Source organism: Balaenoptera ricei, chromosome 8, assembly GCF_028023285.1.
Source record: "Balaenoptera ricei isolate mBalRic1 chromosome 8, mBalRic1.hap2, whole genome shotgun sequence".
Taxonomy (NCBI): domain Eukaryota; kingdom Metazoa; phylum Chordata; class Mammalia; order Artiodactyla; family Balaenopteridae; genus Balaenoptera; species Balaenoptera ricei.
The window spans coordinates 107,522,186-108,042,403 of NC_082646.1; the positions used below are offsets into that span (position 1 = coordinate 107,522,186).

General features: G+C 50.6%; 31 protein-coding genes, 1 long non-coding RNA gene and 3 other non-coding genes across 67 annotated transcripts; 17 read left to right on the forward strand and 18 right to left on the reverse strand.

Moving 5' to 3' along the window:
* Positions 1-743: 743 nt before the first annotated feature.
* Positions 744-10,918, forward strand: SNX32 (sorting nexin 32). Of its 9 annotated transcripts, none has more exons than XM_059932036.1 (13): positions 1,035-1,221; positions 6,732-6,836; positions 7,221-7,331; positions 7,416-7,573; positions 7,770-7,893; positions 8,040-8,144; positions 8,339-8,444; positions 8,607-8,682; positions 8,914-8,953; positions 9,728-9,814; positions 9,920-10,079; positions 10,155-10,240; positions 10,567-10,702. In XM_059932036.1, exons 1-13 carry the CDS (start codon positions 1,186-1,188, stop codon positions 10,618-10,620), a joined length of 1,248 nt encoding a protein of 415 aa, XP_059788019.1. In that variant the 5' UTR covers positions 1,035-1,185; the 3' UTR covers positions 10,621-10,702. The 9 variants fall into 9 exon arrangements, with proteins under 9 accessions (XP_059788014.1, XP_059788019.1, XP_059788020.1 ...); XM_059932037.1 differs by having other exon boundaries at positions 7,452-7,573; XM_059932038.1 differs by lacking the exon at positions 9,920-10,079 and having other exon boundaries at positions 10,567-10,918.
* TRNAW-CCA (transfer RNA tryptophan (anticodon CCA)) lies at positions 4,658-4,730 on the reverse strand. The gene has a single exon. It is a non-coding gene; the product is annotated as a tRNA-Trp (tRNA).
* Positions 10,919-12,064: 1,146 nt separating the features above from the next.
* On the reverse strand, positions 12,065-15,688 carry CFL1 (cofilin 1). Its single transcript, XM_059932039.1, has 4 exons — positions 15,564-15,688; positions 13,289-13,596; positions 12,956-13,032; positions 12,065-12,731 (listed from the first exon to the last, which is right to left on the reverse strand). Exons 1-4 carry the CDS (start codon positions 15,564-15,566, stop codon positions 12,619-12,621), a joined length of 501 nt encoding a protein of 166 aa, XP_059788022.1. The 5' UTR covers positions 15,567-15,688; the 3' UTR covers positions 12,065-12,618.
* Positions 15,689-17,862: 2,174 nt separating this feature from the next.
* MUS81 (MUS81 structure-specific endonuclease subunit) lies at positions 17,863-23,391 on the forward strand. 4 transcript variants are annotated; one of them, XM_059932040.1, is made up of 16 exons: positions 17,863-18,259; positions 18,353-18,482; positions 18,726-18,808; positions 19,309-19,407; positions 19,523-19,591; positions 19,752-19,837; positions 20,125-20,265; positions 20,438-20,533; positions 20,620-20,741; positions 20,835-20,932; positions 21,481-21,597; positions 21,692-21,787; positions 21,969-22,097; positions 22,174-22,277; positions 23,057-23,152; positions 23,232-23,391. In XM_059932040.1, exons 1-16 carry the CDS (start codon positions 18,125-18,127, stop codon positions 23,296-23,298), a joined length of 1,668 nt encoding a protein of 555 aa, XP_059788023.1. In that variant the 5' UTR covers positions 17,863-18,124; the 3' UTR covers positions 23,299-23,391. The 4 variants fall into 4 exon arrangements, 3 of the variants coding, with proteins under 3 accessions (XP_059788023.1, XP_059788024.1, XP_059788026.1); XM_059932041.1 differs by having other exon boundaries at positions 18,353-18,479; XR_009504725.1 differs by lacking the exon at positions 22,174-22,277.
* Positions 23,392-23,600: 209 nt separating this feature from the next.
* EFEMP2 (EGF containing fibulin extracellular matrix protein 2) lies at positions 23,601-31,165 on the reverse strand. Its single transcript, XM_059932044.1, has 12 exons — positions 31,026-31,165; positions 30,253-30,312; positions 29,828-29,945; positions 29,553-29,601; positions 28,731-28,937; positions 28,004-28,126; positions 27,606-27,722; positions 27,342-27,461; positions 25,858-25,977; positions 25,644-25,770; positions 25,206-25,401; positions 23,601-24,334 (listed from the first exon to the last, which is right to left on the reverse strand). Exons 3-12 carry the CDS (start codon positions 29,936-29,938, stop codon positions 24,173-24,175), a joined length of 1,332 nt encoding a protein of 443 aa, XP_059788027.1. The 5' UTR covers positions 29,939-29,945; positions 30,253-30,312; positions 31,026-31,165; the 3' UTR covers positions 23,601-24,172.
* Positions 31,166-33,554: 2,389 nt separating this feature from the next.
* On the forward strand, positions 33,555-36,965 carry CTSW (cathepsin W). Its single transcript, XM_059932045.1, has 10 exons — positions 33,555-33,644; positions 33,888-33,972; positions 34,811-34,924; positions 35,316-35,470; positions 35,578-35,674; positions 35,757-35,837; positions 35,965-36,090; positions 36,297-36,361; positions 36,438-36,647; positions 36,733-36,965. The coding sequence occupies exons 1-10, from the start codon at positions 33,558-33,560 to the stop codon at positions 36,841-36,843; spliced, it is 1,131 nt and encodes a 376-aa protein (XP_059788028.1). The 5' UTR covers positions 33,555-33,557; the 3' UTR covers positions 36,844-36,965.
* A 200-nt stretch (positions 36,966-37,165) lies between these two features.
* Positions 37,166-40,896, reverse strand: FIBP (FGF1 intracellular binding protein). 2 transcript variants are annotated; one of them, XM_059932047.1, is made up of 10 exons: positions 40,710-40,896; positions 40,310-40,508; positions 39,982-40,108; positions 39,377-39,477; positions 38,733-38,866; positions 38,282-38,390; positions 38,141-38,204; positions 37,805-37,891; positions 37,621-37,718; positions 37,166-37,287 (listed from the first exon to the last, which is right to left on the reverse strand). In XM_059932047.1, the coding sequence occupies exons 1-10, from the start codon at positions 40,792-40,794 to the stop codon at positions 37,218-37,220; spliced, it is 1,074 nt and encodes a 357-aa protein (XP_059788030.1). In that variant the 5' UTR covers positions 40,795-40,896; the 3' UTR covers positions 37,166-37,217. The 2 variants fall into 2 exon arrangements, with proteins under 2 accessions (XP_059788030.1, XP_059788029.1); XM_059932046.1 differs by having other exon boundaries at positions 38,712-38,866.
* Positions 40,897-42,786: 1,890 nt separating this feature from the next.
* On the forward strand, positions 42,787-43,798 carry CCDC85B (coiled-coil domain containing 85B). Its single transcript, XM_059932052.1, has one exon. It carries the CDS (start codon positions 42,951-42,953, stop codon positions 43,557-43,559), a length of 609 nt encoding a protein of 202 aa, XP_059788035.1. The 5' UTR covers positions 42,787-42,950; the 3' UTR covers positions 43,560-43,798.
* Positions 43,799-44,399: 601 nt separating this feature from the next.
* FOSL1 (FOS like 1, AP-1 transcription factor subunit) lies at positions 44,400-50,282 on the reverse strand. Its single transcript, XM_059932049.1, has 4 exons — positions 49,990-50,282; positions 47,962-48,159; positions 45,924-46,031; positions 44,400-45,474 (listed from the first exon to the last, which is right to left on the reverse strand). The coding sequence occupies exons 1-4, from the start codon at positions 50,077-50,079 to the stop codon at positions 45,055-45,057; spliced, it is 816 nt and encodes a 271-aa protein (XP_059788032.1). The 5' UTR covers positions 50,080-50,282; the 3' UTR covers positions 44,400-45,054.
* Positions 45,677-66,315, forward strand: LOC132370991 (uncharacterized). 3 transcript variants are annotated; one of them, XR_009504728.1, is made up of 4 exons: positions 45,677-45,731; positions 51,086-51,187; positions 51,437-51,521; positions 53,989-54,232. It is a non-coding gene; the product is annotated as an uncharacterized LOC132370991 (long non-coding RNA). The 3 variants fall into 3 exon arrangements; XR_009504727.1 differs by lacking the exons at positions 45,677-45,731; positions 53,989-54,232 and adding exons at positions 49,393-49,704; positions 65,910-66,315; XR_009504726.1 differs by lacking the exon at positions 45,677-45,731 and adding an exon at positions 49,393-49,704.
* On the reverse strand, positions 64,238-66,457 carry C8H11orf68 (chromosome 8 C11orf68 homolog). The gene is made up of 2 exons (XM_059932048.1): positions 66,327-66,457; positions 64,238-65,659 (listed from the first exon to the last, which is right to left on the reverse strand). Exons 1-2 carry the CDS (start codon positions 66,440-66,442, stop codon positions 64,903-64,905), a joined length of 873 nt encoding a protein of 290 aa, XP_059788031.1. The 5' UTR covers positions 66,443-66,457; the 3' UTR covers positions 64,238-64,902.
* A 278-nt stretch (positions 66,458-66,735) lies between these two features.
* On the forward strand, positions 66,736-68,903 carry DRAP1 (DR1 associated protein 1). The gene is made up of 7 exons (XM_059932051.1): positions 66,736-66,873; positions 67,117-67,189; positions 67,299-67,392; positions 67,686-67,805; positions 67,926-68,019; positions 68,246-68,334; positions 68,685-68,903. Exons 1-7 carry the CDS (start codon positions 66,832-66,834, stop codon positions 68,788-68,790), a joined length of 618 nt encoding a protein of 205 aa, XP_059788034.1. The 5' UTR covers positions 66,736-66,831; the 3' UTR covers positions 68,791-68,903.
* A 16,906-nt stretch (positions 68,904-85,809) lies between these two features.
* On the reverse strand, positions 85,810-85,916 carry LOC132371193 (U6 spliceosomal RNA). The gene has a single exon (XR_009504814.1). It is a non-coding gene; the product is annotated as a U6 spliceosomal RNA (small nuclear RNA).
* A 2,987-nt stretch (positions 85,917-88,903) lies between these two features.
* TSGA10IP (testis specific 10 interacting protein) lies at positions 88,904-97,474 on the forward strand. 3 transcript variants are annotated; one of them, XM_059929810.1, is made up of 9 exons: positions 88,904-89,056; positions 89,922-90,055; positions 90,157-90,854; positions 91,024-91,171; positions 93,286-93,456; positions 96,292-96,391; positions 96,521-96,536; positions 96,577-96,724; positions 97,351-97,474. In XM_059929810.1, the coding sequence occupies exons 1-9, from the start codon at positions 88,904-88,906 to the stop codon at positions 97,472-97,474; spliced, it is 1,692 nt and encodes a 563-aa protein (XP_059785793.1). The 3 variants fall into 3 exon arrangements, with proteins under 3 accessions (XP_059785793.1, XP_059785792.1, XP_059785794.1); XM_059929809.1 differs by lacking the exon at positions 96,521-96,536 and having other exon boundaries at positions 96,600-96,724; XM_059929811.1 differs by lacking the exons at positions 89,922-90,055; positions 90,157-90,854 and having other exon boundaries at positions 91,068-91,171.
* A 1,097-nt stretch (positions 97,475-98,571) lies between these two features.
* On the forward strand, positions 98,572-114,829 carry SART1 (spliceosome associated factor 1, recruiter of U4/U6.U5 tri-snRNP). Its single transcript, XM_059932053.1, has 20 exons — positions 98,572-98,962; positions 100,783-100,840; positions 101,217-101,272; positions 101,810-101,936; positions 102,054-102,159; positions 102,411-102,488; positions 102,613-102,712; positions 102,804-102,946; positions 103,040-103,246; positions 103,983-104,107; positions 104,187-104,320; positions 104,454-104,587; positions 111,178-111,351; positions 111,535-111,645; positions 111,972-112,059; positions 112,568-112,658; positions 112,749-112,884; positions 113,369-113,458; positions 113,560-113,681; positions 113,784-114,829. Exons 1-20 carry the CDS (start codon positions 98,647-98,649, stop codon positions 113,800-113,802), a joined length of 2,415 nt encoding a protein of 804 aa, XP_059788036.1. The 5' UTR covers positions 98,572-98,646; the 3' UTR covers positions 113,803-114,829.
* On the reverse strand, positions 113,884-139,116 carry EIF1AD (eukaryotic translation initiation factor 1A domain containing). Of its 2 annotated transcripts, none has more exons than XM_059932057.1 (7): positions 137,002-139,116; positions 136,447-136,512; positions 136,172-136,369; positions 135,916-136,024; positions 135,705-135,813; positions 135,485-135,532; positions 113,884-114,618 (listed from the first exon to the last, which is right to left on the reverse strand). In XM_059932057.1, the coding sequence occupies exons 3-7, from the start codon at positions 136,256-136,258 to the stop codon at positions 114,507-114,509; spliced, it is 465 nt and encodes a 154-aa protein (XP_059788040.1). In that variant the 5' UTR covers positions 136,259-136,369; positions 136,447-136,512; positions 137,002-139,116; the 3' UTR covers positions 113,884-114,506. The 2 variants fall into 2 exon arrangements, with proteins under 2 accessions (XP_059788040.1, XP_059788038.1); XM_059932055.1 differs by lacking the exon at positions 113,884-114,618 and adding an exon at positions 134,631-134,946 and having other exon boundaries at positions 137,002-139,107.
* BANF1 (BAF nuclear assembly factor 1) lies at positions 137,405-139,289 on the forward strand. The gene is made up of 4 exons (XM_059932059.1): positions 137,405-137,501; positions 137,580-137,691; positions 138,369-138,516; positions 138,762-139,289. Exons 3-4 carry the CDS (start codon positions 138,394-138,396, stop codon positions 138,906-138,908), a joined length of 270 nt encoding a protein of 89 aa, XP_059788042.1. The 5' UTR covers positions 137,405-137,501; positions 137,580-137,691; positions 138,369-138,393; the 3' UTR covers positions 138,909-139,289.
* A 459-nt stretch (positions 139,290-139,748) lies between these two features.
* On the reverse strand, positions 139,749-142,884 carry LOC132370993 (uncharacterized). The gene is made up of 4 exons (XM_059932054.1): positions 142,065-142,884; positions 141,542-141,741; positions 140,620-140,762; positions 139,749-140,089 (listed from the first exon to the last, which is right to left on the reverse strand). The coding sequence occupies exons 1-4, from the start codon at positions 142,131-142,133 to the stop codon at positions 139,809-139,811; spliced, it is 693 nt and encodes a 230-aa protein (XP_059788037.1). The 5' UTR covers positions 142,134-142,884; the 3' UTR covers positions 139,749-139,808.
* A 2,131-nt stretch (positions 142,885-145,015) lies between these two features.
* CST6 (cystatin E/M) lies at positions 145,016-146,562 on the forward strand. Its single transcript, XM_059932058.1, has 3 exons — positions 145,016-145,337; positions 145,874-145,999; positions 146,351-146,562. Exons 1-3 carry the CDS (start codon positions 145,098-145,100, stop codon positions 146,432-146,434), a joined length of 450 nt encoding a protein of 149 aa, XP_059788041.1. The 5' UTR covers positions 145,016-145,097; the 3' UTR covers positions 146,435-146,562.
* Positions 146,563-148,845: 2,283 nt separating this feature from the next.
* On the reverse strand, positions 148,846-158,085 carry CATSPER1 (cation channel sperm associated 1). The gene is made up of 13 exons (XM_059929973.1): positions 157,450-158,085; positions 156,946-157,363; positions 155,823-156,035; positions 154,993-155,106; positions 154,676-154,832; positions 154,341-154,432; positions 154,050-154,193; positions 153,822-153,885; positions 153,594-153,666; positions 153,396-153,456; positions 151,884-151,959; positions 149,620-149,734; positions 148,846-149,463 (listed from the first exon to the last, which is right to left on the reverse strand). Exons 1-13 carry the CDS (start codon positions 158,083-158,085, stop codon positions 149,437-149,439), a joined length of 2,190 nt encoding a protein of 729 aa, XP_059785956.1. The 3' UTR covers positions 148,846-149,436.
* A 16,469-nt stretch (positions 158,086-174,554) lies between these two features.
* Positions 174,555-182,437, reverse strand: GAL3ST3 (galactose-3-O-sulfotransferase 3). Of its 2 annotated transcripts, none has more exons than XM_059929812.1 (3): positions 182,241-182,437; positions 178,597-178,830; positions 174,555-176,276 (listed from the first exon to the last, which is right to left on the reverse strand). In XM_059929812.1, the coding sequence occupies exons 2-3, from the start codon at positions 178,716-178,718 to the stop codon at positions 175,115-175,117; spliced, it is 1,284 nt and encodes a 427-aa protein (XP_059785795.1). In that variant the 5' UTR covers positions 178,719-178,830; positions 182,241-182,437; the 3' UTR covers positions 174,555-175,114. The 2 variants fall into 2 exon arrangements, with proteins under 2 accessions (XP_059785795.1, XP_059785796.1); XM_059929813.1 differs by lacking the exon at positions 182,241-182,437 and adding an exon at positions 180,873-181,003.
* A 3,049-nt stretch (positions 182,438-185,486) lies between these two features.
* Positions 185,487-199,066, forward strand: SF3B2 (splicing factor 3b subunit 2). Of its 2 annotated transcripts, none has more exons than XM_059932060.1 (22): positions 185,487-185,660; positions 185,820-185,869; positions 186,145-186,222; positions 187,009-187,257; positions 187,470-187,520; positions 188,655-188,772; positions 189,488-189,588; positions 189,950-190,046; positions 190,212-190,303; positions 190,688-190,903; positions 191,057-191,194; positions 191,515-191,595; positions 191,803-192,030; positions 192,850-192,999; positions 193,673-193,762; positions 193,875-193,982; positions 194,743-194,850; positions 195,138-195,280; positions 195,372-195,473; positions 198,091-198,190; positions 198,295-198,480; positions 198,817-199,066. In XM_059932060.1, exons 1-22 carry the CDS (start codon positions 185,528-185,530, stop codon positions 198,886-198,888), a joined length of 2,691 nt encoding a protein of 896 aa, XP_059788043.1. In that variant the 5' UTR covers positions 185,487-185,527; the 3' UTR covers positions 198,889-199,066. The 2 variants fall into 2 exon arrangements, with proteins under 2 accessions (XP_059788043.1, XP_059788044.1); XM_059932061.1 differs by having other exon boundaries at positions 185,823-185,869.
* Positions 199,067-200,598: 1,532 nt separating this feature from the next.
* Positions 200,599-355,731, forward strand: PACS1 (phosphofurin acidic cluster sorting protein 1). Its single transcript, XM_059932069.1, has 24 exons — positions 200,599-201,122; positions 317,048-317,135; positions 328,349-328,438; positions 329,581-329,706; positions 332,098-332,242; positions 332,480-332,571; positions 332,666-332,746; positions 335,301-335,360; positions 336,162-336,322; positions 336,683-336,776; positions 341,275-341,355; positions 343,027-343,142; positions 343,281-343,416; positions 344,496-344,600; positions 345,285-345,391; positions 346,078-346,232; positions 346,368-346,478; positions 347,128-347,230; positions 347,641-347,683; positions 349,851-349,893; positions 350,145-350,280; positions 352,535-352,761; positions 353,989-354,108; positions 354,230-355,731. Exons 1-24 carry the CDS (start codon positions 200,776-200,778, stop codon positions 354,343-354,345), a joined length of 2,883 nt encoding a protein of 960 aa, XP_059788052.1. The 5' UTR covers positions 200,599-200,775; the 3' UTR covers positions 354,346-355,731.
* An 11,869-nt stretch (positions 355,732-367,600) lies between these two features.
* On the forward strand, positions 367,601-377,307 carry KLC2 (kinesin light chain 2). 6 transcript variants are annotated; one of them, XM_059932064.1, is made up of 16 exons: positions 367,601-367,680; positions 368,512-368,786; positions 371,142-371,372; positions 371,514-371,583; positions 372,241-372,463; positions 373,117-373,204; positions 373,297-373,398; positions 373,496-373,669; positions 373,776-373,875; positions 374,527-374,576; positions 374,684-374,751; positions 375,193-375,301; positions 375,404-375,562; positions 375,639-375,763; positions 375,973-376,030; positions 376,334-377,307. In XM_059932064.1, exons 2-16 carry the CDS (start codon positions 368,559-368,561, stop codon positions 376,415-376,417), a joined length of 1,869 nt encoding a protein of 622 aa, XP_059788047.1. In that variant the 5' UTR covers positions 367,601-367,680; positions 368,512-368,558; the 3' UTR covers positions 376,418-377,307. The 6 variants fall into 6 exon arrangements, with proteins under 6 accessions (XP_059788047.1, XP_059788045.1, XP_059788049.1 ...); XM_059932062.1 differs by lacking the exon at positions 367,601-367,680 and adding an exon at positions 367,721-367,828; XM_059932066.1 differs by lacking the exon at positions 367,601-367,680 and adding an exon at positions 367,721-367,828 and having other exon boundaries at positions 368,548-368,786.
* A 713-nt stretch (positions 377,308-378,020) lies between these two features.
* RAB1B (RAB1B, member RAS oncogene family) lies at positions 378,021-385,357 on the forward strand. Of its 2 annotated transcripts, none has more exons than XM_059932070.1 (6): positions 378,021-378,133; positions 379,793-379,865; positions 380,158-380,253; positions 380,367-380,462; positions 383,659-383,790; positions 383,883-385,357. In XM_059932070.1, the coding sequence occupies exons 1-6, from the start codon at positions 378,120-378,122 to the stop codon at positions 384,075-384,077; spliced, it is 606 nt and encodes a 201-aa protein (XP_059788053.1). In that variant the 5' UTR covers positions 378,021-378,119; the 3' UTR covers positions 384,078-385,357. The 2 variants fall into 2 exon arrangements, with proteins under 2 accessions (XP_059788053.1, XP_059788054.1); XM_059932071.1 differs by lacking the exon at positions 378,021-378,133 and adding an exon at positions 378,790-378,884.
* A 7,307-nt stretch (positions 385,358-392,664) lies between these two features.
* YIF1A (Yip1 interacting factor homolog A, membrane trafficking protein) lies at positions 392,665-396,919 on the reverse strand. The gene is made up of 8 exons (XM_059929814.1): positions 396,734-396,919; positions 395,829-396,040; positions 395,559-395,663; positions 395,344-395,422; positions 393,832-393,889; positions 393,506-393,661; positions 392,961-393,054; positions 392,665-392,867 (listed from the first exon to the last, which is right to left on the reverse strand). The coding sequence occupies exons 1-8, from the start codon at positions 396,762-396,764 to the stop codon at positions 392,721-392,723; spliced, it is 882 nt and encodes a 293-aa protein (XP_059785797.1). The 5' UTR covers positions 396,765-396,919; the 3' UTR covers positions 392,665-392,720.
* A 2,584-nt stretch (positions 396,920-399,503) lies between these two features.
* Positions 399,504-403,141, forward strand: TMEM151A (transmembrane protein 151A). Its single transcript, XM_059929815.1, has 2 exons — positions 399,504-399,581; positions 401,810-403,141. The coding sequence occupies exons 1-2, from the start codon at positions 399,504-399,506 to the stop codon at positions 403,139-403,141; spliced, it is 1,410 nt and encodes a 469-aa protein (XP_059785798.1).
* Positions 403,142-420,030: 16,889 nt separating this feature from the next.
* Positions 420,031-422,621, reverse strand: CD248 (CD248 molecule). The gene has a single exon (XM_059929816.1). The coding sequence runs from the start codon at positions 422,614-422,616 to the stop codon at positions 420,307-420,309; it is 2,310 nt and encodes a 769-aa protein (XP_059785799.1). The 5' UTR covers positions 422,617-422,621; the 3' UTR covers positions 420,031-420,306.
* A 10,213-nt stretch (positions 422,622-432,834) lies between these two features.
* Positions 432,835-440,136, reverse strand: RIN1 (Ras and Rab interactor 1). The gene is made up of 10 exons (XM_059929817.1): positions 439,395-440,136; positions 439,047-439,227; positions 438,835-438,949; positions 438,670-438,742; positions 438,436-438,527; positions 437,545-438,282; positions 436,636-436,941; positions 436,193-436,324; positions 435,916-436,067; positions 432,835-434,974 (listed from the first exon to the last, which is right to left on the reverse strand). The coding sequence occupies exons 1-10, from the start codon at positions 439,550-439,552 to the stop codon at positions 434,489-434,491; spliced, it is 2,433 nt and encodes an 810-aa protein (XP_059785800.1). The 5' UTR covers positions 439,553-440,136; the 3' UTR covers positions 432,835-434,488.
* Positions 440,137-440,492: 356 nt separating this feature from the next.
* BRMS1 (BRMS1 transcriptional repressor and anoikis regulator) lies at positions 440,493-447,696 on the reverse strand. Of its 3 annotated transcripts, XM_059932074.1 has the most exons (11): positions 447,545-447,696; positions 444,787-444,932; positions 444,628-444,718; positions 444,355-444,482; positions 444,128-444,207; positions 443,947-444,043; positions 443,286-443,378; positions 442,077-442,141; positions 441,542-441,579; positions 441,297-441,408; positions 440,493-441,052 (listed from the first exon to the last, which is right to left on the reverse strand). In XM_059932074.1, exons 1-11 carry the CDS (start codon positions 447,694-447,696, stop codon positions 440,987-440,989), a joined length of 1,068 nt encoding a protein of 355 aa, XP_059788057.1. In that variant the 3' UTR covers positions 440,493-440,986. The 3 variants fall into 3 exon arrangements, with proteins under 3 accessions (XP_059788057.1, XP_059788055.1, XP_059788056.1); XM_059932072.1 differs by lacking the exon at positions 441,297-441,408 and having other exon boundaries at positions 441,540-441,579; XM_059932073.1 differs by lacking the exon at positions 441,297-441,408 and having other exon boundaries at positions 441,540-441,579; positions 444,355-444,473; positions 447,545-447,629.
* Positions 447,697-447,945: 249 nt separating this feature from the next.
* Positions 447,946-450,225, reverse strand: B4GAT1 (beta-1,4-glucuronyltransferase 1). Its single transcript, XM_059932075.1, has 2 exons — positions 449,052-450,225; positions 447,946-448,811 (listed from the first exon to the last, which is right to left on the reverse strand). Exons 1-2 carry the CDS (start codon positions 450,105-450,107, stop codon positions 448,620-448,622), a joined length of 1,248 nt encoding a protein of 415 aa, XP_059788058.1. The 5' UTR covers positions 450,108-450,225; the 3' UTR covers positions 447,946-448,619.
* A 464-nt stretch (positions 450,226-450,689) lies between these two features.
* TRNAS-GCU (transfer RNA serine (anticodon GCU)) lies at positions 450,690-450,771 on the forward strand. Its single transcript has one exon. It is a non-coding gene; the product is annotated as a tRNA-Ser (tRNA).
* A 4,745-nt stretch (positions 450,772-455,516) lies between these two features.
* Positions 455,517-464,787, reverse strand: SLC29A2 (solute carrier family 29 member 2). Of its 6 annotated transcripts, none has more exons than XM_059929822.1 (12): positions 464,152-464,787; positions 463,819-463,900; positions 462,225-462,385; positions 461,852-461,991; positions 461,320-461,454; positions 460,567-460,664; positions 460,261-460,345; positions 459,556-459,692; positions 459,189-459,294; positions 459,005-459,090; positions 457,933-458,132; positions 456,961-457,158 (listed from the first exon to the last, which is right to left on the reverse strand). In XM_059929822.1, exons 1-12 carry the CDS (start codon positions 464,178-464,180, stop codon positions 457,056-457,058), a joined length of 1,362 nt encoding a protein of 453 aa, XP_059785805.1. In that variant the 5' UTR covers positions 464,181-464,787; the 3' UTR covers positions 456,961-457,055. The 6 variants fall into 6 exon arrangements, with proteins under 6 accessions (XP_059785802.1, XP_059785801.1, XP_059785805.1 ...); XM_059929821.1 differs by having other exon boundaries at positions 457,066-457,258; XM_059929819.1 differs by lacking the exon at positions 459,556-459,692 and having other exon boundaries at positions 455,517-457,258; positions 462,225-462,376.
* Positions 464,788-485,181: 20,394 nt separating this feature from the next.
* NPAS4 (neuronal PAS domain protein 4) lies at positions 485,182-489,998 on the forward strand. The gene is made up of 8 exons (XM_059929824.1): positions 485,182-485,356; positions 486,084-486,235; positions 486,414-486,516; positions 486,635-486,908; positions 487,090-487,199; positions 487,546-487,681; positions 487,803-489,220; positions 489,917-489,998. Exons 1-8 carry the CDS (start codon positions 485,182-485,184, stop codon positions 489,943-489,945), a joined length of 2,397 nt encoding a protein of 798 aa, XP_059785807.1. The 3' UTR covers positions 489,946-489,998.
* An 11,828-nt stretch (positions 489,999-501,826) lies between these two features.
* Positions 501,827-504,886, reverse strand: MRPL11 (mitochondrial ribosomal protein L11). The gene is made up of 5 exons (XM_059929825.1): positions 504,526-504,886; positions 504,054-504,149; positions 503,536-503,629; positions 503,292-503,451; positions 501,827-502,102 (listed from the first exon to the last, which is right to left on the reverse strand). The coding sequence occupies exons 1-5, from the start codon at positions 504,646-504,648 to the stop codon at positions 501,997-501,999; spliced, it is 579 nt and encodes a 192-aa protein (XP_059785808.1). The 5' UTR covers positions 504,649-504,886; the 3' UTR covers positions 501,827-501,996.
* Between the last annotated feature and the right edge of the window lie 15,332 nt (positions 504,887-520,218).

Below are 520,218 nucleotides of genomic sequence, written 5' to 3' on the forward strand. Positions count from 1 at the left end.
CTCTGGATCTCGAGTCCTCTCCACTGGTTCCCACTCCAGTAAACTTCAACCTCTATTTAAACCCAAATCCCCCCCTAGACCCCGCTGTAGTCCCTGCATTCTCAGATTCAGCCTCTACTTCGTGTCTGACTTCTTGCTTTCCCCACACCTCTAGTTGTCTTTCCGCAAACCCGCGGAAGCCTGTAATGCACTTGCTACACTGCGCACTCGTTTCACATCCATCCTTTCCTGACTCCGGCCTGACTTTCCTCTCAAGACTGCCTTTTCCACATCTTCCAGTCTCCAGTCCTCAGACTCAAGCTTCGGGTCCCACATCCTAGGCTTTTGCGTGTTTCTACCCAGGAGCTCCATTCTCTTCCCGATCACGATGAGCCCGTTCCAGGGCATCCACAATTTTTCTCGCATCGTCTGCGCCCCTCTGCTTCCAGGCTCCAGTTGCGACCGCCCGCGGGTCCGGGCCTGGCCTCGGGCGCCCTGGCCGCGGGCCCTGTCGCGCCCCCTCGCCGCCCTTTGCGGCTTACCCAGCCACTCCCTCATGTCCCAGAGCGGATGTCCAAACGGAACCCCTTTCTCCAAAGACATTAGCCCTTGTCCTCGTCCCTAGTCCGCCACCCCAACCCCGGCTCCCCATTCCCCTCACCCACGCCACCCTCCCACCCAGCCCTCTGGCCTGCCGCCCCGCCCACCGCCTGGAGGGCGCGAGACTAAGGTAGTGCGCACGCGCAGGCCGCGCCAGGCCATTAGAAGGCGCGGCACAGAGGGGCGGCGGGCCGGAGTCAGCCAGCCTGGGGCGTGGGCTGACGCGACACTAGACCTCTGCGATCCTAGAGGCCCCCCGCCGCCCCGACTCCATCCCCCACGCTGTCGCCTGTTCCCGGCCCTCTCAGTTCCGCGCTGCCCCTTAAAAGCTGGGGACTGGGCACAGGAACGACAGGCGTTGCAGCCAATGGCGTCCCGCACGGTAAAGCTGCTACCCAATCAAAAGGCGCGGCTGCGAGGGAACGGCGTGGAACCACGCCCGGCTCCAGGTGACTCCTTGGCAGGGAGGGGAGAGTTCCTCTGTCAGCTGATAGGATCCCCGCTGGGTCCGTTTCTCGGGGAGATTTACCGGGGACCAACCTACGGGAGCGCGCGGGCAGTGACCCGCCGCGGAATTCTTGTGTGCTGTAGTCGAGAACGAGAGTGATGGAGGAGCATCGAGAGGCTGGGAAGGAGAGCAAGGTAGAGAAAGGATGCAAACACCCTCCCAATCTTCACCTCACTCCATGATACCCAGTGATGCCCAATCAGGGAGTGGTGTGTGTGTGTGTGTTCGTGCCCACGCATGAGCCAGAGAAAGGCGAGACCTGAGCAAGGGGGTGGGGGGCGCTTCTGTGGCATCAGCATGGGGGCTGGTGAGGATGCCAAAGGAGGCAGGGTTTACCGTGGCCCTGACAGATGGAAAAGGACCCGTCACTCTTACTCATCCCCTCCCCAGGACCGACTCATGCTGGTTTGATGGGGAAGAAGAAGGAAGGATGTTAGGGATTGAGAAGGGGCTGGAGTACCCTACTCCTTTCCCAAGATGGGGGAATACTGTTCAGCACTAATGGCTTCACTTGTGTATCTATGTTCATGTAATCATGAGACCATTCATTCTTTCCTCTTGACTTCATTCAACAAATAGTTTCTGAGCATCCTTGTGCCAAGGATGGTTAGGGGTGGGGCATACAGATGTGCACACTTTTAGGGGTAGGAGGAATGTGCCTAGTGGTCTGTGACTGAGGATAAGGATGGAGCAGCTGTGGTCCACCTTTGAAGTCCCATCTCCCTCAAGCAGTTACCAAGCAGGAAGGAGACAGGGGACTTGGGGGCCTATTGCACCAATGAGCCAGACTTTGGGGGTGGGGGGCAGTTGGACGGAGGAAGAGCCTGCCATGGGGGTGTTGGAGAAGCCAAGAAGTGAGGAGTGGGGATCAAGTGGAATTTGAAGAAGTGAGAGGGGTGAGAGACCAAAGTATGGAACAGAAAGCATCTGTTTCAGTGTTTATCTATGTTCATATTCACGGTTAAATTAGTTAACACAGGGACTTCCCTGGTGGTCCAGTGGTTAAGACTTTGCCTTCCAAGGCAGGGGGTGCAGGTTCGATCCCTGGTGGGGGAGCTAAGAGCCCACATAGGTTGTGGTCAAAAACCCAAAACATAAAACAGAAGCACTAATGTAACAAATTCAATAAAGACTTTAAAAATGGTCCACATCAAGAAAAAAATCTTTAAAAAAATTGGTTAATATATATAAACTGCTTAGAGCAATGCCTGGCATATAGGTAGAGCAAATATAAGTGTTAGCTATTATATTACTACTACTGTTACCAGTAATAGTGGGTGCTATGTGTTCTGAGGCTATACTGGACTGTCAAACTGAAGGGTGCACCCCTAACCTTTGTAGATGCCAGACTCTTTGAAAATCTATTATTAGACCATGTCCTCCAGAGTAATCATTGCCTTCTTCAAAATTATCCTATAAATATAGAGAAATGAAAAGAGTAATAAATGAATATGTAAGTAAAAATATGACAGAGAAAATGAAATAACATAAAATACTTGACTAATCTAACAGAAATCAAGAAAGAAAGAATAAAGCAACTATACTCCAATAAAAATTAATTTAAAAAATAAAGAAAGAAAGAATAAAGGAACAAAAAACAGATGAGATGAAGAGAAAACAAAAAGTAAGATGGCAGGTTTATAGCCTACTATATCAGTAATTACAATAATAATGAATGGAACAAAAACTACAGTTAAAAAACAAACATCTGGGCTTCCCTGGTGGCGCAGTGGTTAAGAATCTGCCTGCCAATGCAGGAGACACGGGTTCGAGCCCTGGTCCAGGAAGATCCCACATGCCGCGGAGCAACTAAGCCTGTGTACCACGACTACTGAGCCTGCGCTCTAGAGCCCACAAGCCACAACTACGGAGCCCAAGTGCCACAAATACTGAAGCCTGCGCGCCTAGAGCCTGTGCTCTGCAACAAGAGAAGCCACGACAATGAGAAGCCCGCACACAGCAACGAAGAGTAGCCCCCGCTCGCCACAACTAGAGAAAGCCCGTGCACAGCAACGAAGACCTAACACAGCCATAAATAAATGAATAAATAAATAACTAAATTTATTTTAAAAAATCTTCAGATTGGATTTTTAAAAAACAACTTAATTCTGTTAAAAGAGACATACTTTATAAGGACACAGAAATATTGAAAAACTGATGGAATATATACACTATGAGCACACTAACAAAAAGAAAGCTGGTGTGGCTTTATCAATTTCAGACTGGAAGACAAGAAAGAAGTATTACTAGAAATAAAGAGGAACATTTTATAATGATTAAAGAGTCAATTCAACAGGAAAACACTCCTCAATTTTATGCACCTAATAAGTTTCAAAATATGCAAAATAAAAAATTACATATGCCACAGAGCAGCTAAGCCCGTGCACCACAACTACTGAGCCTGCACTCTAGAGCCCACGAGCCACAACTACTGAGGCCCACGCACCGCAACGAAGAGTAGCCCCCGCTCGCCGCAACCAGAGAAAAACCGCACACAGCAACGAAGACCCAGCGCAGCCAAAAATAAACAAATAAATAAATTTATATATATATAAAAAAATTACTGAGAAAAATTAAACACCTAAATCACTGGAAAGATATTCCATGTTCATGGATTGGAAGATTCAGTATTGTAAAAACGTCTGTCCTTCTCAATTTGATCTATAGATTCAATGTAATCTTAACCAAATCCCAGAAAGTTTTTTGGGGGTAGAAATTAACAAGCTGATTCTAAAATTTATGTGGAAATGCAAAGGACCTACAATAGCCAAAATGATTTTGAAAAAGAACAAAGTTAATTCTACCTGATTTCAACGTTGCCTGTCAATTACAGTAATCAAGAGAGTGTGATATTATCAAAAGTATAGATATATAGATAAGTGGAACAGAATAGAGAATACAGAACTGATCACACTTATGAGGTCAATTGATTTTCTACCAAGGTGTACACTAAAACAAATCAATAGTGAAAAAATAGTGTTTTTAAACAAATAGTGCTAAAATCACTGGCTATATATAGGGCAAAAATGAATCACAACCCATACCTTACACTGCATACAAAATGAATTAAATGGATCATAGACCTAAAACTGTTAATTTCTAGAAGAAAAAAATAGGAGAATATCTTCATGACCTTGGGGTAGGAGTGCTTCTTCAAGAGTACACAAACCACAAAAGAAAAGATTGATATGTTGAGCTTGTAAAATTATAAGCCATTAATAGAGTGAAAAGGCAACCCATAGAGTAGGAGATATTGGCAAAACATATAACTGACAAAGGGTTTGTCTCCAGGATATTTAAAGAGTTCCTACAAATCAATAAGAGAAAGATGATCTGATTTTTAAAAGAGGATGGCAGGGAGGAGCAAAAGACTTGAATAGGCACTTTACAAAAGAAGATATCTGAATGTCTAATAGGTACATGAAATGGTGTTCAATATCATTTCTCACCAGGGAATACAAGTTAAAGCCACAATGCACTATTTTTTTTTAAAGATGTATTTATTTATTTGGTGGCGCTGGTCTTTGTTGTGGCATGTGGGATCTTTTAGTTGTGGCATGCGGGATCTAGTTCCCCGACCGGGGATTGAACCCGGGACCCCTGCATTGGGAGCATGGAGTCTTAACCACTGGACCACCAGGGAAGTCCCCACAATGCAGTATTACTGTACCTCCACCAGTAAGGCTAAAATTAAAAGGACTAACAGTTCTGGGGGGCTTCCCTGGGCGCAGTGGTTGAGAGTCTGCCTGCCAATGCAGGGGACACGGGTTCAAGCCCTGGTCTGGGAAGATCCCACATGCCACGGAGCAACTAGGCCCGTGAGCCACAATTACTGAGCCTGCACGTCTGGAGCTTGTGCTCCGCAACAAGAGAGACCGCGATAGTGAGAGGCCCGCGCACCGCGATGAAGAGTGGCCCCCACTTGCCGTAACTAGAGAAAGCCCTCGCACAGAAACGAAGACCCAACACAGCCATAAATAAATAAATAAATAAATGGATCATCACGTTTAAAAAAAAAAAAAAGGACTAACAGTTCTAAGTATTGGCAAGGATGTGGTGCAACTGGAACTTTCATTCAATGCTGGAGGGAGTGTGAATTAGTACAGTTACCTTGGAAAACTGTTTGGCAGTATCTATGAAAGCGTTTTAAACACATGCCTACCCTCTGACCAAGCCATTCTCGTACCCAACAGAAATGAGTACTTAGGTCCCTCAAAAGATATATGCAGGGGCTTCCCTGGTGGCGCAGTGGTTAAGAATCCGCCTGCCAATGCAGGGGACACGGGTTCGATCCCTGGTCCGGGAAGATCCCACATGCCGCGGAGCAACTAAGCTCGTGCGCCACAACTACTGAGCCTGTGCTCTAGAGCCCGTGAGTCACAACTACTGAGCCCGCGTGCCGCAACTATTGAAGCCCACGTGCCTAGAGCCCGTGCTCCACAACGAGAGAAGCCACCGCAATGAGAAGCCTGTGCACTGCAACAATGAGTAGCCCCTGCTCGCTGCAACTAGAGAAAGCCCGCGTGCAGCAACGAAAACCCAACAGAGCCAAAAATAAATAAATAAAATAAATTTATAAAAAAAAAAAAAAGATATATGCAAGAATGTTCATGGCAGCTTTATTCATAATAGCCCCAAACTTGAAATAATCCAAATGACCACCAACAGTAGAATGGATAAACTACAATACAGTCATATGATGGAACACTACACAGCAATGAAAAAGAAACACTGCACTCAATGACATAGATGGGTCTCACTAAAGAACATGGACACAAAATAGTATATACTGTGTAACTACATTGATATGAGGCTCAAGGCCATGTAAAATTAATCTATGGTGCTAGAAGTCTAAGAGTGGTCCCACAGTGTCCCAAATAAGTGCTAAAGCCTGAGAGGAGAGAGGGAGGCCTCTGGGTGTGAGAGGTGGGCAGGTGCCAGTTTATATACTGGTGAGTAGTACTTGAGGGGAGAGTGGCTTCTGAGCCTCTACCTCTCTCCCTAGTACCTCTTGGCACAATGGTGTGGACATAGCAGGTGTTCAATAAATGCTTGTTGAGATAGCTCAGTGTAAGAATGAACTAGTAACTTGGTGCCTCAGGGATCTTTTCACTTAGAGAAATACAAGTGCTTGGCCTCCAAGTCAGTGCCTCTTGGCACCAAACGTAGTGAATGGAATGGTCTCAGGAGCCCCTCAAAAGGGGTGGGACTGTCTCATCCAGCTCACTTTACACCTGGTGAAAGGTACCTGAGGTAACCAGCTGAGAAGGGGTGGGCAGGTAACTGAGGAAGTGCGTGGGGTTTGGAACCGAGAAACTCTGTTCAAATCTGGCCCTGCCACTTTGCAGCTGTGTGATCTCGGCCAAGTTATTTCACCTCTCTGGTGGTCGCAGCTTCCAGGCCTATAAAACGGGGAGAGTTCTGCCTACTTCAGAGGATGGAGGGGTGGGAAAGTGTCATTGTGAATCCCTGAGCAGTGACTTATCAGGATCCCTCGGGAGGTGGGGGGGAACAGCCGGCGACCCCAGGGCGTGGTGGAAGTAATGCTGCTGAGGTGGGCTCTGCAGGAGGACCAGAAGCCTGCGGCGAGGATGGGCGGGGGGGGCCGTGGTCAGTCATGTCAGGGACCTCCCTTCCCCCACAGCCCTCCTCCATGTCCGTGGACCTGCAGGGAGACAGCTCCTTACAGGTGGAGATCTCTGATGCCGTCAGCGAGCGGGACAAGGTGAAATTCACTGTTCAAACCAAGGTGAGGCTGCGTGGGAGCGGGGGTGGCGGGGGGAGTGGGGTTCACATGGCTGCTTCAGGAGCCTCCTTCCCGCAGCCTCTGCTCGCCTGGCGTGCAGATGCCAGCGCAGCCTCTGGGCCCTGCTCCTCAACCTGGCTCTTGGCCCCTGACCCTCTGAGAAAGAGGGCATCTTGTCTAGTCTCGTACGGCCTCTGCCTAAGGCCCCAAGTCCTACCATCCCCTGTCCACCCTCCTGAGGGTAGACACGGACGCGTGAGCCCCAACTTGGGCCTCCCCTGGGATGTGGGATTGGCGAGGCCCAAAAGTGGGTGCCCAGGAAGCTTGGTGGGTGTAGGGTTTGGGCAGGGGAGGAAAGACACCTCAGATAGGCTCCCCGGCTTCCAGAGCTGCGTCCCTCACTTCGCCCAGACCGAGTTCTCAGTCGTGCGACATCATGAGGAGTTCATCTGGCTACACAATGCCTACGTGGAAAACGAGGAGTACGCCGGTCTCATTGTGAGGAGAGGCCGGCCTGGGCACCCGGGGGAGGCCGGGAGGCTGGGCCAGGCTTCGGGTTGCAGGTGACGGCCTTCTCAACAGCGAGAGGACTTCCAGCTCTGTCCCTCCTTGGAGCAGATCCCCCCAGCCCCTCCAAGGCCAGACTTTGAGGCTTCGAGGGAAAAACTGCAGAAGTTGGGTGAGGGAGACAGCTCTATCACGCGGGAAGAGTTTGCCAAAATGAAGGAGGAGCTGGAAGCGTGAGTGCCGCCCCCCTTTCCTGTCTGTGATAAAGCCCCAGCCCAGCCTCTCCTGACAGCCCCAGGGTTTCTCCCCTGACTGTCCCCCGTGGATGTTTAGGACCCTGCTCCTCACTCCAGGGCTGCCGAGGGGCAAGGGGGCAGGAGGGGGGAAGGAGCCAGGGAGGGCCCGTGAGCTGCCTGCCGTCCTCTGCAGGGAGTATCTGGCCATCTTTAAGAAGACAGTTGCGATGCACGAAGTCTTTCTGCAGCGCCTGGCGGCCCACCCCACCCTGCGTCGAGACCACAACTTCTTTGTCTTTTTGGAATATGGCCAGGATGTGAGCTGGGGTCCCCCCTGGGGGTGGGGGGCAAGGTTCTAAGTGGGCTCAGGCCTCTGTCTCATCAGCTCGGCGAGTGGTATATGCCCGGGGTGGGAGGTGCAAATGCCCACCCTGACGTTGCACCCTCCCTACGTGTGCCTCAGCTGAGTGTCCGAGGAAAGAACAGGAAGGAGCTCCTTGGGGGGTTTCTGAGGAATATTGTGAAGTCTGCAGATGAAGCCCTCATCACTGGCATGTCAGGGCTCAAGGTGACTTGGGGGGCCCCCTCTCTGGATTCAACCCAGGGCCTCAAGTCCCCAGCAAGGATTGAGACCCTGGGTGCCTGTGGGAGGGAAGCCACTGATGAGGCCCTGCCTAGAGGGAGATTGTGCCACGCCCGGGAGCCCGAGGCTGCGCTGCTCCTGGTGACTCGGTGTGAGTGGGTCCTGTCTGGCTCCCTTAGGAGGTGGATGACTTCTTCGAGCATGAGAGGACCTTCCTGCTGGAGTACCACACCCGCATCCGGGACGCCTGCCTTCGGGCAGACCGAGTCATGCACTCTCACAAGTGTACGAAGGGCCCCAGGGACCCTGGATTCTCCCCAGTGGCCCTACTCCCCAGGGGAGAGGAGAGAGCAGGAAATGCCCTGTGTCTGTCTGTGGCCACAGACACCAGGGGTGGGGCTTGACATGCAGACCAAGGGGCTCTGATAGAGGGCTCTTCCCCAACAGGCCTGGCAGATGATTATATCCCTATCTCAGCTGCACTGAGCAGTCTGGGAACACAGGAAGTCAACCAGCTAAAGACGTGAGGACTCCCTCTCGCCCCTCTGCCCTCTTTCTTCACCTGTAATACTGTGTCTGTCCATGAGGGGTCACTCCATGGAAGCCTACTATCAGCTCTAGTGGGAGATGCAGAAGCTCCTCTTGGGCTTTGGGAGAGAAAGAGAGGGAGGGTTCCCCAAGGGGGACCTAAGGGCAGGGAAGCTTTAAGCAACCCCTAAGACCCCTGCCCTAACTCCCCCCCACCGTCTCCTAGGAGCTTCCTCAAATTGGCAGAGCTCTTTGAACGATTAAGGGTGAGTACTGCCTTCTGTGTTGAAAGGCCACCCAATGATCCTTTGCAGGGAAGAGAGTGTCCCGGGAGAGGGGAAAGCTGCAGGGTCATTTTGGAATGTTCAGTGATAACTGGGGCTCAGTGAGGCCCTGGACTCACTCTCCAGACTAGTTTAATAAGAGATGGAGTGGAGACAGGGATCCAACCTCAAGTGTGGGTGTGTGGTGATGGGGGAGGAGGTGGGAAGTGGGCTTGGCGAGGCACTTAGAAGGATGTGCCGCGTGCCTCTGGCAGACCGTTCTTTGCTGCCAGCATCCTGCCCCAGACACACTCTTCCTGAACTCCTCTCCAAGAAAGTCACCGGAGTGTGCCAGTCTTCCTAAAATGTCCGTTGGACCCCATCTCTTCCCTGCTCAGGGCCCTTCAGTGACCCTATCCCTCCTAGAAACTACCCAAGACACAAAGCTCATAGTCCCTAGCTTGCATCTTAAGCCTGTTGTGATCTGGCCCACTGCTGCCCAAGTGCCCCACTGAACTTATGGTTCCCTGAAAACATACCAGGCCTGCACAACTGCAAAGCCTTTGGCTGTTGTCTAATCCCTACTCAACCCCCAAGATCCAGATCAGATGCCACCTCCTCTGTGAAGCCTTCCCTGGCCTGCTCCCCTGAACCTCAGGGCTTGACATAGCGTGGGTATCAAGTGACCCTACTTGGTATTTAGATGAACAGCAGCACCCCCAGTCCTTAGCTGCCCCCGCACCAGCTCCCTCCCCAGCCTCCACTTTCCTGATTCAGAAACTGGAGGGCCGAGTGGCTTCTGATGAGGACCTGAAGCTGTCGGACATGCTGAGGTACTACGTGTGCGACTCACAGGCAGCCAAGGTGAGAGGTGGCCCCAGAGCAGACCTCAGGGCTGGAGCCACCAGGGAGGGCGGGCAGGCAGGCAAGGGCCGTGGGCCAGGGATCCTGTGCCCCTGCCGGCCCCAGGACCTGCTGTACCGGCGGCTGCGGGCGCTGGCAGACTATGAGAACGCCAACAAGGCACTGGACAAGGCGCGCACCAGGAACCGGGAGGTGCGGACCGCCGAGAGCCACCAGCAGCTGTGCTGCCAGCGCTTCGAACGCCTCTCCGACTCAGCCAAGCAGGGTAAGCCCCACGGCCCTGGTGCCCCTGCCACTGCACTGCTGACCCTGCCGGGGTCCCCATTCCTCTCTTCTCCAGAGCTCATGGACTTCAGATCCCGCCGCGTCTCCTCTTTCCGCAAGAACCTCATGGAGCTGGCGGAGCTGGAGCTCAAACACGCTAAGGTGAGCCCTCCAGCCTCCCCAAGCCTTCTTGCTGCTTTCCTGGCCTCCCACCCCTGGGCCTCTAGGCTCTTATCAAGTGTCTTGGTGCATGGAGGGGTGCGGTGGAGCTTGGGGGGAGGTTAGGCTGCCAGGAGCAGCCCCAGCTGTTCAGGGCCACAGTTCCCCATCTTGGATCAGGACCATTCCCTTCTGTCATTGGTAGTGAGGCCTCAGTAAATGGTAGCTGTTATTGCTGAGGACAGGGATGGGGACAGAGGAGCTATCCAAGGTGGGGTAACAGAGGCGGTAGCAGCAGATGGGAGACATCAAGAATCTCTCCTCTGCAGGCCAGCACCCTGCTTCTCCGGAACACCCTTGTCATCCTCAAGGGAGAACCTTAGAGCCACCAGAGTCCCCCCAGACCTCCCACCCCAGCAAGATGCCTCCTTCCCCACCCCAGGAGCCACTCACCATGCCCCGTGACTTCTCAGGGCAAGGCCTACCCCTACCCCAAGGTGCCAGGCCCTGCAAGATAGGGCAGCATGGGCACCACACTTGGCCACAGGTAAGCAGAGCCCTCACCTGGGGAAACCCAGGGGCCCTGACCTTCCTCCCCAGAGACTATGGGGCAGCCTCAACCCACCTCTGGCCCCCCAAATTCATTTGTCTCCAGCTTGTTCACAAATAAAAAGCTTGGTTCTGTAGCAAGGAGGCTTGCTTGTCCTGACTTCCGAGTTGGAGGGCCCACCAAGTACATCTTCTATCGGGGCACCATGGTAGAGACCAGATCCGGGGGAGACACCCCTGCAGTTTCTTCCGCCACTTTTCAGAGTGCCAGTAGTGCTCTCTGTGGGAAGGTACAAGATCCAGAACTTGGAATCCAGGAGCAGTTTTCAAGGCGTGCCAACACCCCCATAAACCCTGGCACAGACCACACATAAAACGAATTACAAATCCTCTACACCCATTTCCTAATCAGTAAAATGGAACTACCCCTTCCTGCCTCCCTACCAGAGATACTGGCAAGCTCCAAGGAACTAAGGAACCAGCTCTACTCCAGGAGGCTTTTTTTAGTTGATTGGGGCAGGGAGGGGGCCGGGTATAAATCGTCCATCACCACCACCCCTAGGGCAACACTTCCACCTTTACCTGCGGGGCAGGTGAAAGCCCAAAGCATGGGCTGGAAAGAGCCCACAGCAATACCAGCAAGAAGCTCGGGGCTCCAGCCAACACCCTCTTAGTTAAACACAGGCAGGTGGAGCCCAAGACACTTGGGTCTGAAGTCCCGGACTCCACCTGGCTGGCCCCGCCCCAGACCCCGGCCACATCTGCAGAAGGCCAGAGACTCAACCTGGCATCTGACTCACAGCAGCCGCTGCACCCAGCGCTCATAAATGAGTCAGCCATCCAGGAGAGAGCGCAGAGCAAAGACCAAATACTGAAGGTGGAGAAAAAGCTCAAGAAGCAACCAGTGACTTGCAGTCTCAGGGCCCACATCTGGGCGAGACTGCACAGGGATCAGAGAATGGGCCTCACTGTCCTGCTGCCCACCTGGGTCAAGGCAGCAGAAGAAACCAGTTCAGCGATTAAGCCCCTCTGTTCAAGGAACCCCTGCAGCCAGTAGCGGACACACCCTGGCTCGGCTACCTTCCGCACAGCCAGGCTGGTGCCAACTATGACACCAGCATGTAGAGAGGGAACTGTCAGAGGGGAGGCTCAGCTAGTCACTGGGGCCAAATGAGGGTGTGTGGGGCTGGCTGGAGGCAGGGTCAGGGAAGAGATGCTGCTCATTCTCCCAGCCTACGCACCCCCAAGGTCCCCTGGGCCCCAACCTCAAAACAAACATCCCATTAGTGAGCCTTTTTATTGTTGTGTGTTTTTTTGTTTTTTTGTTTTTAATTGAGGGTCCCTTACTGGTCCTGCTTCCATGAGTGGCTGTGACCAGGGGCAAGGGGGAGGGGAACCAGGCGGCGCAGGGAGGGGTCATCTCCACAACATTCCATTTATACACAGAACTAAACAGACAAGCACAGAGTCACTATTGCGGTTAGAAGTTGGCAGCATGGGAAAAGGGAGGAACAAGGGGGGAACTGGGGTGTCGTTAAAAAAAATACAGGTCCCCCCCCAAACAGGGGTTCCTGGGGGGAACTTGGTCTGTTTCAACCCAAGAGGAATCAGAAGATCAAAAGCGGTTTGGGAAGGCCAGAACCGTCAGGGATGGAGGGAGGAGGAGGAAGGTCCAGGGGGTGGGGGAGCTGTTTGGCAACTGGGTGAAGGGACTGCCCTCCCCCTGCTGGGATCCCCCCAGCCCCTCCGGTCTGGCAGGAAGGGGGCAGCCTGCAACCCCCATGGGCAGGTCTGGGGCTGCCAGATGCTCCAGGCAGGGGGCTGGAGGAGGCTCACAAAGGCTTGCCCTCCAGAGAGATGACGGCGCTGCCCCCCAGCTTCTCTGCCAGGGTGCAGCGGTCCTTGACCTCCTCGTAGCAGTTTGCTTGCAATTCATGCTTGATCCCTGTGGAGGAGAAGGGGGAGCATCTGTGAGGAGGAGCACTGGGGCGGGGGTGGGTGTGCTGCGGCTGGGAAGGAGCCAGTAGAACAGATGGCGGGATAAGGCTACATCCAGCAGGCAGTGAGGAGGAGACAGAGAGAGGGCTCTCCTCCACCATGCCGTCTACCCCACCCTGCAGCCAAGGCCTGAACGCAAGGGCATATGGCACCACCAACGCTGGCCCTTACCCGTCAGCTTCTTCTTGATGGCGTCCTTGGAGCTGGCATAGATCATTTTGCTCTTAAGGGGTGCACTCTCAGGGGCCCTGGAGGGAAACAGAATCAGAGAACTTGCCGCAAAGCCCCCTCCTCCAAGTCTAGCAAGTGCCCTCAAGTGATACAGGACTTCCAGAAACCCCTGAGCTGGCCCCTAACATTCAAACTTTTATCAAGTTCCTCACTGACAGGCATTTTATTACAACACCCTACCCTGAAACGCACACCTCTGGGTTAACAAGGAGCCACAGACCTTCCTGTCCTGAGAAAAGGGGGTGGGGCAGAGCTACGGCAGGAGAAGCTCACCAGAAGATGAACACCAGGTCCTCCTTCTTGCTCTCCTTGGTCTCATAGGTTGCGTCATAGAGGGCGTAGCGGCAGTCCTTGTCTGGCAGCATCTTGACAAAGGTGGTGTAGGGGTCGTCTACAGTCTGGCCCACATCACCTACCAGGATCTCCTTGCCCTCCTCCAGGATGATGTTCTTCTTGTCCTCGCTCAGGCAGAAGAGCACCGCCTTCTTGCGCTTCTTCACCTCCTCTGGTGTTGACGACTTACGCACCTTCATGTCGTTGAACACTTTGATGACCCCATCAGAGACAGCCACGCCAGAGGCCTAGAGGACGAGCCACACACACCTCATTAGGAACAAGTTTCTGGGACGTGCCCTTAAGTCCTTCCTTTGCTTTCTTAGAAAATCTGTCTAGATGTCAACAAATATAGTCCTCAGCCCCAAGAGGTCATTAATCCCCTTCCCAAGACAAGTATCACTATTTTCCCACCCAAGTCACTGTCAAAGGATCAGATGTGACACAACCCCAGAATAGCCGCCATAGAAGAGACCTCTGATCACATAATTCAACACCATTCCTCCCCACCCCGACATCCTGCAAGCTAGATTAAAGACCTGTGAAAAGCAATGTCTTGGCCAAGATGTGAACCCAGAATTAAAAGAACCTACAAGCTCACGGTAAATAGAACCTACAGACTCACGGTACTCAGTCTCAGCTTTTGCATAGTGCTGACTCAGAACTTCACAGAGAGTAGAGGGGACCCAGACAACCAGGTCATAGTCATAGATAGATCTAAGAGAAAAACAGGACCCACAACGCTAGATGGGTCACCAACGGTGCTCAACGGTTCTAGCAAGCCCATCAGAACTGTTCAACGCAGTTATCACACAACGTATCCCTTTCTCTGCTGGGGTCTTCCTAAACCAAAGCAAGAACAACAAACCCCTAATTACGGCCCTACCCGACAACTCCCTACAACAAACCCCTAATTACGGCCCTACCCGACAACTCCCTGTTCTCCGGAAAAAAATGCAGGCCCCAAAGATCGCTGATATAAGTTAGCAGTCCAAACTCAAGGGCCCACGGTCCGTGAGAGCTCTTTAAACTTCTATTCCGGGTCGTGCTGGGGGCCACCCTAGCCAGGAATTGGAGTGAGACTGTCCACGGTGAAATCTGCCCCCGCTCCCGGAACTGCAGAGGAAGCCGGCCACGTGATTGAGCCACTTCCGGAGTAGGCGGGGAAAGGAGATCGGCTAGACTCAGCCCCCTCCCCGAAAAAATCCCGTACCTAGAGACAGCAGCACCTCCAGGGCCTCAACCCTAAGGAAGCGCCCTTACCGACAAGCTTATCGGCCCTCCGCGCTGCGGGCCTGGGCAAGTTACCCAAGCTTGGGCTCTCGCAGCCCTCGGGCCGAACACAGAGGACGGGGTAGTTTCCGGGCGGTGCCCGCCTGGGTCACTTCCCTAAACTCGGCTCCACCCTCAGGCCCCATCCGGGAAAGCCGACAGCCCCGCGGGTCCACGGCTTCGGGCCCAGTAGCCAGGCCTGACCGTGTGCGCACGCGCCGGCCGACAGCGCCGTTCCAGCCTCCGCCGGGTGTACTCTGCGAACCCAGCTCGCCTTGTGGGCTCGCTAGCTCACGAGCACGGCCGTGATCTCCGCGGTGTCCGCTCTGTGCTGCGCGGTGCAAGTCCCTAATCCCAGGCGCCTGCGCCCGGACCCGGACACCCCCGCATCCCCGCTAGCCGCGCCGCCCCCGCCCCTTGCGAGCATCTCTGCCACCTGCTCTCGAGACAGACCCGCCTGAGAGGGAGGGTGACGCGGAGACAGGAACAGCCCTTGGGTGGGGCGCGCGCGCCGAGACCGCTCGCGCGCTTTTCCTTCGCCGCTCCCGGGCCAGCTTTGGATGCCGCGTGCTCCCGTCGAGCGCGCCCCCGTGAACCGACTCTCTTCGGCCCCGCCGCGGCGCGCGACACCGGCTGCTCAGCGAGGGACGGGCGCGCGCGCCCTGGACCCCTCCCCCACGGCCCTTGTCCGCGCGGGCGCAACAGCGGGGTGGGGGAGGGGAAGGGAGTCCAGGGGGCGCGCGAGCGACGTCCAAGCCGGCCCTCACCGGCGCCCGCGGGCGCGCACGCGCGTCCCGGCGCCGCCCGCCCCTCAGCACGAGACCCTCATCCCGCCCGGGGAGCTGGGGGAGGGGGTTCCGACGTCGCTCCCCCGTTCCCTTTAGCGCGCGCAGATGATCGACTCGCAGCCACCTCCCCTCCGGCGCCGTGGCCTGCCGCTCACCATGTTTCCGGAAGAGTAAAGGAGATAGCAAGGAGAGCCAGAAAAGACAAGAGCCGCTGCAGCTGCTGCCGGGATCCGACTGAACGCGGCCTCTCCCGTCCCCTTCCGTTTAGTACGAGCCGCACAATGAGGGGCGGGGCGGGCTTCCGGCGCTCCCCCCCGCGGGCCGACGGGAAATGAAGTCCGAGGGTCCTGCGCCGTCTTCGGGCTCGCTGGGTAACAGAGTCTTTTTCATCTGACGGCCTCCTGGCTCCACGTTGCATACTGGGAAATGTAGTTCAAAACAGCCGAGAGAGGCGGGGCTATGGCACGGAGAGCGCACCCGCTGGTCGAACTTCCCAGGAAAAGCTCGGAGCTGAGCGAAGGCCTCGGCGTTGGGTAGTATGACCTGAAAATGAGCCCCGACTTCGCGGCTCTCTCCCGCCGACAGAAACGGTTTTCCTAAGATCTATCTTGGCACTGTCTGGATCCTTTGGTCTGAAAATTTTCAGTGAGTTAGTATTTTGGTTTTCCGAATTGAAGCACCTATTCATTGGCCTGGAGCAAGGAGAATCGCAAGTATAAGGCACCTTCTATCCAATAAACATTCGTTAAGCATCCTCCGTGTGTAAAGCCACTCTTGTCTACTGAGAAAAAGCCATATGCAACGTCAATAAAATAAGAGAAAAAAACACAAGGGAAAGGCTACAAGGAAATCTTTGAAAATAGATTTGTACTTGTTTTTAGGGTGTTTGGCAAAATCATGAGGTAATAAAGGGAGAAGGACAGGGGTTTGTGCATTCAATTCAAGGATATGTGCCTTTTACTAAACAGTGAAAAGCGGAAATAGATATTAAACCAAACTTGAGTCATTCTCGACTTGGTAACCAGGCATATGGTTAATTAGTACCCGCAGAAATTGAGACAGAAGCTCGGTGGGAGCATAACCTTCAAAAAAAGAAACTGGGGTGGGGGACTCCGGGAAGATTTCTTTGGCCTCGAACAAAGGCCATGGCCTCTTACTCTGCAGGAAGAGAAGACAGGGTCGCAAACAAGAGAATTGGGGGCATTGATCCCATATGCAGAATAAAGGGTGTAAATGAAGAGCCAGAAGCCTGGTCTTCAGGACCCGGGGAGCGACTCCCGAGAGTGGGGTACGTCGCAGAGCATGCCGGGGGTTGTAGTCGGGGACCTTCCGCCGCATCGCCCACCAACCGATCTCCCGGGAGCCTCAGGTGGGGGCCGCAGCTCAACCGCCTCCCGCAAGCGACCCTGCCTGGAGAGGAGGCTGGCTCCACCTTTTTTGAGCTTCGGAGTTTCCTAGAGCAACGACGAGGGGGAGGGAGACTTCGCAGTTACCCTGGAGACGCGCTCCCGCCCGCCCCTAGCTGCGGGATGCCCTAGATGTCCTTATTAGGACATGTGGCTAGAGGGGGCGGGGCCAAACCGAACGCCCGCTAGAGGCTCCTTATAAGGCAGCGTCGGGCGGGAGTGGAGCAGGCTGGGGGGTGAGGGATCGAGGCGGGGCGGAGTTTGAAGGGGCGGGCCTGGAGCTCTGGCGCCCGCCTCTCCGCTCCAGTAAGGCCTCAGATCCGCACCTCGCCACTTCCGGTGTAGCAGATGAGGGCTGCTCTAATTTGCTGGCGAGACTCTCGTGTTCAACTGGGTCCCCTCTGCATAGTTCCCATCTTAACCTCCCTGAGGGTCCCCCACCTCCAATGACTCTCAAAAACGATGAAGTGTTTTTCCCTTGTCCGAGCTTCTTACTCCCAGGCTGCTACCCCGAATCCAACAACGTGCCCACTTCAGCCCCTCCCACATATCCCGATGTCCAGTACCTCCTATTTGTTCCCTCTTTACTTGTCCTCTGTCCCACTCTCCCCGTCCTGCAAGCTTTGGCCTTCCCTGCGTGTCCCCGACTTCGCGCCCCTCCCCCATGGAGGCCCCAGCTCGGGATCACCATTTCCTCGGAGGGTCTTTCAGCTGCTCTCGCGTTACCTTTGTGTCCTCATTCCCTGTACTCATTTATAATGTCCCTCCGACAAAACTACCTGCAACTCATTTGTTCCCCCACCCCCACCCCGGACTCTTCATAAACCCAGTCTCTACACAGTCCTCCGCTAGAGCGAGCCTGAAAATGACAGCCTTAGGTTACTCGGTATGCACCGCCCCAACCAGACCTCCCAGCCACAGGGCGGCGCTGTCCACCTTCCTCTCTCCTGCACAAAGAGGACCCCCCACACACACACACCCCCCCACACCCCCGCTCTCGAATCTGGGGTGGGAGGAAGGGGCGGGTCAAGGCCTGGGGCGGGTGGGGCGCGTCCGAAAGGCCCGTCCTGTCCCGGGGCGGCGGGAGGGCGAAAGGCGGTAGAGACTGCGCTTGGCAGCGACCACTTAGAGTAGTACGGGGGCGGGGAGGGCAGCAGAAATCAGTCCTTTGGTTAGTTCCCCGCGTGGGACCACGTGATTGGAGAGGTCCCGCCCTCCTCCGCCGGAACCAGGTGTTCGAATCCCGTCTCCAGAACTAGCGGCATTTCAGTCCTGCCGGCGTGAGGGCTGGGGCTCACACCTCCGGGCTCATGGCAGCGCCGGTCCGCCTGGGCCGGAAACGACCGCTGCCCGTTTGCGCCAACCCGCTCTTCGTACGCTGGCTGACCGAGTGGCGGGACGAGGCAGCCAGCAGAGGGCGCCGCACGCAATTCGTGTTTCAGAAGGTGGGTTCTGGCCGGGCCTGATGGGGGACAGGTGCTGGCCGGGCCAGATAGCCCCGTCCACCCTGACCCAGTACTGTACCTCTACCTCGCCAGGCACTGCGCTCCCTACGGCGGTACCCGCTGCCCCTGCACAGCGGCAAGGAAGCTAAGATCCTACAGCACTTCGGAGACGGGCTCTGCCGGATGCTGGACCGGCGGCTGCAGCAGCACAAAGCATCAGGTGGTGAGCGCTGGGAGCAGGGGTCGGTGGTCCCCTGAGCCTCCACCAGATGCAGCCTCTGTAACCACCTGGGATACCTTGGCTTCAAGCTCCCTACTCCTGTCCAAGTTGCTCTTTGACGTCGGGCTAGTGGCTGACCTTTTCAGAACCTCACCGCTCTCACCAACCACTTGAGCTGGCAGCGTCCCAGACCATCCTACCTGCTGGATTCCAGGGTCCAGGGTTGACTCTCTTCTACTCCCGCAGGTGACCATGCCCCATGTTCACCACCTGGAGCGAAGAGTCCAGCCCGGGAAAGGCCTGCCAAAGTCCAGGATCCTTACATGCCAGTGAGGAGAGGGCAGTGGGAGTGAAGGGAAAGCGGGAGCACCAGGAGTAAGATTCTCTGGCTTGGGGGACTTAGCTGGGCTGGGTCCAAATCCCACCAGTGACACCTGGCTCTGGGCAAATGACTTATTCTGTCTGATGCTTAGTTTTCTTATCTGTAGGTGTAGATAGGGGGCCAAGCCCAGTAAGTTATGGAATTTGCTGTTGAGTCTTCTTGTCTTACCTCCTTTGTCCTGTGCTAGAACTGAGGCTGGGCCAGGCCGATTACACCCCTACCCCACCCCCCCATCCCCTGAAACTGTCCACCGTCTCATCCCAAGTTTGCAGGAGATCATACTATCACATGGCCCATTTTAAAGACACAGAAGCTAGAGAGGCAGCTGAGTAATTTGCTCAGGTCCATTTAGCCTGCTGAGGTAGAACCTGAACCTCAGCTTTGCCAGGGATTCCGTCTGCAACAGCTGGCTGGCTTTTGGCTTCAAAGGCCCCCTGTACCTTTCAGGGTCCAACCCAGCTCAAAGCAGGAGGCTCTGGCAAGTACTGGCCAGCTCGGCACTCAGGAGCTCGAGCAATACTGCTGCTGCTGTACCGGGAACACCTGGTGAGCGCCCGACCAAATCGGGAGTCCGGGGAACTGAGGCCACGGGCCTGCGGCTCCTGTGGCAGGCTGCTCGGGCACTGAACCTAAGTTGGTTACATTTCTGCCTTGGTTACAGAATCCTAGCAGTCACGGCTTCCTAACCAAGGAGGAGCTGCTGCAGAGGTGTGCCCAGAAGGCTCCAAGGGTGAGCACTGAGAGGGGGAAGGAGGGAGCCAAGTGGCTCTGGATCTGACCCTGAGCCCACCACAGGCTGCCCTTCTTGGGAGCAAGCAGCGGGGTGGGGCAAGGGAGTGGGCAGGTGGTAGCCCTGGGAGCTCTCTAAGGGTCTCCTCCCCTGCGAACAGGTGGCCCCTGGAAGTGCTCGGCCCTGGCCAGCCCTCCGCTCCCTCCTCCACAGGAACCTGGTCCTCAGGACGCAGCAGCCAGCTAGGTGGGGAGAACTACGTGAGATGCAGGAGGCAGGGTCGAGGAGCAGGCGTGACGTGCTGAGTCTGACATGTACTTGTTGCCGACCTGAGGAGTGGCCCTGGGCAGGTCCAGAGGCAGCTGGTCTGAGGGGCGAGAACATGGCTAGCAGGAGGGGGGTTGGGCAGCCACTGGCCTTGTTTGTGAAGGGTCGCCCAGGCTGGTGAGACCAGCCTAGCTGGGGGCAGGCAGGGGAGCCCGCCAGGCATGAGTGAAGAAGGGAGATCTGTGCTCTTCTTTTCCACCCACCAGGTACTCACTGACCCCAGAGGGTCTGGAGCTGGCCCAGAAGCTGGCTGAGTCGGAGGGCCTGAGCTTGCTGAAAGTGGGCAGCGGGCCAGAGGAGCCCCCTGGGGAGGAGCCTGCGGTGCCAGGAGCTGCCTCGGCTGAGCTGTGAGGAGGGGGAGGGGGGACAACAGGGGAGCAGGAGTCGTCCCCAAAATGAGGCCAGGACCCCACCCTGTCTCCATCCGCTCCAGCTGAGCTGTGGCTGCCCCACCTCCTAGGGGTTAGAGCAGCAGCCCCGGCCTTGCACACGCCGACTCCCACCTCTTCTCCCTGGTAGTGGCGCCAGCGAAGGGAATGTCCAGCAGCCACCGCTGCAGCTGGGGCCTGGAGAGTACAGGGTGCTGTTGTGCGTGGACGTTGGCGAGACCAAGGGGTGAGTGAGGTGGGGGGAGGTGAGGGAGGGGATGCGGCGAGGGCCCTGGCCTGCCCTGCCTCAGGCCTCCCACCGTGCAACTCCAGGGCGGGACGCAGGCCAGAGCTGCTCCGAGAGCTGCAGCGGCTGCACGTGACCCACACGGTGCGCAAGCTGCACGTCGGGGACTTCGTGTGGGTGGCCCAAGAGACCAGTCCCAGGGACCCGGGTAAGGGGTGTGGACGGGCAGGTGGGGGTCAGAGACAGGGCCTGGCGGGTGAGGGGACGTGAGCCGACGGGACCCTTCTTGGCCTCTCGGCAGCACGACCTAGAGAACTAGTCCTGGACCACATCGTGGAACGAAAGCGGCTGGATGACCTGTGCAGCAGCATCATCGACGGCCGCTTCCGGGAACAAAAGGTTCCTTCACTGGCCTCATCATCCTCCCTGCCCCGGGCCCGCTCAGGGGCACTTCTGGGTGGTATCCAGGCAGAGTTCCCACACCTCCAGCCACACCCCCTCTAGAGCTGCTCCAGGGCAGCCCCGAGATCAGACCCCCCTCGGGCCCCTCCAGGACCCTCCAGGGTCTCTGGGCGGGGCTGAGGAGCATGTGAAGACCCCCTAGGGTGTCCAGCCCCTGCAGTCCGGGGTAAACAAGGCTCACCCCTCCAGGACTGGAATGCAGCAGCTGTGTGTCAGTGCTGGCTGCTAGGCTGACCCCATAGGCCACGTATAGGCCAAGGGAAGCTTGAAGAATGGGCATCGGGTGGCCGGGCTTTCTGTGCAAGAGTAGCAGCGTGAGCAAACGTGTGGAGGCCACTCTGAGGCAGGTGGAGAAGCTAGGGAGGATGAGGAGGCGAACTGGTGGGACCAAGGTCTCGTGACAGTTTTGAGGGTGACCTGATGGACACCTAGCATGTGAGTATCCAGGTCTTGACCCACCTCACCCTCCCCAACTGCCTGCCCAGTTCCGGCTGAAGCGCTGCGGCCTGGGGCGTCGAGTATACCTGGTGGAGGAGCATGGCTCAGTGCGTAACCTCAGCCTTCCCGAGGGCACGCTGCTGCAGGCTGTCACCAACACTCAGGTGAGCCGGGAGGGCAGGGCCAGGCTGGCAGGGACCCTGTGGTCTATGGCTCCGCTCAGGAGCCACTCTCCTTCCCTTGGATCCTCTTCTCCAGGTCATCGATGGCTTCTTTGTGAAACGCACAGCAGATATTAAGGAGTCAGCAGCCTACCTGGCCCTGTTGACAAGGGGCCTGCAGAGACTCTACCAGGTGAGCAGGTGCATCTGTCTGGCACTGGTCCCTTACTTGGGTCCCGTGTTCCCTCAAGGAAGGCGAGGTGAGTGAGATCCCTGTTTCTCAAGCTGGCCCACTGAGGCCTGGAATGGGGCAAGGCCTGGCTGGGGGTTGTCCCCTAGAGCTCTGGCCTGGCCTCAGCTCCCTCTTCCCTCAGGGCCACACCCTCCACAGTCGCCCCTGGGGAACCCCAGGGGACCCTGAATCAAGGGCTGGGCCCTCCGCAAACCCTCTCTGCTCACTCCTCACCTTCAACGATTTCAACGCGGGAGCCCTCAAGAACAAGGTACTGCCTCTGCCCAGTGCCTCCTTATAAGGTCCAGTCCCGGGCCGCTCCTCATATGGTCCTCCCCCGACCCCAGGCCCAGTCTGTGCGGGAGGTGTTTGCCAGGCAGCTGATGCAGGTGCACAGAGTGAGCGGGGAGAAGGCGGCAGCCCTGGTAGATCAGTACAGCACCCCTGCCAGGTAGGCCACCACAGAGCCCCTGTCCTCTGCCCCCGCCCACCCTGCGTGGATGTCAACTCAGCCAGTGCCTTGCGGGTGGTCTGGCTCTGTGAGGGCTGGACAGACCCAGCTGATACCTGAGGAGTTCATGGAGGTTAGGTGGTGAGGAAGACAGAGCCAGCCAAGACCAGACAGAATCTCAGGCATTGGAAGGAGGGAGAGAAAGACATTGTACAGTAAGTCGCCTACATACGAACAAGTTCCGTTCCGAGAGCACGTTCATAAGTCCGATTTGTTTGTAAGTCTAACAAAGTTAGCTTAGATACCCAACTAACATAGTCAGCTACATACTGCTGCTTGAAATAAAGATACTGTACTACTGTACTCTATACAGTACTGTAGAGTAAAGCACACGAAAGCACAACCACCTGTAGAGGATACACGTGAGTGAGCGTGTACACCAGACACATGAACTAACTTACGTGATTGGACATGCGAACATATGTTCGCATCTTTGAAAGTTCGCAACTTGAAGGTTCGTATGGAGGGGACTTCCTGTACCTGGTGCAGCAGAGAAGGCTTCCTGGAGGAGTGGGTGGGCCATGAAGACTGGGCCAAGAATAGCCATACTTGGAGGGTGAGCAGGATGGAGCAGGGCCTTGAATGCCAGGTTCAGGAAGTGCGGCCATGGTCCTGACTCCTCTAACCCATGCCAACCCCTTCCGGCCTGTCTCCCATGATGGGCCAGTAGTCAGCCATTGCCGAAACTTAGAAACTCATACTCCCCACCCCACCCTCAGCCTACTGGCTGCCTATGACGCCTGTGCCACCCCGGAGGAAAAGGAGATGCTGCTGAGCACCATCAAGTGTGGACCGCTGCAGAGGCGAGGGCAGAGGTGAGACCCTGGAGAGAGCAGGTGGGGTGCGGTGACCCTCACCCAGGCCTGACCCTTACTTGCCTTTCTCTTTGTGCAGGAATCTGGGGCCCGCTCTGAGCAGGACCTTGTCACAGCTTTACTGCAGCCATGGCCCCCTGACCTGAGCTATGCCACAAGACAGACCCCCGCCCCCATCTTCCCAGGCTATGCAGCCTTTTAACTGGGATCTTTGGGCTACAATAAAAATCTTAAGTGTTTGCAGCTTTATGTGTTAGGAGGAGATGCCAGGTAGGAACTGGGGAGACCATTGGGTCCAGTTTGTAAACTGAGCTCCTCAGGACCCCTGGGGTTCCCTGGCAGGGCACTGAGACTGCCAGGGAGAAGTAGTCAGTGAGGCGTTGCAACTTTGAATCTAGTTTATGTCATCAGAGTTCTCTGATCAAATAAAATTTCCTTTGAGAAGAAGTTCTGTAGCTTGGAAAAGAAAAGTTTATAAAGCGCTAACAGTCCAGTTGCCTCATTTTATGGGTTGGAACACTGAGGCTCAGGGAGCTACTAGGATTTCTCCAAATTGATCATTTGAGGCCAAGCTAGGATTGAAACCCAGGGCCTCCTGGCACTGTCTAGAGCAGGACTGTTCGGGCCCACTGCAGACCAGCCAAGCCCACGTTTCTGGGCTGGGGCCTGGAGTCTGCAGCCTCATTACCTCTTCCCTTCTCAGGGTGATTCTGATGCCCATGGTATATAGGCCAGTTCCAGTCTTGGGGATGCAGCTCCCAGCTCCTGTCAATGGAGCCCTTCAGCCTGGACAGAGACACCCCCCACCTTTAGGTGGATGTGGCCCGCCTCCCATGAGCCTGCCCTTTCCCCACTCTGGGGTTCACTGCAGTGTGACCCACCCACCTCAGCCACCAGGACTCCTTCTTTCTCCCTTTATTGCCTTTCTCTCTCTACCCTTCACAACAGCGTCATCCCTGAGCCCCAGGCTCCTCGGCTACAGGGAACCTCCCCCTCCCTGAGAGCTCCCCCGCCCACTCCTCAGAAGGTGTAGGCCCCCACGAAGACGGTGAGTCTCAGTACAGAGCTGGCCCGGTAGCTCATGAGGGAGTTCATGGTGACCATCTCGAGGTCCAGCACGTACTCCCGGGGGCCTGTCACAGGCCGCGCGAGGACCAGCATGGCGCTGACATTGTTGATTTGCTGCAGGGTACAGTGGGTGGGGGGACACGTAGATTGCGTCAACCTACGCACCAGGACCCTACCCCGGAGTCACCTCCCTGCCCCGAGTCTGGTATCCACAACCAGTGGCTGTGAAGTGGAGAGAGCCCTGGCCAGCCTGGGACCCCAGGCGCTCATCCAGATCTGTGACTCCCTCGACATCTGCACCCAGGCTCCTGCCCTCAGAAACATCCCACTGGTGCTCTTCCCACCCTTTCCAGCTAGTTCTTCTTTTGTCTAACCACGGTCAACTGATTCAGGGCCAGGTGTGAGACTCTGGGGAGCAGTGGGGCCTTTGGTGACCTGGAGCAGGCAGACTCCCCTTCAAAGCACTCAATTCCAGAAAGAGAAAACCAGCACCGGAACCAGACAAACCCTTACACCCCTCTCACTGTGTCACATCCGGACCGTGCCCTCCTCCCACCTCCACCAGCAGAGAGCTGGATTCTCAGACCCCAGGCCCCTGCGCCAACCCCTGCTGCCTCTCTCTCCAAGATCCAGCTCCACTTGCTTGCCCTTCCCAGACTCTGCTGTGTCTGTTACCTCCAGCCTCTCATGCTGGTCCCTTGTCCTGAGGGTGAAGCAGTTGAAGCCAGATACGCAGACCAGCACAGGGACTCAAACCCCAGTGTCTGAGTGCCTCGCTAGAATTGTATTTAACAATCTGTAGTTTGTACCAAGGGAACTTAGAACACTCCTACCTCGCTACAGAAATTCTGACCCCTGGGGGGAGGGACACTGAGAGAAGAGGCAGGGCATGGTGGCATAGTTGAGTCTCCCACTTAAGGTTTCCTGGAATTCAGTTTTGGATTATGCAAGTCAGTTGAGGGGTGGGGTTAGGGGAAAGCCTTACCCTAATGTAGAAGTCTCCCTGCGAGTTTCCAGCACGGATCTGAAAAGCATTGTAGGCGCCAGGGTAGACGGAGGTCGCTTGGATTTGGAACACGTCGGCCGGTACGCTCCGCTCCGAGGTGATGCTCATGTAGCGGTGCACGATGGACGAGGGCTGCTCCCGGCACAGGGGGTTGGAAGCCGGACAGAGGCAGCGACTGGAGACCCCGAGATGGGAACACGAACGAGGTCATAGCCCATCCTCCAAATTTGGCCCACCCCCAAAATTAGGGATCCCAAAAGGATCCTCCCACTCCTGCTGTAACAGCATATATGGTTTAGTCGGACTACAACTCCCATCGGCCCTCAGAGCACTCGCCAGCCCAAACAGGTGCCAGTCAGCCGCAGAGCTCTCTGGGAGTTGTAGTTTCTGCCATGGCCTGGTGTCGAGTTGACTCACTTGTCCGACACCTGGACATAGGGCTCCACGCAGCGGTTGGTGTCCACGCAGCGGTAGCCCCCGTGGAAGTTGACACACGTTTGGGCCTCAGAGCACTGGTGCGCACCCGACTCACACTCGTCAATGTCTGTGCCGGGGGAGAGGGGCTGGAACCCGGATACCAGGCCACCAGCCCCTGACACCACCCTGCCCGCTGCACCGGGGCAACCTGTACCTTGGCACAGGCGCGTGGCCAGCAACTGGTAGCCCTGCGGGCAGTGGCAGGAGAAGCGGCCTGGCTCGTTGACACAGCGGTACTGGCAGAGGTAACTGGAGTAGCTGCACTCATCGATATCTGGTGGGGGGGGGGGGGGGCGGGGCGGGGCTGAGGACTGGGCTGCGGCAGTCCTCCAGCTCAGCCCCACACATGCTCATCTCATCGACTGAGCCTGGCCCCAGGTTAGGCTCAGTGTAGGAAGAAGCAGAAGAGACAGGCCCTGCGGAACTCAGCAGCGGACAGAGGGTTCAAGAAAGAACTGCCCAGAGGAATTTCCTGGCGGTCCAGTGGTTAAGACTCCGCGCTTCCACTGCAGGGGGCACGGGTTCCATCCCTGGTCTGGGAACTAAGATCCCAGAAGCCACGTGGCCAAAAAAAAAAAAAGAAAGGACTGCCCAGCTCACAGATCTCTCTTTGCCCCAGGACTATAAGGTGATACTAAATGAGAGCACTGGGAGTCTAGAGGTTTGGCTTTATATCCTACTGACTGAGTTTGGGGAACCTCAGTTTTCCTGTCAATAAAATCAGTGGCTTAGACTGATGAGCCCTCGAGGCATCCCAGCCTGCTCTGGGTTTCAGTACTTTGCCCGAATCCTGCAACCTACAATCCGCCCAAGCACACAGTCACCTCCTGCCAACCGTGAGCAGCACAGGCAGGAGCCAGGTTTTCTCCTCTGTGCCCCTTACGCTGCCCGGCACCTAGCCAGGTACCAGTGCGGCCTGCCTCGGCAGCAAAGCACAAAGCGTAACAGAAACAGCGTACGTGGCCGGTTGACATGGAGTGAGATAGAACCCTGGCCCCATTGGGCAAGTCACTCAACCTCTCCTCATTGAAGTATTTTATCTTATTTTTTGTAATCCTCCCAACAAAACTTGAGGGAAGTATTAATGTCAATTTGCAGAGGAGGAAAAACTGCTATTTATCTCATAGGATTGTTGGCAGGATTAAATAAGGCCAAATATGTAAGGAAAGCATACTGCACAGGGCAGGTTCTCAATAAATGCTAATTCACTTTAAAGCGTTGCTGCTTGGGACTTGAAAAAGTCTGTCGTCATTTTCTCACTTAATTCTCAAGACAACCTATTCTACAGAAGAAGAAATGGACTCAGAGAGAAGAGTGACTTGCCCTGGTCCAGGATTCGCATGCACATCAGCCTGATTCCCAGGGAGGGGGGAACCTACATCTTCGTTCAGTCTCCCTACTGAGCTTCAGTGGGGATCTAACTGCTCCCCTCTGTGCCTTCCCCACCAGGCTGGGAGTTCTGGTGGGCAGCTGTGTAGGTGCCCAGCCACCAGCTGGGGTGGAGTACCAGGAGGCACATGGGTGCAGGATGGACAGGACGTGGAGGCATCAAGGGGAGGGCTGTGTGGCAGGAGGTGCAGCATGACACAGGGCCTGGGGGACCAATGGAGGGACACGCGGCAGGGGCGGAGCTCTCACCACTGCAGGAGAAGCCATCCCGGTGCAGCTCATAGCCCTGGTGGCAGCGACACAGGAAGGTCCCATAGGAGTTGAAGCAGCGCTGCTCGCACGGAGCCCCCATGTCGCATTCATTCACATCTGGGGGTGCCGGGAAGAGGGGGAGGGGTGAAAGCCGAGGAGCAGCCCAGAGCCCGCGCTGCCCCTGGGCTGGTCAGGAAGGGAGCTCCGCCACCCCACACCACCCTGCTCAGGACCCAGTAGCCTGGCCCAGCCCGGCCTCACCCACACAGGAGCGGTTGTTGGGCCCCAGCTGGAAGCCCGGCTCGCACTGGCATCGAAAGGAACCAGGCAAGTTCACGCAGCGGTGCTGGCAGTAGCGGTAGCGGCACTCGTCTATATCTGGGATGGAAGCAGGGAAAGGACAGCAGAGGGCAAATATCAGGTGCAGCCCAGGCCAGCTGGGACTCATCACCCGTAGTCTTGCTTGTGTCTGGGCTGGGCCAGATCAGCCAGGACTCACACATACACGCATACAGTCCTGTGTCTGGGGACAGTAAGGCAGAGGTGGCAGGGGACTGGGGTGAAACCTGGGGGTGGGTTGGAATGGGGATCAGGTGCTAGAGTGAGAGCCAGGCCATGGGCACAGAGCAGGGACCAGAAAGGCCGCTCCCCAGACTCACCCACACACTCGGGCCCGATCTTGCGGTAGCCGTCGGGGCAAGTACACTGGTAGGAGCCAGGCAGGTTATGGCACTCCTGGCTGGGGCGGCAGTCGTGCAGGGCCTGGGCACACTCGTCCACGTCTGCAGGAGACACCACTCAGCCCCCGCCTGGCAGCCCATGCACCACCCGACATGACAGACACCTCAGTATGGGAGCACACAGGTCAGGTACCACTTACATGGATGTGTGGGTGACTGACGCACCCACAACAGGAACACGTGGACCCGCCCAACAGCACAAACAAGAGTCTACCAGCTTGGAGCCAATGAGAACGGCACCCCTACGCTGGGAGGCCTCATGCCAGGGAAGCATAGGATAAGGCCCTGCCCATACTCCCAGGAGCACAGATTCCAGGGCCTTCCTCCAAGGCCCGAGGCACCCAGGGGTGGGGTGCAGACCAGGAAGGGGCAGGGGCAGAGGCTGAGAGGCAGAGCTCTTGCAGTACATCTGCAGCAGTCAAGGTGAGGGTCCCAGAGGCTGGCTGGGCAGTATAACAGGAGCCGGGGCCACCTGCGGCAGGCCCCACGCAAAGTGAGGATCTGGACAAGGGTCTGGATGTTATCCTAGTGGCCCTGAGGAGGCTCTTGAGCAAGGGAGGAACACGAGGTGTAAGTTTTTAAGATGCAGTGAGAGACGCTCGGTAGAAGGGTTGGAAGCCTCAGTGCCAGGGTGACCCTTACTCACCCGTGCAGCTCTCTTGCTCATCGGGCTCATAACCCGGGAAGCAGGGGTTGGGGTGCTCAGCAGGGGGCACTGGTGGTGGTGGTCCCTCGCCATGCAGGTCATTGATGACAGCAGCCGAGCGGGGAAGGCACAAGTAGCCCCCATAGTGGTTGATACATTTCATTTCCCCCTTGCAGGCCTCCGGGATGGTCAGGCACTCGTTGACATCTGCGGAGAGGGGCCTGCTGGGCACAGCCAGTCTCCTGGGCCGGCCATGGAGGGGGTGGGAGGCAGGAGCCCAGCTCAGCCTTCTCTAAGCTGAGTGACCCGGGCAGGGCCTTCCCTCTCTACTCAACAAGCTAAGGCTGCCTGCCCAGGACCCCTTCCCAGGGCCTGTGAGGGCTGATGGTGGGGCAGCTGTTCCTATAGTCACCCCCATTTTCTTGCCCCCGAGAGGGTCTCTGTCCCTCTCCAAAGCCCTGGCCCTGACTCAGCCTAAGAGTGATGTGCAGGCTTCCTTACCCACCCCCGCAGGCACTGCTCTCCTGGAGCCGTGATGGGACAAAGCTGGATAGGACAGTGATTAGAGGAGGTATCCAGGGCAGCGCCCTGTTGCTCTCTAGACTCCTGAGGGGGCGGGGGGGGGGCGGGCAGGGTGTCCTGGGTTTCTCTGAGAGGGAGGGGCCTGGATGGTTTCTCCACCCCTAGCCAAGCTGGCCCCCTGAGAACCAGCGCTGGCCGCGGCCAGGCAGAGCTGGGCAGGAGACAGAGCAGCTCTTGGAGGCGGGGTTGCAATCCCCTTCCCGGTTCTCGGGGGTGGCTCGGTCCCCCAAGCATCCTCACCCCGGCAGTGCTGGCTGTCAGGGTCCCACTCATAGCCGTCTGTGCATTCCTACAAGGGAACCAGAGGTGGCCAGTGGTCACCCCTGGCCCCCTCTAGCTGACCAGGCCAAGACCAGGGCCCAAGCCTGGCCACCCTCCCCGCCTGCTCCAAACAATGGCCCCAGCTGCTCCACCAACCAGCGGAGGGGAGAATCTTCCCCAGCAGCAGCCGCCACCCCAGGATCCTGGTCTCTGTGTCCCAGCCCAGCCCAGGCCAGTGACCCCACTGTCCCCACCGTGTAGCTGTCGGGCTCCTCGGAATCCTGGGGAGACGCTGCCCCCAAGAGCAACAGCAGCAGCGCCCAGAGCAGTAGAGACGCGGGGAGGCAGGAGGCGAAGGGGAGCATCCTGGGGCTGGGGGATGGTGGGCGGGGGTCAGGGCGCCTCTGCCACAGCAGCCCGCACTCCCGGTACCAGGACTCAGAGCCGTGGCCCCGGCCGCCTCCCGCCCGGAACCGTGCTTGGGGCCCCGGAGCCTCCCAGGGCCGAGGGCCGACTCCTCACGCAGGCCGGGGTTCAGGGCCCACCCGCCCGGGGCCGCCCCGCCCCCCGCCCGGTCCCCCAGCGGCTCCGGCCGAGGAGCGCGGGCCTCTCGGCTCCTTGCTGACGCGACTCGGCCGAGACTCTGGCTCGCGCCCTCCCCCCATGGACGGCCACTCACTTGGGCCCGCGACGGCCCCGCGGCCCGCGGCTCCGGCGGCTCGGCTGGCTTCGGCAGTGCCTGCGGCAGACGGACAGGCGGACGGCGCAGCTCCCTGGACGCGCGGCCCCAGGAAGCGCCCCCCGCCCGCCCTCCCGCCCGCCGCGGCGCGGCCCACCCCGGCGCCTCCGCCCGCCCCTCAGCGGATTCCTGAGCCCGCGCCAGGGGGAGGGACCCCGACCCCCCACTTCTCCGCCCCCAGCCGGCCGCAGGCCCCCACCCGGTCCCCCGCGGCGCCGCCCGGAGCCGCCTCCCGGCGCCGGGCCAGGGTCCCCAAGCGCCCGATCCTGGGGGCATTGGCCCTGATGCCAGGCCCCCGACTCACTTAGGAGCCCCCACGCTTTCACTTTGCGCACCCCAAAATGTCATCCTGCGCACCTAGACCCTACCTAATCTGCGCCCCCAGAATTCCTGTGCACTTAAGGCCGGGGCCCACAGACTCTTTCTGCGCCTCCCAGAATGTCATCCTGGGGACCTAGACCCCACCTAATCCTGGGACTTCCAGATGCTCACTCTGCACCGTCCAGAATGTTATTCTGTGCACGCGGACAGTCACTCTGGAAATACCAAAACCTCGTCCAGGGTCCCCAGACCCTCGCCCTAAGAAGAGACGCTCCCAGGTCCAGAACTGTCCATCTCGGTCCCTTCTCCCCTCCATCCCCAGGGCTGTCTTCAGCCAGGCGGTCCCTTCACTCCAGAACGGCCTCCTGCGAGTCCTCAGTCCGAGAGGCTACCTCAGTTTGGGGCGGGGGCGGCAGTTCACTTCTGGCCCAGAATGAATGGAAGCCCCTGAGAAGGCTGGCAGGGCCGAACTCGGGCGTGCAGGATGCCAGGGTCCGGTGCCATCGCCTTCCTGGCCATCCTCCCACCAGCGTCGCCCGACCCCCCACACACACCCCGCCCCCAGTCCCCGGGTTTCTGCCTCCTCTCCCAAGCAGAGGGAGAGCCCTAAGGGGAGGAGTTAGGGCGGAGCTGGCTCCCAGGAAGGGGTTGGGGTCTTGCCCTGCCCACGTCTCAGGGCGGGGCCAGACGGGAAAGGGCTGAGTGTCTAGGGATCCCCCGCCTGGAGGCAGACAGCGTGTGGGAACTGCCGAGCCCTCGGTTCCCTTTCCCACCCCCGTTTATCTTCACAATCGCCCCGCCCGGGGAGGGGGTGTAAGTAGGAGAGGACTTAACGGTGGGTCCTGGGGTGAGCCTTCAGGGTGCGGTGTGAACTGGAGAGCACCTCGCCACCCCCAAATCCTTCCCAGCACCATCCCCCAACGTGGGGGGGAGGAGGCTAAAAATAATAGTTCTTTAAAACCAAAAAGACAGTAACAAGTGCTGGCGAGGAGATGGAGAAATTGGAACCCTCATACACTGTGGGTGGGAATGTAAGATGGGGCAGCCGCTGTGGAAAACAGTCTGGCAGGTCGTCAGAAATGTTACCACGTGACCCAGCGATTTCACTCCTAGGTATATACCCAGGGGGATTGAAAACACAATCCACACACACACACGAAATCTGTACACAGTGTTCATAGCAACATTATTCATAAGAACCAAAATATAGAACCAATCTAATGTTCGTCAATTGATGAAAGGATAAGCAAAAAATGGTAACACGATGGAATGTTATTCAGCCATAAAGAGGAATGAAGTACTGATATATGCTACAACATGGATGAATCTTGAAAATAGTACACTAGTTGAAAGAAGCCAGACACAAAAGGCCACATATTCCATTTATATGACACAACCAGAATAGGCAAATCTGAAAGACAAACTAGATGAGTGTTTGCGAGGGGAAGGGGGAATGGGGAAATGACTTCTAATGGGTATGGGGTTTCTTTTCGGGTGATGAAAATGCTCTGATATTAGACAGTGGTGATGGTTGCACCATTATGCAAATACGTGAAAAACCGCTGAATTGTACACTTTAAAATGGTGAATTTTATGGTATGTGAATTATACCTCAATAAAGCTGTTATTTGAACCTCCAGCTCTGAGGGCTGACATGGGGCTTTAGTCATAGGTCACACACAGCCAACACCAGCTTGGGACACATGCCTGGGATCTAGAATCATGAAGCCAGGTACCCCTCTGTGGATGGTCTGTCTACTGTATTTTAATAAAGGCAGCATCACACTTTTTTCCAAATAGAGGAGTCCCTTGGCTTACTATCTGGGGTGTGTGTGGGGGGTGGGGTGGGGGCTGGGTGCAGCAAAACGAGATCTCACAGCTTTGGGAAGATTCCTAATGAACGAAGAAACGAGGTGGTGAACACATGAGTGGATGGATCCCTTCCCCTCGCTCCCATCCCCTTGGAACCCCGAGAAAGCCAGTTTTTTTCTCACCCATCTCTGGTATTGGGTGCTGGTTGCCAGCTTGGAGGCCCAAATGGGAGCTCCCTAGCCCAAGGACCCACTTAAAACCAAGGCAGAAGTAACAGGTGTCAACACCCTTGCCCAGACCTTAGCCTCCGGCCTTACTCGTCTGAGATGCCAATCCTGCTATCTTTCTGCCCCCTCAGGCCCACCCACACCCCTCATCCCCATCCCCAGACTGTGACAGGAATGAAGAACAGAAGGAGGTAGTAGATGCCACTTGCTGTCCCCTGGACCCTGAACTTTACTGTTTAAAACCCATGACGACCAATCGCTCAGTCAACAAATCCCCATTGAGCCAGCTCTGTGCCCGGCCCCTTCCTGGGTGCTGAGGACACAAGCAAGGCAGATAGATACCTCTGGTGTGGTTGGGACGCAGATGCCAAGTAGGCACAGGCACACCAGGGGCTCAAGGAGCTGCAGGTTACACCACAGGATGGGTGAGCTTCTTGGAGGTGACTTCTGAGCTGACTGAGCTTTGTAATAGGATGAACAAGAATGCTTCCCGAGGGGCACTGACCACCATCCATCCCCCCAGTCATCAGGGCCTGTGGCTTCCATAGCCCCCTGTTTCCCCCTCAGGCACTGATGGCCTTATATTGTCACTGCCCACTTAGGATCTGTCTCCTCCTGTCCCCTTAAGGACAGATCCATCTCCATATCCCTAGAACTGCCCAGAACAGGGTGGGCAGAGAGCCTCTGTTGAATAAAGTGGTGGAGCTGGGTACAGGAAGGCAGGGGGCCATGTAGGCACAAAAGCCTGAAGGCCTCTTGTGCTTGGGGGTCCTCCTCCCCCTCGCAGCCTGGTTTCCCCTTTGTGGTTTCTCCGGCTCCACCCTCTCAGCCCCTCCACCTTGCTCTGCATAGCTTCCTGCCCCTGACACTCTGGTCTGCGGCATCATGTCACTAACTGTCCATCTCTCCTATCTCCTGGCCCTGTTGGTGGCAGGCCTGGCCCAAGGCATCAAGGGCTCCCTCAGGAGCCAGGTAAGTGTCCCCAACCTGCTCCTCATGCCTGGGGCTCACCCCCTCAGAAACAGTGCTTTGTTCCTATTTCTCAGAGGGAGGAACTGAGGCTGGAGAGGTGATTGACGTGTCCAGGCCCACACAGGGAGAAGAACGGGTGAACTTGCTGCTCCCCTAACCCAGTCCTGGCACATCTGGGAGCTGAGGTCCCAGCGATGACTCCTCACCTCTCCCCCTCCCCACTGCCCTTGGTTGTTCTTCCAGGACCCAGGTCCCCAGCCTCTGGAGCTGAAAGAGGTCTTCACATTGTTCCAGATCCGATACAACCGGAGTTACTCACACCCAGCAGGTATCATGGGGCGCAAATGTCTCCGGTCCAACCCCCTTTCTTCCATTTAATAGACAAGGAAATCAAGGCCCAGTGTGGGTAATGTGCTTGGCCACAGCCACTCAGCAGGACAGGGACAGGGCTGGGGGCGTACGCCCTGGTTTCCCAAATGCACAAGTGGGGACAGGATCATCCTTGGCTACGAACCTGGAGGGAGGAGGCAGCTGTTGGGGGTCTGACTGGTCCAAGAGGATCCTTCGCCTCCAGGGCCACTTTGCTGTGACTGCAGGCAGCAGGCAGGAGGCCGCCATCTAGTCATGAGTTCATTCAGCAAACATCCAAGGATACCCATTTTGTCCCCAAGCTGGGGACTCTCTCCACCCCCAGGAGCTGCCAGCCCTGTCCCTGCCCTCTGGATCTCATCTCCCATAGGGGGATGGTCTGTGAGCACCTTTCAGCCCAGACTTCCTGTGCCATGGACCTGTACCCCACCCTCCCCCGCCTCGTTCCAGCCACAGACTTGCGGTCAGATATGTGAAGTACAGAGAGAGATGACCTGGCAGGAAGCCGGTCTCTAACCATCCACTTTTCCCTTGAGTCACTCTGCCTTCCGACCCTTTCCTTGGCTTCTTCCCCAGCTGGGCGGAGATACCCCTCTTCTGGCCTCCTAGGAAAACCCAACCCTAGGGGCGCTGGGAAGCCACTTCCTTGGCCCAGGTGTCTGTAGCAGGGCCTGCAAGGACCACGGGAAACGAGCCAGTGCTCACCTGGGCGAGTGTGGATGGGAAGCCAAGCCAGTGACCACTTCCTACCCCTGGAGGCTTGGGAGCCAGCCTAGGACAATCTCCTTTTGGTCTAGAGCATGCTCGCCGCCTGGACATCTTTGCCCGAAACCTGGCCAAGGCTCAGCAGCTGCAAGAGGAGGACTTGGGCACAGCTGAGTTTGGGGTGACTCCATTCAGTGACCTCACAGGTACTGGGAGCCCCTCCTGGCCCCTAGGTGGTAGGTGGGGAAGCAGAACCTTCTCCAGGGATACTAGCAGATGGACAGGGCAGGTTTTGGGCTTTTGTTTCCCAGAGGGACTCTGAGGACCAGAGGCCTGGGTGCTTGGCCCAAATCAGAGATCAGGGGCAGGAACTCCGGAGGCCTGGGTCGCAGCCCAGCTCAGGGGGAGGCAGCAGGTGCAGGGGAGTGCACCCCAGCAAGGAACCTGGCCTCTCTCTAGCCCTCAGTACCCTTGCCTTGCTGTCTCCCAGGGTATTAGGGGGACTCGGCTGAGGATGTGGATGGCTGAAGTGAGAGGCAGACTGTGGGGGAGAGGGGGTAAAAACTGCGAAACTTGGGGGCCCCATCTGTCTCCCAGAGGAGGAGTTTGGCCAGCTTTATGGGCATCAGAGGGTGGCTGGAGAGGCCCCAAGTGTGAGCCAAAAGGTAGGGTCTGAAGAGTGGGGGCAGTCGGTGCCCTCGACCTGTGACTGGCGGAAGAAGGCTGGCATCATCTCATCCATCAGGAACCAGGTATCTGCCCCCATGCGGCCTGGCCCAATCCAGCCCTGGTGGCGGTAGGGGGAGGAGAGGGGCAAGGCCTTCATTCCCTACCCCGACCCCCATCCTTCTACCACTAGCAAAACTGCAACTGTTGCTGGGCCATGGCAGCAGCGGGCAACATCGAGGCCCTGTGGGCCATCAGATACCATCAGTCTCTGGAAGTCTCCGTGCAAGGTATGGCTGGGGGAGGGGACCTGTGTGACTGAGGCGGGGATGCCTGAGGCCCGGGCACCCACACTGTCTCTGCTTGCACCAGAGCTGCTCGACTGTGACCGCTGTGGGAATGGCTGCAAGGGCGGCTTCGTCTGGGACGCGTTCATAACTGTCCTCAACAACAGTGAGTGCCTGTCTCTCGGGGCAGGTGTGTGTGTGTGTGTGTGTGTGTGTGTGTGTGTGTGTGTCGGGGGGTGGTGGGATGTTCCGGAGCTGAGCCGAGTCTCCTCCGGGGCCTTGCCCATGTCCAGGTGGCCTGGCCAGTGACAAGGACTACCCATTCAAGGGGAACAGCAAAACCCACAGATGCCTGGCTAAGAAGCATAAGAAGGTGGCCTGGATCCAGGACTTCATCATGCTGCAGCCCTGCGAGCAGAGTACGGGCAGGATGGAGACACACGGGCGGGCCCAGGGGGGAGAATGACAGGGACAGACAGACCAGGACAGACGGGGCTACAGACAGAGATGGAGGGATTTGGGGGCGGGGGGTAGGGCGTGGGAAACAGAAAGAGATAGAGACACCCATGAGCCGAGAGCAGGGGGCACAGGGCAGGCAGGGCCTGACGGCACCTTCCACCCCCAGGCATCGCCAGGTACTTGGCCACCCAAGGCCCCATCACTGTGACCATCAACATGAAGCTACTGCAGGTGGGATAAGGTAGGGAACTGGGGGGAGGGGTATATAGGGGAGGTGGCCCCCGACTCAGCCTCTCTGCCCCTGCAGCAATACCAGAAGGGTGTTATCAAGGCCACACCCACCACCTGTGACCCCCAGCTTGTGGATCATTCTGTCCTGCTGGTGGGTTTTGGTAAAAGCAAGTCGGTGGAGGGGAGGCAGGCAGAGGCGATCTCATCCCGGTCTCATCCTCATCCTCGCTACTCCATCCCATACTGGATCCTGAAGAACTCCTGGGGGGCCAACTGGGGTGAGGAGGTGAGTGTGATCTACTGGGGGCGGGAGGACAGGGCAGGACAGACCTCTCCCCACCGTCTGGCCCTGATGTCCCCTAACTTCCTAGGGCTATTTCCGGCTGCACCGAGGGAGCAATACCTGCGGCATCACCAAGTACCCGTTCACTGCCAGAGTGGACAAACCCGTTAAGAAGCACCAAGTCTCCTGCCCTCCCTGAGCCCACCTGGCTGCCCCTCAGCTCTCTCCTGCTGTGCCAGCTACCTCCCTGCCCACCCCACCCCAAGGTTTTTGCCTATTCTCCCAGTATTTCTGCTACGGATTGAATAAACCTAGACAAGACCCCTGTCTTCAGAGTGGACTCAGCTGGGGTGGGGAAATGGATGGGGAGTACATAGATACCATTCTCTGACATGTCCTAGTCCCTGCGGGGCCAACGGACACATACATCCTTAGACACTGTGACACTCAGAGACACACGCGTGCAACCTGCACACACTCCCACACGCGGACCCATATGTGTACCCACTCACAGCCTCCTCCAAAGTCATGGCAACTTTATTGTCAATGTGGGCAGGGCAGGGGGAGGGGGCCTCAGTCATGACAGAGACGCAGGAGGCAGCCACGGAGGGTGCCCATGTAGCGGTCCCAGAGGGCCTGGTGCCTGCAATGATAACAGTAACGGTATTGGCTGATGTTTACTGTATCCCCATCGTGTCATGACACTGCTCTAAGTGCTCTCTACATCTTCACTCGTTTAATCCTCACAATATTCCTATGATCCTTATCACCCCCAGCTTATGTATGAGGGAACTGAGGAAAGGAGAGGTTAAGGAACCTGTCCAAAGTCGGGGTCACAGCTTCCAAGAGGTGGAGCTGAGCCTCTAGTCGACAGAGACTTCCACCTCCAGGGTGACAGAACAGGGAACTCTGAGTCTGCAGGAGGGCTAGGCCCCAGAAGGAGGCCGGCAGAGTGAGGAGGCCTGGGGTGTCTCACCGGAAGCCATCCAGAGAGTGGACCGATGCCGAATACTGATTCAGGAAGAGTCGCACATCATTCAAAGGCCAGTGATCGGAGCGGCAGGGTTCCACGAACTGTGGGTCCAAGGTAACATCTAGCACTGGTACAGCCCAGGGACAGGCCAGGTGGGGATCAGACGGCAGCGGGCAGGACAGCTCACCTTCTCCACAAGGTCCACAAACAGGTCTCTGACATCCTTATTGTGGGTCAGCTTGGCGGCCACGTTCACCAGCCCCCGGGACAGGTTCTGTGGGGCAGGGAGCCTGGGAGTTCTGCCTTCTGCCCAAGAGGCTGGGGGCTGAGCCCAAATCTATCCACCTCCCTCAATCAAATAACTCCCCATTGTTTAAGAGCTGGCTCCCCGCTCACAGGCAGGCAGAGGGAGCAGCAGCGCCACCTGCCGGTCAATCTCAGGCATGAGCAGAGTTGCCCGGAGGGGACAGTGCTCTGGAGGCTGACGATGCCAATGGGACAGAGGCTGGATTGGGCCACAGACCTTGAAGTTGGCTTCCATCTCAGAGAAGACCCCGAGCTTTCCCCGGAGGGCAGTGCACACCAGGCTGCAGGGAGACAGGGTCAAGCCCAGAGTCGCCTGGGCCCCCACTTCAGGCCCCGCCCCACAGACCCCAAGGGTCACCTCTTGTGCAGGTCCAGAAGGTCCTTGTCAGCAACAAGCACCTTGAGCTCCTTCAAGTCCTGGAGAAACTCCTTGTCTAAGTCCATGTCCATGTCATCTGCCTGGGGGTCTGAGTGAGGTCCATGAAGGGAGTTGGGGTGGGAGATAAAAACCCCTCCTGTGACATCCCGAGCCTTCCTCCCCCACCACCTCATTGCGCCCCATGAGACAAAAGAGCGAGTGGAGTGTGAGGGAGGCGGAGTGACTGGCCCCAAGCCACAGGGAAGCCGGGGGCCCTTTGTCTGCAGACGTGTGGGTGGGAACACTGGAGTGTGAGCAGAAGTGGCCGGGGAGGGGCCCCGAAGAAGAAAGGATGCTGGCAACGGGGGCCTGCAGGAGAAACCGCTGGTGGGAAGCCAGGCCCTGAGAAGGTGAGGAGGTGTCCAGGCACCTGGGTCAGTGGGGGCCTCACCGACGGCTCCGAGGGTCCAGTTCTGGATCATGAGCTCAGCACAGAAGGCAAAGTCCCCAAAGCTCAGATACTGCAGTTTTTTCTTCCCTGTCTCAAAGCGATTGTTGGCAAAGAAGACGATAGCTGCATAGTCCCTGCAGGGAGGGGAGAGTGGGCCCATCAGGGCTTGAAATTCCTTCTTAGCAAGCAGCTCCCACCTGCAACACTGGCTGGGCATCCGAGTTCTGGCCTCTCTCTACCCTAACTCACTGTGTGATGTGTGTTTCAAGTCACTTTTCTCTGGGCCTCCTCATCTGGGCAAAGAGAAGGTTTCAGCCCAGGTCTCCTAAGGGACACAATGGGAGACCACAGGGTAACAGCTACCATTCACTGAGTACATACTAAGCCCCAGGGGCTGTGCCATCATGGGCTTTCCATGTGGCACCTCACAATAGCCCAGTTGGTGAATGGCCAGGCTGGGATTCAAACCCAGGCCAGTCTGATCCAAAGTACAGACCAGGAGTGGGATAACCATCCCCCCAGTCCAGACAGGAGGTCAAGCGGGTTGGGGTGGGGAATATGGACCAGCCTCAGGGGGCAAGGAAGGAGTGTGCAGGAGGGGGAGGCAGCTGGCTCCTCACCTAGCCCCTCACCTGGCCCCTCACCTGGCCAGCCGGTCGGACAGGAGGAAGTGTTGCTGGATGTTATCGACCAGGGAGCCCCGCATTTCCTCCACCACCTTGAAGACTCGCTTAAAGTTGTCAAACTGCAGGGCAGTTAGAGGAGGAGGGAGGACTGGTCAGAGGTTGCTCACCCAATAAGCTGTTTAGTGAACGTCCCTCTATCACCTACCCACCTATCCAGTCAACAGACACTGATGGAGCATTTGTTATTCCTTCAACAAACTATTAATTATTAATACCCGTTATCAATTCAACAAGTGTTCACCAGCTTCTGCCATCTTGCCTTGGATACATGTTTACTCACTCTTATCAATAAATTCACCCCCATTTTAGCATCATGTTCTCTAGTTCTTCACTAATTTGTGCTGAAACTGACCCTCCTGGCTAAGCCCCAGGAAAGCTAAGGTCAGATCTGGGCTTCTGAGAGGTCACTCTGGCTGAAGAGTAGGGGATGGCTTGGAAGGGACAAAAAGAGAGCAGAGTGGATATGAAGCCACTGCCACCGAGGTGCTGGAGGAGCCTGGAGGTGGGGCAGTGACCAAAGGGATGGTGTGAAGGGGTGGGCTGCAGATGAGTGTGGTGTCCACCTGTCTCCGGCAGCTCTTGAGGGTGATGCCTGTTTTGGTGCTGATGTCATCCAGGTCTTTCTTGGTGCCCTTGGACAGCTTCTTGCCCAGCACCTCCCGCACAAAGGCCTCGTCAAAGGCATAGTACCTGTGAGGAGTCAGGGGACACTACTGACTTTCCATAAAAGAGGGGAAAGGAGAACTGGCAGCACCTGGGTTTGGCCCCTTCTGCTCTCAAATTTCTCCCGGCCTAGATAAGCCCCGTCCCTCCCTGGGCCTCATTTTCAGCCTGCAAAATGGGTATCTGGCCAGACTGGTTGGCGCCCCCACCATCCCGCCAAGTGAGCACCTCTCGATGAGCAGCGCCTGTCGAGAGGGCGGGATCTGAAAGATGAGCTGGTGCAGCAGCTTGGGCGGGGCGTGTAGCAGGCGCTCGAGCATTTGGAAAGTACGGTAGTGGTCCATGGTGTCGCTCTGCAGCACCGCTGCTGTGGCGCCAGTCTGCTCCAGGATTCCCGAGCGCACCCTCAGGGCCACCGCGTCGCTCACTGGGAAGTGAGCGCTAGCATCAGGCCCCGCCCCGCCGACCGCAGAGGCCCTTCAGGGATTCCAGCCCCGACCCCTAGGTATTCGGTACTCCCAGGTCTCTGCCCACTGCCCTATAGGATGCGTACTCCTGGCTCTGCCCGCTTTCCCATCCAAAACAACAGCTCCGCCAAGCCGGCACCCACAGACGGTCCCCCACAGACCCGAATAACCGTCCAGCCAGAGGCGATACACGTCCTCGTCGATGAGGGTCGTGTTCCCCACGAAGATGTCCAGCTCGCTGGTCATGGCGACGCCCGGACCCGGGCGCTACCGCAGCCCCCCAGCAGGAGCAAGCACTGCCCGGGCCCGGCGCGCCGCCGCCGGGCCACTTCCGGGAGCACAGACATTCGGCTCCCGGCACCCGGAGCCAGAAAAGGACTACTTCCGGGACAGAGCGAGTCGGGGCAGGAGCGGCGAGGAAAGAGGCGGAGGCGGAGGCAGTGGAGTAGCCCCTCCCTCCTCCCAGCGGGAGGGAGAATCTCAGGCTCTCAGTCCCCACCCCATCCCACCCTCACCCCGGCCAGGTTAGCTGGAGGGCGTCCGGAGTCAAGGTCTCCGGCCAGTTTGCCCTATCCCGGCAACCTCTACCCTCACATCCTCCTGGTTTTTCTCTGCCCTTTTCGGGGCCTCCCTACTTTGACCTGTATCCTAAATTTAGGGGCTCCACTGGGCTCTATCCTAAGTCTTTTCTCTGAAAAAAAGGTGTCTGGCTCGTCCTCAAGGGCCCTTGCTGGGTGGGAGCCCCTCAGTCCATCCTGCAGACGAGCCCCTCTTTTGAACATGGGGCACCTGTTCCCATGGTTTTAACCACCCCTCCCCCACCCCACACACACTAATGACCTCTCTTATTCTGCAGCTTAGAGTTCTGTCTGGAAGTCCACATCCAGACGGCCACCTATGTGTGACTCCACTCTGTCCCCCACAGGACCTTCAAAAGCCAGACAGACCTGTGGGTCTCCCGGATCTGTTTCTTTCCTGCGTTCCTATCTCGGTGACAGCCCCACCATCCACGCGGTTCTCATACCAGAAACCTGGGCTTTCTCCCAGACTCCTCTCTCCCTACATTCAGTTCTGCCGATTTGCCTCCTGAATATTTCTAGTATCTGTTCTGTCCTCTCCACCCCCACTGGCACTGTCCCAGCCCACTCCTTCTGCATAGCTCTCCTTGCCCATTGACACAGTGTTCTTAGTAATCTCCCTGCCTACATCCCCTCCCTGTGGTCCATCCCACACACAGCCGTCCAAACAACCTTTTTAAAAAATGCGTATTTAAAAATGTTACTCTCCTGCTTAAATTCTTACTGGCCTGTGTAAATGCTCCAGCCTGGTATTGAAAACTCTTAAAAATCTGGCTTCTGACTACCTTTGTTACCTCCCTTCCTCTCTTACCACTTTCTCTAAGCACCTGCCTTTCCAAAACAAACAAATAAACAAAAAACCCAAAAAACAAGCTACTCTCACTGTTTCTAAAGCAGCGAGGCTCTTTCAGACCCCAGCGATTTTCATCATGCTATTCCCTCTCCTTGAAATAGCTCTCTCATTACTTGCCAAAGTCCTATGCATCTTTCAGGGCCCTTCGGATATCACCTCTTTTGGGAAACCTTTTGCAGGTAGGGGGTGGTCCCTCAAAATGTGCTCTTCTTCCATTTGCTTTTTGTTTAACGCAGCTTGTCTCCTCTGCCAGATTACGATCTCTTTAAGGACAGTATAAGGATATTGATCGTTTGTTTCTGCATAATCCTTACATACAATAATAGTTTATTGAACAAAAGAATCCCTTGTATGCCCCTCCCACTGGGCAGGACACGGTCCGTGAGAGGGAGAATAGGCTGATGGTGAGCCAGGACGTTTGGACTTATGTTTCCGTGGACTGGGAGCGATGCTCAGTGAGCCGAGACTCTTGAGTTCGAGCAAAGCTAGGAAGGAAGGAAAGGAGATCCGTCTGGATTTCGTCCGGGGGTGGGCAGGAAAGTCGGGGGCCGACCCCCGAATCTTGGTTCTCAGAGGGAGCTCGAGCTTGAGGAGGTCTGGAATTGGAAGGTACGAAGCTTCTGGTTTGCGGTTGACTGCCGCGGAGGTCGGTGACGCGGATACCGAGTGTCCGCGAGGGTCGGGAACTCCGCGGTCCAGAGTGGGCGGGGAAGGGTCTCGCTCCCGGTTCCTAGGCCCCGCCCCCTTCCGAGGGAGCTGGCTCGGATTGGCTGTTCTTCCTAGACGTCATGCGGCGCCGCCCCGGCGCGCGCCCCGCCGCGTGCCCACCCCCGCGCGGCTGCTGCAGTCTAAGCTAGCTCGACCACAGCCTGTCCGCGGAGCGGATGCCTGAGCCCCAGCGGCGAGGAGCTCGTCTTGGGGCTCCTGGGCCGCGGCGGCGGGCAGGCGATGCTCCAGAGGCTTGAGCAGCCATGGAGGCCGAGACGGGCGGCCTGGAGGAGCTGACGGATGAGGAGATGGCGGCTCTGGGCAAGGAGGAGCTGGTGCGGCGCCTGCGGCGGGAGGAGGCGGCGCGCCTGGCGGCTCTGGTGCAGCGCGGCCGCCTCATGCAGGAGGTGAATCGGCAGCTACAGGGTCACCTGGGCGAGATCCGCGAGCTCAAGCAGCTCAACCGGCGCCTACAGGCCGAGAACCGCGAGCTGCGCGACCTCTGCTGCTTCCTGGACTCGGAGCGCCAGCGCGGGCGGCGAGCCGCTCGCCAGTGGCAGCTCTTCGGGACCCAAGCATCCCGAGCCGTGCGCGAGGATCTAGGCGGTTGTTGGCAGAAGCTGGCCGAGCTGGAAGGCCGCCAAGAGGAGCTGCTGCGGGAGAACCTGGCTCTTAAGGAGCTCTGCCTGGCGCTGGGCGAGGAGTGGGGCCCCCGCGGCGGTACCGGCGGCTCGGGGGGCTCTGGCGCTGGGCCGACACCCGAGCTGGCCTTGCCCCCCTGCGGTCCCCGTGACCTGGGCGATGGAAGCTCCAGTACCGGCAGCGTGGGCAGCCCCGATCAGTTGCCCCTGGCCTGCTCCCCAGATGATTGAGGGCACAGCTTTGCGCCGACGCCCGCCCGGATTGCTCCTCCCGCGCGGAGATTGCGGTGGACCTCGGCACCCGGACGCCGCCCCCGCTGCGCACGAGGGGCCGCTGGCATGGACTTAGAAACCCTAACACTGAGGAGGGCCCCTGGCGCTCGCTGGCGGGGCAGGAGGGGGACTGGAGGCTGGAGCGGCGGGACTTGCTGGGGGCTGGGTGGAGGCTAATAAACTGAGGCGGAAGCAGAGCCCATGGCTGGGGCAGCGTCTGTTTGGGACTCGCCGGCGTGGGGACGAGGGCGGGGACGTTGAGACTGGGTACCATTCCCATCTGGAGGGACTGCAGAACTAAGGTGGCTGACTCCCCCATTACTTCCATCCTGGGGCGGGATGTGGGACCGTGGTAAGCCACTGGCTCCCCCCATCAGGCCCCAGGACAGGCCGTAATCCAGCCCCTGAAGTGTCTCCAGCTCCCTTCCCGGCTCCTTCCTGTCCAAGACAATGGGGCAGGAAGCAGGTGTTGGGGGCCTGAAACCCACTCAGCCTCCTCCCGGGAGGCTGGAAGGGGCATAACAGTGCCCTCCTGTGGGAGCGCTGTGGGCCCCCACCAGGAGGAGGATGGTAATCCTCTTGGCTTGGCACCTCACAGCACTTCTGTTCCTCCTCTCAGTCTTGGAGATGAGGCAGAACAGACGTAGCCTCACTTGTCAGATAAGAAAATCAAGGTCCAGAAATATCAAATAATTTGTCCAAGGTCATGTAGTGAATTGGTGGAGCTGAAATGGGAGCCTAGGGCTTCTGGCTCCAAATCTTCTCCCTTTAGCCTCTGGGTCCAATGAGAGCAGGCTAGAGCTTGCAAGGCTTTTATTCCATTTTGGCAGGTTTGTATAAAAATACTCTCTTTAGGAAAATAAATAGCAGCTGCCCACGCTGTGGAGGCTTGGAGCTAAAGTCTTCTCAGAGCTGGGGGCTGCAGGTCAGCTCATCACAGAAACCTCTGGCACCCTCCTGAGCTGTTCCATTTAGGAGGGACTGGCAGAGTGTCCTGGTTCAATAACCTGGTGCTGCTGGCAGTGGGGCTGGGTGAGTTAGTGTTCTCGGCGGGTAGAGCATCACCTCCTGTCAGGGGTAGGATTGGGTGAATCACAGGAAGAGGGTGATGATGACTATAGGGGTGATCTGCAGGGGTTTAGGGCTCCAGAGGACCTCTGAGAATCTACAAAGTCCCTTGGGAGCTGCCCGGAATTTTCTCCAACAAACAGGAACCATTTTGTCTCTGACTTAGTGCAAACTGTGCTAGAGAGGCCAGCTCTAGAGAAACAGTGGGCAGCTTTGGTAGCCCCAAGCTGTCACTACCAGGAAGCAAAATATGCCCAGTCTCATCTGGAGGGATGGAGAAGAATCTGCTGGGGTTGGACATGAGATATGGTCCAGGCCAGCTGGACCAATGGGCAGGGAAATATTGGTGAGGGTGGCACCCGCAGGGAGTGGGGGCTGGAGTGCCTCATAAGGCCAGGAGGGTTGGGGAGCCAAGGGGGTCAGAAGAGGGGTCCCCACTGCTGCTGCTACTCCTGCGGTGGGCTGAGGCACAGGGCTCCGGTGTGCTGGGGTAGGTGAAGACCAGACTGGGGGTGAAAGGAGTCAGGGAGGGTGTGGTCATGAGCGTGGGAGTGTGCAATGCTTCGGGTTCAAGCACAGGCCCTGGGAAAAGGGAGATACAAGGCACAGAGCGGGAGGGGGCTGGTGGGCTGCTGGTGCCACTGGTACTGCCTGTGCCGCTGGTTTCGCTCTCCTTGGCCCCTTCTGGGATTTTGCAGATGGGGCGGTGGGCTTCCAGCACCAGCTCCAGGCGCTCCTTCTGTTTCTGCAGCTCCTCAATCTCTCGCTGCAGCCCGGATTTCTCGTCCTCCAGTTTGTCGGTCTCCTGTGGACGATCAGGAGAGGAGTCAAGAGGATGAGGGCTGAATACCGCGGAGCCTCCCGCGGTGGTAGTGATTGGGAGGTTGGGCCGCGGAAAGTGGGGGGTGGTGGCGAGGGGGCGGGGGGAGTGGGGCGTCTCCAGCAAGTCTGGACTACAACTCCCATGAGTCGACGGGAGAAAATGGGCACGACTCCCATCAGGCTCGGGGGGCATCTTCGAAGGACATTGTTGGTCCCAGCTTCAGCTCTTCTCTGTTCAGGGTGAGACGTGCTGCAATTAATTTTTAATCACTTTTTCCTCGTCGGAGTGCGCCTCCGACAGGGAGCCGGGTGGGGGGGAGGGGACTTCATATACCGGCGCCCCCTGCGGCCCCGCGGGCTCTTGGGAACTCGGGACCTTCTGGGGTTGGGTGGGCCGGGACCTGGGCACCCTCCGCACTCGCCGGTGCTCACCGCCTGCAGGAAGTCGGTCAGTTCTTTCCTCCGGTTCCTGCACTTGGCCGCGGCTAGCTTGTTCCTCTCGCGCCTCACTCGACGGCGTTCCTCCTCCTCGGGGCTGATCTGGGGAGGGTAGAGAGAGCAGTGAGGTGGACTCTGTGCTGCTGGCCCAGTGATAGGAGCCTGGCGGAGGGCATGGCAGCGCAGGGGCGCCCTCAGCCTGCGTTTTGGGACCTCCGCACCCCGACCGGTTCCCCGCTTTAGTAAGCTTGAATGAGTCATATTTCCTCCTCGCACCCAGCTTTTGCCTCCTATGATTTCTCTCGGAATGCCCTTCCCGTCCTTCTACAAACCTTAACCCTCTTCCTCTCCCAGGACTCAGCTAAGATCCCCTACCCGACCCCAGCCGTTCCTGGAAGACTTCTTTCATTCCGCAGCTATAAGTGGCCTTTACTCCCCTGAGCCTCTGGGACCAGGCCACTCTTTTTAATAGGAACCTCATTCTTTTCAGTATCTTGATAACCAGGTCTCCTCTTCCCCAGGGGCTGTAAGCACCAAGAGGGGCTAATGGGAGTTGCTAAGTAGTTGTTCATCGGGAATCTACTATGTGCCAGCTAAGAGCTTTACACAGATTCCTTTTTTCTTTTAATCATTTAAATTTTATTTTATTTATTTTTTATACAGCAGGTTCTTATTAGTTATCTATTTTATACATATTAGTGTATATATGTCAATCCCAATCTCCCAGTTCATCCCACCCCACATGCCCCCCACCCCGCCGCTTTCCCCCCTTGGTGTCCATACGTTTGTTCTCTACCTCTGTTTACACAGATTCTTAACCCAACTTTTCGTGTAAGGAACTGAAGCCAAGAGAAGACGAATAACTTGTTTGTGGTTCCAGAGCAGAAATTAAAATCCACTCACTCTATTTAACATTGAGAAAGAGGCCAGCTGATGGAGACCACCTCCCCCGAAAGGACCCCACTCACAGCTCACAGCCCCAGTCTAGGAGTACCCAGGATCATGGCTGAAGGAAGTCCAGGAGCCTGCCTCTGGGGCTTACACCATGGTCCCCTTCCAGTTGGTCACAAAAGCCAGCCATTCTGTTTCTGGGGAAGTCACCCCTGGCCAATCGCACATCTTTCTTAGGATCCTGACGTCCTCCCCATCCTCTACCCTGCTGTCAGAGCAAGCTCTTTAAAGTGCAGACCTCACCCACTATAGTCTCAGATACCAAAATGCCCCGGAGAGAGGAAAGAGGAACCACTCCCTAAAGACCCTCTAGCTCTTATTCATTTATTTTGGCACAGACTTTTTTAGCAGTGTGCTGCTAAGAACCCTGGTTTGGGAGGTAAGAATTCCCAGCTCTCTAAGCTTCAAGCCTTCTCGTAACCTCCTAGTGAGACAGTGTGGATTAGTGGTTACGATCTGACTTTAGAATTGGACAGACCTGTCTCATTACTCACTACTTGTGTGATCTTGGGCAAGTGACTACCTCTCTGTGCCTTCATTTCCTTGGCTGTAAAATGGGGAAAACCAGAGTTCATAATAAGAGGGTTTTCGTGAGGATTAAATGAGATATAGAAACAGAGCCTCAGAGAGTAGCTGAAGGGAACCCTCCTCTTTCTGTTCTCTTCCCAGCAACATAGACAGCATAAGCCCGCCCTCTCCATACCTGTCAGCAGCTGGAGACCCTCTACTGTCCACACAACTTTCCACACATACACCTTACATGTTCTCACTGCTACCTCCGTTCCTGCTCCTGCCATCTCCTCTTCCTGGAATGTCTTTTCTTACATCTTTCTCTCTATTCAAATCCTACCCATCCTTCTAGGCCTGCAGGAAGCCTTCCTTGATCCGGAAGTGACTGCTTTTGCCCTCTGGGTCTCCCCAGGGGATCTCCTCACTTTCTGTCTTGGTCAGTAGTCACCAGTGGGTCTGTTCTCCCCATGCCCCTTCTAAGCCTGTGTTCTCCTTCTGGGCAAGAGCCTATGCTCTGCACCTCAGCACCCCTGTGGACACAAGAACCCGTGCAAACGCCACTGCTTCTTACCTGTTCACAGGGCCGGCGACGCACTGCTGGAGTTGGGCCCAGGGCCCGGATGACTCCTGGCCGGGGCTGTGGGGGACTGTACTGGGGGTAGGCCAGAGGCCTGGGGTAGCTGCTGGGTCCCAGGAAGTGAGGCTGAACCATCCACTGCAGCTCCTGGCTGCCACTCACAGTGTTGATGCTTGGCACGAGGTGGAACTTCTGAGGGATAAGACATGGCGGGCCAGGGATAAGGTCTCTGTGGATTGAGGGGCTTCCAGTAATAAAGTGTGAATTCCAGGTGCTGTCCCAACCACTTTACAAATACTGACTCATATAATTTGCACAACAGTATCTTCATTTTCCGACAGGAAAACAGTTGTCCCTAGACACACAGCCAATAAGTGGGAAGTGGGGTTTGGACCCAGGCAGCCAGGTTCTTCTTACCCGCTTTTGCACCCTGTCTGAGCCCCATCTACATAAAGAGGATAATGACAGCCCCTAACTTCGAGGGTGACTGGGAGAATCAGGTGAGAGAATGTGTGTGTGACAGAGCCTGGTAACTGGCAGGTGCCCAGCACACAGGGGCCGTGGTGGGCAAGAGCCACTGCTCTGGGTTCAAGCTAGCCCAGTTCTAATCTTACCTCAGCCATTTACTGGCTGTCAGGGCGAATTATTTAACTTCAGTGTGCCTCCGTTTCCTTGTTTTTAATATTGTCATAGGTGAGGATTACAGCATTTCACTGATGCTCACAAGTTCCCTTCAGTAGCTCTGAAATCATAGTTGAATTGGCAACTTCTTTAAAAAAATTAGTGGCACAAAATAATGGTGGGTTTTAAAATCAGTGGGGTCTTGGATTCTGTGAGGTAAAGTAAATGAGGTGGAAACTGCCCATCACAATGCAAGGCTGCACAGTATGCGCTCCAGGTATTACCTGTCATGATACTTTCAGCCAGAAACGTGAGGAATGGGTTGAGATGGGGGCTCAGTGTTCCGGAGGAGAACTGGGTTCAAGCCCAGGCAAGTCTGGACAGCAGTGTCCCCGGCTCAGCGCTGCGGGCACAGTGACCCAGTGACCCCAGTTCCGGGCCGAGGTGCCGCCGGCAGCATCTCCCGCTCCCGAGGTTGTCCGGGCCCGGGACGCTCCGGGCCAGGAAGGGAGGGGCGCTCCGGGTGAGTCAGCCACCGTGACTCGGCCGCCGTGACTCGGCGGAACGGACGCCGCTTCTTCCCTCCCCTAGCGACACGTGCTCACGGCCCCTCGACAGGAAATGGGCACCTGCAGCCTCCCGGGTCCCCCCCCCCCCCAGCCCGCAGCGGGCGCCGTTCGGGGCCGAGAGTCGGGGGCGCGGGAGTTGCCCGCTGCAGGACCTCGCGCACTTCCGGCACCCCGCGGTTTCCACCGGCCCCAACCCGTAAAAAGGTCAAGGGCCAGTCTCCCGGAGCCCACCAGGCTCCACTGCGCCGAGATGGGGATGAGGACTTGGCGACGGGGTGGGGAGGGACAAACAAACGGTCAGGCACACGGATGATCACAGACAGACTGCCGAGGATTCGCAGTCTGTCGGGGCTAGCCTGGCGGTGGATCCCGTGCGTAGGGACATCTCGGCGGCCGCGGCTCAGACTCCGGACCTCGGAAAGTGAGTCCGAGATGGATCAGACCCACTCTGATCCTGTCGGGGCTAGGACTAATCCCGGACTAAGGGGTCCCCTTCCGACGCAGATGGGACAAAGAAATTACCGGTGAACAGGAAGAAGGAAAGAAGGTAACGTAGACGAAGGGACAGATAGACAGCAGATAGAGACGGGAAGGGGTACGAACGCGAGAGGGGATGTTCGCAGATGTTTGCTCCGCCCGCCGCGCCCCTTCCGCTGGGTTGTGGGGGAGACAGTGCCCTTAGACAGCGGAGAATGGGCAGAATCCGCTGCCACTGCTCCGAGACCCAGTCCCTGCTCCTTGTTCCCGGTCCCAGTCCCCGAGTGTGCGGGAGCGGCCCGCACAGTCCCAGGCTCCGTCCACCTGGCGATCCCAGGCGTCGGGTTCCTCTCACCTGCTGGCCTGTCGCCGGGGGATGCGCCGGGCCGCCGTACGCACCGCCGGCCCCGGAGCTCGGCCCGGGTTCCCCGTAGTCTCGGAACATGCCCTGGGCTGGCTGCTTTGTGGGGTCCGCGTCGGCGGCTTCGGTTCTGACTCACTCGCTCCTAGCGGAGTCTTTTCTTTTTATGAATGAGAAGTCCTCGGGCTGAACCACTTCCACTGGGGGTGGGAGGGGAGAGCGGGCGTATCGCAGAGGCTCTGGACAACTCTGGGCTCCACCTCTCCAGACGCACTGCCTTTTGTCAGTCCGCCCTGAACTTTTCATCGCCTCCTACGGTCCAGTAGCCGACTTTTGTTGGGCAAAAGGGGCGGACTTGGCGGCCCCAGAGACAGCGGCGGGTCCGCCCCCTCTGACGTAGCTGCCCATACATGGTGCAATTTCCTCGCCGCGCCCAAGTGGAGCGAAGGATTCCCCTGCGGACAAACACACCTGAGAGCAGCCGGGCGCCCCGCCCCACCCAGCCCCGCCCAGGCCCCAAGCGCAGACCTAGACCCCCGCCGCCAGACTCCAGAGCCTCTCACTGCTTGGTCTGGCCTCAGTGTTTGCATCCGTAAAATGGGACGAAATAATCACATAGCGAGCTTGCCACGCGTGGGAAGTTGGAATGAAGAATGTGAAAGGGGTCTGGAAACTGTAAATCAGATTATAAATGTGATTGATGTAATTATTATCATCATCATCATTTACTGCCAGGGACCATGCTACTGCCATTATTTCATGCCAGGAATCGTGCTACTACCATCCAAGTCATGGCGTGAGGCCCATTCACTGGCATTGTTTTCAGGTTCAGGTATACTAAAAAGTAAATAAATGATAAACCAGGGTTACCAAAATGGTGTATATTTTAAATGCTTACAATGACATGTTAATGCTTTGAACTACCCACAAATACAATGCAATATAATTACACCACTCACAGGATAATTTCAGGAGCTATAACAAATTTTAATTCAGAGCCCCTATAAGCAGTGAGAGCCTGTGGTGGGACACAGTTGTCCTGTGCTCTGATAAACGCCATCTTCTTTAAATACTGTAACTGCTCTTCCAGGACTGCGTAGTCACCAGCCTTGTTTGGGGATTATGTCAAAGGTCTGTGTGAATGTGAGGCCAGGACCAAATGTCAACAACCAAAGACCAACAACCATGGGAGGTAGGTGTCGTTATCATCCCCATTTTACAGATGGGGAAACTGAGGCTGAGAGATGTTGAAATGAGGTGCCTAAGATCACTAAGCCAGTGTCTGAAGCAGGTTGCCAAATCAGGGCTGTGGGAGCTCCAAGCCCAGGCTCAGGCAAGAGTTTTCAAAGCCCTCCCAGACAGACATGTTTTCACACATGCACAATATCAGTGCTGAAAGAACCACCCCAAAACTTCTTCTTTGCCGCTTCCCATTCTACAGATGAAGAAACTGAGGCCTGGAGAGAATAAGGAGCTGCCAGTGTCACACAACTACAGAGAGAGCTGGGATCTCCTGCTTTCCACTGGTACCTCCTTTTTTAAATTTTATTTATTTATTTATTTTTGTCTGTGTTGGGTCTTTGGTACTGTGCGCAGGCTTTCTCTAGTTGCGGTGAGCGGGGGCTACTCTTCGGTGCGGTGCGCGGGCTTCTCGTTGTCGTGCCTTCTCTTGTTGCAGAGCATGGGCTCTAGGAGCGCAGGCTTCAGTAGTTTTGGCACGTGGGCTCAGTAGTGTGGCTTGGGGGCTCTAGAGCTCAGGCTCAGTAGTTGTGGCGCACGGACTTAGTTGCTCCGCGGCATGTGGGATCTTCCTGGGCTGGGGCTCAAACCTGTGTCCCTTGCATTGGCAGGCAGATTCTTAACCACTGCGCCACCAGGGAGGCCCTCCACGGGTACCTCCTTTTGATCAGCTCCAGTTTTGTCCTCAGGGAAGGAAGATTTCAGGAAGGTGGGGACCTGGGCTGCCTTCCTTGGGGACAGAGGCCAGGGTCAGTGGACACATTCAGGACTTAGAGACAAGAGGCCAGCTTGGCCCTGGGCTTCCAGTCTCAGTACTACCATTTTCTGTCTCTGTTACCCTGGGCGGGTCACCTTCCTTCTGAGTCCCACTCCCAATGGGTATAATTGAGCCTCCTGATGACCTCATGGGGTTGCTATGGGATCAGATGAGATCACAAATGTGAAAGTGCTTTGTAGGCTGTAAAGTGATGTGCACTCAGAAGGTGGTTACCAGCCTGGTGCCTCTCCCTTGCCCTTATTCTACTCAATGCTTGTCATTCTCTAAAAAGAAAAGGAACCACCAGCAGTTTACCAGAATGAGAAATATATGGGGGGGGGGGGGGTGTGCGTGTGTGTGTGTGCACGTGGGTGCATGAGAGAGAGAGAGATTTTTTGAGGCAGTGTGATTCATGGAAAAGAACAGGTATGCTGGAGTCAGACAAGCCTGAGTTCTGAATTCGAATTCTGGTTAGGCTGCTCACCAGCTGTGTGCTCTGGATGAGGCATACAATCTCTCAGAGCCTCATCTGTAAAATGAAGACATAACGATAACTATATAGTGATAACATCTCAGGGTTGTCAGAGAATAGATATAAAATAATGTCACATGCTTCATACAGCATATAGTGAAAATTTGACAAATAGCAAAAATAATTACGTGTTAATAAAAAGCCCCAGGGGTGGTAGCTTTGGGGGCTCTGATCACATGCTAAGGTACTCATGCGCATGCACACACACTAAGTGATATCTGAATTCCTTGGCTAAGTCCAAGCAGGACAGGTCAAAGTGACACAGGCAGCCAGGTGGTGCGAGGCCTAACACAAGTCAGCCTTGACTGCATTCGTCTGCCGGCTCCAGAAACACCACCCTGCCCCCACTCCCCAAGCGGCCTGGGACAGTGACTGAGCAGGGGCTCAGGTTTCGTGTGTGTGTGTGTGTGTGTGTGTGTGTGTGTGTGTGTGTGTGATTGCATGACTCTGAAAGTCCCTTCCTGCTCTAACCGTCAGTGGAGCCACAAGGAGGTCCTTTCAGAGGCAGCACATTCCAAGCTCCTCAGTCACTAACGCCCGCCTCGTGGCTGCAGTAACGTTCCTGGCCCCTGACCTCACCAGCTCCCACCCAGGGAGGCCTGGTGAGAATCCCAGGGGGCCACAGTTGTTTCAGGAGTCTGGGGGCTGGAAGGTCTGAAAGACCCAGGCATTGTCCCTTGGCAGATGTGTGAGCCTGGCTCAGTCACTTTCCCTCTCTGAGCCCCTGACAATCCCCACCTCCTGGGGCTGCAATGAGGCGAAAGGAGGCAGTGGATGAGTGTGCCTTGCGCCCAGTAGGTCCTGTCAATGCTCCCAGGGCACTGTAGGTGATGTTTATGTTTTCCAGTTTCCGTTCACTTTCTACATTGAAGTTTATTTATTTTTAAAATTGAGGTGAAATTCATATAACATACAATTAGCCATTTTAAATTAATTTTTTTAAAAGTCTATTAATTAATTAATTTTTGTTTTTGGCTGTGTTGGGTCTTCCTTTCTGCACATGGGCTTTCCCTAGTTATGGCGAGCTGGGGCTATTCTTCGTTGTGGTATGCACACTTCTCATTGCGGTGGCTTCTCTTGTTGCGGAGCACGGGCTCTAGGCCCGCGGGCTTCAGTAGTTGTGGCTCGCGGGCTCTAGAGCGCAGGCTCAGTAGTTGTGGTGCACGGGCTTAGTTGCTCCGCGGCATGTGGGATCTTCCCGGACCAGGGATCGAACCCGTGTCCCTGCATTGGCAGGCAGATTCTTAATCACTGCGCCACCAGGGAAGTCCCTTCCTAGCCATTTTAAAGTGTACACTTCAATGGGATTTTGTGCATTCACCATGTTGTGCAACCACCACTCCTCTCTAGTTTCAAAACTTTTAAATTATCGCAGAAAAACACTCCATATCCATTAAGTAATGACTCCCAATTAGCCCCTCCTCCCATCCCCTGGTATCCACTAATCTGCTTTCTGTTTCTACAGATTTGCCTCATCTGGACACTTCATATAAATGGAAAATTTACTGTACAATTTGTGACCTTTTGTGTCTGGTTTCTTTCACTTAGCATAAAGTTTTCCAGGCTGATGAGTGTTGTAGCAAGTAGCAACACCTCATTCCTTTTTATGGCTGAATAATATTCAATTGTATGGCTATACAACAATTTATTTATTCATCAGTTGATGGACGTTGGGTTGTTTCTACTTTTTGGCTATTATGAATAATGCTTCTATGGACATTGTGTACAATCTTTTGTGTGGACATGTGTTTCCATTTATCTTGGGCATATACCTAACAGTGGAATTGCTGGGTCATATGGTAACTCTCTGTGTAATCTTGTGAGGAACTGCTGGACTGTTTTACACAGTGGTTGTACCCTTTTACATTCCTACCAGCAGTGCCTGAGGGTTCTAATTTCTCTACATCCTTGCCAACACTTATTATTTTCTGTTTTTAAAATACATCCTAGAGGGTGTGAAGTGATTGTGTCTTTTTTTTTTGGAATTTAATTTAATTTATTTTTTTATACAGTAGGTTCTTATTAGTTATCCATTTTATACATATTAGTGTATATATGTCAATCCCAATCTCCCAGTTCATCACACCACCCCCCCACCCCACCCCCTGCCGCTTCCCCCCCTTGGTGTCCATACATTTGTTCTCTATTCATTGTGTCTTGATTTGCATTTCCTTAATAACCAATCATGTTCCTTAATGACCAATGAACATCTTTTCATATGCTTGTTGGCCATTTGTATATATTTTTTGGACAAATGTGTATTTAAGTCCTTTGCCCATTTTTAATTAGGTTGTTTCTTTTTGTTGTTGCTGAATTATATGAGTTCTTTATATATTCTGGCTACCAAACGCTTATCAGATATATGATTTGCAAATGTTTTCTAACATTCTGTAGGTTGTCTTTTCACATTCTTCATAAAGTCCTTTGATGCCCAAAAGTTTTTATAATTTTTTTGAAGTTCAGTTCATCTATTTTTCCTTCTGTTGCTCATGCTTCCAGTGTCCAACTGAAGAATCCATTGCCAAATTTGAGGTCATGAACATTCACCCCTATGTTCTCTTCTAATAGTTTTATAATTTTGATTCTTATATTTAGGTTGTTGATGAAATTGAAGTTTAACATACCTACAGTAAAGTGCACTCATCCAACATGTTCAGGTCAATGATTTTTTACATGTATGTAAACGCATGTAGCTACCACCCTGATCAAGGTGTAGGGTATTTCCAACAGCCCAGGACCTCTTTGTGCCTCCTCCCACTCACCATCCCCCATCTATAGGTAACCACTATTCTGACTTCTAGAGTCATAGATCAGCGTTGCCTGTTCTTGAACTTCTTGTAAATGGAAACATACAGCATGTACTCTCTTGGGTCTGGTTTCTTTTTTTTTTTTTTTTGGCCACACCATGCGGAATGTGGGATTCTGGTTCCCTGACCAGGGATCGAACCTGCGCCCCCTGCATTGGAAGCGCGGAGCCTTAACCACTGGACCACCAGGGAAGTCCGGGGTCTGGCTTCTTTTACACAGCATGTCTGAGGGAGTCGTCTACATTGTTGGGTAAAGCAGTAGCTTGGTCTTTTCCATTACTGTGTAGCATCTCATTGCACAAATATCCCATAATCACTCTCTACATTCTTCTGATGATGATATTGGGGGCTCTCCAAGTTTGGGGCTCTTCAGAATAAGGCTGCTGTGAACATCTTTTTTTTTTTTTTTTTTGGCTGTGCTGCGCGTGACTTGCAGGATCTTAGTTCCCCGACCAGGGATCGAACCCGTGCCTCCTGCAGTGGAAGCACGGAGTCCTGACCACTGGACTGCCAGGGAATTCCCTCGTGAGCATTCTTGATATGTCCTTCGGTGGCCAGTTGCACTCACTTCTCTTGGATATGTGCCCGGGGTGGATTTGTGGGTCATAGGGCACCCATAAATTTGGCTTTGATTCTCTCCAACAGTTCTCCATCCCACCAGCAGTGGGTCAGAATTCCAGTCTCCCCACATCTGGAGGTGACATTTCAGTTCACTCCAACAAAAAGATTTCTTTCCCTTGGTCCTAGTCCCCTCCCATCTGTTCTGGACACTCTCCACAGCCTCCAGCTTGCTCCCTCCCCTCCACTTCCCACGAGCAGCCTGAGGAATTTTTAAAATCCTGACAATGTTCACAGAAGAATCTTTTACAATTCTGACCATTTCACCCTCAGACTTGGACCCTTCCGAGCCACCACGGCACACTTCAAATTGCTACACAGGAGGGTCTGAGGTCTGGGAAAGGGTGGGGTCAGGATGCTTGATACACTCTGTGTTCTTTTAGGTTGTCTGTTGATTGGGGGACTTGGAGGGCCAAAAGGGTCACACTAGCGGCTCACGCTCATGTAGCTCTTATGAACCAGGCACTGTTCAAAGTAATTCATTAATCCTCACAACAACCCTGTAGAGACAGATAATAATATTATACCCATTTTACAGATTAGGGAATGGAGGCATAGAGAAATTAATCAACTTGCTAAAAGCCACACAGCAAGGAAATTGTGGAGCCAGGATTTGAACCTAAGCAGTCAGTCTCCAGAGCCTGAGCTCCTCACTGCCTTGCTGGTCTATCCTTTGAAAACAGCCAGAATCTTTAACATGGCATCCCAGGCCCTTCCAGGTGTGGGCCACCTGCCCAGGCTCCTCCCTCAGCAGCACCCAGTTACTCTCTCTGCTCCAGGCTTACTACTGGACCAAGTTTCTCACCTTTGCACAGGCTATTCCCTCTGCCCACAATGCCCTCCCTCATCCCCTTGCCTGGCCAACTCTCATCTTGCAGGTCTCAGTTTCCCCATCACTTCCTCAGGAGGCCTTCCATGAGTCCACGAGTCCTTTATTTATTTACTTATTTATTGGTTGCATTGGGTCTTAGTTGCGGCACGTGGGCTCTTTCTTCGTGGCATGTGGGCTCTTCTTTGTGGCACGCGGGCTTCTCTCTAGTTGTAGCGTGTAGGCTCAGTAGTTGCAGCACTCGGGCTTAGTTGTCCCACGGCATGTGGTATCTTAGTTCCCCGACCAGAGGTTGAACCCGCGTCCCCTGCATTGGAAGTTTGATTCTTAACCACTGGACCACCAGGGAAGTCCTCATGAGTCTTTTTTTTTTTAATTTTTATATATTTATTTATTTTTGGCTGCATTGGGTCTTCGTTGCTGCATGCGGGCTTTCTCTAGTTGCGGTGAGCGGGGGCTACTCTTCATTGTGGTGCACGGGCTTGTCATTGTGGAGCACGGGGTCTCGGTGCACGGGCTTCAGTATTTGTGGTTCTCTGTAGAGCGCAGTCTCAGTAGTTGTGGCATGTGGGCTTTGTTGCTCCGCGGTATGTGGGATCTTCCTGGACCAGGGCTCGAACCTGTGTCCCCTGCATTGGCAGGCGGATTCTTAACCATTGCGCCACTAGGGAAGTCCCATGAGTCCTTAACCTAGGTTAGATCCCTCACGTAATAGAGTCCCATAGCACTATGCAGGCTGTTACATTTTTTTTTAACCGGCTCAGAATAATTTTTAAAGATTTTCTGTTTGGGGGAGACAAACACAAAACACTATATATACATAGTGTGTGTAAGAGAAAAAATTATTTTAAAACATGATTTTTATTTTTTACTTTGCCTTACGTTTTTAAATTTTTCATTGCATTTGTTTTTCAACTCGGTAATACATTTACATGCTTCAAGATCCAGAAGCTACACAAGGGTATACAGTGAAAAGCCTCCCTCTCTATTGTATTCAGTCTCTTGCCTATCTTTTTACCCAGAAGTTAGCCTGCTCTATACCCTGTTTTGCTCCTTGCTTTTTTGTTTTCTTATATCTTGGAAATGCTTCCACTGAGTATATATAGACCTGCCCCATCAAACAAAAATCTACTTCGTTGAGGTATATTTTACATTCAGTAAAATTTACATTTTAAAAAATGTGCTGGTCTTATGTTTGACCATTTGTATTCACTCATGTAAGCACATTCCAGTCAAGATACAGAATATTTCCATCCGCCAGAAAATTTTCTCCTGCCCCTTTGCAGTCAATCCTCCCTTACCCTAGAAAGTCACTTATCTCGGTTCTATCACCATAGATCAGTTTTGTCTCTTCTAGATTTTCACATCAGTGGAATCGTACAGTGTGTGCTCTTTTGTGTCTGGTTTCCGTTTCTCACCATTATGTCTGTGAGATTCATCCAGGTTGTGGGTAGCGGTAGTTCACTTCTTTTGATTTCTGAGTCTGGTCCCATTGCATGATGGACACGTTTATCCATTCTCCTGAATTAACAGAGTTAAAGTTGAATGGAACCAGCAGTTGGGGAGGTAGGGAGGTAGACTTTGTCCTGGCCCCAAGGTGTTTACAGCCCAAAAGAGGGATCAGCTGCTGAGGAAAACATCCCTGGTGGAAGGTAGAGAGTGCTGGGGCCAGGAGCTGGAGAGCGCCAGGGGCATTACAGGAGCGCCCAGGAAGGAAGAATGCTTTCCTATTGCGAGGGTAGAGGGAGCAGGTTTCCTGGCTGATGAGTATCTGAAGATGGGGGCGATATTTCTGGATTTGGAGTCAGTAGGCTTTACAAAGGCCTGGGGGTTGGGGGAGGCGAGGCCTGGCTCCCTGTTGTCCAGGGCATGTGGTAGAATGTGTATTGGGACCATGATGGGAAGGGTGGGCCGAGTGAGGCCTAAGCCAGGGCCCTTAGTCCCGTGTGAGGGGCTTGACTTGGGCTGGAGGACAAGCGGACCCCTGAGTGCTGTTTGAACGGGGAAGGGACCTATGCTCACTTTACTGAGGCTGGAGTCTGGGGAGGAGGGGGCTGGAGTCCCTTATGGGAAGGTCTTCTGGCCCGTGGGGTTGGAGGGAGCCATTTGGTGGGGCCCGGGCTGAGGAAGAGGGTGGGATGAGAAGGGGCTGGGCTGCTGCTTCCAGGGCCTAGGTATCACCCTCCTCATTCCCCAGATGCCACTGAGCACTGGTCCCTCTGCTGTCCTTTGAGCCTCATGCCACCCTGCTGTGAAGGCAGTCCTGTCCCCATGATGCAGAGGAGCACAGGAGGAAAAGGAGCCGGGCTAAAGGGTTACAGGGAGTCGGGGCGGGGCCGACCTCTCCATCCCAGGGCATTGGGGAGAGTAACTACATGGTCCCAGCTCTGGCTGCACCTCTGATTTGTGCTGGGACCTCAGGCCAGTCTTTTTCCCTCTGGGAGCCTCAGTTTTCCCTTCTTGCAGATTAATGGTTTACATACGGTGATCCCTAAAACCAGAGGTTTCAGCAGAGGTGCGCTGGGGGGAGGGGCAGGGCAGACTGGGCCGTCATCCCTCTTCCAACCAGCGCGGCTCAGGGAGGCAGGTGGGATAACGACGTGAGCTCTGGAGTTGGATGGCCTGGGTTTGAGTCCTGGCTGTGTGACCTGGGTCATTCTCTTCTTTATGCTTGTTTCCTCACTTGTAAGACGGAGATCATAATGATTGTACACGCTCTTCAGGGGATTATTGGGGCAGTACACGAGGGAAGGCGTGGATGGCACTTAGCACGGGACTGGTATAGTAAGCGACCAATACATGTTAGTGAGGGATTTCTTGCTGTTATGTTTTGTGCCATGTGGACCATTTCCTCTGAATGCAGGACATCGAGGGCTCTGCTGTTGGTGCCCATGATGGCGCTCTGCCCACTCAGCCTGGCCTCTTATTTCTTGGAGTAGCTGCTGTTCCCTGCAGACCCAGGCCCAGGGAAGTTGGGGACTGCCACTCAGTTCTTGGACTCTCCTACCCTCCCAGGCCTGAGGCTTCCCGCCACCTCCGGGCTCCAGGCTCCGGGTGCCAGCTCTGGCTGTGGGCCAGGAGGGGGATGAAACTCTCATCCTGGGAGGAAAGGCTGGCGGGCCTGGGCTGGGCTAATAAACCGCCCCACCCTCACTGGGAGGACCTCTGGGCACCCGTGTAAACTGAGTCATGGGGGGCAAGGGGGTGAGTCATCCGCTTGTGAGTGGGAGCCAGATGGGCAGAGGTTGTCTGCGTGGGGTCCTGGGCTACACGCCACAGAGCCACACCCTCAGCTCCCCTCGAGTAGCCAGCGGGCCCCTGGCCCCGGGCAGAGGGCGCAGGGCCGGCCTGCTGAGGGGCAGTGGCCTGGAGGCTGGACTCTCGGTGTGCACGTGTGTGCCTGTGTGTGCGGGCATGAGTGTGTGTGGTGTCAGGGCCGGGGGCAGGCAGACAGGAAAGGGAGGCTCTGACGCGGGGGGGTGAGGGGAGGGGGGAAGGATTGGGCTTTGGAAGGAAGTCAAAAGCCTCCAGAGGAAGATTTTGGCGGGAATGCCTCGCTGCCCTCTCCTGCCCTCTGCGGGTTAGGCTTATTTTTTTTCTGCAGGAGCCAGCTTTCTCCCTTTAGCCTTGGAGGAGCCAGGGTCCCGTGGGTGACCTGCCTGTCCTCTAGGGTTCCCAGGGGCCTGAGTTGGGACGTGAGGATAAAGGGTCCCCAGAGACCACTTCAGACTTCACCCCAGGGAGGTCTCTGGCCCCTGGGGCCAGAGGTGCTCAGGGAGAGGGGGGAGCACCCTGCCGCAGGGCTGTGCACAAGCGCTCGGGAGTTGTGGAGAGCCTCCGGAGCATTTCCAGCCTTGACCGTGGCCGTTACTTAACCTCTTTCTGCTCAGTTTACTCCTCAGGAAAACGAGGGCTGTGAGGACCAAAAAGGGGTGAATGCGTACAAACTGCTTAGAGTAGTGTCTGGAACAGAGCAGGTCTGCGTGTGTGTTTGTTCTTGCTATCTGAGCCTCAATTTTCCCATCTGACAAATGGGTAAGGGGGGGGAATGCCTGCGGTGCCCCTTGTCCGGCTGTCGCTCTGGTTCCAGTCTCTGCTGTTATTCCCTAGGAAGCTGCCCCGATGCCCTGCCACCCTGCCCAACTCTGTCCCTCTGTCCAGCCTGGGGGGTTTTCAAGCCCTATTGGGAGGCCAGTAATCAAGGAAAGGTGGGTTTGGTGGGTTTCTGGGCTAGGTGCCCTCAGGTTACTCCTCAGCACCTGGGGGATGCGCGTCAGAGAAACGGGGAGTTTCCCTCCTCAGATGAATCAGCTGTGTGACCCAAGCCTGGTCTCTGCCAGGGCCCCTCCCAGTGGGCGGGAGTGGGGCGCAGCTGCCCTGCTGGGAAAATCCCCAAAACCTCGCCAAAGCTCTGGCTGAAGCTTTCTCCCGACTCAGCTGTTTCCTGTCCTCCTGGCCCCAGCCGGAATCAGGAGGTGGGCAGAGATTCTCCCCACTCACAGACTAGCCCCTCTGCAGCCTCCTGCCTGGGGGCTGGGGGTTCGCGGTGCATGCGAGCGGGAGTAGGTGCAGTGCGGGTGTCCTCCTTTTCCTGGCTCCGTCATCCTTCCGTGGTCTTATAAAAGCGAGCAGAGGACAGGGGCTTGTCCAAATTTACCCAGCCTGGCCTACCCCGGGTCAGGGCTGCCCCCTGACGCCTGTATGGGAAGGGGCCAGCCAAACAGGACACAATCCCCTGCCAGCCTGAGTGGGTGGGTCTTGGGAGCTCTTGCCCTGGCAGGGGAGCAGTCCCCACTGTAGGCCCGGGAGGTCCTTCCTGCTTAGTAGGCTTAGTCACTCTACTCTCTGGGCCTCAGTTTCTCCAACAGTAAAATGGGAATCTTAGTCTTGGCCCAGCCTCTCTCTCAGGTGGTTCTGAGGACTGAACCTGTGTGCTTTACAAATCAGATCCTAAGTCCTTGCTGGATCTCAATTATCTCGGCAGCCCCCCCTCCCCACAGCACTTTCATATAGTGGGGGCTCAACAGTGCACTGGGTGCTGTGGAGCTGAATGACTGGGATTCAAATAGTGAACCCTGTAACCTTGAACCAATTACTGAACCTCTCTGGGCCTCAGTTTCCTCTTCTGCAAAATGGCAATAATAATAGAGCTGGGCGAAGCTTAGGTAACGTAGGTACACACTTAGCACAGTGCCTGGCTCTTGTTATGGATGGAATGAGGAAACTGAGGCCCAGAGACAGAGGGCAACTTTCATTCAGTCACTCATTTATTCAATCATGTTTATTTGGCACTTATGCTAAGCCAGGTCCTATGCTGGATGCTGAGGACACCCTGTGGGATAAAGCGCAGCCACTGTCCTTGAGGGGCCTCAGATGCACAGATGAGAGCCACAGCTGCGTGTGCGTTATGGGAGCCTGGGGTGAGGATGGATGGGGGAGGGGGAACCTCTGAGAGGATGACACCTGAGCATGTGCATCTGAGATCTGGAGTCAGCCAGGGAAGCAGGTGAGGGTCAGGTATACCAGGCGGAAGCAACAGCATGAGAATACGCACAAAAGTGAGGAGGCCAGCGGGCGTGCAGGAAAAACACAGGCAGCTCATGGTTCTGGACCCAGAAGTAGTGAAGCAGGGAGTGGAGGAGATGAGGCTGCAGGCAGTGGCAGGGGATAGACTTGAGTCACTCATTCATTCATTCAATAATTAATTTATGAAAAGGTTGCTCTGGCCACACATTGTGCTAGGCCCTCTGGGGACAGGGCTGAGATTTAGGCATTGTCCCTGCCTTCACTGAGCATAGTCTGGGCACGTGGCTTAGGGGCCAGCAGCGGGAGAGAGACATTAATCCAGTGGTTACATAAGTAACCCCTCGATCCTTGCTGCAAGGCAGGTGTTCAAGCAGAAGGAAGAGCCTGAGGCCCAGGGCTGCCTGCCAGGGGTGAAGGGAGAGCCAGTTGGCTCCGGCAGGGTGAGCACAGGCAGAACGGGGCGCCTGAGGGACGCTGGCGCAGCTGGGGGCGAGGGCTGGGCCATAACGGGCTCAGGGGAGTGGACTCTAAGTTGCAGGCTGTGGGGAGCCACAGAAGGGCTTTGAGTAGCAGATGGACACAGGCCGCTCTGCAGGGCAGCGGGCAGTGGGGGGAGGGAGGGGGAATGGGGCAGACGAGGCCAGTTGCAATGGTTTGGGAGAGAGAGTGAGGAAGGGGCTAAAGCAGGGCCATGACGATGGGGAAGAGGCGCTAAGTGTGTGAAATGCTTACTTATGGAAGAAGAACCAGGTGGTGTTGACACCACTTGGGCATCTTTGTGGGACCCACAAGGGCCTGGCCAGGATCCTCCCAAGCCTTGGCCCCATTTGGGTAAGTGCAAGGCACTGACAGTCTGAGGGGCACCAGGCTTTGACCTGGAGACCACCCAACCCTGGGAACTTCCCAGGGCTGGGCTGAAGGGGACTCAGCTCTGGGTGCGGAGGAGGCTGGGGAGGGGGCCGAGCCAGCATCTATGACTCACCTACTTCCACCCAGTCAGCCTGGTGGCATCTCCGCTCCCCTGCTCCAAATTCCAATTTGATGAGGCTGCTGGAGGCTGAGTCAGCTCCGGCACGGCACGAGAGCAACGTCCCAAGGGGCTCCCTCCCTGCCAGGAGCCCCCAGCCAAGCCCAGGGCCAGGGCCGGGGCCGGGGGCTATGAAGCCAAGCTCCCAGAAGCTATAGCAGCCTCAGCTGAGCGGTATGGCCCAGGGAGGTCATGTTGAGTGAATGTACCTGCTGGGTTGCAAAGAGCTAACTGCAGGTGAGGCCAGGGACGCCACTCTGCCTGAGAACTGGGGTGCAAGTCTTAACTCTGCCCAACTCACTGCGTGACCCTGAGGGAATCTATCTCCCCTCTTGGCCTCAATTTTCTTGACCATAACTTGGGCCAAAATCTTCTCCTGTTAGGTTGCGAGAATTAAATAATCCATATGGGAGTGATGTGCAAACAGTCTGGTGGCCTCTGTGATGGTCAGGGTGGTGGGAGAGGTGAGTATAAGTGGAAGGACTTCCAAGGCTTCTTAAGGCTGTGCAGGTTGTTCACTGCACAAGGTTATCCAGCCTAGGCAGTTGAAACCCAACCCATCCTCTGCTCACCAGACCATGTGCCCTGGCCTAGAACTGCCAGGACCAAGGAGGTACCTTTCTCTAGTGGGTACAAATATACCCTCTGAGCTAGCAGTAGCCCCTCAGACTTTGCTGGGCCAAATCTTTGAATTTATGGGAAGTCACTGAGAAACTGATTCTGATTCTTGGGATGGAGGGGAAACAGGGCCGGCTTTGCAGAGGCTCTCAGAGAGGTTCCCAGCCTTGGCTGTGAGGCATATCTTACTACTGGAGGCAGTTGGGGGGGGCCCAATCAGAGAAGAGGGGCAGTCTCTCCTAGCCCTGCCTCTCTCCAGCAACCAAAGCAGGTAACCACCAACACAGTGTTTTCAAAAACACTCAAGACACAGACCCAAGCTGGGTTTTATTGAAATGCCAGGAGGAGGCATGTGACAAGGTAGCCAAAGAAAGGAGGAAGGTGGTGTGGGCTATGAGATGGCAGGGAGGGGCAGGCCCCGTATCCATGGCCCTGGCAGCCCCTGTCTCTGCCAGGGGCTGAGTGGAACCATGACCCACCCACCCCCAACAAAACGGCATGCTCAGGCCTGCAGGGCCTCTGCCCCCTGGACTGTGAAGGCCCCAAGGCGAGGGACTGGAAGCACGAGGTCTTCTCTCCCGCGAGGGAGGAAGACAAGGGGAGGATGCAGGAGGAGGGGGAGGTATAGCCAGAACTGAGAATATGGCCAAGGAAGGCTCCCCTGCGGGTGGCCGCGCCCAGCCTGTGGTCCTGGATGACCAAGGGGAGCAGCGGCGAAGAGAGAGGCTGAGGGTCTGGCACTCAGGGAGCCAGAGCCTCCAGCCAGTGGGGACTTGAGTCAGCCCTGAACACAGGACAGAAGTTCAAAGGGTTCGTAGACGCAGGCAGTTCCCGAGTGACCCAGTCCTCAGAGCTGGGGACGCTCAGCCTTCTTGGGACAAGGAGGGGGAAGACAGACGGGAGCATCCATCCCTAGCAGGGGCGGCAGAGGGTGGTCTCCCCCATTTGGCCCCACTAGGTCAGTTCCACATTGTTGGCACGGTCCAGCACACGGGAACCACGGGCACTGCCCCCCAGCTGGAAACGGCTCTCATAGAGAGTGGGGCAGAGGTGCCAGCGGTTGGCCCGGTAGATGCCCAGGTAGGTGTAGACGTCAGGTTTGTAGGTGAGCAGACACTTAATGCCTGCTGCACGGATGGCTGCATCTGCTTCCAGTACACCCAAGCGGTCCGTGAAGTCGTCTGTATAAACACAGATGACCTGCCGCCCACCCTCCTTGGCCCGTGGGCTCACCTTGGCCACCTGAAGCCGGCCCTCGACCACGGCTCGAGCAATGCCAGCCCAGGCGTGGTCCAGCTTGAAGCCAGGTGCCAGGTGTATCAGCCATTTGCCAGAGAGCACCTGGTGGGTGATGGCCAGCTGGCGCAGGGTACCTGGCGTGATGGGCCGCCCGCTGGTCTGCAGAGCCTCCCAGGCTGCCTGCAGGCCCTGCACATCACCCGAGTTGGGGACGTAGCCCTGCCCGTATGCTGCAATCCAGCCCACAGGCTCAGAGTTGGGCGAGCCAGGGTCCCCATAGCGGGTAACTTGGGATGGTGGGTACTTGGCCAACCAGGCATCCAGCTCTGTGGCAGGTGTGGTGCGGGCGTCAAACACCAGCCAGGGGTCCATGTCAGCTGCCATGGCCTCTGCAGCCAGGTGCTCGGCCGTGAAGCCATCTTCACGACCACCTGGAGAGTCCTCGTCCTCCAGCTCCTCACCTGGTTCCATCCTGCCGTAAGGGAACTGAGTTAGGGCAGGTCCAGGACAGACCCAACTTGCAGGGCCCTAGTGGGTGCCAGACACTGAATTAACTGTGTGGCCTTGGGCAAAACTTAAGGTCGCTGTGCCTCAGTTGCCTCATCTTTACAATGGATAACAACTGTTCCTGTCTCAAACAGCTGTAGAGAATTAAATGCCTGAGATGGAACAAAAGCTGTGCAGATGTTGTTAATGTTATTACTACTCTCCCTGACCTACAGATGAGGAAACCGAAACTCAGAGAGACGGGACTCACCCAAGGTCACACCTGCACTGAGTGACAGGGCCGAAATGTGAATTCAGGAACCTCCCGGCCCTGCCAGAGGATGGCAGCTTTCCCGGGCGCCGGGAGTTAATGGAAGGAGGCAAAGCACACGTTCGCGCAGCACCGCGGCAGGCCCCATGGCGCCAGGCCTCCGGGCGGGCGTTATCCAGCCCATTTAACGACGAGTACACTGAGGCCAGAGACGGCAGTGACCGATCCAAGGCCAACGGGGCGGTGTCCGGACTCGAACCCACGGTCGATAGAGCCTGCAGGAGGGCCAGCCTCCCGCCCCGCCGCGCCCGCCGCCATTAGCGCCCACGGCCCTAGCTGCACCCCCGCCCCTCCCTGCCCCCTCCCGCCGCCCCGGGGTCACCTCCGGCCTTCGCTGCGCTCGGCGCCGGCCCAGCCCGGGGCCCGGCTCCGCTCCTGCCGGGGCTCTGCGCCGCCGCCGCGCCCCGCCCCCGCCACGGCTGCCGCCGCCGCCGCCATCTTAGCGCCCCGCCGCTTCAACAACAACTTTATAGACAGGCGCAGTACAGTGGGGGCCGGGGAAGGGGCGGGGCCGTCGGGGAACGCGAGGAGGGGCGGGCCTGCGGGGGGCGGGGCTAACGTTCGTTCTTCTGGCCTTGTGGGTGAGCGGGAGTGGCGGTACGGTCCGGGACAGAAGCGCACCGCCTGGGAGGCTCTAAGGCGAGGGCGCTCGGGCCCTGCGGGCGGTGTCCTGACCGGCGGCGCTAGGACCCTGTGGGCAGCGGCGGGGGCGGAGCGGGCGGCACCAGGACCCGGGGGAACCGCGGCGGGCGGGCGACGAGCAGGCCCGGGGGCCGGGAGGCTGCGGGCGGCGGCGCTGGGCCCGGCGCAGCGAGAGAGGCCCCGAGATGCCGAGCAAGAAGAAGAAGTACAACGCGCGGTTCCCGCCGGTGAGCACGTGGCCAGGCCCCGTAGGAGCGGCCGGGCTCTCGGGAGGCTCCGGCCCAGGCCCGGCTAGGGAGGCGGGCGCATCGCGATGTTCGGGGGCCCGGACGCCCCGCCCCCTTCCGTGCCCTCTCAGCGTCGGTGCCCCCCGCCCCCTTTCTCCTGGGATGCTCCCTTTCTCTCCCCCCACTTAAGCACCCTTTCCGGGACGGAGGCGACGGGGTCCGAGCTCTCTACCCCCTCCCCAGGCACGGATCAAGAAGATCATGCAGACGGATGAAGAGATTGGGAAGGTGGCGGCGGCTGTGCCTGTCATCATCTGTATCCTGTCGGGGGCTGGTCGGGTTGAGGGAGGTGGGGGAGGCCGGCAGCCCGGGGTCGCTTTGTGTGGGCTGGGACACCACCCGGCGTTCTCCTTGACCCCCCTGAGCTCGGGCGCTCGAGCTTTTCCTGGAGTCACTGTTGAAGAAGGCCTGCCAAGTGACCCAGTCCCGAAACGCCAAGACCATGACCACATCCCACCTGTGAGTGGCTCTGATCTGGGAGGGCCCGGTTGGGGTCCTCTTCCAGGAGTTCACACGCTTAGGGGAGGCTGTGCCCTGATAGTGCGGGAGGTAGGGGGTGCTGGGAGATCAGCAAGGCCTCAAAGACTAGTGGGTTTGAACTTGGGAGGAGAGGTTGGGTGTTCTAGCAAAGGGGGGGATGGTTGGGATTGAAATTTTCCAGGCTCCATTCCCCTGACATCCAGAGAGCCCCTTGCTGAGGGCGCAGATGGCTGTGCCCCACCTGAGTGCCATCCCCTCCCCACCTCTTCCAGGAAGCAGTGCATTGAGCTGGAGCAGCAGTTTGACTTCTTGAAGGACCTGGTGGCATCTGTGCCTGACATGCAGGGGGACGGCGAAGACAACCACATGGATGGGGACAAGGGTCCCCGCAGGTGGGGAGCCAGGGTCCAGTGTCCAGGTGGGGGAGGCCAAGGCCCCTGGGGTTGGGGGTGGCTGGGGGGTGGCAAAGGAGGGGAGAGACCTCTGGGCAGATGCACTATACCTTCCTGAAGGGGCCGGAAGCCAGGCAGCAGCAACCGGAAGAATGGTGGGATGGGAAGCAAGGGCAAGGACAAGAAGCTGTCGGGCACGGACTCGGAGCAGGAGGTGAGTGAGGCCCCCGCCCTCTGTGCTGCCCCGCCGGGCAGGCAGGGCAGCCTGGCATCCGGCCAGACCAAGCCGGCTGGGGGCCTCGTCCCATCCTCACCTGTGATCTTTTCGTTTTGGTTTGTTTGCTTGTAAACTGGGGCTACGGAGGTCCATCTCCTATTTCTGCTTTTCGGTGATGAGCCCATGTCTTTCTGGTCATCTCTCATTCCTGCCTTGTTCCCAGGATGAGTCTGAGGATACAGATACTGACGGCGAAGAGGAGGCACCACAGGCCCCACCCCAGGCCAGCCACCCCCCTGTCCACTTTCAGAGGTAAGCAGTTCAGTGGCACCAAGAGAGGGCCAGCCGACCCCAAGGCTGACTTGTCTCTCCTGGCCTCCCTGGCCACTTGCTTCTGTTGGTTGTAGCAGATTTCGGGGATAGGAGGGGAGGAACTGAGGAGGACTTAAAGGCTGAATACTGTGCTCTCAGAAGGTCTCCTCCCCCTGGGTGGGGCTGTGTGACCTGCCCTGGATCCTTCCCCTCTCTGGGCTTGGCTCCCTGTTGGTACAGAGGGCGGTGGGCTCCAGGGCTGCCTGTGTGGAGGACCGGGTGGGGCTGAGTGGGCAGGAATGGGCACCGGAGAGTGGCCTGATCTTCCTTTCCTGCTTTCTGCCCTGCAGCCCCCCGACACCCTTCATGCCCTTCACCTCGACTCTGCCTCTGCCCCCAGCACCCCCAGGCCCCTCGGCACCTGACGCAGAGGATGAAGAGGATTATGACTCCTAGCGCCCTCTGCCCCCCAGGCCCCACCCCCTTTTAGTTGGTTTTAGTTGCTCTGGGGAGAAGAGAGAAGTTAGAGCTGTTCTTAAATTTATTAATAAAACAATAATAAAAGGGAACACCAGTGTCTGTCCCAGCTTGTGTCCAGGGCTTTGTGGCCTCCTTCCCATCCGTCCACCTCGTTCCCCATGCTGAGCTGGGGCCAGGAGCCGTGGTGGGCTGGGCAGCAGCTGACTGAAGGGAGGGGCCGGAGGCCACGGTTCTGCCAGGGCAGGACCCGGGGTGCTGATGGAAGGAAGGCGGGTCAGAGTGGCGGAGGGCCTGAGCTAGCTGGTGCCGGTCATGCTGGGAGACAACCTGTCTCATTGTGCTGTGTGATCCTGGGCAGGTTTCTGCCCTTCTGTGAGCGGCCTCTTCTTGTCTGTCTAATGGAGACCGCTCTGCTCACTCTGGGCTGCTGCAAAGGGACAGACGGGACAGGAAACGGCAACAGTCTTGAAAACTAGAGCTTGGGCCAGTTGCCTTGCAGGGCGTGTGGGGAGGGGCAGTGGGAGCAGAGGTATGTGGGGTTGTGGCGGCCTTGAAGGCTGGCTTGTGAGTGAGCAGGCTGTGACCCTGAGTAGACCCTGGAGCTACGGGGCGTGAGGCAGACGTGTGTCTTCAGGGAGCAGTGGCTTGGTGAGGCGGGCGGGAGGCGTGGCGTGCTGTCGGGAATCCTGGACGCTGATGACTGACTGCATCAGGGGGAGGGTATCCTCAAGGACTCTCAGGTTTCTTTGGGTGGGTCTGGGGGAACATAGGAAGAAGAGGGTTAGCAAGATCTCGAGTTTGGCTGTGACGGGTTTGGGGTGCCTGTGAGGCCACTGAGGAGAGGCGTGGAGTGGGCGCTTGGACGTAGGCGGCTAAAGACAGGTGTGTGAACCTTGAGAGTCGGGGAGAAAGGGGAGGGCTGGGGCAGACCACCAAAGGAGACTGAAGAGCAGCCAGCCCAAGGGCCCCCAGGAGCCACTGTGGTGCCTACCCAGGGGCGTCTGGGAGGAGGGAGAACTCAGCTGTCAAATGCCTCAGTGGCTTGGGGGTTGTGGACGGGACAGCGAGGTGAGAAACTTGGAGGTGAGTGGAAGCAACACTCAGAACCGTGGAGGGGAGGTGGGAAAGGGCAGTGGCTCAGAGTGAGGACGGAGGAACGGATTGGGGGGTTTGTTTTTTAAGATGGCAGAAATGCAGACTGAAGGGGCTGAAGGGATGGGAGGGGGGACTGATGGAGTGAGGTGGGGTTGCCCAAAGCCAACCCCAGCCTAAGTGGGGATAGGGGTTGAGTAGGTTTTGGTGGGGGACTGAGGTATTCAGTTTTTATCTGATGGCGTATGACTTCTTTGTGAAGTAGGAGGCACTGTGGCAGGCCTGGATGGGCCCAGAGCAGCTGGAGCCTGAGGGCACGTGGGTCCTGTCTGCTTCTTATCTGCTCCTGCTCTAGGTGTAAGAAAAGAAAGCCCCCGGATCCTTTTGGGGAAACATCCCTACTCAGCCTGTGGTGTGTGCAGCTGACTGCACTCCGTGGGGTTGAGGCGTGGGAACTGCCAGCCTGGCCAATCAAACAGGCTCTGGCCACTGTGAGTATGTAGGCAGTGTCGTGACCCCAGTGGGCAACACACCTGAGCCCTGGGACTTCAGGTGGGACCCTTGGGAAAGGGTTTTGACAAGATCGCTGGCTTCCCCGTGGCTCTGGTGGCAGCAGGGAACCCTCTCAGGAGTCCAGGTGAGGATGACGGCGGCCACACTGGGGTAGCAAGGCTGGCGGAATGGAGGCTGGTGGGTGCTGAAAGCTGCTTCCCACCCCAAAGGGTGATTCTGACTGAGCACAGAGCCAGCACAGCAGTGCCAGGAGGCTCAGAGGCACCATCTTCTGGTAACATCTGAAAACCTGGACCCTGACGCCTGTATACCTTGGACTTCCTAGTCACGTGAGCCAATAAAATATTTTTTCTCCCTAGAAGCCAGCTGGGTTTCTGTCACTTGTAACTAAGAGAGCTCTGGCTGGCAAGGACTGTGAATGGGAGGTGCTTCCCGTTGGCCCCGGAGAGGGAGCAAGCGGTTTTCTCCAGCAGCAAGTTGGGCGCAGTCCCAGGGAGGGTGAGCTCCTGGGGGTCCACGGAGCCGAAGGCCTGCCGAGCCGTGCGAGGCACGTGGGTGGGAGACAAAGAGACCCTGGGAGCCCGTTGCTGGGATCTGTCCAAAAGGTGAGATTTTGCACGGAGAGGGTGGGTGATGGCTGGGGAAGGCGAGGAGGCCGGGGTGCAGGGAGCAGCCTCCCTTCATCCAGGAGGTGCAGGTGGGAGTGAGGTGCCCAGGAGCCGCTGCCCTGGGTCTCTGCATTCTCAGCCCGTTGGCTCAGCCTTGACAGAGTGCTTATGAGTAGAACCTCGTTAGTCCCGGATTCAGATCCTGGCTTCTCCACTTATTAACCTTGAACAAGTTCTCAGCTTCTCTCAGTTCTCTCATTTGTAAAACGGGGCCTAGTTATTACCTGTGTTAGTTATATGTACTAAACTCTATGTACGAGTTATACCTATTAGTTAGGGTAAAGGGTTAATGTAACAAACTCAATACGTATAGGTTCAAATACAATAGAAATTTATTTCTTGCCCACGTAAGGTTCATAATGGGGTTTCTCTGCTCATTGGGCCGTGCTTCTCTAAGAGGGACTTCCGGGCCCAGGCTCCTTCCATCTTGTGGCCCCACCACCCTCAACTCATGGCTTTCAAAGTCACTGCGGAAGGGGGAGCCTCAGCCCGCGGAGGTTTTCCTGGGCCAGGGCTGGAAGTGGTCCCATTGCCTCTGTTTACTTTCCCACTGGAGCTGTCACAGGGTCCCACCCGAGGGAGGCTGGGGAAGGTGGTCTAGCCAACCTGGGTGACCAGCCAGCTTCTGCCGCAGGACCTCATGGGCCATTGGGAAGGCCCTGACCCAGCCTTTGACGAGTGTTAGGAGTGCAGCCTGCTGAGTCAGAGGGCAGGGGCCCCAGGGAGACAGTGCTTCTGGCTGGGCCTGGCCTCTGGGTGCTTTCTGGGAATGGGAAAAGATGGCTCTGCCCTGCCCTCTGGGTACCACTGGGCACCGGGAGGGGGCAGCCTGTCAGTACCCCATCTGCAGAGCTCTTCCTGGGAACCAGGTGATTGTCATTCTTTTTTTTAATTAATTAATTAATTAATGTATTTATTTATTTATTTATGGCTGTGTTGGGTCTTCATTTCTGTGCGAGGGCTTTCTCTAGTTGCGGCAAGTGGGGGCCACTCTTCATCGCGGTGCGCGGGCCTCTCATTATCGCGGCCTCTCTTGTTGTGGAGCACAGGCTCCAGATGCGCAGGCTCAGTAGTTGTGGCTCACGGGCCTAGTTGCTCCGCGGCATGTGGGATCTTCCCAGACCAGGGCTCGAACCCGTGTCCCCTGCATTGGCAGGCAGATTCTCAACCACTGCGCCACCAGGGAAGCCCCTGTCATTCTTTATTGTCTGTCCACTGGGGAGCCTTGAGCCTGAATGCCTCAGCCCGGCATCGACTGTGCCCCAGGGTGTAAGTGTGACCAGTGTGTGAAAGAGGGAGCAGCTTCTGAGGCCAGCGTGGCAGCCGGGGACTGTGACCCTCCTGTGAAGAGTATGGACCCCCCCTCTCCCTGCCAAGTGGAAAGCCCCCCCTCCACAGCCCATTTAAGGATCCATTCAGCAGACGTTTATTAAGCACCCAACATCATCACCCAGCAGGGAAGTGAGATACCACAGTCACCCACCAGAAGCCAGAAACTAAGAAGTCTGGGAATTCCCTGGTGCTCCAGTGGTTAGGATTCCACGCTCTCACTGCTGCGGGCCCGGGTTCAATCCCTGGGTGGGGAACAAAAATAAATAAATTAGATAAATAAACAAAAAGCTCTTTTATTAAATAAATAAAGTCTGATACCACCTATACTAGGGTAGAAGTGGCGACACCAGAAATTACACTGCTGAGGGGAATGGCAGTGGGTGCAACCACCTTAGAAAACGGTTTGGAGGAAAAAAAAAAAGAATTCCCTGGTGGCGTGGTGGATAAGACTTCACACTCCCAATGTAGGGGGCCCCGGGTTCGATCCCTGGTCAGGGAACTAGATCCCACATGCATGCCGCAACTAAGAGTTTGCATGCCGTTAACTAAGACCCCACACAACCAAATAAATAAATATTTAAAAAAAAAAAAGAAGAAAGAGAACGCTTTGGCAGATTCTCATCGAGTCTATCAACATACGCTTCCGTGTGACACGGTGATGCCACTCCTAGGCATACGGCCACCAAAAGACACGTACAAGAATGTTCCTAACCCCCAATTGGAGACAATCCAAATCCGATTAACAAGAGCATGAATAAATAAATGATAGGATAATATATAATAAAACAGAAACACAAAAGAACAAACCACTGTGACACGCAGTATCAGGGCGAATCTTGTAGACATTATGTTGTGCAAAAGAAACCTAACAAAAGAGTACATGCTATGACATAATTCATTTAAATAAAGTTCAGGGACAGGTGAAACTAACCGATGGTGATGGAAGTCAGTATAATGATTACCTTGGGCTGGGGGCTGATGGGGGGGGGCACTGGGAAGCCTTCTGGAAATGTTCCATAGCTTGAACTGGGTGGTGGTTATATATAAAAATATACTAAGCTGCACACTTAATGATACACGCACCTTTATGATACAACATAAAAACTTTATTTTATTTACATGTCTGTTGAGAACCTACTGCACACCAGATACCATTCTAGGTAGTGGTGATTACACGAAGCGTTTCTTGGAGTTCATTTCTGATGGGGAGAGACAGACAATAAAGAAGATAAATAGTAAGTCAGATGGCGATAACGTGTACTGGGGAAAAGAAAGCATAATAAAGGAGTGGGGAATCCCAGGCAGGACAGGACGGGTGGCCCCAGCCATTCTATGCAGCGTTCAGGGGAGACTGATAAGGTGAGATTTCAGTAGAAAGCCCTATTAAGTGAGGAGTGTGCAGGCCACAGGCTATCTGTGGGGAAAGAGCAGAGGGGACAGTGCCAGCAAAGGCCAGGATTGAGATTTGATCCGGTCAGCTTTCCCTGTGGTCTCCCCCAGCTCCCACTTCCTCATCCACCACCCGGGACCCAAGTCAGGAGGCACCAGGCCTGTACTCAGCCCACCTTGGCTAAGGGGTGTCCTTCTGGCATTGACGGCCCCTCAGGGTCCCAGAAGCTTCGTGGAGGGAGAGGAGGTAGTGGCGTGGGCTCCTCCCCCACACCTGCCCCCGGGGCTGCCAGACCTGGAGGCCCCAGGGGCTAGAGGAGGAGGTGAGGGGGAAGGAGAGAGAGATAAGGGGTGGGAGTGACCTCACCCACCGCCCACTGGCCTGGTGTACTGATCTGCAGCGCTGTGTATCTGACTGCAGCATGGCCCTGCGCTTGTTGTATCTGAGTCCACTCTCTCAGAGAGGTGTTCTCATCACCTCCCATTTTACAGAGGAGGAGACTGAGGCTCAGGAAGTGGGACGAGTGCCCCGAGTTTGCTCATTGGCACAGAGACAGGCAGGGGCTTGTACACAGGCCTGCCTAGGGGTCCAGAGTGTGGGGAGGTGGAGTTCTGAGGTCGCCCCTTTCCTTCTCGGGTGTGGTAAGCTTGTCTCCAGGACGTGGATGGGACCAAGTTCCCACTCTTCTAGGCTATAGGCACTGCGGCAGGGGAATGGCACCTGTGATCCAGGTGCTCCACCAGGGGCCTGGTCCTTCCTCTCCCTGGGCAGAGTGTTTGGTGAGAGTGGCAGGTAGTTCTGGTCTCTCTCAGGGGGCTCCTTGTAGCTGGGGAGTGAGGCAGGACCTGGGCGACACTCCCCTCCCATCACCAGAGTGAGCTTTCTTTATTCTGAAATCATGTCCTTCCTATTTTGTGTGCTTGTGTGTGTTCAAATGTTATTTTTAGAAATGGAATAAGGGCTAAGATTTCTGCACCCACCCCAGTAATCAGAAAGCTACAAAGGAAAACACAAGATCTCACATGAGACCCGTCAGATTGGCAAGAACAGAAAGTCAGATAAGGGAATTCCCTGGCTGTCCAGTGGTTAGGACTCCACGCTTCCAATGCCGGGGCCAATCCCTGGTCGGTGAACTAAGATCCCACTAGTGCCAAAAAATAAAAAAAATTAAAAAAGGAAGAAAGTCAGATAAAACTGATGGCTGGTGGGGAGGTGGGTACACAGAAGTCTGGTGCTTCTGGTGGGAGTGTAAACTAGTGGGCATGTTTGAAAGGTCAGTATGACAGCTAAGTGACTTCCGGCAGTTCCACTCGTGGGTAAAACCTCTCACAAAGAGAAAGACATGTCCTAGGCATGGTTAGAGGTGGTGAAGTATTACAGGCTGCCAAGCTGTCTGTCACTGGGGTGCTGCATGGCAGGTAGCAATGTGGACAAAGCTTCAACGTATCAGAAAAACGAAAAATGCAGAACAAGATCTATAGCACAGCAGTTTTTATGGAAAGTCAAAACACAGACAAGCACAGCAATGCCGAATATTTCTGCCATTTATTCTGTGACCTTGGGCCAGTGACTTAACCTCTCTGTGCTTCAGTTTCCTCATCTGTAAAGTGGGGGCTATAATAGCACCTCTTGGGCTTCCCTGGTGGTGCAGTGGTTAAGAATCCGCCTGCCAAGGCAGGGGACACGGGTTCGAGCCCTGGTCTGGGAAGATCCCACATGCCGCGGAGCAACTAAGCCCGTGGGCCACAGCTACTGAGCCTGCTCTCTAGAGCCCGTGAGCCACAACTACTGAGCCCGTGTGCCACAACTACTGAGGCCCACGCACCTAGAACCGGTGCTCTGCAACAAGAGAAGCCCCTACTCGCTGCAACTAAAGAAAGCCCGTGTGCAGCAACAAAGACCCAACTCAGCCAAAAATAAAATAAATAAATTTATATATATAAAAAAAATAATAGCACCTCTTTCGGGGACGTATGATGAATAAATGAGACGTGACATATAAAGTGCTTAGCACAGTGCCTAGCACATGGTAAGCTCTCAATAAATGGTGCCTGTAATTGACACAGATGGAAATAAATGCCTGGAAAGCAGACTGGAAGGACATGTGCTAGACACACAAGAGTGGGGTGCTGTGGGGAGCAGGAATGGGATTGGGGATGGGCTGAAGGGGAAAGTCCATTTTATTTAATTAATGTATTTATTTTGGCCACGCCTCGCGGCTTGCAGGATCTTAGTTCCTCGACCAGGGATCGAACCTGTGCCCCACGCAGTGGAAGTGCGGAGTCCTAACCACTGGACCGCCAAGGAATTCCCAAGGAAAGTCCATTTTAAAGGAAGGCTTTTCAGGACCCTGGTGATGCCTGAAGTGCTCAAACCAAGGAGATGAACAGCTAAGTCTATGCACCCCATGTTTAAAGCAAAACCAAAAAATATTGTCAATTGTCATCTTCAGAATGGGCCAGATGAATTGATCCTCCTAGACAGTGTCCTATAAGGACAAGTAAACAGTGGCCCTGCAGTGTTCTTGGGGTCATAGGTATTTCCTTCCTTCACTCACTCGACAAATATTTCCTGAGCACCTACTCTGTGCCAGGCGCTGCTCTGGCCTCTGGGGAGGAGAGCACAAAAGAAAAAGGTCAACCTGCTCCGATGAACAAATGTGCAAACAACCAGTTTGGGTGGGGGCTGCCGGTGAGGCCAGTGTGTGGAAGCAGCAGCCAGCAGGTGTGCGGGGGCCCTGGCCATTGGAGTGCTCACCCTTCCTTGTTCCTGTGAGGGGCTGGGGTGCTGCCCTTGTTTCCAGCCACTGATTCTCTCCCACCCCTGCCCTGTGCCTGGTGTTGGTTTCACTTTCCCCTTCCCCTAAATTCTCTGAGTTTTGTTTCTGTCTGTGGGTTCCCCGCGCCCACGCACCACCTTTGTCTGGAGTTACACCTGAAGTAGCAGGGAAGCCGAACAGTTTTGAGGCGGGGGACAGAGGATGAGGTAGGGGCCGGGGCCTCCATTGCTCCTCCAAAGGCCCCACTTCATCACTTACCTGGTCCCATCTCCTCCTCAGGATCCACCTCCCTACCATACTCCAGGGAGCAGAGCCCTCACCCCCACCAAGGAGTCTGGGCTCTGGGCTCATACTCCTTGTATGTATTTTGGTTCTAGCACCACCCCTTACCAGCCTTGTGGCTTTGAGCAGATAACCCGACCTCTCTGTGCCTCAGTTTCCTTATTATAAAATGGGCCTCATAAAAGGGTTGTTAACAGAGATATTTATAGAGATCTTCTGACCACCTGCTTAGTGCCAGGCTGTGCTAGGTGCTGGCCTTAGGCTGTGAACAAACCCAGTTCCTGGTCCCCGTGTACCTGACCCAGTGAAAGCACGGAGTCCTAACCACTGGGCCGCCAGGGAATTCCCTTTAACCAGTTTTAAGTGAACAGTTCAGTGGCATTAAGTACTGTCACATTGTGCAACCATCACCATTCTCCATCTCCAGAATTTTTTTCACCATCCCAGACTGAAACTCTATTCTCATTGAACACCAACTCCCCAGTCCCCCCTTCCCACAGCCCCTGGTAACCACTGTGCTACTTCCTGTCTCTATGTCATCGACTATTCTAGGCATCTTATGTAAGTGGAATCATACAATATTTATCCTTATGTGTCTGGTTTATTTCACTTAGCATAAAGTCTTCAAGGTTCATCCATGTTGTAGCATGTGTTAGAATTTCTTTTTAAGGTTGAATACTAGTCTATGAATGTATATACCATATTTTGTTTATCCATTCATCCCTCCGTGGACATTTGGGTTGTTTCCTACTTTTGACTGCTGTGAATAATGCTGCTATGAACATGGATGTACAAATATCTATTCCAGTCCCTGCTTTTAATTTTTTGGGGTATACATGCAGAAGTGGAATTGCTGAATACAGTAATTTTGTTTTTTTGAGGAACCACTCTACTGTCTTCTCAAAGCAGCTGCATCATTTTACATTCCCACAAGTGATACACAAGGGTTCTGATTTCTCCAAATCCTCACTGACACTTGTTATCTTTTGTTTTTGTTTTTTGCATTTCCCTGATTGCTAATGATACTGAGCACATTTTCATGTGCTTATTGACTCTTTGTATATGTATATTCTTTGGAGAAATATCAATTCAAATTCTTTTTCCATTTTTTAAAAAATATTTATTTGTTTGCGTGGGGTCTTAATTGCGGCAGGCGGGATCCTTAGTTGTGGCATGCAAACTCTTAGTTGCGGCATGCGTGTGGGATCTAGTTCCCAGACCAGGGATCGAACCCGGGCCGTCTGCATTGGGAGCATGTAGTCTTAACCACTGCACCACCAGGGAAGTCCCCTTTTTTTCAATTTTAAATTCGGTTATTTGGGTTTTTATTGTTGAATTGTGAGAGTTCTTTATGTATTTTGGATACAAGTCTTTTATCAGATATATTATTTGCAAATATTTTCTCCCATTTTGTGGGTTGTCTTTTCACTTTTTTGATGGTGTCCATTGAAGCACAAAAGTTTTTGTTTCTTTTTAATTTATTTTATTGAAATATAGTTGATTTACAATGTTGTGTTAATTCCTGCTGTACAGCAAAGTGATTCAATTATACTTATATATTCTTTTTCATATTCTTTTCCATTATACTTTATCACAAGATATTGAATATAGTTCCCTATGAAGCATGACAGTTTTAAATTTTGATGAAATAAATTTTTTAATTTTTAATTTTTTAATTTTTTAATTATTTCTTTGCAGGATCTTAGTTCCTCGACCAGGAATGAACCCAGGCCCCGGGCAGTGAAAGTGCCAAGTCCTAACCACTGGACACCAGGGAATTCCCAGGTGAAATCTAATTTATCTATTTTTTTCTTTTGTTACTTGTGCTTTTGGTATCATATCTGATAAACCATTGCCTAATCCATGGCAATGGTTTATTAGATATGACTGTTTTTTTCCTAAGAGTTTTAGTTCTTACATTTAAATCTATGATTCATTTTGAGTTAATTTTTGTATATGGTATAATGTAAGGGCCCAACTTCTTTCTTTTGAGTATGGAAATCCAGTTGTCCCAGCATCATTTGTTGAAAAGACTGGTCTTTTCCCACTGAATGGTCTTGGTACCCTTCTCTAAAATCAATTGACCATAAATGTAAGGGTTCCTATTTCTGGACCCTCAATTCTATTCCATTGATCTATATGTCTATCCTAATGCTAGTACCACACTGTTTGGGTTATAGTAGCTTTGTACTGTTTTCAAATCAGGAAATGTAAGTCTTCTAACTTTGTTCTTTTTCAAGATTGTTTGGCTACTGTGGGTCCCTTGACTTTGCATGGAAATTTTAGGATCAGCTTGCCAATTCCTGTAAAAGGCAGCTGAGATTTTGATAGGGATTGAGATAAATCAGTTTGGAGATATTGTCATCTTCTGGGGTTTTTTAATTGACAGATATTTTCTCCTGTTATTAATCAGATTTTCCTCCTTCTTTGTATGTATATTAATTTTTTATTGGATGCCAAACATTGTGAATTTTACATTATTGATCTGGATTTATTGAATTCCTTTAAAGAGTGTTGTACTTTTCCTGGCAATTTGGTTGTTACTTGTGGGTTAGTTTGATCATTTCAAGATTTGTTACAAGCTCTTTTATGGTGAGTCTAGAGTAGCCTTCATTAAGGGCTAAACCCATAGCCCTGCTGGGTTCTCTACTGAATTCTCTGTGTATTCTGTGAGATTTCTTTACTCTGGAGATAATCTTCCTATAAAGATTTGTAGTCCTGTGTGAGCTCTGGGAATTATTCCTGCTTCCCTTTCTCAGGGATTACAGTCCGTTGCTACCAGTTTTCTAACATCTGAAATTAGTTGTTTCATATACTTTATCCAGTTTCTTAGTTGCTTGTGGCAAAAGGATCCACTTTACTTGCTCACGGCCAGGATCAGAAGTCCTCCTGTCTCCTCTGAACTCCCCAAGTCCTTTTCCCTTCCCTCTCCCAAAATTATGCTCATGCTCTGATTTGGATTATAATTGTGTGTGCATGTTTTATCTCCCTCATTGGACTGTGACCATCTCAAGGGCAGGGGGGCTTATCTTATTGATAGCTGCATCTACAGGTTGTTTCATAGGGTCTGTCACACGGTAGACATGTTTTTGTGCTTTGGTTTGCCCTGCCCCTCTCTTCCTTCAAGACACCTCAAATCACGTCACCATCTTTTTAAAAATGAATTTAATTAATTAAAAAATTTCCTTTTGGGCTTCCCTGGTGGCACAGGGGTTAAGAATCCACCTGCCAATGCAGGGGACACGGGTTCGAGCTCTGGTCTGGGAAGATCCCACGTGCCGTGGAGCAACTAAGCCCATGCGCCACAACTACTGAGCCCACGTGTCACAACTACTGAAGCCCACGCACCTAGAGCCCATGCTCCGCAACAAGAGAAGCCACCACAATGAGAAGCCCGCGCACCACAGCGAACAGTAGCCCCACTCGCCGCAACTAGAGAAAGCCCGCGTGCAGCAGCGAAGACCCAACACAGCCAAAAATAAATAAATAAAATCAATAAGTTTATTTAAAAAATTTTTTCCTTTTAAAAAGTTGAAGTATAATTGACTTACAATATTATATTCGTTTCAGGTGTACAACATAGTGATTCAATATTTTTATAGATTACATACCAAAGTAATTATACTACTGACTATATCCCTGTGCTGTACATTACATCCCTGTGTCTTATTTATTTTATAACTGGTAGTTTGTACCTCTTAATCCCCTTCACCTAGTTTGCCCATACCCTACCCCACCCCCTCCCCTGGCCACCACTAAGTTGTTCTCTGTATCTGTGAGTCTGTTTCCTTTTTGTTATATTTGTTTGTTTGTTTTATAAATTTCACACATAAGTGAAAACATACAGTATTTGTCTTTCTTTGTCTGATTTATTTTACTGAGAATACTCTCCAGGTCCAACCATGTCACAAATGGCAAGATTTCATCTTTTTATGGCTAATATATATATGTATATATATATATATATATATATATATACATATATATATATATGTATATATACACACACACATATATACATATGTATCTCACATCTTTATCCACTCATCTGTCAAAGGGCGCTAGATTGCTTCTATATCTTGGCTCTTACAAATAGTGCTGTAATGAACACTGGGGTGCATGTATCTTTTAGAATTAGTGTTTTTGTTTTCTTTAGATAAATACCCAAGAGTGGAATTGCTGGATTGTGTGGTAGTTCTATTTTTAATTTTTTGAGGAACCTCCATACTGTTTTCTATCCTTAGAGAATTGCTCCTCCCACTCCACCCAGGAGGTACCACCAGGACTGTGATTGGTCCGGGGTGGCCATGAAACTCAAGGCAGGATGTGTCAGAATCCTTCCCTGGGTTTTTGCTACCTGGATATGTGGGAAGAGTCCTCTCTCTACTCTGGTGACAAAAGTCCAAGGACAGATACCTGGTGCTGCCTGCAACCAACATCCCCATTAGAGTGAATGAAGCCAACAGAGAGAGAGAAATGAAGATGAAATGAGGAAGAGAGTAAGACACACACACACACACACACACACACACACACACACACACACAAAGGGACTCAAGTCTCTCAATCCAGGCAAAATTGAGGTCAGGCCCTTTTTATGATTTAGTAAAATAATCCAATTACTTATTTTATCCTTTTGACTTAATTTAGTTCTGTCAATTGCAAACCAAAGGGACCTAACTAGTACAAGGCATCTCCATATATTTGCTGAATGATGGAATTAATTTGCATACCTGCCTCATTCCCAATGTATGTGAGGTAGCGTCTGACAAGAACAAGGAAGATAAAATCTTAAAACAGAAATGGAGGGAATTCCCTGGTGGCGCAGTGGTTAAGACTCCGCGCTCCCAATGCGAGGGGCCCGGGTTCCATTCCTGGTCAGGGAACTAGATCCCACATGCATGTCGCAATTAAGAGTTCACATGCCACAGATCAGGAGCCTGCGAGCTGCAACTAAGACCCAGCGTAACCAAATAAAACAACAACAACAAACAAACAAAAACCAACAGAAATGGGGACTCAAGAGAGCAAGAACATCAAAATATAAATACGCAGGTCTATTATTAAATAAAGCCCATAAAGTGCTCTATTAATTGAACATCAAATTTGGCTCTGAGCTTCCTGGCAGCCAAAGCAAAAAGGGAGATGTAGTAACTTACATTTTTTTCCCCCCTTGGAGATAACAGAACCTACAAGTTCCTCAGGGGAAAGAAAATTTTCCTAGTCTTTAGCCACAAAGGAAAAGTTTCAGATGGGGCTCTGTAAGCAGGTACTGAGGCCAACGTCAGCCACATTCCATCAGTCAAAATCTGTAATGAGCCTTCTACATCTGGTCCTTGGAGTATGGGCCTAGGTAACACGTGAGGTTGCCAAATTTCATTGTCAACTTGGTCAGCCTTGCCTTGACCTCTCAGTGGCTCTTGTCACAGTTGGTCACTCCCTCCTTTTTGAAACACTGTCTTCATTTGGCTGGGAGCCCTTGCTCTCTGAGCTCACTTCCTCCTCACTGGCCTCTCTTGTCTGTTGTCCGTGGCCATGTCTCCCCGTCCTCCCCTGACCTCTAAATGGTGGCAGGCCCATGCTCAGTCTCCAGACCTCTTCTCTTCTTTCCTCTCTCTGCCTCTCTGGCCCAAGTCCTCCGGTCCCTCTTCTGGAGGACGGTTCCTCTTTCCACCCTGACCCTCCAGGCTAAACTCTACACAGCAGAGAGAGCTTTTAAAAACCTAAATCAGGAACCCTGCCCACCTGTGAATGGCTGCAGAAAAGAAGAAATTAACACGTCCCCTCCCCGATGCTGGCCAAGCCACGCAAAGCTAATAGCCTTTTTACTTTACTTCCTCACTTGCCCCGCATATCTGTTCTATAAAAGAAACTGGCATCCAGACCCCGATAAGATGGTTTTTGGGGCACACTAGCCCGCCATCTTCTCGGTCTGCCGGCTTTGTGAATAAAGTCGCTACTCCTTGCCTCAAAGAAAAAAAAAACACACAACAACCTAAATCAGGGACTTCCCTGGTGGTTCAGTGGTTAACACTTTGCCTGCCAATGCAGGGGGTGTGGGTTCGATCCCTGGTCAGGGAGCTAAGATCCCACATGCCTCGAAGCCAAAAACAAACAAACAAACAACCCCCGTAAAACAGAAGCAATATTGTAACAAATTCAATAAACACTTTAAAAAAAAATGGTCCACATCAAAAAAAATCTTAAAGAAAAACCAAAAAAAGCCCTGAATCAGCCCCCATCACTTCCTCCCCTCAAAATCTTCTACTGTGATGGCTACTGTGATGATACAAGATGCGTGCGATATAATAAAGGATAATTTGTCTCCCAATGTCCCTCTAAAATTCCAAAGGAAACTTGTCTCTATGTCCTCAGATGAAGTCGTGACTTTCTGTGCCATGTTTCTTCACAGTGCTGGCCAGTTCCCACCATGGCTCCGCAGCCTTTCTGGAAGTCTCCTGTACCCTTGATCCACTGGGCTGCCAAGACTTCAGGGAGCCCATCTCAAGCTCTCCAGACAGCTTCCTTGAAACAATTCTCCCAGATTTGGGATTAGAAGGCAGACCCCAGCCCTAGTCCCTGAGGCGAGTGTTGGGACTCCCTTTCTAAATCAATCTCATCACAAAATTTCCCTCCCAGAATCCACCCTCCCAACCCTTTATAATCTTGAAGTAGACCAGGGGTTTCGCGTGGCAAAATGGGTCTTCTAATATCCTCTCACACTTTCCATCATGCTTAGGACAAATCCCAAGACCTGCCCGTGGCCACTGGGCCACATGACCTGACTTCTGAGCCCACAGAGAAGTTTAAAATGCCATAATAACAAAGAATATTACAGAAACTGACACAGCAGTGTAAAGCAACTATACTCCAATTTAAAAAAAAAGAATGTTACAAATAATTGTATGTCACAAAAAATAAAAACTTAATCAAAGTGAAGGCCTTTTCAGAAAAGTGTGAAACGCCAAAATAGGTACAAAAATATCAAAAACTTCAATAGATCAATAACCAGTAAAGAAAATTATAATCTAAGACTCCAGTGCCAAAGAGTCCCAGTGGAGTCCACCAGACTTTCAAGGAACAGATAGATGGTCCTTATCTTATACCAGTTGTTCCAGAAAACAGAATGAGAAAAGGCTGCCTGCTTCCTCAGGTGACTCCCAAACCAGATAAGGACAGTATCAGAAAAGGAAAAGTGTAGAGCATTTCACTCTGAACACAGATGTTAAATTATGATCTAATAGTGTAAAATATAGAAGAATGCCCCACCTAGGGGTAGGGAAAGGACTTCTTAAGACATCCAGAATGCAAACCCTCATTCAAAACATTTGTGGATCTGACCACATCAAAATTAAGGATTTCTGTTCCACAAGGCTATCAGAGATAAAGTTGATAGATAGCTGGTTGCAATCTAGTGAATGAAGGACTCCTGCAAGTTAATAAGGAAAAGCCAAGAAACACAGTAGAGAAATGGCCATGAACAGAAACAAGCAGCTCACAGAACTGGCCCAAAGGCAAAAAATTAATGAAGATGGGGTCAAAGAAGTAATCAGCACAATTCAGTTAAAATTACAATGAGATACCATTTTTTTTTAATTTATTTTTTTGTTCATTTTATATATACATATATGTATTTTTCTTTTGGCCACGCCACATGGCATGCGGAATCTTAGTTCCCTGACCAGGGATCAAAGCTGTGCCCCCTGCATTGGGAGCACGGAGTCTTAGTCACTGGACCTCCAGGGAAGTCCCTAAAATTTATTTTTTTATTGAAGTATAGTTGATTTACAATGTTGTGTTAATTTCTGCTGTACAGCAAAGTGACACAGTTATACACATATATACTTTTAAAAAAATATTTATTTATTTATTTGACTGCATCCGGTCTTGGTTGCGGCACACGGGATCTTCGTTGCAGCATGCAGGATCTTTTGTTGGGGCGCGTGGGCTTCTCTCTAGTTGTGGCGCACGGGCTCAGTTGCCCCGTGGCACGTGGGATCTTAGTTCCCCCACCAGGGATCGAACCCGCATTCCCTGCATTGGAAGGCAGATTCTTAACCACTAGACCACCAGGGAAGTCCCATATATACATTCTTTCTTGTATTCTTTTCCATTATGGTTTATCCCAGGGAGATACCCTTTTATAACCATCAGGTGAGTAAAAATTCATAAGGTGAATACTGATGTTTGGTGAGGGTGTGGACCGACAGAACCCCTTATCACTTTTGCAGGCATATAAACTGGTACAGCTTCTTTTTCAAGCAATCTAAAAAGAGATATACATTTGTTTCAAGATCCCACACTCTCAATCCTTGGTAAATAAGCCCCAGAAATTCTCGTGCAGGTGTACAAAGAGGCATATACAAGGGCATTGACTGCAGTGTCCTGTGTGGAAACTGGAGTTGGGGGCAACGTTGGCATCCAACCTCAGGGGAATGCATAGTAAAGCGTAATGGAAGCAAACTACAGAACGTTAGGCAACAGTCAGAAACAACAGTCAGACAGCTTCTCAAAACGTGGCGTTCAGAGAGAAGAGTAAGGAACAAAAATGAGGTCAACAGCATAATACATTTATATAAACTAAAACAACCAATGCATGAACATGATATTAAATATTTCACAGATCCATTCATACTTAAGTGAGATGGGAATGAAGAGCAAAGATAAAGGAGAAAAAATGCTAAACCAAAACAAGAGATTGACCTTGTATCCATTGGTGATTCTCATACACTGTGAAATAAGGAACATAATCAACTCAGCGCCCTGTGCCCGAGGACCAGAAGAGAAATGTGCAAAGCATGCGAACAGGGAATTCACAGAGGAAGCACAAATGGCCCATAAAGATAGGAAAATATACGAATCTCACAAATAATGAAGGGAATGCAAGTTATAGCAACGAGTTCATCTTTTTTCATCTATGAGATTGACAAAGAGGTTTTTTTAATATGGAATGCTTCACAAATTTCCATGCCATCCTTGTACAGGGTCCATGCTGGTCTTCTCTGTGTCGTTCCAATTTTAGTATATGTGCTGCTGACGTGAGCACAAGAACGATTTCTTTCAATTATACTATGTTTTGCTGGTGAGGGTGTAAACACTGTGGATTGAAATCTATATTGATTGAGCATTTGGGGACAGTGATTAAGCATTATCAGAATTAAATTGCTGACAGCCAGCAAGTTTGCTTAAAGGAACTTATCTTGCAGAAATACCTCATGTGCAAAGGCGCATTTCCAGGGATGTCACTGCTGCAATGTCTGTCCCAGGGAAGCTAGCAGAAGCTGTGTGTGTGGTTGACAGGAGGAGATGAGTTTAGTACATCATGTCAGACATATGGTGACAACCAGTGTGAAGGCTGAGGTGGCTCTGCATGTACTGACATGGAAAGATAAGCATAATATACTATTAAGCAAAAAAAGTATGATGTCACTTTTGTTGAGAAATTACACACACACACATGCAAAATCACAAGACATTAAAAAGGTCCACGGTTTCAGGTCTGTTTTGGCATCGAAGGCCAAACATAAGTCAATAGTTCAAGGGCTCCCATGTTCCGAAGCAGGTGCTTGTGGTGGGACCTGCAGGTAGATGGGGCAGATGGATCACACAGGACCTAGTAGGCCATGGTAAGGACTTCGGCTTTTACTCCTCAAGAGATGGGATCCCGGGAATTCCTTGGCAGTCCAGTGGTTGGGAGTCGGCGTTTCCACTGCAGGGGGCCTGGGTTCCATCCCTGGTTGAACTAAGATCCCACAAGACGTGCGATGCAGCCAAAAAGAGATGGGGGGAGGAATCCATTGGAGGGTTTTAAACAAAGACAGGACAGGCTCCGGTCTTAACAGGATCACTCTGGCTGCTGCGTAGAGAACAGACTTGGGGCAAGAGCAGAAGCTGGGCGCAGGGGTTACTGCAGTGATCCGGATGAGAAGGGGTGGGGGCTTGGGGGAGCGTGCTAATGGTGGTGGAGGGGAGAAGTGGCTGGATTCTGCGTGTATTCTGAAGGCGGCAGCAGCAGGGTTTGCTAGTGCTTGGGGTGTGGGGTGTGAAGGAAAGAGAGGAGTCCACAGTGACGCCAGAATTCTGGCATGAGCAGCAGGAAGGATGGATGTGGCCTTGACTGAGATGGGGCAGATGGAAAGCCTGAATTTCAACATGTCAAATTAATTAATATGCTTATTCATCATCCAAGTGGAGTTGTCGAACGGGCCGTTGGATGTGAGTCTGGACTTTGCGGGAGAGGTCAGGGCTGAGATGTGTAAACTTGGGCAGAGCTGGAAGGTGATAGATGGCTTTTAAGGTTATCAGACTGGAGGAGCTCACTTGAGGAGTGAGTGTGGCTGGAAAGGTCTGTAGACCCCTCGTGAAAATATTGACCTGAGGAACCCAGACCCGTCCTCTGCCAAGGAAGGAAGTAGCCCAGAGTTTGTCCAAAAAATCAATTCGGTGGGGTCTGGAGGGGACTTGCTCTCTGAAAATGCAGCAGCCCACACACTTGCCCTCCACCTGGGGTCCCACGGGTGACATTCAGCAGAGGAGGTGGATGGGCGGGGCTGACAGCCCACCAGAAAGAGCAGAGTTGACCTATTTTGAATGGAAAAGATTTCACCTGGAGCGTTATTTAGGTTGTTCAGTGAAATGTGCTCATTACAGAGGTACTACTGGGATGGAGTCTGCAAGCAGACAGGGAGGGGTCCACAGCAGCAAAGCTCTGAGCAAAACATGCCCGTAGGGCATCTGCTGGGATTTACTTCCACGAGCAGTCTCACCGAGGCCACACTGTTGGCTGATTAATAACAACTCTTACCTGGCAGTTGTGACGAGCTGTGGAAATGTTCCATGATGCATGTGTGTATATATTAACTGATTTAATCCTTGCCACAGCCCTAGAAGGTAGACACTATTATAACCAGCCCCATGTTGCCCATGAGGAAACAGAGAAGGTACGTGACACGTGGACGGGCTGGGATCTCAACCCCGGTGCTTCCTCTGTTTGTTTCGTTTTTTTTTTTTTTGGCCATGCCCTGCGGCTTGCGGGATCTTAGTTCCCCCACCAGGGATCAAACCCGTGCCCCTGCAGTGGAAGCGCGGAGTCCTAACCACTAGACCGCGGGGAAGTCCCTTTCCTCTGTACTCCTGACCACTGTGCCCCGCTGCCTACCAATAGTCATCAGTCATTTTTAGCAGTTTTAACCAACATTTACCGAGTGTGTTGCCTTTGTGATTTCATTGAATCCTTGCAACAAACCTATGGGATTCCAGTCTGGCAGGGGGAGAAGTGACTTGCCCAAGGTCACAGAGCCGGTGAGAGGCTAAGCCACGCTACTCCATCTCCAGGGCCTCAGCTCGGCACCATGTCCCTACACTGCTGGTCATAGTGGTCAGCTCCGGGCATCTCATGGGGATTTACCATGTCAAGGCTTTTTGGCGAAGCTTAGAAGTTTGGAATAAGAGTTGCAAGTTCTCCCTCCAGAGCCTCCTCTGTGCTCTGGTTTGCCTGCTGCCTTGTTCCTGGACGTGGTGTTCAACTTCCTGGCCTTTCCTGTCCTGTCAGGGCCTGGGAGGGTAAGTGGTTTGAACAAGGTCTTGTTGTGAGGGTTCAGTTTGCCCCTTACATGGCCTCAGCAGGGGCTGAGGGGCAGCAAGGAGGCAGGCGGAGGGAGAGGGACACGGCAGGCGCCATCTGCCATCTTCATAGGGTGTGAGGACCCTTTGAGATGGAGAGTCCTGAGACCCCTTTGATAGATAGATGGTGAAACACAGGCTGAGCAAGGGCAGGGGAATTGTACTAGGTCAACGGGGAGCCCTGCAGAGTCAGGAGCAGAGGCAGGCCTTGGCCCTGGATCTCTGGACTCCCAGGCCTGGACTCTTTCTCAGCATCCTGCCCAACTCTCCCCTCCGGAAGGAAGTAGGCCTTATATATACCCTTCCTGGCCTGCTTTTGCCAGAGCCCTTGAGACTGGCTGAGGACTGGTTGCCATAGAGATGGTGGGACAGGCAGTTCCAAGGTTGGCAGATGCGGGGCGGGGGAGGGGGATGGGACAAGACACCAATATGCTAAACGCCCACCCCCACCGACAGTTGGTCAGGACCGCATCGGGGAGACCAGGGCAAGACACACCACAGCAGGCTCCAGGGACGGCCACACGTCTGCTCAAGCTTCTCTCAAGCATCCCCCAAGCTGAGCAGGTGAGGGGGGCCCCTTGGGGGGATAGCCAACTGCCCAGAGGCAGGTTGGCTCTCTGGGGTGGGGAGGCCAGGGCTGAGGGAGGCCCTTGAGACGCCACGAGACTGGAGCTGAGGCCCAGGTGAGAGTCAGGGAGGCCCCAGGTGGGCAGGGACTATAGGGAGGCCTGAAGGATGTGGGGTGAAGACAAGGATGATGCCCAGGGATGACTCCCAGGCTTCTGATGGAGGAATTTCAGCAACACTGTGGGAGGATCAGGATTTCGGGAAAGACAATGAGTTTTAGTAAGTCCAGGGCCCTATGGGGCATTCAGAAGAGCTATCCAGAGCCCAGAGGCAGTACAGTGCAATGGTGACAAATCTGGACTCTGGGGACAGACTCAACACATTCAGGTCCTGGCTCCACTTACCGGCTGTGTGACCTTAGTCAAGTGATTTCACCTCTCTGAGCCCCAGTGTTCTCATCTGCATGACAGGGGTGATAGCGAATATCTACCTCCTAGGAACCTTGGGAAGGTTAAACGAGTTAATACTTGAAAGTCCTGAGCACCCAGTAGGTGCTCAGTAAATAGCAGTTGTTGCTATTTTAATATTAATAATTCAGGTCATGATCAGTCAGTTTCAGTGGTAACAAGGGCCCAGAGGGGCCAGCCTGGACAGAAAAGGAGGGTCCTGGGACTTCCCTGGCAGTCCAGTGGTTAAGACTCCGAGCTTCCACTGCATGGGGTGTGGGTTCGATCCCTGGTCAGGGAACTAAGATCCCACATGCCGCGTGGCACAGCCATAAAACAAACAAACAAACAAAAGAACAGGAGGGTCCCCTGGGAGAGCTGCTCAGAGCTGGGCCTCCTCTCCTGCCTTTGCCCAGGGGAGTCTTGGGAGCAGTGATGGTGTAATTCAGGGCCAGCAGCAGAGGTCTCAGAGCGCAGGGCAGACGGCAAAGAAGGACCGGAGGCTCAGGGGCCGGAACAAGAAAGGGCAAGGCTCTGCTGAGGCTGAGGAGTAAGCAGCTGCGGAAGGGCCGGGGGGGTGCTGGGTGCCAGGCCCCACTGGGGGCCAGCGCACAGACCCTGACCCCTGACCCCTGCCCTCTCCCTCCTCAGTCTGGTCCCCTCTCCTCCTCGGAAACCCTCCTTCCCCTTCCAGTGGGCCTGGGAGAGCTTCACCACAGATGGCCGGGCTCCGCTTCAGCCAGGCTCCACCTCGGCCCCTGGCCACCAAGCCCTGCCCTTGCCCCTGGTGGTCCATCGGCACAAGTCCAGGCGCAAGTCCACGGCCAACATCCCGGAGGCCCATGGCTTCTGCCGGAAGACAGAGGCGCCAGATCTGGAGAGGAGACAGCAGCTCAGGGCCTGTAGCTGCATCCCCATCCCTCCCGGAAAAGCAGGGGGCCAAGAGCTGGAGCTGCCTGGGAAGAGCTCAGAATCGGGGTCAGAGTCCGAGGAGGCCGAGCCGGAAGGCCTGGGCGCTGAGGAGGCCGAGAGGGGCCTGAGCCCTGGGGAACTGCCCCAGCTCCCCAGAAGGGGGTCGATCTTGGAGGAGGAGCCATTTGCAGAGGCCACAGAGGAGGCCGAGGAGGGGGAGCACAGGGTCCCCCAGAGAAGGAGGGCTAGTTCTCGAAGAAAGGGGCGGAATTCTGGTGAGGAGGCCTGGGACGAGAGTGAACTGCAGAGCCAGGGGAGCGGCTCTAGCTCCAACAGCCTCCGAGGACCACAGAGGAGGAGGCCAAGGGCCAGGGAGCTGGAGGGGCCGTGGGACCTGGAGAAGCTGCAGAGGCAGCTGCAGCAGGAGTTGGATTGCGGTGAGCGTGGGGCTCAAGGCCCGGGTTCCCCCACGAGGCCGCGCAGTGTGGAGAGGGGCTGGAGCCGGCGACCTGGCTGGGCTGGGCTGGGCTGCGCTCCAGGTGCGGGGAGGGGTTGCCCAAGGGGCCAGGAGAGACAGCAGTGCCTGATTTGTCCCTCTGTGGACAGGTCCTGAAAAGCTGCCCTGGAAGCCATCGTGGGCTGCTGTTCAGGCCTCCCGCTGGAGCAGGAAGGCCCATGCCTTGGGAGCTGATGAGACTTTCCTGTTTGCAAACTTCCCTAACCGCACCTTCCACAAACGACAGGAGGCCACCAGGTGAGGCGGAGAAGAAGGAGGGCGGGAGCGAAGCACAGGGACTAGAGAAGGAGCTAGTTCTTCAGGAGACGGTCATTCATCCTCTCATTCGTTCCTTCATTTATCCATTCACCAGCCTTTCTGATCATCCAATCATCTGTCCATCCATCCACCATCCATCATCCATCCATCCATCCATCCATCCACCATCCATGCATACATCTGTCTGCTTGGCCAACTGTTTATTGACACAAGCCAGTTTTCATTCACTTCCCATCTTCTATCCATTCATTAATTTATTAGCTAAGTGATTAACGCAACATATATCAGGTATCTGCTCATGGGTCCTCAGGATATAAAGGTAAAAAGACTTGGTTTCAGCCCTAAGAAGCTCAAGGTCGGCTGGAAAAGGAGACAGATGGGCAAAATAGCGACAATGGCAGAAGAGTTAGATCATTACTATACTTAGGGCTTGAACAAGAGACAGTGGGAGCAGAGGGGAAGACAGATGGGGGCTGTTGACAGTGTCTAGGTGAGGGTTGATGAGGGCTTGGACCAGATGGCCATGTGAGTAAAGAGAGGGGGATTTATTTAAAAGATATTTGGAGGCTGGCTCAGTGGGCCTCGATGACAAGTTAGAAATGGTAGGTGAGAATCCATTCAGCATCCTGATAGCACCCTTCAAGTCTTATCCTGTTATCCTTCCTTGAGATCTTTCCATGCTTCCCAGTGCCCTTAGGACAAAGCCTAGATTCTTTGGTAAGGTGTTGGGCTGTCTGTCCATCCCTTTGTACAGATTGAGGGCTCCTCCATGGAAGATGCCAGCTCTTTTATTTTTTTTTAATATTTATTTTATTTATTTATTATTTTTTTGGCTGCATTGGGTCTTAGTTGCGGCATGCGGGATCTTTTGTTGTGGCGCGCGGGCTGCTCTCTAGTTGTGGCGTGCTGGCTCCAGAGCACGTGGGCTCTGTAGTTTGTGGCACGCAGGCTTTCTAGTTGAGGCGCCTGGGTTCAGTAGTTGTGGCGCACGGGCTTAGTTGCCCTGCAGCACGTGGGATCTTAGTTCCCCAACCAGGGATCTAACCCGCTTCCCCGGCATTGGAAGGCAGATTCTTTATCACTGGACCACCAGGGAAGTCCTGGTGCCAGATCTTTTTGATCACAGCCCCCGTCTGGCACCCTAAAAGGACCTGGCACATAGTTGGTGCTCAATAAACATGTGCTGAATGTGTGTCTGCATCTACCCCTCTGTTTGTCTATCTGTCTATCTTTCTATCTGACCATGATTCAGTTGTGCATGAACTCATCAATACTGAGTTTCTGTCTGTGTTAGGCACTGTGCTAGGTGCTGGGGATACATTGATGGTGAAGAGGACAGACAAAGGATCCTGCTCTCATGAGGCTTACATTCTACTTGGGAAGAAGGATAATTAATAAAGAAATGAAGAAAATGTATAGCTAGAGATAGAAAGTCCCTGGGAGGTAGATGGGGTGCTGAGGTCTCATTTTCTCTGACCTTTGAGCAAAGACCTGATTGACCAGAGGAACTGACCATCAGATCTGGGGGAAGAACGTTCCAGGTGGATCTAGGTGCTGTCTATTCAGCCATCCACACCGTCCATCCATCCTTTCATCCACCCACTGATCCCATCACCATTTGTTTCTTTTTCCCATCCATTCATCCATCTGTCCCTCAAACCCGTAGGCATTACCCTAGCTCCTACCAGATATAGGGGTCAGAGAGAAAAAAAGATCTGGGCCCTCCCCTCAAGGAGAGCTGCTTTGCAAGCAGAAGTTGGCAATACAGGTGAGGTCATGGGTGTGTGTGCTGAGCTCCACAAGGCTAAGGACTGTCAGAGTTGGGGCACACCCATGGCTGGAGTAGGCAGGAGGCTTCCAGGAAGAGTAGGGAAAGGCCTTGAGCTAGGCCCGAGGGCTGAGCCCCCCAGAGTCAGCCTGCATCCTGTCCAACTTCCACAACAAACCCCATTCCCCAGGCCCCTGGCTCTCTGGGCTGCAGCAGTCCCTCCCTCCAGGCCCCCATACGCCCCTACCTGCCCCTGGCCCTCCATGAGGCTCCTGGTTCCCTGCAGACTTCTCCCACCCCTCTTTCTTTCCTCTCCGCGCCCAAGAAACCGGCTGCAGGCCTGGGAGCGGCTGCAGCAGGAGGGGCGGCAGCAGGCCGAGCTGCGGCGGGCCCGGGAGCAGCGGGTACAGCGGCAGGTGGCTCACTGCCTGGCAGCCTACGTGCCCAGAGGGAGCCGGGGGCCGGGGGCTGCCCAGCGCAAGCTGGAGGAGCTAAGGTAGGGAGCCTGGGGCTGCGGGGGGCCTGGAGGCGAGAGCGCAGGGAGGCGGTGCTGGGTGTCAGACCAAAGGACCAAGGAGAACCTGCCCTCACCTTCCCACTGGCTGAGCTTCCAGGGCCATCCTCCCCTCCAGGTGGGCAGGTCGGGCCACTTTACAGATGAAGACACTGAGGCCTGGGAGGAGAAGGGCATGGGCCAAGGTCACCTTGTTAATAATAATAATTCCTGGACTTTCCTGGTGGCGCAGTGGTTGAGAGTCTGCCTGCCAATGCAGGGGACACGGGTTCGAGCCCTGGTCTGGGAAGATCCCACATGCCACGGAGCAACTGGGCCCGTGAGCCACAATTACTGAGCCTGTGTGTCCGGAGCCTGTGCTCCGCAACAAGAGAGGCCGCGACAGTGAGAGGCCCGCGCACCGTGATGAAGAGTGGCCCCCGCTTGCCACAACTAGAGAAAGCCCTCACACAGAAACGAAGACCCAACACAGCCATAAATAAATAAAATTAAAATAATAATAATAATAATAATAATAATTCCTGCAGCTGTCGAAGGCTGAAGTTTAAAGTGTTCTACTTGCATTAGCACACTTTCAAATCTTGTTTTCTGATTTCAAATGCCAGGCATGCTTAGTATAAAAATTCTAATATTACAGAAAGGGTTCGTGGAGAATGTGAACAGTGCCTGTGATCCGGCTCCTGGAAACAGCCATTGTTCGTGGTCAGGGGAAGAGTCGTCTGTTTCATTTTCTTCCTATATTTTGATCATAAAAAAGCAAATTCATATTTAAAAGCAAATCTTTTTTAGATTCATAAGGGGCGAGTGAAGTAGGTATTATCACCACTCCCATAATTTTACAGATGAGGAAAGTCAGGCTTCAAGAGCTTAAATAATTTGTCAAAGGTCACAACAGAGTGGCAAAGCTGGGATTCCAACCCAGGCAGCCATTCATCTGCCCTGCTATGCCGCCTCGGAGGGCTCAAATGCCCAATCTTCAGATAAAGTGCACCAGGATCTTCCCCCCAAAGCCCGAGCTAGGGAAACAGATAACTCAAATAAATGTGATCACCGATGCCATTGACACTGAGGACCTACGGGGTGCAGCTGGCACCAAGGCAGCCCTCTCATCCAGGGAGAAGCACTAGGTCAAGGTGAGTTGGGTGCTGCTGAGAGACCACAGGGTTCCTGCCCTGCAATGGGGCCACTGAGGACTCAGGGGGGCTCTGATCACCTACTCTTTGAGGCTCAGCCTTATCACCCCCAACTTTACAGATGAGGAAACCAAGACTCGAGAGGTCGCGTGTATTTTAAAGGAATCCTTGGCCAATGATCGGGGAGATGCCTTCTCCCTGCCGGACCTCAAGTTCATTGTTTTTTCACAAGGCAGGAAGCGGAAGGCTCAGACTCCAGTGGCAGACGTCAGTGAGAGAGGGTTCCAAATGCACTCCTTTCATTTTTGACTTGGGAGAGGATATTTCCCACGGGGTGTCTCAGCCCTTCCAGCCCATGAACTTTGCTCTGAGCTTCACGGGAGACTCTGCCCTTCCCAGGAGGGCGGGCACAAAAGATATCGCCCTGTGGTAGGGAAGCTCCGTACCTTACTTTTATTCTGAGACAGGGCTGACATCCACTGACATCACTTCCTTTCTCGCTTAGAGCTCCAAGACATGGGCTTCCTCTCAATTCTAACAGAAATAGCATCAAGAACAAAGCAGGAAAAATGTACACAACCTCACGGGCGAGACAGAGACTGAACGCAGCTCATGCTTCCCCCACTCCTCACTCCTTGTAACTGCTGTAAAATCCCCTCTTGAACAGTGAAGACTTCTCTTTGCAGTGACTTCTGTTCCTGGCCATGGTTTTCGAGTCCATCTTTTTCTCGAATGGAGGAAGTTTCCTTCCCTGGCGCATAGCCAAGGGGCCTGGCCCAGCAAGCCAGTGTTTTCCACAGGGCTCAGAACACTTGCCGGAAGTCCCAGCATGAGTTTTGGAGTCTTGTGTGCCTCTCCCCTCCCGTCCTGTCTGTGGGTGCTGCCACCACACCCTTCGGCCTCTCTCGTGTGCTCCGCAGAAGGAGGCCCGGTCCCGTGTGCGGTGTAGCCAGAGGTCCCCTCACTGCCAGGATGCACGACTTGCAGAGCAGACAGATTTCCGCCAAGCGCACAGACTGGGTTTTTGTAAATGGGATTGTGCTTCTCCAGTGGAACCTAGATCTTTCTGGGATGTGTTCTTTCATTTGCAATACATTTCTTTAGTTCCTCTGTCCCATTTTCTAAACTATCGGCTTATAAGAACCACAGAGAATGCTGGCAAGCTTGTCCCATTCGGGCTATAGCACAGAGAAGAAAACTGAACCCAGAGCCCAGACTGGGATTTTGCCCAAAGCCACAGCCAACAGTCACGGCGTCTCCTCACAGGCACAGTGTGAGAGGGTGCAGGGGTGGATGTAGAGAGGGGAGGGCTGTGCATGCAGATGTCCAGTTGCTCAGAAGACAGTGCTGGCCCCTCTCCCTTGGGGATGGCTGGGAGGAGGGCCGAGCCTGGCACCGCCTGCAGACCTGGGTTCAGCGCTCAGTCCCTCACTTCCCAGCTGTGCAACCTTGGACAATTCCCTTGACCCTCCTGAGCCTCAGGCGTGTCATGGGTAAAATGGGACAGATGATTCCCGCCCCACTGACCTCAGGAGGAATCCAGGGCAAGGATGGAAATCAAATGGTTTTGTAAGGCTAAGGGCAGGAGGACAGAAACAGAAAGTTCTTAATGAGGACAAGTGGGCTCAGGAGTGGGGACGGCTCGTGTCCACGGTTAGCTGCCCGGAGGCCCGTCTCCCCGCAGGCGCCAGGAGCGACAGCGCTTTGCTGAGTACCAGGCAGAGTTGCAAGGTATCCAGCATCGGGTGCAGGCCCGGCCCTACCTGTTCCAGCAGGCCATGCAGGTGAGGCTAGCACCTGGGCAAGCATGTGGCTCCCCGAGAACAGAGCATCTCACTGGCCGAGTGGGTAGGGAGATGAGGTGGGAGTGGGCCCCCTTAGGTGGGACCCCTGGGCTGCTGCCCATCTGGAAGCCCTGGGACCCCCTCGGTAAGCAGAGCCTGTGTCCTCAGCAGCCCAGGTGAGAGAGGAACCCCGCTTCTCTCTCCTCAGGCCAATGCCCGGCTCACTGTGACCCGGCGCTTCTCCCAGGTGCTGTCGGCACTGGGACTGGATGAGGAGCAGCTGCTGGCTGAGGCAGGAAAGGGGGATACGGAGGGCACCCCCAGGAAACCCAGGTGAGGCCCAGCTGTGGGGAGAAACGGCATGGTCACCAGCACTCTGCCCTGCAGGGCCTCATCCAGCTGTCACCCCGCCCTGGGGAAAGGCCGAGGGGACTCCTTGGGCAGCCACATGGATCCACCGTGAATTCAGTCCTGCCCCGTCCACCCCCTGGCCTGGAGGACTCTGTCTAGCTTTCGCAGTCAGCAGGGCCTTCCCCAGGCACTGTCCTCCATGTCACCCAAGGAAGGCAGGGCCAGGGTTATTTTCCCCACTTCCGATGAGGAAACTAAGGACCCCAGGGGTAGGGTCTTGCCCAAGGACACAGGAATGAATAAGCAGCAGAGCCTGTCTGGGAACGTGCAGCCACCTGAGCGGCCACACATCAAGCCCCCACTGTGGGCTTGTGCCACACTGGTCACTCCACGTACCCTTATGCTTTAGAACAACTTGGGGCAGAGCAGGGGTTATGAGGCTTGAGGAGGGGAAGTCACTTGCTCAGGGTCACACAGCATAGGAGTCAGATTTGAATCCACAACATCAGTGATGATGGCCTTTCCCCTTCTACAGCCCAGGTCTCCTTGGTTATGGGGGTGGGGAGCTGCACAGCCCAATGGCCTCTATCTGTGTCTTCATCTTTAAGGCGCCACAGGTCAGTGGGAGTGAGAATGGAGCACTCTTCTCAGAGTCCCCCAAAGACAGAACCCACTGGCAGCCAGCCTGACAAGCACTCCGCCCCAAGCCCAGACCGAGAGTCCAGTCCCTGAGATAAAAATTAAATGCTTTGTGGAAAATACAGTGTGGAATTTCTGGTGGTAGTGGAAAGAGGCTGCAGGTTGGGAGTAGGTGGTGGCAGGTGGGTATGCAGCGCTCTTGGCTTGTCCCCAGGACAAGGAACTCTGGCTGTTCTGGATGCCCCCTCCCAGCACACACGGCTCTGCCTCTGCCCTGAGGACTGAGTGGGGCATCTCCAAGAGCGAGAGCGGCAACTCCTAAAAATGCTGGGTGCTGGAATTCAAGAGTGAATAGGACAGAATGGCTTCCGCCTTTGGGAACTCCCAGTCCTGTGGGGGAAGGGGGCGGACCTTTAAAGGGGCGCACGATCACACCGTAACAGACGGGCCGCCAGAACGGGCAACTGTGAGGCGGAGGTGTCAGGAGGGATTGTGTGGTCTGAGCTTATACACTTAAGTAACTTCAGGTTAGAGCCCCTCTCCTCAAGGGGAAAAAGAAAAAAAGCTCAAACACACGGACGTGCCAAATTTTACATTCAATTTCAGGGGACTCAGACACGCAGAAGCTCATCTCGCCCTCGGTAGCAGTCACAGGGCGCAAGTTAAAAAACCCAATCCAAGGAACGGGGGAAGGCAGAGTGTGCAGACAATACTAGTTGTAGGGGTTGGGAGGAGGCTGGACTGTGGAGCTGGGGGGTCTCAGGAGGAGAACACGCTCGTCGTTCAACACCTGATGGAGCCACGACCCCAGGGAGTTCACTAGGAGGACGCCTACTGGAGCGGTGGGCGCTGCCGACGGAAAGTCCGTGAGGCAGTGATTGTCCCGTGACTGAGGGTGTGCAAGCGGAGGGAAGCCGGGGAGGGGCTTTTCTGCGTCGCCGATGCTGGCTTAGACGGCCCCTAGATCATTAAAGTTCTGTGATGCCGTCTTCCTCAGGACGGGTCGCACAGCACCTTGAGGCGCGCACGCGCATTTGAGCGACCTGCTCAAAGACTGCCCCACGGCCCGAGGCTGCCGCGACTGCGCAGTCGGGCTCCGATCCCGGCTTTCCCATGAGCCTTTGGGGCAGGTTCCGAGGCAAGCGACGGAAGTAGCCGCTCTTGGTTTCCGGCAATACGACACCGGCTGTCGGGCGACCCGGAAGTGTTCCCATTTTGCGTTGTCGGGGCTCGGCGGCAGCCGGGCTTGGGGGGGACACACCACCATGGGGTCGTCAAAGAAGCACCGTGGGGAGAAGGAGGCGGCCGGGACCACGGCAGCGGCCGGCACCGGGGGCGCCGCCGAGCAGCCGCCTCGGCACCGGGAGCACAAAAAACACAAGCACCGGAGCAGCGGCGGCGGCGGCAGCAGCGGCGGCGAACGACGGAAGCGAAGCCGAGAGCGTGGGAGCGAGCGCGGGAGCGGGCGGCGCGGGGCCGAAGCTGAGGCCCGCAGCGGCGCGCACGGGCGGGAGCGCAGCCAGACAGAGCCCTCCGAGCGGCGGGTGAAGCGGGAGAAGCGGGAGGACGGCTACGAGGCCGGTGAGGGGCGGGGTCTGTGCAGGGGGCGGGGCGACGGGGGTTGTCGGGGGAGGGGTGGGCTCTGGGTATGGAGGCCGAGCACACCAGGCCGAGGCATCGCCAGGCTCTCTTCGTCAGTACTTTAAAGGGTCTTCCTATGGTTATTTGCGATTAAAGGTTGTCTTCTGCTAAACTCGTGAGGATAGAAATTTTCTGTTTTCCTCGATTGGCATATCTCAGGCCCTCCCTGAGTGTGTTGAATGAGTGAATGAAGTGGTGCCAGCACGTGCAGAGACAAGAAGAAACCTGGTATTGCGCGAGTTGTGTAGAGTTCACAGCAGAGACACGGGGCTGTGAGATAGGCCCTGTTAATAAATTTGAACTTTGTTTTGAGAGTAGTAGGGAGCCATGAATTTGAGCTGAGGAGTGAGTTGATCATATTCGTATTTGGCAAAGATCATTGTGTTGAGAACTGGGTCAAGGGCAGTGAAGATTGGAGGTGAGGTGAAGGCTGATGGTGGCCTGCACCAAGGCAGCAGCAGTGGGATGGAGAGGAGATTGGACAGGTGTTTCGGAGGACGATGTGGCAGAGCTTAGCACTTGGAAGAGGTCAGGAAGGAGAAGGAATCGAGGATGCTCCTTGAATCGTGGCCTGAGCGATTAGGTGGGTGGGAGTGCTGTCGACTGAACTTGAGGAGTTTGGAAGGGAAGCAGATTTTTGGAGGGAGACAGCGAATTCGCTTTTGGAGAGTGTTGCATTTGATGTGCATAGAGCAACCCAGCGTTTGGGCCAGACAGAGCAATTTGGGAATCATGAGAGTTTAGGTGGCAAATGAAGTCCCCTGAGAGACTGAGGAGTGAGAAGCCAGGGTTGGGAGTAGAACCTGAGAAATGCCAATGTTTTAGTAGTAGGCAGAGCAGGAGGCTAGAAAAAGGAGATAGGCTATCCTCCAAAGCAGGAAAACCGTAGAATCTTGTGTCCTGGGATCTGTGGGAGTGATCAACAATGTCACACACCACAGGAGATCAGGCGAAAACCAGAGCTGAAAAGAATCCATGGGATTTCGAATTAAGGAGGCTGGTGACCTTGGAGAGAGCCTGGAAGGGTTGGGATTCAGGGTCCAGGTGGGATAAAAGGGAAAGAGGGAAAGAGATAGGTTGTGATGTGGGCCTGCCGGAAGGATGAGCACGTGGTGGCAGCTGGTTGGGGCAGCTCCACCTGATGGAGTCTGACTGCTGTCTCTGGTGTTTGGTGAAGTTATTTGCTGTTTGTGAGGTGAGTGGAGGAGGTCTGAAATGCCCCTTTATCTCTGTGACCCCGATATCATCATAGAACAGGCACCAATAAGTGTGTTTCTTGATTGCACGAATTACACAGAGGACACAGTTATGCTGCCAAGGTGGTTCCTGCCCTGTGAGGAGAAGCAGACCCAGAAATGACTGACCGTGTTATGCAGTGCAGGGGAGAGCAGTTCATGCTGATCAATAGTTGAACAGGACTCCACGAAGGAAGTGGCATTTCATTGTTGCATTCGGATAGGATTTTGTTAATCAGGGTGAGGCCAGAGAGGGCAGTACAGGTTGAAAATACAGAATGTACAAAACTGAAGAGGCGGCAAAGTGAAGGACGTAGAAAGCTGAACCTTTTGGATCAGGAAAGGAAGGCGTGTGGAGAGGTGGCATTCTCAGAGCCTGGGACTCAAGTAGAAGGAGCTCCTGGGGAGGAGGAAGCAGGCCCAGGTGCTGGTGAGGGCCCCCCATCTTCGGCCCTGCAGCTGGAGCCAAGGCTGTGGCTGCAGGCCCTGTGTTCAGCTCCTGAGCCTTGCTGCTTCTTGTTCCAGCTGCCAGCTCCAAAGCAAGCTCAGGTGATGCCTCGTCACTCAGCATCGAGGAGACCAAGTAAGTACTGTCTCCTTTATGTTTCCGTGTTTTCTTACAAGCAGTTTCAGGGGCAGCTGTTTCGGGTGGCTTTCGCACAGTAACACGTTCTGATTGAAGTTGGAAGTTGCCACATAAATCATCCTAGCCAACCATTTGAGTTACAGAAGTGGGCACTCAAGACCCAAGAGGAAGGATGGCATTTCACTGGTTAGAGGCAGGCCAGGCCTTCCGCCTGATTGGGAGGCCAGTGCTCTTCCCAGTGCTGGGTCAGGCCCTCGGTTTGGGACCCTTAGGACCACTCAGTCCCCTCGTGTTTTCACCCTGTCTGTCCAGAAATGCGTGCGGTGCTGCTCTTTCTTTGACAGCTCCTAACACTTGTATCTCTTGCCCTCAGTAAACTCCGGGCAAAGTTGGGGCTGAAACCCTTGGAGGTCAATGCCGTCAAGAAGGGTGAGTGGGGGGCTGAGGGTGGGGGAAGGGAGGGCATTTGGGGCCAAGGACAGAGGCCATCTGAAGGGGTCTTTGAAGAAAGTGGGCACAGGTTCAGCACCATTCAGCGGTCCTGTGTGTGTGCTGGCAGTGGGCGCGGGGCCCTCCTTGCTGTTGTGATGCGGATCTGGGACTCAGCTGCTGCTTGTAGTTTGAGCAGTTGGCGTCGTATTCTCAGTCTGGCTGTGAAGTAGCATTAGATGGGCTGAGAGATGTGCACAGTTCCTGCAAACGGATCTGGGCTGTGCAGGTGCTGGTTTTTTCATTTTGTTTTGTCTTTGAAGTATGATCAGAGGGACTCTGGAAGGCATGGAGGGTCTCGTTTAGCTGTGGGGAGACACGGGAGGGTGGGGTCGCGTGGGAGTAGGGAGGCACGGATTCTTCCCCCACCCCTGGCCCCTCTGGCCCCCTGAGCCGGACGGGGGCAGCATGAGTGGCTCCCTCCTCTCCCCACCAGCCTTGGGCAGGCATAGCCTCACGCCTGGGCCTCCCTTCCAGAGGCGGGCACCAAGGAGGAGCCCGTGACCGCCGATGTCATCAATCCCATGGCCTTGCGACAGCGAGAAGAGCTACGAGAGAAGCTGGCGGCTGCCAAAGAAAAGCGCCTCCTGAACCAAAAGCTGGGGTGAGGGTCCCAGCCGGGCAGGCAGGGGGCGGGCCCGAGGAGGCGCCAAGGAGCTCTGGAGTCGGGGTGGGGGGAGCAGGAGCTGGTTCCCAGAGCATCACTGTCTTCTCTCTTCAGGAAGATAAAGGCCCTGGGGGAGGACGATCCCTGGCTGGATGACACTGCAGCCTGGATCGAGAGGACCCGGCAGCTTCAGAAGGAGAAGGACTTGGCAGAGAGGAGGGTGAGGTGCTGGGAGCTGGGGTGTCGTTCAGTGCCTCTGGTGGCCTGACCGGCTGGTGAGGCAGAACGTGGACCCTGGGGAGGGGAGACTGGGCTCAGAGCAGTAGGAGTGGTCGGCAGCGCCTGCGCTGGATTTTCAGCAGCTTGCCTGCAAGTCCTGTGCTTTTTGCCCTCACGTTTAGTAAGGCCCTGTATCTTCTGCTGATCCTGAACAGCCTGAGGTCATAGATCACCCCCCTCCCTGTCCCATAGGCCAAGCTGCTGGAGGAGATGGACCAAGAGTTTGGTGTCAGCACCCTAGTGGAGGAGGAGTTCGGGCAGAGGCGGCAGGTGAAGTTGCAGCAGCTGGGGGGTGGCGGTGGGGTTGAGCCCGGGGGTGGTGGGGGGGTGGTGGGATCCCAGTGCTTGGTGGGTTGGGCTCCTGACCCGGCTGGACCTTCTGCCTCCCTTCTAGGACCTGTACAGTGCCCGGGACCTGCAGGGCCTCACTGTGGAGCATGCCATTGACTCCTTCCAAGAGGGGGAGACTGTCGTCCTCACCCTCAAGGACAAAGGTGGGTTGACCTGGGGTGCTCTGGCTGGGGCCACAGGCACTGCTGAGTTGAGGGCGAGCGTGACCGGCCACTGCTTCCGCCCCGGCTCCAGGAGTGCTGCAGGAGGAGGAGGATGTGCTGGTGAACGTGAACCTGCTGGATAAGGAGCGGGCAGAGAAGAACGTGGAGCTGCGCAAGAAGAAGCCTGACTATCTGCCGTACGCAGAGGACGAGAGCGTGGATGACTTGGCACAGGTAGGCCGGCAGCGTGGGCTCCGGGCCGAGACAGTGGCTCTGTGGCTTTTCAGGAGCCGGGTTGGGTCCTAACCTGTACTTCTTGTCTTGCAGCAAAAACCCCGCTCTGTCCTGTCCAAGTATGATGAGGAGCTCGAGGGCGAGCGGCTGCAGTCCTTCCGTCTGGAGCAGGGCGGCGTGGCTGATGGCCTCCGGGAACGGGAGCTGGAAGAGATCCGGGCCAAGCTGCGGCTGCAGGCTCAGTCCCTGAGCACAGCCGGGCCCCGGCTCGCCTCCGAGTACCTCACGCCCGAGGAGATGGTGAGCCCCGAGGCCTCCACCCGCACTTATGACTAGGGTGGTGACCCTCCCTACCCTCGGAGGTCACAGGCTGCCAGAATGAGCTAAGGAGGGGGATCAGGTGATCGCGTGGTGCTTGGTCCCTGTGGATGCGCGGTAATTGGCAGCCCCGAGGAAGAGCTGTGGGCAGGCAGTTGGTGTAGACAGAACAAGGACTGTGATCCAGGCGGCCCTGAGTTGGTGTTCAGACCCTGCCGCTTAGCCAGCCTGTGCCTGGGGTGAGTGACGTGAGTACCAGGCGCCCCGTCTGAAATAGGGATGGCGGGAGCCAGCTCTTGGGGGCTGATACAAGGATTGGTGGTGATCTGGTAAGTGGTCATTTTATAGCTGCACGTGGCTGTCACCTTTGGGATGGCTGTGTGAATTCGCAGGTAGACCACTGGCTCAGTAGGTTGCTTGGCTCTGTGGTTATGAGCAAGACTCTGGAGCCAGAGTCCCGGGATTCACAATCCCGGCTCTCCTGGTTAGGAGCTTTGGACAAGATACATAATCTTTCTGAACCTCGGTTTTCCTCATCTCACAGGCGGGAGGATAATCGCCCACACCTCATGCCTTGCCCACGTACGTGAACTGCGTAGGACCACAGCCGGCGCAGAGTAACGCGAAGGCAGCGTTCGCTCTCGTGGGCTTGTGCTGCCTGCCTTCCCCCCACTGCCACCCCGGCCTTCATGTTTCTCTTTTCCTCTCTCCCCTTCAGGTGACCTTTAAAAAGACCAAGCGGAGGATGAAGAAGATCCGCAAGAAGGAGAAGGAGGTGGTAATACAGGCTGATGACCTGCTGCCCCTTGGGGACCAGACTCAAGATGAGGACTTCGGTTCCAGGTGGGCATGGGGGCAGGGGTTGGTGTTGGCACTGAGCCAGCCCCGGGGCCAGAGCTCATGCAGAGGCCTCTCCTCACAGACTGCGGGGCCGGGGTCGGCGCCGAGTGCCCCAGGCAGATGAGGAGGCCCAGGAGGAGGGGGAGAAGGAGCCTGTGTCTCAGCCCTTGCAGTCAGATGACACCCGCGTGGAGAACATGGACATCAGCGATGAGGGTGAGGGCCCAGCCAGACCGTTTCGGGGGGTGGGCGGGCAGAGGGGGAGTTGGGGGCAGGGGCGGAAAAGCAGGGACAGGAGCCCAGGGCCCCTGGAAGTGATCTGAGCCGGCGTCTCCCATGTTTCCACCAGAGGAGGGCAGAGCACCATGGTCTGAGTCACCCGACGTGCTGGAGGAGGATGAGGCGGAGCTGGAGCTGCAGAAGCAGCTGGAGAAGGGGCGCCGCCTGCGGCAGCTACAGCAGCTGCGGGACAGCGGTGAGAAGGTAGGGGGGCTCCTGAGGCGTGGGCGGGCACTGACCCTTCGGTGACAGGTGTGTCTGTAGTGGCCTGTCCTTAGGAGCACGTGCTCCCGCGCCATCGTAGGCAGCACCCGCATTTCAATTTGCATCCTCTTTTTTGTTTCATATGGTGTTATTGGTAGATTTTTAGGTTTCTGCAGCATTTTCACTAGGGGATGCTTTAGTGGTTGGATCTTTCCCTCCCTTCTTTCCTTCTGGAGTGTGTATTGCATGCCTTACCGTGCATGAGGCATTGTCCCAGGGCTGGGGAGTCATTGGAGAACAGGACAGCCAAGGGCCCCTATGCCTTTCACAAAGGCAGAAGTGGCGGTGAACTTGTGAACACGAGCAAACAGTAATTTCTGATAGTGACTAGAGCTGAGCAGACGAGACAGGAGTCACCGGAGGGTTGGTCTCTTGGTTCGGGTGTTCAGGGAAGACCTTTCAAGGGGTGACACTTGAGCTGAGACTGAAATGACAAAAAAGAGCCGATCTTGCACAGATTCAGTGTGGAGGTAGCGTAGACAGACGTTCAGGCCTTGGGGACAGCAGATGTCCTTTGGATAGATGACCTTAGGATGTTGGAGGACCAGGTAGGCTGGAGCAGAGTGAAGGGCTGGTGGTGTGAGCTGAGGCGGAGAGGTCAGTGGGGCCTTGAGGTCATCACTGACCCTCATGGGGCACTGACACGTGCCGGGCACTGCTTAAGTGCTTTATGTGCTACTTCATTTAATTCTCACAGCAACACCCTATGAGGAAGGTTCTGTTATCTCCATTTTATAGATGAGGAAACTGAGGCACAGAGGCGTTAGGCAAGTTGCCCAAGGTTACATGACTGGTAAGTGGCCGAGCTGGGGTTTGCACAGCTTGACTCCAGAGCCCACACTTGTAACCCTGCACCTCCCACCGAGGGAGAAAGTGGGGCTGGAGACAGAGGCTGCAGCAGCGAACCTGGGGTGCCTACCGTGTGGGGTAGCGTAGGAGGGGAGCCACAAGAGTGAGGCCTCCCTGAAGCCGAGGAGGGGTTTCGAGGAGAGGGAGGGTGGCGTCATCTAACACTGCTGAGGGGCAGGTCAGATTTGGCACCAGTGGAGACAGTGCCCTGGCAGAGACAGTAGCTTCTAGAGGATTGAGGAGAGATGGGACTCAAGGAGGTGAGGGCAGCAGCTTGGGATGATTCCTCAGCGCAGGAGCGTGAGCGCTTTTTGTTAAAGGGCCAGAGAGTAAACGTCTGAGGCTTAGATCTCAGCAGCAGCTGCTCAGGTGCTCTGCCTGCTCTGCCAGTGTAGCCAGTGGGCATGGCTGCGCGCCAATACAGCTTGCTTTACGAGGACAGGCGGTGGGCCCCAGTTTGCCCAACCCCACTCTAATAGAGGATGGGGAAATGGGGCAATAGCTGAAGGGGGCGCGAGTTGAGGGAAGTTTTTCTCTTTCATAGTTAATGCGGAATAGCGTTAGTATTTAAAAATTATGTGCGAGTGTCCCAGAGTCTACGACTGAAAGGATTGTAAAGGTTATGTGGCCCAGTGGGATTAATCACGATTGGGTTTTCTACTGGCTGGGCCATTTACTGAGATGGGGAAGACTAGGGGAGGAACAGGTGTGGGGAAGAAAAGCAAGTGTTTCCTTTTGGTTTAGTTAGCTTTGAGGTGCCTCCTTATTGGAGGTGATTGATATTGAATAGGCAGTTGGATATATGACTTTGAACTTCAGGGGACAGGCTGAGATGAGAGATATAAGCATGGAAGTCTGTGTAGCTGGGATTTAAAACCAGAGGACTGGATGGAATCACCAGGAGAGTGAGTATAGATAAGGAAGAGAACGTAGGGCTCCAAGCGAGGAGGGTAAAGAGGAGAGGGTGCCGTCCTGGAAGCCATGTGAAGAAAGGTCTGGAGTGGAAGGGTGTGAGCAGCTGTGGCGCATGCTCCGGAGAGTTTGGATATCAGGAGGACGGGAACTGACCTTGGGATCGGGCAGCGCGGAGGTCACTGATGCTCCCGTCTTAAGGTCAGCTCTGTGGGGTGGTGGGAAATGGGGACCAGATCATGCAGGCTTTAACAAGGTTGCTGGACACAAGATTAATAGGTGAAAGTTGATTGTGTTTCTGTATACCAGCAATAGGTAGAAAATGTAATTTTGAAAAGGACACCATTTATGAAAGCAATATAGATGGTGAAGTAATGTGGATAAGCAAGAGAAGGCAATCTGGGAAAGGAGTAATCAGCATAGCAACAAAATAAAAAGGAATGAATGATTCGTAAGATCTATATGGGGAAGATTATAGTCCATTTTCGAAAAGCATTAAACAAGACGTGTTGTTTTAGTTACCGAGGGCTACCATAACAGAATACTACAGGCCGGGTGGTTTAAACAACAGCAATTTATTCTAACACTTCTGGAGGCTGTCAGTCCAAGATCAAGGTGTTGGCAGGTTTGCTATCTCTTCCGGCCTCTCTCCTTGCCTTGCAGATGGCCATCTTCTCACTGTGTCCTCACATGGCCTTTGTGTGTTACTCCCTGACATCTTTCCTTCTTATAAGGACACTAGCCTATTGGATTAGGGCCTACCCTTATGACCTCTTTTGACCTTTATTACCTCCTTAAAGGCCCTGTCTCCAAATACAGCCACACTGGAGATGAGGGCTTCAACATACAAATTTTGGGGGGACACATTTCAGTCCATAACAACCATGTTAATGGATACCACTAATATTGTAAAGATGTCTGTCTCCTCGAATTAATTTATAGATTAAATGCTGTTCCAACAGAAATCCCAATAGAGATTTTTGTGGAAGCTGGCAAGGTGATTCTAAAATTTACATGGAAGATCAAAGGGACCGAAATAGCCAAGACGCTTTGGAATAATAACGTGGTGGGATTTGCTGTAACAGATATCAAGTCTTTTTAGAAAGTTGTAATTGAAGCAGCATGATATTGGCATAAGTGTGGACTAATAGGGCTGAGATTGAATACAGGGACCCAGAAACAGACTACTGAGCTAGGACACGTGGTGTCCCAGTGTGAAAGGTGCTCAGCTCAATAAGTGGTGGTGGGACAATCAGTTACCTATTTGGAAAAATGTGAAATTGGGTTTGTACTTCACACCTTATGCAAATTCATTTAGATTAAGAATTTAAAAGTAAAAACTTGGGCTTCCCTGGTGGCGCAGTGGTTAAGAGTCTGCCTGCCAGTGCAGGGGACACGGGTTCGAGCCCTGGTCTGGGAAGATCCCACATGCCGCGGCGCAACTAGGCCCGTGAGCCACAACTACTGAGCCTGCGCATCTGGAGCCTGTGCTCCGCAACAAGAGAGGCCGCGATAGTGAGAGGCCCGCGCACCGCGATGAAGAGTGGCCCCTGCTTGCCGCAACTAGAGAAAGCCCTCACACAGAAACGAAGACCCAATACAGCCATAAATAAATAAAATAAACTAAAAAAAAAAAAAAGTAAAAACTTAATATTTGAGGCCAAAGTAAAAAAATTACATTTATGACTTTGTGGTAGAGATTCTTTTTTCTTTTTTTTATTGTGTTAAAATACACATAAGATTTACCATCTTACCCATTTTTAGGTGTATGGTCTGTGGTATTAAGTATATTCACCTTGTGTGCAGCCGTCTCCGCCATCCATCCCCATAACTCTCTTCACCTTGTAAAACTGAAACTCTGTCCCCATTAAACACTAACTCCCCATTCTCCCCTCCCCCCAGCTTCTGGCAACCACCATTCCACTGTCTGTCTCTATGACCTTGACTCCTCTAGGGACCTCCTATAAGTAGAATCATAGAGTATTTGTTTTTATGTGACTGGATTATTTCAAGAGAAAGATTTCTTACAATATAAATATAAAGCATAAACCATGAAGAAGAAAACAAACATTTTACTTAGAAATTAAATTTTTTAATTTTTTTTTAAATTTACTTATTTATTTTTGGCTGCATTGGGTCTTTGTTGGTGCACATGGGCTTTTTCTAGTTGTGGCGAGCAGTGGCTACTCTTTGTTGTGGTGCACGGGCTTCTCGTTGCGGTGGCTTCTCTTGTTGCGGAGCACGGGCTCTAGGCGTGCGGGCTTCAGTAGTTGTGGCACACGGGCTCAGTAGTTGTGGCTCGTGGGCTCTAGAGCACAGGCTCAGTAGTTGTGGCGCATGGGCTTAGTTGCTCCATGGCATGTGGGATCTTCCCGGATCAGGGCTCGAACCCATGTCCCCTGCATTGGCAGGTGGATTCTTAACCACTGTGCCACCAAGGAGACCCCTTAATTTTAATTTTAAAACTTAGTTTTATTTAAAATACATTATGAAGGAGAATTCCCTGGCGACCAGTGGTTAAGACTCCGCGCTTCCACTGCAAGCAAGGGGCATGGGGTCCATCCCTGGTCGGGGAACTAAGATCCCGCATGCCTCGACACGTGGCCAGGAAAGAAGAAAAACGACATCATAAAGAATGTAAGAAGACAGGCCAAAAGGAGAAGATATTTGTCCATATGCAGAATGGCATTCAGAGAATTAGAAGGATAAATGGCCACTAAAATACCCCGCGAGGCCCAACCTCAGTAGTGATCAAGGAAAGGTGAGCTGAAACTATGACAGACTGTGTCACACCCGCATGATTTGGCAAAAATGTCAGTCTGACAACATCAAGTGTCAGGATGTGGAGCAGCCAGAATTCTTAGCCACACTTTTCATGGACGTGTAAACGAGTCTAATCAGTGGGAAGACACTGACGAACCTTGCAGAATGAAAGTGAGTGTGTTCCGTGCGGCTCAGCGGTCCGCACTCTAAAGTGTGCCCCAGAGAAATGCTTGCGTCGGATTGCTTCGGCTGCGTTACTCGTGGTAACAGAAAAAGAACATCCTTGGTGCGCTAGATAACTAAATTGAGGTATGATCATGTCACGGAATATGATTCTGTAGTTAAAAGCTAATGAACTATAGCCGCTCGTGTTAAGATTAACCTTAAAAAATACATATATACATATTTGTGTGTATATATATATATATATAAACAAGTCATAGTAGAATCATACAGTATGATTCATGATTGCATAATGTTTGAAAAATGCGCAACAAAATAACAGACTGTTCGTGGATAGGTCTTTATGTGGTAAAACTATAAAGGAAAGCCAGTGAATCATGACCACAGATATGTGGGGAAGAGACACTTGGGGTTAATAATGTTTCTCAGCCAGGTGATGGGGACATGGGTGTTTGTTTGGTGGTGGTTATTTTTAAAAATATGCATGTGTTATAAATAACCCTTTTATGTGTAGGATGGCATTCATTTAAAAATGTAACATAATAAAATGGAAGGAAAAGGGTTGCAAAAGTGGACATGGAGGCTAGAAACTTCTCGGAGGAGTTTGCTGTCAGGGGGCAGAGCAGGAGGGCTGCAGTATTGAAGGAGTTTTTTTTTTTTAATTTATTTTTGGCTGTGCTGGGTTTTTGTTGCTGCGCGCGGGCTTTCTCTGGTTGTGGCGAGCGGGGGCTATTGTTCGTTGTGGTGCGCAGGCTTCTCATTGCGGGGGCTTCTCTTGTTGCGGAGCACGGGCTCTAGGCGCACAGGCTCAGTAGTTGTGGCTCGTGGGCTCCAGAGCGCAGGCTCAGTAGTTGTGGCGCACGGGCTTAAGTTGCCCCGTGGCATGTGGGATCTTCCCAGACCAGGGTTCGAACCCGTGTCCCCTGCATTAGCAGGCGGATTCTTAACCACTGCGCCACCAGGGAAGTCCAAGGAGGAGTTTTTAAAAGAGGGAAGAGGGACTTCCCTGGCGGTCCAGTGGTTAAGACTCCGCGCTTCCACTGTGGGGGGCGTGGGTTCTATCCCTGGTCGGGGAACTAAGATCCCACATGCCACGCAGCCAAAAATAAAAGAGGGGAGATCCTAGGTCATCCCCGTGTGCTTGTGGGAATGACACGATAGAGGGGACAGTGAGTGCAGTCAGAGGGGGGTGGTGTCAGGAGCAGAGTTCTGAGGGCCCTCAGAGCCGTGCCAGGCAGGGTGGCCTGAGGTGGGAGCAGGGCTGGGCGTCTGCTGTGATGGGAGGGCAGGCAGGGTGGGTGGGTGGTGGATTCTGTGCCAGAAGCAGGTGGAAGGTCCACAGAGCATCTAGCCTGCAGCCTCAGGGACGGGGTTCCGGGAGGAGGGATGTTTACACTGAGTTCAGTTTAAAACTGGAGTTTCTCAGGTGAAGAGTGGGTGGCGGAGGAGTGGCGGGAGAGGCCCTGGCGCTGTGCTCCAGGCCCTGGAGGAAGGCGTGCATGTGAGGCTGCAGGAGTGAGCTGAGGGGCTCTGGAGAAGGGTCGGCACAGGCCCGGTCATGAAGGGCCGTGTGGGATGTTGGATATTAATTCAAAGGGCAGTGGGGAGCCATTGACGACTTTGGAGGAGAGAAGCGAGCCAGTGAGATCGGTGCGGAGTGCAGAGCAGACCAGGGGTCAGGGAGGAGTAGAGACCGGTCTGGTCTGCCGTGGGCAGTGGGAATGGCTTGTCATACTGCCACCAGGGAGGGTCTTGGGTTCCTGGGTCTCTGTGGCACCACTCCAGAAACTTCCGGGTTTGCCCACAGCCACTCCCTCCCTCAGGTGGTGGAGATCGTGAGGAGGCTGGAGTCTCGCCATCGGGGCTGGGAGGAGGAGGAGGATCCGGAGCGCAAGGGCGCCATCGTGTTCAACGCCACGTCCGAGTTCTGCCGCACTCTGGGGGAGATCCCCACCTACGGGCTGGCTGGCAACCGGGAGGAGCAGGAAGAGCTCATGGTGGGTCCTCGGCAGCCCACCGCCCATGCGCTCCCCTGGCCTGCTCTGCTCTTGGGGGGCGGGGGGGTGCGGCGTGGGCAGCGGTGTCGGCCCTGCCGGTTCTCAGTGATGAGCCCCGGTGCGCAGGTGGGACGGGCTGGCTGAGGGTTGGGCCGCCTGGGCTGAGCCTGATCTGTCCTCTAGGACTTTGAACGGGATGAGGAGCGATCGGCCAATGGCGGCTCCGAATCCGACGGGGAGGAGAACATTGGCTGGAGCACAGTCAACCTGGATGAGGAGAAGCAGCAGCAAGATGTGAGGACAGGGAGGAACGGGGCTGGGGGCCGGGAGGACACAAGAGCGGAGACCCCGCTGCCTTGGGGTCAGGAGCTGGGCTGGAGGCTCAGCTCTGTGCCTTCCTAGCCGTGGGGACTCCACGTCTCAGAGCCCTTGGTCTCCTCACGCATAAATGGAGTGTATAAACCTCACGGGGTTATTGTGGATTAAATGAGACGTCTTGTCGTGCAGGGCCCGGTGCATAGAAAGGTCCACAGTCCAGTTGGGGGGTGACTGTTGGGTTGGAGGGTCAGAAGAGCCCGTGTGGCCCACTTACCACCCCCATCATTCTGTGCCACCCCCAGTTCTCTGCCTCCTCCACCACCATCCTGGACGAGGAGCCCATCGTGAATAGAGGGCTGGCAGCCGCCCTGCTCCTGTGTCAGAACAAAGGTAAGGGGCTTGGGGCAGCCTTGCTGGGGCCTGGGTGCTGTGGTGGGAAGGGCAGGCGAGGCAGGTGCTGGCGCGGCCTTCCCTGGTCCCCTCTGCTGCCTCTTCCTCGTTGTGATGCCGTGAGCCACTCCTTCCCCTGCACCCTGGTTCCGGGGCAGTCACAGTAGCGGCTGGCCTTTCTGTGCTGCATCACCCCATTTTCAATGCCCGTGCTCACGTATTCCCCTGCAAAGCATCCTTTGAGGCTCGGTGTCTCCTCTGGGGAGGAGTGTGGGGAGCTGAAGCAGTCCAGGCTGTGGCACAGAGGCCTTGGCATTAGGATCCCAGTCCTGCCTTTTACTTGGCCAGTGGCCCCTGACAAGGACCTGACTCCTGTCTCCGTTTCCTCTGCCTACACAATGGGCCTGATGTCCGTCCACTCCCACAGCATAGCTCTGAGGGTCTCCCAGTGGCCCCGTGCTGTTGGCGGGTGCTGGGCAGCCTGGAGTCTCATAACCCCCGTCCTCAGGGCTGCTGGAGACAACGGTGCAGAAGGTGGCCCGGGTGAAGGCGCCCAACAAGTCCCTGCCGTCAGCCGTGTACTGCATCGAGGACAAGATGTGAGTGGGGCGCCAGCCGGGGCCGCGCTGCCTGGAGCCTGGGCCGGGGGGGGCAGCGGCTCACACTGAATCCCCGTCCGTCTCGGGCAGGGCCATCGATGACAAGTACAGCCGGCGGGAGGAGTACCGAGGCTTCACCCAGGACTTCAAGGAGAAGGACGGCTACAAGCCTGACGTCAAGATCGAGTACGTGGACGAGACGGGCCGGAAACTCACTCCCAAGGAGGTGAGTGGGGCCTCTGAGGCCGGGCCGCGAGGCAGAGCCGCGCCCCGGGGTCTGGGCCGGGGGGCTGGTGTTGTCTGTGTCTCTGGCAGGCACGGTGGTCCCCCTCGCAGGCCTGGCGGGAGGGTGCCTTTGCCCGCCTGCCCCCTCAGAGGCCCGCCCTGGCCTGACCCCTCACTCTCACCGCCGGCGGCCCTCGCGGGGCGGCCAACCCTCCCGCCTTTTCTTCCACCCGCCAGCGCTCTGCCCCACACGCTCCCTGGGTGTGCTGCCCCCTCGCTCCAGCCCCAGCCCCGGTGCCCCAACGAAGTCCATCCCTCCCACTCTGCTGGGGGCCCCAGAGGGTGCCGGGGCCGCTGGCCTTCTCCCATCCCCTCCCAGCCACCCCGCCCCACCCTGGGCCTAGCGCTGGGTTGGGTGAGCCGCTGCCCCTCCCCTGCCTCTTGCGGCTTGGGCGGCTCCAACATGGTGCTGCCCCCCGTCGCAGGCTTTCCGGCAGCTGTCCCACCGCTTCCACGGGAAGGGCTCGGGCAAGATGAAGACGGAGCGGCGGATGAAGAAGCTGGACGAGGAGGCGGTGGGTGCCCGCAGGGTCGCGGGGGCGGCCTCGGGACGCGTGGCAGGCGGCTGAGGTGCGAGGCCCGCTCCCACCCGTGTTGACCAGCCCTGCCCCCGCAGCTCCTGAAGAAGATGAGCTCCAGTGACACGCCCCTGGGCACCGTGGCGTTGCTCCAGGAGAAGCAGAAGGCCCAGAAGACACCGTACATCGTGCTCAGCGGCAGTGGCAAGAGCATGAACGCGTGAGTGGGGAGGCGGGGCGGGCACAGGGCCTCGCGGTGCACGCGTGGGGTTGGGGAGGCGCGCAGCCGCTCTGCAGCCTCACGCCCCTCTTCTCTCCGCAGGAACACCATTACCAAGTGAAGCCGACCTCCCTTCTGATCCCCTCCCGACTTTAATATTAAATAAAGTTCCCTCCTTATTCCCCCCCCCCCTCCCCGCCCCAGTCATGGTGCAGATTCCAGGGTTAGACCTGGGAGGAGGGCAGGTGGAGGAGCATCGGCGACACTGCCCTCAGGCTCCGTCACCACCTTTGTGACCTCAGGCAAGTCACTGAACCTCTCTGGGCTTTAATTCTGCCATTTGTACCATCAAGACACCTCTGCTTCATAGGATGTCTTGTGACAATTAAATGAACTCATTCGTTCATTCACCTGCAATGCGAAGGTGAGCGAGACCCCTCAGAGGTGGCTTAGAGTGATGGCCTCTGCCAGGTGAGACCTGGTCGTAGGTGACACAGATAACTGAACGGAGATGCAGGGAGAAAGCTAGCCTGGATCCTCTAAGGTGGTTCTCCAGCCCACCCTGGCCCCCAGCCAGCTAAAGAGAAGCCAGCTGGTTCATTTTCTCGCCCCCTCCCCTGGCCGCCTGGTGTGGTTGCACGGGTCCAGGCCGTCTGTTGAAGGCCGTGCCTTAACTTGTGCAAGGCTAGCTTTTGGGTAAGAAGTGGAAGGTGTTTTAGAGGCTCAGTCACCCTGGTCTCTCCCAGTCTCCAGAGCCACAAGTGGCACTGCCCTCCCGGCCAGGACGGGTGGGGCAGGGACTGGGGGCAGCGCAAGGCGGAGGTGCTACCTGAGGCTGCTCCGCGATCCTGTACCGCCTTGGTGTGTGTGGAGCGAGAGGCCGAGAGTTCCTCGGAGCGCCTCCTGGGAGCCGTGTCCAGTGAAGCAGGGAAGAACTCTGTGAGGGACGAGCAAGAGCCTGAATCAAGGGAAAGGTGACAGCTGGCTCCCATGGGAGTCGGACCAAACTAGCGCCCACCCCGACGTACACCCGGATGCATTCCAGACGCTTCACGGAATTTTTTTTTTTTTAATGAAACAAAAGAGTGGATAACCTTAGGGTGAGAGAAATGTAAGCAAGGGACAAAAATACAGTTGCTTAACACGTTGCCTTTGATGACAGTTCTTGCGTGCCAGACCCACCAAGCACCAGCCCCTCGTGCTTTCTTGCGCTCATCTCATCGTTTTGAGGTCTGATTCTGATTTAATTTTCATCTGGGCTGCTTCCTCACGGAGGGTCCCCGTAGGATGTCTAGCCCAGATCTGGGATTTGGGGAGTCTCGGTCCATTTCTCCCGGAAGCCTCTGAGGCACGTCCGGTGTTATGCACGGGCAGTGTCCCTGGTGGCATAGCACCAGCTCTGGCCGAGCTCTTGTCGAAGCTCACACCGTATGCTCTGCAGCCTGTTAGGAGGCTGTCACCGTCATCAGAGCCAGAAACGACCAAGGCTTAAAGCAACAGTGGACCAGGGTCAAATTGACCAGGTTTGGCCCAGGATGCCTCCCAACACTGTCCCTGTGACTGAGGAGACAGTAAATAGTGAACCAGGGACTAGGAGGGGCTTCCAGGGACTCTCAGGGGCCTCTCCAGGAAGCCTCCCTGGTTGGCCGTCCGCTTCCTCTCTGAGACATCCTGTGGCCTCTGGTCCCCAGGCCCCGTGCTTGCCCTTCCCTGCCCTAATGCACGCTAGTCCCCTCCCCAGGCTGTGCTTGCCCCTGCCGGGGGCTTGGTAGCAGCAAGGCATCAGTTCAGCTCCCTGGAGGTGGGAGGGGCTGGGGGCCACCAAATCTTTTGAGGCCTGAGCCCCCAGCGCAGGCAGAACCCAGGGAGAAGGTGGGGCCCTGCCAGCATCACTTGCCCCTCAGGAACTGCAGGCAGTGATGCCTCCACACAGGCTGGTGTGAGGGTCGCTGAGGTCTTAGCCAGGGCCTGGGGGCGAGCCGGCTGGGGCACTAACTCATCTGGACTGCTTTTCCATTTACAAGCTGTCTGACCTCGGGCGAATTACCACTGAGTCCGTGTTTCATCTCAGACTTCCAGGGCTGGTGTAAAGCAGAGTTAAGAGCGTTCATCCTTTCATTACTTCAGCAAATGTTTACTGAGCATCAGGGCTGCTGGGCCTGAGGATAAGGAGCAGGGCCAGACTGGCTGCCTGGGCCCGTGAGGGTCTGATGGGTGAGCAGCCGTCGAGCAAGGACACCACCAGATGTGAAGGGGATGGGAGGGAGTCCATGCCCTTCCACGTGACACAAGGCCTTCAAAGGGGCTCAGAGAGCCCAGCTTTAATTTACAGAAGCCCGTACATCTGCCTCTCTGCCACCAGCCCACGTGGCACCCTCACCAAGGCACAAAGGCCTGCCCAGGACCCTTCGCCACTCTGTGCCACTTCATTCCCTGGCCAGCCCCCAAGAAGGCCCTTTCTTCTGGGCCTGGTGATGGGAACCTCGGCCCAAAAGCCGATTATCCGAAGTGGGTGTGGCCTGCAAGTGAAACGGGCAGGATGGGTCCCCTCCTCGCTCAGGTGGTCCTTCTCCCTCTGAGCTGTGCCCACACCCTGCCCAGGTCCACTGAACCCCTTCAAGCCCCAGCAGCCATACCCAGGCTGTGGCTCCTGTCAGCTCATGGTCCAGTTCTGTGTTTCCCCGCAGGACCGGGAAGCTGCCCCTCCCAGTCCCAGCAGGGTCCCTGCCTTCTCCCCTCCCCCTCAGGGCTGATTCAGAAGCCTCCCCAGTTCTTATCCTGGAGGCCCAGGCAAGCCCTGCCAGTTCAGGCACCCTTCTGAGATTTGTTCTCTGACCCCCTGGGATTCTGTGAGTGTATCAGTCAAAGCTCTCCAGAGAAACAACCGTTAGGATATGCACACATACATGAGGAGGTTTATTATAGGAATTGGCTCATGTGATTATGAGAAGCCCCAGATACGCCATCTGCGAGCTAGAGACCCAGGAAAGCCGGTGGTGTGAGGCTCAGTCTGAGTCTGAAGGCCTGAGGGGTGAGGAGGAGACGGGTGTCCCAGCTCAAACAGAGCAAACTCGCGCCCCCCCTCTCTGTCCTCCTCAGGCTCTCAGGGTGCAATGGGTGAGGCCCACCTGCATTGGTGAGGGGGCCCTTCCGTACTCAGTCTACTGCTCCAAATGCTAATTTCCAGAAACACCCTCACAGATAACACCAGATGTAACGTTTTACCAGCCATCTGGGAATCCCTGAGCCCGGTTAAGTTGACACACAAAACTAACCATCACAATGAGTCACCTAAAATGGTCTAGAAAATTTCTGTTTAAACAGAGTAGTTTCTGTTCTATACAAGTAATACTTTCTGTTTGTCCTGTTTCTCTTGCTTTTCTCCTTTGCTTTCTTTTTGAGTGATTGAGTTTTTAACACCTTTTCTTCTTACTGGCTTGGAAGTTATCCACTCTTCCTATTCTTTCGGAGATTACCCTTAACATTTCAACGTATGCATTAAAGTCTAAACTTGGTCAATAGATCTATCTCCCTTCAAACTATACAAGGGCTTTAGAACCCTTTAATTATGATTGCTCCCTCTCTATTCTTACATGGGTTAGTTTTTTTTTTTTAATTTTATTTTTGGCCGCATGGCTTGCGGGATCTTAGTCCCCAACCAGGGATGGAACTGGTGCCACCTGTGGTGCAAGCGCAGAGTCCTAACCACTGGACCGCCAAGGAAGTCCCTATTCTTAGGTGTTTTTATTCTCCAGGACCTTATCTTGACTTTCTAAGAACCACCCCCTAGTCAGACATCATCATCATTGATGAACTTGTTACTCGTTCCTTCTTGCCTCTCAGATCTCTCCTCTGGAGTCATTTTCATTTTTTTCTGAAGTTCGTCTTCTAGAAGTTCTGTCTGTTGGTGATAAACTCCCATATTCTGCTTCTCTGAATGTCTTCATCTTGGTATAGGATGGAGATGGCTGTCCTCGCTCACAGGGCCGAGGTGAGAGCCCAGGTCACTCCGCCAGGGCCATTTCTCCAAGGCCCTAACGCCCTGAGTAGTCGGGAGTCAGCCTCACTCGGGGTCTTCACTCCGGTGGGTCCCAGCCCTTCCTGCGACACCCATTTCCCCCTCTCTGACTCCTGACGCACCAGGTCCTGCCATCTCAGGTGACTCCCATCAAAACCCCCTAGGCTGGCACTCCAGGCCCGTACCTGCCAGACTTAACATGCCCCTGCCCAGTGAGACCACGTTACCTGCCCTTCCTCAGACCCCTGCCCTTTCCCTCCTCTGTACACCTGCTCTGGGGACATGAAGAAAAGCAAAATTGCCCTCTGTGTCAATATATGCTCCTCTGCGGGGGTGGGGGGAGACAGGAGGGGTCCCAAAATGTGTCTGATTTGTCAGCCTTGGACAGAAAGGGAAACCGAAAAAGGGGAGGACCTCCCCGCAGAGGCCCCCTCCCGCAAAGCTCTGTGTGAGACAGATCAGTCAGGGCAGATACTGCTGTATGAGTTCCTCTGCACCCTGATTTGGGTCCTTTAGAACTGGAAGAGGACTAGGGCAGCTCCCCACCATTCTCCAAGTGCTCTTGAGCACATACTCCAGTCTGCGTGCTGAGGGTTGAAAGACTAACGTCTGGGTAAGTGAACTCCCCTCGGGTTGTGGAACTTGTTACCAGTGGCCAACCAGTCACAATTGCTCTTGGGGCCCTTGCACCCTATGCTTGGACTGAGACTGCTACTGTGTAACTGGATTGTATCATCCGAGTGGACCGTTTGGGCTGCTGCAACCCAGGGCAAGCGCTGACTTACTGGTGGACATGCTTATTGTGACCCTGCTGGCAGCTTCTATGAACGTTGACTGAGTGTAGAGCCAGGAACTGATTACACCCCTCTCACTTTGGCCAAGGTCATGCAGTTCGAACCCCAGGAAGAAAAAGAGTACTCTTCTCATACAAGAATTCATGAAAACAGAGTGATACACAGCGCTGTCTCCATGCTTAACAAGCTGCACTGGCTAGAAACAAGGGTTTCAGGTGCTTGGCACCTCACTGTGAACGAGCAAAGGTTACCTAATGAAGTGGATATTTTAGCATCACCAGATTCTATCGTAACAATAACTGAAGAAATTGCTGCCACTTGGGAGACAGCCTTGGGCATTGCTAGCGGTTTATTCCTCTATGTCGCCAGGCAAGGTGCGCAATGTGCCTTGACACATTCCATAGGGATTCTGGATTCCCCAAGTATGTCATCAATGCATCACACGTGAGCACATGAGCCACTGTTGGCGTCCCGACTTTCCCTCACATCGATGATATTCCAAGAGTGGTTCCTACTGAGGAAACTGCCCACACTGCTTTACGTGCTCCTCAGACACAGGTAAGCAGAGATGGTTGGGCCTTGAATGACGACAAAATCCAGGGTCCCGCAACCCAAGGAATTTCCTAAGGGGATATCTGGGCAACTACTAAGGACAAATTGCTGTCCTTTTCCTCAAACTACAAAGAGGCCCTACGCCACTTTGGCTTCTTTGTACATTGAAGACAGCATATTCCACATTTAAAGCCTTTAAACTGGGTCACCAGACGAGACCAGTGTGCAGGGGCCCTGACACTCAGCCCCATGGAATTCGTCTCAGCTTTGGAAATTATATTCCTCCAGTACTTATTGGCCCCAGGGCTTTTGCATTTGTGAACTTCTTCCTGCTGCTGAGCAGTGCACACTCCAGAATCCCACGAGTATCCTCTCAGCACGTGATAGACACGTGCATGCTGGGCAAATTTCAGTGGCCTTGAAGCCTGGTCTACTCACTCCCCCAGGGGGCTATTGCTAAAGTGTATTAGACACTGGATCCCAGAGTTCTCTATAAAGGAAAATTCCAGTACCGTCACTTGTAGTTTAAACCTGCTAGAGAACTCATCTTGAACTGAAATAACACAATAGACAGGATACACAGTAGAAGGGATACAGTTTAGGAATCAGTCAATTAGAGACCAGATTGAGAAAATCTTCAAAGAAGGACTGAAGAATTTTAAAAATGTAAAAGAAAAGCTAAGAGATATGGAAGACAGAAGTAAAGGTGCTGGGGCTTCCCTGGTGGCGCAGTGGTTAAGAATCCACCTGCCAATGCAGTGGCCACAGGTTCAAGCCCTGGTCCGGGAAGATCCCACATGCCACGGAACAACTAAGCCCGTGAGCCACAACTACTGAAGCCCGCAGGCCTAGAGCCCATGCTCCGCAACAAGAGAAGCCACCGCACACCAGAACGAAGAGCAGCCCCCTCTTGCCTCAACTAGAGAAAACCCGCGTGCAGCAATGAAGACCCAACACAGCCAAAAATAAATAAATAAAATTTAAAAAAAGAAGTAAAGGTGCTAACATCTGAATCATATAGGAATTCTAGAGAGACATACAAACATGGAGGGAGAAAATGTTTGAAGAAATAATGAGGGGGAGGGGCAAGATGGCGGAAGAGTAAGACTCGGAGATCACTTTCCTTCCCACAGATACAGTAGAAATACATCTACACGTGGAACTGCTCCTACAGAACACCCACTGGACGCTGGGAGAAGACGTCAGACCTCCCAAAAGGCAAGAAAATCCCCACGTACTTGGGTAGGGCAAAAGAAAAAAGAAATAACAGAGACAAAAGAATAGGGACGGGACCTGCACCAGTGGGAGGGAGCTGTGAAGGAGGAAAGGTTTCCACAAACTAGGAAGCCCCTTCGTGGGCAGAGACTGTAGGTGGCAGAGGGGGGAAGCTTCGGAGCCACGGAGGAGAGCGCAGCCACAGGGGTGCGGGGGGCAAAGTGGAGAGATTCCCGCACAGAGGCTCGGCGCCGAGCAGCACTCACCAGCCCGAGAGGCTTGTCTGCTCAGCCGCCGGGGCGGGCGGGGCTGGGAGCTAAGGCTCGGGCTTCGGTGCTAGCCGGGAGGGAGTCCGGGAAAAAGCCTGCAGCTGCCGAAGAGGCAAGAGACTTTTTCTTGCCTCTTTGTTTCGCGGCGCGCAAGGAGAGGGGATTCAGAGCACCGCCTAAACGAACTCCAGAGACAGGCGCGAGCCACGGCTATCAGCGCGGACCCCAGAGGCGGGCGCGAGCCGCGGCTAACAGCGCAGACCCCAGAGACGGGCGCGAGACGCGGTTATCAGCGCGGACCCCAGAGATGGGCAGAAGATGCTAAGGCTGCTGCTGCCGCCACCAAGAAGCTTGTGTGTGAGCACAGGTCACTCTCCACACGGCCCCTCCCGGGAGCCTGTGCAGCTCGCCACGGCCAGGGTCCCGTGATCCAGGGACAACTTTGCTGGGAGAACGCCCGGCGCGCCTCAGGCTGCTGCAACGTCACTCCGGCCTCTGCCGCCGCAGGCTCGCCCCGCCTCCTCCATACCGCTCCCTCCCCCTGCCTGAGTGAGCCAGAGCCCCCGAAGCAGCTGCTCCTTTAACCCCATCCTGTCTGGGCGGGAAACAGACGCCCTCAGGCGACCTACATGCAGAGGTGGGTCCAAATCCAAAGCTGAACCCCGGGAGCTGTACGAACAAAGAAGAGAAAGGGAAATCTCTCCCAGCAGCCTCAGAAGCAGCGAATTAAATCTCCACAAACAACTTGACGTGCCTGCATCTGTTGAATACCTGAATAGACAACGAATCATCCCAAATTCAAGAGGTGGACTTTGGGAGCAGGATATATTAATTTTCCCCCTTTTCCTTTTTTTGTGAGTGTATATGTGCATGCTTCTGGGTGAGATTTTGTCTGTATAGCTTTGCTTTCACCATTAGTCCTAGGGTTAGGCCCGTCCGTGTTTTTTTTTTTGTTTTTTTTTTTTAACTCAAAAAAAAAATTTTTTTTTCCTAATAAATGTTTTCTTAATAACTTTTTCCTTATTTTCTATTTTTAGAAATTAAAAAAAATTTTTAATAAGTTTTTTCATATTTACTAAATTTTTTTTTCTTAATAACTTTTTTTCTTAATAATTTTTCTCTTATTTTTTACTATAAAAAATTAATAAATCTATTTTTAAAAATTAAAAAAAAATTTTTTTCTGAATACATTTATTCTTAATAATTTTTTTCTTATTTTTTATTATAATAGCTTTATTTTATTTTATTTTATCCTCTTTCTTTCTTTCTTTCTATTTTTTTCTCCCTTTTATTCTGAGCCGTGTGGATGAAAGGCTCTTGGTGCTCCAGCCAGGCATCAGGGCTGTGCCCCTGAGGTGGGAGAGCCAACTTCAGGACACTGGTCCACAAGAGACCTCCCAGCTCCACATAATACCAAACGGCAAAAATCTCTCAGAGGTCTCCATCTCAACAACAAGACCCAGCTTCACTCAACGACCAGCAAGCTACAGTGCTGGACACCGTATGCCAAACAACTAGCAAGATAGGAACACAGCCCCATCCATTAGCAGAGAGGCTGCCTAAAATCATAATAAGGCCACAGACACCCCAAAACACACCACCAGACGTGGACGTGCCCACCAGAAAGACAAGATCCAACCTCATCCACCAGAACACAGGCACTAGTCCCCTCCACCAGGAAGCCTACACAACCCACTAAACCAACCTTAGCCACTGGGGACAGATACCAAAAACAACGGGAACTACGAACCCGCAGCCTGTGAAAAGGAGAACCCAAACACAGTAAGATAAGCAAAATGAGAAGACAAAAAACCACACAGCAGGTGAAGGAGCAGGGTCAAAACACACCAGACCTAACAAATGAAGAGGAAATAGGCAGTCTACCTGGAAAAGAATTCAGAATAATGATAGTAAAGATGATCCAAAATCTTGGAAATAGAATAGACAAAATGCAAGAAACATTTAACAAGGACGTAGAAGAACTAAAGAGGAACCAAGCAACCATGAAAAACACAATAAATGAAATTAAAAATACTCTAGACGGGATCAATAGCAGAATAACTGAGGCAGAAGAACGGATAAGTGACCTGGAAGATAAAATAGTGGAAATAACTACTGCAGAGCAGAATAAAGAAAAAAGAATGAAAAGAACTGAGGACAGTCTCAGAGACCTCTGGGACAACATTAAACGCATCAACATTCGAATTATAGGGGTCCCAGAAGAAGAAGAGAAAAAGAAAGGGACTGAGAAAATATCTGAAGAGATTATAGTTGAAAACTTCCCTAATATGGGAAAGGAAATAGTTAATCAAGTCCAGGAAGCACAGAGAGTCCCATACAGGATAAATCCAAGGAGAAACACGCCAAGACACATATTAATCAAACTATCAAAAATTAAATATAAAGAAAACATATTAAAAGCAGCAAGGGAAAAACAACAAATAACACACAAGGGAATCCCCATAAGGTTAACAGCTGATCTTTCAGCAGAAACTCTGCAAGCCAGAAGGGAGTGGCAGGATATACTTAAAGTCATGAAGGAGAAGAACCTATAACCAAGGTTACTCTACCCAGTAAGGATCTCATTCAGATTTGATGGAGAAATTAAAACCTTTACAGACAAGCAAAAGCTGAGAGAGTTCAGCACCACCAAGCCAGCTTTACAACAAATGCTAAAGGAACTTCTCTAGGCAAGAAACACAAGAGAAGGAAAACACCTACAATAACAAACATAAAATATTTAAGAAAATGGGAATAGGAACATACATATCGATAATTACCTTAAATGTAAATGGATTAAATGCTCCCACCAAAAGACACAGACTGGCTGAATGGATACAAAAGCAAGACCCATATATATGCTGTCTACAAGAGACCCACTTCAGACCTAGAGACACATACAGACTGAAAGTGAGGGGATGGAAAAAGATATTCCATGCAAATGGAAATCAAAAGAAAGCTGGAGTAGCAATTCTCATATCAGACAAAATAGACTTTAAAATAAAGACTATTACAAGAGACAAAGAAGGACACTATATAATGATCAAGGGATCGATCCAAGAAGAAGATATAACAATTGTAAATATTTATGCACCCAACATAGGAGCACCTCAATACATAAGGCAAATACTAACAGCCATAAAAGGGGAAATCGACAGCAACACAATCATAGTAGGGGACTTTAACACCCCACTTTCACCAATGGACAGATCATCCAAAATGAAAATAAATAAGGAAACACAAGCTTTAAATGATACATTAAACAAGATGGACTTAAGTGATATTTATAGGACATTCCACCCAAAAACAAAAGAATACACATTTTTCTCAAGTGCTCATGGAACATTCTCCAGGATAGATCATATCTTGGGTCACAAATCAAGCCTTGGTAAATTTAAGAAAATTGAAATCGTATCAAGTATCTTTTCCGACCACAACGCTATGAGACTAGATATCAATTACAGGAAAAGACTGTAAAAAATACAAACACATGGAGGCTACACAATACACTACTTAATAACGAAGTGATCACTGAAGAAATCAAAGGGGAAATCAAAAAATACCTAGAAACAAATGACAATGGAGACACGATGACCCAAAACCTATGGGATGCAGCAAAAGCAGTGCTAAGAGGGAAGTTTATAGCAATACAAGCCTACCTCAAGAAACAGGAAACATCTCGAATAAACAACCTAACCTTGCGCCTAAAGCATATAGAGAAAGAAGAGCAAAAAAACCCCAAAGCTAGCAGAAGGAAAGAAATCATAAAGATCAGATCAGAAATAAATGAAAAAGAAATGAAGGAAACAATAGCAAAAATCAATGAAACTAAAAGCTGGTTCTTTGAGAAGATAAACAAAATTGATAAACCATTAGCCAGACTCATCAAGAGAAAAAGGGAGAAGACTCAAATCAATAGAATTAGAAATGAAAAAGGAGAAGTAACCACTGACACTGCAGAAATACAAACGATCAAAAGAGATTACTACAAGCAACTCTATGCCAATAAAATGGACAACCTGGAAGAAATGGACAGATTCTTAGAAATGCACAACCTACCGAGACTGAACCAGGAAGAAATAGAAAATATGAACAGACCAATCACAAGCACTGAAATTGAAACTGTGATTAAAAATCTTCCAACAAACAAAAGCCCAGGACCAGATGGCTTCACAGGCGAATTCTATCAAACATTTAGAGAAGAGCTAACACCTATCCTTCTCAAACTCTTCCAAAATATTGCAGAGGGAGGAACACTCCCCAACTCATTCTATGAGGCCACCATCACCCTGATGCCAAAACCAGACAAAGATGTCACAAAGAAAGAAAACTACAGGCCAATATCACTGATGAACATAGATGCAAAAATCCTCAACAAAATACTAGCAAACAGAATCCAACAGCACATTAAAAGGATCATACACCATGATCAAGTGGGGTTTATTCCAGGAATGCAAGGATTCTTCAATATACGCAAATCAATCAACGTGATACATCATATTAACAAATTGAAGGAGAAAAACCATATGATCATCTCAATAGATGCAGAGAAAGCTTTCAACAAAATTCAACACCCATTTATGATAAAAGTCCTGCAGAAAGTAGGCATAGAGGGAACTTTCCTCAACATAATAAAGGCCATATATGACAAACCCACAGCCAACATTGTCCTCAATGGTGAAAAACTGAAACCATTTCCACTAAGATCAGGAACAAGACAAGGTTGCCCACTCTCACCACTATTATTCAACATAGTTTTGGAAGTGTTAGCCACAGCAATCAGAGAAGAAAAAGAAATAAAAGGAATCCAAATCGGAAAAGAAGAAGTAAAGCTGTCACTGTTTGCAGATGACATGATACTATACATAGAGAATCCTAAAGATGCTACCAGAAAACTCCTAGAGCTAATCAATGAATTTGGTAAAGTAGCAGGATACAAAATTAATGCACAGAAATCTCTTGCATTTCTATACACTAATGACGAAAAATCTGAAAGTGAAATTAAGAAAACACTCCCATTTACCATTGCAACAAAAAGAATAAAATATCTAGGAATAAACCTACCTAAGGAGACAAAAGACCTGTACGCAGAAAATTATAAGACACTGATGAAAGAAATTAAAGATGATACAAATAGATGGAAAGATATACCATGTTCCTGGATTGGAAGAATCAACATTGTGAAAATGACTCTACTACCCAAAGCAATCTACAGATTCAATGCAATCCCTATCAAACTACCACTGGCATTTTTCACAGAACTAGAACAAAAAATTTCACAATTTGTATGGAAACACAAAAGACCCCGAATAGCCAAAGCAATCTTGAGAACGAAAAATGGAGCTGGGGGAATCAGGCTCCCTGACTTCAGACTATATTACAAAGCTACAGTAATCAAGACAGTTTGGTACTGGCACAAAAACAGAAATACAGATCAATGGAACAGGATAGAAAGCCCAGAGATAAACCCATGCACATATGGTCACCTTATCTTTGATAAAGGAGGCAAGCATATACAGTGGAGAAAAAACAGTCTCTTCAATAAGTGGTGCTGGGAAAATTGGACAGATACATGTAAAAGTATGAAATTAGAACACTCCCTGACACCATACACAAAAATAAACTCAAAATGGATTAAAGACCTAAGTGTAAGGCCAGACACTATCAAACTCTTAGAGGAAAACATAGGCAGAACACTCTATGACATACATCACAGCAAGATTCTTTTTGACCCAGCTCCCAGAGAAATGGAAATAAGAACACAAATAAACAAATGGGACCTAATGAAACTTAAAAGCTTTGGCATAGCAAAGGAAACCATAAACAAGACCAAAAGACAACCATCAGAATGGGAGAAAATATTTGCAAATGAAGCAACTGACAAAGGATTAATCTCCAAGATTTACAAGCAGCTCATGCAGCTCAATAACAAAAAAACAAACAACCCAATCCAAAAATGGGCAGAAGACCTAAATAGACATTTCTCCAAAGAAGATATACAGATGGCCTACAGACACATGAAAAAATGCTCAACATCATTAATCATTAGAGAAATGCAAATCAAAACTACAATGAGATATCATCTCACACCGGTCAGAATGGCCATCATCAAAAAATCTAGAAACAATAAATGCTGGAGAGGGTGTGGAGGAAAGGGAACTCTCTTGCACTGTTGGTGGGAATGTAAATTGATACAGCCACTATGGAGAACAGTATGGAGGTTCCTTAAAAAACTACAAATAGAACTACCATACGATCCAGCAATCCCACTACTGGGCATATACCCTGAGAAAACCATAGTTCAAAAAGAGTCATGTACCAGAATGTTCACTGCAGCTCTATTTACAATAGCCAGGACATGGAAGCAACCTAAATGTCCATCGACAGATGAATGGATAAAGAAGATGTGGCACATATATACAATGGAATATTACTCAGCCATAAAAAGAAATGAAATGGAGGTATTTGTAATGAGGTGGATGGAGTTAGAGTCTGTCATACAGAGTGAAGTAAGTCAGAAAGAGAAAAACAAATACAGTATGCTAACACATATATACGGAATCTAAGGGAAAAAAAAAAAAAAAAAAAGGCCATGAAGAACCTAGTGGCAAGACGGGAATAAAGACACAGACCTACTAGAGGATGGACTTGAGGATATGGGGAGGGGGTGGGGTGAGATGTGACAGAGTGAGAGAGTGTCATGGACATATATACACTACCAAATGTAAAATAGATAGCTAGTGGGAAGCAGCCGCATAGCACAGGGAGATCAGCTCGGTGCTTTGTGACCACCTAGAGGAGTGGGATGGGGAGGGTGGGAGGGAGGGAGATGCAAGAGGGAAGAGATATGGGAACATATTGTGTATGTATAACTGATTAACTTTGTTATAAAGCAGAAGCTAACACACCATTGTAAGGCAATTATACTTCAATAAAGATGTTTAAAAAAAAAATGGTTAAGATGGTAAATTTTATGTGTACTTCAACACAATTTTTTTTAAAAAACCCAACTAAATACAAATACTTATAGAGCTGCATTAAGGGAAATTTTAGCCTTAAATGTGTCCCACAGATTACCTAATTACAAAGGGAAAATAATACCTTCACAGGAAAATGACCTAGAAGCCATCCCTTTACCCAGGTGATCAAAATTAGCATCACAAATAGTTGGACATCCTGTATCACGTGCCTTGTGATCTGCAATAGATGAACGTCATCTCTGTACCTGGTGATGTGGTCAGAGCACATCAGCTCTAGGTTATTTTTGCTAAAATTGTTTAACTCAAATCTAAGCATACAAAAATAACCACACAAATCCAAACCCAGGACATTTTTTATAAGAAAACTGGCCTGAACTTGTTAAAAAGTCTATTTTTTGAAAAATAAACCAAAAAAATGTTAAGAAGTCTATTCTAAATTAAGAGGCTAAAGAGATGTAACAACTAAATGCAAAACCTTTGTGTTTTGTATGTATAGAGAAGTAGAATGTGACAAAATGTTATAAATTAGTGACCCTGTTGAAGGGTACACAGGTACTTATTTTATAATTATTTTACTTTTTCTTCAGATTTGAAAATTCCCTAACTAGTTTTGGAGGGAGGGAGGAGGTAAAGCTGAAAATCAATGAGTTAAGGACCAAACCAAAAGGGTTAGAAAAAGAACCACAGAATAAACCCAAAGGCAGTATAAGGAGAAATATGGTAAGAGCAGAAATTAATGAAATAGAAAAAAACTAACAATGAGGAATGATAACAAAAAAGCCAGTGCCCTGAAGAGAGTAATAAATGAACTTCTGCCAAGATCGACAAGATTAAAAAAGAAAAAGCACAAATAATATTAGATATAAAAAAGGGGATATAACTTTGGATACAGTCAAGATTATGAACATAAGGCAATTCTACAAATAACTTTGTGCCATAGATAAAATAAGAAAATATGAAAATATTTTTTCTTGAAAATATCACTGACTCAAGAACAGAAACCTGAGCAATCCTATATTCAATAAAAATCTAGAGTTAAAAACCTACTGCAGGGTTTCCCTGGTTGCGCAGTGGTTGAAAGTCTGCCTGCCAATGCAGGGGACATGGGTTCGAGCCCTGGTCTGGGAGGATCCCACATGCCGCAGAGTGACTGGGCCCGTGAGCCACGAGTACTGAGCCTGCGCGTCTGGAGCCTGTGCTCCGCAACAAGAGAGGCCGCGGCAGTGAGAGGCCCGCGCACCGCGATGAAGAGTGGCCCCCGCTCGCCGCAACTAGAGAAAGCCCTCGCACAGAGACGAAGACCCAACACAGCCAAAAATAAATTAATTAATTAATTAATTTTAAAAAAATGATAGTGTCTATTAAAAAAAAAAACCTACTGCAAAAATGCCAGGCACAGGTCGTTTTACAGTAAGTTTTACCAAAAATTTTAGAAGTGTAAAATCCCAGTCTTACACAAACACTAATAACGAGAGAGAACATTCTCCAATTCATTTTACGAGGTTGGCATAACCTTGATAAAACAAAACCAAACCACCCAGACAAGGGCAACACAGGAAAGGAAAAGCTTAAACCATCTCACTTATGAACCTGGATGCCAAAATCCTCCCAAACATCAGAAAACCAAATCCAGCAATACACTGAAAAATGTATCGTGGCTATTTTATTCCAGGAATGCAAGGATGTCTTAACATGAGAAACTGTGTCAAGATATCTCACCACGTTTACATATTACAGGAGAAAAACCATGCGGCTAGCTGAGTGCCATGGGTGCTCCTTGGCACACATACATGGGTGGCTGGATGACAAGGGAGGAAAGTGAGCTGGGCTGCATGGGGGGGTCCGATGGAAATGACCTGGCTGTCAAGCTTGGTCCTAAAGTGATAGATGTGCGGAGTCTGACGGGCCACAAGTCTCAAACCTAACTGCAGCAGGGGTCGGTACTATTAGGCAACAAATCACATGGACTGGCCATGGCATTGGGGAAAGAGGGCTCCTGAACGTCAGCTCATTCGGGGAGATCTATTCATATACGGTTGGACTCCACTACTAAGTTGGGAGAATAGAGGTGGAATTCAACTTTGGAGAATGACAAAGGGGAACAGTATGCAGAATACAAGGACTCTACCTCCATCAGAATTCCTAGGTATGACCCCCAGGAGTTAAATGGCTGATGAGAGAGGGATAAGTCGAGCTTAAAAGGTTTTAGGAAGAAAAAAGAGGTTATTAGGTAGATCACAGAATCACTGAGGGCTGGAGAAAAACATAAGGCCAAGCTTAGATACAATGCCCCCCCCAAATCACACAAATACACCCGAAAAAGTGGGAAACGGAATTCCCTGGTGGTCCAGTGGTTAGGACTCAGTGCTTTCACTACCGTGGCCTGGGTTCAATCCCTCGTCAGGGAAATGAAATTCCCGCAAGCGATGCGGCTTGGCCAAAAAAAAAAAAAAAAAGAAAAAAAGCAGGAAACAAAGGAGTACTTAAAGGAAGATTTTTAGCCCTAAAGGTACTAGAAAACAAGTCTGAAATTAATTAAGCATACAACCCAAGAAGTCAGAATGAGCAAATAACCCCAAAGAAACAGAAGGAAAAGGCCAATAAAGTAGACAGGTATCTTGCAAAGCTAGTCAAAGAAAATAAAATACACAGAATTCAGGACAACGTGTGTTGTTTCGGGAATTCCCTGGCAGTCCAGTGGTTAGGACTCCGGGGCGCTCTCACTGCCCCGGGGTTCAATCCCTGGTTGGGGAACTAATATCCCACAAGCTGCATAGTATGGCCAAAAAAACCCTCCCAAAACAGAAACGACAAATGTTTGTTGTTTTATCTGCTCTCACCCCTTGCCCCCTTTTTGGGTAAAAGAACCTCTCTATTCCCTGGGAAACGCATGTCATATGGGTCAGGGAGGCTCATCTCGCCTCCCCTTATTCCCCCTACTCAGCCCTGGCCAGAGTGGTTACCAGGAGAGGGCAAGTGACCAGAGCAAGACCAGTCGGTCTTCCCTGAAGTTCATGGATCCTGAAGAAGTAACTCTTTGTCTGTCAGGACCAAGTGCAAACTGGAGCTTCCTGAAGAAAAAACCTACAGGGAGAAAGGGATTGCTCAACCAAGAGGAGCACAGACAATCCAAGAAATAAATGAGAGCCATGACAAAACCATGCTGGCCTAGGTCAGCTCTGCCTAAAGCTCTGCCCTGAGACTGCAGACCAATGAGCCCTTGTTTGCTTCTGCTGGTTTGAATTAGACTTTTGTCACTTTTAAGTAAGACAGTCCCAAATGATACAAATAGTACGCATGATGTTTTGCCAAAAAAGGCTTAAATATACATAAAACGCACAATTCTAAAAAAATATAAATTACCGAAATTGACTCAAGGATAGAAAACTTGAATAAAATGCCACAGAAAAATTACAAGGCAGTCAAAGATCTACCCTTAAAAAAGGAATCAAGCACAGATTTTATAATTAAAATTCAATCAAACCCAGAAGAAACAACTCCTTTTCTTTTAAAAAAATTAAAAAAAAAAAATTTATTTATTTTTGGCTAGATTGGGTCTTCATTCCTGCACACAGGCTTTCTCTAGTTGTGGTGAGCCGGGGCTACTCTTCGTTGCGGTATGCACGCTTCTCATTGCAGGGGCTTCTCTTGTTGCGGAGCACGGGCTCTAGGCCCGCGGTCTTCAGTAGCTGTGGCACGAGGGCTCAGTAGTTGTGGCTCGCGGGCTCTAGAGCGCAGGCTCAGACCAGGGATCGAACCTGTGTCCCCTGCACTGGCAGGAGGATTCTTAACCACTGCGCCACCAGGGAAGTCCCAAAACAACTCCTTTTCTATAAATTACTCCAGTCCAAAGAAGAAGATTAAATATCTCCAAACCCATTCTACAAGGCTAGCATAAGGTTGTTGTCAAAATGGGACACAGAGATCATTAAAATAAAAAATGAAATTGGCCCAAGGATACAAAAATCCTGAAGAAATAAATATAAAACTAAGCAGAGTTTACATCAGAATTCAAGAATGGTTCAACACCAGGAAACCTAATCATGTAAATCAGTGCAATAATAAAAAAAATCTTTTGACTATCTCATAAATGTCAAAATTCATCACTGTTGAATAAAGGAAAAAAACACTCAGTAAGTTGGGTACAGAAGGAAACATCTTCAGCCTAATGAAGTTTATCAACCAGAAACCCAAAGCAAGAATAATATTTCATGATGAAACATGAGAACAATTCTCACTAAGAGAGGAACAAACAAGGGTGCCATTCAACATTATACTGGAAGTCCTGGCCTCCATAATTCACAAGCAAAAGAAATGAGTGTAAAGGACAGGATGAAACTGCCGCTGGTAGAATACGATTTGACACTCTATCCAGAAAGCCAAGAGAATCAACTGAAGAACTCTTAGAACTAATGAGAATTCAGTTAGATAAATAGGTGGGCACACAGAGATGGACAGCTTTCCTACCTGCCAGTGATGGCTGGAAATGTAATTTCAAAAGAACCCATTCATAACGACAAATAGCTCTAAAATTCTTAAGACTACATTGAACTAGACCCATATGAAGACAACATTTTTTTTTTTTTTTGGGCCGCATGGCTTGCAGGATCTTAGTTCCCCAACCAGGGATCAAACCAGTGGCCCCTGCAGTGGGAGTGTGGAGTCCTAACCACTGGACTACCAAGAAATTCCCAGAAGATGACATCTTATAAAAGAACACACATAACTCATTTCTGTATAGGAAGATCAAAAACAACTGTTAAGTACCACTCCTCTCCAAATCACACTATGAGATTTAAAACCACGCCAACAGAAATTGCAACAGAACTTTTAAATGCAATGACCAGTTCATCCTAAAGTTTTTATGTAAAAGAAAACAGGAAAATTCCAAGGAATGATGGGGCAAGGGTGAGGGAGAATGAGTTATCAATCATGCTATAAAATATGGCGCGTGCACACACAATCAGTGGGCCAGATTCCGAAGAGATCCATATATATGCAGGAATTTCATTTATTTTAAAAAAGGTATTTTGAACCAGTGAGCAAAGAATGAACCACTCAATAAATGGTATAGGGACAAGTGGCTAGCCCTTTAGGGAAAAAAAGTTAGCCATCTTCCATACAAAAATAAACTTCAGATGAGTTAAAAATACACTTACATCTTCAACTTACCTGGTTAATTTTTTGCACATGAATGTATATACATACATTTCTATACGTGCGTATATACACACATAAGCACACACACATGTGTATGTATGTATTTAAGACTACACTAAGCAAGCGTAAAAAGAGATTGAATGAGGAGCAGGTAAATGAAGCGGTAGCCGGAGAGGATGTGGGATCAGTGACAGGTTTTTTTCTGGTTGTTTTTCAGATGGGAGATTGTATAGCACCTTTGATGCTAACATACCCAGTACAGAGGATGACAAAAACCAAAACTCACAAAAACTCTTTAAGTAAAAAGAGACAGGCTCCGAAGCACGAGAGGAAAGGCTTAAGTCCCACTGGATTACAATGGGCAGTAAAATGACAGGAAGATCCATGAGCACAGTTGTAGGGTTGGTAACAGAGAGGTAAGAGTTCCCTCCAATGGTTACTATTTCTTAATGAAGAATGAGCTACAGTCTGTAACTAGCAGGACAAGAGGGATTTGGTAAAAAAAAAAAAAAAAGTTTTCTGGGGCTTCCCTGGTGGCGCAGTGGTTGAGAATCTGCCTGCCAATGCAGGGGACACGGGTTCGAGCCCTGGTCTGGGAAGATCCCACATGCCGCGGAGCAACTGGGCCCGCAAACCACAACTACTGAGCCTGCGCGTCTGGAGCCTGTGCTCCGCAACAAGAGAGGCCGCAATAGTGAGAGGCCTGCGCACCGCGATGAAGAGTGGCCCCCGCTTGCCACAACTAGAGAAAGCCCTCGCACAGAAACTTAGACCTAACAGAGCCAAAAATAAATAAATAAATAAATAAATTTTTTTTAAAAAGTTTTCTAATACGACATCCCAGGGTAGATCTGCCAGGCAGTGATGAGTGGCCATCTGAGGTTTGTAATTACGAATTTAAGGTAAAACTAATGAACCAGGTTGGCTGTTTTCTCTAACAGTTACTTGCGTACAGGCAGAGGTGAATGACTGGGTTGACCAGGGTTAGGTTTTACTAGATGAACACGATGGAGGAAGAAAGGGAGTACAGGGCGTAGACCACGGAATTGATGCTGCACAGGGAAGGAAGTGAAGATAGGACATGATGGTGAGAATGTGGCAGGGCTGGAGGATGAAGATAAAGAATTTCTGTGGGGGGCAGGAGGGGTGGTAGTTGAGCAAGGAGGCCTGGAGGTGGTGATTGTACAGGTTTTTTGAATTCAAATGGTGTTGCAATTTCTAGTGACGTCAGGGGTCCAGACAGTGACTACGGATATAGGCAACAGGCCTGAAATAGAAGACAAGGGCATCAGTGATGGGGACATCAAGGACCTAGGGAGCCACAGCGCTGAACGGGCCCATCCATGGGATGTAGAAAAACAATGATGGAAGCAAGGGTAGAAGACTCTAAGCCAGGAGGTCAACTTCAACGTCTGAGCAGTGACTAAAAGGTGAATGCCAGCAATGAAGAGGGAGAATGTACAGTCAGAGGTAAAAAGCTTCCAAGGAGAAGTGGGATGATGTGGTTTGCACGAGGGCTGAGGAGTGATGGTCTGAGCAGCCACGAGGAGGCCACCAACCAGGGCATGTACACAGCAGCATGGAGGTGGGCGCTGCTGCAGTCACAGGTGACTAGAAGAGCAGGGAGAACAGCTTACGAGGCACTGTGAAATTCATCCTGAGGGTCTCTTAGAGGCAGATGGGCACTAAGTCCCGCTGTGATCCTGAATGCCTGAGTCAGTACTAACTGCAAGCAGGCAATGAAGTGGGAATGCTCCCAGTTATTAACTACACGCAGGGAAGCACACAGGGCCTGGCACTTACTAAGTGCCCGATGAGAGAGGGAGAAACTAGGAAAGATTCCAGCCATTTCCCATTTCCTGCCCATTCAGCCCACCTGCCCATGAGGCCACCACCTAGGAGCAGTTTTTAACTTTACCACATGTCCCTCCTTCCTCCAAAGAGCCACTCCGACACCAGCATAAGTCACCACCCACCAGGGGTTTAATTCTCCTATGTCAGAAAGTCAGTTCAGAGAAGGGCCCTGCCTTGTCCCCATCCAGGGGGAAAGATCCACAGAGCCTCCTGGGAATGGCCAAGCTCAGGAGCCAAGGACTAGTCTCTGAGCAAGAGGAGAAGTGGGTCCTGGGGTCTCAGGCTGTCTCCTCTTCTTCACTCTCCTCCTCACTCTCATGATACTGTCTGCGGTTGGTGTTAACAAAAAGGTCAGAATCATCTTCAGAGCTGGACTCTTCTACTGATGACTGTGGCTCAGCTGGGAGTTCTGGCTGAGCCTGTCTGCATCGGGGCGGGGGGAAAGGACAGTTAGCCCAATGCCTTCTGGGGAAACCACAACGCCCCACAAAAAGGAGAACCATATGGCCAAGCAGTCAGGGCTCAGCGAGTCAGACACAGAGAGAATCGCAGGAAACTTGGCCAAGAAAAAGCGGCAAGAAACTACCTCCTCCTCACCCCCACCTCAAAAGTTTGCTAGAACTACTGATTTTAATAATAATGATTCTACTACAACCGACACTCAATGAACCCACATTGCTTACCAGGTACTATGCTCAGCAATTTTACAAGCATTAGTCTCTTTAACCCTTACAAAGTTCCCATTTTACAGGTTAATCTGCTTAAAGTCACTCAGTTATAACTCGAAAAGCCGGAACTTTAACCCAGGAGATCTGACTTTTAAGCCATACTTTTAACCACAAACTTAGAAGCTCTCACCAGGGACCCTATGTAGGAATGAAGGAAGGTTCTATTTCCTCTCAAGGTACCAAGGCCTGAAGCCCCATTTTCTGTCTTCCCTACCCCAGGACTTGTGCCTCACCTGTTCCGGTTGTTGTGTTTCTCAGCCACTTCGGAGAAGGCCTCAGGCCTGTGCCAAGAGAAGAGCCGAAGTCATAAAGGACAGACAAACCCCTCAGCAAAAAAGCTGTTTCCAGCTGTTCCTGCCTGAGATGTCATGATCTTCCCTCCCCTAATTCCACAGCTAGGAAGTAAATCCTCCAGAGAAGTAGGGCAGCCAGTGACCAAGGGGACCACCCTACCAGAGCCCCTCCTTCTGCAGAGAGCGCACGTGGTCTTTGCAGAGCACAAAGGAGATCTCAGCCTTCACCTTCTCTCCCTCTTCAATAGGGTCAACGATGAGAAAGTCCCCTGCAGGTAGAGAGGAGAAAAAGTACAGTCAGTCCTGCTTGCAGTGGCGGAAGCTGAGGCCATAGGAAACAGTTCTGTCTCCAAAAGGGCTGCCTCTCTCACCTCTCTTGATCCAGATGTTCTTGCGGTATTTGGAGGGCATGCTCACCAGGAAGCGCTGCCCCTGGGCTGTCTCCACCTCATGCAGATTGTTCCCTGGGGTCCTGAGTACCTGGTCCAGGAGAGACCAAGAACCAGTCAGCCTCATCAGCCAGTTCCAACACCTACTGAGCTGTGGTGCACCCTGCCCCCACCCCAGGGGCCCAGCAGGAGTGGAGGGGTGGGGGAGGCAGAGCAGCTGGTCCCCAAAGCCACTCACCCTCACGATCTGCTGATGGTCGGAGGGCACCATGTGCTCCCCCAGCACCTCCTTCACCACATGCTTCCTCTTGGTGGCCTGAGACATGTTGGGTCCTGTCCCAGGGCGGTGAGAGATGCAGAGACTATCAACTCCTCCTCCTGAGTTTCTTGGATGGCAGGCTCAGAATGCACGACTGTTTTGAAGATGGGGAGAGGCCTTTTACTAAAGAGTGACACAGTGTCCTGGTTAAGAACATGAGCTCTGAAATCCAATTGCTTGGATTCAAATCCTACCTTGGTTATTTCCTGGCTGTTCAATTTCTCTAGACCTCAAAGAAAAGCAGTAGCTAACTCAGAGCACTGTTATTAAAACAAAATAATCGTAAGCAAAACACTTAGCACAGTGTAAGGCACGTAAAAAAACCTCGTATTATTCTTAAGTACTGACATAACCACAAAAACTAAATACGTGTTCTAGATAAATAAATCATCCTGGCAACCACTTGGGGAAGGAGTGAGATAAACCATTTCTTCCTCAACATACTTGTAAATCCCAGGTGCAGCACAACCACACAACACAGATGCTCAATCTCTCAACACAGTACAGACACAGACAAGTTAGGAGAATCCAAGTCAGGAACGAGTTAGTTAAAGGTCAGGGTAGGCTGGCTTGATCTTCGACATGTACTGTTTCTGACTTGGGTACTGAAAAAACAAGGACTAACGCGTACTCAGGAGACTGATGGCTTCCAAAGGAAACTCCGACGTGTCATCCCTAGTTGCCGCCCCCTGCCCTCCTGCCTCCCTATTCTGGAGGAAAAACGCTCAGAGAGAAAGCCCCATACTTACTCTCTGGCCCTCGAATCCCACGGGGGCTGCCTGAAAGACCCCGCTCTCCAGGCGGGACGCTGAGATCGGCTCGTCCACAACTCACTTCGCAGCTGAGCCAATGAAAGCTCAGAAAAAGGACTTGCCTGCGGTCACGACAGTGGAGTCGTCTTGGACTCAGGTCTCCGGCGCCTCCGGTTCCCGTCAGACTCTCGCAGGCCCGACAGCGAGGAGGACGGCGCGGGTCAGCCTGAGTCGGACACCGTACTTCCGGCGCTCTCCCGGAAGTCTTCTGGCCACGCCTCTCTCCTTGTCCGTCCCTCTAACTCTTCCCACCATCAGGTCGGCCAAGGCTAAGTCTTTTAAGTTCCGGATGCCGTGCAGCAGAGAAATAAAGTTTTCTTATCACAGACCTCTGCTCCCTGAGACCGGAAATGCTTCCCGAGAAGCGAGACCACAGAAGGCAGCCCGGCCTCCCGCGAAGCAACCGGAAAGGAGCGCCTACTAACGGCGCCCTCAAGGTCCGGGGCGGGGGGAAATGCCTCAACTCGGTGACTCTAAGCGGCTAGAAGTGACCAATGTAGATTTTTTTTTTTAAGGCGGCGCTTGAGGCGACCCGGAAGCGGAAGTGGAAGAAAGTTCTAGTGGGTTGAGGGATCGGCGGGAGCAGCCGGGTGGCGGGAGAAGCCGTTACGGGAACCGGAGCTGTGGGTGAGTGCGAGCCGCGCAGCAAGGCCCGGGCTGGAGGTCGGAGGAGGCGCGGGGAGGAGGGGGAGGGGAGGGGCCGCAAGTGCTGCGACGGGCCAGAGGATGCGCTCTCGGACGCGCCCTCTGAGAGGGTTCGGCCGCGGCACGGGGAGGGGGCGGGGCGCGGCGCGTTGTGGGCGGGCCCGGCGGCGTGGAGCTTGAGGGGCTGGCGGCGTGGAGCTTGAGGGGCTGGCTGAGCGGATGTGTGCGCTCCCGGTGCGCCTTCGCTCTGTGAGCAGCCTGTGGGGCGGGTGGGAGAGCCCTTCATTTGCTTTTCGGACCAGGTGGTCGTTCCAGGCTGGGTCAGTGCTGCCTTTGCCCAGCCAAGGTCACAGAGCAGTGACAGCTTTAGGATGGGCCCTGTGTACTGACCGACGCCTTTTGTCCTGCGTGCACCACCTGGTAGGGCAGGATAGTTTCTCCTGTGGGGCGGTACCAAAACGCAGCTCCCGCAGGGAGTGGCAGAGACCTTTGTCTTGAACAGTGAGGAAAAGACTCTTCTTGGATCTGTGTTCTCATCCGTAAACTGGGGGAAATCGAGAAAGCCTCCCTAACGGATGCTCTAGCTGTCTCTTACTGTGAGATTGCCAGTGGGCCTTCGAGAGTTCCCGGGTTTTTAGCCGTAACCTCCCTTTTCTTAGGATTCCCAGATTAAGCCTGATCAAGATGACAACCTCCCAAAAGCACCGAGACTTCGTGGCAGAGCCCATGGGGGAAAAGCCAGTGGGAAGCCTGGCCGGGATTGGCGAAGTCCTGGGCAAGAAGCTGGAGGAAAAGGGCTTTGACAAGGTGTGGGGTAGCTGTGTGCAGCCGGGGAGGGCCGGGGGTGGCCGACTACAGTGCTTCCCCGCGGCTGGGGAGTGAGGAGAGTGCGTGTACCTGTTGGGGATGGGCGGTGAGATCTGCAGAGCCCGCAGGCTGGAGCCTGCCCCGTCTCCTGGGCTCCTGTGCTGGGAGCGGCGCGGAAGTGGCCTTCTTGTTCTTAGTCCCACAGAGCGCTCAGCAGCCCGCCTTTTGCTTTGCCCGTCTTGCAGGCCTATGTGGTCCTTGGTCAGTTTCTGGTGCTAAGGAAAAATGAAGATCTTTTCCGGGAATGGCTGAAGGACACGTGCGGCGCGAACGCCAAGCAGTCCCGGGACTGCTTCGGGTGCCTTCGAGAGTGGTGCGACGCGTTCCTGTGATGCTCTCTGGGGAGCCCCCGACCCCGAGCCCCAGCACTGAGTCTCCAGAGTTTGCAGCCAAGTGAGGACTCTTCCCCCGTCCTCTACAAAGGAAACGATTGCTGTTGTCGTGCGCACCTCCCATGTACTCCAGGGTCTTTTGGGAGTTCTCTCCCCTCACCATTTCAACTTTTTTGGAATTCTTATCCTTGCATGCATCCCCCTTCTCCTTTCTCTGCCAGTTTCGTGACAGCAGTTACCAGCTTTTCTGAATGATTCCTGGCCCTGTCCCCGCCCCCCTGCCCCCACCTCTGGTCTGTTTTATGCCATTTGGCCCTCTTTCTGGCAGAACGGTCACTGTCCTTGTAAAGTTTTTTAAATCAATAAAGTCAGTGGCCTTCATGACTGGGCTTTGTACGTGAGAAGCAGGCAGGCTGGGAGTGGCCTATTCCTCAGGGAGTGACCAGGTTTGCCGCCCTCCTTATCAGTGCAGATCGAAACTGGCAGCTTCCTTCCCACTCCGGAGGGCAGCCATCCTGGCCACACAGGCCTTGGGCAGGTGCCTTGGCGTGTCTCAGTCCTTTAGTAACGTGGGAGAGAGTTTGGGTTGATCCCTTCCTGGGATCCAGATGTCCATGTGGTCGGCAGCTGGGCTAGGCAGCACCTGGTGGAAAAGTCAGTGGCGTTCAGAGCTACTAGGAAAAGGGTGGCCGGGATGTGGGTGAAGGTTTACCTGCCAACTGTCCGGTGCTCTCCTGGCCTCTGGGAGGAGTGGGCGGGGCTCTTGCAGGCTGCCCTGTTCTCTTAGGGAGGCAGAGTGTGAGCATCGCAACTGGGGTAGGGGCTTGAGTGAGTTACACGTTTATCTAGTATATTTTCATCTTTATTTCGTTGAAGATTTAGTATGAACTAAGTCCAGAGCTAAGATCTTTGCAAACACTTTTTTCTTTCACAATAACAAGTGACTGTTTCTTCTTCTACGGGTGAGGAAGACTGGTCCTCAAAACATAATATGGAAACCTGAGAGCCCTGTGTTCCTTGGTCATGGCGCTTGGCCTCTCTGAGACTCAGTTTCCCCTCCTGGAAAATGATGTTGTAAGGATCAGATGCAGTGCTGGCATTGTTCAGGACACTGGCACACCTGCACCGGCACCTCAGCGAATGTTCACAGCACCTTTGTTTATCCTCAGAGGGCTTACAGTCTGGTGAGGAGAGAAATGACAGATAATAAATACAAACATTGGGATAATATGAGAAGATTTCCACGATCTCAGGGTAGGGAAAGATTAAGAAAAAGTTGATAAATTCAACTCCATTAGAGAAACTTTAGTCATCTAAAGATACCGTAAAGCGAGTGAGGAGCCTAACCCACGGGTGGAAATATTCGCAACACACACAGACAACAGAGGACTCTCTAGAGCACGTTCAGAGCTGCAATCAAGAAAAAGCAGACAACACAACAGGATAATGGGTAGAAGACGTGGAAGGCAGCCACAGAGGAATACCCAGGTGGTGAATAAGCCTGTCAGAAGGTGTTCAGTCACATTCGTAGTCAGAAATGCAAACACGATGCCATTATACGCTCATGGAATTGGCAAAAATTTGTAAGTCAGATGATACCAAGTGCTGATGAGGAAGTGGAGCCACAGGAACAGATATCCAGCTGGTGGGAGTGTAAATTGGTATGAACAGTTGGGGAAAAGGGTGTTCGCCAGTAAAACTGAAGACCCACCCTGTGAGCCGGCAATTCCGCTCCCAGGGTTGTGACTGAGGACGCGCACACCTGCACCAGCACTTGAGCGACTGTTCACAGCAGCTTTGTCTATAAGGGCCCCCAGCTGGATCCCTATGTAGGGATCTCCATGAGCGGTAAAACTAGAGGGAAAAAAAAATGCTTATTGCAAAAGTCGATGGTAAAGAAAAAAGTTGGGGGAGGGAGGCGGGTGTGATGCCTGGGAGCGCTTGGGGCTGGGAGTGGCAGTTTCCATTTTTTGCCCTGTGTGGTGGTGATCAGATACGTTCTGTGTACTTCTCTGCATGTTAGCTGTATCTCAGAACAGTAGAAGAAAGATAAAAGGGAAACCAAAAATAAAGACCCGAGGATCGAGCAATTAGGTGATTACTCAGAAAGTATGATGGTTATTAGTAGAGATGAAGGTTCAGTGCAAGCCTGGGTCTGGGAAGTGTGAGAAGCTCCCCTGGAAGGTCACCAGGTGGCCGGAGCTGGGCCCAGCTTGTGTTAACAGGCTGCTGCCTGGGAGGGTGCCAGTCTGAAGACCAGACTGAGGTGGTAATGTGGGCTGTCCCTGGAGTTTCAGGCCATACTGTGTTTTTCATGTTACTCTGGTTGGGTCCAGGGTCACCTTGGAGTCCCCTCAGCCTTGACCCATGTGCTATGATGCTGTCACACAGGCCTGGTGTGCTTAGGCAGGGGCTGGGCAGGGCCACGGCCTCTCCCTGCTCAGCCTTGGTACTGCCACATGGTTACTGGCACTCTGTGAGGTAATGGAGACTCGCTCATCTTCCACAATGCCCTTCCTGCGGCTCCTGTCACTGCTGGTTGCTGGGGGCTGCCCGGTGGAGCCCTGTGGGACGGGCTTCCCTGCCTCACGCACAGGCTTTGTCTGTGAAGGGGCTGAAGCCTGCCTTCTCACCTCACCCTCGGGCCCAGGCAGTATCTGTGACAGGTTGGTGGGCCCCAAACCCTCGATCTGGTCTTCTTTGTGCGTCGCACCCAACTTCCCGCATCAGTCCTGGAGCCGAAGGAGACCAACGGCATCTGGAATGTTCCTTGTGACACTGGCCTCTCAGAGGCCCAGCCCTGCCTCAGCCAGCAGGACAAAGGGAACAAGACCTAGAACATTGGAGAAAGCAGACCTGGGTGGGGGTGGGTAGGAGGCGGGTTATCTAGATGTCAGCCCACATTGCCTGACAGGATGTGCCTGGCCGGAGACATGGGTGGGCCTGGAAGTCAGCAAATATTGACCTGGTGCTCCCCCTCCCTGCTGCACCCAAGCCAGAGCTTAATGCTCTGAGCCAGTCTATCATGAGTTCCCAGATCTGCCCCAAAGCTTGAGGTGGACCCAACCCATGCACTCCGGGGTCCTGAAGGGGTCCTGCTGCCCCTAGGGAGGAAGTAGGGAGAGGCTACAGGGCAAACCCAAGCCCAAGACTCACCTCGCCACCTGCCCCAGTGGCAGCCCAGAAGGTGTGAAGTACGTGCTCGTGACCGTCACACACGTACATGTGAAGTACGTGCAACCCCCTTTCATGTTGCCTCCTCCCCGCAGGGACCCAGGGCTCTCTCTACTGTCACTTCTGGCCTTGACGGATGGTAGCTTGAAAGAGCCCTCCAGGCCTGGCTCTGTGCTCAATTCCTTCCGTGTGACCTGGAACAAGTTGCTTCACTGCTCTGAGCCTCAGTCTCCTCCTGTGTTAGCTGGCGCAGGTTTGTGAAGATTCAACCAGCTAATGAACGCGAAACCCAGGGCACTTGGGAGAGCTCCTCCTCAGAGGGCAGCTTTAATCACGGTCGGATCGCAGCTTTCCCTGCCACACAGCCCCTTTTCCAGGACGTGATCCAGCAGGAAAGGGGAGACGAGCCCTGGGCAGGGAATAACTGCGGCCCAGCTCAAGGTTCAAGGAAGAGGGTTCTGGGAGCAGTGTGAAGGCCCGGGGTGACGTGATCCCGGGGTGAAGGGGATATCGAGGGCCCACCCTGGTCAGCAAGACCCATCAGCCAGGGACAAGAGAGGGGTGCCATGGGCAACCTGGGTTGGGATGTCTGGGTCACAGCAAAACTGAAAGCTGTGTCCTGTGGCCAGTGGGGATGGCCCATCTGAGCTCAAACCTGGCCCAGGCCTCCTTCTGGAAGCCAGAGTGGTCCAGACTAAGCATGAATGGAGTCCAGGCTAAGACTCTTTTCCAGATGAGACCCAGCCCTGGGAAAACCCTTCCCGGGGCACCCGCACCACCACAGCAGACCTCATATCCCTGTGGAGCGGTCCAGAAGTCACACACTAGGATGCTGGCACATGGTTGCCCCCCAGCCCCCACCCCTGACCCTTCCCCTTTGACCCTGCATTTTCTCCTTGTAAAAAGAAGTAATAATCACTGCTTCTGCAGTGCTGTTATGAGGGTGAGAGAACATATGTTGAGTCCCTGGTGCAAGGCTTGGCTCATATCAGGAGCCTGATAATTGTTAATTTCCCTTCCCCATCCCTCTTTTCTCACCAGGACACCACTTCTAGCTGAGTGAGTGACCTTAGACAAGTGTCCTGACCTCTCTGATTAACTTTCTTCATCTGCAAAATGAGCATGATGGTTACTAACTCAGGGTGCTTACGAGAACAGACCAGTGGGTGAAAAGTCTTTGAAAATTGTTAGGTTGGCATGCAAAAGATTTGCTGGTGTCAGCGCAAAGGAATAACAGGTAGAGTAGGGGCAAGTGAGCTGGGGACCCCCTGGCCCTTGGTGAGTCAGAGACTGGGCCTTGGCTTATTTCCCAGGGAGCTGTTGGAGTTTAAGTGTGGCCACAGCTGAGTTCCAAGTAACAGGAGAGCAGATCCGGGAGAACCCGAGGAGACTCCTGGCCCCTTGGGGCTGCCTCTCCACCTCTCCCCTGGGCTGCGGGCTTGGGCCTCTTACTCCCCCACTCCCAGCTTCTCTCAGGTTGGGCTCCTGCCTGACCTTGGCCTCTTCATCAAGCCAGGCTCTTGCCAGCTCTCACACAAATGGGTCTGTCCCTTTAAGGCAGACACCTGAGCCCACAACAAACTTGAGACTGTCCCTTGGCATCCAAAGATTGTTTTTCACAGCTGGGCTGAGGGGGTGGGGTAGTAGCTGTACTGGGCAGTGACCGCACTGGTCCTGGTCTCCCTAGGAGAAATCAGTGCCTTTCCTGGCCCTGGGATTCTGAGAGGCCGAGAATTGGTGGGGGCGGGGGGGGGGATGCTGGATGCTTTCTCATAATATTCATCACAATCATAGCTACCACTTATTAAGCACCAACACTTAGTTGGGTACTGAAAACCACAGCCTGTCCCAAACCTCAGGTAAAATCCTTGGAGGCCCTAAGCACTAATAAGATCTTTGTGTCCCAGGAGCAAAAAGCCCCACCTCCCCCTGGCAACAAGTGATTAAAAGTACAAACGACCCTGAACTCTAAAATACTAATTCTAAAAAGTTCCAACAAAAGCCAGACTTTTCCCGTGTTGACTACTTCAATGCTGTTTTTTATAGATTGTCAGATTATTCCCAAAAACATCATAGCCCTATATTGCTGGTACCTCCAGCATAGGCCCAGTTTACCTATGGGTGACCCAGTCTTGGGCCGTTATTGTCAGCACAACCTTAGAAGACAAGAGTTGTCACATTTCTTCAGATGAGGACACTGAGGCTCCCAGAGGTCCAGGGACTTGCTGGAAGTCCCCCAGGCAGTAAATGGCAGAGCTGGGACCACCCCCACACCTCCTTCTGGCCAGTTCTCATCCTTTGGGTTCAGTCTGGCTTGAGAGCACAGATTTGGGTTAGACTGCTGGGGCTCAAAAGCCAGTGTCACCGTTTACTCTTTACCAGTCGGTGTCCTTGGGCAAAATCAGTTGTTCCCTCTTTGTCCTGTTTACTCCTTTGTAAAGTGGAAACATTACTGATCCCCACATCATGCTGGTCGTGAGGGTTAAACAGTGCCCCGCTCTGCGCAATAATGTCTCCTACTTACCTGCTGTTTATACAGCTCCTGGCCTCCCCTAAGCACTTTACTTATTGAATCCTCACAGCAACCCGTTTCACAGAGGAGGAAAGTGAGGCCGTTGAGAGTGAAGTAACTTCTCCAAGGCTACACAGTGGAGACAGTTAAGAGCTTGCTGGTAGCTGTTGTTGGTATTTCACACGTGATGGGCCTCTGCGAATTGTCCCACTGGTGGCACTTGTTGCTGGGGGCTGTCCTTGCCCTTTCCCTCACCGGACTAGGTGTGCCTGGAGGGCACGCAGCGTCGTGATACACAGGTGTGCTGGGGCTGTCCGCTGTCCCCCTCGGCGCCCGGAAGGCGGCCTTGCCCAGGCCCGGTGATCCCTCCCCGCCGGTGGAGGCAGGCGGCAGGCGGCAGGCGGCAGGCGGCAGGCGGCGGGCGGGGGCGGGGCGGGGCCGGGCGGGGCCGCGGAGCCCGTAAAAGCGGCGCGGGCCGCGGCTGAACACCAACGCCGGCAACCATGGCGCGTCCGAGCCTCCTGCTGCCGCTGGGCCTGGCCCTGCTCGCGCTCTACCTCCTGGCGCTGCCCCGCGACGCCCGGGCCCGGCCGGGGGATCGCGAGGTCGGAGAGCGGCAGGACCTGTCGCCCAACGACCCGCAGGTGCGGAAGGCGACGCAGGCGGCCATGGCCACCTACAACATGGGCAGCAACAGCATCTACTACTTCCGCGACACCACCATCCTCCGGGCGCAGAGCCAGGTGCGCCCGGCCGGCGGGGCGGGGCGGGGCGGGGCCGTGGGAGGCGAGCGCGGCCCCAGCCGGGCCGCAGATGGAGGGGGCGACACAAGAGTAATCAGCCTGGCATTTTAATACAACATATTTTTCAACATCCAATTAATTCCAAAACTTCTTGCGGAACAGAATATCTAAATTTCGGATAAGATCCAACCCTGAATTCACACGGCTACCTCACTAGCCTCACACTCGTCCCTGCCGAGATGGGCGAGTTGGGGAGGGGGGGGGGGGTGAGGGAGATGGGGCAGTTGTGTGGACTTGGGTCTAAGCCTCCTGCGTGGCCCAGGCTCTGCCCCTCTCCCCAGGGCTCCCCACCAGAACTGCCTGCCGCCCCCTCCCCGCCCTTCCTCTCCCCCCATCCCAGACCTGAATCCCAAAGGCAGTGTGCTGGATATGTCCTAGGGAAGGTAATGGGAGATGGGAGCAAACGGAGGGAGGTGAGAGGTCCAGGTCAAAGGTTGTCCCCCGGCACCCCTGACCTGCCCCCACCTCTGCCCCAGCTGGTGGCGGGCATCAAGTACTACCTGACCGTGGAGATGGGGAGCACGGCCTGCCGGAAGAATGCCGTGGCTGGAGACCACATAGACCTCACCACCTGCCCCCTGGCCGGAGGGGTGCAGCAGGAGGTAACAGCCCTGCCCCCAGCCAGGCATCTGCTCAGCCAGCGGCCAGCAGCCGGGCCCTCAGGTTGTACAGCTTGAATTGGTCTGGCTGGCCGAGCTGAAGTCTGGCTGAACCTGTCCCTGCCTTCTGGATGACTCAGCCCTGAGACCAGGGCGAGGGTGCAGAGAGGAGCAGACTGGGGCTTCCCCTGGAGTGAGGGGCTGGGCTGGAAAGATCTGGGCTCTGGTCCTGGGCATCTAACTTGATGTTCCTTCTTGCATCCCAGAGCACCGCAGGCACAGGGCTGACTGTTGGGAGCAGGTGGCCTGGGGCCTGGGCTCACCCCTCCTTCTTTCCTCATGATCTATTTGCAGAAGCTGCGCTGTGACTTTGAGATCCTTATGGTTCCCTGGCAGAACTCCTCCCAACTCCTAAAGCACGACTGTGTGACCCTGTAGTAGACCCCTGTGGGCTTGGGGGAGGGAGGGAGCGGGCGGGTCTGGGCAGGAGTGGGCACATCGGTGGAGGGCATGTCAGGTCCCTAGACCATATCTGTGGCAATAAATTGCTAGCACTGCTTCTTGCATTGGTCTCTTCTGAGTGCCTCACTCTTCCTCCCTCTCCCATTCCCCAGTCCCACTCTCGGCAGCTCCCAACAGCCCCCTCCAGCTGACAGGGTGCCCACACCACCCACAGCTGAGCTTCTGCTGTCTCAGCCCAGATGGTGCTAAGGGTGCAAAGTTCAGCTCCCAAATTTGGGGTCCCCCGAACACCCCAGCATCACAGACGTAGAGGAACGAACCTCCAGAGACTCCCAATATTGGCAGAGTTATGGGTTCAGAGACAAAGTCACAGGAGAGGGATGACACCCCAAGACTGGAAAGGGACGGGAGCCAATGAAGACTCTGAGCGGCACCTGAGTTCTGCTTCCTCTCAGTTGCCAAGACGACTCAGAATGGCGCGTGGGAGTTTTAGCCAGCCTGGCCCCAGGACACTGAGCTCTCAGCCTGTGAGATTCTTTTTTTCTTTTTTTTTTTAAAGAAATGTTCTTTTTTTTTTTTTTAATTTATTTATTTATGGCTGTGTTGGGTCTTTGTTTCTGTGCGAGGGCTTTCTCTAGTTGTGGCAAGCGGGGGCCACTCTTCATCGCGGTGCGCGGGCCTCTCACTATCGCAGCCTCTCTTGTTGCGGAGCACAGGCTCCAGACGCGCAGGCTCAGTAGTTGTGGCTCATGGGCCTAGTTGCTCCGTGGCATGTGGGATCTTCCCAGACCAGGGCTCGAACCCGTGTCCCCTGCATTGGCAGGCAGATTCTCAACCACTGCGCCACCAGGGAAGCCCCAGCTTGTGAGATTCTTATACCAGCATGTGGCCCAGAGATGGCAGAGCCCCCGCAGGCCAAGAGACCACGAAGGCTGGACACTGTGGACCACATGCCAGAAGGACTCCCCAGTGCTTTGTCCTGAGCAAGACGCCTGCAAGGGGCTGGCAGGGAGCGCCAAGGGGACCGAAGTCAAATCCACTGTCCGTAGGAGGGATAAGGGGACAGTTGCAATTCAATGTCATTTAAAGAAGAGATGGAACATTTTTTGCGCACCTGAATTTGTGGCTGGAATTAACGCTCGCTACACATGCACACACACACATCCAGAACTTCTCAAGACGCCAAACAGACACACACACAAACCCACCATGCACCCTCAGATTGCTCCCAGACACCACACATATATCCAGAGAAAGACACACATAACCTAGCAAGCCGGAAACACAGACACACACACTCAGAAGCAACACCCCCATCCCGAGGATAACCTGGAGAATACACCCCAAAAGCCACAGCCCCAGGGACACACCTGCCCCAGCCGGAGCTGTTCCTCAGATGCACAGACACACACCCATGCCTGAGACAGGACGGGCAGGAAGCAGCTCCTGTGGGAGCGCGAGGTGTGGGCACCCCGGGGCCCGGCCGCCCGGCCTCGCGCCGGCGCATGCCTGCCTGGCTCCCTGCCGATGCTGGCACTTAATGAGGGGCAGCCCCAGCTCCCAGGCCCTGCCCTCTAGGGCCCTGGGAGACCGTATGGGGTGGGGATGGGGAGATGGCAAATAAACTGACTCCCACCTGGAAGCTTGAGGGGCTGAGTCTGACAGGAGTGAGGGATGGAGGGAAAACTTCCAGCCTCCCGGCGGCTCAAGCCTGTTGGATGTGGCAGCGCAGACAGCCCGGGGGCCTGCAGAGGGGCTGCCGCTGCAAGAGCTCCCGTGTGCCACCGAGCAGGAGCCTCCTGAGTGGCTGCCACAGGGTGAGAAGTGGCAGGAAATGCTTGTTGAATCAGTGTGTGAGGTGGTGGGGTGGGGTGAGGCTGGGTGGCCTCTCCACCCCCGGAATCTGTGCCCAAATCCCAGATGGCATTTCCTCCCCACAGTCTATGCCCAGGCCCTGGGCCAGCCCGCACCCTCGGCCAGGCCAGGGAGGAGACACGCTGCTTCTGTCCGGGGGCCCGGAGACATCACCACTGTCTGGTCCGCACTGGAGGTAGGGGGGTGGCTGGCAAAACTGTCTGTCACCTCTCAGCTCCCACTCCCGGGTTCCGTCCCCGATTCCCTCCAGCTTCACTCTGCTAGAGGTGAGGTGGGTCTCCCATCTGGTGGGAGACCTCCCTCTGGCTGGGCTCCAGCTTGACTTAGTGCTCAGTGCCCCGCTGCCATCTTGGGCATCCTGCCCAGGCTCAGGCTGAAAGCAGGGGAGCTCATCCCTTGCTTTCCTCTAACGGAGGCTTGTCCACTCCACACACACCCCGCCCCCCACCCCGAGGCCACAAGGACTTGAGCAGCCTCCACCCGCCCTCCCCTCACTGAGGCTCTTTAGCCTGACCCCAGGCAGGGCAGGGTATGGCGATGACCTCTGCCTTCGGAGCTCAGGCTGTCGCCATCGAGTTGGCACCCTTGTGCTGGATGCTGACGGTGCCAGTAGGCCTGGGCTCTGAGACCTCATTTCTGGAGCATCCTGGTCCCTCAGGCCCCAACCGTGGGCTGTCCCAGCCTGTTCTTTTTCTCCTGTCTCCTGGGCCAGACGGGCCTCCGTCCCCAAAGCAGGGTGACCGCTCCCTCTCCCTCCAGCACTGAGCCTGGCCCACTTTCCACGTCACCCCGCTGGCTGCTGTTAAGGCCCTGCCAGGCCAGGATGCCAGGCCCCAGTGGGGCAGGGAGGGATCCAAGGACAGAGCCTTTCACCTGAAACACTCGCACACACACACGCTCGAGGACGCACATGCGTGCAGGCCCACAGGTTCCCTTGTGCCTCGGCCCAGCCAGTAAGGACATGGAGCCACCTGGGGTTTTAAAACTGTTGGGGCCCAGCCCTGCAGGCCCAGTGATCTTTCCAGCAGAGATGGGGACTTGGCCCGACCCGGGGGAGAGCTTGCCAGAGGCTGAAGTCTGGACTCGGGCTGCCACTCTGGGGATCACTTCCTGAAGTCCTCTTCTCCAGCCTGCGGGGTGGGGTGGGAGGTGATGGCGCCGGCCCTCTGCTTCCCAGAGGCCCACACCGCTGTTACTCAGGGCGGCTTCCAGGCAAAGCCTCCGGGGCCCGGCCTTCCAGTGCCCTCCCCCTCCATCTGGCTCCTCCCAGGTCCCGCCTGGTTCACCTCAAATGCGGTGTCCACAATCTCATCTATGACAGCTGCCTGGGAGCGGAATTTCTGCTGAAAATGCTCCACCCCGGACACCAACTGCAGGAAGTGGAACAGGAGCTCCCGCTGCCTGAGGGCGGGTGGGGGGAGGCAAGGCTGGGCCATCTCAGCCCCCAGAGCCCCCTTCTCCCCCCCCACTCACAGCACCCCATGCCTCCATTTCCAGCCACGGCACCACTTTTCTGTGTGTATATTTCCTCCATGGTATATTTCCTTTTCCACATATCCGCCCCCTGCTGCCACCAGCTGCCGGTACCACAGGGGGTTCTGATGATTAAACTGTTTACCTCCAAACCACCCATCCCTCCATCCGTCCAAGCTACCCCACACTGACTCATGCACCCACTCAACCACCTACCCGCATACCCGCCTGTCTGTCTAGCCACTGCCTCACCCATGGGACCACCCCACCCTTTCCCTCGACTCACCTATCCCTCCATCCACCTGCTCTTCCCTGGCCCCGCCCCCTACCCCTTCACAGTCAGCCATCCACCTAACCCCCCAGCCCCACCCACTACCCATTCATTAACTCCTTCACTGCCAGCCTGTCTCATCAATCCAGCCATCAGATAACCCTGAAATCAATGAACACTGCACGGTGCTCCGAGGACAAAGAAACAAATAAGAAACAGCCCCTGCCCTTAAGAAGCTCAGTCTGTGGCAGAGCCAGGAAAGCAAACCAAGGGTCTTTACACTTGTGATAAGTATAAACAGAGGACATTGAGGGGCCCAGAAGAGGAAAACCTCACCCAAGTACTGGGGATCAGGAAAGGCTTCTGGAGGAAGCGTCACTGAGCTGAGCTTGAAAGACACTTGAGGGTTTGCTGAGCTCAGACCGGGTTTCTGGTGCGCCAAGGTCTGTGAGCAGCGGGGAGCGTACTGGGGGCCGGGGGTGGGCCTCGGGACGGATGAATTCAAGGTGGAGACATCCAGGGGAGGTCAAAGCAGGGCGCCGGGATCTTAAGCTAAGAGAGACAGGAGCCCTTGTAGGGCTGTAAACTCGGGGAAGGCAGGGAAAGCCAAAACTACTTTTAACAAAGATCACTCTCTAAATCATTAAAAAGAAAAAGGAAGGAAGAAAAAAAGATTCAAACAAACAAACCAAACAACAAAAACAACGACCACTCTCAGTGGAGGTGGAGGTGGGCCAGTGGAGAAGAGTTTGGAGGCCTAGAAACCCCCAGGGAAAGCATCACAGAGGAACCAAGGCCCAGCCCAGGCCAAGGTACGAGGATCTGGAACGTGGAGGGTGGAGGGTGGCCAGGAGGGCGGCCAGGAGATGAAACGAGCAGGATTGGATTTCAGCTTTTCCAGCTCTTGATCACCTGAGCCTGGTGTTGGCAGCCAGAGAACATTCCAGGCAGAGAGAACAGTGTGGGCAAGGGCCTGAAGGTGGAGAAGTATGTGCTGTGCTGTACGTAAAGCCAGGATGTGCTGGAGGTGTGGGGCGGGGCTGCCATGATCACGGAGGGCTTGGCGCTCAAGCTCTGTCGGTGGCCAAGAGGAGCCTGGAAGGTGCCAGCAGTCAGGCTGGTTTGGAGCCGGTCTGGACGAGGTGGGGCGGGGCCCAGCTTTCGGGGAGAAGGCTCTCTGGGGAGCCAGGCCTGAGAGCCAGGGCGCAGGAGTCTGTGTCAAGGACCCCTGGCCATGAGCACAGCCACGAGTCCCCAGCTGTCCTGGCCCAGCCGGCCACTCGCGTTGACACCTGCCTCCCAGGCCTTTACCAAGCTGTTTCCCGACCCACCCTCCTCATCCCTGAAGCCAGCTGGAGTCCACCCACCCTACGTGGCCCCGCGAAGGTCTTTAGAGGGGGGCCCTCACGGGCAGGTGCTAGTCTGTGTCCTCTTTGGGCCTCTGGAGTCCTCGCAGAACCTGGCCCAGAGCAAGGATCAGGGATGCTTCTGGAGCAAAAAGATGAGCAGAGCCCCTGCTCCTGCAGCCCCTGGCCGCTGCCCTGCCCTGGGCCCTCGGCCTCAGAGGGGCTCTCATGGCCCTTCAGGTGCTGCTGGTGGGATTCTCTTGGTGGTACCAGGTGACTCTGAGTGAGCAGAAGCCACTCAAGGCCTCCACATCCCACCCACAGGCTCTACATAAGCCTTAGGGCTCTACCGCCCTTCCAGAGAGGTGGGCAATGCCCCTTTCCCACGGCGGCCCACCGGTCTGGCCCCCGGACCTCTCCCCTTAGACCTGAGGCCTCCGCTCCCTTTGCATCTCCTTACTTCTCAGTCATGCCTCCGAATTTTTTCTCAATGAGCTGCTTCTGTATGGTGTGTCCACTTATCACCTCTTTAGGCTCTGGATGTAGGGAAAGAAGGGGGAGGTCAAGACGCTGCCTGGATTGAGAGAAGGTGGAGGAAACCCTGTGTGTCATGGAGATAGTTGAACAGGAGCTAAAGGGGGTTTTGTCCAGGATGACCCCAAAGAGATTGCTTCTCCGGGCATGGAGTGTGCTTTGTTTGTTTGTTTGCCCATTCAGCAGGCGTTCCCTCTTCTTCTGGTAAAAGTCTCCCAATTTTCCTGGGGAACCACACCCACCCCTTTCGGTGCATGTTGCCTAGCTGGGGTTGACCCCACCCCCCAGCTCTAAGGACATGTGACTCAAGCCTGGCCAAGCAGAATAGCCTATCCTTTCAGCTATAGCGATTGGTTCAGAAATAGGCAGGTGACCAACCTGAGCCAAGGAGATCCATTTCTGGGACGTTGTTTGAACCGCCGGGAGAAGAGGACCCCTGCTGGGAGAGCTTGGGATACTTAAACTGTGAGGATTTGGGACTAGAGTTGCAGGTGGTCGCTTTCCCACCACAAAGGAAGAGCACCCTAAGCACAAAACCACACAGAGAGCCACAGAGCAGAGAGCTGGAAGGAGACCAAATTTCAACCATCATTGGGTCCTGGATCCAGCCGTTCCTGAAAGCCCATGCACTCTCAAGTTCCTAATAATTTGAGACAGTTAATTCCTCTTTTTGCTTAAGCTTTTCTGCACTGAGTGTTCATGATGGAGAGGGCAGGTGAGGGGCCAGGTGACCCCTGAGGGCCCTTAGTCCTCTGGTGTTGATGATCCTAAGAGTGGGATTCTGGAGCTCAGATTCTAAAGTTCTGAAGGTCTTTAAGCAGGAGGCAAAGCAATTGGCTCAAAATCTATTTACCCAGAAAGTCAGGTGTGCAAAGATGAATATGTACAGAAAACTTCATTTTTATAGACTCTCAATTCTTATAGACACTTTGAGTGACTCTGGACGAGTGTCTATAACACCTTGACAAAAGCCTCAAAGGCAGTTGAAACCACCTCATATAAGACCAACTGCTATAAACTTTGTAAGTTATTAACAGAGACGAACGTTTGGTGAATCATAATTTGGCTAATTAGTTGTTTTGCAAATGGGTCTTTCAAGAATTGACTATCAGTTTAATTGGTTGTTGGCGGTTAGTCGTGGAGCTTTTTGGACCAAAGTTCTAAGCTCTGAAAGTTCTTCTGAGTGTCAGGTTCTAAGACTCTAAAGCTGGGCCTCGGGAATTCCCTGGCAGTCGGTCCAGTGGTTAGGACTTGGCGCTTTCACTGCCGGGGCCTGAGTTCGATCCCTGGTTGGGGAACTAAGATGCCTCTAGCCGCGCAGCGTGGCCAAAAATAAATAAATAGATAGATAGATAGATAAATAGATAAATAAATAAATATATACATAAGCTGAGCCTGGAGCTCTGTGCCTGCCTGGAAAGAAGCGGGGTACTGGTACCTGCTTCGATGAGCTCTATCAGTGAGTCATCCAGTAGCTTCTCATGGATCTGGGAGGCCTTCTGCGAAGAAGAGGCCTCAGTTCTGCCAGAGCCCCATGTCTGCCCATCCCTGGAGCACCTTCCTTCCTTCCCTCCAGCTTCTGTGTCCCCCTCCCTGTGCCTTCCTGATTGGTCCCCCTGCCCCACTCCCTCACTACCTCCTGCTTCACTTTCTCCAGGCCTTTGAGCAGGGCCATCTGGAAGTTATCCACCAGGACGGCAATCACCAGGCTGGGGGGGTGGAGACAGGAGGAGGCTGGAGGGGAGGCCCTGAAGCCTCCTCTGGGTTCACCGTGGCAGAACCATGGTGAGAGGGGAGGGGAGGGGATGCCTCGGGGTTAGGCTGGGGGAAGTGAAGCTGGGGAGCACAGGCGTGGGGGCCTCACTTGAGGAAGATGAAGTACTGGATGATGATATATATCATGAGAATGGGGATGATGTACCAGGCACCTGGGAGAGAGGGGGTCATTCGAGCTGTGAGTTCCTTGCCGGTCCTCACCACACCCCTGCCAGCAAGCCTCAGAAGCCCCACTTTGCAGATGGGGTAACTGAGCCCTCAGGGTCTGCCCACCCAGCCAGCCCCTGCCCTCCACCCAGCCTGAGGCCTGCCCTACCCTCGGCTCGGCTGTCTAGGTAGATGAGGGACCAGTCGTCCAGGGTGAGCAAGGTGAAGAGGGTGAAGATGGTGGTGAAGATGTTCTGGAAGCGCTTGGGGTCAGAGTAGCGGAACAGTGCCCGGAGCACCACAGAGAACAGGACTGGCTGTTGAGGACCAAACCAGGCTCACAGGGTCCTCTCTCCCCTTCTTCCTCTCTCCCTGCCACCCCCAGTTCCTGGTCCCTCCCCCCAGCTCTGTCCATTGCAGCACCTCACTCTCCCAGCCCAGCCCCCGTGGCACAGGATACAGAGACAGGTGAACATGAGGATGAGGATGGCGGTGATGGACGGCAAGGACCGGGCCAGGGTCCCGGTCACTTCCTGGAGACTGGTCAGGAAGCTGTGGGCAGAGGTTGAGAGAGAGGCTGAGTCAGTGGGGTGGGGATCTGTGTCTAGCAGCTGGAGCTGATTACAGATTTCAGACTGCTGATTACAGGGGTGGGAGGTCCCTGATTTGCTAGTGACTTGGGGTGGGGGGTGTCCCAGACCCTCTCTGGAAAATAAAGAGATTGATCCTAGTGGATGGCAGGAAAAGCAGGCTGGAGTCTGCAGCCTCCTTGTGGGCAGCTGTGGGTCCGCTGACCTGAGCCTCCGCAGGACCCGGATAGCTCGCAAGGCTCGCAGGCTCTTGAAGACCTTGAAGATGCGGAAGATGCTTTGGTTGTAGACCATGCGCATGGAGGAAGAGTTGACCTGCATGAGCATGAAGTCCAGCACAGCCATGACCATAATGAAGAAATCTACAGAAACAGGGGCACCTGGGTGTCATGGGCTCCTGCCCAGGCTCACAGACCTCCCAGCGCCAACACCCCCTGCTCCTGTCGCCCCTGGGCAGTTCAGGGGCTCCCACTACACACAGACACACAGACACACACACACACACGCCCCATCCCTACCCACCCAGGTTGTTCCAGGGGTCCAAAAAATACTTGAGGCCCAGAGCAATGATTTTGAGCACAGCTTCCACCACGTAGATGCAGAGGAAGATGGAGTCCAAGGCCATGAAGTACCACTCTGTGGGGAACACGGGGGAGGGGAGTCTCACTCAGGGGTCTCCCCAGCAACCCAGCCCCTCCTTCCTCCTCCCCACTGGAACCTCACCCTCAGCCATTTAGGGAGAACCTGACTCTGCCCAATGTCTGTGTGTCTTAACTGCACTTTTCTTGCCTATAAAATGGTGATAATCACAGTCTGCCTGATAGAATTTTCACAAGCATTAAATGCTTTTCACATAGTAAAGGGCTTAGAATGGAGCCTGAAACAGCTTGCAAGAAACATCACTCTTCTTCTTCTCTCCTTAGTTTATGGGCCCTGTGGCAGGTCCTTACCTTCACTCTGCTCCCCAGGGTTTTAGGGACCATCTTCCCAGGTTTCCCACCCTCATCCCTCCAGGGCCTCCTGCTTGCACAGTCTCCTGGCCCTTCCAGCCGACCTGGGTTCTGGGCATCCTTCCGGCAAAGCAGCATACTTAGAGCTGATGCACCACCTGGTGGCTATAGTCCAAAACAGCATATCCTCAAATTTATTGGGCTTTTGTGTCTCTGGCGGGCTGGTTGACTTCAGCAAAACTCTCTGAGCCTCACTCTACTGCTGGGCAATGCCGCTTACTTCCCAGGGTGAGGATCAAATGGGATAATGAAATAAATCACCCGGCACTTGGTCCGGCCCCCGGGAGGCTTGGGACAACATCAGTGGCCTTCTCCATGTGAACAGGGCTCCCTGGCTCTTACCACCCCGGACCTCGACTTCAGCGAAGGTCTGGGCCACGAGCATGATGGTGTTGAGGCAGACGATGAAGACGATGAAGCCTTCAAAGGCCAGGGAGTCAGTCAGTTTCCTGAGCATTCTTGAAAGGCCCCAAATGAGGTGGCTTAATTTTTCCCACAACGAATAGAAGAGGTCCTCAGTGTGCAGCTTCTTGTGGGTTCGTGAGGCTCGGCCAGCTGTAAAAGGGCCAGAAAGCCAAGCCCATGGGGGAAGGGGACACGGGGATCCGGTCTCCCTCCCAGGCTTGCCTGCCATGAGCTCACTCGGGTGCCTCCATGCTGGTCCTGCGCTGGTATAGGAGCCACAGGCTTGACTCCTTCCCCGACAGATGCCAGCTTGCTTGGGATTTGGGGTCTGCTTGAGCTCACGCTCCTACACCTCCATGCTTTTCTTTAGTCACATGGCAACTTACACACGGAAGACCCGATCCTCCTCGCCACCCCATCCTCTTGGTAAACTCTCCCTCTCCCTCCAAGATGCAGCTGAAACATCTCCCCCCATTGGCTGCCTTTTCTGCCCACAAACAATTAGACACTCATCCCTCACTGCTTGTTTGTGAGGCTGATGCCGTGTTTACGGAACTACCAGGGGCCAAGTTTGGGGGATCATATGTTAACAGCCAAAGTCCCTCCCTGCCCTCTAACCAGGCCCTCATTCAGGCACTGGTTCCAGCCTCTGGCCTCAAGAAGCTCACAGTTCAGTGGGGGAAACATGGATGAACAGAATCCACAGTGGTAAATGTTCTGATACGGATGATAGACCCCTCTCACTGGGTAGTCTGGGATTGGTTGTATAAGTGATCACCCCCAGCTTTCATACTAGAGAAGAGGAAATGTTCGAGAAGTGAACATGCGAATGAATAAAGCAGTGACTGCATGAACCAACAACCGACAGTCTGGAGAAGTGCCTAATTCCAGGAATAAAAGATTGGATGATGAACAGTCAGGCGAGTGAATAGCCAATGGGATACACCTGCAGGTGAGAGCAAGCCTCATGATCTGCGGAAGGACGTGCAGGGCCTGACTCAGGTCTGGAATCTGGGCCAGGCAGGTGGAGTTGGGGGGTGGGGGGCGAGCCAAGACTCACTTTTGCGCTTCTGAATCTGCTCGTCTTCTTTGGGCCAGCTTTCCGAGGTTTTAGAGGAGGAGCCCTGAGGATGGACTTTGCTGGAGGTCTGGGCAGGGTGTGAGTGCGCTGTGTTCAGGGAACGAGCCAAGCTGAAGGCTGAGCTCTGTCTGTCTGGCTTGCTAGGTTGGGGGGCTACTTGACGAGAATAGGCAGGGGCGAGGGAGGCTGAGGCCACGCTGTGGGACGCGTATGGGCCAAAGAGTTGGGAGCTACCACGACGGTGCTCCCCATAGCGGTGATCTCGGAGGAGGTAATCACGAGGTTGTGCGCCGTGCTGGTGCTCTCCGTGGTGGTGCTCGGCACCGTGGCCGTGGAGGTGCCCGTCATGGCGGTAGGACCCCGTGGAGGCAGGCCTTCTGTGGTGATGGGCTTCATGCTGATGGTGCCCGCCATGGTGATGGGCCTCCCTGTGCTGGGCAGGGCTACCAGAGCGGGAGAAGTCTCTGTGGTAGTAAGGCTCACCTTGGTGATAAAGCCCACTATGGTGGGAAACCTCACTGTGGTGGTGAAACCCACCATGGTGGTGGGACTCCCTATGTTGGTGGGGCCCCCCATGGTGGTAGGACTCTCTGTGTTGGTGGGGCCCCCCATGGTGGTAGGACTCCCTGTGTTGCTGGAGTCCCCCATGGTGGTAGGACTCTCTATGTTGGTTGAGGCCCCCACGGTGGTAGGACTCCCTATGTTGGTGGGGCGCCCCATGGTGGTAGGACTCTCTGTGTTGGTGGGGCCCCCCATGGTGGTAGGACTCCCTGTGTTGCTGGAGTCCCCCATGGTGGTAGGACTCCCTGTGTTGGTGGGGCCCCCCATGATGTCTCCTGCTACCGTGGTGGTGCTCATCATCAAAGTGGTCCTCACCATAGGAATGGTGGGAGATGAAAGTGCCACGGGAAGTATCCAGGAAGAGGGATGAGGAGTGGAGGGCTCCACCATGATGGTGGGCCTCACCGTGGTCAGGGGAGTGGTGGGGGTGGTGGGAATGGTGGGAGAAGGCATTGTCATGGAAGTCTTGAGATCCACCACGATGAGGGGATATGCCATGATGGTGGGACTCACCATGGGGATGGGACACCCTTTGGTGATGGCGGTGGACTCCACCATGGCCTGGCCTGTGGTGTGTGGTTGGTGAGCTGGGGTGAGAGAACACAACCGAGTCATCAGTGTCTGCCTCACTTTGAGCCTTTTCAGCCATCGAGGGTTGATCCATGACTATGCTGTGAACCCTGGAATGAGGAAAGCTCAAGATGTGGGCCTAAGAACCCTTCCTGGATTGCCTTTCTCACCTAAGCCGTGGCACTGGGGCTTCTAGGAAAGCCTGACTTCTCATGGAATTCTCCCCTCTATGATGTCACAAACAGGCCCCTTAGCAGGCTTAATTCCCAAATGCCTCCTCCTGGGCTACAGTCCAGAATCAAGGATCAGTGTGTCTAACCTCCGCAATGTAAAAGGACAAAACTGAGGTCAAGAAAGGGGAAGGGACTGGCCCAAGGTGACCCAGCAGGTCAATGGGAAAGCTGGACAAAGAATTCCGGGGTGACACCATAGGCCCCAGCAGTTGCTTTAGCTCTGGTACTGGAAAAAACTTTAAGAAGCCAAATGGTCCAGTCCCCAGTTGTACCTAGATAGCAACTGGCTCTAAGGTTCAAACTGCCCAACTCCACTGTAAGTAGGTGTGTGACCTTGAGCTAGCTGCTTAATCTTCCTATGCCTCAGTTTCTTCCTCTGTAAAATGGGGATAATAACACCTACCTCAAAGGATGAAAAAAGTTAAGATATGTAAAACTTATACTTACAGCACAATAAATGTTAATTAGTATCGTTATTCTCTCCTTCATCATTGACAGGGATGAAGAGGAAATCCCTCTCTTGGGTTATTACTAAAATAAAACCATCAGCCATTATTTACTGAGGACTTACTTTAAGAACTTTTTTTTCTTTTTAAATTTATTTATCTATTTATTTATTTATGGCTGAATTGAGTCTTTGTTGCTGTGCGCGGGCTTTTGTCTAGTTGCGGCGAGCGGGGGCTACTCTTCATTGTGGTGCGTGGGCTTCTCATTGCTGTGGCTTCTCTTGTTGGGGAGCACAGGCTCTAGACACACGGGCTTCAGTAGTTGTGGCACGTGGGCTCTAGAGCACAGGCTCAGTAGTTGTGGCGCACGGGCTTAGTTGCTCCACGGCATGTGGAATCTTCCCGGACCAGGGCTCGAACCCGTGTCTCCTGCGTTGGCAGGCAGATTCCTAACCACTGCGCCACCAGGGAAGCCCACAAGGCTTCATTTAAAGCAATGTAAGGTCCACAGGAAAATTGAGGGGAAGGTAGAGAGATTTCCCATATGCCCTTTGCCCCGACCACATGCATAGTCTCCCACATTATTAACATTCCAACCAAAGTGGTACGTTTATTACAATTGATGAACCTACAATGACACAGCACCATCCTCCAGATTCCATAGTTTACATTAGGATTCACTCTTGGCATTGTATATTCTATGGGTTTGTATGCACTTTTAATATAATCCTCACAATAACCTCACAGGATGGATATTATTACCCCCATTTTACAGAGGAAGGTACTGTGGCTCAAAGAGTATAAATGAGCTGCTCAATAAATAAGAACTTAAAATCAGCGCGAACTCCAAACTTCTTCCCCACCATGCTGTCCTGTCTTCCTGCTGAAATCCACCAGAATTCATTCATGCACAGTGCAGCTCTTCTGGAAGCTTTCAGGTCCCTCGTTTGACTACAGCTGCTTCCTGAGCGCTTGGTCACAGCCAGGTCCATAGCAGCATTGGGTACCAGGTTCCCAGTGATGAAAGCCCTCAAAAGGGCTCAGTGTCTGTTGCCAGTAGCAGACAAGGCAAAAGTTTGTGATAGGACTACTAATTGTTCCACAAATCCATTCTCCTCCTCTTCCTGGCACGTGGCCTCCCAGCTAGATATGACATTTCCCAGTGTGCCTTGCATCTAGGCGTGGCCAAAGGGTGAGAGCAGAAGTAATGTGAGAACTTCCGGGTTTTGGATTTAAAGCACTGGGCCGGGAACCTCTGTTTCCCACCGTTCCTATGGGCTAGAGCGTGGATCAACAAGCAGACAGGATCGATATTCTAGGGCAGAGATTTCTGCGTTCTGCAAAACCACGGAATTAGCCTTGAGATGTTTCTAGTTTACGGATTCTGTCTTGTGATGAGAAAAAAAAACCTTCAGCATTATTTTTGAAACTCATGTGCTATGTGATGCCAGCGCTTTCAGTGATGGACAGTAATGGAGCAGCCTCGGGAACCATTTGTGAAAGGTTGTTCAGCCCCGTCTGCAGCGCTCATTGGGTGGGGCCTTGCTCAGTTCAGGAAGTCTGTCGATCATGTGTGAACACGGTATTGCCCGGATAGGAGGTGGTAAAGACGGTGACCTCAGCCTCACCCTCCTGGTTACCTCCCCCCACCTCTCCTTAGGCGCGGATGACTGACTTAGGGGCGCAAACACTCTTTCTGGTGTGATAGAAAATCAGAGGAAATTTTTCTTCTAAAGAAATCATTTTTGCCGCGACGTAGCGGCCTCCCTGCCACTTTGCTGTTGATGCGAACACTGTAAAACATGAATTATGCAGGTTAGAGGTGAATTTCAGCATGATTTCATATCTTGTTGCAAGTTTCCTGTTTAGTTATTTATGATGCCCTTCTATTGTATGTCTTATTAGCGTTTGTGTTTTACAAATGTGTCTAGCGATTCCACGTGATGCTGTTTTATCATCAGGTGTGAAGTGAAAGAGGAGGAGCTTAGGACTGTGGACAAATCTGGTAGGGTTAGCGATGAAGAATTACAATTTACAAGTGTAGCAATGGCTTCAGGAAAATTGAAGAGAACTAAACTACAAATTACAGCCATTTGACAAATAAATGTGCTCATTTTTAACCTATGGTATCTCAAAACAAACAGGGTAAGGCTTTTATAGGCTACATTTAGTACAAAGGCTCAAAGAGCAAGTTATCTGTAACAGACCAATTGTCCAGAAAAAGAATCCAATAATGCTGGCATGTAAAATTATATGAGTGATGTGTTAGCGCAAGCTGCTCAACAAAAGAGTGAAAGTGTTCTACTCTCAGAGAGAGTGACAGCACAACGTATTGACGTCACATGATGCTGAAGACCTTTTTTTTTTTTTTTTCTTGGTAGTTAGCTGAAAAACAACAGATTCTTTATCCAGGCTGATGAGTCAACAGATTTCACTGATAAATGCCATGTTATACCACTTCTAAGATTTGTAAATGATGCTGGTAATCAAGACATTTTTTTTTCTGCAGCAAACAGCTTTTACATACAAACAGCCAAGATATGATTAATGTTTTCTTCATATCTAGAATCAAAAGGTCTGTCTTGGAAGAACTGCCTTGGCATTTGAAATGATGGTGTTTCCATCAAAAGTTGGCTCCATAAGAGTTTTCACTGCAGTTATAAAAAAACAAAACCAGAACTTCCCCAGTGGTCCAGTGGTTAAGACTTCATGCTTCTACTGCAGGCGGGGGTTCAGGTTCGATCCCTGGTCGGGGAAGATCCTGAATGCCCCGTGGCATGACCAAAAAAAAAAAAGAAAAAAGAAAAAGAAAAAACACAAAACCAACCAAAACCCAACAAACAAAAACCTGTTGTTGCCACACACACTACTTTCCTTACAGGGAGGTACAGGTGTCACAAACTCTTGGAGATGAAAAAAAGAATGATGCTGCAAAATGGTTAACTTGATGAAACAAAGACTTAACTTGAGCATGTTTAAGAAACTGTGACTGGGGGATTCCCTGATGGCGCAGCGGTTGAGAGTCTGCCTGCCAATGCAAGGGACACGGGTTCGAGCCCTGGTCTGGGAAGATCCCACATGCCTCAGAGCAGCTGGGCCCGTGAGCCACAATTGCTGAGCCTGCGCGTCTGGAGCTTGTGCTCCGCAATAAGAGAGGCCACGACGGTGAGAGGCCCGCGCACCGCGATGAAGAGTGGCCCCCGCTTGCCGCAACTGGAGAAAGCCCTCGCACAGAAACGAGGACCCAACACAGCCAAAAATAAATATAAATAAATAAAAATTTTTAAAAAAAAGCTTTAAAAAAAAAACAACAAAAAAAAAACTGTGACTGGGCTTCCCTGATGGCGCAGTGGTTAAGAATCTGCCTGTCAACGCAGGGAACACGAGCTCAAGCCCTGGTCCGGGAAGATCCCACATGCCGTGGAGCAACTAAGCCCGTGCGCCACAACTACCGAGCCTGCGCTCTAGAGCCCGTGCTTCGCAACAAGAGAAGCCACCGCAATGAGAAGCCCGCGCACCACAACGAAGAGTAGCCCCCACTCGCTGCAACTAGAGAAAGCCCGCGCTCAGCAACGAAGACCCAATGCAGCCAAAAAAATTTTTAAAAAAACAAAACAAAACAAAACAAAAAACTGTGATTATGGGGAATTCCCTGGCAGTCCAGTGGTTAAGACTCCACACTCTCAATGCTGAGGGTGAGGGTTCAATCCCTGGTCGAGGAACTAAGATCCTGCAAGCCGCGTGGTATGGCGTGGCGTGGCCAAACCCTCCCCCAAACCAAAAAAACCCCTGTGATTATGATCCAGCAAGTAACTTCTGGGTATGCACCCAAGGAATTGAAAGCAGGGACTCAAACAGGTATTCATACACCCCTGTTTGTAACAGCATTCTCCACAACAGCCAAGAGGTGGAAACAACCCAAATGTCCATGGACAGATGGAGAGATAAGCCAAATGTGGTCCATAGATAAAATGGAATATTATTCAGCCTTAAAAGGAAGGAACTACTGACAACATACTACAACATGGGTGAACCCTGAAGACACTATGCTAAGTGAAATAAGCCAGACACAAAAGAACAAATATCATATGCTTCCACTTAAATGAGGTACCCAGAATAGGCACATTTATAGACACAGAAGGTTAAATAGCGGTTACCAGAGGCTGTGGGAAGGGGATGATGGAAAGTTATTGTTTAACGGGTGCAGAGTTTCAGTTTGGGATGATGAAAAGTTCTGGAGATGGACCGTGGTGAGTGTTACACAACAGTGTGAGTGTACTCAGTGCCCCTGAATTGTACATTAGAAATGGTTAAAATGGCAAATTTTATGTTAATGAATATTTTACCACAATAAATTTTTTCTTAATTAAAAAAAAAAAAAACTGTGAAAACCTGCACAAAGAACACAGATGTCTCCTATACAGACATATAGAAATCTGGTGGCTTCCCACTTTGTGGTAGGTCCATTGAGAAAGCACCAATTTAGTTGGGGAAAGAGGCTGGCTGAATCTTTAGAATGGGTCATCTCATCCAATTAGTGAGGACTCCTGCGCTGATTACCTTACATTGCGTTTACATCGGACATGAATAACTTCCCATTTTGTGAGCATTTTAAGAAGTCATCCACAGACCTTTTCCCTAGACCACCATGTCATCAAGTTCCCAGTTGTGTTCTTTCCAAGTCTCTGTACATGGCCAGCCCATCAGATATTGCTCAAGAGTCCACATAAATCTGCACCTTAGCCCCTCTTTCCTTCCACACAAAGTGGATAATATATGTATTGCCCAAAGTTCTGCCCACTGGGAGGATTTTTCTTCACCACCGTCTTTCAGGGCCAACTCTGAATGGGGCTGTCGTGCAGCAACCGTCCACTTCTGGCTGTCGCTGGCTTACTGTGCAAAGTCTTCCATAAATCAGGCCTGTCCTTTTTCCTCCTCCCCTTGAAGCCTTTGAGTGTAAACAGAGGGAAAGGAGGTGAAGCATTAGAAACAGACATCACGGTAGGCTGAAGCACCTGCTCATGTAATTCATTTGTGTCTTCTGGATCAGACCTCCCTTGCTATACAGGAGGTCCATGTTGATTACCTCTTTTATATGTATTAGCGTGTATTTGTTAATCCCAAACTGCTAATTTATACCTTCCCCCCAGTATCATATATACTACTTTAATTTCTAATGGGATGCAACTGTGAAAATCCAATTTCATGATTCTGTGGGTCAGATAACACCCAGTTTATGATGAACATTTGGGTTTGATAATCACTAGGTGTTCCATAAATCAGTCATTCAGTCTTCACCAAGGGCCAGTAGCAAGCCAGAGGCTGCTTTTGAGAGGATAGAATAGTTGTTGGCAGAGGATAGCATGACAAAAATTCCATGGGTCTTAGCTGTGATCCTCCTATTGGGGCTTGCTAGAGATGCCACATGGCATCTTTGGCTGACACCTAAGTCAGGGACGTGGATCTACTAGGCATAATGCCCAAGTGGTAGGGCAGCTTGCACCACAGGCTGGGCTTTTGAAGAGCTTTTTTTAGATCCAGATCGAACATTGTCAGATTTATAGGTTACCCAGAAAATGAGTCAAAGCAGTTTGCCCCAGTGGGACCTACGTTGGCTCCAAAATCCAAAAGGCACACCGTACATTGCTCCTCTTTCTTCGTGACATATAGTGTTAAGCAGCAGCAACTTGCCTCTCACTTTATTTTTTACATTTTATTTATTTATTTATTTTGGTCGCGCCACGTGGCATGTGGGATCCTAGTTCCCTGACCAGGGATCGAACACATGCCCCCTGCATGGGAAGCAAGGAGTCTTAAGCACTGGACTGCCAGGGAAGTCCCTGTCTCTCACTTTGGAAGAGACGTGCAACATTCCCCAGACTTCTGGACCCCTGGAAACTTTCCTGATGTGGCAGGCAATTTGAACTTCCACGGGGTTCATCTCCAGCTCTCTGGCACACATATGTTTAAGGCACCTAAGGTGCTTGCTGTTTCCTGATCATAGTGTCCAGTTAACATAGTGGCTTCAATTGAGTGTGTCAAGATGGTGTTCTCTGTGTTGTCAAGACTATCAACGTCCCTTTGGACCTTGCAGTTTGCTGGAGAATGGCATACTCCAGGGACAAGACAGTAAAGGTATACTGTTATCCTTGCCATGTAAATGCAAACAGTGTAAATTCCCATATTCATGGGAATGTAAGAGAAAGCATTTACTATTTCAATAGCCACATAACAGTTGCTGGGGTTTATACTGAGTTTCTCCAATAAAGATCTCAAATCTAGAATTGCAGCTGTGATTGGCATTGCCACATCACTAAGCTTGCTTTTCCACCTGCAAATAAGTAGGGGATATGCCTGGAATCACCACTTTTGCATCTCTCAAATCCCTAAAGGTGGCACTAATCTCTGCAGTTTCTTCAGGTTGTCGTATCACTTGATTTATAACTTCGCAGGGGTGTGGGGACAATTCCAGAGGTTTCCACTTGGCCCTTTTACCATAATCGTCCACACTACAGGGGAAGGGAAGCAACGTGAGAGTCTGCCAGCTACTGAGTACTAATCTCACAATCAATTCTGGAATGGGGGAACTAACCACAGCGTGAATCTGAGGGCCTCAGGAATGCGACCTTTCATCTCTAAAGGCCTTTAGTGCTAACTGGTCTCCACGGGTAATAATATTCGAATTAACATCTGAAGCTGCAGTGAATTTGTAGTGTCATTTTAGCTAAGCTGGAACTGCTTCCCAGAATTCTCTTCTCTGCATAGTTCTCTTTAGTGTGGGCCGCGAGTGACATTTTGTGTAAGATTTGGGAAGTAGAAGTGAAACAGGAGTTGTATCCTTTTTCCACGAGGAAGGATGATGCAGGGGCACCAGAAGCAGTTGCATCTCCCTCACAATGACCCTCATTTGCTAGCTCACCTTTTTTGGCATCGAGCAGTACCTGGGTCCACAGCTCCTCCAGCTTTTGCTACTCTTGTTTCAGGTGCATGTTTAGCTCCCTGGTGGAGTGCCAGCTTCTCCTGTGGGTCATCCGCTTCATTAAAGTTGGAAGCTTAGATGCAGTGAGAGACTGATACAGGTTCTGGTCCATCCGGTGGGTACTAGCTTATTCTCACAGGTGCGAGTTCATTCTTGCCTCCTTCACCTCACATCACATTCATTCCAGCTGTCTGCCTGCCATCGTTTAGCTCCAGCACCAGAAACAAAGACGTCAGTCTTATATGATCTGCCCTCACAATTATATAGGGTCTTATCCATATGATACATCTTTTTTTTTTTATTTAAAAAAAATTTTTTTAAATTTATGTATTTATTTATGACGTGTTGGGTCTTCGTTTCTGTGCGAGGGCTTTCTCTAGTTGCGGCAAGTGGGGGGCACTCTTCATCGCGGTGCGCGGGCCTCTCACTATCGCGGCCTCTCTTGTTGTGGAGCACAGGCTCCAGACGCGCAGGCTCAGTAATTGTGGCTCACGGGCTTAGTTGCTCCGCGGCATGTGGGATCTTCCCAGACTAGGGCTCGAACCCGTGTCCCCTGCATTGGCAGGCAGATTCTCAACCACTGCGCCACCAGGGAAGCCCCATATGATACATCTTTACTGCCTATAATTGCTCCCAGTAATTTTGTTTCTCTGATTAAATCCTGACTGATATAGTAACTTTATTTTTTTAATGGTTTTTTTGTTGTTGGTGGTGGTGGGGTTTTTTTTGTTTTTGTTTTTGGTTTTTTTTTTTGGCTGTGCCATGTGGCTTGTGGGATCTTAGTTCCCCCCACCAGGGATTGAAAATCTTCAGCAGTGAAAGCACAGAGTCGTAACCACTGGACCACCAGGGAATTCCTCAGTAACTTAAAAAATACACAACTTGCCATTTTCTGTGTCTAAAGAAACTTACAGCTCTCCTCTCTTGTCCCTTTGTGCACAAAGGTAAATAAATCAATGTTTCCAGTATCTTCCTTATTGTAACAAAGTGCTTATGACAGGTTGGGTTTTGTTTTGCCTCTTAGGAGTGCTGGATGAAAACAGAATCAGGAGTAAGCTCCTTCTCTTGGAGAAAGAGGGGACGGTAGTATGATAGACTGAACGTAAAAATAACCCCAGTTCTCTCCTGCTTCTATCCATAATGCCCCATGAAATGTGACTTTGAAACATCGACTTTCCCACCCCTTAAATCTGAACAGGTTTGGCTAATGAAATGGGGCAGAAGTGATGGAGTGTCTCTTGAAAGCCTCAAAAGAGCTTGCCCGTTTTTCGTTGTTCTCTTGGACCCGCACTTGGGCGATGAGAACAAGCCCAGTCTCCTCTGCTGAAGATAAGAGAGACCATATGGAGCATAGCTGAGTCATATGGGCTGAGGCCATCACAGACTAGCTAACCCCTCCCTGCCCTGCAGTTGATCCTGCATCGAGAGTGAGCACAGCTGAGATCAGTCAAGCCCAGCCCAGATCAGCAGAACCACCCAGACGACCCATACTCTAACGAGAAACAATGCATTTTAATTTATTTTTATAACTAATTAATTAATTAATGGCTGCCTTGGGTCTTTGTTGCTGCGTGCGGGCTTTCTCTAACTGCATTGAGTGGGGGCTACTCTTCTTTGCAGTGCGTGGGCTTCTTACTGTGATGGCTTCTCTTGTTGCAGAGCACGGGCTCTAGGCACACAGGCTTCAGTAGTTGTGGCATGTGGGCTCAGTAGTTGTGGCATGCGGGCTTCAGTAGTTGTGGTTCACAGGCTCTAGAGCGCAGGCTCAGTAGTTGCTCCATGGTATGTGGGATCTTCCCAGACCAGGGCTCGAGCCCGTGTTCCCTGCATTGGCAGGTGGATTCTTAACCACTGTACCACCAGGGAAGTCCATAGAATACATTTTTAAAAGCCATTAGATTTTGGGGTGGTTTGTTACACAGCACATTGCTAACTAATACAGGAGCATGGGAAAATGGACATTCTGAAGAATGGTGAGGAACTTTACAGGTGGATCAGAAAAGAAAAGGCACTATGGGCAAAGAGAAGATCATGTGCCAAGAACGGAGGTGTGAATTGTCCTGGCACCTTCAGGCAGTGGTGTGCTGGGAAGCATTTGACACCTATGTCTCCATGTGTAGTTCTGATGTGAATTTTGGTTGCTATTTTTTGGTTTTGTTAATGAGTAACAGACTTTTTCCATGAAGGACCAAGAGGTAAATGTTTTAGTCTTTCAGGGCCACACAGTCTCTATTGCAATGACTCAACTCTGCTATATATTGTAGTGCAGAAACAGCCACAGAACAATAAGGAAAAGAATAGGTGTGGCTGGGTTCCAATAAAACTTTATTTACACAAATAGGTGGTGGGCCAGATTTGGCTTGTAGTTTGCTTATCCTTGCTCTAGATGATTAACAAAACAATAAATCGATCTGATTTATAGTGGTTGTTGATTTGCAGTGTAACTACTTGCACCATGGCTGATTTCACGCTACCAATGTAACGTCGCTGAACACTGTCTGGAAGAAATGGACAATAAGGAGCATCCTATTCTCTAGGATTTCCACCAGGCAGATACAATAGACCTACATAAGCTTAAGAGCAGAAATAATAGTAAAATCTAGTAAACGAATTAGAAAGTAATGAGTTGTATTTATTACCTTTGTTCTTAATATAATTTATTTAATAGTAAGTTTATGTAATCTAATTAAAATTTTAATTTAATTTTTAATATAATTTAATTGTGTTCAACAACAAGCTGGCAAAATTCAGCATTCTAGAGCCAGTAAGAGCCAGACCTGGCATACCACTGCATTCAGGGAATGGTGTGTAATTCAGAGTGACTGGAGCAAGATGGGGGGGTGGGGATAGAGGGGCAATGGGAGATGCAGGTGAAAGGTTTTTGGAGGGTCAGACTAGGCTGGGCCTTGTGGGCTGGTAAGGGGGGTGGCATTTCAAACAGTGATGAGATCAGATCAGCTGGCTCTAAGAAGGATGGCTGCACACAGAGAGGAGTCTCTTTGCTGTGGGGATCCTGAGGCCGGTGGGTCAGTTAGGAAGCTGTTGGCATAACCAGCAGAGAAACTCTGATGGCTGGGGCTACAGGAGATGTTGGGAAAGAGAGGTGGGTTGATGCCAGTTATTCAGGCGTCTGGACCTACAGGATGCAACGACGCATAGGTGGTGTTGGGGAAAGGGTGAGGGACACATTAAGGGGACATCAAGGATTGGGGCTTGAGCATCCTCAGGAACTGGGGCGCCGGTCCCTGAAACTGAGAGCGCTGGAGAAGGAGCTGGTTTGGCAGAAGATGAGTGTTCGGTTTGAACATAGTGGGTTTGGCGATCCCGGGAACACTCAGGAGGGGAGCCCTGGGCTGAAGGCAAAGTTGGGAAAGAGGACCCAGGACCTTGCCTCCTGGGGCTCCGGTGGCAGGACACTCATGGGAGTGTCCCCACTCCTGTCTCTGCCCTGGCTCCAGGCCGCCTCTGAGCCACATTCCCTCTCGGGGACTCAGTCTCCCCATTCGTAGTGGGGGATTAGGGTCTGACTCCTGCGCTCCTGTTGCCTGGCTTTTGTGAAAATCCCATGAGATCGGGGTGTGGGTTGAGAGGGGGGTGGAGGACGCTTTTCCTGTCCTGTCCTCGGCCCGCTGGAGGGCGCTGGGGGACTCCTGGGAAGGAGACGATGGCCAGCCAGATTCCTGAGGCCTGGCTGGGTCAGAAGAGCCCAGCTCAGGTTCCCCCATCGCCTCCCCTTCTGCCCTGCATCCCCTTGTCTGGATGGCCTGGGGGGCTGTCCCCTCTCCTCGGGTTCTCTTGCCCTGCAGCCCCTCTCCACTCCTCTCGCACAGCCCCAGAAGCCGCCAGCCAACTGCGCTGGCAGATCCCTGCCTTCCTCACCTCCGACACCCAAAGTGTCTCCCTGCCCCTCCCTCCCACTCGAGCCGCTCTCAGGGGGCTTTTATAAAGAGGCTCTTTAACAAGGAGCCTGCATTCTTGTTTCGGTCCTTGCTCAGGCTCTCCCTGAGTGTGTGGGTGAGCCTGGACACATCACCTTTTTGTACCTCAGTTTCCCCTTCTGTGAAAAGAGGATAAGAATAGCACCTACCTCATGGGGTTGTTGTTAAGAAGCACGTAAGTTAAAATGCAGAAAGCATGGAGAAAAGCGCCCAGCACGTAGCAAGTGCTCAATAAATATTAGCTGGTGCCATGTCCCTCCTTACCGTGCCTTCTCCCTGCAGCATCTGCAGTTTATTAAAGGCCTTTCTCCTGCTTCCCTCAGTGGCTCCATCATCTACAACAGAGCTCCCTACCTGGTGCACCGCTGTGCCAGGAATGGGCTACAGATGGGCTGAGACGGTGACTCCCTCCTCTCCGGGGACAACCCAGCACCCCCTGCTGGTCATCTCTGGCCATTCCATTTACTCCAGTGTCCCGTGCAGAACAAGCCGGACTTGAAAGCGTAAGATTCAAGGCCTTTCCTAACCGGACACTGGCATGCTTCTCCCCACACAGGTAGCCCAGCATTCTCTGTCTGGAGCACCCTCCCCTGTCCCTGTTCTCAGCTTTGAAACTGCCAGGAGATGCCTCAGGGAGCTCCAAGGGGCTCCGGTTCCTTATGTCTCAGCGCAGAAAGAACTCAGTGAGAGGCAAAGTGACAGATAAGAAGTGATTAATTAGAACAGGATGCTTGCGAGGCTTACAAGCGGGCAGGTGAGCATCCCGCTGCACTGCCCCAAGTACTTAGTGCGTTACATTTTTATAATCAAAGGAAAAGAGGGGAGGGGGAGAAGGCCACCTTCTTCCTCATTCTCCTCTGAGTCTTCCATCATTAACTCCTCTGACATGTCGGGTGGGTTTTTTTTTTTTTGACCCTATATGGCCCATCTGGGACTGTCATGGCACTATGGAAAAATTATTTCAGGTCTCAGTATAATGAGGGTCTTTCACTTTGAAATGTCACCTTTCCCTAAATTATTGTTTTTTATGAGTGCAGAGAGTATGCCCTAGGGGTCATTATCTTGTTGACGTCACTGGGCAGGAGGTAGGCATTATTTTTCTACTATTGTTTTATTGTCTTGAGGCATGACCTGTGCCTCCATTGCTTAGTGTTGTTGCTAAGCACCTTGCTCTGCTTCGTGAGTCAAGCAAGCCCACATTGTTTCAGGATTTTCCCATTGCTTTCCTCAGTGATCATTAACTTACTGTGGTCTCCCAAAGCCCCCTAAAGTTCTCTGTCTATCTACAGTCCCCTAGTGGGATTTCTAAACTAACTATTTGATTATCCTGCTCTATCCCTATCACCTTCTCCAGGGCGCCTCTCCAGACGGCTCAGGCAGACACTCCTGTCCTCCTCTGCTCCCCATGAAACCAAGCAGGACCCTGTGGGGCTCCTGGCACAGAAGCCTGTCTGTGTCCCCCATTTCTTGTTGTAGGGAACTGACTCCAGCCTCCATGACCTTCCCTGAGTTCCAAACGGCAGATTCGAACAGTTGCTAATCAGGGAAGGGAGGGGATGCAGAGACAAGGAGGAGCCAAGAACAATAGTGCAGCCTTGGGGCAGGGTCCTGGTTCCCCCTCAAGGGACACACGTAACAATTTATTTGAGCTCTTTACAGAACTAAAACCCCCAACAAATGCAGTCAGCATTCTTCATTCCAGAGAAGACCACCTGAGACCAGATTCAAGGAACCAGAGAAGCTCATCAAGAGATTACCTGAGGGCATCCCTGGTGGCACAGTGGTTAAGAATCCGCCTGCCAATGCAGGGAACACGAGCTCAAGCCCTGGTCCGGGAAGATCCCACATGCCGCGGAGCACCTAAGCCCGTGCACCACAACTACTGAGCCTGCGCTCTAGAGCCCGTGAGTCACAACTACTGAGCCCGCAAGCTGCAACTGAAGCCTGTGCGCCTACAGCCCGTGCTCTGCAACAAGAGAAGCCACCGCAATGAGAAGGCCTCGCACCACAATGTAGAGTAGCCCCACTCACCGCAACTAGAGAAAGCCCACACACAGCAAGGAAGACCCAACACAGCCAATAAATAAATAAATAAATTTATTAAAAAAAAAAAGAGAGAGAGCGATTACCTGAGACCAGATTAAAGGAGGGCAGGGCCTGGACACACACTAATCTTATCAGCAACCCCACCCTTCAACCGTTGCTATAAAACTCCTTACCAAATCCTCCCAGGTTGGGACACACAGTTTTCTTTTTTTTTAATATATAAATTTTATTTATTTATTTATTTATTTTAACATCTACAGCGTGAAGGGTGTCTGTCCTGAAGGAGCCCTGATGACGCCAGAGCGGCCACTTTGGGGACATTTCCATGTGTCAGGCACTGTGCTAAGTGCCTCATCACAATTACTGTTCACAAAGCTCGGGAGGGTTCATTTCACAGATGAGGAAAGTGAGGCTCAAAGGCTAAGACCAAGGTCATGTAACCAGTAGGTGGCAGAGCCAGGGTTGGAATTCCAAAGCACTGATGGAGGTAGTTGCTTCCATCAAGTCACGTCACCCAGGTTGCTGCTGACACATCTGTCCCAGACCTGAGTGTGAGCTTCTCAAGGAGGAGACATGTAGAAAGGGCACAGGTGGAAGGAGGCTCTCTGCAGGGCACTGGGGTCCCAGGGGCTGGGGCCTGTTCCTCTGGGTTGTGGCTGAAGCTGAAGATGTTCAGACCAGAGTCTCAGCCACTGAAGGCTAATCTTTGATTCAGTGTCTGCTTAGGGTCTGCCCTTGCTCCTACCTGAAACAGAGAAACCCTCTCCTACGGCCTGATAATTCCAGATGATTCCAGTTAGTCCGTGAATCCAGAGTTTTCTGAGTCCAGAGTTGTGCTCTTTGCTGAAGTGGGGCAAGGTCTATAAAAGAGGCCCACCTGCCTGAGGATGAGGGAAGGCAGGAGAGGCCTATCAAGGCAAATCTTAAAGGCATGTATGAGTTTTCCAGGAGGATCCAGGGCACGGTGAAGGATGTTCCTGGCAAAGGTATGACCAGAGGCTAGGGCTGGGGGGAGCAGGGGCGGGGGACAGTAGTGGACAGACATCTTCTCGGCCTGAGGGCCACAGCATGTTTGTCTGCTTGTTTTTGGATAGATGACTTTGAGTCCAGTACAATTCTTTAAAGCTGTTTAACACCAGAAACCTAATTATGTCCTTGCAGGTCTCTAATTATTGTCTTTTGCTTTTTCCAGAGTGCCACTGTAAAAAGTGCTGTGTTTTCAAGCCCAGGGAGAGTCATACAACCTGCCAACTAAACCTTGCAATCTCCATTGCCCAACCAGGCCAACGATTGTCTCTGTGAAAGATAAAATGAAGAGGAGCTGACAGCAATGTCTTGGTTTCTTCACTTATCATTCTTTTGGGGAAGATCCTGGGTATCAGCCTAGCCTGGGGAGTGGGAACTTTATTCTAGTGGCAGTGTGAGAGCACTTCGGAACTATCTGTCTGGGTTCAAACTCTAGCTGTGTGACCCTGAGCATCACTTAACCTCTCCCAGTTTCAGTTCCCTCATCCATAAAATGGTACCTATCTCATTAATTAATACATGTGAAGCCCTTCAACAGCAGCTGGCACATAGTATACTGTGTTAGCTATTGTTTTTATTGCTTGTCCAGATGTGTCAATGTAGCACTGAAGAAAGTAACAGAAAAAGTCCTGATTCTCTGCTGGTCTTAACGGAGGTTTCATTTGAAATTGCTGGGTGTATTACTGTGCTAAAGGACATTGGAGGCAGGGAGTGGTCCTCATCTGAGTCAATGTTGTCTTCTTGTGGGGAAGGAAGACCAGTGGTGAAGTCAGGGACTCAAAAGGGAGATAAAGTCCTGAGTTAAGCCCCTCCTGACCCGAAACGATCCTCCTTCCAGCCTCTGCTCTGCCCCAGGAGGGGTTGTCAGTGTTTTCCCATGAGGATAAAGGTCCTGTCTGCCTTGTTCCCCTGTGTCTCTAAGTTAGGGGGAAGATGCTTCATACATGGTGCTGAAATGAATGGAAAGGAAGGATTTAGATCTTCTCAAAGAGAAGTGAGTGGGGCTGAGGTGGCCAGTCTGGTGAACCCAGTCAATCAAGGGCTTGATGAGTGTTGTGAGCCTCTGGGAAGGGCAGTGATTAAGCCTGGTGATGCCAAAAACTCAGCCTCCATGCACCAGTGCCTAATCGAATCTTGCAGACAGAGTTTTGGGGGAAGTAGAAAAGAATAGCTTTATTGCTTTGCCAGGCAAAGGGGGACACAGCAGGCTCCTGCCCTCGAAAACTGTGTCCCACCTGGGAGGATTTGGTAAGGAGTTTTATAGCAATGATTCAAGGGCGGGGTTGCTGATTAGTGTGTGTGCAGGGCCTGCACTCCTTTAATCTGGTCTCAGGTAATCTCTTGATGAGCTTCTCTGCTTCCTTCTAGCCTCAGGCAGTCTTCTCTGGAATGAAGAATGCTGACATCTTCCATTTATTGGGGGTTTTAGTTCTATAAAGCTCAAAAGATATTGTTATGTGTGTCCCTTGAGGCGAACCAGGACCCTGCCCCAAGGCTCCACTATTGTTCTGGCTGCTCCTCCCTTGTCTCTGCATCCCCTCCTTTCCCTGATTAGCAACTGTTCGAATCTGCCCTTTGGAACTCAGGGAAGGTCATGGAGGCGGGAGTCTGCATCCCCTGCAAACAAGAAATGGGGGACACAGGAAGGCTTCTGTGCCAGGAGCCCCACAGGGTCCTGCTTGGTTTCACTGGGCCCCCATCCTCATGGTAACAGCCACACCTATTCTTGGGCATCTGCCTCATCCTCAAACGTGGGGAATCTGGCTTTTAATGATTGATATACAATCTGTACATTTTAAAATATTTTATTAAAAACAAGGAAAACCAACCAAACAAAAAGCCCAACCCAAGAACTCTGGGTTCTGGGGGTCTGGGAGCAGCTTAGGTCTGCGGGAAGGGTGGAACCTGGAAGACAGACAGTGTGGGGGGGCCTCTGACCCCTGGCAGGAAGAGCAAGAGCCGGGGAGGCTGACAGGCAGTGCAGCCTTCCCCAGGGCTCAGCCCCTTTCTGTGGCATGGGCTCATCCACTTGGGGAAGACAGGTGGGGGTCCTCAATCCCCATAAAAAGGCAGGGTGGGCGGTTCTGCACGGGTCTCAGACCTCTTGGCAAAGCCACCAGCCAGTTAGGACGGAGAAGAGGGTGGCCCGGGGCTCGATCGGGCCTATCAGCACCCTCCCCGAAGGCGGGGTTCAGCTCCCCCTCGGGAGGTGGGCTCAGACAGGGAGATGCGCCCCCAAGTACCGCTGCAGCCCCTCTCGGGAGAAAGGGCCCTGATGGGGTGGGACCTGGAGGCAGCCCTAGGCAAGATCCTGGTGGGCGGGGCAGGGTCCAGACTCCCATCCGGAGCTCAGTGGCCCCGGGGCAACGCCCGGATGGGCCGAGGAGGGGGATTGTCCAGGACCGGTTCGGGCCGGGGGCGCACGCCACCTCGGCGCTTCTGCTTGCGCAGCAGGTAGCTCGAGTACTGCACCTCGGGCATGGCCAGCTTGAGGCAGGCCTCGGTGGCTGGGCCTGCGCGGCCGCTGGGCAGATCATAGCCCATGATGTCCACCTTGCGGCTGGGCTGCCAGGGCTGCAGCTGCTTGGTGCGGATCTGCGCCGCAGGCCGCAGCACAGGTTCGTCACCAAAGCAGCGCCGCAGCAGGCGCTCTCGGGCCTCGCGCAACTCGCGCGCCTCGCGCTCCACGCAGGCGCGGCCGGCGAGCGCCACGCGGCGCCAGAAGGTGGCGTTGAAGTGGTCGTAGAGGCCGGCGTCGAGCGCGTTCCAGGCGCGCGCGGCCCGCGCGAGAGCCGCGGGGATGGCGGCGAGGCGCGAGCTGGCGGCGCGCGCGTTGAGCCTGGCGTAGAGCACGTCGTCCAGGTCCCAGGCCAGCAGGCGCCGCAGCAGCACGAGCGACTCGTCGAAGTACTCGGCGATCATGACGAGCGAGAAGACCTCCTCCACCTGGCGGATGAGGCCCGCCAGGTAGGCGGCGTCGTCGCGCGGGCTGCGCTCGTTGTCGCCGCCCAGGTCGTAGGCCAGCGTGTTGTGCGCGAACATGGCGAAGTGCTCGCCCGCGCGGTAGTAGGCCTCCGGCGCGCTCAGGAAGGCCTCGAGCGACGCGTTGGGCACGCGCCGGAAGGCGGGGCAGTACTGGTTGTAGTAGCTGAAGAGCGACTCGAACATGGCGGCCGGCTCGCGCAGGATGGTGACGTAGACGGTGCCCGGGGGCATGAGGCGCTGCAGCTCCGCGCGGTCGAAGCGCAGGTGGCTGGCCAGCACGTGTGGCGGCCGCGTGGCCGGGTGCACGAAGTGCGCCGAGAAGTTGCGCGGGTAGCAGAACTGGTGCTCGCAGCTCGGGTGCGGCAGGGCCACGGTCAGGTTGTGGCGCTCGGCGAAGCGGAACAGGATGTTCTGCACTGTCGTGCCCGCAGTCTTGTGCGTCTTCAGAAAGGCTACGGTCATGTGCTTGGGGCGCGGCGGAGAGTCCTGCAGAGGCGGGCAGCTCAGAGGGAACAGCTTGGGGTACCTGCAGGGTCCAGGGGGTGTGCAGGGAGGAGGGCGTGAGAAGGGTGCGGCTTGACCCTGCCTCTCCCCAAGGATGGTGGGGATGGGCCAGGGCCCATCCTGGGCTTTACCCACAGAACAGTAGAGGCGTACGGTAGGCAGCCTCTAAGATGACCCCCAGTGATCCCTGCTGACCTCCTGGCATTCACACCCTTGTGTATTTCCCTTCTCTTGAATATGAGTGGGACTTATTGATGCCTCTTAGGGAGTAGAACAAGGCAGAAATAGTGGGATGTCACTTGTGAGATTACATCATAACAAGATTATGTTTTCTGTTTTGGTATCTTTCTCTCACTCTCTCTAGGGCAGCTCATACAGGGGACGAGGAGGTACCAGGTGGGAACAGTCCCCAAGGAACCAGGCCCTCAGTCCATCAGCCTGCTTTTGAAGAGCTGAAGGCTCCCCCACCAACCACTTGAATGGGCTTATAAGTGGAGCCCTTCCAATCAAGGCTTCAGATGAGACTGCATCCCCAGCAGCCAACTTGATTGCAACTCCGTGAAAGACCTTGAGCCAGAGGTATGCAGCTAGGGCACACCTGGGTTCCTGACCCACAGGAGTGAGATAATAAATGTTTGATGTTTTCAGCTGCTAAGTTTTGAGGTAACTTCGTTACACATAAAAGATAATAGAAGGACAAAGGCCCTTGGAGATCCTTGAGGAATTCCACTTCACAGATGTACAAACTGAGGAGCAGAAGGAGAAAAATCATTTCTATAAGTCTGGTGACTCAGATTAAGTCACCAAATCCTCTTGCTCTCTGTCTTCTTTCCACTGGCTCCTCACATTGTAGCTGAGTGGCATGGGCTTTGAAGCAACCTGTTGTTATGTGATTCTGTTAAGTTCTCTGGAACCTCATTCATTTATTCAAGTAGTATTTTTGTTTGAGCATCTACTATGTGCCAGGCACTGTTCTAGGCTCAAGAAATATGATAGTATAAAAAACATAATAATCCTAGCCTTCGTGAAGCTTTCATTTCTATTTCCTCATTCCTGAAACAAGGGCCTTCGGGATTACAGGTGACCTGTGAATTCCCTTCAGACTTTGACTCACTCTCCTGTTTCTTTTCTACCATCCTAAGCATCATGTAACAAGGACAACTCTATAAGCAGCTTTGAGAATACCATTGAGACTTCCTATCTGTGGCTGGTTTAGGTTCAGGATAACGTCTACATGGATGCTCCTGAAGACCAGCAAATCATCTGGCAAGAGGGACGGGGCCCATTCACACTGTTCTCATGGGCAGACCATGTAGCGAATGGGGAAATTGAGGCCCTAAGGGGGTGCAAGGATTCACTGGGTTCACACAGTGAGCCAGGAGCAGGATCAGGGTTCCTACTAGTCATCACATGGTATCCTGTATCAGGGTGACTGGCTGGGTCACACATACATCATTCCCATTTTATAGATGAGCAAATGGGCTCAAGAGAAGTGAGGAGACTTGGCCAGCACAACAGTAGTGAGAAGTTGTTTGCAGTTCTCTGGGAGTGTGTGGCTGAAGCACATTGTCTCCATCTTGTCAGCTCCATCGTAGGGCCACAGTCCTACCCCCTCCCCTTTCTGCGGAACTGAGCTTTAGCCTGCACACAAGGGGTGCGTCCAAGCCCAATAAGTTCCCTGTCAGCCTTTATGCTTGCCTTCATCCCATGTGAAAACTGCAAGAGTGCCTTTTGCTGATGCAGATGGTTAATGGCCATGAGACCCACCCCCCGGGGGCGGGGAGGAACCCCCTCCTTCCCATCCACGCGATGTACTTCTCCCTAATAGATTCTATTTTTAGCTCTGGCCCCTTTAAATCCCCCTGTACCCCTTTCGGTGCCGCGGCGAATGCATCGACCGTCCAATCGTTCCTTCCTGCCTGTATGTAAGTTACCCACAACAAACTTCATAGTTGCAGTTTATGGAGTCGCCCACTTCATTTTTTGGTCTTAAAGTTCCTTCTCACTTCGGAGAATATTATTCAACATCTCTGTCTTCCGACAGGGCGGCACTCAGGAGGAGATGCCGAGGGAAGACTCGAGCTGGAATGGAATCCCAGATTACTCACTCAACCCTTTCAATGAAGTCCCTGCCCAGGGAGGTTGTGTGGATCTAAAGAGAAGGTATGCAAAGCGCTTTCAGAACAGAGGGAAGGAGCAGAGCCCATCAGAAGATGGACTCTTCTGGCAGCTTTCAGGAACGAGAAGGAGAGCTCCCGTCCACTAACGCTAACCAGGCAGCTGACTTCTAGAGGAACCCAACTCCCGGGCCCCGCCCCCTCACCGAGGCCCCGCCCCCTTACCAGCTGAGCTGCGCCCCCTGGTGGATGAGGAGGCTTAAGGTGCTGCATCCTAGCACCAGCAGCAGGATTTTCCTGCGGCTCATCTTGGTGGCCTGCTGTAGGCGCTGGAGGATGGGTGGCATGATGGGGTACCCACCCCTGGACCAGCCAGGGCCTCACTATCCAGGACTCCCTTCGCCGGCACTCATGGGGGCTCCTGGGGCTCTGGTAGCAGGGCCAGTGTTCCTGTGAGGCCTGGCAGGAGAAGGAGGCAAACAGGTTTGTTTGTAGCAGGTAGAGGAGATGGGCTCCGAGCCCCAACAGGACTGCTGCAAAGGAGAGCTGCAAAGGGTGGGGTGAGCAGAGAGGCCAGGGAAGATCAGATTCCTACCTCCTGTTACCATGACCCTATCTCCACACTGCTCCAGATAACTTAGTCTTGGGTGGAATTACACGCTCTGGGGTCTGGCCAGCCCTTCAGGCTATAGCCACTCCCTTCCTTGAACCCTGTCTCTGCTTTTCTGCCTGCCCCTAATTGTCTTTGTCTCATGGCCATTTGTGTCTGTCTCCCCAGTAGATGTGCCTTAGCACCAGCACTTCACTCAGGGCACAGAAGTCTCAATTTGGGGTTTCCTCTCCTCTAGGATTCCTTGCCTCATTGCTTCAGCCAACGGTTGGTCTTGACTCCCCAGACACTGAGCTCCTCAAAAACACTGACCAGGTCTTCACCTTCTTGAGTCTCTGACATGAGGAAGAGGCTTTCTCTACGTATTATACTACCACACACTTAATCCCATTTAATCCTCGCTGCAAGGCTAACATAGGTATTCCCATTTCACAGACAAGAAAACTGAGGCTCTAAGAGATGATGTCACTTGTCCGTAGTCATGCAGCTGGTATTAGCAGAATCTGGATTCAGATCTGTTCCTTCTGGCTCCAAAGTCCATGCCCTCAGACAGTATGTGTGCTGCTTCTACAGAGAACTGATTTCCCCATCCCTACCCTGGACTCTGGCAATTCTGCATGCTTCTGAGCCCCGAGGGCCCAAGACCAATAAATCCATGAGGGAAAGAAAGGAGGACTTGAAATCCTGGAACCCTATCTGGATTCCATCCCCAGACACCTGAAACCCTGGCCACCTCATCAGACGATTGCAGTGAGAGGTGCCTGGCCAAGGGAGGGGGAGGGGAATACAGAGCTTGCCCTGCTGAGACTCTCCAGGAGAGGTGGGCCTCTATCCCAGCTGAGCGGCAGCAGTGAGAGGCAGCAGTGGTTTCTGACCAGTCACCCGTCCCCACATGAATGTCTTGGCTCAAGGGCAGCTCCAGGGGAAAGTCAGCTTCAGTAGCAATGCCTGCCCCCCAGTTAGGGTGGGCTCTCTGTCTCAGCAGCCTCAGTCTCCAGGTTCAGGTTTGGCTTCCTCCTCGCACACGCCCCTCTCCAGAGGGGAGGGGGAGCCTGGAACCTTATGGGCATGTGCATGTGTGCAGAACTAGGACACCTGAGTCCCAGGAGGGTTGAGGTAATGTTAAAACTCTTTTGACCATGACCTTCCCCTCGGCCCCTGCACTTGGCTTCCAATCCTTCTCCTTTAGCCCCCCCCCCTTCCCCCAATTAATCCTGGATTACATTTAAACCTGTTTGGGTGGAAAGGTGTACTGGTTACCCCTTTCCCTTCTCTCCAGTTCCCATCACCTGGTTTCCTCCACCCCTGCAGATAGCCTTAATCCTCCCGGAGCCAAGGGGTATGAAAGGTCCAGCCACAGAGGGCAACCAAGCTAAGGTCCTTCTGTCTTCAAGGATGGCTAGGGCAGAGGAGGGCTGGCGCTGCCCACGTGAGGCTGCCGGCAGGAGGGAGTCAGAGCCGAGGCCCTCTCAGGATGCACACCTTCTTTCCCTGTCACTTATCCTGCCTAGAGGACTTGGTGACCAGGCAGGAGTTTCCCAAGGGGGCCAAGTGGAGGGCCAGCCTATTCCCATCTTTGCTCAACTCACTGAAACCACCGTATTTTCCAGTGGACTCTGGGTCAGCCAAGGAGAGGTCAAGCCTGGAGAGAGCTGCAGTGGGACTTTCCCTGGGAGACGCTTCAACCCGGCCATATAGAAAAGGGTGATGGGGTGCTTGGTAGCCCCCTCCATCCCACTCCCCTCCATGGCTTAGCCCTGGGCAGCCAGCCAGACCCCAGTCTGAGGCCCACTGGGTACAGGGTATCATCACCACGAGAATTCCCTGGACACCAGCCCTGCAAGGTGGGCACGAGCTTCTGCGTGTTCACGGTCAATGCCTGGATGCTCACCGCCTTCAGATACAGCCTGGTCCGTTTCTGAGCAGCCTTGGCTGTTCAAAAGCTCTTTCTGGGACAGCTGGGATCAGCCTGCCGCTGGTGGCGCCCTCCTCTCCTTGTCCCCTTCCACCTTCCACTCTCACGGTTGCTAGTGCTGCCCTGCTACACCACACGAACCATTTTTTCTCCATGAAAGACCTTCAGGTATTTCAAAGCAGTAACCCTGTCTCCTCTGGGTGGGCACTCGGCCAGGCTAAACATTCCAGGTCCCGAGAGAGGGTGCTGCTTGGACACTGGAGGAGGCCTCCCTTCCCTTGGCGAGTTCACTCCGCGATGCCTATTCTGGAGATGGAGTCAGGCCATTGGCACCTAGGAAGGGGGCCACCTGGGGCTGGGTTTCTCTCTGTAACCTCCGGGGTGGTGTGGGGTGGGCGGCAGTCTGCTGGGGCCAGAATTTAGAGCAACAGCCCTGGCTCCTGCCCCTCACGTGTTTCAGACTACTCCCTGGCGTCCCCTGTGCCTTCTCCGTGGAGACAGAGTTTCTTTCCCTCAGTCGTCCGAGACAAGTCAGGGTGCCCAGCCTCATCAGAAAATCCGTGCTAATTTTAGTCAGAACAATCAACCTCAGGCTGCTGCCTGGTTTTGCAAATTGCTTTCCTTTCTCCAGGGAACCAAAGAGGAAATGGTTTAGCTAGCCAAAGCTTTGAAAACCGGCCTGGATGCGCACCCACTCCCACATTGGCCCTTTGCTCTCTGCCTGTAAGCTCTAGGGCTGATATTGGTGCCTTTGGAGGGGGGGGCACCCTGGCCTGGACCACCCGCATCTGACCGTCGGATGACCTGGAGACTCTATCCTTACCTGAGGATGGCACAGCCCACTGTAGGGCAACTGCCCAGTGCACTAAAGAGGAAAGGGCCAAGGGCTGAGCGGGCTGCAAATTAGTGGCCCAGGAGATCAAATATTTTTCCTTCCTCTTTTCCTTCCTTTCTTACCGCCCCCCCCACCCCCGGCCTGCACCAGGTCAGCCCCCCCCCCCCCGTCTCCGCTCCCTGTCATCCACCCCCACGTCATCCCTGCCTCTGAATTCCCTTCATCCTCCTCTCTCCATCACTACTGCCCACCCTCCCAGCCCCCATTCCCTCAATTGCATCCCAGCCTCCCCCAGCGATCGGTCACTGGGATCTGGTCCCCATAAGGGATAGGCCAGATTCGCTCTCTCACCCCCGTCCTCTCCTGCTCTGCAGGGGGCCAAGAGCCCGCCTCCTCGTGCTCTTCGGGGACTGGCCCCCACGACACCCTCCCGCCCAGCCGGCATCCCCCATCCTGGTCCGGTCCACCCCCGCGCCTCCAGCCCCAGGCCGTCCCGCTGCAGTACTCACGCTGAGCGAGCTCTGCTTTGACCCGGGTTGAGGGTGGTCGCCGCTACCTCCCAACCTTGGCCGCGAAATCCGCTGAGGGTCCGAGGGCGCTGGGGGCCCTGCGAGCAGAGTGCTGGTCGCTCGCCTCTCCGCGCCTGGATGGGATCAGGTGGCAGCGTCGGCTCAGCTCCGCTGCTCTTGGCTCTGCCCGCTGCCCGCCCCCCATCGCACACCGGAGGCGGAGGCGGGGCGGGGGCGGGGGCCGGCGAGCAGGGGAGGGGGAGGGGAAGAGGAGTGGGAAGGGGAGGGGGCAGCCCTGACTCACAGGCTCCCCGAGAACACTCTCTCCGAGTGGCGTCTTCGCATGCGGGCATCTTCCCTGGGCAGCCTTGCAGTCTGGACACCAAGGTGGCCAGCTGCTTGCCCTCACTCTACAGAAGGGGAAACTGAGGCCTGGACGGTATCTGGATACTCTGGCTTTGCTGGGCATTCCTGGGCCCCACTGGTCACCCTTGGGCAGGGTAGGCCCTGGGAGAGTTAGAGACACAGGTACATGTACAAGTACCTACATGGTCTCCCCCCACCCTCTTCTCCTCTTTCCACCTCCAGCAGAGAAATACTCTCCAGCCAGGGGTCTGGTCCCATCTGTCCTCACACCCCTAGGGACCCTTTCCCTTCCAGCCCCTGCTGCTGACCCACTCCTACTCTGCACTGGGAGTCCAGATCCACGCACTTGGCCAGAACTGTAGTGGGCCTGGGACCCCTGCCTAGGCACTGTGTGCTGGGAATCAGAGAACCCAAGTTCAACCCGGGTTGAACTTAAGTTCCAGAGTCAAGAGGCAACTTCCTGGGCCTGGATGCTTCCAGCTCTACAATAGGGAGCTGTTCTTGGAGCTGTTCTCAGGCTGCAGAGATGTAAAGACTCTGTGAGAACTCTGTGTGAGGATCCTGAATTTTCTACTGCCTTCTTTGTCCTTAGCTCCAGCCACCTGGGAGCCGAGCAGCAGAAGCTCCCAAAGTCGTACCAGACACCAAGAGCCCCAGCCCCACATTTAGTTGTGTGGTTCTCATGAACCCCTGCTTTCTCCTGCCTTCTTGGCCTGGTATGGCAAGGATCCTGGAGCTGGGGTAGCCACCCAAAGCTGGGACCTTGCCTGGTATGGGAAGGAAGGGACTGGATTCCATTCTAGGGCCTACATCCTACATTCTAGGATACTACAGATAGGTATCGTGTGAGGGTCCTTGTTAAGGAGAAAGGAATGGGGACTCTCAGAGTCAAGAGAACTGCTTGTGGTCCCAGTTTGGCCCCTTGGGGGCATTAGTGTCTCTCTGCCCCCCAGTCCTCCCTTCTGCACAACTGGAGGAGGGTCATATCCTGCCTGGGTCCCAGGGCTGTTGGGAGAAAATGAGGCCCCACTTGGCTTGTCCTTTTCTGGCCCTGGCTACATTGCACCCTCACCCATCGGCCCTTAGTTTATCCTGCCTCAGAGACCCCCAACCTCTTCCCTAGCACATACACATGCTTTGGGGCCTCTGGCCTCAGATGACCTGCAGTGGCTCTCCAGTTACAGGGAGCAGAAAGACACTTCCTTTGGGTCAGGAATGGTGTTGCCTGAGTGGGCTGACAAGCTGGAGGGGAGGGCACTGCTGTTCTTTCTTCTGTCCTTTCTGGGTTTGGCTTCTCCTCTGGGAATGTCAGGAGACTGGGATGGTGGTAGTGATGAAAAGGGGAAGGATTATTAAAAAAAAAAAAGGGGGAAGGGTCCAGGTTTGGGTGGGAGCAAAGAGAATTTCCTAGCCTGGGTTAGGATGTGAGCAACCTTCCTGGTCCAGTCCTTTTCTGTGTCTCTCCTAAATCTCACCTTCCCTGGACCTGACATCCCATTCTTTTTTCCCTGCTCCCAGCTACTTCTCTGTTGGGGGTGGTTGGTGAAATAGAGCATGCTAGAGAGAAGATCTGAAGGGTGTGGGTGTCAGGGGGAAAGGAGACCATTCTGAGGTTCCCAGCTCTCTCACCCAACACACACACACTCACACAGGACCGGAGCCTGGCTGTCAGTGAGAGAGCAGAGCTAGAATGGGAAAGGGACCTCACAGCTAGTGGCAGAGGGGGGAAGGTTAACTGAATTGACTGGTCAGGACAGGGAGAAGTAGAAGGTGGGCAAGCAGGGGGCACCCGCCCATCCCTCCCTCAGAGGCACAGGCCGCTGGTGGGGTAGGGGAGCAGCAGACAGGGTCAGCTGCAGTGGTAGGCTGGTGGGGATGAGGGAAGAAAAGGTCCTAAATTTATTTTCTTTCTTTATTTTTTTTGGCTGCGCCGTGAGGCCTATGGGGTTCCCTGACCAGTGATGGAACCCTGGCCCCGCAGTGAAAGCACTGAGTCCTATCCACTGGACCGCCAGGGAATCCCCTGAGTTATTTTCAAGACTAAAAAAGACCCAAATCCTGTGGCCAGAAAGACTGTTACATTTGCTTTTTTTTTTTTTTTTTTAGTAATCATTTATTGAACGCCTCTTTAACGCCGGGTACTGCGAGCCGGTAAAAACTCCTATCTTGGGGTTGGAAGTGCGGAGAAAGGGCAAGAAAGAATTCAAAACAAATGGTGGAGGTTTCGACGTGTTATGGGCACTCCAGGGCAGGAAAGGCGGGAGACAGCTTAGAGGAGATGACATTTGAGCCGGCCAGGAAGGTGGAAAAAGGGGCTTTAGTGTGGCCCTTCCCCCAGGTCGGCAGCTGGAGCTCAGCCGGGAGGGCCCACTTCGCTCCCGGCTCCGATCCCCTTTCAGCCCATTCATCCATGCCTGGGCCGGGGGTGGGCGGGCAGACAATCAGACACTGTTTTATCACAGGCATCGGCTGCAACCTCCCGCTTGGCGCCCACAGCGCGCGGCCGCCGGGGGAACGAGTCCCTCCGGAACGTAAGCGTCCGGGCCTCTCACGCCCGACCAGGGAGTCGGGCCGGAAGGCGGGAGGTCAGTGCTGCGGCCGGTGAAACGCTGAAAGCACGCCCTCCAGGCAGGACCAGCTTTCCCCGCAGCCCCGCCCCTGCTCCGGCCCCCACTGTTCCCGGTGCCGTGGCCGGCCACCGTCCTCCCCTCCCGGCTTCTGACCCGCAGAGACCGTGACCTGCGCACTACAACTCCCAGAAGGCTTCGCGACCAGGCCGCTTAGGACCATTGGAGAACGGCAGGGGGTGGGCCCTAATCGGAAAGGTCTAACAACCCTCGAGCGCTGCCGGAAGTTCCGGGAAGTGGGCTGGGAGGCTGGCCCGAGCTTCCGGGTTGGTCGCGCGCCTTCCTGCGGCTAAGATGGCGGCCGAGCATCCCGAGCCCCCTAAAGGAGAGTTGCAGCTGCCGCCGCCGCCGCCCCCTGGGCACTATGGTGCCTGGGCTGCCCAGGAGCTTCAGGCCAAATTAGCAGAGATCGGAGCTCCGATCCAGGGTGAGGAGCACGGGAGGTCAAGAGCGGGAAAGTGCAGGCCTGCTGGGAAGCGGAGCTGGTTACCTCGGAGACTCGGGGGCGGGGGTGGAGGCTGGCCGCGGGGGCCTGACTTGGGCCTGCTCCGCCTGACCTACCCCATTGATCCTGTGCTTTGCCCAGCAGGGAGTCGCGAGGAGCTGGTGGAGCGGCTGCAGACCTACACCCGCCAGGTAAGTGTTAGTGGCGGGACATCAGGGTAGGCCGAGCTTTTCGAGGAGGCATTAATGATCCCTCACAACTCGGTCTTCGTTCTTAACGTATCTCGGTACAGCAAGTGGGGTCTTGCTCTTTTTGCCTCTTCTTGCCTGCTCAGATATATCGGTCCTTCTGAGAGCCCAGTCCGAGCTCTGGCAGACAGGCGCTGGGTAAATTTTGTTGAACAGAGCGAATGTTGTTCAGTGGAAGAGCTCCTTTTGGACTGACTCAGAGTCCTTCTCTTTCTCAGACTGGCATCGTCCTGAATCGGCCCGTTCTGAGAGGTGAAGATGGGGACAAAGCTGCTCCCCCTCCTATGTCAGCACAGGTAAGGAGGTTGTCCGGCTTGATAAGATCCGTTTCTACTCACAGTAGCCCATCCTCTCACATGGAATGTACGGGAGGGATGCAACTAGCCGATTGGGCAGGGAGGTACTGTGATGACAGAATTGGGAACTCTTCAGTTTTCCCTTGATCCTGATCCTTGCCTCTTTCCTCAGTGTCAGCTCCTCCAAATTCTACATGTCATTTAAGATTCAGCTTAAATATCCGGAAGCCTGATTTACTCCACCCCCAGTGGAACGTAGTCACCCTCTTCTCTGCCCTCCAAGCACACAGTTACCATGTTATTCAGTGAGAAACTAGGGCTTACTCCCTGATTTGATTTCACACTCTCTATATTTATTGAGCTCTTGGGGGCACACTGGCTCCAACTCCTCTCAACTGCCATGTCTTTTCTGATCCAGGATTTGACTCTCTTTCTTTAGAGCAGTGGCTCTGACTTGGGGTCCAGGGACGTCTATGTGTGGGATGAGAAGTTCTTAGATGGCCTTTTGAGGTGTCCCTGAATCTCCTGAAATTGTATGCAAAGTCTATATTCATGATATTTTTCTGGAGAGTGAGTTGATAGCTTCCATTAGTTCGTGCCCCAGAGTTAACATTGCTATAGAGTATTCTTGATATCCTTGATATTGCTGTAGAGTATTCTTTTCCTGAGTGCAAGAATTATGCGTCATTTGACTTCACATCCCAGCACCTGGCTTATAGCAGTTCCCCAGCAAATGTCTGCAGTTAGATAAATGCTGCCTAGTTAACGGTCTTATTTTCCCCACAGCTCTCTGGGATTCCCATGCCACCCCCCCACATGGGACTCCCTCCTCTGCAACCTCCTCCGCCACCCCCACCACCCCCACCCGGCCTTGGCCTTGGCTTTCCTATGGCAGTTGGACCCCGCCCACCAAACCTGGGGCCCCCTCCTTCTCTCCGGGCGGGCGAGCCTGTGGCGCTGTCAGAGGAAGAGCGGCTAAAGCTGGCGCAGCAGCAGGCGGCGTTGCTGATGCAGCAGGAGGAGCGTGCCAAGCAGGTAGGGCAGGTGGCAGCCTGAGCCTGGGTCCCATCAGGGTCCCGAAAGGGGAGTGGAGCCTCAGAGAGAGCCGGATCCTGGGGCCAAGGCTTCTGGGAAGATCTGAACCAAAGACTTGGGCCCTAGGCTGGAAGAGGACGCCAGGAAGCAGAGTTGTGGCAGACTGGCCTGTGGGGTATTGGTGCTGGTATGAGCTTGTTTTCTTTTTTAAGCAGGGAGATCATTCACTGAAGGAACATGAACTTTTGGAGCAGCAGAAGCGGGTAATGCCTCCTCATCCTAACCTTTGACCTCAGGGTCCAATCCGTTGTCTGTCACTTCTAGTGCTTAGTGTCTAAAATGAGAAGTACCATTCAAGTTTTCCATGGAGGGAATTCCCTGGCGGTCCAGTGGTTAGGACTCTGCGCTTCCACTGCTGGGGGCCTGGGTTCGATCCCTGGTGAGGGAACTAAGATCCTGCAAGCCGCATGGTATGGCCACAAAAAAAAAAAAAAAAAAAAAAAAGTTTTCCATGGAAGTTACCTCATCCTCATCTAAGTTCCAGTATCTCCCAAATAATTCTCTCTTTTATCTAGCCCAAGGGTTGGTAAACTGTGGAATACAGCCTGTTTCTGTATGGCCTGTGACGTAAGAATGGTTTTTATATTTTTGAAGGATCGTTAAAAAAAAAAAAGAACAAAAAACAAACGGAGAATACACAACAGAGTCTGTACAGACAGTCTGAAAAGGCTAAAATATTTACTGACTGGCCCATTACAGAAAAGGTTTCCTGACCCCTACTAGTCTTACATGATATCATTTTAGGTACATTGGAGAGAACTTTGGGCTGATTTAGTCATTTGTATCAGATTTAGTTTAAACGTGATGGCTCTGAGTTAGGGAATGATACATAAGACATTCAGCCACAGAGATGCATTATATCAGTTGTTACCCCATAGGTTGCTCAGGAGTATTAGAAAATAAGCATTAACAGCAACAAATATGGAAATATTTACAGAGTACTGTCTTTGCCCAGATTGTGCTAGATCTTGAGGGGTAGGTACAAGAAAAGAATTCAGTGTTCCTTAGAAATAACTTAATCTCTTGGGGAAGAAAAATCTTGTTAAAAAACATAAGGTAGTGTTTATTAAATAGTAAATTCTCTGTTAGGAACCAGAAGTTTCCCAGGGTTTTTATTGGTGTCATTTCCAGGGGTTTTCTTTTGTGGGGAGAGGGCTCCTTCACTTGGATCAATAGGCTGGAAGTGTGGGTGTGGCGAGGATGTCAGAACACGGGTGGTACCTGATTAGTCAGTTCTCCTTGGGCCAGTTACCTGGCTGAAAGGCTGCATTTGCCAGGGGCTGCCTGCCCAGTGGATTTCCAAAGCGGTGTCTCCAACTCCTACTTCCCTCTCGTAGGCAGCTGTGTTACTGGAGCAGGAACGGCAGCAGGAGATTGCCAAGATGGGCACGCCAGTCCCCCGGCCCCCACAAGACATGGGCCAAATTGGTGTTCGCACTCCTCTGGGTCCTCGAGGTAAGACCATGGAAATGGAAGGGAAGGGCAAGGCAGATGATGACAATTTTTAATTTAAGTATATATCACATAAAAGAGTGCACATATTGTAAGCGTACAGTTCAGTGAATTTTCACAAACTGAATACATCCATACAACTAGCACTTGGACCAGGAACCAAAACTACCAGCACCCTAGAAGCCCTGCATCCTTCTAGCCACCCCCTCTCCCAAGTGTAGCCATTACCCTGACTTTGAAGCAAGGAAGGTAATTTTTATTTTTTAATTTTTTTTTCCAAATCATTCTTTTTTAAAAAATTTATTTATTTTATTTATTTTATTTTTGGCTGCATTGGGCCTTCATTGCTGTGCACGGGCTTTCTCTAGTTGCGGCGAGCGGGGGCTACTCTTCTTTGTGGTGCACAGGCTTCTCATTGCGGTGGCTTCTCTTTGTTGTGGAGCATGGGGTCTAGGCACGTGGGCTTCAGTAGTTGTGGCACATGGGCTCAGTAGTTGTGGTTCGCGGGCTCTAGAGCACAGGCTCAGTAGTTGTGGCGCACAGGCTTGGTTGCTCTGTGGCATGTGGGATCTTCCTGGACCAGGGCTCGAACCCGTGTCCCCTGCATTGGCAGGCGGATTCCCAACCACTGAGCCGCCAGAGAAGCCCCAAGGAAGGTAATTTTTAAAATGTGTGATTTGTCTTTTCTGACTTGAGATTTTGTTTTGTCTCCTCTCAGTGGCTGCTCCAGTGGGCCCCACTCCCACTGTGCTGCCTATGGGAGCCCCTGTTCCTCGGCCTCGTGGTCCCCCACCACCTCCTGGAGATGAGAACAGAGAGGTGAGATTGCTGATTTCCTCCTAGGGACAGGAGAGTGTGTTTTAGAAGGGGACTGTTTCTGGATTTTTTGAGAAGGATTCCAGAGAAGATGGGAGAACTTCTGGGGGTGGGGTTGGGTGGGGGGAGCCATATTTACTTAAAACATACTTAGGTAGGGCAGGAAGTAGGGTCTGGGAGACGTTTCTGGGGTAGGGTTCTGGGCGTCACTTTGCAGGATGCTGAGGGATGGTTGAATTCAGTTGGTGTTGTCCCCTCTCTGCTATTCCCAACACCTGGCCAGCAGGCTTTGGAGTACAAGAGGTAGGAGTCAGAGGAAAAAGGGCACTGTGATCACCCCCTCTGCCTGGGTTGTCTCTGGCAGATGGATGACCCCTCTGTGGGCCCCAAGATCCCCCAGGCTTTGGAAAAGATCCTGCAGCTAAAGGAGAGCCGCCAGGAAGAGATGAACTCTCAGCAGGGTGAGTGTGTCACCGTGTCCCAAGGGCTGCAGGGACAGAACCTGCAGAGCTGAGGCCAAGTTTGCTTCCCTCCTCCCTCCCCCGAGGAGGATTTGAGAGAGAAACTGGCTCTTGGTAAAGAGGGGTTACCGTGAAGAGACTGATGGCCTCCTTCCTCCCTTACAGAGGAAGAGGAAATGGAGACAGATACTCGCTCGTCCCTGGGCCACTCGGCGTCCGAGACTGAGGAGGACACAGTGTCCGTATCTAAAAAAGAGGTATGGATGGAGCTGGATCTGGAAGGGATGTCAGAGAGCGGGTTTGGGCACTAAAATAGCTCCTATTCTAAGTGTTCAATAAGCAGTAACTGCTGCCTTGTGCCAGTTCTTTGTCCAAAGCATCTTACAGGTATTTTTTATTCAATTGGCATAAATCCTTTGAGTTCTGTGATGCATGCCTCCATTTTAGAGCTGAAATAACTGAGGTTCTGAGAGATGCAGTAATGTTCTCAGAGGCACACAGCTTGAGAGGGGTAGAACTTTGTGGTCTGACTTCAAGGCCTCTTTTCTCAGTCACTTGGGGAAATTGGGTGAGATTAGGGGTTGGGAGGCAAGCATGGTGCTTGGATTCCCTGACCCAGTTGGTTTTCCATGTTTTGGCAGAAAAACCGGAAGCGTCGGAACCGAAAGAAGAAGAAAAAGCCCCAGCGGGTGCGGGGGGCATCATCTGAGAGCTCTGGGGACCGAGACAAAGAGTCAAGCCGCTCCCGTGGCTCTGACTCCCCAGCGGCTGATGTGGAAATTGAGTACGTGACTGAAGAGCCTGAAATTTATGAGCCCAACTTCATCTTCTTCAAGAGGATTTTTGAGGCTTTCAAGGTACAAGGAGGAGCGCACTCGGAAGGGGCAGAGCTGAGCAGAGTAGGGGCAGGGATGGGGCAGGACGGGGTGAGGAGGGCATCTCTTCAGTGCCAGGTGCAGGAACCGGGGAGGGGCCCAGGGCTGGGGTTTCCATGCTGTCTGCCTCCTCAGCTCACTGATGACGTGAAGAAGGAGAAGGAGAAGGAGCCAGAGAAACTTGACAAACTGGAGAACTCTGCGGCCCCCAAGAAGAAGGGCTTTGAGGAGGAGCACAAGGACAGCGATGATGACAGCAGTGATGATGAACAGGTGAGGCCCACGCCCTCCTGTTGGGGAAACAGGGACTCTGGGGACGAGTAGCTGAGATGCATCCAGCGAGGGACCGTGGTGAACTCTTGCAGGGGAAAAGTCCTTTGGTGGCTTTAGTTTCAGGGTAAGCTGGGCGGTCTGATTCACACCTAAGAATCCTGCTCACAAGAGATGATTGTTCTGGGACTTCCCTGGTGGTCCAGTGGTCAGGACTCCACACTTCCACTGCAGGGGGCATGGGTTCGGTCCCAGGTTGGGGAACTAAGATCCCGCAAGCCGCGCAGCGAGGCCAAAAAAAAAAAAAAAATGTCCTGTTCTAGGAAAAGAAGCCAGAAGCCCCCAAGCTGTCCAAGAAGAAGCTGCGCCGAATGAATCGCTTCACTGTGGCTGAACTCAAGCAGGTGAGAGCTGAGACGCTCCATCAGGCCCTGGAGCCCAGCTGGGAGAGCACACGAGGAGCTCCCGGAACCTCACAGGGGGTTTGCTATCGGGGTGGGGAGGAGGGCTTTGAAGGAGGCCCGGGACGGGCCCTTTGAGGAAGAGAAAGCAAGCAAGCTTTAGATCTGAGAAGTTCAGGCTTTCCAGAGGGGTGCTGCTGTGTTTTCCAGCTTGTGGCTCGGCCCGACGTTGTGGAGATGCATGACGTGACTGCGCAGGACCCCAAGCTCTTGGTTCACCTCAAGGCCACTCGGAATTCTGTGCCCGTGCCTCGCCACTGGTGTTTTAAGCGCAAGTACCTGCAGGGCAAACGAGGCATTGAGAAGCCCCCCTTCGAGCTACCCGACTTCATCAAACGCACAGGCATCCAGGAGATGCGGGAGGCCCTGCAGGAGAAGGTGAGGGCCTGGCTGGGGTTCAGATCTGCCCTGGGGGATCCACGGCCTCAGCAGCAGCCGGCTTCAAAATTGCAGCTGGCTCCCAAAACCCACCTACACGTTAACCGTCTGATTATTTATTCTTCAGTTTAGAAGTCAGCACTGCATGTGACACATGGCGGGGAGGGCAGGAGGGGAAGGACATCTCACGAAAGGCAGACCTCACCTGTATGCTCAGAGCTCGCTCTCCTGCCCCCGCTGAGACTTCCGGTTCTGTGCGGTTCGGTTTGCCCTTGTCTCCTTGTCCTCCTGCCTGCACTTTGCCAGCTCTCTGATTTGCACACGGTGACTCCTCCCTCTGCAGGTTGCTGTGTCTGTAGTTCTCTGCCCCCTTTGTGAACCTGATGCACTTGTGGCTAGAAATGTATGGTGGTTGTGTAACGTGTAGAATTTAAAATTTTTAATTAAATACCCTCATTAGGTAATAGTTGCGTGTAGTGCAGAAATTCAGGAGGTACCAAAGCGCATGGTGAAAACTGCCTCCAGTTAGATTCTAGTCACCCAGCTCTCTGCAGAGGCAACTGATGATCTCAGTCTCTTGATCAGATGGCTTAAAAAATATTTGACCTAGATAGCTGAGGCTGGTGTCATATGTTACATCTATTTTGTTCAGCGTGGATCATGTAATTTTGAGGGGCTTGAGCAGGAAGGATTTTGGTGACTTCTGGAATGAGCCAAATGAGGTTTCCCTCTGTCTCTTTTGGGAGTGGGGATTTAGACCTACCAAGAGTTGAACTTGGTGAATACTTTCTATGGTGTGTCTTCGGCCATTCTCCACAGGAAGAACAGAAAACCATGAAGTCAAAAATGCGCGAGAAGGTTCGGCCCAAGATGGGGAAGATCGACATTGACTACCAGAAACTGCATGACGCCTTCTTCAAGTGGCAGACCAAGCCAAAGCTGACCATCCACGGGGACCTGTACTACGAGGTCCGGGAGGGCGTGGGGAGGCAAGGCTGGGCCTTTGGTCATGGCTGTGTAACTCTGGGTCATAAGGGGTTTGGAAGCTGGAAGCGGGTACGGGGCCCCTCCCCTCAGCCTTAGAATTGTCCATCAGCTCCCCTTGGATGGAATGGAATTTGGAATGAGGTGGTTTTCTGAAAGAGAGATGCAGACTATGTCTTTGAGGTGATCATTGTTTATTGTGGGTGGTTTAGGAACAGAGGGGCCAAGGGCAGATGCTTTTAGGAAACGTTTAGTATTGAGGGTAGGAGAAAAGTATTTTTTTTCTGATGCTTGAAATCATTAATCACCATGATATCATGCAATTTTTGAAGTGGAAGGACCTTGGAGATCATCTTCTCGAACGTCCTCATTTAGCAGATGAGAAAGCCTGTCCTTAGATTTGGCCATGTTCTCATAGTGGGTTAGTGACTGCACTGGGAGTCTTGCCTTTCTCCCTCCTTCCTGGCCTTTATTCCTTTCCCTACTCTAGCCAGGGAAAGAAGTGATGAGAATCAGAGTGGGAACTGGGCAGCCCTCAGTGGGACTTTGTGTCTGATGTGGATTGGGACATCTCGGCTTTGTTCTTATGTCCTCTTGCAATTGACCTCCCAGCGTGTGTCTGGTGTCCACAATACAGCATGCTTGGCTTTTTCCTCAGGGGAAGGAGTTTGAGACACGACTGAAGGAGAAGAAGCCAGGAGATCTGTCTGATGAGCTGAGGATTTCCTTGGGGATGCCAGTAGGACCAGTGAGTGCCAGTTATCTGACTGGGAAAGCAGAGAAGGGGTTGGGAATTGGGGCAGGAGGGAGACAAAGGGTTAGGGTTGGGCAGATGGTATCCTGTCCTCTTTTTCCTGCAGAATGCCCACAAGGTCCCTCCCCCGTGGCTGATTGCCATGCAGCGATATGGACCACCCCCGTCGTACCCCAACCTGAAAATCCCTGGGCTGAACTCGCCTATCCCCGAGGTGAGCACTGTCCTTGCTTTCATTCTTCGCTGGCTCTACTTTAACTAGAGGATGATTTTCTTTGCCCTTTTCTCATCCTACCATGTGTCTTTTTTTTTTTTTTTTAAAAGGAGTAATGGTTTTTGTTTTAAAAAAAACCTGAGATGCTTGTCATAAAGTGGTCAATCAGAATTGACAAGTACAAAGTTGAAAACACATCACCCACATTTCACCACTCAGAAATAACCAAATTTAATATCTGGTGAATGTGTTTCCAGATAATCTCTCTGATGTATACATGGATAGACAGATATAATTTTATCTCAGGAATGGCATTGAACTTATTTTTATTTTTAAAATTTTTTTAAGGAAAGATTTATTAAAGTGAAAAAGAAGTAATTGTTAAACTTCAGATAAAAATTTCTGTCCCTTAAGAGTAATAGATTCTAAAAGCTTGCCAAAGTTAGGAAAAATCAGTAAGAAGTTGGAGTCAAGTTTTTTAAAGTGTATGTTTCAGTTTCAGATAGCATGGACTCTGCCACAAAGGCTGAAATTACTAGCATGCTTTCTGCTCCCATCTCCCCATCCTGTTACCTCCAGATTTTTGTTGTTTACTACTTTTGCTTTGTAATGCTTTATAAGATTTAATTCTTCTCTGAAATCATAATCTCCAGAGTTCCCAGGTGTTAGTTCTGTACTTTGGAGCATGACTTATCTTTACGGCTTCAGTGTTTCTTTTGGAGCATAGGAGTGGAACTGACTTGCTTTTCCTGTTTTGCAGAGCTGTTCCTTTGGGTACCATGCTGGTGGCTGGGGCAAACCCCCAGTAGATGAGACCGGGAAACCCCTCTATGGGGATGTGTTTGGAACCAATGCTGCTGAATTTCAGGTATGGGCCATGGCTGGCAAGCTTGGTCTTAGTTAAGGTCATGAAGTTCAGAGATGGTTGGTTTATAGCTTCATTAGCAGAGAGCTGTGTGTTCTGAAGTTTCAAAGTCTGGAAAACGGACATATGTTTTCCTGAGATGTAATGCAAGCTCCCCACTGGCATATGAGCTCTCTGTGGGTAGGGATTATCGTCTGTTTGTTTACTCGCATATCCCTCTGTTTACAACCGCTTGACACATAATAGGTATATAGTAAACATTTGTTGAATGAATGAGTGATGTCTTTCAGACCAAGACTGAGGAAGAAGAGATTGATCGGACCCCTTGGGGGGAGCTGGAGCCATCAGATGAAGAGTCTTCAGAAGAAGAGGAAGAGGAAGAAAGTGATGAAGATAAGCCAGATGAGACGGGCTTCATTACCCCTGCAGACAGGTGGGGGAAGCAGAGAGTCTGCCTCTCTGAAGTGGTATGTCTGTCTTTGGGGGCCTTGTCTTTACTCCAGAGCTTGTTCCTCTCTTCACAGTGGCCTCATCACTCCTGGAGGGTTCTCGTCAGTGCCAGCTGGAATGGAGACCCCTGAACTCATTGAACTGAGGAAGAAGAAGATTGAGGAGGCGATGGATGGGTGAGGGAACCAGGGAGGGCTGAGAGGAGAGGATTTTCAGCCTCTAGGTGGACTGGCTGACTTTTGTCTCCCACCCCCCCCCCCCCTTTTCTCTTTTTAAACAATTATTGAACACGAGCTCTGTGCCAGGCACTGCTCTAGGCACTGGGACGTCTGCAGTGAAAAGTCAGGCGAGGTAAACAAGTGATCAGAGAACAAGATAATTTCAGATGTGGATAAGACGTGTAGCAAAGGAAACTGAGTAATAGGATGTAGAGGGACTTGGGTGGTGGGGAGGCCTTTGGGAAGGCCTACGGAGGAAGAGGTATTTGGGCTGAGAGCTGGGGCAGAAGGAACTCTAAGAGCAAGTGAAAGAACACTGGAAATGGTAATAGACAATTCTTATTATTTAAATCTCTCTAAAAGATAATTGACCATTTAAACAAAAATAATAACCACGTAGTAGTCTTCCCTTTTGAAAGATACAGGATTCTAGGTTGACAGTGTTTTTTTCTTTCATTACTTTAAAGATGTTGATTCAGTGTCTTCTTTCTTGCATCATTTCTGACAGGAAATCTGTCATCATCCTTCCTTTGTTCCTCTGTGCATTTTTCTCTGGCTGCTTTTAAGATTCTCTTTTTATCACTGTTTTGAACAGGTTATGACATGCAGTGTAGTGCAGCATGTCAGTGTAGTTTTCTTCGTATTTCTTTCTTTTTTTAAAATGGTTTGGTGGGGGTTTTTTTCCTTCTTTTTCTGGCCATGCTGCATGGCTTGCAGGATCTCAGTTCCCCAACCTGGTGAAAGCCAGGAGTGAAAGCAGTGAAAGTGGCAAGTCCTCACCACTGAACTGCCAGGGAAGTCCCATCTTTGTGTTTCTTTACTTGGGTTTGTTAAGCATCTGGAATCTATGCCTTTATAGTTTTTATTAATTTTGGAAAAATTCTGGCCATTATTTCTCCAAATATTTTTTCCTGTTCCCTTCTCTTTCTCCTCTCCTTTGGGAACTCCAATTATACATCTATTAGATTTCTTGAAGTTGACCTACAGCTCACCGATGCTCTGTTCATTTAAAAAATTTCTCATTTCTCTTTGTATTTCATTTTAGAAGTTTCCTATTCCTATGTCTTCAAGTTTGCTAATATTTTTTCCACTATTTTTAATCTGACGTTAATCCCATCTAGTGTAGTTTTCATCTCTAGCAGTGCGATTTGGGTCTTTTTATATCTCCTGTGTCTCTTATTTGACTTTTGAACATACGGAATCCAATTATAATAACATTTTAATGTACTTGCCTGCTAATGCTAACATCTGTGCCAGTTCTGGGTTGATTTAAGTGGATTGATTGTTTTCCTCATTGAAGATTGTATTTTCATGCTTCTTTGCATGGATGGTAATTTTTGATTGGATGCCAGACTTTGCGAAATGTACCTTGTCAGGTCCAGAATACTTTGATAGTCCTATAAAAATCTTTAGTTTTGTTCAAGGTTACAGTTAAGGTACTTGGGAACAGTTTGATTCTTTCAGGTCTTGCTTTTCAGGTTCATTAGGCAGGACTGAAGCAGTGCTCAGTCCTCCTCACTATTGAGGCACAAGACCCTATACTCTATCCAATACCCTGTTAATCAGGTTTTTCAGTCCGGCTAGTGGGACTAGGCACTATTCCCAGTCCCGTGTGAAGAGCAGGCATGTATGATACCACTAATGCTTTCGGGTGGTTCTTTCCCTGGCCTTGGTAGTCTCCTCCCACACAGTACTCACCTGAGAACTTGAGGGGATCCTCTGTAGGTCTCTTGAGTTCTTCAGTCTCCGTGCTGCTTTCTCTTCTCCAGTTCTCTGTCCTATGATCTCTAGTTGCCTTAGTCTCCCTGCACTTTCAGCTTCACCCCTTCAACTCCTAGAGGCCTCTGTGCTCTCCAGGAGTTCCCCTCTTTATTCTGTAGCCTGGAAACTCTCAGTGCAGTAGGATGGACAATTGAAGGAATCACCTCATTTGTTTCTTGTCTCTCAGGAGTCACTGTTCTTTGTTGCTTCGTGTCCAGTGACTTGAAAACCACTGTTTCATATATTTTGCCCATTTTTTGATTGTTTCAGGTGGGAGGGTAAATCTGGTCCCTATTACTCCTTATCCAGAAGCAGAAGTCTCAAGTTTTGAGGAAGAAAAAGAAAGAAGGGTATTGGGGCTAGACTGTACTGAGCAGGGATTAAGTACAGGACCAGACGATGCACCCTATAGGTCATGGTAAAGAGTTTGGGTTTATTCAAACAATGATCAGAAGCCTCAGAGGGTTTTGAGCAAAGGAGTGACAGGATGTGAATTCGGTTTTTCCTTCTGGCTGCTTTGTGAGAATAGATTTTCACCTCTTCCAGGGGGAGGGGTGGGGATGAAGTCATGGTCTGGGTTGGTATTGGTAGATTTGCTGTTGTATTTCAAGTAGCATTCTTGAAATAGGTGGCACTTCTTCCTCCCATGGGTCTCCATGACCTGCAGAGGCAGCTTGGGCAGAATTTTTCCCCTGGGTGTCTTGGAACCTCGCTGGGGAGCTCGGTGGGCCTGCTGCCCTTACTCCTTTTGCTGTCCCTCCTGGAGACCCTTTTATCCTTTCCTTTTTGGGCTTGACCCCCTCGTCCTTTGCAGAAGTGAGACGCCTCAGCTGTTCACCGTGTTGCCGGAGAAGAGAACGGCCACTGTTGGGGGGGCCATGATGGGGTCAACCCACATCTATGACATGTCCACGGTGAGCACTTGGAGGATACTGCTTTTGGGGGCTGGGAAGGGGTGCAGGAGCTAGGGCTTCTGAGCTTCCCTTTGGAGATGACAAGGCTCTGATTCCTCTTGCAGGTCATGAGCCGGAAGGGCCCGGCCCCCGAGCTGCAAGGTGTGGAAGTGGCCCTGGCACCCGAGGAGTTGGAGCTGGACCCCATGGCCATGACCCAGAAGTATGAGGAGCACGTGCGGGAGCAGCAGGCGCAAGTGGAGAAAGAAGACTTCAGCGACATGGTGGCCGAGCACGCTGCCAAGCAGAAGGTGGGCGCTCGCTCAGGAGCCTGGCGGTGAGAGCCAGGGAGCAGGGCCGCCTTCTCAGTGGGCTGGCGTCCTCTAGTGGTGAGAGGGCGGGAGGACGCGGTGCCTGCTGCCCTGAGCTTCCTTGGGGTTGGGAACCTTAGGAATCCTCCAGTGGGCTGCCCTCTTTCAGGATGATGAAACAGGCACAGGGAGGGGAGGGAGCTCATCCAAGTCTGAGAATTCCAGTTTCAGTACTTTTTCCACAGACGTATGTGGCTCTGTCAGGCTGCCCACCCTTCGTTTTGGGGATCAGCCGGTTGTTTAACCTGTTGTAACCTGTTTCTTTCTCTCCTACAGCAAAAGAAACGGAAAGCTCAGCCCCAGGACAGCCGTGGGGGCAGCAAGAAATACAAGGAGTTCAAATTTTAGGTCCCCTCACACACCTGGCCCTCCTTTCCGGCCCTTTGCCTGGACACCTGGGCTTCTTCACATATGGGTCCCCAAGAGCCAGCTCTCCTGCTCTTCCCAGGGGCTTGTTATTTCATGTTCTTATTTTAGACCTGTTTTGTAAATAAAGCTGTTTCCCAAGGAAAGAGATGAAATGTAACACTTCTGATCCTCCTTCGTCTTTAGTCCCCTCCTGCAAAAGAACGGAAACAGCCATTTTCTACAACCTGAAGTTGCTCCAGTGGCTGGGGGCAGGCACTTGGATCAGATGTTGCAGTTGAGACTGGTGATGAAGCTAAAGCACACTGAGATTGTGTGTTTTACCACTGCCTGCTTTTGTAGGAAGGCTCTGGGGGAAGGACCTCCAGGTCTGGTTTGACCTTACTGGTGTGTCCTTGGGGACTAAAAATAGCCAGCTTAGCGCCCTGGCTGGGCTGAGGAAGTACAGTGGGCTTGGGAAGTAGGCCAGGTCAGGCCTTCCTAATAGACCTTGCGGCCAAAGGAGTCCAAGTCCTTACGTGGGGGAGAGCACAGCTCAAAGTCTGTAGGTTGTCCTGAGTCCGTGTGAGCCCCTGGGTGGTTTCATCAACCAGTCTCCAGGTTTTGGTGGGCGGGGGGGCTGCTTTCCCAGGTTCTAGTCCCCCTGTCCTGGGAGGTCTTTCTGACAGGCTAGACTACGTTGGACCAGTGGTTCCAACAGGCATTTGCCAAGCACTGGGGAGGGAAGTCACATGCTGCTGCTGTACCACTGATGCTGGTCCAAGCCCACCATCTGGGGTGCCGGCATGCAGGAGGCTTCGAGATGGTTTCTGGAGCCGGGAGTGTGGGTGACTCCAGGGAGGGTGAGGCAGTTGAGTAAGGCCTCGGGAGGAATAGGATTTTAGAAATTTAATAAGTGACGAAGCAGAAAAACATCCCAAGTAGAAGAAATTGAGGGTAGAGATGGGGGCTTGGGACTGTGATGGTTCTTTGTGGCAGGGGGACATTAGGGGCAGAAAATAGGTGGTTGCCTCCAGGTGGGTCAGGGCTTAACTTCAGATTCACCCGTGCCAAAGGCCTTCTGAACTCTAGGTCCTTGAGCCCTTGCCCACACTGGGGAGAAGCGGGGCGGAAACTGCCGGGCCCACAGGCGCTCAGCCGGCCGCTGGGTCTCCATCGCTCCCTTCGCTGGTCGTGACGGCGAAGAAGCCCTGGAGCCGCAGTGGGGGGGGGGGGGGGGCCAGGGCGGCGGTCGGAAAGCGGGCTTGGGTGGGCAGTGGGTTGGGCCTCTGGTCCACAGACCCGAGAGGGCCGAGGCGCGCTCCCGCGATAGCCCCCTTCGGTCCGGGGCCGCGCCCCGGAAAAGCGAGGTTTCCGCTGGCTCGGCTGCCGCCGCCGCCGTGCAAAGGACGACGCGGGAGAGGAGGGGGGTCAGCGGGCTGCCGCCGGGCCGCAAACTTGAGAGGATCTGGCCGACGGCGCCAACCGCTGACCCCTCCCCTGAAGAGCGAGGGGCGCGCACGCCCACAGGCCCGCCCGGGGCGCGAGCGCGAGCGCAGCCCCGGCCCCGCCCCTCGGCGCTGGGTGGGGCGGGAGCGGGCCAGGCCTCCCCGCCCCCTCCCCGGACACGCCCACCCAGTGCTTTGGCGGCGCGAGCCGCAACTGGCAGCGGCGGGCGAGCGCGAGGACCGCGCGGCGCGAGGCCCCGCGCGTGCGTGCAGTCTCTCGCTCGCGCGCTCTGGCGGGCGGGCTGAGCAGACGAGTCGAGCCCCCGCCGCCGCCGCCGCCGCCGCCGCCGCCGCCGCCGCCGCCGCCGCCGGAGAAGACTGTGCGTCCGCTCGGCGTCGCCTGATTCCCGTAACCCCCCGCCTCCCTACCCCCGGCCGGACCATGGCGGAACGTGGAGGGGCGGGCGGTGGTCCCGGAGGCGCCGGGGGCGGCAGTGGCCAGCGGGGCTCTGGGGTCGCCCAGTCTCCGCCGCAGCAGCCACCGCCGCAGCAGCTGCCGCAGCAGCCGACGCCCCCCAAGCTGGCCCAGGCCACCTCGTCGTCCTCGTCCACCTCGGCGGCGGCCGCCTCCTCCTCGTCCTCGTCCACCTCCACCTCCATGGCCGTCGCGGTGGCCTCGGGCTCTGCGACTCCCGGCGGCCCGGGGCCAGGCCGCACCCCCGCCCCCGTGCAGATGAACCTGTACGCCACCTGGGAGGTGGACCGGAGCTCGTCCAGCTGCGTGCCCAGGTGAGCGGCGGGTGGGGGGGACCGGGCCCTCGGGGGTCGCCCAGCCGGGTCTGTGACAGGCCCCCGCCTTCCCATTCCTCCCCGTCCCATCGCCCAAGGGGGCACCCCGACCCTAGATTCCCTTTGGCTGCTTTGCCGCCCGGCCTGGCTCCTGCCTGGCCGCCCGGGGCTCCTCCCGAGGGGACCCCGCCCTCTCCTGGCATCCCCACCTTCTGTCTGGGGCCGGGGCCACCCTCTTCCCCTCGCTGAGCTGGGCCTTCTGGACTCTCAGCCCTGGGCCTTCTCTTGTTGATCTGACCGAATCCGGCCTTCCTGTCAGTTTCCCCGTGAAAGTCACAGACTCTTTTCCCGGCCTTGCCAGCTCCCGTGGGCTGTACATATGTTACAGAGATGTGGTATGGATCTCTTTAGACATTATTATTTCCCAGTATACTCGGCATGTGTCAAACTCGGTTGTCACCTTTTGCCAGGTAAAGCCCGTATAGTAACCCTTGGCGCTTCTAGTTTGTCTTCAACACACATGTTCATTTGTACTCCGAATACACACATTCTGTCCCGGCCTCTACGTCTTGTAAAAGTCCTATTTAATGTGTCTTCAAGTGTATTTTTCATCCTCTCCTCCCTCCCCACCCCCCAGTAACTGGTCACAACTTCTAGCCCTGCAGGGCTACATAAAATTACTGCCTGTTCCTAAATTCAATCCATTCCTCTGTCTGTTGGAACCATCTGGGGACTTTCCTTCCATTGGTAAAATATACCTGAGTTTGGGATATTTTCTGTTTCTGTATTGGCAAGGCAGTCTTTCTCAAACTCTTTGGGGAGAGTGTGCAACATCCTACAGTTTACCCCTTGAATAGACACTGTGAAGCTGGTTTCACCCAGGAAGCCCAGAGAAGTGCCTGGAGGTGGTCTTTTTTGTCACCTGTAAACTGAGTTGATTCTGTTGTCTTGGAGTCTGGCTGGCTCCTTAGTCTGTCAGCCCTGTCTTGGGCAGATGGACGTCTAAGTGGGGTTGGGGAGCATTGTCTGGTTACATCTTCAACTCTTTATTTTTCTCCATGCCTCCCCCTTTATTTTGAATTGTTTCATGCATGCAAAATTATATATGTCCTAGAAAGGATTGTAAATAAAAATGACAAGAAGTACATCTCTGTACTTGACTCAGCTTGAGAAAGAGCATTACAATTGTGTTGAAGCCCTCGGGGTGCCACTTCCTGACCACATCCCCTTCTTCCCCCTACAAAGGTAAACATTATTCTGAATTGTGTGTCTATCATTTCCCTGTCTTATAAAATTAGTTTTACTGACATATGTGCATCTCTAAGCTATGTTTTTTAGTTGTGGATGTTTTTGGAAGTTTATATAAATGCTATCATACTGTATGTGTTCTGTGGCCTATTTGTGTGTGTGTGTGTGTTTAAACTCAACATTAAGTTCGTGAGAATCAGTGTTGTATGGTGGCTCTAAATATTTTCACTAATGGGTAGAATTTCACGGTATGAATATATCATGAAGCTCCTTTTGATGAACATTTGGGTTGTTTCCTGTTTGTTAATACAAACAGTAATGCTGTAAATATTTTCGTCCAGGACTCTTGGTGCTCCTTGCAAAAGTTTCTTTAGGATGTCTTTACACGTAGGGGTGGAATTGCTGTTTGAGGGATATACGTCTGGAACATTTTTAGATAATGCTGAATTGTTTTCCATTAGCCCCCCTCTACTCTTCGTGTCCCTTGTGTTTCAGCATTCACTTCACTGATTTATACTTTCTTTTTTCTCTGTCCTTTCTTCAGGGTAATCAGGAGCCACCTTAGTTTAGTTAGGTTTGGCCAGTACCCTAACACGCACCAGACGCAACTGGGAGTTTAGTATGTGGTGGTTTTCCTCTCATGGTCCTAAGCAGGCCTGCCGTTCTCTTTCTGTACAGGCCCGTCTATAGTTGAAATATTCTTATCTACTTCTTTCAAACATAAAAGCACTGGGTCCTTTCCTCCATGGGTCCAGTGTTGTAATGCGTGCTTGCCTGTTCTTCCGTCACATCCATCACTGTTTGACTGGTGACATTTGGACAGCTGCCTTCTCTAGCTTGTTAGATCAGAAAGGCGTGAGCCTACTGGCAAGAAGCTGCTGTGCAACCGAGGGGGATAAATAAAATCACTGATGGCTGTTGATTTCCAGTCTGTCCCTATTGGTCACTGAAAGGTCCACACAATAAATGATTAGCCAAAGAAACAGCCAGGCATGCTGATCAAATCAGTCATTGTTGTGTTGACTTGGTGTGAGAGCCTTAGACTGTCTTGTTGTTTTCATCTGCAGGGAGCATGCAGTTCTGTCATGTCTACCAACCAATCTTTGGGATTGTCAGCTGTCCTGCTCTGACTTTTTTTTTAACCAGCACCCTTGTGCCTCCCAGCTCTTTGTGGAACACTTGTGCTCTTTGGAGCAGGCTGTTTTATCTGCAGGATGGAAAATAACACCCTGTGGGGAGAAAATGGCCTGCTATTGGCCCTTCCAGTGATTAGAGTCATCCAGTTAATTTGAGGTCTCCTTGGTATGCTTGTTCACGTTGTTTGGAATGTATTGGCAGCGAGCACTCTGTATACAGCACGCTGAGTATCGTCTAGGATTAACATTCTTGTCTTGTATAACTCAAATGAGACACAAATGTATGATTTATATGCACTTGAGAAATGCAAGCATGATCGTATGATCTAAGGTTGGATATGTATAAAATGTCCTGGGATTCAGTCTTGTGAAATTGTCATCCTCTTCCCAGTGCAGAGAAACGAGTTGAAAAGTCGAGTGTTAGGAAGGTCAGGCTCCTTTTCTTGATCCCTGTAGAAATATAATTTACTTTTGGAAAAAAAAAACAAACTTTCTCCTTTATTAGATATTTAAATAAAGTTGTTGTTTCTCAGGTGTGTACTCTGCTCTGACTTAACAGCTACTAAATTCTCTCAGAATCCACTGTATTTTTTTTTTTACTTTTTATGAATGAAGAGCATACCTATAGTTGGCTTTGAAATAACAAAATTGTTCTTTTCATTGCCATTTTTACCAGCATTTTTTAAAAATAAAAAGATGGTTTTTGTCCTGATAGTAGATTTTTATTCTCACAAGGAATTTCAAAATTTTAACTGAAATATAATTTAACTGAAATATAGTTGACATACAATATTATGTTGGTTTAATTTGCATTTGATTTGACATTTGCATACATTATGAAATGATCACCATGATAAGTCTAGTAACCGTCTGTCCCCACACCAAGTTATTACAGTATTATTGACCATATTCCTTATGCTGTACATTACATCCCTATGGCTTAAAATAAAAAGATCAATACACGTCCATGATTAGAAATTCAAGCAGTACAGAAAGATGGAAATGGTAAAGGAAAGCCCCAGCCCTGTGTCTCTTCTCACTACCCAGAGGTAATCATTGTGAAATACAGTTGGCTGTTGAGATTCTGTCACCAGCAGGTAGGTCTGTTGCAGTTCCATTATGAAATTCACGGCTTTGGAAGTTGACGCTGTTTTCCCTCCACACTAAGGAGTGCTCCCTTGTCTGTGGTCCAGAGTATGGACGGTGGTGTGGCGCTGTCGTAGGCACCAGGTGGCAAGATGCTTGATGTTAAAGGAAGGCTTCTAGAGTCTCATTGACCCCTTCTCTTTGGTCTTTGTATGGTGACATTTCCCTTGATGTTCTTTTCTCTTTTTGAGTTGCTTAAGTAGGAGAGACTGAAAAACTATTCAATTTCCTAAGTGTACAAAATTTCCTCAGGGGTGTAAAACTGACTATCAGGAGACAAAATGTGCTCTGCTATATCACCCACTAACTGTATCACATTTGTCTTTGAGTACAGAGCACATTTGCATATCCTTATCTCTGTGTGTGCTTAGGGAAGGAGTTCAGTGGTTATCAGTCACATTTCTCCTTTAGACCACATTTGGAAAAAAAAAAAAAAGGGAGGTGGCCATGGCCAAGATTGTGTGACTGTCCTGCAATAGAAGTGTTAATTTCATGAAGGCACTTGAGGCCAGTTACCCCTCTAACCCTGAAAGCACTGGGCAAGCCAGGATGTATTGCTGTTTGTGCTTCCTGTGTGCTAGGGCAAACTCTCCCACACCTCAGCGTTTTCATCCATTGGTTGGGAATACTTTTACTTACTATCCATTCCAAGATGTGGGTGAAATAAATATAAAATAGCACCTATAGATCCACAGGAGAAAGTACTTCTTAAATGAGATATAAAGTAAATGTAATTGATCAAATAAGAGAGAGCTGTTGAACTTTCTTTTATTTCCCTAGCGTTAAAAGTCTTGGAAGCTTATTTGTATCTTAGAAGATTTGAATTTCACATTGTGAGTGTTGTAATAGAATATGCTCTCTATCGGAGTAATATAATCCACCGTCCCTGTGGAAGCTCAGATTCCTTAAGTCAGAAAGAGAATGACTTTCACAGAGTCTGTCTTACATGTATTGATTTACAGATCTTTTGGACACATTAGTGGTTATGTGATTTCCTTTTAAGCTAGATTTCCAATTTCTTAGCTGAGCCAGTAAGCTGCCACTGTTATTACGGTTGGTGCCGGCTCTGTGTGCACCAGGGAGGTGCAAGCCAGAAAGTGTTTGGGCTGTGTCTTTTCACTGCTTCACCCCAGGAGGCTTGTCCTGTTTTGGCCCGGACTTGAAGGCTCCGTGGGTCCTCTGAAATTTGGAGTTGGCTTGGCTTGGACCTGTGGTGTCACATTCTGGGAGTACTTTGGGAATCCAGGGAAGCTGTGGGAATGATTGCAAGAGTTGGTCTTTTTCCAGTGTGAGTTCGGAGTGGTATTAAGGGCTCTTGAGAAAAGACAGAGTTTGAAGTTGGCCTTAAAATGTCTTTCAGAGCCCACTGGGCTGGAATTGAGCAAGGCGGTTTGGTTCTAGCTTGGCGAGCCCTGACGCAGTCCTCCCTTCTCCAGGCCTAATGAAAGGAATAACCAGCATAACTTCAGAGGGCTTTAGGGAACCAATGTGTGTGCCTGGGCACCAACTCTGGAGTCATTCACAGGGCAGTTATCTGATTAGAAAGCCTGCTGGACCTGCTTTCCCTTTTACGTTATTACAAACCAGAGAATAGCTGTAGTCACAGCTTAGGGAACCACTTAGGCAGACACGTGCCTGGCCTCTACCTTGGGTAGCGCAGTAGAGAAGGCCAGTAAAAGATGATGTATTGTTGCTGAGCTTCTGTATCTTCTAGAAAACAGTTACTTAAAACATTTTGTTTGACATTCAGTTATGTCTTAAGATCATAGGCTATTTCATCTTTAAAGCTGTGCTGTTCAATACAGTAGCGACTAGCCACATGTGGCTGTTTAAATATTAATTAAAATTGAATGAAATTTAAAATTCTCTTCCTTAGTTGCACTGGCCACATTTCATTTCACACCAGTCACATGTGGCTGGTGGCTGCCATATTGGACAGGGCAGATCTAGAACATTTCCAGGACCACAGAAAGTTCTGTTAGATAACACTGTCTTAGAGAGAATATTGCCTAAGTATGGACATTTCTGGTATTAATATTTATGGCTTCTCCTTATTTGTTTAATTAGACTGAGTACTCAGTCTGTCCTCTTCCAAGTTATTTTAAAATGTCCCCTTTCTTCGCTATTCCAAGGGCCCATTAGTTTTCTTTTGTTAGTTTTCCCCCTTTAAGTGTTGTTACCTTCTAGTCTGCTCACTTCCTCCTGGAGGGAATTAGCTTCCTGGTGCTTCCCTGTCATATGTTTCTCACAATTTTAGGTCTTAGTCAATATCTACAGAGAAAACTGTCTGGAGGCGTTCACTCCAAAATGGTTTTGGATGGTAGGATTATGTGTGATACTAATTTTTGTCCTTGTGTATTTTTTGGTGATTTCCAGGCTTTCTATAACAGACATGTATTACAGAAAAGACCAGCAAATGTTGTTTTAAAAATATATATTTAGGGACTTCCTGGGTGGCGCAGTGGTTAAGACTCCACCCTCCCAACGCAGGGAGCTTGGGTTCAATCCCTGGTCAGGGAACTAGATCTCACATGCATCCCACCTGCTGCAACTAAGACCCAGTGCAACCAAATAAATGAGTAAATGTTAAAATAAAAAAGTATATATATATATATATATATATATATATATATATATATATATATATTTAAAGATGCATATCAACTCTTCTCGGTTATATACGTACCTCAAAGGAGGGAACCTTACAAATTTTATATCGCGATAAAGATGTAAAAAATAGGATTTATTGACTGGATGACGACATTGGGGGGAGCTGAGGTTTCACTCCACTCACCTTCCTTTCTTGGTTCTAGAGTTGCTTGTTCATCTTTATTGATAGCAAAAATGGTGACTAGAGAATGCTCTAGCCTGCTGCCCACCTCGTGGTGTGTGGATGGTGAGGAACAGGTGAGGAGGGGGCATTGATAGAGGCACATTAGTTATTTGATGTCCGTGTAGCTTCTTTTATTTTATTTTTATTTTTTGTTTTTGGCCACACTGTGCGGCATGCGGGATCTTAGTTCCCTGACCAGGAATCGAACCTGCGCCCCCTGCATTGGGTGCGCTGAGTCTTAACCACTGGACCGCCAGGAAAGTCCCATGTAGCTTCTTTCAGATTGTAAAGTTTTTAAATACATTAAAGGTCAGAATATCTGAGTTTAGTTCTAGCTTCACCAATTTTTCTGACCCCGAGTACTGTTCTTCCTCTTTTCTCCTTGGAAGTAATGATCCTCCACGACTCCCAGATGAACCTGTGTTTCATTCATCCTTTCAGCACTTTCAGTTCTGTAAACAGAGGCACTAGGTAATATCCAGAGCCTATTTTGGCAAAAAAATTTTTTAGAACTGTGACAGACCTCTTAGCAGTTACACTGTGAGTGGTTTACCCCGTATGTTTTTTTAGTGACCTGGTGCAGGTATAGGTAGGCGTGAAAGGAGTGATGTTTTAAAACTTGGTTCCTATTACAGCACCTGCTCCTGTCTTCTTAGTCTGCAGACTCCTCCGAATGGCAGTCTGCCTCTCAGAGCAGTATTCTGAGCAAGACTCCCCCCAGGTAACAGTTTGGATGTGGTAAGCGGAATGTTAATTGTCCCTGAGGAAATTTAGTCTGGTTATTGTGCTTAGATGTAGGAAGGTGTTTTTTCTTTACAGTTTTTCTCCAAGACTGTGTGTGTGTGTGTGTGTGTGTGTGTGTGTGTGTGTGTGTGTGTGTCTGGCTTTGAGCTTCCTTTTGTTCCTTTTTTTATAAACGAGACAGAGATTCTTTGTAGTGTTTTTTTTGTTTCTGTTTTTTTAACAGAAAAGGCTTAGGACATCAGTTGTCATTTATTTGGTCCCTCCTCCCGGACCTTTTCCTGTCTGTTGTTTAGAAACACCAAATGGCTTCAGGGGTTAGATAGTAGCTTTTTCCTCCCATGTCTGTGATTTACGGTGCCTGGAAAGCACATCGCACTCCCTCATGTGTAATTCTACCCATCCTCTGCGACCCTGATCTCCTCCCAGAAGGTAACCACTAGTAGCAGTTCAGAGTGATATGTTAAAATGAAAATCAGATCATGTCACTCTCCTGTTCATAATCTTCCCAATTCATTCATTAAGCAAATGCTTGTAGACCAGCCGGCATGTGCCACAAACAAAATCCTTGATCTCATAAAGTATACATTCTGTTGGGTGAAGATAAGAGACCCTATGAAATAACTTTTCATCACACTTAGAGTAAAACCCTTTTTATGACTTCGGAGATACTTTGTGGTGGGACTCTTCCCGTGGCTTCCACCTCATTGCTACCATTCTCCCCATGCTCACCTGGCTCTGGGCAAGCTGGGTCTGGGCACGGTCACCCTGCCTTTGGGCTTTTGCACTTGCTGTTCCCTCTACCCAGAATGCTGTGTCCCCAGATCATCGTGTGGCTGGCTCCTGGGTATCATTCAGGTCTCAGCTGACCTGCTGCCTTGGAAATCTTCTCTCACCTGCCCATTCCATTCTGGGAGTTTATAAATCTTCTTCACACCAGTTACCATCATCTGAAATAATCCTGTTCATTACTTTACATAGTAGTTACTTTATAGGTGCTTAATGGATACATTTGTCAATGAACAGTGCCTGTTTATTTGTAAAGTTTATTGAATGAAAATCTATCCTACACAATTCTTTCATACAACAAATATTTTTTGAGTATTTCTATATGCCAAATACTGCTCCAGGTGCTGGGGAACCAGCAGCTGGTTGACGAAGTCCATTCTCTCCTAGAGTGAACATTCTTGTGGAGGGAGACAGATAATAAACACGTAATTAGGTCTATAGTGAATAGTCAGGTGGTGAGTAGTGTCATGGTGAAAAACAAAGCGCAGTGGGGACTTGAGAGGGTTGGGTAGTGTGGTCAGAGAAGGCCTCTGGTGAGGTGCTGTTTGGGCTGATGCCTGGGTGAGGTGAACCAGACTGCTGAGCGTCTGCTGTGTGCACAGCACCTCCGCAGGAAGGGAAGTCAAGGCCCAGGGAGGTGAAGGCAGTTCTGCAGGGCTCCCCAGTTTAGAAGTAGGTGGAGGGCTTCCCTGGTGGCGAAGTGGTTAAGAATCCGCCTGCCAATGCAGGGGACACGGGTTTGAGCCCTGGTCTGGGAAGATCCCACGTGCCATGGAGCAGCTAAGCCCGTGTGCCACAACTACTGAGCCTGCGCTCTAGAGCCCGCGAGCCACAACTACTGAGCCCACGTGCCACAACTACTGAAACCCGTGCGCCTAGAGCCCGTGCTTTGCAACAAGAGAAGCCACCGCAATGAGAAGCCCGCGCACTGCAACGAAGAGTAGCCCCTGCTCGCTGCAACTAGAGAAAAGCCTGCGCACAGCAATGAAGACCCAACATAGCCAAAAATAAAATAAATTAATTAATTAAAAACAAACAAACTTGGTGTCCCCTGAGCTCTGTCTGGTTCTCATGGTTGACAAATAATATTTAATGCTTTATACTTTGTAATGTTGGGATTACAGAATGCTGCTTTATTACCAAATTATAGACAGTGAGAGGCTTCGTAGCACAGTGGCTACAGGTGTCAGTTCTGGAACCAGTTAGCCAGGATTTTAATCCTGACTCTATTGTTTACTGTTTGAGTGACTTGGGCAAATTACTTAACCTCTCTAATGCTTAATTTTTCTCATCTTGTAAAATGGGCATAATAATTGCCCCTACTGTTCATTTATTATGAGGATTAAATGAGATTAATACATGTTAAGTGCTTATGTGGCACATAGAAAACACTTAAAAATGTTACTATTACTCTTGCTGTCTTTACTGCCAGCCTAGCTTCTCTGTCTCTCCCCCACACCCCTCGAAAAACTGCTTTCTGTCTAGAATCAGGGCAACCTTGTTTATATTCTGATTTCCTCAGGGGGACCATTACAAGGTCTTGGGTTCACTTTGGCCACAGATCCTGCCAAACCCCAAGCTTAATAGACTAGAAAGTCAAAGGAAAATATTTTGGTTCTCTGAAGCAGTGGCTGGGTCGGGATCCTGTTTCTACATCCTGCCAGCTTATATGAACGGAAGAGATGGTTCAGGCCCGGCCTGCAAACCACAACTTTGTTTTGAGCCAACTTGACTTGACAGCTTCCCTATTCTACCTGCTGACTTCTTTAGCTCTGCTTTGGCAGCCAGAAGAACAACTAAACCAGTTTACAGCTAGCCATTTATCACCAGTAAAAGCTGAGCGACTCCTAGGAAAATCAGGATTTAAACGGAGTTGATCTTTTTTCTCTTTTCTCCTTAAGCTTTCCTTTTTATGTCTCAAACTATAGAAAAACTGTATTCTACTTTTGTAGGAGGACCTGATAATACATTTAAGGCCTATTGTGAAACATTTGGATCTTTGTATACATGTCAGTTTTCTCCTTTAATAAGCACCAAGACTTTTTATCTTCCCATTTTGGTTAGAAACCCGCAAATATATTTATGTGTTTCTGGTTCTTCCTTGAGAATATATAAAACACCGATTTACCTCTTCTCAAGTATGGATGGTCGTGATGAATGGGACCCTCATGGCGAACATCAGGGCTTGAAATGAAGAGTGTGGACTGGTGCGTGGTGCGTAACTGTTTTTAAAGTCATATGTTTGCTTTTTTAGTTCTGTTTTTGTCTTCTTTTCTCCCTGTTGCTATCAACATGCCTTCTTTCTGCTTTGTTGCTTCTAATATTCCATGAGCTGAAGAATCATATAGTCAAATATGTTAAGAAGGAATGGGCTCTGAATATGAGGCTAAGAGTAATGGGCAGTGTAATCTGAGAGCATGAGATCCACAGCGGGGCTGTTTTGCTCACCTCGTGGTCCAGTTTGTGCTCTAGAGGTAGGCTTGCTGGTGAGTTGAGGGTGAGGGTTTAATCTTCTATTACTATTATGGATTAGTAAGTAAAGCCCTATATCTCATGCTTAGTTAAATCTATTTTGATTACCTCTGGGCAAGTTACTTTTTCTCCTGATTTTTTTTTTACAAGTGGGGATACCTTTTTTGGCCTTGTTGATTTGTTATGCAGAGAAACAAAATATTTGTAAAATGTTTGAGCATTTATATTCATAGAAATCATTACCTTAACATCTTTGGGTAATGGCAGTGAAACTATGAATATGATGGTATGGTATTTGTAGGCCTGATTTACATTAGTCATCATTTACATTGTCTCTGCAAGTAGGTTTTTGTTTCGCACTTTCAGGTCGTATCCAATAGAATGTGGCAGCGTAATCTACCCTAAGTCTGTTGTTTAATAAAATTGTCTCCTCAAAATTAAAATATGTGGAAAGCAGACTACAGCATTCGGTCATCCACGCCATGCACTGTTTTTGCTGTGGATGAAAATGAATAAGCAACTCTGGAAACCAGCGTCCTCTGGGAACATAAAAGCTCTGTGGCTATTAATGGATTTAATTGTATTTCCACTGTGCCACCAAGATGTGCAATAAATTGTTTATGCCCTTATCTTTAATGGGGAGAATTGTTCATTAACTGCATATGATATCATTATCCCTTTGTTTTTATTACTTGTAGATAATCCCCTCTATCTTTCCTTTTTTTAAAAAAAAAAACTTATGAAAAGGAGCAGCTAAAATGTTATTAAACATTGCCCATTAATCTTTTTGGTTGACTTTTCTCTCCATGGAGGAAAAGGGAAGTGTCATCTCACTGGGGAAACAAATGCTTGGGTTGGAAATGGGACATGATCTGAACTAAGATTTGGCGTAGGATTAGTTTGGTGTGCTTTGGACTTAGGCCAGCGATGTGTTTGCGTATGTTCCAGGAGGGCCTCGTTCTCAGGCAGCCTCCCTGATAAACGAGTGCCACGTCTCCGTGTGCTGAGGCGTCGTCTGATTGGAGTCCATTTAAGAGAACGTTGTATAGAACGTTTGTGATGCTGGCTCTATTTGGGTTTGGGTTTTGTTTTGTTTTGCTTTGTTTTGTTTGATGCTCATTCAGGTATTTCCTCCTATTCTTATAATATATCTGGAGGAAAAAAGTCAGCAAGTTGCTATCATCTCTTTAAAACCATGTGCCAAAAATGCTTTGGCTCTAGAATCTGGTTTCTTATTTCGCTTTACCTCACCATGTGGGTCTGCATAAGTCTCTGTGCGTCCTCCTCTCCCTAATAGTAACTTCATTTAGTTGGCAGGTACTCACCGCGCAGCAACCGTATGCCTAGTCACCATTTTAGACACCGAGGAGAGAGTGCGTAATAAAACAGGCAAAATCAAGCTCTCCTGGAGGTTACCTTCTAGGGGCAGAGGGGGCAGCAGACAATAAACAAATGAGTGAGCAAACGGTAGGGTATGTCAGATGGGGACAATTAAAGCAGGAAAGGGGTACACGTGAGGCAGAGAGTGTTACTGTTTTAGAAAAGGTAGTTTAGAAGACGCCAGAGAAGGTGAGTGATCGTGTGGCACTCACACTTAGGCAAGTCATTAGCGGGAACAGTAAGTACTAGCAGGTTCCAGGAACATCCAGGAGGCCAGTGGACCGGGACCGAGTGGACACGGTGGGGAGTAGTGGGAGAGAAAGTCAGAGAAGTGAAGGGACCCGATCTCGTAGGCCAGTGTAGGGCCCTGGCTTTGACCTTCAGTGAGATGAGGAAGCCATTGGGGATTTCGAGCCAGAGAAGAGGCATGGTAATGACTTACATATTAAAATAACCACTGGCCCCTGTGTGTAGCATAGCCCATAGAGAAGGGCAAGGGTGAAAGCAGGGAGTCCAGTTAGGAGTATGAAGATGATGTACTGGGAGCTGATGTTGCCTTCGGCCAGGGTGGTAGAGAAGATGAGAAGTCATCAGAGTCGGGTATAGTCTTTTCAAGCCTAGAGGATTTGCTTATGGGTTACATTTGGGATATGACAAAAGAAAAGGATTCAGGGACAATTTCAAGATTTCATTTAACCTCCTTGTGTCAGTTTTCTGTTTTTCACTAAAAAAATGATAGTGATTGTCATCTCTTTATCATAAGTGACATTATATGAGAATGAGATCTGTGTAACAGAACTCTTCAAAGCTCTTGAGGAAGGTTGTTTGTTTCTATTTTTGCCATTTTTGATTAACTGGGAATAAATTTCCTTGGGGATTTACTGGGCGATGGAATAATCCATAGGTTGGCAACTGATTGTGTTAAAAATCTAGATAAATTCTTTTTTTTATGCTGTAGGCCATGGTGAAGGTGTTGGAGCAGCAGAGTCTCAACGTCCCTAATTATTCTGCTGTCATATTTGCTTGGTCTGATAGCTCCTCTGTGATCCTTACCTATTTGATGGCTTTTGGTGAGGGAGCTCTATTGCAGGGGCCATTAACAGCCATAGCACCTACCCTTTGTCACTAACCCAGTGGAACTGAAAAATGAAAAACATCTGTTTTTTTTTTAAATGACTGGTTTGCTACAGCAGACAGCCTGTCTGTGCTGCCTAGGAGCTGCTCTATAAGGAGGAATCCTGCTGCAGAATGATCTAATTTGTGTAATCTTGAAGGTGGAGCTATTTTTGAAAGAGAACAGAAAAATAATGGAACCCTTTGCTTGTGAATGCCAAGCTGGATCTTACCGACTTAAAAGGAAAAGGGCTCAGTTAGATCTTGTAGTTTGAACTCTAATTTCCCTCTTGTCCTGCTCACCAGGTCTAGGTAGAATTTATAATAGATATATTTAGGTAATTGCTCTTGAAAATGGTAGCTGGGTTTTTCTTTTCCTTTTATCAAAAACATTTTAGATAAATATATTACTTGTGATTTGGATAATGTGAGTAGCATAGAAGAGCAGTTACCAAATTCAAGAATTAGAGTTCTCTTTACAGTTTTTTGATAGACTGATGGTCTGTAACTGGTTCTCAAAACTATCAGATTTTATGGCCCCTTTTCTATTGTGAAATGAAATTCCCGGATAATCAGATTTACCAGCATGTCTACAATGTCTTAACTGCAATATAAAGGAAAAATAAAAGGAAAGCTGTTTGTAATACAATATGTATTTCTATATGTAAATTCTCAGAAGACGTGTGTAAGTGTTCACAGCACATTAGAAACCATAGCTGTCAGGTGCTTGCAGGTACACATCGCCTTATCTCTGTGGATATGGCTCCCATAAATAGAGACTGATACAGGTGTACTGCGTGGGTGCCTCATGATATGTGGCAGTGCCATCGGTGATACAGTTTTCTAAAGTGGTGGATAAATCTTCATCAAATTCTACACAAAACAAAATATAGTCTTTTCTCTGTTTACTGTAGTTACATTAGTTACATTCCTGGAAAATCCAGTGTATATTGATTGGTGAAAAAATCAATTAAGTTTCTATATAAAATCTATTTAAATCTAGGCTTAGAACATTATAAGCTGCTTTTTATTTACATACGTTTGTGTCTGGCAAGACCAAGGCAAATTTATTAGGAAGCTAATGAAACTTAAGTTTCAAGGTCCTTTTTTTTTATAGTAATCTTTTATTTATTTATTTTTATATTTATTTTTGGCTGTGTTGGGTCTTCGTTTCTGTGCGAGGGCTTTCTCCAGTTGTGGCAAGCGGGGGCCACTCTTCATCGCGGTGCGCGGGCCTCTCACTGTCGCGGCCTCTCTTGTTGCGGAGCACAGGCTCCAGACGCGCAGGCTCAGCAGTTGTGGCTCACGGGCCTAGTTGCTCCGCGGCATGTGGGATCTTCCCAGACCAGGGCTCGAACCTGTGTCCCCTGCATTGGCAGGCAGATTCTCAACCACTGCGCCACCAGGGAAGCCCCTCAAGGTCCTTTATTTGCCTTAAATTCAAGGCAAATTTATTATGAAGCTAATGAAACTTAAGTTTCAGGCTACTTCTGTGGCCCTATACCTAATTTTGTTTTGAAAATCTTTATTCAAAAAGTATAATATATAGTACTTAGAAAAGGACACATATAATAAGTACAATTGATGACTTTTTACAAACTGAACAAAACTAGCATCCACATCAGGAAACAACACATTACCAACACCCCAAAACATTACCTTGTCTGCTTCTAATCACTGCCTCTGCCCCCACCAAAGATGACTAGCATCCTAACGTGTAAGAGCATAAGTTAGCTCTGCCTGCTTTGATACTTCATACCGTGTATACTCTTGTATCTGACTTCTTTTGCTCAACATGATGTTTGTGTGAATCAGCCACGTTGTTGCATATGGTTGCAGCTCATATATTCTTGTTGCTGTACGGTAGTCCATGTGCGCATGTATCACAAGTTATTTAATCACTGGGCTGGCGGTGGTCATATGGGAGATTTCCCATATTGTGAAGAGGGCTGCCGTGGACATTCTCACCCGTCTGTCGGAGATCATATGCACTCTCGTACAGTTCATTTCGTTTCTCTTGAGAGGACAGCCAGGAGTGCAATTGCTGGGTTGTGTGAGAGTTCCACTTGGGTCAGATCGCTACCGTCAGTTGGGATTGTCTTTTGCGTTTCAGTTATTCTGAGTGGAGGTAAAATGGCTGCTCCAGTGGTGTTAATCTGCATTTCCCTCATGATGTTGGGAACCTTTTCATAAGCTTACCAGCCATCCGGTATCCTCTTTTATGAATTGTCTGTTCAGGTAGTTTTTCTATTGGGTTGTCTGTTTTCATTGAATTGTAGGAGTTCTTTTTCTTACAAATATCTTCTCATACTCTGTGGGCTTCCTTCTTACTCTTTCAATGGTGTTGTTTGTTGAACACAAATTCTTAATCTTAAATCTGTCCAGTTTATCCATTTCCCCACTTTATGTTTAGTGTCTTTTATGTCCTGTTTAAGAAATCTTAGTCCATTCAAGATCATGAAGAGGTTCTCTAATATTTTCTTCTCAAGCTGTATTATTTTTCTTTTACATCTAGATCTGTAGTCCATCTGGAATTGATATTTGTGTGTGGAATGTAGGGTTCAGATACATTCCCCCACATGGATCTTCCATTACCCCTGTACCATTTACTTAAAAGATCATCTTTTTTGATGGAAATAAGTGTTCTGTGTTTTGATTGTGATGGTGCTTACGCCATTTGTCAAAACGCATAAAACTGTACTCTCAAAATAGGTGAATTTTATTGTATATACATTAGACTAAAATTGAAAATAAAACAGAACAAAACTAAAAAAAAAAAAAAAAGATCATCTTTTTCCAGTGCTCTGCACGTCACCTTGATTGTAAATCACGTGACATTTTACATGTGGGTCTATTTATAGACTTTCTGTCTGTACTGTTGGTCAGGTTGTCCGTGCTTGTACCAGTGTTCCCCCTGTCTCTACTCCTTTATCTTTATAATAGTCCTATTACCTGGTGGTGTAAGTCTTCAACATTGTGCTTTCATGATTGCCTTGACTTGTCTTTGCTCTTTCATTTCCTTAAAAATTTTAGAATCAATTTTTCTTTTTTTTTTTTAATTTAAATGTATTTATTTATTTATTTTTGGCTGTGTTGGGTCTTCGTTTCTGTGCGAGGGCTTTCTCCAGTTGCGGCGAGCGGGGGCCACTCTTCATCGCGGTGCGCGGGCCTCTCACTGCCGCGGCCTCTCTTGTTGCAGAGCACAGGCTCCAGACGCGCAGGCTCAGCAGTTGTGGCTCACGGGCTCAGTTGCTCCGCGGCATGTGGGATCTTCCCAGACCGGGGCTCGAACCCGTGTCCCCTGCATTGGCAGGCAGACTCTCAACCACTGCGCCACCAGGGAAGCCCTAGAATCAATTTTTCAATTTCCGTAAAAGTTTTTTGAGAATTTTATTAGGATTGCATTGACTCTGTGGATTAATATGGAGAGAATTGAAATCTTTAAAGTATCGGGTCTTTCAGTCCATGGATGTGTTATGTCCCTCCATTTATTTAGATCTTCTTTCACTGATTTTGCACTTTTAGCATAGAAGTATTGTAAATCTTTCTTTAGATGTATTCTTATATATTTGATATTTTAAAATCCTAGACCTAATTTTGTAACTGTAATTTTGTATGCTTCTCCAATAGAGGACCCTCCAGCTTGTAAAAGCTTTAGGCCCTACAAGACCTGGTTCTGCCCCTGGTCAGAACGTTTCCACTTACGTGAATGTTGGAAATTGTGCAGGAAGCTAGTCATTTCTTAATTGTGCGGGACTCAAAGGAATTGTGGGTTGTAAGAGGTCTGGCTTTCTTGTTTTTTCCACCACTGAATGTCAGTGAAGTCTCTAGTCACTGTGACAATCCAGAAAGCCCCCTGGAGGCGTTAGCACCACCATTATATTCCAGTTATGATAGTCCATGATGTAAGTGTGCTTGAGTATCTTCCAGTGTGTTTGGCTTTTTGTTTGTTTTAGGAAGAGACCTAAAGTAAGCCAGCAATTTCAAATGTTGTCATCCCTAATCTAGACCTTAAAAACTAGCAAATGATTAATCTTCACAGACTTCTGTGTGCACAGGTAGACTGGTAGAGTGGATTGAACACTGGCCTTGGAGCCAGAAGAGTTAAATCTTTCTTTGAACAAAAACTGTGATCTGGGGTTGGTTACCTTTTGAGCCTCCATCTCATCAGAATGGAAAGAAATAAAAAAGACTGTCCAGCTGACTACCCAGGGTTGTTGGGAAGAACAGATGAAATAATTTATAGATGCCGTCTAAGTCTTAGAGTACTATAGAAAAGCCATTGAGTCGGTCTATGAGTTTGCTAACTGTTCAGTTTTTGCTGGGGCTATAGGCATAATTACCAAGACGAAGTCTCCTAAACGGTATGGATCTGCCCAGTCTGGGGTTCTTTGAGTTTGGTCACTTTAGAGATAACTTATTCATGGAAAGTGGTGTCTGCTTTTTAAAAGCTGTGTGTTTATAGGAAGGCAACAAGAGCACTACTCTGTTGGGATTCCTATGTCTTAATTCAAATTCTGGTTTTCAACATGAAAGTAGGCAAACCACTCACTTTCCATTTCCTTCGTCATCTGACTGCTTAGAAATGCGTTGAGGATTCCGGTAAAATTTAAGCAAATTTTATGTTCCTCAGTGAAAGTTTCCATGTGAATATAGGTGTTACATTATTATAATTAAATTCTCATTAATATTAATTCACTATAACCCTGGCCTTCCAGCCAGTGGATTGAGAAATCCCTGGCCTCTTACTGGATGAAAAGGTGATAAGATTTTGGAATGTAAATTGTGAGAGAGGAAGGATACTGTCTCTGCAGTTTTAATATGGAATATACTTAATACTCGTATGATACTGAATTACAATGTGATCTCCTCACCCCCTCCCATAACTAAGTCTCCGTAGTTAATGTTACCTCTGGAATGCCCCTTCTCGTACAGACTGATGCTCGTTTTAACTGCCTTTTGGTTTCATTTGAAGTTTCAACATTTGATTATTTTCCAACCTGGTTTTATTTTTTTTAACTAGTCCACTTCCCCTTAATAGTTTTCTTCCCCTTGTTGTATTTATTTCTAGTCACAGTTGTACATATATTTTAAAGAGTCAAGTAGTTCTACAAGGCTTCTTTCAAAAACAATCTTTGGATAGTATCTGGTCAATTCCAAATGTGGAAGATTGTTTGGCTTTTTCACCATCACCTCATTCTCCCAATAAAATTGTAATTTTGGTTATATTATTATTCAGGACTTTTATTATTATGACCGTAGAAAGGCAAGTCACTGTTGAGCCATGTAGCCAACTACGATTTTCCTTTCCTGGCCAATTTTTAGTTTTTCCAAGCATTCATAATCATCTTTTTAGTTTTGTTTGATTAATAGCTAATGTTAACTGAATGCATAATATGTACTAGGTGCTGCTCTAATTGCTGTCCACGTGTTAATTCATTTAATTATCAGATAGGTGGAGGTGTGCAAAGGGGTTAGGTAACTTGCTGAAGAAAGCGGCATTGCCAGAGTTCGGACCCTGGCAGTCTGACCTCAGGATCTATGCTCTTAACTACTGTGCTACACTTTTTCCATTGTCTATTAATATGCACTTAAACATTTTTTTTAATTGAGGTAAAATTTGAATGCAGTGAAATGCACAGATCTTGGGGTTACAGTTGGATGAGTTTTAACAAACATATACATTCATGTAACCAACACCTTAATCAAGAATGTTTTTGTCGGGCTTCCCTGGTGGTGCGGTGGTTGAGAGTCCGCCTGCCAATGCAGGGGACACGGGTTTGAGCCCTGGTCTGGGAAGATCCCACATGCCGCGGAGCAACTGGGCCCGTGAGCCACAACTACTGAGCCTGCACGTCTGGAGCCTGTGCTCCGCAACGGGAGAGGCCGCGATAGTGAGAGGCCCGCGCACCGCAATGAAGAGTGGCCCCCGCTTGCCGCAACTAGAGAAAGCCCTCGCACAGAAACAAAGACCCAGCACAGCCATAAATAAACAAATAAATAAATAAATAAATAAATAAAATGTTTTTGTCACTTCCAGTCATTCCCCACCTGTCATAGGCAGTTACCCTTCTGGTTTATATGGTCATAGATTATGTTTGTCTGTTCTTGAGCCTCATATAAATGGAATCATATATATTCTTGTGTTGACCTTCTTTTGCCAGATTCATCCATGTTGTGTGCGTTAGTGGTTCATTCTTTTTTATTGCCAACAAATACTACAATTTGTTTAACTATTCTCCTGCTGATGGACATATGGGTTGTGTACAGTTCTGGGCTTTTCTTTATAAGGCTGCTATGAATGCTCTTGTACAAGCCTTATGTGGACTTACATTTTCGTTTCTTTGGGGGTAAATATGTAGGATTGGAATGGTAGGAGACTTAGTGTAGGTTTATGCTTAACTTTATTTTTTATACTATTTATTTATTTATTTAATTTATTTTTATTTTTGGCTGCGGCAGTTCTTAGTTGCAGCATGCGGAATCTTCGTTGAGGCACGTGGGATCTTTTCTCGTTGCGGCGCGCGGGCTTCTCTCTAGTTGTGGCGTGCGGGTTTTCTCTTCTCTAGTTGTGGCGTGCAGGCTCCAGGGCGCGTGGTCTCTGTAGTTTGTGGCACGAGGGCTTAGTCGCCCCACGGGCAGGTGGGATCTTAGTTCCCTGACCAGGGATCAAACCCGCGTCCCCGCATTGCAAGGCGGATTCTTTACCACTGGACCACCAGGAGGTCTCTATGCTTAACTTTATAAGGTGGTTGTGTCAGTTTACATTCTCACTTCCTGTGGCAGATTCTAAGGTGGCCCCCATGATCCCTGTCCCCTCGTATTTATGCTTTAGTGTAATCCCCTCCCTTTGAGCGTGGGCGGGACCTGTGACTTGCTCCTTCCTAACAGAAAATGGCAGAGGTGATGGGATGTACGTGATTATGTTGCATCAGACTGTAGTGCCCACCCTGTGAGGAGACTCTCTCCCGTGCTGGCTTTGGAGAAACAAGTTACCATGCCGTGAGCTGCCTATGGAGAGGGCCGTGTGGCAGGGAGCTGGGGCGGCTTCAAGTCCACAGCCAGCAGGAAACGTGGCCCTCGGTCCAGTAGCCCACGAAGAACTGAATGCTGCCAACAAGAAGGTGAGCTTGGACACGGATCCTACCCAACTCAAGCCGCACGTGAGACCACAGCCCCAGCCGACACCTTAATTGGAACCTTGTGGAGGACCCAGCCCAGCCACGCCAGGGCTTCTAACCCACTTAAACTGGGAGATGATTAACATGTGTTGTTGTAAGCTGCTAAGTTTGTGGTAATATTGTTGTGCAGCAGTAGATAACTAATACCAGCAGTATACAAAAGCTCCTGTTGCTCCACATTTCCACCAACATTTAATTTTGTCAGTCTTTTAATTTTAGCTATGTGAATGTGTATGAAACGTTCGCTCCTTGTGCTTTTAATTTGCATTTCCCTAATTACTAATGACATTGAGTACCTGCTCATTGGCCATTTGGATATCTTCCTTTGTGAAGTATCTATTCAAGTCTTGCCTGTTTTATAAATTGGTATGTTTGTCTTTTAATAATTTATTTGTAGCAGTTCTTTATACATTACAGATAAGTCCTTTCAGATGTATGTGTGTGCATGTGACTGTGTGTGCGTGTGTGTGTCTATGTGTCTCTGATATATATTATTTTCTTCCAGTCTGCGACTGGGAGGAACTCCCACATCCCTCTCACTTCACCCATGTTCCCAAACTTTTTACATTTTTCCACATTTATTCTACTACGCTAGCTTTCTCTAAATTAGTTTTTCTGAGCCATTTGAGACCAAGTTATGTACATGATGCCCTACCACCCCCAAATATTCCCCCGAATCAAGTGCGCTCCTAAATAACTAGTACACACCCTCTAAGTCAGGTAATTAGCATTGATAAAACCCTTTTCTCCAGTCCGTAGACCCCAATCACATTTGCCAGCTGCCCTGCAATACCTCCTTTTGGTTTTGCTCCAGGATCCCACCAAGGAGCATGCATTGGATTTAGTTGTCATGTCTTTTCTTTTTTCTTTTTTAATATTTTATTTATTTATTTGGTTGCTCCGGGTCTTAGTTGTGGCAGGCGGGCTCCTTAGTTGCAGCTCGCTGGCTCCTTAGTTGTGGCATGCGAACTCTTAGTTGCGGTATGCGTGTGGGATCTAGTTCCCTGACCAGCGATTGAACCCAGGCCCCCTGCATTAGGAGCGCGGAGTCTTACCCACTGCGCCACCAGGGAAGTCCCCTGTCGTGTCTTTTCGTGTCCTCCAACCTGGGATAACCTCTTAGTCTTTTCCTGTCATTCATGTCCTCAGCTCGTTGTATGTTCAGTAGGATGATCTGCAAGCTGAATCTATTAATATTTCCTTGTGACCAGGTTGTGATTTCTTGCCAAAAATATCACAGAAATGATGCTGTGATATTCTCAGTACATCACATCAAGGAACACATGGTGTTAACCAGTCCCATTACCGGTGATGTTAACCTTGATCATCTGGTCATGTTGGTGTCTGCGACATATCTCTACTTTTCTGCAGTGTAAAGTCATTGCTTTTCTTTTTGTAACTGATGAATATTTTGTGTGGAGACAGTTTGAGATTATGCCAATATTCTGTTCCTCATCACACTTCGAACTTACCAGCATTAGTGTCTTCCCTAAGTCAGCAAGCACTATGTGTTTGCCAAATGGTGATTTTTTTTTTGTTTCCATTATTCCTTCTACATTTATAAATTGTTCTATTGTAAAGATGAGCCTTTATCATCTCCTTCCTCTCTTCCTCCCTCGCTCCTTTTCTTCCTTTCAGTATGGACTTACGGATTTATGATTTATTCATTGTGTTGTAATTTACTAGCGTTATTATTTATTTTGATGCTCAGAGTACTCCAGATTTGGTCAGTGAGAGCTCTTCCAAGCTGTTTCCCTTTTCTATGTTCTTTGCATTCTTTGAACACTTCTAATTTTCTAGAACAAGATGTTCCAGGCTTATCTTGTGTTTTCTCTACCCTGGCCCTGGAATCAGCCATTTCTCTAAAGAGTCCTGGTTCTTCTAGTGGAGGATGGTATGTAGAAGCCAAGATTGGAGGTGTGTTGTGCTCATTGTTACAGGATGTCATTACTTCTAGGTGCTCTCAGAAAACAGAGCCTGGGGCTTCCCTGGTGACGCAGTGGTTAAGAATCCGCCTGCCAATGCAGGGGACATGGGTTAGAGCCCTGGTCTGGGAAGATCCCACGTGCCGTGGAGCAACTAAGCCCATGCACCACAACTACTGAGCCTGCACTGTAGAGCCCGTGAGCCACAACTACTGAGCCCGCGTGCTAAACTACTGAAGCCCGCGTGCCTAGAGCCCGTGCTCCGCAACAAGAGAAACCACTGCAACGAGAAGCCCGCGTACCGCACCAAAGAGTAGCCCCCGCTCATCGCAACTAGAGAAAGCCCGCGTGCAGCAACAAAGACCCAATGCAGCCAAAAATGAATAAATAAAATAAATAAATTTATTAAAAAAGAAAACAGAGCCTGGAAATGTAAGTATGTATCTACAGCACATATCCCCTACCCCCCGCCAAAAACACACACACACTCTCTATTTCTGTAGAGAAACCATGTTTTTTTTTAAACTGTAAAAGACCCAGGAGTTCAATCTAACACCTTCATTTCCAATATAATACCTCAAGGTTCTCTCCAGCCCTACCCTTTTCAATGTTTGTGAGTACCTTTTCCAATTTCAAAAATATACCAAAGTAGAGAAAATGTGTAATGAATCCCTGTGACCTCATCACCCAGCTTCATTATCAGCTGGTTGTTTCATCTGTATCCCTACCTCCTACCCCGACTTTCACTCCCAGATAATTGAAGCAAATCCCAGATGTCGTAGGATTTCTTCTATAACAATTTCAACATATATCTCTAAGAGGTAAGGACACGTTTTAAAAGTATATAACAGCAGTACCTTTATCCCTCCTAAAATAATTTACGTTTTAAGAGTATATAACAGTGATACCTTTTTCCCGCCTAAAATAATTAAGTCCTTAATATTAACTACTTACAGTCAGTTGAGCTGGACTTCACAGAGAGAAGATTTAATAGTGGGAGGAAGAGAATTCAGGTTGAGGGAACAGTATGTGTAAAAGCAGGGAAATGTGGGTAAGTGACAGGGGTTACAAGTCTGGTTTAGGGCTGCGGCAGTGGAAGTGGAAAGGAAATGGCAGATATGAGTCACTGTGGAGGAAAAGTCAATGGAATTGTCGCATTGCAGACAGCAGGTGTCTCTTCCCTCTGTTTCTGGTTAGCAGTGTTTGAGTGGTCGTTTCGAGCCGTATAGAACAGGGTCAGCAGACCGAGTCCTACTGTCAGCCAGTGTTTGTAAGTAAAGTTTTCGGGCACACAGCCACATCCATTTGTGCACACGTTGTCTACAGCTGCTCTCGCCCTGCAGAAGCAGAGGTGAGTGATTGCAACAGACACCCCGTGACCTGTGAAGCCCCAGATATCTACTGTCTAGCCCTTTATAGAAAAAGTTTGCTGACTCCTGATCCAGAGGAAACTGGGTCCTGGGTTTAGTGCTGTCAGAAGGCTGTGTTGAATGTACTGGTGAGGAGCAGCCGTGTTTGTGATGTATAGGAGTGAGAAGGCTGGGAGTTTGCTTTGTTCTGTCTTAATCATTCACTCTGTAGCCTGAGAAAGCAAGTTTCTCTAAGAATTTCTCTGCCTGTTTGCCTGTTATCTTATTTATTGTCTTTCTCTCCCACTAGTCAGGGATTTTTGCATATTTTGTTCACTACTCTATCCCCAGCGCCTGGATTAACGCCAGACACTTAGCAGGCACTCAGTAAACAATTATTGAATAAACAAGTCAATGCATTAGTGTTTCTGCTCCTCTTCTGCATTAGACACATTTGGAGCTTCTTGGGGGATAAGAATGATGTATTTTTAGGTGACAATGATGCTATTATGTAAATCCATTATAATTTTCCCCCAACAAAGTTTAGAAAAGTGTTCATCAATACAATGGAGTGTTAAGCAGCAACTAAAACTAGTAATTATGAAGATCGTAGAAATGTGGGAACATGTTATAATGGGTCAAAATCTTATGCACACTGCCTCTCTAAAATATATATGAATATGGAGAAAGAGTAGACGATAATGCAAAAATGAAATCATTGTTTTAAGATAGTGGATTTTTTGGGTGGTTTTTCTCTCCAGATTTTTCTTTAATACTGTTGTTTTCTCATATTTTCAATAATGATTTTAAAAATATATAATTTTTCTGTGCCTCTCCGCCCACCCCATACACGTACCTCTGCACCGTGTCCAGAAATATAACCTTTAGCTTGGGTCACAAATAACGCAATAATCAGAAATTAGAGTTAGTATTGGAACGGTTGGTGGGCATTATGGATGAATGGTTCACTTTATCCCATGGTAAACTGCTACAGTATACTTCCCAGCAGGACACGCCTGTAAGCATTCTTGGTTAGAGCCTGATTTGGGTTTATATGTAAGCTTACATTTAGACAAAAGCCCTTTTATTTGAAATGGAACATGAACAGGCATGGTGGGAAGGAGTGGTCTGGGTGAGAATGTCTTATGTTTGCGTTTTCTCAAAGCAGTACTTCCCCCTTCCTCTTATTCTGAGATGCACGTTCTGCCTGGCTTTTCTTTTTTCCATAGAAAGGCAGCATTTTCTCGGGGATGCAGTCATTTGGAGCAGTCATGTGGTTTTCTTCCCATTTCACTTTTAGGCTGCCTTTAAAAACATGGATAAGTCTTTTCTTTGTACCTCAGTTTCTCTATGTGCAAAATTGTTGTTCGCTATACATCTTCCAAGGATGTGGTGAGTTTATAGCCGTTTTATTTAAATAGGTGTTTGTGTTTGTTCTACCTAACTACGTTTCTAGGTTGTATATAGTTGGTGTTCCAGCCGTTGCCTCTAGGCTTCGTCTGAGTGTCTTGTCAGGGGCTGGAATTCTGCACTGCAAAACAAAATACAGAAAGATCCGACAATTTCAGCCTGCTTTTTAAGGGAATATTACCTCTCAGGTTTAGCAAATGGGAAGATGATAAAGTATCTTAGTTAATTCAAGGTAAAACCCAGAGTCCTTCCAGTGGTCTACAAGAGCCTATGTGATATGTCTGTCTGCCCCTCTTACTAATCTGACCACCTGCCACTTCCTTGTAGGTCACTCCATTCTCGTGGGCCTCTTGCGCTTCCTTGAAAATGTCACGTGACCTGCCTCTTTGCACTGCCTCTGCCGGTAGATACATGGTTCATTCTCGTTCTTCTAAGTGTTTACTCAAGAGTCACCTTCCCAGTGAAGTCTGCCCCAAGCCCTCCTTCCCCCATGTCGTTCCTGCTTCTTTTTGTCCATAGCAGTTGTCAACCTCTAACACACTATATAATTTTCTTATACATTATGTTTGTTGTTTACTGTCTCCTCCCTGCTCTTAACTAGAATGGACGCTCTGTGAGGACAAGGATTTTTGCTGGTTTGGCTCACTGTTGCATCCCTAGTGGTTAGATTAGGGTCAGCTGTATAGTAAGTGCTTGGTAAATATTTGTCGAATATTTACAGTGATTGGGACACTGACTTTCACTTTCCACTTGGAATCTTACTTATGTGATTGTTACTACCATACCCCCTTGACCAAAGGGATGCTCTGTTCCCCTTTAATGAGCAAAGTTGAAAACATCTCTTGGTTCTGCTTTGGCATAACTGAGATAGGCTGGAGAGTTCAAGGAAATGTTTTTGTTTTTGTTTTAATTAGGGGGTGTTCATTCTATTTATTTATTTATCCACTTATTTATTTTTATTTTTGGCTGCGCCGGGTCTTAGTTGCGGCATGCATGCGGGATCTAGTTCCCTGACCAGGGATCGAACCTGGGCCCCCTGCATTGGGAGCGCAGAGTCTTACCCACTGGACCACCAGGGATGTCCCCAAGGAAAGGTTTTGAGTGTTAAGAACAATGGAGAAATGAGTACAGAAAATGCAAGAAGTGTAATAGTCTAGCTTATAGTGTATGACTCTTGAATCTGCCTTAGCCAGCTGGCTCTGGTATCTTGCATGCCCTATCCTAGTCTACCCATTTATGAGAAATCTAATCTTAGCTTCGAAGGACTAGTACTGACCTTGCCTTGATGTCCTTGCGTGTGGCTCCATCTCATAATCTGCTACTGAGGAGCTTCCCCCCGTACATCTTCACAACTATCAATGAGACCAACGGAACATTCATTTTCTAGTTTGAGTATCAGTCAGCTCGGGCTGCCATAACAAAATACCACAGACCAAGTAGCTTAAACAACAGACATTTATTTTCTCGCAGTTCTGGAGACTGGAAGTCCAAGATCAAGGTGCCGTCAGAGTTGGTTTCGGTTAAGACCTCTCTTCCTGACTTGTAGATAGTCACCTTCACATGGCCTTTCTTCTGTGTACACTTAGAGAGAGAGATCTTCGGTATCTCTTACTCTTCTTATAAGGACACCAGTCCTATTGGATTAGAGCCCCACCCTTATGACGTCATTTAACCTTAATTACTTCCCTAAAGGCCCTGTCTCAAAACACAGTCACATTGGAGGTTAGGGCTTCAACACATGAATTGGGGGTGGGAGTGGGGGAGAGGAGACACAGTTCAGTCCGTAAGTGTCATCTCTTTTACTGGAACAAATAACATTATGCTTCAGCTGAGATAGCACACAGGTGGCATGGCCTTCATTAGCATTTTGGCTGGCGTTTATTGAGAACTAACCATGTCCCAAAATGCATGCTGGATGCAGGGGATATCCTGTACCCTGCCGTCATGAAGCCCACGGCTCCGCGGAGGAGACAGACAAGGGTGACGAGTACTGTGAGGGTGCATCTGTGTGTCAGGGGAAGCATACTTGAGAAGATCGTGTAATATTCTTGCAGATCTGTCAATAAATATATCCGTAGTTACAGCACCATAGCATATAGGGTAGTAATACGGTAATAATACACATATACAGCAACAGGAAGGCAGTTCCTTCCACCTCTAGCCTAAACCCTCTTCCTTGTCTTCCCCTGGCTTTAGTCCTCCAGCCCCTCTCCCCAACCTTGACCCCCGCCCAACATTTTTCCCTTTTATTTTAACAGTCAATGACTTTTCTTCTCATTCTCTATAGAAAGTTACTGATTTTTTTTTTCTTATTACTTTTCCTTAACAAGTTGAGTGGAACATTTAGTTCTCCCTTCTCATCTCTTAGCTTTCTGCAGAGGCAGTTCCTGATGCTAAGTGAAAACTGTTCCCATCAGAGCCTACTGTTTGCCATTAATAAATGCTAAAGGAAATTGTCAGCCAACATTAATGCTCTGTTCATAAAATTGCAATTACTGATGCAGCATTTTGTGAAGTTCTTACTATATAAATGGTACAAGTGATTTGATCAGTTACGACTCCTGAGAATTCCACACGTCGTAAGCCAACATTTCTTTTTCCTTCTCAGGACGATAGACATAACATTAAATTAAGTTTGTTTTGCTCACCATACATTTTAAACTGGGCTGGCTCTCCCGCCTGTGCCCAGGCGCGTTTATGAGAGCGTAACTGATTTCTCTCCCAGCATGGACATCGAGGGGGCAGCCTTCTCCTGCCTCCGTCTCATTGATGCTTCATGGTCTTGAAATAATCAAAAAGCACTTACTGCTTGCCTTATTGCTTTATGACCCTGTGATAAACTACCAAAGCTCCTACCAGACACCTCCTGATTTTGATGGCATGCCTTTACCTCATAGCACACTCCATAAAATACTCAGTCTAATAGACATTATTTGTGGTCCTTCTCTTTTCTGTTGGTTCTGTTCCCAAGTCTTTGTATATAATGTTTCTAGTCCTTGGGTTGTAAACTTCCCCAGACAGGTGACGTGCTGATACGCAAGTTGAACTTATTTTCAGTAGCTTTTATAATTGTGTAGTAGAGGCTTTTAAAAAAGGTTTTTAAAAAAATCTTTCTTCTTTCCTATTATCCTTTCCTTTTATCTTTCTATTCCAGTTTTGCTTGTTCATTCATCCATCTGTTCTTCTGTCCCTCTACCTGACATTTGTTGAACATTTACTAGGTGATGGTTGTTGTGGAACTTTCTTGGTCCTCTTGACCATAGCCCTGGCCTTCACATACTTCTTTTGGTCTCTGTAACCCATTTTCCTTTTCCATCCTCACATGGAATATTTTCTGATACTCTGATAGCTGTGGGTTGTAATTAGTGAAGTTAATTTCTTCAGTAGATGATTCTCTTTTTTATTAGCTTTAGAATTTTACTGGCCTTGTTTTGTAAATAGGTCTATCACAAAGGCTATTATACAAACAGGAAATAGATGTGATTTTCTCTTTTTTCTTCTTTCTCAGTATTACTATAACTGACTCATGGTACCTTCATAAATGGAGAAACTGTCACTGTCAAATAGAAATACAGTGTGAGCTGCACCTGTATTTTTTTAAAAAACAGCTTTATTGAGATGTGATTCACATACCATACAATTCACTTATTTAAAGTGTGCAGTCCACTGGTTTTTAATATATTCACAGAGACTGTACTTTAAAATTTTCTAATAGCCACATGAAAAAAGGGAAAAGAAACAGGTGAAATTAATTATGTATTTTATTTAACCCGCTGTATCTAAAGCAAGTGTGATCAATGTAAAAGAATTGCCACTGCTTCCGTTTTTAAATTTAAATTCATTTAAGTTAAATAAAAAATTTAAATGTCATTTCTTAGTCGAACTAGCTTCCTTTTAAGTGCTCAGCAACCACACGTGGTCAGTGGTTATAACCGTATTGGACCATGGAGCTCTAGAAGGACAATCTTGTTGCAAGATGATACTGCCTCAGGCAACTGTAATATTTATTGAAAATGTAAATTTTCTGACTGTTTGGTAATGAGGCTGTTTTGGAACATGAATCAAAGTTATTTGACTGACATGGTTGAGAGACAGTATGTTTATTTGCTGTTGGACAGTGAGAGAGGAGGTAAGATGCAGAAGAAAGTCTTGCCAACGTGACTCCAAGAGGATGCAAGAGTTGGCAAAAGATTTCACTTGGGCTATAGCTTTCCCATTCGTACACACTCATCCTCATACATGGATGCACTTACTTGATATTAAGCACCTCTTTCTCATTTCTCATAAAGCACTATAATTTTGGCTTTTGTATCTAGTTTGTCCCATGAAGCTTTTCAGTGTTTTCAAGGAGCAAACAAAGGTATAGTGTTCTCTTTTTCTAGCCTTTTAATCTGCTATCTCCTACATGTTTACTTTTTCCTACAGACTCTTTACCACCAACTTAAAAATCATTAAACAATTTTAAAGTATGAGAAGTGGTAGTAACTTCAAGTGCCCCAAGATGTTAGTCAGGTAGTTAGTTACTGTCATTTGAATACTTGGAGCTAACTGTATTGACTGGAAAAGTTCCTCAAAAGATTAAACCGTTTAACCATAAGACCCAGCAGTTCTACTCCTAGATAGATACCTAAAAGAAGTGAAAACACATGCCCATACACAAACTTGTACATGAAAGTTCATAGCAGCGTTACTCATAATAGCTAAACAGTAGAAACAGCCCACCTGTCCGTCAGGGATGGGTGGATGAATAAAATGTGGTGTATCCTTACAGTAGAGTATTTTTTGGCAATAAAAGAGTATGAAGTACTGATTCATTCTACAGCATGGGTGAACTTTGAAAACATTGTGCTAAGGGAAAGAAGCCTATCACATGCTGTATGATTGTATTTACATGAAATGTCCAGAATAGGAAAATCCATAGAGACAGAAGGCAGATTAGGGGTTGCCTAGGGCTTGTGGGGTTGAAAGAAAATGGGGAGTGACTCCTAATGGGTATGGGGTTTCTTTTTGGGGATGATGAAAGGGTACTAAAACGGATTGTAGTGATAGTTGCACAGTTCTGTGAATGCAGTGACAACAACTGAATCGAACACCTAAGTGGATGAATTGTATAGCGCATGTGAGTTGCATCTCGAAGTTTGTTTAAAAAAGTGCTGACAGAAAAAAAAAAAGTGCTGACAGGCAAGAGTTCTCAGCAAGTTCTCAGTAAATGGTAGTTTTTGTCCTCTCCACATTGGCTTTACCTTCTTTGCTTTATTTATTCCCCCTGAGATAAAAATAAAAATAAATAAAAGCTGAAAGCCTTCTGGTCTTCCTGTATCTTAAAAAAATTTTTTTTAATTAAGGTAACATTGGTTTATAACTTTGTGTAAATTTCATGTGTACAACATCATATTTCTACTTCTGTATACATTACAGCGTGCTCACCACCAAAAATTTGGTTTCCATCTGTCGCTGTACAGTTGACCCCCTTTACCCATTTCACCCTTCCCCCACCCCCACCCCTTCCCCAGTGGTAACCACCACTTTGTTCTCTGTATCTACGTATTTGGTTTTGTTTGATTTGGTTTGTTCATTTATTTTGTTTGTTTTGCATATTCCACATATGAGTGAAATCATATGGTATTTGTCTTTTTCCATCTGACTTATTTCACTTAGCATAATTCCCTCAAGGTCCATCTATGCTGTTGCAAATGGCAAGATTTCATCTTTTCTTTTTTATTTATTTATTTATTTATTTATTTATTTATTTTATTTTTTGCTGCATTGGGTCCTCGCTGCTGTGTGCGGGCCCTCTCCAGTTGTGGAGAGTGGGAGCCACTCTTCGTTGCGGTGCGCAGGTTTCCCACCGCAGTGGTCCCCGCCGTTGCAGAGCACAGGCTCCAGAGCGCAGGCTCAGTAGTTGTGGCACGTGGGCTCAGCAGCTGTGGCTCACGGGCTCTAGAGTGCAGGCTCAGCAGTTGTGGCACACGGGCTCAGCTGCTCCGCGGCATGTGGGATCTTCCCAGACCAGGGCTCGAACCCACGTCCCCTGCATTGGCAGGCGGATTCCTAACCACTGCACCACCAGGGAAGCCCTCATCTTTTCTTATGGCTGAATAATATTCCATTGCAAATATGGAATTGTATATATATATATATATATATATATATATATATATATATACCACAACTTCTTTATCCATTCATCTATTGATGGGCACTTAAGTTGTTCCCATATCTTGGCTGTTATAAATAATGCTGCAGTGGATATGGGGATACATGTAGCTTTTTGAATTAGTGTTTTCATATTCTTTGGAATATACACAGAAGTAGAATTGCTGGATAATATGGTAGTTGTAGTTTTAATTTTTTTAGGAATCCCCATATTGTTTTCCATACTGGCTGCACCATTTTACATTCCCACCAACGGTGTGTGGGGTTCCTGTATCAATCTTCTTCCGCCCAGATTTCAGTGCTTTCCCGACCAATCCTACCAACCACATTTAGCGTTTTTCATATGTAACATATTATTTTCTTTTGATACTTATGTCTTGTAGATCTTATTATACAGTGAGACCCTGTAGAGAGAAAATATTAGGGCTAGTGTTTAACCAGGGGCTGTGCTTAAGCGCCTTGCGTGTGTTCTGTCATTTAACCCCTGCAGTGACCCTGTGCCTCCACAGTTACTGAGCAGCACAGGTGGGATGTGAACCGAGGCCCGTGGACTCTGCAGTCCACGTCCTAACAGCTGTGCTGCTCTGCCTTCGTGTGAGCCCACAGCCTCAGGCCCTGGGCTCTAGTCCATATGTTACATTTTTGCTAATTAATTGTTGTGTATTCTGATACTTGTCCAACTTTTTTCCTGAAATACTCCAAGAGATACGTGAAGATGTGTCACTAGGTGTCTTGTGGTATAGTCCAAAGACTGCCAGCCACAAACACAAAATGGCTTTGAAATCTTATGTTTAATCATGAACAGTTGTGTAAATCCAGCATTTTAGTCTTTACATGTGTGCGTTCAAATATAAAATTCATCCCTCCCTACCCCCTCACCCGCAAATCGCGGTAAAGTTGTTCTTGGAGTCCTATTCATCCGGTGTGATCCAGGTGCACTGAGGTATATGTCAGAATATTTTCAGAAGCACAATTGTATAATCTATTTCTCAGTTTCATATACTATTCTCTAATACTATCAATATATATCCAGCACTTACTTCTCGTCTTAACTTCAAACTCATATATCCAAGTGCCTATTTGACATCTGCATTTGGACGTTTAATCAGCATCACAGGGCTTCCCTGGTGGCGCAGTGGTTGAGAATCTGCCTGCCAGTGCAGGGCACACAGGTTCGAGCCCTGGTCTGGGAGGATCCCACATGCCGCGGAGCAACTAGGCCCGTGAGCCACAACTACTGAGCCTGCGCGTCTGGAGCCTGTGCTCCGCAACAACAGAGGCCACGATAGTGAGAGGCCCACGCACCGCGATGAAGAGTAGCCCCCACTTGCCGCAACTAGAGAAAGCCCTCACACAGAAACGAAGACCCAACACAGCCATAAGTAAAATAAATAAATTAAAAAAAAAAAAAAAAATCAGCATCACAACTTCATTCTGGTGGCAATGGCTTGGACTACAGGGAGAGCAAAGAAAACACCTTGTAGATGTGCAGAATACACTAGACTAGACTAGAATAGAACTCTTGATTCTCCCCAGAAGTCCAAACCTCTTTTTCCTCCAATTTTCCCCATCTCAGTAAATGGTACTACCATCCACCTAGCTGCCCAAGCCAAACACTTAGAAATTATCCTAGATTCTTCTTTTTTATTCCTACTACATCTAATCCGTTAGCAAGAGCTATTGATTCTACTTGTAAGATATCTTGAAATCATCCCCAGCTCTTCTCTTTTCTTTGCTTTCCCTGTTGCCCAAGCCATCACCACCTGCATCATGCAGTAGCTCCCTAACTAATCTGCTTCTCCTCTTTCCCTTTACAGTTCTTCTCTACATAGCCAGGGTGATGTTTTTAAAATGCAAATCTGATTATTTTACTCCCCTGCTTAATAGCCTCCAGTAAAACCCAGACTTCTTGGCCCATAAGATTATTTGGCTTGGCCTCTGCCCGCCTCTCCAGCCTCATCTTTTACCCTTGTTCACTACATTTCTTTTTTTTTTTTTAATTGTTATGATTATTTTAAATATTTATTTATTTATTTATTTGGCTGCGTCAGGTCTTGGTTGCAGCACACGGGATCTTTCGTGGCAGCACATGGGCTTCTCTCTAGTTGTGGCATGTGGGTTTTTCTCTCTCTAGTTGTGGCACGCAGGCTCCAGGGCGTGTGGGCTCTGTAGTTTGCGGCACGTGGGCTCAGTAGTTGTGGTTCGCGGGCTCAGTAGTTGTGGCACACGGGCTTAGTTGCCCCGAGGCATGTGGGATCTTAGTTCCCCAACCAGGGATTGAACCCGCGTCCATTGGAAAGTGGATTTTTTACCACTGGACTGCCAGGGAAGTCAGTCCCTCGTTCACTACATTTCTATCACACTGGCCTTTCTGCTGCTCCTAGATGAGGAGAAGTTCAGTCTGTCCTTAGGGCCTTTGCACTTGCAGTTCTCTTTGGGATGCTTTTATCTTAGATAGTCACACGGCCGTCTCCTTGGTGTCATTCAGATCTCAGCTCAGATAGGCCTTCCCTGGCTGCCGGATCTGAATTAGATACCCATGCTTCTAGCCACTTTCTGAATATGTTACTTTTAACTTTTTCTATTTTGTATCCTCTCTGAAATTGTTTCTTTTATTTTTGTATATCTCCCCTTCTGCAGTCCCTCCCCTCAAAAAAGATTCTAAGTTTTACAGAAGAGGGATTATACTGTCTTGTTCATTACTGTGTCCCTGGTACCTGAACAGTCCCTGGCAAACAGTAGGCCCTTAATATATGTTTGTTGAATAAGCGATTGCTTTTCCCATTGCACATAGGGCCAATGTAAGAATGGGACTTGTAAGAGATATGGGAACATATGTATATGTATAACTGATTCACTTTGTTATAAAGCAGAAACTAACACACCATTGTAAAGCAATTATACTCCAATAAAGATGTTTAAAAAAAAAAAAAGAATGGGACTTGTGGTGAGCTGAGAGTATATGGACAGTGCTGAGGTAGAAAATGAAAGGAATGAAAAGCTCCTGGTGCCTTGCATGTTCATCACAGATTTAGTCATAATAATTCAAAACTGGAAACAACCCAAATGTCCATCAACAAATGAGTGGATAAACAAATTGTGGTCCGTACAGTAGAATATTATTTGGCCATAAAAAGGAGTGAAGTACTGATACGTGGTACAACATGGGTGAACCTTGAAAACATTATGCTGAGTGAAAGGAAGCCAGACACAAAAGAGCACTACTTATCCTTTCATTTCTACGAAATCCTAGAAAAGAAAATCTAATCTGGAGTGACAGAAAAGTAGTTAACCCAGGGTGGGAGTGGATTGACTGGAATGGGTCACAAGAAAACCTTTAGGGTTTTGGAAATTTTTATATCTTCAATATGGTGGCAATCACACGGGTGTATAGATTTGTCAAAATGTATTGAAACAAAATTTAAATGGGTCCATTTTATTATATGTAGACTGTATCTCAATAAAGTTGATGAAAAAAACTTGTGGTGCCTGCATTTAAGAGCACTTTGGATTTCTCTTGTCTTGTTTACCTGCCTGTTTCTTGGGCAGATGACTTTTAAATCTCAAGATGCCCTAGTCACCTGCCGACTCATCCTAGACATGCTGGCATTCCAGTTCATGAATCAGTACCAGCATCCTTTGGGTCTCTTGTCCTCTATCTCTAGTTGGCAAAGTATCTTTTTAATTGTAGTGCTGTTGGTTATTTTCAGATGTGCTGTTGGAATTTGCCATCAAGGCTAGTTGGATTTCTTTTTTCTTTTTTCTTTTTTGGGGGCACACCCCTTGGCTTGTGGGATCTTAGTTCCCTGACCAGGGATTTAACCCAGCCCCTTGGCAGTGAAAGCATGGAGTCCTAACCACTGGACTGCCAGGGAGTTCCCTTTCTTCCCTTTAATTCATAGAATCATCTAGTCCCTTTTCTGTTATTAAGTTTTTTTTAATATACAAGCGATATGTGAATGATGTGAAAAATTTCTCCAAACTCCCCCTCTTCTCTCACCCTCCCCAGGTGAAATAATTATTAAGAATTTGGCATATAGTCTTCTAGATCTTTTTCCCAAGTATTTAAGTACAATATGTGTACAGGTTCACGTAAATGTTTTACATAAGCAGAATCACTATGAGTTGTTCAGTTTGCTCTTTTCCTGTAACAAAGGTGTCTTGGAGATTTTTCCATTTCGTACTTGGACGTCTCTCATTCTTTTTCACGGCTGTGTACATGAATTGACAAAACACAGTTTATTTAACTAATCCCACTAGGTGGATATTTAGTTTGTTTCTGATTTTCACTTTAACAGTCAATTGAATTTAGACTAATGTAAATAATTTGTGTTTTTAGGGTTTTTCATTTCTTTCTTATTCAGTTATATAATTATCCATACTACATTTTCTAAGCTTATTGGGGTGAGAAATACCTCACTGATGTTGTAAAGTTGGAACGACACTGTTTGAAGACCTTTACTTTGAAAGAAAAGGTTGAATATAAGTTCTCTGTGCTTGTGGGTTTTATTTATCATTGTGTCTTCAGCGCTTTCTTTTAAGGTGTGTTTATAAAGCAACAGTAGTTACAAAATTGTATTACAGTTTTTATCTGGCTAGTTCAAAAGAAGCATACATCTCTAAGGATCAGAACCAGGACGATACAGGAAGTCAGCCGTGGGTTGTAATGGTTGCTCTAGGTTAGTATTTTCCCATTGAGCTGGAGTCAAGCCTACGTGAAAAATGTTTTTGTCTCCCTTTTTTTTCCAACTTGAAATCCTGTTAATATACATCATTGCCGTGGAACTTTCTGTCATTGACCTGCTGTTGCTGGCTTATTAGCACTTGAAATATTAAAAACAAACCCACAAAAACCCCTGTCTCTTCCCGTTTTCTTGCCCTGTATGTAAGAAGATGCACATATATGGATAATTCTGATGTTGAAGGAGATTTAGGAGGTTATATTTTAAGCAGATGGGTTTGAGTGTCTCAAAACCCTCATGATACAAGCGCATTTCCTCCGCTCTGCTTTCGGGCCAGCGCTGGGGTTGGGGAGCAGGCTGACGTTTGCGTGACCACCCAAGAAGGGCCCAGACTGCCTTCCGGTGAGGTTTTGACTGCTGCCTAGTTATGAAACAGTCTGAGGACACTGCTTCTGTCGTATTAACTGACCTTGTTGTTAACCTCACCTTCCCTCCCCACCTTTCTTTTTCTGGTTTCTGGTTTGCCTTTCCAATCTGTTATCACACTACAGCGTGAAGGCGTTGCAGTTGGTAGAAATTATTACATTTCTCTGGAGCTTCGAGTTGTCTTGGCTCTGAGCTTCCTTCCTCTTAGGACTTTGTGAGACAAACAGCATAGGCAGCCTGTCGTGTCTGAGGGTTTACATTCTTGTTAACCTTTTAATTTACTGTGAATAAGATGAATTAAAAATTTTTTCCCTCTATTTAAGAGTTGCCTTGGCAAGAGGCTGGAAACCCTAGAACCTTGTTGCCAAGGAGAGTGTGGCTATTTGTTGTGAATGAGTTGTCTCTTATCGTTAGCGTGCAGCTAGATACCTTCAGTGGGAAAGAGACGGAAGGCAACGCAACAAAAGCTTCAGAGGGCAAAGGGTAAAGTGAAGGGAGAGTTAATAAGCAGGAGACCTGGCCCATGGATTTTGTTCACTGACTAACCTGGAGGCATTTGACTTCTCTACCTCACCTCCCTTCTTCGCCCTCAGTCAGTAGATATTAAGTTTATTGTGGAGGCATGAAGTTGCCTTTATAAAAGGTTTCCAGTGCTACTAAGAAGTTAGTAAACGTGAAGTCTTGTGTATTATCTTGCTTAAGGATGAGAGATCCTAGTAGAACTGCCTGTGATTCCCCCGAGAGTAATAGCTCATAGGAGACAAGAGGTTTATTTACTAATTCAGAATATATTTATTGGGCATCTGTTAGCTACCAGGCATTTTGTAGGTTTTGGAAATAGAGTGGTAAACAAAATAGATAAACTTCCCTGCCCTCATGGGAACAAGGTTCTAGTTGGGAAGACATCTACTAAATAAGAGAACAGAAGTGAAATATGCATAGCGTGTTAGATAGTGACAAACGCTAAGCAGAAAAAATAAAGCAGGGAAAGGAGACAGGAAGTGTCGGGGGAGGTAGTGTGGGCTAATTATTATAACTGGTTTCCTTTTTTAAACTACACATACTATCTTATGTATTCGAAAACATTGTTCTGAGCAGGGCTCTGCTGGCTTCTCCGGACTGCCAGAGGGACCCCCGGCACAGAGAAGGTTAATGATCCAGCAGTACAGGGTCATCCACCCGACCATATGTTTATTTCTCTTTTATGCTTTATGTGATAATGATGAGGTAGACTTTTCCATGTTGATTTTCATGTTATATCTGGTAATTGTGGCTTTTCAGGTTTTCTTCAAACGATTTGAAGCCATCATTTGTTTTTTTTTTTTTTTTTTTTAATTTATTTATTTTATTTTTGTCTGTGTTGGGTCTTCGTTTCTGTGCGAGGGCTTTCTCTAGTTGTGGCAAGCGGGGGTCACTCTTCATCGCGGTGCGCGGGCCTCTCACTGTCGCGGCCTCTCTTATTGCAGAGATAGGCTCCAGACGCGCAGGCTCAGTAGTTGTGGCTCACGGGCCTAGCTGCTCCGTGGCATGTGGGATCTTCCCAGACCAGGGCTCGAACCCGTGTCCCCTGCATTAGCAGGCAGACCCTCAACCACTGCGCCACCAGGGAAGCCCCATCATTCGTTTTTGAGGCTAGTGTTATAGGACAGTAGCTTTTGCATTTGTGTTCTGCAGACCCCCAGGGTTCCCCGAGCCTTTCCGGAGACTCATTTTAAATTTATGCTTGGATCTTTTTCATGCAGATTAGTCTAAACAAGTTAGTCCGATGCCTGGCTTGAGGGAGGTATAAGTATAGAGAATAGATGGAGGGGTTGGTGCATATTTATAGGGCATAAACAATATAGATTGTTAACAGATGCAAAAAGTAGCTGAACCACTGATTTAACTCCTTAGGTGTATGTCATGGAACCACTGTCAAGACTTTGTGCTGATATCTAGTGTCTGTATAAAGATAAGAGTTTCTGAGCTTATTCCTCTTTTATTTTCCTTATCACGCTTCCCCCCGCTATTTTTGAGCATCCACATCGGCTAGGAATACAGATTTAAAAACAAGCAAAAACGTATACAAATGATTGATTGAATATATTATGGTAAGTGTTAGGATAGAGATAGACCCAAGTTTCAGTAAGAACACAAAAGTGGGACACCTCCCCCAAGTGGGAGTGGGGGATGGCCCAAGAAGGCCTCCTGAATCAGTGAATCCAGAACTGAGTCAAGAAAAAGGCCGTAGCCTTGCTTTGTTGCAAACTGCTTTTCCTTTGATCACTTCTGCCTTTTACTTGTTTGTTTTAATGCAGGGTCAGCATATGCCCTCTGGCCCACTACCTGTTTTTCTATAGCCTGAAAGCTGTAGCTTTTTAAATAGTTGGGAAAAATCAAGAATAATATTTCATGGCATGTGCAAATTATATGAAATTCAAATTTTTGAGTCCAAATATTAAACCTTATTGGAACATCACCAGGCTCATTCGTGTATTGTCTGTGGCTGCTTTTTTTCCTCACTAACGAGCTTTTAATGCCCTACTGAAAGGCAGGAGGCTGTAAAAATGATGGTGGTGAAAAGGAATGCATGAAATCCTGTTATCTTCTGTTAGCTGGTTGCAAGTAATGTGCACAGGAAATGTTTGAGGCGTCTCTTGTCCTGTCTCCCACCGAAACATGATGCATCCATAGCTCAAGGCACGGTGACAGGCATTTACATATATCATTCTTGTTTTGTCTGTTATGGGGAAATTATTAATATTTCTCCAAAAAAAAAGTATCTGGTATGAGTCAAAATGATTACAGACTGTGCTTGCCTCAGAGTAGATAATCTGGGGTTCACTCCCAGTTGTGCTGTAAGCTAGCCAAAGGACCTAAGGAAAGTCCTTTACCCTCCCTACAGGTCTCTTTAAATGATAGGGTTGATTGGTGAATAAACCAGATAATCTCGAGGCACCTTTCAGCCCAGTAGAGATGACGCTGCTTGGTGGAAGGAGCATGCACGTCGGCGTCAGACAGACCTGTGTGTACATCCTGGCTCTGTCACTTCCTACCCGGGTCACCTTGAGCAATTGATGTAAACTCTCTGTGCCTTAGTTAGCTCATCCGAAAGCGGGGCTGTCAGAATGAAGTGAGCACTTGTTCTTAAAACTCCTGGCACTAATAAATGTTTAATCTGGTATAACTATGATAATTGTTGTCAGTCTGTGAACTCTCACTGTACATTATGAGACATTTAAAAAAGCAAAGATCTCCCAGCAGTTTGTTTTAATGATTTATTAATAGCCCATCAACTGTGACTTAGTACATTTGCATTTTTGCTGAACGGCTTCCGAAAAAACTGAGTTCTTTGAACCAGGACTTTCCCTAACTGATAAAATTTCTGCTCATGTTTTAACTGGAATTGGCACATAGACTGTTTATCTTGCCTTGTAAACACATTCAATGATAATTTCTATGCTTAAAGCAAATGATAGTGGGGAAAAGAGATTTCGTGTGTCATATCATCTTTCCTCTGTCTTAGCTACTTTCTTTTCTTTCCACCCATTCTCAGTAATTGATTGAGTTGTTTAATTCATAAGTTTAATTCTCCTTAGGAAGGTTAGTTTTGATGAGGCGACTTAGAAGTTCTAGTGTTTGCTTAGCATAATTTTTGATGGTTTAGAGGTAACGTAATTCTAGAGACAGTATTGGAATATCAGTCAAGACACTGCATTTTCTGTCTCTGAATAATTTTCATTTGATATTCATTTTAAAAAGTCTATTGAAAAGGGCTTCCCTGGTGGCACCGTGGTTAAGAATCTGCCTGCCAATGCAGGGAACACAGGTTCGAGCCCTGGTCCAGGAAGATCCCACATGCCGCGGAGCATTTGGGCCCGTGAGCCACAACTACTGAGCCTGCGCTCTGGAGCCCGCGCACCACAACTACTGAAGCCCGCACGCCTAGAGCCCGTGCTCCGCAACAAGAGAAGCCACTGCAATGAGAAGCCCGCACACCGCAGCAAAGAGTAACCCCCGCTCGCCGCAACTAGAGAAAAGTCCGCGTGCAGCAGCGAAGACCCAACACAGCCAAAAATAAATTTAAAAAAAAGTCTGTTGAACACTAATTATAGACTTTATTTTAAACAATCTCAATGTATGAAATATTTGTGTTTATGATTCGCTTAATGAAAAAGATATGGGATTCCTTAAATAGCCAGTTTTCCTAGTAGGATCAAGATAATTATTTGAACTACATACAGCTATATAGGATCATGTCAATGCACAGCGAGCTAGACAAGGATTAGACTGTGGTTAAGAGCACAGGCTTTGGAGTCATGTAATACAGCTGCGGTTCAGAGCCTGGCTTTGCCATTTGCTAGCTGTGTGTGATCTTACCTCCTCGTGGGAGTAATAATGCTCAGGGTGGTTGTGAAGATGAAATGAAATTATACATGTGAGGTACTTAGCGTGGTGCCTGATGTACAGTGAGTGCTTCCGTCATATCCATTGTTATTGGATTATTTTAGGGATCTTTACAACGTATTGCTATCTCTGAATATCGAACTGAATCTTGCTGTCTCTCAAGCTTCATTTATCTCTGTCTGATCTCAGACTCCAGCCATAGTGAGCTCGTGGGGTAGTTCCCCTAAAATTCCATGGCCGCTTTCTTCTCTAAAGATATACGTAATGCTCTGTCCGCCTAGGACACCCTTGTCCTCAGTTCTTTTCCTCCCAACTTCCTTGTCCTTCAGGGCTCTGTTTGGGGGATTCTCCTCCATGAAGCCTCCCCCCGACCCACTGTCTTGTGCTTCCATAGAGCCCCGTGCACACCTCTGTCCGCCTCCCGCATTGTGTTGGAAGGGACTGTTCATTTGCAGTCTCTCAGACCGTGAGCCTCTTAAGGGCAAGGTGTTCTGCTCAGCTTTGGAAATGCCGTGTGGCGGTGGACAAGAAGGACCTGTTCTCAGGGCATGTACATCCTGTACGTTTGGGGAAGACAAATATTTAAATAATCGTGAGTACACACAGTGCTTCAGTAGAGCATTGCATGCAGTGGAGTGTAACAGGAGCTTTGGACCTTGTCTGGACACATCAAAGAAGCCTTTTTCTAAGGAAGTGATGTTTCTGTTTTGTTTTTTTTTTTAATAAATTTATTTATTTATGGCTGCATTGGGTCTCCGTTGCTGCACGCGGGCTTTCTCTAGTTGCGGTGAGCGGGGGCTACTCTTCGTTGCGGTGCGTGGGCTTCTCATTGTAGTGGCTTCTCTTTGTTGCGGAGCGCGGGCTCTAGGCTTGCGGGCTTCAGTAGTTGTGGCATGCGGGCTCAGTAGTTGTGGCGCACGGGCTTAGTTGCTCTGTGGCATGTGAGATCTTCCCGGACCAGGGATTGAACCCATGTCGCCTGCATTGGCAGGCAGATTCTTAACCACTGCGCTACCAGGGAAGTCCCGGAAGTGATGTTTATTCAAGTTGGAACCTGGAAGATGTGTAGGAGTTAGCGAAGGGCAGAAAGGGGAGAGTTCCAGGTGGAGAAAAGTGCATGGATGGGGTGACTTTGGCCAGTTACTTAGCTTCTCTGTGCTTCAGTTTTCTCATTTGTAAAATAGGAATAGTGTGACTATTCTCAGAGGATTGTTGCACACGTAAGTACTGTATGTAAAGTCATCATCTTCTAATGAATATTTCTGAAATGAAGCACAATCAGTTCGTACAGGCCAGTTTCCAGGTCCAAGTTTATTCATGGAATTGTTAAACATATGGATTCACTTACTGTATTTTTCCTCGTAACCTTGCTCTTTACCTGTCCCAAAGCCTTTCTCATGTTTTAATGACAAGAATGGGGTATTTCGTTTTGCTTTCTTGTTTGTTTGTTTTAATTAAAGAGATCCAGTTCTGCCTTTCATTGCTGCACGCAGCTAATGGTGTGCCCAACCTTTTAGGTCAATAAGTGTCATCGGTTGGAATGCTTTTACCTTCAAGAAAAACAGAAAAGCCCACTCAGTGACGTAAACGCACAGAGAGTATTTCCGATAACAAGAAGTCAGGAGGTGGGGTGACTCCGAAGCTGGTTAATTCAGCATCTGGGGAGCCACGTTCACTTTCTTTCTTCCTGCCCTGCCATCCCCAGAACACTGGGTTGTCCTGGCTGCTCCCGTGGTCTCAGGTGGTCTGTCGCCATTCCAGGTGTCACAGATAGACACCAGAATATCCAGCTGAGGAAGAGGGGCCGTTGTTTTTCCTTGTCTGTCTCTTTATCGGTGGACTTCTGGGTTGTTTTGGCTATTATGAGTGAAGCTGCTAGAAGAAAGGAAATCAAAACCTAGGTGGGTTGATTTACCAGCTTCACACAGCCGGCTGGTTTGACACAGCAGTAGTGGCCTGCAGGGGAAAGCACCAGACCAGGAGTGAGAGTGCCTTGTTTGGGCATTACTTTGCCCTGGACTGCTAGTAATCAGGGTGTTTCCTTCTCCCGAAACACGTTTGTTAGTCACCACAGGGTTCCCAGCAGAGCACTGACTGGAAACAGACTCAGGACATGCAGCCAGGTAACCCCTGCACAAGTAAATCCCAGTGGAACCAGAAAACTGGGTCTTGCTTTCCTTAATTGGAGCCTGACTTAGAATCAGATATTGAACTGGAAAGGAAGTATTAGCCATTAGAAAAAGAATTTAAATTACTGGTCTGTCCATATTTAGAATTTCTTGCAATCATTTCCACTGTATGTAACACTGAAATCCTTTGTGGTTGTCTGCTGCAAAAATGGATCTTTGACCCGGCAGCTTTAAATGTGTTTGACACCATTGGGAATTTTGAGAATTCTTAATTTAATCTGTGCTTGTCCAGAGGTGGGGGCCAGGATGAGGGAGAACTCGATCCTTTTGTACTGAAGGTTATGCTGTTTGTAAGCAGAGACCTGTGCTTCTGGAACTTATGTTACCAGGCAGTAGTTACTGGCATAATAAGTATCATATATTCTAACTTTTACTTCTGGAGGCAGTAAGAACCAGCCAAGCACGGAGATGAGTAGGAGGTGGCTGGCAGTGGAGGGCCCTGTAGCTATTAGTGCAGCATCGTGCTGCAGGTGGCTGAGGGTTTATCAGAGTGGGAAAAAGGGAGAGGCCCCAGTCATCCTGCCAGTGACTCTGGCTTCCTCCGCATGGCTCAGTAACAGTGGGCCTCTCCCCTGGACTTGGGTGAGGTTGGAATGTAAACTTGCTTTCCTTTTCTCCATCCCAAGTGTCCTAGGTTATCTCTTTAATTTAACTGATTCTTATTCTCCTTCGTGATAACTTAGTTCTTGTCAAGCAGGGACTTGCCCTGCCAAAGAGAGCAGGAAGGTCACTTTACCGGGCCCTCTGGTTCCTTGTGTAAACAGCATCCACAGCCCTTTCCCTCAGACACTCAGATTGTTTAGACTCACGCATCTCCCTGAAGGGAAGGAGGAGGCATTAAAGTAGAAACACATGCAACTCAGCAGGTTTCTCCGAACGACCAGTGATCTCTGATTTCTCATGGTAACCTTCCACCGATTCACTCTTCATATTTCTTCTCTGCACCTCCGTTTTCTGGTTGGTAAAATCTGGATGTCGCTGGCTCTGGAGGAAGGTTGTAAAGAGCTGATGAAGGAGGCTGGACCTCATCAGGGATAGAGAAGGGCCTTTCCTCAGCGGAGAAGCGTATGGCGGTCACTCTTGCCTGGGTGATACCTGTGTGCAGAGCCAGTGTTGAGGGTGGAGGAGAGGCCTAAGACTGCACCTCTCCTCTCAGGGAGATAAGACATGTGCAGAAGATGGACGTGGCAGCGTGTGTTTGGTGTGTGACTTCAAGTAAGTGATACGTGGATATGATGGATGGAACCATCTGAGACAGTGACTCAAAGCCTATTTTTCCTTTGTAGGAACACCACAGTCCAGAATCAATCTGTTAAAATGGGGGTCGATGGCCTATACTTTTACACTTTTCTAGATTATATGAGTCTTATAAACTATCATAAATGCTTTTCTTTTCAATTAGTTGAGGAAAAGACTATGGTTTTCAAAACGTGAGACAAAGTGAATATGGGACATGATATGTGTCTCCTGATAGAGGTCCACGATACCGCCCATAATGTAGCCTTGCCAGCTATAACAGAACCTGAATTTGTTACAACTTCTAGATCTTATTAGAAATTTATAGGGAATACAAGGGACAGAAACTTGGTAAATGTTTTTTAGGGAAGCAGTCAGCAAATTCCAAACTGCAGGTGCTTTATAGGACAAACTAGTTTCTTCAACAAATAAATTATAAGGGGGGGGGGGGGAAGATGGAGGGGACACCTATAGATAAAAAGGGACTTAAGAGATGAATGAACCAATAGTAATATATGGATCTGATTCAGACAAACATAATGAAGGAAAAAATGTGAGGCAATCTGGGAAATGCAGGTACTGATTGATTATTTCATGGTACTGAGAAGCTTATTGTTAATTATTTTAAGCATGAAAATGGTATTATGGATATGTTTTAAAAGAATATCCTTCAGAGATATGTACTGAAGTATTTACATGTGAAGAGAAATAATGTCTGGGCTTTTCTTCAAAATAATCCATGCAGGGGCGTGGGCAGGAGTATAGATGAGACAGGATTGGTCATGCATTAAAAATCGTTGAAGCTGAGTGTTGGGTAAATCACTTTCATTATACTCTTCTACTGTGTGTGTGTGTGTGTGTGTGTGTGTGTGTGTGTGTGAAATTTTCCAAATATTAAGTGAACCTTTTTTTATATTAGAAAAAATATAAAGATGGGTATCTTGACAGAGGGCAATCAGTGGTTGCCTGGAGCCAGGGTGGAGGGGCGGACTGATTGCATAGGAGCATGAGGAACTTTTGAGGTGATGGAAATGTTCTACATCTCGATTGTAGTGGTAGCTGCATTCATTTAAACTCATCAAACTGTTCATTTAAAAATGGGTGCAGGCAGGACATACTTAAAGTGATGAAAGGGAAAAACCTACAACCAAGATTACTCTACCCAGCAAGGATCTCATTCAGATTCTATGGAGAAATTAAAACCTTTACAGATAAGCAAAAGTTAAGAGAATTCAGCACCACCAAACCAGCTTTACAACAAATGCTAAAGGAACTTCTCTAGGCAGGAAACACAAGAGAAGGAAAAGGCCTGCAATAACAAACCCAAAACAATTGAGAAAATGGTAATAGGAACATACATATCGATAATTGCCTTAAATGTAAATGGATTAATTGCTCCAACCAAAAGACACAGGCTGGCGTAATGGATACACAAACAAGACCCGTATATACACTGTCTACAAGAGACCCACTTCATTCAGACCTAAGGACACGTACAGACTGAAAGTGAGGGGATGGAAAAAGATATTCCATGCAAATGGAAATCAAAAGAAGGCTGGAGTAGCAATTCTCATATCAGACAAAATAGACTTTAAAATAAAGACTATTACAAGAGACAAAGAAGGACACTACATAGTGATCAAGGAATCAATCCAAGAAGAAGATATAATAATTATAAATACTTATGCACCCAACATAGGAGCACTTCAATACATAAGGCAAATGCTAATAGCCATAAAAGGGGAAACTGACAGTAACACAGTCATAGTAGGGGACTTTAACACCCCACTTTCTCCAATGGACAGATCATCCAAAATGAAAATAAATAAGGAAACACAAGCTTTAAATGACACATTAAACAAGATGGACTTAATTGGTATTTATAGGACATTCCATCCGAAAACAACAGAATACACTTTTTTCTCAAGTGCTCATGGAACATTCTCCAAGATAGACCATATCTTGGGTCACAAATCAAGCCTTGGTAAATTTAAGAAAATTGAAATCGTATCAAGTATCTTTTCCGACCACAATGCTATGAGACTAGATATCAATTACAGGAAAAAAAACTGTAAAAAATACAAACACTTGGAGGCTAAACAATACGCTACTAAATAACCAAGAGATCACTGAAGAAATCAAAGAGGAAGGCAAAAATTACCTAGAAACAAATGACAATGAAAACACGATGACCCAAAACCTATGGGATGCAGCAAAAGCAGTTCTAAGAGGGAAGTTTATAACAATACAATCCTACCTCAAGAAACAAGAAAAATCTCAAACAACCTAAACTTACACCTAAAGCAGTTAGAGAAAGAAGAACAAAAAACCCCCAAAGTTAGCAGAAGGAAAGAAATCATAAAGATCAAATCAGAAATAAATGAAAAATGAAGGAAGCAGTAGCAAAGATCAATAAAACTAAAAGCTGGTTCTTTGGGGGTTTTTTGTTCTTCTTTCTCTAACTGCTATATACAAGGAGCTCATGCAACTCAATATCAGAAAAACAAACAACCCAATCCAAAAATGGGCAGAAGACCTAGGTAGACATTTCTCCAAAGAAGATATACAGATTGCCAACAAACACATGAAAAGATGCTCAACATCACTAATCATTAGAGAAATGCAAATCAAAACTACAATGAGATATCACCTCACACCAGTCAGAATGGCCATCATCTAAAAATCTACAAACAATAAATGCTGGAGAGGGTGTGGAGAAAAGGGAACCCTCTTGCACTGTTGGTGGGAATGTAAATTGATACAGCCACTATGGAGAACAGTATGGAGGTTCCTTAAAAAACTAAAAATAGAACTACCATCTGACCCAGCAATCCTACTACTGGACATGTACCCTGAGAAAACCATAATTCAAAAAACAACATGTACCACAATGTTCATTGCAGCACTGTTTACAATAGCCAGGACATGGAAGCAACCTAAGTATCCATCGATGATGAATAGATAAAGATGTGGCATATATATACAATGGAATATTACTCAGCCATAAAAAGAAACGAAATTGAGTTATTTGTAGTGAGGTGGATGGACCTAGAGTTTGTCATACAGAGTGAAGTAAGTCAGAAAGAGAAAAACAAATGCCGTATGCTAACACGTATATATGGAATCTAAAAAAAAAAAAAAAAAGTTATGAAGAACCTAGGGGTGGGACAGGAATAAAGATGCAGACAGAGAGAATGGACTTGAGGACACGGGGAGGGGGAAGGGTAAGCTGGGATGAAGTGAGAGAGTGGCAGGGACTTATATACACTACCAAATGTAAAATAGATAGCTAGTGGGAAGCAGCCGCATAGCACAAGGAGATCAGCTCTGTGCTTTGTGACCACCTAGAGGGGTGGGGTAAGGGAGGGTGGGAGGGAGACGCAAGAGGGAGGAGATATGAGGATATATGTATATGTATAGCTGATTCACTTTCTTATAAAGCAGAAACTAACACACCATTGTAAAGCAATTATACTCCAATAAAGATGTTAAAAAAAATTTAAAAAGCATAAAAAGGTGCCCTGAAAAAAAAAAAAATGGTTGCGTTTTGGGAATTTCCTGGTGGTCCAGTGGTTAGGACTCAGCACTTCCACTGCAGGGGGCCTGGGTTCGACCCCTGGTTGGGGAACTAAGATTTCACAAGCGTGGCCAAAAATAAATAAATAAAAATAAATAAAATGGGTGCATTTTATTGTATATAAATTATACTGTAATCAAGCTGACTTAAAAATCAATTAAGAATGAATAAGAAGGGTTTTCCCATTTTGTACATATAGGGTCAAATGGTCATTTCAGAGGTTAATGCTACCTAGCACTGCCAGGAACAGGAATCATCCGACTTGTGCTGCATCTCTTTTTTTCCCCCACTTAAAATGAACTTTTATCATTTGCATTTCTGATTTTGCTGTAGCATCTCTGAGTTTCCTTGCAGCCATAAAGTCGACTTGAATTCTGTGGTATGTTTGTTCATGTGTCTGTCATCCAAATGGACATGCCTTTTGATGCTAGAATAAATGATGCTGGGAGGGACATCTAGCCATAGCCAGTGAGCATTAATTGAACATTCATTTAGCTACGTTATAACAGTCAAGAAGGTTCAGTTGAGTTCTAATTTTGGTTTATTTTTCATCCAGTCTACCAAGCAACAAAGCGGTCGGCCAGTCAGCATTGACTGAGTGTATTCTTTGCAGCAGCCGCTGTGCTGAGTCCTGGGTTTATGAGGGTGAATGCGATCTAACGCTCAGGGTGGGAAGCTCGTCGTGATGCATGTAGTTGCAGCGGTGTGATGAATGCCATGATGATAAAGGTGGGTGCAGGATACAGCGGGGCTCCGTTTGCACTGTGCCCTGGTGCCTGCCCTCCTCCCTGCCAGCTCCCTTAATCGCCTGTTAAGTCAGATGAGTCAACTGACAGAATGTCAGGCAGTTTGGGAAAGACAGTTGGAACAGATGAACATTCCTTTTGCCCTGTAAAATTTGTTGTTTTTCCTTTTAGATCTCAAGTGCAGAGCTGAATTTATCATACGACATTGTACTGACATTGCAAGACCACTCTCATGTTATTATTTCTCATTATTGTCATTTTCCATCTCTTCTCCCATTCCCGTTAACTTCTTCTATAATGTGTTGAGCATTTATCCTTGGATATGTTTGTATCCTTGTATGATTTGTTTTGTAAATTTATATTAAATAATATTATGTCATATTTCTCATTTTGATCCTTTTTTCATTTAAAACTACATTTTAAAGTTCTGTCCATGTTGTTGCGTTTCTATATTGCGTTTTGCTCCTTTATTGTATTTTATCACTAGCATCTACTGCATATTATTTATTTCCCCTAGTGATGGACGCCTAATTTGTTCTCCAGCTCCCTGCACCACAAACAAGTGTTCTGATGGAAATCCTCACATGTTTCTTCTTAGGGACTTGAGCAAGAGTTTCTCCAGCTAAATACCAACAAGTCTAATTATTAGGTCCCAGAGTATACTCACATTTAATTTCACTAAGTGTGGCATGACTGCTCTCATTATATTCCCACCACAAAGTGCAGCACGCAGTATCTGACTTTCAGACTTTTGTCAGTTTGGCGAACGTAGCGTGTTATTTTAATTCCTGTTTCTCTGATTGCTAGTGAGAACGAGAATCTCTGTGTATACTAGTCTTTGGATTTTCCTTTTATGGATGACCTGGTCATATCCTTTTCCCAGTTTTCCAGTGAAGTTCCATATATGGTCTAGATATTAATCCTAAATCAGTTATAAATGTTGCAGCTGTCATCTCCTGGCCTTACCCATCTGTTAACTTTGCTCATAGTGTCCTTTATTCAGCAGAAAACTTACATTTTATGTTTTATTTTATTTTATTATTATTATTTTTGGCCGTGCCTCGCGGCTTACGGGATCTTAGTTCCCTGACCAGGGATTGAACCCGGGCCCCCTGCAGTGGAAGCGCCGAGTCCTAACCACTGGACCGCCAGGGAATTCCTGAGAAATCCTACGTTTTAGTATGTCATTTCCTTTGGTTTTTCCAAATATAAAGATTTGTGCTTTATGATATCTTAAGAAATCTTTTCCCATCCTCAGGTCACTAAGAAATTACCCTATATTTTCTTCTAATTAGAAGAAACACATTAGGTTTACATGTGTCTCTTAAATTTGCATCTTCAGTTTGATTGTTGCATCTCTAAATTTGTATACCCACTGCCTACCTCATAGATCCATCTGAATATCTAATAGATATCTCAGACTTAACATTGCTAAAACAGATCTCTTTATTTTATCCCTTTCCCATTAAAAAAAAAAAACCTCTCCCAGTCTTTATTCATCTAAGTAAAAGGGCACCACCATCCACCCTTTTGCTTAAGCCAGCAACCTAGGAGGCCTCTTTGCTTCTTTCCTTTTTCATGTTCCCCCACAGCCAATCCATCAGCAAGTCCTAAACATTCTAACTCCAGAATAGAGCACAAATCTGTCGCTGTCTTTTCAGCTCCACCCGCTGCTGCCCTAAACCACATCGCCATCATCTGTCCTCTGGAGGCTGGCGGTGGCCTTCCCGCCGGCCTCCCTGCTTTCAGTGTAGCCTCCCCGCAGTTCATCAGCAGCCAGAGGAACCTTTCACAAACACCAGTCAGAGGGTGTCACTTCCCTGCTTAGAAAAACCTCTGATCATTTCCAATCACAGAATAAAATGCAAACTCTGTTTACCTTAGCCTTAGGACCAACACGACCTATCCTTGTGCATCCATCTAACCCCACCTCTTGTTCTGCTCCAGCCAAACAGGTCTATTTTTTGTTGCATACTGAGCCTGTTTCTTCCTCGGGGCATTTGCGTGTGACCTGGAATGTTCTGCCGCTAGCTATTTGCGTGGCTGGTTCTTGTCTTTCAGTTCTCAGCTTTATGTTACCCCCTCAGTGTAGCCTTTCTTAACCACTCAGTCTGAATCAGGACCCTTGCCCCACTCTCCTGTCTGTGTCATGTTTTTGGTAGTCATTGTTACTCTCCCATGTCGTGTTATTTGTCTGTTGTATATATTCATTGCATCACTACCTCACCCTGCTTTTCAGCTAGCTTTACAAGAGTAGGGCACCGAGTCTCTCCTTCACGGTTGTATTGGTATTTGCAGCTGTGCTCTAGATATGGTGGCAGTTAGGACATCTGTTTTGAATGAATGAATAGGCTTTCGAGGCAGCGTCTCTTGCAAAGTCGTAAATGGCCCGTGCGCTTCCGGCTGGAGGAGTTGCTCTTTGCTTCTCAGTGAGAGGAAGGCAGCTGTCATTTTAGAGCCTTCGATGAGGATCTGGCTCTACCACTTACTGGTTTTGAGGCCTTGGGCGAGTCACTTGTCTTCCCTAGGTGTGTTCAGTCATTTATAGAATGGAGATAACACATATCTTATTGGTGTTTGGTGAGGAATAAATGAAATTACATGAGAACACCTAGCAGGCACCTGGCAGTGTGTGCCCCCTACCCTCTGTCTCAAAGCAAAGCTGCCTCCCTGAATTCTGAAAGCTCATTCCCTTCTCTGGGGCAGCTCCTAAACACCAAGCGTCTGATGTAAAAACGATATTTCTAAGGAATTCCCTGGCGGTCCGGTGGTTAAGATTCTGGGCTTTCACTGCCAAGGGCCCAGGTTCAATCCCTGGTCGGGGAACTAAAAGGAAAAAAAAAAGAAAAAGATATTTCTAACATGTAGTTATGTTATATAAGTTTTAAGCCAATATCATTAAAATTGCACAGATGAATAATTATTCCTGTTCTACTGCGGGAGCAGGGCAAAGCAGTCAGTACCCAGGGACATCACCAAAAGACAATTTGGGGGCACTCCGTGTAGTCTAAACTACTACACCAGCTTTTGCCCTTTCTGTCCGTTTTCTATGTTCTCCACTTTTATACTCTCTTCTCTCCTCTCTGCACGGACCCCCAGCCTTCTTTCCTCTCGGCCTCTTCTTTGGCTTCTCTTGTGGCTGCTGGAGGCCTCACTGTTGACTGACTCTTATGGTTAAGGATGCTGTCAACCCCAGTACAGATCATCGGAACAGCCAGTATGTCTCATGGTTTATAATATAAAGTAATATAGGTCGAGAGACGTCTTGGAAAGATTTTGCCTGCCAGCAGGTTTGAGGGATGAGGACCACACAAAGTAGCTTCTGAAGGAACAGATTTGCTTGTATGTGTTATCCAGGCTCAGATATTTAGCAGACCTCTTTGTTAAATGTATCTTAAAGCAATACTTTCTGCCTTTTTAAAAAAAAATTGTGAATCTCTGGCATCTAATGGAAAAAAAAAAAAAAACTGGACCAAGCAGGTATACCAGTAATCTTTGTCCTGGTTAAGTGTGATACCGAGTGAGACATTTAACTTCCTAGTTTTTCAGCCGCCTGTGAAATATACCCCATGTTTATTCACCTTTCTCAGAGATATGAAAAGCTAGCTTTAACATATCCGTGAAACATATCTATCCTTGAGGTCACTGCTCCAGGCCTCTCACCCCTGCCCCCGCCTGAAATCCCTATTCGCTTAATTCCCCTGCACCGCAGCCTGGGTCCGAGGGGCCTCAGCACGCTGTGTGCTGCCCCGGGATGGTTCAGGGTTCAGAGTATCAGGAGCTCCTTGAAGAAATTTCTCCAGCTTTCCCTGGCATTCCTTCCTTCTGGATACCAACTGACACTCTCATTGCCCTTTCTGATTTGGATAAGCAAATACAGAAACAGATGGCAGATAACTGGTTTTGTTTGTTTAAATTTTTTTCTCGATTACCTGGCTATGAAAGCATTTCTAAAGCTTGATAGATTAGTATAGCTTTCCAGTTTGGGAATATGCTACAACTATCGGAAGTCCTGTTAGAGATGTCTCCCTGCCACCTGGAGCGGCTGAGTTGTCCTGGCTGATGGCGCCCCCTGATGGCCGGTAGAGAAACTCGGCCACGGTGTCATCTTCCTCTTTTCCCACCTTCGCGGGGGATTCTCTCCCTACCCCTATACACACTTTTATTCTATCTTGCATTTTAGATAATTATGCTTCAGATAAGCCTTCTTGCCTCTTCTTTGGGCTTCTTATTTACTGCTCTCTTACCTCAAAAGCATCTTATTTCTTGTCCTCACTCATTCTTTTCATTATACTTTTTTTTTTTTTGCATACTTCAATGTCAGAACAAAATGAACAAAAAGCTATGATACACAGCATTCAACCCTCATGTCAAAGGTGGAAAGGGATAGGGCTTGAGGCCCTTGTATCCTGCCTTAGACAGAAGGACAGAAATAAAACCACTAGCCGTCAGCAGAGGGAACCAGGTGGGCCAGGACTACTGGGCCTGCTTCTCAGGGAGCCGTGGGGATCTTTTCATTATACTTTTGAACTAAAAACTTTCCCCCATCACGGCTAAAAAGCACTCAGTGGCATGTCCTTATTAAGGCAAAAAGCAGCACCAGATTTTGAAGTGAAATTAGATGCCACAGTAAATAAAGACTCACTGTTGCCAACTTCTGGAGCTCTTGAGAGATACATTAGGAGCTCCCTTCAGAACCTTAACAGATTTTTTTGTTCCCCGTCTCAGCCTTCTTCAACTAAATTTGCTTTGTCTTAAGTATTAGAATTCAAAGTAAATAAAACAGTTCTTCCATTTTATTTTACCTTATAAACTGCTAGTATTCCAGTGGTATTTTCTACTTGGAAAAAGGGCCGATGCTCAATATCTCAGGTACTTTGTGGGTTCACCGTGCATGCACTGACAGGCTGGCCGAGGGACCCGCCTCCTCTTAGCTTTCCTCCTCTCCAGCTCTCCACATTTTTAGTGCCGTTTCAGATTCTACCCAATTGACTTGCAAAACTCACTGCTGGTTTATATCCTGTTTGTAAGCTGAATTTTTCTATCATATTTGTTTGTGCTTTTTAGCTCATAATCAGACTATAGTGAAAGTGACCTTGACGTCGACGTATCTCTCATGGGTTATGGGTTACGGGTTTTATACGACAAAGAACCACACTTGTGAGACCTCATACTTAACTCTCCAACCCTAATTCACTCTCTTTTAAAACCCTTCTTTTGCTTTTAGTAATGAAGGAGCAGGAGCAATGAATGAAGAAGGCTTGCCCAACCCCCCACCATAAAAAAACCTCAGAATACTCCTGAGTACCGGAGTCATGAGTCAACAAATCATTTATACCCTCCCCGCTGTCCCCCTGCCCCCAGAGAACATTGTACTTATAATGAAGAGTTACGAGTGATAAGCACCATGGTTTCCAATCTTTTTGGAGTTGTGAGAGCCTAACGTTATTTGATTTTGTGCTGTTAACTTTTCCAGAGGTGATGTAATCTTTGGGATAGAATTGCATAATTTCAGAGTTTGACGGAACCTCAGAGATCATGTTGCTTAGTTTCCCATCTTACGTGGTCCTCCCTTCCAAAAATTTCCTAAAATTTGGCCAGTTAGCCTTGGCCTAATTCTTAGAAAGTTCTTCTGTATGTTCAGCTGACATTTTAACTCATGGGAATTTCCACCATCAATCCCGATTCAGCCATTTATAGCAACACATGACTCAGTGTTTTCACTCTTCCACAAGAATGCCCTTTAGCTATTGGAGGACAGCTCTCAGCCTCCTTAGTCTCTCCAGGCTGAGCTTTCTCTTTGGCGTATTGGGCTTTTTTCTTGATGATTTTGGGAGTCTTTGTACATTAAAGAAAATAGCCCTATGTCTTTGATATGAGTTGTAAAATTTCCCCTACCTGTTGTCATTTTTCTTCAGGTTTTGTTTACAGTGGTGTTTACCTTGCAGATTTTTTTTCTTAATGTAATAAAATGTATCAGCTTTTTAAAAACAGCCCCTGGATTTTATATCCTTCGGATTTTGTTCATGCTTAGAAAGACCTCACCTACTTTGAGGTTATTTTAAAAATATTTTCCTCATGTTTTCTTCTCATACTTTAATGGATTTGTTTTTATGTTTAAATCTTTGATCCTTCTGGAATTTATTTTGATATAAGATGTGAGTTAGAGGTTCAAATTTATTTATTTTTCAAGTTAGCCACCCAGTTACTCCAATACCATTTATTAAATGATTCATTTTTCTCCGACTGATTTGAAATGCCATTGTATTAAATTCACAATATACTTTTGGACTTATTCCCAGGATTTTTCGTATGTTTTGCTGCCAGGCAAACCATCACACATCTTATACCTTCGTTATTAAAATTTTTAGCTGAAATGTCAAACTTTTTATATATTTATTATAGTTCAGAGTTCAGCCTGTCATCTGGCCTGTCAAGATGGCCTGATTCTTACTTCTTGCAGTAGCAGCCTCTTGCTTAGTGCCCCCTGCAGGTTAATAAGCTTCTCTTTTCTGTCATTATCCAGGCCATTGATTAAAAGAGTGACAAAAATATTGGTCAGTGTACGGCTGTCCTTTGAACTTCAGTGGAAAGCCACTGCTCATTTTCCTATATCAGAGATGCAACATGATGTGTTAGAAAGAGCTTAGGATTTTACTGTCTGTTGCAAGACTTTATTTGGGCATCCCTTACTTTCATTGTTTCTCAAACTTTAATATGCGTAGGAATAACCTGATAATCTTGATAATCTGCAGATTCTGATTCAGTAGGTCTGGAGTTGGGCCAAGATTCTGTATTTCTAACAAGGCTCCAGACCGTGCTGGTGCTGCTGGGCCACAGACTCACCCTATACAGGACGGAGGACAGGGGGAGTCCAGCGAGATGCCCTGGATGCCCCAGTTAAGGAGGCACTTACTCTCAGGTTTGCTCAGGTGGCAATCTTGCACTTGGGTAAACCTGAGAGTAAGTACTTCCTTAAATTTTGTGCCCTAGGTGCCTTCTAATCCCAGCCCTGATGCCATGTTTCTTAGAATTGTTAGAGTCACTACTGATGAACTAAAAGGACTCCTGAGAGGTGAGACCTTGCTATCTTCCTTTGCAAACAAGTTCCCCCAGTGATTCCCAGGTGCACCAACGTTTGAGAAGCACTGAAACAGACATTTAGAAGTTCCGACTTCTAGGATTAATTTCTTAAATAAATTCCGTTGTGACACTAATGCTTACAACCTGAGAACATCATGGAACCATTTGCCCTTAGCATGTCTGATGTGCTGAGCCCCAAATACTGACAGTGGTTGCTCAGGTGGTGCCAAACCACAGATGAAAAAAGCCTCCTTGAATTTGACGAAACCAACCTTCACCTCTGTATTGATGACTCTTGTAACATGAGCTCAAAATCAAGCTCTTATATGGTATTAAAAGCTTAATTGAAAATGTGCTATCAGCCGGTGTATCTCAAACGTTAATGTGTATACAGATCTCCTGGATGTCTTGTTAAAATGCAGATTCTGATCTAGTGGGTCTGGGGTAGGGCCTGGGATTCTGCATTTTAACAGGCTCTGAAGTGATGCCGAAGCTTCTAAGCTACAGCTACAGAACACGAAAACAGGGAGAATTTTGACTGACCTCTAGTTAAGTTCTTAACTTCTTTCTAAAGTATGAGAGGGTTTTGGTTAGGAATGTCTGGAGAAGTTCTTCATGGATTTTACTTCAGGAAACAAGGAAAGAAGCTTAAATTGTTTCCCCTTTCTTGCTGTTATAAACAATGCTGCAAAGAATACGTTCATCACATTCATTATTTTATGTACATTATACATATTGTTGTCTGTTATGCAGCAATGTTATTCCATTTTATAAAGCCTTGAAATGTATTTATCTTGAACTTTTTATATATTTAATGCAATATTATTTTTATACCTTTCAGTTCTCTTTTGGTGGATTTGGAAAGTATTTTCTCATCCCTAATGTTATTAACACTGTGTGTGTATGTATACATATAAAACACTGTATACGTATACATGTATATATGTGTGTGTGCATATATATATAGAGAGAGAGAGAGAGAGAGAGATTGTTTTTCTGTAACCCAGGTAGAATGTGCTCATCTCTTACGAATCAGCATCTTATGAAAAAAGAGGAAGTGGATAATCTCTGTCAGATGTAAACCTGACGCTTTCTATAATTCAGAGCTGTTAGTTTAAACCAGATGGGAATGGAACTCATGAAGAGAAAGAGCAGGGCAAGTTTCGAGTCAGCTGCCGTCTAACACTGCTTATCCTGTTAGAACAGCCCTGAGACTGCGTTGATCTGAATGATGTCCAGGGTTTTTACATTCTGTCCCCTTACATGTTAGCCACCTTCACTGGAAAAACCCCAAATCCGTAAATGGTATTTGTATCTGGAATGCCATCACTGAGAAAACAGAATGACTCACAAACCAAAGTTTAGCCTACATTGACTCCAGCTGTATGGCTTGACTAGAAATTCTGTTATTTATAGGTGGGTCAGGTCATTCTATCCAGTAAAGACCGTACGAGAGGGACTTTCCTGGTGGCGCAGTGGATAAGACTCCATGCTCCCAATGCAGGGGGCCCGGGTTCGATCCCTGGTCAGGGACCTAGATCCCACATGCATGCTGCAACTAAGAGTTAGCATGCGACAACTAAGGAGCCTGCGAGCCGCAACTAAGGAGCCCGCCTGCTGCAATTAAGACCCGGCGCAACCAAATAAATAAGTAAATTTTTTTTTTTTACTTTTTTTTAAAGAATTTCACTTTATTTATTTATTTATTTTTTGGCTGTGTTGGGTCTTTGTTTCTGTGCGAGGGCTTTCTCTAGTTGCGGCAAGCGGGGGCTACTCTTCATCGCGGTGCACGGGGCTCTCACTATCGCAGCCTCTCGTTGCAGAGCACAGGCTCCAGAGGCGCAAGCTCAGTAGTTGTGACACACGGGCTTAGTTGCTCCGTGGCATGTGGGATCTTCCCAGACCAGGGCTCGAACCCGTGTCCCCTGCATCGGCAGGCAGATTCTCAACCTCTGCGCCACCAGGGAAGCCCCTTTTTTTTTTAAAGGCCGTATGAGAGGCTGTTCTTCCTGATGCAGCTTTTTAAACTGCATTCAGGTGGTTCTGTTAATGAAAATGCCGAACAAAAGGAGTGATTTCCCTCCCGAGCAGTATTAGATTATGGTGTTGTCAAGAGTCTTGCAGTTGAATTACCTTCTTGTAATCCACCCCACCTTATCAGTTAACTCCGGTTGTAATGGACTGCTGACTTCCGGGACGCCGTGTGGATTACGTAAAACCTCTTGCTGTCTGGAGGAGCCACGATCTGCAGCACTTCCACCTTCCTCGGGGGGCGTATTCCTCACTCCCACGCTGGTGAGGCTAGCATCCGGGAGCAGCCGCTGAGTGTGACGGGCAGCGGGCGTGTGGTCATCTCACCGCTGATGCCCTCACTGTGTGTCCTCAGCTGGATTGGATCTGGTCAGGCCAGTGACTGCTCTTCTCTCTTGCGTCGGCCTGTCACGTGGTACCACCAACCCAAGGGAAGCAGTGAGTGAGAAATTCCCTTTGCCGTTATGTTTGCCCTGATTTAACATATAATGCTCAGTCTGGGAAGCCATGTACTGCTGAAGACTTTTGTGAGGAAAAAGCATTTTAAGAAGTTTCAAAAGCCATTTGCAGTTACTTGAGGGTGGGTCATGTGGAATAAATGCTCTTTCACAAACTCACAGTGTCAATGTAGCAACAATACTGAAGAATGCTTTAGTTTTGGGAGGCGTGTAACTGTAGAACTAAGAATCAGAAATTCTTGAACTTTGATTCCTGTCTGCCTCTGACTGATAACTGACTATATTTAGCTTTTTCTTTTTTTTAATGTATTCAACTGTTCCTTTTTTATTTTTTTTAATTTTATTTATTTATTTATTTTTAAATATTTTATTTATTTATTTATTTTTGGCTGTGTTGGGTCTTCGTTTCTGTGCGAGGGCTTTCTCTAGTTGTGGCAAGCGGGGGCCACTCTTCATCGCGGTGCGCGGGCCTCTCACTATCGCGGCGTCTCTTGTTGCGGAGCACAGGCTCCAGTCGCGCAGGCTCAGTAGTTGTGGCTCACGGGCCCAGTTGCTCCGCGGCATGTGGGCTCTTCCCAGACCAGGGCTCGAACCCGTGTCCCCTGCATTAGCAGGCAGATTCTCAACCACTGCACCACCAGGGAAGCCCTGTTCCTTTTTTATTAATTAAGTATTTATTTGGCCGCGCCCTGCAGTATGTGGGATCTTAGTTCCCTGACCAGGGGTCGAACCCGCACCCCCTGCATTGGAAGCACGGAGTCAACCACTGGACTGCCAGGGAAGTCCCTATTTAGTTTTTTCTTGAGTTGGGTTCTAAGGAAAAGAACAGACAGGCAAACAGATAGTAACAATAATACCTGTTTGCTAAATGACCAGATCAAGCCATGTGATAGTTTGCAGTTTCAGTAGGGTAAGGTACAGCAATAGCAGCCGTTTCTATTACAAAAAGAAACTGTATCACATTGAGGAAGGAAACAAGGTTTATTAGAGTGAGGGAAAATAAATCCCAGGTTTGTTACTGGTACAAATAAACACAGAAGGCTATCAGGGCAGTCTGCCTTCACTAGAGATCTGGTAACCAGCTCTCAGGAGCCGGGTGACTTGAGATGCCAGCCAATAGAGAGAATGTGTGACTTACGGGGAAGGAGAACAAAAAGTAGCCAAGCAACTTTCTTCCATAAAAGAGTCAAGGTGAAACCTGCTCCTGGTACCTAGATAAGACTTGAGGGAAACACAGGCATTTGGTTTACTTTTAGACCAGGCAGAGTTGTAGAGCCATCTTTAAAAACGTAATATTTTGCTCCCTCTTTGTAATAGCGTAGGAAGACAGCTGGGCATGAAGGATGCTCACTTTCCTTTATGATCCCGTATTTGACTTATAATGTGGTGTTATGTCATGTGGCCGAGTGGTACACTGAAGATGAAAGAAGGTTTAAAAGTAGCTGAGGACAGAGGCAGGACTTTGGTAAGTGGAGTGAGGAAGTCTGCAAATCTCTCCTCGAAAAACAATGATAAACTGGACAAAGTTGTCAAAAACAACCATTTCAGGTCTGAGGAAAGAGCACACATGCCAACAGCAAATTGAGAAGCATTTGTCCATAAGAAACTGCTGAACTTCAGATAAGGACATTGGGAGTTTTTGATGTTCTTAGCCTGGGACTACTCCCTGCCACCCCAAACCCATTAATGTAGTAATTCCATCATGGGGGGGTGTTGGGCAGACTGTAAAAGCTAGCAACTGGCTGCCAGAGGAAACGCACTTGATTTGGAGCAGAAGGTGAAAAGCCCACGCCCACTGGCATTGTCAGTAAAAGTTATGATCTCGGTGGCAAGCAAACAGGCAGCTCTGGTAGCCTAACTAGCTGCCCCACTTGGGTCAAACAACAGACTGTGGACTAGCCAGAACCTTAGCAGAGGTCCTAGAGATGACAGCCACAGACAGGCTTGAAAAACTCTCCACATGTTCCTGACCGACTGGAAGCCGTGCACACGTGTAAGACTAGACGGGTCCCAAGCTGACCACACAGCCCTGGTCGGCTGGGCAGCTGAATGGATGTACAGAGGAGATGCAGGAGGCCCCAGGAGAAAGTCACAGTTGGGGCAGACCTGAACTGTGTGTTCTTAACCCTACACAAATCAATGTGCAGAGGTTGGAAGTCTTGCTGACTCCAGATGTGTGAGCACGACCTTTAACCAATCATTGGCTGATCACTAAACCGTGTAGACACAGGGGCAACCCCTAGGAAGTCAGGTCTAAAAACAGAAACAAGAATTGAAAGAAAAGAAAGCACCTGAGTAGAAACATCATGGCTGCACATCACGGAGGAGACAGATTCTGCAGATTTAGTCCAGGAAAATTACTCACATGGAAGGGTGTCCACTTAATCGATGTAAGTTGTAAAATACGAACAACAGGATTTGGTTAAAAAGAGAGAGCAAAAGAAGTACAGAAGTATATGCTCAAAGATTGGTGGACACACATACACACATTTTTTTTTTCCCTTGTATTTTTAACAGTGATCCTCCTTGGAGGTTTATAGGGATGTTTCTTTCACTTTGCTATATATTTCCAAAATAAACTAAATATTTTTTCTGCAGTGTATCGGTAATACTTCGTAAACATACACGCACAGACAGAAGTAACTCATAGCATAACACTAACTGTGATTTGGAGTTGTGAGATTTACTAAATCAGGTACTTAGTCTATAAGCAGCACTTAACTGTCTACCTCCCTTCCACCTCCTGTGTTTCTCCTCTTTTGTTTTTGTTTTTTTTCTTTACATGTCTATTTAGTACATCATAAAAATCTTTGGGAGCAAAACTGATCTTATTCACATTATTCACTTTTGTTCCATCCCATTTCTCTGTTCCCATTATATTTATGCATTGCTTATAGCAGACCATCTGTAAATATTTACACTTTGAGACATATAAAATCTCATTATCCCATACAGCAGTTGGAATCCAGTACAGTAACTGTTGAACAGTTATTCAGCCCACATTCTTTCTCCTCCCCCCAATATAACCATTGAGACTATCAAAACAAAGCAAAACAAAACCAAAACAAAGAAGAGCTTTATTTTTCCCATGTCCTTCATTTGCTAAATGTAGAACAGACTGAGTTGTGGTGACTCCTAGGCAGGAAAAGATTCATTTTCTAGAAGCAGAATTCTAGTTGCTAGCTTCTTTAATTTGGGCCCTGGGCTTTTCTTTTTCTTTCTTTCTTTTTTTTTTTTTCACTTTATGTTTCCTCTTCATTAAAATAGGAAGAACAGCCCCAAGCCTTTTCTGCCTTTGACTTTATTGCATGCAACACGTGGACTGCTTGACTTAAATTTTCTAAAGACAATTAGGTCTTTACCGGTGAGATTGTTGTTCATTATTTTAAAACTTTTATTACTTATACATATTTTGTATAGCGCTATGCTTTTTAAAGGTAAGGTGTTATTTTAAAAAATCTAAAAAGTGTACTGAGTTGTAAATTATTCTCAGTTGGATTAGGAAATTTCCAGTAGAGGAGGTAGAGTGAAGCGGTTGCTCAAGCCCTCCCACAGATAATAATTAGAAAATCTGGACAAAATAAAAGAAACTACTAAAAGCACCCAAAAGCAGACAGATGCTGGAGGAGAAAAAATTGTAATTGGAAGGAGCAAGACTTGCAAGTTTGTGGGGTTTTTGCCTAAAGGTGTGCTTCAGTCCCTATGGTGGCTACAGTGGAGGAAGTGACAGTGGAAAACTGCAGCTTTACAGGTGAGAGGTGACAGAGAAGGGAGGTCAGGGATGGAGGGCAGAGGAAACATAAGGGGAAATCCTGGAAGCAATAGAGAACTGCAAAAAGGGTGAGGCCCAACATCTGAGTAAAAACGCTGCCCAAATCCCTCGTTGACTGCTCTATTAGTCAGGATTCTCCAGAGAAACAGAACCTATAGGATATATAGATATATAGGAGGAGATTTATTATGGGAATTGACTCACGTGGTTATGGAGGCAGAGAAGTCCCACGATCTGCAGTCCGCAAGTTGGAGACTCAGGAGAGCTGGCAGTGTAATTCAGTCTGAGTTCAGAGGGCTGATGGTATAAGTCCCGAATTGAGTCTAAGAGCCCAAGAGCCAGGAGTGCTGATGTCCGGGGGCAGGAGAAGATGGATGTTTCAGCTCAAGCAGAGAGAGAAAACAAATTTGCCCTTCTTCCACCTTTTTGTTCTATTTAAGGCCCTCAGTGGATTGAATGATACCCACCCACACTGAGGAGGGCCACCTGCTTTACTCAGTTCACCAATTTAAGTGCTAATCTGTTCCAGAAATACCCTCAGACACACCCAGAAATAATGTTTCACCAGCTATCTGGACATCCCCTAACCCAGTCGAGTGGACACATAAAATTAACCATTACAATTGTTAAATTCCAAATGTGCAGGAGAGACACCAAGGGACCCAGCAAAACAAAAAACAAACAAGTAGAGGCAAGAAGGAACCAGTCCTTGAAAGACAAACCTATACGAGCTGAGATCTGTAAGTTTGATGCCTTTTTTTTTTTTTTTTTTTTAAGATGAGTTAATTCCTAAACTACACAGCTCAGGCAGGAGAAAGCTGGAAACTTACTGGCTTGGGGTGTCAGAAGACAGACCCTGAGACTGGCAGAGCAGCTAGAAAATTAGAGGGAAATTACAAAAACACAAAAATCGCAGAGTGTGAGCCCTCAAATCTGAGTATAAGTTGCCCAGGTCTTTGGCTGTCTGCCAGATTACACAGGTGCAGGGGAGACCCCAGGGAGCCAGTATGAAAAAGTAGTAGCTAGAAGCTGTAAGAACTGAGCGGGTTTATCAGCTGCTGCATACCAGGGGAAGACCAATATGTAGTCTGAATCTGGGCAAGTTAACTGCCTACTAGAATAAAAAAACCCAACAATCCTTAGAAGGACACAGCAGAGTCCAGAATTGCTACAACATCTTATATACATTGTCTAGCTTTCAACCTACAATTACTAGACATGTAAAGAAACAGGAAAGTGTAACTCATACTCAGGAAAAAAGCAATCAATAGAAACTGCTTCTGAGTGTCTTAGTGGGTACACATGTTGGATTTTGTAGGCAAAGACTTCATTCAAACCAGTTATTATACATATGATCAGAGAATTATAAGAAAATATCAGAGAAAGGAAAAATAAGTGAACAGATAGAGAAATTGCAACAAAGAAATGGAAACTATGAAAAAAATGGAAATTTTAGGGCTGAAATGAAACTAACTGAAATAAAAATTCACTAGATGTGCTCAACAGTTTTGAAATTACAGACAAAATAATCTGCACTTGGAAACAGAGCAATAGAAATTACCCAGGTCAAAAAAGAGGGGAAACAATAGTTAAGAAAACGGAACAGAGCCTCAGAGGCTTGTAGGACAATATGAAGTAGTCTGATATAGCTGTAATTGAAGTCCCAGAAGGAGAGGGGAAAAATGGACAGAAAATAAAATCTGAAGAAATTAATAGCCCCAAACTTTGTAAATTTGATAGAAAACACTGATTTACAGATCCAAGAAATTCAATGAACTTTAAGCAGAATAAACACAAGGAAAAGCACTTGTAGGTACGTCATAGCCAAACGGCTGAAACCAAAGATAAAAGAAAATCTTGAAAACAGAGAAAAATGACACATTACATACAAAGGATCAGTGTTACAAATATGGCTAACTTATCAGAAACAACGGAGGCCAGAAGACACTGGAACAATATATTCAAATACTGAAGGAAATAAAACTATTAACCAAAACCTCAATATCCAGATAAACTGTCTTTCAAAAATGAGGGGTAAATACATTTCCAGAAAAACAAAAACAAAATTTGTTGCCAGGAGACTTACACTAAGGGAAGTTTTTGGAACGAAGGGAACTGGCAGATGGTAACTCAGATCTACAGGAAGAGATGAAGAGCACTAGAAATGGGAAGTAATATGGTGAATGTAAAAGACTATGTATTTTTTTCTTCTCTAATTTCTCTAAAAGACATATGACTTTATTTTTTTATTTTTTATAAGTTTATTTATTTTATTTGTTTTATTTTTGGCTGCGTTGGGTCTTCGTTTCTGCGCGTGGGCTTTCTCTAGTTGCGGCGATCGGGGGCTCCTCTTCGTTGCGGTGCAGGGGCTTCTCATTGCGGTGGCTTGTCTTTGTAGAGCACGGGCTCTAGGTGCACAGGCCTCAGTAGTTCTGGCATGTGGGTTCAGTAGTTGTGGCTTGCGGGCTCTAGAGTGCAGGCTCGGTAGTTGTGGCGCACGGGCTTAGTTACTCTGAGGCATGTGGGATCTTCCCGGACCAGGGCTCGAACCCGTGTCCCCTGCATTGGCAGGTGGATTCTTAGCCACTGCGCCACCAGGGAAGCCCCAAGACATATGACTTTAAAGTAAACATTATAACACTGTACTGCTGGATATATAATGTATGTAGAGATGTAGCACAGTAACTACAGTAGCACTAAGAGAGGTGGTAAATGGAAATTTACTGTTGCGAGGTACTTGTATTTTACCTGCTTATAACCGACAAACTTTACAAAGATACACAAGTTGAAACTAAAAGTGTGGAAAAAGACATACTGTGTAAACAGCATAGAAAAGCTGAAGTGGCTGTATTAACATCAAACAAAATAGACTTCAAGACAAGGAATATTATAAGAAATAAAGAAGGACATTTTAGATGATAAAAGGGTCAGTACCTCAATGAGACATAAAAATCTTCAATATATATGCCCATAATAACAGAGCTTCAAAATTCTGAAGCAAAATTGATGTAATTAAAGGGAGATGTCATCAAATCCACAATCACAATTGGAGGTTTTAACATTCTTTTCTTGGCAGTTGATTGAAAAACTAAACAAAAATCAGTAAGGACATAAAAGATCTGAATGACACTGTAACCAACTTGACCCAATTGTCATTTGTAGAGCACTATACAGAAAACATTCCATTTTTACATGCATATGAAACATCAGCCAAAACATTAACTATGTGCCAGGCCATAAAACAAAACTCAGCAGAATTAAAAAGAGTGATATCTTATACCACATATTCTCTGACCCCCAAATAATTAAATTAGAAATCATGAATTATAAAAACATCTAGAAGAGCTCCAACTATTTGGAAATTAACTCATTTTTAAACAACCTAGGGATCAAAGAAGAAATCACAAGGAAAATTAGAAAATATTTTGAACTGAATAATAATGAAAACATAACATATCAAAATGTGTGGGATGCAGCCAAAGCACTGCTTGGAGGGAAATTTACAGGTTTAAATACTTATATTCGAAAAGAAGTTAGATATAAAATTACTTATATAAACTTTTACCTTAGAATGCTAGAAAAAGAAAATTAAACCTAAAATAAGTAGAAAAAAAGGTTTAAAAGACTCAAACAAATCATTGAAAGAGAATATGAATATATAGGAAAAATCAATTGAACCAGAAGATGATTATTAAAAAAGACAAAATCAATAAACCTCTCATTAGAGTGATCAAGAAAGGGAGAGGACACACATTGTAACTATTAGGAATGAAAGGGGGGGGGTACCACTACAGATCCTCTGGACATTAGAAGGATAATAAGGGACTGTTATGAACACTTTTATGTCAATAAATGGTCAATTAAAATGAAGGGAAAAATTTCTTGAAAGATACAAATGACCAAAAGTGACACACACAAAAATAGAAAATCAAATAGTGAGTAGCTGTATATCTACCAAATAAATTGAATCTGTAATTAAAAAACATTTCACAAAGGAAACTCTAGGCCTGTATGGATTCATTGTTTAATTCTGTTGAACATAATACCAGTTGTACATGGACTCCTTTAGTAAAAAGAGGAGAAGTGAATACTTTACTTCTCATTTTGTGAGGCTGGTATTACTTTGATAGCAAAACCAAACAAAGACAGTACAAAAGAGAAAACCACAGACCAATAGCCTTCATGAACATAGCTACAAAAATATATAACAAAATATTAGCAAATAGAATTTTAAAATATAATAGTATAATACATTGTGACCAAGTTCATCCCATTAATGCATGGTTGGTTAGACACCCCCAAATCAATCAATGTAATTCACCATGTTAATATAATAAAGGGAAAGAAAGCCATATGATCATCTCAGTGCATTATTCCTAGGATTTGGTAGCAAAGCATGGATGTCTACTTTAACTACATCTATTCAATGTTGTACTGGAAGTTGTAATCAAGGCAACAAGGCAAGAAAAAGAAGAAAAAAATTAAGATGTGTAAAAGATAAAGAAATAATATGGTTGCTGTTTGCCAATGAAATGATCATGTATGTAAGCATTTATAAAGAAATTACAAAAAAGCTACGAGGGGCTTCCCTGGTGGTGCAGTGGTTGAGAATCTGCCTGCCAATGCAGGGGACACGGGTTCGAGCCCTGGTCTGGGAAGATCCCACATGCCGCGGAGCAGCTGGGCCCGTGAGGCACAACTACTGAGCCTGCGCGTCTGGAGCCTGTGCTCCGCAACAAGAGAGGCCGCGATAGTGAGAGGCCCGCGCACCGCGATGAAGAGTGGCCCCCGCTTGCCGCAGCTAGAGAAAGCCCTCGCACAGAAACGAAGACCCAACACAGCCATAAATAAATAAATAAAATTTTAAAAAATAAAAATAAAGCAAATAATTTTTTTTAAAAATATTTTATTTATTTATTTATTTATTTATGGCTGTGTTGGGTCTTCGTTTCTGTGCGAGGGCTCTCTCCAGTTGCGGCAAGCGGGGGCCATTCTTCAGCGCGGTGCGCGGGCCTCTCACTATCGCGGCCTCTCTTGTTGCGGAGCACAGGCTCCAGACGCGCAGGCTCAGTAATTGTGGCTCACGGGCCCAGTCGCTCTACGGCATGTGGGATCTTCCCAGACCAGGGCTCGAACCCGTGTCCCCTGCATTGGCAGGCAGATTCTCAACCACTGCGCCACCAGGGAAGCCCAAGCAAATAATTTTAAAAAAAAAGAGCTGCGAGGACTAATAAGTGAGTTTATTAGCAAGGTTATAGGATACAAGGTCAGTATAATCAAAAGCAAATCATTTGTGTTTATATACAAGCAACGAATAATTGGAAAATGATAAAAAGATATAGTTCCATTTATCTTACTATCCAAATACATAAAATACTTAGAGATAAGTTTAACAAAATATGTGCAAAACCTGTATAAGGGAAACTGCAAAACATTTCTGGGAGCAATGAACAAAGACCTACATGGGCTCATGGACTGAAAATCTCAATATCATTAAGAGATTCATTTTCAAAAAAATTGATCTATAGATTTAATACAATTTCAATAAAAATTTCTGCTTTATTTTTGTTGTAGAAATTGACAAGGCAATTCTAAAATGTGTATAGAAATGCAAGAGACCCAGAATGGACCTTTTAAAACAGTTTTTAAAAGAACAACAAAGTGAGAGGACTGACTTGCTTGCAATACCATAAAGTTATGGTACTGGCAAAAGAACAGACATATAGATAGATGAGACAATAGTCCAGAAATAGACCCCCACACATGCAAATCCACACATATAGACAGCTGATTTTCAGCAACAGTGTCAAGGTGATTCGATGGGGAAAGGAAAGTCTTTTCCAGAAATGGTGCAGGACCAACTGAATTTCTCTATGGAAGAAGATGATCATTAGCCCTTTATATCCTACGCAAAAATATAACTCGAAATGGATCAGAGGCCTAAAAGTAAGAGTTACAACGATAAAGCTTCTGGAAGAGAACGTAGGAGAAAATACTTGTGACCTTTGGGTATGAAAAAATTTCCTAAATACAACACAAAAAGCACAAACCATAAAATAAATGAGTGCTAAATTGGACTTGATCGAAATTTAAAATATTGCTGTTTGAAAACACTATTAAGAAAAGGCAGGCCACAGTATGGGAGAAAATGTATGCAATCTATGTATCTGACAAGGACTGTAAAGAAGTCTTTTTAAAATATATATGTTTATTTATCTATTTATTGTTTGCGTCAGGTCTTCCTTGCTGCGAGCGGGCTTTCTCTAGTTGCGACGAGCGGGGGCTGCTCTTCATACGGTGCACAGGCTTCTCATTGCGGTGGCTTCTCTTGTGGAGCACAGGCTCTAGGCGCGGGCTTCAGTAGTTGTGACATGTGAGCTCAGTAGTTATGGCTCGTGGGCTCTAGAGCGCAGGCTCAGTAGTCATGGCTCACAGGCTTAGTTGCTCCGCGGCATGTGGGATGTTCCCAGACCAGGGATCAAACCCATGTCCCCTGCATTGGCAGGCAGATTCTTAACCACTGAGCCACCAGGGAAGTCCTTAAAGAAGTCTTACGATTCAATAAAAAGATGTTAACTCCATTTTTTAAATGGGCAAAAAGATGTGAATGGGTACTCTACAAAATAAGATATACTAATGGCCCGGAGTTACATCAAAAGATACTTCCAGGGCTTCCCTGGTGGCGCAGTAGTTAAGAATCCGCCTGCCAATGCAGGGGACATGGGTTCGAGCCCTGGTCCGGGAAGATCCCACATGCCGCGGAGCAACTAAGCCCGTGCGCCACAACTACTGAGCCTGTGCTCTAGAGCCCGTGAGCCACAACTACTGAGCCCGCGTGCCACAACTACTGAAGCCCATGCGCCTAGGGCCTGTGCTCTGCAACAAGAGAAGCCACTGCAATGAGAAGCCCATGCACTGCAACAAAGAGTAGCCCCCGCTCGCCGCAACTAGAGAAAAGCCCTCGCACAGCAATGAAGACCCAACGCAGCCAAAAATAAATAAATAAATAAAATTAAAAAAAAAAAAAAAAGATACTTCCATTACTAGTCTTCAGGGAAAAGCAGTTTACAACCATAATGAACTACTCCTGTACACCCACTAGCACAGTTAAAATTTAAAAGACCAATAATACCAAGTGCTGGCAAATCTGTGGGACAAGTTGCACTTTGATACTCATCAGCTGAGAATGTAAAGTGGAGCAGCTAGTTTGGAAAACAGTTGACAGTTTCTTTTAATGTTAAACATATACTTACCGTAGGACCCAGTAATTCCATTTTTAGAGATTTACCTGAGAGAAAGGAAAACAGAAGTGCACATGGAGACTTCTGTATGAATATTCATAGAAGCTTTAGTCATCACAACCAGACTGGAAACAACCCACGTGTCCGCCAACAGGTGGATGGATAAACAAATTGTGGTATACCAATACAATGAACTATTACTCAGCAATATAAAGAAACTGCTGACAACACACCACAACACGGACCAATCTCAGAAACATGCTATGTGATGGAAACCGGTAACAAAGGTGTACATATTGCATTATGCTACTTACATAAAAATCTAGAACATGCAAACCAGTGTATAATGACAAGAAGGCAGATCAGTGCTTGCCTGGGGCCTGGAGGAGCGGGGGTTGACTGTGAGGGAGATGTTCTTTATCTTGATTGTGGTGGTGGTTACACTGGTATCATCTGTAAGCTTTATGTTTATGGTGTATAAATTATATCGCCCAATAAAAGTTGGTTTTGAGAAAACCTTTCCACTATTTAAAGAAGGCTATTCAACATTTATTGACTAGATGATTATGCGGCAGGTTGCTTATTCTCTTTTTCAGAACCTCTGTTTTGTTCCGGTGTCAGGTTCCTCTTTGTGGTCATGTTCTTCTAGGAAGACCGATCCTATCCCAAGTTCTGAAAATTTTGCTTCATCTTGATAATTTTGCTTCCAGAGCTACTTAGGATGGTGCATGTGACCCAGTTCCAGCTAGTGACAGACGAGCAGAAGTCTGCTGGGAGTGACTCTTAGAAAAGATGAAGAAATGTGATAGATCATATTTACTCCTTTCCTAACCCCAATGAAATGACAGTAAAGGATTTTCTTTAAGGTGTAAACCTGTGAGGATGAAGAGAAAGAGGGAGGAGATAACAGTGGGCCAAAATTTTACTAACAAAATTGTGAAAGCTGAAAAGTAGATGCATGTTTGATAAGGAACTTAGGTTTCAACGTCCTTGCTCTACTGAGTATTTACAGTGGAGGAAGCTAATGAGAAGCAAGCCAATTTTCCGCTACGAGTAGGCAATGTTCTATAGTAAGTTTTAGATACCTCTGAATGTGGGATATACATTGGGGCTGAAAACAGAAATATTAGTTAAAAGTCTGAAACATGGCAGTTAGCACCCAGATCCCCATCTCACCCTTTCAGGTTATTACTTCCCTCCCATTCCTGCCCAAAATGGGAAGTTTAATATCTGGAGAAATTGAAACAGAATATGTGTGTGGAAGTCTGGTCTGAGGGAGCCCTGTTGAAACTGAGGGTGAGAGGCAGGTTTTTCGCCCGGAATAGTGAGATTGAGTGAAAGTCTGTACATCCTACCAGGAGACCTTTGCAGCCAGCTTCCCTGGCTCGGCGTCCAGCATCCTGGGTGTGGGGCTTATTAGCACAGCCACCACCTCTGCTCCCCAGGACACTGAAAGACCTGTCTCGGAGAAGCTGGCCCCTCCTGGGCTCCCAGACAGTGGTTTATTAACCACCCCCACGCCCCCAGCAATGAGATTTTAGCATTCCTTTCTGGGGAAATTGACCAGCCTATGAAAGAAAACATGATATCTGGAGTTTCCTTATCCCATCACGCTCTGATGAGGTCCAACAGGAAACAATTCTGTGTTGAGAGACACAGAATTCCTAGTTGGCGGTTGAGCACCCTCTGTTAAATATGAGCAGAATTTAAGTATCTCCAGATATTTAACGAAAGCCAGCTCCTCGAAAACCAAATTCCTCAAAGAGATAAGATGTTTCATCTAGGACATAAGAGCAGGATGCTGTATAAGAGAACTATTCAGGAATGCTCTCGAGAATTAAAACTATCACTAAGTGAAGTTGGAAGGTAAAGTTGAGGAAATCTCCTGGAAAGTAAAACAATCAGTCAAAGAGATACATGATAAGAGAGAAAAAAAAGATAAGAAAATTAAAGGATATTTAGAAGACCCAACAGCTGACTAACAGGAGTTCTAGAAAGAGAAGATGAAGGACAGGACATTGTTACAGAAATAACGCAAGGTTTTCCCAAAAGTTAAGGTCTCTAGATTGGTAAGGGCCCACCCCGTGTCCAGAATGAAAAAGACCCTCAACAAAGTACATTATTGTGAAATTTTAGGACACTGACAACAGATTTTAAAAGCTTCCATAGAGACAGGTCATATAAAAAGATCTAAAACAAGTGACATTAAGCTACTTAACAGCAACACTAGAATCTAAAACACAATAGATCAGTGCCTTCTAAAGTCTGATGGAAATATTCCCAACCTGTAGTTCTATCCTCAGCCATACTGTCAGTCAAGAGTGAAAGTAAATTAAAATGTTTTCAGAATTGCAAAGTTTCAAAATGCTTACCTGCTGTCTGCCTTTTCTTAGACCACCTAGGGGATGTGATCTTTCAAAACTAGAGAGTAGGGACTTCCCTAGTGGCTCAAGTGGTTAAGAATCCACCTGCCAATCCAGGGGACACGGGTTCGAGCCCTGGTCCGGGAATATCCCACATGCCACGGAGCAACTAAGCCCGTGCCCCACAACTACTGAGCCCGTGTACCACAACTACTGAAGCCCACCCACCTAGAGCCTGTGCTCTGCAACAAGAGAAGCCACCGCAGTGAGAAGCCCGCGCGCTGCAATGAAGAGTAGCCCCTGCTTGCTGCAACTAGAGAAAGCCCACGCACAGCAACAAAGACCCAACACAGCCATAAATAAATAAAATTTTTAAAAAACCAAAAAACTAGAGAATAAACTAAGAAAGAGAAAGACCTGGAATTCAGGAAAAAGGAATTTGACCCAGGATATGTGGGGAAACCTCAGGGTATTGGTGAGGAAAATCCCAGGATGACAACTTTGCAACTGGACCAGGCCAGATTGGAACTAAAGACCCTGGGTTCCAGGAGGTGTGTCTTCTAGGAAAAATGGGACTCAGAGGCTGTGTATATAATGTGATTGATTGTATTGAGAGGAATCTTAGAGTTCTGTTTGAGAATTTAAAAAAAAAAAGAAAAAGGCAGTCTCCTCCAAATTTTGAAGTTATGTAAGAAAAAAATATAATCATAGCATACCACATGACTGAACAGGACAATATTTATATCAGAACAATAGTCATAATCATGTGAGTACTGAATATTGATTTAATAATATACCGCCATGTAACTGTTGTGGGAGATGAAGGAAGGATAATGTGTGTGTCTTTGCATGGTGTCAGAGAGCTAAATTTTAATCTTGTAGAGGAGGAACTCAGTAGATAATGTCTGAAATTGAAAAATTTAGATAGATATAAGCTTCATATAGAATACTTATGTCTATCTTTAGAAATAGAAAAATGAAGGTAAATACCAGAAGAATTGAAAAGGGAGTATCTCTGGAAAGTGAGGCGGGATGAAGAAGGAAACTGTTTTGTTAATTAAGCCTTGCAGCACCATTTGGTCTCTTAAATAATGTACACCTTCTATTTTGATACAAATAAAAATTAAATTAAAAAAAAGAGAGACCTAAGAAAGAGAGTCCTTATTTTCTGCCTCTGGATGTTGGTGTGTGATGGATGTTGAGGATGTGATAACAGGAGCTGCACAGTTATTGTCTACCCATGAGTGAGTAGAGTTAGCTAACATGCTATAAAGGACAAAAGGCTCGACTCTTTCCCTTTACATCCCTGTTTTCAGAATGGTGAGTCCCCTAGCTACCTTGAAAGTTGTTATGTGCGTGTTATGAACACAGGGATTTTTATTTATTTGATGTTTTTCAGTCTGTTGCCATCGTTGTTCTTTTGGGTGTTCAAATTGTCACATCTTTGGCTGTTGTCTCTTTCACGGTGGCTTCCATGTCATTTGATATGGTCCCAGCAGTCTGTGATATCTTCCTTGCTTTCCAGTATGACAAGATTTTCTAGGCTCATTTGGTACATTTCTGGTCCCAGACTTAGAATCAGTTACTTTCCTTTTAATAAGAAATGGTATTTAGAGACCACGATCTGGATGATAAGGGTGCTTATTGCTACTGAGATGATCATTGTTTGTAGGCCTTTTCAGTGGTCAGAATTAAGGAATACTTTTTTTTTTTTAAACCTCTGTGTTTTTTGCTTTTTTTTGTTTTGTTTTGTTTTTTTGGCTGCATTGGGTCTTCATTGCTGTGTGTGGGCTTTCTCTAGTTGCGGCGAGCGGGGGCTGCTCTTCATTGTGGTGTGCGGGCTTCGCATTGCAGTGGCTTCTCTTGTTGTGGAGCATGGGCTCTAAGCGCGCAGGCTTCAGTAGTTGTGGCTCACGGGCTTAGTTGCTCCTCGGCATGTGGGATCTTCCCGGACCAGGGCTCAAACCCATGTCCCCTGCATTGGCAGGCAGATTCTTAACCACTACGCCACCAGGGAAGCCCCAGTTTTTTTTTTTTCTTTAAAAGTAATCATGATTTTATACTGATAATTTCAATTGAAGTTAAATTTTTCAGAGGTTTTTTAACTTATTTGTCCTTTATTTGCATTTCTTTTATGCTGAAAAACTTAAATAATATTAACATAATTACTTATCCTAATATATATAATAGTTTTAAAATAATACTATGTTGTTATTAACAATATAGTTGTTACTCGATACAGGTTAAGATTTCTTTGTGGTTCTTTTTGGTCTTAGACTATATCCCACTTGGAATAAGACTAGTTTCCTTGGCTTAGACGAACCAAGAACCACCCCCTGAGCCAGGGAGGGCTCCTCCCATGGGACGTGACTCCACATTTATTTTTACCTCTTTTGGTTGAATTATAAAAGATCTATTGACTTTCCAGTGTGAAATATGAGGACTTAATGTGTAGCACTTTATTTTCTTTCTTCTTCCTCCCTCCTATATTTGGAAACTATATTTTCAATTTTTTTTTTGTTGCTAACTTTTATACTTTTAAATGTTTCAGTTATACTTTCCACTAATGGCATTACCTGTAGTTAGTTTTTTCCCTCCCAGATAAAAGTTGAAAAACCATAAATAACATTTGTCATTATGTAAACATTGTAACTACCCACAACTCTAAGTACTTGCAGTACTAAGATTACGTTTTCTTTATTCAAAGGAGAATGCTTCTAGGATAAAGATCACAAGGCTTCTTTTTTCATAAATTTTATCAGTTACTTAAGATTGTGTCATACTTTGCCTCATGTTTGGGTCATTTCTTTTATGGTTTTTCGGTTTTAAGCCCAGGATTTCTCATCGCTTTTCTTTTTTTCTTGTTGGCAGAATAATATGCCTTTGTGATATCATCAAGTTTTTCTGACCTCTCATTGATACTATTTATTCCATGGAGTTCCCCTTTTTATCCAGAAATTTCTTTACTAGAGTCCTCTTCCCTCCTAATCTTGACCATTTGGTGTATGAGCCTGCTCTACAGCTGTTATTATAAGATTTCTAAAATTCCAGTCCTTGTGCGTTTCCCAGCTTTTATCCATATCCCATTCTGGAAACTACTGTTAGTTTGTTAATTATCCCAGGGTTACTTTATCCATATACTAGCAAACATAAATATATATTTCGTTTCTTCCTGCTTTACATAAATGTCAACATGCTATATACTGTTCTGTACCTATTTTCACTTAACAGTTTATCTTGGAGATCTTTTCATATCAGTACAAAGAGAGTGTCTTCTTCATTTGTTTTTACAGCTGCATAGTTGTCCATCCTAGGGATATACCATAATTTATTTAACTAATCCCCTGTTGATGATTATTTTAGGTTTTCCAATCTGCTGCTTTTAGAAAGAACATATATCTGTAGAATGAATCCCTGAGTAGAAACACTGAGTCAAAGAGTATATATGCATTTGCAGAGTGGGTAGAAATGACCAAACTGCTCTTCGTAGGGGTGTACAGGCTTAGGTTCCCACGAGTAACAGATGAGTTCCCCCCTTCCCCCACAGCCTTGCCCACAGTGTTACAGGTGTGTGTGTGTGTGTGTGAGTGTGTCTGTGTTTGTGTATGTGTGTGTGTCTGTCAGTCTCTCTTTTTAGGGGGTGGTGGTGGTATTTACTAATCTGATAGGTAAAAGATAGCAGTTGTTCAGTGATAAGTCTACCCCTATGAGGCTGACATAGAAAGATTACCCCACTTTCACAAAAACAATGGAAGAAAGTCCAACTCTCTTTACATTTAAGAAGATGTAGGGAAATGCTAACAGATTAAGAAATTAATCACAGGACCTAACTAGAAAAAGATTTGGCAACACGCCCAGCTCATCCAGTGGCAAAGGGAGAAAATATTCTCCATTTGTGGCACTGTTTAGAAAGGAGTAATTTAAATGCCCTCTAATCTGGGCTAGTATTGTCCAATTAAGACGTCTATTAGAATGAAAACACATGGGTTTTTTAATATGTAGTGTGGTTAAGCAGATTTTTTTTCTTCCGTTAAAATCTTCTCTTAAATATATTTACATTGAATGATAAATGGTAAAGATTACAGTTCAATTAAACAAACTGAACATTTCCTGTTTTCTTTCAAACCACTGTGCTAGGAATCGGAGGGAGTCAAGTAAGAGTAGGACAGCATCCTTGTCCATCAGACGCATTTGGTTTGGGGTGACTGTAATTCGGGGAAGAAGACGATGAGTGCTTCAAGAGGTAGAAGCAGTGTGGTCCTCAGCAAAGGGGAAAAGCTCACCCAGTGGTGGGAAGTCAGGAGAGGAGGTGGTATTTAGGAAGATCTGAAATAATGAATAGCGATAGACACAGAGATGCAGAGGCAAGGGAAAGTTTTTTAATTGTCTTTTTATCTGGTTTGGGTCACAGGATGTGAAACATTTTCTTGGCGTTTTGTGTACTCTAAAACAGCGAGTCATGCCGGAATTTAGCACCAAAGTTTTATATCTAATTTAGGCAGCGTTAACCTAGTTTAGAACACAGACTCAAGCTAGACAATCCTGGCTGCCACCCACTAGCTTGTGACCTTGGGAAGGCTATTTAACTTCTCTGCACCTCTGTTTTCTTCTCTATAAAATGAAGATTATAATTGTTTTGAGGATTAAATTGGTGTATGTAAATCACATATTGCAGTGCCTGGCTCATAGTGTTATATGCTTGTTATTGTTATGTTGTACCCTCACTAGCAGATACTTTTTTCCTCCTTAAAGGAGTATTTTTCTGGTTATAAAATCAATATATGACCATTATAGGAAATGTGGGATATGTAGAAAAGCATCTTTCAATCCTCACCCGTAACCACCCTGCTGTGGACTAGCCTAGCATCTTGGCATGTTGCCTCAGAGGCAGCCTTGCATAGCAGCTAAGAACATGGACTCTGGAGCCCGCCTGCTGGGTTCACATTCTGGTCCCACCATTTACTCATCTCTCCTCATCTCTCTCAGTTTGCTCATCTGTAAAACCTGGATAATAGTACCGTTCCTAGAATGAGGATTAAATAAGTTAATATATGTAGAGCATTTAGAGCAGGGCAAGGCAGAGTAAGTGCTGTGTAAGCATCTGTGCAGCTGCTGTTATTCTTCCCTCTGCATCTTTATGACCAAGATTTAAAGAAATCCTATCAGCCTCTGAAATAGAAAATAAAAGTGAGTATGACTAATGGTGGTGGAGTAGGCAATCAAGAAGTACGATGGGGACTTCCCTGGTGGTGCAGTGGTTAAGAATCCGCCTGCCAATGCAGGGCACACAGGTTCAAGCCCTGGTCCGGGAAGATCCCACATGCCGCGGAGCAACTAAGCCCGTGCGCCACAACTACTGAGCCTGCGCTCTAGAGCCCACAAGTGCCAACTGCTGAGCCCATGTGCCACAACCACTGAAGCCTGCACACCTAGAGCCCATGCTCTGCAACAAAGAGAAGCCACCGCAATAAGAAGCCCACGCACCGCAACGAAGAGTAGCCCCCGTTCTATGCAACTAGAGAAAGCCCTTGCACAGCAAGGAAGACCCAGTGCTGCCAAAAATAAATAAATTAAATAAATAAATTAAAAAAGATTTTTTTTTAATTGCTGTGACAAAGCAACCCCTGCTCACTGCAACTAGAGAAAGCACACGTGCAGCCACAAAGACCCAACGCAGCCAAAAAATTAATTAATTAATTAATTTTTAAAAAAAGGAAGAACGATGGAATAAATACACACACACATACATACACACATATATACACATACACACACATACCATACACACACACATACACACACACGTGATTTGCATGACCTGGAGTAAAGGATGGCTAAGGAAAGGCAGTACAGTGGGGAAAAGGAACTAAAGTGGTTACAGCTTGCTAAGAGGAGGTTATAACTTGATTTGATGGAATCTTAGTTCTCCCTGTTGAAAAATCATTTCTTCCTGGGTGATTGGGGAAAAAAGGTGAATAAATCCATGGTTTTAAACTCAAGTAGAAAAATAGGAATGTCTATACAGATCAGACTTGTGGTTGCCGGGGGAGGCGGGGAGGGAGAGGGATGGACTGGGAATTTGGGGTTAATAGATGCAAACAATTACATTTATTTTATTTTTTTTTAATTTATTTATTTAATTTATTTATTTTTGGCAGCACTGGGTCTTCCTTGCTGTGCAAGGGCTTTCTCTAGTTGCATAGAACGGGGGCTACTCTTCGTTGCGGTGCGTGGGCTTCTTATTGCGGTGGCTTCTCTTGTTGCAGAGCATGGGCTCTAGGTGCGTGGGCTTCAGTTGTTGTGGCTCGCAGCCTCTAGAGCGCAGGCTCAGTAGTTGTGGCACACGGGCATGTGGGATCTTCCTGGACGAGGGCTCGAACCCATGTGCCCTACATTGGCAGGCAGACTCTTAACCACTGCACCACCAGGGAAGCCCAACAATTACATTTAGAATGAATACACAGCAAGGTCCTACTCTATAGCACAGGGAACTATATCCAGTCTCCTGGGATAAACCACAATGGAAAAGAATATTTTTTTAAAAATGTATATATGTGTAAAGAAAACCAGTGCATAATCAATTGAAATATTAGTGCCAAATTGCATTAGCCACATCTACTTTCCTGCTCACCCATCAACAAAGCCCTTGAGAATGGCATTTCTTAAGCATCATAGGCCATCTTAGCCTTCCACACGTCCCATCCTTTGCTGTTCACCAAACCACTTTGTTTCCTTTGACTATTTTGATCTTTAACTGTATCACCCTCTTTGATGCAGTTCTGAATTTAAAAGCTGTGTGACCCGGGTTCGAGCCCTGGTCCGGGAAGATCCCACATGCCGCAGAGCAACTAAGCCCATGCGCCACAACTACTGAGCCTGCGCTCTAGAGCCTGTGAGCCACAACTACTGAAGCCCACGTGCCACAACTACTGAGCCCTCGTGCCATAACTACTGAATCCCACACGCCTAGAGCCCGTGCTCCGCAACAAGAGAAGCCACCGCAATGAGAAGCCCATGCACCGCAACAAAGAGTAGCCCCCGCTCGCCGCAACTAGAGAAAGCCCGTGTGCAGCAACGAAGACCCAATGCAGCCAAAAATAAATAAATAAAATAAATTATTAAAAAATATATATATATTAAAAAAAAAAAAAAAAGCTGTGTGACCGACTCCCTCTTGCGAGAACACCAGAATCACAACTAAGTGCTGAACAGTCACCAACGGGAAGACGCTGGAACTCACCAAAAAAAATACCCCACATCCAAAGACAAAGGGGAAGCCACAATGAGACGGTAGGAGGGGTGCAATCACAATAAAATCAAATCCCATAACTGCTGGGTGGGTGGCTCACAAACTGGAGAACACTTATACCACAGAAGTCCACCCACTGGAGTGAAGGTTCTGAGCCCCACGTCAGGCTTCCCAACCTGGGGGTCCAGCAACGGGAGGAGGAATTCCTAGAGAATCAGACTTTGAAGGCTAGCGGGATTTGATTGCAGGACTTCAGCAGGACTGGGGGAAACAGAGACTCCACTCTTGGAGGGCACACACAAAGTAGTGTGTGCATCGGGATTCAGGGGAAGGAGCAGTGACCCTATAGGAGACTGAACCAGACCTACCTGCTAGTGTTGGAGGGTCTCCTGCAGAGGCAGGGGGTGGCTGTGTGTCACTGTGAGGACAAGGACACTGGCAGCAGAAGTTCTGGGAAGTACTCCTTGGCGTGAGCTCTCCCAGAGTCTGCCATTAGCCATGCCAAAGAGCCTGGGTAGGCTCGAATGTTGGGTTGCCTCAGGCCAAATAACCAGCAGGGAGGGAACCCAGCCCCCCCCCCATCAGCAGACAAGCAGATTAAAGTTTTACTGAGCTCTGCCCACCAAAGCAACAGCCAGCTCTACCCACCACCAGTTCCTCCCATCAGGAAACTTGCACAAGCCTCTTAGATAGCCTCATCCACCAGAGGGCAGACAGCAGAAGCAAGAAGAACTACAGTCCTACAGCCTGTGGAACAAAAACCACATTCACAGAAAGATAGACAAGATGAAAAGGCAGAGGGCTATGTACCAGATGAAGGAACAAGATAAAACCCCAGAAAAACAAATAAATGAAGTGGAGATAGGCAACCTTCCAGAAAAAGAATTCAGAATAATGATAGTGAAGGTGATCCAGAACCTCGGAAAAAGAATGGAGGAAAAGATTGAGAAGATGCAAGAAATGTTTAACAAAAATCTAGGAGAATTAAAGAACAAACAAACAGAGATGAACAACACAGTAACTGAAATGAAAAGTACACTAGAAGGAATCAATAGCAGAATAACTGAGGCAGAAGAACAGATAAGTTACCTGGAAGACAGAATGGTGGAATTCACTGCTGCAGAACAGAATAAAGAAAAAAGAATGAAAAGAAATGAAGACAGCCTAAGAGACCTCTGGGACAACATTAAATGCAACAACATTCACATTATAGGGGTCCCGGAAGGAGAAGAGAGAGAGAAAGGACCCGAGAAAATATTTGAAGAGATTATAGTTGAAAACTTCCCTAACATGGGAAAGGAAATAGCCACCCAAGTCCAGGAAGCGCAGAGAGTCCCATACAGAATAAACCCAAGGAGAAACATGCCGAGACACATAGTAATCAAACTGACAAAAATTAAAGACAAAGAAAAATTATTGAAAGCAGCAAGGGAAAAATGACAAATAACATACAAGGGAACTCCCATAAGGTTAACAGCTGATTTCTCAGCAGAAACTCTACAAGCCAGAAGGGAGTGGCATGATATACTTAAAGTGATGAAAGGGAAGAACCTACAACCAAGATTACTCTACCCAACAAGGATCTCATTCAGATTCGATGGAGAAATCAAAAGCTTTACAGATAAGCAAAAGCTAAGAGAATTCAGCACCACCAAGCCAGCTCTACAACAAATGCTAAAGGAATTTCTCTAAGTGGGAAACAAGAGAAGAAAAGGACCTACAAAAACAAACCCAAAACAGTTAAGAAAATGGTAATAGGAACATACATATCGATGATTACCTTAAACGTGAATGGATTAAATGCTCCAAGCAAAAGACACAGGCTCGTTGAATGGATACAAAAACAAGACCCATATATATGCTGTCTACAAGAGACCCACTTCAGACCTAGGGACACATACAGACTGAAAGTGAGGGGATGGAAAAAGATATTCCATGCAAATGGAAATCAAAAGAAAGCTGGAGTAGCAATACTCATATCAGATAAAATAGACTTTAAAATAAAGAATGTTACAAGAGACAAGGAAGGACACTACATAATGATCAAGGGATCAATCCAAGAAGAAGATATAACAGTTATAAACATATATGCACCCAACATAGGAGCACCTCAATACATAAGGCAACTGCTAACAGCTATAAAAGAGGAAATCGACAGTAACACAATAATAGTGGGGGACTTGAACACCTCACTTACACCAATGGACAGATCATCCAAACAGAATATTAATAAGGAAGCACAAGCTTTAAATGACACAATAGACCAGATAGATTTAATTGATATTTATAGGACATTCCATCCAAAAACAGCAGATTACGTTTTCTTCTTAAGTGTGCACGGAACATTCTCCAGGATAGATCACATCTGGGGTCACAAATCAAGCCTCAGTAAATTTAAGAAAATTGAAATCATATCAAGCATCTTTGCTGACCACAGCGCTATGAGATTAGAAATCAATTACAGGGAGAAAAAACGTAAAAAACACAACGGAGGCTTAACAATATGTTACTAAATAACCAACAGATCACTGAAGAAATCAAAGAGGAAATCAAAAAATACCTAGAGACAAATGATAATGAAAACACGACTATCCAAAACCTATGGGATTCAGCAAAAGCAGTTCTAAGAGGGAAGTTTATGGTTATACAAGCCTACCTCAAGAAACAAGAAAACTCTCAAACAATCTAACCTTACACCTAAAGGAACTAGAGAAAGAAGAACAAACAAAACCCAAAGTTAGCAGAAGGAAAGAAATCATAAAGATCAGAGCAGAAATAAATGAAATAGAAAGAAAGAAAACAATAGCAAAGATCAATAAAAGTAGAAGCTGGTTCTTTGAGAAGAGAAACGAAATTGATAAACCATTAGCCAGACTCATCAAGAAAAAGAGGGAGAGGACTCAAATCAAAAATTTCTAAAATTAGAAATGAAAAAAGGAGAAGTTACAACAGACACCGCAGAAATACAAAACATCCTAAGAGACTACTTACTACAAGCAACTCTATGCCAATAAAATGGACAACCTGGAAGAAATGGACAAATTCTTAGAAAGGTATAACCTTCCAAGACTGAACCAGAAAGAAATAGAAAATATGAACAGACCAATCACAAGTAATGAAATTGAAACTGTGATTAAAAATCTTCCAACAGGGCTTCCCTGGTGGCGCAGTGGTTGAGAGTCTGCCTGCCGATGCAGGGGACACGGGTTCGAGCCCTGCTCTGGGAGGATCCCACATGCCGTGGAGCAGCTGGGCCCGTGAGCCACAACTGCTGAGCCTGCGCGTCTGGAGCCTGTGCTCCGCAACGGGAGAGGCCGCGGTGGTGAGAGGCCCGCGCACCGCGATGAAGAGTGGCCCCCGCTTGCCGCAACTGGAGAAAGCCCTCACACAGAGACGAAGACCCAACACAGCCATAAATAAATAAATAAATAAAAATCTTCCAACAAACAAAAGTCCAGGACCAGATGGCTTCACAGGTGAATTCTATCAAACATTTAGAGAAGAGCTAACACCCATCCTTCTCAAACTCTTCCAAAAAACTGCAGAGGAAGGAACACTCCCAAACTCATTCTATGAGGCCACCATCACCCTGATACCAAAACCAGACAAAGATACTACAAAAAAAGAAAATTACAGACCAATATCACTGATGAATATAGATGCAAAAATCCTCAACAAAATACTAGCAAACAGAATCCAACAACACATTAAAAGAATCATACACCATGATCAAGTGGGATTTATCCCAGGGATGCAAGGATTCTTCAGTATACGCAAATCAATCAATGTGATACACCATATTAACAAATTGAAGAATAAAAACCATATGATCATCTCAATAGATGGAGAAAAAGCTTTTGACAAAATTCAACACGCATTTATGATAAAAACTCTCCAGAAAGTGGGCATAGAGGGAACCTACCTCAACATAATAAAGGCCATATATGACAAACCCACAGCAAACATCATTCTCAATGGTGAAAAACTGAAAGCGTTTCCTCTAAGATCAGGAACAAGACAAGGATGTCCACTCTCACCACTGTTATTCACCATAGTTTTGGAAGTCCTAGCCATGGCAATCAGAGAAGAAAAAGAAATATTTCAGACTCAGGAATTCAAATTGGAAAAGAAGAAGTAAAACTGTCACTGTTTTCAGATGACATGATACTATACATAGAGAATCCTAAAGATGCCACCAGAAAACTACTAGAGCTAATCAATGAATTTGGTGAAGTTGCAGGATACAAAATTAATGCACAGAAATCTCTTGCATTCCTATACACTAACAACGAAAGATCAGAAAGAGAAATTAAGGAAACACTCCCATTTACCATTGCAACAAAAAGAATAAAATACCTAGGAATAAACCTACCTAAGGAGGTAAAAGACCTGTACTCAGAAAACTATAAGACACTGATGAAAGAAATCAAAGATGACACAAACAGATGGAGAGATATACCATGTTCTTGGATCAGAAGAATCAATAGTGTGAAAATGACTATACTACCCAAAGCAACCTACAGATTCAATGCAATCCCTATCAAACTGTCAGTGGCATTTTTTACAGAACTAGAACAAAAAAATCTTAAAATTTGTATGGAGACACGAAAGACCCCAAATAGCCAAAGCAGTCTTGAGGGAAAAAAACGGAGCTGGAGGAATCAGACTCCCTGACTTCAGACTATAGTACAAAGCTACAGTAATCAAGACAATATGGTACTGGCACAAAAACAGAAATATAGATCAATGGAACAGGACAGAAAGCCCAGAGATAAACCCACACACCTATGGTCAACTAATCTATGACAAAGGAGGCAAGGCTATACAATGGAGAAAAGATAGTCTCTTCAATAAGTGGTGCTGGGAAAACTGAACAACTACATGTAAAAGAATGAAATTACAACACTCCCTAACACCACACACAAAAATAAACTCAAAATGGATTAGAGACCTAAATGTAAGACCGGACACTATAAAACTCTTAGAGGAAAACATAGGAAGAACACTCTTTGACATAAATCACAGCAAGGTATTTTTTGATCCACCTCCTAGAGTAATGGAAATAAAAACACAAATAAACAAATGGGACCTAATGAAACTTAAAAGCTTTTGCAAAGCAAAGGAAACTACAAACAAGACGAAAAGACAACCCTCAGAATGGGAGAAAATATTTGCAAACGAATCAATGGACAAAGGACTAATCTCCAAAATATATAAACAGCTCATGCAGCTCAATATTAAAAAAACAAACAACCCAATCCAAAAATGGGCAGAAGACCTAAATAGACATTTCTCCAAAGAGGACATACAGATGGCCAAGAAGCACATGAAATGCTGCTCAACATTACTAATTATTAGAGAAATGCAAATCAAAACTACAATGAGGTATCACCTCACACCAGTTAGAATGGGCATCATCAGAAACTCTACAAACAACAAATGCTGGAGAGGGTGTGGAGAAAAGGGAACCCTCTTGCACTGTTGGTGGGAATTTAAATTGATAACAGCCACTATGGAGAACAGTATGGAGGTTCCTTAAAAAACTAAAACTAGAATTACCCTATGACCCAGCAATCCCACTATTGGGCATATACCCAGAGAAAACCATAATTCAAAAAGACACATGCACCCCAGTGTTCATTGCAGCACTAAAATAGCCAGGTCATGGAAGCAACCTACATGCCCATCGACAGATGAATGGATAATGAAGATGTGGTACATATGTACAATGGAGGATTACTCAGCCATAAAAAGGAACGAAATTGGGTCATTTGTAGAGACGTGGATGAATCTAGAGACTGTCATACAGAGTGAAGTAAGTCAGAAAGAGAAAAATATCGTATATTAACGCATATATGTGGAACCTAGAAAAATGGTACAGATGAACCAGTTTGCAGGGCAGAAATTGAGACACAGATGTAGAGAACAAACGTATGGACACCAAGGGGGGAAAGCAGCGGCGGGTGGTGGTGGTGGTGTGATGAATTGGGAGATTGGGGTTGACATGTATACACTGATGTGTATAAAATGGATGACTAATAAGAACCTGCTGTATAAAAAAATAAAATTCAAAAATTCAAAAAAAAAAAAGCTATGTGACTGAATTTTCAAAAATAAAAAGTTAAAAAAAAAGGAAAATAGGAATGTCTCTACTGTGGGTAATAGTGATAATAAAACAATCCTATTAATCTAATTTCACTAGGCCAATGAATAAATTCCCACTTGAAATCTCAGCCAGATAAGAAAGTGGAGATTCAATAGGCTACATTTTCTTCCCACAGGAGAACACTTATTTGGATTTAAAAATAGATAACTTAGGAAGTGAGCATTCACAGTATCAAGGGATTCGCTCTTGACTTCCTATCAATAATAGCTTTTCCCAAGTCAGGTTGGATTCTTGGCAGAATATGACGAGTAGCATGAGAGGCAAACATGCTTTATTTTTGGAGCTCAGCCAGATGGGTAGTGGTCTATGCCGTGGGTTGAATGGTGGCCCCCAGAAAAGATACATCAGTGTGCTAACCCCTGGTACCTGTGAATGTGACCTTATTTGGAGAGAGGGTCTTGCAGATGTAATTAAGTTAAGGATCTCAAGATGATATCATCCTAAATTTAGGGTAGACCCTCAGTCTGGTAACTGATCTCCTTAGAAAGGAGAGGGAGATTTGAGAAACAGACACAAGGGAGATGGTTATGTGAAGACAAGAGGCAGAGATTGGAGTGATGTGTCTACAAGTCAAGGCATGCCAGAGACTAACAGCAGCCACCAGGAGCTGTAAGAGTTGAGGAAGTATTCTCCCCTAGACTTCAAAGGCAATGCAGCTCCACTGACACCTTGATTTTGGACTTCTGGATGTTAGAACTATGAGAGAATAGATTTCTGTTGTTTTAAGTCACCAAGTTTGTGGTAATTTATGTCAGCCCTAGGAAAGTAATACAGTCACAAATGAAAATAAGACATATTTGAAGTTGTCAGGGAAAATTATTTTATGCAGACACACGAAAGTTCATTTTCTAAGACTTGTGCATCTGTTGTATCTTAAAATTTTACAGGCAGTAAATTTGGGATGGGAGGAGTCAAATATATCATTTTAGATGTAAACAATCCTGAAACGCATTATAAAATGCGACCCATTTTTATTTATTTAATTAATTTATTTATTTGGTTGCGCTTGCAGCTCACAGTCTCCTTAGTTGTGGCCTACCAGCTCCTTAGTTGTGGCATGCGAACTCTTAGTTGTGGCATGCATGTGGGATCTAGTTCCCTGACCAGGGATCAAACCTGGGCCCCCTACATTGGGAGTGCAGAGTCTTAACCACTGTACCACCAGGGAAGTCCCAAAATGACCCTTTTTAAAAAAAAAAAATTTACTTTTTTGAAGTATAGTTGATTTACAATGTTGTGTTAATTTCTACTGTATGGCAAAGTGATTGTTATACATATATGTATACACATTCTTTTTCATGTTCTTTTCCGTTACGATTTATCACAGGATATTGATTATAGTTCCCTCTGCTGTACAGTAGGACCGTGTTGTTTATCCATTCTCTATATAACAGTTTGCATCTGCTAATCCCAAACTCCCAATCCATCCCCCCCACCCCTTGGCAACCACAAATCTGTTCTCTATGTAAAATGACCCTTTTTATTTGTAGAATTGGAGAGAGAGAGGAGAGATTGAATCAGGTAAACATAAGCATAGCCATTAAATTTGCCATTAGAGAATAACTAAACAACCGTACTAAAAAAGATACTCACAACTTAATTTTATTTCTTATTAATACAAAAAATTGATTGCAGTTCTTCCTTTGAAAATAGTTGTTGATAAAGTCTGACCTGATTGTCTTCTTATCCCAGTATCTCAATCCCACTCAACATTTGTAATTGCTTTGAGACCAGGCTTATTTGATTTTATTTTTTAGTTTATTGCTTCTAACATTTCTGATCCAAAGCTAAATTCTGATCTTAGGTCTAAAATGTGTGCTTCAGGTATTATGCTCATTCAAATCCCAGCGTTCCTCTTTTCAAGTGGTAGCTCTGTGAATAGAAAACTATGACATGCGGAATATTCTTATTTGAAGCCCTATGGTTTCAAACTGTAAGATAGCGGTAGTTCCTCTCCGTGAAGTCCTTTATCAAGAATGCCTAAGGATTATCCTGTTACCTCACCTCTAAGAGCAGCTGTTTGTTTCTGGAGCCAAATGTGGGTCCTGCCTTGAGGTGGGATAGATAGAGAGATTAGAGAAAGATGGAATTATCTCTGGAAAAAAAGAAGCCAGCTGGTTATACAGTATTTAAAATATATATATATTTGAAGGTAAAATGGCAAGCTGTTTCAGCCCCCAACATGACCTACTTTTTAAAATGTTAATTATCTCTGTAGAGAAAGCCACCTTGAATCCAGATTACACAGTTTTCTTGTTTTGTTTGTTTAAACATTGTAAGAATCTGTCAGAGGCTGAATGTTGGGAGAGGGGAATAAAGGAAAGAGGAGGCAAATGAGAAAGGGAAGGAGCCGCGCTAGCAGTTGGGTGTTTCCTTCCTGGCTCTTCAGATCGTGTGAAGCTGCAGCATCTGGATGGCTGTGACACCTCCATAACTGGGGATAAGAGCAGCGATCTCTGGTTTCAGCCTCCTGCTCTTACTGCGCTTCTTTTGAACTTTACAGAGTTAAAGATTTCTTTCTTGTGTGTTATTCACTTTATCGGTCAAGGCGTATTACAGAGGAAATTCAGATCAGCTCCTCATCTGTGTGATTTCAAAAATAGTACAATGACCCTGGGATAATGATATGGCAGGACACAACTGAAACTTTCTGGGCACTTGTGTGCTATATCATTTTTCCTGTATATAAGTCTAGAGTGACACCAGAGCTACTTTAAATCTTTTCTATTTGGTTCACTTACTCCATTTCAGGTCTCCAGTCACCTCTCTTCCCCACATTCTCAGATAAAACTTATTTTCTCTTTTTCCAGGGGAACTCTGAGAACCACAAGGGGACCTTAGATGAGACCACTTGGTCCCAACATTTTCCCAAGCAGCTGAATGCTAGAAAATGTGAATTGTTAGACTCACACACTGGTCAGTATGGAGACCAAGTTCCTCCTTCTGTACCATGTTGCTCTTTCTCCAGCTCAAAATTTTCTCCTCCATCCTCACCTCCATCTACAGCTGCTTATATTTCTCAGGAGAAAGGATACTTCAAGCTTTTGTTTTTACGACTCCACTGAAATGACTAATGTGGTCACCAGTATTCTCCGTTTTGCTAAATCCAGTGATTAGTTTTCTCTCCTCAGCTTACTCTGCTTCTCAGCAGCGTTTGACACATCTTCTTAAGCGCTTTCTTCCCTAGGTTCATGCAGGCACATCCTTTTCCTACTTCACTGGCAGCTTCTCCGTCCCCTTTACTGGACCCTTCTCCTTGCCAGACTTTTATGCGTCGGAACGCCAAGGATTCTGTCCTTGGCCTTCTTTCTTATTTGAACTTTCCTCTGGAAGATCTCAACCATTCCCATTGCTTTATATATCATCTTTATGCCAGGACTCCTAAATCCGTATCTCTAGCCTAACCTTTCCCTTGAGCTCAAGACTCATATAGCCAGCTGTCTAGTTATTGTTTCCACTTGGATATTCAAGCTATCTCAAACTTAACAATGTCCTGACTTTTCTGCCCTATTCACCCCAAAACTTCCCCCCAACTCCCTCATCTCAGTAAACAGTACCACCATCCATCCACCCAAAGCCCAGCTAGCTTATAGCGAACTTCCGATGGGCCAGGCACTCTTCTCAGTGCTTTTATGTATATGAATCCTGACAACAACTCTGTGAGTTGGTATTACAATCCTCATTTTACAGCTGAGGAAACAGAGGCATAGGAAGATGAAGTGGCTCACCCAAGGTCACATAGCCAGTGACGTGGCTCCTGGTACACAGGGCAGGATAGTTTCCTGAGTGATTGTACCAGTTGAAACTCCCACTAGCAGCATATGAATTCCTGTTGCCCCACATCTTCACCCACATTGAGTTTTGCCAATTTTGTGGGTGTAAAATGATATTTTGATTTCAGTTTGCATTTCCCTGATTCATAATGAGGGTGAGCATATTTTTGTGTATTTATTAGCCATTAGTGTTTCCTCTTCTGGAAACGTGAAACGTCTGTTCATGTCTTTTGCCCACTTTTCTGTTGATTTGTCAATCTTTTTCATATTGAACTATAGGAGTTCTTTATATTCTAGACCCTTTTTCAGTGTTACGAGTCTTAAATATCTCCTCCAAGTTCATGATTTATGTTTTAACTCTATGGTATCTCCTGATGAACAGAAATTCCTAATTTTACTATAATTGAATTTCTCAATGTTTTCAGTATCTTGTTTGAGAAATCCGTCCTTCAGAGTACGAAAGATATTGTCCCATATTTCTCCTACAATTCCACGTTTCACATTTAAGTATTTAATCCACTTGGAGATTATTTTTATATATGGTGTGAGGTGTGGATCTGATTTTTTTTTCCATTTCGTAGCTTTTTCTTTTCCCAATTATTGAAATACTGCCTTTTTCTTCTATCAAATTTCTGTATAATTGTGAAATTATTTCTGGGCACTCTGGTCTGTTCCATTGGTCTACCTTTCTGTTCCTTCACTAATACCATACTACCTCAACTAATATTGCTTTACAATAAACCTGGATATCTGATAGGCTAATTTACCCACCTCATTTCTCTTCTTCAAGAGTGTTGTTGTTTTTCTTGGTTCTCTTCCTTTTAAATTTTAGAATTAGCATCTATGGAAAATCCTATTGGAATTTTGATCAGTGTTGTATTAATTTTGTATATCAGTTTGGAGGGTGAATTGAGATCTTGATGGTGGAGTTTCCCTTATACATGAACATGACATCTCTTTTACTTGTTTAATATCTCACAACAATATTTGTGCATGGTCAACATAGCCTACAACTATGTAGAGGCCTTGCCCATCTTGCAGAGAGGGAGGCAGCTTGGAGGGGTGCTAAGAGCAAAGGCTCCAGGACCATACTGCCTGGGTTTAACCCTTCACGTGGCTGCTTACTAATTGTGTGATCTTGGATAAATCAACCTCTCTGTGCCTCAGTTTCCTCATCTGTAAAACAGGGCTAATAAGAGTTTCTATTTCATAGGGAGACACAATGCTCAGCTATTAGCTCAGTTGTTAGCTTTTGCTATTACTCTATCTCAGGTGTCTAATTTTTGTTGCTTTGCAAATAGTATCTTTTTTAAAAATTACGTTTTATTTCTTTGTTGCTGGTGTTTAGAAATGCAATTGATGGGCTTCCCTGGTGGCGCAGTGGTTGAGAATCTGCCTGCCAATGCAGGGTACACGGGTTCGAGCCCTGGTCTGGGAGGATCCCACATGCCGCGGAGCAACTGGGCCCGTGAGCCACAACTACTGAGCCTGCGCGTCTGGAGCCTGTGCTCCGCAACAAGAGAGGCCGCGATAATGAGAGGCCCGCACACCAGGATGAAGAGTGGCCCCCACTTGCCGCAACTAGAGAAAGCCCTCGCACAGAAACGAAGACCCAACACAGCCAGAAATAAATAAATAAATTTATTAAAAAAAAAAAAAAAAAAAGAAATGCAATTGATTTTCAGAAATCTAGCAACCTGGTTAAACTCTCATCAATCCTAATAATGAGAAATCTTCTGGATTTCCCAAATGGGCTGTCATGTCAGCCTGCAAATAATGAGTTTTGTTTCTTCCATTTAAAAAAATTTTTTTTTAATATTTATTTTATTTATTTATTTATTTATTTATTTATTTATCTATCTATCTATCTTTGGCTACATTGGGTCTTCATCGCTGCGCGTGGGCCTTCTCTAGTTGCAGCAAGCGGGGGCTACTCTTCATTGTGGTACATGGGCTTCTCTTTGCAGTGGCTTCTCTTGTTGCAGAGCACGGGCTCTAGGCACACGGGCTTCAGTAGTTGTGGCACGCAGGTTCAGTAGTTGTGGCTCACGGGCTCTAGACAGCAGCCTCAGTAGCTGTGGCACACGGGCTTAGTTGCTCCACGGCATGTGGGATCTTCCTGGACCAGGGCTCGAACCCGTGTCCCCTGCATTGGCAGGTGGATTCTTAACCACTGCACCACCAGGAGAGCCCCTGTTTCTTCCATTTTAAGCCTTGTAATTTTATGTGTTTTTTGGTTTTCTCCCTGGGCTGGCTAGGGTCATGACAACAGTATAGCCTTGAATGGAAGTGGGAATGGTGGACACTGTGTGTTATTCTTGGTTTTAAAGAGAAGGTTCTGATGCTTCACCATTAAGATTTTTGCTGTGGATTTTTGGTATATACCCTTTATTTCAAGGAAGGTTTTTCTATTCCAAGGTTGCTAAGGGCATTTATCACGAATGGACATTTACTTTCCCCAAATGCTTAATATGATATGATCATATTGATATAATCATATATTTTGTCCTTTATGATCATATATCTTGTCCTTGAATCTGTTAATGAAGAAAGTTGCATTAGGTTTTCTAATGTTAAGGCATCCTTGCATTCCTGTACAAATGGGTCATGATGCATTTTTTAATACATTGTTAGGTTTAGTTTGCTAATATTTTGTTTTGAAATTTTGCATTTATGATCGTAAATGAGATTGGCCTTTAATTTTACTTTCTTGGGTACTAAGCACATGTAAATCTTATGAAATGGATTGGAAAGTATTCCCTCTTTTTGATCCTCTGGGAAAAATGTGTGTAAGCTTAATATTATCTCTTCCTTGAATATTTGATAGAATTTGCCTCTAAAAATTATCTGGACCTGGTGTTTTCTTTTTCAGAAGCGTTTAGATTACTGCTCAGTGTCTTTAATGGTTATACAGCCATTCAGCTTTTCTCTAGCTTCCTTAGTCATTTCTGTTACATTATATTTTTTAGGAATCTGCCTTTTTCATCTAAGTTTTCAACTTTTTTTGCATAGAAGTGTTTTGTGGCATACTCTAGTAAATCTCTGCTTTGTCTGGAGTATGTCCATTTAAAAAACGATTCCAGGTTTCTAAATTTTATTAGTCTACTAAGTCATATATATTTATTTTCTATTTTATGAAATTTGCTTTATCCTCATCATTTTCTTACTTTTAGATTTTTTTGGGGTTTATTTGGCTGTTTTTTTTGTTTGGTTGGTTGGTTGGTTTGCTTTGTTTTTGCTTTTGTTTTTTTTTTTCTTCTTATTGGCTGCTTAATTCATTTATTTCAACATTTCTTCTTTTCTGATATAACCACTTAAGACTGTTGTTTCCTCTAAAAAACAATAATAAGATAAAATTTCCTCTAAGAACCTCTTTAGTGGCATAACAAAGTTTTGATATACAATGTTTTAGTTAATTTTTGGTTCTGAATATTTTCTGAATACTTCTGATTTCTATTATGATTCTTTTTCCTGTGTTTCCTTTTTTTAACCCTTTTCCTCTGTTTCCTTTTGAATTGGTTAAGTTGGGTTTTTTCTCTCACATTCCATTTAAACTACCAATTTGAAAGATAGGCATTCAATTTTTAGTTTCTTGTTGATTACTCTCAAAGTTTGAAAGTGAATACCTAAGAGTTTAACGTTAGTTAGTTTCAGTTTTCCTCTGAAACAATTCAGGGACCTTAAAAACATTCTCTCACTTCAGGCAGTTGCTCTTACCATGCATGCTATAATATTTACTGTGGGTAAATTAGACATAGTCATTCTTGTTTCATATTAGCAGTTTGTTTAAATTTACCCACATTTTTACGATTTTCTTTGTCCATCATTTCTTTTTCTATCCTTGACCTTGATTTTCTAGGACCATTTTCTTATTTTTATAGTATAGCCTTAAGAAGGCACATTAATGCTCAAGCCAGCCTCTAAGGCGCCCCAATGATTCACCCTCTCTGGGATTCACACTTAGTATACTTCCCACACTGAACAAGGCTGACCTGTGTAACCATTAGGATATCGTGGAAATGATGGAGTGTGACTTCTGAGGCTAGGACATAAAATACGTTGCACCTTTGCCTTGCTCTTTCTTGGACCACTCACTCTGCGAGGAAGCCAGCTCCCATGTCCAGAGGTTATCAGTCAGCCCTGGGAGAGGAACTGAGGCCACTTGTCAACCACCAGCAAGTACTTGTGAGTGAACCACCTGGAAAGAAAGCAGACCCTGCCGTCCTGGTCAGGATGATTGCAGCCTTGGCCGACATCCTGACTGAAACCTCCTGAGACACCTTGAGCCAGGACCACTCAGCTCAGCTGCTTCTGAATTTCTAACACACAGAGAGTGTGAGATAATAAATGTGTGTTATTTATAGCCATTTGTATTGTTATTTAGCAGTAGATAAAAGTAATACACATAAACTCTCATAAACTCTTGGCAGTAAACTCTCAGGTTTTGTTATCTGAAAATGTTTTAATTAACATTTAATTAACGTGAATGTTTGTGAGGATGTGGAGAAACAGGAACCTCATATGTTGCTGGTGGGAATGTATAATGGCATAGCCACTTTGGAAAATAGTTTGCCAGTTTCTTAAAAAGCTAAACATAAATTTACCATATGACCCAGCAATTCCACTGGTAGTATATACCCAAGAGAAATGAAAACATGGGTCCACACAAAGACTGGTATGTGGATGTTCGTAACATTGTTATTCATAGTAACTAAAAAGTGGAAACAACCCAAATATATATATATATCATATTCATAATAGATGACTATTTGGTAATAAAAAATGAATAAATAAAATACTGATACATGCAACAAATGGATAAACCTCAAAATCATTATGCTAGGTATATATCCTTTATGTACAGCTTTATAGAAGCCAGACACATATTGTGTATTTCCATTTATATGAAACGTCCAGAAAAGACAAATCTATAGAGACCGAGAATGGATTGGTTTCTTGGGGTGGTGGGGAACAGGGATTGAATGTAAATGGGCAGCAAGGGATCATTTTGTTGATGGAAACATTCTAAAACTGTATTGTGGCTTCACCATCTGGTAAATTTACTAAAAATCATTGACTTGTGCGCTTAAAATAGGTGAACTATGTAACATGTAAATTAAACCTCAATAAAATTGATGGGTTTTTTTTAAGTCAATTGTCAGTCTGATTGTTTCTTATTTGTCTTTTTTTCTCCAGGAGCTTTTAAGTCTTCTTGTCTTTGGTGTGTTCTGCAGATTTACAGTAATATGTCTGAGTGTGGATTCATTTTTATTTACCCTCCTTCGGATTTGTTGGACTTTCCAAATCTGAGGATGGGTGGCTTTGGAAAATTCTGGAGAATTCTTTGCTATTATCTCTTTGAATAATGTCCCTCCCCTAATTTCTCTATTTCTCCTAGATGTTCATTATATTTCAGACCTAACTTTTCTGTTTTCTTTTATTTCATATTTACCATTTCATTGTCACACTGATAACATTTTGTGTAATTTCGTCAGATCTGTCTTCCATGTTACAAACTCTCCATCAATTCTAATGGCCAGAGGCCATGGTGTGTGCTTGTTAGAGAATATTACTAAACAGAGGCAAATGTCAGCTCCCATTTAGTGCCTAATCTCCCTGAATTTAAAGTGGAGTGGAAAAAAAATAGAGTTTCCACCTGACAGTTTTCTAAAAAATGTTTTTAACCCTTTTTGCACTGGTACCAGCTCATCTAGAATAAAAGAACCCAATACTTATGTCTGACTGTGGCACCTTTAACCTAAGACCAATTAATGTGTTCTTTATTCTAAAGTCAGCCACTAAGAGACTTTACTTATCCTATTTTCTTGTTTGCCTGGAATTGACACTGCTTGGTGAAATGGGTTCATGAATAATCAGGTAGTCTGTATAGAAATTCCCACTCATTTTTCAAGGGCAAAATTGTAGAAAGTATGTTTACTTGTTCAACAGTATTTTCACTGAGTGCCTACTGTGTGCTGGACACTCTGTTAGGTGCTTGGATCGCTGTGGTCAGATAAAATAGCTAAAATAGATGTTGTCACTGTCCTCACTGAGCCTAGCTGGGAGACATATTAATTGAGGCTGAGGGGTACCAGACATGATCAGACTGCTGGTTCAAAAAGATCTCTAACCACAAGGTAAAGAACAAATTGAAGGGAAACAAGAGTGTAGGTAGATTGGTTAGGAGGCTGTTGCAGAAGAAGGTTACGGTGTCTTAGACTAGGTTGGTATTGGTGATAATAGAAAGAAATGGATTTGAGAGCCCTTTTGGAGGTATCGTTGACAACACTTGATAATGGTTTGGATATGAAGGCAAGGGAGAGAGAGCTGTCGTAGGTTACTCCTAGGTTTTTTGTTTGCTTAATAGAATGGATTGTGAACAGTGAAAAGGACGAAGTTTACTCAGGAAAGTTTGGTTTTGAACATGTTGAATTTGAGATGCCATTGATACTTCCAAGTAGAACTAACTGCCAGCCAGAAAGCAGTTGAATATACAAGTCTGATGATTGGAGGAAATATGTAACTGATAAGTTGTCTCTGTATAGGTCCTTATGTATAGGTCTCCAATTCTCTGGTAAAATTCTCCATCTTTTCATCTCCTTTTTTCGTCTTTTCTCCTGTTTGTTTTTTCTTTTTTTGTTGTTCCTGTTTGTTTTTTAAACCAGATTAATTATTGTTATTTTTAGGTGCTTTCCAGCTAACTCCTAACATCTTTGGGTCATCTTTGGGTATCTATCAGTCTTTTTTTTCCCCCTTAGTTTTCAATTGTATGGTCCTGTCTTTTGCCATGTTTAGTAATGCCAGGCATTGTGTACAAAAATAATTGTAGGAGCTCCAGATGATGATATTTTCCTCCAGTCAGGGCTCACTTTTCCCTCTGCTTGGCTGATCACCTTAATCCAATCAGAGGCTGTGCTAGATGGAAGTTGAATTTGCAGTTCTGGTGAGGCTCAGACTTTCTAACCTCTGGTTCCCCCCAGCCCTCCAGGGTTTCCCACTGAGACCTCATGTGTTCTCAGGACCCTCTTCCCTGATAGAGACCACATTCTTAGTCTAACAAAACTGCTTTTCAGGAGATTTTTGCTTAGGTTTTTACTGCCTCATACACCATCACTATTCAGCAAACATCCTCAGAGAAAAACTGGCAGTGTGCTTAAAGCCACCATTTTGCTCGTATCTGACACAAAGCCCAGATTCTCTGCCTCCTGCCCATATTCAGAATCTGTAATTTACTGCAAAAGTCAGTTCTCTTCTCAAGATTCTCTTCTCTTGGCCCCTCCAGAAACTCTCTACTACTTTATTTTTTTAAAGGTTTTCTCCCTATTACTTTTTTTTTTTTTAATAAATTTGTTAATTTTATTTATTTATTTTTGGCTGCATTGGGTCTTCGTTGCTGCGCGCGGGCTTTCTCTAGTTGCGGTGAGCGGGGGCTACTCTTTGTTGCCGTGCGTGGGCTTCTCATTGCGGTGGCTTCTCTTGTTGAGGAGCACGGGCTCTAGGCGCGCGGGCTTCAGTAGTTGCGGCACGCGGGCTCAGTAGTTGTGGCTCACGGGCTCTAGAGCGCAGGCTCAGTAGCGGTGACACATGGGCTTAGTTGCTCCGCGGCATGTGGGATCTTCCCGGACCAGGGCTGGAACCCATGTCCCCTGCATTGGCAGGCGGATTCTTAACCACTCTGCCACCAGGGGAGCCCTCTACTACTTTAAAATAGACCGTTCCTGTATTTTAGCCAGCTTTTTCCATTGTTCTTGGCAAGAGTGCTGATCTGCTGCAGCTTCTCCATTCCTCTATGAAGTGGAGGAAGTCCAGCCTCTCTTCCTGTGAACTTCTTAAGGGTGGGGAGTTTGTGTATTTTGTATTCCCTCAAAAATTATCATAGTAGTACATGGTGGATGCTTAAGAAAAATTTAGTGAATTTACTCCCCATTTTTAGTCTTTAGATCTGCCTCATCTTTTCCAGTGTCTTGACCCACTGTGATCTCTAGTTGTTCTTATTAGATATTGAGTATTTTACTAAATATTGAGTAGATATTTAAGAATATTTAGAAGAGGTATACTATATAAATATATAAAGAATCATTTTACAACAAACACCCAAGAACCTACTATCCAATTTAAGAAAAAGAATTTAATCATTGAGTTCCTTATATATTCCTCTTTTTTCTCATCCTTTTCCCTCCCCCTCAGAGGTAACTGCTATCCTCAATACATAATTGTTTTTATCATTCGCTTGAATATTTGTCTTCCTAAACAGTGTATTATTTAGTGTTGTGTGTTTTGAGCTTTATGTACATGGATTCATATTGGGTGTATTCTGTTTTCTTACTGTTGGGTATGTCTGTAATTCATTCATTTCCACAGATGTGTAAGTAGTATTCCATTGTATTACTGTGTATGCATGTATGTTGATAGACATTTGTGGTGTTAATGAGTTTTTTGTTTGATTTTTTTTTTGTTTGGGGTTTTTGCGGGGGGAGTCACAAATAGTCATGCTAAAGACATTTTTGTGCATGTCTCCTGGTGGGTTATATCTATTAATATTCACTGTACTACAAATTAGAATAGAAATGTTTAAAATGTTTACTTATTAACTTATTTAAAAAACAATGATTTTAAAATTAAAGTAATAAAATAAAAATTAAAAATTAACATTTTTCTGAAAGAAAAACTGTGGTTTCCAAAACCAATTAATGAGAAATATGGCATGGTTTTACATTTTTTTCAAATCTTTTTACTGTCTTAATAGAAAACCACTGATTTCTCGTGTCTGCTTCTGCATTCGATTTGTTAGTGTCACACATGAGTGGAAAACACTGCATATTTGGGAGAGAGTGAGAGTGAAAGAGGAAATAACACCTTAGAATTATTTTGAAAATAGTTTTGACCTTGCATACCTCCTGAAAGGATTCCAAGTGTTCCAGACCATACTTAGAGAACTACTGCCCTAGGGTCTGTTCACAGACTAAGCCCCAGCGTGTGTGCATCCTCTGCCTTTGCTTTGTAAAGCCAAACTCTGAAAAAGTAGATAGACCAAGTTGCCCTCCCACCAGCAGTGTTTAATTGTTCTGATCACCGTAATCACATCACCTGATGTTGTCAGATTTATAATTTTTGCTCCTCCAGTGGAAGTGAAATAGTATCTCCCTGTGGTTTGATCTGCATTTTCCTTATTACTGATTGGTTTGGGCATCTTTTTATATGTTTATTAGCTATCTGCTTTCCTTTCCTGTTAAGTGCCTATCTAGTATTTTTCAGCTGTAATTCAAGTTTCATTCTTCCTTGTAAAGTGAGATAAAATGTTTTTTGTTTAAAATACTCATTACAGAGTCAAATTGACCATTCTCATTACATATTTTTATTTGAGCAATAATTTTAACATGTGAGGGAAATATTTGAGATTTAAAACATGGTTTAGGCTTCTCCTTGATTTCTTTAAGTAGCCGTTAAGTTGCACTTTTGCAGGGGAGAACATGTGTTTGGTTTGGTTTGTTATAATATTCAGCATTTAGCATCTATACCCATTCTAATTGGAGGGAATGTATTTGGCTGAAGAGGTTTCTATTTTTTATGTCTCATCTCTTTGAGCCTGTAAAGTGGAAATAGTGTATTCAGTTCCAGTATTCTGGGATTCTAATCTACTTTGTTTAATCTTTACCCTTATATGAATGGGCTTAGAATTAGTTTTATGGATTTTTTTTCCTCATTTAAACCGTAGATACTTTTAATTTTTTTTATTTTTAAAATTATTTATTTTATTTTATTTATTTTTGGCTGCGTTGGGTCTTTGTTGCTGCATGTGGGCTTTCTTTAGCTGTGGCGAGCAGGGGCTACTCTTCGTTGCGGTGCATGGGCTTCTTATTGCGGTGGCTTCTCTTGTTGCGGAGCACGGGCTCTAGGTGTACAGGCTTCAGTAGTTGTGGCATGCGGGCTCAGTAGTTGTGGCTCGCGGGTTCTAGAGCACAGGCTCAGTAGTTGTGGCGCACGAGCTTAGCTGCTCCATGGCATGTGGGATCTTCCCTGACCAGGGCTCGAACCTGTGTCCCCTGCATTGGCAGGCGGATTCTTAACCACTGCATCACCAGGGAAGTCCTGATACTTTTTAAATAAGTGCCTTTTAGTGATTGATTATAGCCCTCTGATTTCTTTTTTTATTGAAGTATAGTTTATGTACAATGTTATATAAGTTACAGGTGTACAATATGGTGATTCACAATTTTTAAAGGTTATACTCCATGTATAGTTGTTGTAAAATACTGGCTATATTCCCCATGTTGTACAATATATGCTTGTAGCTTATTTCATACCTAATTGTTTGTACCTCTAAATCCCCTACCCCTATATTGGCCCCACCTCTCTCCTCTCCCCACTGGTAACCACTAGTTTGTTCTCTATATCTGTGAGTCTGCTTCTTTTTTGTTATATTCACTAGTTTGTCGTATATTTTAGATTGCACATATAAGTGATATCATATATTATTTGTCTTTCTCTGTCTGGCTTAGTTCACTTAGCATAGTACACTCCAAGTCCATCCATGTTGCTGCAGATGGCAAAAGTTTCACTCTTTTTTATGGCTGAGTAGTATTCCATTGTATGTATGTATGTATATATATATATATACCACATCTTTATCCATTCATCTGTTGATGGACACTTAGGTTGCTTCCATATCTTGGCAATTGTAAATAATGCTGCTATGAACATTGCGGTGCATGTATCTTTTCAAATTAGTATTTTGGGGGTTTTTTGGATATATACCCAGGAGTGGAATTGCTGGGTCATATGGTAGTTCTATTTTTAGTTTTCTGAGAAACTTCCATTCTGTTTTCCACAGTGGCTGCACCAACTTACATCCCCACCAGCAGTGCACAAGGGTTCACTTCCCTCCACATCCTCACCATTTTTATTTGTGTTCTTTTTGATGATGGTCATCCTGACAGTTGTGAGGTGATATCTCATTGTGGTTTTGATTTGTATTTCCCTGATGATTAGCGATGTTGAGCATCTTTTCATGTGCCTGTTGTATGGCCCTTTGATTTCTGTTCAGCCTGTTTCTTTTACTCAAATTGTTTATTTTTTAATTTATGGATTTTCAAAACTAGAAAAAATAGTATGGTGAATCCCCCATGTACCTGTCACCTAGTTTTAATAATTATCACTATTAAAAAATCTTTCTCCTAAAATGGAAATATATTTTTTGGTAAGAAAAATAGATATTTTAAAAATGTAAACAATACAAAAAAACTTAAAGAAGAAAATAAGAATAAGGTGGAATCCCACTGCCCAGCAATGACCACTGTCAGAATTTGTTTGAACGATCTTCCATTTGTGTGAAAACTGAATGTGAGAGATTTAACAAAAATGGAATTATACCATAATTATTATATTATGTTTTCTCAATTTAATATGTATAGATCTACATCATCCCTTACAGTAACTATACATTGCTTTTTATATAAATATAATATTTATTAATCAGTTCCCTATGTGTACTGCTCTATTTATCTTCTTATATAAATTTCTAAAAATGGGATTATACTTTCAAAAGGTATGCATATTAAAATTTTAATACTTATTATGAAACTGCTCTCTAAAAACTGAAAATTGCTAGTAGGTTTCATTCCTGCCAGCGGTACATTAGAGTGCCTTTTTCCCATATTCTCACAGCCCTGGGTCTTGTCACTCTTTCTCATTTTTTCAGTATGGTTGATATTTGTATTTATCTGATTAGTAGTAAAATTAAATATCTGTTTATGTTTTTCTCACCACTCCTTTTTCTTCCTTTGTGAATTGCCTGTTAATATTCTTTGCCAATTTTTATTTTGAGGTATTTGTTTTTTCTGTTGATTTGTAATAACTCTTTGCATATTAAGGATTTGACATTTTATCATATCACAAATATTTTTCATTGTAGCTATTAAAATCTTTAAATTTTTTTGGCTACGTCTAGATTTCTTTTTTTATTATTGATTTTGCTATATAGAAGTTTTCTATTTTTATGTGTATCAGTCAATTCCTTTATGGGTTCTGATTTGGTGTGATGCTTAGAAAGCCTTTCCCCACCAGAAGATTATTTTTTTAATTGTCCATATTTTCTTCTGCTACTTTTATGGCTTTCTTTTTTCTATTTAAATCTTTAATCCAGCTGAAATTTACTTTGGTGTAAGGAATAAGATAGGGATCCATCGTTGTTTTTGTTCAAATAGCTAGCCAGTTTTCCAGTACTATTTATTAATTGAGTAATTCATCTATTTCTTGCATACAGTAAATTCCTATTTATACTTGGGTCTAATTTTGCACTCTGTTCTCTTCCATTGATCTCTTTGTTTATTCTTTTCTCAATACCAAGGTATTTTAATTACTTTGGCTTTAGAATACAGGTTAATATCCTATTGGGTCAAGCTCTCTTCGTTATTCTTTATCCCTAGAAGTTTCTTGGCATTTTTCTTTTCTTTCTTTTTTTTTTGTTACTATGAAATTTTTAAAACCTACAGAAAAGTAGAGAGAAGAGTTTAGTGCAGCCCCATATATATTAATCTCCTACCTTGAGCAATTTTTAAAATTTTGTCCTATTTATTTTTTTCTGAAGCATTTTGAAGTTAATTAGGAAATCATTTCCTCCTTGAATACTGCAGCAAGCATCTCTACCTACTTTCCAATCATATTTATTTTTGATTAATTAACTTATTTTTGGCTGCATTGGGTCTTCGTTGCTGCCCCAGGCTTTCTCTAGTTGCAGCTAGTGGGGGCTACTCTTCGTTGCAGTGCGCAGGCTTCTCATTGCGGTGGCTTCTTGTTGCGGAGCACGGGGTCTAGGCACATGGGCTCAGTAGTTGTGGCGCACGGGCCCAGTTGCTCCGCGGCATGTGGGATCTTCCCGGATCGGGGATGGAACCCGTGTCCCTTGCATTGGCAGGCGGACTCTTAACTACTATGCCACCAGGGAAGTCCCTCCAATTATATTTAATTACTGGTTAGCATCCGCATTAAGCAAACTTCTGATTTTTATATATTTATTTTGATATTTTCTTAATGACTCTGCTAGCTTTTTGGTTGATTCTCTTGAGTTCTAGTACACAGTCACACACCTGCAGATGGGATAGTTTTGTCTCCTCCTTCAGCTTCTATATCATTTATTTCTAATTACTTCAGCCAGCTTTTAAGACCAGTTTTATATAAGTAGCAGAGATAGGCCTATATATTGTTCCTGTCTTCAGAAGGAATGCTCTCGTCTCTCACCTTCAATCCTGATGCTGACTATATGGAAAGTATATATGTTTAAAGTTTATGTTAAGGAGGTATTTTTCTATTGTTCTTTTCCCAAGGGTCTTTTTAAATTAGGAATGCATGTTGAATTTGATCAAATCCCTTTTCAGCATCTAATAAAATAATTGTATTTTTTCTCGAGCTTATTAATGTGATAACATGTATTACTAAGTCCCTAATATTCAACCGTGCCTGCCTTGGGAGTCTCCTTGGATATGATATATATTTTTTTCATATATTTTATTGGTTCTTGCCCCTGTTATTTTTGGCTGCACCCTAGAGGGTTTTGTTTGTTTGTTTTTGTTCTTCCCACACATGCCCTCTACCTCTGTCACTGAAACACATGGATTAAGGGGTTGTCACAATGAGAGACAGTAATTTAAGTGACTAGGACTTGTCCGATGCTGACGGCATGTACACTTTTTGAGCACTTCTGATGTGCCAGGCTCTGTGCTAGGTGCTTTCCCATTTGCTAGTTCACACGGCAGTTCTGTTTTATAGATGAGAGAACGTACACTTCAGTCTCTTCTGTCTTACTAAGGGGCTACAGACCTGAGAATTTTCCTGTCTGATTTTAATAGGTAAGCCCCCTCCGCACCTCCCCATACATTCGAGGCCTGTTTTCCTATCCAGAAGACTATCATCAAGAACTTTGTAGAAAGAGGGGAAAATGTTATAAATCTTGTTGGTATGTGCAAGTGATTGGCATTTATACTCCAAAGATAAACATATGCTGAGTAGCTGAAAATTAGGGATTTATTCATAACCTTACATTCCTCTGCTTCGTAGAGTCATATCCGATGGCTGGGGAATAAAACTTGTCTAAGCATCTTCCTGGGTTCTGTTTCTTGTTTGGGTCTAAGTTTTTCTCATTCTCTGGTGTTTCTCCATTTGAACAATGCCTAGTGCCATCTGATTTCTTGCGAGACAGTTAGAGACAGGAAATCTTTTTTCCTCTTATCCATTCACTGGAAAATCCACCCTCCTCTGCATCTCATTCAGCCCATCTCTTCCAAGTTGTGCCTTTCCGGGTGATAATTTAGTCGCTTTACTCTTTAAAAATCTGTTTTAAGGCTACTCATTTTAAAATAATAATGCCTTAGTTAATTGTTTCACAGTGAAAATTATGCTATTTCACGTGAAGTAATAATTTCAATATCTACATAGTCAAGTAACTTTGTAAGCAGTAAAATACACTGCTCAGAAATTTACCTTTCACGTTATTGTTATTGAAGCTCATGCAGACTTCTACAGGCGCCCTGTTAAAATGGAGACAGTTTTAGAAATGGAGTTACTCTCACAAAGAAAAACCTTTCCCATAATTTTTTTCTATTGATTTGCACTTTATCCTGATAAATGCTGTTGTAGGGGGAAGGCAGAGCTCACTCTTCCCATTTTAGGATTAAAGAACTGCAGGGGAGAAAAGCGAGGCTTGCTCACGTGACACAGCCATTTCTTGTTGGGACAAAAGAATGATCCAGGTCACTTGGCTTCTGGTCCAGCATTTATCTGCTCTGGTCCCAAGAGGACCGTCAGTTTGGCTCAGAGACTAGCTCTTCAGCTTTTTATTTCATCCAGATCTTTGTTTCTCCTTTCTTTCCCCTTTTCTGTCTAAAATATGGCCACTTCATTGTTCACTGATACCCTATCAGAATGGGGATGGGGGCCAGGGATGGAATATGAGACTGTTTCTCTCCTGGTGAGCCCCCTCTAGTTCTGATTTGCTTGGGGATAAGTTTGAAACAGCTGTTAAATGCAGATTGGAGATCATCTGTAGACAGCACTTAAGGCTGTTTCTCTTTGATCTTACAGCAAAGCACAAACTAGAATAATTTAGAAGGTTTCAAAAGATTCTTATTATATTTTTGTTCCATTTTCTACCTAGTTATCAAGCTTTATTTTTATTCTTTCAGATTTAGTCTAATAGGATCTAAAGATAACAATTTCTTGAGAGAATTTACTTGGGCTCAAATAATATATATCCTCACTGAAGCTGCAGCTCAATTACTCGTGATCTTCTTTTATGTAATTTAGTACTTGTATTATGTATGCACTGTTACATTTGTTGGCAAATTTTTCAATATACTTAATTCCCATCTTCTCAAAAACTGCTCAAAAGCAGAGATTATGCCTCATGTTTCTATGTACCTCACATCTTCTAGCATAGAGCTGAAGTTCAGAGAAGATGTACAGTAAATGGTTGATGGAGATCCTGCTGGGCAAAGAGAAAGTCTTTAACCCAATTCTAGATGCCGTCAGTGTTCCTTCCTTCCTTCCTGTGGATGATCTCAGTGAAGATGTTCTCCACCAGGGGTCGAGTGCCCGTGAAGTGGGAGAGAAACGGCCCAGTGCAGGGAATGAGGGTAGAGACCAGGAGCTCCCTCCTCTTTACAAGGGCAGTTGCCTCACTGCTCTTATTGGAAGGAAGTTGATCCCATAGAAGAGCAAACCAAACACAGGCTTAAACAGTAAACAAGTAAGAGTGATGATGATGATGATGATGGTAATGCTGATGGGTCCAAGTGTAGCGTTTACTGCATCTCACCATATGCCAGGCCCTGTGCTGCCTTTCAGTCTCTCAGTTAATCCGGATCACAGTGTTATTAAGTAGAAAGGGTTATCTTCATTTTATGTGAGAAAACTGAGGCAAAGGGGTCACCAGGGTTACCGAACAAGGAAATAAGGGGTGGGATCAGGAAAAAATCAAGATGCAGAAGGAAGGACCACTTTGAGTAATCAGGGGACCCTGATTTGATGTTTTATTATTTTGTTAATAAGGGACTTAACTAAGATTTCCAAGTGGAGTCTTTAAAAATGACAGTAAACAAGTCCTGTTATCAATATATTTTCAAAATTCCTTTGCAGAGAGCAAGATTGTCTTTGAGCTGAATAACCTGGGATCCTCCTTTATAAGTCCTTTGGATTCCAGCCATCTCTGTGATACTGTTTTACTTTAAACCATTGATTTCTTTGAGTTCTAGTACCTAGAGGCGTGCCTTTCTCTGTCTGGCTTTTCTCTGACGTTCCAGAGGTGGACTAGCTGGGGAACCCCAGCCACACCTTCTATTTGAAACCCCCTTTGATTAAGGACTTTTAGCTAGAACTGCCCTCCCACCTCATCCCCAGATGAGGAGGTGGGTAGGAGGGTGGGGTACAGAGGGGTCTTCATTCAGCTCCCATATTTCTAAGTGGTGCTGTGGGACCTGCTTCCAACCCTCTGTACCCTGGAGATTCCTAGTTAGCTCTCTGAAGTGCAGAAGACTAGGGATTTGGTTCTTTTAGGGATCATGGAAAGAATCTTTTTTTCCTTCAACTTTTGAGAAATCTTCCTTTCCTTCCATAAGGATAGGAGTCGGGATTTCCTCATAGGGCATCACCCATTAAAACGGACTTTAGGAATAATTCAGCTGGTTATCTTAAAAGTATCTGGGAGCTGATGACTAAAGTCCTAACATCTTGGGAATCTATTCCCATATAATAATAATAGGTTTACCGGGACTTCCCTGGTGGCGCAGTGGTTAAGAATCCACCTGCCAATGCAGGGGACACGTGTTCGAGCCCTGGTCCAGGAAGGTCCCACATGCCGCGGAGCAGCTAAGCCCGTGTGCCACAACTACTGAGCCTGCACTCTAGAGCCTACGAGCCACAACTACTGAGCCTGCATGCCACAACTACTGAAGCCCGTGTGCCTAGAGCCCGTGCTCCACAGCAAGAGAAGCCACCGCGATGAGAAGCCCACTTGCCGCAACTAGAGAAAGCCTGCGCGCAGCAACGAAGACCCAACGCAGCCAAAATAAATTAATTAATTAAAAAAAAAAAAGAATAGGTTTACCTGCATATAACAAAAAATAAGAAAAGATTTATATAAGATAGCAGCTTATTGCTTTCTTACATAAAAAATAAAAAATCCAGAGGTGAACAGTCCAGGGCTGTTAGAGCAGCTCCCATGGTGTCATCAGGAATCCTGGCTCCTCTCTTTCTAATTGACGTTCCTGACACATGGATTGAATTATCACAGTTTCCTCATGGTCCAAGTTAGCTGCCGGAGCTCAGGCCATCAGCCTGCATCACAGACCAGAAGAAGGAGAAAGGACGAGAGAGGGTCCTGTCATGTGAGTGAGCTCCCTTAAAAAAAAATCTTCCCACACGTCCTACCTAATACGTCCACTTACACGTTGGCCAGATTTCAGTCACGTGTTCTCACCTAGCTGCAAAGGAAGCTGGAAAGCGTGGTATTTTATTTCAGGAAGCAACATGCTCAGCTAAAAACTGGTGCTCTGTTATTAAGTAGGAACGGGAAGATAGATGTTGGGTAGGCAATTAGCAGACTCTAGCACACTGGGTAGAACCTTCCTTTTAAAACAAAACAGCTTTGGACTTCCCTGGTGGTGCAGTGGTTAAGAATCCTCCTGCCATTGCAGGGGACACGGGTTCAATCGCTGGTCCGGGAAGATCACACATGCCGCAGAGCAACTAAGCCTATGCACCACAACTACTGAAGCCTGCGCACCTAGTGCCCGTGTTCTGCAACAAGAGAAGCCACTGCAAGGAGAAGCCCGCACACCACAATAAAGAGTAGCCCCCGCTCACCGCAACTAGGGAAAGCCCGTGCGCAGCAACGAAGACCCAATGCAGGCAAAAATAAATAAATAAAATATAAATAAATTTTAAAAACAGCTTTATTGAAGTATAATTGATATACAATAAACTGCACATATTTAAAGTGTATAATTTGACAACTTTTGACACAAATACACTGTGAAACCATCACCACAATGAAGATAATGAACATATCCATCACTCCAAATGTACCCTTTGTAATTGCTCCTTCCCACCCCCTCTGTGTCGGGGGTCCCCAAGATCACTGCCAGGTTTGATTTTTTTTTTTTAATTAATTTGTTTGGCTGCATTGGGTCTTTGTTGCTGTGCACAGGCTTTCTCTAGTAGCGGCGAGTGGGGGTTACTCTTCATTGCAGTGCACAGGCTTCTCACTGTGGTGGCTTCTGTTGTTGTGGAGCATGGGCTCTAGGCACAGGGGCTTCAGTAGTTGTGGCTCGTGGGCTGTAGAGCGCAGGCTCAGTAGTTGTGGCACACGGGCTTAGTTGCTCCGCGGCATGTGGGATCTTCCCGGACCAGGGCTTGAGCCTGTGTCCCCTGCATTGGCAGGCGGATTCTTAACCACTGCGCCACCAGGGAAGTCCAGGTTTGATGATTCTTAGGAGAACTCACAGGACTGAGAATATAGTTGTAGTCACAGCTATGATTTATTTCAGTTACAGGATACAAAAGCCAAGTCAGGGGGAAAAGTGTATGGATAAAGTCTAGAGGAAACCAGGTGCAAGATTCCAAGAGTCCTTACCCATTGGAGCCACACAGGACATAATTCCTCCAGCACTGGATTGTGACAACGCATATGAAATGTTCTTACCAGGGAAGCTCCTTAGAGACGTACTGCCCAGATTCTTACTGGGGGCTGGCCAGTTGGGTACTCTCTTCCTAGCACATACCAAAATTCCAGACTCCCAGAGGGCAACATGTATTCAGCATAAACCACATCATTTGTAAAAAACAGTTTAGGCACAGAGAGCCACTCTTACCAGTTCTGGAAGCCCTCCCAAGATCCAAGTACCAGATGTCAGGCAAGGGCCCATCTTGTAAGCAGGCCTTTTCTCAGGCCTGCTAGTTAATGCTTTTCTGTATACCACCACCCCCTCCCCATCCTAAGGTAACCACAGGTCTGCCTTCTGTCACTAAAGGTTTGCATTTTCTAGAATAATTTGTACCTCTTTTTTGGCTTCTTTCACTCAGAATTATTTTGAGTTCATTCATGTCATGTGCATCAGTAGTTCATCCTTTTTTACTGTTAAGTAATATTCCATTGTATGGATATACCAGTTTGTTTATCCATTCATCTGTTGGTGGACACTTAGGTTGTTTCTAGTTTGGAGCTATTTCAAATAAAGCTGCTGTGAACATTCAGGTACAGTTCTTTGTATGGGAATATATATTTCCTTTTCTCTTGGGTAAATACACAGGAGTGGAATGACTGGATCATATGGTAGGTGTCGGTATAACTTTTTAAGGAACTGCTGAACTGTTTTCCAGAGTGACTGTACATTTTACATTCCCGTCCACAGTGTGAGTTTCAGTTGCTCCACATCCTCACCAACAGTGAGTAATGACCAGTCTTTTAAATTTAGATTTTCAAACAGGAAGGTAGTGGTCTCTCATTATGATTGTAATTTGCGTTTTCCTAATGACTGATAAGGTTGAGCATCTTTTCATATGTCTTGCCTTCTGTATACCTTCTTTGGTGAAGTGTTTGATCAAAACATTTGCCCATTTTTTTCACTGGGATGTTTGTTTTCCTAACATCAAAACTTGAGAATTCTCTACATATTCTGGACACAAATCTGTTATCAAATAGGTGATTTGCAAGTATTTTATCCCACTCTATGGCTTGTCTTTTCATTCTCTTAATAGCATCTTTCAAATTCATTTTGACAAAGTCCAATTTTCTCATTTTTTTCTTCTAGGGATTGTTCTTTGGTGTCATGTCTAAGGAATCTTTGCCTAACCCAAGGTTCCAAATATTTTCTCCTGTGTTTTTTCCTTAGAAGTTTTATAATTTTATGTTTTACATTTAGATTTATAGTCCATTTTGAATTAATTTCTGTAGACAATTTAAGGTATGAATTGAAATTCCGTTTTTTTTTATATGGGTATCTACCTCAAACAATGTATGTCTCTCTATTTAGGTCTTCTTTAACTTCTCTCAGCAATGTTTTATAATTTTCAGTGTGCAGGTCTTGTACGTTATTTGTCAGATTTATCCCTGTATATGTCATTTTTTTGGATGCAGTTGTAAATTGTATTTTTTCAAGTTTCAGTTTCTAATTATTTGTTGCTAGTATATAGAAATACCATTGATTTTTGTATATTGATTATATTGATCTTGTTTCCTGCAACTTTTCTAAACTTACTTATTATTGTAATATTTTTTGAAGATTACATCAAATTTTCTATATAGATAATCACATCATCTGAAAATAAATTCCAATCTTAGATACCTTTTTTTTTTCTTAATTTATTTGGTTGCACTGGGTCTTAGTTGCAGCAGGTGGGCTCCTTAGTTGCGGCATGCAAACTCTTAGTTGTGGCATGCATGTGGGATCTAGTTCCCTGACCAGGGGTCAAACCCAGGCCCCCTGCATTGGGAGCGTGGAGTCTTAACCACTGTGCCACCAGGGAAGCCCTGCATTCCTGAGATAAAACCTACTTGGTCGAGGTATATTATTCTTTTTACATATATTGATATTTTAATATATTGTTTATAATATTTTGGATATATTGAGTTAAATAAAATATATTATTAAAGTTAATTTCACCTTTCTTTTTACTTTTTTAGAATTATGGCTATCAGGAGAAATTTAAATTACAAATGTGGCTTGCACTATATTTCTGTTGGACAGGAAGTTTACAGTCAGGATACAGGGATAGAGCTAACATTGAAACAGATTTGCTGTCTCCCAGTTCCTTTCCTCCCATTCTCTTTTAAATTTATTCCGGTTAGGCTTTCGTTTTCACTCTTCCAGTGAAACTGCCCTTGTTGAGGTCCTCAGTGGCTTCCATATCGCTAAATTCAGTGATCAGTTTTCAGTGCCCCTCTTGACCCATCAGCAGCAAGTGATACAGCTGACCATTCCCTCTTGGCTTCTAGAATATCGCGTTCGTTTGATATTCCCCCTGCCTCACTGGTTAATTCTTCTTCATATCCTTTGCTAGTTCATCCTCTTCATCTCTCTGTCTTAATGTTGAAATATTCTTGGGCTCAATCCTGGTCCTCTTCTCTGTATACTCACTCGTCCTCATGATTTTAAATTCCATCTTTATGCCGCACTTCCGTCTTGATGTTCCCAGCCCACAGGCAGACTTGTGTATCTCACTCTCTGCTCAACATCTCTACTAGACATCTCAAATTTAAAATGTCCAAAATTGAACTCTCGATCTTAAACTCCCAAAACCTGCTTTGCCCAGAGTTTTCCCCATCTCAGTTAATAATAACCCCATCTTTCCAGATGTTCAGGCCCCAAAGCCTGTATCTTCAACAATATATCCAAAATTCAAACCATTTTTCACCACCTCCACTGCCCCTACCCTCCAAACCTCTGCCGTCTGTTGCTTGCACTACTGCAGTTGCTTTCTAACTCTCAACCTTTTCCCCTTTTCCCCTTTTCCCTTTGCTTCCCTCCATCCTGTCCTAATAGAACAGCTAAAAGAATCCTATCAAAATGTAAAACAGGTCATGTCTCTCTCACTTAAAGCCAATGGCTCCCCATTTGTTGCAGAGTAAGAGCCAAATCCTTACTGTGGTTTACAAGGCTTTGCATGGCTGGTATGGCTCCACTACCCACAAGGCATGTGTTTGACCTTGTCCCACACCACTGTCACCCTTGCTCCCTCTGCCTCAGCTCCACTGGCCTTAATATTTCTCAAGCAGACCAGGTGTGCTCCTTTGCACTTCTTTCCCTTAATCTAGAACTTCTCAGTGAGGCCTACCCTGACCACCTTACTTAAAATTACAACGCTCCCTGCCCTCCTCTGCCTCACACTCACAATCCCCCTCACCTAGCTCTATCTTAACACAATCTAACATACTATGTAATTTATTTAATAATTATGTTTATTGTTATTGACTGTCTTTTCTCTAGAACATAAATTCCATGACAGGAATTTCGTCTGCATTGTTTACTGATGCATCACAAGTGACTGGAACAGTGCCTGGCTCAGCGTAGGCTAATGGATGACTGACAGAGTAATGTGACAGAACTGTAATTCAGACCAGCTTATGTCTGACTCGAAAGCCTTCATTCTGCTCTTAAAAATTTTTTTTTGATGTGTAGTTTGTGTACAGTGTGATGCGTGGGTCTTGAATATAAAGCAGCTCTGTGGATTTTTGCAGTGTGAATATCCATGTGGCCACCGTCATGGGTGTCTCAGTCACCCCAAAGGGTTCCCTTATGACCCTTCCCAGTCAATGTCTCCACCTGCCTCAGTTACTGAACTGGCTCCTATCGCCATGCATTGGTCTTACCTATCCTTGAACTTCATATGAGTGGAATCATATAGTCTTTTGTGTCTGCCTTTTTTAGCTTAGCACAGTGTTTTTGAAGTTTGTCCATGTTGTCCCATGCATCAGTAGCTTGTCGTCTTTGTATGCCACAATTCGTTTGTCCATCCTGTTAGTGGACACTTAGGCTGTTTCCAGTTTAGGGCTGCTCTGAACATTCTGTCTTTGTGTGGCCTGTGCCCTCATTTTTCTCGGCTTCTCTTGGGACCTGGGCAGAGGAATAGGCATATATTTAATATCTACTAATAAACTACCAGGTAGTTTCTCAGATATCTGTATGATTTTGCACTCTTACCAGCCATGTAGGGGACTTCTGGTTAGTCCACATCTTCACTAGCACTTGGAATTACCAGTCTTTATGATTTTAGTGCAAAGTTATTTTCTGCTGTAGAAAAACTGATTAAAACTGGAGTCTGGTCAGGGAAGGACTCTTCTTTCAGGCCTTGGGTACTGTATTTTTACTGCATATGAAGTGCCCAACCAATAAAACATATGGTAACAAAAAACCCTAGGATCAGCATCTAACTCAGCCTCTTACTTGTTGAGACACCTCTGTCGGAACATCTTGCCAGACTCAGTCATCCTCAGAACTATATCTGGGACCATTTCAATCAGTATTGTGTGAGTGAGTGTGGGTTTAAGGAGAAATGTGTCTTATTTACTCAGAGTTTTTCCATTATATTAAGATATATGGGGCTTCCCTGGTGGCGCAGTGGTTGAGAGTCTGCCTGCCAATGCAGGGGACACTGGTTCAAGCCCTGGTCTGGGAAGATCCCACATGCCGCGGAGCAACTGGGCCCGTGAGCCACAATTACTGAGCCTGCGCGTCTGGAGCCTGTGCTCCGCAACAAGAGAGGCCGCAATAGTGAGAGGCCCGCGCACCGCGATGAAGAGTGGCCCCCACTTGCCGCAACTGGAGAAAGCCCTCGCACAGAAACGAAGACCCAACACACCCAAAAAAAAAAAAGAAATAAAGAAATAAATTTTAAAAAAAAGATACATGTTGAAAATATTTACTTGTAATTAAAATAATTTCTTCTTATCTTCAAATAAGTGCCCTGTACTAATTTTAATTGGGTTCTGACCTAAGATAAACCTAAGTTTGCATCTTGGCTCAACCACTTTTTTGTGTGACCTTGGGCAAGTTTCTTAATCCTTCTCAACATCCTTATCTGTAAGATGTAGAGTACCCCACCCCTTAGAATGGTTGTAAGACTTACATGAAATAGTGAAATGTATCTCAAGCAACTGGTACATGGTAGATGCTTAATGAGTCACATTTTCTTATGCTTTGAAGAACCAGAATACATTTAAGTCCCCACATCCCCTTGAGTGATACCATTAAAAACAAACAAAAAGACCTGTTGAACTGATTGCCAATAGTATGGAAATCAATGTGGCATGTCTGGTTTCTGAGCGAACACTAAACACATCCAGTCTTGCTATTATTTTGTTACCTAAGGTACTAGATCATTGTTGGCTTTCTTCTTTTATACAATTTTTTTTTTATAAATTTATTTATTTATTTTTGGCTGTGTTGGGTCTTCGTTTCTGTGCAAGGGCTCTCTCCAGCTGTGGCGAGCGGGGGCCACTCTTCATCGCGGTGCACGGGCCTCTCAATGTCGCGGCCTCTCGCATTGCGGAGCACAGGCTCCAGACGTGCAGGCTCAGTAGTTGTGGCTCACGGGCTTAGTTGCTCCCTGGCATGTGGGATCTTCCCAGACCAGGGCTCGAACCCGTGTCCCCTGCATTGTCAGGCAGATTCTTTTTTTTTTTTTTTTTTTTTTTTTTATTTCAAGGTGTCCCCAGGGCAAGATGCAGGGTGATTTATTTTATTTTATTTTTGGCTGTGTTGGGTCTTCGGTTCATGCGAGGGCTTTCTCCAGTTGAGGCAAGTGGGGGCCACTCTTCATCGCGGTGCGGGGACCGCTCTTCATCGCGGTGCGCGGGCCTTTCACTATCGCGGCCCCTCCCGTCGCGGGGCACAGGCTCCAGACGCGCAGGCTCAGTAGTTGTGGCTCACGGGCCCAGCTGCTCCGCGGCATGTGGGATCTTCCCAGACCAGGGCTCGAACCCGTGTCCCCTGCATTAGCAGGCAGATTCTCAACCACTGCGCCACCAGGGAAGCCCCTGGCTTTCTTCTTGACATAAGGTGCTGTGGCATAAAGGTTTGTTTATTTATTCACCAAATATTTATTGGTATATGATGTGTTTTTCCTTCCTAACAAAATTCCACCGTATTACCTATTACAATATTTTATATGTTATGTAAGAGGAAAGATGGTCCAGAGCCTCATGGGACATAGAAGAGCTGAGGCCAAGGAGTGTCACGTAAGTCGTTGCTTGTCTTCCCCGCCAGACTGTGTAATCTCCATGAGGCTATGGACCATGTCCTCTAAACACCCACTAACCCAGTGCCTGGCGTACAGGAGATGCTCTCTCAACGTGTGGAATGTGTGAGAGGGTGAAGGATCACAAGCAGAGGGGAAGAAACACGCGTGTTCCCAGTTTATTCCTGTGACTCTTCTTTTCTTGCAGTGAGTTTATTCAGCACCGGCGCATCCGTCTGTAGGTACTTTGGAAACAAACAAAAACCTAACTTATCAGAAGCATTTGTAATCAGCAGGCTTAGATGAGGAACGAAATTGGGCATATCCAGTCTTTTCCATTTGCTCACCCCAGTCGTGTTCCTTCCCTTTCCTTTCCAACAAGGCTTGAAAATCAGCTGAACAGTGTAGTTAGTGACATTTCTTAGTAGTCAACTATGTGAAATGTAATAATCCCTTGGGTGCTGGCAGAACCACAGTTCCTTTTGGGCCAGCACGTTTCTACTCTGAAGGGAAAGGAGAGACAAGTGATGCTGTGGGTAGCTGTTGATGGCCGGGGAGATGGGGCGGCGAGCATGAACCGTGGTGACTCCAGTTTAACAAACCTGAGCGTGTTTTAGGAGCACAGGTGCGGGAGCTCCAGTCATTGGCTGAGGAGGCAGCTGTGTAGTGGAGGCCTCAGGTCTTAAGAGGAGAAGCGTATTAGCTCCTACAGCTGCTGTAACAAATGACCACAGACTTCATGGCTTAAAACAAAACACACATTTATTTTCACAGTTCTGGAGATCAGAAGTCCAAAATGGGTTTCACTGGGCCAAAATAAAGGTGGTGGCAAGGCTGCGTTTCTTCTGGAGGCTCCAGGGAGCATCAGTTTTCTTGCCTTTTCCAGCTTCTAGAGGCTGCCTGTATTCCTTGGCCCCTGACCCTGGGGTTCTTCCATCTTCAGAGCCAGCCACACATCACTCCGACTTCTGCTTCCGTGGTCACATCTCATTCTCTGACTTGGGCCCTCCTACCTCCTTCTTATAAAGACTTGTGATTGTAGTGGACCCATCCAGATAATCCAGGATCATCTCCCCACCTTAATTTAATCACATCTGTGGAGTCTCTTTTGCCATGTAAAAAATTTACAGGTTCTGAGGATTAGGAGATATTATTTGCCTACCACAAGGAGATTGGAGTTAGAATCCAGCTCTGTCACTTACTAGCTGTGGGAATTTAGCTGAGTCACTACTCGGTTTAGAATGTGTTTCCCGGGACTTCCCTGGTGGCGCAGTGGTTAAGAATCCACCTGCCAGTGCAGGGGACACGGGTTCGAGCCCTGGTCCAGGAAGATCGTACATGCCACGGAGCAACTAAGCCCGTGCGCCACAACTACTGAGCCTGCGCTCTAGAGCCCGCGAGCCACAGCTACTGAGCCCATGTGCGGCAACTACTGAAGCCCGTGGGCCTAGAGCCGGTGCTCCGCAACAAGAGAAGCCACCGCAATGAGAAGCCCGCGCACCGCAACAAAGAGTAGCCCCCGCTCACCGCAACAAGAGAAAAGTCCATGTGCAGCAACAAAGACCCAACGCAGCCAAAAATAAATAAAATTTTTTAAAAAAGAATCTGTTTCCTCTTCTGTTATATGGGTAGAGCAGTGACCCCTGCCCCACCCCACCCCGCCGCCTACACACACACACACACACACACACACACACACACACAGAGTCATGTTTTTGAGGTCTGGATGAAATAATATATATGAAAAGACTTGATAGGCTTTCTTTTAGTTGATTTTGATTGTGACTTAAAGCAAAAGGAAAGAAAGAGTTTTATTTGCTTCGTGTTAGCAGATCTTAGCAAGTGTTTGGGGTGAGGGTGAATTCAAAATTAGAATTCAGTTCTGTTGATCTGGATTTGTCCCCCTTTTTTCATGAATTACATGAATTTCTTCAACATGTATTCTTGTTCACCTGGTTTTAGCTAGAGGCCGTTTTAAGGAAGTGTTAAACTTCATTAACAAATATTTGTTGAGCAGCTGTACTGGGCCCTGCCCTTTGGAAGAAGGCCCAGAGGTGAGAGAGTGGGCACGCGAGGAGCAGAAATGAATTCAGGGCGACTGGAGCTTAGAGAGTAAGGAGGAGGCCCAGAGGTGAGACCGATGGGAAACGGAGAAATGAGCACCAGACCGAGTCGGGGTCTCAGGACCTGACTCGGGTCGGCAGCATCCCACCTACAGCTTTCCATCCTCCAGAACCTCACCGGGGAAAAGGATGTTTTAAGTACTTGAACCACTCAAACCAGAAGCAGAAAGCCAGCATCTGCAGTTTCCCTCCCTGCTCCTCCTGGAAGCCCAGGGTAGCCCTGCATTGGGAGGCCAAGGTCGAGTCACATTAGAGATGCCAAGACTCCAGAGTGAGCGACAGTCCCATTGCTTTTAATCAAGGGGAATTTCCTCATTGTGGCACTGAAGATTTTCTGCATGTTTGAAGCAAAGTTTGGCTGAAATCGAATTTGTGGTCATTTAAAGCATTTCCTGCCAAATGGTTTCTGTTTTGTTTGTGTGGATTTTCTCTTCGTTGCTACAGATTTACGTCTGTAAATGTTTCAGTTGTGATTAGACATAAGGTGGAAGTGGAACTGGGCAAGCAAAATAAACACTGATGCCCCTCCCTGGTCTACTCCCCGCTCCCAGAAACTGCTCCCACATATTAGGAGTGAAAAGGCATCTTGGTTTTGGCTGGCGATAAAGGGGCATCCACAGACATTCATGGAATAATGTACCTTTTTGACACTTACCAAGTACAAAAGTTAAATAAGAGGGATGCTGTTTTACTGATGGTGGACACAGTAAACAGCATTTTAACATTCTTCCTTTAGGTAAAGCAGCATTTCCTCAACAGATTGTCACTTTTCTCATAAGTTCCTTACATTTGACTCGATCTTCTTTCTCTAAATTTTTCTAGGCTGTTCAGCTTGACCCTGAAGAAACTTGTCATGCTAAAAGAAATGGACAAAGACCTTAACTCAGTGGTCATCGCTGTGAAGCTGCAGGTGAGTTGAACAGGATTGTTTGTTCAAGACCCAAGGAAGCTAGATAACCTTGTGCCCACTGTCGGGGCTTCAGAGATGCTTGTAGGGGATCAGCTCTCCCGTCCTTCACTCAGCAAAGCAGGTGCAATAGTGGGAAGACGATTGAGCTCATGCGACCTACTGGCTCCCAGTTCTGCATCTTAGTTAAAGCACTCAGTCGCTTTAAACCTTAGTTTCTTTGTCTGAAGGCTAAAAGTGGCTCTTCCTGCCCTGCCTGTCTAACAGGATTAGCATGAAGATCAGGAAATTCAGAAGTTACTAGGGTGGCTTGTGTAGGTTTCGGTCTTATTCCTGGGATTTCTGGGTATAAGGAGATGTATGGGTTGGGGAAGCAGCTTTGGCAGTTTTCTATAGGGTGGAAGAAACTTGTAGGTTATTATTTCAGACTTGACAGTTTAAAATTTACTGGGGCATTTTGTCTTCTGAGTCATCCCCACATTTAATTCCTTGAAATTACCTCAGTATCTCCAAGGGACCCAAAGTATTTCACAAACATTCATATTCTAAGCATTCGGAATTTCAGTTTCAGGAGAAACTGAACTCCAGAAAGGTCAGGGAATTTACCTGTTGCCAGGTGATACCAGGTGGCAGAAGTGGGACTAGAAACCAGAGAGCCAGTAACGTATGTAGACATTAAACTCCGACACCAGGGCTTCCTTAACCAATCAGTCCCTTTTAATGACGATCCCTAAAGCTTACTGAGCGTCTGAAGTGCCTCTGGAACCATTAAACGATGGAATCCTTCAGCTTAAGAATGGTGTATTTACTGAGTTCTATTTCATGGAAAAATAGTGAGCTGTAAGGAAACTCAATACTAACCAGAACATTTGATTACTGGCTCACCTGTTTGTTGTGCAGCAGTTTCTTGGCTTCACTACAACCCACGTCTGTAGCATTTTCGCAGTCTGTGAACCATACGCTGAGGTCCTCAGTTCTCTTTCTGAGATAAATACATTATGTTAATTTAGTCCTCAAAACTTGAAACACTTTAATTACTCCTTATGATTTCCTGTGTGTCCCTTATATTCAGACTCCCTGTTCATCTTTGTGCATAATTCCTCTCGATTCTGTGAAACGTTTCCAGACACTGTGGGTTGAAAAAACAAGTGTGGGACCATGATGGGCGAGTGGAAACTTGTGGTGTCTTTTCCTCCTTTCCCGATTTCGCACCTGTTTCTAGGTCGGGCAGGGTTCCAGTTTTCAGGAGTTATTTGCATAGCTAAAAGCAGTTGCTTTCCAGTGCAAACACTGTTGGTACAGTTTTGAAAGTTCCTTGCTGCTTTTGCATTCCCGCTGTTAAATGCCTTTGCCAAAAGAAATAATGTCTTTTATTTCCTGATTAAATATTTAACATTCTGTAAAATTTTAAATTATACCCAAAAGCTACAAATATCCTAAATTTTTTATTGCTTGACTTCCAAGCAGCTGAAAGTAATTACAGATGTTATCACATTCCTTTATCCAGTCACTTATTTATTCATTTACACATTTATCTAATAAATATTTACTGAGCACCTGTTATAGGCCAAGTGTTGTTCTAGGCACAGGGGATTCAGCAGCGAACAAAACACACCCAAACCCCTGCCTTTAAGGCCCTTTACGTGCTGATAGAGCATCAGTTCTCAAAATGAGTTCTGCAGAGCCTGGGCTCCCTAAGACCCTCTCTGGGGATACGTAAGATCCAAACTGTTTTCATGATAATACTGTGGCTTTACTTGCCCTTTCCACCACGTTGACATTTGCATTGAAGTTACAAGAGCAATGGCTGGTAAAATGGCTGGCTGGCCCTTAGTGCAAATCAGGGCAGCTGCACCAGAATGTCGGTAGTCATTGTATTGCCCACCATGGCAAACTAGAAGGAAGAGGGGAAAAGCCAGTTTTGCTTAAGAATGTCCTTGGAGAAGCAGTAAAAACTGTTAATGTATTTTGTCTCAGCCTTGGAATACGTGTCTTTTTAATAGTCTGTGTGATGAAACGGAAATGCACATACAGGGCTCCTGCTTCACAGAGGAGGCTACCGTTGCCTCGAGGACAAGTCCTCATACAGCTGAGCTGTGCACTGAAGTAGCTGCTTTTTCATGGAACACCATTTGTACTTGAAAGAGGGGCTTACAGACAAACTGGTTATTCAGACTCAGGTATTTGGAAGATACTTTCTTGAAAATGAAAAGAGTAAGCCCATTCAGAAAATGAACAGTTTCCCACTTTGAGGGAAACACCTGAGAATATTTTTGGCCAATAATAAATGACATTTGAGCTTTCAAGTGAAAATCAGAATTTTGGAAAACTTGTCTTTGTCACTGTAAGCTTAAAAGCTTCCCAGTTCTTTTTATTTAGTTAGTTATTTACTTATTTACTTATTTATTTATGGCTGCATTGGGTCTTCGTTGCTGCGCAGGCTTCCTCTAGTTGCAGCGAGCAGGGGCTACTCTTCGTTGCAGTGTGCGGGCTTCTCATTGCGGTGGCTTCTCTTGTTGCAGAGCACAGGCTTTAGGCACGTGGGCTCCAGTAGTTGTGGCACGTGGGCTCAGGAGCTGTGGCTCACAGGCTCTAGAGCGCAGACTCAGTAGTTGTGGCTCGTGGGCTCTAGAGCGCAGGCTCAGTAGTTGTGGCTCATGGTCTCTAGAGCGGAGGCTCAGTAGTTGTGGCGCACGGGCTTAGTTGCTCCGTGGCATGTGGGATCTTCCCAGACCAGGGCTCGAACCCGTGTCCCCTGCACTGGCAGGCGGATTCTTAACTACTGCGCCACCAGGGAAGTCCCAGCTTCCCAGTTCTTAAAGACTTTCCTAAAAAGGTCTGTAGTGATAGTAACTGTCGTGATTTTTTATATTGTGTAATGAGTAACATTTGAAAGATTTGCGTAACTCAGTGAACCAGTATTTTCCAAATGACCAATTCATGAGGTCACAAAATTGTGCTGGGTAAAGATCCATTCAAAGAACAAAACAGGTCAATGGATTGGATTTTATTTTTTACTTTTTGTTTAGAAATAATTTTAAATTTACAGAAGAGGTGCAGGAGTAGTACATAGAGTTCCCATATACCCCTCACGCAGCTTCTCCCAGTGTTAACATCTTTCTTAACCATGGTATTTATCAAAACTAAGAAATTATCATTGGAACAACATTATTAACTAAATTACAGAGTTTATTCAAATTTCCCAGTTTTTCCAGTGATATCCTTTTTCTGTTAAGTGACTGGATTTTAATATATAACAGACTATAAAACCTTATTGATATGGTTTCAGACTCTACTTTGCGACTAACCTTTTAAGAGACTACCACTTGTAGAGTTTTGGTATACTATCAAAGAAAAATAGTCCACCATTATTTGAAAAGGCTGTTAAAATGTTCTTCCTTTTTCTAACTTCGTATCTCTCTGAGTCTGGATTTTTTTAATATATTCAACCAAAACAATATTTTGTAACAGATTGGTTACAGAAACAGGTATGAGAACCTCATTGTCTTTTATTAAGCCAGATGTCAAAGAGATTCACAGAAGTGTAAAAGTATACCATCTGCCTCATACACAGCTGTTAGGTGTGTACGGTGGTGCAGCCACTGTGGAAAACAGTCTGGCAGTTCCTCAGAAGGTTAAACACAGAATTACCATATGACCTAGCAGTTCCACTCCTAAATATTACCCAAGTGAGATGAAGACATGTCCACACAAAACTTTGCACACAAATGTTCATGGCAGCATAATGGCTGAAAAGTGGAAACAACCGAAGTCCATTAATTGATGAATGAATAAATAAAATGTGATATATCCATACAATGGAGTATTACTTGGCAAGAAAAAAGAATAAAGTACAGGGACTTCCCTGGTGGCGCTGTGGTTAAGACTCCTCGCTCCCGGGCTTCCCTGGTGGCGCAGTGGTTGAGAGTCTGCCTGCCAATGCAGGGGACACGGGTTCGAGCCCTGGTCTGGGAAGATCCCACATGCCGCAGAGCTGCTGGGCCCGTGAGCCACGATTACTGAGCCTGCGCGTCTGGAGCCTGTGCTCCGCAACAAGAGAGGCCGTGATAGTGAGAGGCCCGCGCATCGCGATGAAGAGTGGCCCCCACTTGCCACAACTGGAGAAGGCCCTCGCACAGAAATGAAGACCCAGCACAGCCATAAATAAATAAATAAATAAATAAATAAAAATAATTAAAAAAAATAAAAGTGAATGGGAAAATTCCTCTAAAAAAAAAAAAAAGACTCCTCGCTCCCAGTGCAGGGGGCCTGGGTTTGATCCCTGGTCCAGGAACTAGATCCCACATGCATGCAGCAACTAAGAGTTCTCATGCCACAACTAAGGAGGCCGTGAGCCGCAACTAAGGAGCCTGCCTGCCACAACTAAGGAGCTCACATGCTGCAACTAAGACCCAACGCAACCTAATTAATTAATTAATTAATTAATTTTTTTAAAGAAAGAATAAAGTACATTCATGCTACAATATTGATGAACCTTGAAAACATACTAAATGAAAGAAGCCAGTCACAAAGGACCACATATTATATGATTCCATTTTATGAAATGTCCAGTATAGACAAATCCATAGAGTCAGAAAGTTAAATTAGTGGCTGCCTGGGGTAGAGGGATGGGAAGGTTGGCAGGGTGACAGACAGCTATGAGTATGGGGTTCCTTTTTGGGGTGGTGGAAATGTTGTAAAGTTGATTGTGTTCATGGTTGCACAACTCTGAATATACTAAAAGCCATTGAATTGCACACTTTAAATGGGCAGATGGTGTAGTATTTGAATTATATTCTAATAAAGTTGTTATATACATAAAAAAACTATGCCCTCTTCTTAATAAATTGTTTTTGCTTTGGAAAAGATATTTTTCATAAAAATATTTTTATGTAAACACATAATAGGTTCATTACAGTTATTTTTAAATGAATTAATACATATTTTTAATATCTCAGTTTTAATTCCTAGTGTGGTAAATATTGAAAGATACATGTGCATAAACAAAAGCTATTTGGGGTCCTCAGTGATTTTTAAGAGTGTAAAAAGATCCTGAGACTGCACAGTTTAAGATTAATCATTGTAGTGGAAGGAAAGAGACAATAAACATAAATTAATTAATCAATTAATTTTTTTTAAAAAAAGATAATTTTGAAATTGGACTCAAGTTGGTAGTGCCTGGCACCTGGAAGAAGCAAATACTGGGACCCACGAAGGGCTAAATCTTGGGAGAAGGTTGGTAAAGATGAGAACAGTGCTGTGCCATGCTTCGAAAGCGCCTGAGCTGGCCGTGACCCTGTGGCTGCACCACAGCTACATCCTGTTACCCGCACGCGCAACTGCACGTTCACAAGTTTGCAATTCAGATAATGCGTTTGGGATAGAAATGTTTACAGGTATTTATAGCATATATTTGGATAGTGAGAGTTCAAATAGTGAGGGCCGCTGCTGTTGGAAGGTGATATGTCCCGGAGGCAGGGAGATGGGGGGGGGTGGCGGGGCATGTCAGATAAATAAAATACGGTGAAGAGGATGGAACATGCCATGCCCTGGGGTGGAGGAAGTTACAAATCGTGTGTGGTGGTCAGGCGTGGCCTCATTGAGAAGATGACTTTCATGCAAAGACTTTGAAGGAGATGAGGGAGGAAGCCGTGCAAATATCGGGAGGAAGAACACTGCAGGCGGAGGGAGAAGCCAAGGCAAGGCCCTGAGGCAGGAACCTGCTGGCAGGTTTACGTCTGGCAGGGCGGAGAGGGGGTGGGGCGGCAGTGAGGCTGGAGGGGAGTGAGAGGAGGAGGGGATGAGGTCAGAGAGGTAGGGGGAAGGGTGTGCGCAGTAATGGCAAGGCCTCTGGCTTTCATTCTGTGTGAATTGGATGGGGTTTTTTTGTTTTTGTTTTTGTTTTTTTTTAGAAATTCTTTCTATTCATTTATTTATTTTTATTAATTTATTTACTTATGGCTGTGTTGGGTCTTCGTTTCTGTGCGAGGGCCTTCTCTAGTTGTGGCAAGCGGGGGCCACTCTTCATCGCGGTGCGCGGGCCTCTCACTATCGTGGCCTCTCTTGTTGCGGAGCACAGGCTCCAGACGCGCAGGCTCAGTAACTATGGCTCACGGGCCCAGTTGCTCCGTGGCATGTGGGATCTTCCCAGACCAGGGCTCGAACCCGTGTCCCCTGCATTGGCAGGCAGATTCTCAATCACTGCGCCACCAGGGAAGCCCCAAATTGGAGGGTTTTGAACAGGGAAGTGATGGGGTCATTCTGGCTGTCGTATGGAAGATAGACTGTAGGTGGGAAAGAGGGATCAAGAAGACCAGCTAATAGGCTCTGACACTGATTCTGGCAGGAGGTGAGGGCGGCACCAGAGCTTTGGCCTCAGGGACTGGAAGGGTGGAAACGCCATTAAGTGAGATGGGAAAGACTGTGGGGAAGGCAGATTTGGGGGGAAAGATCCAAAATTCAGCCTATCACATGGTGTTTGAGACGGCTGTTAAACATGCGAGGGGAGATATTGAATAGACAGTTGAATATGTGAGTTTAGAGTTCAGGAGAGAGGTCTGGGGGCGAGAGACAGTTTGGGGAATCGTCAGCGTATCTGAGACCATAAGGTGGATGAGCTGCCCAGGGGTGGAGGGAGCCGTTACAGAGAAGAGAACAGGTCTAAGGAGTGAGGCCACAGGCTCCCCAAGACTATGTCAGGGAGGAGAGGAAGGACCTGACACGGAGACCAGGAAAGAGCAGCTGAGGGTGAGAGGAAATCCAGGAGAGTGAGGGGCCAGGAGGCCACATGAAGGGAGAGTTGCTGGAGGGGAACGAAGAGGAGTCCTCCTCATGGAGGTTATCGGAGACCCTGCCAATGGCAGTGGTGGCGGAGTTACGAGACGATGAGAGAAGTCTTCAAGAGCAAAAGTAGACAGCTCTTGAAGAGTTTGCTATAAAGGGGAGGTGAGATGTGGGGTGGTAGCCAGCAGGGCACGTAGGGAGACAAGAGGGGGTATTTTAATGAGAGAAAAAACATTAGCCTGTTTGCTAATGGAAATGATCCAGAAGAGAGAGGGAAGTTGATTGTATAGGAGAGGAGAGAATGGTTAAGAAGAGCCTCCCTGAGTCGGTGAGCAGGGGTGGAGGGATGGAGCGGCTGACGTCGGGTGGGGGCCGGGAGCCCGTCCGTGTAACCAGAGGGGAGGAAGCTGTGGCCATACAGACTGGGCAAGGAGCTAAGTGTGGTGGGCGTTCTTTTCCTGTCGCTTCCACTTTCTCGGCAAGGTAGGAATCAAGGTTATTCGCTTAGAGTGAGGGAAGGGGTGAGGAGGCGTTGGGGTGTGAGGAAGAACGGGAGGTCATCTCGTGGAGTGAAGGGGCAGGTGCCCGGACTGGGGAAAATGCAGTGATCGCCGGGCAGCTCTGCAGGCCCACATCACGTTTGGGGTCATGAAGTCAAAGTCAGAACAGTTAGCAGACTGTATGATTCTCTCCAGGCGTGTTCAGCTGGGGCAGCTGGATTTGTACAGGGTTGTAATGGACCAAGTGAGTACAGAGGACAGCAGCGGGCAGAGGCGCTAGGGCATGTGCAGGGACCACTCGTCCAGACTGACGGGGGCATTTAAGCCGAGTGAGGAGGAAAGAGGGGACAGCGGGCATGAGGAGGAGTGAAACATGGCGGGGGGATCAGTGGATCGTAGGCCTGGTGGGTTCAAGGGATTATTGCTCATTCTCAAACAAGCGAGAATGAGCTGGAAAGTTGGGAAGTGGAGATCAGAGAGTGGGGTGCATGACACTGAGATGAGGCTTTGGTCATCATTATCGGTAACCATAAGGCCCAGAGTGTGACCATGTGGGTGAGGGGCTCAGACAAGGGTGAGGACAAGGCCACTGAGAGAGGGAAACCACGGGGTTTAGGGGCCAGGACATTGGAAAGCGCACGTGTCGAAATCACGAAGAGGGACTTCCCTGGTGGCGCAGTGGTTAAGAATCCACCTGCCAATGCAGGGGACACGGGTTTGAGCCCTGGTCCGGGAAGATCCCACATGCCACGGAGCAACTAAGCCCGTGCGCCACAACTACTGAGCCTGCGCTCTAGAGCCCGTGAGCCACAACTACTGAGCCCATGTACCACAGCTACTGAAGCCCGCATGCCTAGAGCCCGTGCTCTGCAACAAGAGAAGCCACTGCAATGAGAAGCCCGCGCACCGCAACGAAGAGTAACCCCCGCTCACCACAACTAGAGAAAGCCCACGCGCAGCAACGAAGACCCAATGCAGCCCAAAAATAAATAAATAAATAAATTTAGACAAGGATGCTTTCATCAGTAAGTTATACTATCGTTAAAAAAAAAAAGAAATATGAAGAGTTACGGCGGGAGTAGTGCTGGGGAAGGAGCAGTGCGGGAGGAGCTAAAGTCAAGAAATGAGCAGGGATGCTGGCAGGTACAGACAAGAGCCACAGCCAGGAAGAGAGGCTAGACTAGGGGCATCCACTCAAAGGGGGAGTTTGGGGGAGGTGGAAGGGAGAATGTTCTGGAGCTGCTGATGAGGAACAAGGAAGACCCTGCCCCACCCCCAAGCCCAGCAGTCAGCCCAGGAAGCAGTGTCTTCAGGGGGGAGCAGGTTTCAGCTGTGTAGGGTTTCTCAGCAGTGTTGTGGGGCTGTGCTGTGCCTCGTAGGCCGGTCGGCAGCAGCCCCGGCCTCTACGCTCTAGAAATACCACGCACGCACGCACGCACATACCCCAGCTGTAACAGTCAAAAATGTCTCTAAACTTTGCCAAATGTCTCCTACCCCTGGTTGAAAACCACTGCTATATATAAACCACAAACCACATTTTGGATTCTCAGCATTTCTGAGATTCATTGTCCAGAGACTTCTTGAATCCTAAGAGCCTATATAAATTCAGGTGAAAACTTTGCCAAGACTCTTGTTCATAATAGAGGTTACAAAAAGCATTATCTAACACATGAGGCAGGACTTCCTTTATTATTTTTAATTGTCATAATATAATGCTATTCTAATTATAAAAGCATTGTGAAATACTACATTTAGGAGATTTTCCTTCCTGCATTATACAAAATCTGTATTTTATAAAAGCAAAAATTAGAAATGGATAAGAAACCTAAAAGTTAAAACTAAATTTTTTTCATTTCTAAAGGAAAACAGAGTGGAATATCTACTCTGATACAGCAGAATAACTTCATTACCTTGGAGTAGGCAAAGATTTCTTAGCTAGGGCCCAGAATGCATTAACCATAAAAGAAAAAAAATAATAATAAAGTTGACCAGATCAAAATTAAATACTTCCTCAAAAGATACTATTAAGAAAATGAGGGCTTCCTTGGTGGCACAGTGGTTGAGAGTCTGCCTGCCAATGCAGGAGACACAGGTTCGAGCCCTGGTCTGGGAAGATCCCACATGCCGGAGCAACTGGGCCCGTGAGCCATAATTACTGAGCCTGTGCGTCTGGAGCCTGTGCTCCGCAACAAGAGAGGCCGCGATAGTGAGAGGCCCGCGCACTGCGATGAAGAGTGGCCCCCGCTTGCCGCAACTAGAGAAAGACCTCGCACAGAAATGAAGACCCAACACAGCCATAAATAAATAAATTTTTTTAAAAAAGCAAAACCTTTAAAAAAAAAAAAAAGAAAAGAAAAGAAAATGAATAGGCAAGAAAATATTTACGGTGCATATATCTGACAATTTCTTGTATAAATAAAAAACTTACACCCGAATAACAAGATAAACAACACAAAGAAGTTTGATCAGGCACGTCATAAATGGAGATTTACAACTGACCAACAAACAGCTGAGAAGGCGCTGCACGGGCTGAGTCCTCAGGGAGATGCAAATTGCAGCCACAGTGATGGACCTCTCTGTACGTGGCCAGTAGAATCCACGTGTCCAGGACAGACCACGCCGGATGCAGCTGCAGGTGGAAAGTGGTACTAACACTTTGGAAATCAGTCTGGCGGTTTCTCATGAAGCTACATATGTGTCTACCCTAAGACCCAGCCATTCCTCTCCTAGGTGTCGACCCAAGAAAAAGAAAACACATCCACTTGTGTGGATGACTTGTACAAGAATGGCAGCTTTAGCCATAATGGTCCCAAACTAGAAACACCCCAAATGTGAAATGTTCAGCGACAGGAGAACGGAAACCACATGTGGTACATTCATGGGACAGAATTCTGCTCAGCAGTAAAAAGGAACAAGCTTTCGATACACACAACAGCCTGTATGAACCTCAGACACATTATAAATGTTGGGCAAAAGAAGCCCGACCAGAATAGTACACACTGTATGATTCCATTTATATGGAATTTTAGAACAGGAAAAACTGACCTATGGTGAAAGACCTCGGAACAGTGCTTTCCTCTGAGACAGGAGTGCAGGACTGACTGGGAGGCATCACAAGGGATTTTTCCAGAGTAATAAAAATGCTCTACATCTTGATAGAGATGTGGGTTACACGGATATATACATTTACCAACTCATCGATCTGTATACTGGAGATCGGGGCACTTCACTGTGTTAAATTACTCAATTTTTTTTAAAGTAATTTTTATAAATAATACTGGCGTTCCTCAAGCTCTCCTGCTGATCTCTTTTTACATTGAGGAACAGTTTAGCCCAGCTTTATTTTTAAGAGCTAAAAACACTATGGTGTTTAACCCAGCATTAGGTTTGGCGGAGCAGGGGTGCCGGGGGGCACGGCAGGGGGAGCGGGGGCAGGGGGAGCTGCACTGAAAGGAAGAGTTCCTGGAAAAAAATTATATCGAAGCTGAGACTGGGAAGGTGAGTTGGTTAGCTGTGTACAGAAGCATGAAAGAATATCCAAGAAGAGAAAGCAGCATGTGGAAATGCCCAGAGACAGGACAGTGTGGCCGAAGTGTCAGTTAGACGGGAGGAGGGCGGCTGAGGTGCCATGGGGAGAACTGCCACGCCTTGGGGTACAACACCACTGCCTCTCCCTCAGGAGCGGTGGGAGAGGAGAACTCAGATGCAATAACAAATCATTTCCATGTGAAAACCCTTTGCAGACGGACAGCATAATACATGTAAAATCATATCTATGGTAGTGGCTTGATTTTGATCAAGTACAACAAAAAGACTGATGGAATACTTGAACTGGTAAGAATCTTTGTAGAGTTTAGATGTTGTTTGCAAACAGTATTTCTTTTGGTCTGATTTTTGGTGATACAGCCTTGACCTATTTTTTCTTGGTTTCAGGGTTCAAAAAGGATTCTTCGCTCCAATGAGATCATCCTTCCAGCCAGTGGATTGGTGGAAACAGAGCTCCAGTTAACCTTCTCCCTCCAGGTGAGAACCTGCTCAGTCTTAGGTCATTAATATGCCATGTCCAGCCTAATCCCGAACAGTCCTCTAATCTGGAGACTGTTTTATCCGAGAACAGCCATAGCCCAATGATTTGAAGTCACCTAGAGCTTCTGTGGCCAGCCTGGAGGACCAGAGCAATCACTCAGACAGCCACAGCAAGGGCGCCAAGACCCAGATAGGCTGCTGAAAAGTACACCACAAATCGTTCTTTGTTTTGTCTTTTTTTTTAATTGCAGTATAGTTGATTTAAAATGTTGTGTTAAGCTGCTGCATTGCGCAAGGAGATCATCTCAATGCTTTGTGACGACCTAGAGGGATGGGATAGGGAGGGTGGGGGAGAGGCTCAAGAGGGAGGGGATATGGGGATATATGTATACATATAGCTGATTCACTATGTTGTACAGCAGGAACTAACACAACGTTGTAAAGCATTTATACTCCAATAAAGATGTGAAGTAAATAAATAAATAAATAAATAAAAAGCACTAAAAAATAAAATAAAATGTGTTAATTTCTGCTGTACAGCAAAGTGATTCAGTTATACATATATATATGTGTGTGTGTATACATTCATATTCTTTTCCATCATGGTTTATCACAGGCTATTGAATGTAGTTCCCTGTGCTCTACAGTGGGACCTTGCTGTTTATCCATCCTGTATGTAATGCTTGCCTCTCATTCTTCTTCCCCTTTTCCTCAGACAGAGCTGTTAACCCCACCATCCCACCACACTCGGCCCCGTCGCCTCTACTTAGTAATCCACGCCATGCCCCCCAGCAGAGGCGGATGCTTCAGTCTTGTTTTGCCCCCATACTGCAACCTCCATCCCTTCCCTTCTCCTCCTTATCCGTCCTAGTATGTCTGTCTCTCTGCATAACGCCAATACCCCAGGTTGCATTGCACGGACACCTGATTATCTGGCAAGGAAGGAGGCTGTTTTCTGAGCGTGTGTGGACCACCCCGCTGCAGAGTGGAAGCCAGGCGCTCCTCTCACCCCTATCACCCCCTCGTGCAGCTGGGAGCCAGTGAAGCACAGGAAGGTGGCACGTCCTCTCGCAGCACCAAGACCCACCGAGGACCCAGTTGCTGATTAACTGTGCTCGGCTCTGTTTTGTGCTCGGCAGTACCCTCATTTCCTGAAGCGAGATGCCAACAAGCTGCAGATCATGTTGCAGAGGAGAAAGCGTTACAAGAACCGGACCATACTGGGCTATAAGACCCTGGCCGTGGGGCTCATCAACATGGCAGAGGTGAGAGAGGGCGGCCTCTGGACAGTCAGCCTTTCGGAGCCTACGAGAGACACCAGCCCAGCCAGTGATTTTCCCAGCCTGCTGTTTGGGTTTTATTCTGTGTTACAAATTAATTCTTTTATTGGAAATTCAGGATGCACTTCTTTTTATTGAGAGCTTTCTCCCTCATGAAAAGTTTTTTCTTTAACTTTTAAAAAAATGTCAAACTTAGAGAAAAGTTGTAAGAATAGTGTAAAGAATCCCCGTCTACCCTTCACCCAGATTCTTCAGTGTTAACACATCTGCCTTATTATTCTCTCCTACATACACGTTATGCATGTTGTTTTCTTTTCTGAACCACCGAGAGTAAGCTGGTGCCCCATCACACATGGTTAATACGTACTGTGTCTACCATGAAGATCAGGACATTAGCACCGATACAGGGTTGCCATCTAACCCGCAGTCCCCACCCAGGTCATGCCAAGCGACTCAGGGATGTCCTTTGCAGGCCCAGGGTTTCATCTGGGATTACGGGCTGCACTTAGCTCTCGTCTCATTAGTCTCCCTCGACCTGCAGTCCCTCGGATTTTCCTTGTCTTTCATGCCCTTGACATTTTTTAAGAGTACAGGCTCTTTATTGAATGTGCCTCAGTTCAGGTTTGTCTGATGTTTTCTGAAGATTGCATTCAGCTTCTACGTTTTTGGCAGAATTACTGCAGCAGTAATGTAGGCAGCACTCTGTGTTGATTTGTTCCTTTACTGGTGAGGCTAACTTATCGCTTGGTTAATTTAAGATGGTGTGTGCCAGGATTTCCAGTATAAAGTTAATTAATACATAGTTTGTTCTTACCAATGGAAAAAAAACATTTTATAGGGAGGAGATGTTTTGAGATTATATAATAGTCTCTTTTCTCCTCATATCTTCACCAAGTAGTTTTAGCCTCTATTAATGATTCTTGCTGGAATCAGTCATTACTTTGATGTTTGCCAGACAGTGAATTTCCAATCCCACCGTTCCTTCTCTATTTATTAGTTGGCTGTCTGCTGTAAGATACAGCTTTCCCTTCTTCCCCATTTACTGATTGATTCATTTCTTTGTATCAGTTATGGATCTGTAGATTCCTGTTTAATTCAGTGGGGTTTAGTCTGCTACTATCATTATTTATTTTGATGCTCAAATTGTCTCGCATTTGGCCAGTAGAGCCCCTTCAAGCTGATTCCTGTATCCTTTTTTACGTGCCTCATCGTTCTTTACATGCTTCTTCACTTTCTGGTACAAAATATTACAGGCTCATCATGTACTTTCCCTGAGCCAGCCTCAGAATGAACTGATCCTCCAAAGAGCCCCGGTTCCTTTTAGTGGAGAATGGTATTTAGAAACCAAGATCTGGGTGCTAGAGGTGCTCGTTTTCCCAACTGGGGTATCATTGCTTCTCCTCCCTCTCAGCAGACGGAGCTAGGAAATACATGTATACATATGCATATGCACGTGTATATACATACACATCATATCTGCTTCCACATCTGTATCTATCTGATCATGAGCTCACATTCCAGTCAATTCCAGTCAGCACCTTTGGGGTTCCTCTAGCCTTTCTCCTTTTCATGTTTCTAATTCCCTTCTCAGTATGTTTGCTCACTTGTGCGGCTTCCCTGTATGCCTGGTGAATCTTCTCAGCCCTGACCAAGGGGAAGAGGAAAGGGGCCACAAATCAATTTTAAAACCTATTTCTGTGTTTTAGAACATTAAGTAAGAAAAATTTTGTGGCCATAGTAAAAGGTGAGATAGTCCCAGCCCATCTTCCTGTCCTCTTCATGTTTTGTATCAGAACGAGGGCCTGGGGGGAGTGAAGTATGTGGGTGGCACGTTTTGCCAGCTGTGTGCCCTTATAAGGGTGCCCTTATTGCCAGGCACAGGTGGCCACGGTCTGCAGGCCGGCCTCACGCAGCCTGGAGAGCTAGTTTCTCTGTGAAAGACTTAAACTGAAATGCAGTCCTAGAGATTAGCAGTCATTTTCAATCTCAGGCCTTGATTTTTATCTCTAAGCACGTGGCCCGACCCGTGGCTGACACTTCTGGAGGTGGTTTTAAAGTGAGACTGGGGACTTCCCTGGCGGTCCAGTGGTTGGGACTCCGCGCTTTCACTGCGTGGGCCCTGGTTCAGTCCCTGGTGGGGGAACTAAGATCTCACAAGCCGCGTGGCACGGCCAAAAAGGAAAAAAAAAAAAGAAAAGGTAAAGTGAGACAGGCAATAGGAGAACAGTAGGCGTGAATCTGGAAGATAGTGAAAAAGAGAATGTGTTAGCAGAACGCCGTTCCCAGTGGCTCGCCTGTCCGTTGGGATTTGTGAAAACGGGCTGCTCTGCGGCACTGTCCGTAGTGAGGTGTGTCCTTGGCCGCCCGTGCTCGTAGGTGATGCAGCACCCGAACGAAGGCGCCCTGGTACTCGGCCTGCACAGCAACGTGAAGGATGTCTCCGTGCCTGTGGCAGAAATAAAGATCTACTCCCTGTCCAGCCAGCCCATTGACCATGAAGGAATCAAGTCCAAGCTGTCCGGTAAGACGTGTGCGGTGTTGGGAAGCCCTCCCCATCACCTGATCTCCATCCCAGGAAAGCCTAACACGTTCCTAGGAAAGAGGAGCTTAGAGCTCCTTGGAAATGAAAGGGGGTCGGGGCCCTCTCCTCCACCCCAGCTGCGGTTCCACTTGAGGAGAGCATGATTCCAGCCAGCCAAAGCCTCTTAGACCAGATCTTCCCCTTGCGAGGTCATCTTATCAAGGTGTCTGTTTCCAGACCGGTCTCCTGATATTGACAACTATTCTGAGGAAGAGGAGGAGAGTTTCTCATCGGAACAGGAAGGCAGTGATGACCCACTGCACGGGCAGGTAACTTTCCACAGCCCCTCAATAAAGCGACCGAGAAGCAGTTACAGACCCTCCTAGGGTTTCCCAACCTCAGTCCATCCCCCTACCCACTTAGGACCTGTTCTATGAAGATGAGGATCTTCGGAAAGTAAAGAAGACCCGGAGGAAACTAACCTCAACGTCTGCCATCACAAGGGTGAGCCTCCAGGGTCCGGGGAATGTTTTAGCAGAGATTTTCAATCTGGGGGTAGGATGGGAGTGGTGTATTCAGACTTCCTGGGGGCTTTTTAACATCTGCCCAGGGCCATGCCCTCAAGGCTGTGATACACCCCTCGGTGCCTCCACCTCCACCACCAGCTAATTAAGCATCACTGTTGCAGAGAACCAGCGTTCCTGATAGGAGCGTGTTATATTCTTCGGGTTATCTTGGGATAGAAGAAAGGTTGAGAAACCTTGTTGTAGACTTTGGAACAGATGCTTCCTCGCGGAGCAGAACCCCTCGGGCACCCTCCCTCCCTTCTCCGGGTGATTACTTCGGGTTTCGTACTGTCCGCTGCATAGATAAGTCCAGTCCTCTCTAGGAGCATCTCCATTTGGAATCATTTGTTGAACTTACCCAGAAGTAGTAGGCTAGTGCTTGGAACTGGGGGCTTGATACAGTGCCTGCCTTAATGGATCCAGAACCTTAGAGACCAGAGGCCTTTGGATTGTGTCTCCTGCATGCGATCTCCTCAAGAGTCACTACTTCTGGTGAAATTAGAGTCCTGGACTGAGATGCTTAATACCTGAATTTCTAGGTTAACTTTAACCTCTTCTGGGGTTCCCGTGCCAGAGTGCGGGGGAGTCAAAAGTGCCAGGAGCTTTTTGGAAGAGAAGTTCACAGTTTCATTTGTCCCCAGAGGCAGCCTGATTCTCTCTAGCGCAGAGCAGCCCAGGGACCCCAAGAGCAGAGATTCCCGTCACCTTCAGGAGTGAAATAAGTGGAGCCAGACCTTCCGAACGTGTTGTATCTGAGCCTGGTCCACCGTGAAACACGCTGTCCTCCCTCCAGGCACCCTTGGGTATCCCTGGGCTTCAGTGTATAATAAATCCTCAAGGCTGAGGCCTTGATTCCCCCACTGGACAACGACTAGAGCGCGTTTGAACTGTGTCATCGTCCTCAGGCCTCAATCCTCGATTGGCGCTCCTAGGCCTGGTAAGGCCCATCCTGGCCTCCAGCCCCACCCTGTGCTCTGAGGACGGGGAGGCTGGCTCTCCGTTGTGGCTCCTCCTGCTAGGTTTTTCTTTTTCGTGTGCTGTAACCACAAAGAGGCCCCGTTTTCTTGCCAAAGGTGCCCCCTGGAGCTCTATAAGTCACCTCTTCCTGTGCTCGCCTCCGTAGCTTCACAGGTTAGACGACCAGAGCTCGGTGCTCCTTTGACACCCGCTCCCCGAAAGGTGTTTTTATTTTTTGTGTTAACTGCAGGCACTTTCCAATCAGATTTCCAGAGTAATTGTCCTTTCGCTCCTGTCTCCCGTGCACACGAATCCTTCTCTCCCTACCAAGAGCACTTTGTTCTAGACGTGTTAATTGACTCGGCGTTCTCTGAACCGCCTTCTGCGTCTCGGTCGCTGTGGCTCCCGTTCCTCCTCTGCTGTGGGTGCCCTTCCACCTTGGGGAGCCCCGCCCTTTCTTGAAGGCCCAGCTCAGTCTCACCCACAAGTTAGTCTCCCCCATCCCCAGGCGGTGAGTCTGTCATCCAGTCAGGAGGGTGCTGAGGGCCACAAGCTAGTCGCCGTGCCTGGGGTCGGACACGTAGAGATAAGGAAGGCCCGGTCCATGCCGTCAGGGAGCTCACCGTGTCCAGTGACACGGACACATCTACACAAGTGACCGTAACCCCATAGGGCGGGCGCCAGACGAGCTCTGCGTCAGGGTCAGCGATGGCCCTAAGGGGAAAGTGACCAGCTCTGAGCAGGACAGCTTCGTGGGCAAGATGCCGGGAGATGGGTTTTCTAAGAGTAAATAGAACTTCGCCAAGTGGATCTGGGGAGGATGTTTAGTCAAGGCAGAAGTTACCATGTAAATGGCCCAGAGGGGTGCCACGTCGTACGTGAGCAGTTAGTTCCCACCTAAGTGGGGTGTGAGGGGTTGGGTGGTGGGTGAGGCCAGGGTCAGGCAGAGCCAGCGCTCAGCAGACACAGGGTGACACCGAAGTTCTTGAGGCTCTGGGGCCAGTGAAGGCCTTGCATCTGGGGAGTGATGAGGTGAGATCTGCATGTGGAACAGTCGCAGTGGACTCTGGAGGGCATGAGACTGGGAGTGGGAGAGAGGAGCTCGTTGAGGGTGGTCGGTGGCCGCAGACAGGGGTGAGGAAGGAGGCCGGATGGAAGCGGTGGGGTTTCGGGTGGACAAGAGGGTAGGAGCCAGCACCCCTAGGCCGGGGGTCGGGGGAGGCTCCGGGTGCAGATTCGGTGACTCCTCGGTGCCTGGGCGACCAGGAGGGGGAAGGCACAGAGCAGAGGGTGAGCTCCGTTTTGGAAACATCGAGTTTGAGGAGCCTGTGTGTATACAGGTGGCGCTCACCGGTCAGCACCGTGGTTCTGAAGTTCTGGAGAAAGGGATGAGCGGGAGGTGACCATGGGGAGTTACTGGGGTGGAGGTGTGGCCCCGGTTCTTTACCAAAGTGGGTCCTCGATGACTCTGCCGGAAGTGATCGCCGTCCACAGGGGGCTGCTGGCTGAGGACCACTGTGGCTTTGTCCCTACAGCAACCTAACATCAAACAGAAGTTTGTGGCCCTCCTGAAGCGGTTTAAAGTTTCAGACGAGGTACGACCCCTTACTCCCAAGCTGGATGGTGAGTAGAATTCCCGGAGTTTCACCCTCGTTCCTGGGGCACAATCTGGAGTCAAGATTCCAGGAACCCCAAGTGAGGGGGTAGCTAAAGGAGGGCTTTCCGCTACTTGAAAAGAGAAGGAAAGATTTGCATGTAGCGCCCAAGGTTCCATGGTATTCGGAGCAGGGGCACATGCTTCTGCCTAGCTTTCGGGTGTGGGGTGTCCAGCACAGATCCAGTTGCCACCGTTCAGTTTTCCCTCCTGCCCCAAGGGGAGCATCGCGAATAGCAGCCTGTGAGGTGGGAGCCTCCTCCATGGCGTCAGGAACTGGCCGCTAAGAGAAGCAGTGCCTTCCTGGGGCTCCGGCAGGCCTGGAGCCAGTTTTCGTGGGCTCTCTTCTCAGTGGACTGAGGCAGGGATGGAGATTTGTCCCCTGCGGGCTCTAGAGGAGGCCAGCATGAGCCCGCCAGGGCCCCAGGCGTCTGGGTTTCCCTGCGCCTGTTCCTCCGGAGAAGTACCGTCTCAGCCCCGCTCTTCTTCCTGACGCCGGGTACTAGTGGGGAGCACTAGGGAGGCTCTGAGAGGGGACGGTGGCCTCACCACGTCCCTGCTCTCAGGATCAAATCACAGAAAGGACACCAAGACCACCCTGATGAGCGTGAAACTATGGCACGTCCCTTAAGGGGAATGGGTAGGGAAGCCAGTGGGGCCTGCCCAGGAGGAAGGAGTTTCCCGTCTGCCATGTCGTTAATAGGGGTAGCCCCAGACTCCAAGGTTTTGTTTTCTCCCACAGGTGGGCTTTGGGCTGGAACACGTATCCCGGGAACAGATACGAGAAGTGGAAGAAGACTTGGACGAGCTGTATGACAGTCTGGAGATGTACAATCCCAGCGACAGTGGTCCCGAGATGGAGGAGACAGAGAGCATCCTTAGCACGCCAAAGCCCAAGCTCAAGTGAGGCCCGCACCCCCTGTGTCACATTGTCTCTCTAGGCCATGGCAATCTCCTAGTACCCCCTCTCTCACCCCCACCCCCATTACCCGGGAATCTTGGTTCCTCACCCCTGCTGAACCTCCTGCCGTCTGGATAAAGCTCACTGCTTTAGCGTCTAACCGACAAAAGCCCCGATAGGACTGTCCTGAAGTCCTTCGGTCCAGGTCCCTGCTGGTCCAGCCTCTGCTGTGTCCTTCCTCGCCAGCATCCTCGAAGCCCGGGTTGTCGATCTTTCTTGAACACCAGCTCTGCCCGGCTGTCCGTGAGCTGCTGTTCTGGGCCCTGGCGGCCACTGACCCTGGCTGTGCTTCTTTGCCACAGGCCCTTCTTTGAGGGGATGTCGCAGTCCAGCTCACAGACGGAGATCGGCAGCCTCAACAGCAAGGGCAGCCTCGGCAAAGACACCACCAGCCCTGTGAGCAAGACCAATGGCTGTGGGGTGCGGGAGCGGGACCAGGGGAGAGTCAGGGCTTAACAGTGGGCCCTCTGCTCCTGGCTCATTTGGGACCTACGGGCCATCTCATCTCATTTCCACCTCGGTTGTCATCTCAGTCCTGCTGGGCTCTTAGTGCGCTGAGGATATTGCTGTGGCCAGGCGGGTGTTCTCTATGGTCTGTTCCCGCCATGACCTGGCGCCTTCCCTCAACGCAGGAACACTCAGTGCCTCAAGACCTCTCCCTCAACGCCCGTCATGCGGTAGCTGGGAGTGTGGCACCTGGCCAGTGGTGGCGATTCTGCATCCAGGCTGGGGAGAGGGTGGATGCAAAGGGGCAGGAAGCCCCCAAGGTCTGTTCAGGAGAAATTATATGGGCTTTATGCAGAAAGTGGGCAGTGCCCTCGAAGAATTTAGAACTCGGTGGGCTGGTTTCCATTTTGCCTGGCGAGCCAGAGGGAAAAGGAGCTGTCTACTGCAGCACCTCAGAGCCCCGCCTCACCCCGGGACCACGCTCTGTCCCTATTTGGGAAGGCTCTCCCCAGCAGTGGAGCAGGGACAGAAGCCTGGGTTGATGCTCTACCCGCCTCAGGCCCTAGGAAGCTGCCCTCCCCCTTGTGTATGACCAAAGGCAGGATGACGTGCCTGATTTTAGTGCAGTTTTCGGTTTGCTTTGAAAGCCCAGTGTCTTCTCTGTAGATCAAAAAAACAATCCTTTAAGTCCTCCTGCTCTTGCCGCTTTAACAGAGGGAATACAAAACTCACCCTGCACGTAGGTATTAATTGTGAGGAAACGACCTGAGGCCTGTGAGGCTCTCCATCCCCTGAAAAGCGCTGTCTATGGAAGGGCTGCCTGCCGCCGGTCCCAGGTGTCTGCAGACCGTCAGCTCATGGACTGCCTGCTGCCACCAGGTGGCGCTGTCGTCCACCTAATCCCTCTCCCTGCTGAAGGCGCAGCAGGGTGATCTGGCCCTAGAACAGCGGCACCACGTGGCCTCAGCCAGTAAATGTGGGATGGGAAATGGCAGCCCCCACCGAGAATCCCTCCACAGAGAAACCTCAGGCCCGCCACTTGCAGACCGGGCACTCTCAGCCTTTCCAGCCCAGGTTCATATGATCTGGGGCTGAGGAGGCCTTACCTGACTAGTTCTGCTCAGGATGCGGCTTGGGGCTGCCCCTTCTCACAGGGGGCTGCTGGATGGCCCTGCTGAATCATCGCTATCCACGTGGACAGATCATTGGCCACTGGAGCCAGATTCCATAGCAAGTATAAATATAAGGGATGACTCTTCTAGAGAGAAACCTGGGACCTGGCCAGGGGAGGACTGTCTTACGGTGTCCTAGGAATGCAGAACAAGGGCTCTACTGTAACACAACGCAATCAAATTTTAAATGAGATTAAGGCCCCAGAAATGCTAAGTGTGACACCTAACATATGGTGACCGCTCAATAAATTTTAGGGATCGTTGTTACTAAATCAGTAAGAGAAACTACTCTATACTAATGAAGCTGTTTCTGGGTTGATAGAATTTGTAGGTTCTACATTTAGTCTCAGCTGCATGGCTTACAAAATTTAAAGAGAAAAATCACCTTGATGCTCTGGGCCTCAGATGCCTTATTTGTGAGGTGAAGGCGTTGGCCCAGGAGCCCAGTTAGCTCAAAAGTCAATGGAGTATCAGTCTTTACAGTGTGATGGCCTAAGGATCCCTGTTCAGGCCAAACATTTCTTTGGGGCTGGGTAGGGCTGGTTTGAGAGCACATGCTCTGGAGTCAGACTTCTGGGTTTGAATCTTGACGCCATCACTCCACTGACTGTGTGATCTGGGCAGTTACCCAGACTTCGTGTCCTCATCTACAAATTGCATGTACAAAGGACATGCCTTACAAGGCAGTGTGAATATCCAGTGGGAGAATGCAGCTAAAGCCTCCAGCATGGCGCTTGATAGATGGTTGGATTGACTTACGGCATGGGGAGCATCAGTAAGTGTAAGCTGCTTTGCCATTTTTATTATAGACCCTGAGAGCCATTCCGGTTCTGGACTCCTGAAATTGATAGAATCTAGATGTCTTTTTAGTGAGTTCTTCAAATTCTGGTTCCCTTGGCCAGATTTCAGACTTTGCTGGTTCTCTGTGATATTTCTATTTTGAAGAGCCCCATATGTCTTGATGTGGGTGTGGAACTTTGGAATCCTTTAGTATGAAAGACACTTTGGGAACTACAGAGCAAGGCTGTGCTCTTACACAGAGAACTTCTAAACGTATTAGGGAAAATATACGGGGATGGTGCATCCATAGGCAGGCATGCACATGCTGCCCAGCTTTTGTCCTCTCTTCCCTGATTTCCTAGCATTGTTATTCATTTATTTTTCTTAACCTTCCTTTTTGTCCCCCAAATTTCAGAGGATTCAGTTTTATCACTAGAACCAGAAGGAATTTCTGCTGATACAAATTATTACAGTTGTTGAGTTTTCCTAAGACTTGAGCACACAGTAGCAACATAATTTGGTTCTTGGAGCTGATAACAGTAGGCCCCAACAGCGCTTCAGTTGGGGTGACCAAGAGATGGAGACTTTCCACCAGGACTGCCTGCTGCTAAAAGTTGCTAATTTCACAGCACTATAACTCATGGTGCTAGAGACCAGTACTTCGTAAAACTGAGAGCCTAAAGTACCACCGCACTCTGCCCCCTCCACGTGCGCACGTGCGTACACACACACACACACACGAGCACGTGCACCCCCTGCAGCAGCCAGCGTCGCCCCCAGGCACAGCGCCTTGCACTGCCACATCTGCCTCGGAGCCACACAGTTAGGCAACACAGCTACTGCGCTGCTGTGGTGAGAAAAGCCTGAAGTATTTATAGAAGCAGGAAGAAGACCTGGGAGAATCGGGAGTTTGCTCCCAGTGGGACTGACTGAAACATCCAGAAGAGTCAGTGCACAGCCCGCAGGTGCCCCACCCCGAGTCCACCTTAGAGCGCTCGGCACATCTCAGCACAGCGCTGTGCCGTGAAACACTGCTCTACTGCCGGAGGGCTGGACCACAGGGCTGCTGCCTGAGAGCCTTCCAGTAGGATGGTGTTATCGCCCCGATTCCTCCTCTTTAAAACGTGTTTAATTCATTTGTCATGCTGAGATCCCAAATTGAGTAAAACCATCTTCAGTCATAAGTCTGATGAAGAGTTCTCTGGGATTGTGGACTCTGTTAACATCGGTTATTCATACAGACAATGTGTAAAGGAGCTAGCGGTGCAATCTGGAGGCAACCTGCTGTGCGTGGCTCTGAGCCAAACCGTCTCACCCTCAGGGGCCACAGGGTCTGGATAAAGTGTGTTAGGTTCGTTTTGCAGACGGCTTAGAGCAGTGGTCCTCAACCAAGGGTGATTTTGCCTCCCAAGGGACATTTGGCGAGAACTGGAGACATTTTTGGTTCTCACAGCAGGGGTGGTAGGGGATAAGGGGCTGCTCCTGGCATCTAGTGGGTGGAGGCAGGGATGCAGCTCAAATCCTGCACAAGATGCCCCTGAGCAAAGAAAGACCCGCCCCAGATGTCAGCGGTGCCCACGTGGAGAAACCCTGGTTTAGCGTACGACATGGACCTACTTTTGTGGTCCTTGTTCATTAGTTTGCTGAGTGGCCCCTTGAGCTTATTAGGGCCATTTCTCTGTACTCTGTTATTTACTCAGAGAAAAGACTTTGGGTCATTGGGAGGAGGTGGGATATCCTTGATCCTTTCTGATTCCCTGGTTCCCCACAAGAACCAGAGACCCACTGAGGCCAGGACCTTCCCCGTAGCTAAGACCCACAACCCGCAACTGCTTATGATTTTGACACTGGTGTCTGCACAGCCAGAAGCAGCATTAGCAAGTGTGAAAAATCTGGTTATGTATCTGTATTTGCAAAGTACATTTTTATTATGAGAAATGCTAATAAAAGTTGGGGACAAAGGGAGAATTATTTCACACCTAAATGGCTTAGTATATTCTGTTTGAGGGTTTTCCAGACGTTTCTACCAAGCAAAAAGCATTTGGCTACCATGGATGTTTTTAGTCTCGAAATCAAAGACGTGAACTCTGAGATTCCCCTTTCTTCTTAGCAACTCTGACAGCAGAAGAGGCCCTGTATGCCCCTCCTGGGCAAGGGTGTTTACCGAATCCCGGGTTAAGACTGACGGATCCCACAGCCATGCCATCTGAATGTTGAGCTTATCTTTCCTGGTGACGTCTTGTGAGAGTCAGAATTTCTGGGTTCCACATCTCACTGTGTTATTAATTTAATGATCACAAAATAACTGACCTCTCTGAAGCTCAGTTTTCACAAAAATATGCTCCTTGTAAGATGAAAGTCCCAAAGATTTTATGAGATCTTCAGATTAAGTGAAAGTATTTTAAGCTTCCAAGGGACCTAGAAAACAAGTTAGAGTGGTGGATATTTGGATTGATGATGACTAATTATTATAATTTTTATAATTATAATTTTAGATGGAATTGGCTGCTTTAGAAAAAGTCAAATCTGCTTGGATTAAAAATCAAGATGACAGCTTGACTGAAACAGACACTCTGGTATGTATGGTTCGGGCTCCTGTTTAAAATAGTCTTTGGTACCTTTAGAAATACAGGCAAAAAGACCCTGATGACCACCCTGAAACTTTGGCCTAACTCTGTGGACTTGTGAATGTCCTGCCTGCTCTTCCTCCCAGAATCCTTACCCGTGGAATATAACGCTCTTCCCCAAACTAGCAAACCAGAAATGTCCCCATTCTGCCCTTTAGTTAGATCTGATCAAGTGCTAATTTAGATAATTTCTCACTATCTGTCACCCTCGTTTACTTCTCAGAGACGATGACCAGTATCTTCCCCTGAAAAACCATCCCTTCCTCCAGGTTGCTTTTACAGTGGCCAGACAGCCCGCAGCATTAAGTCTCCAAGTGATTCCTAGTCAGCTCCTTCCACTAAGAGTTGTTGGAGCTGCTCAGGGGCGCATGGGCTGGATCGGCTGGGGTGCCCAATTTAATTACGCACAGGTTGAAATTCCACACACATACACGTGTTGAGCACTGAAGGTGCAAAAATGAGAACACCGTGGATCCACCTGCGGGAGGAAAGCCAGCCGCGGCACACCCGGCGCAGAGGCTCTGTGGGGCCCGGGAAGGACAGAGCCATTCACCTGGAGGGAGGGCGTCTGAGCTGGGCCCGCAGGTTCTGCCACAGTTCAGCCGGTGGGACTGGAGGCCGACCCGGCAGACGGGAGGGAGCAGAGAACTTGACCGAATACCATCTGGGGGTGGGCTGCGCATCCGCCTCACAGTGGGAGCTGCTAGCTGAATGGAGTCGAGGAGGAATTGTTTCAGGCTTATGTTTCCTATAGTAAGTAATGCTGCATTAAGGATCTGGTGTCTGACAAAGCCTTAGGTTGGATTCGACATTACTGTAGTTCACCCGTAATCCTAGTAGCCCATCTTCCACTCTCGGTCCACTTTGGCCCATACTGCACAGCGGTCGTTTCAGAATGAAGTTCCAGGGGCTTCCCTGGTGGCTCAGTGGTTGGGAATCCGCCTGCCGATGCAAGGGACACGGGTTCAAGCCCTGGTCCAGGAAGATCCCACACGCCGCGGAGCAACTAAGCCCGTGTGCCACAACTACTGAGCCTGTGCTCCAAAGCCCGCGAGCCACAACTGCTGAGCCCGTGTGCCACAACTACTGAGCCCACGAGCCACAACTACTGAAGCCCATGCACCTAGAGCCCGTGCTCCGCAACAAGAGAAGCCACCGCAGTGAGAAGCCCGTGCACCGCAACGAAGAATAACCCCCGCTCGCCGCAACTAGAGAAAGCCCGCGTGCAGCAACGAAGACCCAACGCAGCCAAAAATTAATTAATTAATTTTTTTTTTTTTTTAATGAAGTTCCAGTCATGTCACTTCCTGAGTGAAACACTCTCCTTCCCACCTAGAGAAGCTAGATCATCAGCCCAGGTTTGTGGGCTGTCAGTTCATAAATGTAGGGTACAGATTGAATAGCAGGAGATGGTGCCCGGCACAGCGGGTGCACTCAGCTAAATTAAACAGTCACGGCGTCCTCGTCGGGTAGGGTAGGAGTTGTAGAACCCCGTGCTTCCCGGAAAAGAGAGCGCGGGACTGACTTTCTCGTGATGGTCATGGGCCCCGGCAGGAACCACGAGGCTCCCGTGGTCACCGAGGGGAAGTAACCCTCACTGCTTCCTTTCCTCCGTGGCAGGAAATCACTGACCAGGACATGTTTGGAGACATGAGCGCAAGTCTGGTTGTGCCAGAGAAAGTCAAAACTCCGATGAAGTCCAGTAAAACGGACCTCCAGGGCTCTGCCTCTCCCAGGTACTCAGGGTTGGAAGAAGCTCCTAAAGCGTCGGGTAGAATGAGGGAGGCCCGGCAGGAGGGGCCTCGGGAAGAGGGGGCAGGCCATGGCTCTGGGTCAGGGGGCTGTTTAACCGCCTCCTTCCACGTCTGTGGCAGCAAAGTGGACGGGGTGCACACCCCCCGGCAGAAGAGGAGCACTGTCCTGAAGGAGCGGCAGCTCTCCAAGCCCCTGAGCGAGAGAACCAACAGCTCCGACAGCGAGCGGTCCCCGGACCTGGGCCACAGCACGCAGGTACCGCGGCCTGTCGGGCGCCCCTGGAGCCTGGTCTCTGTTCCGTTGTCTCCTTGGGCGGTTGGGTGAAGAGGAGGGGGGAGTACTTTGAACGGCTCTGCATAAGGTCTTGAAGACACACCTAAAGGGGGAAGTCTAGCATGCTTGTTATTTGCTACTGCTGAGGAATTGGTGGGGAGCAGGGGACGGGGCAGGAGACTCTGGCTTGTTCTGCCCCCGTCAGACCTTAGTGGAGACTGTGCGGGGACAGTGGTTCTAGGGACAGCAGCCATCGGCTCTCACGGGACGTCTGCTCTGGGCTCTGATACCCTTAGTGCTGCTGTGGGCCAATTACAGTGGTTTCAAGCTGGCACGTCAACCGTATTAAAATGTTTTGATTGAAAGACCTAAGAGTGGCTGGAGCAGGCGCAGAAGGAACTGGCCCTCGGGAGTCCTGTTCCCTCTGAAGGTCTGTCTCCGGGGGAAGGATTCTCCCCCGACAGACCTCCTGCTCTCCCGCGGTCGACGGCAGGCCTGTTCGTTTCCCTGGTACATATCATTGGAAGGGAAGTTTGTGTCCATGTGGCTTCCTGAGCTGACGCTCTTATAGCTGAAAATGAACCCGGGACTAGAATAGCCCAGTGCCTGGGGCGAGGTATTGTCCTTCTTCTTAATCACTGTTCCTGAAATACCTTTGTTCCCTGTGACGGGCGGGCTCCCCACACAGCCTCCTTGCTGCTCTCATTAGTTCTCTCCCCGTTGTTGCCCTCGTTTTCCATCCTGTGAGCACCTGCTTGCTGTCGTCTTCCTCCTCCTCTCCTGCTGCCCTGCTTCATGACCCTTCGGGGCCCTTCCTGCTCTGGCAGGACGGCCAGCTGTGCTCCTGGCGCACCAGCCTGTGTTCTGAGGCCTCGCTTTGCTCGTTCTTGATCCCCCTCCTTCCCCTTACGCTCTGGCCGGTGGGCTACCGGGTCTCCTGCGCAAGTCCCTGGTCGCTGTTCTCTGAATACCTCTGCCCCAGGAATTCTCAGCCCGCTAGACCACGCAGCCCTACCCTCAGCTCCCTGGGGACTGCCCAGCAGACGCTCTTGTCCTTGTAGATTCCAAGGAAGGTGGTATATGACCAACTGAATCAGATCCTGGTGTCGGATGCCGCCCTCCCAGAAAACGTCATCCTTGTGAACACCACTGATTGGCAGGGCCAGGTAAAGCATTGAAGGTCGCAGGGCTGTGGAGGAGAGATTCTGGGGAGCGAGAGACAGGTCTGAAAGGCAAGGTGTGGGGAAATAGGGAATCACCCCCCTTTCTCAGGCCCCCCTACGCCGAACTCAGCCCACAGTTCTGGACTCTAGTCCCAGTGCCATCGTCTTCCCACCTGTGGGGCTTAAATCACCAATTTTCTGTACCTCGGTTTCCTCAGCTTTAAACAAACAGCGGCATCACCTGTCATGCCTGCCTTCCTGGCCCTGTGTCTCAGGCAGCATAACGGAAGGGAGGTGCCTCGGGGAGCACCAAGTGCTGTGAGACGCCAGAGGCGCCCTGGTTTCCATGAAAGCCGCTCGGAAGGGGCACAGCAACAGCAGCCCCTGTCCCTCCCGCCCCCGCCGTCCACCCGGTTAGATCCCGGCGCCACCTAGCGTGTGGGCGACAGAGGCCGAGTTAGAATCTAGTGTGCCCTAGGTCTTCCCACACTTCCGCATGAGCCCATCTACGCGGGGTCCGGCCCCACCTTCTCCTCGCTGGCTGCCAGAAGCCTGACCTTTGCCCGGCTGTGGTCTGAACGACAGAGCGTGGGGGCCTCGCTGCCCTCTTGGCCTGCAGGGAGGCGGTGCCCCTGCTGCGTGGCCTCACCTGTGTCCCTGCTCCTTTCCCTCCCCCACCCCACACAGTACGTGGCAGAGCTGCTCCAGGACCAGCGGAAGCCCGTCGTGTGCACGTGCTCCACGGTGGAGGTCCAGGCCGTGCTGTCCGCCCTGCTCACCCGTATCCAGCGCTAGTAAGGCCTCGGCTCTTCTCCTGCCCCTTGGGGGGTTCCCTCTGACCTCATCCTCCCACCCTGATTTCTAAGCAGTGAGAGGACCTCCCGGCCTCATCAGACCAAGAATTCGCGGTTGGTGCCTGGTTGGGCAGCGTCAGACCGCGGTGCTCTGATGCCCCTGCTGGCCCCAGAGGGTCGGGGTGAAAATGTCACCTTCCTGCCCGCCTGCCTCCCCGCCTGGTCCCCTGCCACACCTTGAGTTGCCTCGTCCTCTTCTTAAGCCCATGACGAAGAAGGCCGGGCAGAGAGAGCCCAGGGTTTTACAAGACCTTTTACTCCCGTCCCTCCGACCACCCCGAGCCAGGGCCTTCCCTCCTCAGGACCTGCCGTGAGAAAGAGCTGCGGGCGTTCCCGGGTGTCTGGGCTCATGCCCACCGCCAACCCCAGGGCACTGCCGAGTCTTCTCCCTATGAGCCTCAGCCAATTCTGCCTTCCTTCTAGACAGTTCCCTGTCCTCTCTGATCCTGGGTTTCCCTCTTTTTGCAAAAGCGCTGTGGTTTATTGCCTCTCTCTGTATTATTTTGTTTATTGGTTTGTTTTTTCCCGTGGGCTGTTGAGATCAAGTGAAGTCTGAGCTTGGGGCCTTCCTCTGAGCAGGACGCAGGCCCGCCTGACGTGGCCGTGCCTCTCCCCTTGCTTCCCAGCTGCAACTGCAACTCCTCCATGCCGAGGCCGGTGAAGGTGGCAGCGGTGGGCAGCCAGAGCTACCTGAGTTCCATCCTCCGCTTCTTCGTCAAGTCGCTGGCCAGCAAGACCTCCGACTGGCTGGGCTACATGCGCTTTCTCATCATTCCCCTCGGTAAAGGCTCAGCAGGGCCCACTCCTGAAGCGGGGTGGTGGCGCTGGGTCCCAGGAAGTGACGGGCAGGGAGACCGAAGGCTGGGCCATCATTCACCCCCTCACCAGCTCGCCTTGTCTGGTTTCCACCTACCAGGTTCTCACCCAGTGGCCAAGTACTTGGGCTCCGTCGACAGTAGGTATAGCAGTACATTCCTTGATTCTGGCTGGAGAGATCTGTTCAACCGCTCAGAGCCCCCGGTGTCAGGTAACGGCCCCTCGTAAGGGACCGAGACAGAATGTGGCCTGATTTCCGGAGAGCCAGGGTCGGGGGGGCGTGCTTCTCCTCCCTGTGGCGAGTTCATTTTTTTCAGTACTTATTAAAAGGAGGCCTATTAAGCGCAGCCCTTCCACTCTGGATGTGTTTAGTCTCTGCCATTTGCTCTGCACAGCTGGAAATGAGGGGGGCTGTGAGGGTGGCAGGGAATATGAATAACGCTCCACCAACCATGTCTGTTCCTGAAAGACAGAGGAGAGGTGGCAGGGATGGGCGCAAGCTTGGGCTCTGCGGGGCCGGGAGGTGGTCAGTGCTCCCGCGGGCCTTGCAGGAGTGCCAGGCAGACGTTGGACGGGGAGGGCGGGCTGCTGCAGTGGTTCCAAGGTCGCTGCGAGCAGAAACGGAGGCGGGGGCAAGCCGAGCCTGGGAAGGGGCAGGCTGGGGAGGACGGCACGAAGATTGGATGGGAGGACGGCTCTTTGCTCCATGATTCCTTAGGTTCAAGACAGCGGGTCTTTAGAGCCCTTTCTCTGCCTCAACTCCTGGGGTCGTCTGGCGGGACTCAGGAAGGGGGCTCTCGGAGAGGGTTTTCGGGCTCGCCTGCTGAAATGCCGGCGTTTGTCTCTTGGCTTCTCTGCAGAGCACCTGGACGTGGTCGGGCGGGTGATGCAGTACATCAGCGGCGCGGGCGTGACGCACCAGCTACCCGTGGCGGAAGCCATGCTGACCTGCAGGCACAAGTTGTAAGTTGACCGAGGGGTTTCTTAAAGACAGGTTGGGTGGGCTAGATAAATCTTAGGTCTCCTTTGCTTTTCCATACTTTCCTTCTCCCCACCCCATTTCCCTTGGTAAGAACTCAAGAGGATATGAGAGTGTTTTTTACTGCCTCCCCCCAGGCGTCCCCTTCCTTGCCTGGGCTCCCCACCCGTGTGGGCGCCCCTCGGTACAGACACGGGGACAGGGGTAGCGTGTGCAGAATCGGAGCTTTTGCCTCCATTTGGTGGCTCCTCGCGCCCTCCTGAGGCGCCATGGGAAGATGTTATGTAGTGTCTGGACTCCCTTAAAGCCACAGTAAAACATGGAAAGCTTGTGTCCCCATCTCTCCACGAAGTCTCACCCCCCAACTGTAAAGCTTTCCTGTCTCTCCCAACAGCCCTGATGAAGACTCGTATCAGAAGTTTATCCCCTTCATTGGCGTGAGTACAACTCCCCTGTTCTCCGTACCCCACCCACCCATTCTCCTGGCCTTCCTGTCCTGCGCGTGCGCGTGCACATGTGCACGCGCACACACGCACACACACACACACACACAGGACTCATCTAGACAACGGTTCCCATCCGGAGGCGATTTTGCCCCCAGGGGACGTCTGGCAGTGTCTGGTCTGGAGACAAGTTTGGCTGTCACAGCTGGGGACGGGGGTGGTACCGGCATCTCATGGGTGGAGCCCAGGGACGTGCTTACCATCCTGCAGGGCACAGGACAGGCCCCCGACAGAGAGTGATCCAGCCCCGAGTGTCAGCAGCGCCGAGGTGAGGGAGCCCTGGGCTGGGACAGGCACCGAGCTGTTCCTTTCAGTGTCCTTTCCCGATCAGGGGCCATCCCCAGCTCACCGCGGGTATCTCGTGCTTATTACACCAGGCGCTGAACTTGGTGCCGTGGCCTAGGGAGTGATGTCCAGGGCATTGGTTCTACAGGCTCCAGGGAAAAGAAAGCTGCCTCGGGGATAACGATAGATGATATTCCTAGAAGTCCGAGGAGTCGGTAGCCTTCAGAGCCAGGTGGACACCAAGCGGAAAAGGCTCTTTCCTCCTCCTGCTTAGTCAAGGCAGAGTCTCTACACGAGCGGATCTTGAACATAAAAGGAAAACCTCTTGGGTATCTTTGGTGTCAAGTGGTACCGGCCTTTGCTGCATTTGGCAGTAGCTAGGCCACAAGGCAGAGACCGACCAAGAGAGGGAGCCCAGAGGGGACAGAGCCGATGCCCTCCCGGGGCCAAAGCACGGCACAGACACACGGCTGAGAACTCTGATTTCCATTTGCGAGATGATTGAGTTTCTCTTCCAAATCAGCTGGTATCTTTTCCTACAGTCTCCCTGAGGATCCTCCCAGCTTCTAGGGGAGATGGGGCACGTGCGGGTGAGGGGCCCAGCTCCCACTGTCCCTGTTCTCTATTCGTCCCAGATCCTGGGCGTCTCGAGAGATCTTGGGAGAGGCCTGATCCTGGGGAGATCCTCCGTAAAGCCTTCCGTCTGCCTGGTCCAGTCAGTCCCCATTAGCCAGTGGGGCTGCTCCCACAGCCCCGTCGGAGGCCCGGGGCCATGGCCCGTAGCCAGGGCTGGCAGTCTGACCCACATCTTTGTGGAGCTGTGGGATCTTCATGGAGCTGGGGGTCACTGCCTACTCCAGCCTCACAGCAAGACAGAGAGATAGAAAAAATTAAAAATTCAAACAAAGGAGCTGGCAGCCTCGTGCAATGCCAGAGGAGCGAGGGGAGAGGAGTCATGTCCAGAAGTTCAGAGTATCGATGTGTTACTTTCTGGGAATTAAAATCAGGATGTGTAGAGGATCGGGAACAAATTTCAGTGAATGGCAGCATTGTGCTCTGATCTGTGTGTGACCCCTGCTCCCTGCCATCCCCGGGGCTCAGCTTCCGTGACCTCCCCGCCCTGCTGCGCCTCTGCTGGGTGCTGGGATTCACCTGTCACCTCAGGCCCCAGTCCTGATCTTCCTGGTCTGTCTCTAGCTGTGCCCTTTGCTGGCCACTGGAGGGCCCCCTCTGTCCTTCCCAGAATTCTCTCAGAGGAATCTAAAATTCTCTGGGGAGCTGAAATGGACACCACTGCCTTGCGGGGAGGGAGCGGCGGTACTGGGGACCCCCTCCTCATTGGTGTTCCTCCAGATTCCAGGAAGTCTGGAAAGGAGGGGCCTGCTCCCAGCATGTCAGCGTGTTCCAGCATGTTCGCTGGGCCTGGTGCAGCACACGCGCCCCCCCAAGCCCCCGCCGCACCCCGCTCCTGTCTGCTGAGGCTTTCTCCCGGTCCTCCCCTCTCTCTGACATGAGACGACGGCCTCCTGCCCAAGTGGTCTTAGAAGAAATGAGATCAGGATACGAAAGTGCTTCCCACCCTCCAGGTGGCCTTGCCTGCATCCCCAGAGAAGAGCTGCAGGTCTCCTGTGCCCCTGACTTATTGTTTGCAACTGGGTTTTTTCACATCTCTTAACTATCCGGGCTGCTCGGGATCAGCAAAGAGTTTTAAAGCCTACGATCAAACAATGTTCAGTGGCGGCTGCTGGTTCCAGCTGATCAGAGCACGTCTGGCTTTGGTAGGAGGATCTAACGCGGCGTCTCTTCTCCCTCCCAGGTGGTGAAGGTGGGTCTGGTCGAAGACTCTCCTTCCACTACAGGTGAGCCTGGGGCCCCTTGGCCTCTACAGGGTGAGGGTGGTGCCTTGCCGTCTCCTTCCTAGTCGAACAGGCCAGAGGGCGAAGACCCAGGGGGTCCCAGGCCAAGGCAGAGCTCGAGCCTCGGGGCGAGGCCATGGCCGGGGCGCTGTGGGGAGCAGGCTGCAGCCGAGACGGGGGCACCTCGACTCCCTGGCACCAGCGGGTCGGGGCGGCTTCCCTTGCCCAACTGTGTCTGTCTGTCCCGCTGGCAGGCGATGGTGATGACTCACCCGTGGTCAGCCTTACTGTGCCCTCCACGTCACCGCCCTCCAGCTCTGGCCTGAGCCGAGACGCCATGGCCACCCCTCCTTCCTCCCCGTCCATGAGCAGCGCCCTGGCCGTCGTGGGGTAAGCCTGTCGCCGGTTCCTGTCTTTCCTGCCGCGTCCCTCCATCGGGGCAGCAGCCCGACTGATTTCCCTGCTGCCACAGCGTGTAGGACTAGGACGGTGACACTGAGCTCGGAAGGTGGCGGGGGAGGGAACGAGAGCAGTGGAGCTAGGTCACTGGCCAAGCAGGTCGTCACACAGCTCTGCAAGTGCAGGCTCCAGTCTGTCCTGCCTGCCTCACAGGTATAAGGTCGAGTGAGACGAAGGGCAGAGAGGCCCTTGGTAGCCTGTAAAGTGCTGTGCATGTGTCTCCTTGGAGGACTGCCCAGTGTGGTAGAGGGAGTGTAGGCATGAGGGTCACACACCCGGATTTGAGTCATGAGTCACAGTGTGTGTTAGGTCCGCTGCGTTAGCTTGTGTTAAAGAACAGATCACTCAGTGACACTTGTTAGAGCAAGAGAGGCTTTCTCCACGCTGGGAACAGTCGCCGTAGGTGTCGGGACCACCTCGATGGGATTCTGCAGTGAGAGAGGGATGGGACTTGACTCCAAACCCTTGAGCAGCTGGGTTTACAGTCCAGGAGCAGCGTGGGGGCAGCGGATGGAAAATTACCAGGAGGCACATCGGGAGTGAGGAGGGGTCTGATTCCGGCTAAACGGACCTGACGGGAGCCTTGCTGCCGACACTCCTGAGGGAAGGTAGAGCGTGAGGAGCCTGCTCGCAGATCCAGGGTGATCAGAAGTGCGGGCCGGGGGCTCCTTGCAAGACCTGGATTTTCCAAGGAAGCGCACGGGTGGGCCCGGGAAGAGGTGCAGGAGCCTGACTAAGTTTGGTCAAGCAAAGAATCTTTGTCACTTGGGCAAGTTACTAAGTCTCCTTTCAACTCCGTGAAAGTAAAGGTGAAATAGCCACATCAGTCTTGCTGTGAGGCAGAAGTTAGAGCGTGCATTAGTGCCTGGCCCGTGGAGGTGCGGCCTCCTTCCAGGCACTCAGTCTGTCCATCACTGAAAGGCTGCCGTGGCCAATGACACAGGCAGGACCCTGTTCCAGAGCCCAGGCTCCTGGGCCCCAGCAGGGCCAAAGCCACAGAGAGAGTGTTGTGAACAGTTGTGGGGGGGGGAGGGGTGGCTATGAAGGGGGACGGCAATTTCTTTAGGATGTAAAATATCCAAAGTTTAGATCAGGCGGGCAGGGAGGCCTCCCGGAGCTGACCAGAGCGGGGAGTGGGCGGGAGGGCAGTCCCACAGGGGGTCAGGGAACAGCCTTCGAGGTGGGAAAGAGCTGAAAGGAGCCCCTGCTCCTTCTCCCTCCCCGTTCCCTTTCTTCTACCCTCACCTTGCTGGTCTTCTGGTGATGGTCCATGTGGAGCCGAGAGGGTAGGCCCTGGCCAGTGGCTTTTCCAGAACCCCCAGTGACAGAATACGAAGCGTTCTCGGAGGGGAGCCCAGACCCCAGCCCTCAGCCTCCCTTGCCCTGTCTTCCCCCTTCGCTTCCCATCGAGGGTCTGCCGCTGACTTGCCGAAGTGCATGAAAAGGAGGAAATCCCACCGCAGGTCACGTCGTGACCTCACGGTCCAGGCTTCCTGGGTGCCTGGGGGCCTGCCTTACCCCGACCTCCTTTCCCATCCAGTTTAAGCTTGTTTTTTAATGGAACCACTGAATCCAGGCAGAAAGAGAAACGTCAGATGACTTTTGTAGCCTGTACCTATTGTGTCTGACGCCTCCTTTCAAGAAAACATCAGCTCTTTTTCCCCTTGGAGCTAAAATTATCCCTGAGCTAGAAGTGCCATAAACGGGAGAAAGCCACAGGTCGGCATCCGTCAGCTCTCCCGGCGCTGCTCCGGAGCCGCCACGGTGCTCCCGCCCCTGCCCCACTTAACCTCTCCCACGCTTGGCGGGGTTCTGCCCCGGCTCTGCTCGGGGGGGGGGTGTGCGTGTGTGTGTGTGTCCTTGTGTATGTGTGTGTGCACGTGTGCATGCACACACTTTCTCCCTTCGTAAAGCTTCCTTCCTCTCTGCTTCCCTCGTCCCCGTGTGACTGTTTATTCGGTTCCCTCGTGGGGACTCGGGTCTTCACCCTCTCCTGGCTGTGTCCTCGGATCAGCCTGGTTCTCCACTCCCACACCAGCCAGTGCTGTGAGGCTGGAGGGAACCCGGGGCCACTTAGCGGGCGCCTCCCCCGGCCCCTCCCAGAGCCTGGCGGGGCCCTCTCCACCCCGTCGTCTGCCCTGTGGTCGGGAACTGAGCCCGCTCTCCCGCGTCGCCCCTTCTCCAGGAGCCCCAGCAGCCCGTATGGGGACGTGATTGGCCTCCAGGTGGACTACTGGCTGGGCCACCCTGGGGAGCGGAGGAGGGAAGGTGACAAGAGGGACGCCAGCTCCAAGAACACCCTCAAGAGCGTCTTCCGCTCGGTGCAGGTTTCCCGCCTGCCCCACGGTGGGGAGGCCCAGCTTTCCGGCACCATGGCCATGACCGTGGTCACCAAAGAGAAGAACAAGAAAGGTAAGTGACATGTGAGGCCAGAGGCCATCAGGGCCACCAGGCCTCCCCGTCCGTCTCGGGGGCTGGGACAGGATGTGCTTCTGGGAGACTGTGGACGAGGACAAAGGCAGCACACGTATCATGTGATCCAGCCTGGGGTCCCATGGGGGTCCCGCCTCACCTTGTGGGACGAGGCCATTCCTTCTGTCACAGAGGAGACCTTGGTCCCCAGGGAGTCACTGGTCCCTCCCTGCAGAGCATCGGCACCTTAGGGGCTGAGGCAGTTCGTGCTGCCGTAAAGAAGGGAGCCTTTCTGGCCACCGCCCTCCGGGATGGATGGTGTGACAGGGGAGGACGTGTCCCCCTGCCGCAGCCCCACGGAGCGGGGTACTCGCACCCAACCCTGGAGGCCACCCAAGCCTTCATGAGCAAAGGGCATGGCTCTTTTTAAGAATTCAGGGGAACAGTGCCCCGCCCAGAGGAGAGGGTGGCTTCAGCACCAGCAGTGGCGGGGGAGCGGGTCCCGTGCGCTGTGGAAGTGAGGCAGGAACCGCCACGACCAGGCCACCGTGGGGATGTCACTCGCTGCTGTCGGTCCCCGTCGGGAAGCCGCACAGCTGGCTCTGCGCCTGCAGAAGCCGGCGGGGTGACTCTGGGGCGCTCGCAGCCCCCCAGCCGTCACGAAGGGGCTTCCTTCACTGCCGGGCCCTGCCTTCCTCCTCTGGGCGCATCCAAAGCAGCTGGGCCTTTCCGTTCATGCCTCTCTGGAAGAGCTCCCCTGGAGGGCGAGCAGGGCCTTGCCAGACCCGCAGCCAGAAGCCGCTGTGGCACCCAGAGACCTGCCTAGGGCGTCCTGGGGCTGAGCTCATGCAAACCCTGCCGCACGGCCTCCCCGTGCAGGTGCACGAGCTGGTGGGAAGGAGGCACCCGACAGGGCAGCAGACCCCCTGCCCCACAGGCTGCCGGAGCATTCGAGCTGGAAGGGACTCGGAGACCATCTGGCCCTGGGTCCTCGTTATTCAGTGAATATATCGAGGCCCAGGGAGAGGAGCAGGAGCTTAGCCAGTGCCCAGACGGGGGCAGGAGCTTGCAGATCCTGATATGTAGCGTGGAGCCAGGGAGCAGGGGAGGAAGAATTGGCTGTCTGCCATTCACCTCCTTTCCCTTAGGGGGAGAGGGCAGTGGACGGGGGAGAGTGGTGGCCGCTTTTCAGGGGCTGTGACAAGGCGGTTCCTGCTTGCTTTCCAGTTCCCACCATCTTCCTGAGCAAGAAGCCTCGAGAAAAGGAGGTGGATTCTAAGAGCCAGGTCATCGAAGGCATCAGCCGTCTCATCTGTTCTGCCAAGCAGCAGCAGACCATGCTGAGAGGTGCGGGCGGGGCATGGGTGGGGGGGGGAGGGGAGCAGGGGGGCCGTGGCCCTCCCCAGCGACCCTGGGAAGATGGCCTTAGCAGCCCCGGTCACCCCCTCGCCTCCCCTGTCACCCCCAGTGTCTATCGACGGAGTCGAGTGGAGTGACATCAAGTTCTTCCAGCTGGCAGCCCAGTGGCCCACCCACGTCAAGCACTTTCCAGTGGGACTGTTCAGTGGCAGCAAGGCCACCTGAGGGCACCGTCTCCTGGCTACTCTCCCTCCTGGCACTGCCACCAGCCTCACCGCCTGCAGGCAGGGGGAGGCCAGCAGGCCCAGGCCCAGCGCCCCCTTTCCTGGCCCCGGGGCCTGCATCTCCCTGGCCCGGTCCTGAAGGACACTGCCGCCGGGGACGCTGCTCCTCACCACCACCCCCTCCCCCGGCCTTCTGGGTCCCATCCCTGGGCAGCCCCCGCCCTCCCTCTCTCCTTTTCCTCCTCTCCCTCTGTTCCAGTCCCAAGGCACGTTGATTTTGCGTTTTGGCGGCCATCCCTGGTGTCTGGAACTGAGTCCTCCGGGCCTTCCTTCGCCTGACTTCCAACCTCTTTCTCCACGTGGCGCCAGTTCCCTTCCCGGAAACAGGAAACCCAGGGTCCTGGCCCACAGCAAGGGGTCCAACCTCCCCCATCTCCCCCAGGATCTCGTTTTCTAAAGCTCAGCTGCCAGATGCCACTCAGCCGGCCCCCTCTAGTGGGGCCCAGAGCCAAGGCCACTTCCCACTGCTGTGGGGTGACGGGGCACGACCCCTCCTGCCCACTCACCCCAGGACAGCATTCCTGCGGCCACACGTGGGTTTCTGGGGTGGAGAGGGCTCCGTGGTCTCGCCCGTGCAAGGGTTCACCGTGTCCAGGTCCCCTGTAGGTGCTGCGCATGTCCCTGAGCGGTTCTTTGGTTGTCCGCACAGCCAGTCTCTTGGTGGTTCCGTGTGACTCACCTGGTCGCTGGTCCCTGTCCTTGGGTCTCCTCCCCCTGTTGATGGCTCTCCTCTCCAGCCTCCTCCCCCACGCCCCTAGCACACCTCCGCCTCTGCCTGCAACTCTGGACCCGGAGAGATGGGAGGCAGCCCCATCCAACGTGTCGTCTGTGGCCCCAGTCCCTTCGGCTCCCTGCTCCCCGTGTCCATCCGTCTCCTTTCCCCGGTCTGTCCTCCCCTCCTCACCTGGACCCCTGGCCTGGGCAGGCCCCATCCTCCTAGCCAAGCCTCCCTCCCTCCACGGCCTCGGGGGGCCTGAGCCCCTCCTCAGCCCGCACCATCGGTCTTGGCCTTCTGGGGAGATGCGGAGCGCGTGGGTGGAGCTCCAGCTGCAGCCCTCCCAGCCCGCCAGCGCCTCCGGAGCTTTGCCGTGGCCCTCTCACCCTTTCTAGAAGTTTTTGCACAGAACTTCATTTTGAAAAGCGTTTTTCTCATTCTCCATACCTCCCCCAAACTCCTGCAGCCCTTCCCCCGGCTCAGCCCTGCTGTCCAGAGCGTTCCTGGGGCTGTGCTGCTCACTCAGCCGGAGAGAGGGGCGGGGTGGGAGGGACGAAGAGGATGTTGGATTTTTCATTCAATAAACTGGTGATTTCTTACCAACGAGCAAGCCTTAGGCTTCTGCGCCTCTCATTGTGACACAAGATCTGTCCAGCCTCGTCCCCACTTCATGCCGCGGCCACTTCACTCAAAATCAACGGGGGGAGGGGGGCCTTCCCTGGTGGCGCAGTGGTTGAGAGTCTGCCTGCCAATGCAGGGGACACGGGTTCGAGCCCTGGCCTGGGAAGATCCCACATGCCGCGGAGCAGCTGGGCCCGTGAGGCACAACTACTGAGCCTGCGCGTCTGGAGCCTGTGCTCCGCAACAAGAGAGGCCTCGACAGTGAGAGGCCCGCGCACCGCGATGAAGAGTGGCCCCCGCTTGCCGCAACTAGAGAAAGCCCTTGCGCAGAAACGAAGACCCAACACGGCCAAAAATAAATAAATTTAAAAAAAAAAAAAAGGAGTGTCCAAAAAAAAAAAAATCAACTGGGGGGACTTCCTTGGAGGTCCAGTGGTTAGGACTCCACACTCCCATGCGGGGGCCCCAGGTTCGATCCCTGGTCAGGGAACTAGGATCCCGCAAGCCGCGCCGTGCAGCCAAAAAGGAAAAAAAATCAACTGGGAATTGGCTGGAAAGAAGCAGATTCCTATTTGCTTGATGATAGACACAGAGGCGTGAAGGTGTGTTGCCCAGTATGAGGCAAGCCGAGGTCAGGAACAGAAGTCACACCATTCCCACTCCGAAACCCCGTTTTTTTCTGGCACCTGCCGTCCCCAGATCCCACCTCCCAAGGCAATGATACATCGTCGGCAGCTTCCACTCTTCCGACTGGAGATTAGAACTCGGCTTCTCTCCCGCTACTAGGCTGATGTCCTGCCACAGTTTCTGAAAGTTGATGAAGTCTGAGGCCCAGGTGGAGGGGGTGAGCTGGGGTCCATCATCAGGTTCGCTTTCCTGCCCGCCCTTAACCTTAGAGGTGACGGTCAGAGCTCCTGCTCCCTGGAAGCCTGGCTCTTCACGCACTCCCGGGACAGAGGCCTGCACGCCAGGCCTCCTCCGGCGAATACGTGCCCTGAAGTGGGAGCTTGCATCCCCCCGCCGCCCGCAGGACACAGCCCCGGAGGAGCGGACGGCCAGGTGGGGCAGGTTGTCCCCGGCTCCCCAGGTCCTGCGGCCAGGTCACCTAACAGAGGGAGGCTCTGGGACCCAGGAGCGCGGCCACCCAGGCTCTCTGGGCCTGGAAGATGGAACCAGTGCCCGTCTCCCAAGGGTCAGAGTCCAGTCAGGTACCGGAAGTTGTCCCAGAAACGCAGTCTGCGCGTTAGTTCCCGGATGAGGGGTACAAGCCAGCCAGTGAGAGGAAACGCCAGGAGAGGATGAGGCTGAGGTGCGCTAGAGGGGGTACAGAGCCAAGGCGCCCACGGAGGCTCCAGCAGGGCAGGGGCCTGGGGACCTGGGCGCTGGTGGGGGGCCCGAGCGGGACGGGCGTGGGACAGATGGACTCAGGTCCCAGCTCAGAACCGAGAGGGGAAGCAGACGATGGAGAGACGAGCGTGAGGAGGCGGCGTGAACTCCCTGCTGACCTGACTGCAGCCTCGGCCTCCTGCCCGCCGAGACCAGCACCCTCCCCTGCTCCTGCCCCACCCCAGGGTCCCTCCCACCTTCTCCAGGGCTTCCTCCTGCTGCCGCCCCCTCTCCTGCATCATCGGTTCCCCCACCCCACCAGATGGTTCGCGTCCATGTGCAGACACGCAGTGATAGCTCCCCGGTTCTAAATCCCCTCTGGCTGTCACACCACGTCTCTGCTCCCCTTTCAGCGAAAGTCTTCAAAAGGGGGTGTTGCAATGTAAATAGAAGTGAGAGTTTTCTTTCTTCTGAGAGCAGGGAAAACAAAGGGAACAGCGAACAGGCTAGAGAAGAAACAAAACCTGGCCTGAAAGAGTTAATCACTCCTTGGTTTACTTTAACTGTCACTAATTGGTAGTTAACTAGATTTGTACTTTATAAAGCTAACCTCACTCCCTGACACTACGTAATTTACATTCGGCACCTATCACCCCTAACTCTTACGTGAGTTACATCGCATGCCTCTCACTCCCTAACCTTATTACCACCCCTGCACTCACATTCTGTATGCCCCTCGTAACAAATCACCCCCTATAGTTTCTGCATTTCAGAAACAGGATCACCGGCCGATAAACCAGAGGCAAACGGACGCAGTTACCAGACTGCCAGACCCCAATAACCAGGCGGCCTGATGCCATCTATGACTGCTTTGAAATAATGCAAAGGAGAAGAAAAATGCAAGACCTTCACTACTTTGATCCTTATCTTATACCCCAGACTGCAAGCCCCACATATAAAATCTTCCCTGATTCCCAAGGAGGGAGGGCACAATTCTTGAGGCACTAGCCTACTGTGTCTTCCCTTCTGCCTGGCAGAAAATAAAGCCATCTTTCTCTTCCTCCAAAATCCCTGTCTCCGTACTTCTGTTCGGCCTTGGTGCACAGCGAAGCCGATATTTCGGCAACAGGGGCTGTTTGGGTTCCCTGTCTCCCATCCTCCCACTCCTCGGGCTTGTTGCTCACTGCCCCATCAGGACTTAGGAGTTCCTTTGCCAAGGTCACTGATGACCTGGGCTGCCAGGCCCAAGGCTCAGTTTTCTTGTCTGCCTGACTAGGAGCATCTGATGCACACGCTCACTCCTTGCTCTGCCTGTGGACAGCGCTCTGCTCTCCCCGCCCCCGCCCCCCACCCCTCCCCGCCTCCTTCTCCGGCTGCTCTTTCTGGGCCTCCCTTGTATCCTCCTCATCTTCCCGACCTCTGGCCTCCCCTCTCCCCTCACCCAGCCCCAGGGTGGGAGATACTCCCTGTGTGCAGACTTCCCGACTCTGTAGTTGCTGAGGCCCGAATCTTTAAAATCGTCCTGGACCCCTCTCTCTCACACCCAGCATCCAATCCCCCAGCAAATCCTATAGGCCTTCCCTTCAAGACAGACTCAGAACCCTGCAGCTCCTGGCCGCTTTCACTGCTGTTCTCCTCTCTTTTCTGGATGTCATAATAGCCTCCTAATTACCTCTGCTTCCACCTACTCTTCCTGTAGCCTATTCTCCACACAATGGCCAGAGAAATCCTTTTAAAATGTTAATCAGATCGTGTTAAATTACTGATCCAAACTGTCCAATGGCTTCCCACCCCACTAGGAATATAATCCAAAGACCTCCTCACAACCTCCAGGGCCTACCTGATCTGACCTGCCTGGGGCTGCTTATCTGACCTCCTCTCACTCTCCCCCTCACCCACTGGCCTCCTCCGCATTCCTCAGACACACGGGGCACATGCTGCCTCAGGGCCTTTGCATGAGCCATCCCCCCCTGCCCATCCTGCTCCTGCCCCTGGATCCATATAACTTGCTCCCTCACTCTGGTTTCGGCTTAAATGCCACCTCAGAGAGGCCTTCCCTGTTCAGCCTCTCTAGAATAGCACCTCCCTTTTCTCTCACCCTTTTGTTTTTCTTATTAGCACTTCTCACTCCTTGGCATTTAATTATTTGTCTCTCCCCACCAGAACGTAAGCTCCAAGAAAACAGGAACTTTATTTTTTTCCTGCTCTATCCTTGGCACCCAGGATACCGCCTGGCTCATCATAGGTGAACAATACATATTTGCTGACAGAATGAATGAAAAGCCTTTGCGCTGCTGGAATGGATGGGACTCCTCATCCACACTTGCTACTCAGACCCTTCAAGGCCTCAGCCCCAAAGGACACCTGAGTTTTCTCGTAGGCATGGAGTAGCAACATCATAGACTCTTACTCTGAGCAAAGAGGAGGTAGAGGGTTGTTCAGGAATGGTTTCCAGGATTCCAAAGGCGAGGCAGCTCTGGTGGAAGATGCGCCCCGAGACGGCTCGCCAGGGGCCAGGCCAGAGCAGAACCGCCCACGGGGTTGCCAGAACAGAAATGTTCTCTAAAGGCAAAGGGGTGGCATTTTGGTGCAGAAGGTAGAGGAGTCGCTATCTGATCTGCACGCCAACTCCGGACTGGTTTTATTTTTTTAATAAATTTATCTATTTATCTATCTATTTATTTAGTTATTTATGTTTGGCTGCATTGGGTCTTCGTTGCTGCGCGCAGGCTTTCTCTAGTTGTGGCGAGCGGGGGCTACTCTTCGTTGCGGTGCGCAGGCTTCTCATTGCAGTGGCTTCTCTTGTTGCAGAGCACAGGCTCTAGAGCGCACTGGCTTCAGTAATTGCAGCATGCGGGCTCAGTAGTTGTGGCTCATGGGCTCTAGAGCGTGGGCTTCAGTAGTTGTGGTGCACGAGCTTAGTTGCTCTGTGGCATGTGGGATCTTCCCAGACCAGGGCTCGAACCCGTGTCCCCTGCATTGGCAGGTGGATACTTAACCACTGCGCCGCCAGGGAAGCCCCAGGTTTTACTTTTTATTTAAATAAACTCTTGGAGAACTCCCTGGCGGTCCAGTGGTTAGGACTCCACGCTTTCACTGCTGAGGGCCTGGGTTCAATCCCTGGTCAGGGAACTAGGATCCCACAAGCCGCATGGCGTGGCCCATATAAATAGATACATAAATAAACTTTTTATTTTAGAATAGTTTTAGACTTACAGAAAAGTTGCAAAGATAGAACCAAGAGTTGCTAGGAACCCCTCACCCAGTTTCCTCTATTGTTTATGTGTTCCATTGGCATGTAACATTTATCATAACTAATGATGATGATTAACTAAAGTCCACATTTGACTCAGATTCCTTAGTTTTTCCCTAATGTCTTTTCTCCATTCCAGAATCCCATCCAGGATACCCCACTACGTCTAGTACTTGGGGCTATGACATTCTCTCAGACTTTCCCTATTTGGGGTGACCTTGACAATTTGGAGGAGTCATGGTCAGGCATTTTGTAGGATGCCCCTCGACTGGGATTTGTCAGCATGTCATACCAAGGGTACATGCCATCGGCGCGATATCCCCGATGATGTTAACCTTGATCATTTGACTAGTCAGGTGTCACCCTCTTTCCAAACTGTGCTCTTCAGAAGGAAGTTACCAAGCACAGCCCACACTTAGGGAGTGAGGAGTCTTCTCCTTCATTACCTGGAATTCTGTACCGCAGATTTCAGATCAATGTGTTCAGCTACTGTACTTTCATCACCCACTGCTGTGTCCAAGGACTGAGGGCAGAAATCGCCCTGTCACGGTCACTACGGACATTTTCTTTTAGCCAGGCTGCTGCTGAGTGCTTCCCGTGGTTTATTTCACTGAATTCTTAGAGCAGCCCTAGGAAATCGATTCAGCTGATATCTCCTTTTTACCAAGGAGGATGCCAAAGGTCAGAGAGCCTCGCCTCCCAATTCTCAACTCTCATTTCTAACCATTTACTTGACTTGAATGCACCCAGCCATCTCGAACCTCATATGGCCAAAACAGAACTCTCCATGTCCCTCGCTCCTCCCCAGTCTTAGTAAATAGCACCAGCATCCATCCTATTACTCAAGCCAGAAACCAATGAGCCAGCCTCTGTCGTCTTGGCAACTCCTGTCCATTCTGCCTCCCAAGCGCCTCACTCCCTTGCTAGAGGCAAGTGGCTTCCTAATGCCTTTGAATACAGCTGCCCAGCCCCACGGTCCTTCAGCCTGCACGGTCTCCCCGCCCCACCTCTCTAACTTCACTTTGAGTAGCTCCGCCCCCCGCCCCCCCAGTGCTCACCACCTTGGGGCCACACCTGAACTTTCAGTAACTTTCCCTCCTCCTCTCTCCACCTTATACGCTCTCCTTGGCCCGCAGAGCGTCCCCTTTTCCTTTAGGATGTAGCCTGCAGGTCACCTCCTCAGAGAGGTCTTCCCAGCTGCTCTGCCCCAAACCCACCGTTAGTCTCTACCTCGGCCCTTTCTTCAGTCGGGACGTCCACTGTCACCCGCAATAAACGTCTGTACCATGTTAGGAGAGCTCCAGGAAGGGCAGGGACTCAGGCTGCCTCATTGCTGTGTCCCCAGCCCCCATCACTCTGGCACAAGGCAAACGCTCAAAGGCCAGATAAAGGAATGAGCAAGGGGGAAAGTCACTTGTCTGACAGACTCAGAGTGGCCAAGAAGGAGCCAGATTTCTAACCCAGGTCATCGGACTCCAGACCATCTCTCAAGGCCCTGCTCAGATCCCAACTTGCCAACCGTCCATCCGTCCTACATGTATTAAGTTCCTACCGTGGGCCAGTTCCGGAGTCCTAGGTATGATGACACACGGATGAATCTAGGGCTGGGTCTTTACCTATACCTATAAGGAAACTCTGAGCCTCACAGGGGAGACAGACAAATAGACAATTGCCACAGAGCATGAAAGTTTGCTTGGGAGCACAAAGGAGGGGCAGCTAAGCCAGCCTGGGAAGGGGTGTCCAAGAAGATGTCTCAAAGGAAATGACGACCGACATGACAGGTGTTCTGGTGCAGGAAATAGCAAAACTAGAGATAAGACAGAGTCTGGCCTATTCTGAGACTCACACGTGCTTTAGTGGGGCTGAAAGCAATGGTGAGTGAGGGGGCAGAAGAGAAAGGAAGTGGCCAGAGCACTGAGGAGCCTTGTAGATATTATTGTTACTACGCTGAGCCAGAGCAAAGACTATGTAATTTATCGTGAGATCAGTGGGAGCCAATAAAGGGTTTTAGGCAGAAAAATGAGATGACAGAATTTATTTATTTTTATTTATTTAGGTTGCACCGGGTCTTAGTTGCAGCAGGCAACCTCCTTTAGTTGTAGCTCGAGGGCTCCTTAGTTGCGGCTCGCCGGCTCCTTAGTTGAGGCATGTGAACTCTTAGTTGCGGCATGCTTGTGGGATCTAGTTCCCTGGCCAGGGATCGAACCCGGGCCCCCTGCGTTGGGAGCACGGAGTCTTAACCACTGCGCCATCAGGGAAGTCCCTGAGATGACAGAATTTAGAAAGATCACCTTGCTACAACATGTTGGAGGAAATAAGAATGAAAACCAGAGGAGTTCGAACGGTGTGGCAGCAATTTAGAAAAGATGTGATGAAGACATAGACTAAGGTAAGGGTAGAAGAGGAGGTGGAGGAAAATGGAGACTTGAGTCCTGTTTAAGAGGCAGAATCGAGGTGTAGGTGGCTGGTTAGAAAACTGGGTCGAAGGAGAGAGAGTCGAGGATGGGGACTGGCCATCTGCTGGGTGAACGGGCCGATGGTGGAACAGCCCTGGAGGAGATTTAGGTGGGAGATGGTGGGTTTAGGGCAAGGTGGACGTGTGCTATTCAGAGGTGGAGTTGAACATGTAGGTCTGGATGGAGTGCAGGGGAGTTCTCCGGGCTGGACGGAGATTTGAGCACCCTTAGCATGTGGAAGAGCCGATCTTAGGGAGACGGTGAGATGGCTCCTGGCCGGGCTGAGCTCCCTCTGCCCTGACCACACAGGGCACCTACTGCCAGCACCGAACATCTCAGCACTCGTTATCTTCAGACTCGCCTGCTTGCTGCCTCATTTGTTCCTCACTTTCAGTCTGAACGTGTTTTCCCTCCAACGACACCCCAAGCAGAGACTGCCCTATATTTCATGTATTTTCTCCCTACTCCCCATTCACTAGCACAGGGCCTGTCAAATAGTAAATTTGATGATACTAATGATAATAACTACTAGTAATAGTGTCTGTTATGTAGAGGGCATAATGTTAAGGTCTTAACTCTGCTACTTTATTCCGTTCTCTTGAGGACCCAACAAGGTAGGTATCAGGAACCTCATTTTACAGATGAGGAAACAGATGAAGTTGCAGCGCATGCCTAAAGCTCCCCAGCCAGCAAACGGAGAAACGCAGCTCTGGACGCAGCTGAGTCTGCCCCCAAAGCCTGTGTGCCCTCCCGCTAAGCAGGACACGGACCCTTCCAGTCTGGCTGGGAGGCCACAAGGAAGAGAGGGTGCAGATTTGCCCCGTGGCTGCCAGGACAGGAACCAAAAGCCTCTCAGGGGACCTCTGAGCAGACTTGGTTCTTAGCTCAGTGGCAGAAAAACTGGCAACCAAAGGTGTTCAAGGTGAAACCAGCTCCGCAGGAAGTGGTGAGCTGCCCGTCGTGGTCACGGAGGAGGGGCTGCGTGAGACATGGTCTTTAAGGAACCTCCAATCTTGAGCACTTATGGGTGCTGATTTTTCTCTTTTTCTTGGCTGTGCCACGCAGCATGCAGGATCTTAGTTCCCCGACCAGGGGTCGAACCCGTGGCCCCTGCAGTGGTAGTGCGGAGTCTTAACCACTGGACCGCCAGGGACGTCCCGACCTTCTGATGTTTCAAGGGGGATGATATGCTTGGGAAAAGCGCCCACCCCCACCACCACTTCAAAGAAAAAGCATGAAGCTGGCCAAAGGGAAAAGATTGACTTAAGAAAGCAGATTTCAGTGTTTCCAAGGATCCAAGGGGAAGGGGTGGGAGCAGTGGGAGTGATTTTCAGGGAGAAAACAATGTTGAAAGTAGCGAGAACAACTTCCGCAGACATGGGACAGGCGGAGGCAAGCTGATGAGCTCCGTGGAAAATGGCGTGAGAATCACCATTGGGCACGGACCCCTTCCTTTCTTCTCCATTAACTGAGCACCCATCAGCAGCCTGGCACCAGACCAGCAGCTGCGGAGGCGGGGGCGGTGGGGGGGGTCGGGTCGTGGGGAACAGAGCAGGGTGAAGTAACAGTCCCTTCCCTTGGGAGAGCACAGTGTAATCCTCAGAGACAAGATAAAAAGCCGAGTGGCTAAAAAGATTGAACACATGCAAGGTTACGAACTGAAAGCAAGATAAGAGCCTGAGAACCCAGCAGGGAAGGCCCAGCCTTCCCTCTGCGTGGCCCACAGGGAGGAGTAGGGCCAGATGCCGAAAGAGAACCACAGAGAAACCACGGAAGCCTAAGGCTAGCAGAAAGGCTGGAACAGGAACCCAGCAAAGGCCATAAAGGGAGATTGAACAATGTTCTCTCCGTTTACCTGGAAAAAGGTGACAGAAGGAATGTGCTCCTTTATTAGATGGAGAGAAAGCACAAGGTTAGAAAGCCCGGGCTTTGTGTTTGCGCCCGAGTATGTGCGGTGTGCATGCATGTACGTGGGCCTCTAAACCCATGCACGTGGAGGTGTGAGTGTGGCGCATGGGCGTTCAGTGCCCCTGGGTGAACCTGCCCGAGGCTGTGTGTTGAGGGTGCATGCGTCTGTGCTTCGTGTGGCTGTGAACAAGCAACATGACCTCGGTCCTCTTGACCTCTACTCTATGGGGTCAGTCCCCCTTACACACTGGGGCAAAATGATGTGGACTCTGGATTGGAGAAGGACACAGTGGTCACCTCGTGCAGCTGCCTTCCCCTCTTTGGGCCTCACTTTCCGTACTTGTAAAACAAGGACATTGAAGCATTGGCTTTCAACCCAGGGGGCACATCATGGGCACCGCTGAAGTTTCAAAATAATAAGAGATGCCCAGGACCCACTCTGGCACTACTGAATCCCAATCTCTAGGAGAGCCTTCTAACAAAGTTCCTTCCCAAGAGGTTCTGAAACCTAGCCTTGTTAAGAACAGCAAAGGTGCCCTGGGCTCCAGATTCCACTTCCTCCCCATGAGCTTGCCGGCGAGCTGGGCGTGCACTCATGGTATGATGGAGTCTGTTTGCACAAAGGCAGGCTTATCACACCGCAGCCAGTGCAACTCTGGGAGATAGGGCCGCCCTGTAGGCTGAAGACCTCGAATGCAAAAGACTCCAACCTGCAGGGTCCTGGATGAAAACTGACCCGATGAAACCGACAAAGATAAACACAAGCTCTGGACTGAGGCAAACAAGGTAATCCGCAGACACAAGAAACTGGTAACAGCAGGTGCTTCGGGGAAAGGCAGCTGCATGACTGAGGACAGTGGTCAGTGAGAAAGAGCTACATTTCACTGGAACTTGTAGATGCCTTTTGAATGTTGCATCATGTGAATGTATATCAACTGTCTTTAAAAATCACTGGGAGGGACTTCTCTGGCCGTCCAGTGGTTAAGACTCCGAGCTTCCAATGCAGGGGGTGCAGTTTGATCCCTGGTGGGGGAACTAAGAGCCCACGTGCTGTGTGGTGCAGCCAAAAAAAAAAAAAAAAAAAAAAAAATCCCTGGGAAAATATCACTGGCAGAAGCACAGAATCAGGCAGAAGAACCTGGCTGGATATAAGTGGGATGCACGCAATCTAGGGTTTTAGCTGACAAGCTTACCCTGAGCAGACACCGTACCGTGGCTGTCAAAGTCAACCTGACTTTCAGCTTCACGGTGGACGGGTGGTGTGCTCCTTAGGGGGGGGACTATCCCTCTGTGATCTGTGCAGTTCACTCCCTGTCTGGATCCCTGCGCCCTGGACTGAGCACCACATTCGGAGTAGTGTCTGGACTGACAAGCTAAGCCACACCCAGAAAAGAGAAATCGGGAGGGGGAAGGGTCAGAAACTGCACAGGAGTGGGTGAAGGGACCCAGACTGTCAGCCCAGGCAGGGGGAACACTGTGTGGGGCACCATCACTGTCTCCAAATATCTGCATTGGCAAAAGGGAGCAGACTGTCCTTCCTGAGGCCAGAGCTTCAGTTTGGTGTGCGCAGGCACTGTGGGCAGGTCCTGTGGGGGCTAAGGAAAAGCTTGCTAACTTTTAGAGCCATCTCACGGCAGAATGTAGTGGGCTCCCTGTCACAGGACATACTTGAGCTGGCGGGGTGCCGGACCATCTCTCTGTCAGAGATCATGCCGAGGGGATTCTCACATCCACCAGGACACTGAACCGGGTACAGTCTGAGTCTGAACACACCCTGACTCATGAGGAACGCCCCAGGCCCCTGGATACCATTGCCAGGCCTTGCTTGGCAGGTTTTGTCTCTCAGGGTGGTTATCCTGCTGTTACCCACTGGGATGTCGACCTAGAAGCAGTGCAGGTAGAGCTAGGGTAGCCAGCAACCTAGGACTGCAGAGCACCAGACCCAAACCTGGGCCAACAGGTGCGCCCTTCTGCCTTTCAAAAAAACCAGCATTTACTGAGTGCTGCTATGTGGTAGCCAAGAGCTACTCTGAGAGTGGCCAAGAGCTACGCTGAGAGCGAACAAGACAGGCAGATCTTGGCCTGCATTCTAGGGAGGAGACAGAAACTGACAAGGAAAATGTTAGAAGGAGTAAATGCTACAGAGAGAATTAAATGTGTGCTTGAAATGGGCTGGAGGGCTGCTCTACACAGGGGGTGGGGAATCAGGGAAGGGCTCTGGGAGGAGATGACGTCATCATCACCTTGTCCTGATCATCCAGCCCACAGAATCTGTAGTGGTGCTCACCCACAGGGTCACGAGTCTGTTTCGGCCGATGCCCAACTGCCCCTTGCCATCCTTTTCTCCCTCACAGCCAGAAGCCTCCGTCCCTTCCTCCCAAGAAGCAGCCCTAAGATGCCGAGAATCCCCTACTGGGATAAGGACAGCTCCGAAGGATCTGGGTGGGGCATAACCACTCTCTAGAGACAAATGAGCCTGGGGTCAGATCCACGAGATTGGGATAATAGCAGTGCCCGCTTTATCCGGTCTTTGCAAGCATTTAATGTTTCATCGCACTTAAGGCATCCAAGCGCCCCGCACACAGTAAGCGCTCAGAAAGTGGCAACTACCTCAATAAATGTCAATAAATGTCAACTGTCTCGTTCTGGACTCTGAGGAGGCCGGGCCTTCTCCCTGGGTCCCAGTTTCTTCCGCCGCCCTCTCTGGCAGCGGTACAGGGCAAGTTCAGGTGCACATCCTCCCCAGGCTGTCCACACCGCTGCGGCCTCGGGGCGGGTTACAGCGGAGGAATCCGAGGCCGCAGGAGAGTGGGAGGTGGCCGCTATGAACCTAAGCTTCGGGCAAACCCACGCCCGGCGCCTCAATGACCACGCCCCATCCCCGAAGGCCACGCCCCCGGATCCCTTCCCCTTGCCTGGAGTGGGCCCAGCCGGCGTGCTCCTTTAAGGCAGCCAGCGGGCCGAGAAGAGTGTTTAGCCCCCTCCGACGCCGCCAAGGTACGGGCTTCACCTTTAAGGCGGCGCAGGGACTGCTGGGAAGGCCGGCGGGATGGAGGCGGTGGGACCTGCTCACGGCTGCTGGTCCGGGTGAAGCGGGGCGGGAGCCGGAGCCGGAGCGGGAGGCGGGCCCGAGCGGGAGACGCAGGTCCACGCGGGCCGATCGGGCCGGGAGAGGGGGGGCTCTGGGTCGGCCTAGGGGAGGGGTCGTCTTGGGCGCGGCCTGTGAGAGGGCCAGGCCAGCCCGCGGGGAGGGGGCGCAGTCCTGGGTGGCCGGGGGCGGGAGCTCGGCCTTTTCAGGGGAGGGGTCCGCAGGATGTCGTGCTGGCCTATGGGGCGCGGCCTGGGGGGAGGGGGGGACGAAGAACCCGAGATCTCAGCTCCTTAGGGGGAGGGTCTCCCCAGGGTCGAGCTGCCCAGGAGGAGGGGCTCTGTGGCTCGGCCTGCCTGTTGGGAAGGGGGCTGCCCGAGGGGGGCTGGGGCCGGATCGCCCAGAGGGGACGGTGTCTCCGCATGGGAGTGAACCCCCCAAGATCCCCGTAGGTCCATCCTCTGGCACGCCCTGCTCTGGCTTAGGTAGTCTCCAGGGAAGCTCCGAGATTGGGTCGCCTAAGCCGGCCTGAGCCAGTGGTCTGGGCCGAATCCGGGTCCAGCCTCGCCGGTCGCACCGCATTGCGTCTCCCGGGCCAAGACGAGCCGGGCGCGCCCCCTGTAGGCCGAGCGCGGGCACGGTGCGGGCTGCTGCCTGGGGGACGGGGCACCCCGGGGACCCAGGCGTCCGGGGACCCTAGGTGTTTACCTAATCCGGGGCGGACGGCGGCGTGGCCCCAGGCCCGGCACCCCCTGCCCGCCCTCTCGCCTTCACAGGCGGCACGGCCATGGCCACGATGGTGCTTCCTCGGGAGGAGAAGCTGAGCCAGGATGAGATCGTGCTGGGCACCAAGGCCGTTATCCAAGGGCTAGAGACCCTGCGCGGGGAGCATCGTGCCCTTCTCGCTCCCCTCGTCGCTCATGAAGCTGGTGAGGCAGAGCCCGGCTCACAGGAGCGCTGTGTCCTCCTGCGCCGCTCCCTGGAGGCCATCGAGCTGGGGCTGGGGGAGGCCCAGGTAGGCTGGTCTGGGGTGCTAAGGAGGGAGGTCATGGGAGGGATGGAGCCTTCCAGAGGAATCCTGGCAATGTAGTAACAGAATCAGAAGGGAAGGAAGAATCTGTCCCCTGGAGCCTCATGGTAGGATCCCAGTAAATATCTGTTGAAGAAATGGATGGGCTCTGGAGACCCCGGCCGTGCCTGGCCCCAGGAGAGCCTGATCATCTGGCTTCTCTGCTAGGTAGCAGAGACTGCATGGCCTAAAAAAACTGAGGAAATCCTTAAGGATCCCCCCATTCATTCTTCTATTCATTTGTTAACAGGTAAGTTATCAAGTGCCTACTATGTGCCTGGCAATGTGTTAGGTGCCAGGGCTACAGGTCCAACAAGACAGACGAGATCCCTGCCCTAGTCCAATAGGAAGAGAGTCAGAAATACACATATATTTATTCAATATTATAAGTTCTCCAAAGAAAATAACAAGATCTTGTGATAGCCTTAGCTATTGGTCAAGCAAGACTTCTGAGGAAATGACATTTAAATCAAGACCTGAGAGAAGGAATGAACCAGCCTCCAGAGAAAGGAGGAAAGTGAGAGGTTGCATGTACAAAGGTCCTGAAGTGGAAAAGATCTTGTTGTGGAGAGAGAACTGAGAGACCTGTCTAACTGGAGCTTCGTGAGGAAAGAGAGGGACAGAAAAGGCCTGCGGAGAAGGTGGGGACCAGATCATGCTGTGCCTTATTAGTTTGGGTTTTATTCTCAGGAAATCAGGAAGCCTTTGGAGGGTTTAAGCAGTAAAGCGACACAGTCTGGCTTAGGTTTTAAAAACTCTCTCTGGCTGAGGGGTGGAAAATGAACGATTGTGGGTCAGGGTGGAAGGAGGTAGTAGGTGTTAGGAAGCCACTGCTAGAATTCCAACGAGAAATGGTGGGTTGGGCCATGAGGGTAGTAAGAAGGGGGTCAGTCCTAGACGTTCTGGAAGTAGGTCCAGTAGGGCCTGGGGATGGACTAAAGGAGACAGAGAGGGGCAGGGAAAGTCCCAGGTTTGTGGTTTGAGGAAATTAAGAGGAGGAGAGAGCCTGGATGGGTCAGGAGTTCTGTTTGGGTCCTCTTAAGTTGGGGCTGCCAGAATGACATGCAGACGGAGCTATCCAGGAGGTGCTGGGGTGTACAAGGAGTTAGACTCTCGGGCAGAGAGTCTTGGCCCACTCAGATCTTGGCTGAGACACTGCCTGGCTCTGTGAATCCTGGGCAGGTGGTATCACCTTGGTTTCCTTGTTTTTAAAATAGGGATCATGCCATCTGCCATAAATACTTCCAGGCTGTTTAGGATATTTTTTAAAAATAGCTAGTGGTTGTGAAAACACCTGTCACTTAGGCGTTTGCTAGTCAACTAGAAAGCGCGGGGTCCCAGACTGCCTGGCTCTCTGGGAGGGCAACGTGTCGGGCATTCACTCCTCGGCCGGCTGACTGCCAGGTACAGAGATGAACACACCAGGGCCCCCTCCCAGTGTATACAGGCACAGATGGACAACAGGATGGCATGGAGGTGGGGGAGGTGCCGTGCTTTCCGGGGGCTGAGGGCCTAAGAGGCTTCACTGCAGAAATGACCCTGACCATGAAGGACGGAGAAAAGGTAGAGTCTAGGCAAGGCCCCAAGGCGGGAGGAGCCTGGAAGCTCAGGAAAGGAGTCGTGGAGTTTGGGGAGAGGGATGGGGGCTGAGGCTGAGGCCTCTGGATCCCCTTACCTGCCCCTGTGGTTTTCCAGACACTGGGGGTTTAGGACACACACCCTCTTCCCTCCCTGGGAGCTGCAGGAGGACAGGGGCTGCCCTGGCCCCTTGGCAGAAGTCAGGATGGAGTCTTTCGGTAGCCCTTCAGTCGTCTATCAGGGTCTTTGGGAAAGCGCTAGCCCTGGGCCAGGGGCAGCGGTATGGTATAGTGGCTCTGGCTACAGGGCTTGAGTACAACTCCTAGGAGAGACAGGAAACGAGTGGACAGCTCGGGGAAAGGGCAGCACCCCAGCTAGCACTCTTCATGATCCAAAGAACCCAACAAGGTGGGAAGTGGACCATCGATGTGGAGGACTAGCTGGAGGCCCAGGAAATGGGATGGGCTATTTCAGAGTCTAGCACAGCCAGCCTGGGAGCCCAGGGCTCCTGACCACAGAAGGAAGGACTTAGGAATCCCCAAGCCTCCTGGTTTCAGGTCTCAGGCTATGTTGGTCTGTTTGGGGCCCTGGGGCAAAACTCGCTTGATGAGAGGAGAACTTCGGGGCCCTCAGCCCTGCAGCTCCTCCGGGCCTGGCTCTTCTCTGGGGCCCAGGCTGGGGGGTCAGCAGGGCTCTGACCTCCGTTCCGGCTGGCTGCCGCAGGTGATCTTGGCGCTGTCGAGCCACCTGGGGGCTGTAGAGTCGGAGAAGCAGAAGCTGCGGGCTCAGGTACGGCGCCTGGTGCAGGAGAACCAGTGGCTGCGGGAGGAGCTGGCAGGGACGCAGCAGAAGCTGCAGCGCAGCGAGCAGGCCGTGGCCCAGCTCGAGGAGGAGAAGCAGCACTTGCTGTTCATGAGCCAGATCCGCAAGCTGGACGAGGACACCTCCGCCAGCGTAAGCCCTACCACGGCCACTGGGCGGGGCGGGGGCACCTGGGAGCAGGGAGGGGCGGCGGGGGGCAGACGCTGCTCCGACCCAGCCCACCGACCCCTGGGCCGCCTCCTTCCCTGACGACTGTCCCGTCTTCCTCCCCAGGAGGAGAAGGGGGACGTCCCCAAAGACTCTCTGGATGACCTGTTCCCCAGTGAGGAGGAGCAGAGCCCAGGTGCGGAGGGGCAGCTGGCTCTGGGGGCGGGAAAGGAAGGCTGTGTGAACTCCTGGTCCTTGGGACCCAGAGGTCACAGAAAACAAGGTCTGAGTGGCTGCCGTGTTCTTTCCTGCCTCGTTTCTGATGATAACATCCGAGCATTAGAGCTTAAAAGGCAGGTTTTACATGTTGCTTCTCTCATCTCCCAAGTTCTGTGAGGAGCAGGCATCACAGTTCAGAGCTTGCGAGCAGGCCGGCCTGGGTGCGAGCCCTGCTCGGCCTCCATTTGCTCTGTGACCACTGGTAGAGTTTCTTTCCTCTCTGAGCCTCCTGTGAGGGTTAAAGGAGGACGCATGCACAGTGCTGAGCCCCGGGCCAGTACTGGCCTTGCTGATCGGGTGGCCTGTGTATCAGAGCCTCTCTTCTGCACGTGAGGAGGCTGAGGCTCGGGGGTTAGGCGACTTGCTCTGGGACACACAGCTTGAAGTACCGGAGCTGGGACTCTACCCACTCTTTTTGTGGGGTGACTAGACCCACTCTACAGATGGGGAAACTGAGAGCAAATGGTGACTTGCCCAGGGCCACGTGTGACGTCGGTCAAAGGTATGGCTGGCATGTGCCGGCCCAGCTCAGGGGGCACTTGGTACATCTGACCTCCCGCCCTTGGCTTTGCAGCCCCCGGCCCTGGAGGAGGAGATGTGGCTGCCCAGCACGGGGGCTATGAAATCCCAGCGCGGCTCCGCACCCTGCACAATCTGGTGATCCAGTACGCCTCTCAGGGCCGCTATGAGGTGGCCGTGCCACTCTGCAAGCAGGCCCTCGAGGACCTGGAGAAGACGTCAGGCCACGACCACCCTGACGTGGCCACCATGCTGAACATCCTGGCGCTGGTCTATCGGTGAGGGCTCCTCCGGCCTCGGTCACCCATGGGAGCATTCTTCCTGAAGGCTCCAGCCCTGGTCACAAATCCTCAGTGCCTGCAGTGGGCCAGGACTCGGGTTCCACCAAGCAGTTGGGTGACAGAGAAAGAAGGATCTTGTCCCTGGAGAGGGCCAAGCCCACAGGGTGCCTGAGCTACAGACATGAATATGCCTTAGTCTAGTGGTGGACAAAGGCTTGGACGTATCCAGGGAGGGGACGGCACACGAGGACGCCGGGGGCACACCTCCTCCAGGCACCAAGGCTTGAGGAGGGCCTTTGGTGAAAGTTGAGTTTGCCCAGAGCACAAGAGGGTCGGAGAAGGTCTCCTTGGCAGAAAGGACACCATGAGCAGAGGCCCTGGGGAACAGAGGACAAGGTGCACTGGGCATGGGGCAGTGAGGGTGGGATCTGGGGGAGTCTGGCTTGTACCCCAGCGCTGCATGCCCTTCCTGCACAAAGCCCCCCAAGCCAGAGAGCAGGGGCTGACCACGTCTCCCCATGCTCTGGGTCACACCCCATCATGCTCACTCATTAGTAAGTATGGGACGAGTGACCACAGGGATCTTGGGCCACTAGGAGGAGGGCCTTGGGCTGGAGAATAACCCTCATCGTGCTCCCACCTGCCCCCAGGGACCAAAACAAGTACAAGGAGGCTGCCCACCTGCTCAATGATGCCCTGGCCATCCGCGAGAAGACACTGGGCAAGGACCACCCAGCTGTGAGTGAGGCTGGGTGGGAGGTGGGGGCTTCCCGTCCCCCCTGCAGCTCCCAGGTCCCGGGTCATGGAGCCTCCATTCTCCCACCCGCTAGGTGGCTGCGACACTGAACAACCTGGCGGTCCTGTATGGCAAGCGGGGCAAGTACAAGGAGGCTGAGCCCCTCTGCAAGCGGGCACTGGAGATCCGGGAGAAGGTGGGAGCAGGCAGGGCTGGGCAGGCCAGGTGGGCTGGGCAGACGGGGGACGTAGGCCGGCCCCGAGCCCAGCCACTGGCTCTCGCTCCTGTCCCAGGTTCTGGGCAAGCTTCATCCAGATGTGGCCAAGCAGCTGAGCAACCTGGCCCTGCTGTGCCAGAACCAGGGCAAAGCCGAGGAGGTGGAATACTACTACCGGCGGGCACTGGAGATCTACGCCATGTGCCTTGGGCCTGACGACCCCAACGTGGCCAAGACCAAGAACAACCTGGTGTCCTGGGCTGGAGGGGGGCTGGGGGAAGGGGGAGGGGGGAGGGAGGAGAGGAAAAGGCTCCACTCCTTGCATCCTGCTCACCCTCTGGGCCCTGCCCCTCCAGGCCTCCTGCTACCTGAAACAGGGCAAGTACCAGGATGCAGAGACCCTGTACAAGGAGATCCTCACCCGCGCTCACGAGAGGGAGTTCGGCTCTGTCAGCGGTGAGCATGGCTGCCGGGTGCCCCAGCTCACCCGGCACAGGCCCACCCAGCCGTCAGCATCTAGGACGAATACCTCAGCCGGACAGGCCTCACGCCTAGGGTCTGGCTGGTCCGCAGCCACTTGTGTGCACACGTGAGCACACACACCCAACTCACACAGCCCCCTGGGAGGTTGTACCCGTGCAATGCCCTCCCTTTGCATACCTGTGCCCTCGGCCCAGAGCCTCTTCCCCTTTCTCCACTGGGCAACTCACGCTCACCGTGAAGGCCCAGCCCAGATGTCTCCCACTCTGGGAAGCCACCTTCTGGTCCCTCACGGTCAGTCACTTCCTGCTCTGGGACCCCTCAGCCCGGCCCAACATTCAGGCCTAGCATCGTCTCGCGCCGTGGGCCTGAGGTTTGTAAGGGTGTGCTCCCCCCAACCCCCAGTCACGAGCCCCTCAAGCACAGGCCTGTGCCACAGGCATCTCTGTTCCAGAGGAGCGTCAGTCATGTTTTGGGTCTGTTTCTTGTCCATTCATTCATTCAACGAAGCCCAACCCTGGTCCTTCTTGAGTACCCCTGACTTCCCCCGAGACCCCAGTCATGTGTCCAGCCCAACCAGGAGAGGCCCACGTGAGAGGCTGGTGACAGCCCCATCTCTCCCTCCAGGGGACAACAAGCCCATCTGGATGCACGCAGAGGAGCGGGAAGAGAGCAAGGTAGCTCTGTGGGGCAGAGCCCGGGCAGGCGCCTGTGGCGGGAGGATGAGGCCGGGGGTGTGTAGAGGGGAGGACCTGCTCCCACCTTCCGCTTCTCTCTCCCCCAGGATAAGCGCCGGGACAGCACCCCCTATGGGGAATATGGCAGCTGGTACAAGGCCTGTAAAGTAGACAGGTGAGGACAGTGGGGCGGGACTGCTGGGCTGGCAGAGCGCCGGGAGGCGGCATCCTGGGGGGTGGGGGGGGGCCGGGGCCAGGCTCCACCCTCCACACTGCTCAGCCCCGAATACACACCTCTTCTCCATCAGCTCGTCTTTCAAGGCCTAGGTCACAGGCCACCTGTCACAAGAAGGCTTTCTGTCCCAGGACAGCCTGATTATCTCACTCCTGGGTTTCCCAGCTTTTAGTCCTGGTGGCAACGTCCCACCTAGGGCTCTCAGGTGATTCCCCAAAACAGGGGAATCCAGGCGGACCTGGCACAGGGCCTGACACACAGGAAAGGCTCGATTTTGGTCGGCTGGATGGTTCCTCAGGGCCAGCGTGGGCTGGGTGTCGGGATGGGCCCTGGCTCCTGGGGAGCAGGGAGCTGGAGACCGTCCCGCTCTCCCGTCCGCAGCCCCACGGTCAACACCACGCTGCGCAGCTTGGGCGCCCTGTACCGGCGCCAGGGCAAGCTAGAAGCCGCGCACACGCTGGAGGACTGCGCCAGCCGCAGCCGCAAGCAGGTAGGGCGACAGGCACCAGGGGTGTGGGCAGGGACCTGCGTGGCCCTGTGTGTGATCCAGGCAGGGCCCGTTGCTCCGCCTGATGCGCCCGCCCTCCCTCAGGGCCTGGACCCCGCAAGCCAGACCAAGGTGGTGGAGCTGCTGAAAGACGGCAGCGGTGGGCGCGGAGACCGCCGTGGCAGCCGAGACGTGCCCGCGGGTGCCGGGGCTCGGTCTGAATCCGACCTCGAGGAGGGAGGGCCTGCGGCCGAGTGGAGCGGGGTGAGTCTAGGGGCTGGACTGGGCCAGGGGGCTGTGTAGCTGGCATGGCGCAGAGACGACCCCGTCCGCCCCATAGGACGGCAGCGGCTCGTTGCGGCGCAGCGGCTCCTTCGGGAAGCTCCGAGATGCCCTGAGGCGCAGCAGTGAGATGCTGGTGAAGAAGCTGCAGGGTGGTGGCCCCCAGGAGTCCCCGAACCCCAGGTGAGCCTCTCACCCCACAACCTACCAACCCCAGCTGCACTTCAGACCCAGGGTGAAGTCCCTGTCTCGCTCAAGCTCCACCCACCACCAATCTCCCTCCCCTTCCGCCTCCCTCCCCATCAGCCTCCCTCCCCTGCCCCAAGCTGACCCCTTCCCCCGTCCTCCCCCAGTTCCACCGTGGGCAAATCCTGACCGCCCTTTCCCCTCAGGATGAAGCGGGCCAGTTCCCTCAACTTCCTCAACAAGAGTGTGGAAGAGCCAGTCCAGGTACGGGTGGGTAGTTGTCGGCACTGGGCAGCTGAGGCCCCGGCCCCAGGCCTGCGTGTCCTGTGTACTTGCCGAGCTTCTCAAGCATGTCTGTTCATCCAGCCACACTTCCTGTCTCCATCCCAGGCCTGGCTTTGGGCTGGACCCTGGGGAGACAAATGAGGGAAACTCAGCTCCTGCCTGTGAGCGGCCAGTGGCAGCACAGTAACTGTGGAGGTGGGTGGGAGTGTCAGGCCCCTCGGGGCCAGGGAAGCGCGAACTGGCGGCAGCACGAGGCTGAGCCACCCGCCCCTCTGCCCACAGCCTGGAGGCACAGGCCTCTCTGATAGCCGCACCCTCAGCTCCAGCTCCATGGACCTCTCCCGACGAAGCTCCCTTGTGGGCTAATCCTGAAGGGGCAGCCGGTCGCCAGAGCCTCCACCCGGCACCATCCCCACCCCAGCCCTGCGCATGGGCCTGCTGCTTGCCCCGCCTGTCTCTCCCAAGGACCCCTGTCTTTTCTGTTCAATCTCAGGGTAACCTCCTCCCTTGTCATCTCAGCCTGAGCCCTGGAGGCTGGGCCTGACCGCTCCAGCTCTACCCCTTATTTATTCCTTCCAGCAGGGCCCCCTCTTCCCTAGGTTCAGGGCCAGCGGAGGGGCTGGCCGGGGTCTCCAAAGGTAGAGAGAGGCTCAGTGGCCCCGCCTCCGCAGACCCCAAATCCAAGAACACTAAGCACCCGCCGTCCCTTCAGCACCCTGCCCTCCCCCGGCCGTTGCTTCTGTATATAGAGAAATAAGTTATTGGCCGCACTCCTCCCCTCAGTCCTTGGTACTATCCGGCCTCCCCTCACCCCACCCTTCTCTAGTGGTACCGCCCAGGCCTTAATCACCCCCATTCCGCGCGGTGGTATCTCCCAGGCTCCACATCTCAGGGGCGGTGCCTCCCCAAAGGGTTCCCTGGGCATTCTCGCGTTCCTCCCGGCCTCTGAATGGTGCGCCCTGCCCCGTGTCCCTGGACGGAGAGCCCACCCCCTGTCCGTCCTCTCACCGCCGGGCTCTGCCCTGCAGCCCGGTCTTATGCACTGCCCCTGCCGCCCGGCCCGCCCAGGCTCGGCCTGACCCCGCCCCGGGCACCGCCCGTAGAGCCATCCTGCCACGCCTCCTCCCACGCCTGCAGCTTCTTGCTAGGGGCAGTGATGGACCCCTGTGGCAGGAGGGGCTGCCCCAGTTGGGAGGTGAGGCGGTCGCTCTCTATTTTCAAATGTTGCTGTAGAAATAAAGACGGTTTGACTCTGAGCTGGGCTTGTTTTGGGGCGGAGCCCGAGGGCTCCTAGCGTCTCTACGTCTCTACATTGGGGGTGGGGTCAGGAGAGGCTGCGAGTGAGTGTGTGTGTGTGTGTGTGTGTGTGTGTGTGGCTCGCTCACGTCTGGTCCCGCTCAGCTGCAACCCAGATAGGCTTCTCCTATCCCGGAGTTGTTCGGGAGCCCCACAGATTCAGGATTTTTTTCTAACAACCTTCATCTCTGAGATTCTGGAGACCACGGGCTTTGATCGAGCTTTGCCCCTTACCAAGCTGTTTGACCTTGAGCGAGTTACCGAGTCTCGATTTTTTCATCTATAAAATGTGGGTGACACCTTCTTCCTGGGGTTGCTGCTGGGAGTTAGGAGCGCCAGTACACGAAGAACCCTGGATAAATGAACTTTTACTAACGCTGCGGGGAGTGTAAAGATGAGTGCCTCTGTCAGACAGACGTGAAACGTGTCAACGACAGCACTAAATTGAGGATCCAACGCCGGGACGCTGTCAGGCTCCCGAGCGCGGTCCTCCAGCCCAGGTACTTCTAGGGAGTGAACTACAAGCTCCAGAAGGCAACGCGCGGCGATGGTGGGGCCTGGGCTAGGATTACGCCTGCGCAGCGGGGGGCGGGGTGAGTTGCACAATGTAAGGAGACTACAAGTTCCGAGGAGCCACGCGGCGAGGTCCCAGTCCGAAGTATTTGCGCCTGCGCGTCGCGGGCGGGGCCTCTGGGGCGGAGCGGCCACCATCTTGGAACGGGAGGCGGAGCAGAGCCGACTGGGAGCGACCGAGCGGGCCGCCGCTGCCGCCATGAACCCCGAATAGTGAGTGCGCCCCGCCCGCGCCGTCCGGCGCAGCCTCGATCCCGAGTACGGGGCTGTACGCTTACCGGGGTTGTCCGGCCCGGGTCAGGACTGCGCGGCGCCCCCACATCCGGGTCCCTCTTCCGCTGACCTCCCCCCCTCACATCCGGGTTCTGCCCCTCCCCCGGGGGCCCCAGAACCCCAGCTCGACGCCCCGAGTTCTTGCACCCGGGCCCGGAGACTGCGACCCCGAGGGGCACCACTTGGATCCCGAGGCACCGGCACTAGCAGGCCTTGTCGGTCAGGTGACCCCGCAGCCCCGGTCTTTCCAGGCCTCAGTTTCCCCACCTGCTGCCTGAGAGTAGCGGTCTGGGTGCTGACGACGGTCCTGGCATTGTGGAGCCCATCCCCAGAGTTTCTGGTCTCGGTCCAGATTCGGGCCCTTTAGGTCGGGTCGTACATTCTGCTCTCCAGTCCTCCCGGAATCCGGTTCCTGGGGGCTGGCCCGCTGGGTAGCTTTTCCGCAGGTTCTCCCCTCCGGGGCTGCCGCTTTGCCCTTTACCTGGATCAAAGTGCCCTGCCGCTCCCAGAGGCTGGTCCCCTCCCGCCCTCCCCTCACCTTTGCGCAAGCCCCCGGCGCCGCCGTCACACCCCTTCCTTTCGCCGTCACCCTGCCGAAGAAGTTTAGATGAATGTGGCATTTGCTTTCTCCCTTCCAGTGGGATTCTTTGTTCCTCAGACTTTCCTCACTTCTTGGTCACTCCCTCTACGGGTAGGTGGCCCACATCTCTGCCCCGACTTCTCATCGACAGTTTTCCCTTAGTGTCAGTTATCTTCTTCCTCTTTTGCCCCTTCCTTTTTCTCCTCCAGATCCTGGCTTCAGATATCCTTGGGGAAGGGTGAAGCTCTGAGCTGGATTATAAGGGGTAACAGAGAAGGGAACCAACAGGCTTTCACAGAGACTTTGGAGTCTGAACCTGGTTTCCAGTATTAAAGTTAACAGCTGTGTAACTTAGGGCAAGTCACTTCCCTTCTCTGGTCTCTGGTTTCTTCATTAGTTGGGAATAACCAGCACTCACTTCATTGGACTGTTGTGAGGCTTGAATGAGATGATGCATTTGAAGTGCTTAGCACAAGGCCAGGCACAAGTAGGAACTGGATAAGTTTTAACTGCTATTATCATTGCCGCTTGTTGACCGTCTCTTTCTGGAGACTTCATACCAGGTTCTTTATATAGGTATTCAGTTAAGTTCTAGGCTGGGCCCTGGCTTCCACTTCTGGGGCCTCCCCTGCCAAGTCAGGTACGGCACACGGCAGTGTAGGAGGGTTTCCCTAAATAACCCCTACTGGACCCGAAACCATGGAGTCTATCAGGAATCAGAGTAGGATACCCAACTCTGTCACCTAACTCATGTGATCCTTGGCAAGTCACGTCCCTCTCTGTGGCTCCATTTCCTTCTCTGTAAAGTGGGAATTCAGATGCACCCCTTTGGGCCAGCTGTGTTATGGGGAGTGGTCAACCCTCCCCATCCCAGGACTTGTGGGAGGATCTTGTGAGTGCTTTAATACTCTAATCCAAGGCACACCTCACAGTGTGGGAGAATGCTATAGTTTTGACTCCAGGATGATGGCAGGTGGGCTCCCTGCCTTCCTTCACACCTTCCCATCCTTTCTCTCCAGTGACTACCTATTTAAGCTGCTTTTGATTGGTGACTCGGGCGTGGGCAAGTCCTGCCTGCTCCTGCGGTTTGCTGTAAGTAAGAAGTTTCCTATACCATCCATCTGGGGTCCTGGCTGGTGGCCGGAGGGAGAGGGGGGCAACCCAGAGAATAGTGGTTGCAAGACCTGGGAGACCAAGGATGAAGTTGCAGGACTTGCCAGCGACATATCTGACTGAACAGGGGCATAGGGCTGGCAAGTTGGGGTGCTGAGAACTGGGGCTCAGCAGTTAGGAGCTCAGCTGGGGCAGGACACTGGAGGGAGGTTTTCCAGATGGGCCTCAGACCTGTTCACTCAGGCCATTTCCCTGGTCCCTGATCTTTCAGGATGACACATACACAGAGAGCTACATCAGCACCATCGGGGTGGACTTCAAGATCCGAACCATTGAGCTGGATGGCAAAACCATCAAACTTCAGATCGTGAGTGTTGCTCCTCGCAGAATCCCTGGTGCAGAGACATCTCCCTTGGGAGGGGAAGGGCCCTGGGCATGGAGCCCAGGGCTGACCTGCCCGTCTCTCCTGCTGTCTTGTAGTGGGACACAGCTGGTCAGGAACGGTTCCGGACCATCACTTCCAGCTACTACCGGGGGGCTCACGGCATCATCGTGGTGTACGACGTCACCGACCAGGTACTCCCGGGCTCACCATCCCCCACTTTGCCTCCTCAGCCTCAGGTCTTTGGCTTTTGCTGCTTTTTACTGTTCTTGTTCTCTCTTTCTCATGCTGCCCGGAAAGGAGACTGTTCTCGGACTCATTTCACAGGGGGGGGGAAATAGCTGCAGACCTGGGTCCTCCCCAGGCCCCGCTGCAGGGCCTTGGCAGAACCAGGCCTCACCTCCCTGTCCGACTTGCCACCTTACTCTAGACCTTCCAGGCACCTGTGTTTTGTGGGGGGTTCAGTCAGCTGACTGCTTGCTGTGCTGGGCCCGTGGCCTCCTGGGTAAAGACACTGTGGAGAAGCGATTGGAGGGCCTTACGCAAGGAAGTGAGGGAGCCCTGCACTCTGGGCCCAGTGTGAGCAGAGTTCTGGGAGGCCTGTGTCTGCTGTGGCAGCGTGAGTCTTGTGTCATCGGCATCAGCGGTGATGTTAACAGCGGGAAACAGTCCTGTCACGCGTTACAGTTCACAGGTTCTGTCACAGCCCTTTGATGCTCGTAACACTCCAAAGAGGTGTGTGTTATATTCCCATTTTACAGATGAAGAAATGGGTCGGGGTGGTAAGACTTTCTTATTTTCTTAGGCCCTGCAGCCAGTTAAGTGGTGGAGACAGAAAGCCCAGGCCTACTGATTCTACCCGCTTTGTTTTTTTTTAAACTTTGTTGCTTCATGGGGGTCAGGCCCTGGGGACATGGAGATACTTGTGTCAGCCCCAGGCCAGGAGGAGTCCCCGCTCTGAGGGGCAGCTGGGCTCTTCAGCTCACCAGGGACTCGTGATGCCTACTAGACAACAAGCTGTGGGTGAACTTTGCTCCACTCAGACGGAGGTCACCAAGGACCTCTAACCGCCCAAACTTGTGACTTCATTTCAGTTTTTGCCATGATTGATCTCCCATGGCTTTTAACTCTGTTCTCTTCTCGCTCTTTGAAAAAGTTACTGTCTCAAGGTCTGCCACCTCCTGCTGCAGCAGATTCTCTTTTCAGTGACTTCTTACTGGTCCGTCGTATCCTGCCCCGCTACAGCCCCAGATTCTGTGCTTCTTGATTGCCCCAAGCCTCCTCCTGACTCTCCCTGCACAATTCTGGCCACCTTGTGGTTTGGCTTCTTGTTTTGTGATTTCTACAACTAAAGAGCTATCACTGTGGATCTCCTCCTGTGTCCTGCGTTCTGCTGGCACTTTATGTCTGTGTTAATTCTCATGTTCACAGTATAACCCAGTGAACTCAGTGGTGGCGTCCCTCTTTTCCAGATGAGGAAACACACTTAGACGTATGTTGAGTTACCTGTCCATGGCTTCACAGTCAGGAAAGGCAAAGCCCGTATTTTGAACCCAGGGTTCTTTGCTTCCCAGCACATCCTTTCCTGCCTCTTGACCGCCTTTAGGCCATCTGCAGAGCTCCAGACCATCTGCAGAACTCAGCTTGTCTGGTGCTGGTCTCCCCATCTCTTCCTGAACTGGCTTCTGCGTCCTCATCTTTATAACAGAGTCCCTGTTGGCCTGACCAGAAAACTCTTCCCTCCCCCATCCTGTCAGTCCCTGGGCCCCTCTGTTCTCCCCCATCATCTCTCCCAGATCCGTCCCCTCGTAATAATAGCAGTGATGAGGATAATGGCAGCTCTTGCTAATTAAGCACTTGTTATGAGACAAGCCTGCATTCATTATCCCATACTCACAACAGCCCCACCAGGAGGTACTATTTTATAGAAGTGAGGAGACTGAGGTTCCGAGAAGCCAAGTGACATATCTAGGACCGTACAGTAAGTGGCAGAGGTGGGGCTTAACCCAGGCTGGTCTGACTCTAAATCCTGTGCTCTTCCCTGCCTCATTCCCTGGCTCAGGGCACATCTTCTCTTCCCTGGATTATTCCAGCCATCTCCCAGCTGGTGTCCACCTCCTTGCCGGTCTGATCTGGCCTCTGCACTCCTGCCAGGACTCTCCTCCCGGAACACAGGTGTGCTGCTGCTGCTCCCTTCCGAAGGAAACCTCTGCTGGCTCCTGGTTGTCTAAGACTGGGCCAGGCTAAGACCCTCCCTGCTTGGGCCTGCTTCCTCTTCCTCTCCTTCCCTGCTCAGGGCCTGTGTCCCAGCAGCTTTTAGCTTTTCCCCCTCCCCAAAGACAGCACGCCCCTCCCATCCCATCCCGTGACCCGGCGTATGTCCTCTCCTCCCCTTGCGCCTCTCCCCGTCCCTCCACTGGCACCCACATGGGGGTAGTTCGTCCCTGCAGGTGTAGGTCGGCTGTAATCTCCCCAGGCAGAGATGATCCTGGAGCTCCACCAGCTCCTGCCTTCTGTCCCTGCAGCTCTTGGTCGCCCTGTCTTGCCATTGTGTGTGCCCTAGTCTAGTCCTCCATTGTCCCCTGAGTGCTTTAGGGCAGGGCCCAGGCATGATTCCATTATTTGAACCCAGTGTCCAGCACAGGGCCCCGCCTGGGACATGGCAGGAGGTGTACGTTTGAACCCAGTGTGATATCACCAGACCTCTGGCTCCTAAGAAGGGAAAGCGGCTCTAGCTCAAGCATATTCCTAAAAGTTCTGTCCTTTGTCGGCGTGCCAGGTGTGGGGGGGGTGGGGCGCAGCAGGCCGCCGGGAGAGCCAGGCCGAGCGCGGAGGCTGTCGGTGCCAGAAGTAGGACGAATGTCAGGCCCTGTTCCCAGGATACCTGTCTCCCCCGTCGGCCAGGGTCTCCTCTGCGAGGATCCTCCACCTACCACTGGGCTCCAAGGTTTCAAACCTTAAAGAGATTTTAAGGCCACTGTGGGGACTTTGTAATTCTTGCTAACCTGTTATCCTTTGTCTCTGTCTTCCCTCTGGCCTCTCTCCTGATGCCGTTTGCTCCCTCCACGTGGTTAGGCCTTTTCTGTGTCTTGGGGAAACACGAGCAGCTGCAGGAAGCAGAGCTGGCTGGCCCTTGGTCTAAGCTGTTGAGGTGTCGGGGCTGTTGGTAGACAGCCGGGGCCCTGCTGGGCCTGGCTCTTGGGGTCTCAGACAGAGGAGGGCAGGAAGGAGCGCTAAGCCTGGAGGAGCTTCCTCTGGGTCCCTGAGCCCAGGGCGCCTGCCTTTCTCAGGAGCCCAGGACAGCCATCTTCCCCTCAAAACCCCTGTTCTCCAGGCCTGGCGTAGGGGTGGGAGGTGGGAGCAAAGTAACTTTTGATCTGGTCCCTCTAGGAATCCTATGCCAATGTGAAGCAGTGGCTACAGGAGATCGACCGCTATGCCAGCGAGAATGTCAATAAGCTCCTGGTGGGCAACAAGAGCGACCTCACCACCAAGAAGGTGGTGGATAACACCACAGCCAAGGTGAGCAGGCCTGGGCCAGGCCGCCCGGGTGGGCTGGGGCCTGCTGCCCCTCACCTCCTCTCCCCTTCTCTTTCCTCCTCTCCCCTTATCAGGAGTTTGCAGATTCCCTGGGCATCCCCTTCCTGGAGACGAGTGCCAAGAACGCTACCAATGTCGAGCAGGCGTTCATGACCATGGCTGCTGAGATCAAAAAACGGATGGGGCCTGGGGCAGCCTCAGGGGGTGAGCGGCCCAACCTCAAGATTGACAGCACCCCCGTGAAGCAGGCTGGTGGCGGCTGTTGCTAGGAGGGGCTCGTGGGGTGGGACCGGAGGTGGCACCTTCTCCAGATGATGCCCCTGGAGGGGGCAGGAGGTACTTCCCTCTCCCGGGGCATTTGAATCTGTGGCTTTGGGGTGTCCTGGGCTCCCCATCTCCCTCTGGCCTGTCTGCCTGCCGCCCTGAGCCCCGGTTCTGTCAGGGCCCCCAAGGGAGGACACCCAGGACCTTTGGCTGGGGTGAGGGTGCGGGCTTGCTCTGCTGCTGCCTCTGGGTGACTTTAAAAGATACCCCACCGCACACCTTTGGGATGAGGGCTCTCCTCTGTCTGTCTCCCTCCCCCTGCCCCCCGTGTATGCTGCAGTGGGTTTCTCTCCTTACTCTTCTTCCTCCCCTCCCCTGCGCACCCCCCTTCCCCAGGAGCCGAGGGCCTCCCTGGCCTCTACTGCCCCTGGCTGCAGTCAGCACCTGGGGCCAGGAATGGGACCAGGGGATCCAGGGCCCTGGAATGCAGGGCCCTGGGCTGGACCTCAGGACGGGCATGGGGCCACAGGGGCCCAGCAGCCCACTTTCCTCTCCTCCCTGCCTCCACACCCTGACACACACACTCACAGCTCGAGCCGTCCAGCTGCGGTGGGGTCTGAGCACATCTAGGGCAGGGGGGTGGGCAGCCGCGCTGGGCCTGTGTCTTGAGCCCAGAGGGAGCCTGCTCCTGCCACTCCCTGCCCTGCCAGAGCCAGGCCCGTGTGCTGCCCGCCCACCGTGCCCCTTTGTCCCCAAGGCAGGCGGAGGCGGAAGGCCCACCGTGCCAGAGGCTGGGCACCAGCCTTAACCCTCACTCTGCCAGCACCTCCTCCCTTGCCCTGAGGCAGCACATCTGGCTTATTCTCCCCCTTCCGTCCCTTGGAGCCTATGAGGGCGGATCCTCATCCCCTGTCGCTACTTCTCTGGGAATGTGGGTGCAACCCAGGGTGGGGGGGGCCTCTCCACTTAACTCCCTCCCACCCAGGATGCTAGCCCCCTGCCTCTGACACAGCTTCTTCCTGCAGAAAAACAAACCTTTGATCTCTACCTGAGAAGCCATGTCCCTTGTGCTGTCTCTTGCCTGTCCCACCTGTGCCCTCCCCTCCAGCTTGTATTTAAGTCCCTGGGCTGCCCCTCGGGGTGCCCTCCCAACTCCCAGGTTCCCCTCTGGTGTCATGTCAGGCATTTTGCAAGGAAAAGCCACTTGGGGAAAGACGGAAAGGACAAAAAATAAATAAATAAATTTCCACTGGCCCTCGGGGGAGCCGAGGGTTTTTGCAAGGAAGTTGTGGTGGCTGAGTGTGGTCTGTGGTGGGAGCTGCCTTTGGGTGGCGGGGAAGGAACTGGAGCCCTGGACTTGGTGGGCTGCACAGGGGTCCTGGCTTGGGCTGTGTGTCCTAGGGTTGCTGTTGAAAGGCCTTGACCCATTTCCTGAAGCTAGGAGAGCTGCCTGCTTGTGCTTCTATGGTCTGTCCCCACGGGCCCAGCACGGTTCCGGCCGGCCGGCTGGGAGGGCGGCTGGCGGCCGTCAGTGAGCACCTGGTGAGCTGCCGCCGCCGCCAACACCCACACAGGCGGGTCCGGGATGGGGAGTTGGGCCGCAGACCTTGTGCCCCACTGTGTCTGGCCCGCAGCCCCTTCAGCCCCGTGGCTCAGCCCCCTCTCCCGGCTTGTTCTGGGTTTAAGCCAGGTGTCTCTGACCCCTCGGACAGTGACAAGTGCTTTGCACTTAAGACCTCGGTCCGACCTCCTTGGCCGGCGAATGAGGGCAGAGGTGCAGGCACCCGTCCGAGTGGACCGAGGGTGGCAGTGGTGGGCTCGTTGTGTGACGTGGGGGTGGGGGGTTATGCCAGGGATGTGCGTCCATGCTTACGTGTCCCTGAGGTTGGGGCGGGGTTGGCGCCCGGGCCGCGCTGGCGGAGGGGCGCACAGAGACCCAGCCCCGCCCGCCCGAGGCTGCTCGCACGGCGGCCCCGCCCCCGGCTCCGCCCCGCCGGCTTCGCGGGCTGGAGAGCAAGGGAGCCGCGGGCGAGGGATCGCAGGATGAGCGATTGGGGCCCGGGCAGCCGGCAGCGGACGCGCCCCCCGAGCCCACCGGCCCGCGCCCCACGGCCCCGCGGCCCCGATCCCGGCCGCGCTGCCCGCGTCCCCCGAGCCCGCGCCCGAGCCCTGCGGGCCATGCCCGGCCGGCCCTAAGCGCGGGCCGGGGGGGCGTCCCCTTGCGCCCGGGCCCCGCGCTGGCGCCCCCCGGGCCGCCGCCCGGCGCGGGGGCCATGGCGTTCACCTTCGCCGCGTTCTGCTACATGCTCACCCTGGTGCTGTGCGCCTCTCTCATCTTCTTTGTCATCTGGCACGTAAGGCCGGGCTGGGGCTGGGGCTGGGGCTGGGGCTGGGGCTGGGGCTGGGGTCGGAGTGGGGCCAGGGGGCGCTGGGAGCAGGAGGGGGACGGACGGATGGTCTCAGGGCCCGGAGGAACTTGGAGCCTCCTCTCCGCTATCCCCCATCAGTCGGCTTCTGTTCGCCCCATAAACACCCCCCATCATCGGCTTCCTTCCCGGGGGGGCCCCCCCTTTCTCCGCCGACCCCGACTGTCTGTGGGTATGTCAGTCGGTCTCTGACCCCCCTCCCCTGCCCCATGGCAGCCTTGGGGTGTGGGGCGGAATTCTGGGATTCTTGTTCCTTTCCCTCCTATTCCCCCGCCCCCCAACCCCTGCCATCTAGTCGCCCCCGTTTGTCCGTCGGGCAGTTTGTCTGTCTACTCTCCCCACCCCCTTTGTGGGTTTTTCCAGCCAGAGTGATGGAGCCAGTTGCTATGGCAACTGCATCTGTTTACAGGACCCACAGATCGCAGAGCCCATTAACCCTTTCTATTCCCGCCCCCCCACCCCCACTCCCTGACCCAGCAGTGATTGGCTCTAAGCAGCCCCAGAGACCTAACCCCGACCACCAGCTCACCTTGGGTTTCCCTACCCCCTCTTGTTCGGGCTTCCCCCCACTAGGTTTCCTCCCCACTTTCCAGCTTTCCTCCTCTTCCTGCCCCCACTTTCCTCTTTGTCTCCTGTTTCCTTTGGTCTGTCTCTCTCTCCAGCCTTGCCTCACACCTGGTTCTTCAAAACGTCCATTTCTCATCCCTTATCCTGATTGCCTCCCTTTAGAGAGGGTCCCTCTCCCCCACTCTCTGGGGCCTTCTCAGTGGTCCCCTGCCTGTCTCCCTTCTACTCACTACAGAACTATCAATCAGCCTCCAGCTTATTTTTTGGGACCCTTGCCCCCCACCCCTTTTACTGCCCTCTCTTCTCCTATGTCCCCTGAGGTTTCAGCCACCACCCTATCCCCTCCACACGGCCTGTGCATCTTGGCCCTGGCCCGCTCAGCTCAGCATCCTCTGCTTGTACGTCCAGCACACACCTCCCTGATAATCGTGTTGTCCCCCGCCAGTCTCTCCATACCCGCTTCCTTCCTCTTCCTCCCCATTGCCTCACCCGCTTCTTTCTTGGTCTTCCCACTTCATCACTCCTTTCTTTTCCTGGGACCTGCTGCCTGCCTGCTCCGTGGTCTTCCCTGGCCCTTGATCAGTCTCCCTTCATCATCCCCTGCTGTCCCCTTGCTGTCTGTCTCTTTTACATCAGGATTCCATGGACTCTGACTGCGCCCCTTCTGTGTGAGGAGTGAGCCCCCATAGACACCTTCAGACACACACACCCCATCTGCAGCCCTCTCTCTCTCTCTTTGGGTCTCTCAGTTGCTTTTTCTTTTCTCTGCCCCCTTCTCTGTTTCTCTTTCCCTTCCTCCATCTCCCCTAGGTCCATCTTGGTCTCTCTGAGCCTCCTATCTCATCCCAGGGCCTTGGACAGTCCTGTGGGGTGGTGGCAGGAGGGCTGGAGTCCTGAGGACTGGAAGGAATTGAGAGTCACGGGCTGGGCACACAGAGGTAACCAGCTCCTGGGAGGAAAGCTCCTGGAATTCAAGAAGCCCCTTTTTGGGCCCTTCCCCACCCAGAGGCCTCCAACAGCCTCTATGGGGGTCCCTGTCCTCAGCGGATCCTCAGAGCAGACCTCCATCCAACACACCTGTGTCGATGCTCCTGAGAACCAGGCTCTGGGCGGCTTTGGGAGAGACAAGGATGAATAAGACTCAGGCTTCGCCCTTCTGGGGCTCCCAGGCTGGGAGAGAGGGCCCAAGTGCTCTCAAAAAATACTCATTGAGCACCGACTACGTGTCAGGCACTGTGTTCGCTCAGCTGTTTAGCTGGGCGATCATAGCAAGTCTCTTGTCCTGAGTCTGTTTCCTCATCGGTAAAGTGGGCTTGTTGTATATACAGCAGAGTGTATATAAGCCCAGAGCAAGGCTTGCCAAGGGGTGCGCGGGTGGGGAGAGGAGGTGTGGTCCTCAATCCAAATTGGTAAGAACTAGAACCTTCCAGGGCAGGACCCCAGATCCCACCACAGACCCTGAGCCTAGGCCCCACTGGTCGCTAGGCAACCCTGGTGGGGAGTGACGCGTGTCTGCTGTCACCGTGGGGGATTGTTTGTTCCAGGGGGCTGAGTCAGCGCCAGGCAGCCTGGGGGGTGGGAGGTGCAACACTCGCCGCCTGCTGGTGGTGCCAGCTCTGGGGCAGACAGACGGCACCCTTCCGCTCCCTGCTGGACCCTGTTGCTGTGCCTGACAGGCAGGCGGCTGCCCAGAGTCAATGGGGAGTTGGTGGGGCTGCTCCAGATGGCCCCAGCTCCCTCCAGGAAGCCCGTGTTCTCTCCCTTCGAGTCTTAAGGGGTCCGGGATGCTTGGGGGTGGTGGGCCCGCTGCCTCATCCTTGGGCTGGTGCTCAGGGGAGGGGACTCCTGAAGTCTCCTCTGCCAGCCTTCCGCCCATGCCAGCTCTCCCCAGGTCTGTCCCATCATCCTCTCAAACACCTGCTCCCCCCAAGAGTTCTCCATCCCAGTGAGGACAGTTCCATCCGCCAGATGCCCCAACACCCAAAGTCACCTTGGGCCCCTTTGCCTCCACTTCACTGCCATTCAAGCCCTCTGGAGTCTGGCTTCTAAATAGCTCTGGAATCCATCCCCACCTCTCCATGCCCACTGTCCCTCTCTTCACTCAGATCACCATACCTCCCCCCCCACCCCAAGCCCCAGCCGCAACACTCCAATAGTCCCCTGACTGGTCTAGCCTGAGTGTAGTAAAGTGGTTCAAATTTTAACTCTGGAATCTAACGGGTTTAGAAACCTGGCTTGCCACTAACTAGCTATGTGGCCTTGGACAAGTCATTTAATCTATCTCAGTTTCCTCATCTGCAAAACGGAAGTGATAATACCAGCACCTACGTCATCAGGTTGTTGCAAGCATCAAATGAGTTAATAAACATAAAGCCTGTTGGCATGGAGGAAGCATCATGTATGTCTTGGCTGGGACCGTTAACCAGTTTGTACTTCCTGATCGGTCAACCCTAAAACATCAACCTAACCACCCCGCTTTGCTGCTTTATACCCCTCGATGGCTCCCCTTTACTTCTGTGTTGAAGTCCAAACATCTGGTCTGGCCTCACAAGGCACCCACGTCTGGCGCTGCTGACCTCTCCAGCCCATCTTTCACCATTCCCGTCTTTCTTCCCGCTCGCCTCACGCTTTCACTTTAGCCATATAGAACCTGCAGCTTCCTGAATGTTCCTTATTCTTTCAACCCTCTGCCTTTGTACCTGCTGTTCCTGCTGTTCAGACTGCCTTTCCCGCATTTGTTCACCAGACAAACGCCTACTCAAGAGTCCAGCCTGAACTCCCCATCCCCACCCCATGCTGGATCAGGCACCCACCCCAGGTTCTTCCTGCACTCCACAGCCCTGATCACCCTGGAGGTAGTTCACAGTTTTTCTCCCAAGTCTGGGGTTCCTCCCGGGCAGGGGCGGTGTCCCAGGCTTCTGGGACCCAAGTGTTCAGCACAGGGCCCAGCGGAGAAGACACTATCTCTTGGGATGTTTTGGATGGAGGTGTAGTGGACATGTCCTGAACCGGGCATCAGCGCACTAGAGTTCCATTCCAAATTGTTGTGTGACCTTGGGCCAGGCCCCACCCCTCTCTGGGCCTCAGTTTCTCCACCTTTGCAGCACGTCCCATCTGGTCCGATCCCCATGTGTGAATCTTATGCCACAGAAGAATGCGTGGGGGGCCATAAGCTGCTGCCCCAACCCTGACGGGCACACGCCCCTCCCCCAGATCATAGCCTTTGACGAGCTGCGGACCGACTTCAAGAACCCCATCGACCAGGGGAACCCAGCGCGGGCAGTAAGTGATACATGTGCTGTGCCGAGGTGTGACCGTCCGTCTGTCTTGCCGTATGTCGCGGGTGGAGGACGGCGGGGGGACAGGAAGACGGAGGTAGAGGGGATGGTGGCCGTGCCCCTTCCTCTGCTTTGTCCCCGCCCCCAGCAAACACCTGGCTCGGGCTCAGGGCTCGGGTTCCTCCTGGCGGGGCAGCCGTTGCCAGGCTCTGGGCCGTTGCCAGGCTCTGGGCCGTTGCCATGGAGACGCGGGTGAAGATCCCTCCATGGTGACGGTCGCTATGGGGACGGCGCGGCTGCTTTCCGGCCGCGCCGCCGGAAACGCCGCAGAGCCTGCTCTGGCGCCCCCTGGCGGCCACGTGCAGGGAGTGGGGGGCGTGGGAGGGTGGCGGGGCGCCCCCAGTGCCCGCTCTTTCACCTCCACCATTGCGGTCTTTTCCTCTCCCTACAGCGCGAGCGTTTAAAAAACATCGAACGCATCTGCTGCCTCCTGAGGAAGGTCAGTGTCAGGGCTAGGGGCAGGAGGCTCCTAGCCGAGCTCAGCGCCACTGTAACCCAGAGCCGGGCCTTCCCCCTCTGCGGCCTGTTTGATCTGCTCTGCCACGTGGGAGGGAGTGGGAGGCTAGAAGCCCTTTCAGTCCCCAGAGGTGATGGTGGGTGGGCACCTCCCAAGTGCCCTTGAAGCTTGGATCTGTCCTAGCACCTGGCCACTGACCTCTCACCCTCACTCCCCAGCTGGTGGTCCCAGAATACTCCATCCACGGCCTCTTCTGTCTGATGTTTCTGTGTGCAGCAGAGTGGGTGACCCTGGGCCTCAACATCCCCCTCCTCTTCTACCACCTCTGGAGGTGAGGGTAGCAGCTGCCTTCGGGAGGGTGAGATGGGAGAGCGGGGCAGGATGTGGGTGGGAGCCTTGAGGGTGGGCACTCAGGCCCCTCCCTCCCCCCAGGTACTTCCACCGTCCTGCGGATGGCTCTGAGGTCATGTATGACGCAGTCTCCATCATGAATGCTGACATCCTCAACTACTGCCAGAAGGAGTCCTGGTGCAAACTCGCCTTCTACCTGCTCTCCTTCTTCTATTACCTGTACAGGTGAGGTCCTGCCCATGGCGGTCAGAAGTCAGGGAAGGGATGCTCCAGGCACCATCCCTCCAACCCCAGGAATGGCTGGGCCCCAAGTTCCTGCCCTTTGCCCTTGATGACTGAGGGCAACCTAGGGCGCGACAGGGTGGGTGGCCAGTAGCGGGCATGCTCGCGACTTGGCTCACTGCCTTGTCTTCCCACAGTATGGTTTATACGTTGGTGAGTTTTTAAGGGGGAAGCCGGCCAGGGAGCGAGCCCAGAACGGACCGGACGCCTGTGCACCCCCAGCCCTGCCCCTGGGCCGCAGAGGCCTCAGCCCCGGGGAGGGAGGGGGCACTGGTGCCCCCAGCCTCCTCTCCCCCCCACCCAAACTGCTGCTGCGGGGACTTCCCGCCTTCAGAGCCCCCTCCCCTTGGACTAGGGCTGGGCAGAGCTCTAAATAGGGGCAGGAGCTCCTCTGCCAGCCTGTGGGCATGGCAGTCAGTCCTGGAAGGGGCGGGACCTCCAGCCTTGTCCACTTCAGAGGGCATTTAGGCCCTGCCACGGGGCAGGGCTTGTCCCTGGAAGTTCTGGGCCGCCCCCTCCACCCCCCACCCTGGGGCTCCCCCTGCAGGTGGGGCGGTACCCACACCGGGAATGAGCAGGCTCAGCAGGGGGGCAGCCCCACCCCTAGTCTGCCCTCCCCCCTCCCCCAGGCTTTCTCTCCAGACCCCTCCCTGTCCCCCCTTGCCCCAACCCCAGCCACCCTGTCTCTTGGACCTATTTTCTATGTTGCCTGGAGGAGTCCGGCACCCCCTCCCCGGCCATTTGTGACAAAATATGAATAAACTACTGCAAACACGTGGGCCCCAGTTCTGCTCCTAAAAGGCTTAAAGAGGAGATGGGGGGAAAGGGACTGTATAGGGGGCAGTCCTGAGCTAAATCCTTAGCACAGCTGGCCTCACGCCACTAGCCTACAGACCCCGCTAGGGACCTCCTCAGATGGATCAGAGGCCTTTGAGGTCTCCTTAGCAGCTGCCCACTTCCATTCTCACTTTCTCAGCCACAGATAAACAACTATTTCTGCTGAAACACTTCCATCTGCCTTCCGAGGCAGTATCAAGGCCACCAACTCCAGGGAGCCCTCCCTGGATCCCCCTCCTTCGAGAAAGCCCAAGCCTGGTCCCCTGGGCAATGCAAAGGCCCAGAAGTGTTGGCAAGTCCCCCCATAAGCCCCAGAAACAAGGCTCAAACGAAATCAAGGAAACCAAATCTTCAATGTATGGAAAAATCAGTGTCAGTGGGGACCGGGGGTCACCGGACCAGGTGGAAGGTCAGCCAGTATATCATGAGGGGCTGAAAGGCTGCAGCTCCCAGAGTCAGGTAGAGCTGGAGATGTTGCCGGGGGGCCGGGACCCCCATGCTGTCGGGGCCCAGGGCTGCTGTTCGCAAAGAGCGCACCTGGAATAAAGGAGAGAGCTGAAGCTGGGCCGGGAAGGGGAAGCTTGTCCCCAGCTCCGACCCCAGGAGAAGAGGAGCCAGCCCCAGACTCACGATGAAGTACATGAGCGCGGATGAAGTCCAGGCCAGCGCCACGTAGTAGCCATCGCTGCCGAACAGCAGGCCCGTGAGAACACTGAGGATCATCCTGCAGCGGGCAGGGGTGGGGGAGGGAGGAAGAGAAGGCTGGAGACCTCCCAAGGGTCCAGGCCTGAGACTGCCCCAGAGCCCAGCCTAGACCCCGCCTACCATCACCGGGGCCCTTTACCCCCAACCTGTCCCCCCCCAGGGACCTAGACTCAAAATGAATTGGGAGGGCCAGGACTCAGCCCTAGGACCTGGATCTGAGACCCCCTTCACTACCCCAGCTCACCCCTCTCCCCTGTGCTCCCAGGGTGACTCTCAACACATTCCTGACCTCCTGAGCAACACTACGCAGTTCCTGAGGAGGCTGCTGAAAACAGGTGCTCCTTCTAGCAGAGAAGAGCTAGAGGGGGTCCAGGGTCACAGTTCGAGGCTATAGCTATGCAGGCCGGGAACCCAGAGCGGTAGGCACCCCCGACCCAGGCGAGCCTCCCGCTCGGCCCACAGGTGCTCACCCCACATATTTGTAGCCGCTGTAGGCCAGCAGGTGGAAGGTGCTCAGGTCGCTGCGCACGGTGGCCAGGTAGACGCCCAGGAGCAGAGCTAGCACCTCCATCACAACCCACACCAGCGCCGTGCTTGCACACAGGCCCAGCACCTCTGGGGAGAACCTGTGGCCGTGTGGGGGTGGGGTGAGGGGAGCCCCAAACCAGCCATCCCGTGGCAGGTGCAAGACTGGGGGCACGGGTGGACTTGGGAGCTGGCACAAATCCCCTAGGGAGGTGAGGAGAGGAGTCAGGAGTGGAGAAGTGGTGGGAATGGGGAAGGGGTTGGCACTGACCTTTTCTGAATGCCCAGTGCCATCCCAGCCAGCAGCACGTAGGTGATGAAGGCCATTGCTGCCAAGAGCCAGAGAGATGTCATCAGCCTGGTTTCCTCAACCAGAGCCACCCCACTAGGTATTCAGAGCCACTGACACCCCCGTACTTCCTTCCCTGCATATCCCAACATGCTCGACCTCCACACTCAGCTCCCCAGTGCCCTGCCTGGGACGCCTTTTCCTGCTCAGCCCTCTCCCACTGTGTAAATGCTACCTGACCCTTCTCTCAGGACCACCAAGCCACCTCCTTCCCCGTCCCTGTACTAGGAAACTCACCAAAGTTTCCTGCTGTGTCTCAGAAACTACATCACAGGCCAGAGTTACCTCTGCTATTCTCACAAATGCTCAGATGGCAGCTGGGTTTTCACAGCAATTTCAACTCCTCAGTCCTGTCCTCTGCCCCCTTCAAGCACCAGAACTGACGTGCCCACAAGAGGGCACAGTGTCTGGAGACAGCAAACCAACTCTACCACCTATAAGCTGTGTATCCTCAAAGATACTCAAATCTCTCTGAGCCTTGGCTTCAACGCGTAAAACAGGGATGGCAGTTCCTGCCTTACACAGTGACTATGAGAGGGCAACAAAATGAAGGAGGGAAGAAGAACCTGTGTCTCTCCCAGGGCAACTGGGCTGTTTGGCTGCCCTCCTGGTAGCCCCTCTGAGGGCTGGCCCGGGCATACTCACCCCTCCTCCAGCGTGTCCACCAGGGGCCTCGCCTTGTGCAGGCCCCAGGACAGAGAGAAGTCAGATGCAGAGTCTGGCAGCCACTGCACAGTGTGGGCAGCCTGACCCATGCCATGTAGACAGGCAGTTGTGGGAACCCAGAAGGGAGTGACCACCTCCTCAAAGAAGGGGATACTGGAGCAGGCCTTGGAGGACAAGTAATAACAGTGATAACAGCTAATGTTACTGCGTGCTTCCTGTGTGCCACGTGCTGGCTGAGCACACACAGCCCTTCGCTGAATTTCCACAACAGTCCTCTGTGGTAGGAACTGTTGTTATTCCAGTTTTTCAGGAGCATGAAAGTAGCCACCTGAGGTCCCATAGCTGGAAGTTGCAGGGCCAGGTCTAAACCCAAGGCTCCAGGCTGGGGAGGGACATGGTCTAAGTCAAGTGGCAGGAAGGTCTCAAAAGGGAGTACCCTGAGAGTACACCCAGGAAGCTGCTTACTGGTCACCCCACTCTGTCTACCTGGTCTACCTGGCGTCTAGGGACACCACAAAAAGCCAGACACAAAAGCACCAAGAGCAGATGCTGAACCAACACATGAGCATCTCTCTTCTCGTTGGCGCCTCAAGGCACAAGTCACCCCACTCTGTCTACCTGGTCTACCTGGCGTCTAGGGACACCACAAAAAGCCAGACACAAAAGCACCAAGAGCAGATGCTGAACCAACACATGAGCATCTCTCTTCTCGTTGGCGCCTCAAGGCACAAGTCCCCCCACAACCCCTAGCCCAGGTCAAAGACTCACTGGGGATATAGAGGTCGGGGGCGTTGAGGTCTTGCCGCGGGGGCAAAGGCACATCACGACTGTACTGCACTTCCCAGTTCTGGTGGTGGCAGCAGCAGCCAGGTTAGGAGGAAAAGACAAGAGAGGAAAGAAGGGGGTTGAGACCTGGGGGCCAGACTCTGGGGCAGGATGAGGGAGGCAAGGGGGTCCACCAGCTCACCTGGTAGGCAGCTCACCTGGTGTGTGTAGGGGAAGACCAGTAGCCCTAGCTTCTTGGCCACATAGGCTGTGTCCACAGCGAAAAAATACTTGAGTTTGTTCACAGACACAAAACGGTGCAGCTGGGAGGGGAGAGAGGAGGCTGTGGGCAAGCTGCACCCTCAAACCTCGGGGTGCTCCTCTATGTGCTCCTTCCCTGAGGGCTGCTGTGAGGATTAGGTGGGATCCCGTGATGCCCCAGCCCTGGCCAGAAATCCTGCCACCCTTGCCCTGGGGGTGGGCCACACCTCCTTGTGCACCATGTCCTTCCCATGGGATGCGATGGAGCTGCCATAGGTCATAGCCATGTTGGCCATTGGGTCCCCAATCAAGTGGTTGACATTGAAGGCCACGTCGGCTCCTGGGGCTGGGTATCCCCCTGGCTGGCTGGAGTAACCACCGCTTGTGTCATCGAAGAGGGGAGGGGGATCTGGAGCTGCCCGGGCCCTGTGCTTGGAGCCTGTGGGTTTGTAGGTGCCAGAGTAGGTGACAGAAATACCAAGCATGAGCCCAAACCACTGCCCCTTCCCCAGGCTGGGCAGCCCTGTATGGGTCCTGGGAGCACCAAGCAATCAGTGAGGGAAACCAGCTGGATGAGGAGTAGCTGACCCAGACAGAACTTTGATGAGGGATCCTTTTGGAGAGGTGCTAAATGTGGGCAAAGAAAGAGCTGAGGCAGCCCCTGGAAGTGGGTACCCGTCTGAGGGTTCCTGGGGGCCTCCTCAAGGGTACTGATCTCTGAACTGAGCCTTGGAGACTGAATTTGCTAGGTGAAGACAATTGGCAGGGCATCCCCGCATGAACAAGGGTGGGAAAGGCGACGGCTGGGTACGCGGAGGCCCTGGGAAGTGGTGAGAAACTCTACCAGGGTCATGACAGGGAAAGGAAGTTTGGGAGGCAAACCCCATTCATGCCCGAGTCGGGCACGGGGGATCCCAGCAGTGCTGTCACCGCCCGATCTGATCTCAGGTTTGGGCCGAGAGGGCGAAGTCCGGGACGCGTTGCAGAGTCTCACGGGGCAGGAATCCGAATGACATCCGCCGCCCTGGGCAGCGGTCACGGCCGCCCCTCTCCCTCAGGGTGAGCGGGCCGCGCAGCCGACACTCCTCGGGCCGGTCGGCCCGCGCCCCCGCCCACCCCGCGCCCCACGCACCGTGGGCTCCGTAGCCCGAGTGATAAGCCATGGCCCAGACGCTCGCTCTTTCCGAGGGCCCGCTGCGTCGCCTCGTGGTACGAATACTAGTGAGGCAGCTGCTTCGCTTCCTGGGCACCGACCGAGGTTACCGAGCAGCCAGACACGTCCCCATCCTGTCCGACGACAACAGCATGTCCGCAGCGTCATCCTCTGCCGCCTGCCATTGGCTCCTCGGCGGCGCCGGCTTGCCCATCCCCTCTCCCAATTGGTTACTGGCGTGCCCTCGCCGAAACGGATTCGGCAGTAACCAACTTCCGGGCGGGGGAATAGGCGGAGCAACTTGAGGCTCTCTCGGATTGGATAGTGAGGTTGTTAGTTCGCGGCGGAGCAGCCAATAGAAGGGTGAAAGTAGGAGGAGATTGAGAAGTATTTCCGCGCCTGCGCAGTGGAGCACTTGACGCTCTACCTGCCACGACTACAGCAGTAGAAGACCCGGCGGAGGCTGGCGGCGGCTGGAGTGCGGGAATGAAGTGTCGCTCGCGGGACGTGCTCCAAGAGGGAGTGGGACGGTGGGGCTGTGACCAAGCCCTGTTCCTCGGGGCTCTTTCCCCTCCTTCTCAATGCTAGCTTTCCTTCCCCGTCCTCCATACTTCCCCCAGTACTGGCGCGGAGCTCGGGCAGCCGGGGCGGGGGTGGGGTGGGGTGGGGTGCTGGTAGGAGGCCGGGCCGAGCAGTGACTGCGCGGCCCAGCGAGCTCCAGGATGTTGACTCCACCTCCCGCCTCCCACCACTCCTTTCCGCGCGGGTGCTGTCCTCCGTCTGGTGCTGAAATTCCCTACAGCCACTGCCGCCATCCTGCAGACTCCGAGGGCCTGGGCTCTCGATACACACAAACACACACACACACACACCTGGGCTCTCGATACACACACACACACACGCACACACACACACACCTGGGCTCTCGATACACACACACACACACACACACACACACACACACACACACACACATTACATGTATTGAAAAACCGAGGTCCGGGTCTGAAGTCCCAGAAATTGGGTGGTAATAGTTGGGATAGGATCCTGCACCAGGCTTGTCCCGTCGACTCTCCCGTGGTCCAGATGATTTGTGGGTGGAGGTGTGCCGATTCGCCTCCTGAAGCATGGTTGCAACTCCTGAGTCATTGCCAGCCCTGCTGTCATCTCGAAGTGAGACCCCCAAGCCTCACTCATGACCTCAGGGGCTCCTTTCTCTCCACCTTTCTCTCATTCCCACCTTTCCCGGAGACAGTCTTCGGGGCCTCCCTTCACACAGACCTCCAGCCACCACTTTCTACAGAGCAAGATCAGGTCCTCTTCGACCTGCCTCTAGTTAGCTACCCAGTGTCCAGTTACACCAGGTGACCTTCCTGCTCTCCGAACTCAATCCACATGGTCCAATTGCAGTGCCTTTGCCCAGAAGTCCCCTCCACCTGGGATGCCCTTCCCCCTCATATCCACTTGTCCAAAACCTAATTATCCTTTAAGAGTCAGTTCAACTTGTGCCTCTCAGAGAGACAGAGGGAAGAGTCCTGGCTTGGGATGGAGGCCGGAGGCCAGGCTCTAGGCTCCCTCTGGGTGCAGTAGTTTGCCCTGGATGTAAATTCCATGAGGACAGGGCCTGTGTCATTCTCCACTTCTACACTTGTCTTCACGATGCTTGTGAATGCTTCACAGTACTTGTATATAGAAGACACCTAATAAACATCTGCGCCTAATAATTTTTTTTTTAAATGGATGAAACTCTGGTTCAGTCCTTTTTTCTCTCTACCGTTTCGGTTACTTCATCTTTAAATGGGTAGGGGTGTTGAACAGAATGGTCTTTGAGTTGCTCTTTGGGGAAAAAAAAAAAATCACAAAACAAACCCCACCTAGCATTGCTGCTCCCTATGTCCCACCCACTGATTGTCTACCTTGGGGGCTAGGCCCTGGCCCAGGGGCAGATGTGAAGGTCTGAGGCCCCTGAGGGTCAGAGAGCAGCACTGGGGCCACCAGTACCTGGGAGGTGGTCCTCTCATGCAGGACAAATCCCACTCGCCTGTACAGCATGATGAATGTGCATTGAATCCAGCACCTTTCCATGCCCATTTCTCCGGTGGGAAAACTGAGGTTGGGGGTGAAGGGTGCTGACTCAAGATCACAAAGCCTAGGGCCCCGGCTGTCCTGGCCTCCTGCTTGCCTGCTCTAAGTGGAACCCAGCGCCTCTGTCCAGCTAACGAGGCTCACCACAGCTTTCAGGGCTGTAACTGCCCCCTCCACCACCGCAGGCGAGGCTTCAGGGGTGGGGTCTGGGTGGGCTCAGGCCTGGGCCTACTCAGAGATAGGACCCCGCGGGTACCCACCCCCTTCGAGATTCATTTTACAGCAGGGGAGGCTCAGGCCCCAGAGAGCAAGGACTCGTCCAAGGTCGCAAGCTCGATCGCGCCAGGAAGGGAACCCAGGCGTCCGTTCACTCATCCTGGGCTTCTCAGGGGCGGGGGCAGCGCCCGAGGTGCCAGGCGCTGCCGGCGGCGCCGAGGGTGCCGCGGGGGCGGGGTCAGCGGAGGGCGGGGCGCCGGGCACCGCGGCTGCCAACGCCGGCACCGCGGCTGCCAACGCCTCCGCCGCGCTCAGGCTCTAGCTCCGCGCACTCCCTCCGCGGCCGCTGAGCCGAGCGGACGCCCTCCGGGGCCGCGTCGCAGCCCTCCGCGCTCCCCCCTATCATGCCCCGGGCCCGGGCGGGGGCCGCCCAAGCAGCCAGGACACCATGCCCGAGGGCGGCGGTGGCGGCGACGGCGGGGAGGTGCCCGCGCTCATCCCGGACGGCGAGCCGCTGCGGGAGGAGGTACCGGCTCTGTGTGGTGGGGGCCGGGGCTGGAGCGGGAAGAGGGGGACAAGGGAAGGGGCGACCACCAAGGCGGGGGCTGAGGAGGGAAGTCCGGAGACCCTGTGGCCAATGACGTCACTGGGGTAGCTTGCGTCCTGCAAGAGGTCCTGGGGCCTAGGAGCCCACGTGGGGGTAGGGGTGGGGTTGTCTGGGAAGGGATGGGGGGCAACTCCCGCCCCCGACGCCCCCTCATCCCGCCTCGCCTGTGACGTCAGCACCTGGCCCCTGCGCGGCCCCATTCTGCAGCGCTGCCCCTCACCCCCAGAGCCCCGGGGTCAGGCCCCCAGGCACTCACGAGGTGCCCGGGCGGCGCCTGCAATGCAGCAGCGGTAGCGGGGACATGGGGGGCGGGGAGCGGAGGGAAGAGGGGAAAGAGGGAGGGAGGTGGCCTCTGGTACCCCTTCTCCCTCTCCCTGAGGTGAGGCCCCAGGGCCCATCCTGCTGGTTGGGACCCTCAGAATGGCCCCTCCTCAGTCCTAGCCAGGAAGAGGGTCTGCAGGGCTGTAGGGCCCAGTGTCGGGTGTTGGGGGTGGTAGGTGGTGAGTAGATCTCTGTGTGTGTTTCGGTGGACGGAGGGTGCTTGTGGGTGTGTGAATGTCAGTGCGTGCTCTGCACACCTTGAATGGGATATACATGCCCTATAGTCAGGTGAGGGTCTGGTGGGTCCCTTGGCTTGGGTGAAGTGCTCACGTGTGAGTGCATGTGAGTGTATCATCCTGCGGTGTGTGGGTCTCTCCCGGTAGAGTCTGTAGGGTGTGGGTGTCAGGTCGCAGTAGGGGTGGGGGGATGTGCACCGTGGTAGGTAAGGGGCTGCCGTGTCCCTGCACTTCAGCGAATGTGTAACATTTATGTGCATCTGTGTGTCCTGTGTGGGTGGGTTGGGGGAGGGGGTGCGTGTGCACCTGTGCACCAAGTTACAGTGGGGGAGGGGGGTTGCGCCCTGGGCTCTGGTGAGGGTCTGCTGCGTGCTGGATAGACAGGCAGCGGTCACATTCCCGGTGGGTGGGTTCTTCCGTGAACTTGGGGTGGGGTGGGGTGGGGGTCGCGGATGAAGGTACGTGCATCCCACTGGCCCCGCAGGTCAGGGTAATGGTATGCCTCTGGTGGGCGGCTGCTCCGGGCTGGGATGGGGACAGTTCCTCTCCTCCTGGGTTTCTCACGGCCTGGTGGGACTGTGGGGGAAAAGGTGGCCCGTTAACCTCCCCCTGCTGCTTCCTCCAGACCACGTCTTCCTTCTCCCCCTTGTCACCCCTTCTCTCTTCCGCCTTCTCTCTCCTTAGGCACCTGGGGATGAGGTGGGAGCCAGGCTGGCAGCCCAGCCAGGGAGTGGTCCCTGCTGCCCGGCAGCTGTGTCCCGCCCGCCCCCCAGCACAGATGGGGAGTGGAGGACGGCACTGCATCTGCTCCCCACCCCACCGCCCAGACTCACACCTCTCCCCCTCTTCCTCTTTCTCGTTTACTTAAAAGCCTCGCCCAAGTCTCCTGCTGTCCCTAGCGAGACCAAGGGACTAGAGGGAGTTGCAGGGTGACGGTAATAATATTTATTCCCATGGCCAGACCCTGTGCTAAGATCTTCACACATTATGATCTCGTTGAATCCTCACAACAACCCCAGTTTACAGAGGAGGAAGTTGAGGTCCAAAGAGGATGAGGGAACAGCCCAAGTCATACAGTGAGTGGTGGAGCCAGCACCCAATCCTGGGCTCCTAAGCCCATGCTCTTCACCCCTAGGACCCCTGCCACCCTGGCTTCCCACACCACCAGGTCCAGGAATCAGTGCCCAGAGAGGGCAGGGATATGGCCCCAATCACACAGCAAATTGGGAGCAAAGTCAGGACCAGAGCTCAGTTTTCTCAGTGGCCAGTCGTGGGGGAGAGGGGGGTCCTCTCCTCTTTTGGCAGAGATGGGTCTATTTTATCCTACATGCCCCTGACCGAGAGATGACAGGGCACAGTGGAGGATAGGCTTGGGGCAGAGAGGCCTGGGTTTGAGTCCTGCAGCTCGACTGTCAGTTGGCTAGAAGGGTGAGGCCTGGAGCAAGTTGCCCCGTCCCTCAGAGCCTCAGTTTCCTCCTGTGTAAAGTGGGGGCACAGCACCACCTCCTTCAAGGGTCTTCAGCAGAGCAGCAGGCACAGCGGACGGCCGCGGGCTGACCCACGCCTCTCCTCTCTCTGCCCACTCCGCAGCAGCGGCCCCTGAAACAGTCCCTGGGAAGCTCCCTGTGCCGCGAGTCGCACTGGAAGTGCCTGCTCCTCACGCTGCTCATCCACGCCTGCGGCGCCGTGGTGGCCTGGTGTCGCCTGGCCACGGTGCCGCGGCTGGTCCTGGGGCCCGAGGCGGCCCTGGCCCAGGGGGCTGGGGGCCCGCCGCCCACCTACCCAGCCAGCCCCTGCTCGGATGGCTACCTGTACATCCCACTGGCCTTCGTCTCCCTCCTCTACCTCCTCTACCTGGCCGAGTGCTGGCACTGTCACGTGCGCTCCTGCCAGGCGCCGCGCACCGACGCCAACACCGTGCTCGCCCTGATCCGCCGGCTGCAGCAGGCGCCGCCCTGCGTCTGGTGGAAGGCCACCAGCTACCACTACGTGCGGCGCACCCGCCAGATCACCCGCTACCGCAACGGCGACGCCTACACCACCACGCAGGTCTACCACGAGAGGGCGGACAGCCGCTCGGCTCGGGGCGAGTTCGACTACTCGGCCCACGGCGTCCGCGACGTCTCCAAGGAGCTCGTGGGCCTGGCCGACCACGCGGCCACGCGGCTGCGCTTCACCAAGTGCTTCAGCTTCGGCAGCGCCGAGGCCGAGGCCTCGTACCTCACCCAGCGGGCCCGCTTCTTCAGCGCCAACGAGGGCCTGGATGACTACCTGGAGGCCCGGGAGGGCATGCACCTGAAGGACGTGGACTTCCGCGAGTCCCTCATGGTCTTCGCCGACCCTCGCAGCCCGCCGTGGTACGCGCGCGCCTGGGTCTTCTGGCTGGTGTCGGCGGCCACGCTGTCCTGGCCGCTGCGCGTCGTGGCGGCCTACGGCACGGCCCACGTGCACTACCAGGTGGAGAAGCTCTTCGGCGCCAGCTCGCCCGCCCCCGGGGCCGGGCCCAGCGGGCCCCCGCTCTCCCGTGTGGCCACGGTGGACTTCACTGAGCTCGAGTGGCACATCTGCTCCAACCGGCAGCTGGTGCCCAGCTACTCAGAGGCCGTGGTCATGGGCGCCAGCTCGGGCGCCTACCTCCGTGGCTGTCAGCGCTGCCGCCGCTCCGTCAGCAGCAACTCGCTGCCCCCCGCCCGGCCCAGCGGGCCCCGCCTGCCTTTTAGCCGCAGCCGCCTCTCGCTGGGAGCCGGGGGCCGCGCCACACCGGGAGTCTTCCGAAGCCTAAGCGGGGGGCCGCTGGGGCGCCGTGGGGAGGACACGGAGCCCCTGGAAAGCCCACCGTGCTATGAGGACGCCCTTTACTTCCCGGTGCTCATCGTCCACGGTGACAGTGGCTGCCAGGGGGACGGGCAGGGTGCGCTCTGAGACCCCCGCGGCCCCCAGACTGGCCCTCTCCCCACCATCCCACCACGGGGCTTCCACGCCTGAGTAATTGTTATCCAAAACAGGAGGGAAGACAGACCAGCACACAAGGGATGGGGTGGGGTTGGAGCCCTTAGACAGGCTAACATGCAGGGACCCGCGGTCATTTGGGGGGCGGAGGGACACCACCGCGGTTGGGTCTACGAACCGTCCCAGCATGGCTCCCCTCCACCACCACCACCACGTCCCACCCCCTGCGATGGCGGACGATCTAGTTTGGGGGCCTCTCAGGCTGCGCAGGGAAGGAAGTTTCCAGAAAGCCTGGGCTGGGGGAGGAGTCCCGGGGACAGCTGTTGCCTGCAGCAGAGGGCTGCCTAGGGACTCTTCCCTGCATGGCTGAAGCCACGTCGGGGGCCCTCGAGCAACCCAGAAGCACAAATCAGTGGTTTGGGGCCACCCAGCTGGGCTGGCATCCATGAACCTGAAGAGCCGGCTATGGCAGCACCACGGCCTCGGCCCCACTACCCTCCCAAAGTCCCCGTCCTCCTTCCCTGACAGGTCCGTCCCTGCCTGCCCTCTGGCCTCTGCTCAGGGCCAGTCCCTGATCAGACCCTGTGGCGCGGCCCCTCTACCAGGAGCCTGGTTCTTGGAGCACAGCCCTGTCCCACCCCCCACCCCCCCTGTTTTCCCTGGTCCACCCTCCCCTGCACATCCAGTCACCCCTGTAACCCGGGGTTCCCTCCCAGGGCCCCATCTCAATTCCATATTCCCTGATCTCTGCTCCTGGCCCCAGAAGTCCACGTCCGCCTCTGTCAGCCGCGCACACGCCTTCCAGGCTGTGTCCTCTCATCGCCCCCTGACTTCTCTGCTCTTTACCTTCCTGATGACCCACGGGGCTCAGGGCTACCGGGCATCCGAGGGGCCTCGGCCCCGGCCACAGGCTCTTGGACGATGCCCTTGCTCTGCCATGGAGGCCCCTGCTTCCCCCGTCCCTGGGGCCTGGCCCAGGGGACACCAGCCCTCCCCCAGGGAGGAGAGAGTAGTCCCTTCCCTTCCAACTGGGGCTTCCATCCCCTCTCATGGGCCGGTGGGGGAGGGAGGAGGCAGAGAAGATGCAGATAAAATAAAAGGTATGAAATGGAAGGTCTTCTCACGTGCATTCCTGGGTGGTGGGTTCAGGGCCACCACAACGAACACAATGGGCCATGTTGGGTCTGGGAGGGGATGCAGAGTGGGGCTGCAGACCCCCAGGAGAGGGTGAGCTCCCTGCCTGGCCTGGGGTCTCTGAGACTCAGATTTGGGTTGCTCTGAGCAGCTGACTCCAACCGACCGGTGTCTGGGTCGCTTCTAAGAGACTGTCCAAGTGGCCCCTCTTCCAGCCCAGCAGCCGTTTCCATTCTGCTGCTGGGTGTGCTGAGGGCTAAGGCAGTGTGGCTGGTCCCCAAAGTGGGAAGAAAGAGGTATGGCCTGTGGCGCAAATTCAGTTCCCCCGATGGCTGTTGGTGTCATGGATCTGAGGGAATGGGCACTGAGCAGGTCAGAGGACGCAAAGCTGGAAACAGCCAGCCCCAAACCAGGGCATGGGGTCTGAAGACAGAAGAGGGCAAAGGAAGGGCCTCCCCCAGTGGTGGAGCTCGAGTGGTCCTTGGAAGTGACATCTTCCTGTACAGCTGTGCAAGGTGTTCACTATGCAAGAGGTAAGTGTGGGTGGAATCCCACCTGTGGGCCACTCCTCAAGCCCTGGCATGAAGCTGCATCCACCTGGATAAAGGGCACCCTTTTCTAATCCATGCAAAGGCACCATAAGGGCCAGTGGTGGCCCTAGAAGAGTGCTGAGAATGGGTGGGATTCCCCCAGGCAGAGACAAGGCGAAGGGTGCTCTGGGCAGTGGGAGCTGCCTGCACAAAGGCTTGGGTGCAGGGCATGAAGCAAGGATGGAAGCAGAGCTGTGGAAGAGGTAGCTGAGGCCTTCAACACCAATCCCTTAACTGGGGGATTGCCCTTAAACTGGGGCAAACAGGAGCCACGGAAGGTGGTTGAGCAGGGAAGTGACAAGCTCAGGGCTGCATATTAGGATTTTTAGCAAAATTCCAGCTGCCTGCTGGCCACATGGGGAGGGTGGAGTTAGAGACCAGAGCTTTCCCTGTGCATCAGCCCACTGCCTCACAGAGGGTGAAGTCAAACCTTTGTTCAGAAGCAACTTAGGTGGAAAACTCCGTGGTGCCCAAACATTCAAGGAGGCTGCAGGAGGCAGGGGGGCAATGTGTGACTCCAGCTCCTCCCCATAGGGAAGATTTCCCTCTTCCATCATCCTGCTCTAACACCTCAGCCACTAATGGCCCACCAACCACTATCCATTCTCCCCTCCTCAATACCAGAAACCCAGTTTTACTTTAGATGGCGATGAGCCCAGCTAAAAGGCAATATTTCCAGCCTCCCTTGCACATATGGTGTGGCTGTGTGACTTAATTTTAGGGTATGAGATATAAGGAGAAGGTCTTGGAAGGGATTTCTAAAAATGCTCCTTGAAATAGAAACAATATTGGTGAAGGTTAGTTCTGTCCTCTCTGCTTCATCCTGCATTCTGCCTGGAATGCAGATGTGATAGTTGGAACTCCAGTAGCTACTTGGGACCTGGAGATGACTTTGAGAATTGTAGCCATGTGCTGAGGATAGCAGAGAAGCAAGATAAAAGACCTGGGGCTGGGAATTCCCTGATGGTCCAGTGGTTAGGACTCTGAGCTTCCACTGCGGGGGGGCACAGTTTCGATCCCTGGTCAGGGAACTAGGATCCTGCATGCTGTGCGGCGTGGCCAAAAAAAAAAAGACCCTGGGCTTCTGATGACACCATAGATGTGTCCACATCATCCCTGGGTTGCCTACTTCCAAACCCTCTCAGTGAAAAAGAGAAATAAACCATTAGTTTGTTTAAGCCACTGTTTTTTCTTGTCACTATTACCAGCAGCCCATGTTATTACCTATTTACTGCTGCATCACAAATTACCCCCAAACTTAGTGGCTTACAACATCAATAATCATTATTATCTCTCCTGGTCTCTGTGGGTCAAGAATTCAGACATGGCACAACGGGAGTGGCTTATCTCTGTTCCATGATGTCTAGGGCCTCTGCTGGAAGAATCAAAAGCCAGGAGTGGAATCATCCAAAGGCTCGTTCACTCACATGTCTGGCAGTTGATGCTGGCTGATGGCTGAGGGCCTAACTAGGGCTACTGGCTGGAACGCCAAAAGAGGGCCTCTCCATGTGGCTTGGGCTTCCTTATAACTTGGTGGCTAGGTTCCAAGGACAAGTGTACCAAGAGAGTGGAGGCTGTATTGCCCTTTGCGATCTAGCCTCAGAAGTCACGTACGTCACTTCTGCCCCTTTCTATTGGTTAAAGCTATTACAAAGGTCCACCCAGTTTCAAGGTGAGGGAACATAAGACCCCCACCTCTCGCTGGAGGCTTGTCAACATCACGTTGTAAGATTAGCATGTGGGATGGCAGATATATTAGTGGCCACCTTCAAAAATGCAATTGGCCAATGAGCCAAACGCCATTCCTAACAAATCAACATCTATAGACTGGTCTGCAAAATTAACACCAACCGTTTTTTGTGTTTTGTTTTGTTTTGTTTGTTTTTTGGGGGGTTATTTGGCTGTACCATGTAGCTTGTGGGATTGACCAGGGGTTGAACCCAGGCCTCGGCGGGAGACCGCCAGGGAATTCCTGAACACCAACAATTTTATAATGCTTGTTTGAGGGAGAAGGTGGTGGTATATCAGATGTGGGCCTATTGGGGGCAGAATGGCATGCTTAGGTCATTTATTTGGGCCCTCTAGCCTACAGTAGATTAAATATGGCCACAAACTCTTTGTAGCTCATCCCCTCAAGAGGTGGAATCTATTTCCTTGCTCTCTAAATCTGGGCTGGCCTTATGGCTTGCTTTGTCCAGTAGAATGTGGCAGAAGTGAGGCTGCACCGCTTTGGAGGCTAGGCCTCAAGAGGACTTGCAGCTTCCACCTGTGCTCTCTTGGAGCCCCGAGACCACCAGGCTGTGAAGAAGCCCAGCCTAGTCTCCTGACAGATGAGAGGCCACATGCCCCAGCCAACAGCCCGGACATGCCAGCCCAAATGGAGCCACACATGACTGTAGCCACAGGAATGACCCCCAGGTAAGAGTAGCAGACTAGCAGACGAACCACCGAGCTGATCCCAGCCCAAATTGCTGACCTACAGAATGGTGAGAAATAAGAGATCCTTGTCGTTTCAAGCCACTAAGTTTTGGAGTGGTTTGTTACATGCAATGGATAGCTGATACAGGCTCTGAACCCATTTCCACCTCTTCATGGAGGGTCACTGGGCCTGCACAGCCTGGTGAAACTGGAAACCCCAGTGTCTGCTGGACAGCTCCCATCTGGTGGTCTGGTGTCTCTTGTTCACAGTGTTTGGTCTCTATCTGAGGCAACAGTGGACCAGGATACTCCATTCTAAACCATTCTCAAAGGAGAATAATGGCTGAGGAAGGGGGCAGAGCTTTGTCCCCAGATCCCAGAGACCTCTGCCTCTGCTCTCTGATCGAGGCCTGACTCGGCTCCACACAGCACGGCTGAAACAAGGTGCCCGATCTCCACACCCCCAACCCTGCTTCTCTCGATCTTTTCCATCTCAGGAAATAGTGTCACCACTGTTGCTTAAGCCAGGCGCTTGCACAGCAATCTTCTTCTTCATAGTTTTTTTTTTTAAAACTTTATATTACATAAAATTTCAAAGACCACAAAAGTAGAGAGATTGGTGCAACAAGGCCCTTTGCCTCCAGCGCCCAGCGCCGCAGCCATCGCCCACCAGGACCAGTCTTATTTCACCCACACACCCCCCCACTTCTCCCCGCTCCAACTGGAGTATCTCGAAGATCTGGAAGTTGTAACATTTGATCCATGAACACCTCCCTCACCCCCGATGTGACATCTACACCCAGGATTTTGCCTACAACACATCTCTCTAAACACCCCCAGTCCTCTCCAAGCCACCACCTTGCCCCAGGTCCCCCTAGGGGGTCCTCTTCCAGTGACAACATTGGACTCCAACAAGCCTCCCCTTCCTCGCATCCCTTCCAGCCCATGCAGAATCACCTTAAAATATAAACCAAGTCACATCTCCACCTCACTCAAAATATACCAGTGCCTCAGGACTTCCCTGGCGGTCCAGCAGCTAAGACTCCGTGCTTCCACTGCAGGGGGCACGGGTTCCATCCCGGTCAGGGAAGGAAGATCCCGCATGCCGCGTGGTGCGAAAAAAAAAATATATATATATATCAGTGCCTCAAGGAAAACCCAGACTCCTGCCCTGGCCCTCAGACCCCTGTGAGGTCTGGCAGACATCCCCAAGCTCCCCTCTCCTTTTGGAGCTCCAGCCACGGTGGCCTCGTGCCTGATCCTACAACAAGCCAGGGTCCTTCCCGCCTCGAGGTCTCGGCACATGCTGTGCTAGCTCCGGGAGCCTTCCTCTTCCCCAGCTCTTCCCGAGACGCCCTGACCGCTCTGTCTGAAGCCATCCACTGTTTTACCTCAGCTCCCTTTGCATTTCCTTTCTGCCACTCACCATAAGTGGCAATTATTTTTATTTATGTATGCATGAGGTTATTATTTGTTTCTTCTCTTAGAATTAAGCTATGGGAGGCAAATGGTAACAGGTGCAGACCTTTCAGTCTGACAGAGTTCCATTTCTGCCACTACCACCTGAGTGGCCCTGGGCAAGTCACTTATCCTCTCTCTCAGCTGCAAAATGGGAGATAATAATAGAATCTTCTGACTTCCACGGGTTGTCATAAGGATTAAATAAGATAATATGCCACCATCACAAGATTGTAAATCAACTATAATAAATAAATAAGTAAATAAAATCACAACAGTACTAAAAAAAAAAAAAAGATAATATGCCATCATGCTAAAAACAGGGTTTGCAGCATAGCAAGTGCTCAATAAGTTTAGCTATCATCATCATTTGTACTATTATTGTTATTAATTATAAATAGGTACTCCAGGGCTTCCCTGGTGGCCCAGTGGTTAAGAATCCGCCTGCCAATGCAGGGGACACGGGTTTGAGCCCTGGTCGGGGAAGATCCCATGTGCCTCGGAGCAACTAAGCCCGTGCGCCACAACTACCGAGTCCACATGCCACAACTACTGAAGCCCGCGTGCCTGGAGCCCGTGCTCTGCAACAAGAGAAGCCACCGCGATGAGCAGCCTGCGCACCACAACGAAGAGTAGCCCCCGCTCGCCACAGCTAGAGAAAGCCCGCACACAGCAACGGACACCCAATGCAGCCAAAATAAATTAAATAAATAAATACATACATAGATAAATAAATAGATAAATAGGTCCATATTGTGCACGCGCACACACACTCACCAGCAGCCAGCACAGCGCCTGGCATACAGTCGATGTCCAGTGAATATGTGTTAAGTGAATGATTCCACAGCTTCTACCAACATCTCTGGGGTTACTGGGGCTACGAGGTCCTGAGGATGGGCTGGTGGACCGCTTCACCTTATCCTGTGGCCCAGACCTGCCAAAGGAGATTTGCATCACTCAGCCTCTCTGGAAGTGGAGCTTTATCTTCCTTGGCCCATGGGCCCGAGAAGGGCGGCCAGGGAAGTGTGTGCTGCCTCCCCAACCCAGAGCAGCCCATGAGGTTTTGTGTCCCCTCTGTGGATGCAGACCCAGAACTACTGGACCCCTAGAGCTCCCCCAGGTGGCAGACCCGTGCACTTTTTGTGAGTTTCATCTTCCTTCCCAGGTCACACCCACTGCCCTCTGTCCTCCAGAGCCCCTGAGTATGAATTTATCACTGACGTGGCTGGAAAGGACAAGGACACGTCCCTGAGTCAGGGTGGAAAGGGGAGCTGCTGCCCCGCTGGGTGTAGGCAAAAATCCCCTGGGAGTCAGATCCACAGCAACGAAGAAAAGCAGAGTGGCCAAATTGGTAACTGCACACCAAGTGCCAGAGGCTGTGCTGCCTCTGCTCCAAGGAGGAGTTTCTGTCCGGAATGTCAGCTGAGACCAAAATCGGCTAATTTTCAGTAACCTGTGGTTGCCCAGGAAAAGGCAGTTGTATTTTTCTTCTTTTTGGCTGCTGTTTGTAAAACTTATAAAATAAAACTGACCAAAATAAAAACACTGATTTTTTTTTCAATAGAAGAGTTTTAATTTTTGTGTTATAAAACACAATGTGTGGGACTTCCCTGGTGGCGCAGTGGTTAACAATCCGCCTGCCAATGCAGGGGACATGGGTTCAAGCCCTGGGCCGGGAAGATCCCACATGCCACAGAGCAACTAAGCCTGTGTGCCACAACTACTGAGCCTGTGCTCTAGAGCCTGCAAGCCACAACTACTGAGCCCGCATGCCACAACTACTGAAGCCCGCACGCCTAGAGCCTGTGCTTTGCAACAAGAGAAGCCATTGCAATGAGAAGCCTGTGCACCACAATGAAGAGTAGCCCCCGCTCGCCGCAACTACAGAAAGCCCGTGCGCAGCAACGAAGACCCAATGCAGCCCAAAATAAATAAATAAATAAATAAATAAATTTATTAAACAAACAAAAAAACACAATGTGGATGGACTTCCCTGGTGGTGCAGTGGTTAAGAATCTGCCTGCCAATGCAGGGGACATGGGTTCGAGTCCTGGTCCAAGACGATCCCACATGCCATGGAGCAACTAAGCCCGTGTGCCACAACTACTGAGCCTGCGCTCTAGAGCCCTTGAGCCACAACTACTGAGCCCACATGCTACAACTACTGAAGCCCACGCGCCTAGAGCCCGTGCTCTGCAACAAGAGAAGCCACTGCAGTGAGAAGCCCACACACCTCAACAAAGAGTAGCCCCCGCTGGCTGCAACTAGAGAAAGCCCATATGCAGAAACGAAGGCCCAATGCAGCCAAAAATAAATAAATAAATAAAAATTTTAAAAAAGAGACCCAACGCAGCCAAATAAATAAATAAATAAATATTGTAAAAAACCACAATGTGTTATAACTAATATTTTAATATTAGACTAATATTTGAATAAAAATCAAGTTCAAAACTCTAAAAAACACTTGTAAAACAAACATAAGATCCTTGAAAATTTCAGACTCTGTGGACAGTTATGAAGTTAGGAGTTGGAGGGGAATTCCCCGGTGGTCCAGTGGTTAGGACTCGTTGCTCTCACCGCCTGGGGCCCGGGATCGATCCCTGGTCAGGGAACTAAGATCTCGCAAGCCACGCGGTGCGGCCAAACAAAACAAAGCAAAACAAAACAAACAAAAAAAGCGCATCGCTCGTTTGTTTGCTGGGAAAGCAAGGGGTGGAGCGTGAAGGACTCACCAGTGAAGGTGGCAGCTCCGGTGGTTTCAGGGACCCCCAACTGTGGGGTAGAAAGGAAACTCCAATCTCCATCATCAACCTGGCCCTCTGCCTTGAGCTCTGGATTCAGGCATACAGGTACCTTCTTGAGCAGCCCACTTGGGTGACCTCCAAATACGGCAAACGCAATAGAGCCCACACTGAATATCACCCTTCTCTCCAAAGTGGCTGCCTCTCCCATGTCTCCGCCTCCCTGAATGGCACCACCAGGGGGAGCCAAAACCCGGCGGCCACAGTCCTCCTTCACATTCAGCCGGTCACTGGATCCGGTCCAAATCCACTTGCCAACCACCTCTCGACTTTACTCTCTCCTCCCATCCCAACTCTGCTTCTGCCTCGGTTCAGGTCACCACCCTCTCCTGCCTGGGCAGGGCCCTGGGTGGTCTCACCTTACGTATTCCTTTTTTTCCCAGTTTTATTGAGATATAATTGGCATATAGCACTGTATACATTTAAGGTGTACAATATAATGATTTGACTTACAACATTAAAGTAATAGAAAAATTTTTTTCCTTGTGATGAAAACTCTTAGAATTTATTCCCTTAACAACTTTCATATAATACGTACAGCACTGTTAATTATCTTGTCATGTTGTACATTACGTCCCTAGTACTTATTTATCTTGTAACTGGAACTTTGTATCTTTGACTACATTCATCCAATTCCCCTTCCTCCTAGCCCCCACCTCTGGTAACCACAAATCTGATCTCTTTTTTTATGAGTTTGTTTGTTTTTGAAATATGACTGATCTATGACACTTTGTTAACTCCTTGTATGCAACATAGTGATTCAATATTTCTATACCTTTCGAAATAATCACCATGATAAGTCATCTGTCACATACAAAGATATTACCTAATTATTGACTATATTCCCCACACTGTACGTTTCATACCCATGACTCATTTATGTTGTACTGAAAGTTTGTACCTCTTAATCTCCCTCACCTATTTCTCTCCCTGCCCCTCGCCCCCCTCCTTACCTTATGTATTCTTGCTGCTCTCCTGTCTGGTTACTTTTGTAACCCTGATCCCTTGTGGAGTCTCTGATGCATAGTACGGTCTTGATAAATATTGGACAAGTGAGTGAATGGTTTGTTGTTTTAGTGGCTGGGGGTGGGGGTTCCAGTGGCCTCTACTTGACCCTTCCCCCTGCAATAACCCTTGTTCCCATGGGGATATGGGGCTCTGCATGTGTCAAAATGTCCTAAATTACACACAGGAACCAGGAAAATAGCCCGAGGTGGGTCCTCTGTGAGCAAGCTCTGTGGTGGAGGCTCTACTAGGGAAGAAAATGAAAATCTATTCTTTAATTATTTCCTTATTAGTGAGAGAAACTGCCACTTAGAGGTTGCCTGCCGCTTTAAACCAGCTGGTGGCTCCCTTCTAATCTTCCCCTTCTGAAAGACTTCCCCTCCTCTTCAACCAACAAAATTGCAGGCACATGATCCAAGAAAGGCCAAATGGATGCTTGGAATGTAAATTTTAGGCAAAGTCTCAAATATTCTGAGACTGGCTGGGGACAAGCATCCGGCAGTGGCCTGATCACGCTGCTCCTGAGTCCCTGCTCCAGCCTCCCAAGCTACCCCAGCTTCTGCTTGTTTCCAGGTCTGACTTTCAGCCCACAGTAACCCCACAGCTCCCAATGTCCTACCAAAGATTCCCTTCTATTTTGCTTGACATCGAAGTTTGCCGACTGGCTGGGGGCCAAGGTGCCCCTGGGAGGAGAGCATTTGAGACCTCCTTTCCTTTTGAGGTTTAAAGTGATTACATAGAGACTTCCCTGGTGGTGCAGTGGTTAAGAATCCGCCTGCCAATGCAGGGGACACGGGTTTGAGCCCTGGTCCAGGAAGATCCCACATGCTGTGGAACAACTAAGCCCGTGCGCCACAACTACTGAGCCTGCGCTCTAGAGCCCGCGAGCCACAACTACTGGACCCACATGCCACAACTACTGAAGCCCACGCACCTAGAGCCTGGCTCCACAACAAGAGAAGCCACTGCAATGAGAAGCCCGCACACCGCAACGAAGAGTAGCCCCCACTCGCCACAACTAGAGAAAGCCCGCGTGCAGCAACGAAGACCCAGCGCAGCCAATAAATACATAAATAAATAAATAAGAAACAACAACAACAACAACAACAACAACAAATAAAGTGATTACACAGCCCCAGATGCTGGTGATGGACTTGAACTGAGATCAGATGGCAGGAAAGAACCCCAAGGGCCCCCAAGAGGGGGTGGCTAGACATAAATTCAGTAGCAGGGTCTGGATACAGACCAAAGCTGGAAACATCTCCTGATGCAGCCCCTCACTCCCAAGGCTGTGACAGCTGTGGCAGCACACTGTCCCCTCCAGTGCCATGGCCACATGACCAGGAATGACTGTTGGGTGAAAACTGGCAGCTAACAGCACCCCTCCCAGCTGTCCGGCTGCAGCAGGAAGTGGCTGGCAACCTCTCACTAATAAACAAGCCGACAATAAAAAGAAGATTTTATCATCAGTCCTACTGGGCGCTCCACTGCAGGACCTGCTCACTGTGGCTAGAGGGATCTCACACCAACCCAGCACTGTTTTCCTGGTCCCTAAGTGTGACTGTCAGAATGATGGCCCCAAATATGCCCACATCTTAATCCCCTGGAACCTGTGAGTATATTACCTTACATGGAAAAGGGGACTTTGCAGATATGATTAAGGTTAAGAACCTTGAAAAGGGAGATTATTATCCTGAAATATCCAGGTAGAGCACCCATTTTAATCAGTCCTTCGAGGGCTTCTTTAATCAGCCTGTCTTCTTTTTTTTTCATGTAAAAATTTATTTATTTATTTTTTGCACGGCATGCAGAACTTCTCCATCTAAGGATCGAACTCATGCCCCCTGCAGTGGAAGCACAGAGTCTTAACCACTGGACCACCAAGGAAGTCCTAATCAGCCTATTTTCAATGGCCACTGAGAGCGGAGAATCTCTGGGACCCGGTGACATATCAGTCTGTGAGGTTGGGCAGCTAACAGGTGGGATAGACTGATTTTACCATTCCGTTCTCCGAAGCCTCGGAATTTTTTCCTCTGTATTATTCCAAGGAAGTCTGACTCTTCCCAGTGTGGCCAGTGCTAGGCTGGGGCTGGAGTGAGCCCTCTGAAAAAGCTGCTGTCAGATGCCTGCATTAGAGTAAGAAAATCCAGCTTCCTGTAAGGTCCTCCATGAGTTAAGACAATCCATGAGTTAAGACCTAAATCTTTACTTTCTGCTGCCTGGTAGTGTACCCCCAAAGCCAGGTTTGCCTCTTCTCCACAGGCTTCCGTCATTCATCTTGGAAGTGATATCATCTTTCTAAACTGATTTTGCCCACCCACAGGCCCGTTTTGTTTTTTGGGTTTTTAAAAAATGTTTATTTATTTATTTTCTTATTAGTCATCCATTTCACACACATCAGTGTATACATGTCAATCCCAATCTCCCAATTCATCACCCCCCCACCCCCACCCCCACCCCCCCGCTGTTTTGTTTTCATTTTCCTCCTTCTCATTAGCTATCATGGGACAAACCTGGCAATGGAGTAGAGCAAAGGGGAGGGGAAGGGTTCCAGGCACCCGCAACCTCGCACCTTCTTCCCCCTCCTCAAGGCATCCTCCATCAGAATCCTGGCGTCTAACAAGATCCTTCCTTTGATGCAGGGCCCATGCACTGCAGCAAACTCATGGGGATGCCATGAAATATTATAAAACTTTGAGGGAAACACAGAGATACTGGATATCTGTCAGACAATTGGCAAGCTGCTAGCTCGAGGCAGTTCACAGTTTCAACATCGGATTGCACTACGTTCCTTTCGATGACATAATATCTTTGCACAGCTGGATTTTTGGCAGCTGCCATGATAAAAAGCAAGTACCGCAGGGAAAGTCAGTGCGGAACAGGAAATGAAGGTGACGATGTCCTGTCTGACTCCAAGTTTTGAGAAGTGGTGCACACACCCATCAGCAAGTGATTGTGGTTATTTAAGAATAAAATATTTTTGTATCTTTCAATGTATGTGTATTATTTTCTCAAATGACCACTGAGGTATTAAAACACAAGTACTTCTTACGTCGTTTGAACCTAACTATTTATTAAATGGAACTGTTGGGTGACCAAGGGACGCCATGAAAAAATCAACTGAGACACTCAGGACGTGGTGAACCGACAGTGTTTGGGAACCTCTGCCGTAGGGACTTGGTGGGCGTAGGATGTCAGTTTCTGTGGATTCAGCTCTCCCGTGATCAGTTTCTGGACTCTGTCTTCAGGGCTCCCCACTGCCAGCTAAAGCAGACAGCACTTCCTACAGGAGGTTCTTGCAGCCACCCTGAATGTCCTCATAGGCTTCCAGCAAGAAACCTGCCTCTCCTCATAGAGAGACCTTTCTCGTCTCCAGCAGATTATTGTGGCTATCATGGGTATTATAGTATGCCCACTTTTCAAATGAGGAATGATTAGGGAACCTGCCTAATGTCCCAACCCTCAGATAGTGGAGCTGGAATCAAAGCAAGGCTGTCTGGTGCAGCATGCCTGGTCTGTTGCTTTTTGGCTGCGTTGGGTCTTCATTTCTGCGGGGGCTTTCTCTAGTTGCAGCGAGCAGGGGCTACTCTTCGTTGAGGTGCGCGGGCTTCTCATTGCGGTGGCTTCTCTTGTTGCGGAGACGGGCTCTAGGTGCGTGGGCTTCAGTAGCTGTGGCACGCGGGTCCAGTAGTTGTGGCTCGCGGGCTCTAGAGCACAAGCTTGGTAGTTGTGGCACACGGGCTTAGTTGCTCCACGGCATGTGGGATCTTTCTGGACCAGGGATCTAACCTGTGTCCCCTGCATTGGCAGGTGGATTCTTAACCACTGCGCCACCAGGGAAGCCCTTTTAAATGTTCTTTAAATGCTATGGTTCTTAAAAGATTCTTAAATGTAAAGCCCTTAGAATTGGGCTAGGCATATAATAAGTGCTGCAAGCATCTACTATTATTTTAATTATTATTTGGCACCAAACCCCACTCGCATTTGTAGAGGCCAGGACACCAGAGGTGGAATCCCATCTGGAAGGCATCCCACTCCCCAGGCCTGAGTTTGCCGGGGGTGGTTCTGAAGCAGGGAGTGCTGGCACCTAGTTGACCTCAGTAGGTGTTAGTTCCAACGCCCCTCAATTATAGCTCCCCGGTCTGTTCCAATATTGTTTGAAGAATATTTTATTGAGTTCCTAGCGCTGAACTCCAGAGTCTCCAGGGCTCCCTGGAGACCCCCCCCCCCAAACCCCGTCTAGTGTAGGAGTCAGCAGACTAATATTTTCAAATGTAGGGATGAGCACTGATATAGAGGTCGGCCTTGAGATCAATTCCACTCCAAAAACTGTGGCTGTCAGATCCCAGCTGAGGACCTCTGAGCCCAAACCCACTCCCTCCCGCCAAACACACACCCCTATGAAAGGTGTCCACACATCCGAGTGCTAGTTGGGGGAAGGGAGGGCCCAGCACTAACAGTTCTTGACCCCCAGGTGAGACGCTGTGCTTTCGCCCCTGGGAAACAGGATTCAAGAGGAAGAACAGCAAGAGTCCCACCAGCTGCTATAAAGACTGGCAGGGACAGCCTCAGCTTGAGGACCAATGTGAAGCCCTCTTGGGGTCTTCCAAATACGACGGAGGGCACCTGCGAGCAGATCTGCCGTTTTGCCGGGGGAACTCGGCAGATATTACAGTAATACAAACATTTAATAAATTAAGCAACTATTCATTGAACACTAGTGTGCTCTGGGAGAGGCCGGACTGAGGCTTTCTGGTGGCTTCAAGCCACCGAAGGTAGGTGGCGCCAAAGGCCCATTCATGGACACCGTCCGCCGGACTCTTGATACCGTCTCGGAGCTCCCTCCAAAGAACCCGCGATCTAGACGAAAGGAAACCGGGGGCAGGGAAGGAGAGTGGGCGCCCGGGTCGGGTCCAAGGGGCATCCTGGTCAATAGGGTTCGGACCCAGTAGTCTGAGCATACCCAGAGGCAGTGAGGACTTCGAGGGTCCCAGGTCCGGAGCGGGCGTGGCTTCCGTCCTGAGAAGGTTGGGCCTAGGGTGGATGTGACTATACATTAACAGGAGGCGGAGCCTGAGAGGAGAGGTTGGGTTACTTTCTCTGCGTGGTTGATGCCTGTGCTCAAAACCCCAGAGAGCAGCGCTCTGGGTGGGCGGGACTTAAGGGACCATCAAGGGCGGGGCTTCTGGGCATTCTTAGTGGGAGGGCCCTGGGGCTCTGTGTAGGTGGGCCATTACCTCAGTAAGAAGCGAATGTGTGTTAGCCATACGTGGGCGGAGCTCTTCCCTTGGTGAGGCCGGTCTGGGGTCCGGACCCTAAGATTTTGGATGCTGGGGAGGGGGCGTGGCTTGTAGCTGGGCGTGTAGCCTGAAGAGGCGCTAGAATGGAACGCGGTGAACTACTGGAGGGCGGAGTTTGCATCTCTACCGGACAGAGTTAATGTCTCTGCTGGATTCCCTACACTCGTGGACCTAGTCCCCAGCTCTGCAAAGGGCGGAGCTGCATGAGGAGAATGTGTAAACTCTGGGCGGAGTTCATACCTCCTGGAAGCTGCAACTAATAACTGCCAGTCTCCTAGCGCAAGCTGCGCTTAGGAGGCGGGGCTATGGCCCTGGTGGGCGGGGCCTAGGTACTGCCTTGGCCGGGGCGGAGCTGATAGAGCAGAGGGGCGGGGCAATCGCTCGGCGAGAACCTCTGAGCTGGCAGGGGGCGTGGCTTGTGGCCTTGGTGGGCGTGGCCTCTGGAGAGTTTCCGAGGGGACGCCAGACAGCAGTGGGTGGGCGTGGCTCGTAGCTCCGAGAGGCCAAGCTGATAGTGCAGGCCCGGGTCGCGCCTGGAGGAGGCGGGGCCTGAGTCAGTGGGCGGAGCCTCAAACGCAGCTCTGGGTCTGGGCGGAGCCCCATTTCGGCGCTAGTGGGGGCTCTGCCCTGGGAGGCTGTCTGTTTAGGGCCGCACGCAGCTCCGCATCTGGTGCTCATTACAGGATGACAAAGAGCCGGCTCTGGGCCCCCTTCCCCACTCCCATCCCCGCCCTCTGACAGCAGTGCTTTTAACTCCTTCCTGCCCTCGGGGCGCTGTGGATCTCCTGCCCAGGGTCACAGGAGGGAGCTCTAGTTCTTCTCGTCCTGGCAGGCTTTGTCAACCCCCAGGCTGCGCCCCCCACCTTCTTCTCAAACCTAGACCTTTGGACCACCTCGCGACCCCCACTCCCATCCAGTGAACCTCTCCGGCGGCGCCTCCAACGTTAAAAGCTTGAGCTGGATCTGTCGGGGGCGTCTGGTTTGAGTTAGGGGAACGTGAGAGCGGAGGGGGGGCGGTGCGTAGCGTTCCCTCCGCCCCCTCCGTGCCGCCCCCCACCACGCGCCCCTATTCGTCCCCAACTCCCGCCCCTCCTCTCCTGGTCCCTTGGGGCCCAGCTCAGCCTTCTAGCCCAGGCCCAGCCCCTGGGGTCAGAGGGTGGCAAAGGGCACTGCGTAGGAAAGGGGGCTCTGGGTCACCCCTCCTCGCCTGCCCGGGTGGTCGTGGTGGTTCTGCTCCGTCCTAATTAGAGGTCCCTTAGAAGCTGCAACTGAAAAATCACAGAGGTGGTGGGAACCCACGCCTCCCCCTCCCCCTCCCCCTGCCACGCCTCCCCCTCCTTGGTCCCCCCAAGGCAGTGAGCCCAGGATGAGGGAGGTTGCTGGGTCCCCACAGGCTGTGATTTTTTTACCATCCCCTCCTCCCGTTCATGGCATATCTCAGCCTGGAGCAGCCTGAGCCTTTCTCGGTCTGCAGTTCTCCCTCTCCCAGCACCATCCACACGGAGAAGGGCACAGTGTGGCCCAAGATGGGAAGGCCTTGCTCAGGAGGCTGCCCAGGGAGCTGGGTGTGGGATCTCGCTCCTGGGTTCTTGGCTCTCCGCAGCCCAGCTTCTAGGCTCTGACTCCCACCACCTCCCCAGAGCAGAGAGGAGGAGTGCCTCCCATCACCTACAACCCAGGGGGGTGACGGCACCCTTGACTCAAGCCGCCTGAGCCCCAGCCACCAACTTCTGGGCGGCCTTCGGGGAGGGGAAGGGAAGTACCAGAGCTCACCCTCTAGACCACCTTCACTCCCCAGAATCACCAGGCCTAGAACATGCCTTTGACCCCCTAAACCCCAGTTTGGCTCCAGTTCAGCAGAAGCCCTCATTCCAGATTCAGTCCCACCTTCTAAGAGTTATGTAAAAAGAGGAACCAATATGAAATTCTCTTCATGCCGAACCTCCCACTCCTAGGCTCTCTGTGTGACCTTGGGCAAAGTTCTGCCCTCTCTGGGCTCCTGTTTCCCTGAGAATCTCTAAAGCATACCCTGCCTTGAGGAGTCTTACCTTATTTCCTGGGGAGCCCAAACAAGCTGAAGGAAGATCCCCTCCTTCTTTTTTCTGAGTCCTCCCAGACCCTCCCCTCAGGCGCCAATGGGGGTCAGGAGCTTTGGGTGAGGTTGGCACCCCGTTTATTGGAGAAGACCCCAGAACCCACCCCCTGAGGTCCTGGGGGGCCTCGGCATCTCCTCCGTCTTGAGTGCTGGGCCAGGAAACAGAGCTCCCAAGAGTCAGGTCTAGCGGTTGACTGAGAGAGGAGCCTGGCTGGGCCCGGGGGACCAGGAAGCCTTCTGTCCAGCTGGGCAGCCCCCGTGGGTCCCTGGTGCAGCCTGGCCCATGTGTCCAACGCATGCCCCTTCCCCCACCCCACAGAGCGGGGGCTGCGCCCCATCACACGCTGGTTCTGCAGGTCTGCACCCCTGTGAGGCTGCCCCGGTGGGGCACGGGTTCCGTTGAGCCCTTGCTCCCGGCGTGGGTGACCCAGCGATAGCAGTCGGTCACGCGCTTATTGGGTGCCTGGGGGCCACAGCGGGTACAGTACACGATGCCCAGTGCAAGTAGGACCACCAAGAAGACGCATGTTGGCACTAGGAGTGCCACCAGCAACCACCGATCATCCCTGCGGCTGCGGCCTGCTGGACTGGCCTCCCCCAGGGCTGTGGGGACTGCCGAGGGCAGCCACGGGGCCAGGTTGGGGTCAGGGGTACCTTCCCTTGGGACTTGTGGGGCTTTGGAATGGGGGTGTGTCGGGCTAGCGGGTGAGGTCTGGTTAGTGGGGCTCTCTGGGGGCAGGGGAGTGTGGAAGGCTGGGGGTTGGGTGGCAGCAGGCACGGGGACTTGATGGGCAGGCGACACAGGGGGCCTGGAGGTAGTGGTCAGAGAAGGCTGGACAGTGGAAGTAATGGGATGGTGGGTGGCCTGGGCTTTGAGGACCGGGATATCTGGGGTCACAGGGGTTTGACGGGCGCTGGAGGTGGTGACCAGAGGGGCGTGGTTAGCTGGGATTCGAGGCAAATGAGTGGTGTTCTGGGTATCAACGACCTGGGTATCTGGAAACATGGGGGACTGGTGAGCGGGGAACAGTTCAGGATATTTGGCTGAGATAATTGGGGGCCGGTGGGCAGGGGTCGGTCCTGGGTGTGTGGCAGAGATAACGGGGGGTCGGTGGGCAGAAGGCAGATCTGGATAGTTGGCTGAGATCTTGGGGAACTGGTGGTCAGAGGGCAAAGCTGGATGTATGGCAGGGACCACGGGGGGCTGAGGGGCAGGGGTCAGGGGCGGACGCGTGGCAGAGACAATAGGGGGTTGGCGGGCAGAAGGCAGTGGGGGGCGTGTGGCAGAGACCACCACAGGCCGGGTGACAGAGAGCACTGAGGAGTGGTAGGGGCCCCTAGGGGCACTAAGCGGGGGTGGCCAGGTGGGGTCCAGGTAGGGCATCCGTGACTCTCTGTCCTCTGGGAAGCTAGGTCTATAGGCCAGGCCAAAGTCAGGTGACTGCGTGGCCTCCATCCACGGGATGCCAGGCATCTCTGTCCAGCCACCATCGAAGACCTCCCAGGCTTCATCTTCATCCTCTTCATCCTCCCCATCATCCAGCAACTCGTCCCCAAGGTCCTGGGAAGCCCGGGCGCCCATGGCCCCAGCGGGGCTGCAGCTGATGCCATCAGCCTCCAGCTCGTGGCCCTCGCTGCAGTAGCACTCAAAGCCACCAACGTAGTTGACGCACATCTGCTGGCACACGCCGGCAATCTGGCATTCATCTGTGTCCACGCAGCGGTGCGGCTCATCCTCGGCTGGCCGGAAACCCAGGCGACAGTGGCAGCTGTAGCCCTGTGGCCCTCCAGGCTCACACTGCTGCTCACACAGGGCATGGGCACAGGGGTCCTCGCAGCTGCGCCCGTCCACTGCCAGCCGGAAGCCCTCGGTGCAGCGACAGGACACCCGACCGTCCGCCTCCTCCACGCACTCGTGTTCACAGCCCCCGTTGTCTGGGCCGCAGCCGGTACCGGGGCACAAGGGCCCAGTCCGCGACCAGCCCACGCCACCGTCAGGCTGCTTCACGCAGAGCAGAGAGGCTTCTCTGCCAGCCTGGCATGGCACGGCAGCCACAGAGCCGAAGGGCAGCCACTGAAACTCTGCGGAGACCAGGTGGAAGGGCGTGGTGTAGACGGCGGGGCCGGCCTGGCCTGCCTCATCGGACAGCGCTGGGCAGGAGCCCTCGAAGCCAAACTGGCACAGGTAGCCATCGACGGCCAGCGTGCACGAGCCCTCGAGCCAGCGATGCTCGCCACTCGCCTCAAGGGCCGCACAGCGCTGGGCCGGGCAGGGCCCACCCGTGGCGGGCTGGGCCCAGTTGGTGAAGGCCGTGTCCTGGTCCCCTGTGGTCCACGTGAAGCCCCGCAGTGGGCGCTGCGGCTGGCAGTGCCGGGCCTGCCGCTGCAGCCCGATCCACAGCAGCCAGCTGGCCGGGCCGGAGCCCACCAGGCTGTCCACGCGCTGGGCCTCCTCGGGGGTCCGCGGCGTGGCCAGGTCGCCCCCCAGCTCACGGCAGGCCCGCCAGGCCTCCAGGAAGGTGCGGCGCCGCGGGAAGAGCACGTAACAGCTGCCGGGGCCGCAGGCAGCGCGGGGCTCGGCGGCCCAGGGGGCCTGGCCCAGCGTAGGCACCGCGGCCGCCCAGGCCAGCAGCAGGCGCAGCAGCATCGCGACGCCCCCCGACTGGCCCGGGCCCGGCCGGCAGCCGCTCTTGACAGGGGGCGGGACTGGGGCCTCTGGCGGGCGGGCCGGGGGCGGGCCCGGGCCGGGCTCAGGCCTTGTAAGGAGTGGGCTGGGGCCGCAGCCAGTTCCCTGCTCCCGCTCCCCCGGGGCCGCCAGAGCAGGAAGCAGTCGGGCGGGGGGCAGGGGTGGGGGGTGCTGGGAGTGGGGGCAGGGGAGGGGAGGAGGCGCTGCTAACGGGCTGGGAATCGAGGAGAGGAGGCTGGACGACCCTCAGAAAACTCCAGTGCCGTCTGGGGCTCTTGGCGGTGGGTTGAGGTCGCTTCCCAGAGACTCACAGAGACCCCAGTCGGGACACACCGACCTTGTCACACCCGTGAACAGCTGCTTGTCATGTGTGTGGAAACATGCTCTGACTCACGCTCTCACGTCACACACGTGTGTATGCTCCTCTCCACACACAAGCGCACGTTCTCCATACTCTGTCCCTTCGTCCCAGAGTTGCACATACTCTGACATGCTAAACCCTTTAGGTGTGCATGCGAAAAGTGGTGTGGGTTCTGCAGGCCCTAACACAGGAAGTCACCCACCTTCGCATGCAGGCCCTGGATGTGGGAACCACCTCGATCACACAGGCGTGGGCATCCGCAGCCCTCATTTATATACTGAGCTCCTACCTCTGCCCTCAAGCCTCCTGGCTCCAGCTGGACCGGGCGTTGGGGGTGGCCCGGGAAGGAGGAGGGCAGGGGGCTGCCCTCCCTTCACCTCTGCTCAGCCTGGGGCCCTGGGAACCTGGACTTAGAGGGGGAGGAGGCGGCCCCCAAACAGGAAATGCTTCTCTGGGCTCCCTACTGCAGGAGGGCAGGGTGCATGGGGGAGGGGGTGGGCAGGGTGAGCAGGGCTGGCTGGGAGGGGACTGGTGAGAGGCCATGTATGGACATGGGGCACACAATGGTACACACGTGTGTGTGACACAGGCGTCACATGTGTGGAGCCCTCCTTGCCCCCAGGCAGGGCCTGCTGCGTAGGCCTGGCGGGGGTCCTCTTCCCGCCCCTCCTGGACGCCTCTGGAGGCATGTGTACCGAGCCCATTATTCAGGATGGTCCCTGGGGAGCTGGTTGTCAGATTAACCCGTGCACACCCACTGCACTCTTAGCAGAAATTTGAGCCGGGGCGGGGATGCTGAGAAGAGGTTCTGCCCCTCAGCTTGCTGTCCTGATCCGGCTTCCCACTCTGCCACAATCGGCTGTGTGACTGCAGGAAGTCGCTGACCTTCTCTGGGTCTCCATTTTTCTTACCTACAAAACGGGGCTAACGTGTCAGGGCCCTTCAGCTCAGCGGGCTATTGTATCACGGCACTCAGTGTGTGCAAATGTGCTTTGTCAGCTGCAAAGCATGAGACAAATGTTCCTTAGTCTTCTGAGCAAATCTGGGGGGGGCGGGGGATGGAACCAGGGCGGCTTTGCTAACTAACCTTCTTACAGTGGCAGGGCTGGCCTTGCAGACGCGGCCAATCCCCTTGAGAACCAGGACTTTAGAAGGGCTTGCTATATGCCAGGAAGGTCGTTCTTTCAAGGTTTACATCTGTGAAGCACAGAGAATTATCCCCCTTCTCATGAGAGGAAAGTCAATGTGGGGCAGTTCATCCTTCCACTGGCTCAGACCCAAAGCCTTGAGATCATCCTTGACTCCTCTTTCTCCCACACCCCAGATCCAGTCTCTCAGAAAATCCTGTTGTCTTCACCTTCAGAACAGATCCAGAATCTGACTGCGTCTCACCACCTTTGCCACCCATGTCTGGCCCAAGTCACTACACTTGTCCATTTAGATTCATGCAACATCCTCTCCTCTGGTCTCTCTCTTGCCTCCTCCATCCTGCCAGAGGGATCTTTTTAAACCCCAAGTCAGATCCAGTCACTCTCCTGCTCAGAACCCTCGAGGCCCCCATCTCACTCAGAAGAAAGGCCGGTCTTTACCATGCTCGGCCTCCAGGCTCTTGTGATCTCCCCGCAAACTCCCTCTCTCATCCCTCTCCCTTCCCCTCATTCCCTCTGCTCCAGCCACTCTGGCCTGTGGATGTTCCTCAAACTCACCAGGCACATGTCTACCTCAGGGCCTTTGTATTGGCTGTTCCTCTGCTTAGAACACTCTTCCTGCAAGATGCAAAGTCTCTGCTTCTTCACTTTCTTCAGGTCTCAGCTCAGGCATCAACATCCCAGACCACCACCCTCCTCCACCATACCCTGGGGCTCCCTGGCCCCCTGGTCTTGTTCCATTTTTCTCCTTTGCACTTACGCCTATCTGACATGGTGTATATTTGCTTGCTGGCCTGAATTCCCCAATAGCCAGGGTTTCTCGCCGTCGGTATTACTGAGAGGCAGGGCTGGGTAATGATGTCTCCTAGAGACTGTGCTGTGCGTTGTAAGATGTCTAGCAGCATCCCTGGCTTCTGTCTAGATGCCAGTAGCATCCCTCCAGTTGGGACAATAAAAAATGACTCCTTGGGACTTCCCTGGTGTTCCAGTGGTTAAGACTCCACGCTTCCACTGCAGGGGGCACAGGTTCAATCCTGGGGAACTAAGATCCGCAGGACTCGCGGGGCGGCCAAAAAAAAAAAAAGACTCCAGACATTGCCAAATGTCATGTCCCCTGGGGGCAGACTTGCCCCTAGTGGAGAACTCCAGCCCTAGGAGACTGCGAGCTCCATTTTGGCAGGGTCATTGTCTTATTTCCTACTGTATCCCCTGAGCCTGGAAAGCTCCTGGCCCACAGATGCTGCTCAATGGGGTTTGCTGAACGAAAGAATGAATGAATGCATGCATGAATGAGTGAATGAGACTCAGCTAAGTGAAAAATCTGGCTCAGGGCAACGCAGGGGGGATGATGCGATTCTGCCTGGAGCCAAAGCCCACCTGCTCCCCACATTCACCCAGCCTTCCCCAGAAGTCATACCATCCTAGACCTGGGAGATCCCTGGAAATCAGCAAGCTTTTTTGTGGGTGGGTACACTGAGGCCCAGGGGGTCTCAGAGAGACTGTGTGGCAGGGCTGGGACCAGAACCAAGGCCTCAGACCCTTCTTCCAGTTCTCTTTTTGCTGCAGTGCCCTGAGGAGTCGTTGGAGCGGGCTGAGAGTTTGGTATGATGTCAAGAAATGAGGATGGAAGGAAGGCATGATGGGAAGAAGGCACAGCCTAGACAAAGTTACTGAGCTGGGAGAGCTCAAGATGTGTTTGGAGAATACAAAGGACTCTGCCGGGGCCTGGAGGGAGGTTTAGGGTTAGAGGGACAGTGAAGAGTGGAGAGAAAGTATCAGAAGGGGGTTAGAGGCCTGGCCTGGAAAGCGGTGGAGCTGCCCCTGGAAGGCTGGCCTCCATCATGGGGGTCACGGGGAAGAGGCATGATGAGAGATCCCTGTGGCTGGTATGCGGTGGGTGGAGGGGGGACCGGAGGCCAGGGACCAGTCAGGAGGTTGCTGCAATAGTCTGGGAGAGGGGAGGGAGCTGGCTGGAGAGCTGGGTAGCAAGGCGGGGCAGGCTGGGGAAGGCAGCCGCTAGAGGCTCTTCAGGGGCGGGCGGGGGCTGGCCAGAGCCTGGTCCAAGGGTGTGGCGGTCCCAGTCATGATTCGGGCAATGGCCAGTGCTGGGGCGTCTGAGGGGAGGCTGCAGGCCGTCTGGCGAGTGGGCGGGTCAGATCAGAGGTCAGGACTACAGCCTCAGTGGGGGTGAGGCACTGGGGGGCAGGCAAGCAAAGCAGGAGGAGGAGGGTCAAAGGCCAAATTCCAGATGGCCTGGCTGGGCAAGTGGAGGGAAGCCTGAGCCAGGAGGCGGGCGGTAGTGGGGAGGAGTGGGACACCCTGATCCCAACAAGACTAAGGGTTTGGTAGGTAGAGAACGAGACTTGGAGATGCACCTGGGTGCCCAGTTTGGGTGGGCATCTAGCACTCACCTACCCGCCCACCCCCAGGGCCATCCATGTTGGGAGAGGTGGGGTGGAGGCTGTCTAAGAATTTCCTACCCTAGGGCTTCCCTGGTAGCGCAGTGGTTAAGAATCCGCCTGCCAATGCAGGGGACATGGCTTCGAGCCCTGGTCCGGGAAGATCCCACATGCCACGGAGCAGCTAAGCCCGTGCGCCACAACCACTGAGCCTGAGCTCTAGAGCCCGCGAGCCACAACTGCTGAGCCCACGTGCCACAACTACTGAAGCCCACGTGCCTAGAGCCCGTGCTCTGAAACAAGAGAAGCCACAGCAATGAGAAGCCCGCACACCACAACAAAGAGTAGCCCCCGCTCACCGCAACTAGAGAAAGCCCATGCAAAGCAACAAAGACCCAACCCAGCCAAAAATAAACAAATGAATGAATGAATGAATTTAAAAAAAAAAGAATTTCCTACCCTAGTCAGGAGAAGGTATATAGTGGGCGCAGTATCATGGATCTGGGGGTGAGGGGATAGAGAGGGTCTTGTTGTGGTCTTCATGCCAGTCCTGTTCAGCCTGACTCATCTTGGTTCCCCCATAGCACAGAGAAGATGCTAACTGATGCAATAAATGCTTGGAGGATGGGGGGATGGGTGGATAGATGGATGGGGGGACGGAGGGATAGATGGATGGATTTAGGAATGAGTAAGTGGATGGATGGATAGATGGATGGGTGGACGGATGGATAGATGGATGGATTTAGGAATGAGTAAGTGGATGGATGGATAGATGGCTAAGTAGATGGGTGTGTGGATGAGAAAACGTTTAGATGCATGGTTGGGTACAGGGAATCAGGCAGAAATGCTAATTTATAATTAGCTGCCACCGTGATGGATGGCACACTCAGAATGTAACCCTATGGATCTGTAGGAGTGCAGCCCAGGAGGACGGGACAGCTTGGGCCACCATCAGCAGGGAGCATGTGTGATGCTTCCCTGTTCCCACACAGCCTGTTTTCTCTGTTGGGGCCTGAGGCCAATGTGTCTCCCTGGCTGGGGTGGGGACAGCTCAGGACACCAGGCGTGGCTGACTCACATTGGGAGTCAGGAGGCTGGGGTTCCCTGCTCCGATCATGGCCCTTTTGGGGAGAGCTCACCTCAGGAGGGCCATGGAAACAGAAGCCCACTTCCCCAGAAGGAGCGTTGTCTTCCAGCTACTGGGACAAGCCAGACGGTGATTCTGGATGCAGTATGTGGGCCTGTTGGAGTTGGGGTGAAGGCAGCTTGCAGAGGGGCTGGCCCTCAGAGGGCCCAGTGGAGCAGCCAGCATGGGGGAGCTGAGTGTGATTGGGGGGCGCCCCCCCGGGCAGGAGTCCTAGAGAGCATTGGCACGAGGGCCGCTGAGCCAGCACATTGCTTTGTGTACAAATCACCTCTTTTCCTCCTTTCTCTTTTGTCCCCATCCCCCCACCTCTCTCCATTTCTAAATTCTTCCCAAACCACCCCAGCCTTCAGGCTTCAGGAGGAAGGGCCAACGGGTGGGCGGGAGGCGCCTGGTCTTGGGTGGGAGAGGTCCCAGGGCAGGAGTGGGGAGGGAGGGGAAACTGGGAGGGAGGGGGTTGATTGCGGCCCCCTCCCCTGCCCCACGTGCTGTGCCACACCCTGTGTGCTTCTGGATGGGAGAGACCCACAGGAAGGGGTGTGTTGCTGGACCGGACAGGGTGGGAGAGAGAGGCTTGGAGAAGGTGGGACCCAGGAAGAAGGGGTGTCTTCCAGGCCTGGCCCCTGGGGTAAAGGATTCTGACAGCTGGAGGGGGCTGAGGTGGGGCAGAGGTGTCTTTGCCATACAGAGAGACTGTGTGTTTGTGGGTGTACCTTGGTGTCTGTGCATGACCGTGTGTGTGTGTGTGTGTGCGCGCGTGCTTGTGAAAGCCTGGCACTGCTGTGGGTGTGCACAGCTGGGTGACGTGTGTGTCCTCGAGGGCCCGCACACACCCTGGCACTGCTGTGGGTGTGCCCACAGCTGTGAGGGAAGAAGCATATGGCTGCCCCTGGATTGCCCAACCTGGGACCAGCTGGAGCCCCAATCTCTCTCCTGGCAGATGCCTGACCTGAACATCTGGCCACATCTGCCCAGGGGGCCATGAGTCCTGGAGTCCCCATCAGAGCTAGAGGGGCCCGGCCCTTCCCCTGAGTGTTCACACGGCCCAGAGAGGGACAAGGCTTGCCCTAGGTCACACAGGCGGAGGCAGAGCGGGGACGGTACCCGAGCCTGGGGATCCCAGGACAGGTGCTCTCCCGGCCCTCACTGTTCTTGTCCTCCCTCTGGAGCCCTTTGCCCGTGCGGCTCCACGGAGCGTCCCTGAAGCTGGCCCTGCCTTGGCCCTGCCGTGTGCTCCAGGGACGTCCCGGCTGGCCCTTCTTGGGCCACAGCTTCCTCATCTGTGTGAAGGGTACCTATGCGAGTGGACTCTCTGATCCCTGTGGCATCTGGCAGAGGCCTGCCACCCAGGGTGACCCACTCTTCCCCGTTTGCTGAGGACTTGCCTGGTCTCAGCACTGCAAGTTCCGTGTCCCTGGAGCCCCCTCAGCCCCGGGCAAACAAGGATGGTTGGTCATCCTGTCTCCAGGGACGTTTCTCTTTCCACCACATCCTTTCCATTGCTACGCCGGTCTCCGCCCCTGCCGTCTCCACTGGCACCTGGAACTTTCCCTTCTCTTCCTGCCCGTTCACGGTCCCCAGGGACCTCTGTGTCTCACTGTCCCTCCCTCTGACTGCAGGGTCTCTTCCTCCCTGTTCCTCTCTTCCCTCTCTGTCGGGGTCTCTAGCTCCCCTGTCTGTCTCTGGGGTCCCTCTTTCTCCTCTCCTGTCCCCAGCATTGTCACCTTGCTGGTTTCTGGGGTCTCTCTGTTCTCTGCCCTCTTCTGTTTCCCCCCTCTCCATCTCTGGCGTCTCACCCGCTCTGTCTCCCTGTTCCTGTCCCCGGATCTCTGGCTCGCCACCTTCCCTGGGTGGTCCAGGCCTCCCTCGCTCCTCTCCCCCAGCTCGCACCCCCAGAGCTGGCTGGGGTGGGAGCCAGGTCTGGGGGCTGTGACCGGGCCGGGAAGGGGAACCCAAGCAGACATGATATTTATGTTAGGACTTCAAAGTGGAGCAGAGCCCGAGGCGGGAGGGGTGGGAGGGGTGGGAGGGGTGGGAGGATGGCGGGCAGAAGCCAGACTGAGGTCAGCTCAGGCCCCTCCCTGGTGAGGGTCTCCTTGGTGACACACACCTCCCCCGTGGGGACACTGAGACCCAGAGTAGGAACGGAGTGGGCTATTTTGGTGCAGAGTTCCAAGAAAGGCACTTCCTGCACCCCCGTCCTGTCCCCAAGCCCATCCTTTCTTTCTGTCACCCTGCAGGAGCAGCTGGGTCCTCCAAGCATCAGCCCGGCCCGGGAGGCAGGGGCTCCGGGGGAAGCAGGAGCAGAGGGCTCCGTCTCAGCAGGAAAACATCCCTGGCGCTGGGACAGGCGCGCCTTCTCAGCTCTCTGGCAGAGGCCTTGCCTGGCAGGGCAGCGAGGGTCTGTAACCCTGTCGGCCCCGACTGGGCCAGGCTGGTCCAGCCCCTCGAGGCCTCTGGGGGCCACTCGGGCTGCCTGCCCGAGGGCCCAAGGGGCCAAGATGGCCGTGAAGGTCACCCCACCCCTGCCCCCCACCCTTGGCCTAACCCCTGCTAAAGACACCCAGCTGCTGGGGCCGGGAAGGCACGGGGTCAGGGGCCCAGGCCATGGGTGGGGTGGGCGGGAGGGACTGATTGTCTCATCCTGCGACTCAGATCTGTGTCCTAAGTCCCTCCCAGGAGCCAGACCCAGCAGACACCCCTTCAGCCTGGGCCACCCCCTCGGGAAGCCCCCCTCCCAGACCAGAGGCTTGCTCTGGACCCAAGACCCTCTGGTCTGAAGCCCACCCAGGCCTCCAAAGCCCCTGCCCCGGGACCAGTCCCCCCGCCCCCCTTCCCCAGGCACTTCCCGTGAATCACTCAGGCTGGAATCTGATGAGCTCAGGCCTCCCCGCCCAGTGCTGCCGGCCTCTGCCTTCTGCCTGGCCAGTGGGGTCACCACGCCCCCAAGAGGGTCTTCTCAGCAACTCCCAGCCCCCACCAGGGTCCACCATGGGGTGGGGTAGCTTAGTGGTGGCAGGGATAGGCCACGGCAGGCGGTGAGATTAGTCAGGAGAAGGACTTGGACCTCTTCTGCATCATCAAAAATACAAAAAAGTATGTGTGTTGTTATGTTGTATGTGTATCTCTGCGTGTGTCTGCACTTGTCTCTGAGTTTGTGTGTGTCTGCACTTCCACGCCTGTGCAGCGTGGGAAGGAGGAGGCATGTCCCAGAGGGGGCCTTGGGTGTGTCAGCGGCAGTCCTGCAGGGGTAGGTGTAAGCCTGCCATGGGAGTCCTTGTGGAGCAGGTCACCACATGTCTCTGTGTCGGCCTGTCTCCATGTATGTGTGTCAGGGTGTCACATTCTGAACCCGAGAGGGAGGGTGTGAGGGAATATCTCTGAGTTTGCAGATCTAGGGATGTCTGCGTCAGGGTGTGGCTCAGAGGAGGGGCCAATGTGTGTCACTGTGTCCCATCCTGCAGGGCATGAATGACTAACAGTGTCAGGGTGTCCTAACACTCTGGGTGTTCCTGTTAAGGGTGGCGGTGCTCAGGCTTCACTGTAGGTGACCCTGGCAGGGCAGGGGGTCACACAGCCTGTGTGCAAATGTGAGTCAGGGTGTTTGCGTGTTAAGTTGTGGGCATGAAGGTGGTCACAAGGCCATGGTGGGGAGTTAATTGCTTGGTGTTGAAGTTGAGTCAGGGTGTTGTGGGTCTCAATGACTGTCTTCCCCGCCACCCTGGCAGGGTCCTCTCTCAGGCCACCCCACAGGCCTGGCTCCTGAGCCTGCCTGGCCAGAGAGCCCTGGGAGAAGAGGCCGCTCTCTCATTCCCTTCCCAACCTCCATTAGCAGGATCCCCATTCGCAGGACGGTCCCAGGGCCCTTCCTGGCACCAGGCCCTGCACAGGTCCTCTGAATGCCCTGGGTCCCTGGGCGGCCTCAGGAGAGAAGGGAACCTGGCATGTGACTGGGAGTGGGGCACGCCCGCCCCCTGGTGGCAGCAATGGAGGATGCACCGCCCCATGTCCCAAGCCATGGGATGAACAGTTAGGCTGAGTCTTCCCGAATCAATCACTCCACATATACTTACTACGTGCCAGTTCCGGGCCAGGCATTGTTCTAGGCCCCCAAGATTCAGCAGGGAACAAGGCCGACTTGGCTCTGGCCTTCTACTGAGGAAGACAGACAATAAACAAACTCACACAGGGAACTACCGTGAGGTGATAAGTGCAACATTTCCAAGTGAGGAAATGACTCTGCTGCTCCTCCAGAGATCCAAGCGTCAGGGTTCCAGCCCTGCCCTGGAGCAGTGGATGCTGGAAATGGCACGGCACCTCTCAGAGCCCTGACTTCCTCTTCCAGAAGGCCAAAGGTGGAAGGCAGTAGTGGGAGTGGGGTGGGGGGCAGTACAGAGTCCGAGCGCACAGTAGGCTGCTACTGCCCAGATCACAGCTGTCTCCCTCTGGCTGGGGCTGCGGGTGCTTGGTCCATACGGACACAATAGATTGCTGAGTGGATGAGTAAACAACTCCTTCTGTTTTGGAGGACTGCAGAATCCGAAGCTCCACGGAACCTGGTGTCTGAGTCCTCTGCCCTGTAACAAGCCACTTTGCCTGAGCAAGCCTCAGTTTCCTCATCTATAAAATGGGGATAATGAGATCAGTTCTAGACCAGCCCGTCATTGGCTGCCCTGCCTGGAGCCCCAGCCCCTGTCTCATGACCCTTGGTCATGCTGATTTATCTGGCTGGGACCCCTAACCCATCAGAATTTCTTCAGAAGGTAAACCAGAAGATTCAGGGAGCAGGCAGGGCCTGACAGTGCTCCAGTGAGCCACTGCTGGGGTCATGCTGAATTCTCAGAGCCAGGAATTAGGACTGAGCATGGGAAGGAGGTGGGAAGGAGGTGGAAAGGGCTTGCAGAGGCCCCCTTGCAGGGGCCCAGAAGCCTCGGCCAGTCCTAGTTCCCATGAGACCAGCTCTTCATCCGGCCCTGGGGTTCTCTGAACACCCCCTGCAACCATTCCAGGTCCTTCCTCTGGGACTGAACTTGAGACATCCTGTGTTTGGTTCCCAGAACCCAGCCCTCCCTTAACCTCCCACCCCACTGCCCTTCGCTCTTAGTTATCAAACTCCAATTAGTGGACAACATTTATTGAGCGCCTGTGGAGTGCCCAGCACTGTACAGGGCACTCGGGTGGGTGCGGGACTGGGGGGGACATACAAAAGAGTGAAGGGAGACTCCCCACCAGCGAGAAGCTTGTGGGGGGCGGGTAGAAGTGGGGGAAGGAAGAGCTGCTGATGGCCTAGTGAGAAATCTGGGAGCCCTGCAGCCTGGGCTGTATCTGGAGGGTCTGAAATCCCAATGTCCAGGATTTCTACCTTCCAGCTGTCATGTCTGATATATGAGCTGATGTCCCTGTGCGCTCAGTGTCTGAGGGAGCACCTCAGAGACTGGCTAGGGTCCTCCTTCCACCAGGGGCTAGTTCCTTCCCAGGGAGTGGTCCCCTGAGGCTGGCCTCATTCAGACCCCTGACTCCAAGACAGCTGAGGGCCAGAGGTCTTGGCCCTGGCACTGTCCCCAAGTTGCCTGGCAGCTGCAAGACTGCAAACCCTGTGACCACCTACACTGCCGCTGCCCTGGAGCTGCGTTCGTCCATCAGGTCACCCTCTCGGCAGCTTCCTGGGCCACGTGCACCCCCTTGGGGTTGTTGCTGGTATTTTCTTTGCTCCTTTGCTGCCTGCTCTGGGCCTCCCTTTGGGGCCTACTGGACCTTCAGGGTTCATTTATTGGTGGCTTAGAACACAAGGAGTAGCTGGAACCTGACCCCTGGTTTGGGTGTGGGGATCCCAATGGCCTCCTGTGTGGTGTTTTAGGAGTCACTTTCCCAAGCCTCAGTGGGTAAAAAGCCAGGCCCTGTGTCCCGTAAAGCTCTTGTGAGGTCCAAGAGTCAAGTGCAGAGAAGATGATTTCCGAATCCTCACCTCACTTCAGAAGCCTGTCTCCTCTGTCCCATTCCCTTGGGACATCACAGTGCCTGGGAGGACTTCCCATCTTGGGGAAAGACCAGAACGTGGGTGTTCTCTCAGCTGGACCCGACCCAGTCCCCGGGGCTGCCTGGAGAGCCTCTCCCCTCCATGAGGGTGGAGAACGGACCCCTGGGGAGGTGTGTGTATGTGTGTTGCTGGCATCCAACCTCCTTCCCTCCCCTTTCCCCTAGTCTGAGCTCTGCTTTGCCACAAAACCATCCATCCTGACCCATGGAAGACTTCTGGGAGAAGGTAGGGCAGCAGTAGCACCCCGACTTCACAGGTGAGGACACTGAGGTTTGGAAGTGCTCGGCCTCCAGGTGGTCTGGGCCCCGAGGTCTTGCTGCCTCCCCAAATCCTCCTGACACCCAGGAGTGGGTGGGGCCTTTCAGGGCCTTGAAGCCCTACCCTCCACTGCCAGAGATCGGGCCCCTGTTGGATTTGTCCCCTGTTGGGCACACTCACCACTGCGGGATGGCTGGCCTCCAGCTGGGGGAGAAGGATGAGAGGCCAAGGGGCCTTGGGCCCTTCGTCTGGGGCCCCCCAAAACCCCCTGGGCTTTACTCCAGTGCCCAGATGTGGCCAGTCCAGGCACCTCCCAGCAGGTGTGATCAGAGGGCTGGGTAGTCAGAGGAGGTGGCAGACACGGAGCGGCCTGGGGTGGGGAAGACTAGGGGGCTGTGCCTTGGCCAGTGGGGCGGATGGCTCTGAAAGTCCTTCCCAGCAGGCTCAGAGTTTTCTGCCCCAAATGGCCCTTCTGCCCACTCCCAGCTACTCCTCTGCTGCCTGGCTTCCCTCAGCCTCTGGCCCCCTTGGCTGAGCAGGGCCTCCCCTGGCCTGGTCCTCGCCCCCCTCGGCCATTGTCTCAGCCTCTCCCCTGCTGTCCCTGAGACTGGTTTTGACCTTAGTGTCCCCATCTCCCCGGGCCCCTTTCTCCTCCTCCCTGCCCTCTGCCTCTGGCCTCCCACTGCCCTTCTCTGTGGCAGCCTCCGGTGAGGCCCCCTGGGTCTCACGCCACTCTGTCCGGCGATAGATGAGGTAGCCGGTGGTGGGGAGCTTGTGGGCCAGGGCTCCCGGGGGCAGGCGGTGGTAGTCCTGCCCCTTGTATAGGAAGAGGCCGAAAGTGTCAGGCTGGGTCACCCGGAACTTGGTGGCACAGAGCTTATTCAGCATGGCAATCGAGGCCCCTGGGGGCACGGCCAGCGTCTTGGAGGTACAGCCACTGCTGGGGTCCTGATAGGCTACGCGGAGGAGGTGCTGTGCAGGAGGAGAAGCAAAATCAAGAACTCAGTCCTGCCTGGTACAAATCTGGCTGCAAAGCTTGAGGTCTCAGTAGAGGCTCTGCAGGAACAGGGCTGGGATGGTACAGATCCAGTGGTAGAACCAGTGGCAAAAGCTTTTTGAATAAGGTGAGCTCTGAGCGGGGTCTCTGAGGAAGGGAGGGATGTGCCTGGGCTAGCGGGTCACAGCTGCAGGCTGGAAGGACGCCCCAGCAGGCCTCTACAGCCTAACAATCCTACTCAGGTGGAGCTTACTCTGCGCCCTCAGTACTTGTCCTGAATTAACCCATTTCATCCAAATATCAACCCCAGGAGGTAGATACTATTACCCCATTTTATAGACAAGAAAATTGAGGCACAAAGAGGTTATATAACTTGCCCAAGCTCCCAGAGCCAAAAAGCAGCAGAGCCAGCATTTGGATACAGGATCTGGCTATCAAATCTGGACTCTTAGCCAAGGCTAGAAAGGGTCCCTTGACTGGATGGAAGGAGGGTGAAGGGCAGAGATGCTGTTTGGCTCTGAGGATACCACGCCTGAGCCCAGATGGGAGGTTGAGGGGGTCACGGGCTGGAAGCCTGAGTCCAGTTGGGGGCCAGAAGCCAGGATCTGCCTGCATCCCTTTCCCTCCCCATGTCATGTCTCAGTTTCCTCATCTGTAAAATAATGATCCCACTTCAGAGTTTCTGTGAAGAGTCAAGGCTGAGCCGCCAGAGCACTGAGCACAGTGCCGGCTCGTGGAACGCACCCTCCAGAAAGGCTGGCTCGGACGTGTGTTCCGCATGGGGCGCTGTTTCTGTCGCGGGGTGATGCAGGACTGGCCTTTCCCCTTCCCCCTCTTTTCCTGGGTCTCACTGGGCAAAGGAGAGGACTGCGCCAGACAATGCCAGACTCCCCCCGGGGCTGGCCAATCCTGTTACCTGGAAGCTGTGGGTGGCGGGCAGGCGGCGCTGCTCCCAGAGGCTGAGGGAGCACTGCAGCTCCTGCGAGGGGCTCAGCGGGAGGGTGTGGGCCTCGTTCAGGCCACTCAGCAGGACCAGGCTGGCCGAGAGGCTGGTCAGGTAGTAGCCGCCTGGGACACAAGGGGAGGAATGCGGCTCAGGCTGGGCGTGAGTGACCTGCTCCTTCAGCCTCCTCTGCTCAGTCAGGGCGCCCCAGCCTCACCCAGACAGAAGGGGCGTGTGTGGGGTCCCTCACCCTCTCCAGTGAGCAAGGCAGGCTCCAGCAGCTCTGACATGTACTCGGCCTCCAGCAGCAGCTCAGGAAGGTCACACTGGGCCAGGACGAGGCTCAGCAGTGGGAGGAATTCATCAGCGCCCGCACCCTCCCCTGTGGGTGGTGGAGGAGGAAGCTTCAGGCTTCTCTGGGGCCCCAGGGTCAGAATCCACTACTTGTCTTAGACAAGGACCCTCCCCTCCGCCTGCCAGGCCTTGGGCACTGTGGTCTCTATGGCAACCAGGGGGCAAGGCCTGGGGAGTGGATGCTCTGCTTTCTGGGCCACAGTTTTACCATCTGTGAAATGGGAGGGTTGGACCCTTTTATTTTTTTTCCCTCCCTGCTGTGCTATTCCTGGAGCCTCCGCCTGGTGGCCTACCTCTGACTTGGCAGGGGCCAGTGGGAGGTGGTGGGAGGGGGCATACCCGCCTGGGTCCTCAAGGTTGTGTAGAGCAGCTTGCAGGCCTGCAGGAGCCGCTTGACCTGGGCGCTGGGTGAGTAGGCGCGAAGTAGCTGCAGTAGCTTCTGGCGCACCTGTTCCATCTCTACTGGGGAGGGCAGGCTTAAGTGGGACCCAAAGGCTCTGGGGCCCTGGGCCCGGGCCAGGCAGAGGCCTTCAGCCAGGCGGCCCAGGGAGCCATTGGCGGAAAGACGGCGCCGCAGGCGGGCCACCAGGATGGGCCGGAGAGGCTTGAGCACGGAGCGATGCAGCGACTTCTCCAGGACGCATTCTGCGGGGGAGAGGTAGGCAGGGGTCAGGGGAACCAGGGCAGGGGTAGGGGGCAGAGTCCCTGGGAGGAAGGGCATGATCAGGAGAGGAGAGGGATGAAAAAGAGAAGGAACCTTGGGACTTCCCTGGTGGTGCAGTGGTTAAGAATCCACCTGCCAATGCAGGGGACACAGGTTCGATCCCTGGTCCGGGAAGATCCCACGTGCCGCGGAGCAACTAAGCCCGTGAGCCACAACTACTGAAGCCCGCACGCCTAGAGCCTGTGCTCCGCAACAAGAGAAGTCACCACATGAGAAGCCTGCTCACCGCAACGAAGAGAAGCCCCTGCTCGCCGCAACTAGAGAAAGCCCGCGCGCAGCAACGAAGACCCAACGCGGCCAAAAATAAAATAAATAAACAATAAATTAAAAAAAAAAAAAAAAGAGTTGGAAACTTGGTGACAGGGAGGCAGGCGGTGGACAGAATTTGCTTGAATGGTGGTGAGACAAGGTGGGTTTGTAAAGCAGCAGAACAGACTGAGAGACAGGCTGGCAGTGTGGGGAGGCAGAGAGAGTGGAATGCGAAGATGGGGCTGAACCGGCAGAGCCCCGGGCTGGAGTCTCACCCAGCCTTTCTGGTGGCAGCAGCTTCTCGGGGCCCAGCTCCGCGCTCAGCATGGCTCGGGCCCGGCTCAGCGCCTCGCGGATACCCTGCAGCTCCCGGGTCTCAGGGCCGGCCCGCACCTGGGTCAGTAGGTCCTGCACCATCTGGCCCACGGCTGTGTGTCGGTCCTGCATCAGCGCTGCGGCAGCCCGGCCCACCTGCCGCTCGGGCGCCAGCAGGGAGCAGAAGGCAGCGCTCATGGACCGAAGCAGGGGCCGCCGGTGGCCCAGGCGGGGTGACGTTGCTGGGCTCCCCTGGGACCCTGGCACCCCCTCCTCCTCTGAGCTGCTGGGGGAGCCGCAATCCACCTCCTGGAGGGAAGGCAGTGGCGGAAGGCTGGGGCTGGTGCCCCCTGGCACACGGTACCCCACTGAGCTCTCCCTCCGCAGCAGCTGGCGAGAGGGCAACCTTTCTGTCTGGTTGGGGGCTGTCCCTGGCAGCACTGGGACTGGGGGAGGCGGCACAGCTGGTGGAGACAGGGGGCTGGAGGTCTCTGTGGACACACGCACTTTGAAGCTCCTCTTGAATTTCTCCCGCTTGGTGGGGCCCAGGTCCCCTGGGAACAAGGGGTTGAAGAAACACAAGGCAGCTCCGGTGCCCTGGTCCAGCTCTTGTGGGGACCGGGGCTTCAGCCGGGGCAGCAGTGGGCCTTCAGATGGGCCTGGCTGAGCCTTGGTGTTGAGGGAGGAGCTCCAGAACTCTAGGGAAGAGAAACAGGTTGGGGCCTCAGGGGGTTCAGGGAGGGGCCCAACCAAGGGAGAGGCACAGGCTTCAGGCTGTGTGCCCATGCCTTCCCTTTCCCTCTTGGCCTCAGCTTGTCCATCTGAGCAATGGGTAGCAGGGGAGCCCTTACCAACGCCCAGATGGGAGATGGCTTCCAGCTCCTTGCGGGTGGCTGCCTGGCAGATGGCTCTGGGGAGCTGAAGCGGGAGGAGAAGAATGTCCCTGAGGCCGGAGAGGGGAGCAAAGAGTCAGGAGTGAGGAAAGCTCCGGGCTGTGGGCACTGAGAGCGTCTGTGGGGGAGGAGGACAGGGTATCCCAGGGAGCAGGGCCCCATGGACAGCAGGCGCCCTGCAGGCAGGCTCACCGGGTGTGGCAGTAGGCACAGATGAGCTGGACCAGGTCCAGGAACACAAGCTCTGAGCCCTCCAAGGAGACGCCTGAGAGACGGGAAGTGAGGTTGTTCTCTGGGGAACCCCGGTGCCCTGCCTTGATGGCTTCCAGCCCCTCCCGCCAGGCTGGTCCCTCTCACCCCCAGGGCTCTCCTGGATGTAGTGGCTGGAGACGAAGGAGGGGCCGCTGGCCTCGGGCAGCCGCATGCACAAGGCTTGGCACTGGCGAGTGTTAGATTTCCGCACCAGGAACGTCTGCGAGCGGACAGGGGTCGGAGGCTCAGGACCTCCGCGTCCTGCCCCTCTCCCTCCCACCCTCAGCCACCAGCCCCAGGGGTGGGGAAAGACTCACCCCAGGGGGCTCGGTCCTCAGCACGTGCAGCGCCGCCGCGGCGTTGGCCCGCAGCTGCAGCCACACAGGCCGGGTGAGCAGCAGACGCTCCCGCAGGCTCACGGTGCGCCCGGGCTGCTGGGGCCCACCTGCTTGTGCCCCGCCGGCATCGGGCACGTCGTACAGCGGGTCCTGGGCTGGCCTGGGGGCAGGCACCAGACCTGAGCAGGGGGCCAGGGGCTGGGACCCTTGCCCAACCCTCTCCCCCTCCTTTGCCCCAGGACAGACCCAGTTCTGTGGTCTCCCCCGCCTGCCCCCCCGCCCCCCCCACCACCTGCCCCACCGGGCTGCCCTTCCTACTTCACTAACTTTTCTCTCTCCAGGTGCCCAGGTGCGAAGCTGGTTGTGTTGTGGGCTCCGAGAAGGCCTGCTCCAGTCTCTCCAGGGGCTTCCATGGCTGGGAGCTCCTTCGGCATCTCCGGGGACTCAGGAAGAGAATCCAGCCCCCAAGGCAAGAGCACGCACATTCCCAGTGGTGAGTAACACTTCCTGAGGGCGGTTCGCCCTGTCACAGCCGCCAGTTAACTCTTGTGTGTCCACTCAGCCCGGGCAGTGCCTGCTTCCTCTGTTCTGGGCCCAGTCTCTGGGGGCAGGGATCATCTCCATGAAAGTGGCCCTCCGAGGGCCCCAGCTGTGGGGCTACCACCTCCACACACTGCGTCCTGCAGCCTTGCCAGCCTCCTCGAATCATACAGGTGGGCAGGAAGGGGTTAAACAGGGCCCATCTAGGTCCCCACAGGCCTCGCCTTTGGGGCACCTTTATGTCTGTGGTCAACTGCTCATCTGTCCACGGTCTTGAGGTCAGCCTTGTGGGAGAGCGCCCCCTACAGGTCACCGATGACACATTCCTGAGCTTAACTTGCGTTTGGGGATTTCAGGTTGCCGTGGAGAAAGGATGCTGTGTCTCCATGGAAACTAACCTCTTTGCTTAACTGAGGTTCTGGGGGTGGTTCTAACAGTCAGCGCTAAACAGGAGGGAGTCTGGCTGTGAGGTCGTCAGAACATGGCGCTGCTGCCAGCTGCCTCCCACGCACACGGGCTCTGCCAGCCTGCCCTGCCAATCTGCCAAGTGACTGGGGCAGGTGCAGACATGATCCAGGCTCCAAGCACCGAGCACCCAGTCCCCGTCCCCACCCAAGGCCACGTGCTCTGCCTGTGCCACATGTTGCTTCAGACGTTGCTCACCAGCACCAGGCAGTCCAGGGCCCAGCCCCCACCTCTGGGGAGCAGGCGAGTGGGAGAACCCCCCTTCCCCAGCCTATACCCCAAGTCAGAGCGGGCAGGCTCCCGCTAGGCAGTGAGAAGAGGTAGCAGGGCCCCCAGAAGAGACTGCCTGTCACAAGCACTCTCCATGAGAGCCCTGCTTCCCTTGCAAGGTAAATTAGACACACGCTGGTCACGCAAGAGTCCCAGGAAAGGTTTTAATTCCAGTCCCTGAAATCTGGGAGGCAGACACCAGGAACCGCCTTGAGAAGGAAGACCTGTGGAGCCTGCCTTCTCACCTCCAGCAACAGCCAGGACACAAAGGTCCCCCAAATATCATTTCTGGCCCAGAGTTCCTGTGAAGTGGGACCCAGCTCACTGGCTCGGTGACTAGGGAGCCGGGTCCAAGGTCAGCAGAAAGGATGTTGCTTTGGATTAAGATGAGGCACGTCTTCCATCAGGGAGGGCACCGCGAAGGCTGACCTTCGGTGGGGGCAGGTGCTGGGCTGGCCGGGGATGGAGGAGACAGTCTTGCCTGGCTAGGGCAGCTCCAGGCCACAGTTGAACAGGGGCCCGAGGAGAGGCAGAGGAGGAGTCCAGACCAGTGGCGGCTGGAGGGGAGGGCCACAGCAGCACGGGAGGGCTGGCTGGGCAGACGCCGAGGGGCCCGTCCGTCTGCCTTTCTGCAGCAGGTAAGTTCAAATGCTGGGTTTGCTGCCAGCTGCTCCAAGGGCCCCCTGGCTGTGAACAGCAGGGTCAAGGTCCTGGGGGTACACAGGAAGGGAAAAATCAGTGCAGGTGAGAGAATGCCGAACCAAGAGGGAAGCAGGCACTTCATATGGGGGACTGAGAGGAGTGGCCTCAGTCGGGCGCAGGTCAGCTCCACACCCCTGATTCCTGGGCCTCTCTGGTACTCTGGGCCTGCCAGGCCGGCTGCTAGGGCTCAGGACTCCACCCTCCCTAACCAGGGCTGGCGGGGCGGGTCCATCACCTAGTCCCATTACCCACCCCCGCCCTAACTCCCACAATGCCCTCACACCCAGACCGTCCTGACTCTCTCAGGCCACTGATCTGACACAGCCCCTGCCTCCCTCTGGGCTCCTTTCCTGGAGGCTGGGCGGGGGGAGGGAGAACAACCCTGGTGGTTTGTGTTTTTTTTTGACCAGGGATCAAACCCGCACCCCCTGCAGTGGAAGCGCAGAGTCTTAACCACTGGACCGCCAGGGAAGTCCCGACCCCGCTGGTTCTTACCATCTGATTTTCTCTTCTGAGGGGACACGGCTGCTCTCGCCTGGGTGGGTAAGAAGAAAACCCCCCTGAGAGCCTGCCTCCAGCTTGGCAAGTCCCCCCTCCACCATCAGCCTTTCTGGGGTGGAGGCGCTGCTGGGTCCGGGCTGCACAAGAGGGGTTGCCGGGGGATAAGACCCCTTCTAGGCAAAGGTTTGATGTGCTCTCCTGTCAGAGACCCAGGCAGCCCAGCTGCTTTCCCGCCTTCCTGCCCTCCCTTTACCACCCCCATCAAAACCTGCCCTGCAACCAGGAAAGGGCTGATATAAACTAGAAACTCCCTCTTCCAGGGCAGCCTCAGGCCAAACGAGGCCTGTGAGGTCAAGCAATGCCAGGGAACCTGGGCTGAAGGCAGAGGGTGCCAAGGGCTGAGCAGAGAGCTCCCCAGGCCCTCAGGAAGTCCACACGTGGAGAGCCTGCAAAGACCAAAGCTGGCGTCTGGTTGGGGAGGGGGCGCTACACTGCCAGCCCCCATCCTGAGACAGGCAGCACTGGACCCACCTTTTTGATGGCCGTCCAGTCCTCCAGGATGTCGATCTCCTGCAGCATGTACACGATGTAAGGGCCTGCAATGGGGGGTCAAGGAAGCAGGAAGCCTGGTGGAGGGGGCAGGTGATGGGCCTTGGCCCGGGAGCTCCAACACTCAGGAGAGGCGGTGCCGTGGACAGCGGGGCAGGGAGCCGAGGACCTGGATAAGAGCTCGGGCTCCACCTCCTACCTCTTGGCCCCCGGGTTCTCGGTAGGGTGGAGGGGTGGCATGGCTATGGCCTATTTCACCCACTCCGCGGGGCCCTTCCAGCCTCAACCCTACCACTCCTCAGCTCCCCCTCACCTCTTCTCCAGTCTCAAGGTCAGAAGACCAAGCCCATGCCACCCACTCAGGGATCTGGCCCCTTTCCCCATCTACAAAGAGACTCTAGTCTCCTCTGTCCCGAAAACAACCCTCCTTCGGTCTCACACTCCCCTGTGGGGACCAGCCACTCTGTCCCCCTGATGTCTCCACACCCTCACCTCCCATTCACCCTTCAAGTCTCTGCAGTCTAGATTCTTCCCTCCCTCCCTGCGTGAACCTGATTCCCACCACCAGGAGGTCAGTGCCCTGAGAATCTGGTCGCTGCAGGAATATGAGGGGTGGGGTGGGGTGCACAAGAGAATTCAATTCAACGCCACACTGGCTGTGCCAGGAGGGAGGAAGGCACAGCAGGCTCTGGACCAAAGGGACTCACGCCTGGGGCAGGGCAGAGATGACCATGCCCAGATGGGAGGCAGGTGCCGCAGTTTAGGTACAGGGGTAATACCTAAATAGCCATTTCGGCGGGGAAACCAGGAGAGGCTTCGTGGAGGAGGTAACAACCAAGATGAGCACTGAGCAGGCACCCAGGCAAGAGCAGCCGATAGAAGAGTGGAAAGTCAGCAAAGGCATGGGGGTGGGAAAGCCTGGGACATCATGGGAAAGCCAGAAGGGCCTCAAAAGAGATCTCACTCAGGAAATTATGAGGAAATCTCTGGATGGATGTTTCTATTTTTTCATGGTCCACACAGCCTAGGAGGACCCTGCAAAAAATCCCTGACGGCTGGATTTGACTGGACATGGCCACAGGATGCCAGATGACCATAAATGAGTCTGGTCTGCCTCTGTCTTCCGTGTCCCTCCACCCTCCTCCGCCCTGACCTCTCGCCCAGCTCGGGCCACCGTGGGGGAAAGGATACCGGAAACAAGAGGGGCCTTCTTCCTCTTGCTGGGCGGCAGGGAGTCCCAGGTCTTCGAGCTGCCTCTGGCGTGCAGTTTGTCATCCCACCACTCTGTGCCCCAGACCAGGGTCAGGATCGGGGTGCCGGCCATCCCAGGATGCCCCACCCCTGTAGCCTGCGTCGCTCACCTGGGCCAGGCCAGCCCTTCCCCATCACCACCCCCCCGCAACCAGGGCAGTGCAGAGAAGCCTGGGCTTGGGGTTAGAAGCTGAGTTCAACCCTGGGAAAGAGGTCACCGTGATTTTGTGAGCCTCAGTTTCTTCATCTGTTTCATGGACAGGGGTACGATAATAATTCCTCCCTCCCCAGTGCCCTGTATGAACGTCGGCCTGTGGACATGGAGAGGACTTGGCCATGGCATGTGCGTGTGTCAGAATGACCCCTCCGTTCTGGAAATTGAGCAGGGGGGCAGGGGACCCACTCTTCCTGAGTCCCCACTGTGTGTCAGGCTCTGGGCTAGGCGCTTCCCTGGCTGCTTTCATTCAGTCTCCACAGTGACCACGAAGCAGGTCCTCTTACAACCCCCCTGTGCAGGCGGGGAAGCTGAGGCCCAGATGGGGGGCAGGCACTGAAAGCACAGGGCCTGGGGCAGGGGCGCCCAGCCGGCCGCTCGCCTCACCAGAACTGATGTCCAGGCTCTGGCGGTCCTCCTCCAGCCTCTGGATCCGCTCCTGCAGCTCCCCCTGCAGCGTGTCGTAGAGCAGCAGCTTCTCACTCTGGAAGAGGCGGAGTGGCTCAGCCAGGCAGGCCGGGGAGGCCACCTCCATCCCCACCCCGCGCCCGGCGCCCGGCACATTCACCTCCAGGTGCTGCTTGGCTCCCTGCAGCTCACACTCGTACTTGTTCCTGATCACGTCCAGACAGAAGCCCTTGTAAATCCCTGCGGAGGGAGGGAGAGGGAGGTCCTGCTTGGCCAGGGACCCAGGGGCCCATAAAGGGGGGCCAGGAGCACGGGTGAGGCAGGGCAGGGATGAGAGAGGAAGGGGACAGAGAGCCATGGCTTCTGGTAGGGGAACAGGGCACAGACCTGCCACCTGAATGCGGATCTTGAGGCTCCGCTGCAGCCCCCCGAGAGGCTCTGTGTATTCGGGCGCCCTCTCAGCTCCCACCTCCTCCAGCCGCAACCGCAGCTGACTCAGCCGTTCCCTGAACAACCTGGGAGGTAAGAGGCAGCCGCGCACCCGTGTGCTCGCCCGTCAACCACGAGCGGAGCACCCGCTCCACAGCAGGCCCCAGCCAGCCCTGCCCGGCCCCAGGCCCGCTGCCTCCTGGAAGCCCGGCCCCAGGGTCCCTTGCTCACTTCTCCTTCAGTTCCGAGAACTGCTTCTCCAGGTCCAGCATTTCACTGACGCACTCGCTGCGGCGGCGCTCGCAGTCCTCGTCGTCCATCTCTGGGACAAGAGGCCAGTCAGGGCCGGCGGAGCAGGGGCAGGCGGGCGCGCGGGCGGGTGGGGCTCACCTGAGCTCTCCTCCTCGGACTCGGTCTGGCTGCCGCTCCGTTCCTCCTCGCTCTCTTCCTCCTCCCCATTCATCTCGGCGGCCGAGTCGCCCTCTGCTTCCATCTCCTCGGTGTCTTTGCTTGGAGGCTGGACGGGCATCTGGGCTCTGGGAGTAGGAGTGGAGCCATCACTCGCCACTGCCCACAGCTCTGAGCGGGAAAGTGGCCACTTGGGAAGTCAAACCAAGCCTCACTGCAGATGGGGACAACCGGGGGGGGGGGGCGGTGACTGGACTCGCCACACCCTGGGCACACACTGGGTGGGGCAGGTGCAAGTGGCCCTGCAGGCACATCTCCCGGAAGCCTGGGAGGCACAGAAGTGCCCATGCCCGTGGACGCTGCTGGTGATCCCAACCCCGGGAACAGAGGCCAAGGTGACGATCCATAAGATGGGAAAGGCCAGAGGCGGGCCCCCCACTGTCTGTGGGACTGGGCCCAAACTTCTGACTGGGGCTTTCAAGGCCCTGCGTAGACTGGACTTGAACTGCTGGTCCGGCTCCTTCACCCCACCATCTAACGCTTAGTTCTCAAATACACCATGCACTTCCTCCCCCGCGCCCCCCGCCCACCGCGCTGCCCCTTCTGCCTATGATGCCATCCACTTCTCTTCCTGAGGACACTCTACAATGCTCTTCTCACTGTGCTCAAATCCTATCTCCCTCTGCTTCCTCTAAGACCTCACGTCATCAGTGCTCCCGTCTTCTGCATCCTCCACTCTCCCTCTTGACAGCTCTTGCCCATGAACCTTTAGACGCGTTCAGGAATTTCCCATCATATAGAAAAAGCAGAAACACAAAACTTCACCCCACTCCACTCAACCGCCCCCCGTTTTCCACCTTTTCCAGGCCTTGCTCTTCCTACTTTCACCTCCCGCTTGTTCCAGTCTGTTTCTACATCATCGCTCTCAGCTGAAACTGATCCTGCAGAGTTAACAGATGACCTCCTTGTACCTAATGCCAATATTTTTTGGTGCTTACCTCAGGTTGACTTCTCAGCAACACTGAACGCTGTTAAGCATTCTTTCTTTTATTCACTCATTTAATCTTTATTGAAAATCTAATATAAGCTAGGTACCATCAGACACCATGGTAGGAAGCAGGCACAAGTGTGACAGAAAGACAGTCTCTGACCTCAAGGAGTTTACAAGTTCCTGGATGAGAGAGAGGCCAAGAAGCAGATCATTACTGTGGCGTGAGAAGAGTTAAGACGAGGGGCATATGGGAGAGGCAGCTAAACTGGGACCTGGCGCCTGCTGCAGCTTTGAGGGCAGAGGAAGATGGGCCAGACAGATGAGCTGAGCTGGTTGAGGGAGGGAGCATTCTAACCACAGTGAGTGGCGTGAGCAAAGACCCCGAAAGGAGAGAAGGGGCAGGGTTGGGGGCACCTGGGTCTAAGCCTCAGAGAGAAATCTGGGCTGCAGAGATCTGGTCATCACATATAGTGAGTTCTTCAGGCCTTGGGAGAGGGTGCAACCAGCAAGGTAGAATGTGTGGAGTGAGAAGGGGCTCGTGATGGAACTCCCAGGGTCACCAAAGGGGCAGATGATGCGACCCCTGCAAAACAGAAGGAAAGTAGCAAGAGATGGAGGAGGGAAAACTCAAAGCACGGAGAGAACTTCAGAACGAAGGAGACGTGACAGTGCCAAGTGCGGCCAAAAGATAACCCAAGAGGAAGAATAAACAGTCTTCTCAACAGATCATCTCTTTGTCTGCTGGGGGCTTCTGGTTCACTGTGATGTGCTTGTCTGGGCACTTTTTTTGTAGTCCTTTAGCTCCGTGTAGACACCCTTCCTTATTTATTTACATGTCTATTTGCCCATTCTCATGTCTGTCTCCCCAACCAGTCTGTAAGCCTCACCAGGGCTGGGCTGCACATGCGCTTTATTCGCCTAGCACAGTACTGACTCATTCGATGACTGGAGGATTTGCAAATACAAATTAAACCAAACAAACTTTTGCAGGGCAGGGATTGGCTTTTACTTCTTGGTAGCCCCTGGCCTCTGTAGTGGCAGCAAACGTCAATTCAAGTAAATTAACTGGCCTAGCCTAGAGGACAGTTTTGAAACATTCCTCAATGATTTCACAAATGATCTGACCCTGACCTGAAAACCTCGGTTCTCCAAACCAGCCTCATCTTTCCCATTCTCAAGCCTCAGTTCCTGCATTTCCCAAACTTCGCAATTCCTCTTCACTGTTAAATATATTTATTTTGGAAGACGCAGCGGCAGGTAAGTCCTACCTTTCCGGACCAGAAAGGGTGAGGGGTTGGGGGAGGTCTCTCCAGCAGTCTCTGAGTCTACTGGGTGAGCTAAATTAAATCACAACCTCCCCCTCCTTACCCTGGGTATAAAAAGAGAATAATAAAGATTGCAAGCGGTAAGGAATGGAAAAGCAAATTATAAGGCACTGTGCACAGGCAGTTTATCTCTCAGAAAGTGAGCATGTCGAGGGCAGGTCTCCTCGGAAGGAAGACTCTTCCCCACCCTCGAAGAAGCCAACACAGCCCCTCTACGGCGCGCCAAGAGCCCCCCGTTCCGCTCCATCTCCGTACGCGCGGGCGCGGGCGGGACAATCACTGGCTCTTCCACGGCCAGCACCGGTCTCGCGGCCCCCGGCACGCGTCCGGCCGGTTAAGTCTCCGCTTCGGCCCTGGAGATTGGGCCGGCTCCGACCCACTGGCAGGAGAGGGCGAACCAGGCGCCAGGGTTGGCGTTACGCACCCGCGGGGTGTGGGGCCTCCGGCCTCACGTCCGAGACTCCCTGAGAGGTGCCGGAGGCTGCCGGTACCGGCCGCGGCCTCGGGACTCCCGGAAGCGCCGAGCGGGCCTTTTCTCCTGAGGCGGGAGCCTGTCCACGCTTCCGCATGCGTCATCAGCAGGCGCCCGTCGGATTGCTCACAATTGGACAGCTGGGGGCGAGGCATGTCGGGATACCGCGGGCCGGTTTCCATAGCAACCAACTGAAATTCACACAGGCTTTCAACAGGCTGGGAAGGCCCTGGTGCGTTTGTTGCTCTGCAGCCCGCGAGCCTCGGTCCGCAGCCACCACCCACGGCTTGAAAGGGGAGAACCCGCGACCTGCTCCCCCACCCCGCCCGGTTCAGGAGAGTAATGGAGCCAGCTTTAGGTGTGAACACTCATTTATTTACACATTGTAGTCGGTAGGCAAATTACCCAGCCCAGCCTATTCAAGGGTCCAGATCTCAGACTCCCACGCACAGAGCCTGCAGACCCATCCCTTCTCCAGGGCCCCCGAGACGGAGGCCTAAGACAACCAGGAAGTTGCCCAAAAGCTAAGAACTAAATTCAACGCCTTCAACTGGTTTCTTTCCAAAATTCCCATTTTGTTAAGTACTCAGACTTCTCAGCTCTGCCCCACTCATACTTTTTGCTCTCCTACAGCCCACCCACCCAAGAGTGTTAATAATAATAACAATAACAACAATAATTATACTGTAATAATAATAATACTTCACATTTGTACGAAGCTTACAGAATGTTTTCACATGTAGCATCTCATCTGAACCTCCCAACAGTTCTGTGAGGTAGGTATTCTCACCTCCCTTTAACAGACGGGGTAACTGAGGCTCAGAGAGAGAACGGGATTTGCTCAAGGCCACACAACTAGTTAGTGGTTAAGCTAGGACTTGATCCCAGCATCCCATACTCAAGTCCAGTGTTCGAACACCACAGCTACCACTGTAAAGTGGAGTGACATTTCTTACCCCAGTCAGGCCTGAGGGGCGGCCTAAGGAGGGAGGAGGCTGAGACTTCTCAGACTAGGGGAGGGAAGGGCTCAGCAGTGACGCGGGGAGTCAGGGTACTTGGCCTTCAACTCCTGTTTGAACTGACGGTAAAGGATCTTATTGTGCTGATTTTCGGCCTCTTTCTGGGGATGGAATTTCAGAGCTTCTTTGAAGCCCTTATGAACCAGGAAACCTTCGTTCAGCACCTCGAAATCGAATCCTGCCACGTGCAGCTCACAGGCCTGTGGGGGGAGAGACAGGTCAGCAAAGTTTGATGACATTCCTAGGGCAGAGACTGACATCCCGGCTCGCTCCAGCATTCCTATTCCTCTGGAGGCATCCTGGATCTTCCAACCATCCAACCACCTCCTGAACTATGATCCCTCCTGCTCATTGCCTCCTTTCCATCCAGAGCCACTCATAGCTCCCTGACCCCACCATCCATCCTGCCCCATTTCCCCTGCCCTCTCCCTTATGAGCACCTGGCTGATACGATTGAAGCCATACTGCCGAAAGCGCTCGTCGAAGTTGGGCACCTTGCCTCCGGCCACGTAGAATGGCTCCCAGGGGTCTTGCCAGGGCACCACGTAGGCAGGCCTCAGCAAGGTCTCTTCTGGCAGGTTGACCCAGCGGGAGTAGTTGGTGGGCGCCTGGCAGGGGGTGCACAGCCCATAGTAGAAGGGGCGCACCTCGCCCACCTGGTAGAGCTGCAGCAGCTCATTTTTGTTCGTGGGCATGCGGCGGGCTCGACGGATCTCGAAGGCAGGCACCACCAGCGCTGTGCCCGCCCACTGCTTGCTCTGATCCAGCATTTCTCGAAGGCCTCTCCACAGCCCCTCACTGGGCACCATGTCCACGTCGATTACCAGGGCATAGTTGGCCCCCTCACGAGCCAGATTCCTCAGCAGGTTATTGGGGTAGGAGACATTGGTGCCCAGCGCGTAATTGATCCCGGGCTGGGCCACCCTGGCTAGCTTGTCAAAGACCTCCTGGCAGGACCGCAACAGGGCAAACTCCCCTGGCTCCCGGGGGTCGGGCACGGCGGCCTCATAGCGTGAGGGGCACACAAGGTGCATGGCAACCCTGGCACGCATATCGGGGCAGTGGCTGCTCAGCGCGTAGGTCAGCACCGTGGCCAGCTGCGCCTCCTCCTTGGTGGCGGCGAACACCGACACGGATAGCGGGCCCTCCCAGCGCTCCAACAGGCCCGATAGGTGCAGCAGGTTGTCCACACTGGCGTGAGTGGCCAGGATCACATCGTTGGGGTCCATGGTGGTCTTCAGTAGGCCCCTGTAGACGCGATAGTCGCCGCTAGCGTCCAGGACGCCTCCGGAGGCCAGCGCGGTGCGGAGCTGCGCCTTGACTTGGTCCACCGACCGCGGGGACGGGGGAAAGAATTCAAAATATTGGTCTTGCTCCTCCTGCCCGTGCAGCCCGGACAGCAGCGACAGGTAGAGCAGCTGCAGCATCGCCACCAGCATTAGCGCGGCCAGCAGCAGCTGGTAGAAGGCGCACCGGATGGCGTAGGACATCTGCATGGTTCTCGGGGTTCGCGGCGCGCAGCAGGGACCACCGGGCCGCAGCCTCTGCCTGCCGCCGCAAGCCCGGATTTACCGCAGCCTGCCGAGCGCGGCCGAAGCGAGCCGAGGCGAGCCGAGCCCCTCGCGCAGCCGCGCCAGCCCGCCCGCGCCGGCCTCGGGCGCGCCAGCTCGCCCCCTGTGCTCCGGGAGGAGCTACTGCATCCTCTGCCCGCGCCGCGCGCTTTGTAAACGCTGGAAACTGTCCGCCACCGCTCCCCCGCGCCTGCTGGGTTCCCAGGGACAGGCACCCCCTCCTCCGGGTCAGTGCGCGACCTCCTGGACCAAGAGCGTCCTGAAACCTCGGCGCGCTCGCCCCCGACTTAGGGAGGGGAAATTGTCGCAGAGCTTGGCTGCAGAGTGGTGAAGGATGGCGCGGGTTTCCGCCTATGGCAGGCGGAAAGGAACACAAAAAGCCCCTTTCTGTCCGCCGTCTCTCCCTCCTCTAGGTCTCATCAGGTCTGTAGTGAGGAGTGCCTGCGAGGGTCCCGGGAGGCGCGGAGATAAGAGAGAAAGGAATGTGGAAAAGAACATTTTACGTGGGACGAGGTGGCCGAGTGGTTAAGGCGATGGACTGCTAATCCATTGTGCTTTGCACGCGTGGGTTCGAATCCCATCCTCGTCGGTCGTGTTTTACACTGGAGATGATTCTTAATTTTCACAACCCGATGTCTGGAGCAGCGGGTCGAAGAGAACTGAACAGGAGGTGGGACACAATTCAGTCCGGACGGGGCCTCTCTTCTGTCTTTGTTCAACGTGCATTCCTGGCCGTTTCATACTCCAGGTACCTGGACCTTATGAGAGAAGGTTGGAGGTGTGCTTTTCCTTCTCCCTAGAAAGAGGGCCCGGGGTTTGGTGGCACCTAAAAACCAGAACCGGAATTCTGGCCAATGCCAAATTGGGGGCCAATATGTTTTACGCAGGAACTAGAGAAAACCAGCCTGGAGGAACTGCTCTGTCTAAAGTACTGGAACTTGGTGGTGGCAGTGGCGGTGATGCTTGATCATTTAAATTATTAATCTATTCAGTGCACTGATTCCCCTCCCCCAGCACTTCTCCCAGGGCAGAGACGTGTGTATCCACACACCTGCCTCCCTAACACACACACACACACACACACACACACACACTTAAGCAGAAGGCCTCGAATATCTTAACACCAGTCAGCGTACACAGAAGGTGCTTGATAAGTGTTTGTGGAATGATTGCTCCATGGACTCTTTAAAAGAGGAGAGGCTGTGGGGAAGGGCAGGTACTTTGACATGTATTGTAGCAACTGTTCGAGCGCTGTGAATCTTGGGAAGGTGCTTTAGGACAGTCAGGGGAGGACCTGGAACGTCAGGATAAGGTGTTCGCCGGCTACTCCACACGCAGTAGGGAACCAAGGTTGTTGAGTTGAAGGGTGATCGGGAGACCTATATTCTGCGGCTCCAACTTGTGGAATCTGATGCTATCTCCAGGTAGACAATGTCAGAACTGAGTTGTATTGTAGGGCACTTAGCTGGTGTCAGAGAATTGCTTGGTGTGGGGAAAAAAAAAACCCCACGCATCAGAATTGATGTCAAAATTGTCTGTATAGAAATAAAACTGAATTTTGTGTATTCTTGAATCCTGCAACTTTGCTGAAGTCATTTATTAGCTCTAATTGTGTGTGTCGGTGTGTGTATTCTTTAGGATTTTCTGTATGTGTGTATATCATTTGTGATTATGGATAGTTTTCCTTCTTCCTTTCCAATTTGGATGCCTTTTATTTCTCTTTCTTGCCCAGTTGCTCTGGCTAGAATGTCCAGTACAAAGTTGAATAGATGAAATAGTGAAAGCAGGCATCCTTGTCTTTTTCCTGATCTTAGGGGGAAGACTTCAGTCTTTCACCATTAAGCATGAAGTTTGTTGTGGATTTTTCATAAACACTCTTTATCAGGTTGAGGAAGTTCTTATTTATTCCTTGTTTGTTGAGTGTTTTTATCTTGAGAGGATGTTGGATTTTGTCAGTGCTTTTTCTGCATCAATTGAGATGATCATGTGGTTTTTCCCCTTCATTTCATATTTGGTGTATTACAATGATTGATTTTTGTATGTTGAAACACTTTGCATTCTAGAGTAAATCCCACTTGGTCATGGTGTATAATTCTTTTAATATGTTGCTGGGTTCAGTCTGCTAGTATTTTGTTGAGGAATTTTACATCTATATTCCTAAGGGATATTAGTTTGTAGTTTTCTTTTCTTGTGATGTCTTTATCTAGCTTTGGCATCAGGGTAACGCTGGTCACATAGAATGACTTAGGAAGTGTTCCCTCCTCTTGTATTTTTTTGAAGAGTTTGAGGACTGGTGTTAATCCTTTAAATGACTGGTAGAATTTGCCTGGGAAGTCATCTGGTCCTGGAGTTTCCTGGGAGGTTTTTGATTACTGATTCAATCTCATTCCTTGTTATAGATATGTCCAGATTTTCTATTTCTTCTTGAGTTATTTTTGGTAGTTTATGTGTTTCTAGGAATTTGTCCATTTCATCTAGGTATCTCATTTGTTGGCATACAGTTATTCATAGTGTTCTCTTATAATGCTTTTTATTTCTGTATAATCAATAGTAATGACCCCCTTTCATTTCTGATTTTAGTAATTTTCAGGTCTTCACTTTTTTTCTTAGTCTACTCAAAGGTGTGTCAATTTTATTGACCGTTTCAAAGAACCAACTTTTGGTTTCATTGATTTTCTGTGTTGTTTTTCTATCTTCCATTTTGTTTATCTCCACTGTAATCTTTTTTTTTTTTTTTTTTTTTTGGCCACATTGGGTCTTCGTTGCTGCGCACGGGCTTTCTCTAGCTGCGGTGAGCGGAGGCTATTCTTTGCTGCGGTGCACGGGCTTCTCATTGTGGTGGCTTCTCTTGTTGCGGAGCGCAGGCTCTAGACACACGGGTTCAGTAGTTGTGGCTCGCGGGCTTAGTTGCTCCGTGGCATGCCCACTCTAATCTTTATCATCTCCTTCCTTCCGCTAGTTTTGGGTTTAATTTGCTTGAGATCCTTCCTACTTTTTAATGAGGCATTTACAGCTGCAAGTTTCCTCTCAGCACTGATCTTGCTGCATCCCATAAAGTTTAGTATGTTATCTTCATTTCCATTTGTCTCAAAGCATTGTCTAATTTCTCTTTTGATTTCTTTTTTAACCCATTAGTTGTTTAAGGGCATGTTGTTTAATTTCCACATATTTGTGAGGTTTCCAGTTTTTCTATTATTGGTTCCTAGTTTCCTTCCACTGTGATTGGAAAAGATACTTTGTGTGATTTTACTCTTTTAAAAATTATTGCAGGGACTTTCCTGGTAGTCCAGTGGGTAAGACTCCACGCTCCCAATGCAGGGGGCCCAGATTGAATCCCTGGTCGAGGAACTAGGTCCCACATGCATGCCACAACTAAGGAGTCTGCATGCCGCAACTAAAGATCCTGCATGCTGCAACTTAGACCTGGCGCAGCCTAAATAAATATTTTTTAAAAATTATTGCAACTTTGTTTTGTGACCTAATATGTGCTCTTCCCTGGAGAATGTTCCGTGTGCACTTGGGAAGAAGGTATATTCTGCTGTTTTTAGGTAGAGTGTTGTGTGTATGTCTGTTTGGCCTGTTTGGTTTGTAGTGTGTTCAAGTCCTGTTTCCTTGTTGATCTTCTGTCTAGTTGTTCTATCGTTTATTGAAAGTGGGATCCTGAAGTCTCTATCATTGTAGAAATGTCTGTTTCTCCTTCAATTTTGTCAATTTTTGCTTCATAGTTTTTAGGACTTTGTTGTTAGGTGTGTATATGTTTATAATTATTATATCTTCTTGATGGACTTACGCTTCTACGAATATATAATATCCCTCTTTGTCTCTTCAATGATTTTTGAATTAAAGCCTATTTTTTCTGATATTAGTATATCCACCCAAACTGTCTTTTTTGGTTACCGTTTTACATAGAATATCTTTTTCCATTCTTTAACTTTCAACCTATTTGTGGTTTTGGCTCTAAAGTGAGTTTCTGGTAGATAGCAAGCATATAGTTGAATCATTTTCAAATCCATTCTGACAGTCTCTGACTTTTAATTGGAGAGCTGAATCAATTTACAGACCAGGAGGTGTCCTCCTCATAAAAAGGTGAGCAACTGGAGGATAAGGGCTGGCCTTGCAAAGTTTGTGTCTCTCCACCAAGCCTATCTCAGTGCCCTCCACATAGAGCCCCCTCCAGCTGTTTGCTCACGGACACTGGCTGCTTCTGAGGGAACCTGGGCCTGTTGGCAGAGCTGTGTCAGGCTGGGGATGTGGCGGTGGCCGGGTGGGCTGGGCATCAGGAGAGGGACGAGCAAGTGTAGCCCATCAGCCCAAGTATTTTGCTAACATCAAAACCAGCTGCATCCTGACCTGATGGGAAAGTTGGGCTAGGTATACGGGGAAGGAGGACAGGGAGAAGGAATTCCACGTTGTGACATCCTAAGGACATCTTTCTGGGCCCATCCTCCACTGCTCAGCCCAACCCGGCTGAACGTGGACCAGCGCCACTGGGTTCCCCGGGATGGCTGGGTCTGGCAGGTCTAGGGAGCTTCTGGGTACAACAGACAACAGTCTCTTAAGGTAGAGAAGGAGAAGGGGACCTAGGAAGTACTGGGGTCCTGCTCCCAGCAGTCCCAGCCAAAGGGTACAGCTAGGCCTAGTGGTCTGCACAAAATAATCCCAGGATTACAACTACCATTTAGTAAATGTCAGTCTGTACTCCCGTGCTTTCTCCAGGACTGCAGTCTCCAGGAATCCCAGTTCCCACTGCTGGGAGAGGGCCTGGCTTTGAACCCAGGACTGTGGGTCAGGGCACAGGCACTTAACCACCAAGTTAAACGGCCCCTGTAGAGGCCGCAGCCTTCTCTTCTGTGGGCCTTCTCCTCTCTCCAATCCCCTGGTTAGGCCTCAGCCTTAAGGCCCTTCAGCGTTTGTCCCCAGCCCACTGCCCCAGCCTCATCCTCTCCCGTGCCCTTCCTCACACCCTAGGAGGTTCCGCTCCCCCCGTGACCTGCTGCCAGAAGTCCCCACTGTTCCCTGAATATTCCGTGTCCATGCCTTCCACATTTTCTGGTACCTCTGCCTGGGACGCCCCTCCCCACCTCAGCCCAGCCAGCTCGTATTCATCCCTCAAGGCCCAGCTCAGGGGACACCTCCTCAGGGATGCTTGCCCCAACTTCCCAGTGAGATCACTGGCCCCCTCTTCTAGAGTTTCATATTACACATTCTGCAGGGTCCTCACAAGCCCCATCACAAGTTACATTCTATTTCCCATGGCCTTGGGAGGAGGGTCACAACTCCTTTGTTTCAGGGTTGCCAGACCAGCCAGAACCTGGCACAGTGAAAAAGGGTCAAAGGAGTGTGGCTTTATTTCAGCTCCCAAGGTCATAGCTTGCCTCACTTTCCTCTTTGGTAGCAAAGCAGCCTCTGGCTTCTGAGCAGGGGGCCTGCGCTGGCTCAGCGCCTGGCATATAATAGCTGCTGAGGGAATGGTCACAGAAGGCAGGAGGGCAAGTGGGCAGAAAGGCCGCCGCCTGTAATCTCAAAACCCCCTGCTTTTCTCTGTGCTGGGCAGGGTAGCACAGGTGTGTGGCCAAGCAGGCCTTTCCTGCGTCCCTCTGGAGAATTGGCTGACTGCCTCTCTGAGTCTCCATTTCTGAGAAGGGGGAGCCTGGGGAAGCAGAGGACACCGGTGGGGGAGAGAGCGATAGTCATCCATGCGGCCAGGCGCTCTGCCCGGGAGCACAGGGCTCCTTGCAGGCCAGCACCCCTGGTAGATAATGGGCCATGATGTGGTCAAGGGGGCCTGGGCCATGATGTGGTCAAGAGGGCCCAGTGCAGGGATCCCCACAAGTCCCTGCCCCTCTCAGGGCCTTGGTCATCCCATCTGTCAAATGGGTACAATCATCCCCACCCCACCCAGCTCATCGAAGCCAACAGAGCTGAAAGCGCTTTGGAAAGTGAATTCATTGTACAAATGGAGAAGGTTATTATTAGACCCAGGAGCAGGGTCAGAGGGAAAAATCAAGCAAAAAGGTGGAGTAAGTGCTTAGGGCTCTCGCCTTGAGCCCCTCAAGGAAAAGGGAAGCAGGCAGTGGGCAGGAAGAACAGCACCTACAGGGAGGTGGGGGCTGGGTCCTGGCTCTGCCAAGAACTGGTCACTTCCCCCTGGGACTCGGTTTCCTCACCTGTACAGAGGGGAGCACAATCCCTGCTGGCCTCCCTCCAAGGGCCTCAGTGTGGCTTCAGTGAGAGAGCAGGTGCAAAAGAGCTTTGCAAACTGTAAAGTGCAGTGCACACATGCAGGCTAACTGCAGTTCTGGGACCCAGGCCCAGGTGGGCTCTGGGGAGTGGACACAGTAAATGCTGGCGACGAAAACACTGTTTGAGGCCCAGAGGGTCCTTCGAGCACCCTCAGATCCTGAACTCCTTCTCCCTGTCCCTTCCACTTCCCTGGAATCCTCTGTTCTGGAGTCCAGGAGACTTGACCATGGGGTCGCTGAGGCCGGGAGAGAAGAGGAGCTCCTGCCCAGGGCTGGCCCCCGCTCCCACTCTGAATCTGAAGCTGCGGCCACACCAGCCACACAGTTGGCAAGGTCCCACCTGTGGCCTCTGAGCCCCGGCACTTGGCCAGTGAGTTTCTCATGATTAACCAATGCACTCCTGATGGCGAGGAAGGGCCATTGTCCTCGGCCCTCTTTTTCATGATCATCACCCTTTCAGTGAGGTCTGTGTGCATCTAGATAGTCTGTCTCTGTGCGTCAGCTCCACTCCTGGGGAGGGTTAGAATGGCAGGTGGTGAATTCTTCCTTGCAGCACTCCAGGTGGTCACCAGCCCAGGAAGGAGAACAGCACCTGCCTCTTCCTGGCACCCCCAGACCGCAGGGCCCCAGCTCAGCAGAGGCTTGAGCCCGGCCCACCATTCCCCCTGTGCTGGGTCTCAGCTCCGAAGAGAAGATGCTGGGAGAGCCCTGGATGGAGCACTTCAGAGCAGCGCCTTGAAGAGGAAAGAGAGGGAGGCTCCACAGGACAGCCCCAGAGCCAGGAAGAAGGTCATGAGGGTGCCGGCCACCTCCCTCTCGTGTGGCAGCACCTGCCTAGAACACACAGGAGTAGGAGCTCTTAGAAAATGTCAGGCCCAACCTGGACCCAGCCCTGTGCCCTCCGCCCTCCTAACAACAGGACGCCTGAGTTCTAGTCTGGGCTGACCCAACCTCTGGTCACTGTAATTAGGCCCTTCTCTCTGGACTCCAGTTTCCTGATCTGTAAAATGGGGCCACTGGACACAGACATCTCTCACGCCCCTGGCGTCTAGATGTAACTGCCTTCCTTCCTGGCAAAATGTCCCCTACCTGGTCCTCCCGGTCACCTCTGCTCTCCCTGGATTCTCAACTCCATTTTCCCTAGAGTAAATAGCCCAGGAACTCTGCTTGTGATCAAAACCTTAGCTCCCTTGCAACTGAGAATTTGCAGGAGTAGCTGGGCCCTAAGGAATGACAGTCCAACCCATTTATTTCACAGATGGGGAAACTGAGGACCAGAGAGGAGGCCCCAAAATCAGTGCCTGGGCTGCTTTACTGGGCAGGAACCTCCCCAGCCAAGTCCTCCTCTCCCCAGCTCCTGGCCTGGGGCCGGCTCAGCAGTTCAAGCCTGACCTGACAGGTGGCACCAGTGAGGCCTGGAGACAGCTAGGGCTGGGCTGGCTCCCCTCAAAGAGCTAGCCCATCTCCCTGCTCCCAGGCCCTCCCCCCCACCTTCCCATCCCCCAGACCTGGGCGCCAGGCACATGGTGAGGGACACCAGGTAACCATTTGAAACAGCAAAAAGCAGCATGAAAGTGATGAAGTAGGCGTCCTGTGGGAAGAGGATGGGCAGCCGGGACCTCTCGGGCACGTGGCACAGCATGAAGAGTGGCACAAACAGGACGCGCAGGCAGACCAGCAGGGGCAGCAGCCGGCTGTCTTCGTCTGGCTGCGGCAGAAGGTTGGGGTGAGGGTGGTCCCTGGGAGCAGGGTCTCTGCTCCAGGGACACCCCAGACAGACTCAACTATCACTTCCCCTGACCTACTCCATGTGTGCCAGTGAGGACCCAGCACTTGGGCCTCTGGAGAGAGAGCAGCTGGGCCAAGGCCACCCAGCAATCAAGGACCAGCCTGGGACTAGACTTTGCCTCTCCTGAGCTCCAGTTCGTGCTCTCTCCATGGCAGAACTAGACAAGCATCTTCGGTTTTCAACGTTGGTGGCTCTGAGCACCCCTGGGGGTTCCGAAGACCCCATTTGGGGAAGATGGGTTTGGAAGCTGGGGATCCAGGCCCCATCCTGGCTTGGATGCACAGCTTGTGGGATCTTAGTTCCCCGACCAGGGATTGAACCTGGGCCCTTGGCAGTGAGAGCTCGGAGTCCTAACCACTGGACCGCTGGGGAATTCCCAGAGCAACTACTCTTTGATCTACTTTGTTTGTTGTGTGTCCTTGGAAGATTTCATTTAAAGAAGCAGCATCTTGGCTAAAAGCAATCTAAATACTAGGAATCTTGTCTGACCTCCCACGTGGTGCAGGAAGCTCCACATAACAGTCTCTAAGCACCGGGGTCTGGGGCCTAGGCTGGATGCTGGAGACACAGGTCAATTGGACAAGGCTTCTGCTTTCAAAGAGTTCATAGTCTAAGCCCTGGCTTGCATATCTCCAGGGGCCAGGTGCTCACTGCTCAACCAGCCAGCTGTTCCATTACCAGACCCAGACCAGTGGGACTGTTGGGACATCACCTTTCTGTGCTCTTTCACACCCTCTGATCCCCGACTGCTGCCCCAAACCGTCAGATCACCCCAGCCTAGGTGTGCTCACCCACAGGAAGTAAGAGGTCAGGCTCCGTCCCAGACAGTCCATGACGTTGAAGAGAAGGAAGCAGCAGATGGGGTTGAAGAACTGACCTGGGAGGGAGAGAGGGCTTATCCTGGTCCCGGCTGCCCTCTTCCCTCTCTGCCCTTCATTCCCACTGCCCTGTCCTCTTCCACTTCCCAGCACTCACTCCACTTCCCGGGGCTGGTGGAGCTGGTCACCATGGCCGTGATGGCTGGGAAGACAGACAGGGTGACTGTGAAGACCAACACGAGGCACAGCGCCGTCAGCCAGATCTGGGAGTCGGAGGCAAGGGTGTGAGCAGGCGGGCAGACCCAGAGCCCAACGCGCAGCCAAACCCTCCTGCTCAAGCCCTGGCCCAGGAACAGGACACTGGGGCCTGGCCCAGCGTGTCTCTGACCCACCATGACCCTGTCACCTTGGGTGGACCGGGTGAGTACTAAGGCCCCAGTCCATTCTAAGAGTCTCTGGGGAAGGCTGGAGAGAGCAGCCCTCTTCCCCAGGGATGGTGGTTGGGGGCTCTATCCAAGCCAAACCTTCTGGAAGACAATGAAAACTGAAGGTTTTCCTGGCTTCTGGGGTTCCTCTGGCTCCATCTCTGTCTCCTTCTCAGGGTCAAGATCCAGAGTCAGGGCTGCCTTTTGGGGGCTGTTGGGAATCCCATTCTTCTCATCTGGGGCAAGAGGGGAGGGCAGGGTCATGCCTGTGACCCACGCTTGTTACAACCAGGCCTGAGGGAAGGAGATTCCAAGCAATTAAAACAAGTGACCCTCCACCAGCCCAGGGTGCAGGCAAAGAGAATTAACAATGGAAATATGCCGAGCTACTATTTATTAAGCCCATACTTGTGCATGGCAGAGTTAAGCACCTTAAATGGATTATTTCACTGCCATTGCTTTACAAATAAAGAAACTGATTCTCAGAGGGGTTACGTGACTTGACTAAGGTCACACAGCTTGGGTGTTATGAAGCTAGAATTCAAACTCAGACACACTTGGATCTAGAACTTGTATGCCTGAAGCTCTACTGCCTCCCCATTTTATAGAGGAGGAAACTGAGGCCCAGAGGGCAAAGGGATGACTTTAATCCCATTGACTTCCCTTCAGGATCTTCTGCCTCTGATTACATGAGGCTACTAGGGATGAGGGTTCTGGTTGGGGACAGAGGGGAAATGCTTCCCTGTGGTGGTGGCTCTAGCCTCCTCTGGGTCCTCCACCTCCCTGGCAGGGTCCCAGGCTCACCAGACTTGAGGAGCTCAGCTTTGGTCTCCAGCTCTTGACCTTGTGCCTTTGATGGTTTCTTGGCCAGGTAGTAGCGGGCAAACTTCTGCAGAAGGAAAGCGTTGTCCCTGCCTGGCTTGGCTGAAGTGCCGGGATCCCTCCCCACCCTGTTGACTTAGAGGCTGGGATCCCCCAGTGGCTGACTCCTTTGGGGATCAGGGCTGGGCCCAGGTCCCCTCTGCCTCCTTTGGCCTCTCTCAGGGCCTCAGACTCAGGGCTGTATCTGTGATGCTCTGAAGTGGGCCTTGAGCCCAATACCAGGCTCACCAGGTAGGGCAGGCTCAGGTAACACACGATGGACATGAGGATGCCCACGCAGGGCGTGATGAAGTACCCCAGGGCGGAGGTCTGCGCATCCACGCCACCTGTGCGGAAGCTTCAGCTGCAGAAGGGAGGTGGCTGGTCCACCAGCTCCCGCAGGGCTAACAACTCTTTTCCTACTTCGCATTATGCATGTCTCAGATTCACCTCCCGGCATCTTCCATTCCTCCCACTAACAAACTCAGGACCCTTGTGCCGGGGGCCCCAGCCCAGCCCTTCACGTCTCTCACTCTTCCCCATGTGTCATTTTTGTTGAGCACCTACTATGTGCTCATTACTGCGTGCTCATTACTGCATGCTCCTTACAATCTGAGGATGGAGCTATAATAATCATTCAGGTGGGGAACCTGACACAGGTAAGTGCCAGCCAATGCTCCCAGCTAGGGAGCAGTGGAACCGGGATACAAACCCAAGTCCATCTGAATCCCAAACCTGTCCCCCTTTCCCTCAACCTCAGCCTACTGCCACATGCCAGTGCTGGCCTCAGGAATCCTGCCCCTGGCCCCAAGTTAACCCAGTCCTCACCTAGTCATTCTCTCATTGTATAACTCAAGAGCCCCAAACCCAATCCCCAGCCCCCCATCACCCCATCACCTCCATCTCCACCAAAGCCCAAGGCATCCTGCTCTTGGCACACTCTCTCTGCTCCCCAGAATCCCAGAGGCCACCCCTGCCCTCCAGCCACCCAAGTCTACTCACTGGCCATGGACATGAGCATGGCAAGAGCAGCGAAGATCCCAGCCAGGCCCTGGCCGCTGAGGAAGAGGGTGCTGTACGTGGAAGGCATGGTGCCCAGTTGCCCGAAGAGGCTGCCCTGCAGAACTGCACAGAAGGCTGTGGAGGGACAGGATTGGGGGCCGCTGCTCAACTAGGCAGGCCTTGGGGGCTCCCTGGAGGAGGTGTTGGCAGGGTGCATAGGGGACTCCGGACTAGGTTGGGTAGGCATGAGACTCTGGACATTCCGATGTAACACCCCACATTCATCCCCCCTCCGAGGTGCAGCCCTAGGTGTGAGGGGCTAGGGGCCAGGAGACCTGCTCTTAGGTCACTGTGGGGCCTTGGACGAGTGACTTTTCTTCCCCCCTGGGCCTCAGTTTCTCATCAGGGATATGGGTGATGCTACTGCTGTCTTCCCTTCTTGGATACCTTGGGCCCCTTCAGTAAAAAGAAGAGGCTGGGCTGAAGCCCTGGGGGGCTGGGTGGGGAGGTGGGGAAGGGCAGCGGTGCTCACAGTTGATGAACCAGACAGAGGCCATGGTGATGGAGAAGAAGGGCCCGGGGCTCATGTCCACCTTGACCAACACCGCCGTCAGGGTGAAGAGCAGCAGGATGGCCAGCAGGCTGCCCAGAATCCGCACCGTCTCAGGGACGCTGCTCATAACGGGGGAGGGCGGAGTGGGCATCGCTGGGCCCAGGCCAGGGGAGGGGAGGGGGCAAGAGTTTCATCCCAGGGCTGGACAGTGGGGGCTGTGGGAGAGATGCAGGGGGAGGGGAGGAAGGATGGGAGGTCTTCCCTGGGCCCAGAAGGAGCTGCCTCAGCAAAGGCGGGGAAGGGACAACAGAGGGATGGCCTGGGATTGAGCCCAAGGGGCAGGGCTTCTCACCACTGGTACAGGAAGGAGTTGAGGAGTGTGAAGAACAGCAGAGGCAGCTGGGACAGCAGTGTCACCCAGTTGTTGAAGTTGAAGGTATCTGCAGGACTCGTGTGGTTGGTGCCCAGGGTCTCGGTGGTGCCATTGGCCCCTGCCAGACGCCCCTGGAAGTACTGCCAGGATGCCAGGGGAGTGGGGTACAGGGTCACCCTACAACCTACCCTCAGGAACCCCCCAGCCTTCTCCCTCTACCTCCTCGCATGCTTGGGATTGCTCCGTTAACTTCTGCGGGACTGACTCTCTGTCCTTGCACCGTCCCCAGCACCTGGCACACAGTTGGAGCTCGATGAACGTGCATTGAATTGAACGGCTGAAGTCTGGGACCGAGCCCAAGCCCTAAGAACCCCCAACTTGGGCCTTGCTCCATCTTTGGATCACCCCTCCTCTCCTGTGCCCTGGCTCCAGGCCCCACCCCCACTCCTGCAGCAGCTTCTAGGTTCCCAAGTATTTCTGGAGCTCCTACTGTAAGCCAGGCTCTGGCCCAGGTGCTGACCAACTGCTTTCTCTCTGGAACACACATCCTGCCACGACTCTGCTTAACTCCCCCGCTCCCCGTCCATGGCTCCCTGTTGCCTGCAAGGCAAAGCCCCAAGGTTTTGGAACAGCATTTGGGGCCCTTCAGAACCAGACCCTGGTCTCCCTTTTGTGCCCCATTTCCTGTTCCATCCTGCTAAGCTCCAGGCACCCCAAGCTCTGGCCCTTTCTCTGAATAAGCTAGTACTCTCCTGCCTCTCGGTGTCTTTGCAAGGCTGCTGTCTCCGCCTAGGGTGCCCTCTCCCCTCCTACCACTCCCCTCCCCCAACACAAATGCTTTACCCAAGTTACAAATCACCTCTTCCGTTAAGCAGAAGGAATTGCTCCCTCCCCTGGGGACCCACAGGACTCTGCTCCAAGCCTGGGATGGCACGTGTCATGTTACATTATTTATATTTCTTATGCACCCATCTTGCTCTCAAGACCATGGGCTGATTCATCTTTGGGTCTCCAGGGCCCAGCACAGAGCCAGGCACTAAAGAGGCATCTGGAAAGTTGTTGCATTTAATATATAAGAATAACCCAGTCCCAAAGAGAACACAAGCCCCACATTCCTGCCTTCCCTTGAAAGAATGTAAGCTCCATGAGGATGAAACCTTCCTCTGCTATGTTTCCTTCTATACCCCCAGTGCCAGGAACTCTAGGTGTACATTAACTATTTGTTGGATGAATGAATGTAATTCATGCTACTTCAAAGAAAATCAAAGGCTTGGATAACCCACTTTTTGAGTGACTAGCCAGGAATAATGACAAACAGGGGAAGTAGGTGGGTAGCTCCTTTCTGGTTCCACAGGATCCCCTGACCTGGTGGCCTTGCCCCTCTAGGATCTGAGCATCCCTCAAAGCTTGGTCGTCCTAGCCATGAGAGAGGCACCTCCCCTCTCTGAGCGATCCTGCCTCAGCCGACAAACGGACATAATGAGGAGTCAAAGGCGGCATGGTGGGGAAAGGCAGCTGGAGGGACGGACGGTGGTTGTGACCGTGGGGCTGTCACTCCAGCCACGAGTCTCACCGGGATGGCTGTGATGAAGAAGTTCCAGGGAAGGAGGGTGCCCAGCCCCAGGATGAAGAAGCTGATCCCGACCAGGTGGTAGCTGTGAGGATCATTCAGAAGGTCACCCGGAGGACGTCCCGCTTCGGCGGCCCCTCCCACCTCCCAGGGCAGCTCCTCCAGAGAGCGGACTACAGCCCCCATCACCCAGGCTCAGGCACCCGAGGGAGGCGGCTGACGGGAATTGTAGTTCCAGCTGGTCTGCTTTGAGCTTTGGAGAGCCCGAAGGGAGCGTGTCTGAGCTGCCCACGGCCACCGGATCCCCATACGCACCCCATCCGGTCCCCAACTCGCCTGTCCTGCGGGGCGTCTCCTCGCGCCATGGCCGCCCAGCGGGATGCGCCCGGGTGGGAGAGAGATGGGGAAGCCGCACCTGCACCTGCTCCGGGGCCCGTGGGCCGAGCCGGGGACCCGGGAAGCTGGGTCTTGCAGGTGGTGGACAGGGGAAGGGGGGGTCGGGTCTCCCCGAGGGGAGGCTGGAGCCGGGCAGGGAGCCTCGAGCCGATTTCGCCTGGTCTCAGGCTCCGCAGGCTCCGACCTCGGCTCCGCCCCCGGGGCGGAGACAGAGGGTCGCACCACCCCTCCCGGCCTCAGGACTGGGGACTCCAGACTCCCGCGTCTGATCCCGGCCCGACCTCGCCGTCCCCGGACCCCACGGCACCTCGCGCCGCCCGAGAGGCGGTGACTCGGGAAGATTCCCCCGCCGCCTCCCCTCTCTGCGGGCGCCTGGCCCGGACCAGTGCGGGCAGGGTGGGGGGAGGTAGTGGGGAAGGTGCCCCCCACCCCCCAGCGGAGTGCTGTGGAGCTGACCTGGTGAAGGGTTCTCCCGGCTCCGGCAAGTCGGAGGTGGTGCCGTGGCGCTGCTAGCGCCGGCTAACTTGGGAGACCGCCGAGGGGCCGGGTCGCCGCGCGCCCGCAGAGCCCCGGCCGAGGGTGTAACCCGAGAGCGGCCGGTGCCGGGGGAAGCCGGAGAGACCGTCTGTCACCAGCGGTCCTGGCGGGCTGCGCCTAGATGGGTCCCCCGGGAGGCAGAGGGGAGGGCCAAGTGCAGGTGCCGGTCTGGAAAACAGACGGACCCTTCTCCTCCAGTGGGTGCCTGGGGAAGCGCCGGGACTTTGGGGCGCACAACGGAGGGGCGAGTCCCTCCGGGGCCTCCAGGCGGGCTTCCCGGTGGCGGTGTGGCTGAGCTCCGGAGCAGTGAGGGGCTAAGCAAAGGGTCCGGAGGAATGGGTGAGCCGGAGGTGAGCCCAGGCCCGCCCCCTAGCCTCGCCTGGTGCCCTCCCACCACCGCCGCTTAAAAAAAAAATTACTGTCAGCGGTCCCACGTCACATCTTATCAAACATTAAGATGCACCCACTTCCCACTTTTTTCCGTTAAAAACTTTGAAAGATGATAGACCATTGCCCTTTTGTAATTAATTCTAACTCCTATAATTCACGAGTGGGTTTGTTTTCTCTTCAATCGTCATGCGTATTGGGGATGCTGGAGAAATAAGAGGTATTAAATCACAAATTATTTGCATAAGTAATGACATTTTTTGGCCATTTCCAGGTTCTTGTGGTTTTTTTTTTCTGTAGCCGACTGTGAGTATGTGAAGCAAAGACTGTACTTACCTGTTTTTTTTTTTTTTTTATATTTATTTATTTGGTTGCACTGGGTCTTAGTTGTGGCAGGCGGGCTCCTTAGTTGTGGCTCGCCGGCTCCTTAGTTGTGGCATGTGAACTCTTGGTTGTGGCATGCATGTAGGATCTAGTTCCCCGACCAGGGATCGAACTCGGGCCCCCTGCATTGGGAGCGTGGAGTCTTAACCACTGTGCCACCAGGAAAGTCCCTACTTACCTGGTTTACTGTTTATTGCAAACATCTAGCACCACTGCCCGGTACATAGCAGGTGCCTGATAAATGTTTAGTTAATAAATGGATTGCAGTGATGTACAAATGATTTTAGGGAAAACAAGAGACATCATTAAACTATAGTGAATGAGAAAGTGATTCTCTCTTCAATTTGCTTTCAAGCTTTCGGAATACAACAAGGGGGAAAGTCTCCATTGCGGTGCTAACATGTTTCTAACATCTATTAATCTCTCTCTCTCTCTCTCTCTCTCTCACAAACACACACACACACACTCACACACACACACTGGCCTCAGGGCTTCTGCTGACAAATTTACCTAAATAGAGATCAATAACTTATGTTCATTCTATGTATTTTTATAGTTACTTTATTTTTAGGGCTACTTATGCTGGTTTCCTATTTATTATAAGATATACTTTTCCTTGAAAATGAATTTATTTATACATTTAATTAGAGGGGGGCACAGCTGTGACACAAGTTTCCATGGAAGTACATGAGGAACTGAGGTTTAAGGAATATTGCATTTGTGAGGCTGTGAGCAAAGAGGATGAAGGCATTTCACCGAGAGAACAGCCGTACCAGGGTCAGGGACATAAGAATGCCGACACATTCTGGGACATACAAATAGATCCCTTTGGCAGGCACGGCAGGAGGAGGGAACGGAGCCTCTGCGACAGCTGGTTTAGTTATGACCGGCCTGAGGGCTGAGTAAGGAGTGTGGATTTCATTTTAAAGGAGGTGTTCTCAACTCAATCAGACTCAGTCATTCCTCTAAGAGAAAATATTTTGTTACTATCCTGCAGTGAAATTCATCTGTAATAAAACCTATCTATATATGCAAAAGTTAATGTCAATAAAATACCCTAATTGTACTAACCAGGATAAAGAAAAGTATCTAGTAATAAAATAATATGTGTTTGTATATATTAATGCTCAGGCACAGTGAAGCAGTCGGATGCTGGCCACTCTTTATAAAACCACTGTTCATGCAATGGCTGTGAATGCATACACAGTACAGGCGAACCGGCCGCTCCAAGACTAGTTTGCTATTGGTGATGTGATTTTCTGAAATTGTGACCAAGTCTTGGCAAAATTCCAAACAAAACAAAGTGCAGCTGTCCCTCTACATAGAGAGTCGCTGCGTTACTGAAAAATTCTGTGTATATTCGAACCTTACAAATAATACATTTTATCCATACGTGAAATGTGATTAGTCTAGGCAGAGAAAATTATCAACATGGTTTTCAAAAATAAATAATAGATTTTATTTTTAGTACAGTTTTAGATTTACAGAAGAGTTGAGTAAATAATACATAGAGATCCATACACTCACCCTTGCACTCCATTGCCCAGCTTCCCCTATTAATAACATCTTGTGTTAGTGTGGTACATTTGTTACACTTGATGAACCAATATCAATATATTATTATTAACTATAGTCCGTAGTTTACATTAAGATTCACTCTTTGTGTTGTACAGTCTATGGGTTTTGACAAATGTATAATGTCATGTGTCCACTGTTACAGTTTCATGTAGAATAGTTTCACTGCCCTAAAAGTCCCCCGTGTTTTACCTATTCACACCTTCCCTGCATCCCCCAAACCCCGGGCAACCACTGATCTCTTTACTGTCAATATAGTTTTGCCTTTTCTGAAATGTCATATAGTTAGAATCATACAGTACATAGTCTTTTCCCAGCCTCAGCACTACAGACATTTGGCTGGATAATTCTTGGTTGTGGGAGCTGTCCTGTTCATTGGAGGATGTTTAGCAGAGTCCTAGACCACACCCACTAGATGCCAGTAGCACCTTCCCCCAGTTGTGATAATCAATGTCTCCACACATTGCCAATTTGCCCTGGGGGCAAAACTGCGCCTAGTTGAGAACTGATGTTCTGGAGTCTTTGTTCTCAGCTCTGTCAGACCCAACACCCTCTTTTTTTTTTCTTAATTGAAGTATAGTTGATTTACAATGTTGTGTTAGTTTCAGGTGTACAGCAATATATATATATTCTTTTTCAAAATCTTTTCCATTATAGGTTATCAAAAGATACTGAATATAGTTCCCTGTGCTATACAGTAGGTCCTTGTTGTTTATCTTTTATATATGTAGTAGTGTATATCTGTTAATCCCAAACTCCTAATTTATCCCTCCCCTGCTTTCCACTTTGGTAACCATAAGTGTGTTTTCTATTTACGAACAGTCTATTTCTGTTTTGTAAATAAGTTCATTTGTATCATACTTTTATTTTTAAAATTTTTATTTATTTATTTATTTTTGGCTGTGTTGGGTCTTTGTTGCTGCACGTGGGCTTTCTCTAGTTGTGGTGAGCGGGGGCTACTCTTCTCTGCGGTGCTTGTGCTTCTCATTGCTGTGGCTTCTCTTGTTGCGGAACACGGGCTCTAGGCACGCGGGCTTCAGTAGTTGTGGCTCGCGGGCTCTAGAGCACAGGTTCCGTAGTTGTGGCGCACAGGCTTAGTTGCTCCGCAGCATGTGGGATCTTCCCGGACCAGGGATCAAACCCGTGTCCCCTGCATTCTTAACCACTGCGCCACCAGGGAAGTCCCCACACTCGTTTCTATCTTCCTCCTTGACATCTCCTCTTTGCTGACATGAGCAATGAAGAACTGGGGATTATCTATTGCCACAGTATAACATGGCCTACCATTACAGCTCCTAACTTGTCAAGAAGTCCTTCCTGTTACTCTATTTAAAATTCCAAACCAATTTCCCCATCCCACAACCCTGCTCTACATTTTCTTTTTCCATAAACTTAACACCTAATTTTATTTTTCTTTTTTGGCCACGCCACATGGCTTGCAGGGCCTCAGTTCTCCCACCAGGGATTGAACCCGGGCCACAGCAGTGAAAGCCCAGGATCCTAACCACTAGGCCACCAGGGAACTCCCTCTCCTAATTTTCTTAGACAGTATGTCCGTTGTTTCGTCTGTCTGTCCTCACTAGACTGTAAGCTCCACAGGGGGAGAAACATTTATCTGGTTGGTACACTGATGTATCCGAAGTGTCTTGAGCAGGATCTAGCATAAATATTTGTTGAATGAATGAATAATGTTTTCCTACTTGTATATAAAAAGTTTTTTTCCCCCATGAATGTTAATGGGAATCTTTCTGTATCTGTGGAATCTAGTACCTTCAGGATACAGCTTTGTTCTATCCTTTCATGTGATTCCTCCTCTCCCCTAGGACATGTGTGCTTTTTCCATCTATGAGTTCTTTATATATAAAGGCCATTCCTTGTTTTGGAAAAGTGAGATACTATATCTTTTAATATTTTTACTGTTGCATTTTTTTCTGATCTCTTCACTAGGAATGCCAGTTATCCTATGTTTGACTTCACTGGTGAATCTTCCATCTCTATCATATTCTTTCTAATCATTTTACCTTGTTGCTCCCTCCCACTATGTTCTGGCTCAGATATAGGAATCTTACTCAATTCCAGCCAATGAAACCAGTGGGATAGACCTGTAGGGGAGGGTGTCTGTCAGAATCCTGGGACCAAAGCAGATGGCACAAACTGGGAAAACAGTATTATCTACAAAGCTATGGTTTAGAGAAACAAGGGTCAGAGAGCGAGAGCAGAGGGCCATCACCACACCTCAGCCAGAATTTAGAAAGTGGGAGCTGTATGGAGAGAGGGCTCCAGTCTTTGATAAAGAAACTGCCACCAATCCATGGTGGCCCAGCAGAAATGGAGCTGGGAGGTTTGAATACCTCAAACTCACTCTCCTCCTGCCTTCTATTCTCTTGCCAAGGACTCCTGTTGGCCACATTGCCTGGCAACAAATGGGCAAAGGAGACCACTGATGCTATCGTAGAGGTCACCCTCCCAGGGCTTGGAGCAAGCTAGAGAAGGTGGCAAGTGGGTCTGGAGGTGCAAATGGAAAATAACCAGTACCAGAGATTTGGAGGGGGGGGAAGTTCCCTCTCTTCTGAGAAAGAGATCCAGGAATAGAAAGACCCACTCTTTTTCTCCTCTGGATATTAACCACTGACATCAACTTCTCCCATTCAAATGATGAACCTCATGCTGCGCCTGGCAGAACAGAGACATGGGATGATCCTGAGTCTTTGATGATATTCTCAGAAGTTTAAATCAACCACCCTTCCTCTGGATTTCCCCGTCTGTGAGATATTACATTTAATTATTTTTAAGCCACTTTGAGTTGATTTTCTTTTACTTGCAGCTGAACGCTGGATACATGGATGATAGTGAGCTGCCTTGAGTGGCTTCGAACTACTAATAAAGTTCTATGGATTCAAATTTTCTATTTATGGGTGGTGCTTGTGAAACCTAATAACACAATTTTTTTTTTTTTTTTTTTTTTTTTGGCTGTGCTGTGCAGCTTTCAGGATCTTAGTTCCCCGACCAGGGATTGAACCTGGGCCAGGGCAGTGAAAGTGCCAAGTCCTAACCACTGGACTGCCAGGGAATTCCCCTAATAATACAAATACAGAACCTGGTAAACATCAATTCTAGGAATGCAATATAGAATAATGAACCTATTATAAATCAAGGTGTGAGCAGGCATAATTCACTGTCACCATAACTGGCTGTCGTAGGGAAACTCATGGAGCCTGTGGTAAGTTAACTGCATTCGTGGTCCCAGTTTCTGGCCTCTCTGTATCCACACCATTTGCCCTGGAACTCTGTAGTCTCCTCCCACTCTGATGCGGGGTTGAATTTGTGACTGACTTGGCCATATAGAACGTGGAGAAAGTAACACAATGCCATGCCTTGGCCTCAGAAGGCTTTGTATGCCACTTCTCTCTAGGAACCCTGTCACCTCCGTGTGGACAAGCACAGGCTCGGGTGCTAGAGGTTGAGAGACCACATGGAAGAGAGCCCAACTGTCCCTTTCAAGACTATACTGGACCAGCCTACATTCAGCTGATCCCCAAACGCGTGGGAGATCCCAACCAACATCAGCAGAGTTGCCTACCCAACTCACAGCTGACCACAAAGCATTAACTGAACACATCCAAAACCAGAAGAACTGCCCAGATAATCCATAGACTTGTGTGCAATAATAAATGTGTAATGTTTTAAGCTACCCCGCTTTGGGGTTGTTTGCTATAAAGCGATAACTGATACAGAATCTCAGGGATTAACAAATCTGAACAGATACGATGCACAAAGATTCAGATACAGTGCACAAAGATTGACCCCACTGACTGCAGGAATAACGTGGAATTTTTTATTTTTTTAAAAAATATTTATTTATTTATTTACTTATTTGGCTGCGCCAGGTCTTAGTTGTGGCACTCGGGATCTTCGTTGCGGCATGCAGGAGGGATCTAGTTCCTTGACCAGGGATCGAACCCGGGCCCCCTGTATTGGGAGCAAAGAGTCTTAACCGCTGGACCACCAGGGAAGTCCCGGAAATTTTTATCTTCAACCGGTGGCCTACCTGCAACACGTGGAGTATGGTTGGCTTATAAGAATTTACTAGATATGGCTCCAATTGAAAATGCTCATGAGACAGTTCGCAGCTCTGCCTGGTGGAAATTAGAACCGAACAACTATGGGAAACCACAGCTGAGAGGCACATCCTTATGGCCATCCCTGGGAGCCACTCAGGGACAGATATGGAATTGGTGGGAAATTACACATGTATGATTATAACCTAATGGTGGAATAGTGAATGGATAAGGAATTTACCAACTGGTCTCAAACTGTCCAACCCCTATAGACTTTCTGGAGCTACTAACTGTTCCAGAGGACATTGATGTCAGGAGGCAGAAAGGTCTATATGGGCAACCGTAAGCACACCTCGTAAGAGAAACTTTGGGGTCAGAAAGAGGGGACACCTTAATATCAGTCAGCAGCTGGAGGAAACAGTAGGAAAACATTTAGGAGAAGCTACTTGGGGACATATCTGGGAAAGTCTAGATAAAGGTCACTTCTGGATGGATTTCTCCAGCCCTTTCAGAATTGCCATAATGGCAGCAAATCCTGTTTACAAGCTCATGGGGAAACAGCAGAGCCATCCAGGATGAAGGAAAGGGGTTGACTGAGTTGGCGTCCCTTGAATGGGACAAGACGGCCATTGACAGGCCTTGGAAGTCCACGATCTGGTAAGTGGGGCTACTGTCACCCACATGGGGACAACATGCCTTGTAGCTGATGGTTCACTGTAAATCCCTGAAAAACCTAAACCATGCTGGTGGCAGCGCCTTTAGCTTTAGAAATTGTGACCACCAGCCCCTTGGATTCCCTTTAATGGTTAACACTCAATCCTTTGGCATCCTCAAGTGGCTTAGCAAAGAATAATGGGTAAGACAGGAGCTGCAGCTGAGGTACAGGGTTTGAATCTCCATGAATTCCCAGTTGAAAACAGAGCAACTAGATAATATAACCAAATCATGTGGGGAATTTTTACACCAAAACTAGGAGATAAAGTGTGTCCCTTCAACCCAAAATACAAGTTGGTAAGAACAAACCACCAACAGCCCCCAGAGACTTTCATGGAGTCAGCACCTCTGCAGGAAAACAAGAAAACCATAGACCTGAGAAAAGTTATTCTCTGGAAAATTCACCGGTCAGTTTTAAAGCAGCAAGCTGAAACCAGGAGGCATTATTTTCACCCCAATAGTAGATAATAGCAAGGGACCCAGCATAAGCAGGAAGACTGCATTAGAAGATACCAATACAATTTGAAAATATATATATATAATATATTATATATATAATATGTATATTATATATTATATTATATATATAATATATTTTTATACTATATATATATAAGACAAACTGGAACATCTAGGTCCTATGAACTCTCAAAACCTCGGGAGGTGAGGGAGAGTCCCTGCCCCTCTACTGACCTTGGGCTGCTCCATTTGCTCCATTGTCCACGGAGGAACAGTCCGGGATGAGCTAGTCCCTCAGTCTCTCTTGCCAAAGGGGTAGAGTATCAGAGGAATGTGCTGGACTCCCTGTTATTCAGCCACCTCATCCTAAAATGCCTAGATCAGGGACCTAGAGGCCTGGGCTCCATCCATGGCTGCTCAAACTTTGGGCAAAACATTTCACTTCTCTGGGTCTCAGTCTCGTTATCGGTAAAATGGGAATAATTTTAATGAGTGCTGTCCTGCTTATCTCAAGAGGCTATGAGCTGGATCAAAAGAGACCATGGGTTTGGAAGTGAAGGGGTCACAAACGCTTTTCGCACAGTCATGAGTCCAGGTGGTGGTTCTGCCCTGTACAGTCGTAGGATCTTAGGCAAGCCCAACTTCTCTAAGCCTGTTTTTCTTACCTGTAAAATGGTAGTAGTCGTGGTCATCGTCATCATCTTCATCACCATCTGCATTGCAAGGTTGCTGTGAGAATGAAATGAAGTGATATGGGGGAAGCCCTTAGCAGCGATCGACACATCCGGAGCACTCATTAAACGTTAACTACTGATGTTATAACGATGTCATTGTTCATTAGGGTCTTAATGTGAGGACTGTCGAGATCCTTTATGCTCTTCCCTCTCACAAACGCCAGAGGACGACATAGACGGCGAGACCCCAGCCACAGCAAGCCAGACGCAGCGACATTACCCGCCACGCGGTGGCGCTAAGCCACATGATGTCATTTTCCGCAGTTTGGGGAGCAGAGAGAGGTGACGGACTGGGAGGGTAGATGAAGGTAAAGGGGAACCCTGAGACTTGAGGATGCCTGAACCAAAAGATCAGGGATCCCTGCTGGAATTGAGTAGCTCCCGGATTCCCAGGACATAATAGAGTCAGTAGGGATGAATGGGTCTTGGAGCCCTTTTGAATATGAGGGCACCCCCTCCTTCCCAGTGCCGGGTCTGCATCGCCTTTCCTGGGGCAGCCTCTAAGCCTGGACGCCTGAAAGAGGGAGCGCGGTCCTCCTTTCTTCGCGGTAGCTCATTCATCTGCGGCCGCGGCACGCCGTTGCCATGGAGACCTGATGCAGGCGATGGGGAGGGAGGCCCCGGGTGACGTCTGCGCTGCTAGCAGCTGGTCTCTCGCGGCCTCCCAGTTCTTGCCTATTTTGGAAGAGAGCCGCAGCCCTTCTGCTGATGCGCGCGCGCTGGCGCCTTTTAAAGGCAACCGGCGGAGTGGCGGCTCAGCCAGAGCCCGAGAGCTGCCCCCGCCCCCGAGCCGCGAGCCCCGCGCGGGGCCTGGGCCCGGGAAGACTCCGGTGCCATGCCCCACCTCTCCAATCTTAGCGCCCTCCACCCACTTTGGGGAAATTTCAACCTCGGAGAAAGGAGGTCCTGCCCTTGCCCCCTCCCCACCACATCCCCCATCTCTCTCCAACAGGGAGACTCTTCTTCCATAGGAGACTTGGAAGGAAACAAGATGCCAGGCCTAGCGCGTTTGGGGATCCTCTCTGGACAAGGCCACAGAGTGAAAACACCAGGTGAGGACTCCTCTGCTGGCCGGGCCACCCGGGGTCTCTGGTGACCCATGCCCCCTCCAGCCTCCTGCCTTAGCCTTTTTCTCCTTGGGCACAGCCTGAGGTCAGGTTAGGATCTTAGCTGGAAGGACCCTCACCAGTTTCTCCAACCCTCTCATTAAACTGAAAGAGAAACTGAGGCCCAGAGAAGAGTAGTGACTTGACCAAGGTCACATGGCACGTTCCTGGACAGCATGGGCCAGAGCTCAGGGATGCTGACTTCCTAGCCAAAGGTCATTCCCCCGGTGCTTAACATTGAGAATAGCTGGCACAGTGTGCCAGTCTCCGGCTCCTGCCTTGTACCCAATAGAGGGGCTGGACAACTCTTGCAGCAGTGGCACCAGCTGCTTCTTTTTCCCCAGCAGAGTCCAGGCCTAGGTAGGCTTTCTGGATCGATGATCACTTTGGACAAGCCTCTGGATCCCATGGACTCCATGACCAACAAACCAGATTGCTGCTTACAAACATCTGCTTCCGTCAAAAGCTTCTGGCAGCCCACCAGCTCTCTGGAACTTTCTGGAGCCAAACCTTCTCCATACTGCTTGCAGATGCCAGTTGGCTTCTGGATGGAGATGTGGCCTTCAGGCTCTGGCAGGGCTCGCCAGGGCCCTGTGGACCCAGCTCTTTGGACTCCCCCCCACAGTCCTGATGATGCCTGTACTCTCTCTGCAGCACCTGCAGGGGCGTTTGACCAGGACTCACTGAAGACAGCTGTGACCACGCCCAAGGAGCTATCGATACATAGGTTCCAGACATCTCTGGGCCCCTACTCTGGACCAGGGCTGGGGCCCCAAAGCTGGATATGATCCAGCCCAACTGTGGGCACCAAGTCTGGCAAAGGAGAGAGGTTCATGTTCTGGAGAAGTCAGCCCTGGACTTGAATGGCTCTTCCCAGGGGCATCCATTGTCAGGGCCAAGCCTTCAATGCACAGAAGGGGAAACTGAGGCAGCCCTCCAAGAGACGTTATTTGCCAAGGTCACACAGCAAGTCAGTGCATTGTTGAGACTAAGACCCTAGAACCCTGCCTCCTGGCCCAGGCTCTCTCTCTCTCTACACCTTGATCTTAGAGGCCAGCCTTTGAGAGGCGCTCAAAAGGTCATTGTGCTGTGAGCCAGGTCCCTGGTTCAGGGTCCCCCTCTACTAAGTGTTGGCTGTGTCACTTGGGCCACTCCATTCTCTGCATGAGGCCTCAGTCACTCCAGGTGGATGATCTCTGAGGGGCCCCCACTTCAACTGTGAGTCTGGGATCCTCTGAATGGGGTGTCTTGCCAGGCTGTGGACTCTCTCTGTGGTGGTCCGTGGGACAATTCTGGGGGTGTTTTCTTCCTCCCACCAGACCGAAGCTAAACAATACTGGAAGTAATAGTCCCTTCAACCACAGGCTGTGCAGACCACCCGAGGATGACCTGGGGTCTGTTTTACACACCTTGGAACCTATCAGATTCCCCCAGCGGTGAGTCCCCTGGTGCTCTTAGCACAGACCTGTGAAAATGGCCCCTGATGGGTTGGGTTTGAAGAAGGAAAACCATACCAGCCCTGCGCCCCATGCCCTCAAGGCCAGGTCTGCAGGGCCCAATATGGGCTGAGGACTTGGTCCTCTGGGAGACTTCAGGCCCACTCAGACCCTAGCACTGGGCACATGGGCTCATCCCCACCTGAAAGTGGGTCTCAGGGCAGCAGCATTTGAATTCTAAAGCCTGGGAGGCACTGGCCAGGGGAGACCTGGGCCCAGAGATGCTCAGGGTGCTGGAGATGGGAGGGCCCTTCCAAGCCAAGGGGTCCAACCCACTCACCTGCCATTTTGCAAATAGGGAAACTGAGGCCCAAAGAGAGGAAGGGGCTTACATAACACCCCAGTAGGCTGGTGGCAGAGCTAGGACCAGAACCCCTGTCTCTAGATCCTCCTGTCCAGGACTCTTTCCCCCCGCATCGAACATAATCTGCTGACATCTAGACTGAGCCCACCTCCAAGTCTTTCCAGACCTTAGAATCCTTGACAGAAGGCTTCTCCAGCCCACCCCTGTCTGCACTGGGTGAGTCAGGAGCTTTCCCCTCAACCGGGTGGTCCTTTCTCCTAAAGCTTCCTGGTGTCCCCTTTCCATTCGTCTAGGGCTCATCTTTTCCTGGTTCCAGAAGCTTCTCTGTCAACAGATCATAACTGCGGCTACCCCCTTCTTGCCATGGTTTGACCAACTCCCTGCAGTTCCAGCATTTCCAGGGTCGGGGGTCATCATTCTCCCTGCTCTTGGGTGGTCTCTTGGTTGCTCCTAGGGCTTCCCTTCTGTCACTGGCCCGGGCCCAGGCCTACTGCTCGTCCATGGTCACCCCAGCCTTGCATCCCATCAGTCTCCCTTGGGACTTCATGGATCATTCCCTGCAGACTTCCTCTCTGCTGGGCCCAGGTTCCAGTGGAAATAACATTAACAACCCAGGTGTCACTGGGTTGCTGTGAGTTGTGAATGAGTTAATGCTTGATTAGGTGTATAAGGCACAGGTAAGTATCCATAAACTCTCAGTTATGAGGTGCATTAGGTGATAACAAGGAGTCCCTTGAACCTGGAGCCTATGATGGCCTAGGCACCTGGGGGGAGAAGGGGCGAAAGGGCCAGGAGGACCTTTGGTAACAGGGAGTGATGGGAGCCAGGAGGGTTTTAAGCTGGGGAAGAACACGGCCAGGTTGGCTTCTAGGAAAATGGCAGGGGGAGCTTGGTCGCTGAGCACTGCAAGGGGCTCCATCCCGGACTTGTTGAGCAGTGCGGCAGCCAGTGGATGCCCAGGGAAGGAGCGCGTGGGGACCCAGGCCAGAGCCCCTAGTATGACTTTGTGTGCATCCCTCAACCTCCCCAGGCCCCCAGCTGTCATCTCTGTCCTTCTCTTTGGAACTGCTGCAGCCCCCAGCCTGCCCCACCCCAGCTGGTGCTCTCAGACCAAGCTGAGCCAAGGCTGCAAAAAGCCAGTGGGTGTCCAGGCCTTGTTCCCACACTTACAGTGACAGAGCGTGTGCTACCTCCCAAACCAGCCCATGCTATCTCTTCAGAGCCTTGTTCAAAATCATATTTTCATAAAGTTAACAATGACTGACATTCCTTCATTCAACATTGATTGTACTCCTCTTGTGTACCAGGCATTGTTCCAAGTACTTTAATGATTTAACTCAATTTCCTCATCAATCCTTTGATGTAGGTGCTACTATTCTCCTTACATCCCTATTTGACAGACAGGTAAACTGAGGCACAAGAGGTTAAGTCACTTGCCCAATGTGAAGGAGCCAGGACTCCGGGTGGGCATCTCACCCCAGAGCCTCCCTCCCGGCCTCCACCCTCTCTTGCTTCTCCAAGCCTCAGGCTCCCTCCCACCCACCTGCCTTCCCACAAAGAACTTATTGGCTTTCTGCCCATGGACCCCTCTGCTCAAGGCTGAGCCACTTTATCTCAGTCCTGCCACAGGCGCCAAAGCTGGTGGAAGTGGAGATTGGCCTCCCTTACCAGTGGCTGGCCCTCTGCACCTTCACACCGTGCATCTGTAAACACAGCTGCGGGCTTCGGTGGCTTCTTTTGTGGCTACATGTCCTGTGTTGTCTGATTTATGATACTGCACTCCACCCCCCCACCCCACCTACTCAGCACAGCTGAACCTGGTCAGCCAGTCACTTGACACCTGGCAACTCAGCCCAATCACACCTCCTCCGGGAAGCCAACCCGGACTCCCAGGCTCGGTCATCCCTCATTTTGCTCTCCCCAAATACCGTGTGTGCCTTCTTCCCAGCAGTCATTCCACTTAAATGGCTTGATCGAGTTCTCACTTTCTCACCAGGCTGGATGCTCCATGAGGTTAGGACCAAGCCTGTGTTTCTAAACCACTGCATCGCCATTGCCTAGCGCAGACACTGGCACAAACTCAGCCCTCAGATGTGTGTGTGTGAATGAATGAATGAGTGACATACCTGAGGCCCTGCTCTGGGCCGGACCCTATGCTGGATGCTGAGAATACGAGACCAGGCGTAGACGCTGGTGGGGGAGACAGACAAGCAAACAGGCGGTGACAATGTAGGATGAGAGCTGCACTGATGAGGAAGCACAGGGGGCCGCGGGGGGCGTTGAGCAGGGGCCCTGGACCCAACCGGAGGACCAGAGGACAAGGAGTTAGCCAGCTGGAGAGCGGTGATGGAGAGGATCCTGAAGATGGGCTGAACTAATGACTGAATGTGCGGAAGGTCTGTCTCCTCCCCCCAGACCTCCAGCTCCCCGAGGGCAAGGCGGGCATCCTGCACTCCTTTCTCCCCTACAGTGCTTGGGGGAGTGTTGGGTCCCTGCTCTGCATTTAAAGAGTGGTTTCAGTTGATTGATTTTCCTTCCCTCCTTGGAACATGGCTGGTCTGACACGCTCCTCACTGCGTTGCTTGTGCCATCTTCTCTCAGCCCTGCCTTCAGGCCCTGGCCTAGAAAAGCTGCATCTTTTCCCACCTGAGCTACACTCTCCCCCTCCCACCCTCTCCATGATTCCGTGCCCCTCACCTTCTCTGCTCAGCCCACTCACCTGGCTCTGACCGTCTCAATGCGTGGGCACCAGCGTGTACCTTCTTCACATGAGATTTGTTGATTTCATAACCATAAATAGATGAAATGTTCTGAATACTTCCCTATGCAAGTAGAATTGGGGGAGTGATAACATAATAAAAAGACCTTAAGAGAAAGAAAACAGCATGCTAAGATGCGCCTTTGCACAAACCAACATGAGGATTATATTTTCACTGCAGACTGGTGGACCCTAGACCCAGGATGGGGGAGGTACTTGGGAATCTGTTAGAAAACCTTTACATGGTTTCAAACTCATGGATTCAAAAGAAGAACCTAGTTAAAAGTAGCAAGAAGTAGAAATCAGGAGACCTGGGTTCTAATTCTGGATTTATCTCATTCTAGCTGTGTGACCCTGGACAAGTTACTAAACTTCTCTGAGAAAGTGGATAGAGATTCTTCCCCTGGGTTAGACTGGAGGCTCTAGGAGACCTGAGACCCCACAGTACTGTCATTTTCCTCCCACCAGGACATTTTGTCTTCTTGTTAATACCTTAATCACCACCCAAAATGCAGTCTTGAGACTGGGGTTGGGGTAGGATGGAATGGAGTATCCTGACTCTTCATTGCTAACTCCAACTCATGTTGCCATGGGGACAGGATGTGGAACATCAGTTCTGCATGGGGAGGCTACATCTACACAGCTACAGAGTGGCTAGAAGCTAGTAAGGAGCCTAGCCCATAGGGCTTCCCAATCTCTTCACCCTTAAGGAGTACAGGGACACTACTGCTCCATGGCATTTGGAAGAGTAAAGGGAGATGAAATGACATTTTGGTATGCCCTGGGTCCAGAGAGCTTCTGGTTGAGAAAGAGAGACAAGCAAAGATATTCCTAGCATGAACTCATCCTCTACTCCAAAAGAAAACAATCTTTTTCTGTAAAGTGTCAGTTTGTAAATATTTTAGGCTTTCAGGCCATATGGTCTCTGTTGCAACTGCTCAACTCTGCCATTGTAGGGCGAAAACAGCCATAGACAATATATAAACAAATGGATGTGGTTGTGTGCCAATAAAACTTTATTTGCAAAAACACTTTGTGGGTTAGATTTGGCATGCAAGTCAGAGTTTGCAGACTTCAACTCTACCCCAAGGTACAAGAGAAAGCCTGGACTTGGGAGCAAGAGCTAGGCTTAAGGCTCAGCATCGCCAATAACTTGCTGTGTGACTCTGAGTAAGTCATTGTGTCTGAGCCTCAGTTTCACTATCTATCAAATGAGCATAATAATATCAACCTGATTTGTCATGAGAATAGGTCTAACAGGTCAGAACAAATCTGAAGTCTTTTCATCCCTCTGTTCCATCACTTCGGGTAGAGCTAACCCCCTCCTCAGGCCATGCCCTTGCCTGCTGAGGGTGGGCAGCAGCCCGCTGGAAGGGAGGAGGTGTTTCTCTCTAGAATCAGATTCTTGGTCTGGCTTTCCAGTCCCCAGCCCCAAGTGACCCCATTTATGCAGCAAGCCAAGCACAGGAAGAAATGAGGAATCCCTTCCTTTCCACCATCCAGTCATTTGGCAGGAGGCTACAGTTCACTTGAGAAAGTGATGTGGCTGCAGTGGCTGGTGGCCAGGCTTCAGAGGAGGCATTTGAGGCTCAGGCTGGGACTAGAGTTTGGAAAGGTAAGCTTCAGTGCTCTTCTAGATTGTTCACCTATGACCCCAATTTCCCTGGGGTCCAAGTCAAGCAGCTGCACCTGTGGTCTGGTGGTGACTTGCAGCACCATCAATTGCCTTAATGGATCTGTCTTGAGCCATCTTGTCTATCTGTCTGGCCTGACCACCATTGAGATCTTGCATCCTTTGGCATCTTGTCATCTGTTCTGAAGACCCATCAAGTGATTCATTCATTCATTCATTCATTCATTCATATTTTCCCTCTCTCTCTTTCTCTCTCTCTCTCTCCCTCCCTCCCTCCCTCTTTATCCTTCTCATAGACACATTTGTCCAGAGCCATACAGGATACACTTTGACAGCCCTCTGTCTAGATCCTTGCCCCAAGTCTCCAGAAAATTAGCCTTAACCAGGAGTCTCCATGCTGTTTTAAAGAAGCAGACTTCCCATTCACCCTCCCGCTCCCTCCCAGCAGGTCATCCTCCCTGAAATCTCTGGAAAAGATATACCTTCTCTTCTCTGATAGAGGCTGAGGGGTGATGTCCCTCCAGGTCCCCAGTAAAGCCACATAAGAGAGGGGCAAGGGATCTCACGGCCTGTTCTTGCTATAAAAATCCCTTTTTCGGAAAAAATAATAAAGAAATAAATCAGCCAATCCCTCCTCGATGCCATCACCTCTTCTTGGTGATTTTTCGGGGAAGGAGTGGGCGGGGTTGCCATGGCAACAGATGCGAGCTTGTCTCGGTAAAGAAGGGACCTTGATATTTTTTCTCTCTCTCATTCTCTCTTTCAGTTGTGTGTGTGTGTGCGTGTGTGTGTGCGCGCTGCGCATGCCTGTGCCCACACCAGGAATTTTTTTTTTTAGAACTAAAGAAAGCCCTTCTCTTTCCTCAGCTCCCCAAATATGGAGTGATGGAAAACCATTTACTCCTGCAGGCCAGGGACGATTCAGGATGGTTCAAGAGAAAAGGGAGAGGTCATATGGGGCTCCTTTCCTCCATCTTTTAGCTAGAGATTGCATGCAACAGAGACCTTCACAAATCGTTGGGGTCCAAGGGCTGGAAAGAAGAGAAGATGTTGGGTGGAGAGAGATGATTAAGGCATAAATGGTGCAAGAGCCCAACAAGTGACATCTGAGAGAGCAACAGAAGGTGCATTGAGGCTAGGGATGCAAGCAAATCCGTACACACCATCAGGTGCTGGGAGAGAAAGGCACAGAGCCAACTCAGACGTGGACACAAACACACACGTGTACAGGGAGGCACACAGAAAGCTGCAAACATATAAATACATACCAGCACAAACATAGAACTACACACAACACAGGAAGTCATAGACATTCTTAATAAAGACAGGCATAGATGCAGGCATAAGCAAAAGCATAGATATAAAGGGATACAGACACTCAGCTACGAAGACACATGCGAACAGACATACAGAGACCTACAAATACAGTCATGGTCAAATGGACAGACAGACACACACGCACATTCTCAGAGTCTGGCCCCCTGCCTTCAATTGCCCAAGCATCCCCAAGCAGCAGTGCATAGCTGGAAATGCTGCAGGCTCACACAGAGAGTTTGGGTGGGTGGCTCCTGCTCCCCCCATTTCTTCTACAAACTCACCCCAAGGCCCCCCTCTGAATTCATTCCCTTGCCCACTTTCCTATAGTCAATGGGCTCTAATACCTCCCTCATCTCAGACTTCCAATTCTTAGCCTGTTCTGCTGCTGCTGCCTGCTGCTTGTTGGGGGGGGGGGGGGAGGTGTGTGTGGGGTGACTCAGCCAGGCCAGGATGACTCACACTGCCAGTATTTTTAGCAGCGGCCAGGAGCTCTCTAGCGTGCCAGCCGCCCCCCTCCTCCTGCTTGCTATTTTGGAACCATCACTGGCGATATAAATAGCTCCTCTCCCACGTCCTGAAGCTGCTGCCAAGCTATTTTTGGTTCTCCACAGCTAAAAATAGCTTTAAGGAGGTGGGATGCAAGGGGTGTGGGAGTTGGCCTGGGGAGAGCAGACATTGGGGCATACAGAGCTTCTCAACTTGAATCAGAGTGGGAGAACTAGGATGAGCCCTTCTGTGCCCCCTCGCTTGTCCCTTTCTAGACCCTCCTTCTCTTCCAGAGTGCCTTCCCCCAGTCCATTCTGGAAAAATCCAAGGGCTTTTCCCTTAAGCCCAGTTCCCCCCCCCCCCATCTACTTCACTCCTAGAGCTCAGATATCTTGCCCCCCTACAATCCACTCCCTTATTCATTCTCAGAGGAGAAGGGGACAGCCAGCTGGGGCCTCACTGTGAGACCTGTATGGATTCAAGCTCTACTTTAACGTCCCATGGTCCATATGACATACCTTGTGATAGTTCAGTACCACGGACAGCGGTGATTGCCCCATTCTTTCACTGCGGCTCTACTCAGCTTGCTGGAGACCGGCTGGACCAAACCAATAGGCACCTCTGGTCATGGAGAGGAACACTAAGAATGCCTCTCAGTCAGGGATAAAGAACCAATAAGTGAATAAAACAGGAACACTGCCCTGGATTTTCCTACAGGAAAGGGGTCCAAAGATTAAGGGCTTGTCCAAACAGAAGCTTGAGCGAGGGGTGGGTGAGTATGTCAGGGGCCAGACAGAGATGAAAGTGGAACAGAGATACACTTTCTGAAGGAACCATTTTTCTGTCACCCAGGTAAATAGGGTTAGAGATAGTGGCAGACAGGCAGACAGACATACCCCTTCCCTCCATCTCAGCTGTGCCACTGAATACGGGAAGGTTGATGTGGATGGCCCCAACCTCTGCCAGAATGCACAGGAGGTCAGGATTGGGCCCCCAGAGACGCCCTTCTTAGACAGCCTTCTTGTCAGTTGTCTCTCCTCCTCCCACTCTACCTCTCTTGCTTCCACCCTTTTCCACGAGGAGTGAAGACCCCAAATTTTGCTTCTTGGTGTCAGAGTTTATCTCCACCACTCCTATGTGACTTTCTACAATCAGGCCAATCCCTTTCTCCCAAATTTTAAGTGGCCTCATCCCCAGCCCCTCAAGTGACTTCACACACACCCTTACCCCACAGAATTCGATTTCAGATAAAATGTCCCCTAGCCCATTTCCTTCCCCTTTGTTTGGGGGAAACAAAGGCACCCTTCAGCCCCAGTAGAGAGTGGTCATCCATGCTGAAAAGAGAAAGAAGAAAGAGGGAGATAGGGCAAAGTGATATGATGTGGAGACAAAACTGACAAAGAAGAGAGACGAGAGAGAGCGGAAGGGGGACGTTTTGGGGGGCGCAGAGGGCACACAAAGCTGAGATAGACCACCAAGCCGGCAATGAGATAAAGAAACTAGCTGGTGCGGGGCGGTGGCGGGGTCGGGGGTATGTGGAGAGTTGAAGATGGAGAGACAGCGAGGAATCCTACCGCCGATGACGGGGAAGGGGTTGGAGGGGAGTGTGGACAGCCCGACGGAGTTAAGGGGTCTCTGGTCGGTGCATGGATCGTGCAGAGGGTCCAGCACGGCCCCCTCGCTTCTCTGCTGCTTCCCCATCCTCCCCGCTGGAGGCAGGGGGGAGCCCTCCGGAGCGTGGCGGAGGCAGCCAGGCCCCGCCCGCCGCCGCAGCCGCCGCGGCAGCCGCCGGAGGATTCCTGTCCTAATATGGAGCTGGGATTCCCCCGGCCCCGCCCCCGCCCCCGGCCCGCGGGGAGACGGAGGCTTGCACTCGAGCGGGGGGTGGGGTGGGGGGATATGCGGGTGGTGGCGGGGGGAGCCGCTGGCTTTGGGGGCTGGCAATGGGGGAAGGGATACCTTGGTGTAGACCCAGATCCTCACCAGGCCCTGGGACCCTGCCTCACTTTCCCCCGTCAGTGGCTGAGGTTAATTAGTTGACAGAGAAACGAAGAGTCACTGCCGACTGCGGCGTTGGTGCAGGTGTTCCTATTCTTGGCTGTGGGAAAGTAGAACCAAGGCCAGATTCAGCTGGTTCCTCTCCCTCAGGACCTCAGGACCCTTTTCCCACCCATCCTAGGGACTTAGAACCACCCCCAGACTCCCCCTGCTAAATCAGCAAGGCCTGGGTTTGGAAAGGGGGGAGGAGGAGATTTGTTCTTTGAAAGTGACTAAGGGAATCCCGGATTGAGTAATCCCTAGAGAGAAACCCCAGCTGCGACCTATCCCACAGAGGCCAAGGAAGGTCTTTCTCCCCACCCCCATCCCCCCGCCCAAGACGAACTTGACCTTTGGCAAATAGGGAGGGGGGATTTGTGTACGACCCTGCTCTTTCCCTTTCCCTTATCTCTTTAGAAAAATCATTGTCAGAATCAGCCCCTCCTGCCCTCTACAGACTCTCCTGCCAGGGGCTTCAGACCGCCCCAACCCTTGCCCTGTCCCTTCCCTCAGCTGAATACATTAGGATACCTGGGTCCCTGCACCCCCTTTCAGGCCTTCCTAAAGCAGCGCCTGCCTCTCGGCGCAGCTGCCGCCAGCCGCGGCCCCCTCCGCAGCCTGCGTTCTCCCCCTCCCCCCGGCACCCCTCCCGCTCTCGTTCTACGTCATGGGATGACGTCGGAAGCCTGGGAGGGAGGAGGAGCGCGCCCCCCCAACCCCAGCCAGCAGCTCCCGCTGCAGCTTGCTTAGCCCAGCCTCCCGCCCCCCCTTTCTCTAAAGCGAGCCCCCCACGCCTGACAGGAGCTATATAAGGCGGAACAAGGCAGGCGAGGGGGGCAGCGCAACCGAGCGGAGCCCAGGAGAGGAGACAGAGAGAGAAAGAGCCTGAGCGAGAGACGGGGAAGCAAGGAGGAAGCCACCGGTGCGTCGGGACAGGAACGCAGGTGTTCGGAGCGCCCGAGCTGGAGCTCCGCAGCCGCTAGTCATGTATCGCTCCACCAAGGGCGCCTCCAAGGCGCGCCGCGACCAGATCAACGCTGAGATCCGGAACCTCAAGGAGCTGCTGCCGCTGGCTGAAGCGGACAAGGTCCGGCTGTCCTACCTGCACATTATGAGTCTTGCCTGCATCTACACTCGCAAGGGCGTCTTCTTCGCTGGAGGTGAGCAAACCGGGGCGGAGACACGAGCTGGCGCGCGCCGGGGAGAGTGAAGCAGAGGGAACCCACTGGGACTGCCGCAGGTCTAGGGCAGCGTGTCGGCGAGCTGGGGTGAGAAGGAACTAGGAGAACTCAGGAATCCCCACTTTTCCTCCTGAGTTCTGTCCAAACCTCACCTTAGTTCTGAATGAGGATTAGAGAGCCTGGATAGTGTCCCTGGTGCCAGACTTATGGGAGGAGGAGAGCCAGGACAGAATGGCCCCAGTCCCCACCAGCGCAGAGGCGCTCCGGGGAGCCAGGGAAGGGAAGTCCGGGAAGTTACAGGGACGGAGCCGCCAGAGCCTGGGGAAGCACAGACGCTGTTCACGATCCTGGAAGGGCTCTTCTGCAGCCGGTGGAGCGCTGCCCGCGGTGCTGACAGCACCACCGGGTAGCAAGGCGGTGTCCGCGGTGCTGAACGCTCGGTCGGCTTTGGAGCGCTGTCCGTGGTTCTGAATCCCAGACCCGCCAAAGCCCCAGCCCCGACTTAGAAGTAGAAGGGCTCGCTGGCTGGAGAGATCCAGCAACAGGCTCCCCGGGCAAGAGCTGTGGGCAGCAGGTCAACAGGTGTGTGCAGAAGCAGGTCCATGAGGAATTCCTCAGAATTTTCTGAAACCCAGTCCATGTCTTTCTCACTTCTGTTTTGCTTCCCAGTCTTACTCCTGACTCACCCTATCTTCTCACTCTGCAGGCACTCCTCTGGCGGGCCCCACAGGGCTTCTCTCAGCTCAAGAGCTTGAAGACATAGTGGCAGCACTACCTGGATTCCTGCTTGTGTTCACGGCGGAGGGGAAGCTGCTATATCTCTCTGAGAGTGTGAGCGAGCATCTGGGCCACTCCATGGTGAGTGCTGAGGATCCTTTCAGCTTGGACTGCAGCACAGATGGGAACACAATGAGTTTTCCACTTTTGAGAATCTGAGAATTACTGGGGAGGAAGTTATAGCCTACAAGATGCTATGTGCCAAGGATTGGCTCTTGCTGCCTTCATTAATGGTCATCTCTCCTTTACCTTTCTCCAGGTGGACCTGGTTGCCCAGGGTGACAGTATCTACGACATCATTGACCCAGCTGACCACCTAACTGTGCGCCAGCAACTCACGCTGCCCTCTGCTCTGGATAATGGTGAGAACTCCTTTCTCCTTTCCTCAATCCAATATGCCTGCTGCTGCCCTGCTCCTTCGCATTTGCCGTCTCTCTCAGCCATTCACTCTCTTACCAGTTTTTCTCTTCACTCACCTAGATCGCCTCTTCCGCTGTCGCTTCAACACCTCCAAGTCCCTCAGGCGCCAGAGTGCAGGCAACAAACTGGTGCTTATTCGAGGCCGATTCCACGCTCACCCACCTGGGGCCTACTGGGCAGGAAATCCTGTGTTCACAGCTTTCTGTGCTCCACTGGAGACAAGACCCCGTCCTGGCCCTGGCCCTGGTCCTGGTCCTGGCCCTGCCTCACTTTTCTTGGCCATGTTCCAGAGCCATCACGCTAAGGACCTGGCCCTTCTGGACATCTCAGAGAGGTAAGCCCAGAGTGTTCAGACCCCAGGGAAAAGGCATGTCAGAGGTGAGGGGACCCTAGATTCTGGAGTCAGGGACAGGGAGGATGGGATCTAAGGGTGCAGAAGACCTGGGAGGGAGTGAGATGCCTGGGTATCAAGCAGGGAAAACAGAAAGCTGACCTCATCCTTTCCACCTTCCCAGTGTCCTAATCTACCTGGGCTTTGAGCGCAGTGAACTGCTCTGTAAATCATGGTATGGACTGCTGCACCCTGAGGACCTGGGCCACGCTTCTGCTCAACACTACCGCCTGTGTGAGTGTCCAGAGAGGCTGAGGACAAGACAGGGAGTTGGGAAAGGGCATGGGAAACCTGACCAAGAAAGGCTGTGATCAAGACTGATGTTGGGGAGATATCAGAGGCTAACAGTTTTGGATGCTATAGGGTGAACACTAGGGTAAGGAGTCAAGGTGAGAATAGAATCAGAACTGGGGGACTCTGAGTGGTGAGGTCAAAGTGGGGAGTTGAATGGTGCAGGTTAGGGTAGTCAGAAAAGAGGATGTCATGAATATCCCAATTCAGTGGAGAGGTCAGCGAGGGGGGAGTATAGGTGGTGCTGTCTGATGGGCGTCCTAACTCTGCATCTCTTCTTTCCCCTCAGTGGCTGAGAGTGGAGATATTCAAGCAGAGATGGTGGTGAGACTGCTGGCCAAGCCTGGAGGCTGGGCGTGGATTTATTGCCTTTTATATTCAGAAGGTCCGGAGGGTCCCATTACTGCCAATAACTACCCAATCAGGTGAGCTGCAAGCCAGGGGCCTGGGAGGCAGCTGAGGTGGACATGGAGGAGATACAAATCAGAGAACTTCTCTGGGAATGGACACCACACCCTTACCGGCTGCCTCTTCTCTCCTCTCCAGTGATACAGAAGCCTGGAGCCTCCGCCAGCAGTTAAACTCTGAAGAAACCCAGGCAGCCTATGTCCTGGGCACGCCGACCATGCTGCCCTCATTCCCGGAGAACATCCTCTCCCAGGAACAATGCTCTGGCCCTAATCCACTCTTCACCATGGGGCCTCCCCGAAGCACCAATTTCCCCAGTGCTCCTGAGCTGGGTGCTGTCTCAACACCAGAAGAGCTTCCCCGACCCCCCAAAGAGCTTGGCTTCAGTTACCTGACATTCCCATCTGGCCCTGAGCCTTCTCTTCAAGCAGACCTGAGCAAGGATCTTGTGTGCACCCCACCCTACACGCCCCACCAGCCGGGAGGCTGTGCCTTCCTCTTCAGCCTCCATGAGCCCTTCCAGACCCACTTGCCCACTCCATCCAGCTCTCTCCAAGAACAGCTGACTCCAAGCACTGTGACCTTCTCTGATCAATTGACGCCCAGCAGTGCAACTTTCCCAGATCCGCTGACTAGCCCACTACAAGGCCAACTGACTGAAACCTCAGCCAGAAGCTATGAAGATCCTTGCACCTCCACTTTCCCAGATCAGCTGCTTCCCAGCACTGCCACCTTCCCAGAGCCTCTGAACAGCCCTGCCCGTGAGCAGGTGAATTCTCCAAGCACAGCATTCCAAGCACACCTGAACAGCCCCAGCCAAACTTTCCCAGAGCAACTGAGCCCCAATCCCACCAAGACTTACTTCGCCCAGGAGGGATGCAGTTTTCTCTATGAGAAGTTGCCCCCAAGTCCTAGCAGCCCTGGTAATGGGGACTGCACACTCCTGGCCCTAGCCCAGCTCCGGGGCCCCCTCTCTGTGGATGTCCCCCTGGTGCCCGAAGGCCTGCTTACACCTGAGGCCTCTCCAGTCAAGCAGAGTTTCTTCCACTATTCTGACAAGGAGCAGAATGAGATAGACCGTCTCATCCAGCAGATCAGCCAGTTGGCTCAGGGCATGGACAGGCCCTTCTCAGCTGAGGCTGGCACGGGTGGGCTAGAGCCACTTGGGGGGCTGGAGCCCCTGGACGCTAACCTTTCCCTGGCAGGAGCTGGCCCCCCTGTGCTCAGCCTGGACCTGAAACCCTGGAAATGCCAGGATCTGGATTTCCTGGCTGACCCTGATATATTCCTGGAAGAGACGCCCGTGGAAGACATCTTCATGGATCTCTCTACCCCAGACCCCAATGGGGAATGGAGTTCAGAGGATCCTGAGGCAGCAGTCCCAGGAGGGGCCCCATCACCTTGCAACAACCTGTCCCCAGAAGATAGCAGCTTCCTGGAGGACCTGGCCACATACGAAACCGCCTTTGAGACAGGTGTCTCAGCATTCCCCTACGATGGGTTTACTGATGAGTTGCATCAACTCCAGAGCCAAGTTCAAGACAGCTTCCATGAAGGTGAGTTGAGCCAAAATGTTCAAGAACTCAAGTTCCTCTCCTGCCAATGAGATGCTGGGTGGAATTAGATGAGTAAACTGCCCTCTCTGTTCCTCAGTTTCATTAGTACAGTAACATCACCTGCTGTGTAGGATAGCAGTTAGGATAAGAACTAATGAAAACAATATGGAAGTCCTGGACAAGTAGGCCTGGGGGGCAGAGATTAGGGGTGTGGGGTAAGATGCAAGAGAATCTTGGGTAATGGGTTGTGCTTCTTAACTCTATGAGGGACCTAGATCAGCCATCCTCACCCCATTTTACAGATGAAGACAATCAAGATCCCAAAGTTAAAGAAACTCCCCTAAGGTTATACAACAAATTGATGGAAGAGGGATTAGAGTTCTATCTCAGTATTCTTTGTCCCCTAAAGGGAATACAGAGTGAGAATTTATAGGAGTTTGGGAAAGAGAGTGGGACTCAGCCCCTGGCCCCGTCAGAGGGTCCCTGCTATGGCTCCATCCTTTCCAAAACCACAGACATATTTTCACTCCATTCATCCAAACTACTCCCTTATCTTCTGAGCCTCTGGTGATCATTCAGTCATTAGACCAGTATACTGGAAGCCCATACTATGTGCCAACAGTGTACCACATCCTCAGCCTATCTTTCCTAATAGGCCTAACTGACTGTTTTCTCTCTCTATCTCTCTCTCTGCAGATGGAAGTGGAGGGGAACCAACGTTTTGAATAAGTCTGTGACTTAACGTCGTCAAGTATGGCATATTGTCATCAAGACATGGAGCCGCTCTCCACCCCCCCGGGATTGTTGGGGGGGTTCTGGGGGCCAGAGGGGGATAGATCCGATTCCCCAGGCCCTGCAGGATTTGAGGTGGGGGGAGGTGGGAGGGCAAGGGAGGGGAGCTTCTTTTTAAAATTTAGAGACATCAAGCGATCCCAGTTTCCATTTCAATCTGTATTCACTCGTAGTGAGTTTCCTTGAATGGGATTTCAAGCGGAGAATGGGGGAGTCTCACTTCCCCCGCCCCGCGCTGCCCCATGGGCCTGGGCCAGTTCTCCACTCCTGGGGGCCAAGCCACCCCTGGGCCTTGGTGGGGGAAAGGCAGTGCCCACCTGGGCCAGCCTGTGCCCTGAGGGGCTCTTGACACCCACGTAGAATTCTCTACACACCAGTAACGGGATTTCAATTCCGATGGACTCTGCCGCCCTGGCGGCCCTTCTTGTGACTTTTGCGCCCCGCGCCTGGGGTGGGGGGCGCGAAGAGACGCTACGTTCCTTTCCGATGGAGGAAGGCAGACCTGCCGCCGTCACACGTGTGCTTGCACGAGTGCGTGTACCTGGTGCGGGACTCACCCGGCTGCCCAACTGCCTGGGACTGCCCAGGTGGTCACCTCGTGGTGCTGCGGTGACTTTGTAGCCAACTTTATAATAAAGTCCAGTTTGCCTTTTTGGTACACCTGGTGTCATGCACTTCTGTGAAAAGGGAAGGGTGGTGAACTCAGAAGGTTGAGAGGTCCCAACGGGATCCTGGAGGTTAGGAGGTAAACTCTGGACCTGCTGACAGCCCTGGCATTTCTTCATTCCCTCATGCATTCATTCATTCATTCACTCAACACCTGAGTGTTCTGTGTGTGGCTCACCCTGTTCTAGAAGCTGAGAGTTTGGAGCTGAAACAGATGCTACGTCTTGGCTTCAAGATGCTTTGGCATCCAATGCTAAAGGATACTGGAGTCTCCTCTCTGCTCCAGGCTTGCAGGGCTTCCAGTGTGGGAGGGAGTAGAAGTGTCTGGGGATGGGTAGGGGATTCAGCTTGACATTTTCCTGGACATGAGTTTGAAGTTTCAGGACATGAGTTTCTTTCTTCAGCCTGGCCCTACAGGCAAGCAACTTCCCTGGATTTAGGGTTCTGGATCTTCTCATTGGAAATGATAACCACCTCTTTTATCCCTGAATGGGGCTTTCAGCTGACAAACAATTTTATATCACTTATTCACTGCAATAAAGCCTCTGGACAGGTGTATAAGCACCATTTCATTGATGGAGAAACTGAGGATCACAAGTAAAAAGTGATTTTTTCTACTCCCACAGTTAGTGAGAGCCTCAGGTGGGCAATACACCCACGTCATCCGCATCCAAGCCCTGGCCTGTCCCCTCTGCCAGATCACCCAAGAAGGGCAGGCTTGGGCTGGGGCAGGGACCTCTTCCCCTCCCAGTCTGCAAACTGGAGCAGACCCCAAACTTCTGAGCAGAATATAACTTAGCGGGTCAAGAGAAAAAGTTTCCTAAAACACTGTCTTCCTCCAAGCTTGAGGGCCAAAAACCACAGGATATGGTGGGGGCAGAAATGAAAATTAGGAGCCAGAAAGACCTGGATTCAAATTCTACCTCCACTGACTATCTGCCGAGTGGGACGTGAGCCTCAGTTTCTTCACAGGTAAAATGGGGCTGAAAGAAACGGCCCTGACCTCCCAAAGATGCTGCTAGGACTTGATGGGGCCTCTTATAAGCTGAGGAGCACAGAAAGGACTTAAGTTATTAAACTGAATTAGAAAGCAATGGTGACCACAAAGGCTTACAAGTTTCTTTCTCAAGGTGGGGAAGGAAACTCCAGGCCCCAGTCTCCTTCACCCCAGCCCATTGAAATACGGGGGCTGGATTCCAGGAGCTGAGAGCACAGCACTGAGAATTCCCTAAACCCCCTCTCATTCCAAATCCTCCAGCTCTGGGGCCGTGCCCTTCAGAGGTCCTATGGGAAGGAAGACATTCCAGGGACCTGTCACCTTTTTTCCACCTTGGATACATCCTTGGGTGAAACAGGAAGGTGCAGTGCTACCCTCTGCCTTCCTGTGCGTCTATTCTCCAACTTGAACAAAAGAACTGGACTGGAAACCCCAAAAGGGCCCTGTCTCATCTCCACCCCCGACTGGTGCCGATCACACGGCCAAACACACGGCAGGCGCACTAGAAATATTTTATTGAGAGGACCACTTCTGAAGATCAGCCTAAGGACTTGAGTAGGAAGTTACCAATTTCTACCACAAAAATTTTGTGCCTAAGTTCCCCAGAGGGCCAAGGATTGTTATCTTTCAGCTTTGAACCTTAAGTGACCATAAGCTCAAGACACATATTGGAGTCCCATCTACAAACCCCTCTGGTATGTTAACTAAACTTACTGTGGCAATCACTTTGAAATATATACATATATCAAATCATTATGTCGTATACCTTAAACTTATACAGTGTTATATGTCAATTATGTCTCAAAAAACTGGGAAAAATTGTTCATTTTCTAATAAAACTGTTCATCAACTGAAAAAAAAAAAAACCTAAAACCTCCCTGGTGGTCATCAAAAACAAGGGAAGTCTGAGAAGCTGTGACAGCCAAGAGGAGCCTAATGAAACATGACGACAAAGTGTAATGTATTCTAGATAGGATCCTGAAACAGAAAAAAGACATAGGTTAAAAACTAAAGGAACCCAGGAATTCCCTGGCGGTCCAGTGGTTAGGACTCTGTGCTTCCACTGCAGGGGGCACGGGTTCGATCCCTGGTCTGGAAACTAGGATCCCTGGCGTGGCCAAAAAAATAAAAAACTAAGGAAACCTGAATAAAGTGTGGACTTTAGTTAATAATAATGTATCGATATTTGCTCATTAATGTGACCAATGTACCATATAAGTGTATGATGTTAATAATAGGGGAAATAATAGGCGTGGAGTATATGGAAACTAGTATTTTTCACAACATTTCTGTAAATCTAAATCTGTTCTGAAATAAAAAGTTTCTTTAACAAGTAAAATTAAATAAAGGAACATTTTAAAAGTTTTAAAATGTGAGCAAAAAATGAACACTTCACTGGTGTTTGGTCGTGGCGGTAGGTGATAGTAGAGTGTGCGTTTTGATGAGAAGACATCTCAACATTCAGAATGAGAGAACCCGGCAGCCAAGTCCAAAAGAGCCAATGGCTCTACCTGCTGGATAGAGAGGGATCTGCTTCTGTTCCTGTCAGTGGCAAGGTCCCTGTGGCTCAGAGCATCATACCTTAGCACAGGTGGATAAACTGAGGCCAGAGGGGGGGAAAGGACTTGTCCGATGGCACTCCCAGAGTCGCTGCAGAAGCCAGATCTGACCCTCAGCCAAGTCCCTTCCCACGGATTCCAGACTCTGCCCTGGGAGCAGAATGTAGGAGAAAGGGCACAAGTTTTGGGGTCATAAAGACTGACCTCAAGGGCTGGCTCTGCAGCCTTATTTTTTTATGTGGTAAATATTCACAATAACTACATGTGCCAGGAACTTTTCTGGGTGCTGGGAATGCAGCAGTGAACAAGACAGACAAGGTCTCTGGGCTCACAGAGCTTACATTCCAGTTGTGGGGAGAGGTAACAAAAACTAAGTAAAGTCTCAAAGGAGCATACGGAATGTGCAGTAAGGGACAGAGCCAGGCTGCTATGGTAGAGAACCACAGCTCTGGTTCAGAGTGTCCTAACTTAGAGTGGGGTGACAGGAAGCCCTTTCCTAGAAGGTAACACTGAGCTAAGACCTCAAAGACGAGGAACAGGAGTAAGTATGTTCCAGGCCAAAGGAAAGCAAGAGTAGAGGTATTTAAATGGGAAAGGCTTTGACCTGTTTAAGGACTAGCAAGGAAATCAGTGTGGCTGGATCAAGGCCAGCAAGAGGAAGAGTGGTTGGAGAGCAGGAAAAAGGTTACTCAGGGCCTTACACCACAATAAGAAACTTAGATTTTATTTCACATGCAATAGGAATTGATTGAGGAGATTTAAGCAGGGGAATGACATGATTTAATTCACATGTTTAAGCCATCGCTCTGACAGTGTGTGGCGAAAGGATTAGTAGAGGCAGGAAGCCGAGAGACCAGCTGGGCTCCTGCAGTGGTCCAGGCAAGAGGGGATGAGAGCTTTCACGAGGCATAGATGGGGGTAAATGACTGGATTGGGGATACTTTGGAGACAGAACTAACATGATTTGCTAATGTGTTTACAGTGAGGTTGAGGAAAAGAGAGGAGTCTTGTGTCTCTGACTTTAGTAACCGGGTGAAGAGTTGTTGTTTATTTAGACTGGGATGAGATGAATATCAGGACTTTCGTAGTGTCCTCTCGTGCCTGGCAGGACTAATTGAAAACCTCTCTGGATGAGGGCATATCCATCTTAGGCCTCAAGGAGCTTCCATAAATAATGTGTCACAGGCATTGAGCAGGACACGATCAAAGATAACCAGACACACAAAGAAGCAAGACAATATGAGCAAGAACTAGCAACACAGATATACACAGTACATATATCAGAGTGGTCAGTTACTAAATTTAAAACAACTATATTTTTTCATGTTTAAAGAAATTAATTACAAAGTCAACAACATCTACAGGGAACACAGGGAATTCCCTGGCAGTCCAGTGGTTAGGACTCAGTGCTTTCACTGCCGAGGGCCCGGGTTCAATCCCCGGTTTCACTAAGATCCCGCAAGCCATGTGGCATGGCCAAAAATATTAAAAACAAACAAACAAAAAACACTTTAAAAAATTAAGTAGGACTTCCCTGGTGGTGCAGTGGTTAATAATCCACCTACCAGTGCAGGGGACATGGGTTCGAGCCCTGGTCTGGGAAGATCCCACATGCTGCGGAGCAACTAAGCCCGTGTGCCACAACTACTGAGCCTGCGCTCTAGAGCCTGTGAGCCACAACTACTGAGCCTGAGTGCCACAACTACTGAAGCCCGCACGCCTAGAGCCCATGCTCCGCAACAAGAGAAGCCACCACAATGACAAGCCCGCCACTGCAACAAAGAGCAGCCCCCACTCCCCGAATCTAGAGAAAGCCAGTGCACAGCAAGAGACCCAACACAGCCAAAAATAAGTAATAAATAAGTTTAAAAAAATAAATAAATAAAATTGCAAAAATATTTTTTTAAAAAATTAAGTAATTCACTAAAAAAAATGGTACAAATGAATTTATTTACAAAATAGACATGGAGTCACAGATATAGAAAATAAACTTATGGTTACCAAGGGGGAAAGGGAGGGGGATAAATTGGGTGATTGGGATTGACATATACACACTATTATATATAAAATAGATAACTAATAAGGACCTACTGTATAGCACAGGGAACTCTACTCAATACTCTGTAATGACCTATATGGGAACAGAATCTAAAAAAGAGTGGACATATGTATACATATAACTGATCCACTTTGCTGTACAGCAGAAACTAACACAACATTGTAAATCAACTATACTCCAATAAAAATTAATTAAAAAAAATAAAGTCCACAAGGCAAGTATAAAAATAAATAAATAAATAAGAAGTGATTCAAACATGCAAAGTTCTAAAAAACAGAACATCTACAGGGAACATGAAATGAAAACAGTGATAAGCAGACTTGAAAAAGAACCAATAGATTTTCTAGAAATACAATAAAAAATATGAAAACTGAAATTAAAAATTCAATTGGAAAACAATTGGAAATGGAAAATTGGAACCCATATCAAGGGTTTTTTGGTGGGTTTTTTGGGCAAAAAATTATAAAACAATGTGCTGAGTGGCCTATTTGTACATTGTCTGAAAACCGTGTGGGTATCTTAATGTATCACAGGCTACTATAATCTATACTAGGCCAAGTTTTAGTAAAAGTACACAGTCCAAAATATTATTTTCTATTTCAGTTATTTGAGCAAAATAAAATCACCCTATTGATATAATGAACACATGTAATTAAAAATCATTATTTGAAATAAAAATTGGTGGCATATACTGTATATGGAGTATAATTATGTCATACACAGTGCCAGAAACTCAGGACCGGTCTCCCCATCAAGACATCAGCCAGATTTCAAATCTGCATGGGGATGAATGTTAAACTCAAAACCTCTGAGGGGCAGAACTGAATTTCCCCAGATTTTCAGAGCTGAAGAAAATCAAGTGCAGAAGTAATTCAATGGAAGAATAACCTTTTCAACAAATGCTACTGGGGTAATTAGACGTCCTTGTGGGGGAGAAAAGAATTTCAACCTGAGCCTCATACCTTATACAAAAATTAACTCAAAATGGGTCATAGACTTAAATGTAAAACATAACTATACTCTGGATATGGTTTAAGAGGACATGGTGCTTAAGAAGACGTAGCTAATTTCTAACCTCTTCAAATTTAAGATTGGCACTATATACCCATGACGTACTTACAAGCAAACCAGGATGTCTAAATTGCTTCTTAGCTACATCCAAGCAGCCATGTATAAGGATTTTAGCTTCATTTTCTTTCCTTTTCACTTTTGATACAAAGTCCCTGCTAGGAGGCTTGGAAGCAGACTCATATTTTCTATGCAAAAATCTATGCTAATTTTTGCCTGGAAATGCCAAAGTTGAAAATAACAAGAAATAGTTTCTTAAAAGGTTGGGTGAAGTCACACACACATAAAGAATCAACTGATTCCCATGAGGCAAGTAAAGCCATTTAGGCACAGGATAAGAAGAACTCCTTAAGAAAACACAAACTGCCTTATGAAAATGCAAGGCCAACCTTCATGATTGTTTTGCAAGTTGAAATACACCTCTGAGATTTCATTCCAGCTTTGCTGCAGGCCAGTGACTAAGATATCCACAGAATAGACGAAAAAAGCAATGTAATCATTGTTTAGTTGGAAGACACCTGACACAGTGCTGTAACTGAGCACACCCAAATAGTCCAGGGGAAGAAGTAGCCACACGATAGCTAGAAATCATCTGCTCCTCTCACTATGGAGCTGTGGAAGAAGTACAACAAAAATTGAAAAATATAAAAGGTGCAGTGTGGAAGTCACTAATATCATCAGAAGTAGGGGGTGACAGCAAACCTCATTCACATTACTAAAATAGGAAACTTGGAATAAAATACAACAATATATAAATTTTTCAAAAAGAAATGGCCATGGCTTTTTTTCTTAAAACCTAGGTTGAATTGAATCTATACATAATATATATTAAGAGTGAGAGTCAACAAAATCTTAACTTCTTTGTACTATTGTTATAAAAAAGTAAAACTTCAGAATGATTTTTTATAATCCTTTGAGAAGACTGCATGTAAGAGCACCAGGAGAGTAAGTGTTACATCTCCCATTCCTAGAAGAACAGTGGTCCATGAGATTATTTATGAGGATTAGGAAAGTTAGACTCACCCAAATATGATGCATTATTTAAGATTTATTATTCTTGAATAAGCAGTCCTTCCTCTAAAATGCAAGTGCCCCAATAGGATTAAATGCATGATAGTTGTTAAAAATTCATGTGAATTCAGTGAATTAGATGCTTTCCCTAAGGCCAACTGAGTTCCCATCAAACATACAAGGAGATTATATCTAGCTAAGGAGGAGGAAAGTATGTGCCAGGCTGGATAACCAAGCTGGGGAAATGCTAGGATTCTGGAAGCTACCTGAGAATGCAAATGGAAGAGTAACATTTGGTCCTTCAAAACATTGTACATGTCTGACTTTTCCTACTCTTTTTTCTACCAGTAGCAACGTCAAGCTCCCTCTGAAAAATTAACACTAACAAGACTGTAAATGAAGCAGAAATTTTTTGCCATCTAAAAACTAACCAAGATATAGCAGAATAGGTATAGTTTTTAAAGAAAGCCTACTGATCTCCATGGTCCATGTAAAGTGGCCCATCCCTAGCCATGACCTCAAATGAACCGTATTTTTTCTTTGCCTCACCTCATCATTCTCCTTTCTTCTGTTTTCTATTTCTATCTCATCTCTCCCCACCTTGGTATTCAGAGTTTTGGTCCAAAAACCAGCAGCACTGACATCACCTTGGGAGCTTGTTAGAAATTCAAAATCGTGAGTCCCTCCTCAGATATTAAATTAAATTCTGCATTTTAACAAATTTCCCCAGGTGATTCATAAATAAAGTTGCTTATCAAATTAAAAAAAAAAGAAGACATAGCTATAATAAAGTTTTTAGGATGTGGACAGAGAGCTAAAAATAAGCCATAAATATAACATTTTAGGAAAAAACATAGGAGAAAATCTTAGGTACCAAGGGCTTGGTGAAGAGTTCTTAGGCATGACACCAAAAGCATGATCCATAAAAGAAAATAATTGATAAATTGGACTTTATTGAAATCGAAAACTATTGCTCTGTGAAAGATCTTGTTAAGAGGATGAAAAAACAAGCTACACAATGGGAGAAAGTATTTGCAGACCACATACCTGACAAAGAGCTCCTGTCTAAAACTCTCAAAACACAGCAGTTAAAGAAAAACACAATTCATTAGAAAATGGACAAAAGGGAATTCCCTGGTGGTCCAGTGGTTAGGACTCTGCACTTTCACTGGGCCCACTGCCAAGGGCCCAGGTTCAACCCCTGGTGGGGGAACTAAGATCCCACAAGCCACACAGTGCAGCCAAAAAAAAAAAAAAGAAAGAAAAGAAAATGGACCCCAAAATGGAGACAATTCACCAAAGAACATAGATATATAGCAAATAAGCACATGAAAAGATTTTCAACAACCCTAGACATTATGGAAACACAAATTAAGACCACAACAAGATATCACAACCCACCTATTAGAACAACTAAAATAATAATAATAACAACAACAACACCATGTTCTGATGAGGCTGCAGAGAAACTGGATCATTCATATATTGCTGGTGCAGTGTAAGTAATGTACAGTTAACTCTGGAAAATAATTTTGCAGTTTCTTAAACAACTGAAAATACACTTACTATATGACCCAGCAATTGCACTCCTGGGCATTTATCCCAGAGGAATGAAAATTACATCTTTCAAGAATGCTCATAACACCTTTATTTGTAATAGCCAAAAAGAGGAAATAACTAAATGCCCTTCCATAGATAAATTATTAAACAAATTGTAGTACATCCATACCTTGGAATACTATTCAGCAATAAAAAAGGAACAGACTATTAATACACACAACAACTTCGATGGATCTCAAAGGCATTATACTGGGTGAGAAAAGAGAACCTCAAAAGGACATATACTGTATGAGTTCACTCATATAACATTCTAGAAATGAGGACAAAGGCCTCCCTATAATAGAGGTAGAGAACAGAAAAGTGGTTGCCAGGGATTAGGATAGTAGGAGAGAGGTGGGTGGGTGCAACTATAAAGGAGAGAAGGTAACCAAGATGGGAGCTGTGGGGATTAGGATGATCTAATCTTGGAAGTGACATGCCAGCACTTCTGCCAGTCTTGGTGACATAGACTAACCCCAGCACGATGTGGGGGAGTGTTAATTACTAGGAGGTTGGGTTTGAGAGCCATTTTGGAAGGTGGCTACAACACCAACTAATTCTGTTACAAGAACACCTAAAACATAAGAATAGGAAAAGGTGGAAAGGATGTAAAAAAAAGATATATTGTGCTGACTCTAAACAAAAGAGAGATTGGTGTAGGTATATTTAATAATAGACACAATAGACTTTGAGACAAAAAACATTACAAGCAAAAAGTAAATGGGAGATGAAAAGTATAGACAGTCTGTTTAGACAATTCTTTTAACTGTTACAGTGAAAGAAAACAGAGAAATGGGGCAGTGGCTAAAGGGAGATGCGAAGCAAAAGAATTGCTTGTTCTTGAATGATACTAGAGTATATGTGTGTGTGTGATTGTTGTTTTTCTGTTTTTTTGTTTTTGGGTTTTTTTTGTTTTTTGTTTTTGCTATTGAGTTGTATGAGTTCTTTATATACTATGGATATTAACTCCTTATCAGATATATGATTTATAAATCTTTTTCTCCTATTCTGTACATTGCCTTTTCATTTTGTTGATGGTTTCCTTTGCTGTGCAGAAGCTTTTTAGTTTGATGTAGTCCCACTTGTTTATTTTTGCTTTGATGCCTTTGCTTTTGGGGTCAAATAAAAAAACTCACTGCCAAGACCAATGTCAAGGAGTCTGTTTTCTTCTAGGAGTTTCATGGTTTCAGGTCTTATGCTCAAGTCTTTAATCTATTTTGAGTTAATTTTTAAAGTTTCACTCTCTTGCATGTGGTTGTCCACTTTTCTCAACACCATTTATCGAAGGGACTGTCCTTTCCCCATTGTACATTCTTGGCTCCTTTGTCATAAATTAACTGGCTACATATGCAGTTATTTCTTCAACCTTTTGAGATAAGCACTATTTTCTCTGCCTTATAGATGATGGCTCTAAAGCACAGAGTAGTTAAGTAACTTGCCCAAGACAACACAGCTAGGGAGAATGGAACTGAGTGTGGCCTCTGACTGATAACCAGCAAGAAATTGAGGCCCTCATGCAACTGCTCAGAAAGAATTAAATGCTGCCAACAACCACGTGAGTTTGAAAGTGGATCCTTCCTCAGTCAAGCCTCAGATGAGACCACAGCCCCAGTTGACACCTTGACTGAAGTTTTGGGAGACCCTGAAGCAGAGGACCAAATGATGTTCATCACGGGGCTGTGTGTATTTTTTTTTTAATGCAAACAACAAACCTACCCAACAGTTGAGGACTTGGTTAAATAATGGTCTACCCATAAGACAGAATACTAAGCAGCCATTAAAAATTGTTTTAGGAAGATGATTAATAATGAAAAAATGTTCTAAATAATTGCCAAGTTACAAGTAAAAGTAGACACAACAGTATCAAGAGTATGACCCAAATTTGTTTTTTTCTTAAAGTATTATATATAAACACAAAGAAAAAAAAACAAGTAGAAAAGATACATACCAGTACATGAAATTTCTAGAAATCTTATATGTTCTGGTATAATGTTATAAGTCATAATTCTAGTTATTACTTTAAAATGTATATCTCAGAAATAACTTAAAAAAAAAAAGGAAAAGATATATACCACAATATTGGCAGGAATCTCATCTAGGTGAGGGGATTACTTGAGGCTTTTCTTTTCTTGTAGGGTTTTTTCTATGCTTTCCAAATCTTCTCGGTGTAAAACCAAGTATCTAGCACATAACAGGTGCTTAGTAAATGTGAATCCCATTTTTCCCCCAACTCCTCCTCTCTTCTCTAAGAGGACAATAGTCCTTGATATTATGACTAATGGAAAAACAAAAGGCCAGGGCTTCCCAAGGACTTCTCCCACCATGGGCAGGTACCTACTGATGCTTTGCTTCTTCCGTGGGTCTGTAGCCCTAAACCCCACAATAATTCACATTCAGATATCACCTGACTCAGAGCCAGGGTCAGCTTAATAGAGGGGCCTGAAGTAGCCCTTGGGATCCAGGGCACTCCATGTAGCAACCCTGCTTGGGGCTGTGACCTGAAGTCCCCAAAGGGTTCTGTTTCTGTTGAGGTGGCAAGTCCCCAAGAGATAGGAGACATTTCTGATGGAAGCAGAAACAACATCTGCTGCCTCTGTACACCCAAGTCCGGCATACATGCCCCCACCTACCTTGCCCTTTCTCTCACCCCTGGAAAATGGGAAAACACAGGATTTTCTGCTACCCCTGCCAATTCAGATCCTGGGCAGTCGCTCTGCTTGGATGAGCCTCAGATCACACATCTGAGAAATGGCATGAAGACCCCTACTTCCTAGGGCAGCTTTTGTCTGTCCATGGTGGCTACTGTCAGTACTGGTCCCTTTCTCTGGGGTCCCAAGGCAGAAACTGACAGTGGGTGACAGAAGATGTTTATTCACGTTTGATCCTTTGATATAACCACACGTGCAAAAATACATAATTTAAAGTCAGAAAAATATAATCGGGTTGATGTGACCTCCCTTCCTCCCCTCTGGCCCAGCCTTCCCAACTGGCCCCCTTCAAAATCCTGGAGGGTGGGGGACAGGGGTCACTTCTTGGCAGCTTCTGCCTGGGCTGCCAAATCTGCCTCTTTCTGAGCAGCCAGGAACAGGGCTCGCTCCTTCTGGAAAGCTGCCAGCTCTTCTGAACTGAGGCTACAGGTACAGAAAAACAGACGGTAAGTGAAGGGCTGGTCACTGGTGGGGAGCTCACAGCACCATGTCACTGTCTCAGAACCCCTCTCCCCTCCTGGACGTCCCAGCCCCCATACCTTTGCTCAGCTGTTTCCTCTACCAGAATTGCCACCCCACTATCACCTCTGCCTTTTACTCCTTTCTTAAGGCCCTACTCATCTTTCGAGGACGAGTACAGCTACACCCTAGTCCAAATTAACGTGCCCTTCCTCTGCGCCCCAAAACGTTTTGTAAAATGAAGTCATCAGGTGGTGCATGATTATCTCTTTCAGAGCAAGGATCAGATTCACTCACTTCTGTACTCCCAATACAAGTAAAGATCTGAGCAAAGTAAAGTCTATCCCTGTTCCATGCTTAACCCCACTCCTCTTGGGAAACAACCAACCGTCAGCCTTTGCATGGGGTGTGACACCAGCAGCAAGAGGCCAGCGAAGGGCTGAGTGTTGCCCCTGCTGTGGTCTGGCCAGAGGCTCTCCCACCCTACATCTCACTTCAAGGAAACAATTTCTGAGGCCATCCGAAGCCCCATGAGGGGGCCTGCTGTTGGCCTCAGGATCAAGTCTGAATTTGAGAATCAACTAGTCCCTGTTTGGCTCACGTCCTACTATGTCCCATTCTGCCTCTAGTATTATATACCCAGATCACACTGAACTTCTTTGCTCCATTCCTTCACCTTACATCCTTCACAGGGACTTTTCTACTTCTCGGAACGCTTGCCCCAGTCCTTGACCTCACTTCCCAGGGCTCCGCTTAGATGTCAACTGCTCTGCAAAGCCTTTATTGACACACCAGGCAACCTACTCCCTGTTCTGAAGATACCTGTAGTTCCTTTTATCAACACTGACCACCTGGCAGTATACTGCTCCATTTATGGATCTGCCTCCATCTCTGGACTGTGAGTTCCTTAGAAAGCAAGGTCAAGCATGGCTACCTCCTTCCTAGCTGCATCCAGCGTCCAGAACAATGCCTAACACATGATAGGTACTTAACAAGTATATTCCAAATGAATGAATGAGGCTCCCCACTCCCAAGAATCTAAGATCCATTAACTCAGAAGCTGACTCTCCCACTCAGTGGGCCCTCAGCTTTGTCCCAGAGTCAAGAACTTTCCAGGCCCTCCCCTCACACTGAGCTTCCCCTGGAAACTCACTCCTTCACCACACGAATGCCCAGGGAACGGGCAGAGCCAATGATAGAGCGGACAACAGAGGACAGGGGCACATCCTGCAGGGCGAAGGCGTCATCCTGAGCTTTGACACGGGCGATCTCATACACGTGCTTCAGTGTCACTAGGCCTGCCACCTCTTTCCCTGGGAGCAAGGAACAAATAGCCCTTCAGGTGTCACTGCTTCCTTCCAGAGCCCAGAAACCCGGATGCCCACCCTGCCCCTTACCTGTGTGCCGGGCCCCCTTCTCAATCCCAGCAGCTGCCTTCAGGAAGTAGGAAACAGTGGGTTGGCCAATTTTGATTTCAAATGTCCTGTCAGGCTGAACGGAAAAAAGAAACATGAGAATCTTTCTTCCCACCTCCCCCAACCCCTGCTGCCCCAGCCCAGGGAACTTCTAACTTCCTGTACCCCCATTCCCTCAGCTCACTTTCCTTCCCTTTAACTGACAACAAAACCACAGAAGAAACAAATCTGCAACAAACATCCCTGTCCCTTCTATTCCAGGTCCAACTCTGCTCTGGAAGCCCCAGCAAGTTGGAGGGACAAAGGAAAGATCTGCAATACGGCAGCGCGGGTTCAGGAAAGATATGGCCTAGTCTCTACGGTATACATGGGGGAAGTGGGGGCGGGTAACAGGAAAACACTTGCCCCAGGTTATGAGCAGAGTAGCAACCCCAGGTGACCAGCTCCGGGGCCTGGGGAGAATGAGAAGGAAACCGGGGATCAGAGTCCCGACTCCTCACCTTCACAAAAATCTTGGTAGGCAGAGGAATGCCTTCTTTGATGTCCTTGGTCTTCTCGTTGAACTCCTTACAGAACTGGTTGATGGAAACGCCTCGCTGTGAGGGAGGCATAGGGGTCAGCGTGAGGAGGAAGGGATGGCTTCCTTTCCCCCGGAGGCTCCATCCATTCTCTCCTCCGTCTTCACTTCCCTAAGCTCCCATTCTCTTTTCTCTATCCAGATCCAACTACCATTTTATGTGCCAGATGATTCGTATGTTTCATGCCTCTCTATCCTTACAACAGCTCGTTGACGAAGAACAGAGAAAGCTAAACCTCAAAGAGGCTGTGTAACTAACCCAAGCACGTAAAACGTGTGGGCAGCAGAGCCGCGTTTTGAACCGAGGCCGCCCTGGCCCAGCCCGCACCCGCCACCCGCGTACTATGCTCCCACCCTCCGACGCCTCCCACGCCAGGTTCCTGCCGCGGCTGCACCTGACCCAGGACGGGGCCTAGTGGGGGCCCGGGCATGGCCTGGCCTGCCCGCACGATGGTCCGGATCACGCCGCCGGCCTCGGGCTTCCTGAGGGCCCGAGTGGCCCGGCTTAGCTTCGACATGAGGCGGAGTTCCCGGCCTTAGTTCATCTCAGGTCCACAGTAAGGGATAAGGCTCCGGGCGCCGCCACCTTGGGTTAAACGTCAAGGGTCCTCACGTTAGGGTAAGGCAGATGAAGCCAACAAATAGCAGCGTTGATTCAGTCCTTCCGCTCTCCAACTAGTAAGACAAGGAGGATGAGATGAAGCGGAAAAAACTTTTAACTTGCTACTTTAAGATTGAGGAAGGACCCGAATGTCTCAGATACACAAGTTCCTCCTGGAGAGCACACAGGCAGTGCCTCAGACAGCTAAACTGGCAGGTGGCCCTTAATATCCGCACTGCATTGTGGGTATGGTAGTTTTGACCTCGTATGCCAATCCCACAGCTTGCTATGTTCTGGGGCGCCATCTGCTGGACATGGTGATAATTCCTGGGTTGGAAAATAGCTTAGAGCTCCTTTTTAGGAGTGGGGATCTCTTCACTTTCTGAGCCTGTTTCTTCACCTGCTGTTGAAAGGGAAGATGGTTAAAAGTACGGACCTTGGAAGTAAACTGCCTGGTTGCTTCTCTTGCTGGCTGTGAACTTGATCAACTTATTTAATTTATGCTCAGTTTCCCCCTCTGTACAAGGAGGATTATAATAGGTAGTACCTACCCCTGGGATTGTTGTGAGGATTGAGTCAGCAAAGTGCTTTAGAACAATACCTGACACCTAGTCAGCACGTGCTCTTCACTGTACAATAAGGACAAAACCTTGCAGAGCTCTTGTGAGGCTTAAGAGGCCCAGAACGTAGTTGATACATCACCTGTGTCCAATAAAATAAGCCAGCATCTTATTATTATTGTTGTTATTATTATTTTTTTTAGCATTTGCTACATGTCAGGCACTGTGCTAAGGGCATTATTATCTCATTTAATCCTCACAATGGCATGAGATAAATTGTTTTATTATACCCCCTTTACAAATGAGAAATTGAGGCACAAAAAGAGGCCCTAAAACACCTACCCTGTACGTGACAGGGCTGGGAAAGAAATATGAGATTATCTGATTCTAGACCTTGTTCTGTTTACGACAAGTCTGTACTGTTGTAATCCCTGGTTAAATTATATAATCCATGTAAAATGATATGATCCATGTAAAACCACCCTGTAAACTGTGAGACACATAAACTTTTTATTCTGCATTCTCATTGGACTCCCACTAAGTAAATGTGATTGCTCCTGTCTCTGAAGTCTATCAAGTTCTTATAACGCTCAGCCTCATTAACCTTCTCAAGACTCTGGAACCAAGAAGGCTCTTTGATTTACTACCTGTAAAACCTGGGGCACAGTAATTAACCTCCCCGCACTTCCGTTTCCTCACTAGTAACATGGGGCTGAATATAGTACCTACCTCACAGGAAATTAGTTAATTCAGGTAAAGCACATAGAAGAGGGCCTGGCCCAGAGCAAGCCAAGCTGGGTAGGATTTGTCTCTGGGTGCCCCACATCACCCACCCTATATTTACAAATTTATTTACAAATAAAGAAATAAATCCTTCCCGAATGAAGGAATCAGGAAGCAAATGGGCATGGCAGGTGCTCAGGGAGCCAAGAATGTGGCCTGGCACAAACTGGGCTTCATTGGGTGCAATTTCCACTTCCTGTCAATGAAAGGACAGTTTTGATTATTCCAGCTCTTACGGATTATAAGGAAGCAACTCCCTAGTCTGCGTTTGGATATGTGGGAGGCCAGAGTGTTCAGTGGCGAAGATGAGCCCGGACAGGTGAGTGAGGACCCGATCTCACAGGCCTTGCCAGCTTGCTAAGGAGTGCAGGCTGTGCAGTAGGAAGTCATTGAAGAGTGTTAAGTATTTGCATCATATTTGCATTTTGAAAAGGTGACCCTGGCTTGGATGTGTAGAGGGATTGGAGGAGAGCAGGGATTGGCTGCAGTGAGACCCATTAGGTCAGGGCAGTAAGATGGTGCAGAGATAATGGTAGCTTGGGACCAATCCAAGAGATACTTAGAATATAGAGTTTATTTTAGTCAACAAATGCTTGTGTAGTATGAAGTGTGTTCATCTTTATGAAGAGTATCTCATTTAAAAAAAAATAAATTTATTTATCTATTTATTTTTGGCTGCGTTGTGTCTTCGTTGCTGCACGCGGGCTTTCTCTAGTTGCGGTGAATGGGGGCTGCTCTTCATTGCGGTGTGCGGGCTTCTCATTGCAGTGGCTTCTCTTGTTGCGGAACATGGGCTCTAGGCGCATGGACTTCAGTAGTTGTGGCACAGGGCTCAGTAGTTGTGGCACACGGGCTTAGTTGCTCCGCGGCATGTGGGATCTTCCCGGACCAGGGCTCGAACCCTTGTCCCCTGCATTGGCAGGCAGATTCTTAACCACTGTGCCACCAGGGAAGTCCAAGAGTAACTCATTTAAATCTCATTGCAATCCTATGAGGTATAGGTGCTATTATTATGTCCACTTTATAATGAGGAAAATGAATCACAGAGAGGTTAAGTTACTTTTCCAAACTTACACTGCTAGAAAGTGGCAGGGTCAGGATTTGAACCCAGACTGTTTGGCTCTAAGGATTCGTGCACTTGACCATTCCCTAGGCTGCCACACAAATCAGCAGAAGTTAGTGCTTGATGGGTAATTTGTGGAAGGAGGGGGAGAGAAGCATCACAAGTGATGCCCAGAATTCTGGTCTGAATAATCATGCAAATGAATGATTAGGCCTTTCACTTTTAACGCTGGAGACACAGGAGTTGTAGGTTCAGGTAGAAGACAATGAGTTGAGTTTGGGTGTGTCTGTGTGACACCCATCTGAAGGGTATGATCTGGGAGAGAAGCAGACAGGAACACTGGCCTCTGTAACACAGAGACTGGTAGTCTTTGAGGCCAGGGCCAGGAGTGAGATTGCCTGGGGTGGAGAGAAGAGACGACAAGAGAACTCACATTTAAAGAGTGAAAAGAAGAGTGACTTCCTCGTCGGTCCAGCGGTTAAGACTCCTCACTTCCACTGCAGGGGGTACAGATTCGATCCCTGGTCGGTGAACTAAGTAAGATCCCATATGCTGCGTGGTGCGGCCAAAGATTTTTTAAAAATAAATAAAACAAAATAAAGAGTGAAGGGACTTCCCTGGTGGCGCAGTGGTTAAGATTCCGCCTGCCAATGCAGGGGACACGAGTTCGAGCCCTGGTCCGGGAAGATCCCACATGTCGCGGAGCCACTAAGCCTGTGCGCCACAACTACTGAGCCTGCGCTCTAGAGCCTGCACTCTGCAACAAGAGAAGCCACCGCAATGAGAAGTCCACACACCACAACGAAGAGTAGCCCCCACTCATTGCAACTAGAGAAAAGCCTATACGCAGCAACGAAGACCCAACACAGCCAAAAATAAATAAATTAATTAAAATAAATTAAAAAATAAAGAGTGAAAAGAAGAGAAGAAGTGAGCAAAGGAAACGGAGAAGGAGCAGTTACAGAGTTGGGAGGAAGAGAAGGAGAGTGAGGCATCCCTGCAGCTGCAGGAGAAGAGTCAGAGAAAAAGGAAATGAGAAAGTGGAGATCAAGCTAAAACTGAGCCTGTATCCCACGGAAAATGGAAAAGCCTGGACAAGATATTTGTGGGTGGGGGCTTTGCAGACCCCCAAAGTACACAGTATCAAAGATTCACTGGGCTGCAAGAGGAAAGAGGAAAGAGGGATAGAGTGACAAGTAGAGGGATGTAGAAGGTCCCAGCTGGGAAAGCCCATAGCCTGCTTCTCAGGTGGGTTAATGAATCCCAGAAAAGCAGGTGAGGGCAGGAGTGGGGGGTGGTTACTCCCATTCCCCAGGGAAGCAGCAAGACCCAGGGAGGGAGCGGCTGTGCAGGGACCATGGAAGGCTTGGCAGAAATGCCTGTGTCCTTGTGTGGCAGAAAAGCTCCTATGCTTTGAAGCATGACAGGAAGAGAGCAGGAAGCCACCAGTCCTGCAGGCAAAGGCTGACAATGTAGAGGCTTTCTCAGGGTGCGGGTCCCGTCAGGCCATCTCAATGGGGACCTGTGTGAACAGACAGCATTGGGTGCCGAGTGCATCCTGCTGGGGGAAAGGGAAGGGATTCTGAATTTCCATCAATGGAAACAGAGATGTAGTTGAGTTAAAGAAAAGTAAAGTTCTGCATTTTACACGCAGGAAATATGGACCGAGATCTGTACCTGTCACACACAAACAACGCTTGGCGCCATGCCTGGTACCCTGGGGGCGCCCAGGGGCATCGTGGAGGAGCAGCCAGAGAAGGGGGAAGGCAGAGAGAGAAGGAGTTGGCTGGGCTCCCTTCAACTTTTTTTTTTTTCCTTTTTTCTTTTTTTTGGCCACACGGCGCAGCTTGAGGGATCTTAGTTCCCTGACCAGGGATCGAACCCGGGCCCCTGGCAGTGAGAGCACGAACTCCTAACCACTGGACTGTCAGGGAATTGCCAGGGCTCCCGTCAACTTTGATTGCAGACGTGGGGCGTTAGGGACCTAGAACTACCCGCATAGAGTCCACCCCCATAGAGTCCACCCCCTCCCTAAGGCCTCACATTCAAATTGCCCACAAGTCCCGCCCACTTATGTCCCTACAGCTTCCACCGATTCTGCCATCCCCTCTGTGGCTGCCCAGAGAGTAGGGCTGACAGCCAGGTTCTCACTCTCCCGACACACACACACACTTCTCGCCAGCTATGTGAATTCAGGCAAGTCCCTTCACCTCTCTGGGCCTCAGTTTTCTCAACTGTGAAATAAGAATAATGAAGATACCTACCAGACAGGACCGTTGAGAGAATTCAGTGAGATTAGCCAGGTTGGGTGCTTAGCTCAGGCTGGCACAGGGCCTATGGTAAGCACTCTATGGAAGCTAACGATTATTATTGTCAGTTTCAGCCTTCATCTTTCCTGGGCTGGATGCTCTATGGGCCCCTCTATGGGCTCTCTGCCTCCATTCTTGCCCCTCCAATCTAGCCTCTCCAACTTGGCCCTTGTGTAAAGCTTGTCATTGGCACCTACAGCTTCTTTTCCCTACAGTGTAGCTCTCCGTCCATCTGAGACACTCATTAAAATGCATCTTCCTGGGATTCTCCATCCAGGGGTACCTGTACTTTTCACAGAGCCCAGGGGACCCTGCTGAGACTCCTTACCCTACAAGCTAAAGTCTACACTTGTTGGTGTAGATGGGATTCAAGGCCCCACTAACCTCTCTAACCTGCTGCTCCCTACCTCACACTTACCATCCAGTCACACCAGTGAGCACACCCTTCCCTGTCACCCTGTGCCCTCCTGTCTGTGCATATACGTACCTGGATACTCTTTCTCCCCTTTTCTTCTTGGCTCCCTCTGCCTGCCTCCACCTCAGGAAGGTGATTGTTATGGGATGAATTATCTCCCCCTGAAAGTAATATGTTGCAAGCCTAACCCCCACTACCTCAAAATGTGACTGTATATGGAAACAGGGCCTTTAAAGGGGTGATTAAGTCAAAATGAGGCCATAATCCAATCTGACTGGTGTCCTTTAAGAGGAAATTTGGACACGTAGAGAGACAGCAGGGATGTGTGTGCAGAGAAAAGACCATGTGAAGACGCAGGGAGAAGGGGGCCACCTGTAAGTCATGGGGGGAGGCCTCAGGAGAAACCAGACCTGATGACCTCTTGCTCTTAAGCAGGGCTTATTTCAAACTAGGGTTGTGACCTATAAGTGGGTTATGAAATTGATTTTGTGAGTTCAACCAGCATTTTTAACAAAAAAGAACAAAACAGAAAATAGCAGAGTACATCACACGGAGTAAAGGTACGTATTATCTCATGGAACCTGTGTTTCCCTTGTGTGTGTGTTGGGCCACAATGAAAATGTATTTTTTTTTTTTTTTTTTTTTAAAGTTAGTTGTAACTCATTTTCTTTTTCTTGGCCTCGCTGTTCCCCTACCAGGGATCACACCCAGGCCCCGGGCCAGTGGAAGCGCAGAGTCCTAACCACTGGACCGCCAGGGAATTCCTGAAAATGTATTTCTTACTTGCTCATGGTCAAAATATATAGAAAGTCATTGCAGTGGCCTAGATGACCGTCAAAAATAATGTCACACCTTGTTCATTTCTGTGTTTCTGCTGCAAAATAAACTAAGGCATATTAAAATTTTTAAGAGTTTATTTGAGCATAATATCATTCAAACTGGGCAGCATCCAATCTAGCAGATAGAAAGGAGCTCAGAGCAGCAGTACAAAATGAAGGACTTCTATAGGCAGAAGGGAGCAGGAACAAGGAGGTTATAAGAGGCAAAAAAGTGGGTTGGTTATTGCAAGGTCACCTTCCTTTAGGGGACGGCAGGGATCTATCAGGGGTCTCACTAGTGCTGATCAGGTGATTTCTGTTGACTGGTTTAAGATTCTGGGAGAGTGGATATTGTAATTAAGTCTGGTGATGTGAAACTTAGCATAAGTGACTCCACTTTGGGCCTGTTGTCTTGTTTTTCAAACAAGTCCAATGCCCGACCTAGCACCTGGCAGGTCTATGTGGTTAGGTCTTTGGGAAATACTTGTGGGGCAAATGCAACGATCCTTGCGTATATTACCTCCTCTACTTTGGTTACCAGAGAGTAGGTTCTTGTCTCGTCACAGAAAGAATTCAGAGATGAGACACGGAGGCCAACAAAGCAAAGCAAGGATTTATTAAGCAATAGTACACTCTCAGGAGGGAGAGCAGGCAGGCTCAGGCGAGCAGCTGCCCTGGGTTTCTTTGGCAAGCTGGTTATACGGGGTGTGAAAATGACTGGGCAGAATATTCATTGAGTAAGGAGGGGTTTTGGTTCATATTGCCTGAATTTCATCCCAGTTCCACCTTCCCAAGGGGAGGAGGGATTTTTACCCTTATTTGGTCTTGATCGGAAGTGTCATGGCGTCTTCATGGGTACTTCTTGGTGCAACACAGTGTCATGGTGTGTGATGGGTACTTCTTATTTGCAAGGCTAATTATATTGTAATGAGGGGATAGTGAGCAAAAGGTTACATTCAGATGCCGGAGATTCTCTCTTTCTTTGTTGGCCTCTAGGACCCCTGTCATTCACAAGATACACGGTTTCTGGACCTGGCCTCTGCTCCCCTTTCTCTGTTCATATCTAGCTAACTGCCTGCTCGAATACTTCCACCTCTGTGACCCTAGTCTCAGCACCAAAATCTTTCACCTGGATGAGAACAGCCTCCAACAGGTGTCTGCTTCCACTTTGGCTCCTCTGCAGGCCCTCCTTCAGCAGCCAAAAGGGGTCTTTCTAAAGCTTGTTAGGTTTTGTCACCCCAAAGTCATCATGCCACTCACCTACTCCAGTGACTTCCCACTGGAACCCAACTGAAATCCTAATTCCTTATCTGCCCTATAAGGCCCTTCTCCTCCCTCCCTCCCTCATTCCACTCCAGCCACACTGACCTCCTTGTTCTTTGTGATACTGTAATTTATGATGAGGAATATATACAATCGCCCCTCAGCATCCACGGGGATTGGTTTCAGGCCCCCTCCACCCTACCTCACCCTCCCCTCCACGGATACCAAAATCCAAGGATGTTCAAGTCTCTTATACAAAATGGCATAGTGTTTGCATATAGCGTACACACATCCTCCCATATACTTTAACTTACTTATAGTACCTAATACAATGTAAATGCTATGTAAGTAGTTATAAATACAATGTAAATATTATATAAATAGTTGCTGGTGCAAGGCTAATTTAAGTTTTGCTTTTTGGAACTTTCTGGAATTTCTAAAAAAAAATACTTTCAGCTCCAGATTCGCTGAATCCGTGGATGTGGAATCCAGGTAGGTCTTTGTCCCTGTTCCTGGTACAGAGCTCCTAAAACCCTTGGAATTTCCTAAGTGATAAGATCCATAAAGGTGAAAGGAGAGTCTTTTGTTATTCATAATAATCCCCTTTCAACAACTGGTGGCTTTATGTTAATGAGGTGACTTTCTGAAAACCCCTAGGTAACCATAGGATAAGGACTGGTTGCCAGGGAGACCAACCACGTGACTAGAGGATTGGAACTTTCAGACCCATCCCCCAACCTCTGACCTCTGGGTAGGGGAAAAGGGATAAAGAGTTGACTTAATCACTGATAGCCAATGATTTAATCAATCATGCCTACTTAATGAAGCCTCCATAAAACCCCAAAAGGACAGGGTTCTGAGAACTTCCTGTTGGTGAACGTGTGAAGCTGCTGGGAGGGTCTTGTCCCTGGAAACTCCATGGCCCATCCCCATACCTTGCCCTGTTCAATCTCTTCCTTCTGGCTGTTCATTTGTACCCTTTGAAATATTCTTTGTAACAAACTGCAATCGTATAAGTAAACTGTTTTCCTGAGTTATGTGAGCAGTTTTAGCAAATGATGGAACCCAAGGAGTAGGTTGTGGAAACTTTTTATTTTTTTAAGTTTTTTTTTTTGAATTTTTGAATTTTATTTTATTTTTTTATACAGCAGGTTCTTATTAGTCATCAGTTTTATACACATCAGTGTATACATGTCAATCCCAATCTCCCAATTCAACCCACCCCCTCCCACCCCCCCTTCCACTTTCCCCCCTTGGTGTCCATACATTTGTTCTCTACATCTGTGTCTCAATTTCTGCCCTGCAAACCGGTTCATCTGTACCATATTTCTAGGTTCCACATATATGCATTAATATAAGATATTTGTTTTTCTCTTTCTGACTTACTTCACTCTGTATGACAGTCTCTAGATCCATCCACGTCTCTACAAATGACCCAATTTCATTCCTTTTTATGGCTGAGTAATATTCCATTGTATATATGTATATGTATATATGTATGTATGTATATATGTATATGTATATATGTATACATGTATATATGTATATACCACATCTTCTTTATCCATTTGTCTGTCAGTGGGCATTTAGGTTCCTTCCATGACCTGGCTATTGTAAATAGTGCTGCAATGAACATTGGGGTGCATGTATCTTTTTGAATTATGGTTTTCTCTGGGTATACGCCCAGCAGTGGGATTGCTGGGTCATATGGTAATTTTATTTTTAGTTTTTTAAGGAACCTCCATACTGTTCTCCATAGTGGCTGTGTCAATTTACATTCCCACCAACAGTGCAAGAGGGTTCCCTTTTCTCCACACCCTCTCCAGCATTTGTTGTTTGTAGATTTTCTGATGATGCCCACTCTAACTGGTGTGAGGTGATACCTCATTGTAGTTTTGATTTGCATTTCTCTAATAATTAGTGATGTTGAGCAGCTTTTCATGTGCTTCTTGGCCATCTGTATGTCTTCTTTGGAGAAATGTCTATTTAGGTCTTCCACCCATTTTTGGATTGGGTTGTTTGTTTTTTTAATATTGAGCTGCATGAGCTGTTTATATATTTTGGAGATTAATTCTTTGTCCATTGATTCGTTAGCAAATATTTTCTCCCATTCTGAGGGTTGTCTTTTCGTCTTGTTTGTAGTTTCCTTTGCTTTGCAAAAGCTTTTAAGTTTCATTAGGTCCCATTTGATTCTTTGTGTTTTTATTTCCATTACTCTAGGAGGTGGATCAAAAAAGATCTTGCTGTGATTTATGTCAAAGAGCGTTCTTCCTATGTTTTCCTCTAAGAGTTTCATAGTGTCCGGTCTTACATTTAGGTCTCTAATCCATTTTGAGTTTATTTTTGTGTGTGGTGTTAGGGAGTGTTCTAATTTCATTCTTTTACATGTAGTTGTCCAGTTTTCCCAGCACCACTTATTGAAGAGACTGTCTTTTCTCCATTGTATAGCCTTGCCTCATTTGTCACAGATTAGTTGACCACAGGTGTGTGGGTTTATCTATGGGCTTTCTATCCTGTTCCATTGATCTATATTTCTGTTTTTGTGCCAGTACCATATTGTCTTGATTACTGTAGCTTTGTACCATAGTCTGAAGCTAGGGAGTCTGATTCCTCCAGCTCCGTTTTCCTCCCTCAAGACTGCTTTGGCTATTAGGGGTCTTTTGTGTCTCCATACAAATTATAAGATTTTTTTGTTCTAGTTCTGTAAAAAATGCCACTGGTAATTTGATAGGGATTGCATTGAATCTGTAGATTGCTTTGGGTAATATAGTCATTTTCACAATATTGATTCTTCCAATCCAAGAACATGGTATATCTCTCTGTCTGTTTGTGTCATCTTTGATTTCTTTCATCAGTGTCTTATAGTTTTCTGCATACAGGTCTTTTGTCTCCCTAGGTAGGTTTATTCCTAGGTATTTTATTCTTTTTGTTGCAATGGTGAATGGGATTGTTTCCTTAATTTCTCTTTCTGATCTTTCGTTGTTAGTGTATAGGAATGCAAGAGATTTCTGTACATTAATTTTGTATCCTGCAACTTTACCAAATTCATTGATTAGCTCTAGTAGTTTTCTGGTGGCATCTTTAGGATTCTCTATGTATAGTACCATGTCATCTGCAAACAGTGACAGTTTTACTTCTTCTTTTCCAATTTGAATTCCTTTTACTTCTTTTTCTTCTCTGATTGCCGTGGCTAGGACTTCCAAAACTATGTTGAATAATAGTGGTGAGAATGGACATCCTTGTCTTGTTCCTGATCTTAGAGGAAATGCTTTCAGTTTTTCACCATTGAGAATGATGTTTGCTGTGGGTTTGTCGTGTTTGGCCTTTATTATGTTGAGGTAGGTTCCCTCTATGCCCACTTTCTGGAGAGTTTTTATCATAAATGGGTGTTGAATTTTGTCAAAAGCTTTTTCTGCATCTATTGAGATGATCATATGGTTTTTATTCTTCAAATTGTTAATATGGTGTATCACATTGATTGATTTGTGTATATTGAAGAATCCTTGCATCCCTGGGATAAATCCCACTTGATCATGGTGTATGATCCTTTTAATGTGTTGTTGGATTCTGTTTGCTAGTATTTTGTTGACGATTTTTGCATCTATATTCATCAGTGATGTTGGTCTGTAATTTTCTTTTTTTGTAGTATCTTTGTCTGGTTTTAGTATCAGGGTGATGGTAGCCTCATAGAATGAGTTTGGGAGTGTTCCTTCCTCTGCAATTTTTTGGAAGAGTTTGAGAAGGATGGGTGTTAGCTCTTCTCTAAATGTTTGGTAGAATTCACCTGTGAAGTCATCTGGTCCTGGACTTTTGTTTGTTGGAAGATTTTGAATCACAGTTTCAATTTCATTACTTGTGATTGGTCTGTTCATATTTTCTATTTCTTCCTGGTTCAGTCTTGGAAGCTTATACCTTTCTAAGAATTTGTCCATTTCTTCCAGGTTGTCCATTTTATTGGCATAGAGTTGCTTGTAGTAGTCTCTTAGGATGTTCTGTATTTCTGTGGTGTCTGTTGTAACTTCTCCTTTTTCATTTTTAATTTTATTGATTTGAGTTCTCTCACTCCTTTTCTTAATGAGTCTGGCTAATGGTTTATCAATTTTGTTTATCTTCTCAAATAACCAGATTTTAGTTTTATTGATCTTTGCTATTGTTTTCTTTGTTTCTATTTCATTTATTTCTGTTCTGATCTTTATGATTTCTTGCCTTCTATTAACTTTGGGTTTCGTTTGTTCTTCTTTCTCTAGTTCCTTTAGGTGTAAAGTTGGATTGTTTATTTGAGATTTTTCTTGTTTCTTGAAGTAGGCTTGGATTGCTATAAACTTCCCTCTTAGAACAGCTTTTGCTGCATCCCATAGGTTTTGGATTGTCGTGTTTTCATTGTAATTTGTCTCTAGGTATTTTTTTATTTCCTCTTTGATTTCTTCAGTGATCTCTTGGTTATTTAGTAACGCATTGTTTAGCCTCCATGTGTTTGTGTTTTTTGCGATTTTTTCCCTGTAATTGATTCCTAATCTCATAGCATTGTGGTCGGAAAAGATGCTTGATATGATTTCAGTTTTCTTAAATTTACCGAAGCTTGATCTGTGACCCAAGATGTGATCTATCCTGGAGAATGTTCCGTGTGCACTTGAGAAGAAAGTGTAACCTGCTGTTTTTGGATGGAATGTCCTATAAATATCAATTAAATCTATCTGGTCTATTGTGCCATTTAAAGCTTGTGTTTCTTTATTAATTTTCTGCCTGGATGATCTGTCCGTTGGTGTAAGTGAGGTGTTAAAGTCCCCCACTATTATTGTGTTACTGTCGATTTCCTCTTTTATAGCTGTTAGCAGTTGCCTTATGTATTGAGGTGCTCCTATGTTGGGTGCATGTATATTTATAATTGTTATATCTTCTTCTTGGATTGATCCCTTGATCATTGTGTAGTGTCCTTGTCTCTTGTAACATTCTTTATTTTAAAGTCTATTTTATCTGATATGAGTATTGCTACTCCAGCTTTCCTTTGATTTCCTTTTGCATGGAATATCTTTTTCCATCCCCTCACTTTCAGTCTGTATGTGTCCCTAGGTCTGAAGTGGGTCTCTTGTAGATAGCATATATATGGGTCTTGTTTTTGTATCCATTCAGTGAGACTGTGTCTTTTGGTTGGAGTATTTAATCCATTCACGTTTAAGGAAATTATCGATATGTATGTTCCTATTACCTTTTTCTGTTCATTGTGGTGCATGGGCCTCTCATTGTGGTAGCTTCTCTCGTTGTGGAGCACAGGTTCTGGGTGCACGGGCTTCAGTAGTTGTGGCACGTGGGCTTCAGTAGTTGTGGCTCATGGGCTCTAGAGTGCAGGCTCAGTAGTTGTGGCGCACCGGCTCAGTTGCTCCGCGGCATGTGAGGTCTTCCCAGACCAGGACTCAAACCCATGTCCCCTGCACTGGCAGGTGGATTCTTAACCACTGCGCCACCAGGGACACCCCTGAACCAACTCATCTTATTTTTAACATTTTTATTATAAAATACAATAAACAAACCAAAAGCTCATACAACATAAATGTACAGCTTAACAAACATTAGATGAGCACTCAGGTGAGTGTCACTCTGTCAAGACACCAAACAGCAAACTGGACAGCACCCCAGACAGCACCCCGGAGCGCCCGCTCTTCTCCTTCCAGCCTGATTTTCATGGTGTTAACTTCCTTGCCTTTCTAATTAGTTTTACCACCAAAGTAAGCATCTTGAAATGACATAGCTTAGTTTGGACTATTTTTGAGATTTATATCAATATAATTATAGAGTATGATTATATAATTAATATAATCAATATAATTATATAATTATAGAGTATGAATTCTGCTGTTTAGCTTCTTTTGCTCAATGTTATGTTGGTTTTTTTTTGCTTGTTTTGTTTTGTTCTATTTTGTTCTTTTTTAGTAAAAGCTATATTGAGATATAATTCACATATCATACAATTCACAAATTTAAAGTGTACAGCTTAGTGGTTTTTGGCATGTTCATGGATACATGTAACCATCACCACAGTCAATTTTGGAACATTTTCATTACCTCAAAGAGAAACTCATACACTTTAGCTATCACCCCTCATTCCACCATCCCTCCCTGGCTAAATAAGCACTAATCCACTTTCTGTCTATAGATTTTCCTATTCTGATATTTCTTATAAATGAAACCATACAATATGCAGTGTTTTGTGACTGACCTCTTTCACTTAGCATAATGTTTTCAAGGTTGTAGCATATATCAGTACTTTGTTCCTTTTTATGGCTGAATAATATTCCATTGTATAGATATACTACATTTTGTTTATCCATTCAACAATTGATGAACACTTGGGTTGTCCACGTTTTGGCTATTATGAATAATGCTACCATAAACATGTGTGTAAAAGTTTTTGTGTGGACATACGTTTTCATTTCTCTTGGGCCTATCCCTAGGAGTGGAATTGCTGGGTCACATGGTAACTATGTTTAACTGTCGGAAGCAATGCTGGACTATTTTCCCAAGTGACTGCAGCATTTTACAATCCCACAATCAGTGTGTGAGGGTGCCGATTTCCCCACATCCTGACAACACCTGCCTGTTTTTTTTCCTAGTCTATGTGTCATTCTTTCCTGTCGGAAACTGAAGATTTTAGATAATATATTGTGGCACCTTGGCATTCGCCACCCCCCAAGGGCTTACTATTGTTATTTGCTTGTTTAGTGACTGGGTGGATTATTTTAGTGAAGTCCATCCCCCTTTCCCACAGCCTGAGTTTAAAGCCTCTGTCCTTGGTCCTCAGTTTGCATGCCCGCCCGCAGTCACCTGGGATGACAGTGATTTGGGCAGAGCTCTCCTTGACTGACTCTTTCCCTGACCACAACCAGCTGTTAAACTCCACTCATTGCCAGCTGAGTTCTCTATTGTTTTCAACAATGTCCTAGAACATAAATTGTTCCACAAGCTGATCCAATCAAGTTTGGACTCTGAAGGAATAGGGTTTTGATCCCTAAATCTATCTGAGGGGTCTGTCTTTTCCCAGCCCCATGCTTCTATCTACAACAAGGCCTCAAAGGCACAGCTCAGCATCTTAGCTCTTCCTTATCCATTCCTCTGTAAACCTCTTAGCCCAGAAAGAGTTTGTTGTTGGTTTGTTTGTTTGTTTGTTTGTTTTCAACATCCTTTCTCCACTAGATGCACAAATATTCTTCCAAACTTTTTATGCCACCCCTATCTCTGGGCACTTGAACCCAAGAATTGAAGAAATACAGGCTGTATCTTGTTCCTTTCTTTGTCCCCTTTTTAAAAAGCAATAGGGTCGGGACTTCCCTGGTGGCGCAGTGGTTAAGAATCCACCTGCCAATGCAGGGGACACGGGTTTGAGCCCTGGTCCGGGAAGATCCCACATGCCACGGAGCAACTAAGCCGGTGCGCCACAACTACTGAGCCTGCGCTCTAGACCCCACGTGCCACAACTACTGAGCCTGCATGCTGCAACTACTGAAGCCCACATGCCTAGAGCCCGTGCTCTGCAACAAGAGAAGCCACCACAATGAGAAGCCCGCACACCGCAGCAAAGATTAGCCCCCGCTCGCCTAAGACCCAACGCAGCCAAAAAAAAGAAGCAATAGGGTCAAGATCTAGATTGAAGAGAGAAGGGAAGGGCTGAACAAAAAGGTTTTCAAAACAATACTGCACATTTTTATCCCACTTCAGGAAGGTACTATTATTATTCCCATTTTATAAATACAGGAAGTGACGCCTAGAGAGATTAAGAAGCTGGAGTTCTTTTTTTTTTTTTTTAATATTTATTTATTTATTTGGCTGCACCGGGTCTTAGTTGCAGCACGCAGGATCTTTTAGTTGCGGCATGTGGGATCTGGTTCCCTGACCAGGGATCAAACCCAGGCCCCCCTGCATTGGGAGCACGGAGCCTTTGCCACTGGACCACAAGGGAAGTTCCGAAGCTGGAGTTCTTAGGACAGAGCATGGGCCTTAGAGCCAGAAGCCAAGGCTGGGACTTGAGAATCTGTGTCTGTTGGTGGTGTTCCAACTCACCCTTCCTCTCCCTGACCTGGACAATGCAATGCTTCAATAAGGCTCATCACATGCTCCCAGAGGTCCCTCCTGGTCTGACTAAACCCACCATGCAGCTCCAAGCCCAGTGCTCTACCACAGGAGAAATCTCTGCCTCCTGGGACAAAGACTTGCAACCTCTCTTAGCCCTTCCTGCAGTCTGGTGTCAGGTCGTAGCACGGGGGCTCTGGTCAAACGTCAGTTCC

Bases quoted from the DNA above. Each gene is read 5' to 3' on its own strand.
- MUS81 (XM_059932040.1), top strand. From the start codon at position 18,125: ATGGCAGCGCCGGTCCGCCTGGGCCGGAAACGACCGCTGCCCGTTTGC. The intron at 19,838-20,124 runs GTGGGGAGAACT...TCCACCCACCAG, and splicing joins AGGACGCAGCAGCCAGCTAG to GTACTCACTGACCCCAGAGG. The intron at 20,534-20,619 runs GTGAGTGAGGTG...GTGCAACTCCAG, and splicing joins GACGTTGGCGAGACCAAGGG to GGCGGGACGCAGGCCAGAGC.
- DRAP1 (XM_059932051.1), top strand. From the start codon at position 66,832: ATGCCGAGCAAGAAGAAGAAGTACAACGCGCGGTTCCCGCCG. The intron at 67,190-67,298 runs GTATCCTGTCGG...GACCCCCCTGAG, and splicing joins GGCTGTGCCTGTCATCATCT to CTCGGGCGCTCGAGCTTTTC. The intron at 68,335-68,684 runs GTAAGCAGTTCA...TCTGCCCTGCAG, and splicing joins CCCCCTGTCCACTTTCAGAG to CCCCCCGACACCCTTCATGC.
- BANF1 (XM_059932059.1), top strand. From the start codon at position 138,394: ATGACAACCTCCCAAAAGCACCGAGACTTCGTGGCAGAGCCCATGGGG. The intron at 138,517-138,761 runs GTGTGGGGTAGC...CCCGTCTTGCAG, and splicing joins AGGAAAAGGGCTTTGACAAG to GCCTATGTGGTCCTTGGTCA.
- C8H11orf68 (XM_059932048.1), bottom strand. From the start codon at position 66,442: ATGGCGGCGGCGGCGGCAGCCGTGGCGGGGGCGGGGCGCGGCGGCGGC. The intron at 65,660-66,326 runs GTGACCCCGGGG...CCCTTACGGCAG, and splicing joins GAGCGCAGCGAAGGCCGGAG to GATGGAACCAGGTGAGGAGC.
- CATSPER1 (XM_059929973.1), bottom strand. From the start codon at position 158,085: ATGGTGGAGTCCACCGCCATCACCAAAGGGTGTCCCATCCCCATGGTG. The intron at 155,107-155,822 runs GTAAGAGCCAGG...TGTTCCCCACAG, and splicing joins TGAAGTCGAGGTCCGGGGTG to AGTGGTACTTCATGGCCTTG. The intron at 153,457-153,593 runs GTAGTGAGGGAG...TCTTCTTCGCAG, and splicing joins TGGAGAAAGTGAAGCAGGAG to AAGGCCTCCCAGATCCATGA.
- SNX32 (XM_059932029.1), top strand. From the start codon at position 1,186: ATGGAGGAGCATCGAGAGGCTGGGAAGGAGAGCAAG. The intron at 8,445-8,606 runs GTACGAAGGGCC...CTTCCCCAACAG, and splicing joins AGTCATGCACTCTCACAAGT to GCCTGGCAGATGATTATATC. The intron at 10,241-10,566 runs GTGAGCCCTCCA...TCTCCTCTGCAG, and splicing joins TGGAGCTCAAACACGCTAAG to GCCAGCACCCTGCTTCTCCG.
- CST6 (XM_059932058.1), top strand. From the start codon at position 145,098: ATGGCGCGTCCGAGCCTCCTGCTGCCGCTGGGCCTGGCCCTGCTCGCG. The intron at 145,338-145,873 runs GTGCGCCCGGCC...CCTCTGCCCCAG, and splicing joins TCCTCCGGGCGCAGAGCCAG to CTGGTGGCGGGCATCAAGTA. The intron at 146,000-146,350 runs GTAACAGCCCTG...ATCTATTTGCAG, and splicing joins CCGGAGGGGTGCAGCAGGAG to AAGCTGCGCTGTGACTTTGA.
- BRMS1 (XM_059932074.1), bottom strand. From the start codon at position 447,696: ATGACGCATGCGGAAGCGTGGACAGGCTCCCGCCTCAGGAGAAAAGGC. The intron at 444,044-444,127 runs GTGAATGTGCCG...CGCCTCTTCCAG, and splicing joins GAGCCAAGCAGCACCTGGAG to AGTGAGAAGCTGCTGCTCTA. The intron at 441,053-441,296 runs GTGGGTAATGGG...GTGTACCCCCAG, and splicing joins TTGTGGGAGTTAGGGCGGGG to GACCTTGACCCTGCTGTTCA.
- YIF1A (XM_059929814.1), bottom strand. From the start codon at position 396,764: ATGGCTTATCACTCGGGCTACGGAGCCCACG. The intron at 393,055-393,505 runs GTGAGCACCTGT...TGCCCGCTGCAG, and splicing joins AGCGGCTACAAATATGTGGG to GATGATCCTCAGTGTTCTCA. The intron at 392,868-392,960 runs GTGAGTCTGGGG...CCTTTATTCCAG, and splicing joins CCGCGCTCATGTACTTCATC to GTGCGCTCTTTGCGAACAGC.
- SART1 (XM_059932053.1), top strand. From the start codon at position 98,647: ATGGGGTCGTCAAAGAAGCACCGTGGGGAGAAGGAGGCGGCCGGGACC. The intron at 101,937-102,053 runs GTGAGGGTCCCA...TTCTCTCTTCAG, and splicing joins CTCCTGAACCAAAAGCTGGG to GAAGATAAAGGCCCTGGGGG. The intron at 104,588-111,177 runs GTAGGGGGGCTC...TCCCTCCCTCAG, and splicing joins TGCGGGACAGCGGTGAGAAG to GTGGTGGAGATCGTGAGGAG.
- CFL1 (XM_059932039.1), bottom strand. The intron at 13,033-13,288 runs GTGAGCTTCTCC...GTTTCCCTCCAG, and splicing joins GACCTGGTGTTCATCTTCTG to GGCCCCTGAGAGTGCACCCC. The intron at 12,732-12,955 runs GTAAGGGCCAGC...TCTCCTCCACAG, and splicing joins CATCAAGAAGAAGCTGACGG to GGATCAAGCATGAATTGCAA.
- B4GAT1 (XM_059932075.1), bottom strand. From the start codon at position 450,107: ATGCAGATGTCCTACGCCATCCGGTGCGCCTTCTACCAGCTGCTGCTG. The intron at 448,812-449,051 runs GTGCTCATAAGG...CTCCCCCCACAG, and splicing joins GCTTCAATCGTATCAGCCAG to GCCTGTGAGCTGCACGTGGC.
- CCDC85B (XM_059932052.1), top strand. From the start codon at position 42,951: ATGGAGGCCGAGACGGGCGGCCTGGAGGAGCTGACGGATGAGGAGATG.
- MRPL11 (XM_059929825.1), bottom strand. From the start codon at position 504,648: ATGTCGAAGCTAAGCCGGGCCACTCGGGCCCTCAGGAAGCCCGAGGCC. The intron at 504,150-504,525 runs GTGCAGCCGCGG...CCTCCCTCACAG, and splicing joins TAGGCCCCGTCCTGGGTCAG to CGAGGCGTTTCCATCAACCA. The intron at 502,103-503,291 runs GTGAGTTTCCAG...CTGTACCTGTAG, and splicing joins GGCATTCGTGTGGTGAAGGA to CCTCAGTTCAGAAGAGCTGG.
- PACS1 (XM_059932069.1), top strand. From the start codon at position 200,776: ATGGCGGAACGTGGAGGGGCGGGCGGTGGTCCCGGAGGCGCCGGGGGC. The intron at 336,323-336,682 runs GTGAGGCCCGCA...TCTTTGCCACAG, and splicing joins ACGCCAAAGCCCAAGCTCAA to GCCCTTCTTTGAGGGGATGT. The intron at 347,231-347,640 runs GTAAGTTGACCG...CTCTCCCAACAG, and splicing joins CTGACCTGCAGGCACAAGTT to CCCTGATGAAGACTCGTATC.
- CD248 (XM_059929816.1), bottom strand. From the start codon at position 422,616: ATGCTGCTGCGCCTGCTGCTGGCCTGGGCGGCCGCGGTGCCTACGCTG.
- CTSW (XM_059932045.1), top strand. From the start codon at position 33,558: ATGTCACTAACTGTCCATCTCTCCTATCTCCTGGCCCTGTTGGTGGCA. The intron at 35,471-35,577 runs GTATCTGCCCCC...TTCTACCACTAG, and splicing joins TCTCATCCATCAGGAACCAG to CAAAACTGCAACTGTTGCTG. The intron at 35,838-35,964 runs GTGAGTGCCTGT...GCCCATGTCCAG, and splicing joins CATAACTGTCCTCAACAACA to GTGGCCTGGCCAGTGACAAG.
- NPAS4 (XM_059929824.1), top strand. From the start codon at position 485,182: ATGTATCGCTCCACCAAGGGCGCCTCCAAGGCGCGCCGCGACCAGATC. The intron at 486,517-486,634 runs GTGAGAACTCCT...TCACTCACCTAG, and splicing joins GCCCTCTGCTCTGGATAATG to ATCGCCTCTTCCGCTGTCGC. The intron at 489,221-489,916 runs GTGAGTTGAGCC...CTCTCTCTGCAG, and splicing joins TCAAGACAGCTTCCATGAAG to ATGGAAGTGGAGGGGAACCA.
- TMEM151A (XM_059929815.1), top strand. From the start codon at position 399,504: ATGCCCGAGGGCGGCGGTGGCGGCGACGGCGGGGAGGTGCCCGCGCTC. The intron at 399,582-401,809 runs GTACCGGCTCTG...CCCACTCCGCAG, and splicing joins GCGAGCCGCTGCGGGAGGAG to CAGCGGCCCCTGAAACAGTC.
- SF3B2 (XM_059932060.1), top strand. From the start codon at position 185,528: ATGGCGGCCGAGCATCCCGAGCCCCCTAAAGGAGAGTTGCAGCTGCCG. The intron at 193,983-194,742 runs GTGAGCACTGTC...CCTGTTTTGCAG, and splicing joins TGAACTCGCCTATCCCCGAG to AGCTGTTCCTTTGGGTACCA. The intron at 198,481-198,816 runs GTGGGCGCTCGC...TCTCTCCTACAG, and splicing joins AGCACGCTGCCAAGCAGAAG to CAAAAGAAACGGAAAGCTCA.
- SLC29A2 (XM_059929818.1), bottom strand. From the start codon at position 464,180: ATGGCGCGAGGAGACGCCCCGCAGGACAG. The intron at 459,295-460,260 runs GTGAGCCTGGGA...TCCGACTCCCAG, and splicing joins AGCTGAGCTCCTCAAGTCTG to ATCTGGCTGACGGCGCTGTG. The intron at 457,259-457,932 runs GTCTGGGGGATG...TGTGTGTTCTAG, and splicing joins ACCATGTGCCTGGCGCCCAG to GCAGGTGCTGCCACACGAGA.
- EFEMP2 (XM_059932044.1), bottom strand. From the start codon at position 29,938: ATGCTCCCCTTCGCCTCCTGCCTCCCCGCGTCTCTACTGCTCTGGGCG. The intron at 27,462-27,605 runs GTGAGGCCGGGC...CGGCACCCCCAG, and splicing joins CAACAACCGCTCCTGTGTGG to ATGTGAATGAATGCGACATG. The intron at 25,771-25,857 runs GTACAGGTTGCC...CCCCCGGCACAG, and splicing joins GGCCACGCGCCTGTGCCAAG to ACATTGACGAGTGTGAGTCG.
- RAB1B (XM_059932071.1), top strand. From the start codon at position 378,805: ATGTGGCATTTGCTTTCTCCCTTCCAGTGGGATTCTTTGTTCCTCAGA. The intron at 378,885-379,792 runs GTAGGTGGCCCA...CTTTCTCTCCAG, and splicing joins CTTGGTCACTCCCTCTACGG to TGACTACCTATTTAAGCTGC. The intron at 379,866-380,157 runs GTAAGTAAGAAG...CTGATCTTTCAG, and splicing joins GCCTGCTCCTGCGGTTTGCT to GATGACACATACACAGAGAG.
- TSGA10IP (XM_059929810.1), top strand. From the start codon at position 88,904: ATGGGACAAGACACCAATATGCTAAACGCCCACCCCCACCGACAGTTG. The intron at 90,056-90,156 runs GTAAGCAGCTGC...CTCCCTCCTCAG, and splicing joins GGCTCTGCTGAGGCTGAGGA to TCTGGTCCCCTCTCCTCCTC. The intron at 91,172-93,285 runs GTGAGGCGGAGA...TCCGCGCCCAAG, and splicing joins AAACGACAGGAGGCCACCAG to AAACCGGCTGCAGGCCTGGG.
- KLC2 (XM_059932064.1), top strand. From the start codon at position 368,559: ATGGCCACGATGGTGCTTCCTCGGGAGGAGAAGCTGAGCCAGGATGAG. The intron at 372,464-373,116 runs GTGAGGGCTCCT...ACCTGCCCCCAG, and splicing joins ATCCTGGCGCTGGTCTATCG to GGACCAAAACAAGTACAAGG. The intron at 375,302-375,403 runs GTAGGGCGACAG...GCCCTCCCTCAG, and splicing joins CCAGCCGCAGCCGCAAGCAG to GGCCTGGACCCCGCAAGCCA.
- EIF1AD (XM_059932055.1), bottom strand. From the start codon at position 136,258: ATGTCTCAGGCCACCAAGAGGAAGCATGTGGTGAAGGAGGTGCTGGGG. The intron at 135,533-135,704 runs GTAGGGTGGTCC...CTCTTGGCACAG, and splicing joins CTGCAGAAGGAGGGGCTCTG to GCCTGAGGCCTTCTCCGAAG. The intron at 134,947-135,484 runs GTGAGGCACAAG...GCCCCGATGCAG, and splicing joins AAACACAACAACCGGAACAG to ACAGGCTCAGCCAGAACTCC.
- FIBP (XM_059932046.1), bottom strand. From the start codon at position 40,794: ATGACCAGCGAGCTGGACATCTTCGTGGGGAACACGACCCTCATCGAC. The intron at 40,509-40,709 runs GTCTGTGGGGGA...CTCACTTCCCAG, and splicing joins CTGGCTGGACGGTTATTCGG to TGAGCGACGCGGTGGCCCTG. The intron at 40,109-40,309 runs GTGCTCACTTGG...GACTCCTCACAG, and splicing joins CAGGCGCTGCTCATCGAGAG to GTACTATGCCTTTGACGAGG.
- GAL3ST3 (XM_059929812.1), bottom strand. From the start codon at position 178,718: ATGCCACCCATCCTCCAGCGCCTACAGCAGGCCACCAAGATGAGCCGC. The intron at 176,277-178,596 runs GTAAGGGGGCGG...TGGACCCTGCAG, and splicing joins CAGGGGGCGCAGCTCAGCTG to GTACCCCAAGCTGTTCCCTC.
- FOSL1 (XM_059932049.1), bottom strand. From the start codon at position 50,079: ATGTTCCGAGACTACGGGGAACCCGGGCCGAGCTCCGGGGCCGGCGGT. The intron at 48,160-49,989 runs GTGAGAGGAACC...CTTATCCCTCAG, and splicing joins CCCCGGCGACAGGCCAGCAG to AAGTTCCACCTCGTGCCAAG. The intron at 45,475-45,923 runs GTGAGCACCGGC...GATCGTCCACAG, and splicing joins TGACCGACTTCCTGCAGGCG to GAGACCGACAAACTGGAGGA.
- RIN1 (XM_059929817.1), bottom strand. From the start codon at position 439,552: ATGTGCGTGCTCTTGCCTTGGGGGCTGGATTCTCTTCCTGAGTCCCCG. The intron at 436,325-436,635 runs GTATGCCCCCTC...CACCACCCACAG, and splicing joins AACCTTGAGGACCCAGGCGG to GGGAGGGTGCGGGCGCTGAT. The intron at 436,068-436,192 runs GTGAGGGACCCC...CTTGTGTCCCAG, and splicing joins TGCCTTGCTCACTGGAGAGG to GCGGCTACTACCTGACCAGC.
- LOC132370993 (XM_059932054.1), bottom strand. From the start codon at position 142,133: ATGTACGTGTGTGACGGTCACGAGCACGTACTTCACACCTTCTGGGCT. The intron at 141,742-142,064 runs GTGAGTCTTGGG...CCAATGTTCTAG, and splicing joins CCACTGGGGCAGGTGGCGAG to GTCTTGTTCCCTTTGTCCTG. The intron at 140,763-141,541 runs GTGAGAAGGCAG...TTTTCCCTCTAG, and splicing joins TGCCTGGGCCCGAGGGTGAG to TTTTACCGCTCATGGAGATC.